At 44.7% G+C, this 573,325-nt stretch overlaps 241 non-coding genes and 2 pseudogenes across 241 annotated transcripts; all 243 read right to left on the bottom strand.

Annotated features, from left to right (window-relative positions):
- Window positions 1-6,302: 6,302 nt before the first annotated feature.
- LOC124608701 lies at window positions 6,303-6,421 on the bottom strand. The gene has a single exon (XR_006979304.1). It is a non-coding gene; the product is annotated as a U5 spliceosomal RNA (small nuclear RNA).
- An 8,648-nt stretch (window positions 6,422-15,069) lies between these two features.
- Window positions 15,070-15,245, bottom strand: LOC124608552 (annotated as a pseudogene).
- Window positions 15,246-23,036: 7,791 nt separating this feature from the next.
- On the bottom strand, window positions 23,037-23,155 carry LOC124608674. The gene has a single exon (XR_006979281.1). It is a non-coding gene; the product is annotated as a U5 spliceosomal RNA (small nuclear RNA).
- Window positions 23,156-24,109: 954 nt separating this feature from the next.
- LOC124608414 lies at window positions 24,110-24,316 on the bottom strand. Its single transcript, XR_006979058.1, has one exon. It is a non-coding gene; the product is annotated as a small nucleolar RNA U3 (small nucleolar RNA).
- Window positions 24,317-32,080: 7,764 nt separating this feature from the next.
- Window positions 32,081-32,199, bottom strand: LOC124608678. The gene has a single exon (XR_006979284.1). It is a non-coding gene; the product is annotated as a U5 spliceosomal RNA (small nuclear RNA).
- A 953-nt stretch (window positions 32,200-33,152) lies between these two features.
- Window positions 33,153-33,359, bottom strand: LOC124608486. The gene has a single exon (XR_006979120.1). It is a non-coding gene; the product is annotated as a small nucleolar RNA U3 (small nucleolar RNA).
- Window positions 33,360-39,696: 6,337 nt separating this feature from the next.
- LOC124608530 lies at window positions 39,697-39,903 on the bottom strand. The gene has a single exon (XR_006979158.1). It is a non-coding gene; the product is annotated as a small nucleolar RNA U3 (small nucleolar RNA).
- Window positions 39,904-42,348: 2,445 nt separating this feature from the next.
- Window positions 42,349-42,467, bottom strand: LOC124608673. Its single transcript, XR_006979280.1, has one exon. It is a non-coding gene; the product is annotated as a U5 spliceosomal RNA (small nuclear RNA).
- A 10,041-nt stretch (window positions 42,468-52,508) lies between these two features.
- LOC124608672 lies at window positions 52,509-52,627 on the bottom strand. Its single transcript, XR_006979279.1, has one exon. It is a non-coding gene; the product is annotated as a U5 spliceosomal RNA (small nuclear RNA).
- A 953-nt stretch (window positions 52,628-53,580) lies between these two features.
- On the bottom strand, window positions 53,581-53,787 carry LOC124608536. Its single transcript, XR_006979163.1, has one exon. It is a non-coding gene; the product is annotated as a small nucleolar RNA U3 (small nucleolar RNA).
- Window positions 53,788-63,919: 10,132 nt separating this feature from the next.
- Window positions 63,920-64,038, bottom strand: LOC124608692. The gene has a single exon (XR_006979297.1). It is a non-coding gene; the product is annotated as a U5 spliceosomal RNA (small nuclear RNA).
- Window positions 64,039-75,779: 11,741 nt separating this feature from the next.
- LOC124608485 lies at window positions 75,780-75,986 on the bottom strand. Its single transcript, XR_006979119.1, has one exon. It is a non-coding gene; the product is annotated as a small nucleolar RNA U3 (small nucleolar RNA).
- A 5,375-nt stretch (window positions 75,987-81,361) lies between these two features.
- Window positions 81,362-81,495, bottom strand: LOC124608705 (annotated as a pseudogene).
- A 953-nt stretch (window positions 81,496-82,448) lies between these two features.
- Window positions 82,449-82,655, bottom strand: LOC124608539. Its single transcript, XR_006979166.1, has one exon. It is a non-coding gene; the product is annotated as a small nucleolar RNA U3 (small nucleolar RNA).
- Window positions 82,656-85,071: 2,416 nt separating this feature from the next.
- LOC124608685 lies at window positions 85,072-85,190 on the bottom strand. The gene has a single exon (XR_006979291.1). It is a non-coding gene; the product is annotated as a U5 spliceosomal RNA (small nuclear RNA).
- A 953-nt stretch (window positions 85,191-86,143) lies between these two features.
- Window positions 86,144-86,350, bottom strand: LOC124608484. The gene has a single exon (XR_006979118.1). It is a non-coding gene; the product is annotated as a small nucleolar RNA U3 (small nucleolar RNA).
- A 2,411-nt stretch (window positions 86,351-88,761) lies between these two features.
- LOC124608564 lies at window positions 88,762-88,880 on the bottom strand. The gene has a single exon (XR_006979186.1). It is a non-coding gene; the product is annotated as a U5 spliceosomal RNA (small nuclear RNA).
- Window positions 88,881-89,834: 954 nt separating this feature from the next.
- LOC124608529 lies at window positions 89,835-90,041 on the bottom strand. Its single transcript, XR_006979157.1, has one exon. It is a non-coding gene; the product is annotated as a small nucleolar RNA U3 (small nucleolar RNA).
- A 2,438-nt stretch (window positions 90,042-92,479) lies between these two features.
- On the bottom strand, window positions 92,480-92,598 carry LOC124608563. Its single transcript, XR_006979185.1, has one exon. It is a non-coding gene; the product is annotated as a U5 spliceosomal RNA (small nuclear RNA).
- A 954-nt stretch (window positions 92,599-93,552) lies between these two features.
- On the bottom strand, window positions 93,553-93,759 carry LOC124608528. Its single transcript, XR_006979156.1, has one exon. It is a non-coding gene; the product is annotated as a small nucleolar RNA U3 (small nucleolar RNA).
- A 2,412-nt stretch (window positions 93,760-96,171) lies between these two features.
- On the bottom strand, window positions 96,172-96,290 carry LOC124608671. Its single transcript, XR_006979278.1, has one exon. It is a non-coding gene; the product is annotated as a U5 spliceosomal RNA (small nuclear RNA).
- A 954-nt stretch (window positions 96,291-97,244) lies between these two features.
- LOC124608551 lies at window positions 97,245-97,444 on the bottom strand. Its single transcript, XR_006979177.1, has one exon. It is a non-coding gene; the product is annotated as a small nucleolar RNA U3 (small nucleolar RNA).
- A 2,434-nt stretch (window positions 97,445-99,878) lies between these two features.
- LOC124608670 lies at window positions 99,879-99,997 on the bottom strand. The gene has a single exon (XR_006979277.1). It is a non-coding gene; the product is annotated as a U5 spliceosomal RNA (small nuclear RNA).
- A 5,463-nt stretch (window positions 99,998-105,460) lies between these two features.
- LOC124608669 lies at window positions 105,461-105,579 on the bottom strand. The gene has a single exon (XR_006979276.1). It is a non-coding gene; the product is annotated as a U5 spliceosomal RNA (small nuclear RNA).
- Window positions 105,580-106,533: 954 nt separating this feature from the next.
- On the bottom strand, window positions 106,534-106,740 carry LOC124608527. Its single transcript, XR_006979155.1, has one exon. It is a non-coding gene; the product is annotated as a small nucleolar RNA U3 (small nucleolar RNA).
- A 2,436-nt stretch (window positions 106,741-109,176) lies between these two features.
- On the bottom strand, window positions 109,177-109,295 carry LOC124608668. Its single transcript, XR_006979275.1, has one exon. It is a non-coding gene; the product is annotated as a U5 spliceosomal RNA (small nuclear RNA).
- Window positions 109,296-114,241: 4,946 nt separating this feature from the next.
- Window positions 114,242-114,448, bottom strand: LOC124608526. The gene has a single exon (XR_006979154.1). It is a non-coding gene; the product is annotated as a small nucleolar RNA U3 (small nucleolar RNA).
- Window positions 114,449-116,866: 2,418 nt separating this feature from the next.
- LOC124608667 lies at window positions 116,867-116,985 on the bottom strand. The gene has a single exon (XR_006979274.1). It is a non-coding gene; the product is annotated as a U5 spliceosomal RNA (small nuclear RNA).
- Window positions 116,986-117,939: 954 nt separating this feature from the next.
- Window positions 117,940-118,146, bottom strand: LOC124608525. The gene has a single exon (XR_006979153.1). It is a non-coding gene; the product is annotated as a small nucleolar RNA U3 (small nucleolar RNA).
- Window positions 118,147-120,568: 2,422 nt separating this feature from the next.
- LOC124608666 lies at window positions 120,569-120,687 on the bottom strand. The gene has a single exon (XR_006979273.1). It is a non-coding gene; the product is annotated as a U5 spliceosomal RNA (small nuclear RNA).
- Window positions 120,688-121,641: 954 nt separating this feature from the next.
- LOC124608524 lies at window positions 121,642-121,848 on the bottom strand. Its single transcript, XR_006979152.1, has one exon. It is a non-coding gene; the product is annotated as a small nucleolar RNA U3 (small nucleolar RNA).
- Window positions 121,849-124,298: 2,450 nt separating this feature from the next.
- LOC124608684 lies at window positions 124,299-124,417 on the bottom strand. The gene has a single exon (XR_006979290.1). It is a non-coding gene; the product is annotated as a U5 spliceosomal RNA (small nuclear RNA).
- Window positions 124,418-125,370: 953 nt separating this feature from the next.
- LOC124608483 lies at window positions 125,371-125,577 on the bottom strand. Its single transcript, XR_006979117.1, has one exon. It is a non-coding gene; the product is annotated as a small nucleolar RNA U3 (small nucleolar RNA).
- A 2,348-nt stretch (window positions 125,578-127,925) lies between these two features.
- LOC124608683 lies at window positions 127,926-128,044 on the bottom strand. Its single transcript, XR_006979289.1, has one exon. It is a non-coding gene; the product is annotated as a U5 spliceosomal RNA (small nuclear RNA).
- A 953-nt stretch (window positions 128,045-128,997) lies between these two features.
- LOC124608482 lies at window positions 128,998-129,204 on the bottom strand. The gene has a single exon (XR_006979116.1). It is a non-coding gene; the product is annotated as a small nucleolar RNA U3 (small nucleolar RNA).
- A 2,426-nt stretch (window positions 129,205-131,630) lies between these two features.
- Window positions 131,631-131,749, bottom strand: LOC124608665. The gene has a single exon (XR_006979272.1). It is a non-coding gene; the product is annotated as a U5 spliceosomal RNA (small nuclear RNA).
- Window positions 131,750-132,703: 954 nt separating this feature from the next.
- Window positions 132,704-132,910, bottom strand: LOC124608522. The gene has a single exon (XR_006979151.1). It is a non-coding gene; the product is annotated as a small nucleolar RNA U3 (small nucleolar RNA).
- A 2,436-nt stretch (window positions 132,911-135,346) lies between these two features.
- Window positions 135,347-135,465, bottom strand: LOC124608699. The gene has a single exon (XR_006979302.1). It is a non-coding gene; the product is annotated as a U5 spliceosomal RNA (small nuclear RNA).
- Window positions 135,466-136,418: 953 nt separating this feature from the next.
- LOC124608544 lies at window positions 136,419-136,625 on the bottom strand. Its single transcript, XR_006979171.1, has one exon. It is a non-coding gene; the product is annotated as a small nucleolar RNA U3 (small nucleolar RNA).
- Window positions 136,626-139,043: 2,418 nt separating this feature from the next.
- LOC124608662 lies at window positions 139,044-139,162 on the bottom strand. The gene has a single exon (XR_006979271.1). It is a non-coding gene; the product is annotated as a U5 spliceosomal RNA (small nuclear RNA).
- Window positions 139,163-140,116: 954 nt separating this feature from the next.
- On the bottom strand, window positions 140,117-140,323 carry LOC124608545. The gene has a single exon (XR_006979172.1). It is a non-coding gene; the product is annotated as a small nucleolar RNA U3 (small nucleolar RNA).
- Window positions 140,324-142,761: 2,438 nt separating this feature from the next.
- Window positions 142,762-142,880, bottom strand: LOC124608661. The gene has a single exon (XR_006979270.1). It is a non-coding gene; the product is annotated as a U5 spliceosomal RNA (small nuclear RNA).
- Window positions 142,881-143,834: 954 nt separating this feature from the next.
- Window positions 143,835-144,041, bottom strand: LOC124608481. Its single transcript, XR_006979115.1, has one exon. It is a non-coding gene; the product is annotated as a small nucleolar RNA U3 (small nucleolar RNA).
- A 2,424-nt stretch (window positions 144,042-146,465) lies between these two features.
- Window positions 146,466-146,584, bottom strand: LOC124608660. The gene has a single exon (XR_006979269.1). It is a non-coding gene; the product is annotated as a U5 spliceosomal RNA (small nuclear RNA).
- A 953-nt stretch (window positions 146,585-147,537) lies between these two features.
- LOC124608480 lies at window positions 147,538-147,744 on the bottom strand. The gene has a single exon (XR_006979114.1). It is a non-coding gene; the product is annotated as a small nucleolar RNA U3 (small nucleolar RNA).
- Window positions 147,745-150,182: 2,438 nt separating this feature from the next.
- Window positions 150,183-150,301, bottom strand: LOC124608682. The gene has a single exon (XR_006979288.1). It is a non-coding gene; the product is annotated as a U5 spliceosomal RNA (small nuclear RNA).
- A 7,033-nt stretch (window positions 150,302-157,334) lies between these two features.
- LOC124608415 lies at window positions 157,335-157,541 on the bottom strand. Its single transcript, XR_006979059.1, has one exon. It is a non-coding gene; the product is annotated as a small nucleolar RNA U3 (small nucleolar RNA).
- A 2,424-nt stretch (window positions 157,542-159,965) lies between these two features.
- Window positions 159,966-160,084, bottom strand: LOC124608659. Its single transcript, XR_006979268.1, has one exon. It is a non-coding gene; the product is annotated as a U5 spliceosomal RNA (small nuclear RNA).
- Window positions 160,085-167,106: 7,022 nt separating this feature from the next.
- On the bottom strand, window positions 167,107-167,313 carry LOC124608479. Its single transcript, XR_006979113.1, has one exon. It is a non-coding gene; the product is annotated as a small nucleolar RNA U3 (small nucleolar RNA).
- Window positions 167,314-169,743: 2,430 nt separating this feature from the next.
- On the bottom strand, window positions 169,744-169,862 carry LOC124608657. The gene has a single exon (XR_006979267.1). It is a non-coding gene; the product is annotated as a U5 spliceosomal RNA (small nuclear RNA).
- A 954-nt stretch (window positions 169,863-170,816) lies between these two features.
- Window positions 170,817-171,023, bottom strand: LOC124608521. The gene has a single exon (XR_006979150.1). It is a non-coding gene; the product is annotated as a small nucleolar RNA U3 (small nucleolar RNA).
- A 4,054-nt stretch (window positions 171,024-175,077) lies between these two features.
- LOC124608655 lies at window positions 175,078-175,196 on the bottom strand. The gene has a single exon (XR_006979266.1). It is a non-coding gene; the product is annotated as a U5 spliceosomal RNA (small nuclear RNA).
- Window positions 175,197-176,150: 954 nt separating this feature from the next.
- Window positions 176,151-176,357, bottom strand: LOC124608478. The gene has a single exon (XR_006979112.1). It is a non-coding gene; the product is annotated as a small nucleolar RNA U3 (small nucleolar RNA).
- A 2,438-nt stretch (window positions 176,358-178,795) lies between these two features.
- LOC124608697 lies at window positions 178,796-178,914 on the bottom strand. Its single transcript, XR_006979301.1, has one exon. It is a non-coding gene; the product is annotated as a U5 spliceosomal RNA (small nuclear RNA).
- A 953-nt stretch (window positions 178,915-179,867) lies between these two features.
- LOC124608543 lies at window positions 179,868-180,074 on the bottom strand. The gene has a single exon (XR_006979170.1). It is a non-coding gene; the product is annotated as a small nucleolar RNA U3 (small nucleolar RNA).
- A 2,462-nt stretch (window positions 180,075-182,536) lies between these two features.
- Window positions 182,537-182,655, bottom strand: LOC124608696. Its single transcript, XR_006979300.1, has one exon. It is a non-coding gene; the product is annotated as a U5 spliceosomal RNA (small nuclear RNA).
- Window positions 182,656-183,608: 953 nt separating this feature from the next.
- Window positions 183,609-183,815, bottom strand: LOC124608476. The gene has a single exon (XR_006979111.1). It is a non-coding gene; the product is annotated as a small nucleolar RNA U3 (small nucleolar RNA).
- A 2,418-nt stretch (window positions 183,816-186,233) lies between these two features.
- LOC124608681 lies at window positions 186,234-186,352 on the bottom strand. The gene has a single exon (XR_006979287.1). It is a non-coding gene; the product is annotated as a U5 spliceosomal RNA (small nuclear RNA).
- Window positions 186,353-187,305: 953 nt separating this feature from the next.
- Window positions 187,306-187,512, bottom strand: LOC124608541. Its single transcript, XR_006979168.1, has one exon. It is a non-coding gene; the product is annotated as a small nucleolar RNA U3 (small nucleolar RNA).
- A 2,424-nt stretch (window positions 187,513-189,936) lies between these two features.
- Window positions 189,937-190,055, bottom strand: LOC124608654. The gene has a single exon (XR_006979265.1). It is a non-coding gene; the product is annotated as a U5 spliceosomal RNA (small nuclear RNA).
- Window positions 190,056-191,008: 953 nt separating this feature from the next.
- On the bottom strand, window positions 191,009-191,215 carry LOC124608475. The gene has a single exon (XR_006979110.1). It is a non-coding gene; the product is annotated as a small nucleolar RNA U3 (small nucleolar RNA).
- A 2,420-nt stretch (window positions 191,216-193,635) lies between these two features.
- LOC124608676 lies at window positions 193,636-193,754 on the bottom strand. Its single transcript, XR_006979282.1, has one exon. It is a non-coding gene; the product is annotated as a U5 spliceosomal RNA (small nuclear RNA).
- Window positions 193,755-200,760: 7,006 nt separating this feature from the next.
- On the bottom strand, window positions 200,761-200,967 carry LOC124608474. Its single transcript, XR_006979109.1, has one exon. It is a non-coding gene; the product is annotated as a small nucleolar RNA U3 (small nucleolar RNA).
- A 2,454-nt stretch (window positions 200,968-203,421) lies between these two features.
- On the bottom strand, window positions 203,422-203,540 carry LOC124608690. Its single transcript, XR_006979295.1, has one exon. It is a non-coding gene; the product is annotated as a U5 spliceosomal RNA (small nuclear RNA).
- A 954-nt stretch (window positions 203,541-204,494) lies between these two features.
- On the bottom strand, window positions 204,495-204,701 carry LOC124608473. Its single transcript, XR_006979108.1, has one exon. It is a non-coding gene; the product is annotated as a small nucleolar RNA U3 (small nucleolar RNA).
- Window positions 204,702-207,133: 2,432 nt separating this feature from the next.
- LOC124608653 lies at window positions 207,134-207,252 on the bottom strand. The gene has a single exon (XR_006979264.1). It is a non-coding gene; the product is annotated as a U5 spliceosomal RNA (small nuclear RNA).
- A 954-nt stretch (window positions 207,253-208,206) lies between these two features.
- LOC124608418 lies at window positions 208,207-208,413 on the bottom strand. The gene has a single exon (XR_006979061.1). It is a non-coding gene; the product is annotated as a small nucleolar RNA U3 (small nucleolar RNA).
- Window positions 208,414-211,091: 2,678 nt separating this feature from the next.
- LOC124608562 lies at window positions 211,092-211,210 on the bottom strand. The gene has a single exon (XR_006979184.1). It is a non-coding gene; the product is annotated as a U5 spliceosomal RNA (small nuclear RNA).
- Window positions 211,211-212,164: 954 nt separating this feature from the next.
- On the bottom strand, window positions 212,165-212,371 carry LOC124608472. The gene has a single exon (XR_006979107.1). It is a non-coding gene; the product is annotated as a small nucleolar RNA U3 (small nucleolar RNA).
- A 2,420-nt stretch (window positions 212,372-214,791) lies between these two features.
- LOC124608680 lies at window positions 214,792-214,910 on the bottom strand. Its single transcript, XR_006979286.1, has one exon. It is a non-coding gene; the product is annotated as a U5 spliceosomal RNA (small nuclear RNA).
- Window positions 214,911-215,863: 953 nt separating this feature from the next.
- Window positions 215,864-216,070, bottom strand: LOC124608470. The gene has a single exon (XR_006979106.1). It is a non-coding gene; the product is annotated as a small nucleolar RNA U3 (small nucleolar RNA).
- Window positions 216,071-218,510: 2,440 nt separating this feature from the next.
- Window positions 218,511-218,629, bottom strand: LOC124608652. Its single transcript, XR_006979263.1, has one exon. It is a non-coding gene; the product is annotated as a U5 spliceosomal RNA (small nuclear RNA).
- A 954-nt stretch (window positions 218,630-219,583) lies between these two features.
- Window positions 219,584-219,790, bottom strand: LOC124608469. Its single transcript, XR_006979105.1, has one exon. It is a non-coding gene; the product is annotated as a small nucleolar RNA U3 (small nucleolar RNA).
- Window positions 219,791-222,218: 2,428 nt separating this feature from the next.
- On the bottom strand, window positions 222,219-222,337 carry LOC124608651. The gene has a single exon (XR_006979262.1). It is a non-coding gene; the product is annotated as a U5 spliceosomal RNA (small nuclear RNA).
- Window positions 222,338-223,290: 953 nt separating this feature from the next.
- Window positions 223,291-223,497, bottom strand: LOC124608468. Its single transcript, XR_006979104.1, has one exon. It is a non-coding gene; the product is annotated as a small nucleolar RNA U3 (small nucleolar RNA).
- A 2,424-nt stretch (window positions 223,498-225,921) lies between these two features.
- Window positions 225,922-226,040, bottom strand: LOC124608679. Its single transcript, XR_006979285.1, has one exon. It is a non-coding gene; the product is annotated as a U5 spliceosomal RNA (small nuclear RNA).
- A 7,032-nt stretch (window positions 226,041-233,072) lies between these two features.
- LOC124608467 lies at window positions 233,073-233,279 on the bottom strand. The gene has a single exon (XR_006979103.1). It is a non-coding gene; the product is annotated as a small nucleolar RNA U3 (small nucleolar RNA).
- Window positions 233,280-235,705: 2,426 nt separating this feature from the next.
- On the bottom strand, window positions 235,706-235,824 carry LOC124608649. Its single transcript, XR_006979261.1, has one exon. It is a non-coding gene; the product is annotated as a U5 spliceosomal RNA (small nuclear RNA).
- A 7,019-nt stretch (window positions 235,825-242,843) lies between these two features.
- LOC124608466 lies at window positions 242,844-243,050 on the bottom strand. Its single transcript, XR_006979102.1, has one exon. It is a non-coding gene; the product is annotated as a small nucleolar RNA U3 (small nucleolar RNA).
- Window positions 243,051-245,470: 2,420 nt separating this feature from the next.
- LOC124608648 lies at window positions 245,471-245,589 on the bottom strand. Its single transcript, XR_006979260.1, has one exon. It is a non-coding gene; the product is annotated as a U5 spliceosomal RNA (small nuclear RNA).
- Window positions 245,590-246,543: 954 nt separating this feature from the next.
- LOC124608464 lies at window positions 246,544-246,750 on the bottom strand. Its single transcript, XR_006979101.1, has one exon. It is a non-coding gene; the product is annotated as a small nucleolar RNA U3 (small nucleolar RNA).
- Window positions 246,751-249,170: 2,420 nt separating this feature from the next.
- Window positions 249,171-249,289, bottom strand: LOC124608694. Its single transcript, XR_006979299.1, has one exon. It is a non-coding gene; the product is annotated as a U5 spliceosomal RNA (small nuclear RNA).
- Window positions 249,290-250,242: 953 nt separating this feature from the next.
- LOC124608542 lies at window positions 250,243-250,449 on the bottom strand. Its single transcript, XR_006979169.1, has one exon. It is a non-coding gene; the product is annotated as a small nucleolar RNA U3 (small nucleolar RNA).
- A 2,450-nt stretch (window positions 250,450-252,899) lies between these two features.
- Window positions 252,900-253,018, bottom strand: LOC124608693. Its single transcript, XR_006979298.1, has one exon. It is a non-coding gene; the product is annotated as a U5 spliceosomal RNA (small nuclear RNA).
- Window positions 253,019-253,971: 953 nt separating this feature from the next.
- LOC124608463 lies at window positions 253,972-254,178 on the bottom strand. The gene has a single exon (XR_006979100.1). It is a non-coding gene; the product is annotated as a small nucleolar RNA U3 (small nucleolar RNA).
- Window positions 254,179-256,598: 2,420 nt separating this feature from the next.
- LOC124608647 lies at window positions 256,599-256,717 on the bottom strand. The gene has a single exon (XR_006979259.1). It is a non-coding gene; the product is annotated as a U5 spliceosomal RNA (small nuclear RNA).
- Window positions 256,718-257,671: 954 nt separating this feature from the next.
- On the bottom strand, window positions 257,672-257,878 carry LOC124608413. The gene has a single exon (XR_006979057.1). It is a non-coding gene; the product is annotated as a small nucleolar RNA U3 (small nucleolar RNA).
- Window positions 257,879-260,328: 2,450 nt separating this feature from the next.
- On the bottom strand, window positions 260,329-260,447 carry LOC124608646. The gene has a single exon (XR_006979258.1). It is a non-coding gene; the product is annotated as a U5 spliceosomal RNA (small nuclear RNA).
- A 7,008-nt stretch (window positions 260,448-267,455) lies between these two features.
- LOC124608462 lies at window positions 267,456-267,662 on the bottom strand. Its single transcript, XR_006979099.1, has one exon. It is a non-coding gene; the product is annotated as a small nucleolar RNA U3 (small nucleolar RNA).
- A 2,442-nt stretch (window positions 267,663-270,104) lies between these two features.
- On the bottom strand, window positions 270,105-270,223 carry LOC124608645. Its single transcript, XR_006979257.1, has one exon. It is a non-coding gene; the product is annotated as a U5 spliceosomal RNA (small nuclear RNA).
- A 6,987-nt stretch (window positions 270,224-277,210) lies between these two features.
- LOC124608461 lies at window positions 277,211-277,417 on the bottom strand. The gene has a single exon (XR_006979098.1). It is a non-coding gene; the product is annotated as a small nucleolar RNA U3 (small nucleolar RNA).
- Window positions 277,418-279,873: 2,456 nt separating this feature from the next.
- On the bottom strand, window positions 279,874-279,992 carry LOC124608644. The gene has a single exon (XR_006979256.1). It is a non-coding gene; the product is annotated as a U5 spliceosomal RNA (small nuclear RNA).
- Window positions 279,993-280,946: 954 nt separating this feature from the next.
- LOC124608460 lies at window positions 280,947-281,153 on the bottom strand. The gene has a single exon (XR_006979097.1). It is a non-coding gene; the product is annotated as a small nucleolar RNA U3 (small nucleolar RNA).
- Window positions 281,154-283,597: 2,444 nt separating this feature from the next.
- On the bottom strand, window positions 283,598-283,716 carry LOC124608643. The gene has a single exon (XR_006979255.1). It is a non-coding gene; the product is annotated as a U5 spliceosomal RNA (small nuclear RNA).
- Window positions 283,717-284,670: 954 nt separating this feature from the next.
- On the bottom strand, window positions 284,671-284,877 carry LOC124608416. Its single transcript, XR_006979060.1, has one exon. It is a non-coding gene; the product is annotated as a small nucleolar RNA U3 (small nucleolar RNA).
- A 2,428-nt stretch (window positions 284,878-287,305) lies between these two features.
- LOC124608642 lies at window positions 287,306-287,424 on the bottom strand. Its single transcript, XR_006979254.1, has one exon. It is a non-coding gene; the product is annotated as a U5 spliceosomal RNA (small nuclear RNA).
- A 954-nt stretch (window positions 287,425-288,378) lies between these two features.
- LOC124608459 lies at window positions 288,379-288,585 on the bottom strand. Its single transcript, XR_006979096.1, has one exon. It is a non-coding gene; the product is annotated as a small nucleolar RNA U3 (small nucleolar RNA).
- A 2,432-nt stretch (window positions 288,586-291,017) lies between these two features.
- On the bottom strand, window positions 291,018-291,136 carry LOC124608641. Its single transcript, XR_006979253.1, has one exon. It is a non-coding gene; the product is annotated as a U5 spliceosomal RNA (small nuclear RNA).
- A 954-nt stretch (window positions 291,137-292,090) lies between these two features.
- LOC124608458 lies at window positions 292,091-292,297 on the bottom strand. Its single transcript, XR_006979095.1, has one exon. It is a non-coding gene; the product is annotated as a small nucleolar RNA U3 (small nucleolar RNA).
- Window positions 292,298-294,713: 2,416 nt separating this feature from the next.
- On the bottom strand, window positions 294,714-294,832 carry LOC124608640. The gene has a single exon (XR_006979252.1). It is a non-coding gene; the product is annotated as a U5 spliceosomal RNA (small nuclear RNA).
- Window positions 294,833-295,786: 954 nt separating this feature from the next.
- On the bottom strand, window positions 295,787-295,993 carry LOC124608535. The gene has a single exon (XR_006979162.1). It is a non-coding gene; the product is annotated as a small nucleolar RNA U3 (small nucleolar RNA).
- A 2,438-nt stretch (window positions 295,994-298,431) lies between these two features.
- Window positions 298,432-298,550, bottom strand: LOC124608638. The gene has a single exon (XR_006979251.1). It is a non-coding gene; the product is annotated as a U5 spliceosomal RNA (small nuclear RNA).
- A 953-nt stretch (window positions 298,551-299,503) lies between these two features.
- On the bottom strand, window positions 299,504-299,710 carry LOC124608457. Its single transcript, XR_006979094.1, has one exon. It is a non-coding gene; the product is annotated as a small nucleolar RNA U3 (small nucleolar RNA).
- A 2,458-nt stretch (window positions 299,711-302,168) lies between these two features.
- Window positions 302,169-302,287, bottom strand: LOC124608637. Its single transcript, XR_006979250.1, has one exon. It is a non-coding gene; the product is annotated as a U5 spliceosomal RNA (small nuclear RNA).
- A 953-nt stretch (window positions 302,288-303,240) lies between these two features.
- Window positions 303,241-303,447, bottom strand: LOC124608456. Its single transcript, XR_006979093.1, has one exon. It is a non-coding gene; the product is annotated as a small nucleolar RNA U3 (small nucleolar RNA).
- A 2,410-nt stretch (window positions 303,448-305,857) lies between these two features.
- Window positions 305,858-305,976, bottom strand: LOC124608636. The gene has a single exon (XR_006979249.1). It is a non-coding gene; the product is annotated as a U5 spliceosomal RNA (small nuclear RNA).
- A 933-nt stretch (window positions 305,977-306,909) lies between these two features.
- LOC124608454 lies at window positions 306,910-307,116 on the bottom strand. Its single transcript, XR_006979092.1, has one exon. It is a non-coding gene; the product is annotated as a small nucleolar RNA U3 (small nucleolar RNA).
- A 2,416-nt stretch (window positions 307,117-309,532) lies between these two features.
- LOC124608635 lies at window positions 309,533-309,651 on the bottom strand. The gene has a single exon (XR_006979248.1). It is a non-coding gene; the product is annotated as a U5 spliceosomal RNA (small nuclear RNA).
- Window positions 309,652-310,584: 933 nt separating this feature from the next.
- LOC124608452 lies at window positions 310,585-310,791 on the bottom strand. Its single transcript, XR_006979091.1, has one exon. It is a non-coding gene; the product is annotated as a small nucleolar RNA U3 (small nucleolar RNA).
- A 2,416-nt stretch (window positions 310,792-313,207) lies between these two features.
- Window positions 313,208-313,326, bottom strand: LOC124608634. Its single transcript, XR_006979247.1, has one exon. It is a non-coding gene; the product is annotated as a U5 spliceosomal RNA (small nuclear RNA).
- A 933-nt stretch (window positions 313,327-314,259) lies between these two features.
- LOC124608451 lies at window positions 314,260-314,466 on the bottom strand. Its single transcript, XR_006979090.1, has one exon. It is a non-coding gene; the product is annotated as a small nucleolar RNA U3 (small nucleolar RNA).
- Window positions 314,467-316,880: 2,414 nt separating this feature from the next.
- On the bottom strand, window positions 316,881-316,999 carry LOC124608633. Its single transcript, XR_006979246.1, has one exon. It is a non-coding gene; the product is annotated as a U5 spliceosomal RNA (small nuclear RNA).
- Window positions 317,000-317,952: 953 nt separating this feature from the next.
- Window positions 317,953-318,159, bottom strand: LOC124608450. Its single transcript, XR_006979089.1, has one exon. It is a non-coding gene; the product is annotated as a small nucleolar RNA U3 (small nucleolar RNA).
- A 2,412-nt stretch (window positions 318,160-320,571) lies between these two features.
- On the bottom strand, window positions 320,572-320,690 carry LOC124608700. The gene has a single exon (XR_006979303.1). It is a non-coding gene; the product is annotated as a U5 spliceosomal RNA (small nuclear RNA).
- A 953-nt stretch (window positions 320,691-321,643) lies between these two features.
- On the bottom strand, window positions 321,644-321,850 carry LOC124608449. The gene has a single exon (XR_006979088.1). It is a non-coding gene; the product is annotated as a small nucleolar RNA U3 (small nucleolar RNA).
- Window positions 321,851-324,264: 2,414 nt separating this feature from the next.
- On the bottom strand, window positions 324,265-324,383 carry LOC124608632. Its single transcript, XR_006979245.1, has one exon. It is a non-coding gene; the product is annotated as a U5 spliceosomal RNA (small nuclear RNA).
- Window positions 324,384-325,337: 954 nt separating this feature from the next.
- LOC124608520 lies at window positions 325,338-325,544 on the bottom strand. The gene has a single exon (XR_006979149.1). It is a non-coding gene; the product is annotated as a small nucleolar RNA U3 (small nucleolar RNA).
- Window positions 325,545-327,962: 2,418 nt separating this feature from the next.
- LOC124608631 lies at window positions 327,963-328,081 on the bottom strand. Its single transcript, XR_006979244.1, has one exon. It is a non-coding gene; the product is annotated as a U5 spliceosomal RNA (small nuclear RNA).
- Window positions 328,082-329,035: 954 nt separating this feature from the next.
- LOC124608448 lies at window positions 329,036-329,242 on the bottom strand. The gene has a single exon (XR_006979087.1). It is a non-coding gene; the product is annotated as a small nucleolar RNA U3 (small nucleolar RNA).
- Window positions 329,243-331,660: 2,418 nt separating this feature from the next.
- LOC124608630 lies at window positions 331,661-331,779 on the bottom strand. The gene has a single exon (XR_006979243.1). It is a non-coding gene; the product is annotated as a U5 spliceosomal RNA (small nuclear RNA).
- Window positions 331,780-332,732: 953 nt separating this feature from the next.
- LOC124608549 lies at window positions 332,733-332,939 on the bottom strand. The gene has a single exon (XR_006979175.1). It is a non-coding gene; the product is annotated as a small nucleolar RNA U3 (small nucleolar RNA).
- Window positions 332,940-335,351: 2,412 nt separating this feature from the next.
- Window positions 335,352-335,470, bottom strand: LOC124608629. Its single transcript, XR_006979242.1, has one exon. It is a non-coding gene; the product is annotated as a U5 spliceosomal RNA (small nuclear RNA).
- Window positions 335,471-336,423: 953 nt separating this feature from the next.
- On the bottom strand, window positions 336,424-336,630 carry LOC124608547. Its single transcript, XR_006979173.1, has one exon. It is a non-coding gene; the product is annotated as a small nucleolar RNA U3 (small nucleolar RNA).
- A 2,416-nt stretch (window positions 336,631-339,046) lies between these two features.
- On the bottom strand, window positions 339,047-339,165 carry LOC124608627. The gene has a single exon (XR_006979241.1). It is a non-coding gene; the product is annotated as a U5 spliceosomal RNA (small nuclear RNA).
- A 953-nt stretch (window positions 339,166-340,118) lies between these two features.
- Window positions 340,119-340,325, bottom strand: LOC124608548. Its single transcript, XR_006979174.1, has one exon. It is a non-coding gene; the product is annotated as a small nucleolar RNA U3 (small nucleolar RNA).
- Window positions 340,326-342,735: 2,410 nt separating this feature from the next.
- LOC124608626 lies at window positions 342,736-342,854 on the bottom strand. The gene has a single exon (XR_006979240.1). It is a non-coding gene; the product is annotated as a U5 spliceosomal RNA (small nuclear RNA).
- A 954-nt stretch (window positions 342,855-343,808) lies between these two features.
- On the bottom strand, window positions 343,809-344,015 carry LOC124608519. Its single transcript, XR_006979148.1, has one exon. It is a non-coding gene; the product is annotated as a small nucleolar RNA U3 (small nucleolar RNA).
- A 2,415-nt stretch (window positions 344,016-346,430) lies between these two features.
- On the bottom strand, window positions 346,431-346,548 carry LOC124608561. Its single transcript, XR_006979183.1, has one exon. It is a non-coding gene; the product is annotated as a U5 spliceosomal RNA (small nuclear RNA).
- A 954-nt stretch (window positions 346,549-347,502) lies between these two features.
- Window positions 347,503-347,709, bottom strand: LOC124608517. Its single transcript, XR_006979147.1, has one exon. It is a non-coding gene; the product is annotated as a small nucleolar RNA U3 (small nucleolar RNA).
- Window positions 347,710-350,119: 2,410 nt separating this feature from the next.
- On the bottom strand, window positions 350,120-350,238 carry LOC124608625. Its single transcript, XR_006979239.1, has one exon. It is a non-coding gene; the product is annotated as a U5 spliceosomal RNA (small nuclear RNA).
- A 954-nt stretch (window positions 350,239-351,192) lies between these two features.
- LOC124608537 lies at window positions 351,193-351,399 on the bottom strand. The gene has a single exon (XR_006979164.1). It is a non-coding gene; the product is annotated as a small nucleolar RNA U3 (small nucleolar RNA).
- A 2,410-nt stretch (window positions 351,400-353,809) lies between these two features.
- Window positions 353,810-353,928, bottom strand: LOC124608624. Its single transcript, XR_006979238.1, has one exon. It is a non-coding gene; the product is annotated as a U5 spliceosomal RNA (small nuclear RNA).
- Window positions 353,929-354,882: 954 nt separating this feature from the next.
- LOC124608516 lies at window positions 354,883-355,089 on the bottom strand. The gene has a single exon (XR_006979146.1). It is a non-coding gene; the product is annotated as a small nucleolar RNA U3 (small nucleolar RNA).
- Window positions 355,090-357,503: 2,414 nt separating this feature from the next.
- LOC124608623 lies at window positions 357,504-357,622 on the bottom strand. The gene has a single exon (XR_006979237.1). It is a non-coding gene; the product is annotated as a U5 spliceosomal RNA (small nuclear RNA).
- A 954-nt stretch (window positions 357,623-358,576) lies between these two features.
- LOC124608515 lies at window positions 358,577-358,783 on the bottom strand. Its single transcript, XR_006979145.1, has one exon. It is a non-coding gene; the product is annotated as a small nucleolar RNA U3 (small nucleolar RNA).
- A 2,412-nt stretch (window positions 358,784-361,195) lies between these two features.
- On the bottom strand, window positions 361,196-361,314 carry LOC124608621. Its single transcript, XR_006979236.1, has one exon. It is a non-coding gene; the product is annotated as a U5 spliceosomal RNA (small nuclear RNA).
- A 953-nt stretch (window positions 361,315-362,267) lies between these two features.
- LOC124608447 lies at window positions 362,268-362,474 on the bottom strand. The gene has a single exon (XR_006979086.1). It is a non-coding gene; the product is annotated as a small nucleolar RNA U3 (small nucleolar RNA).
- A 2,416-nt stretch (window positions 362,475-364,890) lies between these two features.
- On the bottom strand, window positions 364,891-365,009 carry LOC124608689. Its single transcript, XR_006979294.1, has one exon. It is a non-coding gene; the product is annotated as a U5 spliceosomal RNA (small nuclear RNA).
- A 954-nt stretch (window positions 365,010-365,963) lies between these two features.
- On the bottom strand, window positions 365,964-366,170 carry LOC124608514. The gene has a single exon (XR_006979144.1). It is a non-coding gene; the product is annotated as a small nucleolar RNA U3 (small nucleolar RNA).
- A 2,410-nt stretch (window positions 366,171-368,580) lies between these two features.
- LOC124608620 lies at window positions 368,581-368,699 on the bottom strand. The gene has a single exon (XR_006979235.1). It is a non-coding gene; the product is annotated as a U5 spliceosomal RNA (small nuclear RNA).
- A 954-nt stretch (window positions 368,700-369,653) lies between these two features.
- On the bottom strand, window positions 369,654-369,860 carry LOC124608446. The gene has a single exon (XR_006979085.1). It is a non-coding gene; the product is annotated as a small nucleolar RNA U3 (small nucleolar RNA).
- Window positions 369,861-372,276: 2,416 nt separating this feature from the next.
- On the bottom strand, window positions 372,277-372,395 carry LOC124608688. Its single transcript, XR_006979293.1, has one exon. It is a non-coding gene; the product is annotated as a U5 spliceosomal RNA (small nuclear RNA).
- Window positions 372,396-373,349: 954 nt separating this feature from the next.
- LOC124608445 lies at window positions 373,350-373,556 on the bottom strand. Its single transcript, XR_006979084.1, has one exon. It is a non-coding gene; the product is annotated as a small nucleolar RNA U3 (small nucleolar RNA).
- Window positions 373,557-375,976: 2,420 nt separating this feature from the next.
- LOC124608619 lies at window positions 375,977-376,095 on the bottom strand. Its single transcript, XR_006979234.1, has one exon. It is a non-coding gene; the product is annotated as a U5 spliceosomal RNA (small nuclear RNA).
- A 954-nt stretch (window positions 376,096-377,049) lies between these two features.
- On the bottom strand, window positions 377,050-377,256 carry LOC124608513. The gene has a single exon (XR_006979143.1). It is a non-coding gene; the product is annotated as a small nucleolar RNA U3 (small nucleolar RNA).
- Window positions 377,257-379,676: 2,420 nt separating this feature from the next.
- LOC124608687 lies at window positions 379,677-379,795 on the bottom strand. The gene has a single exon (XR_006979292.1). It is a non-coding gene; the product is annotated as a U5 spliceosomal RNA (small nuclear RNA).
- Window positions 379,796-380,749: 954 nt separating this feature from the next.
- LOC124608512 lies at window positions 380,750-380,956 on the bottom strand. The gene has a single exon (XR_006979142.1). It is a non-coding gene; the product is annotated as a small nucleolar RNA U3 (small nucleolar RNA).
- Window positions 380,957-383,374: 2,418 nt separating this feature from the next.
- Window positions 383,375-383,493, bottom strand: LOC124608618. The gene has a single exon (XR_006979233.1). It is a non-coding gene; the product is annotated as a U5 spliceosomal RNA (small nuclear RNA).
- A 954-nt stretch (window positions 383,494-384,447) lies between these two features.
- Window positions 384,448-384,654, bottom strand: LOC124608444. Its single transcript, XR_006979083.1, has one exon. It is a non-coding gene; the product is annotated as a small nucleolar RNA U3 (small nucleolar RNA).
- A 2,442-nt stretch (window positions 384,655-387,096) lies between these two features.
- LOC124608617 lies at window positions 387,097-387,215 on the bottom strand. Its single transcript, XR_006979232.1, has one exon. It is a non-coding gene; the product is annotated as a U5 spliceosomal RNA (small nuclear RNA).
- Window positions 387,216-389,210: 1,995 nt separating this feature from the next.
- On the bottom strand, window positions 389,211-389,417 carry LOC124608510. The gene has a single exon (XR_006979141.1). It is a non-coding gene; the product is annotated as a small nucleolar RNA U3 (small nucleolar RNA).
- A 2,410-nt stretch (window positions 389,418-391,827) lies between these two features.
- Window positions 391,828-391,946, bottom strand: LOC124608615. Its single transcript, XR_006979231.1, has one exon. It is a non-coding gene; the product is annotated as a U5 spliceosomal RNA (small nuclear RNA).
- Window positions 391,947-392,900: 954 nt separating this feature from the next.
- LOC124608443 lies at window positions 392,901-393,107 on the bottom strand. Its single transcript, XR_006979082.1, has one exon. It is a non-coding gene; the product is annotated as a small nucleolar RNA U3 (small nucleolar RNA).
- Window positions 393,108-395,549: 2,442 nt separating this feature from the next.
- On the bottom strand, window positions 395,550-395,668 carry LOC124608614. The gene has a single exon (XR_006979230.1). It is a non-coding gene; the product is annotated as a U5 spliceosomal RNA (small nuclear RNA).
- Window positions 395,669-397,664: 1,996 nt separating this feature from the next.
- On the bottom strand, window positions 397,665-397,871 carry LOC124608509. The gene has a single exon (XR_006979140.1). It is a non-coding gene; the product is annotated as a small nucleolar RNA U3 (small nucleolar RNA).
- A 2,410-nt stretch (window positions 397,872-400,281) lies between these two features.
- LOC124608613 lies at window positions 400,282-400,400 on the bottom strand. Its single transcript, XR_006979229.1, has one exon. It is a non-coding gene; the product is annotated as a U5 spliceosomal RNA (small nuclear RNA).
- A 954-nt stretch (window positions 400,401-401,354) lies between these two features.
- On the bottom strand, window positions 401,355-401,561 carry LOC124608441. Its single transcript, XR_006979081.1, has one exon. It is a non-coding gene; the product is annotated as a small nucleolar RNA U3 (small nucleolar RNA).
- A 2,428-nt stretch (window positions 401,562-403,989) lies between these two features.
- On the bottom strand, window positions 403,990-404,108 carry LOC124608612. The gene has a single exon (XR_006979228.1). It is a non-coding gene; the product is annotated as a U5 spliceosomal RNA (small nuclear RNA).
- A 954-nt stretch (window positions 404,109-405,062) lies between these two features.
- On the bottom strand, window positions 405,063-405,269 carry LOC124608440. Its single transcript, XR_006979080.1, has one exon. It is a non-coding gene; the product is annotated as a small nucleolar RNA U3 (small nucleolar RNA).
- Window positions 405,270-407,705: 2,436 nt separating this feature from the next.
- Window positions 407,706-407,824, bottom strand: LOC124608611. The gene has a single exon (XR_006979227.1). It is a non-coding gene; the product is annotated as a U5 spliceosomal RNA (small nuclear RNA).
- A 954-nt stretch (window positions 407,825-408,778) lies between these two features.
- Window positions 408,779-408,985, bottom strand: LOC124608438. Its single transcript, XR_006979079.1, has one exon. It is a non-coding gene; the product is annotated as a small nucleolar RNA U3 (small nucleolar RNA).
- A 2,442-nt stretch (window positions 408,986-411,427) lies between these two features.
- On the bottom strand, window positions 411,428-411,546 carry LOC124608610. The gene has a single exon (XR_006979226.1). It is a non-coding gene; the product is annotated as a U5 spliceosomal RNA (small nuclear RNA).
- A 954-nt stretch (window positions 411,547-412,500) lies between these two features.
- Window positions 412,501-412,707, bottom strand: LOC124608508. The gene has a single exon (XR_006979139.1). It is a non-coding gene; the product is annotated as a small nucleolar RNA U3 (small nucleolar RNA).
- Window positions 412,708-415,117: 2,410 nt separating this feature from the next.
- LOC124608609 lies at window positions 415,118-415,236 on the bottom strand. Its single transcript, XR_006979225.1, has one exon. It is a non-coding gene; the product is annotated as a U5 spliceosomal RNA (small nuclear RNA).
- Window positions 415,237-416,190: 954 nt separating this feature from the next.
- On the bottom strand, window positions 416,191-416,397 carry LOC124608437. The gene has a single exon (XR_006979078.1). It is a non-coding gene; the product is annotated as a small nucleolar RNA U3 (small nucleolar RNA).
- A 2,424-nt stretch (window positions 416,398-418,821) lies between these two features.
- Window positions 418,822-418,940, bottom strand: LOC124608677. The gene has a single exon (XR_006979283.1). It is a non-coding gene; the product is annotated as a U5 spliceosomal RNA (small nuclear RNA).
- Window positions 418,941-419,894: 954 nt separating this feature from the next.
- LOC124608436 lies at window positions 419,895-420,101 on the bottom strand. The gene has a single exon (XR_006979077.1). It is a non-coding gene; the product is annotated as a small nucleolar RNA U3 (small nucleolar RNA).
- A 2,444-nt stretch (window positions 420,102-422,545) lies between these two features.
- LOC124608608 lies at window positions 422,546-422,664 on the bottom strand. Its single transcript, XR_006979224.1, has one exon. It is a non-coding gene; the product is annotated as a U5 spliceosomal RNA (small nuclear RNA).
- A 954-nt stretch (window positions 422,665-423,618) lies between these two features.
- On the bottom strand, window positions 423,619-423,825 carry LOC124608550. The gene has a single exon (XR_006979176.1). It is a non-coding gene; the product is annotated as a small nucleolar RNA U3 (small nucleolar RNA).
- A 2,442-nt stretch (window positions 423,826-426,267) lies between these two features.
- LOC124608607 lies at window positions 426,268-426,386 on the bottom strand. Its single transcript, XR_006979223.1, has one exon. It is a non-coding gene; the product is annotated as a U5 spliceosomal RNA (small nuclear RNA).
- A 954-nt stretch (window positions 426,387-427,340) lies between these two features.
- Window positions 427,341-427,547, bottom strand: LOC124608435. The gene has a single exon (XR_006979076.1). It is a non-coding gene; the product is annotated as a small nucleolar RNA U3 (small nucleolar RNA).
- A 2,436-nt stretch (window positions 427,548-429,983) lies between these two features.
- Window positions 429,984-430,102, bottom strand: LOC124608605. Its single transcript, XR_006979222.1, has one exon. It is a non-coding gene; the product is annotated as a U5 spliceosomal RNA (small nuclear RNA).
- Window positions 430,103-431,056: 954 nt separating this feature from the next.
- LOC124608434 lies at window positions 431,057-431,263 on the bottom strand. Its single transcript, XR_006979075.1, has one exon. It is a non-coding gene; the product is annotated as a small nucleolar RNA U3 (small nucleolar RNA).
- Window positions 431,264-435,570: 4,307 nt separating this feature from the next.
- LOC124608691 lies at window positions 435,571-435,689 on the bottom strand. Its single transcript, XR_006979296.1, has one exon. It is a non-coding gene; the product is annotated as a U5 spliceosomal RNA (small nuclear RNA).
- A 954-nt stretch (window positions 435,690-436,643) lies between these two features.
- On the bottom strand, window positions 436,644-436,850 carry LOC124608538. The gene has a single exon (XR_006979165.1). It is a non-coding gene; the product is annotated as a small nucleolar RNA U3 (small nucleolar RNA).
- Window positions 436,851-439,290: 2,440 nt separating this feature from the next.
- Window positions 439,291-439,409, bottom strand: LOC124608603. Its single transcript, XR_006979221.1, has one exon. It is a non-coding gene; the product is annotated as a U5 spliceosomal RNA (small nuclear RNA).
- Window positions 439,410-440,363: 954 nt separating this feature from the next.
- Window positions 440,364-440,570, bottom strand: LOC124608506. The gene has a single exon (XR_006979138.1). It is a non-coding gene; the product is annotated as a small nucleolar RNA U3 (small nucleolar RNA).
- A 2,446-nt stretch (window positions 440,571-443,016) lies between these two features.
- On the bottom strand, window positions 443,017-443,135 carry LOC124608602. The gene has a single exon (XR_006979220.1). It is a non-coding gene; the product is annotated as a U5 spliceosomal RNA (small nuclear RNA).
- A 954-nt stretch (window positions 443,136-444,089) lies between these two features.
- On the bottom strand, window positions 444,090-444,296 carry LOC124608505. Its single transcript, XR_006979137.1, has one exon. It is a non-coding gene; the product is annotated as a small nucleolar RNA U3 (small nucleolar RNA).
- A 2,446-nt stretch (window positions 444,297-446,742) lies between these two features.
- LOC124608601 lies at window positions 446,743-446,861 on the bottom strand. Its single transcript, XR_006979219.1, has one exon. It is a non-coding gene; the product is annotated as a U5 spliceosomal RNA (small nuclear RNA).
- Window positions 446,862-447,815: 954 nt separating this feature from the next.
- Window positions 447,816-448,022, bottom strand: LOC124608433. Its single transcript, XR_006979074.1, has one exon. It is a non-coding gene; the product is annotated as a small nucleolar RNA U3 (small nucleolar RNA).
- A 2,432-nt stretch (window positions 448,023-450,454) lies between these two features.
- LOC124608600 lies at window positions 450,455-450,573 on the bottom strand. The gene has a single exon (XR_006979218.1). It is a non-coding gene; the product is annotated as a U5 spliceosomal RNA (small nuclear RNA).
- Window positions 450,574-451,527: 954 nt separating this feature from the next.
- On the bottom strand, window positions 451,528-451,734 carry LOC124608412. Its single transcript, XR_006979056.1, has one exon. It is a non-coding gene; the product is annotated as a small nucleolar RNA U3 (small nucleolar RNA).
- Window positions 451,735-454,168: 2,434 nt separating this feature from the next.
- On the bottom strand, window positions 454,169-454,287 carry LOC124608599. Its single transcript, XR_006979217.1, has one exon. It is a non-coding gene; the product is annotated as a U5 spliceosomal RNA (small nuclear RNA).
- A 954-nt stretch (window positions 454,288-455,241) lies between these two features.
- LOC124608504 lies at window positions 455,242-455,448 on the bottom strand. Its single transcript, XR_006979136.1, has one exon. It is a non-coding gene; the product is annotated as a small nucleolar RNA U3 (small nucleolar RNA).
- A 2,432-nt stretch (window positions 455,449-457,880) lies between these two features.
- On the bottom strand, window positions 457,881-457,999 carry LOC124608597. The gene has a single exon (XR_006979215.1). It is a non-coding gene; the product is annotated as a U5 spliceosomal RNA (small nuclear RNA).
- A 954-nt stretch (window positions 458,000-458,953) lies between these two features.
- LOC124608432 lies at window positions 458,954-459,160 on the bottom strand. The gene has a single exon (XR_006979073.1). It is a non-coding gene; the product is annotated as a small nucleolar RNA U3 (small nucleolar RNA).
- A 2,432-nt stretch (window positions 459,161-461,592) lies between these two features.
- Window positions 461,593-461,711, bottom strand: LOC124608596. The gene has a single exon (XR_006979214.1). It is a non-coding gene; the product is annotated as a U5 spliceosomal RNA (small nuclear RNA).
- Window positions 461,712-462,665: 954 nt separating this feature from the next.
- LOC124608503 lies at window positions 462,666-462,872 on the bottom strand. The gene has a single exon (XR_006979135.1). It is a non-coding gene; the product is annotated as a small nucleolar RNA U3 (small nucleolar RNA).
- A 2,440-nt stretch (window positions 462,873-465,312) lies between these two features.
- Window positions 465,313-465,431, bottom strand: LOC124608595. The gene has a single exon (XR_006979213.1). It is a non-coding gene; the product is annotated as a U5 spliceosomal RNA (small nuclear RNA).
- Window positions 465,432-466,385: 954 nt separating this feature from the next.
- LOC124608431 lies at window positions 466,386-466,592 on the bottom strand. Its single transcript, XR_006979072.1, has one exon. It is a non-coding gene; the product is annotated as a small nucleolar RNA U3 (small nucleolar RNA).
- Window positions 466,593-469,022: 2,430 nt separating this feature from the next.
- LOC124608594 lies at window positions 469,023-469,141 on the bottom strand. The gene has a single exon (XR_006979212.1). It is a non-coding gene; the product is annotated as a U5 spliceosomal RNA (small nuclear RNA).
- A 954-nt stretch (window positions 469,142-470,095) lies between these two features.
- On the bottom strand, window positions 470,096-470,302 carry LOC124608502. The gene has a single exon (XR_006979134.1). It is a non-coding gene; the product is annotated as a small nucleolar RNA U3 (small nucleolar RNA).
- Window positions 470,303-472,746: 2,444 nt separating this feature from the next.
- LOC124608593 lies at window positions 472,747-472,865 on the bottom strand. The gene has a single exon (XR_006979211.1). It is a non-coding gene; the product is annotated as a U5 spliceosomal RNA (small nuclear RNA).
- Window positions 472,866-473,819: 954 nt separating this feature from the next.
- On the bottom strand, window positions 473,820-474,026 carry LOC124608429. Its single transcript, XR_006979071.1, has one exon. It is a non-coding gene; the product is annotated as a small nucleolar RNA U3 (small nucleolar RNA).
- A 2,430-nt stretch (window positions 474,027-476,456) lies between these two features.
- On the bottom strand, window positions 476,457-476,575 carry LOC124608591. The gene has a single exon (XR_006979210.1). It is a non-coding gene; the product is annotated as a U5 spliceosomal RNA (small nuclear RNA).
- A 954-nt stretch (window positions 476,576-477,529) lies between these two features.
- On the bottom strand, window positions 477,530-477,736 carry LOC124608501. The gene has a single exon (XR_006979133.1). It is a non-coding gene; the product is annotated as a small nucleolar RNA U3 (small nucleolar RNA).
- Window positions 477,737-480,174: 2,438 nt separating this feature from the next.
- LOC124608590 lies at window positions 480,175-480,293 on the bottom strand. Its single transcript, XR_006979209.1, has one exon. It is a non-coding gene; the product is annotated as a U5 spliceosomal RNA (small nuclear RNA).
- A 954-nt stretch (window positions 480,294-481,247) lies between these two features.
- LOC124608428 lies at window positions 481,248-481,454 on the bottom strand. Its single transcript, XR_006979070.1, has one exon. It is a non-coding gene; the product is annotated as a small nucleolar RNA U3 (small nucleolar RNA).
- Window positions 481,455-483,888: 2,434 nt separating this feature from the next.
- On the bottom strand, window positions 483,889-484,007 carry LOC124608589. Its single transcript, XR_006979208.1, has one exon. It is a non-coding gene; the product is annotated as a U5 spliceosomal RNA (small nuclear RNA).
- A 954-nt stretch (window positions 484,008-484,961) lies between these two features.
- On the bottom strand, window positions 484,962-485,168 carry LOC124608500. Its single transcript, XR_006979132.1, has one exon. It is a non-coding gene; the product is annotated as a small nucleolar RNA U3 (small nucleolar RNA).
- Window positions 485,169-487,604: 2,436 nt separating this feature from the next.
- Window positions 487,605-487,723, bottom strand: LOC124608588. The gene has a single exon (XR_006979207.1). It is a non-coding gene; the product is annotated as a U5 spliceosomal RNA (small nuclear RNA).
- Window positions 487,724-488,677: 954 nt separating this feature from the next.
- Window positions 488,678-488,884, bottom strand: LOC124608498. Its single transcript, XR_006979131.1, has one exon. It is a non-coding gene; the product is annotated as a small nucleolar RNA U3 (small nucleolar RNA).
- A 2,458-nt stretch (window positions 488,885-491,342) lies between these two features.
- On the bottom strand, window positions 491,343-491,461 carry LOC124608587. Its single transcript, XR_006979206.1, has one exon. It is a non-coding gene; the product is annotated as a U5 spliceosomal RNA (small nuclear RNA).
- A 954-nt stretch (window positions 491,462-492,415) lies between these two features.
- Window positions 492,416-492,622, bottom strand: LOC124608427. The gene has a single exon (XR_006979069.1). It is a non-coding gene; the product is annotated as a small nucleolar RNA U3 (small nucleolar RNA).
- Window positions 492,623-495,052: 2,430 nt separating this feature from the next.
- On the bottom strand, window positions 495,053-495,171 carry LOC124608586. Its single transcript, XR_006979205.1, has one exon. It is a non-coding gene; the product is annotated as a U5 spliceosomal RNA (small nuclear RNA).
- A 954-nt stretch (window positions 495,172-496,125) lies between these two features.
- LOC124608426 lies at window positions 496,126-496,332 on the bottom strand. Its single transcript, XR_006979068.1, has one exon. It is a non-coding gene; the product is annotated as a small nucleolar RNA U3 (small nucleolar RNA).
- Window positions 496,333-498,778: 2,446 nt separating this feature from the next.
- LOC124608585 lies at window positions 498,779-498,897 on the bottom strand. Its single transcript, XR_006979204.1, has one exon. It is a non-coding gene; the product is annotated as a U5 spliceosomal RNA (small nuclear RNA).
- Window positions 498,898-499,851: 954 nt separating this feature from the next.
- On the bottom strand, window positions 499,852-500,058 carry LOC124608497. Its single transcript, XR_006979130.1, has one exon. It is a non-coding gene; the product is annotated as a small nucleolar RNA U3 (small nucleolar RNA).
- Window positions 500,059-502,492: 2,434 nt separating this feature from the next.
- Window positions 502,493-502,611, bottom strand: LOC124608584. The gene has a single exon (XR_006979203.1). It is a non-coding gene; the product is annotated as a U5 spliceosomal RNA (small nuclear RNA).
- A 954-nt stretch (window positions 502,612-503,565) lies between these two features.
- On the bottom strand, window positions 503,566-503,772 carry LOC124608496. The gene has a single exon (XR_006979129.1). It is a non-coding gene; the product is annotated as a small nucleolar RNA U3 (small nucleolar RNA).
- Window positions 503,773-506,212: 2,440 nt separating this feature from the next.
- On the bottom strand, window positions 506,213-506,331 carry LOC124608583. The gene has a single exon (XR_006979202.1). It is a non-coding gene; the product is annotated as a U5 spliceosomal RNA (small nuclear RNA).
- A 954-nt stretch (window positions 506,332-507,285) lies between these two features.
- On the bottom strand, window positions 507,286-507,492 carry LOC124608495. Its single transcript, XR_006979128.1, has one exon. It is a non-coding gene; the product is annotated as a small nucleolar RNA U3 (small nucleolar RNA).
- Window positions 507,493-509,946: 2,454 nt separating this feature from the next.
- LOC124608582 lies at window positions 509,947-510,065 on the bottom strand. Its single transcript, XR_006979201.1, has one exon. It is a non-coding gene; the product is annotated as a U5 spliceosomal RNA (small nuclear RNA).
- A 954-nt stretch (window positions 510,066-511,019) lies between these two features.
- Window positions 511,020-511,226, bottom strand: LOC124608494. Its single transcript, XR_006979127.1, has one exon. It is a non-coding gene; the product is annotated as a small nucleolar RNA U3 (small nucleolar RNA).
- Window positions 511,227-513,670: 2,444 nt separating this feature from the next.
- LOC124608580 lies at window positions 513,671-513,789 on the bottom strand. The gene has a single exon (XR_006979200.1). It is a non-coding gene; the product is annotated as a U5 spliceosomal RNA (small nuclear RNA).
- Window positions 513,790-514,743: 954 nt separating this feature from the next.
- LOC124608533 lies at window positions 514,744-514,950 on the bottom strand. Its single transcript, XR_006979161.1, has one exon. It is a non-coding gene; the product is annotated as a small nucleolar RNA U3 (small nucleolar RNA).
- Window positions 514,951-517,356: 2,406 nt separating this feature from the next.
- LOC124608579 lies at window positions 517,357-517,475 on the bottom strand. Its single transcript, XR_006979199.1, has one exon. It is a non-coding gene; the product is annotated as a U5 spliceosomal RNA (small nuclear RNA).
- A 954-nt stretch (window positions 517,476-518,429) lies between these two features.
- Window positions 518,430-518,636, bottom strand: LOC124608425. Its single transcript, XR_006979067.1, has one exon. It is a non-coding gene; the product is annotated as a small nucleolar RNA U3 (small nucleolar RNA).
- A 2,434-nt stretch (window positions 518,637-521,070) lies between these two features.
- Window positions 521,071-521,189, bottom strand: LOC124608578. Its single transcript, XR_006979198.1, has one exon. It is a non-coding gene; the product is annotated as a U5 spliceosomal RNA (small nuclear RNA).
- Window positions 521,190-522,143: 954 nt separating this feature from the next.
- Window positions 522,144-522,350, bottom strand: LOC124608422. The gene has a single exon (XR_006979065.1). It is a non-coding gene; the product is annotated as a small nucleolar RNA U3 (small nucleolar RNA).
- Window positions 522,351-524,780: 2,430 nt separating this feature from the next.
- Window positions 524,781-524,899, bottom strand: LOC124608577. Its single transcript, XR_006979197.1, has one exon. It is a non-coding gene; the product is annotated as a U5 spliceosomal RNA (small nuclear RNA).
- Window positions 524,900-525,853: 954 nt separating this feature from the next.
- LOC124608493 lies at window positions 525,854-526,060 on the bottom strand. The gene has a single exon (XR_006979126.1). It is a non-coding gene; the product is annotated as a small nucleolar RNA U3 (small nucleolar RNA).
- A 2,446-nt stretch (window positions 526,061-528,506) lies between these two features.
- On the bottom strand, window positions 528,507-528,625 carry LOC124608576. Its single transcript, XR_006979196.1, has one exon. It is a non-coding gene; the product is annotated as a U5 spliceosomal RNA (small nuclear RNA).
- A 954-nt stretch (window positions 528,626-529,579) lies between these two features.
- LOC124608532 lies at window positions 529,580-529,786 on the bottom strand. Its single transcript, XR_006979160.1, has one exon. It is a non-coding gene; the product is annotated as a small nucleolar RNA U3 (small nucleolar RNA).
- Window positions 529,787-532,192: 2,406 nt separating this feature from the next.
- LOC124608575 lies at window positions 532,193-532,311 on the bottom strand. Its single transcript, XR_006979195.1, has one exon. It is a non-coding gene; the product is annotated as a U5 spliceosomal RNA (small nuclear RNA).
- A 3,503-nt stretch (window positions 532,312-535,814) lies between these two features.
- On the bottom strand, window positions 535,815-536,021 carry LOC124608421. The gene has a single exon (XR_006979064.1). It is a non-coding gene; the product is annotated as a small nucleolar RNA U3 (small nucleolar RNA).
- A 2,434-nt stretch (window positions 536,022-538,455) lies between these two features.
- LOC124608574 lies at window positions 538,456-538,574 on the bottom strand. The gene has a single exon (XR_006979194.1). It is a non-coding gene; the product is annotated as a U5 spliceosomal RNA (small nuclear RNA).
- A 954-nt stretch (window positions 538,575-539,528) lies between these two features.
- Window positions 539,529-539,735, bottom strand: LOC124608420. The gene has a single exon (XR_006979063.1). It is a non-coding gene; the product is annotated as a small nucleolar RNA U3 (small nucleolar RNA).
- Window positions 539,736-542,177: 2,442 nt separating this feature from the next.
- On the bottom strand, window positions 542,178-542,296 carry LOC124608573. Its single transcript, XR_006979193.1, has one exon. It is a non-coding gene; the product is annotated as a U5 spliceosomal RNA (small nuclear RNA).
- Window positions 542,297-543,250: 954 nt separating this feature from the next.
- On the bottom strand, window positions 543,251-543,457 carry LOC124608492. Its single transcript, XR_006979125.1, has one exon. It is a non-coding gene; the product is annotated as a small nucleolar RNA U3 (small nucleolar RNA).
- A 2,420-nt stretch (window positions 543,458-545,877) lies between these two features.
- LOC124608572 lies at window positions 545,878-545,996 on the bottom strand. The gene has a single exon (XR_006979192.1). It is a non-coding gene; the product is annotated as a U5 spliceosomal RNA (small nuclear RNA).
- Window positions 545,997-546,950: 954 nt separating this feature from the next.
- LOC124608491 lies at window positions 546,951-547,157 on the bottom strand. The gene has a single exon (XR_006979124.1). It is a non-coding gene; the product is annotated as a small nucleolar RNA U3 (small nucleolar RNA).
- Window positions 547,158-549,597: 2,440 nt separating this feature from the next.
- LOC124608571 lies at window positions 549,598-549,716 on the bottom strand. Its single transcript, XR_006979191.1, has one exon. It is a non-coding gene; the product is annotated as a U5 spliceosomal RNA (small nuclear RNA).
- Window positions 549,717-550,670: 954 nt separating this feature from the next.
- Window positions 550,671-550,877, bottom strand: LOC124608490. The gene has a single exon (XR_006979123.1). It is a non-coding gene; the product is annotated as a small nucleolar RNA U3 (small nucleolar RNA).
- Window positions 550,878-553,307: 2,430 nt separating this feature from the next.
- On the bottom strand, window positions 553,308-553,426 carry LOC124608568. Its single transcript, XR_006979190.1, has one exon. It is a non-coding gene; the product is annotated as a U5 spliceosomal RNA (small nuclear RNA).
- Window positions 553,427-554,380: 954 nt separating this feature from the next.
- LOC124608489 lies at window positions 554,381-554,587 on the bottom strand. The gene has a single exon (XR_006979122.1). It is a non-coding gene; the product is annotated as a small nucleolar RNA U3 (small nucleolar RNA).
- Window positions 554,588-557,025: 2,438 nt separating this feature from the next.
- Window positions 557,026-557,144, bottom strand: LOC124608567. The gene has a single exon (XR_006979189.1). It is a non-coding gene; the product is annotated as a U5 spliceosomal RNA (small nuclear RNA).
- Window positions 557,145-558,098: 954 nt separating this feature from the next.
- LOC124608487 lies at window positions 558,099-558,305 on the bottom strand. The gene has a single exon (XR_006979121.1). It is a non-coding gene; the product is annotated as a small nucleolar RNA U3 (small nucleolar RNA).
- Window positions 558,306-560,741: 2,436 nt separating this feature from the next.
- On the bottom strand, window positions 560,742-560,860 carry LOC124608566. The gene has a single exon (XR_006979188.1). It is a non-coding gene; the product is annotated as a U5 spliceosomal RNA (small nuclear RNA).
- A 954-nt stretch (window positions 560,861-561,814) lies between these two features.
- On the bottom strand, window positions 561,815-562,020 carry LOC124608531. The gene has a single exon (XR_006979159.1). It is a non-coding gene; the product is annotated as a small nucleolar RNA U3 (small nucleolar RNA).
- Window positions 562,021-564,432: 2,412 nt separating this feature from the next.
- On the bottom strand, window positions 564,433-564,551 carry LOC124608565. The gene has a single exon (XR_006979187.1). It is a non-coding gene; the product is annotated as a U5 spliceosomal RNA (small nuclear RNA).
- Window positions 564,552-565,503: 952 nt separating this feature from the next.
- LOC124608419 lies at window positions 565,504-565,710 on the bottom strand. Its single transcript, XR_006979062.1, has one exon. It is a non-coding gene; the product is annotated as a small nucleolar RNA U3 (small nucleolar RNA).
- Between the last annotated feature and the right edge of the window lie 7,615 nt (window positions 565,711-573,325).

Genomic DNA, 573,325 nt, shown 5'->3' with positions numbered 1-573,325 from the left:
CTCCTGGGGTATCGGCGAGGACCATTCGCAACCGTCTCCATGAAGCTGGGCTACAGTTCCGCACACCGTTAGGCCGTCTTCCGCTCACGCCCCAACATCGTGCAGCCCGCCTCCAGTGGTGTCGCGACAGGCGTGAATGGAGGGACGAATGGAGACGTGTCGTATTCAGCGATGAGAGTCGCTTCTGCCTTGGTGCCAATGATGGTCGTATGCGTGTTTGGCGCCGTGCAGGTGAGCGCCACAATCAGGACTGCATACGACCGAGGCACACAGGGCCAACATCCGGCATCATGGTGTGGGGAGCGATCTCCTACACTGGCCATACACCACTGGTGATCGTCGAGGGGACACTGAATAGTGCACGGTACATCCAAACCGTCATCGAACCCATCGTTCTACCATTCCTAGACCGGCAAGGGAACTTGCTGTTCCAACAGGACAATGCACGTCCGCATGTATCCCGTGCCACCCAACGTGCTCTAGAAGGTGTAAGTCAACTACCCTGGCCGGCAAGATCTCCGGATCTGTCCCCCATTGAGCATGTTTGGGACTGGATGAAGCGTCGTCTCACGCGGTCTGCACGTCCAGCATGAACGCTGGTCCAACTGAGGCGCCAGGTGGAAATGGCATGGCAAGCCGTTCCACAGGACTACATCCAGCATCTCTACGATCGTCTCCATGGGAGAATAGCAGCCTGCATTGCTGTGAAAGGTGGATATACACTGTACTAGTGCCCACATTGTGCATGCTCTGTTGCCTGTGTCTATGTGCCTGTGGTTCTGTCAGTGTGATCATGTGATGTATCTGACCCCAGGAATGTGTCAATAAAGTTTCCCCTTCCTGGGACAATGAATTCACGGTGTTCTTATTTCAATTTCCAGGAGTGTATGAACATGCTAGTGCTGTGCGAGAATTTTCGAAGAGAGGGGCAGTGTGAAAGAAATCACATGAGTGCTGTGACTGCCCTCTTCTGAGTTACTCTTTCAGTGGTTGTTTGGCATGACTGCTTCCACCATAGAGAACTACTGTATGTGCCCCAGGCTGCCATGTAGCGGCCGAAAGTGAAGCAGTGTTTGCACCCGAGGCAAAGGTCTCTTATTTCGGAAAGCAAAAAGCACCGGTACCACACAAAAGACACTGAAATTGCGAATGGAACAACAGAGGTGTACAAGCAACTTCAGTGAACTTCTATTTCATTTGTAATGCAAGAGTTCCAATTTTGAATAACCAGATGTAAGCACTATGTTGATATTGGTCTTAGAATTCCAGAGTGTCTTCTTGATATCATCGGGAGTTGTGGGACAGTGAAATGTATTCTTGCATTTGCATGATTCTAAAAATTTTTACCATACTTCCAGTAATTGTAGCAGCAGCAGCTCTTCATTGGTTCAAGACTTGGTTTCAGCCAATCATGGGGGAAGAATGACTTGCTGGTTTAGCTTCATTGCAATTCAGTTGAGATAGTGACATTGATACTGCTAAATAACAGTATCTAGAAATATTTGTAGATTTATATACAAAGTGTACGACTTTGCTCCCGCCGTTTGCCGATAGGTGGCGACAACAGTAAGTAGCGGTGGAAAGACACAGATCGCAGACATTAGGCAGTTAGCTTGGACCTCGGTCAACATAACCTCATTCAAACATTAGTCAATTTGTGTCTGCATCATAAAGTTGTTTTTGATTGAAGATGTCACTTTATGAGCCTAGTTGTCATCATTCGCAGGAGATGTTACTCTTTTGTTTCAATATGATGAAAACAGCAGCTGAGTCTCATTGAATACTCTCAAGTACATAAGGTAAGGACACTATTAGTGAAAGAACGTGTCGTGAGTGGTTTCAACACTTCAAGAACGGTATTTTAACGTCGTAGACTGGCATACTGGTGGAAGAGAGAGTGTTTCTGAAGATGCAGATTTGAAGACATTGCTGAGCGAAGACTCGCATCAAATTCAAGAAGAATTGGCATGATTAGTGGAAGTGACACAGCAAGCCATTTCAAAATGCCTCAAAGCTATGGGCATGATTCAGAAAGAAGGAACTTGGGTCCCGTGTGATATGAAACCAATAGACGTTGAACGGCGTTTGTGAACAGTTGTTTCAGAGGCAAAAACTGAAGGGATTTCTGTATCACATTGTGACTGGGGGCGAAACATGGGTTCATTATGATAACCCTAAACTCAATAAATCATGGAGATGTCTTGGCCACGCTTCCACATAGACGGCCAAACCGAATATTCCCAGCTCTGCGTCATGTACGATGAGGTGTTAAAACCAAGTGAAACAATCATAGCTGCTCGTTATAGAACACAATTAATGCGTTTGAGCAGAGCATTAAAAGACAAACGGCCTCAATACAGCAAGTGGCACAATAAAGTGATTTTTCAGCATGACAAGGCTCGACCCCATGTTGCAAAAGAGATAAAAACATACTTTGAAGCGTTAAACTGGGGAGACCTAACACACCCGCCGGATTCTCCAGACATTGCTCCCTCCGACTATCACCTGTTTAGATCAATGCTGCATGGCCTGGCTGACCAACACTTCCGATTTCCTGAAGAAGTCACAAATTGGGATCGATTCGTGGATCGCTTCAAAGATGAACAATTTTTTTAATGCGGGATTCGTACACTGCCCAAATGATGGGAGAAAGTAGTGGCCAGTGATGGAAAAATCTTTGAATGATACATGTGTAACCAATTTGTTTCATTAAAGTCTCAATTGTTGGGGAAAAGAAGGCGGAAGCAAAGTTCTACACTTTGTAGATTAAGAAGAGATGGCTTGAGTTTTTCCTATGAACTGTATTTTATTGTAATAAAATACATGATATATTCTATTGTTATTTTTATTAATATTACAATCCTATGTAGCCGTGTCAAGTTATATTTCTTCAGGGATGTGGTGAGGGGGCGGCATGGAGAATCTGCATTAAAAATAACCTGTACACTAAAAAGCCATTACTTTCATCCCCCCTCCCTGCCATATTTGGACCTTTTTCTTTAAAAAATATGTCAAAGATAAAACATTTTGAAAATAATCCAAAATCATGAATAATTTATTCTCTTCCCCTGCCCACCTCCTGGAATTGAAGTTTGTATCTGCCCCTGCATCAAGTGGCTCTACAGTGACAGGTTGTGTCTACTAGCCAGTGACAGTTAACACCTGAGGCTGGTACCCTAAGAGCTGTGTTCCATTTTAGTTCATTTCTTTGAGCGATGAGTTTATCTTGCTCTGTGGAACATCTGAAGTCTGCAGTGGAAGTGTGGAGAAAATTAGGGTTGCTAAATGGAAAGTTCAGAAATTTGCTCATGTCTTCCCTGGTCAGATACGTAAGATTGTGTGCTTGTTGCAGGAATATTTTTTGAAGAAGGGCAGACAACAGTGTAACCCTACTGCCTCTCAGCAATGTAGTTTAAAGAATAAAAGAGGCTTTGTAGAGAGGAACAAAAAATTGTGAAAGTCTGTAAGGAAAAATACTGTTCAGAATGTGAAGGGGCTGGTTTATTAAAGCCAGGGACACCCAGTAAAAGGAGGAAGATAACAATTAGTAATGAACCTGGACTCCATTCCAACAAGCTGATGTTCATTGCCACAACCATGAAGGAGCTGTGAGTTGCTCTTTACAAGTAAGAATTATTCAGCGACAGAAGGTCTTCTCAGTAAACAGTAGTCAACATCCTATGTTTCAGATACACAAACGTTTGGGAATGGAAAATTATAATGGGGATTAATGATATCATTGTGTGGCTTTGTCCATGTTTAAGAACACTTTTAAGCTATGATGTGGAAGTACTGCTGTTGTAGGAAAGGAATGCAATAATTATTATCTTACATGCTACAACTTTCGTTGGTTTCGCATCTGTCTCCCGGTTTGCAAGTCAAGGAAAACAAGTGACTACTTAAATTGGCCTGCTGTCATTGTAATGGATGAGACCTACATGATTCAGTTATAAAGTTTTGATGTTGAGAATGAGAAAAGCCAACCGTTTTGAATGGTTAAAATGTCACAATATGAATGTTCAGGATAGTTGGTCTAAGGGAGAGCTCAGGGAACTTGTGAAACAAAATCAGCCACAATTTAAACTGTATGTTGTTGATGAGGTAGCTAGAGAACATGGTCACGAGATTTGTAGGCTTTCTCCAGACCACTACCTCTTCAGTACCATTGAAATGTTTTGGGTGCATATCAAACATTATGTGACAACGAATAATACAGGCTTCACTGTGGAAGAAAGTTAGTAATTGTTGGAGAAAGTAGTGGCACAAGTAACACCAGAAAAATGATTTAATATTGTATACCACTCAGAAGCAGTCAACGAAGACGCCTGGCATCATCCAGTTCATATGAAGGATACCACAGTAACAATGTACAGCTATGACTTACAACGACATCAACTTTTTTTTTATAATTCTCAGACTGCTCATCATATTCAGTAACTTGCAAAGTGCTAATAGTTGGTTATTTAGTTACATGATTATTCATGAAACTTCATATTCATAAAATGGAGTTGTTTGGTGAAGAGAGAGACAAGTCCAGTTTTTTAATTCAGTAAAAATCATAATTAATCTTTGTCTGGTTGTATATATTAAGGTTGGGATAAAACAAGACCAATTATTTTTTTCTAAGTTGTCCACAGTTTTTTGTGTTTTACTTGAAATTACATACATATGAATCACTCGACTATGGCACAAATGCCCTCAGTTATACCCATAGGCAATTTCAGCATTTCTCCCATGGACTGTAGCAGAGATAATGATAGTGTTGAAGAAGGAGCTGGCTCTGAAGTAAGTGCCATGTACCATTTGCCATAATTTGTCTTCCTTTAGTGTTTGTAGACATGATGCATGTTTCATCTTTTGAGTGATAGGTGTATACTGCATCTAAAAAAAAGTAAGCAATTTGTGTTTTCATATGGTATTAGTTACTGTATTCACATGGTTTCAGATACATTTGAACACCCCATTCATGTAAGTATACCAACTAAACATGAAACATAATAATTATGGTAAAACACAGTGCATATCATGTTGCTTTTGTTGATATGTACAAATAAGAGGCAAACAGTATTCTTTTGTATGCTGCACTTCACAAAATGTTCTCATCGTGTTCCACCAGAGAACACAGTTATCACTATGTATTGATTCTGGTAAAAGAGCATTAAAAAAACTAACAGCCTGATCAAAGTGATTATCTGCACATCCTCTGCCAATATCATATCACTCTATACCCGAGGGAAACTAGAATGCAGGGAAAGGAGCTTTGTTGTGAGCACTGTGTTGGTATTTCATCATTTACTGACCAAAGTCTTCTCAAGCCAAGTATGCACCAGCTCTGTGTATGGCTGGGTCAATCAAGAGCCCCTATCAATTTTACTTAAAAGACAAGCAGCATCAACAACTCACAGGAGGCACTGAACATTTTTACCATTATCTGCAACACCTTCCACTGATTTACTGAAGAAAAAACTGCAAAGTCTGCCCAATTTTGTACACAAGTAATCTTGAAAACATTGGAGTCAACAGCAGATACATAGTTTCCAAGACTGTAGCTAGGAACAACCCTTCAATTTCAAGATTTATCTCTCACTGAGACACACCATACCCAAACTACACCTAGCAGGAAATTACTACTTACTTCATTTCTAGCTATTTATGTCATATTCAACAACTGTCTCTTTCTCACCTAAATCTTCTACACAACTGAGTACACTGTTATGAACAAACACATTATGGCAACAAGCCAGTGTCACTAATATCCACTCTATTGAAAACCATTTAAATACTCATCCTGCCCAACTAACCACCATCTTCGGCCCAAAGCTCACTCACATCATACCTACAAATCACAAACTTCTGTGGTAAAAATAATTTTGGGTTTCAAAACATTATCTACTAATCACATACCAGTATTTCTTACAAAGCCTATCATTCATCATTCACTTTCAAATATCAGTTTATACGCTGTTGTGCAACTGCAGTGCAAGTGAACACTCTCAAATCATCTAGAACTGAGGTACGGAAAGGGTTCACCAAGTGTTTCCAGGTAGTCCTGTAGCTCTCTCTCTCTCTCTCTCTCTCTCTCTCTCTCTCTCTCTCTTTCTTTACACAATCGTCTAACACACTGCATGCCATTTCAGGGCAAATGTACTTGTTTCATTATTCTACAACACGGCCTATTACAATTTCAAATTTTAAAAAAACAAATATCTGCCTGATCCAACGTCATCCGCTACTCCACGCCCTTCATTCACACAACACAATCTACCTCTTGCTACTTACATTACGTTTTCACTTGTGATTATGGCTCAGCAATAGCCGAGCACTACGAAAAATACCTAATAGACTCATTTAATGTTCCCCTCCACGGAAATCTTTAGTAAAAGGCGAAAGATTTATTCATTTTGAAGGAAAACCAGGGTGCCGATCAACCTGAACAATCAGGTAGGCTGGCAGCAGCACAATACGCCGCTCTTCAGCCAAAGAGAGTACAAGGAGATAAACTAAGAAGAAACATCACTTAGAAAAACGGCGGGAAAAAACAGGAGACACAAGAACATAAAATCACAAGAAGCCGTTCACACTTGAGGACAATCCACACTATGAACTGTAGACCCGACGCACAAACACTGAAGAAAACGATGGCACTGGTGAACAATGGAGCGTGACGGCGAAACTGAACACTAAACATGACGGCACACACGATACACTGATGGCGGCGATCTCCGGCGCGCCAATGTCCACTGAGCGTGTGCGAGTCCGGGGACCTGCCAAGAGGGGAACAGGGGTGAGGAGGGGGAGAGGGGAGGAAAAGACGATGCCATGGCTTAGGAGACGGGGACAGGAGGAGAGGGACAGGGGAGGGGAGGCCCGGGGGACGAGGGGGGAGAAAAGGAGGAGGGAGGGAAAAGGGAGAGAAGGGAGGGAGGGTGCCCAGAGGAGTAAGTACCAGGAGGAGGGCAGGGGATCAAAGTTGGTAGGAGGGGTAGATGGAGGGGAGGAGGGCATCATCAGGGAGATGGAGCTGGCGGAAGCCACGTTGGGAGAGGGTAAGGAGGGTGGAGAGATGGAGACCGGGCGGGACGTGGGAATATAGGCGCGGCAGCGGGCGGGGGTGGGAGAGGATCGGGGAGACGAGCGGGTGAGGAGGATGTTGAGGTCGGCGGCGATCACGTAGGAGGAGAAGGTACGGTCGATGTGGGAGAGGAAGTCGAAAGGAAGAGGGGCGTTGGGGCGGACATAGATGGTGGCACAGGTAATGGTAAGCCTGGGGAAGAAGAGACTAAGGATCAGGTGTTCGGTGGGGTCGGGAAGGAGAGGTTGGAGCCGAACGGGGATCTGGCGGTGGTGGCCAATGGCAACTCCGCCACGCGCAACTGGGAGGGTATTATCGGAGCGGTGGAGGAGATAGAGAGAGGTGTGGATGGAGTGGTGGGGTTGGAGGAAGGTTTCATTGAGGAGGAAGGCATCCACACGGTGGGTAGCAAGGGTGTGCAGGAAGAGGTTCTTGTTGGCGGGAAGGGAGCGGATGTTGTTGAAAAGGATACGGTGCTGCCGCGCCATGACAGGGATTTAGACGAGGGTGTCAAGACGGGAGAAGGTGAAATGGGCCTGGTTGTTGGAATAGGTGGCGTACATTTTAAGGTGAAAAATGGAACGGGCGGCGAGGGAGATCTGTTGGAGGGTGTGGGGGCGCTGAAAAGGATGAACATTCTGGAGGACGATGGTGAGGAACCTGATGATGTCCTCAGCGGTGGGTGGGGGACGAAGGGAATTGCCAGGAGGGGTGGGAGCGTCCAGAGGACGGACAGGTACGGTGAGTTCAGGAGTGGTTGGAGGGGGTCGGGCTTTACACTTTTGGGAGTAGGTGGGATGGGGGAGATTGCAGGTATTACAGGAGGGAGGGGATTGGAGGTTAGGGCACTGCCGGTGGAAGTGCGCTTGCCGACAATGCGGGCAGGTGGGGGCCTCGCGGCACTCAGCTGTGGGCTGCGCATTATAGCGCAGACACCTCTGGCAGCGCAGGGATTGAGGAGGGGAACGGGAGGGGTCGACCCTGTACCGCTGGTGGAAGAGGAGGGCACCCTCCTTCAGGAGACGGTCAATGAGAACAGAATCCCATCTGGGAGTAAGGAGAGAGATGGGGGCACCATTGAAATGTTGGCGGAGGAGGAAGGAGAGGTTACGGGCCTCGAGAAAAGAAGGATAGGGATGGGACAGGAGATATTTGTAGAAACTGGGGGGGAGGAGATGGTGACGGTGACGGTGAAGGCGAGAGCGAAGGCGACGGTGACGGCGACAATGATGACGGTGGTGGCGGTGATGGCGAAGGCGACGGGGAGAGCTGGGTGTGGACAGTGGCCCGACGGGCCACCACCCTAGCCGGAGCTGCAGTGACAGGCTGGGGGAGTGGGGGGAAAGGATCAGAACGAGATGAGCGAGAGGAAGAAGGGGGAGAGGGGGCGACAAATAGCGAGGGCGAAGGGAGAGTGAGGAGAGGTGGGATGCAAGGAGGAAGGTGTGACTGGGCACACCAAGTTATAGTAGTGGAGGCGGAGGAAGGTGAGGTGTAGACGATGGCGGTGGTGGTAGTGGTGGCGGTGGTGGTGGGGGCGGACATGACAGGGAGAAAAAACGCACAGCACGAAAAGGACACAAACTGGGAACAGACGAAGACGAAGACGAACGAAGACCAGGGTCTGACGGCGACGGCGGGCGGCAGGAACGCCACAGCTACTGCTGCCGCGGACGGGGCCGGGGCTGCTGCTGCTGCTGGCTGGACCGTGGCGGCTCTGCTGGGCTGGCTGGCTGGCTGGCTGGCACCTGTAACACCTAGCACTTCAATGAGTGCTGGAATCGCACTATCGAAGGGCGGCAACCTTTCGGTGTACCGCCGGAGATGCCGATCAACTATTTTTTTTTCCTTTATTGTAATTTTAAACACCTATACAGGCAGGCTGTCAGCAGCTTAGTACGCTGCTCTTCAGCCATAAGTGGAACAATAAACATGACAGAGAGGTGATATATACAATACAAAAAACTGCGGGCAAAAAAATGGAGATACAAAAAAAAAAAACAAGAAGCCGTTCACGTTGGACGGAAAAAAACACTAACACTTGGAAACACGGCGCACAAAACACGGAGAACGGCGACGGCACATGTGAAGTTGAGTTGTAACTGCACGAAACACAAAACGATGCACACACACTAAACACTGATGGCGACGATCTCCGGCGCGCGAATGTTCACTGAGCGTGTACGAGTCCGGGGACCTGCCAAGAGAGGACGTGGAGGAGGAGGAAGGGGAAATGGGAGAGGGGAGAGCAGAGATGCCATTGGAAAAGGAGGGAGGGGGAGGGAGGAAGGGGGAGGGGAAGCCCGGGGGAGAGGGGGGTGGAGGGAGGGGGGAAAGGAAAGAGAAGGGAAGGGAAAGGGGGGGTGGGAGGGTGCCTAAAGGAAAGGACACAGGAGGTGGGGGGGGGGGAGGATCAAAGTTGATAGGAGGGGTAGATGCAGGGGAGGAGGACATCATCAGGGAGGGGTAGCTGGCGGAAGCCACCTTGGGAGAGGGTAAGGAGGGTGGAGAGATGGAGACCGGGTGGGACGTGCGAATACAGGCGCGGCAGCGGGCAGGGGTGGGTGAGGATCGGTGAAACAAGCGGGTGAGGAGGGTCGAGTTTACGGGAGGTGTACAGGATCCGTATCCTTTCAGGGAAAAGGAGGAGGTGGGGGAAAGGGATGAGATCATACAGGATCCGTGTGGGGGAGGGGAGACGGATGCGATAGGCGAGGCGGAGAGCATGGCGTTCCAGGATTTGGAGGGATTTATAAAATGTACGGGGAGCAGAGATCCATGCTGGATGGGCATAACAGAGGATAGGGCGGATGAGGGATTTATAGGTGTGGAGGATGGTGGAGGGGTACAGACCCCACGTACGGCCGGAGAGGAGCTCGAGGAGACTGAGTCGGGAGCGTGCCTTGGCTTGGATTCTCCGGAGGTGGGGAGTCCAGGAGAGGCGACGGTCAAGGGTGATGCCAAGGTACTTAAGGGTGGAAGTATGGGCGATAGGACGGCCATTAATGGTGATGTAGAAATCAAGGAGGCAGAAGGAAGGGGTGGTTTTGCCTACAATGATAGCCTGGGTTTTGGAGGGATTTACCTTCAGCAACAACTGGTTGCACCAAGTGGAGAACCGGTCAAGATGGGATTGAAGAAGGTGTTGGGAGCGCTGTAGGAGCCGATCAGACGGACGTAGTTAATGGGAAGGGTGAAGGTTTGGAGCTTGAAGAGGAGACCGGAATGCCATACGCGGTCATATGCACGATCGAGGTCCAGGGAGAGGAAGATTGTGGAGCGACGGGAATTAAGCTGTTCGGGAAGGAGATGAGTGAGGTGAAGGAGAAGGTCGTCGGAAGAGAAGGACGGCCGAAAGCCACACTGGGTGACGGGAAGGAGGCGGTGCTGGCGGAGATGCTGGTGGATGCGGCGGGTGAGGATAGATTCCAGGACCTTGCTGAAGACCGAGGTAAGGCTGATGGGACGGTAGGAGGAGACGGCGGACGGCGGTTTGCCAGGTTTAAGGAACATGAGGATACGGAAGGTTTTCCACAGGTCGGGGTAGTAACCGGTGGACAGGACTACATTGTAGAGCCTGGCCAGGGTGGAGAGGAAAGAGACAGGAGCTTCACGAAGGTGACGGTAGGTGGCACGATCGTGACCAGGAGCGGTGTTGCGTTTTGTGCGGAGTGTATCAATGAGATCCTGTGTAGTGATAGGGGCATTGAGTTCCGTGTGTGTAATGTTGTCCAAGTACTGGAAAACAGGAGCGAGGGGAGGGGAGGGGAAGAGGTGTCCGTTCGATCGCGGATATCTGGGAAGAGGGAGTAATCGAACTGGGGATCATCGGGGATGGAAAATACATCGGAGAGGTAGGAGGCAAAGTGATTGGCCTTACTAAGGGAGTCAGGGAAAGGGTGATCATCATGGAGAAGAGGATAATAGGGGGAGGGTTTAGTTCCGGTAAGGCGACGGAAGGCCGACCAGAACTTGGACGAGTTGATTGGTAGGGTAGCATTTAAACGGGTGCATGTCTCTCGCCAGTCCCGGCGTTTCTTAGCCGCGAGCAAATTACGAACGTGTCGCTGGAGTTGCCGGTGGCGGCGTAGTGTGTCCGGGTCACGCGTGCGGAGGAAGGCACGGTCGAGACAACGGGATTCACGGAGGAGGAGAACGGCCTGTGGGGGTAAGGTAGGACGGTGGGGGTGGATGGCGACAGTAGGAATGTGGGCCTCCACGGCCTCAGACAAGGTCTGCTGGAGAAAGGAGGCGGCATGGGTGACATCGTCAGGGTGGTGGTAGGTGAGAGGGTGGCTATCGACCTGGGTGGAAAGGGTATCCCGGTACGCATTCCAGTCGGCTCGGGAATAGTCGTGGACATACTTAGGGGGAGGGTCAGTACGAGGGTCGGGGCGAGGGCGACGACCGTCTGAAACGGTGAGGAGGACAGGGAGATGGTCGCTACCAATAGGCTCCAGGACATCCACCGTTATGCGGCCAAGGAGGTTGGGGGAGGAGAGGATAACATCAGGAGTGGAGTTGGATTCAGAACGGGTATGACGGGGGATGGGGACGAGGTCACCTCGAAGGGTGGAGAGGAACCGATGCCATCGCCGTAACTGGGCAGCGGAACGACTATGGATGTTGAGGTCGGCGGCGATCACGTAGGAGGAAAAGGTACGATCGACGTGGGAGAGGAAGTCGAAGGGAATAGGAGCGTTGGGGCGGACATAGATGGTGGCGCAGGTAACGGTAAGGCCGGGGAAGAAGAGACTAAGGATCAGGTGTTCGGTGGGGTCGGGAAGGAGAGGTTGGAGCCGAACGGGGATCTGGCGGTGGTGACCAATGGCAACTCCGCCACGCGCAATTGGGAGGGGATTATCGGAGCGGTGGAGGAGGTAGGGCGAAGTGTGAATGGTGTGGTGGGGTTGGAGGAAGGTTTCATTAAGGAGGAAGGTATCCACGCGGTGGGTGGCAAGGGTGTGCAGGAAGAGGTTCCTGTTGGCGGGTAGGCAGCGGATGTTGTTGAAAAGGATACGTTGCGCCATGATAAGGATTTAGACGAGGGTGTCGAGGCGGGAGAAGGTGAAATGGGCCTGGTTGTTGGAGTAGGTGGCGTACATCTTGAGTCGGAATATGGAACGGGCGGCGAGGGAGATCTGTTGGAGGGTGTGTGGGCGCTGAAAGGGAGGACGATGGTAAGGAACCTGATGATGTCCTCAGCGGTGGGGGGGGGGGGGGGGACGAAGGGAATTGCCAGGAGGGGTGGGGGCATCCAGGGGACGGACAGGGACGGTGAGTTCAGGAGTGGTTGGAGGGGGTCGGGCTTTACACTTTTGGGAGTAGGTGGGATGGGGGAGATTGCAGGCATTGCAGGAAGGAGGGGATTGGAAGGTGGGGCACTGCCTGAGGAAGTGCGCTTGCCGACAATGCGGGCAGGTGGGGGCCTCGCGGCACTCAGCTGTGGGGTGCGCGTTATAGCGTAGACACCTCTGGCAGCGCAGGGATTGAGGAGGGGAACGGGAGGGGTCGACCTTGTACCGCTGGTTAAAAAGGAGGGCACCCTCCTTCAGGAGATGGTCAATGGAGGGGGCGCGCTCAGAAAAAACCCGCATAAGGCGGGTGGGGCCGGCAGCGTTATGTATGCGGCGAACCGCACGCACCTCCAAATGGGGATGCGCCTGGAGCTCCGCCAACACCTCCTCCTCCGTGATCACTGGACTAAGCCGAGTGATCACGGCGGTGAGAGTTGGCGGACGACGCGGAGGTTGGGGTTGGCGGGAGGGAGATGGTGAAGGAGCAGGGGTGAGAGAGGCATGAGGGCCAAAGCGGGTGACAGGGATGCGGGAAAGGAGGTAGGTGTGGAGGGTGGGGCTGGGGGAGGAGATGAGGACCGAATCTCATCGAGGAGTGAGGAGGGAGATGGGGGCACCAGGACAATGCTGGCGAAGGAAGAGGGTGAGGTTCCGGGCTTCAAGGAGAGAGGGATCAGGACGGGAGAGGAGGTAGCGGTAGGAGGAAGGGGGAGAGGAGGAGGATGAGGGGGCAGGAACAGGCGGGGAGACTTCCATGGCATACTGGGTGGGGGAAGGAGGACGAGGTGCAGCCTTTTTGGAAGCAGAGGAAGCAGGAGTGCCACCGGGGCGCTTGACGGCGGTGGAGGAGGTGTGGGGGATGGGAACAATGGGAATGTGGCGGGGAGGGGCAGGTCCCGGGGCCGGAGTCGGCGCCGGAGATGGTGACGGTGACGGTGAAGGCGAAGGCGAAGGCGACGGCGACGATGACGATGACGGTGGCAGTGGCGGCGGTGATGGCGAAGGTGACGGGGAGAGCTGGGCGTGGGCAGTGGCCCGACGGGCCACCACCCGAGCCGGAGCTGCAGTGACAGGCTGGGGGAGTGGGGGGAAGGGATCAGAACGAGAGGAGCGGGAGGAAGAAGCGGGAGAGGGGGCGACAAAGATAGAGGGTGAAGGGAGAGTGAGGAGAGGTGGAATGGAAGGGAGGTGGTGGGACTGGGCACACCAAGTTATAGTGGTGGAGGCGGCGGAAGGGGAGGTATAGACAATGGCGGTGGTGGTAGTAGTGACAGTGGTGGTGGGGGCGAACATGACGGGAGAGAGAAACAAGAACGAACAGAACGAAGAGGAGAGGACAGAAACTGAGGACAGACAAAGACGAAGACGGATGGAGACGAAGACGGCCGTAGACCAGGGTCAGGACGCGGCGATGGCGGCGACCAGGCGGCACCGGATGGCGGCGGCGGCGGCGGCGGCGGGCACCGGCAGGCGGCGACGGCGGCGGCGGCGTCGGCGGCGATCAGCAGGCGGCGGCGAGCACCGGCAGGCGGCGACCAGGCGGGGGCGGCGAGCCCCGCCAGGCGGCGACGGCGGCGGCGGCGGCGGCGGCGGCGGCGAGGACCGGAAGGCGGCGACCAAGCGGCGGCGGCAGCGGCAAGCAGACGACACGGCAGGGATCTTCCACGTCGAAGGCGCACCCTGAGAGTAGCCCAGGCAGTGAAACTCTTCGATGAAGAAGAGAGGGAATCCAACCCTCGAATGCTGCCGATCAACGCCCTCACTTCAATACTTATGGCTGCTTCTCTATTACTTCTCCGCGAGAACGCGGAAAATTCTTTCCGTCTTGTCTACTTCTCTACCGTCAACAGACTTCCAGTGTCATGCAAGCACACACCCCAAACTAACTGTCAACGCTGAAACACGTGTCTGCCAAATGTCGTCGCTATTACTCTTTAGTTAACTATTTTCATCATTTCTGTCACCATTCAAGCTGCTTCATTACCTCACCTGCCGACAGATGGCAGCACGCCTAATTCCTGTCGGCGACTCACCGTCCGACATACAACGTCCGACACACAACTGCCCGCACTGCTCTGCATCTAACACTAATCTCTCTCCTCCCTACCACATTCGTTCACTGAAAAAACTGACAACTAGACAGTTCCTTGTACGCAAAACTAGGCCACACCAGACGCAACGTGTATGTAGATGTATGGTGCAAGGGAAATATCCCCCTACTCCCACACATCTAATTAATACTAGTTGACAACAGAAATAAAATTTCTGTCGATAGTATTTGAACCAGTCTTATTCATTTGCCAATTTCATGCATTCCTTCTTGCAGATAACAGTGCCTTGCAAATCGCTCAATTCATGTTTGCTAGCCAAACGTGCTCCTCCTAAATGTTTCGTACATCATGCATTAGTGGTGATTATCAACACTGTGTTGTGTGTCAGCTTTTTATCGTCATCAATTGCACTCTTCTTGTGTTGCTCACTCAGTCTTGTAACTCAAAAGTACGTCGTTGTCATCCAAGCCTAGCACTTGGAGCAGGCCAAATCAAATGGCTCGTCCCCATGACACTCGACAAACTTCCACAAGGCTTTCATGACATGTCGCAATCAAAGTCCTTCCACAACCTGCAGCGACATTTCTGCAACAACGCGGGTCCCGATACCAAAGGTATGACTTACGCTTCTGATCTATATAATAAAACCACCACTCGGAAAGCGCTATTCCCTTCCCACATCCCTCAGAATGTGGTGAACGATCATCGATTACAACCAAGATGCGATGAATCTCGATCGCAAGCCTCACGCTCAGGGAGAGTGCTACCACTCATCATTGTATTTCAATTCCCCATCGGGGCGGGCTGGCAGCAGCATATGCGCTGCTCTTCAGCCGAAAGACATAGAACAAAACAATAGAAGACATTTAAAAACAGCAAAGGAGAGAAGAATGCGAACATAGATATAAAAAAGGGAGAACATCATGGAAGGCAATATACAAAAAACGGGGTGACTGTAAAATGGAGATAAAAAACTGTTTAAAAGTAGCACACACAAAAAGCCACACACTGCGACGATTAAAAGAACACAAGGCACAGTATGACTGGAGCATAAAGGTGTTGACGGATGGCATAGCACACAACGTAACACTGACGGCGAACCTCAAGGCAGTACACAATTAAAATCATACCTCTTGACGCACACGAGAAACAGCACGAAACACAACACTGACGTGGCACACCGATGATGATCAATACAGAGGATCTGCCAGGTTCAAGGAGACGAGGGAGACCTGAAGAAGGGAGGGAGGGGAAGAGATGGGGGAGGGGAATGGGGGGCGCTTGGAAGAGGGCCAGGTAGGGAGGGATGTGGGAAGGAGAGAGGCAAGTATGGGGTGCAGGGTCTCAGGGGTGGGGGGGACGGAGGAAAATCCGCTCTGGGAGAAGGAGGAGAGAGGAGAAGGGGGCCCTGGGGTGGGGGGGGGGGGGAACAAGGCCGGGTTATAGTTGGAAGGAAGGGTATATGTCACGACGAAATTCGTCATCCGGGAGGGAGAGGCGTTGGAAATTGCCCTGATGAAGGAGATGGAGGGTGTGGAGGTGGAGAGAGGGAGGGATACAGCGATAGAGGCGCGGCAACGGGCGGGGGGTGGAGAGGAAGGAGGAAACCAGAGGGTGGGGGGGATCAACCCTGCGAACAATGTAAAGGATGCGGAGATGTTGGAGGAACAAGAGGAGGTGGGGGAAGGGGATCAATTCATACAGGAGCCGTGTGGGGGAAGGAAGGCGGATACGGAAGGCAAGGCGGAGCGCATGGCGTTCAAGGATTTGGAGAGCCTTGTAAAAGCGGGTGGGGGCGGAGATCCAGGCGACGCTGGAATAACAGAGGATAGGACGGATGAGGGATTTGTAGGTGTGGAGGATGGTAGAAGGATGCAATCCCCATGTCCGGCCGGACAGGAGTTTCAGCAGGCGGAGGCGGGAATGGGCTTTCTGCTGGATGGTCAGGAGATGAGGGGTCCAGGTGAGGTGTCGGTCAAGGGTGAGGCCAAGGTATTTCAGGGTGGGGGTGAGTTGGATAGGACGATCATAAAGGGTGAGGTAGAAATCTTGGAGGCGAAAGGAGCGAGTGGCACGGCCTATGATGATTGCCTGGGTTTTGGAGGGGTTGAGATGGAGGAGCCACTGGTTACACCAAGTGGTGAACTGGTTAAGGTGGGTTTGGAGGGTACGTTGAGACCATTGAAGGGTAGGATAGAGAGCCAGGAAGGCGGTGTCATCAGCATATTGGAGAAGGTGAACTGGTGGGGGTGGCTTGGGCATATCAGCTGTATACAAGAGATAAAGGAGAGGGGAGAGGACAGAACCCTGGGGGACGCCAGCCATGGGATAAAAGATACGGGAGTTGGTGTTGTGGAGGGTGACATACGAAGGACGGTGCGAGAGGAAGGAAGCGACCAGATGGACAAAATTGATAGGCAGGGCGTAGGTCTGGAGTTTAAAGAGGAGACCGGGATGCCATACACGGTCATAGGCATTTTGGAGGTCAAGGCAAACAAAAATGGCGGAGCGACGGGAGTTGAGCTGGAGGGACAGAAGGTGAACAAGATTGAGGAGTTGGTCGTCAGCAGAGAAGGAGGGTCGGAAGCCACACTAGGTAAGGGGGAGGAGGTGGTGGTGAGCAAGGTGCCGAAGGATCGGTGGGAGAGGATGGATTCAAGGACCTTACTGAAGACGGAGGTGAGGCAGATGGGACGATAGGAAGAGGCGGCAGAAGGGGGTTTGTTGGGTTTGAGGAAGAGGAGGACGCGGGAGGTCTTCCACAGGTCAGGGTAGAAGCCAGTAGAGAGGATGACATTATAGAGATGGGCGAGGACAGTTAGGAAGGAATAGGGGCTTTCTCGATTAATGTCCAGTGCTGTGATGGGAGTGTTGATGTCGGAGGGGGGCAACTGCCCCAAGTACTGGAGACTAGGAGCAAGTGGAGCGACTGAGGTATCAGCACGTTCCATGACGGTGGGGAAAAGAGAATAATCAAAGTGGGGATCATCGGGGATGGAGAAGACCTCGGAAAGGTGGGAAGCGAAGTGGTTGGCCTTACTGAGGTTGTCTGGAAGGGGGCGATCGTTATGGAGAAGGGGGTAGTGGGGAGCGGAAAGGGAACCAGTAAGACGATGGAAGGCAGACCAGTACTTGGAGGAGTTGATAGGGAGGGTGGCATTGAGTCGTGTGCAGGTCTGGCGCCAGTCCCGGCGTTTCGTTGCTGTAATAAGGTTCCGTACGTGTCGCTGTATTTGCCGGTGGCGTTGGAGTGTATCCCTGTCACGAGTGCGGAGGAAGGAGCGATAGAGGCAGCGGGATTCACGGAGGAGGAGGACAGCCCGCGGAGGGAGAGTGGGACGGTGTGGGTGGATGGTTTTAGTAGGAACATGGGCCTCCACGGCGTCAGTAATTACCGTCTGAAGGAAGGACGAGGCGCGGATGATGTCGTCAGGATGGCGATAGGTAAGAGGGTGGCTTTCGACCTGGGTGGAGATGGAGTCCCGGTAGGCATCCCAGTTGGCACGGCGATAGTCATGAACGACCTTGGGAGGGGGTGCAGGTTGCGGAGCCGGAGGGGGGCGGTTTGCAGACGTTATGGTGAGAAGGACAGGGAGGTGATCGCTACCTGTGGGGTCAAGGACGGCGACAGTGATACGCCCAAGGAGGTTGGCGGAGGCAATGACAACATCGGGGGTGGTGTTACTTTCGGGTCGGGTGTGCTGGGGAATGGAAACAAGGTCACCCTGGATTGTGGAGAGGAACTGATGCCACCGCCGAAGGGCAGCAGGAGTGCGGCTATGGATGTTGAGGTCGGCGGCAATCACATAGGTGGAGAAGGTGTGGTCAATGTGTGAGATGAAGTCATAAGGAAGAGGAGCAGTGGAGCGGACATAGATGGTGTCACAGGTAACGGTGAGGGAGGGGAAGAAGACACTAAGGATAAGGTGTTCAGTGGGGTCATTGAGGAGAGGTTGTGGCCGGACGGGGATATGCTTAAGGTGGCCAATCGCGACTCCACCCCGCGCACGAGGACCAGGAGCATCAGTGCGGTGGAGGATATAGGGGGAGGTGCGGATAGAATGGTGGGGCTGGAGAAAGGTTTCGTTCAAGAGGAAGGTGTCGACCTGGTGGTGGGAGAGGGTGTGCATGAGGAGGTATTTGTTGGAGCGGAAGGAGCGAATGCTCTGGAAGAGGATGCGAGACTCGTGCCGCGCCATGACGGGAAGGAGGGGGGGAAGAGAGGGAAGGGAAGAGACTTAAACTAGGGTGTCGAGGCGGGTGAAGGTGAAGTGGGCTTGGTTGTGGGAGTAAGTGGCGAAGGTGTTCAGGTGGAAAACAGAGCGAGCAGCAAGGGATATTTGTTGGAAGGTGTGCGGGCGCTGAAAAGGGTGAATGATTTGGAGTACAACGGTAATGAACCGGATGATGTCCTCGGCCGTGGGGGTGGACGGAGGGAATTGTTAGGATGGACAGGAGGATCGACGGGACGAACTGGGACTGTAAGTTCAGGGGTGGCTGGAGGGGGTTTAGCTTTACACTTGTGGGAGTATGTGGGATGGGGGCCATTGCAGGTATTACAGGAAGGAGGAGCAGCGAGGTTGGGGCAGTTCTTGAGAAAGCGGGAGGCCTTGCAATGGGGACAGGTGGGGGGGTTTTTGCAGTTGGGAGTCAGGTGGTCATTGTACATCAGGCACCGTTGGCAACGGTAGGATTGGGGAGGGGATTTGGAGGATTCAACAGGGTGGCGACGGTGGTATATCAGGGCACCCTGGGTGAGGAGATGGTCTATGGACGGGGCGGACTCTGAGAATACCCGCACGAGGTAGGTGGGACCAGAGGCATTGTGGATACGGCGGGCAGAGCGGATTTCCAAGTCCGGGTGGGAGTTCAGTTCTACCAACACTTCATCCTCTGTGATCACCGGGCTGAGCTTGGTGATCACAGCGGTGTAGGTGGGGGCGGGGGGGCGACGGGGAGGCTGGGGCTGACGAGGAGTGGAAGCAGAAAGGAAGGGTGTCAGAAAGGCGTGGGGGCCAAACATAACTCGTGGGAGTTTTCGCAGGACGTCTGTGTGAAATGATGGGGACGGGGACTTGATAAGGACTGAGTCCCTGCGGGGAATGAGTTGGGAGATGGGAGCACCAGGTAAGTACTTTCGTATTTCCTAGGTTAGGGTACGAGCGTCGAGGAACTTAGGATCGGGAGTTGACAGGACAAAGGTGTGGAGGGTGGGGGCCAAGGTAGGGGTGGCAGGAGGAGGGGTGGTGTCCATGGTGATGGCAGGGGGAGGGGGAGGTGGCGTTGATTTTTTGTGGGAAGTGGCGGGAGCAGAGTCGGTATGGACGCGCTTTTGGGGTTTTCTGGAGACTGGAGGCTGGGAGGAGGGGAGAGGGACGGGGAGGAGAGGGAGGTGGCGGGTGGCAGATCCCTGTGGCGTAGTGGAGGCACCGGGAGAAGCAGCTGGTTCAGTGGTGGCGATGGTGGCTCGGCGCAACGTGATGCGTGTGGGAGATGCAGAAGACGACGCGACGCGGTCGGTGAGAGAGGGGAAGCCAACCACCTGAGGGGCGGCAGCAGAGGCGGCAACAGAGGCGTACGTGAGGGCGGGGGTAGTAGTTGGAGCTGTTGAGGGTGTGGAGGCTGGAGGAAGGGTGTAGAGGTGTGGGTATACAGCAGGGGAGGAGATAGGAGGGTGGGTAAGTGGAGGAAGGGTAGGGGAGGTGGAAGGAGGGAGGCCACAGGCGGCACTCCAGGAAGTGACTGTGGGAGAGGGGAAGGGGGAGGTGTAGATGACGGTGGAGGTGGGAGTACTCATTGCAGACGAACGGCGACGGACACACGGACGTGCAGCAGGCGGCGTCGGCGTCGGCGATGGGCAGCGGCGAACAGCAGGCGGCGTCGGCGTCGGCGGCGAACAGATGGACGAACAGCAGGCGGCGTCGGCGTCGGCGGCGAACAGACGGACGAACAGCAGGCGGCGGCGGCATCGGTTGCGACGACGGCGATGGACAGCCAGCAGGCGGACGGACGGACGAACGAACGAACGAACAGCGACAGCAGCGGGCAGACAGACAGACACACACAATCTTCGAAGACGGAGATTCCACCCTGAGAGTAGCCCAGGCTTTGCAATCTGACGCTTTCGAAGGAGGGGATCCAACCCCTAGATCGCTTGCAAGCTATCACCGCTCGCTACTTATGCCACGTGACCGTCAACACGCCCTACGAGAATACGACACACTCTTCACATTTCGCGATTTACAAGCTCGGACATTCTGCAAAGAACCTACTTCTACTCTTACTTGGCCGCCATGATCTCACTCAGCTATTTTGTGCGCTACCAGTGCTTCTTGCGTTCCGAAATGAGAGACCATTGCCTCAGGCGAGACTGTATGTTAACACCGCTTGCACCTCCGGCCGCTAGATGGCGGCCTGGGGCACATACAGTAGCATTCTACGGCGCAAGCAGACACGCCAAATAGCCACTGAAAGAGAAACACACAAGAGGGCATTCATAGGACTCTTGTGCTTTCTTTAAAACCGCCTCTCTCTTCGAAATTTTTCGCACAGCACTAGCTCATTCACCTCACTCTAACAGTGCGAACTCTTGTCGATATTTGGCCTCTTTCATGCATACTTCCTCTTTCGTTTCACTTTGCGTCTTACTTGATACCCGCCCTTGGAGCTGCTGATATACAATACTCGCAACAAATGTGTGTCTCTCTGTATCTCTTTTCGCCTATCACGAGTATTGCTTTTCCTCACATGGCAATTATGAAAACACCCACAGCTCAACAAACACTTCCATTCAGCGCCACGTCCATACTATCAATCATACACCAGTAATTTCACAGCTACTTGCTCCACTAATACATTTCTTATGTCTACTGTTAAACAGATGAAGAATCAAAGTATACAACAAGTCTCTATGAACATCACTGTCAGGACATTTTACAGACCTACGCATACCATGCCAATCTGTATTCTTCAACTATGATGGCCCATGTGCTATGAATACAGAAATTTCTCATAAAATAACAAATAATTTTACAACTATACAACTACTCCGACAAGCTCCTTACTAAAATGCTACATGTTTAGCAAGCCCCCCATCATCTCAGAATAATCCCAAGCAGTGCTTTCATCCCATGAGCACTTCTTTGCAAGCAAAACCACAAACTACTTTTTATACTAGCTTCCTTGTCACAGTGAACAGGAAACTAATGCTAGTGCCTCAGTTTACTGAAAAGCTTTTTTCGCTTCCAACATATAAACTACCAACTTGAACCTCACACACACACACACACACACACACACACACACACACACACACACACACACACACACATACATACAGAAAGCTTAATTCCACACAAATTTAGGAGTAACAGTGGTTACCTCACATTTTCATACATACTCAAATAGCTACTTCTGTGCACTTCACACAATGTTCTCATCGTGTTCCACCAGAGAACACAGTTATCACTATGCATGGATTCTGGTAAAAGAGCATTAAAAAAACAAACAGCCTGATCAAAGTGATTATCTGCACATCCTCTGCCAATATCATGTCACTCTATACCCGAGGGAAACTAGAATGCAGGGAAAGGAGCTTTGTTGTGAGCACCGTGTTGTTATTTCATCATTTACTGACCAAAGTCTTCTCAAACCAAGTATGCACCAGCTCAGTGTATGGCTGGGTCAATCAAGAGCCCCTATCAATTTTACTTAAAAGACAAGCAGCATCAACAACTCACAGGAGGCACTGAACATTTTTACCATTATCTGCACCACCTTCCACTGATTTACTGAAGAAGAAACTGCAAAGTCTGCCCAATTTTGTACACAAGTAATCTTGAAAACATTGGAGTCAACAGCAGATACATAGTTTCCAAGACTGTAGCTAGGAACAACCCTTCAATTTCAAGATTTATCTCTCACTGAGACACACCATACCCAAACTACACCTAGCAGGAAATTACTACTTACTTCATTTCTAGCTATTTATGTCATATTCAACAACTGTCTCTTTCTCACCTAAATCTTCTACACAACTGAGTACACTGTTATGAACAAACACATTATGGCAACAAGCCAGTGTCACTAATATCCACTCTATTGAAAAACATTTAAATACTCATCCTGCCCAACTAACCACCATCTTCGGCCCAAAGCTCACTCACATCATACCTACAAATCACAAACTTCTGTGGTAAAAATAATTTTGGGTTTCAAAACATAATCTACTAATCACATACCAGTATTTCTTACAAAGCCTATCATTCATCATTCACTTCCAAATATCAGTTTATATGCTGTTGTGCAACTGCAGTGCAAGTAAACACTCTCAAATCATCTAGAACTGAGGTACGGAAAGGGTTCACCAAGTGTTTCCAGGTAGTCCTGTAGCTCCCTCTCTCTCCCTCTCTGTCTTTACACAATCGTCTAACACACTGCACGCCATTTCAGGGCAAACGTACTTGTTTCATTATACTACGACACGGCCTATTACAATTTCAAATTTTAAAAAAACAAATATCTGCCTGATCCAACGTCATCCGCTACTCCACACCCTTCATTCACACAACACAATCTACCTCTTGCTACTTACATTACGTTTTCACTTGTGATTATGGCTCAGCAATAGCCGAGCACTACGAAAAATACCTTATAGACTCATTTAATGTTCCCCTCCACGGAAATCTTTAGTAAAAGGCGAAAGATTTATTCGTTTTGAAGGGAAACCAGAGTGCCGATCAACGCCCTCACTTCAATACTTATGGCTGCTTCTCTATTACTTCTCCGCGAGAACGCGGAAAATTCTTTCCGTCTTGTCTACTTCTCTACCGTCAACAGACTTCCAGTGTCATGCAAGCACACACCCCAAACTAACTGTCAACGCTGAAACACGTGTCTGCCAAATGTCGTCGCTATTACTCTTCAGTTAACTATTTTCATCATTTCTGTCACCATTCAAGCTGCTTCATTACCTCACCTGCCGACAGATGGCAGCACGCCTAATTCCTGTCGGCGACTCACCGTCCGACATACAACGTCCGACACACAACTGCCCGCACTGCTCTGCATCTAACACTAATCTCTCTCCTCCCTACCACATTCGTTCACTGAAAAAAACTGACAACTAGACAGTTCTTTGTACGCAAAACTAGGCCACATCAGACGCAACGTGTATGTAGATGTATGGTGCAAGGGAAATATCCCCCTACTCCCACACATCTAATTAATACTAGTTGACAACAGAAATAAAATTTCTGTCGATAGTATTTGAACCAGTCTTATTCATTTGCCAATTTCATGCATTCCTTCTTGCAGATAACAGTGCCTTGCAAATCGCTCAATTCATGTTTGCTAGCCAAACGTGCTCCTCCTAAATGTTTCGTACATCATGCATTAGTGGTGATTATCAACACTGTGTTGTGTGTCAGCTTTTTATCGTCATCAATTGCACTCTTCTTGTGTTGCTCACTCAGTCTTGTAACTCAAAAGTACGTCGTTGTCATCCAAGCCTAGCACTTGGAGCAGGCCAAATCAAATGGCTCGTCCCCGTGACACTCGACAAACTTCCACAAGGCTTTCATGACATGTCGCAATCAAAGTCCTTCCACAACCTGCAGCGACATTTCTGCAACGACGCGGGTCCCGATACCAAAGGTATGACTTACGCTTCTGATCTATATAATAAAACCACCACTCGGAAAGCGCTATTCCCTTCCCACATCCCTCAGAATGTGGTGAACGATCATCGATTACAACCAAGATGCGATGAATCTCGATCGCAAGCCTCACGCTCAGGGAGAGTGCTACCACTCATCATCGTGGTTACGTCTACCCCAGCTTTGAACTAGAGAGAGTTGAAGACATACTACAGAAATGATCCTGTGAAGTATGATCTTGCTTGCAAGCTATTTTTTTTTTTTTTTCTTTACTGTTATTTTCAAACCCGTACAAACAGGCAGGCTGTCAGCAGCATGGTACGCCGCTCTTCAGCCGTAGAGGAGATAAAGATAGAACAGAAAGAAGACACAAATGTGACATAACGGTGGGTAATAAAACAGTAGACACATAAAGACAAACACGGAGCCGTTCACACTTGACGAAAATGCACTACAAACTGTTGTCACCACGCACCAACACTGAAGATGGCGATGGCACAGGTGAACGATGGAGTATGACGGGAACACTGAACACGAAACACGACGGCACTCACGAGACACTGATGGCGATGATCTCCGGCGCGCGAATGTCCACTCAGCGTGTACGAGTCCGGGGACCTGCCAAGAGAGGAGGTGGAGGAGGAGGAAGGGGAAATGGGAGAGGGGAGAGCAGAGATGCCATGGGCAAAGGAGAGAGGGGGAGGGAGGAAAGGGGAGGGAAGCCCGGAGGAGAGGGTAGGAGGGAGGGGGGAAAGGAAAGAGAAGGGAAGGGAAAAGGGGGGGGAGGGAGGGTGCCTGAAGGAAAGGACACAGGAGGGGGGGGAGGATCAAAGTTGATAGGAGGGGTAGATGCAGGGGAGGAGGACTTCATCAGGGAGGGGGAGCTGGCGGAAGCCACCTTGGGAGAGGGTAAGGAGGGTGGAGAGATGGAGACCGGGTGGGACATGGCAGTACAGGCGCGGCAGCGGGCGGGGGTGGGAGAGGATCGGGGAGACGAGCGGGTGAGGTGGATCGAGTTTACGGGAGGTGTATAGGATTCGTATCCTTTCGAGGAAGAGGAGGAGGTGGGGGAAGGGGATAAGGTCATACAGGATCCGTGTGGGGGAAGGGAGACGGATGCGATAGGCAAGGCGGAGAGCATGGCGTTCAAGGATTTGGAGGGATTTATAAAAGGAAGGGGGGGCGGAGATCCAGGCTGGATGGGCGTAACAGAGGATAGGGCGGATAAAGGACTTATAGGTGTGGAGGATGGTGGAGGGGTCCAGACCCCACGTCCGGCCGGAAAGGAGCTTGAGGAGACGGAGTCGGGAACGTGCCTTGGCTTGGATTGTCTGGAGATGGGGAGTCCAGGAGAGGCGACGGTCGAGGGTGACGCCAAGGTACTTAAGGGTGGGGGTGAGAGCGATGGGACGGCCGTAAACGGTGAGATAGAAATCAAGGAGGCGGAAGGAGGGAGTGGTTTTGCCTACAATGAGCGCCTGGGTTTTGGAAGGATTGACCTTGAGCAACCACTGGTTGCACCAAGCGGTGAACCGGTCAAGATGGGATTGGAGAAGGTGTTGGGAGCGTTGCAGGGTGGGGGCAAGGGCAAGGAAGGCGGTGTCACCGGCAAACTGGAGAAGGTGGCCGGGGGGTGACGGCGGCGGCATATCCGCCGTGTACAACAAGTACAGAAGGGGGGAGAGGACGGAGCCTTGGGGCACACCGGCGGAGGGGAAAAAGGTGTAGGAATCGGTATTATGGATGGTGACATGGGAAGGACGGCGGGAGAGAAAGGAACCGATCAGACGAACGTAGGTAATGGGAAGGGCGAAGGTTTGGAGCTTGAAGAGGAGACCGGAATGCCATACGCGGTCATATGCGCGTTCGAGGTCAAGAGAGAGGAAGATTGCGGAGCGACGGGAATTGAGCTGTTCGGAAAGGAGATGAGTGAGGTGAAGGAGAAGATCGTCGGAAGAGAGGGACGGCCGAAAGCCACACTGGGTAACGGGGAGGAGGCGGTGCTGGCGGAGATGCTGGTGGATGCGGCGGGTGAGGATAGATTCCAGGACCTTGCTGAAGACCGAGGTAAGGCTGATGGGACGGTAGGAGGAGGCGGCGGACGGCGGTTTGCCAGGTTTGAGGAACATGAGGATACGGGAGGTTTTCCACAGGTCGGGGACAGGACTACATTGTAGAGCCTGGCCAGGGTGGAGAGAAAAGAGACAGGAGCTTCACGAAGGTGACGGTAGGTGACACGATCGTGACCAGGAGCGGTGTTGCGTGTGGTGCGGAGTGTATTGATGAGATCCTGTGTGGTGAAGGGGGCATTAAGGTCCGTGTGTGGAATGTTGTCCAAGTACTGGAAACCAGGAGCGAGGGGAGGGACAGAGGTGTCAGTTCGATCGCGGATATCTGGGAAGAGGGAGTAATCGAACTGGGGATCATCAGGGATGGAAAATACATCGGACAGGTAGGAGGCAAAGTGATTGGCCTTACTAAGGGCGTCAGGGAAGGGGTGATCATCGTGGAGAAGAGGATAGTAGGGGGAGGGTTTAGTTCCGGTAAGGCGACGGAAGGCGGTCCAGAACTTGGACGAGTTTATAGGGAGGGTAGCATTTAAACGGGTGCATGTCTGTCGCCAGTCCCGGCGTTTCTTGGCCGCGAGCAAATGTCGAATGTGGCGCTGCAGTTGCCGGTGGCGTCGTAGGGTGTCCGGGTCACGCGTGCGGAGGAAGGCACGGTAGAGACGACGGGATTCACGGAGGAGGAGGACGGCCTGTGGTGGTAAGGTAGGACGGTGGGGGTGGATGGCAACAGTAGGGACGTGGGCCTCCACGGCCTCAGACAAGGTCTGCTGGAGAAAGGAGGCGGCATGGGTCACATCATCGGGACGGCGGTAGGCGAGAGGGTGGCTATCGACCTGAGTGGAGAGGGTATCCCGGTAGGCATTCCAGTTGGCACGGGAATAGTCATGGATGTACTTAGGGGGAGGGTCAGGACGAGGGTCGGGGCGGGGGCGACGGCCGTCAGAAACCGTGAGGAGGACAGGGAGATGGTCGCTACCAATAGGCTCCAGGACATCCACCGTAATGCGACCAAGGAGGTTGGGGGAGGAGAGGATAACATCGGGAGTGGAGTTGGATTCGGGACGGGTGTGCTGGGGGATGGGGATGAGGTCGCCTTGAAGGGAGGAGAGGAACCGATGCCACCGCCGTAACTGGGCAGCGGAGCGACTATGGATGTTGAGGTCGGCGGCGATCACATAGGAGGAGAAGGTAGGGTCGATGTGGGAGAGGAAGTCGAAAGGAAGAGGGGCGTTGGGGCGGACATAGATGGTGGCACAGGTAATGGTAAGGCCGGGGAAGAAGAGACTAAGGATCAGGTGTTCGGTGGGGTCGGGAAGGAGAGGCTGGAGCCGAACGGGGATCTGGCGGTGGTGGCCAATGGCAACTCCGCCACGCGCAACTGGGAGGGGATTATCGGAGCGGTGGAGGAGATAGGGGGAGGTGTGGATGGAGTGGTGGGGTTGGAGGAAGGTTTCATTGAGGAGGAAGGCATCCACGCGGTGGGTAGCAAGGGTGTGCAGGAAGAGGTTCTTGTTGGCGGGAAGGGAGCGCATATTGTTGAAAAGGATACGATGCTGTCGCGCCATGATAAGGACTTATACGAGGGTGTCAAGACGGGAGAAGGTGAAATGGGCCTGGTTATTGGAAAAGGTGGCGTACATTTTAAGGTGGAATATGGAACGGGCGGCGAGGGAGATCTGTTGTAAGGTGTGGGGGCGCTGAAAGGGATGGACGTTTTGGAGGACAATGGTGAGGAACCTGATGATGTCCTCAGCGGTGGGGGGGGGGGGGGGACGAAGGGAATTGCCAGGAGGGGTGGGGGCGTCCAGAGGACGGACAGGTACGGTGAGTTCAGGAGTGGTGGGAGGGGGTCGGGCTTTACACTTTTGGGAGTAGGTGGGGTGGGGGAGGCTGCAGGTATTACAGGAGGGAGGGGATAGGAGGTTGGGGCACTGCCGGAGGAAGTGCGCTTGCCGACAATGCGGGCAGGTGGGGGCCTCGCGGCACTCTGCTGTTGGATGTGCATTGTAGCGCAGACATCTCTGGCAGCGCAGGGATTGAGGGGGGGAACGGGAGGGGTCGACCTGGTACCGTTGATTGAAGAGGAGGGCACCCTCCTTCAGGAGACGGTCAATGGAGGGGGCGTCCTCAGAGAAAACCCGCATAAGGCGGGTGGGGCCGGTCGCGTTGAAAATGCGGCGGACTGCCCGCACCTCCAGGGTGGGATGGGCCTTCAGCTCCGCCAACACCTCCTCCTCCGTGATCGACGGACTGAGCCGCGTGATCACGGCTGTGAGGGTCGGCGGGCGACGCGGGGGTTGGGGTTGGCGGGTAGGAGATGGGGAGGAAGCAGGGGTGAGGGAGGCGTGAGGACCAAAACGGGTGATGGGGAGGCGGGAGAGGATGTCAGTATGGAGGGTTGGGCTGGGGGAGGAGATAAGAACAGAATCCCGTCTGGGAGTAAGGAGAGAGATGGGGGCGCCAGGGAAATGTTGGCGGAGGAGGAGGAGGGAGAGATTCCGGGCCTCGAGGAAGGAAGGATCGGGACGGGACAGGAGATATTTGTAGAGACCGGGTGGGGAGGAGGAGGAGGAGGGAGCGGGGCCTGGTGGGGAGACGTCCATGGCATTTTGGGGTGGGGATGGGGGGCGGGGTGGAGCCTTTTTAGGAGCAGAGGAAGTGGAGGCGCCACTAGGGCGTTTGACAGCGGCAGATGGGCGGGTGGTGACATGAGGGACGGGAACGATGGGGAGGTGGCGAAAAGGGACAGGTCCCGGCACGGACGCAGCAGTCGGCGCCGGAGATAGTGACTGTGACGGTGCAGGCGAATGTGGCAGTGATGGTGATGGGGACGATGATGACGGTGGTGGCGGTGGCGGTGGCGATGGCGACGGGGAGAGCTGGGCGTGGGCAGTGGCCCGACGGGCCACCACCCTAGCCGGAGCTGCAGTGACAGGCTGGGGGAGTGGGGGGAAAGGATCAGAACGAGAGGAAGAGGCGGGAGAGGGGGCGACAAAGAGCGAGGGCGAAGGGATAGTGAGGAGGGGAGGGATGGAAGGAGGGGGGTGGGACTGGGCACACCAAGTGATAGTGGTGGAGGCGGCGGAAGGGGACGTATACACGATGGCGGTGGTGGTAGTAGTGACAGTGGTGGTGGGGGCGGACATGACGACAAGAAGAAGAAAGAAAAACACAGCACTAAAAGGACAGGACACACACTGGGAGACGACGGACGGCGACGGCGACGGCGAGAGGCAGGGACGCTGCTGCCGCGGACTGGGCGGCGGCGGCGGCGGCTGCTGCTGCTGCTGCTGCTGCTGGCTGGACTGCTGCTGCCACCGGAGGGCTGGCTGGCTGGCTGGCTGGCTGCGGGACCACTGCTGCAGGCCGGGACCGGGAACTGCTACTACTGCTGCTGCTGCTGCTGCTACTGCTACTGCTGCTGCTGCTGCTGGCTGGCTGGCTGGCACCTGTAACCCCTAGCACTTCGATTAGCGCGAAAATGGCACTATCGAAGGGCGGGAACCTTGCGGTGTACCGCCGGAGCTGCTTGCAAGCTATCACCGCTCGCTACTTATGCCACGAGACCGTCAACACGCCCTACGAGAATACGACACACTCTTCACATTTCGCGATTTACAAGCTCGGACATTCTGCAAAGAACCTACTTCTACTCTTACCTGGCCGCCATGATCTCGCTCAGCTATTTTGTGCGCTACCAGTGCTTCTTGCGTTCCGAAATGAGAGACCATTGCCTCAGGCGAGACTGTATGTAAACACCGCTTGCACCTCCGGCCGCTAGATGGCGGCCTGGGGCACATACAGTAGCATTCTACGGCGCAAGCAGACACGCCAAATAGCCACTGAAAGAGAAACACACAAGAGGGCATTCATAGGACTCTTGTGCTTTCTTTAAAACCGCCTCTCTCTTCGAAATTTTTCGCACAGCACTAGCTCATTCACCTCACTCTAACAGTGCGAACTCTTGTCGATATTTGGCCTCTTTCATGCATACTTCCTCTTTCGTTTCACTTTGCGTCTTACTTGATACCCGCCCTTGGAGCTGCTGATATACAATACTCGCAACAAATGTGTTTCTCTCTGTATCTCTTTTCGCCTATCACGAGTATTGCTTTTCCTCACATGGCAATTATGAAAACACCCACAGCTGAACAAACACTTCAATTCAGCGCCACGTCCATACTATCAATCATACACCAGTAATTTCACAGCTACTTGCTCCACTAATACATTTCTTATGTCTACTGTTAAACAGATGAAGAATCAAAGTATACAACAAGTCTCTATGAACATCACTGTCAGGACATTTTACAGACCTACGCATACCACGCCAATCTGTATTCTTCAACTATGATGGCCCATGTGCTATGAATACAGAAATTTCTCATAAAATAACAAATAATTTTACAACTATACAACTACTCCGACAAGCTCCCTACTAAAATGCTACATGTTTAGCAATCCCCCCTTCATCTCAGAATAATCCCAAGCAGTGCTTTCATCCCATGAGCACTTCTTTGCAAGCAAAACCACAAACTACTTTTTATACTAGCTTCCTTGTCACAGTGAACAGGAAACTAATGCTAGTGCCTCAGTTTACTAAAAAGCTTTTTTCGCTTGCAACATATAAACTACCAACTTGAACCTCACACACACACACACATACAGAAAACTTAATTCCACAGAAATTTAGGAGTAACAGTGGTTACCTCACATTTTCATACATACTCAAATAGCCACTTCTGTGCACTTCACACAATGGTCTCTTCGTGTTCCACCAGAGAACACAGTTATCACTATGCATGGATTCTGGTAAAAGAGCATTAAAAAAACAAACAGCCTGATCAAAGTGATTATCTGCACATCCTCTGCCAATATCATGTCACTCTATACCCGAGGGAAACTAGAATGCAGGGAAAGGAGCTTTGTTGTGAGCACTGTGTTGGTATTTCATCATTTACTGACTAAAGTCTTTTCAAGCCAAGTATGCACCAGCTCTGTGTATGGCTGGGTCAATCAAGAGCCCCTATCAATTTTACTTAAAAGACAAGCAGAATCAACAACTCACAGGAGGCACTGAACATTTTTACCATTATCTGCACCACCTTCCACTGATTTACTGAAGAAGAAACTGCAAAGTCTGCCCAATTTTGTACACAAGTAATCTTGAAAACATTGGAGTCAACAGCAGATACATAGTTTCCAAGACTGTAGCTAGGAACAACCCTTCAATTTCAAGATTTGTCTCTCACTGAGACACACCATACCCAAACTACACCTAGCAGGAAATTACTACTTACTTCATTTCTAGCTATTTATGTCATATTCAACAACTGTCTCTTTCTCACCTAAATCTTCTACACAACTGAGTACACTGTTATGAACAAACACATTATGGCAACAAGCCAGTGTCACTAATATCCACTCTATTGAAAACCATTTAAATACTCATCCTGCCCAACTAACCACCATCTTCGGCCCAAAGCTCACTCACATCATACCTACAAATCACAAACTTCTGTGGTAAAAATAATTTTGGGTTTCAAAACATAATCTACTAATCACATACCAGTATTTCTTACAAAGCCTATCATTCATCATTCACTTCAAAATATCAGTTTATATGCTGTTGTGCAACTGCAGTGCAAGTAAACACTCTCAAATCATCTAGAACTGAGGTACGGAAAGGGTTCACCAAGTGTTTCCAGGTAGTTCTGTAGCTCCCTCTCTGTCTTTACACAATCGTCTAGCACACTGTACGCCATTTCAGGGCAAATGTACTTGTTTCATTATACTACGACACGGCCTATTACAATTTCAAATTTTAAAAAAACAAATATCTGCCTGATCCAACGTCATCCGCTACTCCACGCCCTTCATTCACACAACACAATCTACCTCTTGCTACTTACATTACGTTTTCACTTGTGATTATGGCTCAGCAATAGCCGAGCACTACGAAAAATACCTTATAGACTCACTTAATGTTCCCCTCCACGGAAATCTTTAGTAAAAGGCGAAAGATTTATTCGTTTTGAAGGGAAACCAGAGTGCCGATCAACGCCCTCTCTTCAATACTTATGGCTGCTTCTCTATTACTTCTCCGCGAGAACGCGGAAAATTCTTTCCGTCTTGTCTACTTCTCTACCGTCAACAGACTTCCAGTGTCATGCAAGCACACACCCCAAGCTAACTGTCAACGCTGAAACACGTGTCTGCCAAATGTCGTCGCTATTACTCTTTAGTTAACTATTTTCATCATTTCTGTCACCATTCAAGCTGCTTCATTACCTCACCTGCCGACAGATGGCAGCACGCCTAATTCCTGTCGGCGACTCACCGTCCGACATACAACGTCCGACACACAACTGCCCGCACTGCTCTGCATCTAACACTAATCTCTCTCCTCCCTACCACATTCGTTCACTGAAAAAACTGACAACTAGACAGTTCTTTGTACGCAAAACTAGGCCACATCAGACGCAACGTGTATGTAGATGTATGGTGCAAGGGAAATATCCCCCTACTCCCACACATCTAATTAATACTAGTTGACAACAGAAATAAAATTTCTGTCGATAGTATTTGAACCAGTCTTATTCATTTGCCAATTTCATGCATTCCTTCTTGCAGATAACAGTGCCTTGCAAATCGCTCAATTCATGTTTGCTAGCCAAACGTGCTCCTCCTAAATGTTTCGTACATCATGCATTAGTGGTGATTATCAACACTGTGTTGTGTGTCAGCTTTTTATCGTCATCAATTGCACTCTTCTTGTGTTGCTCACTCAGTCTTGTAACTCAAAAGTACGTCGTTGTCATCCAAGCCTAGCACTTGGAGCAGGCCAAATCAAATGGCTCGTCCCCGTGACACTCGACAAACTTCCACAAGCCTTTCATGACATGTCGCAATCAAAGTCCTTCCACAACCTGCAGCGACATTTCTGCAACAACGCGGGTCCCGATACCAAAGGTATGACTTACGCTTCTGATCTATATAATAAAACCACCACTCGGAAAGCGCTATTCCCTTCCCACATCCCTCAGAATGTGGTGAACGATCATCGATTACAACCAAGATGCGATGAATCTCGATCGCAAGCCTCACGCTCAGGGAGAGTGCTACCACTCATCATCGTGGTTACGTCTACTCCAGCTTTGAACTAGAGAGAGTTGAAGACATACTACAGAAATGATCCTGTGAAGTATGATCTTGCTTGCAAGCTTTTTTTTTTTTTTTACTTTATTGTTATTTTAAAACCCGTACAACTCAGGTAGGCTGGCAGCGGCACACTACGCCGCTCTTCAGCCATAGCGTTTTACAAGAGTATAAAACATGGTGAATGACAAAGAACAAAGTGACGGGCAAAAGAGAGAGGTCACAGAGACATAAAAAACACGGAGTCGTTCACATGTGACGATAACAACACGGAAAACACGTCGGCACGGCGCACAAAACACTGATGAGTCCGACGGCACAAGTGAACGTAGGAGTGGGACGGCGGACACCAAAAACACTATACGACGTCACACACACGAGACACAAAAGGCGACGATCTCCGGCGCGCGAATGTTCACTATACGTGTGAAAGTCCGGGGACCTGCCAAGAGAGGAGGAGGAGGAAGGGGAGTGGGAGAGCGAGAGGGGAGAGCAGAGATGCCACGGGCAGGGGAGATAGGGGGGAGGGAGGAAGGGGGAGAGGAAGCCCGGGGGAAGAGGGGGAAGGGAGGGGACAGGGAGACGGAAAAAGAAGGGAAGAGAAGAGAAGGGAGGAAGGGTGCCGAAAGGAAGGGACACGGGAAGTGGGGGGCGGGGCAGGGTCAAAGTTGATAGGAGGGGTAGATGGAGGGGACGAGGACATCATCAGGGTGAGGGAGCTGGCGGAAGCCACCTTGGGAGAGGGTATGGAGGGTGGAGAGATGGAGACCGGGTGGGACGTGAGAATACAGGCGCGGCAGCGGGCGGGGGTGGGAGAGGATCGGGGAAATGAGCGGGTGAGGAGGATCAAGTTTACGTGAGGTGTACAGGATACGTATCCTTTCAAGGAAAAGGAGGAGGTGGGGGAAGGGGATGAGATCATACAGGATCCGCGTGGGGGAGGGGAGACGGATGCGATAGGCAAGGCGGAGAGCACGGCGTTCAAGGATTTGGAGGGATTTATAGAAGGTAGGGGGGGCGGAGATCCAGGCCGGATGGGCGTAACAAAGGATAGGGCGGATGAGGGATTTATAGGTGTGGAGGATTGTGGAGGGGTCCAGACCCCACGTGCGGCCGGAAAGGAGCTTGAGGAGACGGAGTCGGGAACGTGCCTTGGCTTGGATTGTCTGGAGATGGGGAGTCCAGGAGAGGCGACGGTCGAGGGTGACGCCAAGGTACTTAAGGGTGGGAGTGAGGGCGATAGGACGGCCATAGACGGTGAGATAGAAATCAAGGAGGCGGAAGGAAGGGGTGGTTTTGCCTACAATGATCGCCTGGGTTTTGGAGGGATTGACCTTGAGCAACCACTGGTTGCACCAAGCGGTGAACCGGTCAAGATGGGATTGGAGAAGGCGTTGGGAGCGTTGCAGGGTGGGGGCAAGGGCGAGGAAGGCGGTGTCATCGGCAAACTGGAGGAGGTGGACGGGGGGCGACGGCGGCGGCATGTCCGCCGTGTACAAAAGGTACAGAAGGGGGGAGAGGACGGAGCCTTGGGGCACACCGGCGGAGGGGAAAAAGGTGTAGGAATCGGTGTTATGGATGGTGACATAGGAAGGACGGCGGGAGAGAAAGGAACCGATCAGACGGACGTAGTTAATGGGAAGGGCAAAGGTTTGGAGCTTGAAGAGGAGACCGGAATGCCAGACGCGGTCATAAGCGCGTTCGAGGTCAAGTGAGAGGAAGATGGCGGAGCGACGGGAATTAAGCTGTTCGGAAAGGAGATGAGTGAGGTGAAGGAGAAGATCGTCGGAAGAGAAGGATGGCCGAAAGCCACACTGGGTGACGGGAAGGAGGCGGTGCTGGCGGAGATGCTGGTGGATGCGGCGGGTGAGGATAGATTCTAGGACCTTGCTGAAGACCGAGGTAAGGCTGATGGGACGGTAGGAGGAGACGGCGGACGGCGGTTTGCCAGGTTTAAGGAACATGAGGATACGGGAGGTTTTCCACAGGTCGGGGTAGTAACCGGTGGACAGGACTACATTGTAGAGCCTGGCCAGGGTGGAGAGGAAAGAGACAGGAGCTTCACGAAGGTGACGGTAGGTGGCACGATCGTGACCAGGAGCGGTGTTGCGTTTTGTGCGGAGGGTAGCAATGAGATCCTGTGTAGTGATAGGGGCATTGAGTTCCGTGTGTGTAATGTTGTCCAAGTACTGGAAGCCAGGAGCGAGGGGAGGGGAAGAGGTGTCAGTTCGATCGCGGATATCCGGGAAGAGGGAGTAATCGAACTGGGGATCATCGGGGACGGAAAATACATCGGAGAGGTAGGAGGCAAAGTGATTGGCCTTACTAAGGGAGTCAGGGAAAGGGTGATCATCATGGAGAAGAGGATAATAGGGGGAGGGTTTAGTTCCGGTAAGGCGACGGAAGGCCGACCAGAACTTGGACGAGTTGATTGGTAGGGTTGCATTTAAACGGGTGCATGTCTGTCGCCAGTCCCGGCGTTTCTTAGCCGCGAGCAAATTACGAACGTGTCGCTGGAGTTGCCGGTGGCGTCGTAGTGTGTCCGGGTCACGCGTGCGGAGGAAGGCACGGTAGAGACGACGGGATTCACGGAGGAGGAGAACGGCCTGTGGGGGTAAGGGAGGACGGTGGGGTTGGATGGCGACAGTAGGAACGTGGGCCTCCACGGCCTCAGACAAGGTCCGCTGGAGAAAGGAGGCGGCATGGGTGACATCGTCAGGGTGGTGGTAGGTGAGAGGGTGGCTATCGACCAGGGTGGAAAGGGTATCCCGGTAGGCATTCCAGTCGGCTCGGGAATAGTCGTGGACATACTTAGGGGGAGGGTCAGTACGAGGGTCGGGGCGAGGGCGACGACCGTCTGAAACGGTGAGGAGGACAGGGAGATGGTCGCTACCAATAGGCTCCAGGACATCCACCGTTATGCGGCCAAGGAGGTTGGGGGAGGAGAGGATAACATCAGGAGTGGAGTTGGATTCAGGACGGGTATGCCGGGGGATGGGGACGAGGTCACCTTGAAGGGTGGAGAGGAACCGATGCCATCGCCGTAACTGGGCAGCGGAACGACTATGGATGTTGAGGTCGGCGGCGATCACGTAGGAGGAAAAGGTACGATCGACGTGGGAGAGGAAGTCGAAGGGAATAGGAGCGTTGGGGCGGACATAGATGGTGGCGCAGGTAACGGTAAGGCCGGGGAAGAAGAGACTAAGGATCAGGTGTTCGGGGGGGTCGGGAAGGAGAGGTTGGAGCCGAACGGGGATCTGGCGGTGGTGACCAATGGCAACTCCGCCACGCGCAATCGGGTGGGGATTATCGGAGCGGTGGAGGAGGTAGGGCGAAGTGTGGACTGTGTGGTGGGGTTGCAGGAGGGTTTCATTGAGGAGGAAGGCATCCACGCGGTGGGTGGCAAGGGTGTGCAGGAACAGGTTTTTGTTGGCGGGAAGGGAGCGGATGTTGTTGAAAAGGATACGTTGCTGTCGCGCCATGACTGGGATTTAAACGAGGGTGTCAAGACGGGAGAAGGTGAAATGGGCCTGGTTGTTGGAGTAGGTGGCGTACATCTTTAGTTGGAAGATGGAACGGGCAGCAAGGGAGATCTGCTGGAGGGTGTGAGGGCGCTGAAAGGGATGAACATTCTGGAGGACGATGGTGAGGAACCTGATGATGTCCTCAGCGGTGGGTGGGGGACGAAGGGAATTGCCAGGAGGGGTGGGGGCGTCCAGAGGACGGACAGGTACGGTGAGTTCAGGAGTGGTTGGAGGGGGTCGGGCTTTACACTTTTGGGAGTAGGTGCGATGAGGGAGATTGCAGGTATTACAGGAGGGAGGGGATTGGAGGTTAGGGCACTGCCGGAGGAAGTGCGCCTGCCGACAATGCGGGCAGGTGGGGGCCTCGCGGCACTCAGCTGTGGGGTGCGCATTATAGCGCAGACACCTCTGGCAGCGCAGGGATTGAGGAGGGGAACGGGAAGGGTCGACCTTGTACCGCTGGTGGAAGAGGAGGGCACCCTCCTTCAGGAGACGGTCAATGGAGGGGGCGTCCTCAGAGAAAACCCGCATAAGGCGGGTGGGGCCGGCCGAGTTGAAAATGCGGCGGACCGCCCGCACCTCCAGCGTGGGATGGGCCTGGAGCTCCGCCAACACCTCCTCCTCCGTGATCGACGGACTGAGCCGCGTGATCACGGCGGTGAGGGTCGGCGGGCGACGCGGGGGTTGGGGTTGGCGGGTAGGTGATGGAGAAGGAGCAGGGGTAAGGGAGGCGTTGGGACCAAAACGGGTGATGGGGAGACGGGAGAGGATGTCAGTATGGAGGGTTGGGCTGGGGGAGGAGATGAGAACAGAATCTCGGCGAGGAGTGAGGAGGGAGATGGGGGCACCAGGACAATGCTGGCGAAGGAAGAGGGTGAGGTTCCGGGCTTCAAGGAGAGAGGGATCAGGACGGGAGAGGAGGTAGCGGTAGGAGGAAGGGGGAGAGGAGGAGGATGAGGGGGCAGGGACAGGCGAGGAGACTTCCATGGCATCATGGGTGGGGGAAGGAGGACGAGGCGCAGCCTTTTTGGAAGCAGAGGAAGCAGGGGTGCCACCGGGGCGCTTGACGGAGGTGGAGGAGGTGTGGGGGATGGGAACAATGGGAACGTGGCGGGGAGGGGCAGGTCCCGGGGCCGGAGTCGGCGCCGGAGATGGTGACGGTGACGGTGAAGGCGACGGCGACGATGACGATGACGGTGGGAGTGGCGGCGGTGATGGCGAAGGTGACGGGGAGAGCTGGGCGTGGGCAGTGGCCCGACGGGCCATCTACCGAGCTGGAGCTGCAGTGACAGGCTGGGGGAGTGGGGGGAAGGGATCAGAACGAGAGGAGCGGGAGGAAGAAGCGGGAGAGGGGGCGACAAAGATAGAGGGTGAGGGGAGAGTGAGGAGAGGTGGAATGGAAGGAGGGGGGTGGGACTGGGCACACCAAGTTATAGTGGTGGAGGCGGCAGAAGGGGAGGTATAGACAATGGCGGTGGTGGTAGTAGTGACAGTGGTGGTGGGGGTGGACATGACCTGAGAGAGAAACAAGAACGAAAATAACAAAGAGGAGAGGACAGAAACTGGGGACAGACAAAGACGAAGACGGATGAAGACGAAGACGGCCGTAGACCAGGGTCAGGACGGCGGCACCGGACGGCGGCGGCGGGCACCGGACGGCGGCGGCGGCGGCGGCGGGCACCGGCGGCGGCGGCGAGCACCGGCAGGCGGCGACCGGGCGGGGGCGGCGAGCCCCGGCAGGCGGCGACGGCGGCAAGGACCGGAAGGCGGCGACCAAGCGGCGGCGGCGGCGGTGACGGTGACGGCAAGCAGACGACACGGCAGGGATCTTCCACGTCGAAGGCGCACCCTGAGAGTAGCCCAGGCAGTGAAACTCTTCGCTGAAGAAGAGAGGGAATCCAACCCTCGAATATGGCCGATCAACGCCCTCACTTCAATACTTATGGCTGCTTCTCTATTACTTCTCCGCGAGAACGCGGAAAATTCTTTCCGTCTTGTGTACTTCTCTACTGTCAACAGACTTCCAGTGTCATGCAAGCACACACCCCAAACTAACTGTCAACGCTGAAACACGTGTCTGCCAAATGTCGTCGCTATTACTCTTTAGTTAACTATTTTCATCATTTCTGTCACCATTCAAGCTGCTTCATTACCTCACCTGCCGACTGATGGCAGCACGCCTAATTCCTGTCGGCGACTCACCGTCCGACATACAACGTCCGACACACAACTGCCCGCACTGCTCTGCATCTAACACTAATCTCTCTCCTCCCTACCACATTCGTTCACTGAAAAAACTGACAACTAGACAGTTCTTTGTACGCAAAACTAGGCCACATCAGACGCAACGTGTATGTAGATGTATGGTGCAATGGAAATATCCCCCTACTCCCACACATCTAATTAATACTAGTTGACAACAGAAATAAAATTTCTGTCGATAGTATTTGAACCAGTCTTATTCATTTGCCAATTTCATGCATTCCTTCTTGCAGATAACAGTGCCTTGCAAATCGCTCAATTCAAGTTTGCTAGCCAAACGTGCTCCTCCTAAATGTTTCGTACATCATGCATTAGTGGTGATTATCAACACTGTGTTGTGTGTCAGCTTTTTATCGTCATCAATTGCACTCTTCTTGTGTTGCTCACTCAGTCTTGTAACTCAAAAGTACGTCGTTGTCATCCAAGCCTAGCACTTGGAGCAGGCCAAATCAAATGGCTCGTCCCCGTGACACTCGACAAACTTCCACAAGGCTTTCATGACATGTCGCAATCAAAGTCCTTCCACAAGCTGCAGCGACATTTCTGCAACGACGCGGGTCCCGATACCAAAGGTATGACTTACGCTTCTGATCTATATAATAAAACCACCACTCGGAAAGCGCTATTCCCTTCCCACATCCCTCAGAATGTGGTGAACGATCATCGATTACAACCAAGATGCGATGAATCTCGATCGCAAGCCTCACGCTCAGGGAGAGTGCTACCACTCGTCATCGTGGTTACGTCTACTCCAGCTTTGAACTAGAGAGAGTTGAAGACATACTACAGAAATGATCCTGTGAAGTATGATCTTGCTTGCAAGCTATCACCGCTCGCTACTTATGCCACGAGACCGTCAACACGCCCTACGAGAATACGACACACTCTTCACATTTCGCGATTTACAAGCTCCGACATTCTGCAAAGAACCTACTTCTACTCTTACTTGGCCGCCATGATCTCGCTCAGCTATTTTGTGCGCTACCAGTGCTTCTTGCGTTCCGAAATGAGAGACCATTGCCTCAGGCGAGACTGTATGTAAACACCGCTTGCACCTCCGGCCGCTAGATGGCGGCCTGGGGCACATACAGTAGCATTCTACGGCGCAAGCAGACACGCCAAATAGCCACTGAAAGAGAAACACACAAGAGGGCATTCATAGGACTCTTGTGCTTTCTTTAAAACCGCCTCTCTCTTCGAAATTTTTCGCACAGCACTAGCTCATTCACCTCACTCTAACAGTGCGAACTCTTGTCGATATTTGGCCTCTTTCATGCATACTTCCTCTTTCGTTTCACTTTGCGTCTTACTTGATACCCGCCCTTGGAGCTGCTGACATACAATACTCGCAACAAATGTGTTTCTCTCTGTATCTCTTTTCGCCTATCACGAGTATTGCTTTTCCTCACATGGCAATTACGAAAACACCCACAGCTGAACAAACACTTCAATTCAGCGCCACGTCCATACTATCAATCATACACCAGTAATTTCACAGCTACTTGCTCCACTAATACATTTCTTATGTCTACTGTTAAACAGATGAAGAATCAAAGTATACATCAAGTCTCTATGAACATCACTGTCAGGACATTTTACAGACCTACGCATACCATGCCAATCTGTATGCTTCAACTATGATGGCCCATGTGCTATGAATACAGAAATTTCTCATAAAATAACAAATAATTTTACAACTATACAACTACTCCGACAAGCTCCTTACTAAAATGCTACATGTTTAGCAATCCCCCCATCATCTCAGAATAATCCCAAGCAGTGCTTTCATCCCATGAGCACTTCTTTGCAAGCAAAACCACAAACTACTTTTTATACTAGCTTCCTTGTCACAGTGAACAGGAAACTAATGCTAGTGCCTCAGTTTACTAAAAAGCTTTTTCCGCTTGCAACATATAAACTACCAACTTGAACCTCACACACACACACACACACACACACACACACACACACACACACACACACACATACAGAAAACTTAATTCCACAGAAATTTAGGAGTAACAGTGGTTACCTCACATTTTCATACATACTCAAATAGCTACTTCTGTGCACTTCACACAATGTTCTCATCGTGTTCCACCAGAGAACACAGTTATCACTATGCATGGATTCTGGTAAAAGAGCATTAAAAAAAACAAACAGCCTGATCAAAGTGATTATCTGCACATCCTCTGCCAATATCATGTCACTCTATACCCGAGGGAAACTAGAATGCAGGGAAAGGAGCTTTGTTGTGAGCACTGTGTTGGTATTTCATCATTTACTGACCAAAGTCTTCTCAAGCCAAGTATGCACCAGCTCTGTGTATGGCTGGGTCAATCAAGAGCCCCTATCAATTTTACTTAAAAGACAAGCAGCATCAACAACTCACAGGAGGCACTGAACATTTTTACCATTATCTGCACCACCTTCCACTGATTTACTGAAGAAGAAACTGCAAAGTCTGCCCAATTTTGTACACAAGTAATCTTGAAAACATTGGAGTCAACAGCAGATACATAGTTTCCAAGACTGTAGCTAGGAACAACCCTTCAATTTCAAGATTTATCTCTCACTGAGACACACCATACCCAAACTACACCTAGCAGGAAATTACTACTTACTTCATTTCTAGCTATTTATGTCATATTCAACAACTGTCTCTTTCTCACCTAAATCTTCTACACAACTGAGTACACTGTTATGAACAAACACATTATGGCAACAAGCCAGTGTCACTAATATCCACTCTATTGAAAACCATTTAAATACTCATCCTGCCCAACTAACCACCATCTTCGGCCCAAAGCTCACTCACATCATACCTACAAATCACAAACTTCTGTGGTAAAAATAATTTTGGGTTTCAAAACATAATCTACTAATCACATACCAGTATTTCTTACAAAGCCTATCATTCATCATTCACTTCAAAATATCAGTTTATATGCTGTTGTGCAACTGCAGTGCAAGTAAACACTCTCAAATCATCTAGAACTGAGGTACGGAAAGGGTTCACCAAGTGTTTCCAGGTAGTCCTGTAGCTCCCTCTCTGTCTTTACACAATCGTCTAACACACTGTACGCCATTTCAGGGCAAATGTACTTGTTTCATTATACTACGACACGGCCTATTACAATTTCAAATTTTAAAAAAACAAATATCTGCCTGATCCAACGTCATCCGCTACTCCACGCCCTTCATTCACACAACACAATCTACCTCTTGCTACTTACATTACGTTTTCACTTGTGATTATGGCTCAGCAATAGCCGAGCACTACGAAAAATACCTTATAGACTCATTTAATGTTCCCCTCCACGGAAATCTTTAGTAAAAGGCGAAAGATTTATTCGTTTTGAAGGGAAACCAGAGTGCCGATCAACGTTTTTTTTTTTTTTTTTTTTTACTTTATTGTTATTTTAAAACCTGTACAACTCAGGTAGGCTGGCAGCGGCACACTACGCCGCTCTTCAGCCATAGCGTTTTACAAGAGTATAAAACATGGCGAATGACAAAGAACAAAGTGACGGGCAAAAGAGAGAGGTCACAGAGACATAAAAAACACGGAGTCGTTCACATGTGACGATAACAACACGGAAAACACGTCGGCACGGCGCACAAAACACTGATGAGTCCGACGGCACAAGTGAACGTAGGAGTGGGACGGCGGACACCAAAAACACTATACGACGTCACACACACGAGACACAAAAGGCGACGATCTCCGGCGCGCGAATGTTCACTATACGTGTGCGAGTCCGGGGACCTGCCAAGAGAGGAGGAGGAGGAAGGGGAGTGGGAGAGCGAGAGGGGAGAGCAGAGATGCCACGGGCAGGGGAGATAGGGGGGAGGGAGGGAGGGGGAGAGGAAGCCCGGGGGAAGAGGGGGAAGGGAGGGGACAGGGAGACGGAAAAAGAAGGGAAGGGAAGAGAAGAGAAGGGAGGAAGGGTGCCGAAAGGAAGGGACACGGGAAGTGGGGGGCGGGGCAGGGTCAAAGTTGATAGGAGGGGTAGATGGAGGGGACGAGGACATCATCAGGGTGAGGGAGCTGGCGGAAGCCACCTTGGGAGAGGGTATGGAGGGTGGAGAGATGGAGACCGGGTGGGACGTGAGAATACAGGCGCGGCAGCGGGCGGGGGTGGGAGAGGATCGGGGAAATGAGCGGGTGAGGAGGATCAAGTTTATGTGAGGTGTACAGGATACGTATCCTTTCAAGGAAAAGGAGGAGGTGGGGGAAGGGGATGAGATCATACAGGATCCGCGTGGGGGAGGGGAGACGGATGCGATAGGCAAGGCGGAGAGCATGGCGTTCAAGGATTTGGAGGGATTTATAGAAGGTAGGGGGGGGCGGAGATCCAGGCTGGATGGGCGTAACAAAGGATAGGGCGGATGAGGGATTTATAGGTGTGGAGGATTGTGGAGGGGTCCAGACCCCACGTGCGGCCGGAAAGGAGCTTGAGGAGACGGAGTCGGGAACGTGCCTTGGCTTGGATTGTCTGGAGATGTGGAGTCCAGGAGAGGCGACGGTCGAGGGTGATGCCAAGGTACTTAAGGGTGGGAGTGAGGGCGATAGGACGGCCATAGACGGTGAGATAGAAATCAAGGAGGCGGAAGGAAGGGGTGGTTTTGCCTACAATGATCGCCTGGGTTTTGGAGGGATTGACCTTGAGCAACCACTGGTTGCACCAAGCGGTGAACCGGTCAAGATGGGATTGGAGAAGGCGTTGGGAGCGTTGCAGGGTGGGGGCAAGGGCGAGGAAGGCGGTGTCATCGGCAAACTGGAGGAGGTGGACGGGGGGCGACGGCGGCGGCATGTCCGCCGTGTACAAAAGGTACAGAAGGGGGGAGAGGACGGAGCCTTGGGGCACACCGGCGGAGGGGAAAAAGGTGTAGGAATCGGTGTTATGGATGGTGACATAGGAAGGACGGCGGGAGAGAAAGGAACCGATCAGACGGACGTAGTTAATGGGAAGGGCACAGGTTTGGAGCTTGAAGAGGAGACCGGAATGCCAGACGCGGTCATAAGCGCGTTCGAGGTCAAGTGAGAGGAAGATGGCGGAGCGACGGGAATTAAGCTGTTCGGAAAGGAGATGAGTGAGGTGAAGGAGAAGATCGTCGGAAGAGAAGGATGGCCGAAAGCCACACTGGGTGACGGGAAGGAGGCGGTGCTGGCGGAGATGCTGGTGGATGCGGCGGGTGAGAATAGATTCTAGGACCTTGCTGAAGACCGAGGTAAGGCTGATGGGACGGTAGGAGGAGACTGCGGACGGCGGTTTGCCAGGTTTTAGGAACATGAGGATACGGGAGGTTTTCCACAGGTTGGGGTAGTAACCGGTGGACAGGACTACATTGTAGAGCCTGGCCAGGGTGGAGAGGAAAGAGACAGGAGCTTCACGAAGGTGACGGTAGGTGGCACGATCGTGACCAGGAGCGGTGTTGCGTTTTGTGCGGAGGGTAGCAATGAGATCCTGTGTAGTGATAGGGGCATTGAGTTCCGTGTGTGTAATGTTGTCCAAGTACTGGAAGCCAGGAGCGAGGGGAGGGGAAGAGGTGTCAGTTCGATCGCGGACATCTGGGAAGAGGGAGTAATCGAACTGGGGATCATCGGGGACAGAAAATACATCGGAGAGGTAGGAGGCAAAGTGATTGGCCTTACTAAGGGAATCAGGGAAAGGGTGATCATCATGGAGAAGAGGATAATAGGGGGAGGGTTTAGTTCCGGTAAGGCGACGGAAGGCCGACCAGAACTTGGACGAGTTGATTGGTAGGGTTGCATTTAAACGGGTGCATGTCTGTCGCCAGTCCCGGCGTTTCTTAGCCGCGAGCAAATTACGAACGTGTCGCTGGAGTTGCCGGTGGCGGCGTAGTGTGTCCGGGTCACGCGTGCGGAGGAAGGCACGGTAGAGACGACGGGATTCACGGAGGAGGAGAACGGCCTGTGGGGGTAAGGGAGGACGGTGGGGTTGGATGGCGACAGTAGGAACGTGGGCCTCCACGGCCTCAGACAAGGTCTGCTGGAGAAAGGAGGCGGCATGGGTGACATCGTCAGGGTGGTGGTAGGTGAGAGGGTGGCTATCGACCTGGGTGGAAAGGGTATCCCGGTAGGCATTCCAGTCGGCTCGGGAATAGTCGTGGACATACTTAGGGGGAGGGTCAGTACGAGGGTCGGGGCGAGGGCGACGACCGTCTGAAACGGTGAGGAGGACAGGGAGATGGTCGCTACCAATAGGCTCCAGGACATCCACCGTTATGCGGCCAAGGAGGTTGGGGGAGGAGAGGATAACATCAGGAGTGGAGTTGGATTCAGGACGGGTATGCCGGGGGATGGGGACGAGGTCACCTTGAAGGGTGGAGAGGAACCGATGCCATCGCCGTAACTGGGCAGCGGAACGACTATGGATGTTGAGGTCGGCGGCGATCACGTAGGAGGAAAAGGTACGATCGACGTGGGAGAGGAAGTCGAAGGGAATAGGAGCGTTGGGGCGGACATAGATGGTGGCGCAGGTAACGGTAAGGCCGGGGAAGAAGAGACTAAGGATCAGGTGTTCGGTGGGGTCGGGAAGGAGAGGTTGGAGCCGAACAGGGATCTGGCGGTGGTGACCAATGGCAACTCCGCCACGCGCAATCGGGAGGGGATTATCGGAGCGGTGGAGGAGGTAGGGCGAAGTGTGGACTGTGTGTTGGGGTTGCAGGAAGGTTTCATTGAGGAGGAAGGCATCCACGCGGTGGGTGGCAAGGGTGTGCAGGAACAGGTTTTTGTTGGCAGGAAGGGAGCGTATGTTGTTGAAAAGGATACGTTGCTGTCGCGCCATGACTGGGATTTAAACGAGGGTGTCAAGACGGGAGAAGGTGAAATGGGCCTGGTTGTTGGAGTAGGTGGCGTACATCTTGAGTTGGAAGATGGAACGGGCAGCAAGGGAGATCTGCTGGAGGGTGTGAGGGCGCTGAAAGGGATGAACATTCTGGAGGACGATGGTGAGGAACCTGATGATGTCCTCAGCAGTGGGTGGGGGACGAAGGGAATTGCCAGGGAGGGTGGGGGCGTCCAGAGGACGGACAGGTACGGTGAGTTCAGGAGTGGTTGGAGGGGGTCGGGCTTTACACTTTTGGGAGTAGGTGGGATGAGGGAGATTGCAGGTATTACAGGAGGGAGGGGATTGGAGGTTAGGGCACTGCCGGAGGAAGTGCGCCTGCCGACAATGCGGGCAGGTGGGGGCCTCGCGGCACTCAGCTGTGGGGTGCGCATTATAGCGCAGACACCTCTGGCAGCGCAGGGATTGAGGAGGGGAACGGGAAGGGTCGACCTTGTACCGCTGGTGGAAGAGGAGGGCACCCTCCTTCAGGAGACGGTCAATGGAGGGGGCGTCCTCAGAGAAAACCCGCATAAGGCGGGTGGGGCCGGCCGAGTTGAAAATGCGGCGGACCGCCCGCACCTCCAGCGTGGGATGGGCCTGGAGCTCCGCCAACACCTCCTCCTCCGTGATCGACGGACTGAGCCGCGTGATCACGGCGGTGAGGGTCGGCGGGCGACGCGGGGGTTGGGGTTGGCGGGTAGGAGATGGAGAAGGAGCAGGGGTAAGGGAGGCGTTGGGACCAAAACGGGTGATGGGGAGACGGGAGAGGATGTCAGTATGGAGGGTTGGGCTAGGGGAGGAGATGAGAACAGAATCTCGGCGAGGAGTGAGGAGGGAGATGGGGGCACCAGGACAATGCTGGCGAAGGAAGAGGGTGAGGTTCCGGGCTTCAAGGAGAGAGGGATCAGGACGGGAGAGGAGGTAGCGGTAGGAGGAAGGGAGAGAGGAGGAGGATGAGGGGGCAGGGACAGGCGGGGAGACTTCCATGGCATCAAGGGTGGGGAAGGAGGACGAGGTGCAGCCTTTTTGGAAGCAGAGGAAGCAGGGGTGCCACCGGGGCGCTTGACGGCGGTGGAGGAGGTGTGGGGGATGGGAACAACGGGAATGTGGCGGGGAGGGGCAGGTCCCGGGGCCGGAGTCGGCGCCGGAGATGGTGACGGTGACGGTGAAGGCGACGATGACGATGACGGCGGCAGAGGCGGCGGTGATGGCGAAGGTGACGGGGAGAGCTGGGCGTGGGCAGTGGCCCGACGGGCCACCACCCGAGCTGGAGCTGCAGTGACAGGCTGGGGGAGTGGGGGGAAGGGATCAGAACGAGAGGAGCGGAAGGAAGAAGCGGGAGAGGGGGCGACAAAGATAGAGGGTGAAGGGACAGTGAGGAGAGGTGGAATGGAAGGAGGGAGGTGGGACTGGGCACACCAAGTTATAGTGGTGGAGGCGGCGGAAGGGGAGGTATAGACAATGGCGGTGGTGGTAGTAGTGACAGTGGTGGTGGGGGCGGACATGACGGGAGAGAGAAACAAGAACGAACAGAACGAAGAGGAGAGGACAGAAACTGGGGACAGACAAAGACGAAGACGGATGAAGACGAAGACGGCCGTAGACCAGGGTCAGGACGGCGGTGATGGTGGCGACTAGGCGGCACCGGATGGCGGCGGCGGCGGCGGCGGCGGCGGCGGCGGCGGCGGCGGCGGCGGCGGCGAGCACCGGCAGGCGGCGGGCACCGGCAGGCGGCGACCAGGCGGGGGCGGCGAGCCCCGGCAGGCGGCGACCAGGCGGAGGCGACGGGCGACGAGCCCCGGCAGGCGGCGGCGGCGGCGGCGGCGGCAAGGACCGGAAGGCGGCGACCAAGCGGCGGCGGCGGCAAACAGACGACACGGCAAGGATCTTCCACGTCGAAGGCGCACCCTGAGAGTAGCCCAGGCAGTGAAACTCTTCGATGAAGAAGAGAGGGAATCCAACCCTCGAATTGCTTGCAAGCTTTTTTTTTTTTTTTACTTTATTGTTATTTTAAAGCCTGGACAGCAGGCAGGCTGTCAGCAGCATACTACGCTGCTCTTCAGCCATAGAAGGTACAATCAGCAAAAACAGGAGAAAAACATAAAAGTTACAAAACGGTGGGCAATAAAACAGGAGACACAGAGAAACAAACCCGGAGCCGTTCACACTCGACGATAAGCCACACTGCAAACTGTTGAGACGACGCACAAACACTGAAGGAGACGATGGCACTGGTGAACGATGGAGTGTGACGGTAAACACTGAACACTAAACATGACGGCACACACGATACACTGATGGCGGTGATCTCCGGCGCGCGAATGTCCACTGAGCGTGTGCGAGTCCGGGGACCTGCCAAGAGGGCAACAGGGATGAGGAGGGGGAGAGGGGAGGAAAAGAGGATGCCATGGCTTAGGAGACGGGGACAGGAGGATAGGGACAGGGGAGGGGGGGGCCCGGGGGACGAGGGACGAGAAAAGGAGGAGGGAGGGAAAAGGGAGAGAAGGGAGGGAGGGTGCCCCGAGGAGCAAGCACAGGAGGAGGGTGGGAGGGTCAAAGTTGGTAGGAGGGGTAGATGGAGGGGAGGAGGGCATCATCAGGGAGGGGGAGCTGGCGGAAGCCACCTTGGGAGAGGGTAAGGAGGGAGGAGAGATGGAGACCGGGTGGGACGTGGGAGTACAGGCGTGGCAGCGGGCGGGGGTGGGAGAGGATCGGGGAGACGAGCGGGTGAGGAGGATCGAGTTTACGGGAGGTGTATAGGATGCGTATCCTTTCGAGGAAGAGGAGGAGGTGGGGGAAGGGGATAAGGTCATACAGGATCCGCGTGGGGGAAGGGAGACGGATGCGATAGGCAAGGCGGAGAGCATGGCGTTCAAGGATTTGGAGGGATTTATAAAAGGAAGGTGGGGCGGAGATCCAGGCGGGATGGGCGTAACAGAGGAGAGGGCGGATGAGGGACTTATAAATGTGGAGGATGGTGGAGGGGTCCAGACCCCACGTTCGGCCGGAAAGGAGCTTGAGGAGACGGAGTCGGGATCGTGCCTTGGCTTGGATTGTCTGGAGATGGGGAGTCCAGGAGAGGCGACGGTCGAGGGTGACGCCAAGGTACTTAAGGGTGGGGGTGAGAGCGATGGGACGGCCATAAACGGTGAGATAGAAATCAAGGAGGCGGAAGGAGGGAGTGGTTTTGCCTACAATGATCGCCTGGGTTTTGGAAGGATTGAACTTGAGCAACCACTGGTTGCACCAAGCGGTGAACCGGTCAAGATGGGATTGGAGAAGGTGTTGGGAGCGTCGCAGGGTGGGGGCAAGGGCAAGGAAGGCGGTGTCATCGGCAAACTGGAGAAGGTGGACGGGGGGTGACGGCGGCGGCATGTCCGCCGTATACAACAAGTACAGAAGGGGGGAGAGGACGGAGCCTTGGGGCACACCGGCGGAGGGGAAAAAGGTGTAGGAATCGGTGTTATGGATGGTGACATAGGAAGGACGGCGGGAGAGAAAGGAACCGATCAGACGAACGTAGTTAATGGGAAGGGCGAAGGTTTGGAGCTTGAAGAGGAGACCGGAATGCCATACGCGGTCATATGCGCGTTCGAGGTCAAGAGAGAGGAAGATTGCGGAGCGACGGGAATTGAGCTGTTCGGAAAGGAGATGAGTGAGGTGAAGGAGAAGATCGTCGGAAGAGAAGGACGGCCGAAAGCCACACTGGGTAACGGGGAGGAGGCGGTGCTGGCGGAGATGCTGGTGGATGCGGCGGGTGAGGATAGATTCCAGGACCTTGCTGAAGACCGAGGTAAGGCTGATGGGACGGTAGGAGGAGACGGCGGACGGCGGTTTGCCAGGTTTGAGGAACATGAGGATACGGGAGGTTTTCCACAGGTCGGGGTAGTAACCGGTGGACAGGACTACATTGTAGAGCCTGGCCAGGGTGGAGAGAAAAGAGACAGGAGCTTCACGAAGGTGACGGTAGGTGACACGATCGTGACCAGGAGCGGTGTTGCGTTTGGTGCGGAGTGTATTGATGAGATCCTGTGTGGTGATGGGGGCATTAAGGTCCGTGTGTGGAATGTTGTCCAAGTACTGGAAACCAGGAGCGAGGGGAGGGACAGAGGTATCAGTTCGATCGCGGATATCTGGGAAAAGCTTGCAAGCTATCACCGCTCGCTACTTATGCCACGAGACCGTCAACACGCCCTACGAGAATACGACACACTCTTCACATTTCGCGATTTACAAGCTCGGACATTCTGCAAAGAACCTACTTCTACTCTTACTTGGCCGCCATGATCTCGCTCAGCTATTTTGTGCGCTACCAGTGCTTCTTGCGTTCCGAAATGAGAGACCATTGCCTCAGGCGAGACTGTATGTAAACACCGCTTGCACCTCCGGCCGCTAGATGGCGGCCTGGGGCACATACAGTAGCATTCTACGGCGCAAGCAGACACGCCAAATAGCCACTGAAAGAGAAATACACAAGAGGGCATTCATAGGACTCTTGTGCTTTCTTTAAAACCGCCTCTCTCTTCGAAATTTTTCGCACAGCACTAGCTCATTCACCTCACTCTAACAGTGCGAACTCTTGTCGATATTTGGCCTCTTTCATGCATACTTCCTCTTTCGTTTCACTTTGCGTCTTACTTGATACCCGCCCTTGGAGCTGCTGACATACAATACTCGCAACAAATGTGTTTCTCTCTGTATCTCTTTTCGCCTATCACGAGTATTTCTTTTCCTCACATGGCAATTATGAAAACACCCACAGCTGAACAAACACTTCAATTCAGCGCCACGTCCATACTATCAATCATACACCAGTAATATCACAGCTACTTGCTCCACTAATACATTTCTTATGTCTACTGTTAAACAGATGAAGAATCAAAGTATACAACAAGTCTCTATGAACATCACTGTCAGGACATTTTACAGACCTACGCATACCATGCCAATCTGTATGCTTCAACTATGATGGCCCATGTGCTATGAATACAGAAATTTCTCATAAAATAACAAATAATTTTACAACTATACAACTACTCCGACAAGCTCCTTACTAAAATGCTACATGTTTAGCAATCCCCCCATCATCTCAGAATAATCCCAAGCAGTGCTTTCATCCCATGAGCACTTCTTTGCAAGCAAAACCACAAACTACTTTTTATACTAGCTTACTTGTCACAGTGAACAGGAAACTAATGCTAGTGCCTCAGTTTACTAAAAAGCTTTTTCCGCTTGCAACATATCAACTACCAACTTGAACCTCACACACACACACACACACACACACACATACAGAAAACTTAATTCCACAGAAATTTAGGAGTAACACTGGTTACCTCACATTTTCATACATACTCAAATAGCTACTTCTGTGCACTTCACACAATGTTCTCATCGTGTTCCACCAGAGAACACAGTTATCACTATGCATGGATTCTGGTAAAAGAGCATTAAAAAAACAAACAGCCTGATCAAAGTGATTATCTGCACATCCTCTGCCAATATCATGTCACTCTATACCCGAGGGAAACTAGAATGCAGGGAAAGGAGCTTTGTTGTGAGCACTGTCTTGGTATTTCATCATTTACTGACCAAAGTCTTCTCAAGCCAAGTATGCACCAGCTCTGTGTATGGCTGGGTCAATCAAGAGCCCCTATCAATTTTACTTAAAAGACAAGCAGCATCAACAACTCACAGGAGGCACTGAACATTTTTACCATTATCTGCACCACCTTCCACTGATTTACTGAAGAAGAAACTGCAAAGTCTGCCCAATTTTGTACACAAGTAATCTTGAAAACATTGGAGTCAACAGCAGATATATAGTTTCCAAGACTGTAGCTAGGAACAACCCTTCAATTTCAAGATTTATCTCTCACTGAGACACACCATACCCAAACTACACCTAGCAGGAAATTACTACTTACTTCATTTCTAGCTATTTATGTCATATTCAACAACTGTCTCTTTCTCACCTAAATCTTCTACACAACTGAGTACACTGTTATGAACAAACACATTATGGCAACAAGCCAGTGTCACTAATATCCACTCTATTGAAAACCATTTAAATACTCATCCTGCCCAACTAACCACCATCTTCGGCCCAAAGCTCACTCACATCATACCTACAAATCACAAACTTCTGTGGTAAAAATAATTTTGGGTTTCAAAACATAATCTACTAATCACATACCAGTATTTCTTACAAAGCCTATCATTCATCATTCACTTCAAAATATCAGTTTATATGCTGTTGTGCAACTGCAGTGCAAGTAAACACTCTCAAATCATCTAGAACTGAGGTACGGAAAGGGTTCACCAAGTGTTTCCAGGTAGTCCTGTAGCTCCCTCTCTGTCTTTACACAATCGTCTAACACACTGTACGCCATTTCAGGGCAAATGTACTTGTTTCATTATACTACGACACGGCCTATTACAATTTCAAATTTTAAAAAAACAAATATCTGCCTGATCCAACGTCATCCGCTACTCCACGCCCTTCATTCACACAACACAATCTACCTCTTGCTACTTACATTACGTTTTCACTTGTGATTATGGCTCAGCAATAGCCGAGCACTACGAAAAATACCTTATAGACTCATTTAATGTTCCCCTCCACGGAAATCTTTAGTAAAAGGCGAAAGATTTATTCGTTTTGAAGGGAAACCAGAGTGCCGATCAACGCCCTCACTTCAATACTTATGGCTGCTTCTCTATTACTTCTCCGCGAGAACGCGGAAAATTCTTTCCGTCTTGTCTACTTCTCTACCGTCAACAGACTTCCAGTGTCATGCAAGCACACACCCCAAGCTAACTGTCAACGCGGAAACACGTGTCTGCCAAATGTCGTCGCTATTACTCTTTAGTTAACTATTTTCATCATTTCTGTCACCATTCAAGCTGCTTCATTACCTCACCTGCCGACAGATGGCAGCACGCCTAATTCCTGTCGGCGACTCACCGTCCGACATACAACGTCCGACACACAACTGCCCGCACTGCTCTGCATCTAACACTAATCTCTCTCCTCCCTACCACATTCGTTCACTGAAAAAACTGACAACTAGACAGTTCTTTGTACGCAAAACTAGGCCACATCAGACGCAACGTGTATGTAGATGTATGGTGCAAGGGAAATATCCCCCTACTCCCACACATCTAATTAATACTAGTTGACAACAGAAATAAAATTTCTGTCGATAGTATTCGAACCAGTCTTATTCATTTGCCAATTTCATGCATTCCTTCTTGCAGATAACAGTGCCTTGCAAATCGCTCAATTCATGTTTGCTAGCCAAACGTGCTCCTCCTAAATGTTTCGTACATCATGCATTAGTGGTGATTATCAACACTGTGTTGTGTGTCAGCTTTTTATGGTCATCAATTGCACTCTTCTTGTGTTGCTCACTCAGTCTTGTAACTCAAAAGTACGTCGTTGTCATCCAAGCCTAGCACTTGGAGCAGGCCAAATCAAATGGCTCGTCCCCGTGACACTCGAGAAACTTCCACAAGGCTTTCATGACATGTCGCAATCAAAGTCCTTCCACAACCTGCAGCGACATTTCTGCAACGACGCGGGTCCCGATACCAAAGGTATGACTTACGCTTCTGATCTATATAATAAAACCACCACTCGGAAAGCGCTATTCCCTTCCCACATCCCTCAGAATGTGGTGAACGATCATCGATTACAACCAAGATGCGATGAATCTCGATCGCAAGCCTCACGCTCAGGGAGAGTGCCAGCACTCATCATCGTGGTTACGTCTACTCCAGCTTTGAACTAGAGAGAGTTGAAGACATACTACAGAAATGATCCTGTGAAGTATGATCTTGCTTGCAAGCTATATTTTTTTTTTTTTTTTTTTTACTTTATTGTTATTTTAAAACCTGTACAACTCAGGTAGGCTGGCAGCGGCACACTACGCCGCTCTTCAGCCATAGCGTTTTACAAGAGTATAAAACATGGTGAATGACAATGAACAAAGTGACGGGCAAAAGAGAGAGGTCACAGAGACATAAAAACACGGAGTCGTTGACATGTGACGATAACAACACTGAAAACACGTCGGCACGGCGCACAAAACACTGATGAGTCCGACGGCACAAGTGAACGTAGGAGTGGGACGGCGGACACCAAAAACACTATACGACGTCACACACACGAGACACAAAAGGCGACGATCTCCGGCGCGCGAATGTTCACTATACGTGTGCGAGTCCGGGGACCTGCCAAGAGAGGAGGAGGAGGAAGGGGAGTGGGAGAGCGAGAGGGGAGAGCAGAGATGCCACGGGCAGGGGAGATAGGGGGGAGGGAGGAAGGGGGAGAGGAAGCCCGGGGGAAGAGGGGGAAGGGAGGGGACAGGAAGATGGAAAAAGAAGGGAAGAGAAGAGAAGGGAGGGAGGGTGCCGAAAGGAAAGGACACGGGAAGTGGGGGGCGGGGCAGGGTCAAAGTTGATAGGAGGGGTAGATGGAGGGGACGAGGACATCATCAGGGAGAGGGAGCTGGCGGAAGCCACCTTGGGAGAGGGTATGGAGGGTGGAGAGATGGAGACCGGGTGTTACGTGGGAATACAGGCGCGGCAGCGGGCGGGGGTGGGAGAGGATCGGGGAAATGAGCGGGTGAGGAGGATCAAGTTTACGTGAGGTGTACAGGATACGTATCCTTTCAAGGAAAAGGAGGAGGTGGGGGAAGGGGATGAGATCATATTGCAAGCTATCACCGCTCGCTACTTATGCCACGAGACCGTCAACACGCCCTACGAGAATACGACACACTCTTCACATTTCGCGATTTACAAGCTCGGACATTCTGCAAAGAACCTACTTCTACTCTTACTTGGCCGCCATGATCTCGCTCAGCTATTTTGTGCGCTACCAGTGCTTCTTGCGTTCCGAAATGAGAGACCATTGCCTCAGGCGAGACTGTATGTAAACACCGCTTGCTCCTCCGGCCGCTAGATGGCGGCCTGGGGCACATACAGTAGCATTCTACGGCGCAAGCAGACACGCCAAATAGCCACTGAAAGAGAAACACACAAGAGGGCATTCATAGGACTCTTGTGCTTTCTTTAAAACCGCCTCTCTCTTCGAAATTTTTCGCACAGCACTAGCTCATTCACCTCACTCTAACAGTGCGAACTCTTGTCGATATTTGGCCTCTTTCATGCATACTTCCTCTTTCGTTTCACTTTGCGTCTTACTTGATACCCGCCCTTGGAGCTGCTGACATACAATACTCGCAACAAATGTGTTTCTCTCTGTATCTCTTTTCGCCTATCACGAGTATTGCTTTTCCTCACATGGCAATTATGAAAACACCCACAGCTGAACAAACACTTCAATTCAGCGCCACGTCCATACTATCAATCATACACCAGTAATTTCACAGCTACTTGCTCCACTAATACATTTCTTTTGTCTACTGTTAAACAGATGAAGAATCAAAGTATACAACAAGTCTCTATGAACATCACTGTCAGGACATTTTACAGACCTACGCATACCATGCCAATCTGTATGCTTCAACTATGATGGCCCATGTGCTATGAATACAGAAATTTCTCATAAAATAACAAATAATTTTACAACTATACAACTACTCCGACAAGCTCCTTACTAAAATGCTACATGTTTAGCAATCCCCCCATCATCTCAGAATAATCCCAAGCAGTGCTTTCATCCCATGAGCACTTCTTTGCAAGCAAAACCACAAACTACTTTTTATACTAGCTTCCTTGTCACAGTGAACAGGAAACTAATGCTAGTGCCTCAGTTTACTAAAAAGCTTTTTTCGCTTGCAACATATAAACTACCAACTTGAACCTCACACACACACACACACATACATACAGAAAACTTAATTCCACAGAAATTTAGGAGTAACAGTGGTTACCTCACATTTTCATACATACTCAAATAGCTACTTCTGTGCACTTCACACAATGTTCTCATCGTGTTCCACCAGAGAACACAGTTATCACTATGCTTGGATTCTGGTAAAAGAGCATTAAAAAAACAAACAGCCTGATCAAAGTGATTATCTGCACATCCTCTGCCAATATCATGTCACTCTATACCCGAGGGAAACTAGAATGCAGGGAAAGGAGCTTTGTTGTGAGCACTTATAAAGGCACATTTGCATGCCGAGCGTGAGTTTCCTCGGAAACGCGAGATATTAATTAAATAAATAATCAGTGACAAATAAATAAAGCCTATGGCACACAACTGCAGCGCTGTGTCGCTGATAAAACAAAAGTACATTTACGTTACTCGTATGTTTGATTAAAAAAAAAGAAGAGCTCACGTTGAAGTGGTGCGAGAAGAACGTATTTTAGTTTATTGTCTGGCACACCGCCATATTTCATGATATAGAAAATTACTGCGAGTTGCAACCATACTAGGCACTCGATTCTGTAAAGAATTTATATTTATAAAAGTAAGTAGGATTATGAACTGTAGGCTTATTCATTGAATATATCTGATTTAATTAACTGTGTAATTTTTTTGTTTAGTAGACAATCACCTCTGTACGACGTTTTGGCATGGCTGGCAAATTATTGTAATATTGAGATTTCGTTTATGAGTCCGCACCTACCGCAGCAGTCTCTGGAAACGATTTAATTACGAAGTCCGATTATTTCAGTTTTATTTCACGGTCAACTACGAGTAACATTGCCTTTACGAAAAAGCCATTGTCAAGCGTCTGATACCGAATAATCAAAACCTGACGACTCATAGGAGAGCCAATCATACAGATAAAAATAATTAATATTTTATTTTATTTTATTTTATTTTATTTATTTTATATTGGCGACTGCGTGTCGGACTTGTTATTTTGTCATTTGTTACATTGTTCTCTTTGTTTCATGTGAAAAATCAACCTTCTGGTCCTGGACTTGACTATATGAGAAATAAAAAAAATCAGAAGATATTTGCCAATTATAAAATTTTGCGGGAAGACGCAAAGAAGCTTCCAGCAAAATAAGGTAAGACGCAGCATCTTTGCATTGGCAGGCTTGACCAGACGTATAATTCAGTGTATGAGCTTTTCAGTAAAATTCTGTAGTGTTTCTTTTCCGCATAACAGTTTCAGTGATAAATTCCATTCTCAGTATTTTTCCTTAAACAATAACGTATGCAACAATACCAATACACGAGTGTACAATATGGCCGACTTCTGTACGATATCATGTAACATGGCCAGCAACCATTACCAATAATCTCAAATTCAGTTTATATTTTTAAATTAACAGACAGCCATTGTTGCTACGACCGATTCATACTCAACTGTATTTTATTTTAAAATCAGTGTCAAATATTTTCTTGAAACATATATCACGTGTGGCATGGTAATAACTAGAAAACAATACGCAAAAATGGAACAGCAAAGACGTACTATTCAGACGCAATCCGACTCGGACGAGAGACAAATGTTAGAAAATGACTTTACGACAGCAACCGGTAGTGACGATTCATCAAACATTGACGCGAGTGTTGACGAAAATTTTGACAATAGGCCTTCCACCACAAAAATTTCAAAGTCTCAATCAGAGCCCATGTTAATGCATGACGTCACGTCTAATGACGCGGCGGGGGCAGAGACCTTGCAAACGGTAAACATTGCCGACATGTTACAAATGCTAATGAAGCAAAACGCCGAAAACATGGCAACCTTACAGATGCAAAATGAACAGTTAAAGACACAAAATGACGGAATCAAATCTGATATCATAGCACTCAAGACAGCTAATGACACTTTATGTAAGCGTGTGGAACTTATAGACGCCACACTGACCAAACAGATGACTGAACTCAGTACGAAATTTTCCAAGCTTAATACGAGACAAGAAAAGACTACAAATGACGTAGCACTTTTACAGACACAATTAAAAAACCTTAATGTCACGTGTGAAGCTCTTACTGAACAAATTCAAACATATCCTTCAGTACACGACAACCTTGAAAAACGAATTACTGACGTGCAGAATAAATTTGACGATGTTGAACAACACCTGACTGACATCTTACAATCTGATGCCACAGTTCATTTTCAAAATATTAATAAAGAATTTCATGATTGGGTAGAGAACAAAGACAAACATTTTGATAGATGCATACGTGAAAATTTACCAACAATTGTGCACGACTCCGTAGCGGAATACATCACTAATAGCAAACAGCTGATTAGTGACGCAGTACAATCCGTCACTGCACCCATGAGACAATTCACCGATCAACCACAGTCTGAATGTAACGAAAATATTAGTCAAATTGTACAGTTCAGAAATCAATATACATTCGAGTATGACGCACACATACCGCACACAACATACACACAAGAACAAAACACACCACGACAACAACACATACCACAACGTGCAAACACAAACACAAGGTATTATCATGGTAAACCACAGCAAAATTATCGTAATTACTCGCCAGCTGAGCATTGCAGTAATTACAGTGGTACAAATCCATATCATAATGCAAAGGAAGAAGAAAGCTTAATGAAACACAGGCAATTTCAGATTTTTATCCCAGAAAAACGAACCATTCATCCGGTGATTTTTCTTAAATCTTTTAGTAACGCATTTCCACGCACTTGGAGTGACCGGAAAAAGATTTCATATATTGTCGGTTACATCCAAGGCGATGCAGCTGTCTGGGCATACAGTCAAGCTGACGTATGTACCACGTACAGTGAGTTTGAGCGTGCTTTTCTGAACAAATTCTGGTCGCAATCCGTCCAGGAGCGACTCAGAAGACAAATCTTAGAACCTGAAACTTTTAACAGTAAAAATGGTAACTTACGCAGATATTTTGAAAAATACTTGAACATGGGACATTTTTTAGACGAACCAGTCGCAACACGTGATATACTCCGAGCGTTGAAGGCCAAATTGCCTTTCAACATTAAGGAAAAACTACATATCCCGGATGACGATTCAGATTATTTTTTAACAGCTTTAGATTCGGTTGACATGTTACTTGAAGATCAGCGCTTCGCGCGGCAAAACAGCAGCCACAATGTTTACACTAGTGGTATGCAAAACATGCAGGCTTGCCAACACAATTCTGGCGCGCCCACAGTTGGATACGCGGTACAACAAAAACAGCAAACTCGCATGCCGTCTCAGTACGGAAATCAAAATCAACACGCGTATTCCAATACAAACAATAGTTACAACAGTAATAACATTTCATGCGGCAATCCATACAAAAGGCACCGCGGTAATAACTACAACGGTAACAACGGATACAAAGGTAATAACAAAAACACAAACAGAAATAGAAATAATAATAACTACGAGCCAAGACAGCATCAAGGTTGGACTCGTAACGATCAGTACTTTCATTCAAACTCTGCTTTACCACAGCAGCCACCAGGTCAAAATTGGAGCATACCTTACGACCGACAGGTAAGTTATAATGCGCAACAGCAACAACAACCGCAAAAGTTTGGAGATCATAATAGGCAATATCCGAATGTGAATATAATAGAAATGACACCTGATGCACAACCTCAATCTGTGTCAGTACCTAGTACAAATGCTAATCCAACAAACTAGAAACAGTCACTACTTTGCCCCAGGTCGTGGCTGAAGAATCCTTGGGGGGCGGCTTCAATGTTAATCAGTTATTTCACACCACACTTGAACAACAGAATAATGATATGCCGAGTAATTCTAAACAAAAACTACCTGTTTTATTTATAAGATACAACCACAATAACAATATATCAGATGAACTTTTACAAGACAGTACACAATGTCGTTTAAACACAAATGAAATTGTTTTAGCATCCACTACTGGTGTAGTAGGTGGGATTCCAACTACTATTATCCTAGATACAGGTGCAGCTGTGAGCGTTTTATCTTTTAATTTTTATAAAAAGATGTGTGAATTGGAACCTGTGCCTGAGTTTCCTGCCCAAAACTGTAAAATAACTACTGCACTAGGTAATAAGTCATGTAGGGTTACGAAGCAAGTTTTTGTAAACGTTAAAATAGGTAATGGAACCGTACAATGGCCATTCCTGGTTGTACAAAACCTTGTGACTAATTGCATATTAGGAATAGATATTATGAGCGAGAAGGACTGCATTATAGACTTCTCCAAAGGTAAATGTATTTTAAATGATAAAAGCAGGGTAATTATTATTGATTTGGACAGGAGAACTCTAAAGCATGACAAACACTGTACAGGGTACAAGGTTCAGTTAGTACTTGACAAAGACATTCAAGACATGCAAACACACTCATCTGACGCAGAGCTAATGGACTTGAAAACATTGCTTGATCATAAGATAAGTGAAGCTACAGCTCTCAGTGTACATGAACGTATAAAACTACAGGAAGTGTTATCCAAATATTTACAAGTTTTTACCAAACGATTAGGTGTTATCAACACGTATGTGTACAAGATTGAAGTTAAGCCTCACAAGATCTTCTACCATAAGACATATAACGTACCGTTATCTCAACGACCTGCTGTGTGGCAAGAACTAAAACAAATTACAACATAGATTATAAGTAGTATAGAAATTTTCATTTCAGCGTTCCAGTGACGCAGTTGAAGACAGAAGAACTTTTCTTTCAACGCCGCGGCTCCACCGAGAAGACTGAATATTAAAGTAAAATTTATGATTACGTAGCAGAGAATGACATGTTAATTTTTCACGGAACATTTGTTATTGTAGGTACCACTGACTTGGTATGACACCTGACGAACTGACAGACGTCATCTGTGAAGCGATCTTTTACTTTGAGAAATAGATTAGACGCACATCTCTCAACACGAAAAGCATCTATCAGTAGTCAAGGCCACACAGACACTCTACACACACGCACAAAACGCGAGGAATCGAACATTTTCTCTCTCTTACTATTTTGAATATTTATTGAGTAGTGAAAACGCCTGGTCTTGCCTACTGATGTAATGAATGTTGTGTCTAACCTATCTTAATTTCAGATGACATCACAAAAAACATCGATAAAATCCCAGCAAAACCGTTAAAGAGGACGTAAATATCTGCAATCCATGTAATCAAATGTGACACAATGTAATAATTTATAGTTATGTAATGATGATGTAAACATGTTTATGTGCAACTGTATTATGTTTATGCTAAGAAAATATATGACGTGTGTATGTATTATTACTTTTTTTTTTTTAACTGATGTATCATGTAAAAACTTGAACAAAACGAGTGCCAAAAAGACATTGCATAGTGAACCTCTGTTCACGGACATTAACGAACATTTAGGTGAGCTATATTCAGCAAAAAACTGAAAATGTGAAGTGAATAATTCGTGCATCGTCTAGTGACATTACTACAGTACCCAACTTCAAGATGTTAACTGGATTAAATGGACACAAAGTGCCTGTCCAGAAAACAACACGACGGGTGGAAGAGTTTTGGTTGGAACTTCAGGGAATGAAATGTTCTCGAAATGTGACGGACACGCTTACCTGGACTGTCCAAGGATCGATGCCAGCTATGTGCCGTCCGAGGTTCTGCAACCAAGCTTCCACGGAATGTAAAAAAAAAAAAAACGAACTGCACGTGGACCAATTACTCGACGGGTCACATCTGATCTGTAATAAACACTGCTTTTTGTCACAACGAACTGCATCACAACGACTATAATGGAAATAGGAAATGGACACGCTTATGTATTAATCACGTTGTTATACAACGATGTTACTGTGATCAAAAAACTTTACCACGACGATACTAACCTGTAAAAAATTATTGTGCAGCAGATGAATATGAACTGTGATAACGACACCATGTGTATAGGTCAACGCACCTGAAACAACAGAACATTTTTCGTTGAAGCATTTCATTGCAATGCTATGTAACTAAGAACATTCAACAATCTAAAGTTGTATTGTATTATAACAAATATTGTAATTTTAAAACTAAGTTACCTGTCATAGAATGTAGTCTTCATATGTAATCTTGGTGGAATATTTTCTTTGTGCAACGACTAAGAAATGCGCGCGCACACGAACAATATGAACTGCAATACTGTGCCGCGTGATCTAAATTTACGAAATAACGGCAGTGCCGTAGTTACACAGACGCTTCTGCGCATGCGCGCACTCTGTTTTGCCAACATAAGAACTTTTTCGGCGCACGCGCGTCATTCAAATTTTGTATATAATATACAGTATAATGTAAGTCATGTAAATAGTTGTAGATAACTTAGATTTTCTTGTGCCTTTAGGTGAATTGCTCGCCTGCAGGTGTGTCCTTTCGCTTCGCAATTCAGGGGGCAATATAAAGGCACATTTGCATGCCGAGCGTGAGTTTCCTCGGAAACGCGAGATATTAATTAAATAAATAATCAGTGACAAATAAATAAAGCCTATGGCACACAACTGCAGCGCTGTGTCGCTGATAAAACAAAAGTACATTTCCGTTACTCGTATGTTTGATTAAAAAAAAAAAAGAGCTCTCGTTGAAGTGGTGCGAGAAGAACGTATTTTAGTTTATTGTCTGGCACACCGCCATATTTCATGATATAGAAAATTACTGCGAGTTGCAACCATACTAGGCACTCGATTCTGTAAAGAATTTATATTTATAAAAGTAAGTAGGATTATGAACTGTAGGCTTATTCATTGAATATATCTGATTTAATTAACTGTGTAATTTTTTTGTTTAGTAGACAATCACCTCTGTACGACGTTTTGGCATGGCTGGCAAATTATTGTAATATTGAGATTTCGTTTATGAGTCCGCACCTACCGCAGCAGTCTTTGGAAACGATTTAATTACGAAGTCCGATTATTTCAGTTTTATTTCACGGTCAACTACGAGTAACATTGCCTTTACGAAAAAGCCATTGTCAAGCGTCTGATACCGGATAATCAAAACCTGACGACTCATAGGAGAGCCAATCATACAGATAAAAATAATTAATATTTTATTTTATTTTATTTTATTTATTTTATACACTGTGTTGGTATTTCATCATTTACTGACCAAAGTCTTCTCAAGCCAAGTATGCACCAGCTCTGTGTATGGCTGGGTCAATCAAGAGCCCCTATCAATTTTACTTAAAAGACAAGCAGCATCAACAACTCACAGGAGGCACTGAACATTTTTACCATTATCTGCACCACCTTCCACTGATTTACTGAAGAAGAAACTGCAAAGTCTGCCCAATTTTGTACACAAGTAATCTTGAAAACATTGGAGTCAACAGCAGATACATAGTTTCCAAGACTGTAGCTAGGAACAACCCTTCAATTTCAAGATTTATCTCTCACTGAGACACACCATACCCAAACTACACCTAGCAGGAAATTACTACTTACTTCATTTCTAGCTATTTATGTCATATTCAACAACTGTCTCTTTCTCACCTAAATCTTCTACACAACTGAGTACACTGTTATGAACAAACACATTATGGCAACAAGCCAGTGTCACTAATATCCACTCTATTGAAAACCATTTAAATACTCATCCTGCCCAACTAACCACCATCTTCGGCCCAAAGCTCACTCACATCATACCTACAAATCACAAACTTCTGTGGTAAAAATAATTTTGGGTTTCAAAACATAATCTACTAATCACATACCAGTATTTCTTACAAAGCCTATCATTCATCATTCACTTCAAAATATCAGTTTATATGCTGTTGTGCAACTGCAGTGCAAGTAAACACTCTCAAATCATCTAGAACTGAGGTACGGAAAGGGTTCACCAAGTGTTTCCAGGTAGTCCTGTAGCTCCCTCTCAGTCTTTACACAATCGTCTAACACACTGTACGCCATTTCAGGGCAAATGTACTTGTTTCATTATACTACGACACGGCCTATTACAATTTCAAATTTTAAAAAAACAAATATCTGCCTGATCCAACGTCATCCGCTACTCCACGCCCTTCATTCACACAACACAATCTACCTCTTGCTACTTACATTACGTTTTCACTTGTCATTATGGCTCAGCAATAGCCGAGCACTACGAAAAATACCTTATAGACTCATTTAATGTTCCCCTCCACTGAAATCTTTAGTAAAAGGCGAAAGATTTATTCGTTTTGAAGGGAAACCAGAGTGCCGATCAACGCTTTTTTTTTTTTTTTTACTTTATTGTTATTTTAAAACCTGTACAACTCAGGTAGGCTGGCAGCGGCACACTACGCCGCTCTTCAGCCATAGCGTTTTACAAGAGTATAAAACATGGTGAATGACAAAGAACAAAGTGACGGGCAAAAGAGAGAGGTCACAGAGACATAAAAAACACGGAGTCGTTCACATGTGACGATAACAACACGGAAAACACGTCGGCACGGCGCACAAAGCACTGATGAGTCCGATGGCACAAGTGAACGTAGGAGTGGGACGGCGGACACCAAAAACACTATACGACGTCACACACACGAGACACAAAAGGCGACGATCTCCGGCGCGCGAATGTTCACTATACGTGTGCGAGTCCGGGGACCTGCCAAGAGAGGAGGAGGAGGAAGGGGAGTGGGAGAGCGAGAGGGGAGAGCAGAGATGCCACGGGCAGGGGAGATAGGGGGGAGGGAGGAAGGGGGAGAGGAAGCCCGGGGGAAGAGGGGGAAGGGAGGGGACAGGGAGACGGAAAAAGAAGGGAAAAGAAGAGAAGGGAGGGAGGGTGCCGAAAGGAAAGGACACGGGAAGTGGGGGGCGGGGCAGGGTCAAAATTGATAGGAGGGGTAGATGGAGGGGACGAGGACATCATCAGGGAGAGGGAGCTGGCGGAAGCCACCTTGGGAGAGGGTATGGAGGGTGGAGAGATGGAGACCGGGTGGGACGTGGGAATACAGGCGCGGCAGCGGGCGAAGGTGGGAGAGGATCGGGGAAAGGAGTGGGTGAGGAGGATCAAGTTTACGTGAGGTGTACAGGATACGTATCCTTGCAAGAAAAAGGAGGAGGTGGGGGAAGGGGATGAGATCATACAGGATCCGCGTGGGGGAGGGGAGACGGATGCGATAGGCAAGGCGGAGAGCATGGCGTTCAAGGATTTGGAGGGATTTATAAAAGGTAGGGGGGGGCGGAGATCCACGCTGGATGGGCGTAACAAAGGATAGGGCGGATGAGGGATTTATAGGTGTGGAGGATTGTGGAGGGGTCCAGACCCCACGTGCGGCCGGAAAGGAGCTTGAGGAGACGGAGTCGGGAACGTGCCTTGGCTTGGATCGTCTGGAGATGGGGAGTCCAGGAGAGGCGACGGTCGAGGGTGACGCCAAGGTACTTAAGGGTGGGAGTGAGGGCGATAGGACGGCCATAGACGGTGAGATAGAAATCAAGGAGGCGGAAGGAAGGGGTGGTTTTGCCTACAATGATCGCCTGGGTTTTGGAGGGATTGACCTTGAGCAACCACTGGTTACACCAAGCGGTGAACCGGTCTAGATGGGATTGGAGAAGGCGTTGGGAGCGTTGCAGGGTGGGGGCAAGGGCGAGGAAGGCGGTGTCATCGGCAAACTGGAGGAGGTGGACGGGGGGCGACGGCGGCGGCATGTCCGCCGTGTACAAAAGGTACAGAAGGGGGGAGAGGACGGAGCCTTGGGGCACACCGGCGGAGGGGAAAAAGGTGTAGGAATCGGTGTTATGGATGGTGACATAGGAAGGACGGCGGGAGAGAAAGGAACCGATCAGACGGACGTAGTTAATGGGAAGGGCAAAGGTTTGGAGCTTGAAGAGGAGACCGGAATGCCAGACGCGGTCATAAGCGCGTTCGAGGTCAAGTGAGAGGAAGATGGCGGAGCGACGGGAATTAAGCTGTTCGGAAAGGAGATGAGTGAGGTGAAGGAGAAGATCGTCGGAAGAGAAGGATGGCCGAAAGCCACACTGGGTGACGGGAAGGAGGCGGTGCTGGCGGAGATGCTGGTGGATGCGGCGGGTGAGGATAGATTCTAGGACCTTGCTGAAGACCGAGGTAAGGCTGATGGGACGGTAGGAGGAGACGGCGGACGGCGGTTTGCCAGGTTTAAGGAACATGAGGATACGGGAGGTTTTCCACAGGTCGGGGTAGTAACCGGTGGACAGGACTACATTGTAGAGCCTGGCCAGGGTGGAGAGGAAAGAGACAGGAGCTTCACGAAGGTGACGGTAGGTGGCACGATCGTGACCAGGAGCGGTGTTGCGTTTTGTGCGGAGGGTAGCAATGAGATCCTGTGTAGTGATAGGGGCATTGAGTTCCGTGTGTGTAATGTTGTCCAAGTACTGGAAGCCAGGAGCGAGGGGAGGGGAAGAGGTGTCAGTTCGATCGCGGATATCCGGGAAGAGGGAGTAATCGAACTGGGGATCATCGGGGACGGAAAATACATCGGAGAGGTAGGAGGCAAAGTGATTGGCCTTACTAAGGGAGTCAGGGAAAGGGTGATCATCATGGAGAAGAGGATAATAGGGGGAGGGTTTAGTTCCGGTAAGGCGACGGAAGGCCGACCAGAACTTGGACGAGTTGATTGGTAGGGTTGCATTTAAACGGGTGCATGTCTGTCGCCAGTCCCGGCGTTTCTTAGCCGCGAGCAAATTACGAACGTGTCGCTGGAGTTGCCGGTGGCGTCGTAGTGTGTCCGGGTCACGCGTGCGGAGGAAGGCACGGTAGAGACGACGGGATTCACGGAGGAGGAGAACGGCCTGTGGGGGTAAGGTAGGACGGTGGGGGTGGATGGCGACAGTAGGAACGTAGGCCTCCACGGCCTCAGACAAGGTCCGCTGGAGAAAGGAGGCGGCATGGGTGACATCGTCAGGGTGGTGGTAGGTGAGAGGGTGGCTATCGACCTGGGTGGAAAGGGTATCCCGGTAGGCATTCCAGTCGGCTCGGGAATAGTCGTGGACATACTTAGGGGGAGGGTCAGTACGAGGGTCGGGGCGAGGGCGACGACCGTCTGAAACGGTGAGGAGGACAGGGAGATGGTCGCTACCAATAGGCTCCAGGACATCCACCGTTATGCGGCCAAGGAGGTTGGGGGAGGAGAGGATAACATCAGAAGTGGAGTTGGATTCAGGACGGGTATGCCGGGGGATGGGGACGAGGTCACCTTGAAGGGTGGAGAGGAACCGATGCCATCGCCGTAACTGGGCAGCGGAACGACTATGGATGTTGAGGTCGGCGGCGATCACGTAGGAGGAAAAGGTACGATCGACGTGGGAGAGGAAGTCGAAGGGAATAGGAGCGTTGGGGCGGACATAGATGGTGGCGCAGGTAACGGTAAGGCCGGGGAAGAAGAGACTAAGGATCAGGTGTTCGGTGGGGTCAGGAAGGAGAGGTTGGAGCCGAACGGGGATCTGGCGGTGGTGACCAATGGCAAATCCACCACGTGCAATCGGGAGGGGATTATCGGAGCGGTGGAGGAGGTAGGGCGAAGTGTGGACTGTGTGGTGGGGTTGCAGGAAGGTTTCATTGAGGAGGAAGGCATCCACGCGGTGGGTGGCAAGGGTGTGCAGGAACAGGTTTTTGTTGGCGGGAAGGGAGCGGATGTTGTTGAAAAGGATACGTTGCTGTCGCGCCATGACTGGGATTTAAACGAGGGTGTCAAGACGGGAGAAGGTGAAATGGGCCTGGTTGTTGGAGTAGGTGGCGTACACCTTGAGTTGGAAGATGGAACGGGCAGCAAGGGAGATCTGCTGGAGGGTGTGAGGGCGCTGAAAGGGATGAACATTCTGGTGGACGATGGTGAGGAACCTGATGATGTCCTCAGCGGTGGGTGGGGGACGAAGGGAATTGCCAGGAGGGGTGGGGGCGTCCAGAGGACGGACAGGTACGGTGAGTTCACGAGTGGTTGGAGGGGGTTGGGCTTTACACTTTTGGGAGTAGGTGGGATGAGGGAGATTGCAGGTATTACAGGAGGGAGGGGATTGGAGGTTAGGGCACTGCCGGAGGAAGTGCGCCTGCCGACAATGCGGGCAGGTGGGGGCCTCGCGGCACTCAGCTGTGGGGTGCGCATTATAGCGCAGACACCTCTGGCAGCGCAGGGATTGAGGAGGGGAACGGGAAGGGTCGACCTTGTACCGCTGGTGGAAGAGGAGGGCACCCTCCTTCAGGAGACGGTCAATGGAGGGGGCGTCCTCAGAGAAAACCCGCATAAGGCGGGTGGGGCCGGCCGAGTTGAAAATGCGGCGGACCGCCCGCACCTCCAGCGTGGGATGGGCCTGGAGCTCCGCCAACACCTCCTCCTCCGTGATCGACGGACTGAGCCGCGTGATCACGGCGGTGAGGGTCGGCGGGCGACGAGGGGGTTGGGGTTGGCGGGTAGGAGATGGAGAAGGAGCAGGGGTAAGGGAGGCGTTGGGACCAAAACGGTTGATGGGGAGACGGGAGAGGATGTCAGTATGGAGGGTTGGGCTGGGGGAGGAGGTGAGATCAGAATCTCGGCGAGGAGTGAGGAGGGAGATGGGGGCACCAGGACAATGCTGGCGAAGGAAGAGGGTGAGGTTCCGGGCTTCAAGGAGAGAGGGATCAGGACGGGAGAGGAGGTAGCGGTAGGAGGAAGGGGGAGAGGAGGAGGATGAGGGGGCAGGGACAGGCGGGGAGACTTCCATGGCATCATGGGTGGGGGAAGGAGGACGAGGCGCAGCCTTTTTGGAAGCAGAGGAAGCAGGGGTGCCACCGGGGCGCTTGACGGCGGTGGAGGAGGTGTGGGGGATGGGAACAAAGGGAATGTGGCGGGGAGGGGTAGGTCCCGGGGCCGGAGTCGGCGCCGGAGATGGTGACGGTGACGGTGAAGGCGACGGCGACGATGACGATGACGGTGGCGGTGGCGGTGGCAGTGGCGGCGGAGGTGACGGGGAGAGCTGGGCGTGGGCAGTGGCCCGACGGGCCATCACCCGAGCTCGGGCTGCAGTGACAGGCTGGGGGAGTGGGGGGAAGGGATCAGAACGAGAGGAGCGGGAGGAAGAAGCGGGAGAGGGGGCGACAAAAATAGAGGGTGAAGGGAGAGTGAGGAGAGGTGGAATGGAAGGAGGGGGGTGGGACTGGGCACACCAAGTTATAGTGGTGGAGGCGGCGGAAGGGGAGGTATAGACAATGGCGGTGGTGGTAGTAGTGACAGTGGTGGTGGGGGTGGACATGACGGGAGAGAGAAACAAGAACGAACAGAACGAAGAGGAGAGGACAGAAACTGGGGACAGACAAAGACGAAGACGGATGAAGACGAAGACGGCCGTAGACCAGGGTCAGGACGGCGGCACCGGACGGCGGCGGCGAGCCCCGGCAGGCGGCGGCGGCGGCGGCGGCGGCGAGCCCCGGCAGGCGGCGGCGGCGAGCCCCGGCAGGCGGCGGCGGCGAGCCCCGGCAGGCGGCGGCGGCGGCGAGCACCGGCAGGCGCCGACCAGGCGGCGACGGCTGCGGCGGCTGCAAGGACCGGAAGGCGGTGACCAAGCGGCGGCGGCGGTGACGGCAAGCAGACGACACGGCAGGGAACTTCCACGTCGAAGGCGCACCCTGAGAGTAGCCCAGGCAGTGAAACTCTTCGATGAAGAAGAGAGGGAATCCAACCCTCGAATGATGCCGATCAACGTTTTTTTTTTTTTTTTTTTTTTTCTTTATTGTTATTTTCAAGCCCGTACAAACAGGCAGGCTGTCAGCAGCATGGTACGCCGCTCTTCAGCCGTACAGGAGATAAAGATAGAACAGAAAGAATACACAAATGTGACATAACGGTGGGTAATAAAACAGTAGACACATAAAGACAAACACGGAGGCGTTCACACTTGACGAAAATTCACTACAAACTGTTGTCACGATGCACTAACACTGAAGATGGCGATGGCACAGGTGAACGATGGAGTATGACGGGAACACTGAACACGAAACACGACGGCACTCACGAGACACTGATGGCGATGATCTCCGGCGCGCGAATGTCCACTCAGCGTGTACGAGTCCGGGGACCTGCCAAGAGAGGAGATGGAGGAGGAGGAAGGGGAAATGGGAGAGGGGAGAGCAGAGATGCCATGGGCAATGGGGTGAGGGGGAGGGAGGAAGGGGGAGTGAAGCCCGGAGGAAAGGGTAAGAGGGAGGGGGGAAAGGAAAGAGAAGGAAAGGGAAAAGGGGGGGGAGGGAGGGTGCCTGAAGGAAAGGACACAGGAGGGGGGGGAGGATCAAAGTTGATAGGAGGGGTAGATGCAGGGGAGGAGGACATCATCAGGGAGGGGGAGCTGGCGGAAGCCACCTTGGGAGAGGGTAAGGAGTGTGGAGAGATGGAGACCGGGTGGGACATGGCAGTACAGGCGCGGCAACGGGCGGGGGTGGGAGAGGACCGGGGAGACGAGCGGGTGAGGTGGATCGAGTTTACGGGAGGTGTATAGGATTCGTATCCTTTCGAGGAAGAGGAGGAGGTGGGGGAAGGGGATAAGGTCATACAGGATCCGCGTGGGGGAAGGGAGACGGATGCGATAGGCAAGGCGGAGAGCATGGCGTTCAAGGATTTGGAGGGATTTATAAAAGGAAGGGGGGGCGGAGATCCAGGCGGGATGGGCGTAACAGAGGAGAGGGCGGATGAGGGACTTATAAATGTGGAGGATGGTGGAGGGGTCCAGACCCCACGTTCGGCCGGAAAGGAGTTTGAGGAGACGGAGTCGGGAACGTGCCTTGGCTTGGATCGTCTGGAGATGGGGAGTCCAGGAGAGGCGACGGTCGAGGGTGACGCCAAGGTACTTAAGGGTGGGGGTGAGAGCGATGGGACGGCCATAAACGGTGAGATAGAAATCAAGGAGGCGGAAGGAGGGAGTGGTTTTGCCCACAATGATCGCCTGGGTTTTGGAAGGATTGACCTTGAGCAACCACTGGTTGCACCAAGCGGTGAACCGGTCAAGATGGGATTGGAGAAGGCGTTGAGAGCGTTGCAGGGTGGGGGCAAGGGCAAGGAACGCGGTGTCATCGGCAAACTGGAGAAGGTGGACGGGGGGTGACGGCGGCGGCATATCCGCCATGTACAAAAGGTACAGAAGGGGGGAGAGGACAGAGCCTTGGGGCACACCGGCGGAGGGGAAAAAGGTGTAGGAATCGGTATTATGGATGGTGACATGGGAAGGACGGCGGGAGAGAAAGGAACCGATCAGACGAACGTAGTTAATGGGAAGGGCGAAGGTTTGGAGCTTGAAGAGGAGACCGGAATGCCATACGCGGTCATATGCGCGTTCGAGGTCAAGAGAGAGGAAGATGGCGGAGCGACGGGAATTGAGCTGTTCGGAAAGGAGATGAGTGAGGTGAAGGAGAAGATCGTCGGAAGAGAAGGACGGCCGAAAGCCACACTGGGTAACGGGGAGGAGGCGGTGCTGGTGGAGATGCTGGTGGATGCGGCGGGTGAGGATAGATTCCAGGACCTTGCTGAAGACCGAGGTAAGGCTGATGGGACGGTAGGAGGAGACGGCGGACGGCGGTTTGCCAGGTTTGAGGAACATGAGGATACGGGAGGTTTTCCACAGGTCGGGGTAGTAACCGGTGGACAGGACTACATTGTAGAGCCTGGCCAGGGTGGAGAGAAAAGAGACAGGAGCTTCACGAAGGTGACGGTAGGTAACACGATCGTGACCAGGAGCGGTGTTGCGTTTGGTGCGGAGTGTATTGATGAGATCCTGTGTGGTGATGGGGGCATTAAGGTCCGTGTGTGGAATGTTGTCCAAGTACTGGAAACCAGGAGCGAGGGGAGGGACAGAGGTGTCAGTTCGATCGCGGATATCTGGGAAGAGGGAGTAATCGAACTGGGGATCATCAGGGATGGAAAACACATCGGACAGGTAGGAGGCAAAGTGATTGGCCTTACTAAGGGCGTCAGGGAAGGGGTGATCATCGTGGAGAAGAGGATAGTAGGGGGAGGGTTTAGTTCCGGTAAGGCGACGGAAGGCGGTCCAGAACTTGGACGAGTTCATAGGGAGGGTAGCATTTAAACAGGTGCATGTCTGTCGCCAGTCCCGGCGTTTCTTGGCCGCGAGCAAATTTCGAATGTGTCGCTGTAGTTGCCGGTGGCGTCGTAGGGTGTCCGGGTCACGCGTGCGGAGGAAGGCACGGTAGAGACGACGGGATTCACGGAGGAGGAGGACGGCCTGTGGTGGTAAGGTAGGACGGTGGGGGTGGATGGCAACAGTAGGGACGTGGGCCTCCACGGCCTCAGACAAGGTCTGCTGGAGAAAGGAGGCGGCATGGGTGACATCATCGGGACGGCGGTAGGCGAGAGGGTGGCTATCGACCTGAGTGGAGAGGGTATCCCGGTAGGCATTCCAGTTGGCACGGGAATAGTCATGGATGTACATAGGGGGAGGGTCATGACGAGGGTCGGGGCGGGGGCGACGGCCGTCTGAAACGGTGAGGAGGACAGGGAGATGGTCGCTACCAATAGGCTCCAGGACATCCACCGTAATGCGACCAAGGAGGTTGGGGGAGGAGAGGATAACATCGGGAGTGGAGTTGGATTCGGGACGGGTGTGCTGGGGGATGGGGATGAGGTCGCCTTGAAGGGAGGAGAGGAACCGACGCCACCGCCGTAACTGGGCAGCGGAGCGACTATGGATGTTGAGGTCGGCAGCGATCACATAGGAGGAGAAGGTACGGTCGATGTGGGAGAGGAAGTCGAAAGGAAGAGGGGCGTTGGGGCGGACATAGATGGTGGCACAGGTAATGGTAAGGCCGGGGAAGAAGAGACTAAGGATCAGGTGTTCGGTGGGGTCGGGAAGGAGAGGCTGGAGCCGAACGGGGATCTGGCGGTGGTGGCCAATGGCAACTCCGCCACGCGCAACTGGGAGGGGATTATCGGAGCGGTGGAGGAGATAGGGGGAGGTGTGGATGGAGTGGTGGGGTTGGAGGAAGGTTTCATTGAGGAGGAAGGCATCCACACGGTGGGTAGCAAGGGTGTGCAGGAAGAGGTTCTTGTTGGCGGGAAGGGAGCGGATATTGTTGAAAAGGATACGATGCTGTTGCGCCATGATAAGGACTTATACGAGGGTGTCAAGGCGGGAGAAGGTGAAATGGGCCTGGTTATTGGAAAAGGTGGCGTACATTTTAAGGTGGAATATGGAACGGGCGGCGAGGGAGATCTGTTGTAAGGTGTGGGGGCGCTGAAAGGGATGGACGTTTTGGAGGACAATGGTGAGGAACCTGATGATGTCCTCAGCAGTGGGAGGGGGACGAAGGGAATTGCCAGGAGGGGTGGGGGCGTCCAGGGGACGGACAGGTACGGTGAGTTCAGGAGTGGTGGGAGGGGGTCGGGCTTTACACTTTTGGGAGTAGGTGGGGTGGGGGAGGCTGCAGGTATTACAGGAGGGAGGGGATTGGAGGTTGGGGCACTGCCGGAGGAAGTGCGCTTGCCGACAATGCGGGCAGGTGGGGGCCTCGCGGCACTCTGCTGTTGGATGTGCATTGTAGCGCAGACATCTCTGGCAGCGCAGGGATTGAGGGGGGGAACGGGAGGGGTCGACCTTGAACCGCTGATTGAAGATGTGGGCACCCTCCTTCAGTAGACGGTCAATGGAGGGGGCGTCCTCAGAGAAAACCCGCATAAGGCGGGTGGGGCCGGTCGCGTTGAAAATGCGGCGGACTGCCCGCACCTCCAGGGTGGGATGGGCCTTCAGCTCCGCCAGCACCTCCTCCTCCGTGATCGACGGGCTAAGCCGAGTGATCACGGCGGTGAGGGTCGGCGGGCGACGCGGGGGTTGGGGTTGGCGGGTAGGAGATGGGGAGGGAGCAGGGGTGAGGGTGGCGTGAGGACCAAAACGGGTGATGGGGAGGCGGGAGAGGATGTCAGTATGGAGGGTCGGGCTGGGGGAGGAGATAAGAACAGAATCCCGTCTGGGAGTAAGGAGAGAGATGGGGGCGCCAGGGAAATGTTGGCGGAGGAGGAGGGAGAGATTCCGGGCCTCGAGGAAGGAAGGATTGGGACGGGACAGGAGATATTTGTAGAGACCGGGTGGGGAGGAGGAGGAGGAGGGAGCGGGGCCTGGTGGGGAGACGTCCATGGCATTTTGGGGTGGGGATGGGGGGCGGGGTGGAGCCTTTTTAGGAGCAGAGGAAGTGGAGGCGCCACTAGGGCGTTTGACAGCGGCAGATGGGCGGGTGGTGACATGAGGGACGGGAACGATGGGGAGGTGGCGAAAAGGGACAGGTCCCGGCACGGACGCAGCAGTCGGCGCCGGAGATAGTGACTGTGACGGTGCAGGCGAATGTGGCAGTGATGGTGATGGGGACGATGATGACGGTGGTGGCGGTGGCGGTGGCGATGGCGACGGGGAGAGCTGGGCGTGGGCAGTGGCCCGACGGGCCACCACCCTAGCCGGAGCTGCAGTGACAGGCTGGGGGAGTGGGGGGAAAGGATCAGAACGAGAGGAAGAGGCGGGAGAGGGGGCGACAAAGAGCGAGGGCGAAGGGATAGTGAGGAGGGGAGGGATGGAAGGAGGGGGGTGGGACTGGGCACACCAAGTGATAGTGGTGGAGGCGGCGGAAGGGGACGTATACACGATGGCGGTGGTGGTAGTAGTGACAGTGGTGGTGGGGGCGGACATGACGACAAGAAGAAGAAAGAAAAACACAGCACTAAAAGGACAGGACACACACTGGGAGACGACGGACGGCGACGGCGACGGCGACAGGCAGGGACGCTGCTGCCGCGGACGGGGCCGCGGCGGCGACGGCTGCGGCTGCTGCTGCTGCTGCTGCTGCCACCGGAGGGCTGGCTGGCTGGCTGGCTGGCTGGCTGGCTGGCTGGCTGGCTGGCTGCGGGACCACTGCTGCAGGCCGGGACCGGGAACTGCTGCTGCTGCTGCTGCTGCTGCTGCTGCTGGCTGGCTGGCACCTGTAACCCCTAGCACTTCGATTAGCGCGAAAAGGGCACTATCGAAGGGCGGTAACCTTGCGGTGTACCGCCGGAGATGCCAGAGTGCCGATCAACGCCCTCACTTCAATACTTATGGCTGCTTCTCTATTACTTCTCCGCGAGAACGCGGAAAATTCTTTCCGTCTTGTCTACTTCTCTACCGTCAACAGACTTCCAGTGTCATGCAAGCACACACCCCAAACTAACTGTCAACGCTGAAACACGTGTCTGCCAAATGTCGTCGCTATTACTCTTTAGTTAACTATTTTCATCATTTCTGTCACCATTCAAGCTGCTTCATTACCTCACCTGCCGACAGATGGCAGCACGCCTAATTCCTGTCGGCGACTCACCGTCCGACATACAACGTCCGACACACAACTGCCCGCACTGCTCTGCATCTAACACTAATCTCTCTCCTCCCTACCACATTCGTTCACTGAAAAAAACTGACAACTAGACAGTTCTTTGTACGCAAAACTAGGCAACATCAGACGCAACGTGTATGTAGATGTATGGTGCAAGGGAAATATCCCCCTACTCCCACACATCTAATTAATACTAGTTGACAACAGAAATAAAATTTCTGTCGATAGTATTCGAACAAGTCTTATTCATTTGCCAATTTCATGCATTCCTTCTTGCAGATAACAGTGCCTTGCAAATCGCTCAATTCATGTTTGCTAGCCAAACGTGCTCCTCCTAAATGTTTCGTACATCATGCATTAGTGGTGATTATCAACACTGTGTTGTGTGTCAGCTTTTTATCGTCATCAATTGCACTCTTCTTGTGTTGCTCACTCAGTCTTGTAACTCAAAAGTACGTCGTTGTCATCCAAGCCTAGCACTTGGAGCAGGCCAAATCAAATGGCTCGTCCCCGTGACACTCGAGAAACTTCCACAAGGCTTTCATGACATGTCGCAATCAAAGTCCTTCCACAACCTGCAGCGACATTTCTGCAACGACGCGGGTCCCGATACCAAAGGTATGACTTACGCTTCTGATCTATATAATAAAACCACCACTCGGAAAGCGCTATTCCCTTCCCACATCCCTCAGAATGTGGTGAACGATCATCGATTACAACCAAGATGCGATGAATCTCGATCGCAAGCCTCACGCTCAGGGAGAGTGCTACCACTCATCATCGTGGTTACGTCTACTCCAGCTTTGAACTAGAGAGAGTTGAAGACATACTACAGAAATGATCCTGTGAAGTATGATCTTGCTTGCAAGCTATCACCGCTCGCTACTTATGCCACGAGACCGTCAACACGCCCTACGAGAATACGACACACTCTTCACATTTCGCGATTTACAAGCTCCGACATTCTGCAAAGAACCTACTTCTACTCTTACTTGGCCGCCATGATCTCGCTCAGCTATTTTGTGCGCTACCAGTGCTTCTTGCGTTCCGAAATGAGAGACCATTGCCTCAGGCGAGACTGTATGTAAACACCGCTTGCACCTCCGGCCGCTAGATGGCGGCCTGGGGCACATACAGTAGCATTCTACGGCGCAAGCAGACACGCCAAATAGCCACTGAAAGAGAAACACACAAGAGGGCATTCATAGGACTCTTGTGCTTTCTTTAAAACCGCCTCTCTCTTCGAAATTTTTCGCACAGCACTAGCTCATTCACCTCACTCTAACAGTGCGAACTCTTGTCGATATTTGGCCTCTTTCATGCATACTTCCTCTTTCGTTTCACTTTGCGTCTTACTTGATACCCGCCCTTGGAGCTGCTGACATACAATACTCGCAACAAATGTGTTTCTCTCTGTATCTCTTTTCGCCTATCACGAGTATTGCTTTTCCTCACATGGCAATTATGAAAACACCCACAGCTGAACAAACACTTCAATTCAGCGCCACGTCCATACTATCAATCATACACCAGTAATTTCACAGCTACTTGCTCCACTAATACATTTCTTATGTCTACTGTTAAACAGATGAAGAATCAAAGTATACAACAAGTCTCTATGAACATCACTGTCAGGACATTTTACAGACCTACGCATACCATGCCAATCTGTATGCTTCAACTATGATGGCCCATGTGCTATGAATACAGAAATTTCTCATAAAATAACAAATAATTTTACAACTATACAACTACTCCGACAAGCTCCTTACTAAAATGCTACATGTTTAGCAATCCCCCCATCATCTCAGAATAATCCCAAGCAGTGCTTTCATCCCATGAGCACTTCTTTGCAAGCAAAACCACAAACTACTTTTTATACTAGCTTCCTTGTCACAGTGAACAGGAAACTAATGCTAGTGCCTCAGTTTACTAAAAAGCTTTTTTCGCTTGCAACATATAAACTACCAACTTGAACCTCACACACACACACACACACACACACACATACAGAAAACTTAATTCCACAGAAATTTAGGAGTAACAGTGGTTACCTCACATTTTCATACATACTCAAATAGCTACTTCTGTGCACTTCACACAATGTTCTCATCGTGTTCCACCAGAGAACACAGTTATCACTATGCATGGATTCTGGTAAAAGAGCATTAAAAAAACAAACAGCCTGATCAAAGTGATTATCTGCACATCCTCTGCCAATATCATGTCACTCTATACCCGAGGGAAACTAGAATGCAGGGAAAGGAGCTTTGTTGTGAGCACTGTGTTGGTATTTCATCATTTACTGACCAAAGTCTTCTCAAGCCAAGTATGCACCAGCTCTGTGTATGGCTGGGTCAATCAAGAGCCCCTATCAATTTTACTTAAAAGACAAGCAGCATCAACAACTCACAGGAGGCACTGAACATTTTTACCATTATCTGCACCACCTTCCACTGATTTACTGAAGAAGAAACTGCAAAGTCTGCCCAATTTTGTACACAAGTAATCTTGAAAACATTGGAGTCAACAGCAGATACATAGTTTCCAAGACTGTAGCTAGGAACAACCCTTCAATTTCAAGATTTATCTCTCACTGAGACACACCATACCCAAACTACACCTAGCAGGAAATTACTACTTACTTCATTTCTAGCTATTTATGTCATATTCAACAACTGTCTCTTTCTCACCTAAATCTTCTACACAACTGAGTACACTGTTATGAACAAACACATTATGGCAACAAGCCAGTGTCACTAATATCCACTCTATTGAAAACCATTTAAATACTCATCCTGCCCAACTAACCACCATCTTCGGCCCAAAGCTCACTCACATCATACCTACAAATCACAAACTTCTGTGGTAAAAATAATTTTGGGTTTCAAAACATAATCTACTAATCACATACCAGTATTTCTTACAAAGCCTATCATTCATCATTCACTTCAAAATATCAGTTTATATGCTGTTGTGCAACTGCAGTGCAAGTAAACACTCTCAAATCATCTAGAACTGAGGTACGGAAAGGGTTCACCAAGTGTTTCCAGGTAGTCCTGTAGCTCCCTCTCTGTCTTTACACAATCGTCTAACACACTGTACGCCATTTCAGGGCAAATGTACTTGTTTCATTATACTACGACACGGCCTATTACAATTTCAAATTTTAAAAAAACAAATATCTGCCTGATCCAACGTCATCCGCTACTCCACGCCCTTCATTCACACAACACAATCTACCTCTTGCTACTTACATTACGTTTTCACTTGTGATTATGGCTCAGCAATAGCCGAGCACTACGAAAAATACCTTATAGACTCATTTAATGTTCCCCTCCACGGAAATCTTTAGTAGAGGTGGCAAAAAATAACGTAACTGATAGAAATAACCGGTTACTGAGAAGTAACGGTTACTGCGATAACCGTTCCTCTGATTCTGGCAGTTATTTCAATAACTGTTAAGTGTCAACAGTGCCTCGCGCCATCTGTTGACCGAAGATCGTACTGCGCATTTGGAAGGCGTTCTATAGACCATGGGAATAACTGTGAGACTGCGCGCCATCTGTTGATAAGAACTGTGTACTATTTCGTGGGCCTTCGTTACTTTTAGCATAAACAATTAAATAAAGTTAATGTCCGAGCCGTGGCTGATAGGAGCTGCAGTACAGGCATTAACAAGTACGGTCGTTCCCTTAAGCCACCGCCTTACGTGTTAATTTAGATTGGACGGGTAGTACAAGGAAGGTTACTAAGGAATTCGAGCGACTATGGAAATAACTGTCAGAGCCGGTATTCTCCTCTGGCAGTTATCGTTATTGGCTCGTAGTTCTAGTTCTCTGGTAGTTATCGGGCTGCCACCACAGATAACCTGGAAGCTGGTAACGGAGTAACTGTGTGTCTAGACGTTCCTGACTCGGTGACTCCAGTTAAAGGTCGTAGTTCCAGGTGATATTTCCAGAGAGGATAGTAACTGGAGCGAACAAATATTTTCGTACTGCTACGGAAATAGCCGCTGGCCATCGCGAATGACAAATAACATGTCAGAAAGTATAACATAATACAGTGGAATATAATAATTATTATCCTCATCATTTGTCAGGAGATTGTCAAAATACGTGAATATATCACAGTAACTGCTAATATTTACAGAATTGGTACACTGACAGAATAAAACACAGTTACGTACTTTTAATAAATTTATCGTACACAGAATACCCGATCTTGACTGTTGCAACCAAGTGCTGTCAAAACTGAAATATAGCAGAATTTTTACCTAAGCTGGTCTATCAGTCTCTGTTACGATATTCATCTACAGAGTAGAAGGAGGGGTCACTGGAAGCGTCTGATTCCACCCGTCTGCTTCGACGTAAAGGTGTTGTGGTGTGTGAATGTCATTACGGCACGGTGTTTATGAGTTGGTTTTTGTGTGTGTGTGTGGGGGGGGGGGGGGGGGGGGGGGGGGGCTGTCGATCAAGGTTGCAGTGCCGGAATTTGCTGGTGGTAATTAATTTTTTTTTTTTCTAGCTGTGATGTTTTGTGTATTTATGAAGTATTGAATGTGATTTAATTTATGTAGGGATGATTGATTTGTGGACTTTTGGGATTGTGGTTTTATTTTTCGCAGTTGTAGGTGTTGGTTTTTTGGCATCAGTAGCTGTGGTGGACCTATATAGGTCACCGGATAATGACCGATTCCCATTTTCATAATTGTGTGTGTTGATGTTTTAGTATCGTCATCTGAGGTTGACCTATGTAGGTCAAGGGAAATGTCTGATTCCAATTTTCGTACTTTTAGTTGTGGGTATTGGTGTTTTGGTATGGTCACCTATAGTTGACCTATATTGTTCAAGGGAAGTGTCCGATTCCTGCAGATTTTTGTTGGTGTAGCAGAATGCTGTATTTTTTTTTTCTTTTTTGTTCTTCATTTTGTGTTTTGGGATCATGGTGTGTTTTTTTTACTAGCTTGTCCTCACCCTAAAACCCCCAACTTCCCGCAGTTGTCCCATTGGTTTGATTGTATTTTTGGTGGGAAATGTTATTGTATTATTTATATGTATCTTCGTGTTTGTTGCCATGTGTATGTAGTGACGTCATAGACACACTTAAAATAGACATTTCTGGCATATTGATGATGGGTGGAATCAGACACTTATGTATCAAATAGTCATTCAAACACACTGTAAACCGTGCCTTATCTGAAACCCAGTTTTTAATGGTTGCTGACTTGCTGGCAGCTTATTGAAAATGCATGTTCCTGAATATTGGACCCCTTTTGGACCAAAGTAAGTAATTTTAGGTCTTTATGTAGATTGCTGTTCCCATTTCTAGTACTGATATTATGTATCAAGCTATTGGTTGGAAATACTTGTAACAAATTTCATTAAGGAATAAATATACTAGGAAGCAGTGGTTAGAATACAAAGTTCCTTGAACAGGTTCCTACATGATGTTCTTGAATTGATACCACAAACGATTTTTATTACACGCTTTTACATGCGAAAAACTTTTGCTACGTTTGATGAGTTACCACAGAATATGTTCCCTTATGAAATAATAGAATGAAAAAATGTGGTATGCCCTTCCCAACTGAATTTATTATCGAGTTGTAGTCCCAGAAATGTAACACTGTCAACCTTTTCGATCTGCATGTCTTCATATGTTATAAACATGCTGTCGCTGGAGAAATCGAGCAGTTTGCAAATCTGACATAAAACTTGGATTAGCGTACTCACACTTTCCCCAATAGGACTAGCTTTTACAGCACAGGAGTAAACGAATCTGTCACATTACGTATATTTTTTGTTGTATTACAAGGCTGCACACTTTATTCTATTATGTGAGCAGCACAAGAAATTAAGCTTCGAATTTAACCTACAGTACTCAGTTTACATATTACTTCATACTTAAAAACGCACGTTGTTAACATTTTACTTAAACAGTGCTTTGGCGAGGTTCCGCGTACTTTCTGTCGCAGCTGCGAAGATAATATTTCTAATAGCGACCGATAACCTACAAACATATAATCTGAAACACTAATAATCGTTCTAACATCAACTAAAATGTACCCGGAGTTAATAAGCTGAGGTTATGACACGATTCATACGACATTCCTGCTATTTCACACTACTCGCAGTTATACTGATAACTAAACTGATGGATTCCAACTATGTCGTTATTTAACTGTCGGAGTTATCGGTATTCGCTAGCGAAAAATAACTTGGCAGTTATTAATAACCGTTAACGATAACGGTTATCAAAGAATAACTGGAACTGTGATAACGGTTACTCCAGAATAACCGTTTGGCCCACCTCTAATCTTTAGTAAAAGGCGAAAGATTTATTCGTTTTGAAGGGAAACCAGAGTGCCGATCAACGCCCTCACTTCAATACTTATGGCTGCTTCTCTATTACTTCTCCGCGAGAACGCGGAAAATTCTTTCCGTCTTGTCTACTTCTCTACCGTCAACAGACTTCCAGTGTCATGCAAGCACACACCCCAAACTAACTGTCAACGCTGAAACACGTGTCTGCCAAATGTCGTCGCTATTACTCTTTAGTTAACTATTTTCATCATTTCTGTCACCATTCAAGCTGCTTCATTACCTCACCTGCCGACAGATGGCAGCACGCCTAATTCCTGTCGGCGACTCACCGTCCGACATACAACGTCCGACACACAACTGCCCGCACTGCTCTGCATCTAACACTAATCTCTCTCCTCCCTACCACATTCGTCCACTGAAAAAACTGACAACTAGACAGTTCTTTGTACGCAAAACTAGGCCACATCAGACGCAACGTGTATGTAGATGTATGGTGCAAGGGAAATATCCCCCTACTCCCACACATCTAATTAATACTAGTTGACAACAGAAATAAAATTTCTGTCGATAGTATTTGAACCAGTCTTATTCATTTGCCAATTTCATGCATTCCTTCTTGCAGATAACAGTGCCTTGCAAATCGCTCAATTCATGTTTGCTAGCCAAACGTGCTCCTCCTAAATGTTTCGTACATCATGCATTAGTGGTGATTATCAACACTGTGTTGTGTGTCAGCTTTTTATCGTCATCAATTGCACTCTTCTTGTGTTGCTCACTCAGTCTTGTAACTCAAAAGTACGTCGTTGTCATCCAAGCCTAGCACTTGGAGCAGGCCAAATCAAATGGCTCGTCCCCGTGACACTCGAGAAACTTCCACAAGGCTTTCATGACATGTCGCAATCAAAGTCCTTCCACAAGCTGCAGCGACATTTCTGCAACGACGCGGGTCCCGATACCAAAGGTATGATTTACGCTTCTGATCTATATAATAAAACCACCACTCGGAAAGCGCTATTCCCTTCCCACATCTCTCAGAATGTGGTGAACGATCATCGATTACAACCAAGATGCGATGAATCACGATCGCAAGCCTCACGCTCAGAGAGAGTGCTACCACTCGTCATCGTGGTTACGTCTACTCCAGCTTTGAACTGGAGAGAGTTGAAGACATACTACAGAAATGATCCTGTGAAGTATGATCTTGCTTGCAAGCTATCACCGCTCGCTACTTATGCCACGAGACCGTCAACACGCCCTACGAGAATACGACACACTCTTCACATTTCGCGATTTACAAGCTCGGACATTCTGCAAAGAACCTACTTCTACTCTTACTTGGCCGCCATGATCTCGCTCAGCTATTTTGTGCGCTACCAGTGCTTCTTGCGTTCCGAAATGAGAGACCATTGCCTCAGGCGAGACTGTATGTAAACACCGCTTGCACCTCCGGCCGCTAGATGGCGGCCTGGGGCACATACAGTAGCATTCTACGGCGCAAGCAGACACGCCAAATAGCCACTGAAAGAGAAACACACAAGAGGGCATTCATAGGACTCTTGTGCTTTCTTTAAAACCGCCTCTCTCTTCGAAATTTTTCGCACAGCACTAGCTCATTCACCTCACTCTAACAGTGCGAACTCTTGTCGATATTTGGCCTCTTTCATGCATACTTCCTCTTTCGTTTCACTTTGCGTCTTACTTGATACCCGCCCTTGGAGCTGCTGACATACAATACTCGCAACAAATGTGTTTCTCTCTGTATCTCTTTTCGCCTATCACGAGTATTGCTTTTCCTCACATGGCAATTATGAAAACACCCACAGCTGAACAAACACTTCAATTCAGCGCCACGTCCATACTATCAATCATACACCAGTAATTTCACAGCTACTTGCTCCACTAATACATTTCTTTTGTCTACTGTTAAACAGATGAAGAATCAAAGTATACAACAAGTCTCTATGAACATCACTGTCAGGACATTTTACAGACCTACGCATACCATGCCAATCTGTATGCTTCAACTATGATGGCCCATGTGCTATGAATACAGAAATTTCTCATAAAATAACAAATAATTTTACAACTATACAACTACTCCGACAAGCTCCTTACTAAAATGCTACATGTTTAGCAATCCCCCCATCATCTCAGAATAATCCCAAGCAGTGCTTTCATCCCATGAGCACTTCTTTGCAAGCAAAACCACAAACTACTTTTTATACTAGCTTCCTTGTCACAGTGAACAGGAAACTAATGCTAGTGCCTCAGTTTACTAAAAAGCTTCTTTCGCTTGCAACATATAAACTACCAACTTGAACCTCACACACACACACACACACACACATACAGAAAACTTAATTCCACAGAAATTTAGGAGTAACAGTGGTTACCTCACATTTTCATACATACTCAAATAGCTACTTCTGTGCACTTCACACAATGTTCTCATCGTGTTCCACCAGAGAACACAGTTATCACTATGCATGGATTCTGGTAAAAGAGCATTAAAAAAACAAACAGCCTGATCAAAGTGATTATCTGCACATCCTCTGCCAATATCATGTCACTCTATACCCGAGGGAAACTAGAATGCAGGGAAAGGAGCTTTGTTGTGAGCACTGTGTTGGTATTTCATCATTTACTGACCAAAGTCTTCTCAAGCCAAGTATGCACCAGCTCTGTGTATGGCTGGGTCAATCAAGAGCCCCTATCAATTTTACTTAAAAGACAAGCAGCATCAACAACTCACAGGAGGCACTGAACATTTTTACCATTATCTGCACCACCTTCCACTGATTTACTGAAGAAGAAACTGCAAAGTCTGCCCAATTTTGTACACAAGTAATCTTGAAAACATTGGAGTCAACAGCAGATACATAGTTTCCAAGACTGTAGCTAGGAACAACCCTTCAATTTCAAGATTTATCTCTCACTGAGACACACCATACCCAAACTACACCTAGCAGGAAATTACTACTTACTTCATTTCTAGCTATTTATGTCATATTCAACAACTGTCTCTTTCTCACCTAAATCTTCTACACAACTGAGTACACTGTTATGAACAAACACATTATGGCAACAAGCCAGTGTCACTAATATCCACTCTATTGAAAACCATTTAAATACTCATCCTGCCCAACTAACCACCATCTTCGGCCCAAAGCTCACTCACATCATACCTACAAATCACAAACTTCTGTGGTAAAAATAATTTTGGGTTTCAAAACATAATCTACTAATCACATACCAGTATTTCTTACAAAGCCTATCATTCATCATTCACTTCAAAATATCAGTTTATATGCTGTTGTGCAACTGCAGTGCAAGTAAACACTCTCAAATCATCTAGAACTGAGGTACGGAAAGGGTTCACCAAGTGTTTCCAGGTAGTCCTGTAGCTCCCTCTCTGTCTTTACACAATCGTCTAACACACTGTACGCCATTTCAGGGCAAATGTACTTGTTTCATTATACTACGACACGGCCTATTACTATTTCAAATTTTAAAAAAACAAATATCTGCCTGATCCAACGTCATCCGCTACTCCACGCCCTTCATTCACACAACACAATCTACCTCTTGCTACTTACATTACGTTTTCACTTGTGATTATGGCTCAGCAATAGCCGAGCACTACGAAAAATACCTTATAGACCCATTTAATGTTCCCCTCCACGGAAATCTTTAGTAAAAGGCGAAAGATTTATTCGTTTTGAAGGGAAACCAGAGTGCCGATCAACGCCCTCACTTCAATACTTATGGCTGCTTCTCTATTACTTCTCCGCGAGAACGCGGAAAATTCTTTCCGTCTTGTCTACTTCTCTACCGTCAACAGACTTCCAGTGTCATGCAAGCACACACCCCAAACTAACTGTCAACGCTGAAACACGTGTCTGCCAAATGTCGTCGCTATTACTCTTTAGTTAACTATTTTCATCATTTCTGTCACCATTCAAGCTGCTTCATTACCTCACCTGCCGACAGATGGCAGCACGCCTAATTCCTGTCGGCGACTCACCGTCCGACATACAACGTCCGACACACAACTGCCCGCACTGCTCTGCATCTAACACTAATCTCTCTCCTCCCTACCACATTCGTTCACTGAAAAAACTGACAACTAGACAGTTCTTTGTACGCAAAACTAGGCCACATCAGACGCAACGTGTATGTAGATGTATGGTGCAAGGGAAATATCCCCCTACTCCCACACATCTAATTAATACTAGTTGACAACAGAAGTAAAATTTCTGTCGATAGTATTTGAACCAGTCTTATTCATTTGCCAATTTCATGCATTCCTTCTTGCAGATAACAGTGCCTTGCAAATCGCTCAATTCATGTTTGCTAGCCAAACGTGCTCCTCCTAAATGTTTCGTACATCATGCATTAGTGGTGATTATCAACACTGTGTTGTGTGTCAGCTATTTATGGTCATCAATTGCACTCTTCTTGTGTTGCTCACTCAGTCTTGTAACTCAAAAGTACGTCGTTGTCATCCAAGCCTAGCACTTGGAGCAGGCCAAATCAAATGGCTCGTCCCCGTGACACTCGAGAAACTTCCTTAAGGCTTTCATGACATGTCGCAATCAAAGTCCTTCCTAAACCTGCAGCGACATTTCTGCAACGACGCGGGTCCCGATACCAAAGGTATGACTTACGCTTCTGATCTATATAATAAAACCACCACTCGGAAAGCGCTATTCCCTTCCCACATCCCTCAGAATGTGGTGAACGATCATCGATTACAACCAAGATGCGATGAATCTCGATCGCAAGCCTCACGCTCAGGGAGAGTGCTACCACTCATCATCGTGGTTACGTCTACTCCAGCTTTGAACTAGAGAGAGTTGAAGACATACTACAGAAATGATCCTGTGAAGTATGATCTTGCTTGCAAGCTATCACCGCTCGCTACTTATGCCACGAGACCGTCAACACGCCCTACGAGAATACGACACACTCTTCACATTTCGCGATTTACAAGCTCCGACATTCTGCAAAGAACCTACTTCTACTCTTACTTGGCCGCCATGATCTCGCTCAGCTATTTTGTGCGCTACCAGTGCTTCTTGCGTTCCGAAATGAGAGACCATTGCCTCAGGCGAGACTGTATGTAAACACCGCTTGCACCTCCGGCCGCTAGATGGCGGCCTGGGCACATACAGTAGCATTCTACGGCGCAAGCAGACACGCCAAATAGCCACTGAAAAAGAAACACACAAGAGGGCATTCATAGGACTCTTGTGCTTTCTTTAAAACCGCCTCTCTCTTCGAAATTTTTCGCACAGCACTAGCTCATTCACTTCACTCTAACAGTGCGAACTCTTGTCGATATTTGGCCTCTTTCATGCATACTTCCTCTTTCGTTTCACTTTGCGTCTTACTTGATACCCGCCCTTGGAGCTGCTGACATACAATACTCGCAACAAATGTGTTTCTCTCTGTATCTCTTTTCGCCTATCACGAGTATTGCTTTTCCTCACATGGCAATTATGAAAACACCCACAGCTGAACAAACACTTCAATTCAGCGCCACGTCCATACTATCAATCATACACCAGTAATTTCACAGCTACTTGCTCCACTAATACATTTCTTCTGTCTACTGTTAAACAGATGAAGAATCAAAGTATACAACAAGTCTCTATGAACATCACTGTCAGGACATTTTACAGACCTACGCATACCATGCCAATCTGTATGCTTCAACTATGATGGCCCATGTGCTATGAATACAGAAATTTCTCATAAAATAACAAATAATTTTACAACTATACAACTACTCCGACAAGCTCCTTACTAAAATGCTACATGTTTAGCAATCCCCCCATCATCTCAGAATAATCCCAAGCAGTGCTTTCATCCCATGAGCACTTCTTTGCAAGCAAAACCACAAACTACTTTTTATACTAGCTTCCTTGTCACAGTGAACAGGAAACTAATGCTAGTGCCTCAGTTTACTAAAAAGCTTCTTTCGCTTGCAACATATAAACTACCAACTTGAACCTCACACACACACACACACCCATACAGAAAACTTAATTCCACAGAAATTTAGGAGTAACAGTGGTTACCTCACATTTTCATACATACTCAAATAGCTACTTCTGTGCACTTCACACAATGTTCTCATCGTGTTCCACCAGAGAACACAGTTATCACTATGCATGGATTCTGGTAAAAGAGCATTAAAAAGACAAACAGCCTGATCAAAGTGATTATCTGCACATCCTCTGCCAATATCATGTCACTCTATACCCGAGGGAAACTAGAATGCAGGGAAAGGAGCTTTGTTGTGAGCACTGTGTTGGTATTTCATCATTTACTGACCAAAGTCTTCTCAAGCCAAGTATGCACCAGCTCTGTGTATGGCTGGGTCAATCAAGAGCCCCTATCAATTTTTCTTAAAAGACAAGCAGCATCAACAACTCACAGGAGGCACTGAACATTTTTACCATTATCTGCACCACCTTCCACTGATTTACTGAAGAAGAAACTGCAAAGTCTGCCCAATTTTGTACACAAGTAATCTTGAAAACATTGGAGTCAACAGCAGATACATAGTTTCCAAGACTGTAGCTAGGAACAACCCTTCAATTTCAAGATTTATCTCTCACTGAGACACACCATACCCAAACTACACCTAGCAGGAAATTACTACTTACTTCATTTCTAGCTATTTATGTCATATTCAACAACTGTCTCTTTCTCACCTAAATCTTCTACACAACTGAGTACACTGTTATGAACAAACACATTATGGCAACAAGCCAGTGTCACTAATATCCACTCTATTGAAAACCATTTAAATACTCATCCTGCCCAACTAACCACCATCTTCGGCCCAAAGCTCACTCACATCATACCTACAAATCACAAACTTCTGTGGTAAAAATAATTTTGGGTTTCAAAACATAATCTACTAATCACATACCAGTATTTCTTACAAAGCCTATCATTCATCATTCACTTCAAAATATCAGTTTATATGCTGTTGTGCAACTGCAGTGCAAGTAAACACTCTCAAATCATCTAGAACTGAGGTACGGAAAGGGTTCACCAAGTGTTTCCAGGTAGTCCTGTAGCTCCCTCTCAGTCTTTACACAATCGTCTAACACACTGTACGCCATTTCAGGGCAAATGTACTTGTTTCATTATACTACGACACGGCCTATTACAATTTCAAATTTTAAAAAAACAAATATCTGCCTGATCCAACGTCATCCGCTACTCCACGCCCTTCATTCACACAACACAATCTACCTCTTGCTACTTACATTACGTTTTCACTTGTGATTATGGCTCAGCAATAGCCGAGCACTACGAAAAATACCTTATAGACTCTTTTAATGTTCCCCTCCACGGAAATCTTTAGTAAAAGGCGAAAGATTTATTCGTTTTGAAGGGAAACCAGAGTGCCGATCAACGCCCTCACTTCAATACTTATGGCTGCTTCTCTATTACTTCTCCGCGAGAACGCGGAAAATTCTTTCCGTCTTGTCTACTTCTCTACCGTCAACAGACTTCCAGTGTCATGCAAGCACACACCCCAAACTAACTGTCAACGCTGAAACACGTGTCTGCCAAATGTCGTCGCTATTACTCTTTAGTTAACTATTTTCATCATTTCTGTCACCATTCAAGCTGCTTCATTACCTCACCTGCCGACAGATGGCAGCACGCCTAATTACTGTCGGCGACTCACCGTCCGACATACAACGTCCGACACACAACTGCCCGCACTGCTCTGCATCTAACACTAATCTCTCTCCTCCCTACCACATTCGTTCACTGAAAAAAACTGACAACTAGACAGTTCTTTGTACGCAAAACTAGGCCACATCAGACGCAACGTGTATGTAGATGTATGGTGCAAGGGAAATATCCCCCTACTCCCACACATCTAATTAATACTAGTTGACAACAGAAATAAAATTTCTGTCGATAGTATTCGAACCAGTCTTATTCATTTGCCAATTTCATGCATTCCTTCTTGCAGATAACAGTGCCTTGCAAATCGCTCAATTCATGTTTGCTAGCCAAACGTGCTCCTCCTAAATGTTTCGTACATCATGCATTAGTGGTGATTATCAACACTGTGTTGTGTGTCAGCTTTTTATCGTCATCAATTGCACTCTTCTTGTGTTGCTCACTCAGTCTTGTAACTCAAAAGTACATCGTTGTCATCCAAGCCTAGCACTTGGAGCAGGCCAAATCAAATGGCTCGTCCCCGTGACACTCGAGAAACTTCCACAAGGCTTTCATGACATGTCGCAATCAAAGTCCTTCCACAAGCTGCAGCGACATTTCTGCAACGACGCGGGTCCCGATACCAAAGGTATGACTTACGCTTCTGATCTATATAATAAAACCACCACTCGGAAAGCGCTATTCCCTTCCCACATCCCTCAGAATGTGGTGAACGATCATCGATTACAACCAAGATGCGATGAATCTCGATCGCAAGCCTCACGCTCAGGGAGAGTGCTACCACTCGTCATCGTGGTTACGTCTACTCCAGCTTTGAACTAGAGAGAGTTGAAGACATACTACAGAAATGATCCTGTGAAGTATGATCTTGCTTGCAAGCTATCACCGCTCGCTACTTATGCCACGAGACCGTCAACACGCCCTACGAGAATACGACACACTCTTCACATTTCGCGATTTACAAGCTCCGACATTCTGCAAAGAACCTACTTCTACTCTTACTTGGCCGCCATGATCTCGCTCAGCTATTTTGTGCGCTACCAGTGCTTCTTGCGTTCCGAAATGAGAGACCATTGCCTCAGGCGAGACTGTATGTAAACACCGCTTGCACCTCCGGCCGCTAGATGGCGGCCTGGGGCACATACAGTAGCATTCTACGGCGCAAGCAGACACGCCAAATAGCCACTGAAAGAGAAACACACAAGAGGGCATTCATAGGACTCTTGTGCTTTCTTTAAAACCGCCTCTCTCTTCGAAATTTTTCGCACAGCACTAGCTCATTCACCTCACTCTAACAGTGCGAACTCTTGTCGATATTTGGCCTCTTTCATGCATACTTCCTCTTTCGTTTCACTTTGCGTCTTACTTGATACCCGCCCTTGGAGCTGCTGACATACAATACTCGCAACAAATGTGTTTCTCTCTGTATCTCTTTTCGCCTATCACGAGTATTGCTTTTCCTCACATGGCAATTATGAAAACACCCACAGCTGAACAAACACTTCAATTCAGCGCCACGTCCATACTATCAATCATACACCAGTAATTTCACAGCTACTTGCTCCACTAATACATTTCTTATGTCTACTGTTAAACAGATGAAGAATCAAAGTATACATCAAGTCTCTATGAACATCACTGTCAGGACATTTTACAGACCTACGCATACCATGCCAATCTGTATGCTTCAACTATGATGGCCCATGTGCTATGAATACAGAAATTTCTCATAAAAGAACAAATAATTTTACAACTATACAACTACTCCGACAAGCTCCTTACTAAAATGCTACATGTTTAGCAATCCCCCCATCATCTCAGAATAATCCCAAGCAGTGCTTTCATCCCATGAGCACTTCTTTGCAAGCAAAACCACAAACTACTTTTTATACTAGCTTCCTTGTCACAGTGAACAGGAAACTAATGCTAGTGCCTCAGTTGACTAAAAAGCTTTTTCCGCTTGCAACATATAAACTACCAACTTGAACCTCACACACACACACACACACACACACACACACACACACACACACACATACAGAAAACTTAATTCCACAGAAATTTAGGAGTAACAGTGGTTACCTCACATTTTCATACATACTCAAATAGCTACTTCTGTGCACTTCACACAATGTTCTCATCGTGTTCCACCAGAGAACACAGTTATCACTATGCATGGATTCTGGTAAAAGAGCATTAAAAAGACAAACAGCCTGATCAAAGTGATTATCTGCACATCCTCTGCCAATATCATGTCACTCTATACCCGAGGGAAACTAGAATGCAGGGAAAGGAGCTTTGTTGTGAGCACTGTGTTGGTATTTCATCATTTACTGACCAAAGTCTTATCAAGCCAAGTATGCACCAGCTCTGTGTATGGCTGGGTCAATCAAGAGCCCCTATCAATTTTACTTAAAAGACAAGCAGCATCAACAACTCACAGGAGGCACTGAACATTTTTACCATTATCTGCACCACCTTCCACTGATTTATTGAAGAAGAAACTGCAAAGTCTGCCCAATTTTGTACACAAGTAATCTTGAAAACATTGGAGTCAACACCAGATACATAGTTTCCAAGACTGTAGCTAGGAACAACCCTTCAATTTCAAGATTTATCTCTCACTGAGACACACCATACCCAAACTACACCTAGCAGGAAATTACTACTTACTTCATTTCTAGCTATTTATGTCATATTCAACAACTGTCTCTTTCTCACCTAAATCTTCTACACAACTGAGTACACTGTTATGAACAAACACATTATGGCAACAAGCCAGTGTCACTAATATCCACTCTATTGAAAACCATTTAAATACTCATCCTGCCCAACTAACCACCATCTTCGGCCCAAAGCTCACTCACATCATACCTACAAATCACAAACTTCTGTGGTAAAAATAATTTTGGGTTTCAAAACATAATCTACTAATCACATACCAGTATTTCTTACAAAGCCTATCATTCATCATTCACTTCAAAATATCAGTTTATATGCTGTTGTGCAACTGCAGTGCAAGTAAACACTCTCAAATCATCTAGAACTGAGGTACGGAAAGGGTTCACCAAGTGTTTCCAGGTAGTCCTGTAGCTCCCTCTCAGTCTTTACACAATCGTCTAACACACTGTACGCCATTTCAGGGCAAATGTACTTGTTTCATTATACTACGACACGGCCTATTACAATTTCAAATTTTAAAAAAACAAATATCTGCCTGATCCAACGTCATCCGCTACTCCACGCCCTTCATTCACACAACACAATCTACCTCTTGCTACTTACATTACGTTTTCACTTGTGATTATGGCTCAGCAATAGCCGAGCACTACGAAAAATACCTTATAGACTCTTTTAATGTTCCCCTCCACGGAAATCTTTAGTAAAAGGCGAAAGATTTATTCGTTTTGAAGGGAAACCAGAGTGCCGATCAACGCCCTCACTTCAATACTTATGGCTGCTTCTCTATTACTTCTCCGCGAGAACGCGGAAAATTCTTTCCGTCTTGTCTACTTCTCTACCGTCAACAGACTTCCAGTGTCATGCAAGCACACACCCCAAACTAACTGTCAACGCTGAAACACGTGTCTGCCAAATGTCGTCGCTATTACTCTTTAGTTAACTATTTTCATCATTTCTGTCACCATTCAAGCTGCTTCATTACCTCACCTGCCGACAGATGGCAGCACGCCTAATTACTGTCGGCGACTCACCGTCCGACATACAACGTCCGACACACAACTGCCCGCACTGCTCTGCATCTAACACTAATCTCTCTCCTCCCTACCACATTCGTTCACTGAAAAAAACTGACAACTAGACAGTTCTTTGTACGCAAAACTAGGCCACATCAGACGCAACGTGTATGTAGATGTATGGTGCAAGGGAAATATCCCCCTACTCCCACACATCTAATTAATACTAGTTGACAACAGAAATAAAATTTCTGTCGATAGTATTCGAACCAGTCTTATTCATTTGCCAATTTCATGCATTCCTTCTTGCAGATAACAGTGCCTTGCAAATCGCTCAATTCATGTTTGCTAGCCAAACGTGCTCCTCCTAAATGTTTCGTACATCATGCATTAGTGGTGATTATCAACACTGTGTTGTGTGTCAGCTTTTTATCGTCATCAATTGCACTCTTCTTGTGTTGCTCACTCAGTCTTGTAACTCAAAAGTACATCGTTGTCATCCAAGCCTAGCACTTGGAGCAGGCCAAATCAAATGGCTCGTCCCCGTGACACTCGAGAAACTTCCACAAGGCTTTCATGACATGTCGCAATCAAAGTCCTTCCACAAGCTGCAGCGACATTTCTGCAACGACGCGGGTCCCGATACCAAAGGTATGACTTACGCTTCTGATCTATATAATAAAACCACCACTCGGAAAGCGCTATTCCCTTCCCACATCCCTCAGAATGTGGTGAACGATCATCGATTACAACCAAGATGCGATGAATCTCGATCGCAAGCCTCACGCTCAGGGAGAGTGCTACCACTCGTCATCGTGGTTACGTCTACTCCAGCTTTGAACTAGAGAGAGTTGAAGACATACTACAGAAATGATCCTGTGAAGTATGATCTTGCTTGCAAGCTATCACCGCTCGCTACTTATGCCACGAGACCGTCAACACGCCCTACGAGAATACGACACACTCTTCACATTTCGCGATTTACAAGCTCCGACATTCTGCAAAGAACCTACTTCTACTCTTACTTGGCCGCCATGATCTCGCTCAGCTATTTTGTGCGCTACCAGTGCTTCTTGCGTTCCGAAATGAGAGACCATTGCCTCAGGCGAGACTGTATGTAAACACCGCTTGCACCTCCGGCCGCTAGATGGCGGCCTGGGGCACATACAGTAGCATTCTACGGCGCAAGCAGACACGCCAAATAGCCACTGAAAGAGAAACACACAAGAGGGCATTCATAGGACTCTTGTGCTTTCTTTAAAACCGCCTCTCTCTTCGAAATTTTTCGCACAGCACTAGCTCATTCACCTCACTCTAACAGTGCGAACTCTTGTCGATATTTGGCCTCTTTCATTCATACTTCCTCTTTCGTTTCACTTTGCGTCTTACTTTATACCCGCCCTTGGAGCTGCTGACATACAATACTCGCAACAAATGTGTTTCTCTCTGTATATCTTTTCGCCTATCACGAGTATTGCTTTTCCTCACATGGCAATTATGAAAACACCCACAGCTGAACAAACACTTCAATTCAGCGCCACGTCCATACTATCAATCATACACCAGTAATTTCACAGCTACTTGCTCCACTAATACATTTCTCATGTCTACTGTCAAACAGATGAAGAATCAAAGTATACAACAAGTCTCTATGAACATCACTGTCAGGACATTTTACAGACCTACGCATACCATGCCAATCTGTATGCTTCAACTATGATGGCCCATGTGCTATGAATACAGAAATTTCTCATAAAATAACAAATAATTTTACAACTATACAACTACTCCGACAAGCTCCTTACTAAAATGCTACATGTTTAGCAATCCCCCCATCATCTCAGAATAATCCCAAGCAGTGCTTTCATCCCATGAGCACTTCTTTGCAAGCAAAACCACGAACTACTTTTTATACTAGCTTCCTTGTCACAGTGAACAGGAAACTAATGCTAGTGCCTCAGTTTACTAAAAAGCTTCTTTCGCTTGCAACATATAAACTACCAACTTGAACCTCACACACACACACACACACATACAGAAAACTTAATTCCACAGAAATTTAGGAGTAACAGTGGTTACCTCACATTTTCATACATACTCAAATAGCTACTTCTGTGCACTTCACACAATGTTCTCATCGTGTTCCACCAGAGAACACAGTTATCACTATGCATGGATTCTGGTAAAAGAGCATTAAAAAAACAAACAGCCTGATCAAAGTGATTATCTGCACATCCTCTGCCAATATCATGTCACTCTATACCCGAGGGAAACTAGAATGCAGGGAAAGGAGCTTTGTTGTGAGCACTGTGTTGGTATTTCATCATTTACTGACCAAAGTCTTATCAAGCCAAGTATGCACCAGCTCTGTGTATGGCTGGGTCAATCAAGAGCCCCTATCAATTTTTCTTAAAAGACAAGCAGCATCAACAACTCACAGGAGGCACTGAACATTTTTACCATTATCTGCACCACCTTCCACTGATTTACTGAAGAAGAAACTGCAAAGTCTGCCCAATTTTGTACACAAGTAATCTTGAAAACATTGGAGTCAACAGCAGATACATAGTTTCCAAGACTGTAGCTAGGAACAACCCTTCAATTTCAAGATTTATCTCTCACTGAGACACACCATACCCAAACTACACCTAGCAGGAAATTACTACTTACTTCATTTCTAGCTATTTATGTCATATTCAACAACTGTCTCTTTCTCACCTAAATCTTCTACACAACTGAGTACACTGTTATGAACAAACACATTATGGCAACAAGCCAGTGTCACTAATATCCACTCTATTGAAAACCATTTAAATACTCATCCTGCCCAACTAACCACCATCTTCGGCCCAAAGCTCACTCACATCATACCTACAAATCACAAACTTCTGTGGTAAAAATAATTTTGGGTTTCAAAACATAATCTACTAATCACATACCAGTATTTCTTACAAAGCCTATCATTCATCATTCACTTCAAAATATCAGTTTATATGCTGTTGTGCAACTGCAGTGCAAGTAAACACTCTCAAATCATCTAGAACTGAGGTACGGAAAGGGTTCACCAAGTGTTTCCAGGTAGTCCTGTAGCTCCCTCTCAGTCTTTACACAATCGTCTAACACACTGTACGCCATTTCAGGGCAAATGTACTTGTTTCATTATACTACGACACGGCCTATTACAATTTCAAATTTTAAAAAAACAAATATCTGCCTGATCCAACGTCATCCGCTACTCCACGCCCTTCATTCACACAACACAATCTACCTCTTGCTACTTACATTACGTTTTCACTTGTGATTATGGCTCAGCAATAGCCGAGCACTACGAAAAATACCTTATAGACTCATTTAATGTTCCCCTCCACGGAAATCTTTAGTAAAAGGCGAAAGATTTATTCGTTTTGAAGGGAAACCAGAGTGCCGATCAACGCCCTCACTTCAATACTTATGGCTGCTTCTCTATTACTTCTCCGCGAGAACGCGGAAAATTCTTTCCGTCTTGTCTACTTCTCTACCGTCAACAGACTTCCAGTGTCATGCAAGCACACACCCCAAACTAACTGTCAACGCTGAAACACGTGTCTGCCAAATGTCGTCGCTATTACTCTTTAGTTAACTATTTTCATCATTTCTGTCACCATTCAAGCTGCTTCATTACCTCACCTGCCGACAGATGGCAGCACGCCTAATTCCTGTCGGCGACTCACCGTCCGACATACAACGTCCGACACACAACTGCCCGCACTGCTCTGCATCTAACACTAATCTCTCTCCTCCCTACCACATTCGTTCACTGAAAAAAACTGACAACTAGACAGTTCTTTGTACGCAAAACTAGGCCACATCAGACGCAACGTGTATGTAGATGTATGGTGCAAGGGAAATATCCCCCTACGCCCACACATCTAATTAATACTAGTTGACAACAGAAATAAAATTTCTGTCGATAGTATTCGAACCAGTCTTATCCATTTGCCAATTTCATGCATTCCTTCTTGCAGATAACAGTGCCTTGCAAATCGCTCAATTCATGTTTGTTAGCCAAACGTGCTCCTCCTAAATGTTTCGTACATCATGCATTAGTGGTGATTATCAACACTGTGTTGTGTGTCAGCTTTTTATGGTCATCAATTGCACTCTTCTTGTGTTGCTCACTCAGTCTTGTAACTCAAAAGTACGTCGTTGTCATCCAAGCCTAGCACTTGGAGCAGGCCAAATCAAATGGCTCGTCCCCGTGACACTCGAGAAACTTCCACAAGGCTTTCATGACATGTCGCAATCAAAGTCCTTCCACAACCTGCAGCGACATTTCTGCAACGACGCGGGTCCCGATACCAAAGGTATGACTTACGCTTCTGATCTATATAATAAAACCACCACTCGGAAAGCGCTATTCCCTTCCCACAGAATGTGGTGAACGATCATCGATTTCAACCAAGATGCGATGAATCTCGATCGCAAGCCTCACGCTCAGGGAGAGTGCTACCACTCATCATCGTGGTTACGTCTACTCCAGCTTTGAACTAGAGAGAGTTGAAGACATACTACAGAAATGATCCTGTGAAGTATGATCTTGCTTGCAAGCTATCACCGCTCGCTACTTATGCCACGAGACCGTCAACACGCCCTACGAGAATACGACACACTCTTCACATTTCGCGATTTACAAGCTCCGACATTCTGCAAAGAACCTACTTCTACTCTCACTTGGCCGCCATGATCTCGCTCAGCTATTTTGTGCGCTACCAGTGCTTCTTGCGTTCCGAAATGAGAGACCATTGCCTCAGGCGAGACTGTATGTAAACACCGCTTGCACCTCCGGCCGCTAGATGGCGGCCTGGGGCACATACAGTAGCATTCTACGGCGCAAGCAGACACGCCAAATAGCCACTGAAAGAGAAACACACAAGAGGGCATTCATAGGACTCTTGTGCTTTCTTTAAAACCGCCTCTCTCTTCGAAATTTTTCGCACAGCACTAGCTCATTCACCTCACTCTAACAGTGCGAACTCTTGTCGATATTTGGCCTCTTTCATGCATACTTCCTCTTTCGTTTCACTTTGCGTCTTACTTGATACCCGCCCTTGGAGCTGCTGACATACAATACTCGCAACAAATGTGTTTCTCTCTGTATCTCTTTTCGCCTATCACGAGTATTGCTTTTCCTCACATGGCAATTATGAAAACACCCACAGCTGAACAAACACTTCAATTCAGCGCCACGTCCATACTATCAATCATACACCAGTAATTTCACAGCTACTTGCTCCACTAATACATTTCTTATGTCTACTGTTAAACAGATGAAGAATCAAAGTATACATCAAGTCTCTATGAACATCACTGTCAGGACATTTTACAGACCTACACATACCATGCCAATCTGTATGCTTCAACTATGATGGCCCATGTGCTATGAATACAGAAATTTCTCATAAAATAACAAATAATTTTACAACTATACAACTACTCCGACAAGCTCCTTACTAAAATGCTACATGTTTAGCAATCCCCCCATCATCTCAGAATAATCCCAAGCAGTGCTTTCATCCCATGAGCACTTCTTTGCAAGCAAAACCACAAACTACTTTTTATACTAGCTTCCTTGTCACAGTGAACAGGAAACTAATGCTAGTGCCTCAGTTTACTAAAAAGCTTTTTTCGCTTGCAACATATAAACTACCAACTTGAACCTCACACACACACACACACACACACACACACACACACACACACATACAGAAAACTTAATTCCACAGAAATTTAGGAGTAACAGTGGTTACCTCACATTTTCATACATACTCAAATAGCTACTTCTGTGCACTTCACACAATGTTCTCATCGTGTTCCACCAGAGAACACAGTTATCACTATGCATGGATTCTGGTAAAAGAGCATTAAAAAAACAAACAGCCTGATCAAAGTGATTATCTGCACATCCTCTGCCAATATCATGTCACTCTATACCCGAGGGAAACTAGAATGCAGGGAAAGGAGCTTTGTTGTGAGCACTGTGTTGGTATTTCATCATTTACTGACCAAAGTCTTCTCAAGCCAAGTATGCACCAGCTCTGTGTATGGCTGGGTCAATCAAGAGCCCCTATCAATTTTACTTAAAAGACAAGCAGCATCAACAACTCACAGGAGGCACTGAACATTTTTACCATTATCTGCACCACCTTCCACTGATTTACTGAAGAAGAAACTGCAAAGTCTGCCCAATTTTGTACACAAGTAATCTTGAAAACATTGGAGTCAACAGCAGATACATAGTTTCCAAGACTGTAGCTAGGAACAACCCTTCAATTTCAAGATTTATCTCTCACTGAGACACACCATACCCAAACTACACCTAGCAGGAAATTACTACTTACTTCATTTCTAGCTATTTATGTCATATTCAACAACTGTCTCTTTCTCACCTAAATCTTCTACACAACTGAGTACACTGTTATGAACAAACACATTATGGCAACAAGCCAGTGTCACTAATATCCACTCTATTGAAAACCATTTAAATACTCATCCTGCCCAACTAACCACCATCTTCGGCCCAAAGCTCACTCACATCATACCTACAAATCACAAACTTCTGTGGTAAAAATAATTTTGGGTTTCAAAACATAATCTACTAATCACATACCAGTATTTCTTACAAAGCCTATCATTCATCATTCACTTCAAAATATCAGTTTATATGCTGTTGTGCAACTGCAGTGCAAGTAAACACTCTCAAATCATCTAGAACTGAGGTACGGAAAGGGTTCACCAAGTGTTTCCAGGTAGTCCTGTAGCTCCCTCTCTGTCTTTACACAATCGTCTAACACACTGTACGCCATTTCAGGGCAAATGTACTTGTTTCATTATACTACGACACGGCCTATTACAATTTCAAATTTTAAAAAAACAAATATCTGCCTGATCCAACGTCATCCGCTACTCCACGCCCTTCATTCACACAACACAATCTACCTCTTGCTACTTACATTACGTTTTCACTTGTGATTATGGCTCAGCAATAGCCGAGCACTACGAAAAATACCTTATAGACTCATTTAATGTTCCCCTCCACGGAAATCTTTAGTAAAAGGCGAAAGATTTATTCGTTTTGAAGGGAAACCAGAGTGCCGATCAACGTTTGTTTTTTTTTTTTTTTTTTTTTTACTTTATTGTTATTTTAAAGCCTGTACAGCAGGCAGGCTGTCAGCAGCATACTACGCTGCTCTTCAGCCATAGAAGGTACAATCAGCAAAAACAGGAGAAAAACATAAAAGTTACAAAACGGTGGGCAATAAACAGGAGACACAGAGAAACAAACACGGAGCCGTTCACACTCGACGATAAGCCACACTGCAAACTGTTGAGACGACGCACAAACACTGAAGGAGACGATGGCACTGGTGAACGATGGAGTGTGACGGTAAACACTGAACACTAAACATGACGGCACACACGATACACTGATGGCGGTGATCTCCGGCGCGCGAATGTCCACTGAGCGTGTGCGAGTCCGGGGACCTGCCAAGAGGGCAACAGGGATGAGGAGGGGGAGAGGGGAGGAAAAGAGGATGCCATGGCGTAGGAGACGGGGACAGGAGGATAGGGACAGGGGAGGGGGGGGCCCGGGGGACGAGGGACGAGAAAAGGAGGAGGGAGGGAAAGGGGAGAGAAGGGAGGGAGGGTGCCCCGAGGAGCAAGCACAGGAGGAGGGTGGGAGGATCAAAGTTGGTAGGAGGGGTAGATGGAGGGGAGGAGGGCATCATCAGGGAGGGGGAGCTGGCGGAAGCCACCTTGGGAGAGGGTAAGGAGGGTGGAGAGATGGAGACCGGGTGGGACGTGGGAGTACAGGCGTGGCAGCGGGCGGGGGTGGGAGAGGATCGGGGAGACGAGCGGGTGAGGAGGATCGAGTTTACGGGAGGTGTATAGGATGCGTATCCTTTCGAGGAAGAGGAGGAGGTGGGGGAAGGGGATAAGGTCATACAGGATCCGCGTGGGGGAAGGGAGACGGATGCGATAGGCAAGGCGGAGAGCATGGCGTTCAAGGATTTGGAGGGATTTATAAAAGGAAGGGGGGGCGGAGATCCAGGCGGGATGGGCGTAACAGAGGATAGGGCGGATGAGGGACTTATAGGTGTGGAGGATGGTGGAGGGGTCCAGACCCCACGTTCGGCCGGAAAGGAGCTTGAGGAGACGGAGTCGGGAACGTGCCTTGGCTTGGATTGTCTGGAGATGGGGAGTCCAGGAGAGGCGACGGTCGAGGGTGACGCCAAGGTACTTAAGGGTGGGGGTGAGAGCGATGGGACGGCCATAAACGGTGAGATAGAAATCAAGGAGGCGGAAGGAGGGAGTGGTTTTGCCTACAATGATCGCCTGGGTTTTGGAAGGATTGACCTTGAGCAACCACTGGTTGCACCAAGCGGTGAACCGGTCAAGATGGGATTGGAGAAGGTGTTGGGAGCGTCGCAGGGTGGGGGCAAGGGCAAGGAAGGCGGTGTCATCGGCAAACTGGAGAAGGTGGACGGGGGGTGACGGCGGCGGCATGTCCGCCGTGTACAACAAGTACAGAAGGGGGGAGAGGACGGAGCCTTGGGGCACACCGGCGGAGGGGAAAAAGGTGTAGGAATCGGTGTTATGGATGGTGACATAGGAAGGACGGCGGGAGAGAAAGGAACCGATCAGACGAACGTAGTTAATGGGAAGGGCGAAGGTTTGGAGCTTGAAGAGGAGACCGGAATGCCAGACGCGGTCATAAGCGCGTTCGAGGTCAAGTGAGAGGAAGATGGCGGAGCGACGGGAATTAAGCTGTTCGGAAAGGAGATGAGTGAGGTGAAGGAGAAGATCGTCGGAAGAGAAGGATGGCCGAAAGCCACACTGGGTGACGGGAAGGAGGCGGTGCTGGCGGAGATGCCGGTGGATGCGGCGGGTGAGGATAGATTCTAGGACCTTGCTGAAGACCGAGGTAAGGCTGATGGGACGGTAGGAGGAGACGGCGGACGGCGGTTTGCCAGGTTTAAGGAACATGAGGATACGGGAGGTTTTCCACAGGTCGGGGTAGTAACCGGTGGACAGGACTACATTGTAGAGCCTGGCCAGGGTGGAGAGGAAAGAGACAGGAGCTTCACGAAGGTGACGGTAGGTGGCACGATCGTGACCAGGAGCGGTGTTGCGTTTTGTGTGGAGTGTATCAATGAGATCCTGTGTAGTGATAGGGGCATTGAGTTCCGTGTGTGTAATGTTGTCCAAGTACTGGAAGCCAGGAGCGAGGGGAGGGGAAGAGGTGTCAGTTCGATCGCGGATATCTGGGAAGAGGGAGTAATCGAACTGGGGATCATCGGGGACGGAAAATACATCGGAGAGGTAGGAGGCAAAGTGATTGGCCTTACTAAGGGAGTCAGGGAAAGGGTGATCATCATGGAGAAGAGGATAATAGGGGGAGGGTTTAGTTCCGGTAAGGCGACGGAAGGCCGACCAGAACTTGGACGAGTTGATTGGTAGGGTTGCATTTAAACGGGTGCATGTCTGTCGCCAGTCCCGGCGTTTCTTAGCCGCGAGCAAATTACGAACGTGTCGCTGGAGTTGCCGGTGGCGGCGTAGTGTGTCCGGGTCACGCGTGCGGAGGAAGGCACGGTAGAGACGACGGGATTCACGGAGGAGGAGAACGGCCTGTGGGGGTAAGGTAGGACGGTGGGGATGGATGGCGACAGTAGGAACGTGGGCCTCCACGGCCTCAGACAAGGTCCGCTGGAGAAAGGAGGCGGCATGGGTGACATCGTCAGGGTGGTGGTAGGTGAGAGGGTGGCTATCGACCTGGGTGGAAAGGGTATCCCGGTAGGCATTCCAGTCGGCTCGGGAATAGTCGTGGACATACTTAGGGGGAGGGTCAGTACGAGGGTCGGGGCGAGGGCGACGACCGTCTGAAACGGTGAGGAGGACAGGGAGATGGTCGCTACCAATAGGCTCCAGGACATCCACCGTGATGCGGCCAAGGAGGTTGGGGGAGGAGAGGATAACATCAGGAGTGGAGTTGGATTCAGGACGGGTATGCCGGGGGATGGGGACGAGGTCACCTTGAAGGGTGGAGAGGAACCGATGCCATCGCCATAACTGGGCAGCGGAACGACTATGGATGTTGAGGTCGGCGGCGATCACGTAGAAGGAAAAAGGTACGATCGACGTGGGAGAGGAAGTCGAAGGGAATAGGAGCGTTGGGGCGGACATAGATGGTGGCGCAGGTAACGGTAAGGCCGGGGAAGAAGAGACTAAGGATCAGGTGTTCGGTGGGGTCGGGAAGGAGAGGTTGGAGCCGAACGGGGATCTGGCGGTGGTGACCAATGGCAACTCCGCCACGCGCAATCGGGAGGGGATTATCGGAGCGGTGGAGGAGGTATGGCGAAGTGTGGACTGTGTGTTGGGGTTGCAGGAAGGTTTCATTGAGGAGGAAGGCATCCACGCGGTGGGTGGCAAGGGTGTGCAGGAACAGGTTTTTGTTGGCAGGAAGGGAGCGTATGTTGTTGAAAAGGATACGTTGCTGTCGCGCCATGACTGGGATTTAAACGAGGGTGTCAAGACGGGAGAAGGTGAAATGGGCCTGGTTGTTGGAGTAGGTGGCGTACATCTTGAGTTGGAAGATGGAACGGGCAGCAAGGGAGATCTGCTGGAGGGTGTGAGGGCGCTGAAAGGGATGAACATTCTGGAGGACGATGGTGAGGAACCTGATGATGTCCTCAGCGGTGGGTGGGGGACGAAGGGAATTGCCAGGGGGGGTGGGGGCGTCCAGAGGACGGACAGGTACGGTGAGTTCAGGAGTGGTTGGAGGGGGTCGGGCTTTACACTTTTGGGAGTAGGTGGGATGAGGGAGATTGCAGGTATTACAGGAGGGAGGGGATTGGAGGTTAGGGCACTGCCGGAGGAAGTGCGCCTGCCGACAATGCGGGCAGGTGGGGGCCTCGCGGCACTCAGCTGTGGGGTGCGCATTATAGCGCAGACACCTCTGGCAGCGCAGGGATTGAGGAGGGGAACGGGAAGGGTCGACCTTGTACCGCTGGTGGAAGAGGAGGGCACCCTCCTTCAGGAGACGGTCAATGGAGGGGGCCGATCAACGCCCTCACTTCAATACTTATGGCTGCTTCTCTATTACTTCTCCGCGAGAACGCGGAAAATTCTTTCCGTCTTGTCTACTTCTCTACCGTCAACAGCTTTTTATACTAGCTTCCTTGTCACAGTGAACAGGAAACTAATGCTAGTGCCTCAGTTTACTAAAAAGCTTTTTCCGCTTGCAACATATAAACTACCAACTTGAACCTCACACACACACACACATACAGAAAACTTAATTCCACAGAAATTTAGGAGTAACAGTGGTTACCTCACATTTTCATACATACTCAAATAGCTACTTCTGTGCACTTCACACAATGTTCTCATCGTGTTCCACCAGAGAACACAGTTATCACTATGCATGGATTCTGGTAAAAGAGCATTAAAAAAACAAACAGCCTGATCAAAGTGATTATCTGCACATCCTCTGCCAATATCATGTCACTCTATACCCGAGGGAAACTAGAATGCAGGGAAAGGAGCTTTGTTGTGAGCACTGTGTTGGTATTTCATCATTTACTGACCAAAGTCTTCTCAAGCCAAGTATGCACCAGCTCTGTGTATGGCTGGGTCAATCAAGAGCCCCTATCAATTTTACTTAAAAGACAAGCAGCATCAACAACTCACAGGAGGCACTGAACATTTTTACCATTATCTGCACCACCTTCCACTGATTTACTGAAGAAGAAACTGCAAAGTCTGCCCAATTTTGTACACAAGTAATCTTGAAAACATTGGAGTCAACAGCAGATACATAGTTTCCAAGACTGTAGCTAGGAACAACCCTTCAATTTCAAGATTTATCTCTCACTGAGACACACCATACCCAAACTACACCTAGCAGGAAATTACTACTTACTTCATTTCTAGCTATTTATGTCATATTCAACAACTGTCTCTTTCTCACCTAAATCTTCTACACAACTGAGTACACTGTTATGAACAAACACATTATGGCAACAAGCCAGTGTCACTAATATCCACTCTATTGAAAACCATTTAAATACTCATCCTGCCCAACTAACCACCATCTTCGGCCCAAAGCTCACTCACATCATACCTACAAATCACAAACTTCTGTGGTAAAAATAATTTTGGGTTTCAAAACATAATCTACTAATCACATACCAGTATTTCTTACAAAGCCTATCATTCATCATTCACTTCAAAATATCAGTTTATATGCTGTTGTGCAACTGCAGTGCAAGTAAACACTCTCAAATCATCTAGAACTGAGGTACGGAAAGGGTTCACCAAGTGTTTCCAGGTAGTCCTGTAGCTCCCTCTCTGTCTTTACACAATCGTCTAACACACTGTACGCCATTTCAGGGCAAATGTACTTGTTTCATTATACTACGACACGGCCTATTACAATTTCAAATTTTAAAAAAACAAATATCTGCCTGATCCAACGTCATCCGCTACTCCACGCCCTTCATTCACACAACACAATCTACCTCTTGCTACTTACATTACGTTTTCACTTGTGATTATGGCTCAGCAATAGCCGAGCACTACGAAAAATACCTTATAGACTCATTTAATGTTCCCCTCCACGGAAATCTTTAGTAAAAGGCGAAAGATTTATTCGTTTTGAAGGGAAACCAGAGTGCCGATCAACGCCCTCACTTCAATACTTACGGCTGCTCCTCTATTACTTCTCCGCGAGAACGCGGAAAATTCTTTCCGTCTTGTCTACTTCTCTACCGTCAACAGACTTCCAGTGTCATGCAAGCACACACCCCAAACTAACTGTCAACGCTGAAACACGTGTCTGCCAAATGTCGTCGCTATTACTCTTTAGTTAACTATTTTCATCATTTCTGTCACCATTCAAGCTGCTTCATTACCTCACCTGCCGACAGATGGCAGCACGCCTAATTCCTGTCGGCGACTCACCGTCCGACATACAACGTCCGACACACAACTGCCCGCACTGCTCTGCATCTAACACTAATCTCTCTCCTCCCTACCACATTCGTTCACTGAAAAAAACTGACAACTAGACAGTTCTTTGTACGCAAAACTAGGCCACATCAGACGCAACGTGTATGTAGATGTATGGTGCAAGGGAAATATCCCCCTACTCCCACACATCTAATTAATACTAGTTGACAACAGAAATAAAATTTCTGTCGATAGTATTCGAACCAGTCTTATTCATTTGCCAATTTCATGCATTCCTTCTTGCAGATAACAGTGCCTTGCAAATCGCTCAATTCATGTTTGCTAGCCAAACGTGCTCCTCCTAAATGTTTCGTACATCATGCATTAGTGGTGATTATCAACACTGTGTTGTGTGTCAGCTTTTTATCGTCATCAATTGCACTCTTCTTGTGTTGCTCACTCAGTCTTGTAACTCAAAAGTACGTCGTTGTCATCCAAGCCTAGCACTTGGAGCAGGCCAAATCAAATGGCTCGTCCCCGTGACACTCGAGAAACTTCCACAAGGCTTTCATGACATGTCGCAATCAAAGTCCTTCCACAAGCTGCAGCGACATTTCTGCAACGACGCGGGTCCCGATACCAAAGGTATGACTTACGCTTCTGATCTATATAATAAAACCACCACTCGGAAAGCGCTATTCCCTTCCCACATCCCTCAGAATGTGGTGAACGATCATCGATTACAACCAAGATGCGATGAATCTCGATCGCAAGCCTCACGCTCAGGGAGAGTGCTACCACTCGTCATCGTGGTTACGTCTACTCCAGCTTTGAACTAGAGAGAGTTGAAGACATACTACAGAAATGATCCTGTGAAGTATGATCTTGCTTGCAAGCTATCACCGCTCGCTACTTATGCCACGAGACCGTCAACACGCCCTACGAGAATACGACACACTCTTCACATTTCGCGATTTACAAGCTCCGACATTCTGCAAAGAACCTACTTCTACTCTTACTTGGCCGCCATGATCTCGCTCAGCTATTTTGTGCGCTACCAGTGCTTCTTGCGTTCCGAAATGAGAGACCATTGCCTCAGGCGAGACTGTATGTAAACACCGCTTGCACCTCCGGCCGCTAGATGGCGGCCTGGGGCACATACAGTAGCATTCTACGGCGCAAGCAGACACGCCAAATAGCCACTGAAAGAGAAACACACAAGAGGGCATTCATAGGACTCTTGTGCTTTCTTTAAAACCGCCTCTCTCTTCGAAATTTTTCGCACAGCACTAGCTCATTCACCTCACTCTAACAGTGCGAACTCTTGTCGATATTTGGCCTCTTTCATGCATACTTCCTCTTTCGTTTCACTTTGCGTCTTACTTGATACCCGCCCTTGGAGCTGCTGACATACAATACTCGCAACAAATGTGTTTCTCTCTGTATCTCTTTTCGCCTATCACGAGTATTGCTTTTCCTCACATGGCAATTATGAAAACACCCACAGCTGAACAAACACTTCAATTCAGCGCCACGTCCATACTATCAATCATACACCAGTAATTTCACAGCTACTTGCTCCACTAATACATTTCTTATGTCTACTGTTAAACAGATGAAGAATCAAAGTATACATCAAGTCTCTATGAACATCACTGTCAGGACATTTTACAGACCTACGCATACCATGCCAATCTGTATGCTTCAACTATGATGGCCCATGTGCTATGAATACAGAAATTTCTCATAAAATAACAAATAATTTTACAACTATACAACTACTCCGACAAGCTCCTTACTAAAATGCTACATGTTTAGCAATCCCCCCATCATCTCAGAATAATCCCAAGCAGTGCTTTCATCCCATGAGCACTTCTTTGCAAGCAAAACCACAAACTACTTTTTATACTAGCTTCCTTGTCACAGTGAACAGGAAACTAATGCTAGTGCCTCAGTTTACTAAAAAGCTTTTTCCGCTTGCAACATATAAACTACCAACTTGAACCTCACACACACACACACACACACACACACACACACACACACACACACACAGAAAACTTAATTCCACAGAAATTTAGGAGTAACAGTGGTTACCTCACATTTTCATACATACTCAAATAGCTACTTCTGTGCACTTCACACAATGTTCTCATCGTGTTCCACCAGAGAACACAGTTATCACTATGCATGGATTCTGGTAAAAGAGCATTAAAAAAACAAACAGCCTGATCAAAGTGATTATCTGCACATCCTCTGCCAATATCATGTCACTCTATACCCGAGGGAAACTAGAATGCAGGGAAACGAGCTTTGTTGTGAGCACTGTGTTGGTATTTCATCATTTACTGACCAAAGTCTTCTCAAGCCAAGTATGCACCAGCTCTGTGTATGGCTGGGTCAATCAAGAGCCCCTATCAATTTTACTTAAAAGACAAGCAGCATCAACAACTCACAGGAGGCACTGAACATTTTTACCATTATCTGCACCACCTTCCACTGATTTACTGAAGAAGAAACTGCAAAGTCTGCCCAATTTTGTACACAAGTAATCTTGAAAACATTGGAGTCAACAGCAGATACATAGTTTCCAAGACTGTAGCTAGGAACAACCCTTCAATTTCAAGATTTATCTCTCACTGAGACACACCATACCCAAACTACACCTAGCAGGAAATTACTACTTACTTCATTTCTAGCTATTTATGTCATATTCAACAACTGTCTCTTTCTCACCTAAATCTTCTACACAACTGAGTACACTGTTATGAACAAACACATTATGGCAACAAGCCAGTGTCACTAATATCCACTCTATTGAAAACCATTTAAATACTCATCCTGCCCAACTAACCACCATCTTCGGCCCAAAGCTCACTCACATCATACCTACAAATCACAAACTTCTGTGGTAAAAATAATTTTGGGTTTCAAAACATAATCTACTAATCACATACCAGTATTTCTTACAAAGCCTATCATTCATCATTCACTTCAAAATATCAGTTTATATGCTGTTGTGCAACTGCAGTGCAAGTAAACACTCTCAAATCATCTAGAACTGAGGTACGGAAAGGGTTCACCAAGTGTTTCCAGGTAGTCCTGTAGCTCCCTCTCTGTCTTTACACAATCGTCTAACACACTGTACGCCATTTCAGGGCAAATGTACTTGTTTCATTATACTACGACACGGCCTATTACAATTTCAAATTTTAAAAAAACAAATATCTGCCTGATCCAACGTCATCCGCTACTCCACGCCCTTCATTCACACAACACAATCTACCTCTTGCTACTTACATTACGTTTTCACTTGTGATTATGGCTCAGCAATAGCCGAGCACTACGAAAAATACCTTATAGACTCATTTAATGTTCCCCTCCACGGAAATCTTTAGTAAAAGGCGAAAGATTTATTCGTTTTGAAGGGAAACCAGAGTGCCGATCAACGTTTTTTTTTTTTTTTTTTTTTTTACTTTATTGTTATTTTAAAACCTGTACAACTCAGGTAGGCTGGCAGCGGCACACTACGCCGCTCTTCAGCCATAGCGTTTTACAAGAGTATAAAACACGGTGAATGACAAAGAACAAAGTGACGGGCAAAAGAGAGAGGTCACAGAGACATAAAAAACACGGAGTCGTTCACATGTGACGATAACAACACTGAAAACACGTTGGCACGGCGCACAAAACACTGGTGAGTCCGACGGCACAAGTGAACGTAGGAGTGGGACGGCGGATACCAAAAACACTATACGACGTCACACACACGAGACACAAAAGGCGACGATCTCCGGCGCGCGAATGTTCACTATACGTGTGCGAGTCCGGGGACCTGCCAAGAGAGGAGGAGGAGGAGGAGGAAGGGGAGTGGGAGAGCGAGAGGGGAGAGCAGAGATGCCACGGGCAGGGGAGATAGGGGGGAGGGAGGAAGGGGGAGAGGAAGCCCAGGGGAGGAGGGGGAAGGGAGGGGACAGGGAGATGGAAAAAGAAGGGAAGAGAAAAGAAGGGAGGGAGGGTGCCGAAAGGAAAGGACACGGGAAGTGGGGGGTGGGGCAGGGTCAAAGTTGATAGGAGGGGTAGATGGAGGGGACGAGGACATCATCAGGGAGAGGGAGCTGGCGGAAGCCACCTTGGGAGAGGGTATGGAGGGTGGAGAGAAGGAGACCGGGTGGGACGTGCGAATACAGGCGCGGCAGCGGGCGGGGGTGGGAGAGGAGCGGGGAAACGAGCGGGTGAGGGGGATCAAGTTTACGTGAGGTGTACAGGATGCGTATCCTTTCAAGGAAAAGGAGGAGGTGGGGGAAGGGGATGAGATCATACAGGATCCGCGTGGGGGAGGGGAGACGGATGCGATAGGCAAGGCGGAGAGCATGGCGTTCAAGGATTTGGAGGGATTTATAGAAGGTAGGGGGGGCGGAGATCCAGGCTGGATGGGCGTAACAAAGGATAGGGCGGATGAGGGATTTATAGGTGTGGAGGATTGTGGAGGGGTCCAGACCCCACGTGCGGCCGGAAAGGAGCTTGAGGAGACTGAGTCGGGAACGTGCCTTGGCTTGGATTGTCTGGAGATGGGGAGTCCAGGAGAGGCGACGGTCGAGGGTGACGCCAAGGTACTTAAGGGTGGGAGTGAGGGCGATAGGACGGCCATAGACGGTGAGATAGAAATCAAGGAGGCGGAAGGAAGGGGTGGTTTTGCCTACAATGATCGCCTGGGTTTTGGAGGGATTGACCTTGAGCAACCACTGGTTGCACCAAGCGGTGAACCGGTCAAGATGGGATTGGAGAAGGCGTTGGGAGCGTTGCAGGGTGGGGGCAAGGGCGAGGAAGGCGGTGTCATCGGCAAACTGGAGGAGGTGGACAGGGGGCGACGGCGGCGGCATGTCCGCTGTGTACAAAAGGTACAGAAGGGGGGAGAGGACGGAGCCTTGGGGCACACCGGCGGAGGGGAAAAAGGTGTAGGAATCGGTGTTATGGATGGTGACATAGGAAGGACGGCGGGAGAGAAAGGAACCGATCAGACGGACGTAGTTAATGGGAAGGGCGAAGGTTTGGAGCTTGAAGAGGAGACCGGAATGCCAGACGCGGTCATAAGCGCGTTCGAGGTCAAGTGAGAGGAAGATGGCGGAGCGACGGGAATTAAGCTGTTCGGAAAGGAGATGAGTGAGGTGAAGGAGAAGATCGTCGGAAGAGAAGGATGGCCGAAAGCCACACTGGGTGACGGGAAGGAGGCGGTGCTGGCGGAGATGCCAGTGGATGCGGCGGGTGAGGATAGATTCTAGGACCTTGCTGAAGACCGAGGTAAGGCTGATGGGACGGTAGGAGGAGACGGCGGACGGCGGTTTGCCAGGTTTAAGGAACATGAGGATACGGGAGGTTTTCCACAGGTCGGGGTAGTAACCGGTGGACAGGACTACATTGTAGAGCCTGGCCAGGGTGGAGAGGAAAGAGACAGGAGCTTCACGAAGGTGACGGTAGGTGGCACGATCGTGACCAGGAGCGGTGTTGCGTTTTGTGTGGAGTGTATCAATGAGATCCTGTGTAGTGATAGGGGCATTGAGTTCCGTGTGTGTAATGTTGTCCAAGTACTGGAAGCCAGGAGCGAGGGGAGGGGAAGAGGTGTCAGTTCGATCGCGGATATCTGGGAAGAGGGAGTAATCGAACTGGGGATCATCGGGGACGGAAAATACATCGGAGAGGTAGGAGGCAAAGTGATTGGCCTTACTAAGGGAGTCAGGGAAAGGGTGATCATCATGGAGAAGAGGATAATAGGGGGAGGGTTTAGTTCCGGTAAGGCGACGGAAGGCCGACCAGAACTTGGACGAGTTGATTGGTAGGGTTGCATTTAAACGGGTGCATGTCTGTCGCCAGTCCCGGCGTTTCTTAGCCGCGAGCAAATTACGAACGTGTCGCTGGAGTTGCCGGTGGCGGCGTAGTGTGTCCGGGTCACGCGTGCGGAGGAAGGCACGGTAGAGACGACGGGATTCACGGAGGAGGAGAACGGCCTGTGGGGGTAAGGTAGGACGGTGGGGATGGATGGCGACAGTAGGAACGTGGGCCTCCACGGCCTCAGACAAGGTCCGCTGGAGAAAGGAGGCGGCATGGGTGACATCGTCAGGGTGGTGGTAGGTGAGAGGGTGGCTATCGACCTGGGTGGAAAGGGTATCCCGGTAGGCATTCCAGTCGGCTCGGGAATAGTCGTGGACATACTTAGGGGGAGGGTCAGTACGAGGGTCGGGGCGAGGGCGACGACCGTCTGAAACGGTGAGGAGGACAGGGAGATGGTCGCTACCAATAGGCTCCAGGACATCCACCGTGATGCGGCCAAGGAGGTTGGGGGAGGAGAGGATAACATCAGGAGTGGAGTTGGATTCAGGACGGGTATGCCGGGGGATGGGGACGAGGTCACCTTGAAGGGTGGAGAGGAACCGATGCCATCGCCGTAACTGGGCAGCGGAACGACTATGGATGTTGAGGTCGGCGGCGATCACGTAGAAGGAAAAAGGTACGATCGACGTGGGAGAGGAAGTCGAAGGGAATAGGAGCGTTGGGGCGGACATAGATGGTGGCGCAGGTAACGGTAAGGCCGGGGAAGAAGAGACTAAGGATCAGGTGTTCGGTGGGGTCGGGAAGGAGAGGTTGGAGCCGAACGGGGATCTGGCGGTGGTGACCAATGGCAACTCCGCCACGCGCAATCGGGAGGGGATTATCGGAGCGGTGGAGGAGGTATGGCGAAGTGTGGACTGTGTGTTGGGGTTGCAGGAAGGTTTCATTGAGGAGGAAGGCATCCACGCGGTGGGTGGCAAGGGTGTGCAGGAACAGGTTTTTGTTGGCAGGAAGGGAGCGTATGTTGTTGAAAAGGATACGTTGCTGTCGCGCCATGACTGGGATTTAAACGAGGGTGTCAAGACGGGAGAAGGTGAAATGGGCCTGGTTGTTGGAGTAGGTGGCGTACATCTTGAGTTGGAAGATGGAACGGGCAGCAAGGGAGATCTGCTGGAGGGTGTGAGGGCGCTGAAAGGGATGAACATTCTGGAGGACGATGGTGAGGAACCTGATGATGTCCTCAGCGGTGGGTGGGGGACGAAGGAAATTGCCAGGGGGGGTGGGGGCGTCCAGAGGACGGACAGGTACGGTGAGTTCAGGAGTGGTTGGAGGGGGTCGGGCTTTACACTTTTGGGAGTAGGTGGGATGAGGGAGATTGCAGGTATTACAGGAGGGAGGGGATTGGAGGTTAGGGCACTGCCGGAGGAAGTGCGCCTGCCGACAATGCGGGCAGGTGGGGGCCTCGCGGCACTCAGCTGTGGGGTGCGCATTATAGCGCAGACACCTCTGGCAGCGCAGGGATTGAGGAGGGGAACGGGAAGGGTCGACCTTGTACCGCTGGTGGAAGAGGAGGGCACCCTCCTTCAGGAGACGGTCAATGGAGGGGGCCGATCAACGCCCTCACTTCAATACTTATGGCTGCTTCTCTATTACTTCTCCGCGAGAACGCGGAAAATTCTTTCCGTCTTGTCTACTTCTCTACCGTCAACAGACTTCCAGTGTCATGCAAGCACACACCCCAAACTAACTGTCAACGCTGAAACACGTGTCTGCCAAATGTCGTCGCTATTACTCTTTAGTTAACTATTTTCATCATTTCTGTCACCATTCAAGCTGCTTCATTACCTCACCTGCCGACAGATGGCAGCACGCCTAATTACTGTCGGCGACTCACCGTCCGACATACAACGTCCGACACACAACTGCCCGCACTGCTCTGCATCTAACACTAATCTCTCTCCTCCCTACCACATTCGTTCACTGAAAAAAACTGACAACTAGACAGTTCTTTGTACGCAAAACTAGGCCACATCAGACGCAACGTGTATGTAGATGTATGGTGCAAGGGAAATATCCCCCTACTCCCACACATCTAATTAATACTAGTTGACAACAGAAATAAAATTTCTGTCGATAGTATTCGAACCAGTCTTATTCATTTGCCAATTTCATGCATTCCTTCTTGCAGATAACAGTGCCTTGCAAATCGCTCAATTCATGTTTGCTAGCCAAACGTGCTCCTCCTAAATGTTTCGTACATCATGCATTAGTGGTGATTATCAACACTGTGTTGTGTGTCAGCTTTTTATCGTCATCAATTGCACTCTTCTTGTGTTGCTCACTCAGTCTTGTAACTCAAAAGTACGTCGTTGTCATCCAAGCCTAGCACTTGGAGCAGGCCAAATCAAATGGCTCGTCCCCGTGACACTCGAGAAACTTCCACAAGGCTTTCATGACATGTCGCAATCAAAGTCCTTCCACAAGCTGCAGCGACATTTCTGCAACGACGCGGGTCCCGATACCAAAGGTATGACTTACGCTTCTGATCTATATAATAAAACCACCACTCGGAAAGCGCTATTCCCTTCCCACATCCCTCAGAATGTGGTGAACGATCATCGATTACAACCAAGATGCGATGAATCTCGATCGCAAGCCTCACGCTCAGGGAGAGTGCTACCACTCGTCATCGTGGTTACGTCTACTCCAGCTTTGAACTAGAGAGAGTTGAAGACATACTACAGAAATGATCCTGTGAAGTATGATCTTGCTTGCAAGCTATCACCGCTCGCTACTTATGCCACGAGACCGTCAACACGCCCTACGAGAATACGACACACTCTTCACATTTCGCGATTTACAAGCTCCGACATTCTGCAAAGAACCTACTTCTACTCTTACTTGGCCGCCATGATCTCGCTCAGCTATTTTGTGCGCTACCAGTGCTTCTTGCGTTCCGAAATGAGAGACCATTGCCTCAGGCGAGACTGTATGTAAACACCGCTTGCACCTCCGGCCGCTAGATGGCGGCCTGGGGCACATACAGTAGCATTCTACGGCGCAAGCAGACACGCCAAATAGCCACTGAAAGAGAAACACACAAGAGGGCATTCATAGGACTCTTGTGCTTTCTTTAAAACCGCCTCTCTCTTCGAAATTTTTCGCACAGCACTAGCTCATTCACCTCACTCTAACAGTGCGAACTCTTGTCGATATTTGGCCTCTTTCATGCATACTTCCTCTTTCGTTTCACTTTGCGTCTTACTTGATACCCGCCCTTGGAGCTGCTGACATACAATACTCGCAACAAATGTGTTTCTCTCTGTATCTCTTTTCGCCTATCACGAGTATTGCTTTTCCTCACATGGCAATTATGAAAACACCCACAGCTGAACAAACACTTCAATTCAGCGCCACGTCCATACTATCAATCATACACCAGTAATTTCACAGCTACTTGCTCCACTAATACATTTCTTATGTCTACTGTTAAACAGATGAAGAATCAAAGTATACAACAAGTCTCTATGAACATCACTGTCAGGGCATTTTACAGACCTACGCATACCATGCCAATCTGTATGCTTCAACTATGATGGCCCATGTGCTATGAATACAGAAATTTCTCATAAAATAACAAATAATTTTACAACTATACAACTACTCCGACAAGCTCCTTACTAAAATGCTACATGTTTAGCAATCCCCCCATCATCTCAGAATAATCCCAAGCAGTGCTTTCATCCCATGAGCACTTCTTTGCAAGCAAAACCACAAACTACTTTTTATACTAGCTTCCTTGTCACAGTGAACAGGAAACTAATGCTAGTGCCTCAGTTTACTAAAAAGCTTTTTCCGCTTGCAACATATAAACTACCAACTTGAACCTCACACACACACACACACACACACACATACAGAAAACTTAATTCCACAGAAATTTAGGAGTAACAGTGGTTACCTCACATTTTCATACATACTCAAATAGCTACTTCTGTGCACTTCACACAATGTTCTCATCGTGTTCCACGAGAGAACACAGTTATCACTATGCATGGATTCTGGTAAAAGAGCATTAAAAAAACAAACAGCCTGATCAAAGTGATTATCTGCACATCCTCTGCCAATATCATGTCACTCTATACCCGAGGGAAACTAGAATGCAGGGAAAGGAGCTTTGTTGTGAGCACTGTGTTGGTATTTCATCATTTACTGACCAAAGTCTTCTCAAGCCAAGTATGCACCAGCTCTGTGTATGGCTGGGTCAATCAAGAGCCCCTATCAATTTTACTTAAAAGACAAGCAGCATCAACAACTCACAGGAGGCACTGAACATTTTTACCATTATCTGCACCACCTTCCACTGATTTACTGAAGAAGAAACTGCAAAGTCTGCCCAATTTTGTACACAAGTAATCTTGAAAACATTGGAGTCAACAGCAGATACATAGTTTCCAAGACTGTAGCTAGGAACAACCCTTCAATTTCAAGATTTATCTCTCACTGAGACACACCATACCCAAACTACACCTAGCAGGAAATTACTACTTACTTCATTTCTAGCTATTTATGTCATATTCAACAACTGTCTCTTTCTCACCTAAATCTTCTACACAACTGAGTACACTGTTATGAACAAACACATTATGGCAACAAGCCAGTGTCACTAATATCCACTCTATTGAAAACCATTTAAATACTCATCCTGCCCAACTAACCACCATCTTCGGCCCAAAGCTCACTCACATCATACCTACAAATCACAAACTTCTGTGGTAAAAATAATTTTGGGTTTCAAAACATAATCTACTAATCACATACCAGTATTTCTTACAAAGCCTATCATTCATCATTCACTTCAAAATATCAGTTTATATGCTGTTGTGCAACTGCAGTGCAAGTAAACACTCTCAAATCATCTAGAACTGAGGTACGGAAAGGGTTCACCAAGTGTTTCCAGGTAGTCCTGTAGCTCCCTCTCTGTCTTTACACAATCGTCTAACACACTGTACGCCATTTCAGGGCAAATGTACTTGTTTCATTATACTACGACACGGCCTATTACAATTTCAAATTTTAAAAAAACAAATATCTGCCTGATCCAACGTCATCCGCTACTCCACGCCCTTCATTCACACAACACAATCTACCTCTTGCTACTTACATTACGTTTTCACTTGTGATTATGGCTCAGCAATAGCCGAGCACTACGAAAAATACCTTATAGACTCATTTAATGTTCCCCTCCACGGAAATCTTTAGTAAAAGGCGAAAGATTTATTCGTTTTGAAGGGAAACCAGAGTGCCGATCAACGCCCTCACTTCAATACTTATGGCTGCTTCTCTATTACTTCTCCGCGAGAACGCGGAAAATTCTTTCCGTCTTGTCTACTTCTCTACCGTCAACAGACTTCCAGTGTCATGCAAGCACACACCCCAAACTAACTGTCAACGCTGAAACACGTGTCTGCCAAATGTCGTCGCTATTACTCTTTAGTTAACTATTTTCATCATTTCTGTCACCATTCAAGCTGCTTCATTACCTCACCTGCCGACAGATGGCAGCACGCCTAATTCCTGTCGGCGACTCACCGTCCGACATACAACGTCCGACACACAACTGCCCGCACTGCTCTGCATCTAACACTAATCTCTCTCCTCCCTACCACATTCGTTCACTGAAAAAAACTGACAACTAGACAGTTCTTTGTACGCAAAACTAGGCCACATCAGACGCAACGTGTATGTAGATGTATGGTGCAAGGGAAATATCCCCCTACTCCCACACATCTAATTAATACTAGTTGACAACAGAAATAAAATTTCTGTCGATAGTATTCGAACCAGTCTTATTCATTTGCCAATTTCATGCATTCCTTCTTGCAGATAACAGTGCCTTGCAAATCGCTCAATTCATGTTTGCTAGCCAAACGTGCTCCTCCTAAATGTTTCGTACAACATGCATTAGTGGTGATTATCAACACTGTGTTGTGTGTCAGCTTTTTATCGTCATCAATTGCACTCTTCTTGTGTTGCTCACTCAGTCTTGTAACTCAAAAGTACGTCGTTGTCATCCAAGCCTAGCACTTGGAGCAGGCCAAATCAAATGGCTCGTCCCCGTGACACTCGAGAAACTTCCACAAGGCTTTCATGACATGTCGCAATCAAAGTCCTTCCACAACCTGCAGCGACATTTCTGCAACGACGCGGGTCCCGATACCAAAGGTATGACTTACGCTTCTGATCTATATAATAAAACCACCACTCGGAAAGCGCTATTCCCTTCCCACATCCCTCAGAATGTGGTGAACGATCATCGATTACAACCAAGATGCGATGAATCTCGATCGCAAGCCTCACGCTCAGGGAGAGTGCTACCACTCGTCATCGTGGTTACGTCTACTCCAGCTTTGAACTAGAGAGAGTTGAAGACATACTACAGAAATGATCCTGTGAAGTATGATCTTGCTTGCAAGCTATCACCGCTCGCTACTTATGCCACGAGACCGTCAACACGCCCTACGAGAATACGACACACTCTTCACATTTCGCGATTTACAAGCTCCGACATTCTGCAAAGAACCTACTTCTACTCTTACTTGGCCGCCATGATCTCGCTCAGCTATTTTGTGCGCTACCAGTGCTTCTTGCGTTCCGAAATGAGAGACCATTGCCTCAGGCGAGACTGTATGTAAACACCGCTTGCACCTCCGGCCGCTAGATGGCGGCCTGGGGCACATACAGTAGCATTCTACGGCGCAAGCAGACACGCCAAATAGCCACTGAAAGAGAAACACACAAGAGGGCATTCATAGGACTCTTGTGCTTTCTTTAAAACCGCCTCTCTCTTCGAAATTTTTCGCACAGCACTAGCTCATTCACCTCACTCTAACAGTGCGAACTCTTGTCGATATTTGGCCTCTTTCATGCATACTTCCTCTTTCGTTTCACTTTGCGTCTTACTTGATACCCGCCCTTGGAGCTGCTGACATACAATACTCGCAACAAATGTGTTTCTCTCTGTATCTCTTTTCGCCTATCACGAGTATTGCTTTTCCTCACATGGCAATTATGAAAACACCCACAGCTGAACAAACACTTCAATTCAGCGCCACGTCCATACTATCAATCATACACCAGTAATTTCACAGCTACTTGCTCCACTAATACATTTCTTATGTCTACTGTTAAACAGATGAAGAATCAAAGTATACAACAAGTCTCTATGAACATCACTGTCAGGACATTTTACAGACCTACGCATACCATGCCAATCTGTATGCTTCAACTATGATGGCCCATGTGCTATGAATACAGAAATTTCTCATAAAATAACAAATAATTTTACAACTATACAACTACTCCGACAAGCTCCTTACTAAAATGCTACATGTTTAGCAATCCCCCCATCATCTCAGAATAATCCCAAGCAGTGCTTTCATCCCATGAGCACTTCTTTGCAAGCAAAACCACAAACTACTTTTTATACTAGCTTCCTTGTCACAGTGAACAGGAAACTAATGCTAGTGCCTCAGTTTACTAAAAAGCTTCTTTCGCTTGCAATATATAAACTACCAACTTGAACCTCACACACACACACACACACACACACACACATACAGAAAACTTAATTCCACAGAAATTTAGGAGTAACAGTGGTTACCTCACATTTTCATACATACTCAAATAGCTACTTCTGTGCACTTCACACAATGTTCTCATCGTGTTCCACCAGAGAACACAGTTATCACTATGCATGGATTCTGGTAAAAGAGCATTAAAAAAACAAACAGCCTGATCAAAGTGATTATCTGCACATCCTCTGCCAATATCATGTCACTCTATACCCGAGGGAAACTAGAATGCAGGGAAAGGAGCTTTGTTGTGAGCACTGTGTTGGTATTTCATCATTTACTGACCAAAGTCTTCTCAAGCCAAGTATGCACCAGCTCTGTGTATGGCTGGGTCAATCAAGAGCCCCTATCAATTTTACTTAAAAGACAAGCAGCATCAACAACTCACAGGAGGCACTGAACATTTTTACCATTATCTGCACCACCTTCCACTGATTTACTGAAGAAGAAACTGCAAAGTCTGCCCAATTTTGTACACAAGTAATCTTGAAAACATTGGAGTCAACAGCAGATACATAGTTTCCAAGACTGTAGCTAGGAACAACCCTTCAATTTCAAGATTTATCTCTCACTGAGACACACCATACCCAAACTACACCTAGCAGGAAATTACTACTTACTTCATTTCTAGCTATTTATGTCATATTCAACAACTGTCTCTTTCTCACCTAAATCTTCTACACAACTGAGTACACTGTTATGAACAAACACATTATGGCAACAAGCCAGTGTCACTAATATCCACTCTATTGAAAACCATTTAAATACTCATCCTGCCCAACTAACCACCATCTTCGGCCCAAAGCTCACTCACATCATACCTACAAATCACAAACTTCTGTGGTAAAAATAATTTTGGGTTTCAAAACATAATCTACTAATCACATACCAGTATTTCTTACAAAGCCTATCATTCATCATTCACTTCAAAATATCAGTTTATATGCTGTTGTGCAACTGCAGTGCAAGTAAACACTCTCAAATCATCTAGAACTGAGGTACGGAAAGGGTTCACCAAGTGTTTCCAGGTAGTCCTGTAGCTCCCTCTCTGTCTTTACACAATCGTCTAACACACTGTACGCCATTTCAGGGCAAATGTACTTGTTTCATTATACTACGACACGGCCTATTACAATTTCAAATTTTAAAAAAACAAATATCTGCCTGATCCAACGTCATCCGCTACTCCACGCCCTTCATTCACACAACACAATCTACCTCTTGCTACTTACATTACGTTTTCACTTGTGATTATGGCTCAGCAATAGCCGAGCACTACGAAAAATACCTTATAGACTCATTTAATGTTCCCCTCCACGGAAATCTTTAGTAAAAGGCGAAAGATTTATTCGTTTTGAAGGGAAACCAGAGTGCCGATCAACGCCCTCACTTCAATACTTACGGCTGCTTCTCTATTACTTCTCCGCGAGAACGCGGAAAATTCTTTCCGTCTTGTCTACTTCTCTACCGTCAACAGACTTCCAGTGTCATGCAAGCACACACCCCAAACTAACTGTCAACGCTGAAACACGTGTCTGCCAAATGTCGTCGCTATTACTCTTTAGTTAACTATTTTCATCATTTCTGTCACCATTCAAGCTGCTTCATTACCTCACCTGCCGACAGATGGCAGCACGCCTAATTCCTGTCGGCGACTCACCGTCCGACATACAACGTCCGACACACAACTGCCCGCACTGCTCTGCATCTAACACTAATCTCTCTCCTCCCTACCACATTCGTTCACTGAAAAAAACTGACAACTAGACAGTTCTTTGTACGCAAAACTAGGCCACATCAGACGCAACGTGTATGTAGATGTATGGTGCAAGGGAAATATCCCCCTACTCCCACACATCTAATTAATACTAGTTGACAACAGAAATAAAATTTCTGTCGATAGTATTCGAACCAGTCTTATTCATTTGCCAATTTCATGCATTCCTTCTTGCAGATAACAGTGCCTTGCAAATCGCTCAATTCATGTTTGCTAGCCAAACGTGCTTCTCCTAAATGTTTCGTACATCATGCATTAGTGGTGATTATCAACACTGTGTTGTGTGTCAGCTTTTTATCGTCATCAATTGCACTCTTCTTGTGTTGCTCACTCAGTCTTGTAACTCAAAAGTACGTCGTTGTCATCCAAGCCTAGCACTTGGAGCAGGCCAAATCAAATGGCTCGTCCCCGTGACACTCGAGAAACTTCCACAAGGCTTTCATGACATGTCGCAATCAAAGTCCTTCCACAAGCTGCAGCGACATTTCTGCAACGACGCGGGTCCCGATACCAAAGGTATGACTTACGCTTCTGATCTATATAATAAAACCACCACTCGGAAAGCGCTATTCCCTTCCCACATCCCTCAGAATGTGGTGAACGATCATCGATTACAACCAAGATGCGATGAATCTCGATCGCAAGCCTCACGCTCAGGGAGAGTGCTACCACTCGTCATCGTGGTTACGTCTACTCCAGCTTTGAACTAGAGAGAGTTGAAGACATACTACAGAAATGATCCTGTGAAGTATGATCTTGCTTGCAAGCTATCACCGCTCGCTACTTATGCCACGAGACCGTCAACACGCCCTACGAGAATACGACACACTCTTCACATTTCGCGATTTACAAGCTCCGACATTCTGCAAAGAACCTACTTCTACTCTCACTTGGCCGCCATGATCTCGCTCAGCTATTTTGTGCGCTACCAGTGCTTCTTGCGTTCCGAAATGAGAGACCATTGCCTCAGGCGAGACTGTATGTAAACACCGCTTGCACCTCCGGCCGCTAGATGGCGGCCTGGGGCACATACAGTAGCATTCTACGGCGCAAGCAGACACGCCAAATAGCCACTGAAAGAGAAACACACAAGAGGGCATTCATAGGACTCTTGTGCTTTCTTTAAAACCGCCTCTCTCTTCGAAATTTTTCGCACAGCACTAGCTCATTCACCTCACTCTAACAGTGCGAACTCTTGTCGATATTTGGCCTCTTTCATGCATACTTCCTCTTTCGTTTCACTTTGCGTCTTACTTGATACCCGCCCTTGGAGCTGCTGACATACAATACTCGCAACAAATGTGTTTCTCTCTGTATCTCTTTTCGCCTATCACGAGTATTGCTTTTCCTCACATGGCAATTATGAAAACACCCACAGCTGAACAAACACTTCAATTCAGCGCCACGTCCATACTATCAATCATACACCAGTAATTTCACAGCTACTTGCTCCACTAATACATTTCTCATGTCTACTGTTAAACAGATGAAGAATCAAAGTATACAACAAGTCTCTATGAACATCACTGTCAGGACATTTTACAGACCTACGCATACCATGCCAATCTGTATGCTTCAACTATGATGGCCCATGTGCTATGAATACAGAAATTTCTCATAAAATAACAAATAATTTTACAAGTATACAACTACTCCGACAAGCTCCTTACTAAAATGCTACATGTTTAGCAATCCCCCCATCATCTCAGAATAATCCCAAGCAGTGCTTTCATCCCATGAGCACTTCTTTGCAAGCAAAACCACAAACTACTTTTTATACTAGCTTCCTTGTCACAGTGAACAGGAAACTAATGCTAGTGCCTCAGTTTACTAAAAAGCTTCTTTCGCTTGCAACATATAAACTACCAACTTGAACCTCACACACACACACACACACACACACACACACACACACACACACACACACACACACACATACAGAAAACTTAATTCCACAGAAATTTAGGAGTAACAGTGGTTACCTCACATTTTCATACATACTCAAATAGCTACTTCTGTGCACTTCACACAATGTTCTCATCGTGTTCCACCAGAGAACACAGTTATCACTATGCATGGATTCTGGTAAAAGAGCATTAAAAAAACAAACAGCCTGATCAAAGTGATTATCTGCACATCCTCTGCCAATATCATGTCACTCTATACCCGAGGGAAACTAGAATGCAGGGAAAGGAGCTTTGTTGTGAGCACTGTGTTGGTATTTCATCATTTACTGACCAAAGTCTTCTCAAGCCAAGTATGCACCAGCTCTGTGTATGGCTGGGTCAATCAAGAGCCCCTATCAATTTTACTTAAAAGACAAGCAGCATCAACAACTCACAGGAGGCACTGAACATTTTTACCATTATCTGCACCACCTTCCACTGATTTACTGAAGAAGAAACTGCAAAGTCTGCCCAATTTTGTACACAAGTAATCTTGAAAACATTGGAGTCAACAGCAGATACATAGTTTCCAAGACTGTAGCTAGGAACAACCCTTCAATTTCAAGATTTATCTCTCACTGAGACACACCATACCCAAACTACACCTAGCAGGAAATTACTACTTACTTCATTTCTAGCTATTTATGTCATATTCAACAACTGTCTCTTTCTCACCTAAATCTTCTACACAACTGAGTACACTGTTATGAACAAACACATTATGGCAACAAGCCAGTGTCACTAATATCCACTCTATTGAAAACCATTTAAATACTCATCCTGCCCAACTAACCACCATCTTCGGCCCAAAGCTCACTCACATCATACCTACAAATCACAAACTTCTGTGGTAAAAATAATTTTGGGTTTCAAAACATAATCTACTAATCACATACCAGTATTTCTTACAAAGCCTATCATTCATCATTCACTTCAAAATATCAGTTTATATGCTGTTGTGCAACTGCAGTGCAAGTAAACACTCTCAAATCATCTAGAACTGAGGTACGGAAAGGGTTCACCAAGTGTTTCCAGGTAGTCCTGTAGCTCCCTCTCTGTCTTTACACAATCGTCTAACACACTGTACGCCATTTCAGGGCAAATGTACTTGTTTCATTATACTACGACACGGCCTATTACAATTTCAAATTTTAAAAAAACAAATATCTGCCTGATCCAACGTCATCCGCTACTCCACGCCCTTCATTCACACAACACAATCTACCTCTTGCTACTTACATTACGTTTTCACTTGTGATTATGGCTCAGCAATAGCCGAGCACTACGAAAAATACCTTATAGACCCATTTAATGTTCCCCTCCACGGAAATCTTTAGTAAAAGGCGAAAGATTTATTCGTTTTGAAGGGAAACCAGAGTGCCGATCAACGCCCTCACTTCAATACTTATGGCTGCTTCTCTATTACTTCTCCGCGAGAACGCGGAAAATTCTTTCCGTCTTGTCTACTTCTCTACCGTCAACAGACTTCCAGTGTCATGCAAGCACACACCCCAAACTAACTGTCAACGCTGAAACACGTGTCTGCCAAATGTCGTCGCTATTACTCTTTAGTTAACTATTTTCATCATTTCTGTCACCATTCAAGCTGCTTCATTACCTCACCTGCCGACAGATGGCAGCACGCCTAATTCCTGTCGGCGACTCACCGTCCGACATACAACGTCCGACACACAACTGCCCGCACTGCTCTGCATCTAACACTAATCTCTCTCCTCCCTACCACATTCGTTCACTGAAAAAACTGACAACTAGACAGTTCTTTGTACGCAAAACTAGGCCACATCAGACGCAACGTGTATGTAGATGTATGGTGCAAGGGAAATATCCCCCTACTCCCACACATCTAATTAATACTAGTTGACAACAGAAATAAAATTTCTGTCGATAGTATTTGAACCAGTCTTATTCATTTGCCAATTTCATGCATTCCTTCTTGCAGATAACAGTGCCTTGCAAATCGCTCAATTCATGTTTGCTAGCCAAACGTGCTCCTCCTAAATGTTTCGTACATCATGCATTAGTGGTGATTATCAACACTGTGTTGTGTGTCAGCTTTTTATGGTCATCAATTGCACTCTTCTTGTGTTGCTCACTCAGTCTTGTAACTCAAAAGTACGTCGTTGTCATCCAAGCCTAGCACTTGGAGCAGGCCAAATCAAATGGCTCGTCCCCGTGACACTCGAGAAACTTCCACAAGGCTTTCATGACATGTCGCAATCAAAGTCCTTCCACAACCTGCAGCGACATTTCTGCAACGACGCGGGTCCCGATACCAAAGGTATGACTTACGCTTCTGATCTATATAATAAAACCACCACTCGGAAAGCGCTATTCCCTTCCCACATCCCTCAGAATGTGGTGAACGATCATCGATTACAACCAAGATGCGATGAATCTCGATCGCAAGCCTCACGCTCAGGGAGAGTGCTACCACTCATCATCGTGGTTACGTCTACTCCAGCTTTGAACTAGAGAGAGTTGAAGACATACTACAGAAATGATCCTGTGAAGTATGATCTTGCTTGCAAGCTATCACCGCTCGCTACTTATGCCACGAGACCGTCAACACGCCCTACGAGAATACGACACACTCTTCACATTTCGCGATTTACAAGCTCCGACATTCTGCAAAGAACCTACTTCTACTCTCACTTGGCCGCCATGATCTCGCTCAGCTATTTTGTGCGCTACCAGTGCTTCTTGCGTTCCGAAATGAGAGACCATTGCCTCAGGCGAGACTGTATGTAAACACCGCTTGCACCTCCGGCCGCTAGATGGCGGCCTGGGGCACATACAGTAGCATTCTACGGCGCAAGCAGACACGCCAAATAGCCACTGAAAGAGAAACACACAAGAGGGCATTCATAGGACTCTTGTGCTTTCTTTAAAACCGCCTCTCTCTTCGAAATTTTTCGCACAGCACTAGCTCATTCACCTCACTCTAACAGTGCGAACTCTTGTCGATATTTGGCCTCTTTCATGCATACTTCCTCTTTCGTTTCACTTTGCGTCTTACTTGATACCCGCCCTTGGAGCTGCTGACATACAATACTCGCAACAAATGTGTTTCTCTCTGTATCTCTTTTCGCCTATCACGAGTATTGCTTTTCCTCACATGGCAATTATGAAAACACCCACAGCTGAACAAACACTTCAATTCAGCGCCACGTCCATACTATCAATCATACACCAGTAATTTCACAGCTACTTGCTCCACTAATACATTTCTCATGTCTACTGTTAAACAGATGAAGAATCAAAGTATACAACAAGTCTCTATGAACATCACTGTCAGGACATTTTACAGACCTACGCATACCATGCCAATCTGTATGCTTCAACTATGATGGCCCATGTGCTATGAATACAGAAATTTCTCATAAAATAACAAATAATTTTACAACTATACAACTACTCCGACAAGCTCCTTACTAAAATGCTACATGTTTAGCAATCCCCCCATCATCTCAGAATAATCCCAAGCAGTGCTTTCATCCCATGAGCACTTCTTTGCAAGCAAAACCACAAACTACTTTTTATACTAGCTTCCTTGTCACAGTGAACAGGAAACTAATGCTAGTGCCTCAGTTTACTAAAAAGCTTCTTTTAATTCCACAGAAATTTAGGAGTAACAGTGGTTACCTCACATTTTCATACATACTCAAATAGCTACTTCTGTGCACTTCACACAATGTTCTCATCGTGTTCCACCAGAGAACACAGTTATCACTATGCATGGATTCTGGTAAAAGAGCATTAAAAAAACAAACAGCCTGATCAAAGTGATTATCTGCACATCCTCTGCCAATATCATGTCACTCTATACCCGAGGGAAACTAGAATGCAGGGAAAGGAGCTTTGTTGTGAGCACTGTGTTGGTATTTCATCATTTACTGACCAAAGTCTTCTCAAGCCAAGTATGCACCAGCTCTGTGTATGGCTGGGTCAATCAAGAGCCCCTATCAATTTTACTTAAAAGACAAGCAGCATCAACAACTCACAGGAGGCACTGAACATTTTTACCATTATCTGCACCACCTTCCACTGATTTACTGAAGAAGAAACTGCAAAGTCTGCCCAATTTTGTACACAAGTAATCTTGAAAACATTGGAGTCAACAGCAGATACATAGTTTCCAAGACTGTAGCTAGGAACAACCCTTCAATTTCAAGATTTATCTCTCACTGAGACACACCATACCCAAACTACACCTAGCAGGAAATTACTACTTACTTCATTTCTAGCTATTTATGTCATATTCAACAACTGTCTCTTTCTCACCTAAATCTTCTACACAACTGAGTACACTGTTATGAACAAACACATTATGGCAACAAGCCAGTGTCACTAATATCCACTCTATTGAAAACCATTTAAATACTCATCCTGCCCAACTAACCACCATCTTCGGCCCAAAGCTCACTCACATCATACCTACAAATCACAAACTTCTGTGGTAAAAATAATTTTGGGTTTCAAAACATAATCTACTAATCACATACCAGTATTTCTTACAAAGCCTATCATTCATCATTCACTTCAAAATATCAGTTTATATGCTGTTGTGCAACTGCAGTGCAAGTAAACACTCTCAAATCATCTAGAACTGAGGTACGGAAAGGGTTCACCAAGTGTTTCCAGGTAGTCCTGTAGCTCCCTCTCTGTCTTTACACAATCGTCTAACACACTGTACGCCATTTCAGGGCAAATGTACTTGTTTCATTATACTACGACACGGCCTATTACAATTTCAAATTTTAAAAAAACAAATATCTGCCTGATCCAACGTCATCCGCTACTCCACGCCCTTCATTCACACAACACAATCTACCTCTTGCTACTTACATTACGTCTTCACTTGTGATTATGGCTCAGCAATAGCCGAGCACTACGAAAAATACCTTATAGACCCATTTAATGTTCCCCTCCACGGAAATCTTTAGTAAAAGGCGAAAGATTTATTCGTTTTGAAGGGAAACCAGAGTGCCGATCAACGCCCTCACTTCAATACTTATGGCTGCTTCTCTATTACTTCTCCGCGAGAACGCGGAAAATTCTTTCCGTCTTGTCTACTTCTCTACCGTCAACAGACTTCCAGTGTCATGCAAGCACACACCCCAAACTAACTGTCAACGCTGAAACACGTGTCTGCCAAATGTCGTCGCTATTACTCTTTAGTTAACTATTTTCATCATTTCTGTCACCATTCAAGCTGCTTCATTACCTCACCTGCCGACAGATGGCAGCACGCCTAATTCCTGTCGGCGACTCACCGTCCGACATACAACGTCCGACACACAACTGCCCGCACTGCTCTGCATCTAACACTAATCTCTCTCCTCCCTACCACATTCGTTCACTGAAAAAACTGACAACTAGACAGTTCTTTGTACGCAAAACTAGGCCACATCAGACGCAACGTGTATGTAGATGTATGGTGCAAGGGAAATATCCCCCTACTCCCACACATCTAATTAATACTAGTTGACAACAGAAATAAAATTTCTGTCGATAGTATTTGAACCAGTCTTATTCATTTGCCAATTTCATGCATTCCTTCTTGCAGATAACAGTGCCTTGCAAATCGCTCAATTCATGTTTGCTAGCCAAACGTGCTCCTCCTAAATGTTTCGTACATCATGCATTAGTGGTGATTATCAACACTGTGTTGTGTGTCAGCTTTTTATGGTCATCAATTGCACTCTTCTTGTGTTGCTCACTCAGTCTTGTAACTCAAAAGTACGTCGTTGTCATCCAAGCCTAGCACTTGGAGCAGGCCAAATCAAATGGCTCGTCCCCGTGACACTCGAGAAACTTCCACAAGGCTTTCATGACATGTCGCAATCAATGTCCTTCCACAACCTGCAGCGACATTTCTGCAACGACGCGGGTCCCGATACCAAAGGTATGACTTACGCTTCTGATCTATATAATAAAACCACCACTCGGAAAGCGCTATTCCCTTCCCACATCCCTCAGAATGTGGTGAACGATCATCGATTACAACCAAGATGCGATGAATCTCGATCGCAAGCCTCACGCTCAGGGAGAGTGCTACCACTCATCATCGTGGTTACGTCTACTCCAGCTTTGAACTAGAGAGAGTTGAAGACATACTACAGAAATGATCCTGTGAAGTATGATCTTGCTTGCAAGCTATCACCGCTCGCTACTTATGCCACGAGACCGTCAACACGCCCTACGAGAATACGACACACTCTTCACATTTCGCGATTTACAAGCTCCGACATTCTGCAAAGAACCTACTTCTACTCTTACTTGGCCGCCATGATCTCGCTCAGCTATTTTGTGCGCTACCAGTGCTTCTTGCGTTCCGAAATGAGAGACCATTGCCTCAGGCGAGACTGTATGTAAACACCGCTTGCACCTCCGGCCGCTAGATGGCGGCCTGGGGCACATACAGTAGCATTCTACGGCGCAAGCAGACACGCCAAATAGCCACTGAAAGAGAAACACACAAGAGGGCATTCATAGGACTCTTGTGCTTTCTTTAAAACCGCCTCTCTCTTCGAAATTTTTCGCACAGCACTAGCTCATTCACCTCACTCTAACAGTGCGAACTCTTGTCGATATTTGGCCTCTTTCATGCATACTTCCTCTTTCGTTTCACTTTGCGTCTTACTTGATACCCGCCCTTGGAGCTGCTGACATACAATACTCGCAACAAATGTGTTTCTCTCTGTATCTCTTTTCGCCTATCACGAGTATTGCTTTTCCTCACATGGCAATTATGAAAACACCCACAGCTGAACAAACACTTCAATTCAGCGCCACGTCCATACTATCAATCATACACCAGTAATTTCACAGCTACTTGCTCCACTAATACATTTCTTTTGTATACTGTTAAACAGATGAAGAATCAAAGTATACAACAAGTCTCTATGAACATCACTGTCAGGACATTTTACAGACCTACGCATACCATGCCAATCTGTATGCTTCAACTATGATGGCCCATGTGCTATGAATACAGAAATTTCTCATAAAATAACAAATAATTTTACAACTATACAACTACTCCGACAAGCTCCCTACTAAAATGCTACATGTTTAGCAATCCCCCCATCATCTCAGAATAATCCCAAGCAGTGCTTTCATCCCATGAGCACTTCTTTGCAAGCAAAACCACAAACTACTTTTTATACTAGCTTCCTTGTCACAGTGAACAGGAAACTAATGCTAGTGCCTCAGTTTACTAAAAAGCTTCTTTCGCTTGCAACATATAAACTACCAACTTGAACCTCACACACACACACACACACACACACACACACACATACAGAAAACTTAATTCCACAGAAATTTAGGAGTAACAGTGGTTACCTCACATTTTCATACATACTCAAATAGCTACTTCTGTGCACTTCACACAATGTTCTCATCGTGTTCCACCAGAGAACACAGTTATCACTATGCATGGATTCTGGTAAAAGAGCATTAAAAAAACAAACAGCCTGATCAAAGTGATTATCTGCACATCCTCTGCCAATATCATGTCACTCTATACCCGAGGGAAACTAGAATGCAGGGAAAGGAGCTTTGTTGTGAGCACTGTGTTGGTATTTCATCATTTACTGACCAAAGTCTTCTCAAGCCAAGTATGCACCAGCTCTGTGTATGGCTGGGTCAATCAAGAGCCCCTATCAATTTTACTTAAAAGACAAGCAGCATCAACAACTCACAGGAGGCACTGAACATTTTTACCATTATCTGCACCACCTTCCACTGATTTACTGAAGAAGAAACTGCAAAGTCTGCCCAATTTTGTACACAAGTAATCTTGAAAACATTGGAGTCAACAGCAGATACATAGTTTCCAAGACTGTAGCTAGGAACAACCCTTCAATTTCAAGATTTATCTCTCACTGAGACACACCATACCCAAACTACACCTAGCAGGAAATTACTACTTACTTCATTTCTAGCTATTTATGTCATATTCAACAACTGTCTCTTTCTCACCTAAATCTTCTACACAACTGAGTACACTGTTATGAACAAACACATTATGGCAACAAGCCAGTGTCACTAATATCCACTCTATTGAAAACCATTTAAATACTCATCCTGCCCAACTAACCACCATCTTCGGCCCAAAGCTCACTCACATCATACCTACAAATCACAAACTTCTGTGGTAAAAATAATTTTGGGTTTCAAAACATAATCTACTAATCACATACCAGTATTTCTTACAAAGCCTATCATTCATCATTCACTTCAAAATATCAGTTTATATGCTGTTGTGCAACTGCAGTGCAAGTAAACACTCTCAAATCATCTAGAACTGAGGTACGGAAAGGGTTCACCAAGTGTTTCCAGGTAGTCCTGTAGCTCCCTCTCTGTCTTTACACAATCGTCTAACACACTGTACGCCATTTCAGGGCAAATGTACTTGTTTCATTATACTACGACACGGCCTATTACAATTTCAAATTTTAAAAAAACAAATATCTGCCTGATCCAACGTCATCCGCTACTCCACGCCCTTCATTCACACAACACAATCTACCTCTTGCTACTTACATTACGTTTTCACTTGTGATTATGGCTCAGCAATAGCCGAGCACTACGAAAAATACCTTATAGACTCATTTAATGTTCCCCTCCACGGAAATCTTTAGTAAAAGGCGAAAGATTTATTCGTTTTGAAGGGAAACCAGAGTGCCGATCAACGCCCTCACTTCAATACTTACGGCTGCTTCTCTATTACTTCTCCGCGAGAACGCGGAAAATTCTTTCCGTCTTGTCTACTTCTCTACCGTCAACAGACTTCCAGTGTCATGCAAGCACACACCCCAAACTAACTGTCAACGCTGAAACACGTGTCTGCCAAATGTCGTCGCTATTACTCTTTAGTTAACTATTTTCATCATTTCTGTCACCATTCAAGCTGCTTCATTACCTCACCTGCCGACAGATGGCAGCACGCCTAATTCCTGTCGGCGACTCACCGTCCGACATACAACGTCCGACACACAACTGCCCGCACTGCTCTGCATCTAACACTAATCTCTCTCCTCCCTACCACATTCGTTCACTGAAAAAAACTGACAACTAGACAGTTCTTTGTACGCAAAACTAGGCCACATCAGACGCAACGTGTATGTAGATGTATGGTGCAAGGGAAATATCCCCCTACTCCCACACATCTAATTAATACTAGTTGACAACAGAAATAAAATTTCTGTCGATAGTATTCGAACCAGTCTTATTCATTTGCCAATTTCATGCATTCCTTCTTGCAGATAACAGTGCCTTGCAAATCGCTCAATTCATGTTTGCTAGCCAAACGTGCTCCTCCTAAATGTTTCGTACATCATGCATTAGTGGTGATTATCAACACTGTATTGTGTGTCAGCTTTTTATCGTCATCAATTGCACTCTTCTTGTGTTGCTCACTCAGTCTTGTAACTCAAAAGTACGTCGTTGTCATCCAAGCCTAGCACTTGGAGCAGGCCAAATCAAATGGCTCGTCCCCGTGACACTCGAGAAACTTCCACAAGGCTTTCATGACATGTCGCAATCAAAGTCCTTCCACAAGCTGCAGCGACATTTCTGCAACGACGCGGGTCCCGATACCAAAGGTATGACTTACGCTTCTGATCTATATAATAAAACCACCACTCGGAAAGCGCTATTCCCTTCCCACATCCCTCAGAATGTGGTGAACGATCATCGATTACAACCAAGATGCGATGAATCTCGATCGCAAGCCTCACGCTCAGGGAGAGTGCTACCACTCGTCATCGTGGTTACGTCTACTCCAGCTTTGAACTAGAGAGAGTTGAAGACATACTACAGAAATGATCCTGTGAAGTATGATCTTGCTTGCAAGCTATCACCGCTCGCTACTTATGCCACGAGACCGTCAACACGCCCTACGAGAATACGACACACTCTTCACATTTCGCGATTTACAAGCTCCGACATTCTGCAAAGAACCTACTTCTACTCTCACTTGGCCGCCATGATCTCGCTCAGCTATTTTGTGCGCTACCAGTGCTTCTTGCGTTCCGAAATGAGAGACCATTGCCTCAGGCGAGACTGTATGTAAACACCGCTTGCACCTCCGGCCGCTAGATGGCGGCCTGGGGCACATACAGTAGCATTCTACGGCGCAAGCAGACACGCCAAATAGCCACTGAAAGAGAAACACACAAGAGGGCATTCATAGGACTCTTGTGCTTTCTTTAAAACCGCCTCTCTCTTCGAAATTTTTCGCACAGCACTAGCTCATTCACCTCACTCTAACAGTGCGAACTCTTGTCGATATTTGGCCTCTTTCATGCATACTTCCTCTTTCGTTTCACTTTGCGTCTTACTTGATACCCGCCCTTGGAGCTGCTGACATACAATACTCGCAACAAATGTGTTTCTCTCTGTATCTCTTTTCGCCTATCACGAGTATTGCTTTTCCTCACATGGCAATTATGAAAACACCCACAGCTGAACAAACACTTCAATTCAGCGCCACGTCCATACTATCAATCATACACCAGTAATTTCACAGCTACTTGCTCCACTAATACATTTCTCATGTCTACTGTTAAACAGATGAAGAATCAAAGTATACAACAAGTCTCTATGAACATCACTGTCAGGACATTTTACAGACCTACGCATACCATGCCAATCTGTATGCTTCAACTATGATGGCCCATGTGCTATGAATACAGAAATTTCTCATAAAATAACAAATAATTTTACAACTATACAACTACTCCGACAAGCTCCTTACTAAAATGCTACATGTTTAGCAATCCCCCCATCATCTCAGAATAATCCCAAGCAGTGCTTTCATCCCATGAGCACTTCTTTGCAAGCAAAACCACAAACTACTTTTTATACTAGCTTCCTTGTCACAGTGAACAGGAAACTAATGCTAGTGCCTCAGTTTACTAAAAAGCTTTTTCCGCTTGCAACATATAAACTACCAACTTGAACCTCACACACACACACACACACACACACACACACACACACACACACATACAGAAAACTTAATTCCACAGAAATTTAGGAGTAACAGTGGTTACCTCACATTTTCATACATACTCAAATAGCTACTTCTGTGCACTTCACACAATGTTCTCATCGTGTTCCACCAGAGAACACAGTTATCACTATGCATGGATTCTGGTAAAAGAGCATTAAAAAAACAAACAGCCTGATCAAAGTGATTATCTGCACATCCTCTGCCAATATCATGTCACTCTATACCCGAGGGAAACTAGAATGCAGGGAAAGGAGCTTTGTTGTGAGCACTGTGTTGGTATTTCATCATTTACTGACCAAAGTCTTCTCAAGCCAAGTATGCACCAGCTCTGTGTATGGCTGGGTCAATCAAGAGCCCCTATCAATTTTACTTAAAAGACAAGCAGCATCAACAACTCACAGGAGGCACTGAACATTTTTACCATTATCTGCACCACCTTCCACTGATTTACTGAAGAAGAAACTGCAAAGTCTGCCCAATTTTGTACACAAGTAATCTTGAAAACATTGGAGTCAACAGCAGATACATAGTTTCCAAGACTGTAGCTAGGAACAACCCTTCAATTTCAAGATTTATCTCTCACTGAGACACACCATACCCAAACTACACCTAGCAGGAAATTACTACTTACTTCATTTCTAGCTATTTATGTCATATTCAACAACTGTCTCTTTCTCACCTAAATCTTCTACACAACTGAGTACACTGTTATGAACAAACACATTATGGCAACAAGCCAGTGTCACTAATATCCACTCTATTGAAAACCATTTAAATACTCATCCTGCCCAACTAACCACCATCTTCGGCCCAAAGCTCACTCACATCATACCTACAAATCACAAACTTCTGTGGTAAAAATAATTTTGGGTTTCAAAACATAATCTACTAATCACATACCAGTATTTCTTACAAAGCCTATCATTCATCATTCACTTCAAAATATCAGTTTATATGCTGTTGTGCAACTGCAGTGCAAGTAAACACTCTCAAATCATCTAGAACTGAGGTACGGAAAGGGTTCACCAAGTGTTTCCAGGTAGTCCTGTAGCTCCCTCTCTGTCTTTACACAATCGTCTAACACACTGTACGCCATTTCAGGGCAAATGTACTTGTTTCATTATACTACGACACGGCCTATTACAATTTCAAATTTTAAAAAAACAAATATCTGCCTGATCCAACGTCATCCGCTACTCCACGCCCTTCATTCACACAACACAATCTACCTCTTGCTACTTACATTACGTTTTCACTTGTGATTATGGCTCAGCAATAGCCGAGCACTACGAAAAATACCTTATAGACCCATTTAATGTTCCCCTCCACGGAAATCTTTAGTAAAAGGCGAAAGATTTATTTGTTTTGAAGGGAAACCAGAGTGCCGATCAACGCCCTCACTTCAATACTTATGGCTGCTTCTCTATTACTTCTCCGCGAGAACGCGGAAAATTCTTTCCGTCTTGTCTACTTCTCTACCGTCAACAGACTTCCAGTGTCATGCAAGCACACACCCCAAACTAACTGTCAACGCTGAAACACGTGTCTGCCAAATGTCGTCGCTATTACTCTTTAGTTAACTATTTTCATCATTTCTGTCACCATTCAAGCTGCTTCATTACCTCACCTGCCGACAGATGGCAGCACGCCTAATTCCTGTCGGCGACTCACCGTCCGACATACAACGTCCGACACACAACTGCCCGCACTGCTCTGCATCTAACACTAATCTCTCTCCTCCCTACCACATTCGTTCACTGAAAAAACTGACAACTAGACAGTTCTTTGTACGCAAAACTAGGCCACATCAGACGCAACGTGTATGTAGATGTATGGTGCAAGGGAAATATCCCCCTACTCCCACACATCTAATTAATACTAGTTGACAACAGAAGTAAAATTTCTGTCGATAGTATTTGAACCAGTCTTATTCATTTGCCAATTTCATGCATTCCTTCTTGCAGATAACAGTGCCTTGCAAATCGCTCAATTCATGTTTGCTAGCCAAACGTGCTCCTCCTAAATGTTTCGTACATCATGCATTAGTGGTGATTATCAACACTGTGTTGTGTGTCAGCTTTTTATCGTCATCAATTGCACTCTTCTTGTGTTGCTCACTCAGTCTTGTAACTCAAAAGTACGTCGTTGTCATCCAAGCCTAGCACTTGGAGCAGGCCAAATCAAATGGCTCGTCCCCGTGACACTCGAGAAACTTCCACAAGGCTTTCATGACATGTCGCAATCAAAGTCCTTCCACAAGCTGCAGCGACATTTCTGCAACGACGCGGGTCCCGATACCAAAGGTATGACTTACGCTTCTGATCTATATAATAAAACCACCACTCGGAAAGCGCTATTCCCTTCCCACATCCCTCAGAATGTGGTGAACGATCATCGATTACAACCAAGATGCGATGAATCTCGATCGCAAGCCTCACGCTCATGGAGAGTGCTACCACTCATCATCGTGGTTACGTCTACTCCAGATTTGAACTAGAGAGAGTTGAAGACATACTACAGAAATGATCCTGTGAAGTATGATCTTGCTTGCAAGCTATCACCGCTCGCTACTTATGCCACGAGACCGTCAACACGCCCTACGAGAATACGACACACTCTTCACATTTCGCGATTTACAAGCTCCGACATTCTGCAAAGAACCTACTTCTACTCTTACTTGGCCGCCATGATCTCGCTCAGCTATTTTGTGCGCTACCAGTGCTTCTTGCGTTCCGAAATGAGAGACCATTGCCTCAGGCGAGACTGTATGTAAACACCGCTTGCACCTCCGGCCGCTAGATGGCGGCCTGGGGCACATACAGTAGCATTCTACGGCGCAAGCAGACACGCCAAATAGCCACTGAAAGAGAAACACACAAGAGGGCATTCATAGGACTCTTGTGCTTTCTTTAAAACCGCCTCTCTCTTCGAAATTTTTCGCACAGCACTAGCTCATTCACCTCACTCTAACAGTGCGAACTCTTGTCGATATTTGGCCTCTTTCATGCATACTTCCTCTTTCGTTTCACTTTGCGTCTTACTTGATACCCGCCCTTGGAGCTGCTGACATACAATACTCGCAACAAATGTGTTTCTCTCTGTATCTCTTTTCGCCTATCACGAGTATTGCTTTTCCTCACATGGCAATTATGAAAACACCCACAGCTGAACAAACACTTCAATTCAGCGCCACGTCCATACTATCAATCATACACCAGTAATTTCACAGCTACTTGCTCCACTAATACATTTCTTATGTCTACTGTTAAACAGATGAAGAATCAAAGTATACAACAAGTCTCTATGAACATCACTGTCAGGACATTTTACAGACCTACGCATACCATGCCAATCTGTATGCTTCAACTATGATGGCCCATGTGCTATGAATACAGAAATTTCTCATAAAATAACAAATAATTTTACAACTATACAACTACTCCGACAAGCTCCTTACTAAAATGCTACATGTTTAGCAATCCCCCCATCATCTCAGAATAATCCCAAGCAGTGCTTTCATCCCATGAGCACTTCTTTGCAAGCAAAACCACAAACTACTTTTTATACTAGCTTCCTTGTCACAGTGAACAGGAAACTAATGCTAGTGCCTCAGTTTACTAAAAAGCTTCTTTCGCTTGCAACATATAAACTACCAACTTGAACCTCACACACACACACACACACACACACATACAGAAAACTTAATTCCACAGAAATTTAGGAGTAACAGTGGTTACCTCACATTTTCATACATACTCAAATAGCTACTTCTGTGCACTTCACACAATGTTCTCATCGTGTTCCACCAGAGAACACAGTTATCACTATGCATGGATTCTGGTAAAAGAGCATTAAAAAAACAAACAGCCTGATCAAAGTGATTATCTGCACATCCTCTGCCAATATCATGTCACTCTATACCCGAGGGAAACTAGAATGCAGGGAAAGGAGCTTTGTTGTGAGCACTGTGTTGGTATTTCATCATTTACTGACCAAAGTCTTCTCAAGCCAAGTATGCACCAGCTCTGTGTATGGCTGGGTCAATCAAGAGCCCCTATCAATTTTACTTAAAAGACAAGCAGCATCAACAACTCACAGGAGGCACTGAACATTTTTACCATTATCTGCACCACCTTCCACTGATTTACTGAAGAAGAAACTGCAAAGTCTGCCCAATTTTGTACACAAGTAATCTTGAAAACATTGGAGTCAACAGCAGATACATAGTTTCCAAGACTGCAGCTAGGAACAACCCTTCAATTTCAAGATTTATCTCTCACTGAGACACACCATACCCAAACTACACCTAGCAGGAAATTACTACTTACTTCATTTCTAGCTATTTATGTCATATTCAACAACTGTCTCTTTCTCACCTAAATCTTCTACACAACTGAGTACACTGTTATGAACAAACACATTATGGCAACAAGCCAGTGTCACTAATATCCACTCTATTGAAAACCATTTAAATACTCATCCTGCCCAACTAACCACCATCTTCGGCCCAAAGCTCACTCACATCATACCTACAAATCACAAACTTCTGTGGTAAAAATAATTTTGGGTTTCAAAACATAATCTACTAATCACATACCAGTATTTCTTACAAAGCCTATCATTCATCATTCACTTCAAAATATCAGTTTATATGCTGTTGTGCAACTGCAGTGCAAGTAAACACTCTCAAATCATCTAGAACTGAGGTACGGAAAGGGTTCACCAAGTGTTTCCAGGTAGTCCTGTAGCTCCCTCTCTGTCTTTACACAATCGTCTAACACACTGTACGCCATTTCAGGGCAAATGTACTTGTTTCATTATACTACGACACGGCCTATTACAATTTCAAATTTTAAAAAAACAAATATCTGCCTGATCCAACGTCATCCGCTACTCCACGCCCTTCATTCACACAACACAATCTACCTCTTGCTACTTACATTACGTTTTCACTTGTGATTATGGCTCAGCAATAGCCGAGCACTACGAAAAATACCTTATAGACTCATTTAATGTTCCCCTCCACGGAAATCTTTAGTAAAAGGCGAAAGATTTATTCGTTTTGAAGGGAAACCAGAGTGCCGATCAACGCCCTCACTTCAATACTTACGGCTGCTTCTCTATTACTTCTCCGCGAGAACGCGGAAAATTCTTTCCGTCTTGTCTACTTCTCTACCGTCAACAGACTTCCAGTGTCATGCAAGCACACACCCCAAACTAACTGTCAACGCTGAAACACGTGTCTGCCAAATGTCGTCGCTATTACTCTTTAGTTAACTATTTTCATCATTTCTGTCACCATTCAAGCTGCTTCATTACCTCACCTGCCGACAGATGGCAGCACGCCTAATTCCTGTCGGCGACTCACCGTCCGACATACAACGTCCGACACACAACTGCCCGCACTGCTCTGCATCTAACACTAATCTCTCTCCTCCCTACCACATTCGTTCACTGAAAAAAACTGACAACTAGACAGTTCTTTGTACGCAAAACTAGGCCACATCAGACGCAACGTGTATGTAGATGTATGGTGCAAGGGAAATATCCCCCTACTCCCACACATCTAATTAATACTAGTTGACAACAGAAATAAAATTTCTGTCGATAGTATTCGAACCAGTCTTATTCATTTGCCAATTTCATGCATTCCTTCTTGCAGATAACAGTGCCTTGCAAATCGCTCAATTCATGTTTGCTAGCCAAACGTGCTCCTCCTAAATGTTTCGTACATCATGCATTAGTGGTGATTATCAACACTGTGTTGTGTGTCAGCTTTTTATCGTCATCAATTGCACTCTTCTTGTGTTGCTCACTCAGTCTTGTAACTCAAAAGTACGTCGTTGTCATCCAAGCCTAGCACTTGGAGCAGGCCAAATCAAATGGCTCGTCCCCGTGACACTCGAGAAACTTCCACAAGGCTTTCATGACATGTCGCAATCAAAGTCCTTCCACAAGCTGCAGCGACATTTCTGCAACGACGCGGGTCCCGATACCAAAGGTATGACTTACGCTTCTGATCTATATAATAAAACCACCACTCGGAAAGCGCTATTCCCTTCCCACATCCCTCAGAATGTGGTGAACGATCATCGATTACAACCAAGATGCGATGAATCTCGATCGCAAGCCTCACGCTCAGGGAGAGTTCTACCACTCGTCATCGTGGTTACGTCTACTCCAGCTTTGAACTAGAGAGAGTTGAAGACATACTACAGAAATGATCCTGTGAAGTATGATCTTGCTTGCAAGCTATCACCGCTCGCTACTTATGCCACGAGACCGTCAACACGCCCTACGAGAATACGACACACTCTTCACATTTCGCGATTTACAAGCTCCGACATTCTGCAAAGAACCTACTTCTACTCTCACTTGGCCGCCATGATCTCGCTCAGCTATTTTGTGCGCTACCAGTGCTTCTTGCGTTCCGAAATGAGAGACCATTGCCTCAGGCGAGACTGTATGTAAACACCGCTTGCACCTCCGGCCGCTAGATGGCGGCCTGGGGCACATACAGTAGCATTCTACGGCGCAAGCAGACACGCCAAATAGCCACTGAAAGAGAAACACACAAGAGGGCATTCATAGGACTCTTGTGCTTTCTTTAAAACCGCCTCTCTCTTCGAAATTTTTCGCACAGCACTAGCTCATTCACCTCACTCTAACAGTGCGAACTCTTGTCGATATTTGGCCTCTTTCATGCATACTTCCTCTTTCGTTTCACTTTGCGTCTTACTTGATACCCGCCCTTGGAGCTGCTGACATACAATACTCGCAACAAATGTGTTTCTCTCTGTATCTCTTTTCGCCTATCACGAGTATTGCTTTTCCTCACATGGCAATTATGAAAACACCCACAGCTGAACAAACACTTCAATTCAGCGCCACGTCCATACTATCAATCATACACCAGTAATTTCACAGCTACTTGCTCCACTAATACATTTCTCATGTCTACTGTTAAACAGATGAAGAATCAAAGTATACAACAAGTCTCTATGAACATCACTGTCAGGACATTTTACAGACCTACGCATACCATGCCAATCTGTATGCTTCAACTATGATGGCCCATGTGCTATGAATACAGAAATTTCTCATAAAATAACAAATAATTTTACAACTATACAACTACTCCGACAAGCTCCTTACTAAAATGCTACATGTTTAGCAATCCCCCCATCATCTCAGAATAATCCCAAGCAGTGCTTTCATCCCATGAGCACTTCTTTGCAAGCAAAACCACAAACTACTTTTTATACTAGCTTCCTTGTCACAGTGAACAGGAAACTAATGCTAGTGCCTCAGTTTACTAAAAAGCTTCTTTCGCTTGCAACATATAAACTACCAACTTGAACCTCACACACACACACACACACACACACACACACACACACACACACACATACAGAAAACTTAATTCCACAGAAATTTAGGAGTAACAGTGGTTACCTCACATTTTCATACATACTCAAATAGCTACTTCTGTGCACTTCACACAATGTTCTCATCGTGTTCCACCAGAGAACACAGTTATCACTATGCATGGATTCTGGTAAAAGAGCATTAAAAAAACAAACAGCCTGATCAAAGTGATTATCTGCACATCCTCTGCCAATATCATGTCACTCTATACCCGAGGGAAACTAGAATGCAGGGAAAGGAGCTTTGTTGTGAGCACTGTGTTGGTATTTCATCATTTACTGACCAAAGTCTTCTCAAGCCAAGTATGCACCAGCTCTGTGTATGGCTGGGTCAATCAAGAGCCCCTATCAATTTTACTTAAAAGACAAGCAGCATCAACAACTCACAGGAGGCACTGAACATTTTTACCATTATCTGCACCACCTTCCACTGATTTACTGAAGAAGAAACTGCAAAGTCTGCCCAATTTTGTACACAAGTAATCTTGAAAACATTGGAGTCAACAGCAGATACATAGTTTCCAAGACTGTAGCTAGGAACAACCCTTCAATTTCAAGATTTATCTCTCACTGAGACACACCATACCCAAACTACACCTAGCAGGAAATTACTACTTACTTCATTTCTAGCTATTTATGTCATATTCAACAACTGTCTCTTTCTCACCTAAATCTTCTACACAACTGAGTACACTGTTATGAACAAACACATTATGGCAACAAGCCAGTGTCACTAATATCCACTCTATTGAAAACCATTTAAATACTCATCCTGCCCAACTAACCACCATCTTCGGCCCAAAGCTCACTCACATCATACCTACAAATCACAAACTTCTGTGGTAAAAATAATTTTGGGTTTCAAAACATAATCTACTAATCACATACCAGTATTTCTTACAAAGCCTATCATTCATCATTCACTTCAAAATATCAGTTTATATGCTGTTGTGCAACTGCAGTGCAAGTAAACACTCTCAAATCATCTAGAACTGAGGTACGGAAAGGGTTCACCAAGTGTTTCCAGGTAGTCCTGTAGCTCCCTCTCTGTCTTTACACAATCGTCTAACACACTGTACGCCATTTCAGGGCAAATGTACTTGTTTCATTATACTACGACACGGCCTATTACAATTTCAAATTTTAAAAAAACAAATATCTGCCTGATCCAACGTCATCCGCTACTCCACGCCCTTCATTCACACAACACAATCTACCTCTTGCTACTTACATTACGTTTTCACTTGTGATTATGGCTCAGCAATAGCCGAGCACTACGAAAAATACCTTATAGACTCATTTAATGTTCCCCTCCACGGAAATCTTTAGTAAAAGGCGAAAGATTTATTCGTTTTGAAGGGAAACCAGAGTGCCGATCAACGCCCTCACTTCAATACTTATGGCTGCTTCTCTATTACTTCTCCGCGAGAACGCGGAAAATTCTTTCCGTCTTGTCTACTTCTCTACCGTCAACAGACTTCCAGTGTCATGCAAGCACACACCCCAAACTAACTGTCAACGCTGAAACACGTGTCTGCCAAATGTCGTCGCTATTACTCTTTAGTTAACTATTTTCATCATTTCTGTCACCATTCAAGCTGCTTCATTACCTCACCTGCCGACAGATGGCAGCACGCCTAATTCCTGTCGGCGACTCACCGTCCGACATACAACGTCCGACACACAACTGCCCGCACTGCTCTGCATCTAACACTAATCTCTCTCCTCCCTACCACATTCGTTCACTGAAAAAAACTGACAACTAGACAGTTCTTTGTACGCAAAACTAGGCCACATCAGACGCAACGTGTATGTAGATGTATGGTGCAAGGGAAATATCCCCCTACTCCCACACATCTAATTAATACTAGTTGACAACAGAAATAAAATTTCTGTCGATAGTATTCGAACCAGTCTTATTCATTTGCCAATTTCATGCATTCCTTCTTGCAGATAACAGTGCCTTGCAAATCGCTCAATTCATGTTTGCTAGCCAAACGTGCTCCTCCTAAATGTTTCGTACATCATGCATTAGTGGTGATTATCAACACTGTGTTGTGTGTCAGCATTTTATCGTCATCAATTGCACTCTTCTTGTGTTGCTCACTCAGTCTTGTAACTCAAAAGTACGTCGTTGTCATCCAAGCCTAGCACTTGGAGCAGGCCAAATCAAATGGCTCGTCCCCGTGACACTCGAGAAACTTCCACAAGGCTTTCATGACATGTCGCAATCAAAGTCCTTCCACAAGCTGCAGCGACATTTCTGCAACGACGCGGGTCCCGATACCAAAGGTATGACTTACGCTTCTGATCTATATAATAAAACCACCACTCGGAAAGCGCTATTCCCTTCCCACATCCCTCAGAATGTGGTGAACGATCATCGATTACAACCAAGATGCGATGAATCTCGATCGCAAGCCTCACGCTCAGGGAGAGTGCTACCACTCATCATCGTGGTTACGTCTACTCCAGCTTTGAACTAGAGAGAGTTGAAGACATACTACAGAAATGATCCTGTGAAGTATGATCTTGCTTGCAAGCTATCACCGCTCGCTACTTATGCCACGAGACCGTCAACACGCCCTACGAGAATACGACACACTCTTCACATTTCGCGATTTACAAGCTCCGACATTCTGCAAAGAACCTACTTCTACTCTCACTTGGCCGCCATGATCTCGCTCAGCTATTTTGTGCGCTACCAGTGCTTCTTGCGTTCCGAAATGAGAGACCATTGCCTCAGGCGAGACTGTATGTAAACACCGCTTGCACCTCCGGCCGCTAGATGGCGGCCTGGGGCACATACAGTAGCATTCTACGGCGCAAGCAGACACGCCAAATAGCCACTGAAAGAGAAACACACAAGAGGGCATTCATAGGACTCTTGTGCTTTCTTTAAAACCGCCTCTCTCTTCGAAATTTTTCGCACAGCACTAGCTCATTCACCTCACTCTAACAGTGCGAACTCTTGTCGATATTTGGCCTCTTTCATGCATACTTCCTCTTTCGTTTCACTTTGCGTCTTACTTGATACCCGCCCTTGGAGCTGCTGACATACAATACTCGCAACAAATGTGTTTCTCTCTGTATCTCTTTTCGCCTATCACGAGTGTTGCTTTTCCTCACATGGCAATTATGAAAACACCCACAGCTGAACAAACACTTCAATTCAGCGCCACGTCCATACTATCAATCATACACCAGTAATTTCACAGCTACTTGCTCCACTAATACATTTCTTATGTCTACTGTTAAACAGATGAAGAATCAAAGTATACATCAAGTCTCTATGAACATCACTGTCAGGACATTTTACAGACCTACGCATACCATGCCAATCTGTATGCTTCAACTATGATGGCCCATGTGCTATGAATACAGAAATTTCTCATAAAATAACAAATAATTTTACAACTATACAACTACTCCGACAAGCTCCTTACTAAAATGCTACATGTTTAGCAATCCCCCCATCATCTCAGAATAATCCCATGCAGTGCTTTCATCCCATGAGCACTTCTTTGCAAGCAAAACCACAAACTACTTTTTATACTAGCTTCCTTGTCACAGTGAACAGGAAACTAATGCTAGTGCCTCAGTTTACTAAAAAGCTTCTTTCGCTTGCAACATATAAACTACCAACTTGAACCTCACACACACACACACACACACACACACACACATACAGAAAACTTAATTCCACAGAAATTTAGGAGTAACAGTGGTTACCTCACATTTTCATACATACTCAAATAGCTACTTCTGTGCACTTCACACAATGTTCTCATCGTGTTCCACCAGAGAACACAGTTATCACTATGCATGGATTCTGGTAAAAGAGCATTAAAAAAACAAACAGCCTGATCAAAGTGATTATCTGCACATCCTCTGCCAATATCATGTCACTCTATACCCGAGGGAAACTAGAATGCAGGGAAAGGAGCTTTGTTGTGAGCACTGTGTTGGTATTTCATCATTTACTGACCAAAGTCTTCTCAAGCCAAGTATGCACCAGCTCTGTGTATGGCTGGGTCAATCAAGAGCCCCTATCAATTTTACTTAAAAGACAAGCAGAATCAACAACTCACAGGAGGCACTGAACATTTTTACCATTATCTGCACCACCTTCCACTGATTTACTGAAGAAGAAACTGCAAAGTCTGCCCAATTTTGTACACAAGTAATCTTGAAAACATTGGAGTCAACAGCAGATACATAGTTTCCAAGACTGTAGCTAGGAACAACCCTTCAATTTCAAGATTTATCTCTCACTGAGACACACCATACCCAAACTACACCTAGCAGGAAATTACTACTTACTTCATTTCTAGCTATTTATGTCATATTCAACAACTGTCTCTTTCTCACCTAAATCTTCTACACAACTGAGTACACTGTTATGAACAAACACATTATGGCAACAAGCCAGTGTCACTAATATCCACTCTATTGAAAACCATTTAAATACTCATCCTGCCCAACTAACCACCATCTTCGGCCCAAAGCTCACTCACATCATACCTACAAATCACAAACTTCTGTGGTAAAAATAATTTTGGGTTTCAAAACATAATCTACTAATCACATACCAGTATTTCTTACAAAGCCTATCATTCATCATTCACTTCAAAATATCAGTTTATATGCTGTTGTGCAACTGCAGTGCAAGTAAACACTCTCAAATCATCTAGAACTGAGGTACGGAAAGGGTTCACCAAGTGTTTCCAGGTAGTCCTGTAGCTCCCTCTCTGTCTTTACACAATCGTCTAACACACTGTACGCCATTTCAGGGCAAATGTACTTGTTTCATTATACTACGACACGGCCTATTACAATTTCAAATTTTAAAAAAACAAATATCTGCCTGATCCAACGTCATCCGCTACTCCACGCCCTTCATTCACACAACACAATCTACCTCTTGCTACTTACATTACGTTTTCACTTGTGATTATGGCTCAGCAATAGCCGAGCACTACGAAAAATACCTTATAGACTCATTTAATGTTCCCCTCCACGGAAATCTTTAGTAAAAGGCGAAAGATTTATTCGTTTTGAAGGGAAACCAGAGTGCCGATCAACGCCCTCACTTCAATACTTATGGCTGCTTCTCTATTACTTCTCCGCGAGAACGCGGAAAATTCTTTCCGTCTTGTCTACTTCTCTACCGTCAACAGACTTCCAGTGTCATGCAAGCACACACCCCAAACTAACTGTCAACGCTGAAACACGTGTCTGCCAAATGTCGTCGCTATTACTCTTTAGTTAACTATTTTCATCATTTCTGTCACCATTCAAGCTGCTTCATTACCTCACCTGCCGACAGATGGCAGCACGCCTAATTCCTGTCGGCGACTCACCGTCCGACATACAACGTCCGACACACAACTGCCCGCACTGCTCTGCATCTAACACTAATCTCTCTCCTCCCTACCACATTCGTTCACTGAAAAAACTGACAACTAGACAGTTCTTTGTACGCAAAACTAGGCCACATCAGACGCAACGTGTATGTAGATGTATGGTGCAAGGGAAATATCCCCCTACTCCCACACATCTAATTAATACTAGTTGACAACAGAAATAAAATTTCTGTCGATAGTATTTGAACCAGTCTTATTCATTTGCCAATTTCATGCATTCCTTCTTGCAGATAACAGTGCCTTGCAAATCGCTCAATTCATGTTTGCTAGCCAAACGTGCTCCTCCTAAATGTTTCGTACATCATGCATTAGTGGTGATTATCAACACTGTGTTGTGTGTCAGCTTTTTATGGTCATCAATTGCACTCTTCTTGTGTTGCTCACTCAGTCTTGTAACTCAAAAGTACGTCGTTGTCATCCAAGCCTAGCACTTGGAGCAGGCCAAATCAAATGGCTCGTCCCCGTGACACTCGAGAAACTTCCACAAGGCTTTCATGACATGTCGCAATCAAAGTCCTTCCACAACCTGCAGCGACATTTCTGCAACGACGCGGGTCCCGATACCAAAGGTATGACTTACGCTTCTGATCTATATAATAAAACCACCACTCGGAAAGCGCTATTCCCTTCCCACATCCCTCAGAATGTGGTGAACGATCATCGATTACAACCAAGATGCGATGAATCTCGATCGCAAGCCTCACGCTCAGGGAGAGTGCTACCACTCATCATCGTGGTTACGTCTACTCCAGCTTTGAACTAGAGAGAGTTGAAGACATACTACAGAAATGATCCTGTGAAGTATGATCTTGCTTGCAAGCTATCACCGCTCGCTACTTATGCCACGAGACCGTCAACACGCCCTACGAGAATACGACACACTCTTCACATTTCGCGATTTACAAGCTCCGACATTCTGCAAAGAACCTACTTCTACTCTCACTTGGCCGCCATGATCTCGCTCAGCTATTTTGTGCGCTACCAGTGCTTCTTGCGTTCCGAAATGAGAGACCATTGCCTCAGGCGAGACTGTATGTAAACACCGCTTGCACCTCCGGCCGCTAGATGGCGGCCTGGGGCACATACAGTAGCATTCTACGGCGCAAGCAGACACGCCAAATAGCCACTGAAAGAGAAACACACAAGAGGGCATTCATAGGACTCTTGTGCTTTCTTTAAAACCGCCTCTCTCTTCGAAATTTTTCGCACAGCACTAGCTCATTCACCTCACTCTAACAGTGCGAACTCTTGTCGATATTTGGCCTCTTTCATGCATACTTCCTCTTTCGTTTCACTTTGCGTCTTACTTGATACCCGCCCTTGGAGCTGCTGACATACAATACTCGCAACAAATGTGTTTCTCTCTGTATCTCTTTTCGCCTATCACGAGTATTGCTTTTCCTCACATGGCAATTATGAAAACACCCACAGCTGAACAAACACTTCAATTCAGCGCCACGTCCATACTATCAATCATACACCAGTAATTTCACAGCTACTTGCTCCACTAATACATTTCTTTTGTATACTGTTAAACAGATGAAGAATCAAAGTATACAACAAGTCTCTATGAACATCACTGTCAGGACATTTTACAGACCTACGCATACCATGCCAATCTGTATGCTTCAACTATGATGGCCCATGTGCTATGAATACAGAAATTTCTCATAAAATAACAAATAATTTTACAACTATACAACTACTCCGACAAGCTCCCTACTAAAATGCTACATGTTTAGCAATCCCCCCATCATCTCAGAATAATCCCAAGCAGTGCTTTCATCCCATGAGCACTTCTTTGCAAGCAAAACCACAAACTACTTTTTATACTAGCTTCCTTGTCACAGTGAACAGGAAACTAATGCTAGTGCCTCAGTTTACTAAAAAGCTTCTTTCGCTTGCAACATATAAACTACCAACTTGAACCTCACACACACACACACACACACACACACACACACACACACACACACATACAGAAAACTTAATTCCACAGAAATTTAGGAGTAACAGTGGTTACCTCACATTTTCATACATACTCAAATAGCTACTTCTGTGCACTTCACACAATGTTCTCATCGTGTTCCACCAGAGAACACAGTTATCACTATGCATGGATTCTGGTAAAAGAGCATTAAAAAAACAAACAGCCTGATCAAAGTGATTATCTGCACATCCTCTGCCAATATCATGTCACTCTATACCCGAGGGAAACTAGAATGCAGGGAAAGGAGCTTTGTTGTGAGCACTGTGTTGGTATTTCATCATTTACTGACCAAAGTCTTCTCAAGCCAAGTATGCACCAGCTCTGTGTATGGCTGGGTCAATCAAGAGCCCCTATCAATTTTACTTAAAAGACAAGCAGCATCAACAACTCACAGGAGGCACTGAACATTTTTACCATTATCTGCACCACCTTCCACTGATTTACTGAAGAAGAAACTGCAAAGTCTGCCCAATTTTGTACACAAGTAATCTTGAAAACATTGGAGTCAACAGCAGATACATAGTTTCCAAGACTGTAGCTAGGAACAACCCTTCAATTTCAAGATTTATCTCTCACTGAGACACACCATACCCAAACTACACCTAGCAGGAAATTACTACTTACTTCATTTCTAGCTATTTATGTCATATTCAACAACTGTCTCTTTCTCACCTAAATCTTCTACACAACTGAGTACACTGTTATGAACAAACACATTATGGCAACAAGCCAGTGTCACTAATATCCACTCTATTGAAAACCATTTAAATACTCATCCTGCCCAACTAACCACCATCTTCGGCCCAAAGCTCACTCACATCATACCTACAAATCACAAACTTCTGTGGTAAAAATAATTTTGGGTTTCAAAACATAATCTACTAATCACATACCAGTATTTCTTACAAAGCCTATCATTCATCATTCACTTCAAAATATCAGTTTATATGCTGTTGTGCAACTGCAGTGCAAGTAAACACTCTCAAATCATCTAGAACTGAGGTACGGAAAGGGTTCACCAAGTGTTTCCAGGTAGTCCTGTAGCTCCCTCTCTGTCTTTACACAATCGTCTAACACACTGTACGCCATTTCAGGGCAAATGTACTTGTTTCATTATACTACGACACGGCCTATTACAATTTCAAATTTTAAAAAAACAAATATCTGCCTGATCCAACGTCATCCGCTACTCCACGCCCTTCATTCACACAACACAATCTACCTCTTGCTACTTACATTACGTTTTCACTTGTGATTATGGCTCAGCAATAGCCGAGCACTACGAAAAATACCTTATAGACCCATTTAATGTTCCCCTCCACGGAAATCTTTAGTAAAAGGCGAAAGATTTATTCGTTTTGAAGGGAAACCAGAGTGCCGATCAACGCCCTCACTTCAATACTTATGGCTGCTTCTCTATTACTTCTCCGCGAGAACGCGGAAAATTCTTTCCGTCTTGTCTACTTCTCTACCGTCAACAGACTTCCAGTGTCATGCAAGCACACACCCCAAACTAACTGTCAACGCTGAAACACGTGTCTGCCAAATGTCGTCGCTATTACTCTTTAGTTAACTATTTTCATCATTTCTGTCACCATTCAAGCTGCTTCATTACCTCACCTGCCGACAGATGGCAGCACGCCTAATTCCTGTCGGCGACTCACCGTCCGACATACAACGTCCGACACACAACTGCCCGCACTGCTCTGCATCTAACACTAATCTCTCTCCTCCCTACCACATTCGTTCACTGAAAAAACTGACAACTAGACAGTTCTTTGTACGCAAAACTAGGCCACATCAGACGCAACGTGTATGTAGATGTATGGTGCAAGGGAAATATCCCCCTACTCCCACACATCTAATTAATACTAGTTGACAACAGAAGTAAAATTTCTGTCGATAGTATTTGAACCAGTCTTATTCATTTGCCAATTTCATGCATTCCTTCTTGCAGATAACAGTGCCTTGCAAATCGCTCAATTCATGTTTGCTAGCCAAACGTGCTCCTCCTAAATGTTTCGTACATCATGCATTAGTGGTGATTATCAACACTGTGTTGTGTGTCAGCTTTTTATGGTCATCAATTGCACTCTTCTTGTGTTGCTCACTCAGTCTTGTAACTCAAAAGTACGTCGTTGTCATCCAAGCCTAGCACTTGGAGCAGGCCAAATCAAATGGCTCGTCCCCGTGACACTCGAGAAACTTCCACAAGGCTTTCATGACATGTCGCAATCAAAGTCCTTCCACAACCTGCAGCGACATTTCTGCAACGACGCGGGTCCCGATACCAAAGGTATGACTTACGCTTCTTTTTTTTTTTTTTTTTTTTTTTTGTGGTTTTCGGGCGCACAACTTTAATGGTCATTAGCGCCCTGACTACTCTAAGAATGCACTGCGAGGCACAAGTTGACAACAACAACTAAAAGGGAAAACACAATAAAAGACAGACTGACAGGCAGAGGATTAAAAAACATCATCAAATGTCCTTAGCGAGGTGTGTCAAATTGATAAAACAAAGAACACGAGCAGCTGCTCGTGGGTCATCCGCTAAAATGGCATCGAAAGTATTAGGTAGGTTAAGATCGAGGCGCAGTGTGTTAAGATCAGGACAGGACATTAAAATGTGTCTAACCGTCAGCAAGTGCGCACATGGGCAGAACGGCGCCGGCGCAGCCGTCAGCAGATGGCGATGGCTGAACCGGCAGTGTCCAATTCTTAACCTTGCTAAAACGACCTCCTCCCGCCGAGAAGGGCGTGAGGAGGACGTCCAAGCCACGGGAAGAGGTTTTAAGGCCCGAAGCTTGTTGTCGGTAAGTGCAGCCCAATCGGCATGCCACAGCGACACAACGCGCCGACAAATGACCCTGCTAAAATCGGACGAAGGGACACAACAAGAAGCTGTCCGAGGCTGGAGGACCGCAGCCTTGGCCGCGGCATCTGCAGCTTCGTTCCCAGGGATACCGACATGGCCAGGAACCCACATAAAGCTAACCGGCGTACCGACGTCCACCAGCTGCTGAAGAGAGCGTTGGATCCGGTGTACGAAAGGGTGAACCGGGTACGGATCACTGAGGCTCTGGATGGCGCTCAGGGAATCTGAGCAGATGACATAAGCAGAATGTCGGTGGCGGCAGATGTAAAGAACAGCCTGGTAGAGGGCAAAGAGCTCAGCTGTGAAGACCGAACAATGGCCATGGAGCCGGTATTGGAAACTTTGTGCCCCGACAATAAAGGAACACCCGACCCCGTCATTGGTCTTAGAGCCATCTGTATAAATGAATGTCATGTTGTTGAACTTCGAACGAAGTTCCAAAAAACGGGAGTGGTAGACCGAACCGGGGGTGACCTCTTTTGGGAGCGAGCTGAGGTCGAGGTGAACGCGGACCTGAGCCTGGAGCCAAGGTGGCGTGCGGCTCTCGCCCACTCGAAAGGTTGCAGGGAGTGAAAAATGAAGGTGTTGAAGGAGGCGACGAAAGCGAACTCCAGGGGGTAGCAAGGCAGAGACATACAACCCGTATTGAAGGTCAAGAGAGTCGTCAAAAAAGGAACGATAAGACGGATGGTCGGGCATTGACAGTAGCCGACAGGCATACCGACAAAGCAGTATATCGCGCCGGTAGGTGAGTGGCAATTCGCCAGCGTCAGCATGAAGACTCTCTACGGGACTGGTATAAAATGCTCCGATCGCAAGTCGTAAACCCCGATGTTGTATGGAGTTGAGGCGGCGTAAGATGGATGGCCGTGCAGAGGAGTATACGAAGCTCCCATAATCCAGCTTGGAGCGGACGATCGACCGATATAGACGAAGTAGGACGGTTCGATCCGCTCCCCACGACATACCACTGAGAACACGGAGGACATTTAAAGAACGGGTACAACGGGCGGCCAAATATGACACATGTGGAGACCAGCTAAGTTTCCTGTCAAAGGTAAGGCCTAAAAATTTGATTGTCTCCACGAGTGGGAGAGCGACGGGACCGAGTCGTAAGGACGGTGGGAGAAACTCTTTGTAGCGCCAGAAGTTAATACAGACCGTCTTCTCGGCAGAAAAACGGAAGCCATTGGCGACACTCCAGGAGTAAAGACGGTCAAGAGAACGCTGAAGACAGCGCTCCAGGACACGTGCACACTGCGCGCTGCAATAGATGGTAAAATCGTCCACGAAAAGGGAGCCTGATACATCAGCTGGGAGGCAATCCATTATTGGATTGATCGCGATGGCGAAGAGAGCGACGCTCAAAACTGAGCCCTGTGGCACCCCATTCTCCTGGCGAAAGGTGTCGGACAGGACAGAACCCACACGTACCCGAAACTGTCGATCCATTAAAAAGGAATGAATAAAAAGAGGGAGGCGACCGCGAAAGCCCCATGTATGCATGGTGCGGAGAATGCCCGCCCTCCAACAGGTGTCGTAAGCCTTCTCCAAATCAAAGAACACAGCCGCGGTCGGGCGCTTCCGCAAGAAGTTATTCATAATGAAGGTCGACAAGGTAACCAGATGGTCAACAGCAGAGCGGCGCCTTCGAAATCCACATTGTACATTGGTAAGTAGGCGTCGAGACTCGAGCAGCCAAACCAATCGAGAGTTAACCATTCGCTCCATCACTTTACAGACACAGCTGGTAAGCGAGATAGGTCGATAACTGGAAGGCAAGTGCTTGTCCTTCCCCGGCTTAGGAATCGGGACAACAATAGACTCGCGCCAGCATGCGGGAACATGTCCCTCAATCCAGATGCGATTGTATGTACGAAGAAGAAAACCTTTACCCGCAGGAGAAAGGTTCTTCAGCATCTGAATATGAATAGAATCAGGCCCTGGAGCGGAGGACCGTGATCGGCCAAGTGCGGTTTCGAGTTCCCGCATGGTGAATGGGGCATTATAACTTTCACAATTCGAGGAGCGGAAGTCAGGTGGCCTAGCCTCCTCTGCCTGTTTGCGGGGGAGGAAGGCAGGGTGGTAATGAGCGGAGCTCGAAACCTCGGCGAAAAAGCGGCCGAAGGCATTGGAGACAGCCTCAGGGGCCACAAGGACTTCATTCGCGACCTTCAAGCCAGAAACTGGGGAGTGGACCTTAGTGCCAGATAGCCGGCGCAGGCTACCCCAGACAACAGAAGAAGGAGTAGAACTGTTGAAGGTGCTTGTGAAAGCAGCCCAGCTGACTTTCTTGCTTTCTTTAATAATACGACGACACTGAGCACGTAATCGTTTATAATTAATACAATTCGCCACTGTAGGGTGGCGCTTAAAGGTGCGTAAAGCACGTCGACGAGCACGTAAAGCGTCTCTACATGCTGCGGTCCACCAGGGGACCGGTACGCGACGTGGAGAAGAAGTAGGGTGAGGGATGGAATATTCAGCAGCAGCGAGAATGACTTCCGTGAGGTGTGCGACCTGACGATCGCAGCTTGTGAAGGTTTGATCCTGAAAGGTAGCCCTGGAAGAGAAGAGCTCCCAGTCTGCCTTGGAGATGGTCCAACGAGAGGAGCACGGAGAGGGAGTATGCTGCAGGAGATGGATAACACACGGGAAGTGGTCGCTCGAATATGTATCAGAAAGTGCATACCACTCAAACCGGCGTGCAAGTTGGGGAGTACATATAGAGAGGTCTAAATGGGAATAGGTGTGAGATGTGTCCGAAAGAAAAGTAGGGGCGCCAGTATTGAGGCAGACAAGATCGAGCTGGTTGAAAAGGTCTGCTAACAAGGAGCCCCTCGGGCAGGATGCTGGAGAGCCCCAAAGGGGATGGTGGGCATTGAAGTCTCCAGTTAACAAAAATGGTGCAGGTAGCTGAGCAATAAGTTGCATCACGTCTGCCCTGGTAACGGCAGATGACGATGGAGTGTAAACGGTACAAAAGGAAAACGTAAAAGTGGGGAGAGTAATGCGGATGGCAACTGCCTGCAGGCCGGTGTGCAACGTGATGGGATCGTAGTAAATATCATCCCGGACCAGCAACATAACCCCTCCATGAGCTGGGATACCTACCACAGGGGGTAGGTCAAAACGCACAGAGGTGTAGTGTGCCAAGGCAATTTGATCGCATGGGCGTAGCTTCGTTTCCTGGAGGGCTACGACAAGCGGACGGTGCAAGCGGAGCAGCAACTTCAAGTCCTCTCGGTTGGAGCGAATGCTGCGAATATTCCAGTGAATAAGTGCCATCGTAAGAAAAGAAAGATGAGAGAAGTGGTCACCTCGAAGGCCGCTTAGGGCCTGGCTTCGAGCGAGCACTGCCGCCGCTATCAGTAGGCGGACAGTCATCGTCCATTGGGTCTATAGGGTCATCGGCCATCTCGGGAGGATGGCCGGGAGGGGGAACTTCCTCCGCCAGTGAACGGCCAGATGTACGGCGACCAGCGGTGCGGCCAGGCGAAACGGATGACGGCCTGGGGCGGCAGCCGCTGGGTGGCGCAAGAGAAGAAATGCGCCGTGGCGGGGAAGGAGAACTGTGCTTCCTATGCGCCTTTTTGGAAGGACGTGTAGTGGAAGTACCGGTAGAAGGCTGTGAGGTCGAGGTACGGAGGAAGTCTGCACGGGATGGTTCCTTCTTGAAGGCCCGTGCATCTGACTTCGGTGTCTTCGTTTTAGCAGAAGCTGAAGAAGGTGCTCGTGTCTGTGGGGTGATGGGAGGAAGAGGAGACGTCGACCGCGCGATCTTAGCACTGGCCGAACGGACGACCGTGGTGCTGAAGGTCAGATCGCATGTCTGGGTTGCTACCTCCCGGGTAGTCCGAGGAGAGGCGAGGACAGTACTGTATTTCCCCGCTGGGAGCAGCGTGGGCTTCCTACTAGCCAATAGCTTGCGAGCAGCCGAGGTGGACACTTTCTCTTTGACCCGAATTTCCTGGATACAGCGTTCTTCCTTATAGACAGGACAGTCGCGGGAGGATGCTGCATGGTCACCCTGACAGTTCACACAACGAGGAGACGGAGGTGGACAGTCACCCTCATGGGCATCCCTGCCACAGGTGACACATTTAGCCGCATTGGAACAAGACTGTCGAGTGTGATTGAAACGCTGACACTGGTAGCAGCGCGTAGGTGTCGGGATATAGGGGCGAACAGAAATAACCTCGTAGCCCGCCTTGATGCGCGATGGCAGCTTAACACTATCGAAGGTCAAGAAAATTGTCCGGGTCGGTACAAGGTCATTGTTGACCTTTTTCATGACCCTATGGACAGCCGTCACGCCCTGCTCAGCGAGGAATGATTGAAGCTCCTCGTCAGTCAATCCGTCGAGGGAGCCAGTATAGACCACACCACGAGACGAATTCAAAGTTCGGTGGGCCTCCACCCGGACAGGGAACGTGTACAGGAGGGTGGCCCGAAGCAGTTTTTGTGCCTGAAAGGCATTCTCAGTTTCCAGTAATAAGGTGCCGTTACGCAACCTGGTACAGGATTTGACAGATCCGGCTATGGCATCTACGCCCTTCTGAATAACGAAAGGGTTGACAGAGGAAAAATCCTTTCCGTCCTCAGTTCGAGAAACTACGAGGAACTGTGGGGCAGGCGGTAGTACTTTTGTCACTGATGGCTGGTCACGTTTCCGTTTTTGGGTCGAAGTCGAAAGAGATGGAGTAGAATCCATTGCGGAGGAATCCCCCATGATTGCCAGCGTCTCCGATGGCGCGCTCCTTCCTTGTGGGGACCCTCTCAGAGGGCACTCCCGCCTTAGGTGAATGTTTACACCTCAGGTCACACCTCCCGAGAAACAGACGGAGGGACCAATCGGCATGGTCAGAAGGTATCAGCTCAGGCAATCACCCCTCCCCGGGCCTGGCCTTTACCAGGGGGTACGCGCGTGCCTTACATGTCTACCCAGGGCGGGGACTTACGCGTTACCCCGTCACCGGCTACGCGTGCGAACGCGTGGGTCGGCCTTCAGGCACGCACAGGGAGGAAGGAAGAAGAGGAAAAAGAAGAGAGAGAGGGAGAAAGAGGACAGACTGTCTCAAACGCCGAGGCGGAGACCAGAGAAGGCAAGGAGAAGAAGGCAATGAGAAAGCAAGGGGAAGAAGGCAATAAGAAGGCAAGGAGAAGAAGGCAATGAGAAGGCAAGGAGAAAAAGGCAATGAGAAGGCAAGGAGAAAAAGGCAATGAGAAGGCAAGGAGAAAAAGGCAATGAGAAGGCAAGGAGAAGGCAAGGGAAAGAGTAAGGAAGACAGTGAGGTGGAGAAGAGCAAAGAAAGGAACCAACAAAAGGAAGGAAGAAACGAGAAGTGAAAAAACCAAAAGGACCACGATGATAGGTCGTGGAACCGTCCGTCTCCGGACGCAGGCGCGAACTACCCCCGTGAGGGGGATGGACTCCTTTTAGTCGCCTCTTACGACAGGCAGGAATACCGCGGGCCTATTCTAATCCCCGGACCCGCAGGGGGAGACTTACGCTTCTGATCTATATAATAAAACCACCACTCGGAAAGCGCTATTCCCTTCCCACATCCCTCAGAATGTGGTGAACGATCATCGATTACAACCAAGATGCGATGAATCTCGATCGCAAGCCTCACGCTCAGGGAGAGTGCTACCACTCATCATCGTGGTTACGTCTACTCCAGATTTGAACTAGAGAGAGTTGAAGACATACTACAGAAATGATCCTGTGAAGTATGATCTTGCTTGCAAGCTATCACCGCTCGCTACTTATGCCACGAGACCGTCAACACGCCCTACGAGAATACGACACACTCTTCACATTTCGCGATTTACAAGCTCCGACATTCTGCAAAGAACCTACTTCTACTCTTACTTGGCCGCCATGATCTCGCTCAGCTATTTTGTGCGCTACCAGTGCTTCTTGCGTTCCGAAATGAGAGACCATTGCCTCAGGCGAGACTGTATGTAAACACCGCTTGCACCTCCGGCCGCTAGATGGCGGCCTGGGGCACATACAGTAGCATTCTACGGCGCAAGCAGACACGCCAAATAGCCACTGAAAGAGAAACACACAAGAGGGCATTCATAGGACTCTTGTGCTTTCTTTAAAACCGCCTCTCTCTTCGAAATTTTTCGCACAGCACTAGCTCATTCACCTCACTCTAACAGTGCGAACTCTTGTCGATATTTGGCCTCTTTCATGCATACTTCCTCTTTCGTTTCACTTTGCGTCTTACTTGATACCCGCCCTTGGAGCTGCTGACATACAATACTCGCAACAAATGTGTTTCTCTCTGTATCTCTTTTCGCCTATCACGAGTATTGCTTTTCCTCACATGGCAATTATGAAAACACCCACAGCTGAACAAACACTTCAATTCAGCGCCACGTCCATACTATCAATCATACACCAGTAATTTCACAGCTACTTGCTCCACTAATACATTTCTTTTGTCTACTGTTAAACAGATGAAGAATCAAAGTATACAACAAGTCTCTATGAACATCACTGTCAGGACATTTTACAGACCTACGCATACCATGCCAATCTGTATGCTTCAACTATGATGGCCCATGTGCTATGAATACAGAAATTTCTCATAAAATAACAAATAATTTTACAACTATACAACTACTCCGACAAGCTCCTTACTAAAATGCTACATGTTTAGCAATCCCCCCATCATCTCAGAATAATCCCAAGCAGTGCTTTCATCCCATGAGCACTTCTTTGCAAGCAAAACCACAAACTACTTTTTATACTAGCTTCCTTGTCACAGTGAACAGGAAACTAATGCTAGTGCCTCAGTTTACTAAAAAGCTTCTTTCGCTTGCAACATATAAACTACCAACTTGAACCTCACACACACACACACACACACACACACACACATACAGAAAACTTAATTCCACAGAAATTTAGGAGTAACAGTGGTTACCTCACATTTTCATACATACTCAAATAGCTACTTCTGTGCACTTCACACAATGTTCTCATCGTGTTCCACCAGAGAACACAGTTATCACTATGCATGGATTCTGGTAAAAGAGCATTAAAAAAACAAACAGCCTGATCAAAGTGATTATCTGCACATCCTCTGCCAATATCATGTCACTCTATACCCGAGGGAAACTAGAATGCAGGGAAAGGAGCTTTGTTGTGAGCACTGTGTTGGTATTTCATCATTTACTGACCAAAGTCTTCTCAAGCCAAGTATGCACCAGCTCTGTGTATGGCTGGGTCAATCAAGAGCCCCTATCAATTTTACTTAAAAGACAAGCAGCATCAACAACTCACAGGAGGCACTGAACATTTTTACCATTATCTGCACCACCTTCCACTGATTTACTGAAGAAGAAACTGCAAAGTCTGCCCAATTTTGTACACAAGTAATCTTGAAAACATTGGAGTCAACAGCAGATACATAGTTTCCAAGACTGTAGCTAGGAACAACCCTTCAATTTCAAGATTTATCTCTCACTGAGACACACCATACCCAAACTACACCTAGCAGGAAATTACTACTTACTTCATTTCTAGCTATTTATGTCATATTCAACAACTGTCTCTTTCTCACCTAAATCTTCTACACAACTGAGTACACTGTTATGAACAAACACATTATGGCAACAAGCCAGTGTCACTAATATCCACTCTATTGAAAACCATTTAAATACTCATCCTGCCCAACTAACCACCATCTTCGGCCCAAAGCTCACTCACATCATACCTACAAATCACAAACTTCTGTGGTAAAAATAATTTTGGGTTTCAAAACATAATCTACTAATCACATACCAGTATTTCTTACAAAGCCTATCATTCATCATTCACTTCAAAATATCAGTTTATATGCTGTTGTGCAACTGCAGTGCAAGTAAACACTCTCAAATCATCTAGAACTGAGGTACGGAAAGGGTTCACCAAGTGTTTCCAGGTAGTCCTGTAGCTCCCTCTCTGTCTTTACACAATCGTCTAACACACTGTACGCCATTTCAGGGCAAATGTACTTGTTTCATTATACTACGACACGGCCTATTACAATTTCAAATTTTAAAAAAACAAATATCTGCCTGATCCAACGTCATCCGCTACTCCACGCCCTTCATTCACACAACACAATCTACCTCTTGCTACTTACATTACGTTTTCACTTGTGATTATGGCTCAGCAATAGCCGAGCACTACGAAAAATACCTTATAGACTCATTTAATGTTCCCCTCCACGGAAATCTTTAGTAAAAGGCGAAAGATTTATTCGTTTTGAAGGGAAACCAGAGTGCCGATCAACGCCCTCACTTCAATACTTATGGCTGCTTCTCTATTACTTCTCCGCGAGAACGCGGAAAATTCTTTCCGTCTTGTCTACTTCTCTACCGTCAACAGACTTCCAGTGTCATGCAAGCACACACCCCAAACTAACTGTCAACGCTGAAACACGTGTCTGCCAAATGTCGTCGCTATTACTCTTTAGTTAACTATTTTCATCATTTCTGTCACCATTCAAGCTGCTTCATTACCTCACCTGCCGACAGATGGCAGCACGCCTAATTCCTGTCGGCGACTCACCGTCCGACATACAACGTCCGACACTGCTCTGCATCTAACACTAATCTCTCTCCTCCCTACCACATTCGTTCACTGAAAAAACTGACAACTAGACAGTTCTTTGTACGCAAAACTAGGCCACATCAGACGCAACGTGTATGTAGATGTATGGTGCAAGGGAAATATCCCCCTACTCCCACACATCTAATTAATACTAGTTGACAACAGAAGTAAAATTTCTGTCGATAGTATTTGAACCAGTCTTATTCATTTGCCAATTTCATGCATTCCTTCTTGCAGATAACAGTGCCTTGCAAATCGCTCAATTCATGTTTGCTAGCCAAACGTGCTCCTCCTAAATGTTTCGTACATCATGCATTAGTGGTGATTATCAACACTGTGTTGTGTGTCAGCTATTTATGGTCATCAATTGCACTCTTTTTGTGTTGCTCACTCAGTCTTGTTACTCAAAAGTACGTCGTTGTCATCCAAGCCTAGCACTTGGAGCAGGCCAAATCAAATGCCTCGTCCCCGTGACACTCGAGAAACTTCCACAAGGCTTTCATGACATGTCGCAATCAAAGTCCTTCCACAACCTGCAGCGACATTTCTGCAACGACGCGGGTCCCGATACCAAAGGTATGACTTACGCTTCTTTTTTTTTTTTTTTTTTTTTTTTTTTGTGGTTTTCGGGCGCACAACTTCAATGGTCATTAGCGCCCTGACTACTCTAAGAATGCACCGCGAGGCACAAGTTGACAACAACAACTAAAAGGGAAAACACAATAAAAGACAGACTGACAGGCAGAGGATTAAAAAACATCATCAAATGTCCTTAGCGAGGTGTGTCAAATTGATAAAACAAAGAACACGAGCAGCTGCTCGTGGGTCATCCGCTAAAATGGCATCGAAAGTATTAGGTAGGTTAAGATCGAGGCGCAGTGTGTTAAGATCAGGACAGGACATTAAAATGTGTCTAACCGTCAGCAAGTGCCCACATGGGCAGAACGGCGCCGGCGCAGCCGTCAGCAGATGGCGATGGCTGAACCGGCAGTGTCCAATTCTTAACCTTGCTAAAACGACCTCCTCCCGCCGAGAAGGGCGTGAGGAGGACGTCCAAGCCACGGGAAGAGGTTTTAAGGCCCGAAGCTTGTTGTCGGTAAGTGCAGCCCAATCGGCATGCCACAGCGACACAACGCGCCGACAAATGACCCTGCTAAAATCGGACGAAGGGACACAACAAGAAGCTGTCCGAGGCTGGAGGACCGCAGCCTTGGCCGCGGCATCTGCAGCTTCGTTCCCAGGGATACCGACATGGCCAGGAACCCACATAAAGCTAACCGGCGTACCGACGTCCACCAGCTGCTGAAGAGAGCGTTGGATCCGGTGTACGAAAGGGTGAACCGGGTACGGATCACTGAGGCTCTGGATGGCGCTCAGGGAATCTGAGCAGATGACATAAGCAGAATGTCGGTGGCGGCAGATGTAAAGAACAGCCTGGTAGAGGGCAAAGAGCTCAGCTGTGAAGACCGAACAATGGCCATGGAGCCGGTATTGGAAACTTTGTGCCCCGACAATAAAGGAACACCCGACCCCGTCATTGGTCTTAGAGCCATCTGTATAAATGAATGTCATGTTGTTGAACTTCGAACGAAGTTCCAAAAAACGGGAGTGGTAGACCGAACCGGGGGTGACCTCTTTTGGGAGCGAGCTGAGGTCGAGGTGAACGCGGACCTGAGCCTGGAGCCAAGGTGGCGTGCGGCTCTCGCCCACTCGAAAGGTTGCAGGGAGTGAAAAATGAAGGTGTTGAAGGAGGCGACGAAAGCGAACTCCAGGGGGTAGCAAGGCAGAGACATACAACCCGTATTGAAGGTCAAGAGAGTCGTCAAAAAAGGAACGATAAGACGGATGGTCGGGCATTGACAGTAGCCGACAGGCATACCGACAAAGCAGTATATCGCGCCGGTAGGTGAGTGGCAATTCGCCAGCGTCAGCATGAAGACTCTCTACGGGACTGGTATAAAATGCTCCGATCGCAAGTCGTAAACCCCGATGTTGTATGGAGTTGAGGCGGCGTAAGATGGATGGCCGTGCAGAGGAGTATACGAAGCTCCCATAATCCAGCTTGGAGCGGACGATCGACCGATATAGACGAAGTAGGACGGTTCGATCCGCTCCCCACGACATACCACTGAGAACACGGAGGACATTTAAAGAACGGGTACAACGGGCGGCCAAATATGACACATGTGGAGACCAGCTAAGTTTCCTGTCAAAGGTAAGGCCTAAAAATTTGATTGTCTCCACGAGTGGGAGAGCGACGGGACCGAGTCGTAAGGACGGTGGGAGAAACTCTTTGTAGCGCCAGAAGTTAATACAGACCGTCTTCTCGGCAGAAAAACGGAAGCCATTGGCGACACTCCAGGAGTAAAGACGGTCAAGAGAACGCTGAAGACAGCGCTCCAGGACACGTGCACACTGCGCGCTGCAATAGATGGTAAAATCGTCCACGAAAAGGGAGCCTGATACATCAGCTGGGAGGCAATCCATTATTGGATTGATCGCGATGGCGAAGAGAGCGACGCTCAAAACTGAGCCCTGTGGCACCCCATTCTCCTGGCGAAAGGTGTCGGACAGGACAGAACCCACACGTACCCGAAACTGTCGATCCATTAAAAAGGAATGAATAAAAAGAGGGAGGCGACCGCGAAAGCCCCATGTATGCATGGTGCGGAGAATGCCCGCCCTCCAACAGGTGTCGTAAGCCTTCTCCAAATCAAAGAACACAGCCGCGGTCGGGCGCTTCCGCAAGAAGTTATTCATAATGAAGGTCGACAAGGTAACCAGATGGTCAACAGCAGAGCGGCGCCTTCGAAATCCACATTGTACATTGGTAAGTAGGCGTCGAGACTCGAGCAGCCAAACCAATCGAGAGTTAACCATTCGCTCCATCACTTTACAGACACAGCTGGTAAGCGAGATAGGTCGATAACTGGAAGGCAAGTGCTTGTCCTTCCCCGGCTTAGGAATCGGGACAACAATAGACTCGCGCCAGCATGCGGGAACATGTCCCTCAATCCAGATGCGATTGTATGTACGAAGAAGAAAACCTTTACCCGCAGGAGAAAGGTTCTTCAGCATCTGAATATGAATAGAATCAGGCCCTGGAGCGGAGAACCGTGATCGGCCAAGTGCGGTTTCGAGTTCCCGCATGGTGAATGGGGCATTATAACTTTCACAATTCGAGGAGCGGAAGTCAGGTGGCCTAGCCTCCTCTGCCTGTTTGCGGGGGAGGAAGGCAGGGTGGTAATGAGCGGAGCTCGAAACCTCGGCGAAAAAGCGGCCGAAGGCATTGGAGACAGCCTCAGGGGCCACAAGGACTTCATTCGCGACCTTCAAGCCAGAAACTGGGGAGTGGACCTTAGTGCCAGATAGCCGGCGCAGGCTACCCCAGACAACAGAAGAAGGAGTAGAACTGTTGAAGGTGCTTGTGAAAGCAGCCCAGCTGACTTTCTTGCTTTCTTTAATAATACGACGACACTGAGCACGTAATCGTTTATAATTAATACAATTCGCCACTGTAGGGTGGCGCTTAAAGGTGCGTAAAGCACGTCGACGAGCACGTAAAGCGTCTCTACATGCTGCGGTCCACCAGGGGACCGGTACGCGACGTGGAGAAGAAGTAGGGTGAGGGATGGAATATTCAGCAGCAGCGAGAATGACTTCCGTGAGGTGTGCGACCTGACGATCGCAGCTTGTGAAGGTTTGATCCTGAAAGGTAGCCCTGGAGAAGAAGAGCTCCCAGTCTGCCTTGGAGATGGTCCAACGAGAGGAGCACGGAGAGGGAGTATGCTGCAGGAGATGGATAACACACGGGAAGTGGTCGCTCGAATATGTATCAGAAAGTGCATACCACTCAAACCGGCGTGCAAGTTGGGGAGTACATATAGAGAGGTCTAAATGGGAATAGGTGTGAGATGTGTCCGAAAGAAAAGTAGGGGCGCCAGTATTGAGGCAGACAAGATCGAGCTGGTTGAAAAGGTCTGCTAACAAGGAGCCCCTCGGGCAGGATGCTGGAGAGCCCCAAAGGGGATGGTGGGCATTGAAGTCTCCAGTTAACAAAAATGGTGCAGGTAGCTGAGCAATAAGTTGCATCACGTCTGCCCTGGTAACGGCAGATGACGATGGAGTGTAAACGGTACAAAAGGAAAACGTAAAAGTGGGGAGAGTAATGCGGATGGCAACTGCCTGCAGGCCGGTGTGCAACGTGATGGGATCGTAGTAAATATCATCCCGGACCAGCAACATAACCCCTCCATGAGCTGGGATACCTACCACAGGGGGTAGGTCAAAACGCACAGAGGTGTAGTGTGCCAAGGCAATTTGATCGCATGGGCGTAGCTTCGTTTCCTGGAGGGCTACGACAAGCGGACGGTGCAAGCGGAGCAGCAACTTCAAGTCCTCTCGGTTGGAGCGAATGCTGCGAATATTCCAGTGAATAAGTGCCATCGTAAGAAAAGAAAGATGAGAGAAGTGGTCACCTCGAAGGCCGCTTAGGGCCTGGCTTCGAGCGAGCACTGCCGCCGCTATCAGTAGGCGGACAGTCATCGTCCATTGGGTCTATAGGGTCATCGGCCATCTCGGGAGGATGGCCGGGAGGGGGAACTTCCTCCGCCAGTGAACGGCCAGATGTACGGCGACCAGCGGTGCGGCCAGGCGAAACGGATGACGGCCTGGGGCGGCAGCCGCTGGGTGGCGCAAGAGAAGAAATGCGCCGTGGCGGGGAAGGAGAACTGTGCTTCCTATGCGCCTTTTTGGAAGGACGTGTAGTGGAAGTACCGGTAGAAGGCTGTGAGGTCGAGGTACGGAGGAAGTCTGCACGGGATGGTTCCTTCTTGAAGGCCCGTGCATCTGACTTCGGTGTCTTCGTTTTAGCAGAAGCTGAAGAAGGTGCTCGTGTCTGTGGGGTGATGGGAGGAAGAGGAGACGTCGACCGCGCGATCTTAGCACTGGCCGAACGGACGACCGTGGTGCTGAAGGTCAGATCGCATGTCTGGGTTGCTACCTCCCGGGTAGTCCGAGGAGAGGCGAGGACAGTACTGTATTTCCCCGCTGGGAGCAGCGTGGGCTTCCTACTAGCCAATAGCTTGCGAGCAGCCGAGGTGGACACTTTCTCTTTGACCCGAATTTCCTGGATACAGCGTTCTTCCTTATAGACAGGACAGTCGCGGGAGGATGCTGCATGGTCACCCTGACAGTTCACACAACGAGGAGACGGAGGTGGACAGTCACCCTCATGGGCATCCCTGCCACAGGTGACACATTTAGCCGCATTGGAACAAGACTGTCGAGTGTGATTGAAACGCTGACACTGGTAGCAGCGCGTAGGTGTCGGGATATAGGGGCGAACAGAAATAACCTCGTAGCCCGCCTTGATGCGCGATGGCAGCTTAACACTATCGAAGGTCAAGAAAATTGTCCGGGTCGGTACAAGGTCATTGTTGACCTTTTTCATGACCCTATGGACAGCCGTCACGCCCTGCTCAGCGAGGAATGATTGAAGCTCCTCGTCAGTCAATCCGTCGAGGGAGCCAGTATAGACCACACCACGAGACGAATTCAAAGTTCGGTGGGCCTCCACCCGGACAGGGAACGTGTACAGGAGGGTGGCCCGAAGCAGTTTTTGTGCCTGAAAGGCATTCTCAGTTTCCAGTAATAAGGTGCCGTTACGCAACCTGGTACAGGATTTGACAGATCCGGCTATGGCATCTACGCCCTTCTGAATAACGAAAGGGTTGACAGAGGAAAAATCCTTTCCGTCCTCAGTTCGAGAAACTACGAGGAACTGTGGGGCAGGCGGTAGTACTTTTGTCACTGATGGCTGGTCACGTTTCCGTTTTTGGGTCGAAGTCGAAAGAGATGGAGTAGAATCCATTGCGGAGGAATCCCCCATGATTGCCAGCGTCTCCGATGGCGCGCTCCTTCCTTGTGGGGACCCTCTCAGAGGGCACTCCCGCCTTAGGTGAATGTTTACACCTCAGGTCACACCTCCCGAGAAACAGACGGAGGGACCAATCGGCATGGTCAGAAGGTATCAGCTCAGGCAATCACCCCTCCCCGGGCCTGGCCTTTACCAGGGGGTACGCGCGTGCCTTACATGTCTACCCAGGGCGGGGACTTACGCGTTACCCCGTCACCGGCTACGCGTGCGAACGCGTGGGTCGGCCTTCAGGCACGCACAGGGAGGAAGGAAGAAGAGGAAAAAGAAGAGAGAGAGGGAGAAAGAGGACAGACTGTCTCAAACGCCGAGGCGGAGACCAGAGAAGGCAAGGAGAAGAAGGCAATGAGAAAGCAAGGGGAAGAAGGCAATAAGAAGGCAAGGAGAAGAAGGCAATGAGAAGGCAAGGAGAAAAAGGCAATGAGAAGGCAAGGAGAAAAAGGCAATGAGAAGGCAAGGAGAAAAAGGCAATGAGAAGGCAAGGAGAAGGCAAGGGAAAGAGTAAGGAAGACAGTGAGGTGGAGAAGAGCAAAGAAAGGAACCAACAAAAGGAAGGAAGAAACGAGAAGTGAAAAAACCAAAAGGACCACGATGATAGGTCGTGGAACCGTCCGTCTCCGGACGCAGGCGCGAACTACCCCCGTGAGGGGGATGGACTCCTTTTAGTCGCCTCTTACGACAGGCAGGAATACCGCGGGCCTATTCTAATCCCCGGACCCGCAGGGGGAGACTTACGCTTCTGATCTATATAATAAAACCACCACTCGGAAAGCGCTATTCCCTTCCCACATCCCTCAGAATGTGGTGAACGATCATCGATTACAACCAAGATGCGATGAATCTCGATCGCAAGCCTCACGCTCAGGGAGAGTGCTACCACTCATCATCGTGGTTACGTCTACTCCAGCTTTGAACTAGAGAGAGTTGAAGACATACTACAGAAATGATCCTGTGAAGTATGATCTTGCTTGCAAGCTATCACCGCTCGCTACTTATGCCACGAGACCGTCAACACGCCCTACGAGAATACGACACACTCTTCACATTTCGCGATTTACAAGCTCCGACATTCTGCAAAGAACCTACTTCTACTCTTACTTGGCCGCCATGATCTCGCTCAGCTATTTTGTGCGCTACCAGTGCTTCTTGCGTTCCGAAATGAGAGACCATTGCCTCAGGCGAGACTGTATGTAAACACCGCTTGCACCTCCGGCCGCTAGATGGCGGCCTGGGGCACATACAGTAGCATTCTACGGCGCAAGCAGACACGCCAAATAGCCACTGAAAGAGAAACACACAAGAGGGCATTCATAGGACTCTTGTGCTTTCTTTAAAACCGCCTCTCTCTTCGAAATTTTTCGCACAGCACTAGCTCATTCACCTCACTCTAACAGTGCGAACTCTTGTCGATATTTGGCCTCTTTCATGCATACTTCCTCTTTCGTTTCACTTTGCGTCTTACTTGATACCCGCCCTTGGAGCTGCTGACATACAATACTCGCAACAAATGTGTTTCTCTCTGTATCTCTTTTCGCCTATCACGAGTATTGCTTTTCCTCACATGGCAATTATGAAAACACCCACAGCTGAACAAACACTTCAATTCAGCGCCACGTCCATACTATCAATCATACACCAGTAATTTCACAGCTACTTGCTCCACTAATACATTTCTTTTGTCTACTGTTAAACAGATGAAGAATCAAAGTATACAACAAGTCTCTATGAACATCACTGTCAGGACATTTTACAGACCTACGCATACCATGCCAATCTGTATGCTTCAACTATGATGGCCCATGTGCTATGAATACAGAAATTTCTCATAAAATAACAAATAATTTTACAACTATACAACTACTCCGACAAGCTCCTTACTAAAATGCTACATGTTTAGCAATCCCCCCATCATCTCAGAATAATCCCAAGCAGTGCTTTCATCCCATGAGCACTTCTTTGCAAGCAAAACCACAAACTACTTTTTATACTAGCTTCCTTGTCACAGTGAACAGGAAACTAATGCTAGTGCCTCAGTTTACTAAAAAGCTTCTTTCGCTTGATACATATAAACTACCAACTTGAACCTCACACACACACACACACACACACACACACACACACACATACAGAAAACTTCATTCCACAGAAATTTAGGAGTAACAGTGGTTACCTCACATTTTCATACATACTCAAATAGCTACTTCTGTGCACTTCACACAATGTTCTCATCGTGTTCCACCAGAGAACACAGTTATCACTATGCATGGATTCTGGTAAAAGAGCATTAAAAAAACAAACAGCCTGATCAAAGTGATTATCTGCACATCCTCTGCCAATATCATGTCACTCTATACCCGAGGGAAACTAGAATGCAGGGAAAGGAGCTTTGTTGTGAGCACTGTGTTGGTATTTCATCATTTACTGACCAAAGTCTTCTCAAGCCAAGTATGCACCAGCTCTGTGTATGGCTGGGTCAATCAAGAGCCCCTATCAATTTTACTTAAAAGACAAGCAGCATCAACAACTCACAGGAGGCACTGAACATTTTTACCATTATCTGCACCACCTTCCACTGATTTACTGAAGAAGAAACTGCAAAGTCTGCCCAATTTTGTACACAAGTAATCTTGAAAACATTGGAGTCAACAGCAGATACATAGTTTCCAAGACTGTAGCTAGGAACAACCCTTCAATTTCAAGATTTATCTCTCACTGAGACACACCATACCCAAACTACACCTAGCAGGAAATTACTACTTACTTCATTTCTAGCTATTTATGTCATATTCAACAACTGTCTCTTTCTCACCTAAATCTTCTACACAACTGAGTACACTGTTATGAACAAACACATTATGGCAACAAGCCAGTGTCACTAATATCCACTCTATTGAAAACCATTTAAATACTCATCCTGCCCAACTAACCACCATCTTCGGCCCAAAGCTCACTCACATCATACCTACAAATCACAAACTTCTGTGGTAAAAATAATTTTGGGTTTCAAAACATAATCTACTAATCACATACCAGTATTTCTTACAAAGCCTATCATTCATCATTCACTTCAAAATATCAGTTTATATGCTGTTGTGCAACTGCAGTGCAAGTAAACACTCTCAAATCATCTAGAACTGAGGTACGGAAAGGGTTCACCAAGTGTTTCCAGGTAGTCCTGTAGCTCCCTCTCTGTCTTTACACAATCGTCTAACACACTGTACGCCATTTCAGGGCAAATGTACTTGTTTCATTATACTACGACACGGCCTATTACAATTTCAAATTTTAAAAAAACAAATATCTGCCTGATCCAACGTCATCCGCTACTCCACGCCCTTCATTCACACAACACAATCTACCTCTTGCTACTTACATTACGTTTTCACTTGTGATTATGGCTCAGCAATAGCCGAGCACTACGAAAAATACCTTATAGACTCATTTAATGTTCCCCTCCACGGAAATCTTTAGTAAAAGGCGAAAGATTTATTCGTTTTGAAGGGAAACCAGAGTGCCGATCAACGCCCTCACTTCAATACTTATGGCTGCTTCTCTATTACTTCTCCGCGAGAACGCGGAAAATTCTTTCCGTCTTGTCTACTTCTCTACCGTCAACAGACTTCCAGTGTCATGCAAGCACACACCCCAAACTAACTGTCAACGCTGAAACACGTGTCTGCCAAATGTCGTCGCTATTACTCTTTAGTTAACTATTTTCATCATTTCTGTCACCATTCAAGCTGCTTCATTACCTCACCTGCCGACAGATGGCAGCACGCCTAATTCCTGTCGGCGACTCACCGTCCGACATACAACGTCCGACACACAACTGCCCGCACTGCTCTGCATCTAACACTAATCTCTCTCCTCCCTACCACATTCGTTCACTGAAAAAAACTGACAACTAGACAGTTCTTTGTACGCAAAACTAGGCCACATCAGACGCAACGTGTATGTAGATGTATGGTGCAAGGGAAATATCCCCCTACTCCCACACATCTAATTAATACTAGTTGACAACAGAAATAAAATTTCTGTCGATAGTATTCGAACCAGTCTTATTCATTTGCCAATTTCATGCATTCCTTCTTGCAGATAACAGTGCCTTGCAAATCGCTCAATTCATGTTTGCTAGCCAAACGTGCTCCTCCTAAATGTTTCGTACATCATGCATTAGTGGTGATTATCAACACTGTGTTGTGTGTCAGCTTTTTATGGTCATCAATTGCACTCTTCTTGTGTTGCTCACTCAGTCTTGTAACTCAAAAGTACGTCGTTGTCATCCAAGCCTAGCACTTGGAGCAGGCCAAATCAAATGGCTCGTCCCCGTGACACTCGAGAAACTTCCACAAGGCTTTCATGACATGTCGCAATCAAAGTCCTTCCACAAGCTGCAGCGACATTTCTGCAACGACGCGGGTCCCGATACCAAAGGTATGACTTACGCTTCTGATCTATATAATAAAACCACCACTCGGAAAGCGCTATTCCCTTCCCACATCCCTCAGAATGTGGTGAACGATCATCGATTACAACCAAGATGCGATGAATCTCGATCGCAAGCCTCACGCTCAGGGAGAGTGCTACCACTCGTCATCGTGGTTACGTCTACTCCAGCTTTGAACTAGAGAGAGTTGAAGACATACTACAGAAATGATCCTGTGAAGTATGATCTTGCTTGCAAGCTATCACCGCTCGCTACTTATGCCACGAGACCGTCAACACGCCCTACGAGAATACGACACACTCTTCACATTTCGCGATTTACAAGCTCCGACATTCTGCAAAGAACCTACTTCTACTCTTACTTGGCCGCCATGATCTCGCTCAGCTATTTTGTGCGCTACCAGTGCTTCTTGCGTTCCGAAATGAGAGACCATTGCCTCAGGCGAGACTGTATGTAAACACCGCTTGCACCTCCGGCCGCTAGATGGCGGCCTGGGGCACATACAGTAGCATTCTACGGCGCAAGCAGACACGCCAAATAGCCACTGAAAGAGAAACACACAAGAGGGCATTCATAGGACTCTTGTGCTTTCTTTAAAACCGCCTCTCTCTTCGAAATTTTTCGCACAGCACTAGCTCATTCACCTCACTCTAACAGTGCGAACTCTTGTCGATATTTGGCCTCTTTCATGCATACTTCCTCTTTCGTTTCACTTTGCGTCTTACTTGATACCCGCCCTTGGAGCTGCTGACATACAATACTCGCAACAAATGTGTTTCTCTCTGTATCTCTTTTCGCCTATCACGAGTATTGCTTTTCCTCACATGGCAATTATGAAAACACCCACAGCTGAACAAACACTTCAATTCAGCGCCACGTCCATACTATCAATCATACACCAGTAATTTCACAGCTACTTGCTCCACTAATACATTTCTCATGTCTACTGTTAAACAGATGAAGAATCAAAGTATACAACAAGTCTCTATGAACATCACTGTCAGGACATTTTACAGACCTACGCATACCATGCCAATCTGTATGCTTCAACTATGATGGCCCATGTGCTATGAATACAGAAATTTCTCATAAAATAACAAATAATTTTACAACTATACAACTACTCCGACAAGCTCCTTACTAAAATGCTACATGTTTAGCAATCCCCCCATCATCTCAGAATAATCCCAAGCAGTGCTTTCATCCCATGAGCACTTCTTTGCAAGCAAAACCACAAACTACTTTTTATACTAGCTTCCTTGTCACAGTGAACAGGAAACTAATGCTAGTGCCTCAGTTTACTAAAAAGCTTTTTCCGCTTGCAACATATAAACTACCAACTTGAACCACACACACACACACACACACACACACACACACACACACACACACACACACACATACAGAAAACTTAATTCCACAGAAATTTAGGAGTAACAGTGGTTACCTCACATTTTCATACATACTCAAATAGCTACTTCTGTGCACTTCACACAATGTTCTCATCGTGTTCCACCAGAGAACACAGTTATCACTATGCATGGATTCTGGTAAAAGAGCATTAAAAAAACAAACAGCCTGATCAAAGTGATTATCTGCACATCCTCTGCCAATATCATGTCACTCTATACCCGAGGGAAACTAGAATGCAGGGAAAGGAGCTTCGTTGTGAGCACTGTGTTGGTATTTCATCATTTACTGACCAAAGTCTTCTCAAGCCAAGTATGCACCAGCTCTGTGTATGGCTGGGTCAATCAAGAGCCCCTATCAATTTTACTTAAAAGACAAGCAGCATCAACAACTCACAGGAGGCACTGAACATTTTTACCATTATCTGCACCACCTTCCACTGATTTACTGAAGAAGAAACTGCAAAGTCTGCCCAATTTTGTACACAAGTAATCTTGAAAACATTGGAGTCAACAGCAGATACATAGTTTCCAAGACTGTAGCTAGGAACAACCCTTCAATTTCAAGATTTATCTCTCACTGAGACACACCATACCCAAACTACACCTAGCAGGAAATTACTACTTACAATCGCACCAAAAAGTATTGGCACAGTTACATTTTAGTGGTTGTAGGTTAAACGAAACATATATTTCAGAACAGAACCCATACATGTGACACCTTACATTACATAGTTTACAAATATGTCAAAATCACCTGTCCTTAAAGTAACATACAGTGTCATGAAAAAAAACATCGCTCTTCTGCACCCAAAAAAGTATTGGCACACGCATATGAATCGGACAGTGTGTTCGTTTTCTTCATTGATGTTCACCATCTAATAGCTAGTGTGCATCCCTTTAGCATCTATAACAGCACGTAAACGCCTAGGAATGCTTTGTATTAAATTCCGGGTGATATCAGGGGTAATTTTCGACCATTCCTCCAGGAGCACTTTCTCCAAGTCGTTTTTACCGGACGGACGCCTTTTTCTGACTTGTGTGTCAAGATGAGCCCACAGGTTCTCAATGGGGTTCAAATCAGGGCTCTGAGGTGGTGTTAGAACCCTTCTGGGGGCATTGTACAGTAACCACTCCCGGGTTTTCATGGCGGTATGTTTTGGGTCGTTGTCTTGCTGGAACTGAAACACCCCAGTAAGGCCCAATTTCTGTGCACTAGCGTGTAAATTACCTCGCAACACGTCAATGTATCTCATATGATCCATTGTGCCGTGAATTACAGCTAGATTTCCAACGCCGGAAGCCGCCATACAGCCCCAGACCATGATACCGCCCCCACCGTGTTTGACTGTGGGATGCATGTGTTTGATGTCGAGGTGCGTATTCGGCTTGCGCCAAATTTTCTTTCTTGCATCAAATCCGAACACATTGAACTTCGATTCGTCGCTAAATATCACAGTGTTCCAAAACTCCATCGGCTTGCTGATGTAGTCCTTGGCAAACTGCAGGCGTTTCTGCCGGTTAATTTCCGAAATGTATGGCTTCTTCCTGGGAGAACGTCCATGCATGTCAGCCTCATTCAACACATTTCGTATAGTCTGAACACTAACCGTCTTGTCGGACGTTGTCTGAACAATCTCAGCAATAGTTGCTGCACTTGTAGCAGGTTCCTTCCGAGCAAGTGCGATGATATGGCGACGCTCTCGGGTTGTAAGCACTTTTGGACGTCCAGGACGACACTTATTCACTGTTGTTCCAGTCTCTTTATATTTCTGAATGATGGCTCTTACCGTGGTGTAGCTCACAGACACCTCTGCTCCGATTTGTCGATAGCTTCTCCCTTGTGAATGGAGCAATACCACTCTCTCACGCAACGCCACTGAATGTTCCTTCTTCTTCGGCCCCATGCTGACCACTATCGCGCACTACAGCAACATACTGGCGACCGGGCCGTCAACAACACGCAGTGTCTAATGTGTCAGCAGATGGCGTTCCGGTACCTGAAAACCCAGCAATATACCGAGATGCCATGCTCTGTGCCAATACTTTTTGTGTGCAGAGGAGATACGTGTTTGCCCATAACACTGCATTTCTTTGTTAATGGTAGGCACTATGGGCAGAATTGTAATGTCTGGTATGTGAGGTAGCACGTACATGTACTGTGTACCGGAAAGTGCGGCGTTTGTAACCAGCAACGATAAATACGCACGTGTGCCAATACTTTTTGGTGCGATTGTACTTCATTTCTAGCTATTTATGTCATATTCAACAACTGTCTCTTTCTCACCTAAATCTTCTACACAACTGAGTACACTGTTATGAACAAACACATTATGGCAACAAGCCAGTGTCACTAATATCCACTCTATTGAAAACCATTTAAATACTCATCCTGCCCAACTAACCACCATCTTCGGCCCAAAGCTCACTCACATCATACCTACAAATCACAAACTTCTGTGGTAAAAATAATTTTGGGTTTCAAAACATAATCTACTAATCACATACCAGTATTTCTTACAAAGCCTATCATTCATCATTCACTTCAAAATATCAGTTTATATGCTGTTGTGCAACTGCAGTGCAAGTAAACACTCTCAAATCATCTAGAACTGAGGTACGGAAAGGGTTCACCAAGTGTTTCCAGGTAGTCCTGTAGCTCCCTCTCTGTCTTTACACAATCGTCTAACACACTGTACGCCATTTCAGGGCAAATGTACTTGTTTCATTATACTACGACACGGCCTATTACAATTTCAAATTTTAAAAAAACAAATATCTGCCTGATCCAACGTCATCCGCTACTCCACGCCCTTCATTCACACAACACAATCTACCTCTTGCTACTTACATTACGTTTTCACTTGTGATTATGGCTCAGCAATAGCCGAGCACTACGAAAAATACCTTATAGACTCATTTAATGTTCCCCTCCACGGAAATCTTTAGTAAAAGGCGAAAGATTTATTCGTTTTGAAGGGAAACCAGAGTGCCGATCAACGCCCTCACTTCAATACTTATGGCTGCTTCTCTATTACTTCTCCGCGAGAACGCGGAAAATTCTTTCCGTCTTGTCTACTTCTCTACCGTCAACAGACTTCCAGTGTCATGCAAGCACACACCCCAAACTAACTGTCAACGCTGAAACACGTGTCTGCCAAATGTCGTCGCTATTACTCTTTAGTTAACTATTTTCATCATTTCTGTCACCATTCAAGCTGCTTCATTACCTCACCTGCCGACAGATGGCAGCACGCCTAATTCCTGTCGGCGACTCACCGTCCGACATACAACGTCCGACACACAACTGCCCGCACTGCTCTGCATCTAACACTAATCTCTCTCCTCCCTACCACATTCGTTCACTGAAAAAAACTGACAACTAGACAGTTCTTTGTACGCAAAACTAGGCCACATCAGACGCAACGTGTATGTAGATGTATGGTGCAAGGGAAATATCCCCCTACTCCCACACATCTAATTAATACTAGTTGACAACAGAAATAAAATTTCTGTCGATAGTATTCGAACCAGTCTTATTCATTTGCCAATTTCATGCATTCCTTCTTGCAGATAACAGTGCCTTGCAAATCGCTCAATTCATGTTTGCTAGCCAAACGTGCTCCTCCTAAATGTTTCGTACATCATGCATTAGTGGTGATTATCAACACTGTGTTGTGTGTCAGCATTTTATCGTCATCAATTGCACTCTTCTTGTGTTGCTCACTCAGTCTTGTAACTCAAAAGTACGTCGTTGTCATCCAAGCCTAGCACTTGGAGCAGGCCAAATCAAATGCCTCGTCCCCGTGACACTCGAGAAACTTCCACAAGGCTTTCATGACATGTCGCAATCAAAGTCCTTCCACAACCTGCAGCGACATTTCTGCAACGACGCGGGTCCCGATACCAAAGGTATGACTTACGCTTCTGATCTATATAATAAAACCACCACTCGGAAAGCGCTATTCCCTTCCCACATCCCTCAGAATGTGGTGAACGATCATCGATTACAACCAAGATGCGATGAATCTCGATCGCAAGCCTCACGCTCAGGGAGAGTGCTACCACTCATCATCGTGGTTACGTCTACTCCAGCTTTGAACTAGAGAGAGTTGAAGACATACTACAGAAATGATCCTGTGAAGTATGATCTTGCTTGCAAGCTATCACCGCTCGCTACTTATGCCACGAGACCGTCAACACGCCCTATGAGAATACGACACACTCTTCACATTTCGCGATTTACAAGCTCCGACATTCTGCAAAGAACCTACTTCTACTCTTACTTGGCCGCCATGATCTCGCTCAGCTATTTTGTGCGCTACCAGTGCTTCTTGCGTTCCGAAATGAGAGACCATTGCCTCAGGCGAGACTGTATGTAAACACCGCTTGCACCTCCGGCCGCTAGATGGCGGCCTGGGGCACATACAGTAGCATTCTACGGCGCAAGCAGACACGCCAAATAGCCACTGAAAGAGAAACACACAAGAGGGCATTCATAGGACTCTTGTGCTTTCTTTAAAACCGCCTCTCTCTTCGAAATTTTTCGCACAGCACTAGCTCATTCACCTCACTCTAACAGTGCGAACTCTTGTCGATATTTGGCCTCTTTCATGCATACTTCCTCTTTCGTTTCACTTTGCGTCTTACTTGATACCCGCCCTTGGAGCTGCTGACATACAATACTCGCAACAAATGTGTTTCTCTCTGTATCTCTTTTCGCCTATCACGAGTATTGCTTTTCCTCACATGGCAATTATGAAAACACCCACAGCTGAACAAACACTTCAATTCAGCGCCACGTCCATACTATCAATCATACACCAGTAATTTCACAGCTACTTGCTCCACTAATACATTTCTTATGTCTACTGTTAAACAGATGAAGAATCAAAGTATACAACAAGTCTCTATGAACATCACTGTCAGGACATTTTACAGACCTACGCATACCATGCCAATCTGTATGCTTCAACTATGATGGCCCATGTGCTATGAATACAGAAATTTCTCATAAAATAACAAATAATTTTACAACTATACAACTACTCCGACAAGCTCCTTACTAAAATGCTACATGTTTAGCAATCCCCCCATCATCTCAGAATAATCCCAAGCAGTGCTTTCATCCCATGAGCACTTCTTTGCAAGCAAAACCACAAACTACTTTTTATACTAGCTTCCTTGTCACAGTGAACAGGAAACTAATGCAAGTGCCTCAGTTTACTAAAAAGCTTTTTCCGCTTGCAACATATAAACTACCAACTTGAACCTCACACACACACACACACACACACACACACACACACACACACACACATACAGAAAACTTAATTCCACAGAAATTTAGGAGTAACAGTGGTTACCTCACATTTTCATACATACTCAAATAGCTACTTCTGTGCACTTCACACAATGTTCTCATCGTGTTCCACCAGAGAACACAGTTATCACTATGCATGGATTCTGGTAAAAGAGCATTAAAAAAACAAACAGCCTGATCAAAGTGATTATCTGCACATCCTCTGCCAATATCATGTCACTCTATACCCGAGGGAAACTAGAATGCAGGGAAAGGAGCTTTGTTGTGAGCACTGTGTTGGTATTTCATCATTTACTGACCAAAGTCTTCTCAAGCCAAGTATGCACCAGCTCTGTGTATGGCTGGGTCAATCAAGAGCCCCTATCAATTTTACTTAAAAGACAAGCAGCATCAACAACTCACAGGAGGCACTGAACATTTTTACCATTATCTGCACCACCTTCCACTGATTTACTGAAGAATAAACTGCAAAGTCTGCCCAATTTTGTACACAAGTAATCTTGAAAACATTGGAGTCAACAGCAGATACATAGTTTCCAAGACTGTAGCTAGGAACAACCCTTCAATTTCAAGATTTATCTCTCACTGAGACACACCATACCCAAACTACACCTAGCAGGAAATTACTACTTACTTCATTTCTAGCTATTTATGTCATATTCAACAACTGTCTCTTTCTCACCTAAATCTTCTACACAACTGAGTACACTGTTATGAACAAACACATTATGGCAACAAGCCAGTGTCACTAATATCCACTCTATTGAAAACCATTTAAATACTCATCCTGCCCAACTAACCACCATCTTCGGCCCAAAGCTCACTCACATCATACCTACAAATCACAAACTTCTGTGGTAAAAATAATTTTGGGTTTCAAAACATAATCTACTAATCACATACCAGTATTTCTTACAAAGCCTATCATTCACCATTCACTTCAAAATATCAGTTTATATGCTGTTGTGCAACTGCAGTGCAAGTAAACACTCTCAAATCATCTAGAACTGAGGTACGGAAAGGGTTCACCAAGTGTTTCCAGGTAGTCCTGTAGCTCCCTCTCTGTCTTTACACAATCGTCTAACACACTGTACGCCATTTCAGGGCAAATGTACTTGTTTCATTATACTACGACACGGCCTATTACAATTTCAAATTTTAAAAAAACAAATATCTGCCTGATCCAACGTCATCCGCTACTCCACGCCCTTCATTCACACAACACAATCTACCTCTTGCTACTTACATTACGTTTTCACTTGTGATTATGGCTCAGCAATAGCCGGGCACTACGAAAAATACCTTATAGACCCATTTAATGTTCCCCTCCACGGAAATCTTTAGTAAAAGGCGAAAGATTTATTCGTTTTGAAGGGAAACCAGAGTGCCGATCAACGCCCTCACTTCAATACTTATGGCTGCTTCTCTATTACTTCTCCGCGAGAACGCGGAAAATTCTTTCCGTCTTGTCTACTTCTCTACCGTCAACAGACTTCCAGTGTCATGCAAGCACACACCCCAAACTAACTGTCAACGCTGAAACACGTGTCTGCCAAATGTCGTCGCTATTACTCTTTAGTTAACTATTTTCATCATTTCTGTCACCATTCAAGCTGCTTCATTACCTCACCTGCCGACAGATGGCAGCACGCCTAATTCCTGTCGGCGACTCACCGTCCGACATACAACGTCCGACACACAACTGCCCGCACTGCTCTGCATCTAACACTAATCTCTCTCCTCCCTACCACATTCGTTCACTGAAAAAACTGACAACTAGACAGTTCTTTGTACGCAAAACTAGGCCACATCAGACGCAACGTGTATGTAGATGTATGGTGCAAGGGAAATATCCCCCTACTCCCACACATCTAATTAATACTAGTTGACAACAGAAGTAAAATTTCTGTCGATAGTATTTGAACCAGTCTTATTCATTTGCCAATTTCATGCATTCCTTCTTGCAGATAACAGTGCCTTGCAAATCGCTCAATTCATGTTTGCTAGCCAAACGTGCTCCTCCTAAATGTTTCGTACATCATGCATTAGTGGTGATTATCAACACTGTGTTGTGTGTCAGCTTTTTATCGTCATCAATTGCACTCTTCTTGTGTTGCTCACTCAGTCTTGTAACTCAAAAGTACGTCGTTGTCATCCAAGCCTAGCACTTGGAGCAGGCCAAATCAAATGGCTCGTCCCCGTGACACTCGAGAAACTTCCACAAGGCTTTCATGACATGTCGCAATCAAAGTCCTTCCACAACCTGCAGCGACATTTCTGCAACGACGCGGGTCCCGATACCAAAGGTATGACTTACGCTTCTGATCTATATAATAAAACCACCACTCGGAAAGCGCTATTCCCTTCCCACATCCCTCAGAATGTGGTGAACGATCATCGATTACAACCAAGATGCGATGAATCTCGATCGCAAGCCTCACGCTCATGGAGAGTGCTACCACTCATCATCGTGGTTACGTCTACTCCAGATTTGAACTAGAGAGAGTTGAAGACATACTACAGAAATGATCCTGTGAAGTATGATCTTGCTTGCAAGCTATCACCGCTCGCTACTTATGCCACGAGACCGTCAACACGCCCTACGAGAATACGACACACTCTTCACATTTCGCGATTTACAAGCTCCGACATTCTGCAAAGAACCTACTTCTACTCTTACTTGGCCGCCATGATCTCGCTCAGCTATTTTGTGCGCTACCAGTGCTTCTTGCGTTCCGAAATGAGAGACCATTGCCTCAGGCGAGACTGTATGTAAACACCGCTTGCACCTCCGGCCGCTAGATGGCGGCCTGGGGCACATACAGTAGCATTCTACGGCGCAAGCAGACACGCCAAATAGCCACTGAAAGAGAAACACACAAGAGGGCATTCATAGGACTCTTGTGCTTTCTTTAAAACCGCCTCTCTCTTCGAAATTTTTCGCACAGCACTAGCTCATTCACCTCACTCTAACAGTGCGAACTCTTGTCGATATTTGGCCTCTTTCATGCATACTTCCTCTTTCGTTTCACTTTGCGTCTTACTTGATACCCGCCCTTGGAGCTGCTGACATACAATACTCGCAACAAATGTGTTTCTCTCTGTATCTCTTTTCGCCTATCACGAGTATTGCTTTTCCTCACATGGCAATTATGAAAACACCCACAGCTGAACAAACACTTCAATTCAGCGCCACGTCCATACTATCAATCATACACCAGTAATTTCACAGCTACTTGCTCCACTAATACATTTCTTATGTCTACTGTTAAACAGATGAAGAATCAAAGTATACAACAAGTCTCTATGAACATCACTGTCAGGACATTTTACAGACCTACGCATACCATGCCAATCTGTATGCTTCAACTATGATGGCCCATGTGCTATGAATACAGAAATTTCTCATAAAATAACAAATAATTTTACAACTATACAACTACTCCGACAAGCTCCTTACCAAAATGCTACATGTTTAGCAATCCCCCCATCATCTCAGAATAATCCCAAGCAGTGCTTTCATCCCATGAGCACTTCTTTGCAAGCAAAACCACAAACTACTTTTTATACTAGCTTCCTTGTCACAGTGAACAGGAAACTAATGCTAGTGCCTCAGTTTACTAAAAAGCTTTTTCCGCTTGCAACATATAAACTACCAACTTGAACCTCACACACGCACACACACACACACACACACACACACACACACACACACACACACACACACACACACACACATACAGAAAACTTAATTCCACAGAAATTTAGGAGTAACAGTGGTTACCTCACATTTTCATACATACTCAAATAGCTACTTCTGTGCACTTCACACAATGTTCTCATCGTGTTCCACCAGAGAACACAGTTATCACTATGCATGGATTCTGGTAAAAGAGCATTAAAAAAACAAACAGCCTGATCAAAGTGATTATCTGCACATCCTCTGCCAATATCATGTCACTCTATACCCGAGGGAAACTAGAATGCAGGGAAAGGAGCTTTGTTGTGAGCACTGTGTTGGTATTTCATCATTTACTGACCAAAGTCTTCTCAAGCCAAGTATGCACCAGCTCTGTGTATGGCTGGGTCAATCAAGAGCCCCTATCAATTTTACTTAAAAGACAAGCAGCATCAACAACTCACAGGAGGCACTGAACATTTTTACCATTATCTGCACCACCTTCCACTGATTTACTGAAGAATAAACTGCAAAGTCTGCCCAATTTTGTACACAAGTAATCTTGAAAACATTGGAGTCAACAGCAGATACATAGTTTCCAAGACTGTAGCTAGGAACAACCCTTCAATTTCAAGATTTATCTCTCACTGAGACACACCATACCCAAACTACACCTAGCAGGAAATTACTACTTACTTCATTTCTAGCTATTTATGTCATATTCAACAACTGTCTCTTTCTCACCTAAATCTTCTACACAACTGAGTACACTGTTATGAACAAACACATTATGGCAACAAGCCAGTGTCACTAATATCCACTCTATTGAAAACCATTTAAATACTCATCCTGCCCAACTAACCACCATCTTCGGCCCAAAGCTCACTCACATCATACCTACAAATCACAAACTTCTGTGGTAAAAATAATTTTGGGTTTCAAAACATAATCTACTAATCACATACCAGTATTTCTTACAAAGCCTATCATTCATCATTCACTTCAAAATATCAGTTTATATGCTGTTGTGCAACTGCAGTGCAAGTAAACACTCTCAAATCATCTAGAACTGAGGTACGGAAAGGGTTCACCAAGTGTTTCCAGGTAGTCCTGTAGCTCCCTCTCTGTCTTTACACAATCGTCTAACACACTGTACGCCATTTCAGGGCAAATGTACTTGTTTCATTATACTACGACACGGCCTATTACAATTTCAAATTTTAAAAAAACAAATATCTGCCTGATCCAACGTCATCCGCTACTCCACGCCCTTCATTCACACAACACAATCTACCTCTTGCTACTTACATTACGTTTTCACTTGTGATTATGGCTCAGCAATAGCCGGGCACTACGAAAAATACCTTATAGACCCATTTAATGTTCCCCTCCACGGAAATCTTTAGTAAAAGGCGAAAGATTTATTCGTTTTGAAGGGAAACCAGAGTGCCGATCAACGCCCTCACTTCAATACTTATGGCTGCTTCTCTATTACTTCTCCGCGAGAACGCGGAAAATTCTTTCCGTCTTGTCTACTTCTCTACCGTCAACAGACTTCCAGTGTCATGCAAGCACACACCCCAAACTAACTGTCAACGCTGAAACACGTGTCTGCCAAATGTCGTCGCTATTACTCTTTAGTTAACTATTTTCATCATTTCTGTCACCATTCAAGCTGCTTCATTACCTCACCTGCCGACAGATGGCAGCACGCCTAATTCCTGTCGGCGACTCACCGTCCGACATACAACGTCCGACACACAACTGCCCGCACTGCTCTGCATCTAACACTAATCTCTCTCCTCCCTACCACATTCGTTCACTGAAAAAACTGACAACTAGACAGTTCTTTGTACGCAAAACTAGGCCACATCAGACGCAACGTGTATGTAGATGTATGGTGCAAGGGAAATATCCCCCTACTCCCACACATCTAATTAATACTAGTTGACAACAGAAATAAAATTTCTGTCGATAGTATTTGAACCAGTCTTATTCATTTGCCAATTTCATGCATTCCTTCTTGCAGATAACAGTGCCTTGCAAATCGCTCAATTCATGTTTGCTAGCCAAACGTGCTCCTCCTAAATGTTTCGTACATCATGCATTAGTGGTGATTATCAACACTGTGTTGTGTGTCAGCTTTTTATGGTCATCAATTGCACTCTTCTTGTGTTGCTCACTCAGTCTTGTAACTCAAAAGTACGTCGTTGTCATCCAAGCCTAGCACTTGGAGCAGGCCAAATCAAATGCCTCGTCCCCGTGACACTCGAGAAACTTCCACAAGGCTTTCATGACATGTCGCAATCAATGTCCTTCCACAACCTGCAGCGACATTTCTGCAACGACGCGGGTCCCGATACCAAAGGTATGACTTACGCTTCTGATCTATATAATAAAACCACCACTCGGAAAGCGCTATTCCCTTCCCACATCCCTCAGAATGTGGTGAACGATCATCGATTACAACCAAGATGCGATGAATCTCGATCGCAAGCCTCACGCTCAGGGAGAGTGCTACCACTCATCATCGTGGTTACGTCTACTCCAGCTTTGAACTAGAGAGAGTTGAAGACATACTACAGAAATGATCCTGTGAAGTATGATCTTGCTTGCAAGCTATCACCGCTCGCTACTTATGCCACGAGACCGTCAACACGCCCTACGAGAATACGACACACTCTTCACATTTCGCGATTTACAAGCTCCGACATTCTGCAAAGAACCTACTTCTACTCTTACTTGGCCGCCATGATCTCGCTCAGCTATTTTGTGCGCTACCAGTGCTTCTTGCGTTCCGAAATGAGAGACCATTGCCTCAGGCGAGACTATATGTAAACACCGCTTGCACCTCCGGCCGCTAGATGGCGGCCTGGGGCACATACAGTAGCATTCTACGGCGCAAGCAGACACGCCAAATAGCCACTGAAAGAGAAACACACAAGAGGGCATTCATAGGACTCTTGTGCTTTCTTTAAAACCGCCTCTCTCTTCGAAATTTTTCGCACAGCACTAGCTCATTCACCTCACTCTAACAGTGCGAACTCTTGTCGATATTTGGCCTCTTTCATGCATACTTCCTCTTTCGTTTCACTTTGCGTCTTACTTGATACCCGCCCTTGGAGCTGCTGACATACAATACTCGCAACAAATGTGTTTCTCTCTGTATCTCTTTTCGCCTATCACGAGTATTGCTTTTCCTCACATGGCAATTATGAAAACACCCACAGCTGAACAAACACTTCAATTCAGCGCCACGTCCATACTATCAATCATACACCAGTAATTTCACAGCTACTTGCTCCACTAATACATTTCTTATGTCTACTGTTAAACAGATGAAGAATCAAAGTATACAACAAGTCTCTATGAACATCACTGTCAGGACATTTTACAGACCTACGCATACCATGCCAATCTGTATGCTTCAACTATGATGGCCCATGTGCTATGAATACAGAAATTTCTCATAAAATAACAAATAATTTTACAACTATACAACTACTCCGACAAGCTCCTTACTAAAATGCTACATGTTTAGCAATCCCCCCATCATCTCAGAATAATCCCAAGCAGTGCTTTCATCCCATGAGCACTTCTTTGCAAGCAAAACCACAAACTACTTTTTATACTAGCTTCCTTGTCACAGTGAACAGGAAACTAATGCTAGTGCCTCAGTTTACTAAAAAGCTTCTTTCGCTTGCAACATATAAACTACCAACTTGAACCTCACACACACACACACACACACACACATACAGAAAACTTAATTCCACAGAAATTTAGGAGTAACAGTGGTTACCTCACATTTTCATACATACTCAAATAGCTACTTCTGTGCACTTCACACAATGTTCTCATCGTGTTCCACCAGAGAACACAGTTATCACTATGCATGGATTCTGGTAAAAGAGCATTAAAAAAACAAACAGCCTGATCAAAGTGATTATCTGCACATCCTCTGCCAATATCATGTCACTCTATACCCGAGGGAAACTAGAATGCAGGGAAAGGAGCTTTGTTGTGAGCACTGTGTTGGTATTTCATCATTTACTGACCAAAGTCTTCTCAAGCCAAGTATGCACCAGCTCTGTGTATGGCTGGGTCAATCAAGAGCCCCTATCAATTTTACTTAAAAGACAAGCAGCATCAACAACTCACAGGAGGCACTGAACATTTTTACCATTATCTGCACCACCTTCCACTGATTTACTGAAGAAGAAACTGCAAAGTCTGCCCAATTTTGTACACAAGTAATCTTGAAAACATTGGAGTCAACAGCAGATACATAGTTTCCAAGACTGTAGCTAGGAACAACCCTTCAATTTCAAGATTTATCTCTCACTGAGACACACCATACCCAAACTACACCTAGTAGGAAATTACTACTTACTTCATTTCTAGCTATTTATGTCATATTCAACAACTGTCTCTTTCTCACCTAAATCTTCTACACAACTGAGTACACTGTTATGAACAAACACATTATGGCAACAAGCCAGTGTCACTAATATCCACTCTATTGAAAACCATTTAAATACTCATCCTGCCCAACTAACCACCATCTTCGGCCCAAAGCTCACTCACATCATACCTACAAATCACAAACTTCTGTGGTAAAAATAATTTTGGGTTTCAAAACATAATCTACTAATCACATACCACTATTTCTTACAAAGCCTATCATTCATCATTCACTTCAAAATATCAGTTTATATGCTGTTGTGCAACTGCAGTGCAAGTAAACACTCTCAAATCATCTAGAACTGAGGTACGGAAAGGGTTCACCAAGTGTTTCCAGGTAGTCCTGTAGCTCCCTCTCTGTCTTTACACAATCGTCTAACACACTGTACGCCATTTCAGGGCAAATGTACTTGTTTCATTATACTACGACACGGCCTATTACAATTTCAAATTTTAAAAAAACAAATATCTGCCTGATCCAACGTCATCCGCTACTCCACGCCCTTCATTCACACAACACAATCTACCTCTTGCTACTTACATTACGTTTTCACTTGTGATTATGGCTCAGCAATAGCCGAGCACTACGAAAAATACCTTATAGACCCATTTAATGTTCCCCTCCACGGAAATCTTTAGTAAAAGGCGAAAGATTTATTCGTTTTGAAGGGAAACCAGAGTGCCGATCAACGCCCTCACTTCAATACTTATGGCTGCTTCTCTATTACTTCTCCGCGAGAACGCGGAAAATTCTTTCCGTCTTGTCTACTTCTCTACCGTCAACAGACTTCCAGTGTCATGCAAGCACACACCCCAAACTAACTGTCAACGCTGAAACACGTGTCTGCCAAATGTCGTCGCTATTACTCTTTAGTTAACTATTTTCATCATTTCTGTCACCATTCAAGCTGCTTCATTACCTCACCTGCCGACAGATGGCAGCACGCCTAATTCCTGTCGGCGACTCACCGTCCGACATACAACGTCCGACACACAACTGCCCGCACTGCTCTGCATCTAACACTAATCTCTCTCCTCCCTACCACATTCGTTCACTGAAAAAACTGACAACTAGACAGTTCTTTGTACGCAAAACTAGGCCACATCAGACGCAACGTGTATGTAGATGTATGGTGCAAGGGAAATATCCCCCTACTCCCACACATCTAATTAATACTAGTTGACAACAGAAGTAAAATTTCTGTCGATAGTATTTGAACCAGTCTTATTCATTTGCCAATTTCATGCATTCCTTCTTGCAGATAACAGTGCCTTGCAAATCGCTCAATTCATGTTTGCTAGCCAAACGTGCTCCTCCTAAATGTTTCGTACATCATGCATTAGTGGTGATTATCAACACTGTGTTGTGTGTCAGCTTTTTATCGTCATCAATTGCACTCTTCTTGTGTTGCTCACTCAGTCTTGTAACTCAAAAGTACGTCGTTGTCATCCAAGCCTAGCACTTGGAGCAGGCCAAATCAAATGGCTCGTCCCCGTGACACTCGAGAAACTTCCACAAGGCTTTCATGACATGTCGCAATCAAAGTCCTTCCACAAGCTGCAGCGACATTTCTGCAACGACGCGGGTCCCGATACCAAAGGTATGACTTACGCTTCTGATCTATATAATAAAACCACCACTCGGAAAGCGCTATTCCCTTCCCACATCCCTCAGAATGTGGTGAACGATCATCGATTACAACCAAGATGCGATAAATCTCGATCGCAAGCCTCACGCTCATGGAGAGTGCTACCACTCATCATCGTGGTTACGTCTACTCCAGCTTTGAACTAGAGAGAGTTGAAGACATACTACAGAAATGATCCTGTGAAGTATGATCTTGCTTGCAAGCTATCACCGCTCGCTACTTATGCCACGAGACCGTCAACACGCCCTACGAGAATACGACACACTCTTCACATTTCGCGATTTACAAGCTCCGACATTCTGCAAAGAACCTACTTCTACTCTCACTTGGCCGCCATGATCTCGCTCAGCTATTTTGTGCGCTACCAGTGCTTCTTGCGTTCCGAAATGAGAGACCATTGCCTCAGGCGAGACTGTATGTAAACACCGCTTGCACCTCCGGCCGCTAGATGGCGGCCTGGGGCACATACAGTAGCATTCTACGGCGCAAGCAGACACGCCAAATAGCCACTGAAAGAGAAACACACAAGAGGGCATTCATAGGACTCTTGTGCTTTCTTTAAAACCGCCTCTCTCTTCGAAATTTTTCGCACAGCACTAGCTCATTCACCTCACTCTAACAGTGCGAACTCTTGTCGATATTTGGCCTCTTTCATGCATACTTCCTCTTTCGTTTCACTTTGCGTCTTACTTGATACCCGCCCTTGGAGCTGCTGACATACAATACTCGCAACAAATGTGTTTCTCTCTGTATCTCTTTTCGCCTATCACGAGTATTGCTTTTCCTCACATGGCAATTATGAAAACACCCACAGCTGAACAAACACTTCAATTCAGCGCCACGTCCATACTATCAATCATACACCAGTAATTTCACAGCTACTTGCTCCACTAATACATTTCTCATGTCTACTGTTAAACAGATGAAGAATCAAAGTATACAACAAGTCTCTATGAACATCACTGTCAGGACATTTTACAGACCTACGCATACCATGCCAATCTGTATGCTTCAACTATGATGGCCCATGTGCTATGAATACAGAAATTTCTCATAAAATAACAAATAATTTTACAACTATACAACTACTCCGACAAGCTCCTTACTAAAATGCTACATGTTTAGCAATCCCCCCATCATCTCAGAATAATCCCAAGCAGTGCTTTCATCCCATGAGCACTTCTTTGCAAGCAAAACCACAAACTACTTTTTATACTAGCTTCCTTGTCACAGTGAACAGGAAACTAATGCTAGTGCCTCAGTTTACTAAAAAGCTTCTTTCGCTTGCAACATATAAACTACCAACTTGAACCTCACACACACACACACACACACACACACACACATACAGAAAACTTAATTCCACAGAAATTTAGGAGTAACAGTGGTTACCTCACATTTTCATACATACTCAAATAGCTACTTCTGTGCACTTCACACAATGTTCTCATCGTGTTCCACCAGAGAACACAGTTATCACTATGCATGGATTCTGGTAAAAGAGCATTAAAAAAACAAACAGCCTGATCAAAGTGATTATCTGCACATCCTCTGCCAATATCATGTCACTCTATACCCGAGGGAAACTAGAATGCAGGGAAAGGAGCTTTGTTGTGAGCACTGTGTTGGTATTTCATCATTTACTGACCAAAGTCTTCTCAAGCCAAGTATGCACCAGCTCTGTGTATGGCTGGGTCAATCAAGAGCCCCTATCAATTTTACTTAAAAGACAAGCAGCATCAACAACTCACAGGAGGCACTGAACATTTTTACCATTATCTGCACCACCTTCCACTGATTTACTGAAGAAGAAACTGCAAAGTCTGCCCAATTTTGTACACAAGTAATCTTGAAAACATTGGAGTCAACAGCAGATACATAGTTTCCAAGACTGTAGCTAGGAACAACCCTTCAATTTCAAGATTTATCTCTCACTGAGACACACCATACCCAAACTACACCTAGCAGGAAATTACTACTTACTTCATTTCTAGCTATTTATGTCATATTCAACAACTGTCTCTTTCTCACCTAAATCTTCTACACAACTGAGTACACTGTTATGAACAAACACATTATGGCAACAAGCCAGTGTCACTAATATCCACTCTATTGAAAACCATTTAAATACTCATCCTGCCCAACTAACCACCATCTTCGGCCCAAAGCTCACTCACATCATACCTACAAATCACAAACTTCTGTGGTAAAAATAATTTTGGGTTTCAAAACATAATCTACTAATCACATACCAGTATTTCTTACAAAGCCTATCATTCATCATTCACTTCAAAATATCAGTTTATATGCTGTTGTGCAACTGCAGTGCAAGTAAACACTCTCAAATCATCTAGAACTGAGGTACGGAAAGGGTTCACCAAGTGTTTCCAGGTAGTCCTGTAGCTCCCTCTCTGTCTTTACACAATCGTCTAACACACTGTACGCCATTTCAGGGCAAATGTACTTGTTTCATTATACTACGACACGGCCTATTACAATTTCAAATTTTAAAAAAACAAATATCTGCCTGATCCAACGTCATCCGCTACTCCACGCCCTTCATTCACACAACACAATCTACCTCTTGCTACTTACATTACGTTTTCACTTGTGATTATGGCTCAGCAATAGCCGAGCACTACGAAAAATACCTTATAGACTCATTTAATGTTCCCCTCCACGGAAATCTTTAGTAAAAGGCGAAAGATTTATTCGTTTTGAAGGGAAACCAGAGTGCCGATCAACGCCCTCACTTCAATACTTATGGCTGCTTCTCTATTACTTCTCCGCGAGAACGCGGAAAATTCTTTCCGTCTTGTCTACTTCTCTACCGTCAACAGACTTCCAGTGTCATGCAAGCACACACCCCAAACTAACTGTCAACGCTGAAACACGTGTCTGCCAAATGTCGTCGCTATTACTCTTTAGTTAACTATTTTCATCATTTCTGTCACCATTCAAGCTGCTTCATTACCTCACCTGCCGACAGATGGCAGCACGCCTAATTCCTGTCGGCGACTCACCGTCCGACATACAACGTCCGACACACAACTGCCCGCACTGCTCTGCATCTAACACTAATCTCTCTCCTCCCTACCACATTCGTTCACTGAAAAAACTGACAACTAGACAGTTCTTTGTACGCAAAACTAGGCCACATCAGACGCAACGTGTATGTAGATGTATGGTGCAAGGGAAATATCCCCCTACTCCCACACATCTAATTAATACTAGTTGACAACAGAAATAAAATTTCTGTCGATAGTATTTGAACCAGTCTTATTCATTTGCCAATTTCATGATTTCCTTCTTGCAGATAACAGTGCCTTGCAAATCGCTCAATTCATGTTTGCTAGCCAAACGTGCTCCTCCTAAATGTTTCGTACATCATGCATTAGTGGTGATTATCAACACTGTGTTGTGTGTCAGCTTTTTATCGTCATCAATTGCACTCTTCTTGTGTTGCTCACTCAGTCTTGTAACTCAAAAGTACGTCGTTGTCATCCAAGCCTAGCACTTGGAGCAGGCCAAATCAAATGGCTCGTCCCCGTGACACTCGAGAAACTTCCACAAGGCTTTCATGACATGTCGCAATCAAAGTCCTTCCACAACCTGCAGCGACATTTCTGCAACGACGCGGGTCCCGATACCAAAGGTATGACTTACGCTTCTGATCTATATAATAAAACCACCACTCGGAAAGCGCTATTCCCTTCCCACATCCCTCAGAATGTGGTGAACGATCATCGATTACAACCAAGATGCGATGAATCTCGATCGCAAGCCTCACGCTCAGGGAGAGTGCTACCACTCATCATCGTGGTTACGTCTACTCCAGCTTTGAACTAGAGAGAGTTGAAGACATACTACAGAAATGATCCTGTGAAGTATGATCTTGCTTGCAAGCTATCACCGCTCGCTACTTATGCCACGAGACCGTCAACACGCCCTACGAGAATACGACACACTCTTCACATTTCGCGATTTACAAGCTCCGACATTCTGCAAAGAACCTACTTCTACTCTCACTTGGCCGCCATGATCTCGCTCAGCTATTTTGTGCGCTACCAGTGCTTCTTGCGTTCCGAAATGAGAGACCATTGCCTCAGGCGAGACTGTATGTAAACACCGCTTGCACCTCCGGCCGCTAGATGGCGGCCTGGGGCACATACAGTAGCATTCTACGGCGCAAGCAGACACGCCAAATAGCCACTGAAAGAGAAACACACAAGAGGGCATTCATAGGACTCTTGTGCTTTCTTTAAAACCGCCTCTCTCTTCGAAATTTTTCGCACAGCACTAGCTCATTCACCTCACTCTAACAGTGCGAACTCTTGTCGATATTTGGCCTCTTTCATGCATACTTCCTCTTTCGTTTCACTTTGCGTCTTACTTGATACCCGCCCTTGGAGCTGCTGACATACAATACTCGCAACAAATGTGTTTCTCTCTGTATCTCTTTTCGCCTATCACGAGTATTGCTTTTCCTCACATGGCAATTATGAAAACACCCACAGCTGAACAAACACTTCAATTCAGCGCCACGTCCATACTATCAATCATACACCAGTAATTTCACAGCTACTTGCTCCACTAATACATTTCTCATGTCTACTGTTAAACAGATGAAGAATCAAAGTATACAACAAGTCTCTATGAACATCACTGTCAGGACATTTTACAGACCTACGCATACCATGCCAATCTGTATGCTTCAACTATGATGGCCCATGTGCTATGAATACAGAAATTTCTCATAAAATAACAAATAATTTTACAACTATACAACTACTCCGACAAGCTCCTTACTAAAATGCTACATGTTTAGCAATCCCCCCATCATCTCAGAATAATCCCAAGCAGTGCTTTCATCCCATGAGCACTTCTTTGCAAGCAAAACCACAAACTACTTTTTATACTAGCTTCCTTGTCACAGTGAACAGGAAACTAATGCTAGTGCCTCAGTTTACTAAAAAGCTTCTTTCGCTTGCAACATATAAACTACCAACTTGAACCTCACACACACACACACACACACACACACATACAGAAAACTTAATTCCACAGAAATTTAGGAGTAACAGTGGTTACCTCACATTTTCATACATACTCAAATAGCTACTTCTGTGCACTTCACACAATGTTCTCATCGTGTTCCACCAGAGAACACAGTTATCACTATGCATGGATTCTGGTAAAAGAGCATTAAAAAGACAAACAGCCTGATCAAAGTGATTATCTGCACATCCTCTGCCAATATCATGTCACTCTATACCCGAGGGAAACTAGAATGCAGGGAAAGGAGCTTTGTTGTGAGCACTGTGTTGGTATTTCATCATTTACTGACCAAAGTCTTCTCAAGCCAAGTATGCACCAGCTCTGTGTATGGCTGGGTCAATCAAGAGCCCCTATCAATTTTACTTAAAAGACAAGCAGCATCAACAACTCACAGGAGGCACTGAACATTTTTACCATTATCTGCACCACCTTCCACTGATTTACTGAAGAAGAAACTGCAAAGTCTGCCCAATTTTGTACACAAGTAATCTTGAAAACATTGGAGTCAACAGCAGATACATAGTTTCCAAGACTGTAGCTAGGAACAACCCTTCAATTTCAAGATTTATCTCTCACTGAGACACACCATACCCAAACTACACCTAGCAGGAAATTACTACTTACTTCATTTCTAGCTATTTATGTCATATTCAACAACTGTCTCTTTCTCACCTAAATCTTCTACACAACTGAGTACACTGTTATGAACAAACACATTATGGCAACAAGCCAGTGTCACTAATATCCACTCTATTGAAAACCATTTAAATACTCATCCTGCCCAACTAACCACCATCTTCGGCCCAAAGCTCACTCACATCATACCTACAAATCACAAACTTCTGTGGTAAAAATAATTTTGGGTTTCAAAACATAATCTACTAATCACATACCAGTATTTCTTACAAAGCCTATCATTCATCATTCACTTCAAAATATCAGTTTATATGCTGTTGTGCAACTGCAGTGCAAGTAAACACTCTCAAATCATCTAGAACTGAGGTACGGAAAGGGTTCACCAAGTGTTTCCAGGTAGTCCTGTAGCTCCCTCTCTGTCTTTACACAATCGTCTAACACACTGTACGCCATTTCAGGGCAAATGTACTTGTTTCATTATACTACGACACGGCCTATTACAATTTCAAATTTTAAAAAAACAAATATCTGCCTGATCCAACGTCATCCGCTACTCCACGCCCTTCATTCACACAACACAATCTACCTCTTGCTACTTACATTACGTTTTCACTTGTGATTATGGCTCAGCAATGGCCGAGCACTACGAAAAATACCTTATAGACTCATTTAATGTTCCCCTCCACGGAAATCTTTAGTAAAAGGCGAAAGATTTATTCGTTTTGAAGGGAAACCAGAGTGCCGATCAACGCCCTCACTTCAATACTTATGGCTGCTTCTCTATTACTTCTCCGCGAGAACGCGGAAAATTCTTTCCGTCTTGTCTACTTCTCTACCGTCAACAGACTTCCAGTGTCATGCAAGCACACACCCCAAACTAACTGTCAACGCTGAAACACGTGTCTGCCAAATGTCGTCGCTATTACTCTTTAGTTAACTATTTTCATCATTTCTGTCACCATTCAAGCTGCTTCATTACCTCACCTGCCGACAGATGGCAGCACGCCTAATTCCTGTCGGCGACTCACCGTCCGACATACAACGTCCGACACACAACTGCCCGCACTGCTCTGCATCTAACACTAATCTCTCTCCTCCCTACCACATTCGTTCACTGAAAAAACTGACAACTAGACAGTTCTTTGTACGCAAAACTAGGCCACATCAGACGCAACGTGTATGTAGATGTATGGTGCAAGGGAAATATCCCCCTACTCCCACACATCTAATTAATACTAGTTGACAACAGAAGTAAAATTTCTGTCGATAGTATTTGAACCAGTCTTATTCATTTGCCAATTTCATGCATTCCTTCTTGCAGATAACAGTGCCTTGCAAATCGCTCAATTCATGTTTGCTAGCCAAACGTGCTCCTCCTAAATGTTTCGTACATCATGCATTAGTGGTGATTATCAACACTGTGTTGTGTGTCAGCTATTTATGGTCATCAATTGCACTCTTTTTGTGTTGCTCACTCAGTCTTGTTACTCAAAAGTACGTCGTTGTCATCCAAGCCTAGCACTTGGAGCAGGCCAAATCAAATGCCTCGTCCCCGTGACACTCGAGAAACTTCCACAAGGCTTTCATGACATGTCGCAATCAAAGTCCTTCCACAACCTGCAGCGACATTTCTGCAACGACGCGGGTCCCGATACCAAAGGTATGACTTACGCTTCTTTTTTTTTTTTTTTTTTTTTTGTGGTTTTCGGGCGCACAACTTTAATGGTCATTAGCGCCCTGACTACTCTAAGAATGCACTGCGAGGCACAAGTTGACAACAACAACTAAAAGGGAAAACACAATAAAAGACAGACTGACAGGCAGAGGATTAAAAAACATCATCAAATGTCCTTAGCGAGGTGTGTCAAATTGATAAAACAAAGAACACGAGCAGCTGCTCGTGGGTCATCCGCTAAAATGGCATCGAAAGTATTAGGTAGGTTAAGATCGAGGCGCAGTGTGTTAAGATCAGGACAGGACATTAAAATGTGTCTAACCGTCAGCAAGTGCGCACATGGGCAGAACGGCGCCGGCGCAGCCGTCAGCAGATGGCGATGGCTGAACCGGCAGTGTCCAATTCTTAACCTTACTAAAACGACCTCCTCCCGCCGAGAAGGGCGTGAGGAGGACGTCCAAGCCACGGGAAGAGGTTTTAAGGCCCGAAGCTTGTTGTCGGTAAGTGCAGCCCAATCGGCATGCCACAGCGACACAACGCGCCGACAAATGACCCTGCTAAAATCGGACGAAGGGACACAACAAGAAGCTGTCCGAGGCTGGAGGACCGCAGCCTTGGCCGCGGCATCTGCAGCTTCGTTCCCAGGGATACCGACATGGCCGGGACCCCACAGAAAGCTAACCGGCGTACCGACGTCCACCAGCTGCTGAAGAGAGCGTTGGATCCGGTGTACGAAAGGGTGAACCGGGTACGGATCACTGAGGCTCTGGATGGCGCTCAGGGAATCTGAGCAGATGACATAAGCAGAATGTCGGTGGCGGCAGATGTAAAGAACAGCCTGGTAGAGGGCAAAGAGCTCAGCTGTGAAGACCGAACAATGGCCATGGAGCCGGTATTGGAAACTTTGTGCCCCGACAATAAAGGAACACCCGACCCCGTCATTGGTCTTAGAGCCATCTGTATAAATGAATGTCATGTTGTTGAACTTCGAACGAAGTTCCAAAAAACGGGAGTGGTAGACCGAACCGGGGGTGACCTCTTTTGGGAGCGAGCTGAGGTCGAGGTGAACGCGGACCTGAGCCTGGAGCCAAGGTGGCGTGCGGCTCTCGCCCACTCGAAAGGTTGCAGGGAGTGAAAAATGAAGGTGTTGAAGGAGGCGACGAAAGCGAACTCCAGGGGGTAGCAAGGCAGAGACATACAACCCGTATTGAAGGTCAAGAGAGTCGTCAAAAAAGGAACGATAAGACGGATGGTCGGGCATTGACAGTAGCCGACAGGCATACCGACAAAGCAGTATATCGCGCCGGTAGGTGAGTGGCAATTCGCCAGCGTCAGCATGAAGACTCTCTACGGGACTGGTATAAAATGCTCCGATCGCAAGTCGTAAACCCCGATGTTGTATGGAGTTGAGGCGGCGTAAGATGGATGGCCGTGCAGAGGAGTATACGAAGCTCCCATAATCCAGCTTGGAGCGGACGATCGACCGATATAGACGAAGTAGGACGGTTCGATCCGCTCCCCACGACATACCACTGAGAACACGGAGGACATTTAAAGAACGGGTACAACGGGCGGCCAAATATGACACATGTGGAGACCAGCTAAGTTTCCTGTCAAAGGTAAGGCCTAAAAATTTGATTGTCTCCACGAGTGGGAGAGCGACGGGACCGAGTCGTAAGGACGGTGGGAGAAACTCTTTGTAGCGCCAGAAGTTAATACAGACCGTCTTCTCGGCAGAAAAACGGAAGCCATTGGCGACACTCCAGGAGTAAAGACGGTCAAGAGAACGCTGAAGACAGCGCTCCAGGACACGTGCACACTGCGCGCTGCAATAGATGGTAAAATCGTCCACGAAAAGGGAGCCTGATACATCAGCTGGGAGGCAATCCATTATTGGATTGATCGCGATGGCGAAGAGAGCGACGCTCAAAACTGAGCCCTGTGGCACCCCATTCTCCTGGCGAAAGGTGTCGGACAGGACAGAACCCACACGTACCCGAAACTGTCGATCCATTAAAAAGGAATGAATAAAAAGAGGGAGGCGACCGCGAAAGCCCCATGTATGCATGGTGCGGAGAATGCCCGCCCTCCAACAGGTGTCGTAAGCCTTCTCCAAATCAAAGAACACAGCCGCGGTCGGGCGCTTCCGCAAGAAGTTATTCATAATGAAGGTCGACAAGGTAACCAGATGGTCAACAGCAGAGCGGCGCCTTCGAAATCCACATTGTACATTGGTAAGTAGGCGTCGAGACTCGAGCAGCCAAACCAATCGAGAGTTAACCATTCGCTCCATCACTTTACAGACACAGCTGGTAAGCGAGATAGGTCGATAACTGGAAGGCAAGTGCTTGTCCTTCCCCGGCTTAGGAATCGGGACAACAATAGACTCGCGCCAGCATGCGGGAACATGTCCCTCAATCCAGATGCGATTGTATGTACGAAGAAGAAAACCTTTACCCGCAGGAGAAAGGTTCTTCAGCATCTGAATATGAATAGAATCAGGCCCTGGAGCGGAGGACCGTGATCGGCCAAGTGCGGTTTCGAGTTCCCGCATGGTGAATGGGGCATTATAACTTTCACAATTCGAGGAGCGGAAGTCAGGTGGCCTAGCCTCCTCTGCCTGTTTGCGGGGGAGGAAGGCAGGGTGGTAATGAGCGGAGCTCGAAACCTCGGCGAAAAAGCGGCCGAAGGCATTGGAGACAGCCTCAGGGGCCACAAGGACTTCATTCGCGACCTTCAAGCCAGAAACTGGGGAGTGGACCTTAGTGCCAGATAGCCGGCGCAGGCTACCCCAGACAACAGAAGAAGGAGTAGAACTGTTGAAGGTGCTTGTGAAAGCAGCCCAGCTGACTTTCTTGCTTCCTTTAATAATACGACGACACTGAGCACGTAATCGTTTATAATTAATACAATTCGCCACTGTAGGGTGGCGCTTAAAGGTGCGTAAAGCACGTCGACGAGCACGTAAAGCGTCTCTACATGCTGCGGTCCACCAGGGGACCGGTACGCGACGTGGAGAAGAAGTAGGGTGAGGGATGGAATATTCAGCAGCAGCGAGAATGACTTCCGTGAGGTGTGCGACCTGACGATCGCAGCTTGTGAAGGTTTGATCCTGAAAGGTAGCCCTGGAAGAGAAGAGCTCCCAGTCTGCCTTGGAGATGGTCCAACGAGAGGAGCACGGAGAGGGAGTATGCTGCAGGAGATGGATAACACACGGGAAGTGGTCGCTCGAATATGTATCAGAAAGTGCACACCACTCAAACCGGCGTGCAAGTTGGGGAGTACATATAGAGAGGTCTAAATGGGAATAGGTGTGAGATGTGTCCGAAAGAAAAGTAGGGGCGCCAGTATTGAGGCAGACAAGATCGAGCTGGTTGAAAAGGTCTGCTAACAAGGAGCCCCTCGGGCAGGATGCTGGAGAGCCCCAAAGGGGATGGTGGGCATTGAAGTCTCCAGTTAACAAAAATGGTGCAGGTAGCTGAGCAATAAGTTGCATCACGTCTGCCCTGGTAACGGCAGATGACGATGGAGTGTAAACGGTACAAAAGGAAAACGTAAAAGTGGGGAGAGTAATGCGGATGGCAACTGCCTGCAGGCCGGTGTGCAACGTGATGGGATCGTAGTAAATATCATCCCGGACCAGCAACATAACCCCTCCATGAGCTGGGATACCTACCACAGGGGGTAGGTCAAAACGCACAGAGGTGTAGTGTGCCAAGGCAATTTGATCGCATGGGCGTAGCTTCGTTTCCTGGAGGGCTACGACAAGCGGACGGTGCAAGCGGAGCAGCAACTTCAAGTCCTCTCGGTTGGAGCGAATGCTGCGAATATTCCAGTGAATAAGTGCCATCGTAAGAAAAGAAAGATGAGAGAAGTGGTCACCTCGAAGGCCGCTTAGGGCCTGGCTTCGAGCGAGCACTGCCGCCGCTATCAGTAGGCGGACAGTCATCGTCCATTGGGTCTATAGGGTCATCGGCCATCTCGGGAGGATGGCCGGGAGGGGGAACTTCCTCCGCCAGTGAACGGCCAGATGTACGGCGACCAGCGGTGCGGCCAGGCGAAACGGATGACGGCCTGGGGCGGCAGCCGCTGGGTGGCGCAAGAGAAGAAATGCGCCGTGGCGGGGAAGGAGAACTGTGCTTCCTATGCGCCTTTTTGGAAGGACGTGTAGTGGAAGTACCGGTAGAAGGCTGTGAGGTCGAGGTACGGAGGAAGTCTGCACGGGATGGTTCCTTCTTGAAGGCCCGTGCATCTGACTTCGGTGTCTTCGTTTTAGCAGAAGCTGAAGAAGGTGCTCGTGTCTGTGGGGTGATGGGAGGAAGAGGAGACGTCGACCGCGCGATCTTAGCACTGGCCGAACGGACGACCGTGGTGCTGAAGGTCAGATCGCATGTCTGGGTTGCTACCTCCCGGGTAGTCCGAGGAGAGGCGAGGACAGTACTGTATTTCCCCGCTGGGAGCAGCGTGGGCTTCCTACTAGCCAATAGCTTGCGAGCAGCCGAGGTGGACACTTTCTCTTTGACCCGAATTTCCTGGATACAGCGTTCTTCCTTATAGACAGGACAGTCGCGGGAGGATGCTGCATGGTCACCCTGACAGTTCACACAACGAGGAGACGGAGGTGGACAGTCACCCTCATGGGCATCCCTGCCACAGGTGACACATTTAGCCGCATTGGAACAAGACTGTCGAGTGTGATTGAAACGCTGACACTGGTAGCAGCGCGTAGGTGTCGGGATATAGGGGCGAACAGAAATAACCTCGTAGCCCGCCTTGATGCGCGATGGCAGCTTAACACTATCGAAGGTCAAGAAAATTGTCCGGGTCGGTACAAGGTCATTGTTGACCTTTTTCATGACCCTATGGACAGCCGTCACGCCCTGCTCAGCGAGGAATGATTGAAGCTCCTCGTCAGTCAATCCGTCGAGGGAGCCAGTATAGACCACACCACGAGACGAATTCAAAGTTCGGTGGGCCTCCACCCGGACAGGGAACGTGTACAGGAGGGTGGCCCGAAGCAGTTTTTGTGCCTGAAAGGCATTCTCAGTTTCCAGTAATAAGGTGCCGTTACGCAACCTGGTACAGGATTTGACAGATCCGGCTATGGCATCTACGCCCTTCTGAATAACGAAAGGGTTGACAGAGGAAAAATCCTTTCCGTCCTCAGTTCGAGAAACTACGAGGAACTGTGGGGCAGGCGGTAGTACTTTTGTCACTGATGGCTGGTCACGTTTCCGTTTTTGGGTCGAAGTCGAAAGAGATGGAGTAGAATCCATTGCGGAGGAATCCCCCATGATTGCCAGCGTCTCCGATGGCGCGCTCCTTCCTTGTGGGGACCCTCTCAGAGGGCACTCCCGCCTTAGGTGAATGTTTACACCTCAGGTCACACCTCCCGAGAAACAGACGGAGGGACCAATCGGCATGGTCAGAAGGTATCAGCTCAGGCAATCACCCCTCCCCGGGCCTGGCCTTTACCAGGGGGTACGCGCGTGCCTTACATGTCTACCCAGGGCGGGGACTTACGCGTTACCCCGTCACCGGCTACGCGTGCGAACGCGTGGGTCGGCCTTCAGGCACGCACAGGGAGGAAGGAAGAAGAGGAAAAAGAAGAGAGAGAGGGAGAAAGAGGACAGACTGTCTCAAACGCCGAGGCGGAGACCAGAGAAGGCAAGGAGAAGAAGGCAATGAGAAAGCAAGGGGAAGAAGGCAATAAGAAGGCAAGGAGAAGAAGGCAATGAGAAGGCAAGGAGAAAAAGGCAATGAGAAGGCAAGGAGAAAAAGGCAATGAGAAGGCAAGGAGAAGGCAAGGGAAAGAGTAAGGAAGACAGTGAGGTGGAGAAGAGCAAAGAAAGGAACCAACAAAAGGAAGGAAGAAACGAGAAGTGAAAAAACCAAAAGGACCACGATGATAGGTCGTGGAACCGTCCGTCTCCGGACGCAGGCGCGAACTACCCCCGTGAGGGGGATGGACTCCTTTTAGTCGCCTCTTACGACAGGCAGGAATACCGCGGGCCTATTCTAATCCCCGGACCCGCAGGGGGAGACTTACGCTTCTGATCTATATAATAAAACCACCACTCGGAAAGCGCTATTCCCTTCCCACATCCCTCAGAATGTGGTGAACGATCATCGATTACAACCAAGATGCGATGAATCTCGATCGCAAGCCTCACGCTCAGGGAGAGTGCTACCACTCATCATCGTGGTTACGTCTACTCCAGCTTTGAACTAGAGAGAGTTGAAGACATACTACAGAAATGATCCTGTGAAGTATGATCTTGCTTGCAAGCTATCACCGCTCGCTACTTATGCCACGAGACCGTCAACACGCCCTACGAGAATACGACACACTCTTCACATTTCGCGATTTACAAGCTCCGACATTCTGCAAAGAACCTACTTCTACTCTTACTTGGCCGCCATGATCTCGCTCAGCTATTTTGTGCGCTACCAGTGCTTCTTGCGTTCCGAAATGAGAGACCATTGCCTCAGGCGAGACTGTATGTAAACACCGCTTGCACCTCCGGCCGCTAGATGGCGGCCTGGGGCACATACAGTAGCATTCTACGGCGCAAGCAGACACGCCAAATAGCCACTGAAAGAGAAACACACAAGAGGGCATTCATAGGACTCTTGTGCTTTCTTTAAAACCGCCTCTCTCTTCGAAATTTTTCGCACAGCACTAGCTCATTCACCTCACTCTAACAGTGCGAACTCTTGTCGATATTTGGCCTCTTTCATGCATACTTCCTCTTTCGTTTCACTTTGCGTCTTACTTGATACCCGCCCTTGGAGCTGCTGACATACAATACTCGCAACAAATGTGTTTCTCTCTGTATCTCTTTTCGCCTATCACGAGTATTGCTTTTCCTCACATGGCAATTATGAAAACACCCACAGCTGAACAAACACTTCAATTCAGCGCCACGTCCATACTATCAATCATACACCAGTAATTTCACAGCTACTTGCTCCACTAATACATTTCTTTTGTCTACTGTTAAACAGATGAAGAATCAAAGTATACAACAAGTCTCTATGAACATCACTGTCAGGACATTTTACAGACCTACGCATACCATGCCAATCTGTATGCTTCAACTATGATGGCCCATGTGCTATGAATACAGAAATTTCTCATAAAATAACAAATAATTTTACAACTATACAACTACTCCGACAAGCTCCTTACTAAAATGCTACATGTTTAGCAATCCCCCCATCATCTCAGAATAATCCCAAGCAGTGCTTTCATCCCATGAGCACTTCTTTGCAAGCAAAACCACAAACTACTTTTTATACTAGCTTCCTTGTCACAGTGAACAGGAAACTAATGCTAGTGCCTCAGTTTACTAAAAAGCTTTTTCCGCTTGCAACATATAAACTACCAACTTGAACCTCACACACACACACACACACACACACACACACACACACACACACACACACACACACACACACATACAGAAAACTTAATTCCACAGAAATTTAGGAGTAACAGTGGTTACCTCACATTTTCATACATACTCAAATAGCTACTTCTGTGCACTTCACACAATGTTCTCATCGTGTTCCACCAGAGAACACAGTTATCACTATGCATGGATTCTGGTAAAAGAGCATTAAAAAAACAAACAGCCTGATCAAAGTGATTATCTGCACATCCTCTGCCAATATCATGTCACTCTATACCCGAGGGAAACTAGAATGCAGGTAAAGGAGCTTTGTTGTGAGCACTGTGTTGGTATTTCATCATTTACTGACCAAAGTCTTCTCAAGCCAAGTATGCACCAGCTCTGTGTATGGCTGGGTCAATCAAGAGCCCCTATCAATTTTACTTAAAAGACAAGCAGCATCAACAACTCACAGGAGGCACTGAACATTTTTACCATTATCTGCACCACCTTCCACTGATTTACTGAAGAAGAAACTGCAAAGTCTGCCCAATTTTGTACACAAGTAATCTTGAAAACATTGGAGTCAACAGCAGATACATAGTTTCCAAGACTGTAGCTAGGAACAACCCTTCAATTTCAAGATTTATCTCTCACTGAGACACACCATACCCAAACTACACCTAGCAGGAAATTACTACTTACTTCATTTCTAGCTATTTATGTCATATTCAACAACTGTCTCTTTCTCACCTAAATCTTCTACACAACTGAGTACACTGTTATGAACAAACACATTATGGCAACAAGCCAGTGTCACTAATATCCACTCTATTGAAAACCATTTAAATACTCATCCTGCCCAACTAACCACCATCTTCGGCCCAAAGCTCACTCACATCATACCTACAAATCACAAACTTCTGTGGTAAAAATAATTTTGGGTTTCAAAACATAATCTACTAATCACATACCAGTATTTCTTACAAAGCCTATCATTCATCATTCACTTCAAAATATCAGTTTATATGCTGTTGTGCAACTGCAGTGCAAGTAAACACTCTCAAATCATCTAGAACTCAGGTACGGAAAGGGTTCACCAAGTGTTTCCAGGTAGTCCTGTAGCTCCCCCTCTGTCTTTACACAATCGTCTAACACACTGTACGCCATTTCAGGGCAAATGTACTTGTTTCATTATACTACGACACGGCCTATTACAATTTCAAATTTTAAAAAAACAAATATCTGCCTGATCCAACGTCATCCGCTACTCCACGCCCTTCATTCACACAACACAATCTACCTCTTGCTACTTACATTACGTTTTCACTTGTGATTATGGCTCAGCAATAGCCGAGCACTACGAAAAATACCTTATAGACTCATTTAATGTTCCCCTCCACGGAAATCTTTAGTAAAAGGCGAAAGATTCATTCGTTTTGAAGGGAAACCAGAGTGCCGATCAACGCCCTCACTTCAATACTTATGGCTGCTTCTCTATTACTTCTCCGCGAGAACGCGGAAAATTCTTTCCGTCTTGTCTACTTCTCTACCGTCAACAGACTTCCAGTGTCATGCAAGCACACACCCCAAACTAACTGTCAACGCTGAAACACGTGTCTGCCAAATGCCGTCGCTATTACTCTTTAGTTAACTATTTTCATCATTTCTGTCACCATTCAAGCTGCTTCATTACCTCACCTGCCGACAGATGGCAGCACGCCTAATTCCTGTCGGCGACTCACCGTCCGACATACAACGTCCGACACACAACTGCCCGCACTGCTCTGCATCTAACACTAATCTCTCTCCTCCCTACCACATTCGTTCACTGAAAAAAGCTGACAACTAGACAGTTCTTTGTACGCAAAACTAGGCCACATCAGACGCAACGTGTATGTAGATGTATGGTGCAAGGGAAATATCCCCCTACTCCCACACATCTAATTAATACTAGTTGACAACAGAAATAAAATTTCTGTCGATAGTATTCGAACCAGTCTTATTCATTTGCCAATTTCATGCATTCCTTCTTGCAGATAACAGTGCCTTGCAAATCGCTCAATTCATGTTTGCTAGCCAAACGTGCTCCTCCTAAATGTTTCGTACATCATGCATTAGTGGTGATTATCAACACTGTGTTGTGTGTCAGCTTTTTATCGTCATCAATTGCACTCTTCTTGTGTTGCTCACTCAGTCTTGTAACTCAAAAGTACGTCGTTGTCATCCAAGCCTAGCACTTGGAGCAGGCCAAATCAAATGGCTCGTCCCCGTGACACTCGAGAAACTTCCACAAGGCTTTCATGACATGTCGCAATCAAAGTCCTTCCACAACCTGCAGCGACATTTCTGCAACGACGCGGGTCCCGATACCAAAGGTATGACTTACGCTTCTGATCTATATAATAAAACCACCACTCGGAAAGCGCTATTCCCTTCCCACATCCCTCAGAATGTGGTGAACGATCATCGATTACAACCAAGATGCGATGAATCTCGATCGCAAGCCTCACGCTCAGGGAGAGTGCTACCACTCATCATCGTGGTTACGTCTACTCCAGCTTTGAACTAGAGAGAGTTGAAGACATACTACAGAAATGATCCTGTGAAGTATGATCTTGCTTGCAAGCTATCACCGCTCGCTACTTATGCCACGAGACCGTCAACACGCCCTACGAGAATACGACACACTCTTCACATTTCGCGATTTACAAGCTCCGACATTCTGCAAAGAACCTACTTCTACTCTTACTTGGCCGCCATGATCTCGCTCAGCTATTTTGTGCGCTACCAGTGCTTCTTGCGTTCCGAAATGAGAGACCATTGCCTCAGGCGAGACTGTATGTAAACACCGCTTGCACCTCCGGCCGCTAGATGGCGGCCTGGGGCACATACAGTAGCATTCTACGGCGCAAGCAGACACGCCAAATAGCCACTGAAAGAGAAACACACAAGAGGGCATTCATAGGACTCTTGTGCTTTCTTTAAAACCGCCTCTCTCTTCGAAATTTTTCGCACAGCACTAGCTCATTCACCTCACTCTAACAGTGCGAACTCTTGTCGATATTTGGCCTCTTTCATGCATACTTCCTCTTTCGTTTCACTTTGCGTCTTACTTGATACCCGCCCTTGGAGCTGCTGACATACAATATTCGCAACAAATGTGTTTCTCTCTGTATCTCTTTTCGCCTATCACGAGTATTGCTTTTCCTCACATGGCAATTATGAAAACACCCACAGCTGAACAAACACTTCAATTCAGCGCCACGTCCATACTATCAATCATACACCACTAATTTCACAGCTACTTGCTCCACTAATACATTTCTTATGTCTACTGTTAAACAGATGAAGAATCAAAGTATACATCAAGTCTCTATGAACATCACTGTCAGGACATTTTACAGACCTACGCATACCATGCCAATCTGTATGCTTCAACTATGATGGCCCATGTGCTATGAATACAGAAATTTCTCATAAAATAATAAATAATTTTACAACTATACAACTACTCCGACAAGCTCCTTACTAAAATGCTACATGTTTAGCAATCCCCCCATCATCTCAGAATAATCCCAAGCAGTGCTTTCATCCCATGAGCACTTCTTTGCAAGCAAAACCACAAACTACTTTTTATACTAGCTTCCTTGTCACAGTGAACAGGAAACTAATGCTAGTGCCTCAGTTTACTAAAAAGCTTTTTCCGCTTGCAACATATAAACTACCAACTTGAACCTCACACACACACACACACACACACACACACACACACACACATACAGAAAACTTAATTCCACAGAAATTTAGGAGTAACAGTGGTTACCTCACATTTTCATACATACTCAAATAGCTACTTCTGTGCACTTCACACAATGTTCTCATCGCGTTCCACCAGAGAACACAGTTATCACTATGCATGGATTCTGGTAAAAGAGCATTAAAAAAACAAACAGCCTGATCAAAGTGATTATCTGCACATCCTCTGCCAATATCATGTCACTCTATACCCGAGGGAAACTAGAATGCAGGGAAAGGAGCTTTGTTGTGAGCACTGTGTTGGTATTTCATCATTTACTGACCAAAGTCTTCTCAAGCCAAGTATGCACCAGCTCTGTGTATGGCTGGGTCAATCAAGAGCCCCTATCAATTTTACTTAAAAGACAAGCAGCATCAACAACTCACAGGAGGCACTGAACATTTTTACCATTATCTGCACCACCTTCCACTGATTTACTGAAGAAGAAACTGCAAAGTCTGCCCAATTTTGTACACAAGTAATCTTGAAAACATTGGAGTCAACAGCAGATACATAGTTTCCAAGACTGTAGCTAGGAACAACCCTTCAATTTCAAGATTTATCTCTCACTGAGACACACCATACCCAAACTACACCTAGCAGGAAATTACTACTTACTTCATTTCTAGCTATTTATGTCATATTCAACAACTGTCTCTTTCTCACCTAAATCTTCTACACAACTGAGTACACTGTTATGAACAAACACATTATGGCAACAAGCCAGTGTCACTAATATCCACTCTATTGAAAACCATTTAAATACTCATCCTGCCCAACTAACCACCATCTTCGGCCCAAAGCTCACTCACATCATACCTACAAATCACAAACTTCTGTGGTAAAAATAATTTTGGGTTTCAAAACATAATCTACTAATCACATACCAGTATTTCTTACAAAGCCTATCATTCATCATTCACTTCAAAATATCAGTTTATATGCTGTTGTGCAACTGCAGTGCAAGTAAACACTCTCAAATCATCTAGAACTGAGGTACGGAAAGGGTTCACCAAGTGTTTCCAGGTAGTCCTGTAGCTCCCTCTCAGTCTTTACACAATCGTCTAACACACTGTACGCCATTTCAGGGCAAATGTACTTGTTTCATTATACTACGACACGGCCTATTACAATTTCAAATTTTAAAAAAACAAATATCTGCCTGATCCAACGTCATCCGCTACTCCAAGCCCTTCATTCACACAACACAATCTACCTCTTGCTACTTACATTACGTTTTCACTTGTGATTATGGCTCAGCAATAGCCGAGCACTACGAAAAATACCTTATAGACTCATTTAATGTTCCCCTCCACGGAAATCTTTAGTAAAAGGCGAAAGATTTATTCGTTTTGAAGGGAAACCAGAGTGCCGATCAACGCCCTCACTTCAATACTTATGGCTGCTTCTCTATTACTTCTCCGCGAGAACGCGGAAAATTCTTTCCGTCTTGTCTACTTCTCTACCGTCAACAGACTTCCAGTGTCATGCAAGCACACACCCCAAACTAACTGTCAACGCTGAAACACGTGTCTGCCAAATGCCGTCGCTATTACTCTTTAGTTAACTATTTTCATCATTTCTGTCACCATTCAAGCTGCTTCATTACCTCACCTGCCGACAGATGGCAGCACGCCTAATTCCTGTCGGCGACTCACCGTCCGACATACAACGTCCGACACACAACTGCCCGCACTGCTCTGCATCTAACACTAATCTCTCTCCTCCCTACCACATTCGTTCACTGAAAAAAACTGACAACTAGACAGTTCTTTGTACGCAAAACTAGGCCACATCAGACGCAACGTGTATGTAGATGTATGGTGCAAGGGAAATATCCCCCTACTCCCACACATCTAATTAATACTAGTTGACAACAGAAATAAAATTTCTGTCGATAGTATTCGAACCAGTCTTATTCATTTGCCAATTTCATGCATTCCTTCTTGCAGATAACAGTGCCTTGCAAATCGCTCAATTCATGTTTGCTAGCCAAACGTGCTCCTCCTAAATGTTTCGTACATCATGCATTAGTGGTGATTATCAACACTGTGTTGTGTGTCAGCTTTTTATCGTCATCAATTGCACTCTTCTTGTGTTGCTCACTCAGTCTTGTAACTCAAAAGTACGTCGTTGTCATCCAAGCCTAGCACTTGGAGCAGGCCAAATCAAATGGCTCGTCCCCGTGACACTCGAGAAACTTCCACAAGGCTTTCATGACATGTCGCAATCAAAGTCCTTCCACAACCTGCAGCGACATTTCTGCAACGACGCGGGTCCCGATACCAAAGGTATGACTTACGCTTCTGATCTATATAATAAAACCACCACTCGGAAAGCGCTATTCCCTTCCCACATCCCTCAGAATGTGGTGAACGATCATCGATTACAACCAAGATGCGATGAATCTCGATCGCAAGCCTCACGCTCAGGGAGAGTGCTACCTCTCATCATCGTGGTTACGTCTACTCCAGCTTTGAACTAGAGAGAGTTGAAGACATACTACAGAAATGATCCTGTGAAGTATGATCTTGCTTGCAAGCTATCACCGCTCGCTACTTATGCCACGAGACCGTCAACACGCCCTACGAGAATACGACAAACTCTTCACATTTCGCGATTTACAAGCTCCGACATTCTGCAAAGAACCTACTTCTACCACCGAGCGGGGTGGCGCAGTGGTTAGACACTGGACTCGCATTCGGGAGGACGACGGTTCAATCCCGCGTCCGGCCATCCTGATTTAGGTTTTCCGTGATTTCCCTAAATCACTCCAGGCAAATGCCGGGATGGTTCCTCTGAAAGGGCACGGTCGACTTCCTTCCCCATCCTTCCCTAATCCGATGAGACCGATGACCACGCTGTCTGGTCTCCTTCCCCAAACCAACCCAACCCAACCCTACTTCTACTCTTACTTGGCCGCCATGATCTCGCTCAGCTATTTTGTGCGCTACCAGTGCTTCTTGCGTTCCGAAATGAGAGACCATTGCCTCAGGCGAGACTGTATGTAAACACCGCTTGCACCTCCGGCCGCTAGATGGCGGCCTGGGGCACATACAGTAGCATTCTACGGCGCAAGCAGACACGCCAAATAGCCACTGAAAGAGAAACACACAAGAGGGCATTCATAGGACTCTTGTGCTTTCTTTAAAACCGCCTCTCTCTTCGAAATTTTTCGCACAGCACTAGCTCATTCACCTCACTCTAACAGTGCGAACTCTTGTCGATATTTGGCCTCTTTCATGCATACTTCCTCTTTCGTTTCACTTTGCGTCTTACTTGATACCCGCCCTTGGAGCTGCTGACATACAATACTCGCAACAAATGTGTTTCTCTCTGTATCTCTTTTCGCCTATCACGAGTATTGCTTTTCCTCACATGGCAATTATGAAAACACCCACAGCTGAACAAACACTTCAATTCAGCGCCACGTCCATACTATCAATCATACACCAGTAATTTCACAGCTACTTGCTCCACTAATACATTTCTTATGTCTACTGTTAAACAGATGAAGAATCAAAGTATACATCAAGTCTCTATGAACATCACTGTCAGGACATTTTACAGACCTACGCATACCATGCCAATCTGTATGCTTCAACTATGATGGCCCATGTGCTATGAATACAGAAATTTCTCATAAAATAACAAATAATTTTACAACTATACAACTACTCCGACAAGCTCCTTACTAAAATGCTACATGTTTAGCAATCCCCCCATCATCTCAGAATAATCCCAAGCAGTGCTTTCATCCCATGAGCACTTCTTTGCAAGCAAAACCACAAACTACTTTTTATACTAGCTTCCTTGTCACAGTGAACAGGAAACTAATGCTAGTGCCTCAGTTTACTAAAAAGCTTCTTTCGCTTGCAACACATAAACTACCAACTTGAACCTCACACACACACACACACACACACACACACACACACATACAGAAAACTTAATTCCACAGAAATTTAGGAGTAACAGTGGTTACCTCACATTTTCATACATACTCAAATAGCTACTTCTGTGCACTTCACACAATGTTCTCATCGTGTTCCACCAGAGAACACAGTTATCACTATGCATGGATTCTGGTAAAAGAGCATTAAAAAGACAAACAGCCTGATCAAAGTGATTATCTGCACATCCTCTGCCAATATCATGTCACTCTATACCCGAGGGAAACTAGAATGCAGGGAAAGGAGCTTTGTTGTGAGCATTGTGTTGGTATTTCATCATTTACTGACCAAAGTCTTCTCAAGCCAAGTATGCACCAGCTCTGTGTATGGCTGGGTCAATCAAGAGCCCCTATCAATTTTACTTAAAAGACAAGCAGCATCAACAACTCACAGGAGGCACTGAACATTTTTACCATTATCTGCACCACCTTCCACTGATTTACTGAAGAAGAAACTGCAAAGTCTGCCCAATTTTGTACACAAGTAATCTTGAAAACATTGGAGTCAACAGCAGATACATAGTTTCCAAGACTGTAGCTAGGAACAACCCTTCAATTTCAAGATTTATCTCTCACTGAGACACACCATACCCAAACTACACCTAGCAGGAAATTACTACTTACTTCATTTCTAGCTATTTATGTCATATTCAACAACTGTCTCTTTCTCACCTAAATCTTCTACACAACTGAGTACACTGTTATGAACAAACACATTATGGCAACAAGCCAGTGTCACTAATATCCACTCTATTGAAAACCATTTAAATACTCATCCTGCCCAACTAACCACCATTTTCGGCCCAAAGCTCACTCACATCATACCTACAAATCACAAACTTCTGTGGTAAAAATAATTTTGGGTTTCAAAACATAATCTACTAATCACATACCAGTATTTCTTACAAAGCCTATCATTCATCATTCACTTCAAAATATCAGTTTATATGCTGTTGTGCAACTGCAGTGCAAGTAAACACTCTCAAATCATCTAGAACTGAGGTACGGAAAGGGTTCACCAAGTGTTTCCAGGTAGTCCTGTAGCTCCCTCTCTGTCTTTACACAATCGTCTAACACACTGTACGCCATTTCAGGGCAAATGTACTTGTTTCATTATACTACGACACGGCCTATTACAATTTCAAATTTTAAAAAAACAAATATCTGCCTGATCCAACGTCATCCGCTACTCCACGCCCTTCATTCACACAACACAATCTACCTCTTGCTACTTACATTACGTTTTCACTTGTGATTATGGCTCAGCAATAGCCGAGCACTACGAAAAATACCTTATAGACTCATTTAATGTTTCCCTCCACGGAAATCTTTAGTAAAAGGCGAAAGATTTATTCGTTTTGAAGGGAAACCAGAGTGCCGATCAACGCCCTCACTTCAATACTTATGGCTGCTTCTCTATTACTTCTCCGCGAGAACGCGGAAAATTCTTTCCGTCTTGTCTACTTCTCTACCGTCAACAGACTTCCAGTGTCATGCAAGCACACACCCCAAACTAACTGTCAACGCTGAAACACGTGTCTGCCAAATGTCGTCGCTATTACTCTTTAGTTAACTATTTTCATCATTTCTGTCACCATTCAAGCTGCTTCATTACCTCACCTGCCGACAGATGGCAGCACGCCTAATTCCTGTCGGCGACTCACCGTCCGACATACAACGTCCGACACACAACTGCCCGCACTGCTCTGCATCTAACACTAATCTCTCTCCTCCCTACCACATTCGTTCACTGAAAAAAACTGACAACTAGACAGTTCTTTGTACGCAAAACTAGGCCACATCAGACGCAACGTGTATGTAGATGTATGGTGCAAGGGAAATATCCCCCTACTCCCACACATCTAATTAATACTAGTTGACAACAGAAATAAAATTTCTGTCGATAGTATTCGAACCAGTCTTATTCATTTGCCAATTTCATGCATTCCTTCTTGCAGATAACAGTGCCTTGCAAATCGCTCAATTCATGTTTGCTAGCCAAACGTGCTCCTCCTAAATGTTTCGTACATCATGCATTAGTGGTGATTATCAACACTGTGTTGTGTGTCAGCTTTTTATCGTCATCAATTGCACTCTTCTTGTGTTGCTCACTCAGTCTTGTAACTCAAAAGTACGTCGTTGTCATCCAAGCCTAGCACTTGGAGCAGGCCAAATCAAATGGCTCGTCCCCGTGACACTCGAGAAACTTCCACAAGGCTTTCATGACATGTCGCAATCAAAGTCCTTCCACAACCTGCAGCGACATTTCTGCAACGACGCGGGTCCCGATACCAAAGGTATGACTTACGCTTCTGATCTATATAATAAAACCACCACTCGGAAAGCGCTATTCCCTTCCCACATCCCTCAGAATGTGGTGAACGATCATCGATTACAACCAAGATGCGATGAATCTCGATCGCAAGCCTCACGCTCAGGGAGAGTGCTACCACTCATCATCGTGGTTACGTCTACTCCAGCTTTGAACTAGAGAGAGTTGAAGACATACTACAGAAATGATCCTGTGAAGTATGATCTTGCTTGCAAGCTATCACCGCTCGCTACTTATGCCACGAGACCGTCAACACGCCCTACGAGAATACGACACACTCTTCACATTTCGCGATTTACAAGCTCCGACATTCTGCAAAGAACCTACTTCTACTCTTACTTGGCCGCCATGATCTCGCTCAGCTATTTTGTGCGCTACCAGTGCTTCTTGCGTTCCGAAATGAGAGACCATTGCCTCAGGCGAGACTGTATGTAAACACCGCTTGCACCTCCGGCCGCTAGATGGCGGCCTGGGGCACATACAGTAGCATTCTACGGCGCAAGCAGACACGCCAAATAGCCACTGAAAGAGAAACACACAAGAGGGCATTCATAGGACTCTTGTGCTTTCTTTAAAACCGCCTCTCTCTTCGAAATTTTTCGCACAGCACTAGCTCATTCACCTCACTCTAACAGTGCGAACTCTTGTCGATATTTGGCCTCTTTCATGCATACTTCCTCTTTCGTTTCACTTTGCGTCTTACTTGATACCCGCCCTTGGAGCTGCTGACATACAATACTCGCAACAAATGTGTTTCTCTCTGTATCTCTTTTCGCCTATCACGAGTATTGCTTTTCCTCACATGGCAATTATGAAAACACCCACAGCTGAACAAACACTTCAATTCAGCGCCACGTCCATACTATCAATCATACACCAGTAATTTCACAGCTACTTGCTCCACTAATACATTTCTCATGTCTACTGTTAAACAGATGAAGAATCAAAGTATACAACAAGTCTCTATGAACATCACTGTCAGGACATTTTACAGACCTACGCATACCATGCCAATCTGTATGCTTCAACTATGATGGCCCATGTGCTATGAATACAGAAATTTCTCATAAAATAACAAATAATTTTACAACTATACAACTACTCCGACAAGCTCCTTACTAAAATGCTACATGTTTAGCAATCCCCCCATCATCTCAGAATAATCCCAAGCAGTGCTTTCATCCCATGAGCACTTCTTTGCAAGCAAAACCACAAACTACTTTTTATACTAGCTTCCTTGTCACAGTGAACAGGAAACTAATGCTAGTGCCTCAGTTTACTAAAAAGCTTCTTTCGCTTGCAACATATAAACTACCAACTTGAACCTCACACACACACACACACACACACACACATACAGAAAACTTAATTCCACAGAAATTTAGGAGTAACAGTGGTTACCTCACATTTTCATACATACTCAAATAGCTACTTCTGTGCACTTCACACAATGTTCTCATCGTGTTCCACCAGAGAACACAGTTATCACTATGCATGGATTCTGGTAAAAGAGCATTAAAAAAACAAACAGCCTGATCAAAGTGATTATCTGCACATCCTCTGCCAATATCATGTCACTCTATACCCGAGGGAAACTAGAATGCAGGGAAAGGAGCTTTGTTGTGAGCACTGTGTTGGTATTTCATCATTTACTGACCAAAGTCTTCTCAAGCCAAGTATGCACCAGCTCTGTGTATGGCTGGGTCAATCAAGAGCCCCTATCAATTTTACTTAAAAGACAAGCAGCATCAACAACTCACAGGAGGCACTGAACATTTTTACCATTATCTGCACCACCTTCCACTGATTTACTGAAGAAGAAACTGCAAAGTCTGCCCAATTTTGTACACAAGTAATCTTGAAAACATTGGAGTCAACAGCAGATACATAGCTTCCAAGACTGTAGCTAGGAACAACCCTTCAATTTCAAGATTTATCTCTCACTGAGACACACCATACCCAAACTACACCTAGCAGGAAATTACTACTTACTTCATTTCTAGCTATTTATGTCATATTCAACAACTGTCTCTTTCTCACCTAAATCTTCTACACAACTGAGTACACTGTTATGAACAAACACATTATGGCAACAAGCCAGTGTCACTAATATCCACTCTATTGAAAACCATTTAAATACTCATCCTGCCCAACTAACCACCATCTTCGGCCCAAAGCTCACTCACATCATACCTACAAATCACAAACTTCTGTGGTAAAAATAATTTTGGGTTTCAAAACATAATCTACTAATCACATACCAGTATTTCTTACAAAGCCTATCATTCATCATTCACTTCAAAATATCAGTTTATATGCTGTTGTGCAACTGCAGTGCAAGTAAACACTCTCAAATCATCTAGAACTGAGGTACGGAAAGGGTTCACCAAGTGTTTCCAGGTAGTCCTGTAGCTCCCTCTCTGTCTTTACACAATCGTCTAACACACTGTACGCCATTTCAGGGCAAATGTACTTGTTTCATTATACTACGACACGGCCTATTACAATTTCAAATTTTAAAAAAACAAATATCTGCCTGATCCAACGTCATCCGCTACTCCACGCCCTTCATTCACACAACACAATCTACCTCTTGCTACTTACATTACGTTTTCACTTGTGATTATGGCTCAGCAATAGCCGAGCACTACGAAAAATACCTTATAGACCCATTTAATGTTCCCCTCCACGGAAATCTTTAGTAAAAGGCGAAAGATTTATTCGTTTTGAAGGGAAACCAGAGTGCCGATCAACGCCCTCACTTCAATACTTATGGCTGCTTCTCTATTACTTCTCCGCGAGAACGCGGAAAATTCTTTCCGTCTTGTCTACTTCTCTACCGTCAACAGACTTCCAGTGTCATGCAAGCACACACCCCAAACTAACTGTCAACGCTGAAACACGTGTCTGCCAAATGTCGTCGCTATTACTCTTTAGTTAACTATTTTCATCATTTCTGTCACCATTCAAGCTGCTTCATTACCTCACCTGCCGACAGATGGCAGCACGCCTAATTCCTGTCGGCGACTCACCGTCCGACATACAACGTCCGACACACAACTGCCCGCACTGCTCTGCATCTAACACTAATCTCTCTCCTCCCTACCACATTCGTTCACTGAAAAAACTGACAACTAGACAGTTCTTTGTACGCAAAACTAGGCCACATCAGACGCAACGTGTATGTAGATGTATGGTGCAAGGGAAATATCCCCCTACTCCCACACATCTAATTAATACTAGTTGACAACAGAAATAAAATTTCTGTCGATAGTATTTGAACCAGTCTTATTCATTTGCCAATTTCATGCATTCCTTCTTGCAGATAACAGTGCCTTGCAAATCGCTCAATTCATGTTTGCTAGCCAAACGTGCTCCTCCTAAATGTTTCGTACATCATGCATTAGTGGTGATTATCAACACTGTGTTGTGTGTCAGCTTTTTATCGTCATCAATTGCACTCTTCTTGTGTTGCTCACTCAGTCTTGTAACTCAAAAGTACGTCGTTGTCATCCAAGCCTAGCACTTGGAGCAGGCCAAATCAAATGGCTCGTCCCCGTGACACTCGAGAAACTTCCACAAGGCTTTCATGACATGTCGCAATCAAAGTCCTTCCACAACCTGCAGCGACATTTCTGCAACGACGCGGGTCCCGATACCAAAGGTATGACTTACGCTTCTGATCTATATAATAAAACCACCACTCGGAAAGCGCTATTCCCTTCCCACATCCCTCAGAATGTGGTGAACGATCATCGATTACAACCAAGATGCGATGAATCTCGATCGCAAGCCTCACGCTCAGGGAGAGTGCTACCACTCATCATCGTGGTTACGTCTACTCCAGCTTTGAACTAGAGAGAGTTGAAGACATACTACAGAAATGATCCTGTGAAGTATGATCTTGCTTGCAAGCTATCACCGCTCGCTACTTATGCCACGAGACCGTCAACACGCCCTACGAGAATACGACACACTCTTCACATTTCGCGATTTACAAGCTCCGACATTCTGCAAAGAACCTACTTCTACTCTCACTTGGCCGCCATGATCTCGCTCAGCTATTTTGTGCGCTACCAGTGCTTCTTGCGTTCCGAAATGAGAGACCATTGCCTCAGGCGAGACTGTATGTAAACACCGCTTGCACCTCCGGCCGCTAGATGGCGGCCTGGGGCACATACAGTAGCATTCTACGGCGCAAGCAGACACGCCAAATAGCCACTGAAAGAGAAACACACAAGAGGGCATTCATAGGACTCTTGTGCTTTCTTTAAAACCGCCTCTCTCTTCGAAATTTTTCGCACAGCACTAGCTCATTCACCTCACTCTAACAGTGCGAACTCTTGTCGATATTTGGCCTCTTTCATGCATACTTCCTCTTTCGTTTCACTTTGCGTCTTACTTGATACCCGCCCTTGGAGCTGCTGACATACAATACTCGCAACAAATGTGTTTCTCTCTGTATCTCTTTTCGCCTATCACGAGTATTGCTTTTCCTCACATGGCAATTATGAAAACACCCACAGCTGAACAAACACTTCAATTCAGCGCCACGTCCATACTATCAATCATACACCAGTAATTTCACAGCTACTTGCTCCACTAATACATTTCTCATGTCTACTGTTAAACAGATGAAGAATCAAAGTATACAACAAGTCTCTATGAACATCACTGTCAGGACATTTTACAGACCTACGCATACCATGCCAATCTGTATGCTTCAACTATGATGGCCCATGTGCTATGAATACAGAAATTTCTCATAAAATAACAAATAATTTTACAACTATACAACTACTCCGACAAGCTCCTTACTAAAATGCTACATGTTTAGCAATCCCCCCATCATCTCAGAATAATCCCAAGCAGTGCTTTCATCCCATGAGCACTTCTTTGCAAGCAAAACCACAAACTACTTTTTATACTAGCTTCCTTGTCACAGTGAACAGGAAACTAATGCTAGTGCCTCAGTTTACTAAAAAGCTTCTTTCGCTTGCAACATATAAACTACCAACTTGAACCTCACACACACACACACACACACACACACACACACACACACACACACACATACAGAAAACTTAATTCCACAGAAATTTAGGAGTAACAGTGGTTACCTCACATTTTCATACATACTCAAATAGCTACTTCTGTGCACTTCACACAATGTTCTCATCGTGTTCCACCAGAGAACACAGTTATCACTATGCATGGATTCTGGTAAAAGAGCATTAAAAAAACAAACAGCCTGATCAAAGTGATTATCTGCACATCCTCTGCCAATATCATGTCACTCTATACCCGAGGGAAACTAGAATGCAGGGAAAGGAGCTTTGTTGTGAGCACTGTGTTGGTATTTCATCATTTACTGACCAAAGTCTTCTCAAGCCAAGTATGCACCAGCTCTGTGTATGGCTGGGTCAATCAAGAGCCCCTATCAATTTTACTTAAAAGACAAGCAGCATCAACAACTCACAGGAGGCACTGAACATTTTTACCATTATCTGCACCACCTTCCACTGATTTACTGAAGAAGAAACTGCAAAGTCTGCCCAATTTTGTACACAAGTAATCTTGAAAACATTGGAGTCAACAGCAGATACATAGTTTCCAAGACTGTAGCTAGGAACAACCCTTCAATTTCAAGATTTATCTCTCACTGAGACACACCATACCCAAACTACACCTAGCAGGAAATTACTACTTACTTCATTTCTAGCTATTTATGTCATATTCAACAACTGTCTCTTTCTCACCTAAATCTTCTACACAACTGAGTACACTGTTATGAACAAACACATTATGGCAACAAGCCAGTGTCACTAATATCCACTCTATTGAAAACCATTTAAATACTCATCCTGCCCAACTAACCACCATCTTCGGCCCAAAGCTCACTCACATCATACCTACAAATCACAAACTTCTGTGGTAAAAATAATTTTGGGTTTCAAAACATAATCTACTAATCACATACCAGTATTTCTTACAAAGCCTATCATTCATCATTCACTTCAAAATATCAGTTTATATGCTGTTGTGCAACTGCAGTGCAAGTAAACACTCTCAAATCATCTAGAACTGAGGTACGGAAAGGGTTCACCAAGTGTTTCCAGGTAGTCCTGTAGCTCCCTCTCTGTCTTTACACAATCGTCTAACACACTGTACGCCATTTCAGGGCAAATGTACTTGTTTCATTATACTACGACACGGCCTATTACAATTTCAAATTTTAAAAAAACAAATATCTGCCTGATCCAACGTCATCCGCTACTCCACGCCCTTCATTCACACAACACAATCTACCTCTTGCTACTTACATTACGTTTTCACTTGTGATTATGGCTCAGCAATAGCCGAGCACTACGAAAAATACCTTATAGACTCATTTAATGTTCCCCTCCACGGAAATCTTTAGTAAAAGGCGAAAGATTTATTCGTTTTGAAGGGAAACCAGAGTGCCGATCAACGCCCTCACTTCAATACTTATGGCTGCTTCTCTATTACTTCTCCGCGAGAACGCGGAAAATTCTTTCCGTCTTGTCTACTTCTCTACCGTCAACAGACTTCCAGTGTCATGCAAGCACACACCCCAAACTAACTGTCAACGCTGAAACACGTGTCTGCCAAATGTCGTCGCTATTACTCTTTAGTTAACTATTTTCATCATTTCTGTCACCATTCAAGCTGCTTCATTACCTCACCTGCCGACAGATGGCAGCACGCCTAATTCCTGTCGGCGACTCACCGTCCGACATACAACGTCCGACACACAACTGCCCGCACTGCTCTGCATCTAACACTAATCTCTCTCCTCCCTACCACATTCGTTCACTGAAAAAAACTGACAACTAGACAGTTCTTTGTACGCAAAACTAGGCCACATCAGACGCAACGTGTATGTAGATGTATGGTGCAAGGGAAATATCCCCCTACTCCCACACATCTAATTAATACTAGTTGACAACAGAAATAAAATTTCTGTCGATAGTATTCGAACCAGTCTTATTCATTTGCCAATTTCATGCATTCCTTCTTGCAGATAACAGTGCCTTGCAAATCGCTCAATTCATGTTTGCTAGCCAAACGTGCTCCTCCTAAATGTTTCGTACATCATGCATTAGTGGTGATTATCAACACTGTGTTGTGTGTCAGCATTTTATCGTCATCAATTGCACTCTTCTTGTGTTGCTCACTCAGTCTTGTAACTCAAAAGTACGTCGTTGTCATCCAAGCCTAGCACTTGGAGCAGGCCAAATCAAATGGCTCGTCCCCGTGACACTCGAGAAACTTCCACAAGGCTTTCATGACATGTCGCAATCAAAGTCCTTCCACAAGCTGCAGCGACATTTCTGCAACGACGCGGGTCCCGATACCAAAGGTATGACTTACGCTTCTGATCTATATAATAAAACCACCACTCGGAAAGCGCTATTCCCTTCCCACATCCCTCAGAATGTGGTGAACGATCATCGATTACAACCAAGATGCGATGAATCTCGATCGCAAGCCTCACGCTCAGGGAGAGTGCTACCACTCATCATCGTGGTTACGTCTACTCCAGCTTTGAACTAGAGAGAGTTGAAGACATACTACAGAAATGATCCTGTGAAGTATGATCTTGCTTGCAAGCTATCACCGCTCGCTACTTATGCCACGAGACCGTCAACACGCCCTACGAGAATACGACACACTCTTCACATTTCGCGATTTACAAGCTCCGACATTCTGCAAAGAACCTACTTCTACTCTCACTTGGCCGCCATGATCTCGCTCAGCTATTTTGTGCGCTACCAGTGCTTCTTGCGTTCCGAAATGAGAGACCATTGCCTCAGGCGAGACTGTATGTAAACACCGCTTGCACCTCCGGCCGCTAGATGGCGGCCTGGGGCACATACAGTAGCATTCTACGGCGCAAGCAGACACGCCAAATGGCCACTGAAAGAGAAACACACAAGAGGGCATTCATAGGACTCTTGTGCTTTCTTTAAAACCGCCTCTCTCTTCGAAATTTTTCGCACAGCACTAGCTCATTCACCTCACTCTAACAGTGCGAACTCTTGTCGATATTTGGCCTCTTTCATGCATACTTCCTCTTTCGTTTCACTTTGCGTCTTACTTGATACCCGCCCTTGGAGCTGCTGACATACAATACTCGCAACAAATGTGTTTCTCTCTGTATCTCTTTTCGCCTATCACGAGTGTTGCTTTTCCTCACATGGCAATTATGAAAACACCCACAGCTGAACAAACACTTCAATTCAGCGCCACGTCCATACTATCAATCATACACCAGTAATTTCACAGCTACTTGCTCCACTAATACATTTCTTATGTCTACTGTTAAACAGATGAAGAATCAAAGTATACATCAAGTCTCTATGAACATCACTGTCAGGACATTTTACAGACCTACGCATACCATGCCAATCTGTATGCTTCAACTATGATGGCCCATGTGCTATGAATACAGAAATTTCTCATAAAATAACAAATAATTTTACAACTATACAACTACTCCGACAAGCTCCTTACTAAAATGCTACATGTTTAGCAATCCCCCCATCATCTCAGAATAATCCCAAGCAGTGCTTTCATCCCATGAGCACTTCTTTGCAAGCAAAACCACAAACTACTTTTTATACTAGCTTCCTTGTCACAGTGAACAGGAAACTAATGCTAGTGCCTCAGTTTACTAAAAAGCTTCTTTCGCTTGCAACATATAAACTACCAACTTGAACCTCACACACACACACACACACACACACACACACACACATACAGAAAACTTAATTCCACAGAAATTTAGGAGTAACAGTGGTTACCTCACATTTTCATACATACTCAAATAGCTACTTCTGTGCACTTCACACAATGTTCTCATCGTGTTCCACCAGAGAACACAGTTATCACTATGCATGGATTCTGGTAAAAGCGCATTAAAAAAACAAACAGCCTGATCAAAGTGATTATCTGCACATCCTCTGCCAATATCATGTCACTCTATACCCGAGGGAAACTAGAATGCAGGGAAAGGAGCTTTGTTGTGAGCACTGTGTTGGTATTTCATCATTTACTGACCAAAGTCTTCTCAAGCCAAGTATGCACCAGCTCTGTGTATGGCTGGGTCAATCAAGAGCCCCTATCAATTTTACTTAAAAGACAAGCAGCATCAACAACTCACAGGAGGCACTGAACATTTTTACCATTATCTGCACCACCTTCCACTGATTTACTGAAGAAGAAACTGCAAAGTCTGCCCAATTTTGTACACAAGTAATCTTGAAAACATTGGAGTCAACAGCAGATACATAGTTTCCAAGACTGTAGCTAGGAACAACCCTTCAATTTCAAGATTTATCTCTCACTGAGACACACCATACCCAAACTACACCTAGCAGGAAATTACTACTTACTTCATTTCTAGCTATTTATGTCATATTCAACAACTGTCTCTTTCTCACCTAAATCTTCTACACAACTGAGTACACTGTTATGAACAAACACATTATGGCAACAAGCCAGTGTCACTAATATCCACTCTATTGAAAACCATTTAAATACTCATCCTGCCCAACTAACCACCATCTTCGGCCCAAAGCTCACTCACATCATACCTACAAATCACAAACTTCTGTGGTAAAAATAATTTTGGGTTTCAAAACATAATCTACTAATCACATACCAGTATTTCTTACAAAGCCTATCATTCATCATTCACTTCAAAATATCAGTTTATATGCTGTTGTGCAACTGCAGTGCAAGTAAACACTCTCAAATCATCTAGAACTGAGGTACGGAAAGGGTTCACCAAGTGTTTCCAGGTAGTCCTGTAGCTCCCTCTCTGTCTTTACACAATCGTCTAACACACTGTACGCCATTTCAGGGCAAATGTACTTGTTTCATTATACTACGACACGGCCTATTACAATTTCAAATTTTAAAAAAACAAATATCTGCCTGATCCAACGTCATCCGCTACTCCACGCCCTTCATTCACACAACACAATCTACCTCTTGCTACTTACATTACGTTTTCACTTGTGATTATGGCTCAGCAATAGCCGAGCACTACGAAAAATACCTTATAGACTCATTTAATGTTCCCCTCCACGGAAATCTTTAGTAAAAGGCGAAAGATTTATTCGTTTTGAAGGGAAACCAGAGTGCCGATCAACGCCCTCACTTCAATACTTATGGCTGCTTCTCTATTACTTCTCCGCGAGAACGCGGAAAATTCTTTCCGTCTTGTCTACTTCTCTACCGTCAACAGACTTCCAGTGTCATGCAAGCACACACCCCAAACTAACTGTCAACGCTGAAACACGTGTCTGCCAAATGTCGTCGCTATTACTCTTTAGTTAACTATTTTCATCATTTCTGTCACCATTCAAGCTGCTTCATTACCTCACCTGCCGACAGATGGCAGCACGCCTAATTCCTGTCGGCGACTCACCGTCCGACATACAACGTCCGACACACAACTGCCCGCACTGCTCTGCATCTAACACTAATCTCTCTCCTCCCTACCACATTCGTTCACTGAAAAAACTGACAACTAGACAGTTCTTTGTACGCAAAACTAGGCCACATCAGACGCAACGTGTATGTAGATGTATGGTGCAAGGGAAATATCCCCCTACTCCCACACATCTAATTAATACTAGTTGACAACAGAAGTAAAATTTCTGTCGATAGTATTTGAACCAGTCTTATTCATTTGCCAATTTCATGCATTCCTTCTTGCAGATAACAGTGCCTTGCAAATCGCTCAATTCATGTTTGCTAGCCAAACGTGCTCCTCCTAAATGTTTCGTACATCATGCATTAGTGGTGATTATCAACACTGTGTTGTGTGTCAGCTTTTTATGGTCATCAATTGCACTCTTCTTGTGTTGCTCACTCAGTCTTGTAACTCAAAAGTACGTCGTTGTCATCCAAGCCTAGCACTTGGAGCAGGCCAAATCAAATGCCTCGTCCCCGTGACACTCGAGAAACTTCCACAAGGCTTTCATGACATGTCGCAATCAATGTCCTTCCACAACCTGCAGCGACATTTCTGCAACGACGCGGGTCCCGATACCAAAGGTATGACTTACGCTTCTGATCTATATAATAAAACCACCACTCGGAAAGCGCTATTCCCTTCCCACATCCCTCAGAATGTGGTGAACGATCATCGATTACAACCAAGATGCGATGAATCTCGATCGCAAGCCTCACGCTCAGGGAGAGTGCTACCACTCATCATCGTGGTTACGTCTACTCCAGCTTTGAACTAGAGAGAGTTGAAGACATACTACAGAAATGATCCTGTGAAGTATGATCTTGCTTGCAAGCTATCACCGCTCGCTACTTATGCCACGAGACCGTCAACACGCCCTACGAGAATACGACACACTCTTCACATTTCGCGATTTACAAGCTCCGACATTCTGCAAAGAACCTACTTCTACTCTCACTTGGCCGCCATGATCTCGCTCAGCTATTTTGTGCGCTACCAGTGCTTCTTGCGTTCCGAAATGAGAGACCATTGCCTCAGGCGAGACTGTATGTAAACACCACTTGCACCTCCGGCCGCTAGATGGCGGCCTGGGGCACATACAGTAGCATTCTACGGCGCAAGCAGACACGCCAAATAGCCACTGAAAGAGAAACACACAAGAGGGCATTCATAGGACTCTTGTGCTTTCTTTAAAACCGCCTCTCTCTTCGAAATTTTTCGCACAGCACTAGCTCATTCACCTCACTCTAACAGTGCGAACTCTTGTCGATATTTGGCCTCTTTCATGCATACTTCCTCTTTCGTTTCACTTTGCGTCTTACTTGATACCCGCCCTTGGAGCTGCTGACATACAATACTCGCAACAAATGTGTTTCTCTCTGTATCTCTTTTCGCCTATCACGAGTATTGCTTTTCCTCACATGGCAATTATGAAAACACCCACAGCTGAACAAACACTTCAATTCAGCGCCACGTCCATACTATCAATCATACACCAGTAATTTCACAGCTACTTGCTCCACTAATACATTTCTTTTGTATACTGTTAAACAGATGAAGAATCAAAGTATACAACAAGTCTCTATGAACATCACTGTCAGGACATTTTACAGACCTACGCATACCATGCCAATCTGTATGCTTCAACTATGATGGCCCATGTGCTATGAATACAGAAATTTCTCATAAAATAACAAATAATTTTACAACTATACAACTACTCCGACAAGCTCCCTACTAAAATGCTACATGTTTAGCAATCCCCCCATCATCTCAGAATAATCCCAAGCAGTGCTTTCATCCCATGAGCACTTCTTTGCAAGCAAAACCACAAACTACTTTTTATACTAGCTTCCTTGTCACAGTGAACAGGAAACTAATGCTAGTGCCTCAGTTTACTAAAAAGCTTCTTTCGCTTGCAACATATAAACTACCAACTTGAACCTCACACACACACACACACACACACACACACACATACAGAAAACTTAATTCCACAGAAATTTAGGAGTAACAGTGGTTACCTCACATTTTCATACATACTCAAATAGCTACTTCTGTGCACTTCACACAATGTTCTCATCGTGTTCCACCAGAGAACACAGTTATCACTATGCATGGATTCTGGTAAAAGAGCATTAAAAAAACAAACAGCCTGATCAAAGTGATTATCTGCACATCCTCTGCCAATATCATGTCACTCTATACCCGAGGGAAACTAGAATGCAGGGAAAGGAGCTTTGTTGTGAGCACTGTGTTGGTATTTCATCATTTACTGACCAAAGTCTTCTCAAGCCAAGTATGCACCAGCTCTGTGTATGGCTGGGTCAATCAAGAGCCCCTATCAATTTTACTTAAAAGACAAGCAGCATCAACAACTCACAGGAGGCACTGAACATTTTTACCATTATCTGCACCACCTTCCACTGATTTACTGAAGAAGAAACTGCAAAGTCTGCCCAATTTTGTACACAAGTAATCTTGAAAACATTGGAGTCAACAGCAGATACATAGTTTCCAAGACTGTAGCTAGGAACAACCCTTCAATTTCAAGATTTATCTCTCACTGAGACACACCATACCCAAACTACACCTAGCAGGAAATTACTACTTACTTCATTTCTAGCTATTTATGTCATATTCAACAACTGTCTCTTTCTCACCTAAATCTTCTACACAACTGAGTACACTGTTATGAACAAACACATTATGGCAACAAGCCAGTGTCACTAATATCCACTCTATTGAAAACCATTTAAATACTCATCCTGCCCAACTAACCACCATCTTCGGCCCAAAGCTCACTCACATCATACCTACAAATCACAAACTTCTGTGGTAAAAATAATTTTGGGTTTCAAAACATAATCTACTAATCACATACCAGTATTTCTTACAAAGCCTATCATTCATCATTCACTTCAAAATATCAGTTTATATGCTGTTGTGCAACTGCAGTGCAAGTAAACACTCTCAAATCATCTAGAACTGAGGTACGGAAAGGGTTCACCAAGTGTTTCCAGGTAGTCCTGTAGCTCCCTCTCTGTCTTTACACAATCGTCTAACACACTGTACGCCATTTCAGGGCAAATGTACTTGTTTCATTATACTACGACACGGCCTATTACAATTTCAAATTTTAAAAAAACAAATATCTGCCTGATCCAACGTCATCCGCTACTCCACGCCCTTCATTCACACAACACAATCTACCTCTTGCTACTTACATTACGTTTTCACTTGTGATTATGGCTCAGCAATAGCCGAGCACTACGAAAAATACCTTATAGACCCATTTAATGTTCCCCTCCACGGAAATCTTTAGTAAAAGGCGAAAGATTTATTCGTTTTGAAGGGAAACCAGAGTGCCGATCAACGCCCTCACTTCAATACTTATGGCTGCTTCTCTATTACTTCTCCGCGAGAACGCGGAAAATTCTTTCCGTCTTGTCTACTTCTCTACCGTCAACAGACTTCCAGTGTCATGCAAGCACACACCCCAAACTAACTGTCAACGCTGAAACACGTGTCTGCCAAATGTCGTCGCTATTACTCTTTAGTTAACTATTTTCATCATTTCTGTCACCATTCAAGCTGCTTCATTACCTCACCTGCCGACAGATGGCAGCACGCCTAATTCCTGTCGGCGACTCACCGTCCGACATACAACGTCCGACACACAACTGCCCGCACTGCTCTGCATCTAACACTAATCTCTCTCCTCCCTACCACATTCGTTCACTGAAAAAACTGACAACTAGACAGTTCTTTGTACGCAAAACTAGGCCACATCAGACGCAACGTGTATGTAGATGTATGGTGCAAGGGAAATATCCCCCTACTCCCACACATCTAATTAATACTAGTTGACAACAGAAGTAAAATTTCTGTCGATAGTATTTGAACCAGTCTTATTCATTTGCCAATTTCATGCATTCCTTCTTGCAGATAACAGTGCCTTGCAAATCGCTCAATTCATGTTTGCTAGCCAAACGTGCTCCTCCTAAATGTTTCGTACATCATGCATTAGTGGTGATTATCAACACTGTGTTGTGTGTCAGCTTTTTATGGTCATCAATTGCACTCTTCTTGTGTTGCTCACTCAGTCTTGTAACTCAAAAGTACGTCGTTGTCATCCAAGCCTAGCACTTGGAGCAGGCCAAATCAAATGGCTCGTCCCCGTGACACTCGAGAAACTTCCACAAGGCTTTCATGACATGTCGCAATCAAAGTCCTTCCACAACCTGCAGCGACATTTCTGCAACGACGCGGGTCCCGATACCAAAGGTATGACTTACGCTTCTTTTTTTTTTTTTTTTTTTTTTTGTGGTTTTCGGGCGCACAACTTCAATGGTCATTAGCGCCCTGACTACTCTAAGAATGCACCGCGAGGCACAAGTTGACAACAACAACTAAAAGGGAAAACACAATAAAAGACAGACTGACAGGCAGAGGATTAAAAAACATCATCAAATGTCCTTAGCGAGGTGTGTCAAATTGATAAAACAAAGAACACGAGCAGCTGCTCGTGGGTCATCCGCTAAAATGGCATCGAAAGTATTAGGTAGGTTAAGATCGAGGCGCAGTGTGTTAAGATCAGGACAGGACATTAAAATGTGTCTAACCGTCAGCAAGTGCGCACATGGGCAGAACGGCGCCGGCGCAGCCGTCAGCAGATGGCGATGGCTGAACCGGCAGTGTCCAATTCTTAACCTTGCTAAAACGACCTCCTCCCGCCGAGAAGGGCGTGAGGAGGACGTCCAAGCCACGGGAAGAGGTTTTAAGGCCCGAAGCTTGTTGTCGGTAAGTGCAGCCCAATCGGCATGCCACAGCGACACAACGCGCCGACAAATGACCCTGCTAAAATCGGACGAAGGGACACAACAAGAAGCTGTCCGAGGCTGGAGGACCGCAGCCTTGGCCGCGGCATCTGCAGCTTCGTTCCCAGGGATACCGACATGGCCGGGACCCCACAGAAAGCTAACCGGCGTACCGACGTCCACCAGCTGCTGAAGAGAGCGTTGGATCCGGTGTACGAAAGGGTGAACCGGGTACGGATCACTGAGGCTCTGGATGGCGCTCAGGGAATCTGAGCAGATGACATAAGCAGAATGTCGGTGGCGGCAGATGTAAAGAACAGCCTGGTAGAGGGCAAAGAGCTCAGCTGTGAAGACCGAACAATGGCCATGGAGCCGGTATTGGAAACTTTGTGCCCCGACAATAAAGGAACACCCGACCCCGTCATTGGTCTTAGAGCCATCTGTATAAATGAATGTCATGTTGTTGAACTTCGAACGAAGTTCCAAAAAACGGGAGTGGTAGACCGAACCGGGGGTGACCTCTTTTGGGAGCGAGCTGAGGTCGAGGTGAACGCGGACCTGAGCCTGGAGCCAAGGTGGCGTGCGGCTCTCGCCCACTCGAAAGGTTGCAGGGAGTGAAAAATGAAGGTGTTGAAGGAGGCGACGAAAGCGAACTCCAGGGGGTAGCAAGGCAGAGACATACAACCCGTATTGAAGGTCAAGAGAGTCGTCAAAAAAGGAACGATAAGACGGATGGTCGGGCATTGACAGTAGCCGACAGGCATACCGACAAAGCAGTATATCGCGCCGGTAGGTGAGTGGCAATTCGCCAGCGTCAGCATGAAGACTCTCTACGGGACTGGTATAAAATGCTCCGATCGCAAGTCGTAAACCCCGATGTTGTATGGAGTTGAGGCGGCGTAAGATGGATGGCCGTGCAGAGGAGTATACGAAGCTCCCATAATCCAGCTTGGAGCGGACGATCGACCGATATAGACGAAGTAGGACGGTTCGATCCGCTCCCCACGACATACCACTGAGAACACGGAGGACATTTAAAGAACGGGTACAACGGGCGGCCAAATATGACACATGTGGAGACCAGCTAAGTTTCCTGTCAAAGGTAAGGCCTAAAAATTTGATTGTCTCCACGAGTGGGAGAGCGACGGGACCGAGTCGTAAGGACGGTGGGAGAAACTCTTTGTAGCGCCAGAAGTTAATACAGACCGTCTTCTCGGCAGAAAAACGGAAGCCATTGGCGACACTCCAGGAGTAAAGACGGTCAAGAGAACGCTGAAGACAGCGCTCCAGGACACGTGCACACTGCGCGCTGCAATAGATGGTAAAATCGTCCACGAAAAGGGAGCCTGATACATCAGCTGGGAGGCAATCCATTATTGGATTGATCGCGATGGCGAAGAGAGCGACGCTCAAAACTGAGCCCTGTGGCACCCCATTCTCCTGGCGAAAGGTGTCGGACAGGACAGAACCCACACGTACCCGAAACTGTCGATCCATTAAAAAGGAATGAATAAAAAGAGGGAGGCGACCGCGAAAGCCCCATGTATGCATGGTGCGGAGAATGCCCGCCCTCCAACAGGTGTCGTAAGCCTTCTCCAAATCAAAGAACACAGCCGCGGTCGGGCGCTTCCGCAAGAAGTTATTCATAATGAAGGTCGACAAGGTAACCAGATGGTCAACAGCAGAGCGGCGCCTTCGAAATCCACATTGTACATTGGTAAGTAGGCGTCGAGACTCGAGCAGCCAAACCAATCGAGAGTTAACCATTCGCTCCATCACTTTACAGACACAGCTGGTAAGCGAGATAGGTCGATAACTGGAAGGCAAGTGCTTGTCCTTCCCCGGCTTAGGAATCGGGACAACAATAGACTCGCGCCAGCATGCGGGAACATGTCCCTCAATCCAGATGCGATTGTATGTACGAAGAAGAAAACCTTTACCCGCAGGAGAAAGGTTCTTCAGCATCTGAATATGAATAGAATCAGGCCCTGGAGCGGAGGACCGTGATCGGCCAAGTGCGGTTTCGAGTTCCCGCATGGTGAATGGGGCATTATAACTTTCACAATTCGAGGAGCGGAAGTCAGGTGGCCTAGCCTCCTCTGCCTGTTTGCGGGGGAGGAAGGCAGGGTGGTAATGAGCGGAGCTCGAAACCTCGGCGAAAAAGCGGCCGAAGGCATTGGAGACAGCCTCAGGGGCCACAAGGACTTCATTCGCGACCTTCAAGCCAGAAACTGGGGAGTGGACCTTAGTGCCAGATAGCCGGCGCAGGCTACCCCAGACAACAGAAGAAGGAGTAGAACTGTTGAAGGTGCTTGTGAAAGCAGCCCAGCTGACTTTCTTGCTTTCTTTAATAATACGACGACACTGAGCACGTAATCGTTTATAATTAATACAATTCGCCACTGTAGGGTGGCGCTTAAAGGTGCGTAAAGCACGTCGACGAGCACGTAAAGCGTCTCTACATGCTGCGGTCCACCAGGGGACCGGTACGCGACGTGGAGAAGAAGTAGGGTGAGGGATGGAATATTCAGCAGCAGCGAGAATGACTTCCGTGAGGTGTGCGACCTGACGATCGCAGCTTGTGAAGGTTTGATCCTGAAAGGTAGCCCTGGAAGAGAAGAGCTCCCAGTCTGCCTTGGAGATGGTCCAACGAGAGGAGCACGGAGAGGGAGTATGCTGCAGGAGATGGATAACACACGGGAAGTGGTCGCTCGAATATGTATCAGAAAGTGCATACCACTCAAACCGGCGTGCAAGTTGGGGAGTACATATAGAGAGGTCTAAATGGGAATAGGTGTGAGATGTGTCCGAAAGAAAAGTAGGGGCGCCAGTATTGAGGCAGACAAGATCGAGCTGGTTGAAAAGGTCTGCTAACAAGGAGCCCCTCGGGCAGGATGCTGGAGAGCCCCAAAGGGGATGGTGGGCATTGAAGTCTCCAGTTAACAAAAATGGTGCAGGTAGCTGAGCAATAAGTTGCATCACGTCTGCCCTGGTAACGGCAGATGACGATGGAGTGTAAACGGTACAAAAGGAAAACGTAAAAGTGGGGAGAGTAATGCGGATGGCAACTGCCTGCAGGCCGGTGTGCAACGTGATGGGATCGTAGTAAATATCATCCCGGACCAGCAACATAACCCCTCCATGAGCTGGGATACCTACCACAGGGGGTAGGTCAAAACGCACAGAGGTGTAGTGTGCCAAGGCAATTTGATCGCATGGGCGTAGCTTCGTTTCCTGGAGGGCTACGACAAGCGGACGGTGCAAGCGGAGCAGCAACTTCAAGTCCTCTCGGTTGGAGCGAATGCTGCGAATATTCCAGTGAATAAGTGCCATCGTAAGAAAAGAAAGATGAGAGAAGTGGTCACCTCGAAGGCCGCTTAGGGCCTGGCTTCGAGCGAGCACTGCCGCCGCTATCAGTAGGCGGACAGTCATCGTCCATTGGGTCTATAGGGTCATCGGCCATCTCGGGAGGATGGCCGGGAGGGGGAACTTCCTCCGCCAGTGAACGGCCAGATGTACGGCGACCAGCGGTGCGGCCAGGCGAAACGGATGACGGCCTGGGGCGGCAGCCGCTGGGTGGCGCAAGAGAAGAAATGCGCCGTGGCGGGGAAGGAGAACTGTGCTTCCTATGCGCCTTTTTGGAAGGACGTGTAGTGGAAGTACCGGTAGAAGGCTGTGAGGTCGAGGTACGGAGGAAGTCTGCACGGGATGGTTCCTTCTTGAAGGCCCGTGCATCTGACTTCGGTGTCTTCGTTTTAGCAGAAGCTGAAGAAGGTGCTCGTGTCTGTGGGGTGATGGGAGGAAGAGGAGACGTCGACCGCGCGATCTTAGCACTGGCCGAACGGACGACCGTGGTGCTGAAGGTCAGATCGCATGTCTGGGTTGCTACCTCCCGGGTAGTCCGAGGAGAGGCGAGGACAGTACTGTATTTCCCCGCTGGGAGCAGCGTGGGCTTCCTACTAGCCAATAGCTTGCGAGCAGCCGAGGTGGACACTTTCTCTTTGACCCGAATTTCCTGGATACAGCGTTCTTCCTTATAGACAGGACAGTCGCGGGAGGATGCTGCATGGTCACCCTGACAGTTCACACAACGAGGAGACGGAGGTGGACAGTCACCCTCATGGGCATCCCTGCCACAGGTGACACATTTAGCCGCATTGGAACAAGACTGTCGAGTGTGATTGAAACGCTGACACTGGTAGCAGCGCGTAGGTGTCGGGATATAGGGGCGAACAGAAATAACCTCGTAGCCCGCCTTGATGCGCGATGGCAGCTTAACACTATCGAAGGTCAAGAAAATTGTCCGGGTCGGTACAAGGTCATTGTTGACCTTTTTCATGACCCTATGGACAGCCGTCACGCCCTGCTCAGCGAGGAATGATTGAAGCTCCTCGTCAGTCAATCCGTCGAGGGAGCCAGTATAGACCACACCACGAGACGAATTCAAAGTTCGGTGGGCCTCCACCCGGACAGGGAACGTGTACAGGAGGGTGGCCCGAAGCAGTTTTTGTGCCTGAAAGGCATTCTCAGTTTCCAGTAATAAGGTGCCGTTACGCAACCTGGTACAGGATTTGACAGATCCGGCTATGGCATCTACGCCCTTCTGAATAACGAAAGGGTTGACAGAGGAAAAATCCTTTCCGTCCTCAGTTCGAGAAACTACGAGGAACTGTGGGGCAGGCGGTAGTACTTTTGTCACTGATGGCTGGTCACGTTTCCGTTTTTGGGTCGAAGTCGAAAGAGATGGAGTAGAATCCATTGCGGAGGAATCCCCCATGATTGCCAGCGTCTCCGATGGCGCGCTCCTTCCTTGTGGGGACCCTCTCAGAGGGCACTCCCGCCTTAGGTGAATGTTTACACCTCAGGTCACACCTCCCGAGAAACAGACGGAGGGACCAATCGGCATGGTCAGAAGGTATCAGCTCAGGCAATCACCCCTCCCCGGGCCTGGCCTTTACCAGGGGGTACGCGCGTGCCTTACATGTCTACCCAGGGCGGGGACTTACGCGTTACCCCGTCACCGGCTACGCGTGCGAACGCGTGGGTCGGCCTTCAGGCACGCACAGGGAGGAAGGAAGAAGAGGAAAAAGAAGAGAGAGAGGGAGAAAGAGGACAGACTGTCTCAAACGCCGAGGCGGAGACCAGAGAAGGCAAGGAGAAGAAGGCAATGAGAAAGCAAGGGGAAGAAGGCAATAAGAAGGCAAGGAGAAGAAGGCAATGAGAAGGCAAGGAGAAAAAGGCAATGAGAAGGCAAGGAGAAAAAGGCAATGAGAAGGCAAGGAGAAAAAGGCAATGAGAAGGCAAGGAGAAGGCAAGGGAAAGAGTAAGGAAGACAGTGAGGTGGAGAAGAGCAAAGAAAGGAACCAACAAAAGGAAGGAAGAAACGAGAAGTGAAAAAACCAAAAGGACCACGATGATAGGTCGTGGAACCGTCCGTCTCCGGACGCAGGCGCGAACTACCCCCGTGAGGGGGATGGACTCCTTTTAGTCGCCTCTTACGACAGGCAGGAATACCGCGGGCCTATTCTAATCCCCGGACCCGCAGGGGGAGACTTACGCTTCTGATCTATATAATAAAACCACCACTCGGAAAGCGCTATTCCCTTCCCACATCCCTCAGAATGTGGTGAACGATCATCGATTACAACCAAGATGCGATGAATCTCGATCGCAAGCCTCACGCTCAGGGAGAGTGCTACCACTCATCATCGTGGTTACGTCTACTCCAGCTTTGAACTAGAGAGAGTTGAAGACATACTACAGAAATGATCCTGTGAAGTATGATCTTGCTTGCAAGCTATCACCGCTCGCTACTTATGCCACGAGACCGTCAACACGCCCTACGAGAATACGACACACTCTTCACATTTCGCGATTTACAAGCTCCGACATTCTGCAAAGAACCTACTTCTACTCTTACTTGGCCGCCATGATCTCGCTCAGCTATTTTGTGCGCTACCAGTGCTTCTTGCGTTCCGAAATGAGAGACCATTGCCTCAGGCGAGACTGTATGTAAACACCGCTTGCACCTCCGGCCGCTAGATGGCGGCCTGGGGCACATACAGTAGCATTCTACGGCGCAAGCAGACACGCCAAATAGCCACTGAAAGAGAAACACACAAGAGGGCATTCATAGGACTCTTGTGCTTTCTTTAAAACCGCCTCTCTCTTCGAAATTTTTCGCACAGCACTAGCTCATTCACCTCACTCTAACAGTGCGAACTCTTGTCGATATTTGGCCTCTTTCATGCATACTTCCTCTTTCGTTTCACTTTGCGTCTTACTTGATACCCGCCCTTGGAGCTGCTGACATACAATACTCGCAACAAATGTGTTTCTCTCTGTATCTCTTTTCGCCTATCACGAGTATTGCTTTTCCTCACATGGCAATTATGAAAACACCCACAGCTGAACAAACACTTCAATTCAGCGCCACGTCCATACTATCAATCATACACCAGTAATTTCACAGCTACTTGCTCCACTAATACATTTCTTTTGTCTACTGTTAAACAGATGAAGAATCAAAGTATACAACAAGTCTCTATGAACATCACTGTCAGGACATTTTACAGACCTACGCATACCATGCCAATCTGTATGCTTCAACTATGATGGCCCATGTGCTATGAATACAGAAATTTCTCATAAAATAACAAATAATTTTACAACTATACAACTACTCCGACAAGCTCCTTACTAAAATGCTACATGTTTAGCAATCCCCCCATCATCTCAGAATAATCCCAAGCAGTGCTTTCATCCCATGAGCACTTCTTTGCAAGCAAAACCACAAACTACTTTTTATACTAGCTTCCTTGTCACAGTGAACAGGAAACTAATGCTAGTGCCTCAGTTTACTAAAAAGCTTCTTTCGCTTGCAACATATAAACTACCAACTTGAACCTCACACACACACACACACACACACACACACACACATACAGAAAACTTAATTCCACAGAAATTTAGGAGTAACAGTGGTTACCTCACATTTTCATACATACTCAAATAGCTACTTCTGTGCACTTCACACAATGTTCTCATCGTGTTCCACCAGAGAACACAGTTATCACTATGCATGGATTCTGGTAAAAGAGCATTAAAAAAACAAACAGCCTGATCAAAGTGATTATCTGCACATCCTCTGCCAATATCATGTCACTCTATACCCGAGGGAAACTAGAATGCAGGGAAAGGAGCTTTGTTGTGAGCACTGTGTTGGTATTTCATCATTTACTGACCAAAGTCTTCTCAAGCCAAGTATGCACCAGCTCTGTGTATGGCTGGGTCAATCAAGAGCCCCTATCAATTTTACTTAAAAGACAAGCAGCATCAACAACTCACAGGAGGCACTGAACATTTTTACCATTATCTGCACCACCTTCCACTGATTTACTGAAGAAGAAACTGCAAAGTCTGCCCAATTTTGTACACAAGTAATCTTGAAAACATTGGAGTCAACAGCAGATACATAGTTTCCAAGACTGTAGCTAGGAACAACCCTTCAATTTCAAGATTTATCTCTCACTGAGACACACCATACCCAAACTACACCTAGCAGGAAATTACTACTTACTTCATTTCTAGCTATTTATGTCATATTCAACAACTGTCTCTTTCTCACCTAAATCTTCTACACAACTGAGTACACTGTTATGAACAAACACATTATGGCAACAAGCCAGTGTCACTAATATCCACTCTATTGAAAACCATTTAAATACTCATCCTGCCCAACTAACCACCATCTTCGGCCCAAAGCTCACTCACATCATACCTACAAATCACAAACTTCTGTGGTAAAAATAATTTTGGGTTTCAAAACATAATCTACTAATCACATACCAGTATTTCTTACAAAGCCTATCATTCATCATTCACTTCAAAATATCAGTTTATATGCTGTTGTGCAACTGCAGTGCAAGTAAACACTCTCAAATCATCTAGAACTGAGGTACGGAAAGGGTTCACCAAGTGTTTCCAGGTAGTCCTGTAGCTCCCTCTCTGTCTTTACACAATCGTCTAACACACTGTACGCCATTTCAGGGCAAATGTACTTGTTTCATTATACTACGACACGGCCTATTACAATTTCAAATTTTAAAAAAACAAATATCTGCCTGATCCAACGTCATCCGCTACTCCACGCCCTTCATTCACACAACACAATCTACCTCTTGCTACTTACATTACGTTTTCACTTGTGATTATGGCTCAGCAATAGCCGAGCACTACGAAAAATACCTTATAGACTCATTTAATGTTCCCCTCCACGGAAATCTTTAGTAAAAGGCGAAAGATTTATTCGTTTTGAAGGGAAACCAGAGTGCCGATCAACGCCCTCACTTCAATACTTATGGCTGCTTCTCTATTACTTCTCCGCGAGAACGCGGAAAATTCTTTCCGTCTTGTCTACTTCTCTACCGTCAACAGACTTCCAGTGTCATGCAAGCACACACCCCAAACTAACTGTCAACGCTGAAACACGTGTCTGCCAAATGTCGTCGCTATTACTCTTTAGTTAACTATTTTCATCATTTCTGTCACCATTCAAGCTGCTTCATTACCTCACCTGCCGACAGATGGCAGCACGCCTAATTCCTGTCGGCGACTCACCGTCCGACATACAACGTCCGACACTGCTCTGCATCTAACACTAATCTCTCTCCTCCCTACCACATTCGTTCACTGAAAAAACTGACAACTAGACAGTTCTTTGTACGCAAAACTAGGCCACATCAGACGCAACGTGTATGTAGATGTATGGTGCAAGGGAAATATCCCCCTACTCCCACACATCTAATTAATACTAGTTGACAACAGAAGTAAAATTTCTGTCGATAGTATTTGAACCAGTCTTATTCATTTGCCAATTTCATGCATTCCTTCTTGCAGATAACAGTGCCTTGCAAATCGCTCAATTCATGTTTGCTAGCCAAACGTGCTCCTCCTAAATGTTTCGTACATCATGCATTAGTGGTGATTATCAACACTGTGTTGTGTGTCAGCTATTTATGGTCATCAATTGCACTCTTTTTGTGTTGCTCACTCAGTCTTGTTACTCAAAAGTACGTCGTTGTCATCCAAGCCTAGCACTTGGAGCAGGCCAAATCAAATGCCTCGTCCCCGTGACACTCGAGAAACTTCCACAAGGCTTTCATGACATGTCGCAATCAAAGTCCTTCCACAACCTGCAGCGACATTTCTGCAACGACGCGGGTCCCGATACCAAAGGTATGACTTACGCTTCTTTTTTTTTTTTTTTTTTTTTTTTGTGGTTTTCGGGCGCACAACTTCAATGGTCATTAGCGCCCTGACTACTCTAAGAATGCACCGCGAGGCACAAGTTGACAACAACAACTAAAAGGGAAAACACAATAAAAGACAGACTGACAGGCAGAGGATTAAAAAACATCATCAAATGTCCTTAGCGAGGTGTGTCAAATTGATAAAACAAAGAACACGAGCAGCTGCTCGTGGGTCATCCGCTAAAATGGCATCGAAAGTATTAGGTAGGTTAAGATCGAGGCGCAGTGTGTTAAGATCAGGACAGGACATTAAAATGTGTCTAACCGTCAGCAAGTGCCCACATGGGCAGAACGGCGCCGGCGCAGCCGTCAGCAGATGGCGATGGCTGAACCGGCAGTGTCCAATTCTTAACCTTGCTAAAACGACCTCCTCCCGCCGAGAAGGGCGTGAGGAGGACGTCCAAGCCACGGGAAGAGGTTTTAAGGCCCGAAGCTTGTTGTCGGTAAGTGCAGCCCAATCGGCATGCCACAGCGACACAACGCGCCGACAAATGACCCTGCTAAAATCGGACGAAGGGACACAACAAGAAGCTGTCCGAGGCTGGAGGACCGCAGCCTTGGCCGCGGCATCTGCAGCTTCGTTCCCAGGGATACCGACATGGCCAGGAACCCACATAAAGCTAACCGGCGTACCGACGTCCACCAGCTGCTGAAGAGAGCGTTGGATCCGGTGTACGAAAGGGTGAACCGGGTACGGATCACTGAGGCTCTGGATGGCGCTCAGGGAATCTGAGCAGATGACATAAGCAGAATGTCGGTGGCGGCAGATGTAAAGAACAGCCTGGTAGAGGGCAAAGAGCTCAGCTGTGAAGACCGAACAATGGCCATGGAGCCGGTATTGGAAACTTTGTGCCCCGACAATAAAGGAACACCCGACCCCGTCATTGGTCTTAGAGCCATCTGTATAAATGAATGTCATGTTGTTGAACTTCGAACGAAGTTCCAAAAAACGGGAGTGGTAGACCGAACCGGGGGTGACCTCTTTTGGGAGCGAGCTGAGGTCGAGGTGAACGCGGACCTGAGCCTGGAGCCAAGGTGGCGTGCGGCTCTCGCCCACTCGAAAGGTTGCAGGGAGTGAAAAATGAAGGTGTTGAAGGAGGCGACGAAAGCGAACTCCAGGGGGTAGCAAGGCAGAGACATACAACCCGTATTGAAGGTCAAGAGAGTCGTCAAAAAAGGAACGATAAGACGGATGGTCGGGCATTGACAGTAGCCGACAGGCATACCGACAAAGCAGTATATCGCGCCGGTAGGTGAGTGGCAATTCGCCAGCGTCAGCATGAAGACTCTCTACGGGACTGGTATAAAATGCTCCGATCGCAAGTCGTAAACCCCGATGTTGTATGGAGTTGAGGCGGCGTAAGATGGATGGCCGTGCAGAGGAGTATACGAAGCTCCCATAATCCAGCTTGGAGCGGACGATCGACCGATATAGACGAAGTAGGACGGTTCGATCCGCTCCCCACGACATACCACTGAGAACACGGAGGACATTTAAAGAACGGGTACAACGGGCGGCCAAATATGACACATGTGGAGACCAGCTAAGTTTCCTGTCAAAGGTAAGGCCTAAAAATTTGATTGTCTCCACGAGTGGGAGAGCGACGGGACCGAGTCGTAAGGACGGTGGGAGAAACTCTTTGTAGCGCCAGAAGTTAATACAGACCGTCTTCTCGGCAGAAAAACGGAAGCCATTGGCGACACTCCAGGAGTAAAGACGGTCAAGAGAACGCTGAAGACAGCGCTCCAGGACACGTGCACACTGCGCGCTGCAATAGATGGTAAAATCGTCCACGAAAAGGGAGCCTGATACATCAGCTGGGAGGCAATCCATTATTGGATTGATCGCGATGGCGAAGAGAGCGACGCTCAAAACTGAGCCCTGTGGCACCCCATTCTCCTGGCGAAAGGTGTCGGACAGGACAGAACCCACACGTACCCGAAACTGTCGATCCATTAAAAAGGAATGAATAAAAAGAGGGAGGCGACCGCGAAAGCCCCATGTATGCATGGTGCGGAGAATGCCCGCCCTCCAACAGGTGTCGTAAGCCTTCTCCAAATCAAAGAACACAGCCGCGGTCGGGCGCTTCCGCAAGAAGTTATTCATAATGAAGGTCGACAAGGTAACCAGATGGTCAACAGCAGAGCGGCGCCTTCGAAATCCACATTGTACATTGGTAAGTAGGCGTCGAGACTCGAGCAGCCAAACCAATCGAGAGTTAACCATTCGCTCCATCACTTTACAGACACAGCTGGTAAGCGAGATAGGTCGATAACTGGAAGGCAAGTGCTTGTCCTTCCCCGGCTTAGGAATCGGGACAACAATAGACTCGCGCCAGCATGCGGGAACATGTCCCTCAATCCAGATGCGATTGTATGTACGAAGAAGAAAACCTTTACCCGCAGGAGAAAGGTTCTTCAGCATCTGAATATGAATAGAATCAGGCCCTGGAGCGGAGAACCGTGATCGGCCAAGTGCGGTTTCGAGTTCCCGCATGGTGAATGGGGCATTATAACTTTCACAATTCGAGGAGCGGAAGTCAGGTGGCCTAGCCTCCTCTGCCTGTTTGCGGGGGAGGAAGGCAGGGTGGTAATGAGCGGAGCTCGAAACCTCGGCGAAAAAGCGGCCGAAGGCATTGGAGACAGCCTCAGGGGCCACAAGGACTTCATTCGCGACCTTCAAGCCAGAAACTGGGGAGTGGACCTTAGTGCCAGATAGCCGGCGCAGGCTACCCCAGACAACAGAAGAAGGAGTAGAACTGTTGAAGGTGCTTGTGAAAGCAGCCCAGCTGACTTTCTTGCTTTCTTTAATAATACGACGACACTGAGCACGTAATCGTTTATAATTAATACAATTCGCCACTGTAGGGTGGCGCTTAAAGGTGCGTAAAGCACGTCGACGAGCACGTAAAGCGTCTCTACATGCTGCGGTCCACCAGGGGACCGGTACGCGACGTGGAGAAGAAGTAGGGTGAGGGATGGAATATTCAGCAGCAGCGAGAATGACTTCCGTGAGGTGTGCGACCTGACGATCGCAGCTTGTGAAGGTTTGATCCTGAAAGGTAGCCCTGGAGAAGAAGAGCTCCCAGTCTGCCTTGGAGATGGTCCAACGAGAGGAGCACGGAGAGGGAGTATGCTGCAGGAGATGGATAACACACGGGAAGTGGTCGCTCGAATATGTATCAGAAAGTGCATACCACTCAAACCGGCGTGCAAGTTGGGGAGTACATATAGAGAGGTCTAAATGGGAATAGGTGTGAGATGTGTCCGAAAGAAAAGTAGGGGCGCCAGTATTGAGGCAGACAAGATCGAGCTGGTTGAAAAGGTCTGCTAACAAGGAGCCCCTCGGGCAGGATGCTGGAGAGCCCCAAAGGGGATGGTGGGCATTGAAGTCTCCAGTTAACAAAAATGGTGCAGGTAGCTGAGCAATAAGTTGCATCACGTCTGCCCTGGTAACGGCAGATGACGATGGAGTGTAAACGGTACAAAAGGAAAACGTAAAAGTGGGGAGAGTAATGCGGATGGCAACTGCCTGCAGGCCGGTGTGCAACGTGATGGGATCGTAGTAAATATCATCCCGGACCAGCAACATAACCCCTCCATGAGCTGGGATACCTACCACAGGGGGTAGGTCAAAACGCACAGAGGTGTAGTGTGCCAAGGCAATTTGATCGCATGGGCGTAGCTTCGTTTCCTGGAGGGCTACGACAAGCGGACGGTGCAAGCGGAGCAGCAACTTCAAGTCCTCTCGGTTGGAGCGAATGCTGCGAATATTCCAGTGAATAAGTGCCATCGTAAGAAAAGAAAGATGAGAGAAGTGGTCACCTCGAAGGCCGCTTAGGGCCTGGCTTCGAGCGAGCACTGCCGCCGCTATCAGTAGGCGGACAGTCATCGTCCATTGGGTCTATAGGGTCATCGGCCATCTCGGGAGGATGGCCGGGAGGGGGAACTTCCTCCGCCAGTGAACGGCCAGATGTACGGCGACCAGCGGTGCGGCCAGGCGAAACGGATGACGGCCTGGGGCGGCAGCCGCTGGGTGGCGCAAGAGAAGAAATGCGCCGTGGCGGGGAAGGAGAACTGTGCTTCCTATGCGCCTTTTTGGAAGGACGTGTAGTGGAAGTACCGGTAGAAGGCTGTGAGGTCGAGGTACGGAGGAAGTCTGCACGGGATGGTTCCTTCTTGAAGGCCCGTGCATCTGACTTCGGTGTCTTCGTTTTAGCAGAAGCTGAAGAAGGTGCTCGTGTCTGTGGGGTGATGGGAGGAAGAGGAGACGTCGACCGCGCGATCTTAGCACTGGCCGAACGGACGACCGTGGTGCTGAAGGTCAGATCGCATGTCTGGGTTGCTACCTCCCGGGTAGTCCGAGGAGAGGCGAGGACAGTACTGTATTTCCCCGCTGGGAGCAGCGTGGGCTTCCTACTAGCCAATAGCTTGCGAGCAGCCGAGGTGGACACTTTCTCTTTGACCCGAATTTCCTGGATACAGCGTTCTTCCTTATAGACAGGACAGTCGCGGGAGGATGCTGCATGGTCACCCTGACAGTTCACACAACGAGGAGACGGAGGTGGACAGTCACCCTCATGGGCATCCCTGCCACAGGTGACACATTTAGCCGCATTGGAACAAGACTGTCGAGTGTGATTGAAACGCTGACACTGGTAGCAGCGCGTAGGTGTCGGGATATAGGGGCGAACAGAAATAACCTCGTAGCCCGCCTTGATGCGCGATGGCAGCTTAACACTATCGAAGGTCAAGAAAATTGTCCGGGTCGGTACAAGGTCATTGTTGACCTTTTTCATGACCCTATGGACAGCCGTCACGCCCTGCTCAGCGAGGAATGATTGAAGCTCCTCGTCAGTCAATCCGTCGAGGGAGCCAGTATAGACCACACCACGAGACGAATTCAAAGTTCGGTGGGCCTCCACCCGGACAGGGAACGTGTACAGGAGGGTGGCCCGAAGCAGTTTTTGTGCCTGAAAGGCATTCTCAGTTTCCAGTAATAAGGTGCCGTTACGCAACCTGGTACAGGATTTGACAGATCCGGCTATGGCATCTACGCCCTTCTGAATAACGAAAGGGTTGACAGAGGAAAAATCCTTTCCGTCCTCAGTTCGAGAAACTACGAGGAACTGTGGGGCAGGCGGTAGTACTTTTGTCACTGATGGCTGGTCACGTTTCCGTTTTTGGGTCGAAGTCGAAAGAGATGGAGTAGAATCCATTGCGGAGGAATCCCCCATGATTGCCAGCGTCTCCGATGGCGCGCTCCTTCCTTGTGGGGACCCTCTCAGAGGGCACTCCCGCCTTAGGTGAATGTTTACACCTCAGGTCACACCTCCCGAGAAACAGACGGAGGGACCAATCGGCATGGTCAGAAGGTATCAGCTCAGGCAATCACCCCTCCCCGGGCCTGGCCTTTACCAGGGGGTACGCGCGTGCCTTACATGTCTACCCAGGGCGGGGACTTACGCGTTACCCCGTCACCGGCTACGCGTGCGAACGCGTGGGTCGGCCTTCAGGCACGCACAGGGAGGAAGGAAGAAGAGGAAAAAGAAGAGAGAGAGGGAGAAAGAGGACAGACTGTCTCAAACGCCGAGGCGGAGACCAGAGAAGGCAAGGAGAAGAAGGCAATGAGAAAGCAAGGGGAAGAAGGCAATAAGAAGGCAAGGAGAAGAAGGCAATGAGAAGGCAAGGAGAAAAAGGCAATGAGAAGGCAAGGAGAAAAAGGCAATGAGAAGGCAAGGAGAAAAAGGCAATGAGAAGGCAAGGAGAAGGCAAGGGAAAGAGTAAGGAAGACAGTGAGGTGGAGAAGAGCAAAGAAAGGAACCAACAAAAGGAAGGAAGAAACGAGAAGTGAAAAAACCAAAAGGACCACGATGATAGGTCGTGGAACCGTCCGTCTCCGGACGCAGGCGCGAACTACCCCCGTGAGGGGGATGGACTCCTTTTAGTCGCCTCTTACGACAGGCAGGAATACCGCGGGCCTATTCTAATCCCCGGACCCGCAGGGGGAGACTTACGCTTCTGATCTATATAATAAAACCACCACTCGGAAAGCGCTATTCCCTTCCCACATCCCTCAGAATGTGGTGAACGATCATCGATTACAACCAAGATGCGATGAATCTCGATCGCAAGCCTCACGCTCAGGGAGAGTGCTACCACTCATCATCGTGGTTACGTCTACTCCAGCTTTGAACTAGAGAGAGTTGAAGACATACTACAGAAATGATCCTGTGAAGTATGATCTTGCTTGCAAGCTATCACCGCTCGCTACTTATGCCACGAGACCGTCAACACGCCCTACGAGAATACGACACACTCTTCACATTTCGCGATTTACAAGCTCCGACATTCTGCAAAGAACCTACTTCTACTCTTACTTGGCCGCCATGATCTCGCTCAGCTATTTTGTGCGCTACCAGTGCTTCTTGCGTTCCGAAATGAGAGACCATTGCCTCAGGCGAGACTGTATGTAAACACCGCTTGCACCTCCGGCCGCTAGATGGCGGCCTGGGGCACATACAGTAGCATTCTACGGCGCAAGCAGACACGCCAAATAGCCACTGAAAGAGAAACACACAAGAGGGCATTCATAGGACTCTTGTGCTTTCTTTAAAACCGCCTCTCTCTTCGAAATTTTTCGCACAGCACTAGCTCATTCACCTCACTCTAACAGTGCGAACTCTTGTCGATATTTGGCCTCTTTCATGCATACTTCCTCTTTCGTTTCACTTTGCGTCTTACTTGATACCCGCCCTTGGAGCTGCTGACATACAATACTCGCAACAAATGTGTTTCTCTCTGTATCTCTTTTCGCCTATCACGAGTATTGCTTTTCCTCACATGGCAATTATGAAAACACCCACAGCTGAACAAACACTTCAATTCAGCGCCACGTCCATACTATCAATCATACACCAGTAATTTCACAGCTACTTGCTCCACTAATACATTTCTTTTGTCTACTGTTAAACAGATGAAGAATCAAAGTATACAACAAGTCTCTATGAACATCACTGTCAGGACATTTTACAGACCTACGCATACCATGCCAATCTGTATGCTTCAACTATGATGGCCCATGTGCTATGAATACAGAAATTTCTCATAAAATAACAAATAATTTTACAACTATACAACTACTCCGACAAGCTCCTTACTAAAATGCTACATGTTTAGCAATCCCCCCATCATCTCAGAATAATCCCAAGCAGTGCTTTCATCCCATGAGCACTTCTTTGCAAGCAAAACCACAAACTACTTTTTATACTAGCTTCCTTGTCACAGTGAACAGGAAACTAATGCTAGTGCCTCAGTTTACTAAAAAGCTTTTTCCGCTTGCAACATATAAACTACCAACTTGAACCTCACACACACACACACACACACACACACATACAGAAAACTTAATTCCACAGAAATTTAGGAGTAACAGTGGTTACCTCACATTTTCATACATACTCAAATAGCTACTTCTGTGCACTTCACACAATGTTCTCATCGTGTTCCACCAGAGAACACAGTTATCACTATGCATGGATTCTGGTAAAAGAGCATTAAAAAAACAAACAGCCTGATCAAAGTGATTATCTGCACATCCTCTGCCAATATCATGTCACTCTATACCCGAGGGAAACTAGAATGCAGGGAAAGGAGCTTTGTTGTGAGCACTGTGTTGGTATTTCATCATTTACTGACCAAAGTCTTCTCAAGCCAAGTATGCACCAGCTCTGTGTATGGCTGGGTCAATCAAGAGCCCCTATCAATTTTACTTAAAAGACAAGCAGCATCAACAACTCACAGGAGGCACTGAACATTTTTACCATTATCTGCACCACCTTCCACTGATTTACTGAAGAAGAAACTGCAAAGTCTGCCCAATTTTGTACACAAGTAATCTTGAAAACATTGGAGTCAACAGCAGATACATAGTTTCCAAGACTGTAGCTAGGAACAACCCTTCAATTTCAAGATTTATCTCTCACTGAGACACACCATACCCAAACTACACCTAGCAGGAAATTACTACTTACTTCATTTCTAGCTATTTATGTCATATTCAACAACTGTCTCTTTCTCACCTAAATCTTCTACACAACTGAGTACACTGTTATGAACAAACACATTATGGCAACAAGCCAGTGTCACTAATATCCACTCTATTGAAAACCATTTAAATACTCATCCTGCCCAACTAACCACCATCTTCGGCCCAAAGCTCACTCACATCATACCTACAAATCACAAACTTCTGTGGTAAAAATAATTTTGGGTTTCAAAACATAATCTACTAATCACATACCAGTATTTCTTACAAAGCCTATCATTCATCATTCACTTCAAAATATCAGTTTATATGCTGTTGTGCAACTGCAGTGCAAGTAAACACTCTCAAATCATCTAGAACTGAGGTACGGAAAGGGTTCACCAAGTGTTTCCAGGTAGTCCTGTAGCTCCCTCTCTGTCTTTACACAATCGTCTAACACACTGTACGCCATTTCAGGGCAAATGTACTTGTTTCATTATACTACGACACGGCCTATTACAATTTCAAATTTTAAAAAAACAAATATCTGCCTGATCCAACGTCATCCGCTACTCCACGCCCTTCATTCACACAACACAATCTACCTCTTGCTACTTACATTACGTTTTCACTTGTGATTATGGCTCAGCAATAGCCGAGCACTACGAAAAATACCTTATAGACTCATTTAATGTTCCCCTCCACGGAAATCTTTAGTAAAAGGCGAAAGATTTATTCGTTTTGAAGGGAAACCAGAGTGCCGATCAACGCCCTCACTTCAATACTTATGGCTGCTTCTCTATTACTTCTCCGCGAGAACGCGGAAAATTCTTTCCGTCTTGTCTACTTCTCTACCGTCAACAGACTTCCAGTGTCATGCAAGCACACACCCCAAACTAACTGTCAACGCTGAAACACGTGTCTGCCAAATGTCGTCGCTATTACTCTTTAGTTAACTATTTTCATCATTTCTGTCACCATTCAAGCTGCTTCATTACCTCACCTGCCGACAGATGGCAGCACGCCTAATTCCTGTCGGCGACTCACCGTCCGACATACAACGTCCGACACACAACTGCCCGCACTGCTCTGCATCTAACACTAATCTCTCTCCTCCCTACCACATTCGTTCACTGAAAAAAACTGACAACTAGACAGTTCTTTGTACGCAAAACTAGGCCACATCAGACGCAACGTGTATGTAGATGTATGGTGCAAGGGAAATATCCCCCTACTCCCACACATCTAATTAATACTAGTTGACAACAGAAATAAAATTTCTGTCGATAGTATTCGAACCAGTCTTATTCATTTGCCAATTTCATGCATTCCTTCTTGCAGATAACAGTGCCTTGCAAATCGCTCAATTCATGTTTGCTAGCCAAACGTGCTCCTCCTAAATGTTTCGTACATCATGCATTAGTGGTGATTATCAACACTGTGTTGTGTGTCAGCATTTTATCGTCATCAATTGCACTCTTCTTGTGTTGCTCACTCAGTCTTGTAACTCAAAAGTACGTCGTTGTCATCCAAGCCTAGCACTTGGAGCAGGCCAAATCAAATGCCTCGTCCCCGTGACACTCGAGAAACTTCCACAAGGCTTTCATGACATGTCGCAATCAAAGTCCTTCCACAACCTGCAGCGACATTTCTGCAACGACGCGGGTCCCGATACCAAAGGTATGACTTACGCTTCTGATCTATATAATAAAACCACCACTCGGAAAGCGCTATTCCCTTCCCACATCCCTCAGAATGTGGTGAACGATCATCGATTACAACCAAGATGCGATGAATCTCGATCGCAAGCCTCACGCTCAGGGAGAGTGCTACCACTCATCATCGTGGTTACGTCTACTCCAGCTTTGAACTAGAGAGAGTTGAAGACATACTACAGAAATGATCCTGTGAAGTATGATCTTGCTTGCAAGCTATCACCGCTCGCTACTTATGCCACGAGACCGTCAACACGCCCTATGAGAATACGACACACTCTTCACATTTCGCGATTTACAAGCTCCGACATTCTGCAAAGAACCTACTTCTACTCTTACTTGGCCGCCATGATCTCGCTCAGCTATTTTGTGCGCTACCAGTGCTTCTTGCGTTCCGAAATGAGAGACCATTGCCTCAGGCGAGACTGTATGTAAACACCGCTTGCACCTCCGGCCGCTAGATGGCGGCCTGGGGCACATACAGTAGCATTCTACGGCGCAAGCAGACACGCCAAATAGCCACTGAAAGAGAAACACACAAGAGGGCATTCATAGGACTCTTGTGCTTTCTTTAAAACCGCCTCTCTCTTCGAAATTTTTCGCACAGCACTAGCTCATTCACCTCACTCTAACAGTGCGAACTCTTGTCGATATTTGGCCTCTTTCATGCATACTTCCTCTTTCGTTTCACTTTGCGTCTTACTTGATACCCGCCCTTGGAGCTGCTGACATACAATACTCGCAACAAATGTGTTTCTCTCTGTATCTCTTTTCGCCTATCACGAGTATTGCTTTTCCTCACATGGCAATTATGAAAACACCCACAGCTGAACAAACACTTCAATTCAGCGCCACGTCCATACTATCAATCATACACCAGTAATTTCACAGCTACTTGCTCCACTAATACATTTCTTTTGTCTACTGTTAAACAGATGAAGAATCAAAGTATACAACAAGTCTCTATGAACATCACTGTCAGGACATTTTACAGACCTACGCATACCATGCCAATCTGTATGCTTCAACTATGATGGCCCATGTGCTATGAATACAGAAATTTCTCATAAAATAACAAATAATTTTACAACTATACAACTACTCCGACAAGCTCCTTACTAAAATGCTACATGTTTAGCAATCCCCCCATCATCTCAGAATAATCCCAAGCAGTGCTTTCATCCCATGAGCACTTCTTTGCAAGCAAAACCACAAACTACTTTTTATACTAGCTTCCTTGTCACAGTGAACAGGAAACTAATGCTAGTGCCTCAGTTTACTAAAAAGCTTTTTCCGCTTGCAACATATAAACTACCAACTTGAACCTCACACACACACACACACACACACACACATACAGAAAACTTAATTCCACAGAAATTTAGGAGTAACAGTGGTTACCTCACATTTTCATACATACTCAAATAGCTACTTCTGTGCACTTCACACAATGTTCTCATCGTGTTCCACCAGAGAACACAGTTATCACTATGCATGGATTCTGGTAAAAGAGCATTAAAAAAACAAACAGCCTGATCAAAGTGATTATCTGCACATCCTCTGCCAATATCATGTCACTCTATACCCGAGGGAAACTAGAATGCAGGGAAAGGAGCTTTGTTGTGAGCACTGTGTTGGTATTTCATCATTTACTGACCAAAGTCTTCTCAAGCCAAGTATGCACCAGCTCTGTGTATGGCTGGGTCAATCAAGAGCCCCTATCAATTTTACTTAAAAGACAAGCAGCATCAACAACTCACAGGAGGCACTGAACATTTTTACCATTATCTGCACCACCTTCCACTGATTTACTGAAGAATAAACTGCAAAGTCTGCCCAATTTTGTACACAAGTAATCTTGAAAACATTGGAGTCAACAGCAGATACATAGTTTCCAAGACTGTAGCTAGGAACAACCCTTCAATTTCAAGATTTATCTCTCACTGAGACACACCATACCCAAACTACACCTAGCAGGAAATTACTACTTACTTCATTTCTAGCTATTTATGTCATATTCAACAACTGTCTCTTTCTCACCTAAATCTTCTACACAACTGAGTACACTGTTATGAACAAACACATTATGGCAACAAGCCAGTGTCACTAATATCCACTCTATTGAAAACCATTTAAATACTCATCCTGCCCAACTAACCACCATCTTCGGCCCAAAGCTCACTCACATCATACCTACAAATCACAAACTTCTGTGGTAAAAATAATTTTGGGTTTCAAAACATAATCTACTAATCACATACCAGTATTTCTTACAAAGCCTATCATTCATCATTCACTTCAAAATATCAGTTTATATGCTGTTGTGCAACTGCAGTGCAAGTAAACACTCTCAAATCATCTAGAACTGAGGTACGGAAAGGGTTCACCAAGTGTTTCCAGGTAGTCCTGTAGCTCCCTCTCTGTCTTTACACAATCGTCTAACACACTGTACGCCATTTCAGGGCAAATGTACTTGTTTCATTATACTACGACACGGCCTATTACAATTTCAAATTTTAAAAAAACAAATATCTGCCTGATCCAACGTCATCCGCTACTCCACGCCCTTCATTCACACAACACAATCTACCTCTTGCTACTTACATTACGTTTTCACTTGTGATTATGGCTCAGCAATAGCCGGGCACTACGAAAAATACCTTATAGACCCATTTAATGTTCCCCTCCACGGAAATCTTTAGTAAAAGGCGAAAGATTTATTCGTTTTGAAGGGAAACCAGAGTGCCGATCAACGCCCTCACTTCAATACTTATGGCTGCTTCTCTATTACTTCTCCGCGAGAACGCGGAAAATTCTTTCCGTCTTGTCTACTTCTCTACCGTCAACAGACTTCCAGTGTCATGCAAGCACACACCCCAAACTAACTGTCAACGCTGAAACACGTGTCTGCCAAATGTCGTCGCTATTACTCTTTAGTTAACTATTTTCATCATTTCTGTCACCATTCAAGCTGCTTCATTACCTCACCTGCCGACAGATGGCAGCACGCCTAATTCCTGTCGGCGACTCACCGTCCGACATACAACGTCCGACACACAACTGCCCGCACTGCTCTGCATCTAACACTAATCTCTCTCCTCCCTACCACATTCGTTCACTGAAAAAACTGACAACTAGACAGTTCTTTGTACGCAAAACTAGGCCACATCAGACGCAACGTGTATGTAGATGTATGGTGCAAGGGAAATATCCCCCTACTCCCACACATCTAATTAATACTAGTTGACAACAGAAGTAAAATTTCTGTCGATAGTATTTGAACCAGTCTTATTCATTTGCCAATTTCATGCATTCCTTCTTGCAGATAACAGTGCCTTGCAAATCGCTCAATTCATGTTTGCTAGCCAAACGTGCTCCTCCTAAATGTTTCGTACATCATGCATTAGTGGTGATTATCAACACTGTGTTGTGTGTCAGCTTTTTATCGTCATCAATTGCACTCTTCTTGTGTTGCTCACTCAGTCTTGTAACTCAAAAGTACGTCGTTGTCATCCAAGCCTAGCACTTGGAGCAGGCCAAATCAAATGGCTCGTCCCCGTGACACTCGAGAAACTTCCACAAGGCTTTCATGACATGTCGCAATCAAAGTCCTTCCACAAGCTGCAGCGACATTTCTGCAACGACGCGGGTCCCGATACCAAAGGTATGACTTACGCTTCTGATCTATATAATAAAACCACCACTCGGAAAGCGCTATTCCCTTCCCACATCCCTCAGAATGTGGTGAACGATCATCGATTACAACCAAGATGCGATGAATCTCGATCGCAAGCCTCACGCTCATGGAGAGTGCTACCACTCATCATCGTGGTTACGTCTACTCCAGATTTGAACTAGAGAGAGTTGAAGACATACTACAGAAATGATCCTGTGAAGTATGATCTTGCTTGCAAGCTATCACCGCTCGCTACTTATGCCACGAGACCGTCAACACGCCCTACGAGAATACGACACACTCTTCACATTTCGCGATTTACAAGCTCCGACATTCTGCAAAGAACCTACTTCTACTCTTACTTGGCCGCCATGATCTCGCTCAGCTATTTTGTGCGCTACCAGTGCTTCTTGCGTTCCGAAATGAGAGACCATTGCCTCAGGCGAGACTGTATGTAAACACCGCTTGCACCTCCGGCCGCTAGATGGCGGCCTGGGGCACATACAGTAGCATTCTACGGCGCAAGCAGACACGCCAAATAGCCACTGAAAGAGAAACACACAAGAGGGCATTCATAGGACTCTTGTGCTTTCTTTAAAACCGCCTCTCTCTTCGAAATTTTTCGCACAGCACTAGCTCATTCACCTCACTCTAACAGTGCGAACTCTTGTCGATATTTGGCCTCTTTCATGCATACTTCCTCTTTCGTTTCACTTTGCGTCTTACTTGATACCCGCCCTTGGAGCTGCTGACATACAATACTCGCAACAAATGTGTTTCTCTCTGTATCTCTTTTCGCCTATCACGAGTATTGCTTTTCCTCACATGGCAATTATGAAAACACCCACAGCTGAACAAACACTTCAATTCAGCGCCACGTCCATACTATCAATCATACACCAGTAATTTCACAGCTACTTGCTCCACTAATACATTTCTTATGTCTACTGTTAAACAGATGAAGAATCAAAGTATACAACAAGTCTCTATGAACATCACTGTCAGGACATTTTACAGACCTACGCATACCATGCCAATCTGTATGCTTCAACTATGATGGCCCATGTGCTATGAATACAGAAATTTCTCATAAAATAACAAATAATTTTACAACTATACAACTACTCCGACAAGCTCCTTACTAAAATGCTACATGTTTAGCAATCCCCCCATCATCTCAGAATAATCCCAAGCAGTGCTTTCATCCCATGAGCACTTCTTTGCAAGCAAAACCACAAACTACTTTTTATACTAGCTTCCTTGTCACAGTGAACAGGAAACTAATGCTAGTGCCTCAGTTTACTAAAAAGCTTTTTCCGCTTGCAACATATAAACTACCAACTTGAACCTCACACACGCACACACACACACACACACACACACACACACACACACACACACACACACATACAGAAAACTTAATTCCACAGAAATTTAGGAGTAACAGTGGTTACCTCACATTTTCATACATACTCAAATAGCTACTTCTGTGCACTTCACACAATGTTCTCATCGTGTTCCACCAGAGAACACAGTTATCACTATGCATGGATTCTGGTAAAAGAGCATTAAAAAAACAAACAGCCTGATCAAAGTGATTATCTGCACATCCTCTGCCAATATCATGTCACTCTATACCCGAGGGAAACTAGAATGCAGGGAAAGGAGCTTTGTTGTGAGCACTGTGTTGGTATTTCATCATTTACTGACCAAAGTCTTCTCAAGCCAAGTATGCACCAGCTCTGTGTATGGCTGGGTCAATCAAGAGCCCCTATCAATTTTACTTAAAAGACAAGCAGCATCAACAACTCACAGGAGGCACTGAACATTTTTACCATTATCTGCACCACCTTCCACTGATTTACTGAAGAATAAACTGCAAAGTCTGCCCAATTTTGTACACAAGTAATCTTGAAAACATTGGAGTCAACAGCAGATACATAGTTTCCAAGACTGTAGCTAGGAACAACCCTTCAATTTCAAGATTTATCTCTCACTGAGACACACCATACCCAAACTACACCTAGCAGGAAATTACTACTTACTTCATTTCTAGCTATTTATGTCATATTCAACAACTGTCTCTTTCTCACCTAAATCTTCTACACAACTGAGTACACTGTTATGAACAAACACATTATGGCAACAAGCCAGTGTCACTAATATCCACTCTATTGAAAACCATTTAAATACTCATCCTGCCCAACTAACCACCATCTTCGGCCCAAAGCTCACTCACATCATACCTACAAATCACAAACTTCTGTGGTAAAAATAATTTTGGGTTTCAAAACATAATCTACTAATCACATACCAGTATTTCTTACAAAGCCTATCATTCATCATTCACTTCAAAATATCAGTTTATATGCTGTTGTGCAACTGCAGTGCAAGTAAACACTCTCAAATCATCTAGAACTGAGGTACGGAAAGGGTTCACCAAGTGTTTCCAGGTAGTCCTGTAGCTCCCTCTCTGTCTTTACACAATCGTCTAACACACTGTACGCCATTTCAGGGCAAATGTACTTGTTTCATTATACTACGACACGGCCTATTACAATTTCAAATTTTAAAAAAACAAATATCTGCCTGATCCAACGTCATCCGCTACTCCACGCCCTTCATTCACACAACACAATCTACCTCTTGCTACTTACATTACGTTTTCACTTGTGATTATGGCTCAGCAATAGCCGGGCACTACGAAAAATACCTTATAGACCCATTTAATGTTCCCCTCCACGGAAATCTTTAGTAAAAGGCGAAAGATTTATTCGTTTTGAAGGGAAACCAGAGTGCCGATCAACGCCCTCACTTCAATACTTATGGCTGCTTCTCTATTACTTCTCCGCGAGAACGCGGAAAATTCTTTCCGTCTTGTCTACTTCTCTACCGTCAACAGACTTCCAGTGTCATGCAAGCACACACCCCAAACTAACTGTCAACGCTGAAACACGTGTCTGCCAAATGTCGTCGCTATTACTCTTTAGTTAACTATTTTCATCATTTCTGTCACCATTCAAGCTGCTTCATTACCTCACCTGCCGACAGATGGCAGCACGCCTAATTCCTGTCGGCGACTCACCGTCCGACATACAACGTCCGACACACAACTGCCCGCACTGCTCTGCATCTAACACTAATCTCTCTCCTCCCTACCACATTCGTTCACTGAAAAAACTGACAACTAGACAGTTCTTTGTACGCAAAACTAGGCCACATCAGACGCAACGTGTATGTAGATGTATGGTGCAAGGGAAATATCCCCCTACTCCCACACATCTAATTAATACTAGTTGACAACAGAAATAAAATTTCTGTCGATAGTATTTGAACCAGTCTTATTCATTTGCCAATTTCATGCATTCCTTCTTGCAGGTAACAGTGCCTTGCAAATCGCTCAATTCATGTTTGCTAGCCAAACGTGCTCCTCCTAAATGTTTCGTACATCATGCATTAGTGGTGATTATCAACACTGTGTTGTGTGTCAGCTTTTTATGGTCATCAATTGCACTCTTCTTGTGTTGCTCACTCAGTCTTGTAACTCAAAAGTACGTCGTTGTCATCCAAGCCTAGCACTTGGAGCAGGCCAAATCAAATGCCTCGTCCCCGTGACACTCGAGAAACTTCCACAAGGCTTTCATGACATGTCGCAATCAATGTCCTTCCACAACCTGCAGCGACATTTCTGCAACGACGCGGGTCCCGATACCAAAGGTATGACTTACGCTTCTGATCTATATAATAAAACCACCACTCGGAAAGCGCTATTCCCTTCCCACATCCCTCAGAATGTGGTGAACGATCATCGATTACAACCAAGATGCGATGAATCTCGATCGCAAGCCTCACGCTCAGGGAGAGTGCTACCACTCATCATCGTGGTTACGTCTACTCCAGCTTTGAACTAGAGAGAGTTGAAGACATACTACAGAAATGATCCTGTGAAGTATGATCTTGCTTGCAAGCTATCACCGCTCGCTACTTATGCCACGAGACCGTCAACACGCCCTACGAGAATACGACACACTCTTCACATTTCGCGATTTACAAGCTCCGACATTCTGCAAAGAACCTACTTCTACTCTTACTTGGCCGCCATGATCTCGCTCAGCTATTTTGTGCGCTACCAGTGCTTCTTGCGTTCCGAAATGAGAGACCATTGCCTCAGGCGAGACTATATGTAAACACCGCTTGCACCTCCGGCCGCTAGATGGCGGCCTGGGGCACATACAGTAGCATTCTACGGCGCAAGCAGACACGCCAAATAGCCACTGAAAGAGAAACACACAAGAGGGCATTCATAGGACTCTTGTGCTTTCTTTAAAACCGCCTCTCTCTTCGAAATTTTTCGCACAGCACTAGCTCATTCACCTCACTCTAACAGTGCGAACTCTTGTCGATATTTGGCCTCTTTCATGCATACTTCCTCTTTCGTTTCACTTTGCGTCTTACTTGATACCCGCCCTTGGAGCTGCTGACATACAATACTCGCAACAAATGTGTTTCTCTCTGTATCTCTTTTCGCCTATCACGAGTATTGCTTTTCCTCACATGGCAATTATGAAAACACCCACAGCTGAACAAACACTTCAATTCAGCGCCACGTCCATACTATCAATCATACACCAGTAATTTCACAGCTACTTGCTCCACTAATACATTTCTTATGTCTACTGTTAAACAGATGAAGAATCAAAGTATACAACAAGTCTCTATGAACATCACTGTCAGGACATTTTACAGACCTACGCATACCATGCCAATCTGTATGCTTCAACTATGATGGCCCATGTGCTATGAATACAGAAATTTCTCATAAAATAACAAATAATTTTACAACTATACAACTACTCCGACAAGCTCCTTACTAAAATGCTACATGTTTAGCAATCCCCCCATCATCTCAGAATAATCCCAAGCAGTGCTTTCATCCCATGAGCACTTCTTTGCAAGCAAAACCACAAACTACTTTTTATACTAGCTTCCTTGTCACAGTGAACAGGAAACTAATGCTAGTGCCTCAGTTTACTAAAAAGCTTCTTTCGCTTGCAACATATAAACTACCAACTTGAACCTCACACACACACACACACACACACACACATACAGAAAACTTAATTCCACAGAAATTTAGGAGTAACAGTGGTTACCTCACATTTTCATACATACTCAAATAGCTACTTCTGTGCACTTCACACAATGTTCTCATCGTGTTCCACCAGAGAACACAGTTATCACTATGCATGGATTCTGGTAAAAGAGCATTAAAAAAACAAACAGCCTGATCAAAGTGATTATCTGCACATCCTCTGCCAATATCATGTCACTCTATACCCGAGGGAAACTAGAATGCAGGGAAAGGAGCTTTGTTGTGAGCACTGTGTTGGTATTTCATCATTTACTGACCAAAGTCTTCTCAAGCCAAGTATGCACCAGCTCTGTGTATGGCTGGGTCAATCAAGAGCCCCTATCAATTTTACTTAAAAGACAAGCAGCATCAACAACTCACAGGAGGCACTGAACATTTTTACCATTATCTGCACCACCTTCCACTGATTTACTGAAGAAGAAACTGCAAAGTCTGCCCAATTTTGTACACAAGTAATCTTGAAAACATTGGAGTCAACAGCAGATACATAGTTTCCAAGACTGTAGCTAGGAACAACCCTTCAATTTCAAGATTTATCTCTCACTGAGACACACCATACCCAAACTACACCTAGCAGGAAATTACTACTTACTTCATTTCTAGCTATTTATGTCATATTCAACAACTGTCTCTTTCTCACCTAAATCTTCTACACAACTGAGTACACTGTTATGAACAAACACATTATGGCAACAAGCCAGTGTCACTAATATCCACTCTATTGAAAACCATTTAAATACTCATCCTGCCCAACTAACCACCATCTTCGGCCCAAAGCTCACTCACATCATACCTACAAATCACAAACTTCTGTGGTAAAAATAATTTTGGGTTTCAAAACATAATCTACTAATCACATACCAGTATTTCTTACAAAGCCTATCATTCATCATTCACTTCAAAATATCAGTTTATATGCTGTTGTGCAACTGCAGTGCAAGTAAACACTCTCAAATCATCTAGAACTGAGGTACGGAAAGGGTTCACCAAGTGTTTCCAGGTAGTCCTGTAGCTCCCTCTCTGTCTTTACACAATCGTCTAACACACTGTACGCCATTTCAGGGCAAATGTACTTGTTTCATTATACTACGACACGGCCTATTACAATTTCAAATTTTAAAAAAACAAATATCTGCCTGATCCAACGTCATCCGCTACTCCACGCCCTTCATTCACACAACACAATCTACCTCTTGCTACTTACATTACGTTTTCACTTGTGATTATGGCTCAGCAATAGCCGAGCACTACGAAAAATACCTTATAGACTCATTTAATGTTCCCCTCCACGGAAATCTTTAGTAAAAGGCGAAAGATTTATTCGTTTTGAAGGGAAACCAGAGTGCCGATCAACGCCCTCACTTCAATACTTATGGCTGCTTCTCTATTACTTCTCCGCGAGAACGCGGAAAATTCTTTCCGTCTTGTCTACTTCTCTACCGTCAACAGACTTCCAGTGTCATGCAAGCACACACCCCAAACTAACTGTCAACGCTGAAACACGTGTCTGCCAAATGTCGTCGCTATTACTCTTTAGTTAACTATTTTCATCATTTCTGTCACCATTCAAGCTGCTTCATTACCTCACCTGCCGACAGATGGCAGCACGCCTAATTCCTGTCGGCGACTCACCGTCCGACATACAACGTCCGACACACAACTGCCCGCACTGCTCTGCATCTAACACTAATCTCTCTCCTCCCTACCACATTCGTTCACTGAAAAAAACTGACAACTAGACAGTTCTTTGTACGCAAAACTAGGCCACATCAGACGCAACGTGTATGTAGATGTATGGTGCAAGGGAAATATCCCCCTACTCCCACACATCTAATTAATACTAGTTGACAACAGAAATAAAATTTCTGTCGATAGTATTCGAACCAGTCTTATTCATTTGCCAATTTCATGCATTCCTTCTTGCAGATAACAGTGCCTTGCAAATCGCTCAATTCATGTTTGCTAGCCAAACGTGCTCCTCCTAAATGTTTCGTACATCATGCATTAGTGGTGATTATCAACACTGTGTTGTGTGTCAGCATTTTATCGTCATCAATTGCACTCTTCTTGTGTTGCTCACTCAGTCTTGTAACTCAAAAGTACGTCGTTGTCATCCAAGCCTAGCACTTGGAGCAGGCCAAATCAAATGCCTCGTCCCCGTGACACTCGAGAAACTTCCGCAAGGCTTTCATGACATGTCGCAATCAAAGTCCTTCCACAAGCTGCAGCGACATTTCTGCAACGACGCGGGTCCCGATACCAAAGGTATGACTTACGCTTCTGATCTATATAATAAAACCACCACTCGGAAAGCGCTATTCCCTTCCCACATCCCTCAGAATGTGGTGAACGATCATCGATTACAACCAAGATGCGATGAATCTCGATCGCAAGCCTCACGCTCAGGGAGAGTGCTACCACTCATCATCGTGGTTACGTCTACTCCAGCTTTGAACTAGAGTGAGTTGAAGACATACTACAGAAATGATCCTGTGAAGTATGATCTTGCTTGCAAGCTATCACCGCTCGCTACTTATGCCACGAGACCGTCAACACGCCCTATGAGAATACGACACACTCTTCACATTTCGCGATTTACAAGCTCGGACATTCTGCAAAGAACCTACTTCTACTCTTACTTGGCCGCCATGATCTCGCTCAGCTATTTTGTGCGCTACCAGTGCTTCTTGCGTTCCGAAATGAGAGACCATTGCCTCAGGCGAGACTGTATGTAAACACCGCTTGCACCTCCGGCCGCTAGATGGCGGCCTGGGGCACATACAGTAGCATTCTACGGCGCAAGCAGACACGCCAAATAGCCACTGAAAGAGAAACACACAAGAGGGCATTCATAGGACTCTTGTGCTTTCTTTAAAACCGCCTCTCTCTTCGAAATTTTTCGCACAGCACTAGCTCATTCACCTCACTCTAACAGTGCGAACTCTTGTCGATATTTGGCCTCTTTCATGCATACTTCCTCTTTCGTTTCACTTTGCGTCTTACTTGATACCCGCCCTTGGAGCTGCTGACATACAATACTCGCAACAAATGTGTTTCTCTCTGTATCTCTTTTCGCCTATCACGAGTATTGCTTTTCCTCACATGGCAATTATGAAAACACCCACAGCTGAACAAACACTTCAATTCAGCGCCACGTCCATACTATCAATCATACACCAGTAATTTCACAGCTACTTGCTCCACTAATACATTTCTTATGTCTACTGTTAAACAGATGAAGAATCAAAGTATACAACAAGTCTCTATGAACATCACTGTCAGGACATTTTACAGACCTACGCATACCATGCCAATCTGTATGCTTCAACTATGATGGCCCATGTGCTATGAATACAGAAATTTCTCATAAAATAACAAATAATTTTACAACTATACAACTACTCCGACAAGCTCCTTACTAAAATGCTACATGTTTAGCAATCCCCCCATCATCTCAGAATAATCCCAAGCAGTGCTTTCATCCCATGAGCACTTCTTTGCAAGCAAAACCACAAACTACTTTTTATACTAGCTTCCTTGTCACAGTGAACAGGAAACTAATGCTAGTGCCTCAGTTTACTAAAAAGCTTTTTCCGCTTGCAACATATAAACTACCAACTTGAACCTCACACACACACACACACACACACACACACACACACACACACACACACACACACACACATACAGAAAACTTAATTCCACAGAAATTTAGGAGTAACAGTGGTTACCTCACATTTTCATACATACTCAAATAGCTACTTCTGTGCACTTCACACAATGTTCTCATCGTGTTCCACCAGAGAACACAGTTATCACTATGCATGGATTCTGGTAAAAGAGCATTAAAAAAACAAACAGCCTGATCAAAGTGATTATCTGCACATCCTCTGCCAATATCATGTCACTCTATACCCGAGGGAAACTAGAATGCAGGGAAAGGAGCTTTGTTGTGAGCACTGTGTTGGTATTTCATCATTTACTGACCAAAGTCTTCTCAAGCCAAGTATGCACCAGCTCTGTGTATGGCTGGGTCAATCAAGAGCCCCTATCAATTTTACTTAAAAGACAAGCAGCATCAACAACTCACAGGAGGCACTGAACATTTTTACCATTATCTGCACCACCTTCCACTGATTTACTGAAGAAGAAACTGCAAAGTCTGCCCAATTTTGTACACAAGTAATCTTGAAAACATTGGAGTCAACAGCAGATACATAGTTTCCAAGACTGTAGCTAGGAACAACCCTTCAATTTCAAGATTTATCTCTCACTGAGACACACCATACCCAAACTACACCTAGCAGGAAATTACTACTTACTTCATTTCTAGCTATTTATGTCATATTCAACAACTGTCTCTTTCTCACCTAAATCTTCTACACAACTGAGTACACTGTTATGAACAAACACATTATGGCAACAAGCCAGTGTCACTAATATCCACTCTATTGAAAACCATTTAAATACTCATCCTGCCCAACTAACCACCATCTTCGGCCCAAAGCTCACTCACATCATACCTACAAATCACAAACTTCTGTGGTAAAAATAATTTTGGGTTTCAAAACATAATCTACTAATCACATACCAGTATTTCTTACAAAGCCTATCATTCATCATTCACTTCAAAATATCAGTTTATATGCTGTTGTGCAACTGCAGTGCAAGTAAACACTCTCAAATCATCTAGAACTGAGGTACGGAAAGGGTTCACCAAGTGTTTCCAGGTAGTCCTGTAGCTCCCTCTCTGTCTTTACACAATCGTCTAACACACTGTACGCCATTTCAGGGCAAATGTACTTGTTTCATTATACTACGACACGGCCTATTACAATTTCAAATTTTAAAAAAACAAATATCTGCCTGATCCAACGTCATCCGCTACTCCACGCCCTTCATTCACACAACACAATCTACCTCTTGCTACTTACATTACGTTTTCACTTGTGATTATGGCTCAGCAATAGCCGAGCACTACGAAAAATACCTTATAGACTCATTTAATGTTCCCCTCCACGGAAATCTTTAGTAAAAGGCGAAAGATTTATTCGTTTTGAAGGGAAACCAGAGTGCCGATCAACGCCCTCACTTCAATACTTATGGCTGCTTCTCTATTACTTCTCCGCGAGAACGCGGAAAATTCTTTCCGTCTTGTCTACTTCTCTACCGTCAACAGACTTCCAGTGTCATGCAAGCACACACCCCAAACTAACTGTCAACGCTGAAACACGTGTCTGCCAAATGTCGTCGCTATTACTCTTTAGTTAACTATTTTCATCATTTCTGTCACCATTCAAGCTGCTTCATTACCTCACCTGCCGACAGATGGCAGCACGCCTAATTCCTGTCGGCGACTCACCGTCCGACATACAACGTCCGACACACAACTGCCCGCACTGCTCTGCATCTAACACTAATCTCTCTCCTCCCTACCACATTCGTTCACTGAAAAAACTGACAACTAGACAGTTCTTTGTACGCAAAACTAGGCCACATCAGACGCAACGTGTATGTAGATGTATGGTGCAAGGGAAATATCCCCCTACTCCCACACATCTAATTAATACTAGTTGACAACAGAAGTAAAATTTCTGTCGATAGTATTTGAACCAGTCTTATTCATTTGCCAATTTCATGCATTCCTTCTTGCAGATAACAGTGCCTTGCAAATCGCTCAATTCATGTTTGCTAGCCAAACGTGCTCCTCCTAAATGTTTCGTACATCATGCATTAGTGGTGATTATCAACACTGTGTTGTGTGTCAGCTATTTATGGTCATCAATTGCACTCTTTTTGTGTTGCTCACTCAGTCTTGTTACTCAAAAGTACGTCGTTGTCATCCAAGCCTAGCACTTGGAGCAGGCCAAATCAAATGCCTCGTCCCCGTGACACTCGAGAAACTTCCACAAGGCTTTCATGACATGTCGCAATCAAAGTCCTTCCACAACCTGCAGCGACATTTCTGCAACGACGCGGGTCCCGATACCAAAGGTATGACTTACGCTTCTTTTTTTTTTTTTTTTTTTTTTTTGTGGTTTTCGGGCGCACAACTTTAATGGTCATTAGCGCCCTGACTACTCTAAGAATGCACTGCGAGGCACAAGTTGACAACAACAACTAAAAGGGAAAACACAATAAAAGACAGACTGACAGGCAGAGGATTAAAAAACATCATCAAATGTCCTTAGCGAGGTGTGTCAAATTGATAAAACAAAGAACACGAGCAGCTGCTCGTGGGTCATCCGCTAAAATGGCATCGAAAGTATTAGGTAGGTTAAGATCGAGGCGCAGTGTGTTAAGATCAGGACAGGACATTAAAATGTGTCTAACCGTCAGCAAGTGCGCACATGGGCAGAACGGCGCCGGCGCAGCCGTCAGCAGATGGCGATGGCTGAACCGGCAGTGTCCAATTCTTAACCTTGCTAAAACGACCTCCTCCCGCCGAGAAGGGCGTGAGGAGGACGTCCAAGCCACGGGAAGAGGTTTTAAGGCCCGAAGCTTGTTGTCGGTAAGTGCAGCCCAATCGGCATGCCACAGCGACACAACGCGCCGACAAATGACCCTGCTAAAATCGGACGAAGGGACACAACAAGAAGCTGTCCGAGGCTGGAGGACCGCAGCCTTGGCCGCGGCATCTGCAGCTTCGTTCCCAGGGATACCGACATGGCCGGGACCCCACAGAAAGCTAACCGGCGTACCGACGTCCACCAGCTGCTGAAGAGAGCGTTGGATCCGGTGTACGAAAGGGTGAACCGGGTACGGATCACTGAGGCTCTGGATGGCGCTCAGGGAATCTGAGCAGATGACATAAGCAGAATGTCGGTGGCGGCAGATGTAAAGAACAGCCTGGTAGAGGGCAAAGAGCTCAGCTGTGAAGACCGAACAATGGCCATGGAGCCGGTATTGGAAACTTTGTGCCCCGACAATAAAGGAACACCCGACCCCGTCATTGGTCTTAGAGCCATCTGTATAAATGAATGTCATGTTGTTGAACTTCGAACGAAGTTCCAAAAAACGGGAGTGGTAGACCGAACCGGGGGTGACCTCTTTTGGGAGCGAGCTGAGGTCGAGGTGAACGCGGACCTGAGCCTGGAGCCAAGGTGGCGTGCGGCTCTCGCCCACTCGAAAGGTTGCAGGGAGTGAAAAATGAAGGTGTTGAAGGAGGCGACGAAAGCGAACTCCAGGGGGTAGCAAGGCAGAGACATACAACCCGTATTGAAGGTCAAGAGAGTCGTCAAAAAAGGAACGATAAGACGGATGGTCGGGCATTGACAGTAGCCGACAGGCATACCGACAAAGCAGTATATCGCGCCGGTAGGTGAGTGGCAATTCGCCAGCGTCAGCATGAAGACTCTCTACGGGACTGGTATAAAATGCTCCGATCGCAAGTCGTAAACCCCGATGTTGTATGGAGTTGAGGCGGCGTAAGATGGATGGCCGTGCAGAGGAGTATACGAAGCTCCCATAATCCAGCTTGGAGCGGACGATCGACCGATATAGACGAAGTAGGACGGTTCGATCCGCTCCCCACGACATACCACTGAGAACACGGAGGACATTTAAAGAACGGGTACAACGGGCGGCCAAATATGACACATGTGGAGACCAGCTAAGTTTCCTGTCAAAGGTAAGGCCTAAAAATTTGATTGTCTCCACGAGTGGGAGAGCGACGGGACCGAGTCGTAAGGACGGTGGGAGAAACTCTTTGTAGCGCCAGAAGTTAATACAGACCGTCTTCTCGGCAGAAAAACGGAAGCCATTGGCGACACTCCAGGAGTAAAGACGGTCAAGAGAACGCTGAAGACAGCGCTCCAGGACACGTGCACACTGCGCGCTGCAATAGATGGTAAAATCGTCCACGAAAAGGGAGCCTGATACATCAGCTGGGAGGCAATCCATTATTGGATTGATCGCGATGGCGAAGAGAGCGACGCTCAAAACTGAGCCCTGTGGCACCCCATTCTCCTGGCGAAAGGTGTCGGACAGGACAGAACCCACACGTACCCGAAACTGTCGATCCATTAAAAAGGAATGAATAAAAAGAGGGAGGCGACCGCGAAAGCCCCATGTATGCATGGTGCGGAGAATGCCCGCCCTCCAACAGGTGTCGTAAGCCTTCTCCAAATCAAAGAACACAGCCGCGGTCGGGCGCTTCCGCAAGAAGTTATTCATAATGAAGGTCGACAAGGTAACCAGATGGTCAACAGCAGAGCGGCGCCTTCGAAATCCACATTGTACATTGGTAAGTAGGCGTCGAGACTCGAGCAGCCAAACCAATCGAGAGTTAACCATTCGCTCCATCACTTTACAGACACAGCTGGTAAGCGAGATAGGTCGATAACTGGAAGGCAAGTGCTTGTCCTTCCCCGGCTTAGGAATCGGGACAACAATAGACTCGCGCCAGCATGCGGGAACATGTCCCTCAATCCAGATGCGATTGTATGTACGAAGAAGAAAACCTTTACCCGCAGGAGAAAGGTTCTTCAGCATCTGAATATGAATAGAATCAGGCCCTGGAGCGGAGGACCGTGATCGGCCAAGTGCGGTTTCGAGTTCCCGCATGGTGAATGGGGCATTATAACTTTCACAATTCGAGGAGCGGAAGTCAGGTGGCCTAGCCTCCTCTGCCTGTTTGCGGGGGAGGAAGGCAGGGTGGTAATGAGCGGAGCTCGAAACCTCGGCGAAAAAGCGGCCGAAGGCATTGGAGACAGCCTCAGGGGCCACAAGGACTTCATTCGCGACCTTCAAGCCAGAAACTGGGGAGTGGACCTTAGTGCCAGATAGCCGGCGCAGGCTACCCCAGACAACAGAAGAAGGAGTAGAACTGTTGAAGGTGCTTGTGAAAGCAGCCCAGCTGACTTTCTTGCTTTCTTTAATAATACGACGACACTGAGCACGTAATCGTTTATAATTAATACAATTCGCCACTGTAGGGTGGCGCTTAAAGGTGCGTAAAGCACGTCGACGAGCACGTAAAGCGTCTCTACATGCTGCGGTCCACCAGGGGACCGGTACGCGACGTGGAGAAGAAGTAGGGTGAGGGATGGAATATTCAGCAGCAGCGAGAATGACTTCCGTGAGGTGTGCGACCTGACGATCGCAGCTTGTGAAGGTTTGATCCTGAAAGGTAGCCCTGGAAGAGAAGAGCTCCCAGTCTGCCTTGGAGATGGTCCAACGAGAGGAGCACGGAGAGGGAGTATGCTGCAGGAGATGGATAACACACGGGAAGTGGTCGCTCGAATATGTATCAGAAAGTGCATACCACTCAAACCGGCGTGCAAGTTGGGGAGTACATATAGAGAGGTCTAAATGGGAATAGGTGTGAGATGTGTCCGAAAGAAAAGTAGGGGCGCCAGTATTGAGGCAGACAAGATCGAGCTGGTTGAAAAGGTCTGCTAACAAGGAGCCCCTCGGGCAGGATGCTGGAGAGCCCCAAAGGGGATGGTGGGCATTGAAGTCTCCAGTTAACAAAAATGGTGCAGGTAGCTGAGCAATAAGTTGCATCACGTCTGCCCTGGTAACGGCAGATGACGATGGAGTGTAAACGGTACAAAAGGAAAACGTAAAAGTGGGGAGAGTAATGCGGATGGCAACTGCCTGCAGGCCGGTGTGCAACGTGATGGGATCGTAGTAAATATCATCCCGGACCAGCAACATAACCCCTCCATGAGCTGGGATACCTACCACAGGGGGTAGGTCAAAACGCACAGAGGTGTAGTGTGCCAAGGCAATTTGATCGCATGGGCGTAGCTTCGTTTCCTGGAGGGCTACGACAAGCGGACGGTGCAAGCGGAGCAGCAACTTCAAGTCCTCTCGGTTGGAGCGAATGCTGCGAATATTCCAGTGAATAAGTGCCATCGTAAGAAAAGAAAGATGAGAGAAGTGGTCACCTCGAAGGCCGCTTAGGGCCTGGCTTCGAGCGAGCACTGCCGCCGCTATCAGTAGGCGGACAGTCATCGTCCATTGGGTCTATAGGGTCATCGGCCATCTCGGGAGGATGGCCGGGAGGGGGAACTTCCTCCGCCAGTGAACGGCCAGATGTACGGCGACCAGCGGTGCGGCCAGGCGAAACGGATGACGGCCTGGGGCGGCAGCCGCTGGGTGGCGCAAGAGAAGAAATGCGCCGTGGCGGGGAAGGAGAACTGTGCTTCCTATGCGCCTTTTTGGAAGGACGTGTAGTGGAAGTACCGGTAGAAGGCTGTGAGGTCGAGGTACGGAGGAAGTCTGCACGGGATGGTTCCTTCTTGAAGGCCCGTGCATCTGACTTCGGTGTCTTCGTTTTAGCAGAAGCTGAAGAAGGTGCTCGTGTCTGTGGGGTGATGGGAGGAAGAGGAGACGTCGACCGCGCGATCTTAGCACTGGCCGAACGGACGACCGTGGTGCTGAAGGTCAGATCGCATGTCTGGGTTGCTACCTCCCGGGTAGTCCGAGGAGAGGCGAGGACAGTACTGTATTTCCCCGCTGGGAGCAGCGTGGGCTTCCTACTAGCCAATAGCTTGCGAGCAGCCGAGGTGGACACTTTCTCTTTGACCCGAATTTCCTGGATACAGCGTTCTTCCTTATAGACAGGACAGTCGCGGGAGGATGCTGCATGGTCACCCTGACAGTTCACACAACGAGGAGACGGAGGTGGACAGTCACCCTCATGGGCATCCCTGCCACAGGTGACACATTTAGCCGCATTGGAACAAGACTGTCGAGTGTGATTGAAACGCTGACACTGGTAGCAGCGCGTAGGTGTCGGGATATAGGGGCGAACAGAAATAACCTCGTAGCCCGCCTTGATGCGCGATGGCAGCTTAACACTATCGAAGGTCAAGAAAATTGTCCGGGTCGGTACAAGGTCATTGTTGACCTTTTTCATGACCCTATGGACAGCCGTCACGCCCTGCTCAGCGAGGAATGATTGAAGCTCCTCGTCAGTCAATCCGTCGAGGGAGCCAGTATAGACCACACCACGAGACGAATTCAAAGTTCGGTGGGCCTCCACCCGGACAGGGAACGTGTACAGGAGGGTGGCCCGAAGCAGTTTTTGTGCCTGAAAGGCATTCTCAGTTTCCAGTAATAAGGTGCCGTTACGCAACCTGGTACAGGATTTGACAGATCCGGCTATGGCATCTACGCCCTTCTGAATAACGAAAGGGTTGACAGAGGAAAAATCCTTTCCGTCCTCAGTTCGAGAAACTACGAGGAACTGTGGGGCAGGCGGTAGTACTTTTGTCACTGATGGCTGGTCACGTTTCCGTTTTTGGGTCGAAGTCGAAAGAGATGGAGTAGAATCCATTGCGGAGGAATCCCCCATGATTGCCAGCGTCTCCGATGGCGCGCTCCTTCCTTGTGGGGACCCTCTCAGAGGGCACTCCCGCCTTAGGTGAATGTTTACACCTCAGGTCACACCTCCCGAGAAACAGACGGAGGGACCAATCGGCATGGTCAGAAGGTATCAGCTCAGGCAATCACCCCTCCCCGGGCCTGGCCTTTACCAGGGGGTACGCGCGTGCCTTACATGTCTACCCAGGGCGGGGACTTACGCGTTACCCCGTCACCGGCTACGCGTGCGAACGCGTGGGTCGGCCTTCAGGCACGCACAGGGAGGAAGGAAGAAGAGGAAAAAGAAGAGAGAGAGGGAGAAAGAGGACAGACTGTCTCAAACGCCGAGGCGGAGACCAGAGAAGGCAAGGAGAAGAAGGCAATGAGAAAGCAAGGGGAAGAAGGCAATAAGAAGGCAAGGAGAAGAAGGCAATGAGAAGGCAAGGAGAAAAAGGCAATGAGAAGGCAAGGAGAAAAAGGCAATGAGAAGGCAAGGAGAAGGCAAGGGAAAGAGTAAGGAAGACAGTGAGGTGGAGAAGAGCAAAGAAAGGAACCAACAAAAGGAAGGAAGAAACGAGAAGTGAAAAAACCAAAAGGACCACGATGATAGGTCGTGGAACCGTCCGTCTCCGGACGCAGGCGCGAACTACCCCCGTGAGGGGGATGGACTCCTTTTAGTCGCCTCTTACGACAGGCAGGAATACCGCGGGCCTATTCTAATCCCCGGACCCGCAGGGGGAGACTTACGCTTCTGATCTATATAATAAAACCACCACTCGGAAAGCGCTATTCCCTTCCCACATCCCTCAGAATGTGGTGAACGATCATCGATTACAACCAAGATGCGATGAATCTCGATCGCAAGCCTCACGCTCAGGGAGAGTGCTACCACTCATCATCGTGGTTACGTCTACTCCAGCTTTGAACTAGAGAGAGTTGAAGACATACTACAGAAATGATCCTGTGAAGTATGATCTTGCTTGCAAGCTATCACCGCTCGCTACTTATGCCACGAGACCGTCAACACGCCCTACGAGAATACGACACACTCTTCACATTTCGCGATTTACAAGCTCCGACATTCTGCAAAGAACCTACTTCTACTCTTACTTGGCCGCCATGATCTCGCTCAGCTATTTTGTGCGCTACCAGTGCTTCTTGCGTTCCGAAATGAGAGACCATTGCCTCAGGCGAGACTGTATGTAAACACCGCTTGCACCTCCGGCCGCTAGATGGCGGCCTGGGGCACATACAGTAGCATTCTACGGCGCAAGCAGACACGCCAAATAGCCACTGAAAGAGAAACACACAAGAGGGCATTCATAGGACTCTTGTGCTTTCTTTAAAACCGCCTCTCTCTTCGAAATTTTTCGCACAGCACTAGCTCATTCACCTCACTCTAACAGTGCGAACTCTTGTCGATATTTGGCCTCTTTCATGCATACTTCCTCTTTCGTTTCACTTTGCGTCTTACTTGATACCCGCCCTTGGAGCTGCTGACATACAATACTCGCAACAAATGTGTTTCTCTCTGTATCTCTTTTCGCCTATCACGAGTATTGCTTTTCCTCACATGGCAATTATGAAAACACCCACAGCTGAACAAACACTTCAATTCAGCGCCACGTCCATACTATCAATCATACACCAGTAATTTCACAGCTACTTGCTCCACTAATACATTTCTTTTGTCTACTGTTAAACAGATGAAGAATCAAAGTATACAACAAGTCTCTATGAACATCACTGTCAGGACATTTTACAGACCTACGCATACCATGCCAATCTGTATGCTTCAACTATGATGGCCCATGTGCTATGAATACAGAAATTTCTCATAAAATAACAAATAATTTTACAACTATACAACTACTCCGACAAGCTCCTTACTAAAATGCTACATGTTTAGCAATCCCCCCATCATCTCAGAATAATCCCAAGCAGTGCTTTCATCCCATGAGCACTTCTTTGCAAGCAAAACCACAAACTACTTTTTATACTAGCTTCCTTGTCACAGTGAACAGGAAACTAATGCTAGTGCCTCAGTTTACTAAAAAGCTTCTTTCGCTTGCAACATATAAACTACCAACTTGAACCTCACACACACACACACACACACACACACACACACACACACACACACACACATACAGAAAACTTAATTCCACAGAAATTTAGGAGTAACAGTGGTTACCTCACATTTTCATACATACTCAAATAGCTACTTCTGTGCACTTCACACAATGTTCTCATCGTGTTCCACCAGAGAACACAGTTATCACTATGCATGGATTCTGGTAAAAGAGCATTAAAAAAACAAACAGCCTGATCAAAGTGATTATCTGCACATCCTCTGCCAATATCATGTCACTCTATACCCGAGGGAAACTAGAATGCAGGGAAAGGAGCTTTGTTGTGAGCACTGTGTTGGTATTTCATCATTTACTGACCAAAGTCTTCTCAAGCCAAGTATGCACCAGCTCTGTGTATGGCTGGGTCAATCAAGAGCCCCTATCAATTTTACTTAAAAGACAAGCAGCATCAACAACTCACAGGAGGCACTGAACATTTTTACCATTATCTGCACCACCTTCCACTGATTTACTGAAGAAGAAACTGCAAAGTCTGCCCAATTTTGTACACAAGTAATCTTGAAAACATTGGAGTCAACAGCAGATACATAGTTTCCAAGACTGTAGCTAGGAACAACCCTTCAATTTCAAGATTTATCTCTCACTGAGACACACCATACCCAAACTACACCTAGCAGGAAATTACTACTTACTTCATTTCTAGCTATTTATGTCATATTCAACAACTGTCTCTTTCTCACCTAAATCTTCTACACAACTGAGTACACTGTTATGAACAAACACATTATGGCAACAAGCCAGTGTCACTAATATCCACTCTATTGAAAACCATTTAAATACTCATCCTGCCCAACTAACCACCATCTTCGGCCCAAAGCTCACTCACATCATACCTACAAATCACAAACTTCTGTGGTAAAAATAATTTTGGGTTTCAAAACATAATCTACTAATCACATACCAGTATTTCTTACAAAGCCTATCATTCATCATTCACTTCAAAATATCAGTTTATATGCTGTTGTGCAACTGCAGTGCAAGTAAACACTCTCAAATCATCTAGAACTGAGGTACGGAAAGGGTTCACCAAGTGTTTCCAGGTAGTCCTGTAGCTCCCTCTCTGTCTTTACACAATCGTCTAACACACTGTACGCCATTTCAGGGCAAATGTACTTGTTTCATTATACTACGACACGGCCTATTACAATTTCAAATTTTAAAAAAACAAATATCTGCCTGATCCAACGTCATCCGCTACTCCACGCCCTTCATTCACACAACACAATCTACCTCTTGCTACTTACATTACGTTTTCACTTGTGATTATGGCTCAGCAATAGCCGAGCACTACGAAAAATACCTTATAGACTCATTTAATGTTCCCCTCCACGGAAATCTTTAGTAAAAGGCGAAAGATTTATTCGTTTTGAAGGGAAACCAGAGTGCCGATCAACGCCCTCACTTCAATACTTATGGCTGCTTCTCTATTACTTCTCCGCGAGAACGCGGAAAATTCTTTCCGTCTTGTCTACTTCTCTACCGTCAACAGACTTCCAGTGTCATGCAAGCACACACCCCAAACTAACTGTCAACGCTGAAACACGTGTCTGCCAAATGTCGTCGCTATTACTCTTTAGTTAACTATTTTCATCATTTCTGTCACCATTCAAGCTGCTTCATTACCTCACCTGCCGACAGATGGCAGCACGCCTAATTCCTGTCGGCGACTCACCGTCCGACATACAACGTCCGACACACAACTGCCCGCACTGCTCTGCATCTAACACTAATCTCTCTCCTCCCTACCACATTCGTTCACTGAAAAAACTGACAACTAGACAGTTCTTTGTACGCAAAACTAGGCCACATCAGACGCAACGTGTATGTAGATGTATGGTGCAAGGGAAATATCCCCCTACTCCCACACATCTAATTAATACTAGTTGACAACAGAAGTAAAATTTCTGTCGATAGTATTTGAACCAGTCTTATTCATTTGCCAATTTCATGCATTCCTTCTTGCAGATAACAGTGCCTTGCAAATCGCTCAATTCATGTTTGCTAGCCAAACGTGCTCCTCCTAAATGTTTCGTACATCATGCATTAGTGGTGATTATCAACACTGTGTTGTGTGTCAGCTATTTATGGTCATCAATTGCACTCTTTTTGTGTTGCTCACTCAGTCTTGTTACTCAAAAGTACGTCGTTGTCATCCAAGCCTAGCACTTGGAGCAGGCCAAATCAAATGCCTCGTCCCCGTGACACTCGAGAAACTTCCACAAGGCTTTCATGACATGTCGCAATCAAAGTCCTTCCACAACCTGCAGCGACATTTCTGCAACGACGCGGGTCCCGATACCAAAGGTATGACTTACGCTTCTTTTTTTTTTTTTTTTTTTTTTTTGTGGTTTTCGGGCGCACAACTTCAATGGTCATTAGCGCCCTGACTACTCTAAGAATGCACCGCGAGGCACAAGTTGACAACAACAACTAAAAGGGAAAACACAATAAAAGACAGACTGACAGGCAGAGGATTAAAAAACATCATCAAATGTCCTTAGCGAGGTGTGTCAGAGCAGCTGCTCGTGGGTCATCCGCTAAAATGGCATCGAAAGTATTAGGTAGGTTAAGATCGAGGCGCAGTGTGTTAAGATCAGGACAGGACATTAAAATGTGTCTAACCGTCAGCAAGTGCGCACATGGGCAGAACGGCGCCGGCGCAGCCGTCAGCAGATGGCGATGGCTGAACCGGCAGTGTCCAATTCTTAACCTTGCTAAAACGACCTCCTCCCGCCGAGAAGGGCGTGAGGAGGACGTCCAAGCCACGGGAAGAGGTTTTAAGGCCCGAAGCTTGTTGTCGGTAAGTGCAGCCCAATCGGCATGCCACAGCGACACAACGCGCCGACAAATGACCCTGCTAAAATCGGACGAAGGGACACAACAAGAAGCTGTCCGAGGCTGGAGGACCGCAGCCTTGGCCGCGGCATCTGCAGCTTCGTTCCCAGGGATACCGACATGGCCGGGACCCCACAGAAAGCTAACCGGCGTACCGACGTCCACCAGCTGCTGAAGAGAGCGTTGGATCCGGTGTACGAAAGGGTGAACCGGGTACGGATCACTGAGGCTCTGGATGGCGCTCAGGGAATCTGAGCAGATGACATAAGCAGAATGTCGGTGGCGGCAGATGTAAAGAACAGCCTGGTAGAGGGCAAAGAGCTCAGCTGTGAAGACCGAACAATGGCCATGGAGCCGGTATTGGAAACTTTGTGCCCCGACAATAAAGGAACACCCGACCCCGTCATTGGTCTTAGAGCCATCTGTATAAATGAATGTCATGTTGTTGAACTTCGAACGAAGTTCCAAAAAACGGGAGTGGTAGACCGAACCGGGGGTGACCTCTTTTGGGAGCGAGCTGAGGTCGAGGTGAACGCGGACCTGAGCCTGGAGCCAAGGTGGCGTGCGGCTCTCGCCCACTCGAAAGGTTGCAGGGAGTGAAAAATGAAGGTGTTGAAGGAGGCGACGAAAGCGAACTCCAGGGGGTAGCAAGGCAGAGACATACAACCCGTATTGAAGGTCAAGAGAGTCGTCAAAAAAGGAACGATAAGACGGATGGTCGGGCATTGACAGTAGCCGACAGGCATACCGACAAAGCAGTATATCGCGCCGGTAGGTGAGTGGCAATTCGCCAGCGTCAGCATGAAGACTCTCTACGGGACTGGTATAAAATGCTCCGATCGCAAGTCGTAAACCCCGATGTTGTATGGAGTTGAGGCGGCGTAAGATGGATGGCCGTGCAGAGGAGTATACGAAGCTCCCATAATCCAGCTTGGAGCGGACGATCGACCGATATAGACGAAGTAGGACGGTTCGATCCGCTCCCCACGACATACCACTGAGAACACGGAGGACATTTAAAGAACGGGTACAACGGGCGGCCAAATATGACACATGTGGAGACCAGCTAAGTTTCCTGTCAAAGGTAAGGCCTAAAAATTTGATTGTCTCCACGAGTGGGAGAGCGACGGGACCGAGTCGTAAGGACGGTGGGAGAAACTCTTTGTAGCGCCAGAAGTTAATACAGACCGTCTTCTCGGCAGAAAAACGGAAGCCATTGGCGACACTCCAGGAGTAAAGACGGTCAAGAGAACGCTGAAGACAGCGCTCCAGGACACGTGCACACTGCGCGCTGCAATAGATGGTAAAATCGTCCACGAAAAGGGAGCCTGATACATCAGCTGGGAGGCAATCCATTATTGGATTGATCGCGATGGCGAAGAGAGCGACGCTCAAAACTGAGCCCTGTGGCACCCCATTCTCCTGGCGAAAGGTGTCGGACAGGACAGAACCCACACGTACCCGAAACTGTCGATCCATTAAAAAGGAATGAATAAAAAGAGGGAGGCGACCGCGAAAGCCCCATGTATGCATGGTGCGGAGAATGCCCGCCCTCCAACAGGTGTCGTAAGCCTTCTCCAAATCAAAGAACACAGCCGCGGTCGGGCGCTTCCGCAAGAAGTTATTCATAATGAAGGTCGACAAGGTAACCAGATGGTCAACAGCAGAGCGGCGCCTTCGAAATCCACATTGTACATTGGTAAGTAGGCGTCGAGACTCGAGCAGCCAAACCAATCGAGAGTTAACCATTCGCTCCATCACTTTACAGACACAGCTGGTAAGCGAGATAGGTCGATAACTGGAAGGCAAGTGCTTGTCCTTCCCCGGCTTAGGAATCGGGACAACAATAGACTCGCGCCAGCATGCGGGAACATGTCCCTCAATCCAGATGCGATTGTATGTACGAAGAAGAAAACCTTTACCCGCAGGAGAAAGGTTCTTCAGCATCTGAATATGAATAGAATCAGGCCCTGGAGCGGAGGACCGTGATCGGCCAAGTGCGGTTTCGAGTTCCCGCATGGTGAATGGGGCATTATAACTTTCACAATTCGAGGAGCGGAAGTCAGGTGGCCTAGCCTCCTCTGCCTGTTTGCGGGGGAGGAAGGCAGGGTGGTAATGAGCGGAGCTCGAAACCTCGGCGAAAAAGCGGCCGAAGGCATTGGAGACAGCCTCAGGGGCCACAAGGACTTCATTCGCGACCTTCAAGCCAGAAACTGGGGAGTGGACCTTAGTGCCAGATAGCCGGCGCAGGCTACCCCAGACAACAGAAGAAGGAGTAGAACTGTTGAAGGTGCTTGTGAAAGCAGCCCAGCTGACTTTCTTGCTTTCTTTAATAATACGACGACACTGAGCACGTAATCGTTTATAATTAATACAATTCGCCACTGTAGGGTGGCGCTTAAAGGTGCGTAAAGCACGTCGACGAGCACGTAAAGCGTCTCTACATGCTGCGGTCCACCAGGGGACCGGTACGCGACGTGGAGAAGAAGTAGGGTGAGGGATGGAATATTCAGCAGCAGCGAGAATGACTTCCGTGAGGTGTGCGACCTGACGATCGCAGCTTGTGAAGGTTTGATCCTGAAAGGTAGCCCTGGAAGAGAAGAGCTCCCAGTCTGCCTTGGAGATGGTCCAACGAGAGGAGCACGGAGAGGGAGTATGCTGCAGGAGATGGATAACACACGGGAAGTGGTCGCTCGAATATGTATCAGAAAGTGCATACCACTCAAACCGGCGTGCAAGTTGGGGAGTACATATAGAGAGGTCTAAATGGGAATAGGTGTGAGATGTGTCCGAAAGAAAAGTAGGGGCGCCAGTATTGAGGCAGACAAGATCGAGCTGGTTGAAAAGGTCTGCTAACAAGGAGCCCCTCGGGCAGGATGCTGGAGAGCCCCAAAGGGGATGGTGGGCATTGAAGTCTCCAGTTAACAAAAATGGTGCAGGTAGCTGAGCAATAAGTTGCATCACGTCTGCCCTGGTAACGGCAGATGACGATGGAGTGTAAACGGTACAAAAGGAAAACGTAAAAGTGGGGAGAGTAATGCGGATGGCAACTGCCTGCAGGCCGGTGTGCAACGTGATGGGATCGTAGTAAATATCATCCCGGACCAGCAACATAACCCCTCCATGAGCTGGGATACCTACCACAGGGGGTAGGTCAAAACGCACAGAGGTGTAGTGTGCCAAGGCAATTTGATCGCATGGGCGTAGCTTCGTTTCCTGGAGGGCTACGACAAGCGGACGGTGCAAGCGGAGCAGCAACTTCAAGTCCTCTCGGTTGGAGCGAATGCTGCGAATATTCCAGTGAATAAGTGCCATCGTAAGAAAAGAAAGATGAGAGAAGTGGTCACCTCGAAGGCCGCTTAGGGCCTGGCTTCGAGCGAGCACTGCCGCCGCTATCAGTAGGCGGACAGTCATCGTCCATTGGGTCTATAGGGTCATCGGCCATCTCGGGAGGATGGCCGGGAGGGGGAACTTCCTCCGCCAGTGAACGGCCAGATGTACGGCGACCAGCGGTGCGGCCAGGCGAAACGGATGACGGCCTGGGGCGGCAGCCGCTGGGTGGCGCAAGAGAAGAAATGCGCCGTGGCGGGGAAGGAGAACTGTGCTTCCTATGCGCCTTTTTGGAAGGACGTGTAGTGGAAGTACCGGTAGAAGGCTGTGAGGTCGAGGTACGGAGGAAGTCTGCACGGGATGGTTCCTTCTTGAAGGCCCGTGCATCTGACTTCGGTGTCTTCGTTTTAGCAGAAGCTGAAGAAGGTGCTCGTGTCTGTGGGGTGATGGGAGGAAGAGGAGACGTCGACCGCGCGATCTTAGCACTGGCCGAACGGACGACCGTGGTGCTGAAGGTCAGATCGCATGTCTGGGTTGCTACCTCCCGGGTAGTCCGAGGAGAGGCGAGGACAGTACTGTATTTCCCCGCTGGGAGCAGCGTGGGCTTCCTACTAGCCAATAGCTTGCGAGCAGCCGAGGTGGACACTTTCTCTTTGACCCGAATTTCCTGGATACAGCGTTCTTCCTTATAGACAGGACAGTCGCGGGAGGATGCTGCATGGTCACCCTGACAGTTCACACAACGAGGAGACGGAGGTGGACAGTCACCCTCATGGGCATCCCTGCCACAGGTGACACATTTAGCCGCATTAGAACAAGACTGTCGAGTGTGATTGAAACGCTGACACTGGTAGCAGCGCGTAGGTGTCGGGATATAGGGGCGAACAGAAATAACCTCGTAGCCCGCCTTGATGCGCGATGGCAGCTTAACACTATCGAAGGTCAAGAAAATTGTCCGGGTCGGTACAAGGTCATTGTTGACCTTTTTCATGACCCTATGGACAGCCGTCACGCCCTGCTCAGCGAGGAATGATTGAAGCTCCTCGTCAGTCAATCCGTCGAGGGAGCCAGTATAGACCACACCACGAGACGAATTCAAAGTTCGGTGGGCCTCCACCCGGACAGGGAACGTGTACAGGAGGGTGGCCCGAAGCAGTTTTTGTGCCTGAAAGGCATTCTCAGTTTCCAGTAATAAGGTGCCGTTACGCAACCTGGTACAGGATTTGACAGATCCGGCTATGGCATCTACGCCCTTCTGAATAACGAAAGGGTTGACAGAGGAAAAATCCTTTCCGTCCTCAGTTCGAGAAACTACGAGGAACTGTGGGGCAGGCGGTAGTACTTTTGTCACTGATGGCTGGTCACGTTTCCGTTTTTGGGTCGAAGTCGAAAGAGATGGAGTAGAATCCATTGCGGAGGAATCCCCCATGATTGCCAGCGTCTCCGATGGCGCGCTCCTTCCTTGTGGGGACCCTCTCAGAGGGCACTCCCGCCTTAGGTGAATGTTTACACCTCAGGTCACACCTCCCGAGAAACAGACGGAGGGACCAATCGGCATGGTCAGAAGGTATCAGCTCAGGCAATCACCCCTCCCCGGGCCTGGCCTTTACCAGGGGGTACGCGCGTGCCTTACATGTCTACCCAGGGCGGGGACTTACGCGTTACCCCGTCACCGGCTACGCGTGCGAACGCGTGGGTCGGCCTTCAGGCACGCACAGGGAGGAAGGAAGAAGAGGAAAAAGAAGAGAGAGAGGGAGAAAGAGGACAGACTGTCTCAAACGCCGAGGCGGAGACCAGAGAAGGCAAGGAGAAGAAGGCAATGAGAAAGCAAGGGGAAGAAGGCAATAAGAAGGCAAGGAGAAGAAGGCAATGAGAAGGCAAGGAGAAAAAGGCAATGAGAAGGCAAGGAGAAAAAGGCAATGAGAAGGCAAGGAGAAGGCAAGGGAAAGAGTAAGGAAGACAGTGAGGTGGAGAAGAGCAAAGAAAGGAACCAACAAAAGGAAGGAAGAAACGAGAAGTGAAAAAACCAAAAGGACCACGATGATAGGTCGTGGAACCGTCCGTCTCCGGACGCAGGCGCGAACTACCCCCGTGAGGGGGATGGACTCCTTTTAGTCGCCTCTTACGACAGGCAGGAATACCGCGGGCCTATTCTAATCCCCGGACCCGCAGGGGGAGACTTACGCTTCTGATCTATATAATAAAACCACCACTCGGAAAGCGCTATTCCCTTCCCACATCCCTCAGAATGTGGTGAACGATCATCGATTACAACCAAGATGCGATGAATCTCGATCGCAAGCCTCACGCTCAGGGAGAGTGCTACCACTCATCATCGTGGTTACGTCTACTCCAGCTTTGAACTAGAGAGAGTTGAAGACATACTACAGAAATGATCCTGTGAAGTATGATCTTGCTTGCAAGCTATCACCGCTCGCTACTTATGCCACGAGACCGTCAACACGCCCTACGAGAATACGACACACTCTTCACATTTCGCGATTTACAAGCTCCGACATTCTGCAAAGAACCTACTTCTACTCTTACTTGGCCGCCATGATCTCGCTCAGCTATTTTGTGCGCTACCAGTGCTTCTTGCGTTCCGAAATGAGAGACCATTGCCTCAGGCGAGACTGTATGTAAACACCGCTTGCACCTCCGGCCGCTAGATGGCGGCCTGGGGCACATACAGTAGCATTCTACGGCGCAAGCAGACACGCCAAATAGCCACTGAAAGAGAAACACACAAGAGGGCATTCATAGGACTCTTGTGCTTTCTTTAAAACCGCCTCTCTCTTCGAAATTTTTCGCACAGCACTAGCTCATTCACCTCACTCTAACAGTGCGAACTCTTGTCGATATTTGGCCTCTTTCATGCATACTTCCTCTTTCGTTTCACTTTGCGTCTTACTTGATACCCGCCCTTGGAGCTGCTGACATACAATACTCGCAACAAATGTGTTTCTCTCTGTATCTCTTTTCGCCTATCACGAGTATTGCTTTTCCTCACATGGCAATTATGAAAACACCCACAGCTGAACAAACACTTCAATTCAGCGCCACGTCCATACTATCAATCATACACCAGTAATTTCACAGCTACTTGCTCCACTAATACATTTCTTTTGTCTACTGTTAAACAGATGAAGAATCAAAGTATACAACAAGTCTCTATGAACATCACTGTCAGGACATTTTACAGACCTACGCATACCATGCCAATCTGTATGCTTCAACTATGATGGCCCATGTGCTATGAATACAGAAATTTCTCATAAAATAACAAATAATTTTACAACTATACAACTACTCCGACAAGCTCCTTACTAAAATGCTACATGTTTAGCAATCCCCCCATCATCTCAGAATAATCCCAAGCAGTGCTTTCATCCCATGAGCACTTCTTTGCAAGCAAAACCACAAACTACTTTTTATACTAGCTTCCTTGTCACAGTGAACAGGAAACTAATGCTAGTGCCTCAGTTTACTAAAAAGCTTTTTCCGCTTGCAACATATAAACTACCAACTTGAACCTCACACACACACACACACACACACACACACACACACACACACACACACACACACACACACACACATACAGAAAACTTAATTCCACAGAAATTTAGGAGTAACAGTGGTTACCTCACATTTTCATACATACTCAAATAGCTACTTCTGTGCACTTCACACAATGTTCTCATCGTGTTCCACCAGAGAACACAGTTATCACTATGCATGGATTCTGGTAAAAGAGCATTAAAAAAACAAACAGCCTGATCAAAGTGATTATCTGCACATCCTCTGCCAATATCATGTCACTCTATACCCGAGGGAAACTAGAATGCAGGTAAAGGAGCTTTGTTGTGAGCACTGTGTTGGTATTTCATCATTTACTGACCAAAGTCTTCTCAAGCCAAGTATGCACCAGCTCTGTGTATGGCTGGGTCAATCAAGAGCCCCTATCAATTTTACTTAAAAGACAAGCAGCATCAACAACTCACAGGAGGCACTGAACATTTTTACCATTATCTGCACCACCTTCCACTGATTTACTGAAGAAGAAACTGCAAAGTCTGCCCAATTTTGTACACAAGTAATCTTGAAAACATTGGAGTCAACAGCAGATACATAGTTTCCAAGACTGTAGCTAGGAACAACCCTTCAATTTCAAGATTTATCTCTCACTGAGACACACCATACCCAAACTACACCTAGCAGGAAATTACTACTTACTTCATTTCTAGCTATTTATGTCATATTCAACAACTGTCTCTTTCTCACCTAAATCTTCTACACAACTGAGTACACTGTTATGAACAAACACATTATGGCAACAAGCCAGTGTCACTAATATCCACTCTATTGAAAACCATTTAAATACTCATCCTGCCCAACTAACCACCATCTTCGGCCCAAAGCTCACTCACATCATACCTACAAATCACAAACTTCTGTGGTAAAAATAATTTTGGGTTTCAAAACATAATCTACTAATCACATACCAGTATTTCTTACAAAGCCTATCATTCATCATTCACTTCAAAATATCAGTTTATATGCTGTTGTGCAACTGCAGTGCAAGTAAACACTCTCAAATCATCTAGAACTCAGGTACGGAAAGGGTTCACCAAGTGTTTCCAGGTAGTCCTGTAGCTCCCTCTCTGTCTTTACACAATCGTCTAACACACTGTACGCCATTTCAGGGCAAATGTACTTGTTTCATTATACTACGACACGGCCTATTACAATTTCAAATTTTAAAAAAACAAATATCTGCCTGATCCAACGTCATCCGCTACTCCACGCCCTTCATTCACACAACACAATCTACCTCTTGCTACTTACATTACGTTTTCACTTGTGATTATGGCTCAGCAATAGCCGAGCACTACGAAAAATACCTTATAGACTCATTTAATGTTCCCCTCCACGGAAATCTTTAGTAAAAGGCGAAAGATTTATTCGTTTTGAAGGGAAACCAGAGTGCCGATCAACGCCCTCACTTCAATACTTATGGCTGCTTCTCTATTACTTCTCCGCGAGAACGCGGAAAATTCTTTCCGTCTTGTCTACTTCTCTACCGTCAACAGACTTCCAGTGTCATGCAAGCACACACCCCAAACTAACTGTCAACGCTGAAACACGTGTCTGCCAAATGCCGTCGCTATTACTCTTTAGTTAACTATTTTCATCATTTCTGTCACCATTCAAGCTGCTTCATTACCTCACCTGCCGACAGATGGCAGCACGCCTAATTCCTGTCGGCGACTCACCGTCCGACATACAACGTCCGACACACAACTGCCCGCACTGCTCTGCATCTAACACTAATCTCTCTCCTCCCTACCACATTCGTTCACTGAAAAAAGCTGACAACTAGACAGTTCTTTGTACGCAAAACTAGGCCACATCAGACGCAACGTGTATGTAGATGTATGGTGCAAGGGAAATATCCCCCTACTCCCACACATCTAATTAATACTAGTTGACAACAGAAATAAAATTTCTGTCGATAGTATTCGAACCAGTCTTATTCATTTGCCAATTTCATGCATTCCTTCTTGCAGATAACAGTGCCTTGCAAATCGCTCAATTCATGTTTGCTAGCCAAACGTGCTCCTCCTAAATGTTTCGTACATCATGCATTAGTGGTGATTATCAACACTGTGTTGTGTGTCAGCTTTTTATCGTCATCAATTGCACTCTTCTTGTGTTGCTCACTCAGTCTTGTAACTCAAAAGTACGTCGTTGTCATCCAAGCCTAGCACTTGGAGCAGGCCAAATCAAATGGCTCGTCCCCGTGACACTCGAGAAACTTCCACAAGGCTTTCATGACATGTCGCAATCAAAGTCCTTCCACAACCTGCAGCGACATTTCTGCAACGACGCGGGTCCCGATACCAAAGGTATGACTTACGCTTCTGATCTATATAATAAAACCACCACTCGGAAAGCGCTATTCCCTTCCCACATCCCTCAGAATGTGGTGAACGATCATCGATTACAACCAAGATGCGATGAATCTCGATCGCAAGCCTCACGCTCAGGGAGAGTGCTACCACTCATCATCGTGGTTACGTCTACTCCAGCTTTGAACTAGAGAGAGTTGAAGACATACTACAGAAATGATCCTGTGAAGTATGATCTTGCTTGCAAGCTATCACCGCTCGCTACTTATGCCACGAGACCGTCAACACGCCCTACGAGAATACGACACACTCTTCACATTTCGCGATTTACAAGCTCCGACATTCTGCAAAGAACCTACTTCTACTCTTACTTGGCCGCCATGATCTCGCTCAGCTATTTTGTGCGCTACCAGTGCTTCTTGCGTTCCGAAATGAGAGACCATTGCCTCAGGCGAGACTGTATGTAAACACCGCTTGCACCTCCGGCCGCTAGATGGCGGCCTGGGGCACATACAGTAGCATTCTACGGCGCAAGCAGACACGCCAAATAGCCACTGAAAGAGAAACACACAAGAGGGCATTCATAGGACTCTTGTGCTTTCTTTAAAACCGCCTCTCTCTTCGAAATTTTTCGCACAGCACTAGCTCATTCACCTCACTCTAACAGTGCGAACTCTTGTCGATATTTGGCCTCTTTCATGCATACTTCCTCTTTCGTTTCACTTTGCGTCTTACTTGATACCCGCCCTTGGAGCTGCTGACATACAATATTCGCAACAAATGTGTTTCTCTCTGTATCTCTTTTCGCCTATCACGAGTATTGCTTTTCCTCACATGGCAATTATGAAAACACCCACAGCTGAACAAACACTTCAATTCAGCGCCACGTCCATACTATCAATCATACACCACTAATTTCACAGCTACTTGCTCCACTAATACATTTCTTATGTCTACTGTTAAACAGATGAAGAATCAAAGTATACATCAAGTCTCTATGAACATCACTGTCAGGACATTTTACAGACCTACGCATATTATGCCAATCTGTATGCTTCAACTATGATGGCCCATGTGCTATGAATACAGAAATTTCTCATAAAATAATAAATAATTTTACAACTATACAACTACTCCGACAAGCTCCTTACTAAAATGCTACATGTTTAGCAATCCCCCCATCATCTCAGAATAATCCCAAGCAGTGCTTTCATCCCATGAGCACTTCTTTGCAAGCAAAACCACAAACTACTTTTTATACTAGCTTCCTTGTCACAGTGAACAGGAAACTAATGCTAGTGCCTCAGTTTACTAAAAAGCTTTTTCCGCTTGCAACATATAAACTACCAACTTGAACCTCACACACACACACACACACACACACACACACACACACACACACACACACACATACAGAAAACTTAATTCCACAGAAATTTAGGAGTAACAGTGGTTACCTCACATTTTCATACATACTCAAATAGCTACTTCTGTGCACTTCACACAATGTTCTCATCGCGTTCCACCAGAGAACACAGTTATCACTATGCATGGATTCTGGTAAAAGAGCATTAAAAAAACAAACAGCCTGATCAAAGTGATTATCTGCACATCCTCTGCCAATATCATGTCACTCTATACCCGAGGGAAACTAGAATGCAGGGAAAGGAGCTTTGTTGTGAGCACTGTGTTGGTATTTCATCATTTACTGACCAAAGTCTTCTCAAGCCAAGTATGCACCAGCTCTGTGTATGGCTGGGTCAATCAAGAGCCCCTATCAATTTTACTTAAAAGACAAGCAGCATCAACAACTCACAGGAGGCACTGAACATTTTTACCATTATCTGCACCACCTTCCACTGATTTACTGAAGAAGAAACTGCAAAGTCTGCCCAATTTTGTACACAAGTAATCTTGAAAACATTGGAGTCAACAGCAGATACATAGTTTCCAAGACTGTAGCTAGGAACAACCCTTCAATTTCAAGATTTATCTCTCACTGAGACACACCATACCCAAACTACACCTAGCAGGAAATTACTACTTACTTCATTTCTAGCTATTTATGTCATATTCAACAACTGTCTCTTTCTCACCTAAATCTTCTACACAACTGAGTACACTGTTATGAACAAACACATTATGGCAACAAGCCAGTGTCACTAATATCCACTCTATTGAAAACCATTTAAATACTCATCCTGCCCAACTAACCACCATCTTCGGCCCAAAGCTCACTCACATCATACCTACAAATCACAAACTTCTGTGGTAAAAATAATTTTGGGTTTCAAAACATAATCTACTAATCACATACCAGTATTTCTTACAAAGCCTATCATTCATCATTCACTTCAAAATATCAGTTTATATGCTGTTGTGCAACTGCAGTGCAAGTAAACACTCTCAAATCATCTAGAACTGAGGTACGGAAAGGGTTCACCAAGTGTTTCCAGGTAGTCCTGTAGCTCCCTCTCAGTCTTTACACAATCGTCTAACACACTGTACGCCATTTCAGGGCAAATGTACTTGTTTCATTATACTACGACACGGCCTATTACAATTTCAAATTTTAAAAAAACAAATATCTGCCTGATCCAACGTCATCCGCTACTCCAAGCCCTTCATTCACACAACACAATCTACCTCTTGCTACTTACATTACGTTTTCACTTGTGATTATGGCTCAGCAATAGCCGAGCACTACGAAAAATACCTTATAGACTCATTTAATGTTCCCCTCCACGGAAATCTTTAGTAAAAGGCGAAAGATTTATTCGTTTTGAAGGGAAACCAGAGTGCCGATCAACGCCCTCACTTCAATACTTATGGCTGCTTCTCTATTACTTCTCCGCGAGAACGCGGAAAATTCTTTCCGTCTTGTCTACTTCTCTACCGTCAACAGACTTCCAATGTCATGCAAGCACACACCCCAAACTAACTGTCAACGCTGAAACACGTGTCTGCCAAATGCCGTCGCTATTACTCTTTAGTTAACTATTTTCATCATTTCTGTCACCATTCAAGCTGCTTCATTACCTCACCTGCCGACAGATGGCAGCACGCCTAATTCCTGTCGGCGACTCACCGTCCGACATACAACGTCCGACACACAACTGCCCGCACTGCTCTGCATCTAACACTAATCTCTCTCCTCCCTACCACATTCGTTCACTGAAAAAAACTGACAACTAGACAGTTCTTTGTACGCAAAACTAGGCCACATCAGACGCAACGTGTATGTAGATGTATGGTGCAAGGGAAATATCCCCCTACTCCCACACATCTAATTAATACTAGTTGACAACAGAAATAAAATTTCTGTCGATAGTATTCGAACCAGTCTTATTCATTTGCCAATTTCATGCATTCCTTCTTGCAGATAACAGTGCCTTGCAAATCGCTCAATTCATGTTTGCTAGCCAAACGTGCTCCTCCTAAATGTTTCGTACATCATGCATTAGTGGTGATTATCAACACTGTGTTGTGTGTCAGCTTTTTATCGTCATCAATTGCACTCTTCTTGTGTTGCTCACTCAGTCTTGTAACTCAAAAGTACGTCGTTGTCATCCAAGCCTAGCACTTGGAGCAGGCCAAATCAAATGGCTCGTCCCCGTGACACTCGAGAAACTTCCACAAGGCTTTCATGACATGTCGCAATCAAAGTCCTTCCACAACCTGCAGCGACATTTCTGCAACGACGCGGGTCCCGATACCAAAGGTATGACTTACGCTTCTGATCTATATAATAAAACCACCACTCGGAAAGCGCTATTCCCTTCCCACATCCCTCAGAATGTGGTGAACGATCATCGATTACAACCAAGATGCGATGAATCTCGATCGCAAGCCTCACGCTCAGGGAGAGTGCTACCTCTCATCATCGTGGTTACGTCTACTCCAGCTTTGAACTAGAGAGAGTTGAAGACATACTACAGAAATGATCCTGTGAAGTATGATCTTGCTTGCAAGCTATCACCGCTCGCTACTTATGCCACGAGACCGTCAACACGCCCTACGAGAATACGACAAACTCTTCACATTTCGCGATTTACAAGCTCCGACATTCTGCAAAGAACCTACTTCTACTCTTACTTGGCCGCCATGATCTCGCTCAGCTATTTTGTGCGCTACCAGTGCTTCTTGCGTTCCGAAATGAGAGACCATTGCCTCAGGCCAGACTGTATGTAAACACCGCTTGCACCTCCGGCCGCTAGATGGCGGCCTGGGGCACATACAGTAGCATTCTACGGCGCAAGCAGACACGCCAAATAGCCACTGAAAGAGAAACACACAAGAGGGCATTCATAGGACTCTTGTGCTTTCTTTAAAACCGCCTCTCTCTTCGAAATTTTTCGCACAGCACTAGCTCATTCACCTCACTCTAACAGTGCGAACTCTTGTCGATATTTGGCCTCTTTCATGCATACTTCCTCTTTCGTTTCACTTTGCGTCTTACTTGATACCCGCCCTTGGAGCTGCTGACATACAATACTCGCAACAAATGTGTTTCTCTCTGTATCTCTTTTCGCCTATCACGAGTATTGCTTTTCCTCACATGGCAATTATGAAAACACCCACAGCTGAACAAACACTTCAATTCAGCGCCACGTCCATACTATCAATCATACACCAGTAATTTCACAGCTACTTGCTCCACTAATACATTTCTTATGTCTACTGTTAAACAGATGAAGAATCAAAGTATACATCAAGTCTCTATGAACATCACTGTCAGGACATTTTACAGACCTACGCATACCATGCCAATCTGTATGCTTCAACTATGATGGCCCATGTGCTATGAATACAGAAATTTCTCATAAAATAACAAATAATTTTACAACTATACAACTACTCCGACAAGCTCCTTACTAAAATGCTACATGTTTAGCAATCCCCCCATCATCTCAGAATAATCCCAAGCAGTGCTTTCATCCCATGAGCACTTCTTTGCAAGCAAAACCACAAACTACTTTTTATACTAGCTTCCTTGTCACAGTGAACAGGAAACTAATGCTAGTGCCTCAGTTTACTAAAAAGCTTCTTTCGCTTGCAACATATAAACTACCAACTTGAACCTCACACACACACACACACACACACACACACACACACATACAGAAAACTTAATTCCACAGAAATTTAGGAGTAACAGTGGTTACCTCACATTTTCATACATACTCAAATAGCTACTTCTGTGCACTTCACACAATGTTCTCATCGTGTTCCACCAGAGAACACAGTTATCACTATGCATGGATTCTGGTAAAAGAGCATTAAAAAGACAAACAGCCTGATCAAAGTGATTATCTGCACATCCTCTGCCAATATCATGTCACTCTATACCCGAGGGAAACTAGAATGCAGGGAAAGGAGCTTTGTTGTGAGCATTGTGTTGGTATTTCATCATTTACTGACCAAAGTCTTCTCAAGCCAAGTATGCACCAGCTCTGTGTATGGCTGGGTCAATCAAGAGCCCCTATCAATTTTACTTAAAAGACAAGCAGCATCAACAACTCACAGGAGGCACTGAACATTTTTACCATTATCTGCACCACCTTCCACTGATTTACTGAAGAAGAAACTGCAAAGTCTGCCCAATTTTGTACACAAGTAATCTTGAAAACATTGGAGTCAACAGCAGATACATAGTTTCCAAGACTGTAGCTAGGAACAACCCTTCAATTTCAAGATTTATCTCTCACTGAGACACACCATACCCAAACTACACCTAGCAGGAAATTACTACTTACTTCATTTCTAGCTATTTATGTCATATTCAACAACTGTCTCTTTCTCACCTAAATCTTCTACACAACTGAGTACACTGTTATGAACAAACACATTATGGCAACAAGCCAGTGTCACTAATATCCACTCTATTGAAAACCATTTAAATACTCATCCTGCCCAACTAACCACCATCTTCGGCCCAAAGCTCACTCACATCATACCTACAAATCACAAACTTCTGTGGTAAAAATAATTTTGGGTTTCAAAACATAATCTACTAATCACATACCAGTATTTCTTACAAAGCCTATCATTCATCATTCACTTCAAAATATCAGTTTATATGCTGTTGTGCAACTGCAGTGCAAGTAAACACTCTCAAATCATCTAGAACTGAGGTACGGAAAGGGTTCACCAAGTGTTTCCAGGTAGTCCTGTAGCTCCCTCTCTGTCTTTACACAATCGTCTAACACACTGTACGCCATTTCAGGGCAAATGTACTTGTTTCATTATACTACGACACGGCCTATTACAATTTCAAATTTTAAAAAAACAAATATCTGCCTGATCCAACGTCATCCGCTACTCCACGCCCTTCATTCACACAACACAATCTACCTCTTGCTACTTACATTACGTTTTCACTTGTGATTATGGCTCAGCAATAGCCGAGCACTACGAAAAATACCTTATAGACTCATTTAATGTTCCCCTCCACGGAAATCTTTAGTAAAAGGCGAAAGATTTATTCGTTTTGAAGGGAAACCAGAGTGCCGATCAACGCCCTCACTTCAATACTTATGGCTGCTTCTCTATTACTTCTCCGCGAGAACGCGGAAAATTCTTTCCGTCTTGTCTACTTCTCTACCGTCAACAGACTTCCAGTGTCATGCAAGCACACACCCCAAACTAACTGTCAACGCTGAAACACGTGTCTGCCAAATGTCGTCGCTATTACTCTTTAGTTAACTATTTTCATCATTTCTGTCACCATTCAAGCTGCTTCATTACCTCACCTGCCGACAGATGGCAGCACGCCTAATTCCTGTCGGCGACTCACCGTCCGACATACAACGTCCGACACACAACTGCCCGCACTGCTCTGCATCTAACACTAATCTCTCTCCTCCCTACCACATTCGTTCACTGAAAAAAACTGACAACTAGACAGTTCTTTGTACGCAAAACTAGGCCACATCAGACGCAACGTGTATGTAGATGTATGGTGCAAGGGAAATATCCCCCTACTCCCACACATCTAATTAATACTAGTTGACAACAGAAATAAAATTTCTGTCGATAGTATTCGAACCAGTCTTATTCATTTGCCAATTTCATGCATTCCTTCTTGCAGATAACAGTGCCTTGCAAATCGCTCAATTCATGTTTGCTAGCCAAACGTGCTCCTCCTAAATGTTTCGTACATCATGCATTAGTGGTGATTATCAACACTGTGTTGTGTGTCAGCTTTTTATCGTCATCAATTGCACTCTTCTTGTGTTGCTCACTCAGTCTTGTAACTCAAAAGTACGTCGTTGTCATCCAAGCCTAGCACTTGGAGCAGGCCAAATCAAATGGCTCGTCCCCGTGACACTCGAGAAACTTCCACAAGGCTTTCATGACATGTCGCAATCAAAGTCCTTCCACAACCTGCAGCGACATTTCTGCAACGACGCGGGTCCCGATACCAAAGGTATGACTTACGCTTCTGATCTATATAATAAAACCACCACTCGGAAAGCGCTATTCCCTTCCCACATCCCTCAGAATGTGGTGAACGATCATCGATTACAACCAAGATGCGATGAATCTCGATCGCAAGCCTCACGCTCAGGGAGAGTGCTACCACTCATCATCGTGGTTACGTCTACTCCAGCTTTGAACTAGAGAGAGTTGAAGACATACTACAGAAATGATCCTGTGAAGTATGATCTTGCTTGCAAGCTATCACCGCTCGCTACTTATGCCACGAGACCGTCAACACGCCCTACGAGAATACGACACACTCTTCACATTTCGCGATTTACAAGCTCCGACATTCTGCAAAGAACCTACTTCTACTCTTACTTGGCCGCCATGATCTCGCTCAGCTATTTTGTGCGCTACCAGTGCTTCTTGCGTTCCGAAATGAGAGACCATTGCCTCAGGCGAGACTGTATGTAAACACCGCTTGCACCTCCGGCCGCTAGATGGCGGCCTGGGGCACATACAGTAGCATTCTACGGCGCAAGCAGACACGCCAAATAGCCACTGAAAGAGAAACACACAAGAGGGCATTCATAGGACTCTTGTGCTTTCTTTAAAACCGCCTCTCTCTTCGAAATTTTTCGCACAGCACTAGCTCATTCACCTCACTCTAACAGTGCGAACTCTTGTCGATATTTGGCCTCTTTCATGCATACTTCCTCTTTCGTTTCACTTTGCGTCTTACTTGATACCCGCCCTTGGAGCTGCTGACATACAATACTCGCAACAAATGTGTTTCTCTCTGTATCTCTTTTCGCCTATCACGAGTATTGCTTTTCCTCACATGGCAATTATGAAAACACCCACAGCTGAACAAACACTTCAATTCAGCGCCACGTCCATACTATCAATCATACACCAGTAATTTCACAGCTACTTGCTCCACTAATACATTTCTTTTGTCTACTGTTAAACAGATGAAGAATCAAAGTATACAACAAGTCTCTATGAACATCACTGTCAGGACATTTTACAGACCTACGCATACCATGCCAATCTGTATGCTTCAACTATGATGGCCCATGTGCTATGAATACAGAAATTTCTCATAAAATAACAAATAATTTTACAACTATACAACTACTCCGACAAGCTCCTTACTAAAATGCTACATGTTTAGCAATCCCCCCATCATCTCAGAATAATCCCAAGCAGTGCTTTCATCCCATGAGCACTTCTTTGCAAGCAAAACCACAAACTACTTTTTATACTAGCTTCCTTGTCACAGTGAACAGGAAACTAATGCTAGTGCCTCAGTTTACTAAAAAGCTTTTTCCGCTTGCAACATATAAAGTACCAACTTGAACCTCACACACACACACACACACACACACACACACACACACACATACAGAAAACTTAATTCCACAGAAATTTAGGAGTAACAGTGGTTACCTCACATTTTCATACATACTCAAATAGCTACTTCTGTGCACTTCACACAATGTTCTCATCGTGTTCCACCAGAGAACACAGTTATCACTATGCATGGATTCTGGTAAAAGAGCATTAAAAAAACAAACAGCCTGATCAAAGTGATTATCTGCACATCCTCTGCCAATATCATGTCACTCTATACCCGAGGGAAACTAGAATGCAGGGAAAGGAGCTTTGTTGTGAGCACTGTGTTGGTATTTCATCATTTACTGACCAAAGTCTTCTCAAGCCAAGTATGCACCAGCTCTGTGTATGGCTGGGTCAATCAAGAGCCCCTATCAATTTTACTTAAAAGACAAGCAGCATCAACAACTCACAGGAGGCACTGAACATTTTTACCATTATCTGCACCACCTTCCACTGATTTACTGAAGAAGAAACTGCAAAGTCTGCCCAATTTTGTACACAAGTAATCTTGAAAACATTGGAGTCAACAGCAGATACATAGTTTCCAAGACTGTAGCTAGGAACAACCCTTCAATTTCAAGATTTATCTCTCACTGAGACACACCATACCCAAACTACACCTAGCAGGAAATTACTACTTACTTCATTTCTAGCTATTTATGTCATATTCAACAACTGTCTCTTTCTCACCTAAATCTTCTACACAACTGAGCACACTGTTATGAACAAACACATTATGGCAACAAGCCAGTGTCACTAATATCCACTCTATTGAAAACCATTTAAATACTCATCCTGCCCAACTAACCACCATCTTCGGCCCAAAGCTCACTCACATCATACCTACAAATCACAAACTTCTGTGGTAAAAATAATTTTGGGTTTCAAAACATAATCTACTAATCACATACCAGTATTTCTTACAAAGCCTATCATTCATCATTCACTTCAAAATATCAGTTTATATGCTGTTGTGCAACTGCAGTGCAAGTAAACACTCTCAAATCATCTAGAACTGAGGTACGGAAAGGGTTCACCAAGTGTTTCCAGGTAGTCCTGTAGCTCCCTCTCTGTCTTTACACAATCGTCTAACACACTGTACGCCATTTCAGGGCAAATGTACTTGTTTCATTATACTACGACACGGCCTATTACAATTTCAAATTTTAAAAAAACAAATATCTGCCTGATCCAACGTCATCCGCTACTCCACGCCCTTCATTCACACAACACAATCTACCTCTTGCTACTTACATTACGTTTTCACTTGTGATTATGGCTCAGCAATAGCCGAGCACTACGAAAAATACCTTATAGACTCATTTAATGTTCCCCTCCACGGAAATCTTTAGTAAAAGGCGAAAGATTTATTCGTTTTGAAGGGAAACCAGAGTGCCGATCAACGCCCTCACTTCAATACTTATGGCTGCTTCTCTATTACTTCTCCGCGAGAACGCGGAAAATTCTTTCCGTCTTGTCTACTTCTCTACCGTCAACAGACTTCCAGTGTCATGCAAGCACACACCCCAAACTAACTGTCAACGCTGAAACACGTGTCTGCCAAATGTCGTCGCTATTACTCTTTAGTTAACTATTTTCATCATTTCTGTCACCATTCAAGCTGCTTCATTACCTCACCTGCCGACAGATGGCAGCACGCCTAATTCCTGTCGGCGACTCACCGTCCGACATACAACGTCCGACACACAACTGCCCGCACTGCTCTGCATCTAACACTAATCTCTCTCCTCCCTACCACATTCGTTCACTGAAAAAAACTGACAACTAGACAGTTCTTTGTACGCAAAACTAGGCCACATCAGACGCAACGTGTATGTAGATGTATGGTGCAAGGGAAATATCCCCCTACTCCCACACATCTAATTAATACTAGTTGACAACAGAAATAAAATTTCTGTCGATAGTATTCGAACCAGTCTTATTCATTTGCCAATTTCATGCATTCCTTCTTGCAGATAACAGTGCCTTGCAAATCGCTCAATTCATGTTTGCTAGCCAAACGTGCTCCTCCTAAATGTTTCGTACATCATGCATTAGTGGTGATTATCAACACTGTGTTGTGTGTCAGCTTTTTATCGTCATCAATTGCACTCTTCTTGTGTTGCTCACTCAGTCTTGTAACTCAAAAGTACGTCGTTGTCATCCAAGCCTAGCACTTGGAGCAGGCCAAATCAAATGGCTCGTCCCCGTGACACTCGAGAAACTTCCACAAGGCTTTCATGACATGTCGCAATCAAAGTCCTTCCACAACCTGCAGCGACATTTCTGCAACGACGCGGGTCCCGATACCAAAGGTATGACTTACGCTTCTGATCTATATAATAAAACCACCACTCGGAAAGCGCTATTCCCTTCCCACATCCCTCAGAATGTGGTGAACGATCATCGATTACAACCAAGATGCGATGAATCTCGATCGCAAGCCTCACGCTCAGGGAGAGTGCTACCACTCATCATCGTGGTTACGTCTACTCCAGCTTTGAACTAGAGAGAGTTGAAGACATACTACAGAAATGATCCTGTGAAGTATGATCTTGCTTGCAAGCTATCACCGCTCGCTACTTATGCCACGAGACCGTCAACACGCCCTACGAGAATACGACACACTCTTCACATTTCGCGATTTACAAGCTCCGACATTCTGCAAAGAACCTACTTCTACTCTTACTTGGCCGCCATGATCTCGCTCAGCTATTTTGTGCGCTACCAGTGCTTCTTGCGTTCCGAAATGAGAGACCATTGCCTCAGGCGAGACTGTATGTAAACACCGCTTGCACCTCCGGCCGCTAGATGGCGGCCTGGGGCACATACAGTAGCATTCTACGGCGCAAGCAGACACGCCAAATAGCCACTGAAAGAGAAACACACAAGAGGGCATTCATAGGACTCTTGTGCTTTCTTTAAAACCGCCTCTCTCTTCGAAATTTTTCGCACAGCACTAGCTCATTCACCTCACTCTAACAGTGCGAACTCTTGTCGATATTTGGCCTCTTTCATGCATACTTCCTCTTTCGTTTCACTTTGCGTCTTACTTGATACCCGCCCTTGGAGCTGCTGACATACAATACTCGCAACAAATGTGTTTCTCTCTGTATCTCTTTTCGCCTATCACGAGTATTGCTTTTCCTCACATGGCAATTATGAAAACACCCACAGCTGAACAAACACTTCAATTCAGCGCCACGTCCATACTATCAATCATACACCAGTAATTTCACAGCTACTTGCTCCACTAATACATTTCTTTTGTCTACTGTTAAACAGATGAAGAATCAAAGTATACAACAAGTCTCTATGAACATCACTGTCAGGACATTTTACAGACCTACGCATACCATGCCAATCTGTATGCTTCAACTATGATGGCCCATGTGCTATGAATACAGAAATTTCTCATAAAATAAGAAATAATTTTACAACTATACAACTACTCCGACAAGCTCCTTACTAAAATGCTACATGTTTAGCAATCCCCCCATCATCTCAGAATAATCCCAAGCAGTGCTTTCATCCCATGAGCACTTCTTTGCAAGCAAAACCACAAACTACTTTTTATACTAGCTTCCTTGTCACAGTGAACAGGAAACTAATGCTAGTGCCTCAGTTTACTAAAAAGCTTTTTCCGCTTGCAACATATAAACTACCAACTTGAACCTCACACACACACACACACACACACATACAGAAAACTTAATTCCACAGAAATTTAGGAGTAACAGTGGTTACCTCACATTTTCATACATACTCAAATAGCTACTTCTGTGCACTTCACACAATGTTCTCATCGTGTTCCACCAGAGAACACAGTTATCACTATGCATGGATTCTGGTAAAAGAGCATTAAAAAAACAAACAGCCTGATCAAAGTGATTATCTGCACATCCTCTGCCAATATCATGTCACTCTATACCCGAGGGAAACTAGAATGCAGGGAAAGGAGCTTTGTTGTGAGCACTGTGTTGGTATTTCATCATTTACTGACCAAAGTCTTCTCAAGCCAAGTATGCACCAGCTCTGTGTATGGCTGGGTCAATCAAGAGCCCCTATCAATTTTACTTAAAAGACAAGCAGCATCAACAACTCACAGGAGGCACTGAACATTTTTACCATTATCTGCACCACCTTCCACTGATTTACTGAAGAAGAAACTGCAAAGTCTGCCCAATTTTGTACACAAGTAATCTTGAAAACATTGGAGTCAACAGCAGATACATAGTTTCCAAGACTGTAGCTAGGAACAACCCTTCAATTTCAAGATTTATCTCTCACTGAGACACACCATACCCAAACTACACCTAGCAGGAAATTACTACTTACTTCATTTCTAGCTATTTATGTCATATTCAACAACTGTCTCTTTCTCACCTAAATCTTCTACACAACTGAGTACACTGTTATGAACAAACACATTATGGCAACAAGCCAGTGTCACTAATATCCACTCTATTGAAAACCATTTAAATACTCATCCTGCCCAACTAACCACCATCTTCGGCCCAAAGCTCACTCACATCATACCTACAAATCACAAACTTCTGTGGTAAAAATAATTTTGGGTTTCAAAACATAATCTACTAATCACATACCAGTATTTCTTACAAAGCCTATCATTCATCATTCACTTCAAAATATCAGTTTATATGCTGTTGTGCAACTGCAGTGCAAGTAAACACTCTCAAATCATCTAGAACTGAGGTACGGAAAGGGTTCACCAAGTGTTTCCAGGTAGTCCTGTAGCTCCCTCTCTGTCTTTACACAATCGTCTAACACACTGTACGCCATTTCAGGGCAAATGTACTTGTTTCATTATACTACGACACGGCCTATTACAATTTCAAATTTTAAAAAAACAAATATCTGCCTGATCCAACGTCATCCGCTACTCCACGCCCTTCATTCACACAACACAATCTACCTCTTGCTACTTACATTACGTTTTCACTTGTGATTATGGCTCAGCAATAGCCGAGCACTACGAAAAATACCTTATAGACTCATTTAATGTTCCCCTCCACGGAAATCTTTAGTAAAAGGCGAAAGATTTATTCGTTTTGAAGGGAAACCAGAGTGCCGATCAACGCCCTCACTTCAATACTTATGGCTGCTTCTCTATTACTTCTCCGCGAGAACGCGGAAAATTCTTTCCGTCTTGTCTACTTCTCTACCGTCAACAGACTTCCAGTGTCATGCAAGCACACACCCCAAACTAACTGTCAACGCTGAAACACGTGTCTGCCAAATGCCGTCGCTATTACTCTTTAGTTAACTATTTTCATCATTTCTGTCACCATTCAAGCTGCTTCATTACCTCACCTGCCGACAGATGGCAGCACGCCTAATTCCTGTCGGCGACTCACCGTCCGACATACAACGTCCGACACACAACTGCCCGCACTGCTCTGCATCTAACACTAATCTCTCTCCTCCCTACCACATTCGTTCACTGAAAAAAACTGACAACTAGACAGTTCTTTGTACGCAAAACTAGGCCACATCAGACGCAACGTGTATGTAGATGTATGGTGCAAGGGAAATATCCCCCTACTCCCACACATCTAATTAATACTAGTTGACAACAGAAATAAAATTTCTGTCGATAGTATTCGAACCAGTCTTATTCATTTGCCAATTTCATGCATTCCTTCTTGCAGATAACAGTGCCTTGCAAATCGCTCAATTCATGTTTGCTAGCCAAACGTGCTCCTCCTAAATGTTTCGTACATCATGCATTAGTGGTGATTATCAACACTGTGTTGTGTGTCAGCTTTTTATCGTCATCAATTGCACTCTTCTTGTGTTGCTCACTCAGTCTTGTAACTCAAAAGTACGTCGTTGTCATCCAAGCCTAGCACTTGGAGCAGGCCAAATCAAATGGCTCGTCCCCGTGACACTCGAGAAACTTCCACAAGGCTTTCATGACATGTCGCAATCAAAGTCCTTCCACAACCTGCAGCGACATTTCTGCAACGACGCGGGTCCCGATACCAAAGGTATGACTTACGCTTCTGATCTATATAATAAAACCACCACTCGGAAAGCGCTATTCCCTTCCCACATCCCTCAGAATGTGGTGAACGATCATCGATTACAACCAAGATGCGATGAATCTCGATCGCAAGCCTCACGCTCAGGGAGAGTGCTACCACTCATCATCGTGGTTACGTCTACTCCAGCTTTGAACTAGAGAGAGTTGAAGACATACTACAGGAATGATCCTGTGAAGTATGATCTTGCTTGCAAGCTATCACCGCTCGCTACTTATGCCACGAGACCGTCAACACGCCCTACGAGAATACGACACACTCTTCACATTTCGCGATTTACAAGCTCCGACATTCTGCAAAGAACCTACTTCTACTCTTACTTGGCCGCCATGATCTCGCTCAGCTATTTTGTGCGCTACCAGTGCTTCTTGCGTTCCGAAATGAGAGACCATTGCCTCAGGCGAGACTGTATGTAAACACCGCTTGCACCTCCGGCCGCTAGATGGCGGCCTGGGGCACATACAGTAGCATTCTACGGCGCAAGCAGACATGCCAAATAGCCACTGAAAGAGAAACACACAAGAGGGCATTCATAGGACTCTTGTGCTTTCTTTAAAACCACCTCTCTCTTCGAAATTTTTCGCACAGCACTAGCTCATTCACCTCACTCTAACAGTGCGAACTCTTGTCGATATTTGGCCTCTTTCATGCATACTTCCTCTTTCGTTTCACTTTGCGTCTTACTTGATACCCGCCCTTGGAGCTGCTGACATACAATACTCGCAACAAATGTGTTTCTCTCTGTATCTCTTTTCGCCTATCACGAGTATTGCTTTTCCTCACATGGCAATTATGAAAACACCCACAGCTGAACAAACACTTCAATTCAGCGCCACGTCCATACTATCAATCATACACCAGTAATTTCACAGCTACTTGCTCCACTAATACATTTCTTATGTCTACTGTTAAACAGATGAAGAATCAAAGTATACAACAAGTCTCTATGAACATCACTGTCAGGACATTTTACAGACCTACGCATACCATGCCAATCTGTATGCTTCAACTATGATGGCCCATGTGCTATGAATACAGAAATTTCTCATAAAATAACAAATAATTTTACAACTATACAACTACTCCGACAAGCTCCTTACTAAAATGCTACATGTTTAGCAATCCCCCCATCATCTCAGAATAATCCCAAGCAGTGCTTTCATCCCATGAGCACTTCTTTGCAAGCAAAACCACAAACTACTTTTTATACTAGCTTCCTTGTCACAGTGAACAGGAAACTAATGCTAGTGCCTCAGTTTACTAAAAAGCTTCTTTCGCTTGATACATATAAACTACCAACTTGAACCTCACACACACACACACACACACACACACACACACACACACACACACATACAGAAAACTTCATTCCACAGAAATTTAGGAGTAACAGTGGTTACCTCACATTTTCATACATACTCAAATAGCTACTTCTGTGCACTTCACACAATGTTCTCATCGTGTTCCACCAGAGAACACAGTTATCACTATGCATGGATTCTGGTAAAAGAGCATTAAAAAAACAAACAGCCTGATCAAAGTGATTATCTGCACATCCTCTGCCAATATCATGTCACTCTATACCCGAGGGAAACTAGAATGCAGGGAAAGGAGCTTTGTTGTGAGCACTGTGTTGGTATTTCATCATTTACTGACCAAAGTCTTCTCAAGCCAAGTATGCACCAGCTCTGTGTATGGCTGGGTCAATCAAGAGCCCCTATCAATTTTACTTAAAAGACAAGCAGCATCAACAACTCACAGGAGGCACTGAACATTTTTACCATTATCTGCACCACCTTCCACTGATTTACTGAAGAAGAAACTGCAAAGTCTGCCCAATTTTGTACACAAGTAATCTTGAAAACATTGGAGTCAACAGCAGATACATAGTTTCCAAGACTGTAGCTAGGAACAACCCTTCAATTTCAAGATTTATCTCTCACTGAGACACACCATACCCAAACTACACCTAGCAGGAAATTACTACTTACTTCATTTCTAGCTATTTATGTCATATTCAACAACTGTCTCTTTCTCACCTAAATCTTCTACACAACTGAGTACACCGTTATGAACAAACACATTATGGCAACAAGCCAGTGTCACTAATATCCACTCTATTGAAAACCATTTAAATACTCATCCTGCCCAACTAACCACCATCTTCGGCCCAAAGCTCACTCACATCATACCTACAAATCACAAACTCCTGTGGTAAAAATAATTTTGGGTTTCAAAACATAATCTACTAATCACATACCAGTATTTCTTACAAAGCCTATCATTCATCATTCACTTCAAAATATCAGTTTATATGCTGTTGTGCCACTGCAGTGCAAGTAAACACTCTCAAATCATCTAGAACTGAGGTACGGAAAGGGTTCACCAAGTGTTTCCAGGTAGTCCTGTAGCTCCCTCTCTGTCTTTACACAATCGTCTAACACACTGTACGCCATTTCAGGGCAAATGTACTTGTTTCATTATACTACGACACGGCCTATTACAATTTCAAATTTTAAAAAAACAAATATCTGCCTGATCCAACGTCATCCGCTACTCCACGCCCTTCATTCACACAACACAATCTACCTCTTGCTACTTACATTACGTTTTCACTTGTGATTATGGCTCAGCAATAGCCGAGCACTACGAAAAATACCTTATAGACTCATTTAATGTTCCCCTCCACGGAAATCTTTAGTAAAAGGCGAAAGATTTATTCGTTTTGAAGGGAAACCAGAGTGCCGATCAACGCCCTCACTTCAATACTTATGGCTGCTTCTCTATTACTTCTCCGCGAGAACGCGGAAAATTCTTTCCGTCTTGTCTACTTCTCTACCGTCAACAGACTTCCAGTGTCATGCAAGCACACACCCCAAACTAACTGTCAACGCTGAAACACGTGTCTGCCAAATGTCGTCGCTATTACTCTTTAGTTAACTATTTTCATCATTTCTGTCACCATTCAAGCTGCTTCATTACCTCACCTGCCGACAGATGGCAGCACGCCTAATTCCTGTCGGCGACTCACCGTCCGACATACAACGCCCGACACACAACTGCCCGCACTGCTCTGCATCTAACACTAATCTCTCTCCTCCCTACCACATTCGTTCACTGAAAAAACTGACAACTAGACAGTTCTTTGTACGCAAAACTAGGCCACATCAGACGCAACGTGTATGTAGATGTATGGTGCAAGAGAAATATCCCCCTACTCCCACACATCTAATTAATACTAGTTGACAACAGAAATAAAATTTCTGTCGATAGTATTTGAACCAGTCTTATTCATTTGCCAATTTCATGCATTCCTTCTTGCAGATAACAGTGCCTTGCAAATCGCTCAATACATGTTTGCTAGCCAAACGTGCTCCTCCTAAATGTTTCGTACATCATGGATTAGTGGTGATTATCAACATTGTGTTGTGTGTCAGCTTTTTATCGTCATCAATTGCACTCTTCTTGTGTTGCTCACTCAGTCTTGTAACTCAAAAGTACGTCGTTGTCATCCAAGCCTAGCACTTGGAGCAGGCCAAATCAAATGGCTCGTCCCCGTGACACTCGAGAAACTTCCACAAGGCTTTCATGACATGTCGCAATCAAAGTCCTTCCACAAGCTGCAGCGACATTTCTGCAACGACGCGGGTCCCGATACCAAAGGTATGACTTACGCTTCTGATCTATATAATAAAACCACCACTCGGAAAGCGCTATTCCCTTCCCACATCCCTCAGAATGTGGTGAACGATCATCGATTACAACCAAGATGCGATGAATCTCGATCGCAAGCCTCACGCTCAGGGAGAGTGCTACCACTCATCATCGTGGTTACGTCTACTCCAGCTTTGAACTAGAGAGAGTTGAAGACATACTACAGAAATGATCCTGTGAAGTATGATCTTGCTTGCAAGCTATCACCGCTCGCTACTTATGCCACGAGACCGTCAACACGCCCTACGAGAATACGACACACTCTTCACATTTCGCGATTTACAAGCTCCGACATTCTGCAAAGAACCTACTTCTACTCTTACTTGGCCGCCATGATCTCGCTCAGCTATTTTGTGCGCTACCAGTGCTTCTTGCGTTCCGAAATGAGAGACCATTGCCTCAGGCGAGACTGTATGTAAACACCGCTTGCACCTCCGGCCGCTAGATGGCGGCCTGGGGCACATACAGTAGCATTCTACGGCGCAAGCAGACACGCCAAATAGCCACTGAAAGAGAAACACACAAGAGGGCATTCATAGGACTCTTGTGCTTTCTTTAAAACCGCCTCTCTCTTCGAAATTTTTCGCACAGCACTAGCTCATTCACCTCACTCTAACAGTGCGAACTCTTGTCGATATTTGGCCTCTTTCATGCATACTTCCTCTTTCGTTTCACTTTGCGTCTTACTTGATACCCGCCCTTGGAGCTGCTGACATACAATACTCGCAACAAATGTGTTTCTCTCTGTATCTCTTTTCGCCTATCACGAGTATTGCTTTTCCTCACATGGCAATTATGAAAACACCCACAGCTGAACAAACACTTCAATTCAGCGCCACGTCCATACTATCAATCATACACCAGTAATTTCACAGCTACTTGCTCCACTAATACATTTCTTATGTCTACTGTTAAACAGATGAAGAATCAAAGTATACAACAAGTCTCTATGAACATCACTGTCAGGACATTTTACAGACCTACGCATACCATGCCAATCTGTATGCTTCAACTATGATGGCCCATGTGCTATGAATACAGAAATTTCTCATAAAATAACAAATAATTTTACAACTATACAACTACTCCGACAAGCTCCTTACTAAAATGCTACATGTTTAGCAATCCCCCCATCATCTCAGAATAATCCCAAGCAGTGCTTTCATCCCATGAGCACTTCTTTGCAAGCAAAACCACAAACTACTTTTTATACTAGCTTCCTTGTCACAGTGAACAGGAAACTAATGCTAGTGCCTCAGTTTACTAAAAAGCTTCTTTCGCTTGCAACATATAAACTACCAACTTGAACCTCACACACACACACACACACACACACACACACACACACACACACACACACACACACACACACACACATACAGAAAACTTAATTCCACAGAAATTTACGAGTAACAGTGGTTACCTCACATTTTCATACATACTCAAATAGCTACTTCTGTGCACTTCACACAATGTTCTCATCGTGTTCCACCAGAGAACACAGTTATCACTATGCATGGATTCTGGTAAAAGAGCATTAAAAAGACAAACAGCCTGATCAAAGTGATTATCTGCACATCCTCTGCCAATATCATGTCACTCTATACCCGAGGGAAACTAGAATGCAGGGAAAGGAGCTTTGTTGTGAGCACTGTGTTGGTATTTCATCATTTACTGACCAAAGTCTTCTCAAGACAAGTATGCACCAGCTCTGTGTATGGCTGGGTCAATCAAGAGCCCCTATCAATTTTACTTAAAAGACAAGCAGCATCAACAACTCACAGGAGGCACTGAACATTTTTACCATTATCTGCACCACCTTCCACTGATTTACTGAAGAAGAAACTGCAAAGTCTGCCCAATTTTGTACACAAGTAATCTTGAAAACATTGGAGTCAACAGCAGATACATAGTTTCCAAGACTGTAGCTAGGAACAACCCTTCAATTTCAAGATTTATCTCTCACTGAGACACACCATACCCAAACTACACCTAGCAGGAAATTACTACTTACTTCATTTCTAGCTATTTATGTCATATTCAACAACTGTCTCTTTCTCACCTAAATCTTCTACACAACTGAGTACACTGTTATGAACAAACACATTATGGCAACAAGCCAGTGTCACTAATATCCACTCTATTGAAAACCATTTAAATACTCATCCTGCCCAACTAACCACCATCTTCGGCCCAAAGCTCACTCACATCATACCTACAAATCACAAACTTCTGTGGTAAAAATAATTTTGGGTTTCAAAACATAATCTACTAATCACATACCAGTATTTCTTACAAAGCCTATCATTCATCATTCACTTCAAAATATCAGTTTATATGCTGTTGTGCAACTGCAGTGCAAGTAAACACTCTCAAATCATCTAGAACTGAGGTACGGAAAGGGTTCACCAAGTGTTTCCAGGTAGTCCTGTAGCTCCCTCTCTGTCTTTACACAATCGTCTAACACACTGTACGCCATTTCAGGGCAAATGTACTTGTTTCATTATACTACGACACGGCCTATTACAATTTCAAATTTTAAAAAAACAAATATCTGCCTGATCCAACGTCATCCGCTACTCCACGCCCTTCATTCACACAACACAATCTACCTCTTGCTACTTACATTACGTTTTCACTTGTGATTATGGCTCAGCAATAGCCGAGCACTACGAAAAATACCTTATAGACTCATTTAATGTTCCCCTCCACGGAAATCTTTAGTAAAAGGCGAAAGATTTATTCGTTTTGAAGGGAAACCAGAGTGCCGATCAACGCCCTCACTTCAATACTTATGGCTGCTTCTCTATTACTTCTCCGCGAGAACGCGGAAAATTCTTTCCGTCTTGTCTACTTCTCTACCGTCAACAGACTTCCAGTGTCATGCAAGCACACACCCCAAACTAACTGTCAACGCTGAAACACGTGTCTGCCAAATGTCGTCGCTATTACTCTTTAGTTAACTATTTTCATCATTTCTGTCACCATTCAAGCTGCTTCATTACCTCACCTGCCGACAGATGGCAGCACGCCTAATTCCTGTCGGCGACTCACCGTCCGACATACAACGTCCGACACACAACTGCCCGCACTGCTCTGCATCTAACACTAATCTCTCTCCTCCCTACCACATTCGTTCACTGAAAAAACTGACAACTAGACAGTTCTTTGTACGCAAAACTAGGCCACATCAGACGCAACGTGTATGTAGATGTATGGTGCAAGGGAAATATCCCCCTACTCCCACACATCTAATTAATACTAGTTGACAACAGAAATAAAATTTCTGTCGATAGTATTTGAACCAGTCTTATTCATTTGCCAATTTCATGCATTCCTTCTTGCAGATAACAGTGCCTTGCAAATCGCTCAATTCATGTTTGCTAGCCAAACGTGCTCCTCCTAAATGTTTCGTACATCATGCATTAGTGGTGATTATCAACACTGTGTTGTGTGTTAGCTTTTTATCGTCATCAATTGCACTCTTCTTGTGTTGCTCACTCAGTCTTGTAACTCAAAAGTACGTCGTTGTCATCCAAGCCTAGCACTTGGAGCAGGCCAAATCAAATGGCTCGTCCCCGTGACACTCGAGAAACTTCCACAAGGCTTTCATGACATGTCGCAATCAAAGTCCTTCCACAAGCTGCAGCGACATTTCTGCAACGACGCGGGTCCCGATACCAAAGGTATGACTTACGCTTCTGATCTATATAATAAAACCACCACTCGGAAAGCGCTATTCCCTTCCCACATCCCTCAGAATGTGGTGAACGATCATCGATTACAACCAAGATGCGATGAATCTCGATCGCAAGCCTCACGCTCAGGGAGAGTGCTACCACTCATCATCGTGGTTACGTCTACTCCAGCTTTGAACTAGAGAGAGTTGAAGACATACTACAGAAATGATCCTGTGAAGTATGATCTTGCTTGCAAGCTATCACCGCTCGCTACTTATGCCACGAGACCGTCAACACGCCCTACGAGAATACGACACACTCTTCACATTTCGCGATTTACAAGCTCCGACATTCTGCAAAGAACCTACTTCTACTCTTACTTGGCCGCCATGATCTCGCTCAGCTATTTTGTGCGCTACCAGTGCTTCTTGCGTTCCGAAATGAGAGACCATTGCCTCAGGCGAGACTGTATGTAAACACCGCTTGCACCTCCGGCCGCTAGATGGCGGCCTGGGGCACATACAGTAGCATTCTACGGCGCAAGCAGACACGCCAAATAGCCACTGAAAGAGAAACACACAAGAGGGCATTCATAGGACTCTTGTGCTTTCTTTAAAACCGCCTCTCTCTTCGAAATTTTTCGCACAGCACTAGCTCATTCACCTCACTCTAACAGTGCGAACTCTTGTCGATATTTGGCCTCTTTCATGCATACTTCCTCTTTCGTTTCACTTTGCGTCTTACTTGATACCCGCCCTTGGAGCTGCTGACATACAATACTCGCAACAAATGTGTTTCTCTCTGTATCTCTTTTCGCCTATCACGAGTATTGCTTTTCCTCACATGGCAATTATGAAAACACCCACAGCTGAACAAACACTTCAATTCAGCGCCACGTCCATACTATCAATCATACACCAGTAATTTCACAGCTACTTGCTCCACTAATACATTTCTTATGTCTACTGTTAAACAGATGAAGAATCAAAGTATACAACAAGTCTCTATGAACATCACTGTCAGGACATTTTACAGACCTACGCATACCATGCCAATCTGTATGCTTCAACTATGATGGCCCATGTGCTATGAATACAGAAATTTCTCATAAAATAACAAATAATTTTACAACTATACAACTACTCCGACAAGCTCCTTACTAAAATGCTACATGTTTAGCAATCCCCCCATCATCTCAGAATAATCCCAAGCAGTGCTTTCATCCCATGAGCACTTCTTTGCAAGCAAAACCACAAACTACTTTTTATACTAGCTTCCTTGTCACAGTGAACAGGAAACTAATGCTAGTGCCTCAGTTTACTAAAAAGCTTCTTTCGCTTGCAACATATAAACTACCAACTTGAACCTCACACACACACACACACATACAGAAAACTTAATTCCACAGAAATTTAGGAGTAACAGTGGTTACCTCACATTTTCATACATACTCAAATAGCTACTTCTGTGCACTTCACACAATGTTCTCATCGTGTTCCACCAGAGAACACAGTTATCACTATGCATGGATTCTGGTAAAAGAGCATTAAAAAAACAAACAGCCTGATCAAAGTGATTATCTGCACATCCTCTGCCAATATCATGTCACTCTATACCCGAGGGAAACTAGAATGCAGGGAAAGGAGCTTTGTTGTGAGCACTGTGTTGGTATTTCATCATTTACTGACCAAAGTCTTCTCAAGCCAAGTATGCACCAGCTCTGTGTATGGCTGGGTCAATCAAGAGCCCCTATCAATTTTACTTAAAAGACAAGCAGCATCAACAACTCACAGGAGGCACTGAACATTTTTACCATTATCTGCACCACCTTCCACTGATTTACTGAAGAAGAAACTGCAAAGTCTGCCCAATTTTGTACACAAGTAATCTTGAAAACATTGGAGTCAACAGCAGATACATAGTTTCCAAGACTGTAGCTAGGAACAACCCTTCAATTTCAAGATTTATCTCTCACTGAGACACACCATACCCAAACTACACCTAGCAGGAAATTACTACTTACTTCATTTCTAGCTATTTATGTCATATTCAACAACTGTCTCTTTCTCACCTAAATCTTCTACACAACTGAGTACACTGTTATGAACAAACACATTATGGCAACAAGCCAGTGTCACTAATATCCACTCTATTGAAAACCATTTAAATACTCATCCTGCCCAACTAACCACCATCTTCGGCCCAAAGCTCACTCACATCATACCTACAAATCACAAACTTCTGTGGTAAAAATAATTTTGGGTTTCAAAACATAATCTACTAATCACATACCAGTATTTCTTACAAAGCCTATCATTCATCATTCACTTCAAAATATCAGTTTATATGCTGTTGTGCAACTGCAGTGCAAGTAAACACTCTCAAATCATCTAGAACTGAGGTACGGAAAGGGTTCACCAAGTGTTTCCAGGTAGTCCTGTAGCTCCCTCTCTGTCTTTACACAATCGTCTAACACACTGTACGCCATTTCAGGGCAAATGTACTTGTTTCATTATACTACGACACGGCCTATTACAATTTCAAATTTTAAAAACACAAATATCTGCCTGATCCAACGTCATCCGCTACTCCACGCCCTTCATTCACACAACACAATCTACCTCTTGCTACTTACATTACGTTTTCACTTGTGATTATGGCTCAGCAATAGCCGAGCACTACGAAAAATACCTTATAGACTCATTTAATGTTCCCCTCCACGGAAATCTTTAGTAAAAGGCGAAAGATTTATTCGTTTTGAAGGGAAACCAGAGTGCCGATCAACGCCCTCACTTCAATACTTATGGCTGCTTCTTTATTACTTCTCCGCGAGAACGCGGAAAATTCTTTCCGTCTTGTCTACTTCTCTACCGTCAACAGCACACCCCAAACTAACTGTCAACGCTGAAACACGTGTCTGCCAAATGTCGTCGCTATTACTCTTTAGTTAACTATTTTCATCATTTCTGTCACCATTCAAGCTGCTTCATTACCTCACCTGCCGACAGATGGCAGCACGCCTAATTCCTGTCGGCGACTCACCGTCCGACATACAACGTCCGACACACAACTGCCCGCACTGCTCTGCATCTAACACTAATCTCTCTCCTCCCTACCACATTCGTTCACTGAAAAAAACTGACAACTAGACAGTTCTTTGTACGCAAAACTAGGCCACATCAGACGCAACGTGTATGTAGATGTATGGTGCAAGGGAAATATCCCCCTACTCCCACACATCTAATTAATACTAGTTGACAACAGAAATAAAATTTCTGTCGATAGTATTCGAACCAGTCTTATTCATTTGCCAATTTCATGCATTCCTTCTTGCAGATAACAGTGCCTTGCAAATCGCTCAATTCATGTTTGCTAGCCAAACGTGCTCCTCCTAAATGTTTCGTACATCATGCATTAGTGGTGATTATCAACACTGTGTTGTGTGTCAGCTTTTTATCGTCATCAATTGCACTCTTCTTGTGTTGCTCACTCAGTCTTGTAACTCAAAAGTACGTCGTTGTCATCCAAGCCTAGCACTTGGAGCAGGCCAAATCAAATGGCTCGTCCCCGTGACACTCGAGAAACTTCCACAAGGCTTTCATGACATGTCGCAATCAAAGTCCTTCCACAAGCTGCAGCGACATTTCTGCAACGACGCGGGTCCCGATACCAAAGGTATGACTTACGCTTCTGATCTATATAATAAAACCACCACTCGGAAAGCGCTATTCCCTTCCCACATCCCTCAGAATGTGGTGAACGATCATCGATTACAACCAAGATGCGATGAATCTCGATCGCAAGCCTCACGCTCAGGGAGAGTGCTACCACTCATCATCGTGGTTACGTCTACTCCAGCTTTGAACTAGAGAGAGTTGAAGACATACTACAGAAATGATCCTGTGAAGTATGATCTTGCTTGCAAGCTATCACCGCTCGCTACTTATGCCACGAGACCGTCAACACGCCCTACGAGAATACGACACACTCTTCACATTTCGCGATTTACAAGCTCCGACATTCTGCAAAGAACCTACTTCTACTCTTACTTGGCCGCCATGATCTCGCTCAGCTATTTTGTGCGCTACCAGTGCTTCTTGCGTTCCGAAATGAGAGACCATTGCCTCAGGCGAGACTGTATGTAAACACCGCTTGCACCTCCGGCCGCTAGATGGCGGCCTGGGGCACATACAGTAGCATTCTACGGCGCAAGCAGACACGCCAAATAGCCACTGAAAGAGAAACACACAAGAGGGCATTCATAGGACTCTTGTGCTTTCTTTAAAACCGCCTCTCTCTTCGAAATTTTTCGCACAGCACTAGCTCATTCACCTCACTCTAACAGTGCGAACTCTTGTCGATATTTGGCCTCTTTCATGCATACTTCCTCTTTCGTTTCACTTTGCGTCTTACTTGATACCCGCCCTTGGAGCTGCTGACATACAATACTCGCAACAAATGTGTTTCTCTCTGTATCTCTTTTCGCCTATCACGAGTATTGCTTTTCCTCACATGGCAATTATGAAAACACCCACAGCTGAACAAACACTTCAATTCAGCGCCACGTCCATACTATCAATCATACACCAGTAATTTCACAGCTACTTGCTCCACTAATACATTTCTTATGTCTACTGTTAAACAGATGAAGAATCAAAGTATACAACAAGTCTCTATGAACATCACTGTCAGGACATTTTACAGACCTACGCATACCATGCCAATCTGTATGCTTCAACTATGATGGCCCATGTGCTATGAATACAGAAATTTCTCATAAAATAACAAATAATTTTACAACTATACAACTACTCCGACAAGCTCCTTACTAAAATGCTACATGTTTAGCAATCCCCCCATCATCTCAGAATAATCCCAAGCAGTGCTTTCATCCCATGAGCACTTCTTTGCAAGCAAAACCACAAACTACTTTTTATACTAGCTTCCTTGTCACAGTGAACAGGAAACTAATGCTAGTGCCTCAGTTTACTAAAAAGCTTCTTTCGCTTGCAACATATAAACTACCAACTTGAACCTCACACACACACACACACACACACATACAGAAAACTTAATTCCACAGAAATTTAGGAGTAACAGTGGTTACCTCACATTTTCATACATACTCAAATAGCTACTTCTGTGCACTTCACACAATGTTCTCATCGTGTTCCACCAGAGAACACAGTTATCACTATGCATGGATTCTGGTAAAAGAGCATTAAAAAAACAAACAGCCTGATCAAAGTGATTATCTGCACATCCTCTGCCAATATCATGTCACTCTATACCCGAGGGAAACTAGAATGCAGGGAAAGGAGCTTTGTTGTGAGCACTGTGTTGGTATTTCATCATTTACTGACCAAAGTCTTCTCAAGCCAAGTATGCACCAGCTCTGTGTATGGCTGGGTCAATCAAGAGCCCCTATCAATTTTACTTAAAAGACAAGCAGCATCAACAACTCACAGGAGGCACTGAACATTTTTACCATTATCTGCACCACCTTCCACTGATTTACTGAAGAAGAAACTGCAAAGTCTGCCCAATTTTGTACACAAGTAATCTTGAAAACATTGGAGTCAACAGCAGATACATAGTTTCCAAGACTGTAGCTAGGAACAACCCTTCAATTTCAAGATTTATCTCTCACTGAGACACACCATACCCAAACTACACCTAGCAGGAAATTACTACTTACTTCATTTCTAGCTATTTATGTCATATTCAACAACTGTCTCTTTCTCACCTAAATCTTCTACACAACTGAGTACACTGTTATGAACAAACACATTATGGCAACAAGCCAGTGTCACTAATATCCACTCTATTGAAAACCATTTAAATACTCATCCTGCCCAACTAACCACCATCTTCGGCCCAAAGCTCACTCACATCATACCTACAAATCACAAACTTCTGTGGTAAAAATAATTTTGGGTTTCAAAACATAATCTACTAATCACATACCAGTATTTCTTACAAAGCCTATCATTCATCATTCACTTCAAAATATCAGTTTATATGCTGTTGTGCAACTGCAGTGCAAGTAAACACTCTCAAATCATCTAGAACTGAGGTACGGAAAGGGTTCACCAAGTGTTTCCAGGTAGTCCTGTAGCTCCCTCTCTGTCTTTACACAATCGTCTAACACACTGTACGCCATTTCAGGGCAAATGTACTTGTTTCATTATACTACGACACGGCCTATTACAATTTCAAATTTTAAAAACACAAATATCTGCCTGATCCAACGTCATCCGCTACTCCACGCCCTTCATTCACACAACACAATCTACCTCTTGCTACTTACATTACGTTTTCACTTGTGATTATGGCTCAGCAATAGCCGAGCACTACGAAAAATACCTTATAGACTCATTTAATGTTCCCCTCCACGGAAATCTTTAGTAAAAGGCGAAAGATTTATTCGTTTTGAAGGGAAACCAGAGTGCCGATCAACGCCCTCACTTCAATACTTATGGCTGCTTCTTTATTACTTCTCCGCGAGAACGCGGAAAATTCTTTCCGTCTTGTCTACTTCTCTACCGTCAACAGCACACCCCAAACTAACTGTCAACGCTGAAACACGTGTCTGCCAAATGTCGTCGCTATTACTCTTTAGTTAACTATTTTCATCATTTCTGTCACCATTCAAGCTGCTTCATTACCTCACCTGCCGACAGATGGCAGCACGCCTAATTCCTGTCGGCGACTCACCGTCCGACATACAACGTCCGACACACAACTGCCCGCACTGCTCTGCATCTAACACTAATCTCTCTCCTCCCTACCACATTCGTTCACTGAAAAAAACTGACAACTAGACAGTTCTTTGTACGCAAAACTAGGCCACATCAGACGCAACGTGTATGTAGATGTATGGTGCAAGGGAAATATCCCCCTACTCCCACACATCTAATTAATACTAGTTGACAACAGAAATAAAATTTCTGTCGATAGTATTCGAACCAGTCTTATTCATTTGCCAATTTCATGCATTCCTTCTTGCAGATAACAGTGCCTTGCAAATCGCTCAATTCATGTTTGCTAGCCAAACGTGCTCCTCCTAAATGTTTCGTACATCATGCATTAGTGGTGATTATCAACACTGTGTTGTGTGTCAGCTTTTTATCGTCATCAATTGCACTCTTCTTGTGTTGCTCACTCAGTCTTGTAACTCAAAAGTACGTCGTTGTCATCCAAGCCTAGCACTTGGAGCAGGCCAAATCAAATGGCTCGTCCCCGTGACACTCGAGAAACTTCCACAAGGCTTTCATGACATGTCGCAATCAAAGTCCTTCCACAAGCTGCAGCGACATTTCTGCAACGACGCGGGTCCCGATACCAAAGGTATGACTTACGCTTCTGATCTATATAATAAAACCACCACTCGGAAAGCGCTATTCCCTTCCCACATCCCTCAGAATGTGGTGAACGATCATCGATTACAACCAAGATGCGATGAATCTCGATCGCAAGCCTCACGCTCAGGGAGAGTGCTACCACTCATCATCGTGGTTACGTCTACTCCAGCTTTGAACTAGAGAGAGTTGAAGACATACTACAGAAATGATCCTGTGAAGTATGATCTTGCTTGCAAGCTATCACCGCTCGCTACTTATGCCACGAGACCGTCAACACGCCCTACGAGAATACGACACACTCTTCACATTTCGCGATTTACAAGCTCGGACATTCTGCAAAGAACCTACTTCTACTCTTACTTGGCCGCCATGATCTCGCTCAGCTATTTTGTGCGCTACCAGTGCTTCTTGCGTTCCGAAATGAGAGACCATTGCCTCAGGCGAGACTGTATGTAAACACCGCTTGCACCTCCGGCCGCTAGATGGCGGCCTGGGGCACATACAGTAGCATTCTACGGCGCAAGCAGACACGCCAAATAGCCACTGAAAGAGAAACACACAAGAGGGCATTCATAGGACTCTTGTGCTTTCTTTAAAACCGCCTCTCTCTTCGAAATTTTTCGCACAGCACTAGCTCATTCACCTCACTCTAACAGTGCGAACTCTTGTCGATATTTGGCCTCTTTCATGCATACTTCCTCTTTCGTTTCACTTTGCGTCTTACTTGATACCCGCCCTTGGAGCTGCTGACATACAATACTCGCAACAAATGTGTTTCTCTCTGTATCTCTTTTCGCCTATCACGAGTATTGCTTTTCCTCACATGGCAATTATGAAAACACCCACAGCTGAACAAACACTTCAATTCAGCGCCACGTCCATACTATCAATCATACACCAGTAATTTCACAGCTACTTGCTCCACTAATACATTTCTTATGTCTACTGTTAAACAGATGAAGAATCAAAGTATACAACAAGTCTCTATGAACATCACTGTCAGGACATTTTACAGACCTACGCATACCATGCCAATCTGTATGCTTCAACTATGATGGCCCATGTGCTATGAATACAGAAATTTCTCATAAAATAACAAATAATTTTACAACTATACAACTACTCCGACAAGCTCCTTACTAAAATGCTACATGTTTAGCAATCCCCCCATCATCTCAGAATAATCCCAAGCAGTGCTTTCATCCCATGAGCACTTCTTTGCAAGCAAAACCACAAACTACTTTTTATACTAGCTTCCTTGTCACAGTGAACAGGAAACTAATGCTAGTGCCTCAGTTTACTAAAAAGCTTCTTTCGCTTGCAACATATAAACTACCAACTTGAACCTCACACACACACACACACACACACATACAGAAAACTTAATTCCACAGAAATTTAGGAGTAACAGTGGTTACCTCACATTTTCATACATACTCAAATAGCTACTTCTGTGCACTTCACACAATGTTCTCATCGTGTTCCACCAGAGAAGACAGTTATCACTATGCATGGATTCTGGTAAAAGAGCATTAAAAAAACAAACAGCCTGATCAAAGTGATTATCTGCACATCCTCTGCCAATATCATGTCACTCTATACCCGAGGGAAACTAGAATGCAGGGAAAGGAGCTTTGTTGTGAGCACTGTGTTGGTATTTCATCATTTACTGACCAAAGTCTTCTCAAGCCAAGTATGCACCAGCTCTGTGTATGGCTGGGTCAATCAAGAGCCCCTATCAATTTTACTTAAAAGACAAGCAGCATCAACAACTCACAGGAGGCACTGAACATTTTTACCATTATCTGCACCACCTTCCACTGATTTACTGAAGAAGAAACTGCAAAGTCTGCCCAATTTTGTACACAAGTAATCTTGAAAACATTGGAGTCAACAGCAGATACATAGTTTCCAAGACTGTAGCTAGGAACAACCCTTCAATTTCAAGATTTATCTCTCACTGAGACACACCATACCCAAACTACACCTAGCAGGAAATTACTACTTACTTCATTTCTAGCTATTTATGTCATATTCAACAACTGTCTCTTTCTCACCTAAATCTTCTACACAACTGAGTACACTGTTATGAACAAACACATTATGGCAACAAGCCAGTGTCACTAATATCCACTCTATTGAAAACCATTTAAATACTCATCCTGCCCAACTAACCACCATCTTCGGCCCAAAGCTCACTCACATCATACCTACAAATCACAAACTTCTGTGGTAAAAATAATTTTGGGTTTCAAAACATAATCTACTAATCACATACCAGTATTTCTTACAAAGCCTATCATTCATCATTCACTTCAAAATATCAGTTTATATGCTGTTGTGCAACTGCAGTGCAAGTAAACACTCTCAAATCATCTAGAACTGAGGTACGGAAAGGGTTCACCAAGTGTTTCCAGGTAGTCCTGTAGCTCCCTCTCTGTCTTTACACAATCGTCTAACACACTGTACGCCATTTCAGGGCAAATGTACTTGTTTCATTATACTACGACACGGCCTATTACAATTTCAAATTTTAAAAAAACAAATATCTGCCTGATCCAACGTCATCCGCTACTCCACGCCCTTCATTCACACAACACAATCTACCTCTTGCTACTTACATTACGTTTTCACTTGTGATTATGGCTCAGCAATAGCCGAGCACTACGAAAAATACCTTATAGACTCATTTAATGTTCCCCTCCACGGAAATCTTTAGTAAAAGGCGAAAGATTTATTCGTTTTGAAGGGAAACCAGAGTGCCGATCAACGCCCTCACTTCAATACTTATGGCTGCTTCTTTATTACTTCTCCGCGAGAACGCGGAAAATTCTTTCCGTCTTGTCTACTTCTCTACCGTCAACAGCACACCCCAAACTAACTGTCAACGCTGAAACACGTGTCTGCCAAATGTCGTCGCTATTACTCTTTAGTTAACTATTTTCATCATTTCTGTCACCATTCAAGCTGCTTCATTACCTCACCTGCCGACAGATGGCAGCACGCCTAATTCCTGTCGGCGACTCACCGTCCGACATACAACGTCCGACACACAACTGCCCGCACTGCTCTGCATCTAACACTAATCTCTCTCCTCCCTACCACATTCGTTCACTGAAAAAAACTGACAACTAGACAGTTCTTTGTACGCAAAACTAGGCCACATCAGACGCAACGTGTATGTAGATGTATGGTGCAAGGGAAATATCCCCCTACTCCCACACATCTAATTAATACTAGTTGACAACAGAAATAAAATTTCTGTCGATAGTATTCGAACCAGTCTTATTCATTTGCCAATTTCATGCATTCCTTCTTGCAGATAACAGTGCCTTGCAAATCGCTCAATTCATGTTTGCTAGCCAAACGTGCTCCTCCTAAATGTTTCGTACATCATGCATTAGTGGTGATTATCAACACTGTGTTGTGTGTCAGCTTTTTATCGTCATCAATTGCACTCTTCTTGTGTTGCTCACTCAGTCTTGTAACTCAAAAGTACGTCGTTGTCATCCAAGCCTAGCACTTGGAGCAGGCCAAATCAAATGGCTCGTCCCCGTGACACTCGAGAAACTTCCACAAGGCTTTCATGACATGTCGCAATCAAAGTCCTTCCACAAGCTGCAGCGACATTTCTGCAACGACGCGGGTCCCGATACCAAAGGTATGACTTACGCTTCTGATCTATATAATAAAACCACCACTCGGAAAGCGCTATTCCCTTCCCACATCCCTCAGAATGTGGTGAACGATCATCGATTACAACCAAGATGCGATGAATCTCGATCGCAAGCCTCACGCTCAGGGAGAGTGCTACCACTCATCATCGTGGTTACGTCTACTCCAGCTTTGAACTAGAGAGAGTTGAAGACATACTACAGAAATGATCCTGTGAAGTATGATCTTGCTTGCAAGCTATCACCGCTCGCTACTTATGCCACGAGACCGTCAACACGCCCTACGAGAATACGACACACTCTTCACATTTCGCGATTTACAAGCTCCGACATTCTGCAAAGAACCTACTTCTACTCTTACTTGGCCGCCATGATCTCGCTCAGCTATTTTGTGCGCTACCAGTGCTTCTTGCGTTCCGAAATGAGAGACCATTGCCTCAGGCGAGACTGTATGTAAACACCGCTTGCACCTCCGGCCGCTAGATGGCGGCCTGGGGCACATACAGTAGCATTCTACGGCGCAAGCAGACACGCCAAATAGCCACTGAAAGAGAAACACACAAGAGGGCATTCATAGGACTCTTGTGCTTTCTTTAAAACCGCCTCTCTCTTCGAAATTTTTCGCACAGCACTAGCTCATTCACCTCACTCTAACAGTGCGAACTCTTGTCGATATTTGGCCTCTTTCATGCATACTTCCTCTTTCGTTTCACTTTGCGTCTTACTTGATACCCGCCCTTGGAGCTGCTGACATACAATACTCGCAACAAATGTGTTTCTCTCTGTATCTCTTTTCGCCTATCACGAGTATTGCTTTTCCTCACATGGCAATTATGAAAACACCCACAGCTGAACAAACACTTCAATTCAGCGCCACGTCCATACTATCAATCATACACCAGTAATTTCACAGCTACTTGCTCCACTAATACATTTCTTATGTCTACTGTTAAACAGATGAAGAATCAAAGTATACAACAAGTCTCTATGAACATCACTGTCAGGACATTTTACAGACCTACGCATACCATGCCAATCTGTATGCTTCAACTATGATGGCCCATGTGCTATGAATACAGAAATTTCTCATAAAATAACAAATAATTTTACAACTATACAACTACTCCGACAAGCTCCTTACTAAAATGCTACATGTTTAGCAATCCCCCCATCATCTCAGAATAATCCCAAGCAGTGCTTTCATCCCATGAGCACTTCTTTGCAAGCAAAACCACAAACTACTTTTTATACTAGCTTCCTTGTCACAGTGAACAGGAAACTAATGCTAGTGCCTCAGTTTACTAAAAAGCTTCTTTCGCTTGCAACATATAAACTACCAACTTGAACCTCACACACACACACACACACACATACAGAAAACTTAATTCCACAGAAATTTAGGAGTAACAGTGGTTACCTCACATTTTCATACATACTCAAATAGCTACTTCTGTGCACTTCACACAATGTTCTCATCGTGTTCCACCAGAGAACACAGTTATCACTATGCATGGATTCTGGTAAAAGAGCATTAAAAAAACAAACAGCCTGATCAAAGTGATTATCTGCACATCCTCTGCCAATATCATGTCACTCTATACCCGAGGGAAACTAGAATGCAGGGAAAGGAGCTTTGTTGTGAGCACTGTGTTGGTATTTCATCATTTACTGACCAAAGTCTTCTCAAGCCAAGTATGCACCAGCTCTGTGTATGGCTGGGTCAATCAAGAGCCCCTATCAATTTTACTTAAAAGACAAGCAGCATCAACAACTCACAGGAGGCACTGAACATTTTTACCATTATCTGCACCACCTTCCACTGATTTACTGAAGAAGAAACTGCAAAGTCTGCCCAATTTTGTACACAAGTAATCTTGAAAACATTGGAGTCAACAGCAGATACATAGTTTCCAAGACTGTAGCTAGGAACAACCCTTCAATTTCAAGATTTATCTCTCACTGAGACACACCATACCCAAACTACACCTAGCAGGAAATTACTACTTACTTCATTTCTAGCTATTTATGTCATATTCAACAACTGTCTCTTTCTCACCTAAATCTTCTACACAACTGAGTACACTGTTATGAACAAACACATTATGGCAACAAGCCAGTGTCACTAATATCCACTCTATTGAAAACCATTTAAATACTCATCCTGCCCAACTAACCACCATCTTCGGCCCAAAGCTCACTCACATCATACCTACAAATCACAAACTTCTGTGGTAAAAATAATTTTGGGTTTCAAAACATAATCTACTAATCACATACCAGTATTTCTTACAAAGCCTATCATTCATCATTCACTTCAAAATATCAGTTTATATGCTGTTGTGCAACTGCAGTGCAAGTAAACACTCTCAAATCATCTAGAACTGAGGTACGGAAAGGGTTCACCAAGTGTTTCCAGGTAGTCCTGTAGCTCCCTCTCTGTCTTTACACAATCGTCTAACACACTGTACGCCATTTCAGGGCAAATGTACTTGTTTCATTATACTACGACACGGCCTATTACAATTTCAAATTTTAAAAACACAAATATCTGCCTGATCCAACGTCATCCGCTACTCCACGCCCTTCATTCACACAACACAATCTACCTCTTGCTACTTACATTACGTTTTCACTTGTGATTATGGCTCAGCAATAGCCGAGCACTACGAAAAATACCTTATAGACTCATTTAATGTTCCCCTCCACGGAAATCTTTAGTAAAAGGCGAAAGATTTATTCGTTTTGAAGGGAAACCAGAGTGCCGATCAACGCCCTCACTTCAATACTTATGGCTGCTTCTCTATTACTTCTCCGCGAGAACGCGGAAAATTCTTTCCGTCTTGTCTACTTCTCTACCGTCAACAGACTTCCAGTGTCATGCAAGCACACACCCCAAACTAACTGTCAACGCTGAAACACGTGTCTGCCAAATGTCGTCGCTATTACTCTTTAGTTAACTATTTTCATCATTTCTGTCACCATTCAAGCTGCTTCATTACCTCACCTGCCGACAGATGGCAGCACGCCTAATTCCTGTCGGCGACTCACCGTCCGACATACAACGTCCGACACACAACTGCCCGCACTGCTCTGCATCTAACACTAATCTCTCTCCTCCCTACCACATTCGTTCACTGAAAAAAACTGACAACTAGACAGTTCTTTGTACGCAAAACTAGGCCACATCAGACGCAACGTGTATGTAGATGTATGGTGCAAGGGAAATATCCCCTACTCCCACACATCTAATTAATACTAGTTGACAACAGAAATAAAATTTCTGTCGATAGTATTCGAACCAGTCTTATTCATTTGCCAATTTCATGCATTCCTTCTTGCAGAAAACAGTGCCTTGCAAATCGCTCAATTCATGTTTGCTAGCCAAACGTGCTCCTCCTAAATGTTTCGTACATCATGCATTAGTGGTGATTATCAACACTGTGTTGTGTGTCAGCTTTTTATCGTCATCAATTGCACTCTTCTTGTGTTGCTCACTCAGTCTTGTAACTCAAAAGTACGTCGTTGTCATCCAAGCCTAGCACTTGGAGCAGGCCAAATCAAATGGCTCGTCCCCGTGACACTCGAGAAACTTCCACAAGGCTTTCATGACATGTCGCAATCAAAGTCCTTCCACAAGCTGCAGCGACATTTCTGCAACGACGCGGGTCCCGATACCAAAGGTATGACTTACGCTTCTGATCTATATAATAAAACCACCACTCGGAAAGCGCTATTCCCTTCCCACATCCCTCAGAATGTGGTGAACGATCATCGATTACAACCAAGATGCGATGAATCTCGATCGCAAGCCTCACGCTCAGGGAGAGTGCTACCACTCATCATCGTGGTTACGTCTACTCCAGCTTTGAACTAGAGAGAGTTGAAGACATACTACAGAAATGATCCTGTGAAGTATGATCTTGCTTGCAAGCTATCACCGCTCGCTACTTATGCCACGAGACCGTCAACACGCCCTACGAGAATACGACACACTCTTCACATTTCGCGATTTACAAGCTCCGACATTCTGCAAAGAACCTACTTCTACTCTTACTTGGCCGCCATGATCTCGCTCAGCTATTTTGTGCGCTACCAGTGCTTCTTGCGTTCCGAAATGAGAGACCATTGCCTCAGGCGAGACTGTATGTAAACACCGCTTGCACCTCCGGCCGCTAGATGGCGGCCTGGGGCACATACAGTAGCATTCTACGGCGCAAGCAGACACGCCAAATAGCCACTGAAAGAGAAACACACAAGAGGGCATTCATAGGACTCTTGTGCTTTCTTTAAAACCGCCTCTCTCTTCGAAATTTTTCGCACAGCACTAGCTCATTCACCTCACTCTAACAGTGCGAACTCTTGTCGATATTTGGCCTCTTTCATGCATACTTCCTCTTTCGTTTCACTTTGCGTCTTACTTGATACCCGCCCTTGGAGCTGCTGACATACAATACTCGCAACAAATGTGTTCCTCTCTGTATCTCTTTTCGCCTATCACGAGTATTGCTTTTCCTCACATGGCAATTATGAAAACACCCACAGCTGAACAAACACTTCAATTCAGCGCCACGTCCATACTATCAATCATACACCAGTAATTTCACAGCTACTTGCTCCACTAATACATTTCTTATGTCTACTGTTAAACAGATGAAGAATCAAAGTATACAACAAGTCTCTATGAACATCACTGTCAGGACATTTTACAGACCTACGCATACCATGCCAATCTGTATGCTTCAACTATGATGGCACATGTGCTATGAATACAGAAATTTCTCATAAAATAACAAATAATTTTACAACTATACAACTACTCCGACAAGCTCCTTACTAAAATGCTACATGTTTAGCAATCCCCCCATCATCTCAGAATAATCCCAAGCAGTGCTTTCATCCCATGAGCACTTCTTTGCAAGCAAAACCACAAACTACTTTTTATACTAGCTTCCTTGTCACAGTGAACAGGAAACTAATGCTAGTGCCTCAGTTTACTAAAAAGCTTCTTTCGCTTGCAACATATAAACTACCAACTTGAACCTCACACACACACACACACACATACAGAAAACTTAATTCCACAGAAATTTAGGAGTAACAGTGGTTACCTCACATTTTCATACATACTCAAATAGCTACTTCTGTGCACTTCACACAATGTTCTCATCGTGTTCCACCAGAGAAGACAGTTATCACTATGCATGGATTCTGGTAAAAGAGCATTAAAAAAACAAACAGCCTGATCAAAGTGATTATCTGCACATCCTCTGCCAATATCATGTCACTCTATACCCGAGGGAAACTAGAATGCAGGGAAAGGAGCTTTGTTGTGAGCACTGTGTTGGTATTTCATCATTTACTGACCAAAGTCTTCTCAAGCCAAGTATGCACCAGCTCTGTGTATGGCTGGGTCAATCAAGAGCCCCTATCAATTTTACTTAAAAGACAAGCAGCATCAACAACTCACAGGAGGCACTGAACATTTTTACCATTATCTGCACCACCTTCCACTGATTTACTGAAGAAGAAACTGCAAAGTCTGCCCAATTTTGTACACAAGTAATCTTGAAAACATTGGAGTCAACAGCAGATACATAGTTTCCAAGACTGTAGCTAGGAACAACCCTTCAATTTCAAGATTTATCTCTCACTGAGACACACCATACCCAAACTACACCTAGCAGGAAATTACTACTTACTTCATTTCTAGCTATTTATGTCATATTCAACAACTGTCTCTTTCTCACCTAAATCTTCTACACAACTGAGTACACTGTTATGAACAAACACATTATGGCAACAAGCCAGTGTCACTAATATCCACTCTATTGAAAACCATTTAAATACTCATCCTGCCCAACTAACCACCATCTTCGGCCCAAAGCTCACTCACATCATACCTACAAATCACAAACTTCTGTGGTAAAAATAATTTTGGGTTTCAAAACATAATCTACTAATCACATACCAGTATTTCTTACAAAGCCTATCATTCATCATTCACTTCAAAATATCAGTTTATATGCTGTTGTGCAACTGCAGTGCAAGTAAACACTCTCAAATCATCTAGAACTGAGGTACGGAAAGGGTTCACCAAGTGTTTCCAGGTAGTCCTGTAGCTCCCTCTCTGTCTTTACACAATCGTCTAACACACTGTACGCCATTTCAGGGCAAATGTACTTGTTTCATTATACTACGACACGGCCTATTACAATTTCAAATTTTAAAGAAACAAATATCTGCCTGATCCAACGTCATCCGCTACTCCACGCCCTTCATTCACACAACACAATCTACCTCTTGCTACTTACATTACGTTTTCACTTGTGATTATGGCTCAGCAATAGCCGAGCACTACGAAAAATACCTTATAGACTCATTTAATGTTCCCCTCCACGGAAATCTTTAGTAAAAGGCGATAGATTTATTCGTTTTGAAGGGAAACCAGAGTGCCGATCAACGCCCTCACTTCAATACTTATGGCTGCTTCTCTATTACTTCTCCGCGAGAACGCGGAAAATTCTTTCCGTCTTGTCTACTTCTCTACCGTCAACAGACTTCCAGTGTCATGCAAGCACACACCCCAAACTAACTGTCAACGCTGAAACACGTGTCTGCCAAATGTCGTCGCTATTACTCTTTAGTTAACTATTTTCATCATTTCTGTCACCATTCAAGCTGCTTCATTACCTCACCTGCCGACAGATGGCAGCACGCCTAATTCCTGTCGGCGACTCACCGTCCGACATACAACGTCCGACACACAACTGCCCGCACTGCTCTGCATCTAACACTAATCTCTCTCCTCCCTACCACATTCGTTCACTGAAAAAAACTGACAACTAGACAGTTCTTTGTACGCAAAACTAGGCCACATCAGACGCAACGTGTATGTAGATGTATGGTGCAAGGGAAATATCCCCTACTCCCACACATCTAATTAATACTAGTTGACAACAGAAATAAAATTTCTGTCGATAGTATTCGAACCAGTCTTATTCATTTGCCAATTTCATGCATTCCTTCTTGCAGATAACAGTGCCTTGCAAATCGCTCAATTCATGTTTGCTAGCCAAACGTGCTCCTCCTAAATGTTTCGTACATCATGCATTAGTGGTGATTATCAACACTGTGTTGTGTGTCAGCTTTTTATCGTCATCAATTGCACTCTTCTTGTGTTGCTCACTCAGTCTTGTAACTCAAAAGTACGTCGTTGTCATCCAAGCCTAGCACTTGGAGCAGGCCAAATCAAATGGCTCGTCCCCGTGACACTCGAGAAACTTCCACAAGGCTTTCATGACATGTCGCAATCAAAGTCCTTCCACAAGCTGCAGCGACATTTCTGCAACGACGCGGGTCCCGATACCAAAGGTATGACTTACGCTTCTGATCTATATAATAAAACCACCACTCGGAAAGCGCTATTCCCTTCCCACATCCCTCAGAATGTGGTGAACGATCATCGATTACAACCAAGATGCGATGAATCTCGATCGCAAGCCTCACGCTCAGGGAGAGTGCTACCACTCATCATCGTGGTTACGTCTACTCCAGCTTTGAACTAGAGAGAGTTGAAGACATACTACAGAAATGATCCTGTGAAGTATGATCTTGCTTGCAAGCTATCACCGCTCGCTACTTATGCCACGAGACCGTCAACACGCCCTACGAGAATACGACACACTCTTCACATTTCGCGATTTACAAGCTCCGACATTCTGCAAAGAACCTACTTCTACTCTTACTTGGCCGCCATGATCTCGCTCAGCTATTTTGTGCGCTACCAGTGCTTCTTGCGTTCCGAAATGAGAGACCATTGCCTCAGGCGAGACTGTATGTAAACACCGCTTGCACCTCCGGCCGCTAGATGGCGGCCTGGGGCACATACAGTAGCATTCTACGGCGCAAGCAGACACGCCAAATAGCCACTGAAAGAGAAACACACAAGAGGGCATTCATAGGACTCTTGTGCTTTCTTTAAAACCGCCTCTCTCTTCGAAATTTTTCGCACAGCACTAGCTCATTCACCTCACTCTAACAGTGCGAACTCTTGTCGATATTTGGCCTCTTTCATGCATACTTCCTCTTTCGTTTCACTTTGCGTCTTACTTGATACCCGCCCTTGGAGCTGCTGACATACAATACTCGCAACAAATGTGTTTCTCTCTGTATCTCTTTTCGCCTATCACGAGTATTGCTTTTCCTCACATGGCAATTATGAAAACACCCACAGCTGAACAAACACTTCAATTCAGCGCCACGTCCATACTATCAATCATACACCAGTAATTTCACAGCTACTTGCTCCACTAATACATTTCTTATGTCTACTGTTAAACAGATGAAGAATCAAAGTATACAACAAGTCTCTATGAACATCACTGTCAGGACATTTTACAGACCTACGCATACCATGCCAATCTGTATGCTTCAACTATGATGGCACATGTGCTATGAATACAGAAATTTCTCATAAAATAACAAATAATTTTAAAACTATACAACTACTCCGACAAGCTCCTTACTAAAATGCTACATGTTTAGCAATCCCCCCATCATCTCAGAATAATCCCAAGCAGTGCTTTCATCCCATGAGCACTTCTTTGCAAGCAAAACCACAAACTACTTTTTATACTAGCTTCCTTGTCACAGTGAACAGGAAACTAATGCTAGTGCCTCAGTTTACTAAAAAGCTTCTTTCGCTTGCAACATATAAACTACCAACTTGAACCTCACACACACACACACACACACATACAGAAAACTTAATTCCACAGAAATTTAGGAGTAACAGTGGTTACCTCACATTTTCATACATACTCAAATAGCTACTTCTGTGCACTTCACACAATGTTCTCATCGTGTTCCACCAGAGAAGACAGTTATCACTATGCATGGATTCTGGTAAAAGAGCATTAAAAAAACAAACAGCCTGATCAAAGTGATTATCTGCACATCCTCTGCCAATATCATGTCACTCTATACCCGAGGGAAACTAGAATGCAGGGAAAGGAGCTTTGTTGTGAGCACTGTGTTGGTATTTCATCATTTACTGACCAAAGTCTTCTCAAGCCAAGTATGCACCAGCTCTGTGTATGGCTGGGTCAATCAAGAGCCCCTATCAATTTTACTTAAAAGACAAGCAGCATCAACAACTCACAGGAGGCACTGAACATTTTTACCATTATCTGCACCACCTTCCACTGATTTACTGAAGAAGAAACTGCAAAGTCTGCCCAATTTTGTACACAAGTAATCTTGAAAACATTGGAGTCAACAGCAGATACATAGTTTCCAAGACTGTAGCTAGGAACAACCCTTCAATTTCAAGATTTATCTCTCACTGAGACACACCATACCCAAACTACACCTAGCAGGAAATTACTACTTACTTCATTTCTAGCTATTTATGTCATATTCAACAACTGTCTCTTTCTCACCTAAATCTTCTACACAACTGAGTACACTGTTATGAACAAACACATTATGGCAACAAGCCAGTGTCACTAATATCCACTCTATTGAAAACCATTTAAATACTCATCCTGCCCAACTAACCACCATCTTCGGCCCAAAGCTCACTCACATCATACCTACAAATCACAAACTTCTGTGGTAAAAATAATTTTGGGTTTCAAAACATAATCTACTAATCACATACCAGTATTTCTTACAAAGCCTATCATTCATCATTCACTTCAAAATATCAGTTTATATGCTGTTGTGCAACTGCAGTGCAAGTAAACACTCTCAAATCATCTAGAACTGAGGTACGGAAAGGGTTCACCAAGTGTTTCCAGGTAGTCCTGTAGCTCCCTCTCTGTCTTTACACAATCGTCTAACACACTGTACGCCATTTCAGGGCAAATGTACTTGTTTCATTATACTACGACACGGCCTATTACAATTTCAAATTTTAAAAAAACAAATATCTGCCTGATCCAACGTCATCCGCTACTCCACGCCCTTCATTCACACAACACAATCTACCTCTTGCTACTTACATTACGTTTTCACTTGTGATTATGGCTCAGCAATAGCCGAGCACTACGAAAAATACCTTATAGACTCATTTAATGTTCCCCTCCACGGAAATCTTTAGTAAAAGGCGAAAGATTTATTCGTTTTGAAGGGAAACCAGAGTGCCGATCAACGCCCTCACTTCAATACTTATGGCTGCTTCTCTATTACTTCTCCGCGAGAACGCGGAAAATTCTTTCCGTCTTGTCTACTTCTCTACCGTCAACAGACTTCCAGTGTCATGCAAGCACACACCCCAAACTAACTGTCAACGCTGAAACACGTGTCTGCCAAATGTCGTCGCTATTACTCTTTAGTTAACTATTTTCATCATTTCTGTCACCATTCAAGCTGCTTCATTACCTCACCTGCCGACAGATGGCAGCACGCCTAATTCCTGTCGGCGACTCACCGTCCGACATACAACGTCCGACACACAACTGCCCGCACTGCTCTGCATCTAACACTAATCTCTCTCCTCCCTACCACATTCGTTCACTGAAAAAAACTGACAACTAGACAGTTCTTTGTACGCAAAACTAGGCCACATCAGACGCAACGTGTATGTAGATGTATGGTGCAAGGGAAATATCCCCCTACTCCCACACATCTAATTAATACTAGTTGACAACAGAAATAAAATTTCTGTCGATAGTATTCGAACCAGTCTTATTCATTTGCCAATTTCATGCATTCCTTCTTGCAGATAACAGTGCCTTGCAAATCGCTCAATTCATGTTTGCTAGCCAAACGTGCTCCTCCTAAATGTTTCGTACATCATGCATTAGTGGTGATTATCAACACTGTGTTGTGTGTCAGCTTTTTATGGTCATCAATTGCACTCTTCTTGTGTTGCTCACTCAGTCTTGTAACTCAAAAGTACGTCGTTGTCATCCAAGCCTAGCACTTGGAGCAGGCCAAATCAAATGGCTCGTCCCCGTGACACTCGAGAAACTTCCACAAGGCTTTCATGACATGTCGCAATCAAAGTCCTTCCCCAAGCTGCAGCGACATTTCTGCAACGACGCGGGTCCCGATACCAAAGGTATGACTTACGCTTCTGATCTATATAATAAAACCACCACTCGGAAAGCGCTATTCCCTTCCCACATCCCTCAGAATGTGGTGAACGATCATCGATTACAACCAAGATGCGATGAATCTCGATCGCAAGCCTCACGCTCAGGGAGAGTGCTACCACTCGTCATCGTGGTTACGTCTACTCCAGCTTTGAACTAGAGAGAGTTGAAGACATACTACAGAAATGATCCTGTGAAGTATGATCTTGCTTGCAAGCTATCACCGCTCGCTACTTATGCCACGAGACCGTCAACACGCCCTACGAGAATACGACACACTCTTCACATTTCGCGATTTACAAGCTCCGACATTCTGCAAAGAACCTACTTCTACTCTTACTTGGCCGCCATGATCTCGCTCAGCTATTTTGTGCGCTACCAGTGCTTCTTGCGTTCCGAAATGAGAGACCATTGCCTCAGGCGAGACTGTATGTAAACACCGCTTGCACCTCCGGCCGCTAGATGGCGGCCTGGGGCACATACAGTAGCATTCTACGGCGCAAGCAGACACGCCAAATAGCCACTGAAAGAGAAACACACAAGAGGGCATTCATAGGACTCTTGTGCTTTCTTTTAAACCGCCTCTCTCTTCGAAATTTTTCGCACAGCACTAGCTCATTCACCTCACTCTAACAGTGCGAACTCTTGTCGATATTTGGCCTCTTTCATGCATACTTCCTCTTTCGTTTCACTTTGCGTCTTACTTGATACCCGCCCTTGGAGCTGCTGACATACAATACTCGCAACAAATGTGTTTCTCTCTGTATCTCTTTTCGCCTATCACGAGTATTGCTTTTCCTCACATGGCAATTATGAAAACACCCACAGCTGAACAAACACTTCAATTCAGCGCCACGTCCATACTATCAATCATACACCAGTAATTTCACAGCTACTTGCTCCACTAATACATTTCTTATGTCTACTGTTAAACAGATGAAGAATCAAAGTATACAACAAGTCTCTATGAACATCACTGTCAGGACATTTTACAGACCTACGCATACCATGCCAATCTGTATGCTTCAACTATGATGGCCCATGTGCTATGAATACAGAAATTTCTCATAAAATAACAAATAATTTTACAACTATACAACTACTCCGACAAGCTCCTTACTAAAATGCTACATGTTTAGCAATCCCCCCATCATCTCAGAATAATCCCAAGCAGTGCTTTCATCCCATGAGCACTTCTTTGCAAGCAAAACCACAAACTACTTTTTATACTAGCTTCCTTGTCACAGTGAACAGGAAACTAATGCTAGTGCCTCAGTTTACTAAAAAGCTTCTTTCGCTTGCAACATATAAACTACCAACTTGAACCTCACACACACACACACACACACACACATACAGAAAACTTAATTCCACAGAAATTTAGGAGTAACAGTGGTTACCTCACATTTTCATACATACTCAAATAGCTACTTCTGTGCACTTCACACAATGTTCTCATCGTGTTCCACCAGAGAACACAGTTATCACTATGCATGGATTCTGGTAAAAGAGCATTAAAAAAACAAACAGCCTGATCAAAGTGATTATCTGCACATCCTCTGCCAATATCATGTCACTCTATACCCGAGGGAAACTAGAATGCAGGGAAAGGAGCTTTGTTGTGAGCACTGTGTTGGTATTTCATCATTTACTGACCAAAGTCTTCTCAAGCCAAGTATGCACCAGCTCTGTGTATGGCTGGGTCAATCAAGAGCCCCTATCAATTTTACTTAAAAGACAAGCAGCATCAACAACTCACAGGAGGCACTGAACATTTTTACCATTATCTGCACCACCTTCCACTGATTTACTGAAGAAGAAACTGCAAAGTCTGCCCAATTTTGTACACAAGTAATCTTGAAAACATTGGAGTCAACAGCAGATACATAGTTTCCAAGACTGTAGCTAGGAACAACCCTTCAATTTCAAGATTTATCTCTCACTGAGACACACCATACCCAAACTACACCTAGCAGGAAATTACTACTTACTTCATTTCTAGCTATTTATGTCATATTCAACAACTGTCTCTTTCTCACCTAAATCTTCTACACAACTGAGTACACTGTTATGAACAAACACATTATGGCAACAAGCCAGTGTCACTAATATCCACTCTATTGAAAACCATTTAAATACTCATCCTGCCCAACTAACCACCATCTTCGGCCCAAAGCTCACTCACATCATACCTACAAATCACAAACTTCTGTGGTAAAAATAATTTTGGGTTTCAAAACATAATCTACTAATCACATACCAGTATTTCTTACAAAGCCTATCATTCATCATTCACTTCAAAATATCAGTTTATATGCTGTTGTGCAACTGCAGTGCAAGTAAACACTCTCAAATCATCTAGAACTGAGGTACGGAAAGGGTTCACCAAGTGTTTCCAGGTAGTCCTGTAGCTCCCTCTCTGTCTTTACACAATCGTCTAACACACTGTACGCCATTTCAGGGCAAATGTACTTGTTTCATTATACTACGACACGGCCTATTACAATTTCAAATTTTAAAAAAACAAATATCTGCCTGATCCAACGTCATCCGCTACTCCACGCCCTTCATTCACACAACACAATCTACCTCTTGCTACTTACATTACGTTTTCACTTGTGATTATGGCTCAGCAATAGCCGAGCACTACGAAAAATACCTTATAGACTCATTTAATGTTCCCCTCCACGGAAATCTTTAGTAAAAGGCGAAAGATTTATTCGTTTTGAAGGGAAACCAGAGTGCCGATCAACGCCCTCACTTCAATACTTATGGCTGCTTCTCTATTACTTCTCCGCGAGAACGCGGAAAATTCTTTCCGTCTTGTCTACTTCTCTACCGTCAACAGACTTCCAGTGTCATGCAAGCACACACCCCAAACTAACTGTCAACGCTGAAACACGTGTCTGCCAAATGTCGTCGCTATTACTCTTTAGTTAACTATTTTCATCATTTCTGTCACCATTCAAGCTGCTTCATTACCTCACCTGCCGACAGATGGCAGCACGCCTAATTCCTGTCGGCGACTCACCGTCCGACATACAACGTCCGACACACAACTGCCCGCACTGCTCTGCATCTAACACTAATCTCTCTCCTCCCTACCACATTCGTTCACTGAAAAAAACTGACAACTAGACAGTTCTTTGTACGCAAAACTAGGCCACATCAGACGCAACGTGTATGTAGATGTATGGTGCAAGGGAAATATCCCCCTACTCCCACACATCTAATTAATACTAGTTGACAACAGAAATAAAATTTCTGTCGATAGTATTCGAACCAGTCTTATTCATTTGCCAATTTCATGCATTCCTTCTTGCAGATAACAGTGCCTTGCAAATCGCTCAATTCATGTTTGCTAGCCAAACGTGCTCCTCCTAAATGTTTCGTACATCATGCATTAGTGGTGATTATCAACACTGTGTTGTGTGTCAGCTTTTTATCGTCATCAATTGCACTCTTCTTGTGTTGCTCACTCAGTCTTGTAACTCAAAAGTACGTCGTTGTCATCCAAGCCTAGCACTTGGAGCAGGCCAAATCAAATGGCTCGTCCCCGTGACACTCGAGAAACTTCCACAAGGCTTTCATGACATGTCGCAATCAAAGTCCTTCCACAAGCTGCAGCGACATTTCTGCAACGACGCGGGTCCCGATACCAAAGGTATGACTTACGCTTCTGATCTATATAATAAAACCACCACTCGGAAAGCGCTATTCCCTTCCCACATCCCTCAGAATGTGGTGAACGATCATCGATTACAACCAAGATGCGATGAATCTCGATCGCAAGCCTCACGCTCAGGGAGAGTGCTACCACTCATCATCGTGGTTACGTCTACTCCAGCTTTGAACTAGAGAGAGTTGAAGACATACTACAGAAATGATCCTGTGAAGTATGATCTTGCTTGCAAGCTATCACCGCTCGCTACTTATGCCACGAGACCGTCAACACGCCCTACGAGAATACGACACACTCTTCACATTTCGCGATTTACAAGCTCCGACATTCTGCAAAGAACCTACTTCTACTCTTACTTGGCCGCCATGATCTCGCTCAGCTATTTTGTGCGCTACCAGTGCTTCTTGCGTTCCGAAATGAGAGACCATTGCCTCAGGCGAGACTGTATGTAAACACCGCTTGCACCTCCGGCCGCTAGATGGCGGCCTGGGGCACATACAGTAGCATTCTACGGCGCAAGCAGACACGCCAAATAGCCACTGAAAGAGAAACACACAAGAGGGCATTCATAGGACTCTTGTGCTTTCTTTAAAACCGCCTCTCTCTTCGAAATTTTTCGCACAGCACTAGCTCATTCACCTCACTCTAACAGTGCGAACTCTTGTCGATATTTGGCCTCTTTCATGCATACTTCCTCTTTCGTTTCACTTTGCGTCTTACTTGATACCCGCCCTTGGAGCTGCTGACATACAATACTCGCAACAAATGTGTTTCTCTCTGTATCTCTTTTCGCCTATCACGAGTATTGCTTTTCCTCACATGGCAATTATGAAAACACCCACAGCTGAACAAACACTTCAATTCAGCGCCACGTCCATACTATCAATCATACACCAGTAATTTCACAGCTACTTGCTCCACTAATACATTTCTTATGTCTACTGTTAAACAGATGAAGAATCAAAGTATACAACAAGTCTCTATGAACATCACTGTCAGGACATTTTACAGACCTACGCATACCATGCCAATCTGTATGCTTCAACTATGATGGCCCATGTGCTATGAATACAGAAATTTCTCATAAAATAACAAATAATTTTACAACTATACAACTACTCCGACAAGCTCCTTACTAAAATGCTACATGTTTAGCAATCCCCCCATCATCTCAGAATAATCCCAAGCAGTGCTTTCATCCCATGAGCACTTCTTTGCAAGCAAAACCACAAACTACTTTTTATACTAGCTTCCTTGTCACAGTGAACAGGAAACTAATGCTAGTGCCTCAGTTTACTAAAAAGCTTCTTTCGCTTGCAACATATAAACTACCAACTTGAACCTCACACACACACACACACACACACACATACAGAAAACTTAATTCCACAGAAATTTAGGAGTAACAGTGGTTACCTCACATTTTCATACATACTCAAATAGCTACTTCTGTGCACTTCACACAATGTTCTCATCGTGTTCCACCAGAGAACACAGTTATCACTATGCATGGATTCTGGTAAAAGAGCATTAAAAAAACAAACAGCCTGATCAAAGTGATTATCTGCACATCCTCTGCCAATATCATGTCACTCTATACCCGAGGGAAACTAGAATGCAGGGAAAGGAGCTTTGTTGTGAGCACTGTGTTGGTATTTCATCATTTACTGACCAAAGTCTTCTCAAGCCAAGTATGCACCAGCTCTGTGTATGGCTGGGTCAATCAAGAGCCCCTATCAATTTTACTTAAAAGACAAGCAGCATCAACAACTCACAGGAGGCACTGAACATTTTTACCATTATCTGCACCACCTTCCACTGATTTACTGAAGAAGAAACTGCAAAGTCTGCCCAATTTTGTACACAAGTAATCTTGAAAACATTGGAGTCAACAGCAGATACATAGTTTCCAAGACTGTAGCTAGGAACAACCCTTCAATTTCAAGATTTATCTCTCACTGAGACACACCATACCCAAACTACACCTAGCAGGAAATTACTACTTACTTCATTTCTAGCTATTTATGTCATATTCAACAACTGTCTCTTTCTCACCTAAATCTTCTACACAACTGAGTACACTGTTATGAACAAACACATTATGGCAACAAGCCAGTGTCACTAATATCCACTCTATTGAAAACCATTTAAATACTCATCCTGCCCAACTAACCACCATCTTCGGCCCAAAGCTCACTCACATCATACCTACAAATCACAAACTTCTGTGGTAAAAATAATTTTGGGTTTCAAAACATAATCTACTAATCACATACCAGTATTTCTTACAAAGCCTATCATTCATCATTCACTTCAAAATATCAGTTTATATGCTGTTGTGCAACTGCAGTGCAAGTAAACACTCTCAAATCATCTAGAACTGAGGTACGGAAAGGGTTCACCAAGTGTTTCCAGGTAGTCCTGTAGCTCCCTCTCTGTCTTTACACAATCGTCTAACACACTGTACGCCATTTCAGGGCAAATGTACTTGTTTCATTATACTACGACACGGCCTATTACAATTTCAAATTTTAAAAAAACAAATATCTGCCTGATCCAACGTCATCCGCTACTCCACGCCCTTCATTCACACAACACAATCTACCTCTTGCTACTTACATTACGTTTTCACTTGTGATTATGGCTCAGCAATAGCCGAGCACTACGAAAAATACCTTATAGACTCATTTAATGTTCCCCTCCACGGAAATCTTTAGTAAAAGGCGAAAGATTTATTCGTTTTGAAGGGAAACCAGAGTGCCGATCAACGCCCTCACTTCAATACTTATGGCTGCTTCTCTATTACTTCTCCGCGAGAACGCGGAAAATTCTTTCCGTCTTGTCTACTTCTCTACCGTCAACAGACTTCCAGTGTCATGCAAGCACACACCCCAAACTAACTGTCAACGCTGAAACACGTGTCTGCCAAATGTCGTCGCTATTACTCTTTAGTTAACTATTTTCATCATTTCTGTCACCATTCAAGCTGCTTCATTACCTCACCTGCCGACAGATGGCAGCACGCCTAATTCCTGTCGGCGACTCACCGTCCGACATACAACGTCCGACACACAACTGCCCGCACTGCTCTGCATCTAACACTAATCTCTCTCCTCCCTACCACATTCGTTCACTGAAAAAACTGACAACTAGACAGTTCTTTGTACGCAAAACTAGGCCACATCAGACGCAACGTGTATGTAGATGTATGGTGCAAGGGAAATATCCCCCTACTCCCACACATCTAATTAATACTAGTTGACAACAGAAATAAAATTTCTGTCGATAGTATTTGAACCAGTCTTATTCATTTGCCAATTTCATGCATTCCTTCTTGCAGATAACAGTGCCTTGCAAATCGCTCAATTCATGTTTGCTAGCCAAACGTGCTCCTCCTAAATGTTTCGTACATCATGCATTAGTGGTGATTATCAACACTGTGTTGTGTGTCAGCTTTTTATCGTCATCAATTGCACTCTTCTTGTGTTGCTCACTCAGTCTTGTAACTCAAAAGTACATCGTTGTCATCCAAGCCTAGCACTTGGAGCAGGCCAAATCAAATGGCTCGTCCCCGTGACACTCGAGAAACTTCCACAAGGCTTTCATGACATGTCGCAATCAAAGTCCTTCCACAAGCTGCAGCGACATTTCTGCAACGACGCGGGTCCCGATACCAAAGGTATGACTTACGCTTCTGATCTATATAATAAAACCACCACTCGGAAAGCGCTATTCCCTTCCCACATCCCTCAGAATGTGGTGAACGATCATCGATTACAACCAAGATGCGATGAATCTCGATCGCAAGCCTCACGCTCATGGAGAGTGCTACCACTCGTCATCGTGGTTACGTCTACTCCAGCTTTGAACTAGAGAGAGTTGAAGACATACTACAGAAATGATCCTGTGAAGTATGATCTTGCTTGCAAGCTATCACCGCTCGCTACTTATGCCACGAGACCGTCAACACGCCCTACGAGAATACGACACACTCTTCACATTTCGCGATTTACAAGCTCCGACATTCTGCAAAGAACCTACTTCTACTCTTACTTGGCCGCCATGATCTCGCTCAGCTATTTTGTGCGCTACCAGTGCTTCTTGCGTTCCGAAATGAGAGACCATTGCCTCAGGCGAGACTGTATGTAAACACCGCTTGCACCTCCGGCCGCTAGATGGCGGCCTGGGGCACATACAGTAGCATTCTACGGCGCAAGCAGACACGCCAAATAGCCACTGAAAGAGAAACACACAAGAGGGCATTCATAGGACTCTTGTGCTTTCTTTAAAACCGCCTCTCTCTTCGAAATTTTTCGCACAGCACTAGCTCATTCACCTCACTCTAACAGTGCGAACTCTTGTCGATATTTGGCCTCTTTCATGCATACTTCCTCTTTCGTTTCACTTTGCGTCTTACTTGATACCCGCCCTTGGAGCTGCTGACATACAATACTCGCAACAAATGTGTTTCTCTCTGTATCTCTTTTCGCCTATCACGAGTATTGCTTTTCCTCACATGGCAATTATGAAAACACCCACAGCTGAACAAACACTTCAATTCAGCGCCACGTCCATACTATCAATCATACACCAGTAATTTCACAGCTACTTGCTCCACTAATACATTTCTTATGTCTACTGTTAAACAGATGAAGAATCAAAGTATACAACAAGTCTCTATGAACATCACTGTCAGGACATTTTACAGACCTACGCATACCATGCCAATCTGTATGCTTCAACTATGATGGCCCATGTGCTATGAATACAGAAATTTCTCATAAAATAACAAATAATTTTACAACTATACAACTACTCCGACAAGCTCCTTACTAAAATGCTACATGTTTAGCAATCCCCCCATCATCTCAGAATAATCCCAAGCAGTGCTTTCATCCCATGAGCACTTCTTTGCAAGCAAAACCACAAACTACTTTTTATACTAGCTTCCTTGTCACAGTGAACAGGAAACTAATGCTAGTGCCTCAGTTTACTAAAAAGCTTCTTTCGCTTGCAACATATAAACTACCAACTTGAACCTCACACACACACACACACACATACAGAAAACTTAATTCCACAGAAATTTAGGAGTAACAGTGGTTACCTCACATTTTCATACATACTCAAATAGCTACTTCTGTGCACTTCACACAATGTTCTCATCGTGTTCCACCAGAGAACACAGTTATCACTATGCATGGATTCTGGTAAAAGAGCATTAAAAAAACAAACAGCCTGATCAAAGTGATTATCTGCACATCCTCTGCCAATATCATGTCACTCTATACCCGAGGGAAACTAGAATGCAGGGAAAGGAGCTTTGTTGTGAGCACTGTGTTGGTATTTCATCATTTACTGACCAAAGTCTTCTCAAGCCAAGTATGCACCAGCTCTGTGTATGGCTGGGTCAATCAAGAGCCCCTATCAATTTTACTTAAAAGACAAGCAGCATCAACAACTCACAGGAGGCACTGAACATTTTTACCATTATCTGCACCACCTTCCACTGATTTACTGAAGAAGAAACTGCAAAGTCTGCCCAATTTTGTACACAAGTAATCTTGAAAACATTGGAGTCAACAGCAGATACATAGTTTCCAAGACTGTAGCTAGGAACAACCCTTCAATTTCAAGATTTATCTCTCACTGAGACACACCATACCCAAACTACACCTAGCAGGAAATTACTACTTACTTCATTTCTAGCTATTTATGTCATATTCAACAACTGTCTCTTTCTCACCTAAATCTTCTACACAACTGAGTACACTGTTATGAACAAACACATTATGGCAACAAGCCAGTGTCACTAATATCCACTCTATTGAAAACCATTTAAATACTCATCCTGCCCAACTAACCACCATCTTCGGCCCAAAGCTCACTCACATCATACCTACAAATCACAAACTTCTGTGGTAAAAATAATTTTGGGTTTCAAAACATAATCTACTAATCACATACCAGTATTTCTTACAAAGCCTATCATTCATCATTCACTTCAAAATATCAGTTTATATGCTGTTGTGCAACTGCAGTGCAAGTAAACACTCTCAAATCATCTAGAACTGAGGTACGGAAAGGGTTCACCAAGTGTTTCCAGGTAGTCCTGTAGCTCCCTCTCTGTCTTTACACAATCGTCTAACACACTGTACGCCATTTCAGGGCAAATGTACTTGTTTCATTATACTACGACACGGCCTATTACAATTTCAAATTTTAAAAAAACAAATATCTGCCTGATCCAACGTCATCCGCTACTCCACGCCCTTCATTCACACAACACAATCTACCTCTTGCTACTTACATTACGTTTTCACTTGTGATTATGGCTCAGCAATAGCCGAGCACTACGAAAAATACCTTATAGACTCATTTAATGTTCCCCTCCACGGAAATCTTTAGTAAAAGGCGAAAGATTTATTCGTTTTGAAGGGAAACCAGAGTGCCGATCAACGCCCTCACTTCAATACTTATGGCTGCTTCTCTATTACTTCTCCGCGAGAACGCGGAAAATTCTTTCCGTCTTGTCTACTTCTCTACCGTCAACAGACTTCCAGTGTCATGCAAGCACACACCCCAAACTAACTGTCAACGCTGAAACACGTGTCTGCCAAATGTCGTCGCTATTACTCTTTAGTTAACTATTTTCATCATTTCTGTCACCATTCAAGCTGCTTCATTACCTCACCTGCCGACAGATGGCAGCACGCCTAATTCCTGTCGGCGACTCACCGTCCGACATACAACGTCCGACACACAACTGCCCGCACTGCTCTGCATCTAACACTAATCTCTCTCCTCCCTACCACATTCGTTCACTGAAAAAACTGACAACTAGACAGTTCTTTGTACGCAAAACTAGGCCACATCAGACGCAACGTGTATGTAGATGTATGGTGCAAGGGAAATATCCCCCTACTCCCACACATCTAATTAATACTAGTTGACAACAGAAATAAAATTTCTGTCGATAGTATTTGAACCAGTCTTATTCATTTGCCAATTTCATGCATTCCTTCTTGCAGATAACAGTGCCTTGCAAATCGCTCAATTCATGTTTGCTAGCCAAACGTGCTCCTCCTAAATGTTTCGTACATCATGCATTAGTGGTGATTATCAACACTGTGTTGTGTGTCAGCTTTTTATCGTCATCAATTGCACTCTTCTTGTGTTGCTCACTCAGTCTTGTAACTCAAAAGTACATCGTTGTCATCCAAGCCTAGCACTTGGAGCAGGCCAAATCAAATGGCTCGTCCCCGTGACACTCGAGAAACTTCCACAAGGCTTTCATGACATGTCGCAATCAAAGTCCTTCCACAAGCTGCAGCGACATTTCTGCAACGACGCGGGTCCCGATACCAAAGGTATGACTTACGCTTCTGATCTATATAATAAAACCACCACTCGGAAAGCGCTATTCCCTTCCCACATCCCTCAGAATGTGGTGAACGATCATCGATTACAACCAAGATGCGATGAATCTCGATCGCAAGCCTCACGCTCATGGAGAGTGCTACCACTCGTCATCGTGGTTACGTCTACTCCATCTTTGAACTAGAGAGAGTTGAAGACATACTACAGAAATGATCCTGTGAAGTATGATCTTGCTTGCAAGCTATCACCGCTCGCTACTTATGCCACGAGACCGTCAACACGCCCTACGAGAATACGACACACTCTTCACATTTCGCGATTTACAAGCTCCGACATTCTGCAAAGAACCTACTTCTACTCTTACTTGGCCGCCATGATCTCGCTCAGCTATTTTGTGCGCTACCAGTGCTTCTTGCGTTCCGAAATGAGAGACCATTGCCTCAGGCGAGACTGTATGTAAACACCGCTTGCACCTCCGGCCGCTAGATGGCGGCCTGGGGCACATACAGTAGCATTCTACGGCGCAAGCAGACACGCCAAATAGCCACTGAAAGAGAAACACACAAGAGGGCATTCATAGGACTCTTGTGCTTTCTTTAAAACCGCCTCTCTCTTCGAAATTTTTCGCACAGCACTAGCTCATTCACCTCACTCTAACAGTGCGAACTCTTGTCGATATTTGGCCTCTTTCATGCATACTTCCTCTTTCGTTTCACTTTGCGTCTTACTTGATACCCGCCCTTGGAGCTGCTGACATACAATACTCGCAACAAATGTGTTTCTCTCTGTATCTCTTTTCGCCTATCACGAGTATTGCTTTTCCTCACATGGCAATTATGAAAACACCCACAGCTGAACAAACACTTCAATTCAGCGCCACGTCCATACTATCAATCATACACCAGTAATTTCACAGCTACTTGCTCCACTAATACATTTCTTATGTCTACTGTTAAACAGATGAAGAATCAAAGTATACAACAAGTCTCTATGAACATCACTGTCAGGACATTTTACAGACCTACGCATACCATGCCAATCTGTATGCTTCAACTATGATGGCCCATGTGCTATGAATACAGAAATTTCTCATAAAATAACAAATAATTTTACAACTATACAACTACTCCGACAAGCTCCTTACTAAAATGCTACATGTTTAGCAATCCCCCCATCATCTCAGAATAATCCCAAGCAGTGCTTTCATCCCATGAGCACTTCTTTGCAAGCAAAACCACAAACTACTTTTTATACTAGCTTCCTTGTCACAGTGAACAGGAAACTAATGCTAGTGCCTCAGTTTACTAAAAAGCTTCTTTCGCTTGCAACATATAAACTACCAACTTGAACCTCACACACACACACACACACACACATACAGAAAACTTAATTCCACAGAAATTTAGGAGTAACAGTGGTTACCTCACATTTTCATACATACTCAAATAGCTACTTCTGTGCACTTCACACAATGTTCTCATCGTGTTCCACCAGAGAACACAGTTATCACTATGCATGGATTCTGGTAAAAGAGCATTAAAAAAACAAACAGCCTGATCAAAGTGATTATCTGCACATCCTCTGCCAATATCATGTCACTCTATACCCGAGGGAAACTAGAATGCAGGGAAAGGAGCTTTGTTGTGAGCACTGTGTTGGTATTTCATCATTTACTGACCAAAGTCTTCTCAAGCCAAGTATGCACCAGCTCTGTGTATGGCTGGGTCAATCAAGAGCCCCTATCAATTTTACTTAAAAGACAAGCAGCATCAACAACTCACAGGAGGCACTGAACATTTTTACCATTATCTGCACCACCTTCCACTGATTTACTGAAGAAGAAACTGCAAAGTCTGCCCAATTTTGTACACAAGTAATCTTGAAAACATTGGAGTCAACAGCAGATACATAGTTTCCAAGACTGTAGCTAGGAACAACCCTTCAATTTCAAGATTTATCTCTCACTGAGACACACCATACCCAAACTACACCTAGCAGGAAATTACTACTTACTTCATTTCTAGCTATTTATGTCATATTCAACAACTGTCTCTTTCTCACCTAAATCTTCTACACAACTGAGTACACTGTTATGAACAAACACATTATGGCAACAAGCCAGTGTCACTAATATCCACTCTATTGAAAACCATTTAAATACTCATCCTGCCCAACTAACCACCATCTTCGGCCCAAAGCTCACTCACATCATACCTACAAATCACAAACTTCTGTGGTAAAAATAATTTTGGGTTTCAAAACATAATCTACTAATCACATACCAGTATTTCTTACAAAGCCTATCATTCATCATTCACTTCAAAATATCAGTTTATATGCTGTTGTGCAACTGCAGTGCAAGTAAACACTCTCAAATCATCTAGAACTGAGGTACGGAAAGGGTTCACCAAGTGTTTCCAGGTAGTCCTGTAGCTCCCTCTCTGTCTTTACACAATCGTCTAACACACTGTACGCCATTTCAGGGCAAATGTACTTGTTTCATTATACTACGACACGGCCTATTACAATTTCAAATTTTAAAAAAACAAATATCTGCCTGATCCAACGTCATCCGCTACTCCACGCCCTTCATTCACACAACACAATCTACCTCTTGCTACTTACATTACGTTTTCACTTGTGATTATGGCTCAGCAATAGCCGAGCACTACGAAAAATACCTTATAGACTCATTTAATGTTCCCCTCCACGGAAATCTTTAGTAAAAGGCGAAAGATTTATTCGTTTTGAAGGGAAACCAGAGTGCCGATCAACGCCCTCACTTCAATACTTATGGCTGCTTCTCTATTACTTCTCCGCGAGAACGCGGAAAATTCTTTCCGTCTTGTCTACTTCTCTACCGTCAACAGACTTCCAGTGTCATGCAAGCACACACCCCAAACTAACTGTCAACGCTGAAACACGTGTCTGCCAAATGTCGTCGCTATTACTCTTTAGTTAACTATTTTCATCATTTCTGTCACCATTCAAGCTGCTTCATTACCTCACCTGCCGACAGATGGCAGCACGCCTAATTCCTGTCGGCGACTCACCGTCCGACATACAACGTCCGACACACAACTGCCCGCACTGCTCTGCATCTAACACTAATCTCTCTCCTCCCTACCACATTCGTTCACTGAAAAAACTGACAACTAGACAGTTCTTTGTACGCAAAACTAGGCCACATCAGACGCAACGTGTATGTAGATGTATGGTGCAAGGGAAATATCCCCCTACTCCCACACATCTAATTAATACTAGTTGACAACAGAAATAAAATTTCTGTCGATAGTATTTGAACCAGTCTTATTCATTTGCCAATTTCATGCATTCCTTCTTGCAGATAACAGTGCCTTGCAAATCGCTCAATTCATGTTTGCTAGCCAAACGTGCTCCTCCTAAATGTTTCGTACATCATGCATTAGTGGTGATTATCAACACTGTGTTGTGTGTCAGCTTTTTATCGTCATCAATTGCACTCTTCTTGTGTTGCTCACTCAGTCTTGTAACTCAAAAGTACATCGTTGTCATCCAAGCCTAGCACTTGGAGCAGGCCAAATCAAATGGCTCGTCCCCGTGACACTCGAGAAACTTCCACAAGGCTTTCATGACATGTCGCAATCAAAGTCCTTCCACAAGCTGCAGCGACATTTCTGCAACGACGCGGGTCCCGATACCAAAGGTATGACTTACGCTTCTGATCTATATAATAAAACCACCACTCGGAAAGCGCTATTCCCTTCCCACATCCCTCAGAATGTGGTGAACGATCATCGATTACAACCAAGATGCGATGAATCTCGATCGCAAGCCTCACGCTCATGGAGAGTGCTACCACTCGTCATCGTGGTTACGTCTACTCCAGCTTTGAACTAGAGAGAGTTGAAGACATACTACAGAAATGATCCTGTGAAGTATGATCTTGCTTGCAAGCTATCACCGCTCGCTACTTATGCCACGAGACCGTCAACACGCCCTACGAGAATACGACACACTCTTCACATTTCGCGATTTACAAGCTCCGACATTCTGCAAAGAACCTACTTCTACTCTTACTTGGCCGCCATGATCTCGCTCAGCTATTTTGTGCGCTACCAGTGCTTCTTGCGTTCCGAAATGAGAGACCATTGCCTCAGGCGAGACTGTATGTAAACACCGCTTGCACCTCCGGCCGCTAGATGGCGGCCTGGGGCACATACAGTAGCATTCTACGGCGCAAGCAGACACGCCAAATAGCCACTGAAAGAGAAACACACAAGAGGGCATTCATAGGACTCTTGTGCTTTCTTTAAAACCGCCTCTCTCTTCGAAATTTTTCGCACAGCACTAGCTCATTCACCTCACTCTAACAGTGCGAACTCTTGTCGATATTTGGCCTCTTTCATGCATACTTCCTCTTTCGTTTCACTTTGCGTCTTACTTGATACCCGCCCTTGGAGCTGCTGACATACAATACTCGCAACAAATGTGTTTCTCTCTGTATCTCTTTTCGCCTATCACGAGTATTGCTTTTCCTCACATGGCAATTATGAAAACACCCACAGCTGAACAAACACTTCAATTCAGCGCCACGTCCATACTATCAATCATACACCAGTAATTTCACAGCTACTTGCTCCACTAATACATTTCTTATGTCTACTGTTAAACAGATGAAGAATCAAAGTATACAACAAGTCTCTATGAACATCACTGTCAGGACATTTTACAGACCTACGCATACCATGCCAATCTGTATGCTTCAACTATGATGGCCCATGTGCTATGAATACAGAAATTTCTCATAAAATAACAAATAATTTTACAACTATACAACTACTCCGACAAGCTCCTTACTAAAATGCTACATGTTTAGCAATCCCCCCATCATCTCAGAATAATCCCAAGCAGTGCTTTCATCCCATGAGCACTTCTTTGCAAGCAAAACCACAAACTACTTTTTATACTAGCTTCCTTGTCACAGTGAACAGGAAACTAATGCTAGTGCCTCAGTTTACTAAAAAGCTTCTTTCGCTTGCAACATATAAACTACCAACTTGAACCTCACACACACACACACACATACAGAAAACTTAATTCCACAGAAATTTAGGAGTAACAGTGGTTACCTCACATTTTCATACATACTCAAATAGCTACTTCTGTGCACTTCACACAATGTTCTCATCGTGTTCCACCAGAGAACACAGTTATCACTATGCATGGATTCTGGTAAAAGAGCATTAAAAAAACAAACAGCCTGATCAAAGTGATTATCTGCACATCCTCTGCCAATATCATGTCACTCTATACCCGAGGGAAACTAGAATGCAGGGAAAGGAGCTTTGTTGTGAGCACTGTGTTGGTATTTCATCATTTACTGACCAAAGTCTTCTCAAGCCAAGTATGCACCAGCTCTGTGTATGGCTGGGTCAATCAAGAGCCCCTATCAATTTTACTTAAAAGACAAGCAGCATCAACAACTCACAGGAGGCACTGAACATTTTTACCATTATCTGCACCACCTTCCACTGATTTACTGAAGAAGAAACTGCAAAGTCTGCCCAATTTTGTACACAAGTAATCTTGAAAACATTGGAGTCAACAGCAGATACATAGTTTCCAAGACTGTAGCTAGGAACAACCCTTCAATTTCAAGATTTATCTCTCACTGAGACACACCATACCCAAACTACACCTAGCAGGAAATTACTACTTACTTCATTTCTAGCTATTTATGTCATATTCAACAACTGTCTCTTTCTCACCTAAATCTTCTACACAACTGAGTACACTGTTATGAACAAACACATTATGGCAACAAGCCAGTGTCACTAATATCCACTCTATTGAAAACCATTTAAATACTCATCCTGCCCAACTAACCACCATCTTCGGCCCAAAGCTCACTCACATCATACCTACAAATCACAAACTTCTGTGGTAAAAATAATTTTGGGTTTCAAAACATAATCTACTAATCACATACCAGTATTTCTTACAAAGCCTATCATTCATCATTCACTTCAAAATATCAGTTTATATGCTGTTGTGCAACTGCAGTGCAAGCAAACACTCTCAAATCATCTAGAACTGAGGTACGGAAAGGGTTCACCAAGTGTTTCCAGGTAGTCCTGTAGCTCCCTCTCTGTCTTTACACAATCGTCTAACACACTGTACGCCATTTCAGGGCAAATGTACTTGTTTCATTATACTACGACACGGCCTATTACAATTTCAAATTTTAAAAAAACAAATATCTGCCTGATCCAACGTCATCCGCTACTCCACGCCCTTCATTCACACAACACAATCTACCTCTTGCTACTTACATTACGTTTTCACTTGTGATTATGGCTCAGCAATAGCCGAGCACTACGAAAAATACCTTATAGACTCATTTAATGTTCCCCTCCACGGAAATCTTTAGTAAAAGGCGAAAGATTTATTCGTTTTGAAGGGAAACCAGAGTGCCGATCAACGCCCTCACTTCAATACTTATGGCTGCTTCTCTATTACTTCTCCGCGAGAACGCGGAAAATTCTTTCCGTCTTGTCTACTTCTCTACCGTCAACAGACTTCCAGTGTCATGCAAGCACACACCCCAAACTAACTGTCAACGCTGAAACACGTGTCTGCCAAATGTCGTCGCTATTACTCTTTAGTTAACTATTTTCATCATTTCTGTCACCATTCAAGCTGCTTCGTTACCTCACCTGCCGACAGATGGCAGCACGCCTAATTCCTGTCGGCGACTCACCGTCCGACATACAACGTCCGACACACAACTGCCCGCACTGCTCTGCATCTAACACTAATCTCTCTCCTCCCTACCACATTCGTTCACTGAAAAAAACTGACAACTAGACAGTTCTTTGTACGCAAAACTAGGCCACATCAGACGCAACGTGTATGTAGATGTATGGTGCAAGGGAAATATCCCCCTACTCCCACACATCTAATTAATACTAGTTGACAACAGAAATAAAATTTCTGTCGATAGTATTCGAACCAGTCTTATTCATTTGCCAATTTCATGCATTCCTTCTTGCAGATAACAGTGCCTTGCAAATCGCTCAATTCATGTTTGCTAGCCAAACGTGCTCCTCCTAAATGTTTCGTACATCATGCATTAGTGGTGATTATCAACACTGTGTTGTGTGTCAGCTTTTTATCGTCATCAATTGCACTCTTCTTGTGTTGCTCACTCAGTCTTGTAACTCAAAAGTACGTCGTTGTCATCCAAGCCTAGCACTTGGAGCAGGCCAAATCAAATGGCTCGTCCCCGTGACACTCGAGAAACTTCCACAAGGCTTTCATGACATGTCGCAATCAAAGTCCTTCCACAAGCTGCAGCGACATTTCTGCAACGACGCGGGTCCCGATACCAAAGGTATGACTTACGCTTCTGATCTATATAATAAAACCACCACTCGGAAAGCGCTATTCCCTTCCCACATCCCTCAGAATGTGGTGAACGATCATCGATTACAACCAAGATGCGATGAATCTCGATCGCAAGCCTCACGCTCAGGGAGAGTGCTACCACTCGTCATCGTGGTTACGTCTACTCCAGCTTTGAACTAGAGAGAGTTGAAGACATACTACAGAAATGATCCTGTGAAGTATGATCTTGCTTGCAAGCTATCACCGCTCGCTACTTATGCCACGAGACCGTCAACACGCCCTACGAGAATACGACACACTCTTCACATTTCGCGATTTACAAGCTCCGACATTCTGCAAAGAACCTACTTCTACTCTTACTTGGCCGCCATGATCTCGCTCAGCTATTTTGTGCGCTACCAGTGCTTCTTGCGTTCCGAAATGAGAGACCATTGCCTCAGGCGAGACTGTATGTAAACACCGCTTGCACCTCCGGCCGCTAGATGGCGGCCTGGGGCACATACAGTAGCATTCTACGGCGCAAGCAGACACGCCAAATAGCCACTGAAAGAGAAACACACAAGAGGGCATTCATAGGACTCTTGTGCTTTCTTTAAAACCGCCTCTCTCTTCGAAATTTTTCGCACAGCACTAGCTCATTCACCTCACTCTAACAGTGCGAACTCTTGTCGATATTTGGCCTCTTTCATGCATACTTCCTCTTTCGTTTCACTTTGCGTCTTACTTGATACCCGCCCTTGGAGCTGCTGACATACAATACTCGCAACAAATGTGTTTCTCTCTGTATCTCTTTTCGCCTATCACGAGTATTGCTTTTCCTCACATGGCAATTATGAAAACACCCACAGCTGAACAAACACTTCAATTCAGCGCCACGTCCATACTATCAATCATACACCAGTAATTTCACAGCTACTTGCTCCACTAATACATTTCTTATGTCTACTGTTAAACAGATGAAGAATCAAAGTATACAACAAGTCTCTATGAACATCACTGTCAGGACATTTTACAGACCTACGCATACCATGCCAATCTGTATGCTTCAACTATGATGGCCCATGTGCTATGAATACAGAAATTTCTCATAAAATAACAAATAATTTTACAACTATACAACTACTCCGACAAGCTCCTTACTAAAATGCTACATGTTTAGCAATCCCCCCATCATCTCAGAATAATCCCAAGCAGTGCTTTCATCCCATGAGCACTTCTTTGCAAGCAAAACCACAAACTACTTTTTATACTAGCTTCCTTGTCACAGTGAACAGGAAACTAATGCTAGTGCCTCAGTTTACTAAAAAGCTTCTTTCGCTTGCAACATATAAACTACCAACTTGAACCTCACACACACACACACACACACATACAGAAAACTTAATTCCACAGAAATTTAGGAGTAACAGTGGTTACCTCACATTTTCATACATACTCAAATAGCTACTTCTGTGCACTTCACACAATGTTCTCATCGTGTTCCACCAGAGAACACAGTTATCACTATGCATGGATTCTGGTAAAAGAGCATTAAAAAAACAAACAGCCTGATCAAAGTGATTATCTGCACATCCTCTGCCAATATCATGTCACTCTATACCCGAGGGAAACTAGAATGCAGGGAAAGGAGCTTTGTTGTGAGCACTGTGTTGGTATTTCATCATTTACTGACCAAAGTCTTCTCAAGCCAAGTATGCACCAGCTCTGTGTATGGCTGGGTCAATCAAGAGCCCCTATCAATTTTACTTAAAAGACAAGCAGCATCAACAACTCACAGGAGGCACTGAACATTTTTACCATTATCTGCACCACCTTCCACTGATTTACTGAAGAAGAAACTGCAAAGTCTGCCCAATTTTGTACACAAGTAATCTTGAAAACATTGGAGTCAACAGCAGATACATAGTTTCCAAGACTGTAGCTAGGAACAACCCTTCAATTTCAAGATTTATCTCTCACTGAGACACACCATACCCAAACTACACCTAGCAGGAAATTACTACTTACTTCATTTCTAGCTATTTATGTCATATTCAACAACTGTCTCTTTCTCACCTAAATCTTCTACACAACTGAGTACACTGTTATGAACAAACACATTATGGCAACAAGCCAGTGTCACTAATATCCACTCTATTGAAAACCATTTAAATACTCATCCTGCCCAACTAACCACCATCTTCGGCCCAAAGCTCACTCACATCATACCTACAAATCACAAACTTCTGTGGTAAAAATAATTTTGGGTTTCAAAACATAATCTACTAATCACATACCAGTATTTCTTACAAAGCCTATCATTCATCATTCACTTCAAAATATCAGTTTATATGCTGTTGTGCAACTGCAGTGCAAGTAAACACTCTCAAATCATCTAGAACTGAGGTACGGAAAGGGTTCACCAAGTGTTTCCAGGTAGTCCTGTAGCTCCCTCTCTGTCTTTACACAATCGTCTAACACACTGTACGCCATTTCAGGGCAAATGTACTTGTTTCATTATACTACGACACGGCCTATTACAATTTCAAATTTTAAAAAAACAAATATCTGCCTGATCCAACGTCATCCGCTACTCCACGCCCTTCATTCACACAACACAATCTACCTCTTGCTACTTACATTACGTTTTCACTTGTGATTATGTCTCAGCAATAGCCGAGCACTACGAAAAATACCTTATAGACTCATTTAATGTTCCCCTCCACGGAAATCTTTAGTAAAAGGCGAAAGATTTATTCGTTTTGAAGGGAAACCAGAGTGCCGATCAACGCCCTCACTTCAATACTTATGGCTGCTTCTCTATTACTTCTCCGCGAGAACGCGGAAAATTCTTTCCGTCTTGTCTACTTCTCTACCGTCAACAGACTTCCAGTGTCATGCAAGCACACACCCCAAACTAACTGTCAACGCTGAAACACGTGTCTGCCAAATGTCGTCGCTATTACTCTTTAGTTAACTATTTTCATCATTTCTGTCACCATTCAAGCTGCTTCATTACCTCACCTGCCGACAGATGGCAGCACGCCTAATTCCTGTCGGCGACTCACCGTCCGACATACAACGTCCGACACACAACTGCCCGCACTGCTCTGCATCTAACACTAATCTCTCTCCTCCCTACCACATTCGTTCACTGAAAAAAACTGACAACTAGACAGTTCTTTGTACGCAAAACTAGGCCACATCAGACGCAACGTGTATGTAGATGTATGGTGCAAGGGAAATATCCCCCTACTCCCACACATCTAATTAATACTAGTTGACAACAGAAATAAAATTTCTGTCGATAGTATTCGAACCAGTCTTATTCATTTGCCAATTTCATGCATTCCTTCTTGCAGATAACAGTGCCTTGCAAATCGCTCAATTCATGTTTGCTAGCCAAACGTGCTCCTCCTAAATGTTTCGTACATCATGCATTAGTGGTGATTATCAACACTGTGTTGTGTGTCAGCTTTTTATCGTCATCAATTGCACTCTTCTTGTGTTGCTCACTCAGTCTTGTAACTCAAAAGTACGTCGTTGTCATCCAAGCCTAGCACTTGGAGCAGGACAAATCAAATGGCTCGTCCCCGTGACACTCGAGAAACTTCCACAAGGCTTTCATGACATGTCGCAATCAAAGTCCTTCCCCAAGCTGCAGCGACATTTCTGCAACGACGCGGGTCCCGATACCAAAGGTATGACTTACGCTTCTGATCTATATAATAAAACCACCACTCGGAAAGCGCTATTCCCTTCCCACATCCCTCAGAATGTGGTGAACGATCATCGATTACAACCAAGATGCGATGAATCTCGATCGCAAGCCTCACGCTCAGGGAGAGTGCTACCACTCGTCATCGTGGTTACGTCTACTCCAGCTTTGAACTAGAGAGAGTTGAAGACATACTACAGAAATGATCCTGTGAAGTATGATCTTGCTTGCAAGCTATCACCGCTCGCTACTTATGCCACGAGACCGTCAACACGCCCTACGAGAATACGACACACTCTTCACATTTCGCGATTTACAAGCTCCGACATTCTGCAAAGAACCTACTTCTACTCTTACTTGGCCGCCATGATCTCGCTCAGCTATTTTGTGCGCTACCAGTGCTTCTTGCGTTCCGAAATGAGAGACCATTGCCTCAGGCGAGACTGTATGTAAACACCGCTTGCACCTCCGGCCGCTAGATGGCGGCCTGGGGCACATACAGTAGCATTCTACGGCGCAAGCAGACACGCCAAATAGCCACTGAAAGAGAAACACACAAGAGGGCATTCATAGGACTCTTGTGCTTTCTTTAAAACCGCCTCTCTCTTCGAAATTTTTCGCACAGCACTAGCTCATTCACCTCACTCTAACAGTGCGAACTCTTGTCGATATTTGGCCTCTTTCATGCATACTTCCTCTTTCGTTTCACTTTGCGTCTTACTTGATACCCGCCCTTGGAGCTGCTGACATACAATACTCGCAACAAATGTGTTTCTCTCTGTATCTCTTTTCGCCTATCACGAGTATTGCTTTTCCTCACATGGCAATTATGAAAACACCCACAGCTGAACAAACACTTCAATTCAGCGCCACGTCCATACTATCAATCATACACCAGTAATTTCACAGCTACTTGCTCCACTAATACATTTCTTATGTCTACTGTTAAACAGATGAAGAATCAAAGTATACAACAAGTCTCTATGAACATCACTGTCAGGACATTTTACAGACCTACGCATACCATGCCAATCTGTATGCTTCAACTATGATGGCCCATGTGCTATGAATACAGAAATTTCTCATAAAATAACAAATAATTTTACAACTATACAACTACTCCGACAAGCTCCTTACTAAAATGCTACATGTTTAGCAATCCCCCCATCATCTCAGAATAATCCCAAGCAGTGCTTTCATCCCATGAGCACTTCTTTGCAAGCAAAACCACAAACTACTTTTTATACTAGCTTCCTTGTCACAGTGAACAGGAAACTAATGCTAGTGCCTCAGTTTACTAAAAAGCTTCTTTTGCTTGCAACATATAAACTACCAACTTGAACCTCACACACACACACACACATACAGAAAACTTAATTCCACAGAAATTTAGGAGTAACAGTGGTTACCTCACATTTTCATACATACTCAAATAGCTACTTCTGTGCACTTCACACAATGTTCTCATCGTGTTCCACCAGAGAACACAGTTATCACTATGCATGGATTCTGGTAAAAGAGCATTAAAAAAACAAACAGCCTGATCAAAGTGATTATCTGCACATCCTCTGCCAATATCATGTCACTCTATACCCGAGGGAAACTAGAATGCAGGGAAAGGAGCTTTGTTGTGAGCACTGTGTTGGTATTTCATCATTTACTGACCAAAGTCTTCTCAAGCCAAGTATGCACCAGCTCTGTGTATGGCTGGGTCAATCAAGAGCCCCTATCAATTTTACTTAAAAGACAAGCAGCATCAACAACTCACAGGAGGCACTGAACATTTTTACCATTATCTGCACCACCTTCCACTGATTTACTGAAGAAGAAACTGCAAAGTCTGCCCAATTTTGTACACAAGTAATCTTGAAAACATTGGAGTCAACAGCAGATACATAGTTTCCAAGACTGTAGCTAGGAACAACCCTTCAATTTCAAGATTTATCTCTCACTGAGACACACCATACCCAAACTACACCTAGCAGGAAATTACTACTTACTTCATTTCTAGCTATTTATGTCATATTCAACAACTGTCTCTTTCTCACCTAAATCTTCTACACAACTGAGTACACTGTTATGAACAAACACATTATGGCAACAAGCCAGTGTCACTAATATCCACTCTATTGAAAACCATTTAAATACTCATCCTGCCCAACTAACCACCATCTTCGGCCCAAAGCTCACTCACATCATACCTACAAATCACAAACTTCTGTGGTAAAAATAATTTTGGGTTTCAAAACATAATCTACTAATCACATACCAGTATTTCTTACAAAGCCTATCATTCATCATTCACTTCAAAATATCAGTTTATATGCTGTTGTGCAACTGCAGTGCAAGTAAACACTCTCAAATCATCTAGAACTGAGGTACGGAAAGGGTTCACCAAGTGTTTCCAGGTAGTCCTGTAGCTCCCTCTCTGTCTTTACACAATCGTCTAACACACTGTACGCCATTTCAGGGCAAATGTACTTGTTTCATTATACTACGACACGGCCTATTACAATTTCAAATTTTAAAAAAACAAATATCTGCCTGATCCAACGTCATCCGCTACTCCACGCCCTTCATTCACACAACACAATCTACCTCTTGCTACTTACATTACGTTTTCACTTGTGATTATGGCTCAGCAATAGCCGAGCACTACGAAAAATACCTTATAGACTCATTTAATGTTCCCCTCCACGGAAATCTTTAGTAAAAGGCGAAAGATTTATTCGTTTTGAAGGGAAACCAGAGTGCCGATCAACGCCCTCACTTCAATACTTATGGCTGCTTCTCTATTACTTCTCCGCGAGAACGCGGAAAATTCTTTCCGTCTTGTCTACTTCTCTACCGTCAACAGACTTCCAGTGTCATGCAAGCACACACCCCAAACTAACTGTCAACGCTGAAACACGTGTCTGCCAAATGTCGTCGCTATTACTCTTTAGTTAACTATTTTCATCATTTCTGTCACCATTCAAGCTGCTTCATTACCTCACCTGCCGACAGATGGCAGCACGCCTAATTCCTGTCGGCGACTCACCGTCCGACATACAACGTCCGACACACAACTGCCCGCACTGCTCTGCATCTAACACTAATCTCTCTCCTCCCTACCACATTCGTTCACTGAAAAAAACTGACAACTAGACAGTTCTTTGTACGCAAAACTAGGCCACATCAGACGCAACGTGTATGTAGATGTATGGTGCAAGGGAAATATCCCCCTACTCCCACACATCTAATTAATACTAGTTGACAACAGAAATAAAATTTCTGTCGATAGTATTCGAACCAGTCTTATTCATTTGCCAATTTCATGCATTCCTTCTTGCAGATAACAGTGCCTTGCAAATCGCTCAATTCATGTTTGCTAGCCAAACGTGCTCCTCCTAAATGTTTCGTACATCATGCATTAGTGGTGATTATCAACACTGTGTTGTGTGTCAGCTTTTTATCGTCATCAATTGCACTCTTCTTGTGTTGCTCACTCAGTCTTGTAACTCAAAAGTACGTCGTTGTCATCCAAGCCTAGCACTTGGAGCAGGACAAATCAAATGGCTCGTCCCCGTGACACTCGAGAAACTTCCACAAGGCTTTCATGACATGTCGCAATCAAAGTCCTTCCCCAAGCTGCAGCGACATTTCTGCAACGACGCGGGTCCCGATACCAAAGGTATGACTTACGCTTCTGATCTATATAATAAAACCACCACTCGGAAAGCGCTATTCCCTTCCCACATCCCTCAGAATGTGGTGAACGATCATCGATTACAACCAAGGTGCGATGAATCTCGATCGCAAGCCTCACGCTCAGGGAGAGTGCTACCACTCGTCATCGTGGTTACGTCTACTCCAGCTTTGAACTAGAGAGAGTTGAAGACATACTACAGAAATGATCCTGTGAAGTATGATCTTGCTTGCAAGCTATCACCGCTCGCTACTTATGCCACGAGACCGTCAACACGCCCTACGAGAATACGACACACTCTTCACATTTCGCGATTTACAAGCTCCGACATTCTGCAAAGAACCTACTTCTACTCTTACTTGGCCGCCATGATCTCGCTCAGCTATTTTGTGCGCTACCAGTGCTTCTTGCGTTCCGAAATGAGAGACCATTGCCTCAGGCGAGACTGTATGTAAACACCGCTTGCACCTCCGGCCGCTAGATGGCGGCCTGGGGCACATACAGTAGCATTCTACGGCGCAAGCAGACACGCCAAATAGCCACTGAAAGAGAAACACACAAGAGGGCATTCATAGGACTCTTGTGCTTTCTTTAAAACCGCCTCTCTCTTCGAAATTTTTCGCACAGCACTAGCTCATTCACCTCACTCTAACAGTGCGAACTCTTGTCGATATTTGGCCTCTTTCATGCATACTTCCTCTTTCGTTTCACTTTGCGTCTTACTTGATACCCGCCCTTGGAGCTGCTGACATACAATACTCGCAACAAATGTGTTTCTCTCTGTATCTCTTTTCGCCTATCACGAGTATTGCTTTTCCTCACATGGCAATTATGAAAACACCCACAGCTGAACAAACACTTCAATTCAGCGCCACGTCCATACTATCAATCATACACCAGTAATTTCACAGCTACTTGCTCCACTAATACATTTCTTATGTCTACTGTTAAACAGATGAAGAATCAAAGTATACAACAAGTCTCTATGAACATCACTGTCAGGACATTTTACAGACCTACGCATACCATGCCAATCTGTATGCTTCAACTATGATGGCCCATGTGCTATGAATACAGAAATTTCTCATAAAATAACAAATAATTTTACAACTATACAACTACTCCGACAAGCTCCTTACTAAAATGCTACATGTTTAGCAATCCCCCCATCATCTCAGAATAATCCCAAGCAGTGCTTTCATCCCATGAGCACTTCTTTGCAAGCAAAACCACAAACTACTTTTTATACTAGCTTCCTTGTCACAGTGAACAGGAAACTAATGCTAGTGCCTCAGTTTACTAAAAAGCTTCTTTTGCTTGCAACATATAAACTACCAACTTGAACCTCACACACACACACACACATACAGAAAACTTAATTCCACAGAAATTTAGGAGTAACAGTGGTTACCTCACATTTTCATACATACTCAAATAGCTACTTCTGTGCACTTCACACAATGTTCTCATCGTGTTCCACCAGAGAACACAGTTATCACTATGCATGGATTCTGGTAAAAGAGCATTAAAAAAACAAACAGCCTGATCAAAGTGATTATCTGCACATCCTCTGCCAATATCATGTCACTCTATACCCGAGGGAAACTAGAATGCAGGGAAAGGAGCTTTGTTGTGAGCACTGTGTTGGTATTTCATCATTTACTGACCAAAGTCTTCTCAAGCCAAGTATGCACCAGCTCTGTGTATGGCTGGGTCAATCAAGAGCCCCTATCAATTTTACTTAAAAGACAAGCAGCATCAACAACTCACAGGAGGCACTGAACATTTTTACCATTATCTGCACCACCTTCCACTGATTTACTGAAGAAGAAACTGCAAAGTCTGCCCAATTTTGTACACAAGTAATCTTGAAAACATTGGAGTCAACAGCAGATACATAGTTTCCAAGACTGTAGCTAGGAACAACCCTTCAATTTCAAGATTTATCTCTCACTGAGACACACCATACCCAAACTACACCTAGCAGGAAATTACTACTTACTTCATTTCTAGCTATTTATGTCATATTCAACAACTGTCTCTTTCTCACCTAAATCTTCTACACAACTGAGTACACTGTTATGAACAAACACATTATGGCAACAAGCCAGTGTCACTAATATCCACTCTATTGAAAACCATTTAAATACTCATCCTGCCCAACTAACCACCATCTTCGGCCCAAAGCTCACTCACATCATACCTACAAATCACAAACTTCTGTGGTAAAAATAATTTTGGGTTTCAAAACATAATCTACTAATCACATACCAGTATTTCTTACAAAGCCTATCATTCATCATTCACTTCAAAATATCAGTTTATATGCTGTTGTGCAACTGCAGTGCAAGTAAACACTCTCAAATCATCTAGAACTGAGGTACGGAAAGGGTTCACCAAGTGTTTCCAGGTAGTCCTGTAGCTCCCTCTCTGTCTTTACACAATCGTCTAACACACTGTACGCCATTTCAGGGCAAATGTACTTGTTTCATTATACTACGACACGGCCTATTACAATTTCAAATTTTAAAAAAACAAATATCTGCCTGATCCAACGTCATCCGCTACTCCACGCCCTTCATTCACACAACACAATCTACCTCTTGCTACTTACATTACGTTTTCACTTGTGATTATGGCTCAGCAATAGCCGAGCACTACGAAAAATACCTTATAGACTCATTTAATGTTCCCCTCCACGGAAATCTTTAGTAAAAGGCGAAAGATTTATTCGTTTTGAAGGGAAACCAGAGTGCCGATCAACGCCCTCACTTCAATACTTATGGCTGCTTCTCTATTACTTCTCCGCGAGAACGCGGAAAATTCTTTCCGTCTTGTCTACTTCTCTACCGTCAACAGACTTCCAGTGTCATGCAAGCACACACCCCAAACTAACTGTCAACGCTGAAACACGTGTCTGCCAAATGTCGTCGCTATTACTCTTTAGTTAACTATTTTCATCATTTCTGTCACCATTCAAGCTGCTTCATTACCTCACCTGCCGACAGATGGCAGCACGCCTAATTCCTGTCGGCGACTCACCGTCCGACATACAACGTCCGACACACAACTGCCCGCACTGCTCTGCATCTAACACTAATCTCTCTCCTCCCTACCACATTCGTTCACTGAAAAAAACTGACAACTAGACAGTTCTTTGTACGCAAAACTAGGCCACATCAGACGCAACGTGTATGTAGATGTACGGTGCAAGGGAAATATCCCCCTACTCCCACACATCTAATTAATACTAGTTGACAACAGAAATAAAATTTCTGTCGATAGTATTCGAACCAGTCTTATTCATTTGCCAATTTCATGCATTCCTTCTTGCAGATAACAGTGCCTTGCAAATCGCTCAATTCATGTTTGCTAGCCAAACGTGCTCCTCCTAAATGTTTCGTACATCATGCATTAGTGGTGATTATCAACACTGTGTTGTGTGTCAGCTTTTTATCGTCATCAATTGCACTCTTCTTGTGTTGCTCACTCAGTCTTGTAACTCAAAAGTACGTCGTTGTCATCCAAGCCTAGCACTTGGAGCAGGCCAAATCAAATGGCTCGTCCCCGTGACACTCGAGAAACTTCCACAAGGCTTTCATGACATGTCGCAATCAAAGTCCTTCCACAAGCTGCAGCGACATTTCTGCAACGACGCGGGTCCCGATACCAAAGGTATGACTTACGCTTCTGATCTATATAATAAAACCACCACTCGGAAAGCGCTATTCCCTTCCCACATCCCTCAGAATGTGGTGAACGATCATCGATTACAACCAAGATGCGATGAATCTCGATCGCAAGCCTCACGCTCAGGGAGAGTGCTACCACTCGTCATCGTGGTTACGTCTACTCCAGCTTTGAACTAGAGAGAGTTGAAGACATACTACAGAAATGATCCTGTGAAGTATGATCTTGCTTGCAAGCTATCACCGCTCGCTACTTATGCCACGAGACCGTCAACACGCCCTACGAGAATACGACACACTCTTCACATTTCGCGATTTACAAGCTCCGACATTCTGCAAAGAACCTACTTCTACTCTTACTTGGCCGCCATGATCTCGCTCAGCTATTTTGTGCGCTACCAGTGCTTCTTGCGTTCCGAAATGAGAGACCATTGCCTCAGGCGAGACTGTATGTAAACACCGCTTGCACCTCCGGCCGCTAGATGGCGGCCTGGGGCACATACAGTAGCATTCTACGGCGCAAGCAGACACGCCAAATAGCCACTGAAAGAGAAACACACAAGAGGGCATTCATAGGACTCTTGTGCTTTCTTTAAAACCGCCTCTCTCTTCGAAATTTTTCGCACAGCACTAGCTCATTCACCTCACTCTAACAGTGCGAACTCTTGTCGATATTTGGCCTCTTTCATGCATACTTCCTCTTTCGTTTCACTTTGCGTCTTACTTGATACCCGCCCTTGGAGCTGCTGACATACAATACTCGCAACAAATGTGTTTCTCTCTGTATCTCTTTTCGCCTATCACGAGTATTGCTTTTCCTCACATGGCAATTATGAAAACACCCACAGCTGAACAAACACTTCAATTCAGCGCCACGTCCATACTATCAATCATACACCAGTAATTTCACAGCTACTTGCTCCACTAATACATTTCTTATGTCTACTGTTAAACAGATGAAGAATCAAAGTATACAACAAGTCTCTATGAACATCACTGTCAGGACATTTTACAGACCTACGCATACCATGCCAATCTGTATGCTTCAACTATGATGGCCCATGTGCTATGAATACAGAAATTTCTCATAAAATAACAAATAATTTTACAACTATACAACTACTCCGACAAGCTCCTTACTAAAATGCTACATGTTTAGCAATCCCCCCATCATCTCAGAATAATCCCAAGCAGTGCTTTCATCCCATGAGCACTTCTTTGCAAGCAAAACCACAAACTACTTTTTATACTAGCTTCCTTGTCACAGTGAACAGGAAACTAATGCTAGTGCCTCAGTTTACTAAAAAGCTTCTTTCGCTTGCAACATATAAACTACCAACTTGAACCTCACACACACACACACACACACATACAGAAAACTTAATTCCACAGAAATTTAGGAGTAACAGTGGTTACCTCACATTTTCATACATACTCAAATAGCTACTTCTGTGCACTTCACACAATGTTCTCATCGTGTTCCACCAGAGAACACAGTTATCACTATGCATGGATTCTGGTAAAAGAGCATTAAAAAAACAAACAGCCTGATCAAAGTGATTATCTGCACATCCTCTGCCAATATCATGTCACTCTATACCCGAGGGAAACTAGAATGCAGGGAAAGGAGCTTTGTTGTGAGCACTGTGTTGGTATTTCATCATTTACTGACCAAAGTCTTCTCAAGCCAAGTATGCACCAGCTCTGTGTATGGCTGGGTCAATCAAGAGCCCCTATCAATTTTACTTAAAAGACAAGCAGCATCAACAACTCACAGGAGGCACTGAACATTTTTACCATTATCTGCACCACCTTCCACTGATTTACTGAAGAAGAAACTGCAAAGTCTGCCCAATTTTGTACACAAGTAATCTTGAAAACATTGGAGTCAACAGCAGATACATAGTTTCCAAGACTGTAGCTAGGAACAACCCTTCAATTTCAAGATTTATCTCTCACTGAGACACACCATACCCAAACTACACCTAGCAGGAAATTACTACTTACTTCATTTCTAGCTATTTATGTCATATTCAACAACTGTCTCTTTCTCACCTAAATCTTCTACACAACTGAGTACACTGTTATGAACAAACACATTATGGCAACAAGCCAGTGTCACTAATATCCACTCTATTGAAAACCATTTAAATACTCATCCTGCCCAACTAACCACCATCTTCGGCCCAAAGCTCACTCACATCATACCTACAAATCACAAACTTCTGTGGTAAAAATAATTTTGGGTTTCAAAACATAATCTACTAATCACATACCAGTATTTCTTACAAAGCCTATCATTCATCATTCACTTCAAAATATCAGTTTATATGCTGTTGTGCAACTGCAGTGCAAGTAAACACTCTCAAATCATCTAGAACTGAGGTACGGAAAGGGTTCACCAAGTGTTTCCAGGTAGTCCTGTAGCTCCCTCTCTGTCTTTACACAATCGTCTAACACACTGTACGCCATTTCAGGGCAAATGTACTTGTTTCATTATACTACGACACGGCCTATTACAATTTCAAATTTTAAAAAAACAAATATCTGCCTGATCCAACGTCATCCGCTACTCCACGCCCTTCATTCACACAACACAATCTACCTCTTGCTACTTACATTACGTTTTCACTTGTGATTATGGCTCAGCAATAGCCGAGCACTACGAAAAATACCTTATAGACTCATTTAATGTTCCCCTCCACGGAAATCTTTAGTAAAAGGCGAAAGATTTATTCGTTTTGAAGGGAAACCAGAGTGCCGATCAACGCCCTCACTTCAATACTTATGGCTGCTTCTCTATTACTTCTCCGCGAGAACGCGGAAAATTCTTTCCGTCTTGTCTACTTCTCTACCGTCAACAGACTTCCAGTGTCATGCAAGCACACACCCCAAACTAACTGTCAACGCTGAAACACGTGTCTGCCAAATGTCGTCGCTATTACTCTTTAGTTAACTATTTTCATCATTTCTGTCACCATTCAAGCTGCTTCATTACCTCACCTGCCGACAGATGGCAGCACGCCTAATTCCTGTCGGCGACTCACCGTCCGACATACAACGTCCGACACACAACTGCCCGCACTGCTCTGCATCTAACACTAATCTCTCTCCTCCCTACCACATTCGTTCACTGAAAAAAACTGACAACTAGACAGTTCTTTGTACGCAAAACTAGGCCACATCAGACGCAACGTGTATGTAGATGTATGGTGCAAGGGAAATATCCCCCTACTCCCACACATCTAATTAATACTAGTTGACAACAGAAATAAAATTTCTGTCGATAGTATTCGAACCAGTCTTATTCATTTGCCAATTTCATGCATTCCTTCTTGCAGATAACAGTGCCTTGCAAATCGCTCAATTCATGTTTGCTAGCCAAACGTGCTCCTCCTAAATGTTTCGTACATCATGCATTAGTGGTGATTATCAACACTGTGTTGTGTGTCAGCTTTTTATGGTCATCAATTGCACTCTTCTTGTGTTGCTCACTCAGTCTTGTAACTCAAAAGTACGTCGTTGTCATCCAAGCCTAGCACTTGGAGCAGGCCAAATCAAATGGCTCGTCCCCGTGACACTCGAGAAACTTCCACAAGGCTTTCATGACATGTCGCAATCAAAGTCCTTCCACAAGCTGCAGCGACATTTCTGCAACGACGCGGGTCCCGATACCAAAGGTATGACTTACGCTTCTGATCTATATAATAAAACCACCACTCGGAAAGCGCTATTCCCTTCCCACATCCCTCAGAATGTGGTGAACGATCATCGATTACAACCAAGATGCGATGAATCTCGATCGCAAGCCTCACGCTCAGGGAGAGTGCTACCACTCGTCATCGTGGTTACGTCTACTCCAGCTTTGAACTAGAGAGAGTTGAAGACATACTACAGAAATGATCCTGTGAAGTATGATCTTGCTTGCAAGCTATCACCGCTCGCTACTTATGCCACGAGACCGTCAACACGCCCTACGAGAATACGACACACTCTTCACATTTCGCGATTTACAAGCTCGGACATTCTGCAAAGAACCTACTTCTACTCTTACTTGGCCGCCATGATCTCGCTCAGCTATTTTGTGCGCTACCAGTGCTTCTTGCGTTCCGAAATGAGAGACCATTGCCTCAGGCGAGACTGTATGTAAACACCGCTTGCACCTCCGGCCGCTAGATGGCGGCCTGGGGCACATACAGTAGCATTCTACGGCGCAAGCAGACACGCCAAATAGCCACTGAAAGAGAAACACACAAGAGGGCATTCATAGGACTCTTGTGCTTTCTTTAAAACCGCCTCTCTCTTCGAAATTTTTCGCACAGCACTAGCTCATTCACCTCACTCTAACAGTGCGAACTCTTGTCGATATTTGGCCTCTTTCATGCATACTTCCTCTTTCGTTTCACTTTGCGTCTTACTTGATACCCGCCCTTGGAGCTGCTGACATACAATACTCGCAACAAATGTGTTTCTCTCTGTATCTCTTTTCGCCTATCACGAGTATTGCTTTTCCTCACATGGCAATTATGAAAACACCCACAGCTGAACAAACACTTCAATTCAGCGCCACGTCCATACTATCAATCATACACCAGTAATTTCACAGCTACTTGCTCCACTAATACATTTCTTATGTCTACTGTTAAACAGATGAAGAATCAAAGTATACAACAAGTCTCTATGAACATCACTGTCAGGACATTTTACAGACCTACGCATACCATGCCAATCTGTATGCTTCAACTATGATGGCCCATGTGCTATGAATACAGAAATTTCTCATAAAATAACAAATAATTTTACAACTATACAACTACTCCGACAAGCTCCTTACTAAAATGCTACATGTTTAGCAATCCCCCCATCATCTCAGAATAATCCCAAGCAGTGCTTTCATCCCATGAGCACTTCTTTGCAAGCAAAACCACAAACTACTTTTTATACTAGCTTCCTTGTCACAGTGAACAGGAAACTAATGCTAGTGCCTCAGTTTACTAAAAAGCTTCTTTCGCTTGCAACATATAAACTACCAACTTGAACCTCACACACACACACACACACATACAGAAAACTTAATTCCACAGAAATTTAGGAGTAACAGTGGTTACCTCACATTTTCATACATACTCAAATAGCTACTTCTGTGCACTTCACACAATGTTCTCATCGTGTTCCACCAGAGAACACAGTTATCACTATGCATGGATTCTGGTAAAAGAGCATTAAAAAAACAAACAGCCTGATCAAAGTGATTATCTGCACATCCTCTGCCAATATCATGTCACTCTATACCCGAGGGAAACTAGAATGCAGGGAAAGGAGCTTTGTTGTGAGCACTGTGTTGGTATTTCATCATTTACTGACCAAAGTCTTCTCAAGCCAAGTATGCACCAGCTCTGTGTATGGCTGGGTCAATCAAGAGCCCCTATCAATTTTACTTAAAAGACAAGCAGCATCAACAACTCACAGGAGGCACTGAACATTTTTACCATTATCTGCACCACCTTCCACTGATTTACTGAAGAAGAAACTGCAAAGTCTGCCCAATTTTGTACACAAGTAATCTTGAAAACATTGGAGTCAACAGCAGATACATAGTTTCCAAGACTGTAGCTAGGAACAACCCTTCAATTTCAAGATTTATCTCTCACTGAGACACACCATACCCAAACTACACCTAGCAGGAAATTACTACTTACTTCATTTCTAGCTATTTATGTCATATTCAACAACTGTCTCTTTCTCACCTAAATCTTCTACACAACTGAGTACACTGTTATGAACAAACACATTATGGCAACAAGCCAGTGTCACTAATATCCACTCTATTGAAAACCATTTAAATACTCATCCTGCCCAACTAACCACCATCTTCGGCCCAAAGCTCACTCACATCATACCTACAAATCACAAACTTCTGTGGTAAAAATAATTTTGGGTTTCAAAACATAATCTACTAATCACATACCAGTATTTCTTACAAAGCCTATCATTCATCATTCACTTCAAAATATCAGTTTATATGCTGTTGTGCAACTGCAGTGCAAGTAAACACTCTCAAATCATCTAGAACTGAGGTACGGAAAGGGTTCACCAAGTGTTTCCAGGTAGTCCTGTAGCTCCCTCTCTGTCTTTACACAATCGTCTAACACACTGTACGCCATTTCAGGGCAAATGTACTTGTTTCATTATACTACGACACGGCCTATTACAATTTCAAATTTTAAAAAAACAAATATCTGCCTGATCCAACGTCATCCGCTACTCCACGCCCTTCATTCACACAACACAATCTACCTCTTGCTACTTACATTACGTTTTCACTTGTGATTATGGCTCAGCAATAGCCGAGCACTACGAAAAATACCTTATAGACTCATTTAATGTTCCCCTCCACGGAAATCTTTAGTAAAAGGCGAAAGATTTATTCGTTTTGAAGGGAAACCAGAGTGCCGATCAACGCCCTCACTTCAATACTTATGGCTGCTTCTCTATTACTTCTCCGCGAGAACGCGGAAAATTCTTTCCGTCTTGTCTACTTCTCTACCGTCAACAGACTTCCAGTGTCATGCAAGCACACACCCCAAACTAACTGTCAACGCTGAAACACGTGTCTGCCAATGTCGTCGCTATTACTCTTTAGTTAACTATTTTCATCATTTCTGTCACCATTCAAGCTGCTTCATTACCTCACCTGCCGACAGATGGCAGCACGCCTAATTCCTGTCGGCGACTCACCGTCCGACATACAACGTCCGACACACAACTGCCCGCACTGCTCTGCATCTAACACTAATCTCTCTCCTCCCTACCACATTCGTTCACTGAAAAAAACTGACAACTAGACAGTTCTTTGTACGCAAAACTAGGCCACATCAGACGCAACGTGTATGTAGATGTATGGTGCAAGGGAAATATCCCCCTACTCCCACACATCTAATTAATACTAGTTGACAACAGAAATAAAATTTCTGTCGATAGTATTCGAACCAGTCTTATTCATTTGCCAATTTCATGCATTCCTTCTTGCAGATAACAGTGCCTTGCAAATCGCTCAATTCATGTTTGCTAGCCAAACGTGCTCCTCCTAAATGTTTCGTACATCATGCATTAGTGGTGATTATCAACACTGTGTTGTGTGTCAGCTTTTTATGGTCATCAATTGCACTCTTCTTGTGTTGCTCACTCAGTCTTGTAACTCAAAAGTACGTCGTTGTCATCCAAGCCTAGCACTTGGAGCAGGCCAAATCAAATGGCTCGTCCCCGTGACACTCGAGAAACTTCCACAAGGCTTTCATGACATGTCGCAATCAAAGTCCTTCCACAAGCTGCAGCGACATTTCTGCAACGACGCGGGTCCCGATACCAAAGGTATGACTTACGCTTCTGATCTATATAATAAAACCACCACTCGGAAAGCGCTATTCCCTTCCCACATCCCTCAGAATGTGGTGAACGATCATCGATTACAACCAAGATGCGATGAATCTCGATCGCAAGCCTCACGCTCAGGGAGAGTGCTACCACTCATCATCGTGGTTACGTCTACTCCAGCTTTGAACTAGAGAGAGTTGAAGACATACTACAGAAATGATCCTGTGAAGTATGATCTTGCTTGCAAGCTATCACCGCTCGCTACTTATGCCACGAGACCGTCAACACGCCCTACGAGAATACGACACACACTTCACATTTCGCGATTTACAAGCTCCGACATTCTGCAAAGAACCTACTTCTACTCTTACTTGGCCGCCATGATCTCGCTCAGCTATTTTGTGCGCTACCAGTGCTTCTTGCGTTCCGAAATGAGAGACCATTGCCTCAGGCGAGACTGTATGTAAACACCGCTTGCACCTCCGGCCGCTAGATGGCGGCCTGGGGCACATACAGTAGCATTCTACGGCGCAAGCAGACACGCCAAATAGCCACTGAAAGAGAAACACACAAGAGGGCATTCATAGGACTCTTGTGCTTTCTTTAAAACCGCCTCTCTCTTCGAAATTTTTCGCACAGCACTAGCTCATTCACCTCACTCTAACAGTGCGAACTCTTGTCGATATTTGGCCTCTTTCATGCATACTTCCTCTTTCGTTTCACTTTGCGTCTTACTTGATACCCGCCCTTGGAGCTGCTGACATACAATACTCGCAACAAATGTGTTTCTCTCTGTATCTCTTTTCGCCTATCACGAGTATTGCTTTTCCTCACATGGCAATTATGAAAACACCCACAGCTGAACAAACACTTCAATTCAGCGCCACGTCCATACTATCAATCATACACCAGTAATTTCACAGCTACTTGCTCCACTAATACATTTCTTATGTCTACTGTTAAACAGATGAAGAATCAAAGTATACAACAAGTCTCTATGAACATCACTGTCAGGACATTTTACAGACCTACGCATACCATGCCAATCTGTATGCTTCAACTATGATGGCCCATGTGCTATGAATACAGAAATTTCTCATAAAATAACAAATAATTTTACAACTATACAACTACTCCGACAAGCTCCTTACTAAAATGCTACATGTTTAGCAATCCCCCCATCATCTCAGAATAATCCCAAGCAGTGCTTTCATCCCATGAGCACTTCTTTGCAAGCAAAACCACAAACTACTTTTTATACTAGCTTCCTTGTCACAGTGAACAGGAAACTAATGCTAGTGCCTCAGTTTACTAAAAAGCTTCTTTCGCTTGCAACATATAAACTACCAACTTGAACCTCACACACACACACACACACACACATACAGAAAACTTAATTCCACAGAAATTTAGGAGTAACAGTGGTTACCTCACATTTTCATACATACTCAAATAGCTACTTCTGTGCACTTCACACAATGTTCTCATCGTGTTCCACCAGAGAACACAGTTATCACTATGCATGGATTCTGGTAAAAGAGCATTAAAAAAACAAACAGCCTGATCAAAGTGATTATCTGCACATCCTCTGCCAATATCATGTCACTCTATACCCGAGGGAAACTAGAATGCAGGGAAAGGAGCTTTGTTGTGAGCACTGTGTTGGTATTTCATCATTTACTGACCAAAGTCTTCTCAAGCCAAGTATGCACCAGCTCTGTGTATGGCTGGGTCAATCAAGAGCCCCTATCAATTTTACTTAAAAGACAAGCAGCATCAACAACTCACAGGAGGCACTGAACATTTTTACCATTATCTGCACCACCTTCCACTGATTTACTGAAGAAGAAACTGCAAAGTCTGCCCAATTTTGTACACAAGTAATCTTGAAAACATTGGAGTCAACAGCAGATACATAGTTTCCAAGACTGTAGCTAGGAACAACCCTTCAATTTCAAGATTTATCTCTCACTGAGACACACCATACCCAAACTACACCTAGCAGGAAATTACTACTTACTTCATTTCTAGCTATTTATGTCATATTCAACAACTGTCTCTTTCTCACCTAAATCTTCTACACAACTGAGTACACTGTTATGAACAAACACATTATGGCAACAAGCCAGTGTCACTAATATCCACTCTATTGAAAACCATTTAAATACTCATCCTGCCCAACTAACCACCATCTTCGGCCCAAAGCTCACTCACATCATACCTACAAATCACAAACTTCTGTGGTAAAAATAATTTTGGGTTTCAAAACATAATCTACTAATCACATACCAGTATTTCTTACAAAGCCTATCATTCATCATTCACTTCAAAATATCAGTTTATATGCTGTTGTGCAACTGCAGTGCAAGTAAACACTCTCAAATCATCTAGAACTGAGGTACGGAAAGGGTTCACCAAGTGTTTCCAGGTAGTCCTGTAGCTCCCTCTCTGTCTTTACACAATCGTCTAACACACTGTACGCCATTTCAGGGCAAATGTACTTGTTTCATTATACTACGACACGGCCTATTACAATTTCAAATTTTAAAAAAACAAATATCTGCCTGATCCAACGTCATCCGCTACTCCACGCCCTTCATTCACACAACACAATCTACCTCTTGCTACTTACATTACGTTTTCACTTGTGATTATGGCTCAGCAATAGCCGAGCACTACGAAAAATACCTTATAGACTCATTTAATGTTCCCCTCCACGGAAACCTTTAGTAAAAGGCGAAAGATTTATTCGTTTTGAAGGGAAACCAGAGTGCCGATCAACGCCCTCACTTCAATACTTATGGCTGCTTCTCTATTACTTCTCCGCGAGAACGCGGAAAATTCTTTCCGTCTTGTCTACTTCTCTACCGTCAACAGACTTCCAGTGTCATGCAAGCACACACCCCAAACTAACTGTCAACGCTGAAACACGTGTCTGCCAAATGTCGTCGCTATTACTCTTTAGTTAACTATTTTCATCATTTCTGTCACCATTCAAGCTGCTTCATTACCTCACCTGCCGACAGATGGCAGCACGCCTAATTCCTGTCGGCGACTCACCGTCCGACATACAACGTCCGACACACAACTGCCCGCACTGCTCTGCATCTAACACTAATCTCTCTCCTCCCTACCACATTCGTTCACTGAAAAAAACTGACAACTAGACAGTTCTTTGTACGCAAAACTAGGCCACATCAGACGCAACGTGTATGTAGATGTATGGTGCAAGGGAAATATCCCCCTACTCCCACACATCTAATTAATACTAGTTGACAACAGAAATAAAATTTCTGTCGATAGTATTCGAACCAGTCTTATTCATTTGCCAATTTCATGCATTCCTTCTTGCAGATAACAGTGCCTTGCAAATCGCTCAATTCATGTTTGCTAGCCAAACGTGCTCCTCCTAAATGTTTCGTACATCATGCATTAGTGGTGATTATCAACACTGTGTTGTGTGTCAGCTTTTTATCGTCATCAATTGCACTCTTCTTGTGTTGCTCACTCAGTCTTGTAACTCAAAAGTACGTCGTTGTCATCCAAGCCTAGCACTTGGAGCAGGCCAAATCAAATGGCTCGTCCCCGTGACACTCGAGAAACTTCCACAAGGCTTTCATGACATGTCGCAATCAAAGTCCTTCCACAAGCTGCAGCGACATTTCTGCAACGACGCGGGTCCCGATACCAAAGGTATGACTTACGCTTCTGATCTATATAATAAAACCACCACTCGGAAAGCGCTATTCCCTTCCCACATCCCTCAGAATGTGGTGAACGATCATCGATTACAACCAAGATGCGATGAATCTCGATCGCAAGCCTCACGCTCAGGGAGAGTGCTACCACTCGTCATCGTGGTTACGTCTACTCCAGCTTTGAACTAGAGAGAGTTGAAGACATACTACAGAAATGATCCTGTGAAGTATGATCTTGCTTGCAAGCTATCACCGCTCGCTACTTATGCCACGAGACCGTCAACACGCCCTACGAGAATACGACACACTCTTCACATTTCGCGATTTACAAGCTCCGACATTCTGCAAAGAACCTACTTCTACTCTTACTTGGCCGCCATGATCTCGCTCAGCTATTTTGTGCGCTACCAGTGCTTCTTGCGTTCCGAAATGAGAGACCATTGCCTCAGGCGAGACTGTATGTAAACACCGCTTGCACCTCCGGCCGCTAGATGGCGGCCTGGGGCACATACAGTAGCATTCTACGGCGCAAGCAGACACGCCAAATAGCCACTGAAAGAGAAACACACAAGAGGGCATTCATAGGACTCTTGTGCTTTCTTTAAAACCGCCTCTCTCTTCGAAATTTTTCGCACAGCACTAGCTCATTCACCTCACTCTAACAGTGCGAACTCTTGTCGATATTTGGCCTCTTTCATGCATACTTCCTCTTTCGTTTCACTTTGCGTCTTACTTGATACCCGCCCTTGGAGCTGCTGACATACAATACTCGCAACAAATGTGTTTCTCTCTGTATCTCTTTTCGCCTATCACGAGTATTGCTTTTCCTCACATGGCAATTATGAAAACACCCACAGCTGAACAAACACTTCAATTCAGCGCCACGTCCATACTATCAATCATACACCAGTAATTTCACAGCTACTTGCTCCACTAATACATTTCTTATGTCTACTGTTAAACAGATGAAGAATCAAAGTATACAACAAGTCTCTATGAACATCACTGTCAGGACATTTTACAGACCTACGCATACCATGCCAATCTGTATGCTTCAACTATGATGGCCCATGTGCTATGAATACAGAAATTTCTCATAAAATAACAAATAATTTTACAACTATACAACTACTCCGACAAGCTCCTTACTAAAATGCTACATGTTTAGCAATCCCCCCATCATCTCAGAATAATCCCAAGCAGTGCTTTCATCCCATGAGCACTTCTTTGCAAGCAAAACCACAAACTACTTTTTATACTAGCTTCCTTGTCACAGTGAACAGGAAACTAATGCTAGTGCCTCAGTTTACTAAAAAGCTTCTTTCGCTTGCAACATATAAACTACCAACTTGAACCTCACACACACACACACACATACAGAAAACTTAATTCCACAGAAATTTAGGAGTAACAGTGGTTACCTCACATTTTCATACATACTCAAATAGCTACTTCTGTGCACTTCACACAATGTTCTCATCGTGTTCCACCAGAGAACACAGTTATCACTATGCATGGATTCTGGTAAAAGAGCATTAAAAAAACAAACAGCCTGATCAAAGTGATTATCTGCACATCCTCTGCCAATATCATGTCACTCTATACCCGAGGGAAACTAGAATGCAGGGAAAGGAGCTTTGTTGTGAGCACTGTGTTGGTATTTCATCATTTACTGACCAAAGTCTTCTCAAGCCAAGTATGCACCAGCTCTGTGTATGGCTGGGTCAATCAAGAGCCCCTATCAATTTTACTTAAAAGACAAGCAGCATCAACAACTCACAGGAGGCACTGAACATTTTTACCATTATCTGCACCACCTTCCACTGATTTACTGAAGAAGAAACTGCAAAGTCTGCCCAATTTTGTACACAAGTAATCTTGAAAACATTGGAGTCAACAGCAGATACATAGTTTCCAAGACTGTAGCTAGGAACAACCCTTCAATTTCAAGATTTATCTCTCACTGAGACACACCATACCCAAACTACACCTAGCAGGAAATTACTACTTACTTCATTTCTAGCTATTTATGTCATATTCAACAACTGTCTCTTTCTCACCTAAATCTTCTACACAACTGAGTACACTGTTATGAACAAACACATTATGGCAACAAGCCAGTGTCACTAATATCCACTCTATTGAAAACCATTTAAATACTCATCCTGCCCAACTAACCACCATCTTCGGCCCAAAGCTCACTCACATCATACCTACAAATCACAAACTTCTGTGGTAAAAATAATTTTGGGTTTCAAAACATAATCTACTAATCACATACCAGTATTTCTTACAAAGCCTATCATTCATCATTCACTTCAAAATATCAGTTTATATGCTGTTGTGCAACTGCAGTGCAAGTAAACACTCTCAAATCATCTAGAACTGAGGTAGGGAAAGGGTTCACCAAGTGTTTCCAGGTAGTCCTGTAGCTCCCTCTCTGTCTTTACACAATCGTCTAACACACTGTACGCCATTTCAGGGCAAATGTACTTGTTTCATTATACTACGACACGGCCTATTACAATTTCAAATTTTAAAAAAACAAATATCTGCCTGATCCAACGTCATCCGCTACTCCACGCCCTTCATTCACACAACACAATCTACCTCTTGCTACTTACATTACGTTTTCACTTGTGATTATGGCTCAGCAATAGCCGAGCACTACGAAAAATACCTTATAGACTCATTTAATGTTCCCCTCCACGGAAATCTTTAGTAAAAGGCGAAAGATTTATTCGTTTTGAAGGGAAACCAGAGTGCCGATCAACGCCCTCACTTCAATACTTATGGCTGCTTCTCTATTACTTCTCCGCGAGAACGCGGAAAATTCTTTCCGTCTTGTCTACTTCTCTACCGTCAACAGACTTCCAGTGTCATGCAAGCACACACCCCAAACTAACTGTCAACGCTGAAACACGTGTCTGCCAAATGTCGTCGCTATTACTCTTTAGTTAACTATTTTCATCATTTCTGTCACCATTCAAGCTGCTTCATTACCTCACCTGCCGACAGATGGCAGCACGCCTAATTCCTGTCGGCGACTCACCGTCCGACATACAACGTCCGACACACAACTGCCCGCACTGCTCTGCATCTAACACTAATCTCTCTCCTCCCTACCACATTCGTTCACTGAAAAAAACTGACAACTAGACAGTTCTTTGTACGCAAAACTAGGCCACATCAGACGCAACGTGTATGTAGATGTATGGTGCAAGGGAAATATCCCCCTACTCCCACACATCTAATTAATACTAGTTGACAACAGAAATAAAATTTCTGTCGATAGTATTCGAACCAGTCTTATTCATTTGCCAATTTCATGCATTCCTTCTTGCAGATAACAGTGCCTTGCAAATCGCTCAATTCATGTTTGCTAGCCAAACGTGCTCCTCCTAAATGTTTCGTACATCATGCATTAGTGGTGATTATCAACACTGTGTTGTGTGTCAGCTTTTTATCGTCATCAATTGCACTCTTCTTGTGTTGCTCACTCAGTCTTGTAACTCAAAAGTACGTCGTTGTCATCCAAGCCTAGCACTTGGAGCAGGCCAAATCAAATGGCTCGTCCCCGTGACACTCGAGAAACTTCCACAAGGCTTTCATGACATGTCGCAATCAAAGTCCTTCCACAAGCTGCAGCGACATTTCTGCAACGACGCGGGTCCCGATACCAAAGGTATGACTTACGCTTCTGATCTATATAATAAAACCACCACTCGGAAAGCGCTATTCCCTTCCCACATCCCTCAGAATGTGGTGAACGATCATCGATTACAACCAAGATGCGATGAATCTCGATCGCAAGCCTCACGCTCAGGGAGAGTGCTACCACTCATCATCGTGGTTACGTCTACTCCAGCTTTGAACTAGAGAGAGTTGAAGACATACTACAGAAATGATCCTGTGAAGTATGATCTTGCTTGCAAGCTATCACCGCTCGCTACTTATGCCACGAGACCGTCAACACGCCCTACGAGAATACGACACACACTTCACATTTCGCGATTTACAAGCTCCGACATTCTGCAAAGAACCTACTTCTACTCTTACTTGGCCGCCATGATCTCGCTCAGCTATTTTGTGCGCTACCAGTGCTTCTTGCGTTCCGAAATGAGAGACCATTGCCTCAGGCGAGACTGTATGTAAACACCGCTTGCACCTCCGGCCGCTAGATGGCGGCCTGGGGCACATACAGTAGCATTCTACGGCGCAAGCAGACACGCCAAATAGCCACTGAAAGAGAAACACACAAGAGGGCATTCATAGGACTCTTGTGCTTTCTTTAAAACCGCCTCTCTCTTCGAAATTTTTCGCACAGCACTAGCTCATTCACCTCACTCTAACAGTGCGAACTCTTGTCGATATTTGGCCTCTTTCATGCATACTTCCTCTTTCGTTTCACTTTGCGTCTTACTTGATACCCGCCCTTGGAGCTGCTGACATACAATACTCGCAACAAATGTGTTTCTCTCTGTATCTCTTTTCGCCTATCACGAGTATTGCTTTTCCTCACATGGCAATTATGAAAACACCCACAGCTGAACAAACACTTCAATTCAGCGCCACGTCCATACTATCAATCATACACCAGTAATTTCACAGCTACTTGCTCCACTAATACATTTCTTATGTCTACTGTTAAACAGATGAAGAATCAAAGTATACAACAAGTCTCTATGAACATCACTGTCAGGACATTTTACAGACCTACGCATACCATGCCAATCTGTATGCTTCAACTATGATGGCCCATGTGCTATGAATACAGAAATTTCTCATAAAATAACAAATAATTTTACAACTATACAACTACTCCGACAAGCTCCTTACTAAAATGCTACATGTTTAGCAATCCCCCCATCATCTCAGAATAATCCCAAGCAGTGCTTTCATCCCATGAGCACTTCTTTGCAAGCAAAACCACAAACTACTTTTTATACTAGCTTCCTTGTCACAGTGAACAGGAAACTAATGCTAGTGCCTCAGTTTACTAAAAAGCTTCTTTCGCTTGCAACATATAAACTACCAACTTGAACCTCACACACACACACACACACACACATACAGAAAACTTAATTCCACAGAAATTTAGGAGTAACAGTGGTTACCTCACATTTTCATACATACTCAAATAGCTACTTCTGTGCACTTCACACAATGTTCTCATCGTGTTCCACCAGAGAACACAGTTATCACTATGCATGGATTCTGGTAAAAGAGCATTAAAAAAACAAACAGCCTGATCAAAGTGATTATCTGCACATCCTCTGCCAATATCATGTCACTCTATACCCGAGGGAAACTAGAATGCAGGGAAAGGAGCTTTGTTGTGAGCACTGTGTTGGTATTTCATCATTTACTGACCAAAGTCTTCTCAAGCCAAGTATGCACCAGCTCTGTGTATGGCTGGGTCAATCAAGAGCCCCTATCAATTTTACTTAAAAGACAAGCAGCATCAACAACTCACAGGAGGCACTGAACATTTTTACCATTATCTGCACCACCTTCCACTGATTTACTGAAGAAGAAACTGCAAAGTCTGCCCAATTTTGTACACAAGTAATCTTGAAAACATTGGAGTCAACAGCAGATACATAGTTTCCAAGACTGTAGCTAGGAACAACCCTTCAATTTCAAGATTTATCTCTCACTGAGACACACCATACCCAAACTACACCTAGCAGGAAATTACTACTTACTTCATTTCTAGCTATTTATGTCATATTCAACAACTGTCTCTTTCTCACCTAAATCTTCTACACAACTGAGTACACTGTTATGAACAAACACATTATGGCAACAAGCCAGTGTCACTAATATCCACTCTATTGAAAACCATTTAAATACTCATCCTGCCCAACTAACCACCATCTTCGGCCCAAAGCTCACTCACATCATACCTACAAATCACAAACTTCTGTGGTAAAAATAATTTTGGGTTTCAAAACATAATCTACTAATCACATACCAGTATTTCTTACAAAGCCTATCATTCATCATTCACTTCAAAATATCAGTTTATATGCTGTTGTGCAACTGCAGTGCAAGTAAACACTCTCAAATCATCTAGAACTGAGGTACGGAAAGGGTTCACCAAGTGTTTCCAGGTAGTCCTGTAGCTCCCTCTCTGTCTTTACACAATCGTCTAACACACTGTACGCCATTTCAGGGCAAATGTACTTGTTTCATTATACTACGACACGGCCTATTACAATTTCAAATTTTAAAAAAACAAATATCTGCCTGATCCAACGTCATCCGCTACTCCACGCCCTTCATTCACACAACACAATCTACCTCTTGCTACTTACATTACGTTTTCACTTGTGATTATGGCTCAGCAATAGCCGAGCACTACGAAAAATACCTTATAGACTCATTTAATGTTCCCCTCCACGGAAACCTTTAGTAAAAGGCGAAAGATTTATTCGTTTTGAAGGGAAACCAGAGTGCCGATCAACGCCCTCACTTCAATACTTATGGCTGCTTCTCTATTACTTCTCCGCGAGAACGCGGAAAATTCTTTCCGTCTTGTCTACTTCTCTACCGTCAACAGACTTCCAGTGTCATGCAAGCACACACCCCAAACTAACTGTCAACGCTGAAACACGTGTCTGCCAAATGTCGTCGCTATTACTCTTTAGTTAACTATTTTCATCATTTCTGTCACCATTCAAGCTGCTTCATTACCTCACCTGCCGACAGATGGCAGCACGCCTAATTCCTGTCGGCGACTCACCGTCCGACATACAACGTCCGACACACAACTGCCCGCACTGCTCTGCATCTAACACTAATCTCTCTCCTCCCTACCACATTCGTTCACTGAAAAAAACTGACAACTAGACAGTTCTTTGTACGCAAAACTAGGCCACATCAGACGCAACGTGTATGTAGATGTATGGTGCAAGAGAAATATCCCCCTACTCCCACACATCTAATTAATACTAGTTGACAACAGAAATAAAATTTCTGTCGATAGTATTCGAACCAGTCTTATTCATTTGCCAATTTCATGCATTCCTTCTTGCAGATAACAGTGCCTTGCAAATCGCTCAATTCATGTTTGCTAGCCAAACGTGCTCCTCCTAAATGTTTCGTACATCATGCATTAGTGGTGATTATCAACACTGTGTTGTGTGTCAGCTTTTTATGGTCATCAATTGCACTCTTCTTGTGTTGCTCACTCAGTCTTGTAACTCAAAAGTACGTCGTTGTCATCCAAGCCTAGCACTTGGAGCAGGCCAAATCAAATGGCTCGTCCCCGTGACACTCGAGAAACTTCCACAAGGCTTTCATGACATGTCGCAATCAAAGTCCTTCCACAAGCTGCAGCGACATTTCTGCAACGACGCGGGTCCCGATACCAAAGGTATGACTTACGCTTCTGATCTATATAATAAAACCACCACTCGGAAAGCGCTATTCCCTTCCCACATCCCTCAGAATGTGGTGAACGATCATCGATTACAACCAAGATGCGATGAATCTCGATCGCAAGCCTCACGCTCAGGGAGAGTGCTACCACTCATCATCGTGGTTACGTCTACTCCAGCTTTGAACTAGAGAGAGTTGAAGACATACTACAGAAATGATCCTGTGAAGTATGATCTTGCTTGCAAGCTATCACCGCTCGCTACTTATGCCACGAGACCGTCAACACGCCCTACGAGAATACGACACACTCTTCACATTTCGCGATTTACAAGCTCCGACATTCTGCAAAGAGCCTACGTCTACTCTTACTTGGCCGCCATGATCTCGCTCAGCTATTTTGTGCGCTACCAGTGCTTCTTGCGTTCCGAAATGAGAGACCATTGCCTCAGGCGAGACTGTATGTAAACACCGCTTGCACCTCCGGCCGCTAGATGGCGGCCTGGGGCACATACAGTAGCATTCTACGGCGCAAGCAGACACGCCAAATAGCCACTGAAAGAGAAACACACAAGAGGGCATTCATAGGACTCTTGTGCTTTCTTTAAAACCGCCTCTCTCTTCGAAATTTTTCGCACAGCACTAGCTCATTCACCTCACTCTAACAGTGCGAACTCTTGTCGATATTTGGCCTCTTTCATGCATACTTCCTCTTTCGTTTCACTTTGCGTCTTACTTGATACCCGCCCTTGGAGCTGCTGACATACAATACTCGCAACAAATGTGTTTCTCTCTGTATCTCTTTTCGCCTATCACGAGTATTGCTTTTCCTCACATGGCAATTATGAAAACACCCACAGCTGAACAAACACTTCAATTCAGCGCCACGTCCATACTATCAATCATACACCAGTAATTTCACAGCTACTTGCTCCACTAATACATTTCTTATGTCTACTGTTAAACAGATGAAGAATCAAAGTATACAACAAGTCTCTATGAACATCACTGTCAGGACATTTTACAGACCTACGCATACCATGCCAATCTGTATGCTTCAACTATGATGGCCCATGTGCTATGAATACAGAAATTTCTCATAAAATAACAAATAATTTTACAACTATACAACTACTCCGACAAGCTCCTTACTAAAATGCTACATGTTTAGCAATCCCCCCATCATCTCAGAATAATCCCAAGCAGTGCTTTCATCCCATGAGCACTTCTTTGCAAGCAAAACCACAAACTACTTTTTATACTAGCTTCCTTGTCACAGTGAACAGGAAACTAATGCTAGTGCCTCAGTTTACTAAAAAGCTTCTTTCGCTTGCAACATATAAACTACCAACTTGAACCTCACACACACACACACACACACACACACATACAGAAAACTTAATTCCACAGAAATTTAGGAGTAACAGTGGTTACCTCACATTTTCATACATACTCAAATAGCTACTTCTGTGCACTTCACACAATGTTCTCATCGTGTTCCACCAGAGAACACAGTTATCACTATGCATGGATTCTGGTAAAAGAGCATTAAAAAAACAAACAGCCTGATCAAAGTGATTATCTGCACATCCTCTGCCAATATCATGTCACTCTATACCCGAGGGAAACTAGAATGCAGGGAAAGGAGCTTTGTTGTGAGCACTGTGTTGGTATTTCATCATTTACTGACCAAAGTCTTCTCAAGCCAAGTATGCACCAGCTCTGTGTATGGCTGGGTCAATCAAGAGCCCCTATCAATTTTACTTAAAAGACAAGCAGCATCAACAACTCACAGGAGGCACTGAACATTTTTACCATTATCTGCACCACCTTCCACTGATTTACTGAAGAAGAAACTGCAAAGTCTGCCCAATTTTGTACACAAGTAATCTTGAAAACATTGGAGTCAACAGCAGATACATAGTTTCCAAGACTGTAGCTAGGAACAACCCTTCAATTTCAAGATTTATCTCTCACTGAGACACACCATACCCAAACTACACCTAGCAGGAAATTACTACTTACTTCATTTCTAGCTATTTATGTCATATTCAACAACTGTCTCTTTCTCACCTAAATCTTCTACACAACTGAGTACACTGTTATGAACAAACACATTATGGCAACAAGCCAGTGTCACTAATATCCACTCTATTGAAAACCATTTAAATACTCATCCTGCCCAACTAACCACCATCTTCGGCCCAAAGCTCACTCACATCATACCTACAAATCACAAACTTCTGTGGTAAAAATAATTTTGGGTTTCAAAACATAATCTACTAATCACATACCAGTATTTCTTACAAAGCCTATCATTCATCATTCACTTCAAAATATCAGTTTATATGCTGTTGTGCAACTGCAGTGCAAGTAAACACTCTCAAATCATCTAGAACTGAGGTACGGAAAGGGTTCACCAAGTGTTTCCAGGTAGTCCTGTAGCTCCCTCTCTGTCTTTACACAATCGTCTAACACACTGTACGCCATTTCAGGGCAAATGTACTTGTTTCATTATACTACGACACGGCCTATTACAATTTCAAATTTTAAAAAAACAAATATCTGCCTGATCCAACGTCATCCGCTACTCCACGCCCTTCATTCACACAACACAATCTACCTCTTGCTACTTACATTACGTTTTCACTTGTGATTATGGCTCAGCAATAGCCGAGCACTACGAAAAATACCTTATAGACTCATTTAATGTTCCCCTCCACGGAAATCTTTAGTAAAAGGCGAAAGATTTATTCGTTTTGAAGGGAAACCAGAGTGCCGATCAACGCCCTCACTTCAATACTTATGGCTGCTTCTCTATTACTTCTCCGCGAGAACGCGGAAAATTCTTTCCGTCTTGTCTACTTCTCTACCGTCAACAGACTTCCAGTGTCATGCAAGCACACACCCCAAACTAACTGTCAACGCTGAAACACGTGTCTGCCAAATGTCGTCGCTATTACTCTTTAGTTAACTATTTTCATCATTTCTGTCACCATTCAAGCTGCTTCATTACCTCACCTGCCGACAGATGGCAGCACGCCTAATTCCTGTCGGCGACTCACCGTCCGACATACAACGTCCGACACACAACTGCCCGCACTGCTCTGCATCTAACACTAATCTCTCTCCTCCCTACCACATTCGTTCACTGAAAAAAACTGACAACTAGACAGTTCTTTGTACGCAAAACTAGGCCACATCAGACGCAACGTGTATGTAGATGTATGGTGCAAGAGAAATATCCCCCTACTCCCACACATCTAATTAATACTAGTTGACAACAGAAATAAAATTTCTGTCGATAGTATTCGAACCAGTCTTATTCATTTGCCAATTTCATGCATTCCTTCTTGCAGATAACAGTGCCTTGCAAATCGCTCAATTCATGTTTGCTAGCCAAACGTGCTCCTCCTAAATGTTTCGTACATCATGCATTAGTGGTGATTATCAACACTGTGTTGTGTGTCAGCTTTTTATGGTCATCAATTGCACTCTTCTTGTGTTGCTCACTCAGTCTTGTAACTCAAAAGTACGTCGTTGTCATCCAAGCCTAGCACTTGGAGCAGGCCAAATCAAATGGCTCGTCCCCGTGACACTCGAGAAACTTCCACAAGGCTTTCATGACATGTCGCAATCAAAGTCCTTCCACAAGCTGCAGCGACATTTCTGCAACGACGCGGGTCCCGATACCAAAGGTATGACTTACGCTTCTGATCTATATAATAAAACCACCACTCGGAAAGCGCTATTCCCTTCCCACATCCCTCAGAATGTGGTGAACGATCATCGATTACAACCAAGATGCGATGAATCTCGATCGCAAGCCTCACGCTCAGGGAGAGTGCTACCACTCGTCATCGTGGTTACGTCTACTCCAGCTTTGAACTAGAGAGAGTTGAAGACATACTACAGAAATGATCCTGTGAAGTATGATCTTGCTTGCAAGCTATCACCGCTCGCTACTTATGCCACGAGACCGTCAACACGCCCTACGAGAATACGACACACTCTTCACATTTCGCGATTTACAAGCTCCGACATTCTGCAAAGAACCTACGTCTACTCTTACTTGGCCGCCATGATCTCGCTCAGCTATTTTGTGCGCTACCAGTGCTTCTTGCGTTCCGAAATGAGAGACCATTGCCTCAGGCGAGACTGTATGTAAACACCGCTTGCACCTCCGGCCGCTAGATGGCGGCCTGGGGCACATACAGTAGCATTCTACGGCGCAAGCAGACACGCCAAATAGCCACTGAAAGAGAAACACACAAGAGGGCATTCATAGGACTCTTGTGCTTTCTTTAAAACCGCCTCTCTCTTCGAAATTTTTCGCACAGCACTAGCTCATTCACCTCACTCTAACAGTGCGAACTCTTGTCGATATTTGGCCTCTTTCATGCATACTTCCTCTTTCGTTTCACTTTGCGTCTTACTTGATACCCGCCCTTGGAGCTGCTGACATACAATACTCGCAACAAATGTGTTTCTCTCTGTATCTCTTTTCGCCTATCACGAGTATTGCTTTTCCTCACATGGCAATTATGAAAACACCCACAGCTGAACAAACACTTCAATTCAGCGCCACGTCCATACTATCAATCATACACCAGTAATTTCACAGCTACTTGCTCCACTAATACATTTCTTATGTCTACTGTTAAACAGATGAAGAATCAAAGTATACAACAAGTCTCTATGAACATCACTGTCAGGACATTTTACAGACCTACGCATACCATGCCAATCTGTATGCTTCAACTATGATGGCCCATGTGCTATGAATACAGAAATTTCTCATAAAATAACAAATAATTTTACAACTATACAACTACTCCGACAAGCTCCTTACTAAAATGCTACATGTTTAGCAATCCCCCCATCATCTCAGAATAATCCCAAGCAGTGCTTTCATCCCATGAGCACTTCTTTGCAAGCAAAACCACAAACTACTTTTTATACTAGCTTCCTTGTCACAGTGAACAGGAAACTAATGCTAGTGCCTCAGTTTACTAAAAAGCTTCTTTCGCTTGCAACATATAAACTACCAACTTGAACCTCACACACACACACACACACACACACACATACAGAAAACTTAATTCCACAGAAATTTAGGAGTAACAGTGGTTACCTCACATTTTCATACATACTCAAATAGCTACTTCTGTGCACTTCACACAATGTTCTCATCGTGTTCCACCAGAGAACACAGTTATCACTATGCATGGATTCTGGTAAAAGAGCATTAAAAAAACAAACAGCCTGATCAAAGTGATTATCTGCACATCCTCTGCCAATATCATGTCACTCTATACCCGAGGGAAACTAGAATGCAGGGAAAGGAGCTTTGTTGTGAGCACTGTGTTGGTATTTCATCATTTACTGACCAAAGTCTTCTCAAGCCAAGTATGCACCAGCTCTGTGTATGGCTGGGTCAATCAAGAGCCCCTATCAATTTTACTTAAAAGACAAGCAGCATCAACAACTCACAGGAGGCACTGAACATTTTTACCATTATCTGCACCACCTTCCACTGATTTACTGAAGAAGAAACTGCAAAGTCTGCCCAATTTTGTACACAAGTAATCTTGAAAACATTGGAGTCAACAGCAGATACATAGTTTCCAAGACTGTAGCTAGGAACAACCCTTCAATTTCAAGATTTATCTCTCACTGAGACACACCATACCCAAACTACACCTAGCAGGAAATTACTACTTACTTCATTTCTAGCTATTTATGTCATATTCAACAACTGTCTCTTTCTCACCTAAATCTTCTACACAACTGAGTACACTGTTATGAACAAACACATTATGGCAACAAGCCAGTGTCACTAATATCCACTCTATTGAAAACCATTTAAATACTCATCCTGCCCAACTAACCACCATCTTCGGCCCAAAGCTCACTCACATCATACCTACAAATCACAAACTTCTGTGGTAAAAATAATTTTGGGTTTCAAAACATAATCTACTAATCACATACCAGTATTTCTTACAAAGCCTATCATTCATCATTCACTTCAAAATATCAGTTTATATGCTGTTGTGCAACTGCAGTGCAAGTAAACACTCTCAAATCATCTAGAACTGAGGTACGGAAAGGGTTCACCAAGTGTTTCCAGGTAGTCCTGTAGCTCCCTCTCTGTCTTTACACAATCGTCTAACACACTGTACGCCATTTCAGGGCAAATGTACTTGTTTCATTATACTACGACACGGCCTATTACAATTTCAAATTTTAAAAAAACAAATATCTGCCTGATCCAACGTCATCCGCTACTCCACGCCCTTCATTCACACAACACAATCTACCTCTTGCTACTTACATTACGTTTTCACTTGTGATTATGGCTCAGCAATAGCCGAGCACTACGAAAAATACCTTATAGACTCATTTAATGTTCCCCTCCACGGAAACCTTTAGTAAAAGGCGAAAGATTTATTCGTTTTGAAGGGAAACCAGAGTGCCGATCAACGCCCTCACTTCAATACTTATGGCTGCTTCTCTATTACTTCTCCGCGAGAACGCGGAAAATTCTTTCCGTCTTGTCTACTTCTCTACCGTCAACAGACTTCCAGTGTCATGCAAGCACACACCCCAAACTAACTGTCAACGCTGAAACACGTGTCTGCCAAATGTCGTCGCTATTACTCTTTAGTTAACTATTTTCATCATTTCTGTCACCATTCAAGCTGCTTCATTACCTCACCTGCCGACAGATGGCAGCACGCCTAATTCCTGTCGGCGACTCACCGTCCGACATACAACGTCCGACACACAACTGCCCGCACTGCTCTGCATCTAACACTAATCTCTCTCCTCCCTACCACATTCGTTCACTGAAAAAAACTGACAACTAGACAGTTCTTTGTACGCAAAACTAGGCCACATCAGACGCAACGTGTATGTAGATGTATGGTGCAAGAGAAATATCCCCCTACTCCCACACATCTAATTAATACTAGTTGACAACAGAAATAAAATTTCTGTCGATAGTATTCGAACCAGTCTTATTCATTTGCCAATTTCATGCATTCCTTCTTGCAGATAACAGTGCCTTGCAAATCGCTCAATTCATGTTTGCTAGCCAAACGTGCTCCTCCTAAATGTTTCGTACATCATGCATTAGTGGTGATTATCAACACTGTGTTGTGTGTCAGCTTTTTATGGTCATCAATTGCACTCTTCTTGTGTTGCTCACTCAGTCTTGTAACTCAAAAGTACGTCGTTGTCATCCAAGCCTAGCACTTGGAGCAGGCCAAATCAAATGGCTCGTCCCCGTGACACTCGAGAAACTTCCACAAGGCTTTCATGACATGTCGCAATCAAAGTCCTTCCACAAGCTGCAGCGACATTTCTGCAACGACGCGGGTCCCGATACCAAAGGTATGACTTACGCTTCTGATCTATATAATAAAACCACCACTCGGAAAGCGCTATTCCCTTCCCACATCCCTCAGAATGTGGTGAACGATCATCGATTACAACCAAGATGCGATGAATCTCGATCGCAAGCCTCACGCTCAGGGAGAGTGCTACCACTCGTCATCGTGGTTACGTCTACTCCAGCTTTGAACTAGAGAGAGTTGAAGACATACTACAGAAATGATCCTGTGAAGTATGATCTTGCTTGCAAGCTATCACCGCTCGCTACTTATGCCACGAGACCGTCAACACGCCCTACGAGAATACGACACACTCTTCACATTTCGCGATTTACAAGCTCCGACATTCTGCAAAGAGCCTACGTCTACTCTTACTTGGCCGCCATGATCTCGCTCAGCTATTTTGTGCGCTACCAGTGCTTCTTGCGTTCCGAAATGAGAGACCATTGCCTCAGGCGAGACTGTATGTAAACACCGCTTGCACCTCCGGCCGCTAGATGGCGGCCTGGGGCACATACAGTAGCATTCTACGGCGCAAGCAGACACGCCAAATAGCCACTGAAAGAGAAACACACAAGAGGGCATTCATAGGACTCTTGTGCTTTCTTTAAAACCGCCTCTCTCTTCGAAATTTTTCGCACAGCACTAGCTCATTCACCTCACTCTAACAGTGCGAACTCTTGTCGATATTTGGCCTCTTTCATGCATACTTCCTCTTTCGTTTCACTTTGCGTCTTACTTGATACCCGCCCTTGGAGCTGCTGACATACAATACTCGCAACAAATGTGTTTCTCTCTGTATCTCTTTTCGCCTATCACGAGTATTGCTTTTCCTCACATGGCAATTATGAAAACACCCACAGCTGAACAAACACTTCAATTCAGCGCCACGTCCATACTATCAATCATACACCAGTAATTTCACAGCTACTTGCTCCACTAATACATTTCTTATGTCTACTGTTAAACAGATGAAGAATCAAAGTATACAACAAGTCTCTATGAACATCACTGTCAGGACATTTTACAGACCTACGCATACCATGCCAATCTGTATGCTTCAACTATGATGGCCCATGTGCTATGAATACAGAAATTTCTCATAAAATAACAAATAATTTTACAACTATACAACTACTCCGACAAGCTCCTTACTAAAATGCTACATGTTTAGCAATCCCCCCATCATCTCAGAATAATCCCAAGCAGTGCTTTCATCCCATGAGCACTTCTTTGCAAGCAAAACCACAAACTACTTTTTATACTAGCTTCCTTGTCACAGTGAACAGGAAACTAATGCTAGTGCCTCAGTTTACTAAAAAGCTTCTTTCGCTTGCAACATATAAACTACCAACTTGAACCTCACACACACACACACACACACACACATACAGAAAACTTAATTCCACAGAAATTTAGGAGTAACAGTGGTTACCTCACATTTTCATACATACTCAAATAGCTACTTCTGTGCACTTCACACAATGTTCTCATCGTGTTCCACCAGAGAACACAGTTATCACTATGCATGGATTCTGGTAAAAGAGCATTAAAAAAACAAACAGCCTGATCAAAGTGATTATCTGCACATCCTCTGCCAATATCATGTCACTCTATACCCGAGGGAAACTAGAATGCAGGGAAAGGAGCTTTGTTGTGAGCACTGTGTTGGTATTTCATCATTTACTGACCAAAGTCTTCTCAAGCCAAGTATGCACCAGCTCTGTGTATGGCTGGGTCAATCAAGAGCCCCTATCAATTTTACTTAAAAGACAAGCAGCATCAACAACTCACAGGAGGCACTGAACATTTTTACCATTATCTGCACCACCTTCCACTGATTTACTGAAGAAGAAACTGCAAAGTCTGCCCAATTTTGTACACAAGTAATCTTGAAAACATTGGAGTCAACAGCAGATACATAGTTTCCAAGACTGTAGCTAGGAACAACCCTTCAATTTCAAGATTTATCTCTCACTGAGACACACCATACCCAAACTACACCTAGCAGGAAATTACTACTTACTTCATTTCTAGCTATTTATGTCATATTCAACAACTGTCTCTTTCTCACCTAAATCTTCTACACAACTGAGTACACTGTTATGAACAAACACATTATGGCAACAAGCCAGTGTCACTAATATCCACTCTATTGAAAACCATTTAAATACTCATCCTGCCCAACTAACCACCATCTTCGGCCCAAAGCTCACTCACATCATACCTACAAATCACAAACCTCTGTGGTAAAAATAATTTTGGGTTTCAAAACATAATCTACTAATCACATACCAGTATTTCTTACAAAGCCTATCATTCATCATTCACTTCAAAATATCAGTTTATATGCTGTTGTGCAACTGCAGTGCAAGTAAACACTCTCAAATCATCTAGAACTGAGGTACGGAAAGGGTTCACCAAGTGTTTCCAGGTAGTCCTGTAGCTCCCTCTCTGTCTTTACACAATCGTCTAACACACTGTACGCCATTTCAGGGCAAATGTACTTGTTTCATTATACTACGACACGGCCTATTACAATTTCAAATTTTAAAAAAACAAATATCTGCCTGATCCAACGTCATCCGCTACTCCACGCCCTTCATTCACACAACACAATCTACCTCTTGCTACTTACATTACGTTTTCACTTGTGATTATGGCTCAGCAATAGCCGAGCACTACGAAAAATACCTTATAGACTCATTTAATGTTCCCCTCCACGGAAATCTTTAGTAAAAGGCGAAAGATTTATTCGTTTTGAAGGGAAACCAGAGTGCCGATCAACGCCCTCACTTCAATACTTATGGCTGCTTCTCTATTACTTCTCCGCGAGAACGCGGAAAATTCTTTCCGTCTTGTCTACTTCTCTACCGTCAACAGACTTCCAGTGTCATGCAAGCACACACCCCAAACTAACTGTCAACGCTGAAACACGTGTCTGCCAAATGTCGTCGCTATTACTCTTTAGTTAACTATTTTCATCATTTCTGTCACCATTCAAGCTGCTTCATTACCTCACCTGCCGACAGATGGCAGCACGCCTAATTCCTGTCGGCGACTCACCGTCCGACATACAACGTCCGACACACAACTGCCCGCACTGCTCTGCATCTAACACTAATCTCTCTCCTCCCTACCACATTCGTTCACTGAAAAAAACTGACAACTAGACAGTTCTTTGTACGCAAAACTAGGCCACATCAGACGCAACGTGTATGTAGATGTATGGTGCAAGGGAAATATCCCCCTACTCCCACACATCTAATTAATACTAGTTGACAACAGAAATAAAATTTCTGTCGATAGTATTCGAACCAGTCTTATTCATTTGCCAATTTCATGCATTCCTTCTTGCAGATAACAGTGCCTTGCAAATCGCTCAATTCATGTTTGCTAGCCAAACGTGCTCCTCCTAAATGTTTCGTACATCATGCATTAGTGGTGATTATCAACACTGTGTTGTGTGTCAGCTTTTTATGGTCATCAATTGCACTCTTCTTGTGTTGCTCACTCAGTCTTGTAACTCAAAAGTACGTCGTTGTCATCCAAGCCTAGCACTTGGAGCAGGCCAAATCAAATGGCTCGTCCCCGTGACACTCGAGAAACTTCCACAAGGCTTTCATGACATGTCGCAATCAAAGTCCTTCCACAAGCTGCAGCGACATTTCTGCAACGACGCGGGTCCCGATACCAAAGGTATGACTTACGCTTCTGATCTATATAATAAAACCACCACTCGGAAAGCGCTATTCCCTTCCCACATCCCTCAGAATGTGGTGAACGATCATCGATTACAACCAAGATGCGATGAATCTCGATCGCAAGCCTCACGCTCAGGGAGAGTGCTACCACTCATCATCGTGGTTACGTCTACTCCAGCTTTGAACTAGAGAGAGTTGAAGACATACTACAGAAATGATCCTGTGAAGTATGATCTTGCTTGCAAGCTATCACCGCTCGCTACTTATGCCACGAGACCGTCAACACGCCCTACGAGAATACGACACACTCTTCACATTTCGCGATTTACAAGCTCCGACATTCTGCAAAGAACCTACTTCTACTCTTACTTGGCCGCCATGATCTCGCTCAGCTATTTTGTGCGCTACCAGTGCTTCTTGCGTTCCGAAATGAGAGACCATTGCCTCAGGCGAGACTGTATGTAAACACCGCTTGCACCTCCGGCCGCTAGATGGCGGCCTGGGGCACATACAGTAGCATTCTACGGCGCAAGCAGACACGCCAAATAGCCACTGAAAGAGAAACACACAAGAGGGCATTCATAGGACTCTTGTGCTTTCTTTAAAACCGCCTCTCTCTTCGAAATTTTTCGCACAGCACTAGCTCATTCACCTCACTCTAACAGTGCGAACTCTTGTCGATATTTGGCCTCTTTCATGCATACTTCCTCTTTCGTTTCACTTTGCGTCTTACTTGATACCCGCCCTTGGAGCTGCTGACATACAATACTCGCAACAAATGTGTTTCTCTCTGTATCTCTTTTCGCCTATCACGAGTATTGCTTTTCCTCACATGGCAATTATGAAAACATCCACAGCTGAACAAACACTTCAATTCAGCGCCACGTCCATACTATCAATCATACACCAGTAATTTCACAGCTACTTGCTCCACTAATACATTTCTTATGTCTACTGTTAAACAGATGAAGAATCAAAGTATACAACAAGTCTCTATGAACATCACTGTCAGGACATTTTACAGACCTACGCATACCATGCCAATCTGTATGCTTCAACTATGATGGCCCATGTGCTATGAATACAGAAATTTCTCATAAAATAACAAATAATTTTACAACTATACAACTACTCCGACAAGCTCCTTACTAAAATGCTACATGTTTAGCAATCCCCCCATCATCTCAGAATAATCCCAAGCAGTGCTTTCATCCCATGAGCACTTCTTTGCAAGCAAAACCACAAACTACTTTTTATACTAGCTTCCTTGTCACAGTGAACAGGAAACTAATGCTAGTGCCTCAGTTTACTAAAAAGCTTCTTTCGCTTGCAACATATAAACTACCAACTTGAACCTCACACACACACACACACACACACACACACACACACACACACACACACACATACAGAAAACTTAATTCCACAGAAATTTAGGAGTAACAGTGGTTACCTCACATTTTCATACATACTCAAATAGCTACTTCTGTGCACTTCACACAATGTTCTCATCGTGTTCCACCAGAGAACACAGTTATCACTATGCATGGATTCTGGTAAAAGAGCATTAAAAAAACAAACAGCCTGATCAAAGTGATTATCTGCACATCCTCTGCCAATATCATGTCACTCTATACCCGAGGGAAACTAGAATGCAGGGAAAGGAGCTTTGTTGTGAGCACTGTGTTGGTATTTCATCATTTACTGACCAAAGTCTTCTCAAGCCAAGTATGCACCAGCTCTGTGTATGGCTGGGTCAATCAAGAGCCCCTATCAATTTTACTTAAAAGACAAGCAGCATCAACAACTCACAGGAGGCACTGAACATTTTTACCATTATCTGCACCACCTTCCACTGATTTACTGAAGAAGAAACTGCAAAGTCTGCCCAATTTTGTACACAAGTAATCTTGAAAACATTGGAGTCAACAGCAGATACATAGTTTCCAAGACTGTAGCTAGGAACAACCCTTCAATTTCAAGATTTATCTCTCACTGAGACACACCATACCCAAACTACACCTAGCAGGAAATTACTACTTACTTCATTTCTAGCTATTTATGTCATATTCAACAACTGTCTCTTTCTCACCTAAATCTTCTACACAACTGAGTACACTGTTATGAACAAACACATTATGGCAACAAGCCAGTGTCACTAATATCCACTCTATTGAAAACCATTTAAATACTCATCCTGCCCAACTAACCACCATCTTCGGCCCAAAGCTCACTCACATCATACCTACAAATCACAAACTTCTGTGGTAAAAATAATTTTGGGTTTCAAAACATAATCTACTAATCACATACCAGTATTTCTTACAAAGCCTATCATTCATCATTCACTTCAAAATATCAGTTTATATGCTGTTGTGCAACTGCAGTGCAAGTAAACACTCTCAAATCATCTAGAACTGAGGTACGGAAAGGGTTCACCAAGTGTTTCCAGGTAGTCCTGTAGCTCCCTCTCTGTCTTTACACAATCGTCTAACACACTGTACGCCATTTCAGGGCAAATGTACTTGTTTCATTATACTACGACACGGCCTATTACAATTTCAAATTTTAAAAAAACAAATATCTGCCTGATCCAACGTCATGCGCTACTCCACGCCCTTCATTCACATAACACAATCTACCTCTTGCTACTTACATTACGTTTTCACTTGTGATTATGGCTCAGCAATAGCCGAGCACTACGAAAAATACCTTATAGACTCATTTAATGTTCCCCTCCACGGAAATCTTTAGTAAAAGGCGAAAGATTTATTCGTTTTGAAGGGAAACCAGAGTGCCGATCAACGTTTTTTTTTTTTTTTTTTTTTTTTACTTTATTGTTATTTTAAAGCCTGTACAGCAGGCAGGCTGTCAGCAGCATACTACGCTGCTCTTCAGCCATAGAAGGTATAATCATCAAAAACAGGAGAAAAACAGAAAAGTTACAAAACGGTGGGCAAGAAACAGGAGACACAGAGAAACAAACACGGAGCCGTTCACACTCGACGGGAAGCCACACTGCAAACTGTTGAGACGACGCACAAACACTGAAGGAGACGATGGCACTGGTGAACGATGGAGTGTGACGGTAAACACTGAACACTAAACATGACGGCACACACGATACACTGATGGCGGTGATCTCCGGCGCGCGAATGTCCACTGAGCGTGTGCGAGTCCGGGGACCTGCCAAGAGGGCAACAGGGATGAGGAGGGGGAGAGGGGAGGAAAAGAGGATGCCATGGCTTAGGAGACGGGGACAGGAGGATAGGGACAGGGGAGGGGGGGGCCCGGGGGACGAGGGACGAGAAAAGGAGGAGGGAGGGAAAGGGGAGAGAAGGGAGGGAGGGTGCCCCGAGGAGCAAGCACAGGAGGAGGGTGGGAGGATCAAAGTTGGTAGGAGGGGTAGATGGAGGGGAGGAGGGCATCATCAGGGAGGGGGAGCTGGCGGAAGCCACCTTGGGAGAGGGTAAGGAGGGTGGAGAGATGGAGACCGGGTGGGACGTGGGAGTACAGGCGTGGCAGCGGGCGGGGGTGGGAGAGGATCGGGGAGACGAGCGGGTGAGGGGGATCGAGTTTACGGGAGGTGTATAGGATGCGTATCCTTTCGAGGAAGAGGAGGAGGTGGGGGAAGGGGATAAGGTCATACAGGATCCGCGTGGGGGAAGGGAGACGTATGCGATAGGCAAGGCGGAGAGCATGGCGTTCAAGGATTTGGAGGGATTTATAAAAGGAAGGGGGGGCGGAGATCCAGGCGGGATGGGCGTAACAGAGGATAGGGCGGATGAGGGACTTATAGGTGTGGAGGATGGTGGAGGGGTCCAGACCCCACGTTCGGCCGATCAACGCCCTCACTTCAATACTTATGGCTGCTTCTCTATTACTTCTCCGCGAGAACGCGGAAAATTCTTTCCGTCTTGTCTACTTCTCTACCGTCAACAGACTTCCAGTGTCATGCAAGCACACACCCCAAACTAACTGTCAACGCTGAAACACGTGTCTGCCAAATGTCGTCGCTATTACTCTTTAGTTAACTATTTTCATCATTTCTGTCACCATTCAAGCTGCTTCATTACCTCACCTGCCGACAGATGGCAGCACGCCTAATTCCTGTCGGCGACTCACCGTCCGACATACAACGTCCGACACACAACTGCCCGCACTGCTCTGCATCTAACACTAATCTCTCTCCTCCCTACCACATTCGTTCACTGAAAAAAACTGACAACTAGACAGTTCTTTGTACGCAAAACTAGGCCACATCAGACGCAACGTGTATGTAGATGTATGGTGCAAGGGAAATATCCCCCTACTCCCACACATCTAATTAATACTAGTTGACAACAGAAATAAAATTTCTGTCGATAGTATTCGAACCAGTCTTATTCATTTGCCAATTTCATGCATTCCTTCTTGCAGATAACAGTGCCTTGCAAATCGCTCAATTCATGTTTGCTAGCCAAACGTGCTCCTCCTAAATGTTTCGTACATCATGCATTAGTGGTGATTATCAACACTGTGTTGTGTGTCAGCTTTTTATGGTCATCAATTGCACTCTTCTTGTGTTGCTCACTCAGTCTTGTAACTCAAAAGTACGTCGTTGTCATCCAAGCCTAGCACTTGGAGCAGGCCAAATCAAATGGCTCGTCCCCGTGACACTCGAGAAACTTCCACAAGGCTTTCATGACATGTCGCAATCAAAGTCCTTCCACAAGCTGCAGCGACATTTCTGCAACGACGCGGGTCCCGATACCAAAGGTATGACTTACGCTTCTGATCTATATAATAAAACCACCACTCGGAAAGCGCTATTCCCTTCCCACATCCCTCAGAATGTGGTGAACGATCATCGATTACAACCAAGATGCGATGAATCTCGATCGCAAGCCTCACGCTCAGGGAGAGTGCTACCACTCGTCATCGTGGTTACGTCTACTCCAGCTTTGAACTAGAGAGAGTTGAAGACATACTACAGAAATGATCCTGTGAAGTATGATCTTGCTTGCAAGCTATCACCGCTCGCTACTTATGCCACGAGACCGTCAACACGCCCTACGAGAATACGACACACTCTTCACATTTCGCGATTTACAAGCTCCGACATTCTGCAAAGAACCTACTTCTACTCTTACTTGGCCGCCATGATCTCGCTCAGCTATTTTGTGCGCTACCAGTGCTTCTTGCGTTCCGAAATGAGAGACCATTGCCTCAGGCGAGACTGTATGTAAACACCGCTTGCACCTCCGGCCGCTAGATGGCGGCCTGGGGCACATACAGTAGCATTCTACGGCGCAAGCAGACACGCCAAATAGCCACTGAAAGAGAAACACACAAGAGGGCATTCATAGGACTCTTGTGCTTTCTTTAAAACCGCCTCTCTCTTCGAAATTTTTCGCACAGCACTAGCTCATTCACCTCACTCTAACAGTGCGAACTCTTGTCGATATTTGGCCTCTTTCATGCATACTTCCTCTTTCGTTTCACTTTGCGTCTTACTTGATACCCGCCCTTGGAGCTGCTGACATACAATACTCGCAACAAATGTGTTTCTCTCTGTATCTCTTTTCGCCTATCACGAGTATTGCTTTTCCTCACATGGCAATTATGAAAACACCCACAGCTGAACAAACACTTCAATTCAGCGCCACGTCCATACTATCAATCATACACCAGTAATTTCACAGCTACTTGCTCCACTAATACATTTCTTATGTCTACTGTTAAACAGATGAAGAATCAAAGTATACAACAAGTCTCTATGAACATCACTGTCAGGACATTTTACAGACCTACGCATACCATGCCAATCTGTATGCTTCAACTATGATGGCCCATGTGCTATGAATACAGAAATTTCTCATAAAATAACAAATAATTTTACAACTATACAACTACTCCGACAAGCTCCTTACTAAAATGCTACATGTTTAGCAATCCCCCCATCATCTCAGAATAATCCCAAGCAGTGCTTTCATCCCATGAGCACTTCTTTGCAAGCAAAACCACAAACTACTTTTTATACTAGCTTCCTTGTCACAGTGAACAGGAAACTAATGCTAGTGCCTCAGTTTACTAAAAAGCTTCTTTCGCTTGCAACATATAAACTACCAACTTGAACCTCACACACACACACACACATACAGAAAACTTAATTCCACAGAAATTTAGGAGTAACAGTGGTTACCTCACATTTTCATACATACTCAAATAGCTACTTCTGTGCACTTCACACAATGTTCTCATCGTGTTCCACCAGAGAACACAGTTATCACTATGCATGGATTCTGGTAAAAGAGCATTAAAAAAACAAACAGCCTGATCAAAGTGATTATCTGCACATCCTCTGCCAATATCATGTCACTCTATACCCGAGGGAAACTAGAATGCAGGGAAAGGAGCTTTGTTGTGAGCACTGTGTTGGTATTTCATCATTTACTGACCAAAGTCTTCTCAAGCCAAGTATGCACCAGCTCTGTGTATGGCTGGGTCAATCAAGAGCCCCTATCAATTTTACTTAAAAGACAAGCAGCATCAACAACTCACAGGAGGCACTGAACATTTTTACCATTATCTGCACCACCTTCCACTGATTTACTGAAGAAGAAACTGCAAAGTCTGCCCAATTTTGTACACAAGTAATCTTGAAAACATTGGAGTCAACAGCAGATACATAGTTTCCAAGACTGTAGCTAGGAACAACCCTTCAATTTCAAGATTTATCTCTCACTGAGACACACCATACCCAAACTACACCTAGCAGGAAATTACTACTTACTTCATTTCTAGCTATTTATGTCATATTCAACAACTGTCTCTTTCTCACCTAAATCTTCTACACAACTGAGTACACTGTTATGAACAAACACATTATGGCAACAAGCCAGTGTCACTAATATCCACTCTATTGAAAACCATTTAAATACTCATCCTGCCCAACTAACCACCATCTTCGGCCCAAAGCTCACTCACATCATACCTACAAATCACAAACCTCTGTGGTAAAAATAATTTTGGGTTTCAAAACATAATCTACTAATCACATACCAGTATTTCTTACAAAGCCTATCATTCATCATTCACTTCAAAATATCAGTTTATATGCTGTTGTGCAACTGCAGTGCAAGTAAACACTCTCAAATCATCTAGAACTGAGGTACGGAAAGGGTTCACCAAGTGTTTCCAGGTAGTCCTGTAGCTCCCTCTCTGTCTTTACACAATCGTCTAACACACTGTACGCCATTTCAGGGCAAATGTACTTGTTTCATTATACTACGACACGGCCTATTACAATTTCAAATTTTAAAAAAACAAATATCTGCCTGATCCAACGTCATCCGCTACTCCACGCCCTTCATTCACACAACACAATCTACCTCTTGCTACTTACATTACGTTTTCACTTGTGATTATGGCTCAGCAATAGCCGAGCACTACGAAAAATACCTTATAGACTCATTTAATGTTCCCCTCCACGGAAATCTTTAGTAAAAGGCGAAAGATTTATTCGTTTTGAAGGGAAACCAGAGTGCCGATCAACGCCCTCACTTCAATACTTATGGCTGCTTCTCTATTACTTCTCCGCGAGAACGCGGAAAATTCTTTCCGTCTTGTCTACTTCTCTACCGTCAACAGACTTCCAGTGTCATGCAAGCACACACCCCAAACTAACTGTCAACGCTGAAACACGTGTCTGCCAAATGTCGTCGCTATTACTCTTTAGTTAACTATTTTCATCATTTCTGTCACCATTCAAGCTGCTTCATTACCTCACCTGCCGACAGATGGCAGCACGCCTAATTCCTGTCGGCGACTCACCGTCCGACATACAACGTCCGACACACAACTGCCCGCACTGCTCTGCATCTAACACTAATCTCTCTCCTCCCTACCACATTCGTTCACTGAAAAAAACTGACAACTAGACAGTTCTTTGTACGCAAAACTAGGCCACATCAGACGCAACGTGTATGTAGATGTATGGTGCAAGGGAAATATCCCCCTACTCCCACACATCTAATTAATACTAGTTGACAACAGAAATAAAATTTCTGTCGATAGTATTCGAACCAGTCTTATTCATTTGCCAATTTCATGCATTCCTTCTTGCAGATAACAGTGCCTTGCAAATCGCTCAATTCATGTTTGCTAGCCAAACGTGCTCCTCCTAAATGTTTCGTACATCATGCATTAGTGGTGATTATCAACACTGTGTTGTGTGTCAGCTTTTTATGGTCATCAATTGCACTCTTCTTGTGTTGCTCACTCAGTCTTGTAACTCAAAAGTACGTCGTTGTCATCCAAGCCTAGCACTTGGAGCAGGCCAAATCAAATGGCTCGTCCCCGTGACACTCGAGAAACTTCCACAAGGCTTTCATGACATGTCGCAATCAAAGTCCTTCCACAAGCTGCAGCGACATTTCTGCAACGACGCGGGTCCCGATACCAAAGGTATGACTTACGCTTCTGATCTATATAATAAAACCACCACTCGGAAAGCGCTATTCCCTTCCCACATCCCTCAGAATGTGGTGAACGATCATCGATTACAACCAAGATGCGATGAATCTCGATCGCAAGCCTCACGCTCAGGGAGAGTGCTACCACTCATCATCGTGGTTACGTCTACTCCAGCTTTGAACTAGAGAGAGTTGAAGACATACTACAGAAATGATCCTGTGAAGTATGATCTTGCTTGCAAGCTATCACCGCTCGCTACTTATGCCACGAGACCGTCAACACGCCCTACGAGAATACGACACACTCTTCACATTTCGCGATTTACAAGCTCCGACATTCTGCAAAGAACCTACTTCTACTCTTACTTGGCCGCCATGATCTCGCTCAGCTATTTTGTGCGCTACCAGTGCTTCTTGCGTTCCGAAATGAGAGACCATTGCCTCAGGCGAGACTGTATGTAAACACCGCTTGCACCTCCGGCCGCTAGATGGCGGCCTGGGGCACATACAGTAGCATTCTACGGCGCAAGCAGACACGCCAAATAGCCACTGAAAGAGAAACACACAAGAGGGCATTCATAGGACTCTTGTGCTTTCTTTAAAACCGCCTCTCTCTTCGAAATTTTTCGCACAGCACTAGCTCATTCACCTCACTCTAACAGTGCGAACTCTTGTCGATATTTGGCCTCTTTCATGCATACTTCCTCTTTCGTTTCACTTTGCGTCTTACTTGATACCCGCCCTTGGAGCTGCTGACATACAATACTCGCAACAAATGTGTTTCTCTCTGTATCTCTTTTCGCCTATCACGAGTATTGCTTTTCCTCACATGGCAATTATGAAAACATCCACAGCTGAACAAACACTTCAATTCAGCGCCACGTCCATACTATCAATCATACACCAGTAATTTCACAGCTACTTGCTCCACTAATACATTTCTTATGTCTACTGTTAAACAGATGAAGAATCAAAGTATACAACAAGTCTCTATGAACATCACTGTCAGGACATTTTACAGACCTACGCATACCATGCCAATCTGTATGCTTCAACTATGATGGCCCATGTGCTATGAATACAGAAATTTCTCATAAAATAACAAATAATTTTACAACTATACAACTACTCCGACAAGCTCCTTACTAAAATGCTACATGTTTAGCAATCCCCCCATCATCTCAGAATAATCCCAAGCAGTGCTTTCATCCCATGAGCACTTCTTTGCAAGCAAAACCACAAACTACTTTTTATACTAGCTTCCTTGTCACAGTGAACAGGAAACTAATGCTAGTGCCTCAGTTTACTAAAAAGCTTCTTTCGCTTGCAACATATAAACTACCAACTTGAACCTCACACACACACACACACACACACACACACACACACACACACACACACACATACAGAAAACTTAATTCCACAGAAATTTAGGAGTAACAGTGGTTACCTCACATTTTCATACATACTCAAATAGCTACTTCTGTGCACTTCACACAATGTTCTCATCGTGTTCCACCAGAGAACACAGTTATCACTATGCATGGATTCTGGTAAAAGAGCATTAAAAAAACAAACAGCCTGATCAAAGTGATTATCTGCACATCCTCTGCCAATATCATGTCACTCTATACCCGAGGGAAACTAGAATGCAGGGAAAGGAGCTTTGTTGTGAGCACTGTGTTGGTATTTCATCATTTACTGACCAAAGTCTTCTCAAGCCAAGTATGCACCAGCTCTGTGTATGGCTGGGTCAATCAAGAGCCCCTATCAATTTTACTTAAAAGACAAGCAGCATCAACAACTCACAGGAGGCACTGAACATTTTTACCATTATCTGCACCACCTTCCACTGATTTACTGAAGAAGAAACTGCAAAGTCTGCCCAATTTTGTACACAAGTAATCTTGAAAACATTGGAGTCAACAGCAGATACATAGTTTCCAAGACTGTAGCTAGGAACAACCCTTCAATTTCAAGATTTATCTCTCACTGAGACACACCATACCCAAACTACACCTAGCAGGAAATTACTACTTACTTCATTTCTAGCTATTTATGTCATATTCAACAACTGTCTCTTTCTCACCTAAATCTTCTACACAACTGAGTACACTGTTATGAACAAACACATTATGGCAACAAGCCAGTGTCACTAATATCCACTCTATTGAAAACCATTTAAATACTCATCCTGCCCAACTAACCACCATCTTCGGCCCAAAGCTCACTCACATCATACCTACAAATCACAAACTTCTGTGGTAAAAATAATTTTGGGTTTCAAAACATAATCTACTAATCACATACCAGTATTTCTTACAAAGCCTATCATTCATCATTCACTTCAAAATATCAGTTTATATGCTGTTGTGCAACTGCAGTGCAAGTAAACACTCTCAAATCATCTAGAACTGAGGTACGGAAAGGGTTCACCAAGTGTTTCCAGGTAGTCCTGTAGCTCCCTCTCTGTCTTTACACAATCGTCTAACACACTGTACGCCATTTCAGGGCAAATGTACTTGTTTCATTATACTACGACACGGCCTATTACAATTTCAAATTTTAAAAAAACAAATATCTGCCTGATCCAACGTCATGCGCTACTCCACGCCCTTCATTCACATAACACAATCTACCTCTTGCTACTTACATTACGTTTTCACTTGTGATTATGGCTCAGCAATAGCCGAGCACTACGAAAAATACCTTATAGACTCATTTAATGTTCCCCTCCACGGAAATCTTTAGTAAAAGGCGAAAGATTTATTCGTTTTGAAGGGAAACCAGAGTGCCGATCAACGTTTTTTTTTTTTTTTTTTTTTTTTTACTTTATTGTTATTTTAAAGCCTGTACAGCAGGCAGGCTGTCAGCAGCATACTACGCTGCTCTTCAGCCATAGAAGGTATAATCATCAAAAACAGGAGAAAAACAGAAAAGTTACAAAACGGTGGGCAAGAAACAGGAGACACAGAGAAACAAACACGGAGCCGTTCACACTCGACGGGAAGCCACACTGCAAACTGTTGAGACGACGCACAAACACTGAAGGAGACGATGGCACTGGTGAACGATGGAGTGTGACGGTAAACACTGAACACTAAACATGACGGCACACACGATACACTGATGGCGGTGATCTCCGGCGCGCGAATGTCCACTGAGCGTGTGCGAGTCCGGGGACCTGCCAAGAGGGCAACAGGGATGAGGAGGGGGAGAGGGGAGGAAAAGAGGATGCCATGGCTTAGGAGACGGGGACAGGAGGATAGGGACAGGGGAGGGGGGGGCCCGGGGGACGAGGGACGAGAAAAGGAGGAGGGAGGGAAAGGGGAGAGAAGGGAGGGAGGGTGCCCCGAGGAGCAAGCACAGGAGGAGGGTGGGAGGATCAAAGTTGGTAGGAGGGGTAGATGGAGGGGAGGAGGGCATCATCAGGGAGGGGGAGCTGGCGGAAGCCACCTTGGGAGAGGGTAAGGAGGGTGGAGAGATGGAGACCGGGTGGGACGTGGGAGTACAGGCGTGGCAGCGGGCGGGGGTGGGAGAGGATCGGGGAGACGAGCGGGTGAGGGGGATCGAGTTTACGGGAGGTGTATAGGATGCGTATCCTTTCGAGGAAGAGGAGGAGGTGGGGGAAGGGGATAAGGTCATACAGGATCCGCGTGGGGGAAGGGAGACGTATGCGATAGGCAAGGCGGAGAGCATGGCGTTCAAGGATTTGGAGGGATTTATAAAAGGAAGGGGGGGCGGAGATCCAGGCGGGATGGGCGTAACAGAGGATAGGGCGGATGAGGGACTTATAGGTGTGGAGGATGGTGGAGGGGTCCAGACCCCACGTTCGGCCGATCAACGCCCTCACTTCAATACTTATGGCTGCTTCTCTATTACTTCTCCGCGAGAACGCGGAAAATTCTTTCCGTCTTGTCTACTTCTCTACCGTCAACAGACTTCCAGTGTCATGCAAGCACACACCCCAAACTAACTGTCAACGCTGAAACACGTGTCTGCCAAATGTCGTCGCTATTACTCTTTAGTTAACTATTTTCATCATTTCTGTCACCATTCAAGCTGCTTCATTACCTCACCTGCCGACAGATGGCAGCACGCCTAATTCCTGTCGGCGACTCACCGTCCGACATACAACGTCCGACACACAACTGCCCGCACTGCTCTGCATCTAACACTAATCTCTCTCCTCCCTACCACATTCGTTCACTGAAAAAAACTGACAACTAGACAGTTCTTTGTACGCAAAACTAGGCCACATCAGACGCAACGTGTATGTAGATGTATGGTGCAAGGGAAATATCCCCCTACTCCCACACATCTAATTAATACTAGTTGACAACAGAAATAAAATTTCTGTCGATAGTATTCGAACCAGTCTTATTCATTTGCCAATTTCATGCATTCCTTCTTGCAGATAACAGTGCCTTGCAAATCGCTCAATTCATGTTTGCTAGCCAAACGTGCTCCTCCTAAATGTTTCGTACATCATGCATTAGTGGTGATTATCAACACTGTGTTGTGTGTCAGCTTTTTATGGTCATCAATTGCACTCTTCTTGTGTTGCTCACTCAGTCTTGTAACTCAAAAGTACGTCGTTGTCATCCAAGCCTAGCACTTGGAGCAGGCCAAATCAAATGGCTCGTCCCCGTGACACTCGAGAAACTTCCACAAGGCTTTCATGACATGTCGCAATCAAAGTCCTTCCACAAGCTGCAGCGACATTTCTGCAACGACGCGGGTCCCGATACCAAAGGTATGACTTACGCTTCTGATCTATATAATAAAACCACCACTCGGAAAGCGCTATTCCCTTCCCACATCCCTCAGAATGTGGTGAACGATCATCGATTACAACCAAGATGCGATGAATCTCGATCGCAAGCCTCACGCTCAGGGAGAGTGCTACCACTCGTCATCGTGGTTACGTCTACTCCAGCTTTGAACTAGAGAGAGTTGAAGACATACTACAGAAATGATCCTGTGAAGTATGATCTTGCTTGCAAGCTATCACCGCTCGCTACTTATGCCACGAGACCGTCAACACGCCCTACGAGAATACGACACACTCTTCACATTTCGCGATTTACAAGCTCCGACATTCTGCAAAGAACCTACTTCTACTCTTACTTGGCCGCCATGATCTCGCTCAGCTATTTTGTGCGCTACCAGTGCTTCTTGCGTTCCGAAATGAGAGACCATTGCCTCAGGCGAGACTGTATGTAAACACCGCTTGCACCTCCGGCCGCTAGATGGCGGCCTGGGGCACATACAGTAGCATTCTACGGCGCAAGCAGACACGCCAAATAGCCACTGAAAGAGAAACACACAAGAGGGCATTCATAGGACTCTTGTGCTTTCTTTAAAACCGCCTCTCTCTTCGAAATTTTTCGCACAGCACTAGCTCATTCACCTCACTCTAACAGTGCGAACTCTTGTCGATATTTGGCCTCTTTCATGCATACTTCCTCTTTCGTTTCACTTTGCGTCTTACTTGATACCCGCCCTTGGAGCTGCTGACATACAATACTCGCAACAAATGTGTTTCTCTCTGTATCTCTTTTCGCCTATCACGAGTATTGCTTTTCCTCACATGGCAATTATGAAAACACCCACAGCTGAACAAACACTTCAATTCAGCGCCACGTCCATACTATCAATCATACACCAGTAATTTCACAGCTACTTGCTCCACTAATACATTTCTTATGTCTACTGTTAAACAGATGAAGAATCAAAGTATACAACAAGTCTCTATGAACATCACTGTCAGGACATTTTACAGACCTACGCATACCATGCCAATCTGTATGCTTCAACTATGATGGCCCATGTGCTATGAATACAGAAATTTCTCATAAAATAACAAATAATTTTACAACTATACAACTACTCCGACAAGCTCCTTACTAAAATGCTACATGTTTAGCAATCCCCCCATCATCTCAGAATAATCCCAAGCAGTGCTTTCATCCCATGAGCACTTCTTTGCAAGCAAAACCACAAACTACTTTTTATACTAGCTTCCTTGTCACAGTGAACAGGAAACTAATGCTAGTGCCTCAGTTTACTAAAAAGCTTCTTTCGCTTGCAACATATAAACTACCAACTTGAACCTCACACACACACACACACATACAGAAAACTTAATTCCACAGAAATTTAGGAGTAACAGTGGTTACCTCACATTTTCATACATACTCAAATAGCTACTTCTGTGCACTTCACACAATGTTCTCATCGTGTTCCACCAGAGAACACAGTTATCACTATGCATGGATTCTGGTAAAAGAGCATTAAAAAAACAAACAGCCTGATCAAAGTGATTATCTGCACATCCTCTGCCAATATCATGTCACTCTATACCCGAGGGAAACTAGAATGCAGGGAAAGGAGCTTTGTTGTGAGCACTGTGTTGGTATTTCATCATTTACTGACCAAAGTCTTCTCAAGCCAAGTATGCACCAGCTCTGTGTATGGCTGGGTCAATCAAGAGCCCCTATCAATTTTACTTAAAAGACAAGCAGCATCAACAACTCACAGGAGGCACTGAACATTTTTACCATTATCTGCACCACCTTCCACTGATTTACTGAAGAAGAAACTGCAAAGTCTGCCCAATTTTGTACACAAGTAATCTTGAAAACATTGGAGTCAACAGCAGATACATAGTTTCCAAGACTGTAGCTAGGAACAACCCTTCAATTTCAAGATTTATCTCTCACTGAGACACACCATACCCAAACTACACCTAGCAGGAAATTACTACTTACTTCATTTCTAGCTATTTATGTCATATTCAACAACTGTCTCTTTCTCACCTAAATCTTCTACACAACTGAGTACACTGTTATGAACAAACACATTATGGCAACAAGCCAGTGTCACTAATATCCACTCTATTGAAAACCATTTAAATACTCATCCTGCCCAACTAACCACCATCTTCGGCCCAAAGCTCACTCACATCATACCTACAAATCACAAACTTCTGTGGTAAAAATAATTTTGGGTTTCAAAACATAATCTACTAATCACATACCAGTATTTCTTACAAAGCCTATCATTCATCATTCACTTCAAAATATCAGTTTATATGCTGTTGTGCAACTGCAGTGCAAGTAAACACTCTCAAATCATCTAGAACTGAGGTACGGAAAGGGTTCACCAAGTGTTTCCAGGTAGTCCTGTAGCTCCCTCTCTGTCTTTACACAATCGTCTAACACACTGTACGCCATTTCAGGGCAAATGTACTTGTTTCATTATACTACGACACGGCCTATTACAATTTCAAATTTTAAAAAAACAAATATCTGCCTGATCCAACGTCATGCGCTACTCCACGCCCTTCATTCACATAACACAATCTACCTCTTGCTACTTACATTACGTTTTCACTTGTGATTATGGCTCAGCAATAGCCGAGCACTACGAAAAATACCTTATAGACTCATTTAATGTTCCCCTCCACGGAAATCTTTAGTAAAAGGCGAAAGATTTATTCGTTTTGAAGGGAAACCAGAGTGCCGATCAACGCCCTCACTTCAATACTTATGGCTGCTTCTCTATTACTTCTCCGCGAGAACGCGGAAAATTCTTTCCGTCTTGTCTACTTCTCTACCGTCAACAGACTTCCAGTGTCATGCAAGCACACACCCCAAACTAACTGTCAACGCTGAAACACGTGTCTGCCAAATGTCGTCGCTATTACTCTTTAGTTAACTATTTTCATCATTTCTGTCACCATTCAAGCTGCTTCATTACCTCACCTGCCGACAGATGGCAGCACGCCTAATTCCTGTCGGCGACTCACCGTCCGACATACAACGTCCGACACACAACTGCCCGCACTGCTCTGCATCTAACACTAATCTCTCTCCTCCCTACCACATTCGTTCACTGAAAAAAACTGACAACTAGACAGTTCTTTGTACGCAAAACTAGGCCACATCAGACGCAACGTGTATGTAGATGTATGGTGCAAGAGAAATATCCCCCTACTCCCACACATCTAATTAATACTAGTTGACAACAGAAATAAAATTTCTGTCGATAGTATTCGAACCAGTCTTATTCATTTGCCAATTTCATGCATTCCTTCTTGCAGATAACAGTGCCTTGCAAATCGCTCAATTCATGTTTGCTAGCCAAACGTGCTCCTCCTAAATGTTTCGTACATCATGCATTAGTGGTGATTATCAACACTGTGTTGTGTGTCAGCTTTTTATCGTCATCAATTGCACTCTTCTTGTGTTGCTCACTCAGTCTTGTAACTCAAAAGTACGTCGTTGTCATCCAAGCCTAGCACTTGGAGCAGGCCAAATCAAATGGCTCGTCCCCGTGACACTCGAGAAACTTCCACAAGGCTTTCATGACATGTCGCAATCAAAGTCCTTCCACAAGCTGCAGCGACATTTCTGCAACGACGCGGGTCCCGATACCAAAGGTATGACTTACGCTTCTGATCTATATAATAAAACCACCACTCGGAAAGCGCTATTCCCTTCCCACATCCCTCAGAATGTGGTGAACGATCATCGATTACAACCAAGATGCGATGAATCTCGATCGCAAGCCTCACGCTCAGGGAGAGTGCTACCACTCATCATCGTGGTTACGTCTACTCCAGCTTTGAACTAGAGAGAGTTGAAGACATACTACAGAAATGATCCTGTGAAGTATGATCTTGCTTGCAAGCTATCACCGCTCGCTACTTATGCCACGAGACCGTCAACACGCCCTACGAGAATACGACACACTCTTCACATTTCGCGATTTACAAGCTCGGACATTCTGCAAAGAACCTACTTCTACTCTTACTTGGCCGCCATGATCTCGCTCAGCTATTTTGTGCGCTACCAGTGCTTCTTGCGTTCCGAAATGAGAGACCATTGCCTCAGGCGAGACTGTATGTAAACACCGCTTGCACCTCCGGCCGCTAGATGGCGGCCTGGGGCACATACAGTAGCATTCTACGGCGCAAGCAGACACGCCAAATAGCCACTGAAAGAGAAACACACAAGAGGGCATTCATAGGACTCTTGTGCTTTCTTTAAAACCGCCTCTCTCTTCGAAATTTTTCGCACAGCACTAGCTCATTCACCTCACTCTAACAGTGCGAACTCTTGTCGATATTTGGCCTCTTTCATGCATACTTCCTCTTTCGTTTCACTTTGCGTCTTACTTGATACCCGCCCTTGGAGCTGCTGACATACAATACTCGCAACAAATGTGTTTCTCTCTGTATCTCTTTTCGCCTATCACGAGTATTGCTTTTCCTCACATGGCAATTATGAAAACACCCACAGCTGAACAAACACTTCAATTCAGCGCCACGTCCATACTATCAATCATACACCAGTAATTTCACAGCTACTTGCTCCACTAATACATTTCTTATGTCTACTGTTAAACAGATGAAGAATCAAAGTATACAACAAGTCTCTATGAACATCACTGTCAGGACATTTTACAGACCTACGCATACCATGCCAATTTGTATGCTTCAACTATGATGGCCCATGTGCTATGAATACAGAAATTTCTCATAAAATAACAAATAATTTTACAACTATACAACTACTCCGACAAGCTCCTTACTAAAATGCTACATGTTTAGCAATCCCCCCATCATCTCAGAATAATCCCAAGCAGTGCTTTCATCCCATGAGCACTTCTTTGCAAGCAAAACCACAAACTACTTTTTATACTAGCTTCCTTGTCACAGTGAACAGGAAACTAATGCTAGTGCCTCAGTTTACTAAAAAGCTTTTTTCGCTTGCAACATATAAACTACCAACTTGAACCTCACACACACACACACACACACACACACACACACACATACAGAAAACTTAATTCCACAGAAATTTAGGAGTAACAGTGGTTACCTCACATTTTCATACATACTCAAATAGCTACTTCTGTGCACTTCACACAATGTTCTCATCGTGTTCCACCAGAGAACACAGTTATCACTATGCATGGATTCTGGTAAAAGAGCATTAAAAAAACAAACAGCCTGATCAAAGTGATTATCTGCACATCCTCTGCCAATATCATGTCACTCTATACCCGAGGGAAACTAGAATGCAGGGAAAGGAGCTTTGTTGTGAGCACTGTGTTGGTATTTCATCATTTACTGACCAAAGTCTTCTCAAGCCAAGTATGCACCAGCTCTGTGTATGGCTGGGTCAATCAAGAGCCCCTATCAATTTTACTTAAAAGACAAGCAGCATCAACAACTCACAGGAGGCACTGAACATTTTTACCATTATCTGCACCACCTTCCACTGATTTACTGAAGAAGAAACTGCAAAGTCTGCCCAATTTTGTACACAAGTAATCTTGAAAACATTGGAGTCAACAGCAGATACATAGTTTCCAAGACTGTAGCTAGGAACAACCCTTCAATTTCAAGATTTATCTCTCACTGAGACACACCATACCCAAACTACACCTAGCAGGAAATTATTACTTACTTCATTTCTAGCTATTTATGTCATATTCAACAACTGTCTCTTTCTCACCTAAATCTTCTACACAACTGAGTACACTGTTATGAACAAACACATTATGGCAACAAGCCAGTGTCACTAATATCCACTCTATTGAAAACCATTTAAATACTCATCCTGCCCAACTAACCACCATCTTCGGCCCAAAGCTCACTCACATCATACCTACAAATCACAAACTTCTGTGGTAAAAATAATTTTGGGTTTCAAAACATAATCTACTAATCACATACCAGTATTTCTTACAAAGCCTATCATTCATCATTCACTTCAAAATATCAGTTTATATGCTGTTGTGCAACTGCAGTGCAAGTAAACACTCTCAAATCATCTAGAACTGAGGTACGGAAAGGGTTCACCAAGTGTTTCCAGGTAGTCCTGTAGCTCCCTCTCTGTCTTTACACAATCGTCTAACACACTGTACGCCATTTCAGGGCAAATGTACTTGTTTCATTATACTACGACACGGCCTATTACAATTTCAAATTTTAAAAAAACAAATATCTGCCTGATCCAACGTCATCCGCTACTCCACGCCCTTCATTCACACAACACAATCTACCTCTTGCTACTTACATTACGTTTTCACTTGTGATTATGGCTCAGCAATAGCCGAGCACTACGAAAAATACCTTATAGACTCATTTAATGTTCCCCTCCACGGAAATCTTTAGTAAAAGGCGAAAGATTTATTCGTTTTGAAGGGAAACCAGAGTGCCGATCAACGCCCTCACTTCAATACTTATGGCTGCTTCTCTATTACTTCTCCGCGAGAACGCGGAAAATTCTTTCCGTCTTGTCTACTTCTCTACCGTCAACAGACTTCCAGTGTCATGCAAGCACACACCCCAAACTAACTGTCAACGCTGAAACACGTGTCTGCCAAATGTCGTCGCTATTACTCTTTAGTTAACTATTTTCATCATTTCTGTCACCATTCAAGCTGCTTCATTACCTCACCTGCCGACAGATGGCAGCACGCCTAATTCCTGTCGGCGACTCACCGTCCGACATACAACGTCCGACACACAACTGCCCGCACTGCTCTGCATCTAACACTAATCTCTCTCCTCCCTACCACATTCGTTCACTGAAAAAAACTGACAACTAGACAGTTCTTTGTACGCAAAACTAGGCCACATCAGACGCAACGTGTATGTAGATGTATGGTGCAAGGGAAATATCCCCCTACTCCCACACATCTAATTAATACTAGTTGACAACAGAAATAAAATTTCTGTCGATAGTATTCGAACCAGTCTTATTCATTTGCCAATTTCATGCATTCCTTCTTGCAGATAACAGTGCCTTGCAAATCGCTCAATTCATGTTTGCTAGCCAAACGTGCTCCTCCTAAATGTTTCGTACATCATGCATTAGTGGTGATTATCAACACTGTGTTGTGTGTCAGCTTTTTATCGTCATCAATTGCACTCTTCTTGTGTTGCTCACTCAGTCTTGTAACTCAAAAGTACGTCGTTGTCATCCAAGCCTAGCACTTGGAGCAGGCCAAATCAAATGGCTCGTCCCCGTGACACTCGAGAAACTTCCACAAGGCTTTCATGACATGTCGCAATCAAAGTCCTTCCACAAGCTGCAGCGACATTTCTGCAACGACGCGGGTCCCGATACCAAAGGTATGACTTACGCTTCTGATCTATATAATAAAACCACCACTCGGAAAGCGCTATTCCCTTCCCACATCCCTCAGAATGTGGTGAACGATCATCGATTACAACCAAGATGCGATGAATCTCGATCGCAAGCCTCACGCTCAGGGAGAGTGCTACCACTCATCATCGTGGTTACGTCTACTCCAGCTTTGAACTAGAGAGAGTTGAAGACATACTACAGAAATGATCCTGTGAAGTATGATCTTGCTTGCAAGCTATCACCGCTCGCTACTTATGCCACGAGACCGTCAACACGCCCTACGAGAATACGACACACTCTTCACATTTCGCGATTTACAAGCTCCGACATTCTGCAAAGAACCTACTTCTACTCTTACTTGGCCGCCATGATCTCGCTCAGCTATTTTGTGCGCTACCAGTGCTTCTTGCGTTCCGAAATGAGAGACCATTGCCTCAGGCGAGACTGTATGTAAACACCGCTTGCACCTCCGGCCGCTAGATGGCGGCCTGGGGCACATACAGTAGCATTCTACGGCGCAAGCAGACACGCCAAATAGCCACTGAAAGAGAAACACACAAGAGGGCATTCATAGGACTCTTGTGCTTTCTTTAAAACCGCCTCTCTCTTCGAAATTTTTCGCACAGCACTAGCTCATTCACCTCACTCTAACAGTGCGAACTCTTGTCGATATTTGGCCTCTTTCATGCATACTTCCTCTTTCGTTTCACTTTGCGTCTTACTTGATACCCGCCCTTGGAGCTGCTGACATACAATACTCGCAACAAATGTGTTTCTCTCTGTATCTCTTTTCGCCTATCACGAGTATTGCTTTTCCTCACATGGCAATTATGAAAACACCCACAGCTGAACAAACACTTCAATTCAGCGCCACGTCCATACTATCAATCATACACCAGTAATTTCACAGCTACTTGCTCCACTAATACATTTCTTATGTCTACTGTTAAACAGATGAAGAATCAAAGTATACAACAAGTCTCTATGAACATCACTGTCAGGACATTTTACAGACCTACGCATACCATGCCAATCTGTATGCTTCAACTATGATGGCCCATGTGCTATGAATACAGAAATTTCTCATAAAATAACAAATAATTTTACAACTATACAACTACTCCGACAAGCTCCTTACTAAAATGCTACATGTTTAGCAATCCCCCCATCATCTCAGAATAATCCCAAGCAGTGCTTTCATCCCATGAGCACTTCTTTGCAAGCAAAACCACAAACTACTTTTTATACTAGCTTCCTTGTCACAGTGAACAGGAAACTAATGCTAGTGCCTCAGTTTACTAAAAAGCTTTTTTCGCTTGCAACATATAAACTACCAACTTGAACCTCACACACACACACACACACACACACACACACACACACACACACATACAGAAAACTTAATTCCACAGAAATTTAGGAGTAACAGTGGTTACCTCACATTTTCATACATACTCAAATAGCTACTTCTGTGCACTTCACACAATGTTCTCATCGTGTTCCACCAGAGAACACAGTTATCACTATGCATGGATTCTGGTAAAAGAGCATTAAAAAAACAAACAGCCTGATCAAAGTGATTATCTGCACATCCTCTGCCAATATCATGTCACTCTATACCCGAGGGAAACTAGAATGCAGGGAAAGGAGCTTTGTTGTGAGCACTGTGTTGGTATTTCATCATTTACTGACCAAAGTCTTCTCAAGCCAAGTATGCACCAGCTCTGTGTATGGCTGGGTCAATCAAGAGCCCCTATCAATTTTACTTAAAAGACAAGCAGCATCAACAACTCACAGGAGGCACTGAACATTTTTACCATTATCTGCACCACCTTCCACTGATTTACTGAAGAAGAAACTGCAAAGTCTGCCCAATTTTGTACACAAGTAATCTTGAAAACATTGGAGTCAACAGCAGATACATAGTTTCCAAGACTGTAGCTAGGAACAACCCTTCAATTTCAAGATTTATCTCTCACTGAGACACACCATACCCAAACTACACCTAGCAGGAAATTACTACTTACTTCATTTCTAGCTATTTATGTCATATTCAACAACTGTCTCTTTCTCACCTAAATCTTCTACACAACTGAGTACACTGTTATGAACAAACACATTATGGCAACAAGCCAGTGTCACTAATATCCACTCTATTGAAAACCATTTAAATACTCATCCTGCCCAACTAACCACCATCTTCGGCCCAAAGCTCACTCACATCATACCTACAAATCACAAACTTCTGTGGTAAAAATAATTTTGGGTTTCAAAACATAATCTACTAATCACATACCAGTATTTCTTACAAAGCCTATCATTCATCATTCACTTCAAAATATCAGTTTATATGCTGTTGTGCAACTGCAGTGCAAGTAAACACTCTCAAATCATCTAGAACTGAGGTACGGAAAGGGTTCACCAAGTGTTTCCAGGTAGTCCTGTAGCTCCCTCTCTGTCTTTACACAATCGTCTAACACACTGTACGCCATTTCAGGGCAAATGTACTTGTTTCATTATACTACGACACGGCCTATTACAATTTCAAATTTTAAAAAAACAAATATCTGCCTGATCCAACGTCATCCGCTACTCCACGCCCTTCATTCACACAACACAATCTACCTCTTGCTACTTACATTACGTTTTCACTTGTGATTATGGCTCAGCAATAGCCGAGCACTACGAAAAATACCTTATAGACTCATTTAATGTTCCCCTCCACGGAAATCTTTAGTAAAAGGCGAAAGATTTATTCGTTTTGAAGGGAAACCAGAGTGCCGATCAACGCCCTCACTTCAATACTTATGGCTGCTTCTCTATTACTTCTCCGCGAGAACGCGGAAAATTCTTTCCGTCTTGTCTACTTCTCTACCGTCAACAGACTTCCAGTGTCATGCAAGCACACACCCCAAACTAACTGTCAACGCTGAAACACGTGTCTGCCAAATGTCGTCGCTATTACTCTTTAGTTAACTATTTTCATCATTTCTGTCACCATTCAAGCTGCTTCATTACCTCACCTGCCGACAGATGGCAGCACGCCTAATTCCTGTTGGCGACTCACCGTCCGACATACAACGTCCGACACACAACTGCCCGCACTGCTCTGCATCTAACACTAATCTCTCTCCTCCCTACCACATTCGTTCACTGAAAAAAACTGACAACTAGACAGTTCTTTGTACGCAAAACTAGGCCACATCAGACGCAACGTGTATGTAGATGTATGGTGCAAGGGAAATATCCCCCTACTCCCACACATCTAATTAATACTAGTTGACAACAGAAATAAAATTTCTGTCGATAGTATTCGAACCAGTCTTATTCATTTGCCAATTTCATGCATTCCTTCTTGCAGATAACAGTGCCTTGCAAATCGCTCAATTCATGTTTGCTAGCCAAACGTGCTCCTCCTAAATGTTTCGTACATCATGCATTAGTGGTGATTATCAACACTGTGTTGTGTGTCAGCTTTTTATCGTCATCAATTGCACTCTTCTTGTGTTGCTCACTCAGTCTTGTAACTCAAAAGTACGTCGTTGTCATCCAAGCCTAGCACTTGGAGCAGGCCAAATCAAATGGCTCGTCCCCGTGACACTCGAGAAACTTCCACAAGGCTTTCATGACATGTCGCAATCAAAGTCCTTCCACAAGCTGCAGCGACATTTCTGCAACGACGCGGGTCCCGATACCAAAGGTATGACTTACGCTTCTGATCTATATAATAAAACCACCACTCGGAAAGCGCTATTCCCTTCCCACATCCCTCAGAATGTGGTGAACGATCATCGATTACAACCAAGATGCGATGAATCTCGATCGCAAGCCTCACGCTCAGGGAGAGTGCTACCACTCATCATCGTGGTTACGTCTACTCCAGCTTTGAACTAGAGAGAGTTGAAGACATACTACAGAAATGATCCTGTGAAGTATGATCTTGCTTGCAAGCTATCACCGCTCGCTACTTATGCCACGAGACCGTCAACACGCCCTACGAGAATACGACACACTCTTCACATTTCGCGATTTACAAGCTCCGACATTCTGCAAAGAACCTACTTCTACTCTTACTTGGCCGCCATGATCTCGCTCAGCTATTTTGTGCGCTACCAGTGCTTCTTGCGTTCCGAAATGAGAGACCATTGCCTCAGGCGAGACTGTATGTAAACACCGCTTGCACCTCCGGCCGCTAGATGGCGGCCTGGGGCACATACAGTAGCATTCTACGGCGCAAGCAGACACGCCAAATAGCCACTGAAAGAGAAACACACAAGAGGGCATTCATAGGACTCTTGTGCTTTCTTTAAAACCGCCTCTCTCTTCGAAATTTTTCGCACAGCACTAGCTCATTCACCTCACTCTAACAGTGCGAACTCTTGTCGATATTTGGCCTCTTTCATGCATACTTCCTCTTTCGTTTCACTTTGCGTCTTACTTGATACCCGCCCTTGGAGCTGCTGACATACAATACTCGCAACAAATGTGTTTCTCTCTGTATCTCTTTTCGCCTATCACGAGTATTGCTTTTCCTCACATGGCAATTATGAAAACACCCACAGCTGAACAAACACTTCAATTCAGCGCCACGTCCATACTATCAATCATACACCAGTAATTTCACAGCTACTTGCTCCACTAATACATTTCTTATGTCTACTGTTAAACAGATGAAGAATCAAAGTATACAACAAGTCTCTATGAACATCACTGTCAGGACATTTTACAGACCTACGCATACCATGCCAATCTGTATGCTTCAACTATGATGGCCCATGTGCTATGAATACAGAAATTTCTCATAAAATAACAAATAATTTTACAACTATACAACTACTCCGACAAGCTCCTTACTAAAATGCTACATGTTTAGCAATCCCCCCATCATCTCAGAATAATCCCAAGCAGTGCTTTCATCCCATGAGCACTTCTTTGCAAGCAAAACCACAAACTACTTTTTATACTAGCTTCCTTGTCACAGTGAACAGGAAACTAATGCTAGTGCCTCAGTTTACTAAAAAGCTTTTTTCGCTTGCAACATATAAACTACCAACTTGAACCTCACACTCACACACACACACACACACACACACACACACACACACACACACATACAGAAAACTTAATTCCACAGAAATTTAGGAGTAACAGTGGTTACCTCACATTTTCATACATACTCAAATAGCTACTTCTGTGCACTTCACACAATGTTCTCATCGTGTTCCACCAGAGAACACAGTTATCACTATGCATGGATTCTGGTAAAAGAGCATTAAAAAAACAAACAGCCTGATCAAAGTGATTATCTGCACATCCTCTGCCAATATCATGTCACTCTATACCCGAGGGAAACTAGAATGCAGGGAAAGGAGCTTTGTTGTGAGCACTGTGTTGGTATTTCATCATTTACTGACCAAAGTCTTCTCAAGCCAAGTATGCACCAGCTCTGTGTATGGCTGGGTCAATCAAGAGCCCCTATCAATTTTACTTAAAAGACAAGCAGCATCAACAACTCACAGGAGGCACTGAACATTTTTACCATTATCTGCACCACCTTCCACTGATTTACTGAAGAAGAAACTGCAAAGTCTGCCCAATTTTGTACACAAGTAATCTTGAAAACATTGGAGTCAACAGCAGATACATAGTTTCCAAGACTGTAGCTAGGAACAACCCTTCAATTTCAAGATTTATCTCTCACTGAGACACACCATACCCAAACTACACCTAGCAGGAAATTACTACTTACTTCATTTCTAGCTATTTATGTCATATTCAACAACTGTCTCTTTCTCACCTAAATCTTCTACACAACTGAGTACACTGTTATGAACAAACACATTATGGCAACAAGCCAGTGTCACTAATATCCACTCTATTGAAAACCATTTAAATACTCATCCTGCCCAACTAACCACCATCTTCGGCCCAAAGCTCACTCACATCATACCTACAAATCACAAACTTCTGTGGTAAAAATAATTTTGGGTTTCAAAACATAATCTACTAATCACATACCAGTATTTCTTACAAAGCCTATCATTCATCATTCACTTCAAAATATCAGTTTATATGCTGTTGTGCAACTGCAGTGCAAGTAAACACTCTCAAATCATCTAGAACTGAGGTACGGAAAGGGTTCACCAAGTGTTTCCAGGTAGTCCTGTAGCTCCCTCTCTGTCTTTACACAATCGTCTAACACACTGTACGCCATTTCAGGGCAAATGTACTTGTTTCATTATACTACGACACGGCCTATTACAATTTCAAATTTTAAAAAAACAAATATCTGCCTGATCCAACGTCATGCGCTACTCCACGCCCTTCATTCACATAACACAATCTACCTCTTGCTACTTACATTACGTTTTCACTTGTGATTATGGCTCAGCAATAGCCGAGCACTACGAAAAATACCTTATAGACTCATTTAATGTTCCCCTCCACGGAAATCTTTAGTAAAAGGCGAAAGATTTATTCGTTTTGAAGGGAAACCAGAGTGCCGATCAACGCCCTCACTTCAATACTTATGGCTGCTTCTCTATTACTTCTCCGCGAGAACGCGGAAAATTCTTTCCGTCTTGTCTACTTCTCTACCGTCAACAGACTTCCAGTGTCATGCAAGCACACACCCCAAACTAACTGTCAACGCTGAAACACGTGTCTGCCAAATGTCGTCGCTATTACTCTTTAGTTAACTATTTTCATCATTTCTGTCACCATTCAAGCTGCTTCATTACCTCACCTGCCGACAGATGGCAGCACGCCTAATTCCTGTCGGCGACTCACCGTCCGACATACAACGTCCGACACACAACTGCCCGCACTGCTCTGCATCTAACACTAATCTCTCCCCTCCCTACCACATTCGTTCACTGAAAAAAACTGACAACTAGACAGTTCTTTGTACGCAAAACTAGGCCACATCAGACGCAACGTGTATGTAGATGTATGGTGCAAGGGAAATATCCCCCTACTCCCACACATCTAATTAATACTAGTTGACAACAGAAATAAAATTTCTGTCGATAGTATTCGAACCAGTCTTATTCATTTGCCAATTTCATGCATTCCTTCTTGCAGATAACAGTGCCTTGCAAATCGCTCAATTCATGTTTGCTAGCCAAACGTGCTCCTCCTAAATGTTTCGTACATCATGCATTAGTGGTGATTATCAACACTGTGTTGTGTGTCAGCTTTTTATGGTCATCAATTGCACTCTTCTTGTGTTGCTCACTCAGTCTTGTAACTCAAAAGTACGTCGTTGTCATCCAAGCCTAGCACTTGGAGCAGGCCAAATCAAATGGCTCGTCCCCGTGACACTCGAGAAACTTCCACAAGGCTTTCATGACATGTCGCAATCAAAGTCCTTCCACAAGCTGCAGCGACATTTCTGCAACGACGCGGGTCCCGATACCAAAGGTATGACTTACGCTTCTGATCTATATAATAAAACCACCACTCGGAAAGCGCTATTCCCTTCCCACATCCCTCAGAATGTGGTGAACGATCATCGATTACAACCAAGATGCGATGAATCTCGATCGCAAGCCTCACGCTCAGGGAGAGTGCTACCACTCGTCATCGTGGTTACGTCTACTCCAGCTTTGAACTAGAGAGAGTTGAAGACATACTACAGAAATGATCCTGTGAAGTATGATCTTGCTTGCAAGCTATCACCGCTCGCTACTTATGCCACGAGACCGTCAACACGCCCTACGAGAATACGACACACTCTTCACATTTCGCGATTTACAAGCTCCGACATTCTGCAAAGAACCTACTTCTACTCTTACTTGGCCGCCATGATCTCGCTCAGCTATTTTGTGCGCTACCAGTGCTTCTTGCGTTCCGAAATGAGAGACCATTGCCTCAGGCGAGACTGTATGTAAACACCGCTTGCACCTCCGGCCGCTAGATGGCGGCCTGGGGCACATACAGTAGCATTCTACGGCGCAAGCAGACACGCCAAATAGCCACTGAAAGAGAAACACACAAGAGGGCATTCATAGGACTCTTGTGCTTTCTTTAAAACCGCCTCTCTCTTCGAAATTTTTCGCACAGCACTAGCTCATTCACCTCACTCTAACAGTGCGAACTCTTGTCGATATTTGGCCTCTTTCATGCATACTTCCTCTTTCGTTTCACTTTGCGTCTTACTTGATACCCGCCCTTGGAGCTGCTGACATACAATACTCGCAACAAATGTGTTTCTCTCTGTATCTCTTTTCGCCTATCACGAGTATTGCTTTTCCTCACATGGCAATTATGAAAACACCCACAGCTGAACAAACACTTCAATTCAGCGCCACGTCCATACTATCAATCATACACCAGTAATTTCACAGCTACTTGCTCCACTAATACATTTCTTATGTCTACTGTTAAACAGATGAAGAATCAAAGTATACAACAAGTCTCTATGAACATCACTGTCAGGACATTTTACAGACCTACGCATACCATGCCAATCTGTATGCTTCAACTATGATGGCCCATGTGCTATGAATACAGAAATTTCTCATAAAATAACAAATAATTTTACAACTATACAACTACTCCGACAAGCTCCTTACTAAAATGCTACATGTTTAGCAATCCCCCCATCATCTCAGAATAATCCCAAGCAGTGCTTTCATCCCATGAGCACTTCTTTGCAAGCAAAACCACAAACTACTTTTTATACTAGCTTCCTTGTCACAGTGAACAGGAAACTAATGCTAGTGCCTCAGTTTACTAAAAAGCTTCTTTCGCTTGCAACATATAAACTACCAACTTGAACCTCACACACACACACACACATACAGAAAACTTAATTCCACAGAAATTTAGGAGTAACAGTGGTTACCTCACATTTTCATACATACTCAAATAGCTACTTCTGTGCACTTCACACAATGTTCTCATCGTGTTCCACCAGAGAACACAGTTATCACTATGCATGGATTCTGGTAAAAGAGCATTAAAAAAACAAACAGCCTGATCAAAGTGATTATCTGCACATCCTCTGCCAATATCATGTCACTCTATACCCGAGGGAAACTAGAATGCAGGGAAAGGAGCTTTGTTGTGAGCACTGTGTTGGTATTTCATCATTTACTGACCAAAGTCTTCTCAAGCCAAGTATGCACCAGCTCTGTGTATGGCTGGGTCAATCAAGAGCCCCTATCAATTTTACTTAAAAGACAAGCAGCATCAACAACTCACAGGAGGCACTGAACATTTTTACCATTATCTGCACCACCTTCCACTGATTTACTGAAGAAGAAACTGCAAAGTCTGCCCAATTTTGTACACAAGTAATCTTGAAAACATTGGAGTCAACAGCAGATACATAGTTTCCAAGACTGTAGCTAGGAACAACCCTTCAATTTCAAGATTTATCTCTCACTGAGACACACCATACCCAAACTACACCTAGCAGGAAATTACTACTTACTTCATTTCTAGCTATTTATGTCATATTCAACAACGGTCTCTTTCTCACCTAAATCTTCTACACAACTGAGTACACTGTTATGAACAAACACATTATGGCAACAAGCCAGTGTCACTAATATCCACTCTATTGAAAACCATTTAAATACTCATCCTGCCCAACTAACCACCATCTTCGGCCCAAAGCTCACTCACATCATACCTACAAATCACAAACTTCTGTGGTAAAAATAATTTTGGGTTTCAAAACATAATCTACTAATCACATACCAGTATTTCTTACAAAGCCTATCATTCATCATTCACTTCAAAATATCAGTTTATATGCTGTTGTGCAACTGCAGTGCAAGTAAACACTCTCAAATCATCTAGAACTGAGGTACGGAAAGGGTTCACCAAGTGTTTCCAGGTAGTCCTGTAGCTCCCTCTCTGTCTTTACACAATCGTCTAACACACTGTACGCCATTTCAGGGCAAATGTACTTGTTTCATTATACTACGACACGGCCTATTACAATTTCAAATTTTAAAAAAACAAATATCTGCCTGATCCAACGTCATGCGCTACTCCACGCCCTTCATTCACATAACACAATCTACCTCTTGCTACTTACATTACGTTTTCACTTGTGATTATGGCTCAGCAATAGCCGAGCACTACGAAAAATACCTTATAGACTCATTTAATGTTCCCCTCCACGGAAATCTTTAGTAAAAGGCGAAAGATTTATTCGTTTTGAAGGGAAACCAGAGTGCCGATCAACGCCCTCACTTCAATACTTATGGCTGCTTCTCTATTACTTCTCCGCGAGAACGCGGAAAATTCTTTCCGTCTTGTCTACTTCTCTACCGTCAACAGACTTCCAGTGTCATGCAAGCACACACCCCAAACTAACTGTCAACGCTGAAACACGTGTCTGCCAAATGTCGTCGCTATTACTCTTTAGTTAACTATTTTCATCATTTCTGTCACCATTCAAGCTGCTTCATTACCTCACCTGCCGACAGATGGCAGCACGCCTAATTCCTGTCGGCGACTCACCGTCCGACATACAACGTCCGACACACAACTGCCCGCACTGCTCTGCATCTAACACTAATCTCTCTCCTCCCTACCACATTCGTTCACTGAAAAAAACTGACAACTAGACAGTTCTTTGTACGCAAAACTAGGCCACATCAGACGCAACGTGTATGTAGATGTATGGTGCAAGGGAAATATCCCCCTACTCCCACACATCTAATTAATACTAGTTGACAACAGAAATAAAATTTCTGTCGATAGTATTCGAACCAGTCTTATTCATTTGCCAATTTCATGCATTCCTTCTTGCAGATAACAGTGCCTTGCAAATCGCTCAATTCATGTTTGCTAGCCAAACGTGCTCCTCCTAAATGTTTCGTACATCATGCATTAGTGGTGATTATCAACACTGTGTTGTGTGTCAGCTTTTTATCGTCATCAATTGCACTCTTCTTGTGTTGCTCACTCAGTCTTGTAACTCAAAAGTACGTCGTTGTCATCCAAGCCTAGCACTTGGAGCAGGCCAAATCAAATGGCTCGTCCCCGTGACACTCGAGAAACTTCCACAAGGCTTTCATGACATGTCGCAATCAAAGTCCTTCCACAAGCTGCAGCGACATTTCTGCAACGACGCGGGTCCCGATACCAAAGGTATGACTTACGCTTCTGATCTATATAATAAAACCACCACTCGGAAAGCGCTATTCCCTTCCCACATCCCTCAGAATGTGGTGAACGATCATCGATTACAACCAAGATGCGATGAATCTCGATCGCAAGCCTCACGCTCAGGGAGAGTGCTACCACTCATCATCGTGGTTACGTCTACTCCAGCTTTGAACTAGAGAGAGTTGAAGACATACTACAGAAATGATCCTGTGAAGTATGATCTTGCTTGCAAGCTATCACCGCTCGCTACTTATGCCACGAGACCGTCAACACGCCCTACGAGAATACGACACACTCTTCACATTTCGCGATTTACAAGCTCGGACATTCTGCAAAGAACCTACTTCTACTCTTACTTGGCCGCCATGATCTCGCTCAGCTATTTTGTGCGCTACCAGTGCTTCTTGCGTTCCGAAATGAGAGACCATTGCCTCAGGCGAGACTGTATGTAAACACCGCTTGCACCTCCGGCCGCTAGATGGCGGCCTGGGGCACATACAGTAGCATTCTACGGCGCAAGCAGACACGCCAAATAGCCACTGAAAGAGAAACACACAAGAGGGCATTCATAGGACTCTTGTGCTTTCTTTAAAACCGCCTCTCTCTTCGAAATTTTTCGCACAGCACTAGCTCATTCACCTCACTCTAACAGTGCGAACTCTTGTCGATATTTGGCCTCTTTCATGCATACTTCCTCTTTCGTTTCACTTTGCGTCTTACTTGATACCCGCCCTTGGAGCTGCTGACATACAATACTCGCAACAAATGTGTTTCTCTCTGTATCTCTTTTCGCCTATCACGAGTATTGCTTTTCCTCACATGGCAATTATGAAAACACCCACAGCTGAACAAACACTTCAATTCAGCGCCACGTCCATACTATCAATCATACACCAGTAATTTCACAGCTACTTGCTCCACTAATACATTTCTTATGTCTACTGTTAAACAGATGAAGAATCAAAGTATACAACAAGTCTCTATGAACATCACTGTCAGGACATTTTACAGACCTACGCATACCATGCCAATTTGTATGCTTCAACTATGATGGCCCATGTGCTATGAATACAGAAATTTCTCATAAAATAACAAATAATTTTACAACTATACAACTACTCCGACAAGCTCCTTACTAAAATGCTACATGTTTAGCAATCCCCCCATCATCTCAGAATAATCCCAAGCAGTGCTTTCATCCCATGAGCACTTCTTTGCAAGCAAAACCACAAACTACTTTTTATACTAGCTTCCTTGTCACAGTGAACAGGAAACTAATGCTAGTGCCTCAGTTTACTAAAAAGCTTTTTTCGCTTGCAACATATAAACTACCAACTTGAACCTCACACACACACACACACACACACACACACACATACAGAAAACTTAATTCCACAGAAATTTAGGAGTAACAGTGGTTACCTCACATTTTCATACATACTCAAATAGCTACTTCTGTGCACTTCACACAATGTTCTCATCGTGTTCCACCAGAGAACACAGTTATCACTATGCATGGATTCTGGTAAAAGAGCATTAAAAAAACAAACAGCCTGATCAAAGTGATTATCTGCACATCCTCTGCCAATATCATGTCACTCTATACCCGAGGGAAACTAGAATGCAGGGAAAGGAGCTTTGTTGTGAGCACTGTGTTGGTATTTCATCATTTACTGACCAAAGTCTTCTCAAGCCAAGTATGCACCAGCTCTGTGTATGGCTGGGTCAATCAAGAGCCCCTATCAATTTTACTTAAAAGACAAGCAGCATCAACAACTCACAGGAGGCACTGAACATTTTTACCATTATCTGCACCACCTTCCACTGATTTACTGAAGAAGAAACTGCAAAGTCTGCCCAATTTTGTACACAAGTAATCTTGAAAACATTGGAGTCAACAGCAGATACATAGTTTCCAAGACTGTAGCTAGGAACAACCCTTCAATTTCAAGATTTATCTCTCACTGAGACACACCATACCCAAACTACACCTAGCAGGAAATTACTACTTACTTCATTTCTAGCTATTTATGTCATATTCAACAACTGTCTCTTTCTCACCTAAATCTTCTACACAACTGAGTACACTGTTATGAACAAACACATTATGGCAACAAGCCAGTGTCACTAATATCCACTCTATTGAAAACCATTTAAATACTCATCCTGCCCAACTAACCACCATCTTCGGCCCAAAGCTCACTCACATCATACCTACAAATCACAAACTTCTGTGGTAAAAATAATTTTGGGTTTCAAAACATAATCTACTAATCACATACCAGTATTTCTTACAAAGCCTATCATTCATCATTCACTTCAAAATATCAGTTTATATGCTGTTGTGCAACTGCAGTGCAAGTAAACACTCTCAAATCATCTAGAACTGAGGTACGGAAAGGGTTCACCAAGTGTTTCCAGGTAGTCCTGTAGCTCCCTCTCTGTCTTTACACAATCGTCTAACACACTGTACGCCATTTCAGGGCAAATGTACTTGTTTCATTATACTACGACACGGCCTATTACAATTTCAAATTTTAAAAAAACAAATATCTGCCTGATCCAACGTCATCCGCTACTCCACGCCCTTCATTCACACAACACAATCTACCTCTTGCTACTTACATTACGTTTTCACTTGTGATTATGGCTCAGCAATAGCCGAGCACTACGAAAAATACCTTATAGACTCATTTAAAGTTCCCCTCCACGGAAATCTTTAGTAAAAGGCGAAAGATTTATTCGTTTTGAAGGGAAACCAGAGTGCCGATCAACGCCCTCACTTCAATACTTATGGCTGCTTCTCTATTACTTCTCCGCGAGAACGCGGAAAATTCTTTCCGTCTTGTCTACTTCTCTACCGTCAACAGACTTCCAGTGTCATGCAAGCACACACCCCAAACTAACTGTCAACGCTGAAACACGTGTCTGCCAAATGTCGTCGCTATTACTCTTTAGTTAACTATTTTCATCATTTCTGTCACCATTCAAGCTGCTTCATTACCTCACCTGCCGACAGATGGCAGCACGCCTAATTCCTGTTGGCGACTCACCGTCCGACATACAACGTCCGACACACAACTGCCCGCACTGCTCTGCATCTAACACTAATCTCTCTCCTCCCTACCACATTCGTTCACTGAAAAAAACTGACAACTAGACAGTTCTTTGTACGCAAAACTAGGCCACATCAGACGCAACGTGTATGTAGATGTATGGTGCAAGGGAAATATCCCCCTACTCCCACACATCTAATTAATACTAGTTGACAACAGAAATAAAATTTCTGTCGATAGTATTCGAACCAGTCTTATTCATTTGCCAATTTCATGCATTCCTTCTTGCAGATAACAGTGCCTTGCAAATCGCTCAATTCATGTTTGCTAGCCAAACGTGCTCCTCCTAAATGTTTCGTACATCATGCATTAGTGGTGATTATCAACACTGTGTTGTGTGTCAGCTTTTTATCGTCATCAATTGCACTCTTCTTGTGTTGCTCACTCAGTCTTGTAACTCAAAAGTACGTCGTTGTCATCCAAGCCTAGCACTTGGAGCAGGCCAAATCAAATGGCTCGTCCCCGTGACACTCGAGAAACTTCCACAAGGCTTTCATGACATGTCGCAATCAAAGTCCTTCCACAAGCTGCAGCGACATTTCTGCAACGACGCGGGTCCCGATACCAAAGGTATGACTTACGCTTCTGATCTATATAATAAAACCACCACTCGGAAAGCGCTATTCCCTTCCCACATCCCTCAGAATGTGGTGAACGATCATCGATTACAACCAAGATGCGATGAATCTCGATCGCAAGCCTCACGCTCAGGGAGAGTGCTACCACTCATCATCGTGGTTACGTCTACTCCAGCTTTGAACTAGAGAGAGTTGAAGACATACTACAGAAATGATCCTGTGAAGTATGATCTTGCTTGCAAGCTATCACCGCTCGCTACTTATGAAACGAGACCGTCAACACGCCCTACGAGAATACGACACACTCTTCACATTTCGCGATTTACAAGCTCCGACATTCTGCAAAGAACCTACTTCTACTCTTACTTGGCCGCCATGATCTCGCTCAGCTATTTTGTGCGCTACCAGTGCTTCTTGCGTTCCGAAATGAGAGACCATTGCCTCAGGCGAGACTGTATGTAAACACCGCTTGCACCTCCGGCCGCTAGATGGCGGCCTGGGGCACATACAGTAGCATTCTACGGCGCAAGCAGACACGCCAAATAGCCACTGAAAGAGAAACACACAAGAGGGCATTCATAGGACTCTTGTGCTTTCTTTAAAACCGCCTCTCTCTTCGAAATTTTTCGCACAGCACTAGCTCATTCACCTCACTCTAACAGTGCGAACTCTTGTCGATATTTGGCCTCTTTCATGCATACTTCCTCTTTCGTTTCACTTTGCGTCTTACTTGATACCCGCCCTTGGAGCTGCTGACATACAATACTCGCAACAAATGTGTTTCTCTCTGTATCTCTTTTCGCCTATCACGAGTATTGCTTTTCCTCACATGGCAATTATGAAAACACCCACAGCTGAACAAACACTTCAATTCAGCGCCACGTCCATACTATCAATCATACACCAGTAATTTCACAGCTACTTGCTCCACTAATACATTTCTTATGTCTACTGTTAAACAGATGAAGAATCAAAGTATACAACAAGTCTCTATGAACATCACTGTCAGGACATTTTACAGACCTACGCATACCATGCCAATCTGTATGCTTCAACTATGATGGCCCATGTGCTATGAATACAGAAATTTCTCATAAAATAACAAATAATTTTACAACTATACAACTACTCCGACAAGCTCCTTACTAAAATGCTACATGTTTAGCAATCCCCCCATCATCTCAGAATAATCCCAAGCAGTGCTTTCATCCCATGAGCACTTCTTTGCAAGCAAAACCACAAACTACTTTTTATACTAGCTTCCTTGTCACAGTGAACAGGAAACTAATGCTAGTGCCTCAGTTTACTAAAAAGCTTTTTTCGCTTGCAACATATAAACTACCAACTTGAACCTCACACTCACACACACACACACACACACACACACACACACACACACACACACATACAGAAAACTTAATTCCACAGAAATTTAGGAGTAACAGTGGTTACCTCACATTTTCATACATACTCAAATAGCTACTTCTGTGCACTTCACACAATGTTCTCATCGTGTTCCACCAGAGAACACAGTTATCACTATGCATGGATTCTGGTAAAAGAGCATTAAAAAAACAAACAGCCTGATCAAAGTGATTATCTGCACATCCTCTGCCAATATCATGTCACTCTATACCCGAGGGAAACTAGAATGCAGGGAAAGGAGCTTTGTTGTGAGCACTGTGTTGGTATTTCATCATTTACTGACCAAAGTCTTCTCAAGCCAAGTATGCACCAGCTCTGTGTATGGCTGGGTCAATCAAGAGCCCCTATCAATTTTACTTAAAAGACAAGCAGCATCAACAACTCACAGGAGGCACTGAACATTTTTACCATTATCTGCACCACCTTCCACTGATTTACTGAAGAAGAAACTGCAAAGTCTGCCCAATTTTGTACACAAGTAATCTTGAAAACATTGGAGTCAACAGCAGATACATAGTTTCCAAGACTGTAGCTAGGAACAACCCTTCAATTTCAAGATTTATCTCTCACTGAGACACACCATACCCAAACTACACCTAGCAGGAAATTACTACTTACTTCATTTCTAGCTATTTATGTCATATTCAACAACTGTCTCTTTCTCACCTAAATCTTCTACACAACTGAGTACACTGTTATGAACAAACACATTATGGCAACAAGCCAGTGTCACTAATATCCACTCTATTGAAAACCATTTAAATACTCATCCTGCCCAACTAACCACCATCTTCGGCCCAAAGCTCACTCACATCATACCTACAAATCACAAACTTCTGTGGTAAAAATAATTTTGGGTTTCAAAACATAATCTACTAATCACATACCAGTATTTCTTACAAAGCCTATCATTCATCATTCACTTCAAAATATCAGTTTATATGCTGTTGTGCAACTGCAGTGCAAGTAAACACTCTCAAATCATCTAGAACTGAGGTACGGAAAGGGTTCACCAAGTGTTTCCAGGTAGTCCTGTAGCTCCCTCTCTGTCTTTACACAATCGTCTAACACACTGTACGCCATTTCAGGGCAAATGTACTTGTTTCATTATACTACGACACGGCCTATTACAATTTCAAATTTTAAAAAAACAAATATCTGCCTGATCCAACGTCATCCGCTACTCCACGCCCTTCATTCACACAACACAATCTACCTCTTGCTACTTACATTACGTTTTCACTTGTGATTATGGCTCAGCAATAGCCGAGCACTACGAAAAATACCTTATAGACTCATTTAATGTTCCCCTCCACGGAAATCTTTAGTAAAAGGCGAAAGATTTATTCGTTTTGAAGGGAAACCAGAGTGCCGATCAACGCCCTCACTTCAATACTTATGGCTGCTTCTCTATTACTTCTCCGCGAGAACGCGGAAAATTCTTTCCGTCTTGTCTGCTTCTCTACCGTCAACAGACTTTCAGTGTCATGCAAGCACACACCCCAAACTAACTGTCAACGCTGAAACACGTGTCTGCCAAATGTCGTCGCTATTACTCTTTAGTTAACTATTTTCATCATTTCTGTCACCATTCAAGCTGCTTCATTACCTCACCTGCCGACAGATGGCAGCACGCCCAATTCCTGTCGGCGACTCACCGTCCGACATACAACGTCCGACACACAACTGCCCGCACTGCTCTGCATCTAACACTAATCTCTCTCCTCCCTACCACATTCGTTCACTGAAAAAAACTGACAACTAGACAGTTCTTTGTACGCAAAACTAGGCCACATCAGACGCAACGTGTATGTAGATGTATGGTGCAAGGGAAATATCCCCCTACTCCCACACATCTAATTAATACTAGTTGACAACAGAAATAAAATTTCTGTCGATAGTATTCGAACCAGTCTTATTCATTTGCCAATTTCATGCATTCCTTCTTGCAGATAACAGTGCCTTGCAAATCGCTCAATTCATGTTTGCTAGCCAAACGTGCTCCTCCTAAATGTTTCGTACATCATGCATTAGTGGTGATTATCAACACTGTGTTGTGTGTCAGCTTTTTATCGTCATCAATTGCACTCTTCTTGTGTTGCTCACTCAGTCTTGTAACTCAAAAGTACGTCGTTGTCATCCAAGCCTAGCACTTGGAGCAGGCCAAATCAAATGGCTCGTCCCCGTGACACTCGAGAAACTTCCACAAGGCTTTCATGACATGTCGCAATCAAAGTCCTTCCACAAGCTGCAGCGACATTTCTGCAACGACGCGGGTCCCGATACCAAAGGTATGACTTACGCTTCTGATCTATATAATAAAACCACCACTCGGAAAGTGCTATTCCCTTCCCACATCCCTCAGAATGTGGTGAACGATCATCGATTACAACCAAGATGCGATGAATCTCGATCGCAAGCCTCACGCTCAGGGAGAGTGCTACCACTCGTCATCGTGGTTACGTCTACTCCAGCTTTGAACTAGAGAGAGTTGTAGACATACTACAGAAATGATCCTGTGAAGTATGATCTTGCTTGCAAGCTATCACCGCTCGCTACTTATGCCACGAGACCGTCAACACGCCCTACGAGAATACGACACACTCTTCACATTTCGCGATTTACAAGCTCCGACATTCTGCAAAGAACCTACTTCTACTCTTACTTGGCCGCCATGATCTCGCTCAGCTATTTTGTGCGCTACCAGTGCTTCTTGCGTTCCGAAATGAGAGACCATTGCCTCAGGCGAGACTGTATGTAAACACCGCTTGCACCTCCGGCCGCTAGATGGCGGCCTGGGGCACATACAGTAGCATTCTACGGCGCAAGCAGACACGCCAAATAGCCACTGAAAGAGAAACACACAAGAGGGCATTCATAGGACTCTTGTGCTTTCTTTAAAACCGCCTCTCTCTTCGAAATTTTTCGCACAGCACTAGCTCATTCACCTCACTCTAACAGTGCGAACTCTTGTCGATATTTGGCCTCTTTCATGCATACTTCCTCTTTCGTTTCACTTTGCGTCTTACTTGATACCCGCCCTTGGAGCTGCTGACATACAATACTCGCAACAAATGTGTTTCTCTCTGTATCTCTTTTCGCCTATCACGAGTATTGCTTTTCCTCACATGGCAATTATGAAAACACCCACAGCTGAACAAACACTTCAATTCAGCGCCACGTCCATACTATCAATCATACACCAGTAATTTCACAGCTACTTGCTCCACTAATACATTTCTTATGTCTACTGTTAAACAGATGAAGAATCAAAGTATACATCAAGTCTCTATGAACATCACTGTCAGGACATTTTACAGACCTACGCATACCATGCCAATCTGTATGCTTCAACTATGATGGCCCATGTGCTATGAATACAGAAATTTCTCATAAAATAACAAATAATTTTACAACTATACAACTACTCCGACAAGCTCCTTACTAAAATGCTACATGTTTAGCAATCCCCCCATCATCTCAGAATAATCCCAAGCAGTGCTTTCATCCCATGAGCACTTCTTTGCAAGCAAAACCACAAACTACTTTTTATACTAGCTTCCTTGTCACAGTGAACAGGAAACTAATGCTAGTGCCTCAGTTTACTAAAAAGCTTTTTCCGCTTGCAACATATAAACTACCAACTTGAACCTCACACACACACACACACACACACACACACACACACACACACACACACACATACAGAAAACTTAATTCCACAGAAATTTAGGAGTAACAGTGGTTACCTCACAATTTCATACATACTCAAATAGCTACTTCTGTGCACTTCACACAATGTTCTCATCGTGTTCCACCAGAGAACACAGTTATCACTATGCATGGATTCTGGTAAAAGAGCATTAAAAAAACAAACAGCCTGATCAAAGTGATTATCTGCACATCCTCTGCCAATATCATGTCACTCTATACCCGAGGGAAACTAGAATGCAGGGAAAGGAGCTTTGTTGTGAGCACTGTGTTGGTATTTCATCATTTACTGACCAAAGTCTTCTCAAGCCAAGTATGCACCAGCTCTGTGTATGGCTGGGTCAATCAAGAGCCCCTATCAATTTTACTTAAAAGACAAGCAGCATCAACAACTCACAGGAGGCACTGAACATTTTTACCATTATCTGCACCACCTTCCACTGATTTACTGAAGAAGAAACTGCAAAGTCTGCCCAATTTTGTACACAAGTAATCTTGAAAACATTGGAGTCAACAGCAGATACATAGTTTCCAAGACTGTAGCTAGGAACAACCCTTCAATTTCAAGATTTATCTCTCACTGAGACACACCATACCCAAACTACACCTAGCAGGAAATTATTACTTACTTCATTTCTAGCTATTTATGTCATATTCAACAACTGTCTCTTTCTCACCTAAATCTTCTACACAACTGAGTACACTGTTATGAACAAACACATTATGGCAACAAGCCAGTGTCACTAATATCCACTCTATTGAAAACCATTTAAATACTCATCCTGCCCAACTAACCACCATCTTCGGCCCAAAGCTCACTCACATCATACCTACAAATCACAAACTTCTGTGGTAAAAATAATTTTGGGTTTCAAAACATAATCTACTAATCACATACCAGTATTTCTTACAAAGCCTATCATTCATCATTCACTTCAAAATATCAGTTTATATGCTGTTGTGCAACTGCAGTGCAAGTAAACACTCTCAAATCATCTAGAACTGAGGTACGGAAAGGGTTCACCAAGTGTTTCCAGGTAGTCCTGTAGCTCCCTCTCTGTCTTTACACAATCGTCTAACACACTGTACGCCATTTCAGGGCAAATGTACTTGTTTCATTATACTACGACACGGCCTATTACAATTTCAAATTTTAAAAAAACAAATATCTGCCTGATCCAACGTCATCCGCTACTCCACGCCCTTCATTCACACAACACAATCTACCTCTTGCTACTTACATTACGTTTTCACTTGTGATTATGGCTCAGCAATAGCCGAGCACTACGAAAAATACCTTATAGACTCATTTAATGTTCCCCTCCACGGAAATCTTTAGTAAAAGGCGAAAGATTTATTCGTTTTGAAGGGAAACCAGAGTGCCGATCAACGCCCTCACTTAAATACTTATGGCTGCTTCTCTATTACTTCTCCGCGAGAACGCGGAAAATTCTTTCCGTCTTGTCTACTTCTCTACCGTCAACAGACTTCCAGTGTCATGCAAGCACACACCCCAAACTAACTGTCAACGCTGAAACACGTGTCTGCCAAATGTCGTCGCTATTACTCTTTAGTTAACTATTTTCATCATTTCTGTCACCATTCAAGCTGCTTCATTACCTCACCTGCCGACAGATGGCAGCACGCCTAATTCCTGTCGGCGACTCACCGTCCGACATACAACGTCCGACACACAACTGCCCGCACTGCTCTGCATCTAACACTAATCTCTCTCCTCCCTACCACATTCGTTCACTGAAAAAAACTGACAACTAGACAGTTCTTTGTACGCAAAACTAGGCCACATCAGACGCAACGTGTATGTAGATGTATGGTGCAAGGGAAATATCCCCCTACTCCCACACATCTAATTAATACTAGTTGACAACAGAAATAAAATTTCTGTCGATAGTATTCGAACCAGTCTTATTCATTTGCCAATTTCATGCATTCCTTCTTGCAGATAACAGTGCCTTGCAAATCGCTCAATTCATGTTTGCTAGCCAAACGTGCTCCTCCTAAATGTTTCGTACATCATGCATTAGTGGTGATTATCAACACTGTGTTGTGTGTCAGCTTTTTATCGTCATCAATTGCACTCTTCTTGTGTTGCTCACTCAGTCTTGTAACTCAAAAGTACGTCGTTGTCATCCAAGCCTAGCACTTGGAGCAGGCCAAATCAAATGGCTCGTCCCCGTGACACTCGAGAAACTTCCACAAGGCTTTCATGACATGTCGCAATCAAAGTCCTTCCACAAGCTGCAGCGACATTTCTGCAACGACGCGGGTCCCGATACCAAAGGTATGACTTACGCTTCTGATCTATATAATAAAACCACCACTCGGAAAGCGCTATTCCCTTCCCACATCCCTCAGAATGTGGTGAACGATCATCGATTACAACCAAGATGCGATGAATCTCGATCGCAAGCCTCACGCTCAGGGAGAGTGCTACCACTCATCATCGTGGTTACGTCTACTCCAGCTTTGAACTAGAGAGAGTTGAAGACATACTACAGAAATGATCCTGTGAAGTATGATCTTGCTTGCAAGCTATCACCGCTCGCTACTTATGCCACGAGACCGTCAACACGCCCTACGAGAATACGACACACTCTTCACATTTCGCGATTTACAAGCTCCGACATTCTGCAAAGAACCTACTTCTACTCTTACTTGGCCGCCATGATCTCGCTCAGCTATTTTGTGCGCTACCAGTGCTTCTTGCGTTCCGAAATGAGAGACCATTGCCTCAGGCGAGACTGTATGTAAACACCGCTTGCACCTCCGGCCGCTAGATGGCGGCCTGGGGCACATACAGTAGCATTCTACGGCGCAAGCAGACACGCCAAATAGCCACTGAAAGAGAAACACACAAGAGGGCATTCATAGGACTCTTGTGCTTTCTTTAAAACCGCCTCTCTCTTCGAAATTTTTCGCACAGCACTAGCTCATTCACCTCACTCTAACAGTGCGAACTCTTGTCGATATTTGGCCTCTTTCATGCATACTTCCTCTTTCGTTTCACTTTGCGTCTTACTTGATACCCGCCCTTGGAGCTGCTGACATACAATACTCGCAACAAATGTGTTTCTCTCTGTATCTCTTTTCGCCTATCACGAGTATTGCTTTTCCTCACATGGCAATTATGAAAACACCCACAGCTGAACAAACACTTCAATTCAGCGCCACGTCCATACTATCAATCATACACCAGTAATTTCACAGCTACTTGCTCCACTAATACATTTCTTATGTCTACTGTTAAACAGATGAAGAATCAAAGTATACAACAAGTCTCTATGAACATCACTGTCAGGACATTTTACAGACCTACGCATACCATGCCTATCTGTATGCTTCAACTATGATGGCCCATGTGCTATGAATACAGAAATTTCTCATAAAATAACAAATAATTTTACAACTATACAACTACTCCGACAAGCTCCTTACTAAAATGCTACATGTTTAGCAATCCCCCCATCATCTCAGAATAATCCCAAGCAGTGCTTTCATCCCATGAGCACTTCTTTGCAAGCAAAACCACAAACTACTTTTTATACTAGCTTCCTTGTCACAGTGAACAGGAAACTAATGCTAGTGCCTCAGTTTACTAAAAAGCTTTTTTCGCTTGCAACATATAAACTACCAACTTGAACCTCACACACACACACACACACACACACACACACACACACACACACATACAGAAAACTTAATTCCACAGAAATTTAGGAGTAACAGTGGTTACCTCACATTTTCATACATACTCAAATAGCTACTTCTGTGCACTTCACACAATGTTCTCATCGTGTTCCACCAGAGAACACAGTTATCACTATGCATGGATTCTGGTAAAAGAGCATTAAAAAAACAAACAGCCTGATCAAAGTGATTATCTGCACATCCTCTGCCAATATCATGTCACTCTATACCCGAGGGAAACTAGAATGCAGGGAAAGGAGCTTTGTTGTGAGCACTGTGTTGGTATTTCATCATTTACTGACCAAAGTCTTCTCAAGCCAAGTATGCACCAGCTCTGTGTATGGCTGGGTCAATCAAGAGCCCCTATCAATTTTACTTAAAAGACAAGCAGCATCAACAACTCACAGGAGGCACTGAACATTTTTACCATTATCTGCACCACCTTCCACTGATTTACTGAAGAAGAAACTGCAAAGTCTGCCCAATTTTGTACACAAGTAATCTTGAAAACATTGGAGTCAACAGCAGATACATAGTTTCCAAGACTGTAGCTAGGAACAACCCTTCAATTTCAAGATTTATCTCTCACTGAGACACACCATACCCAAACTACACCTAGCAGGAAATTATTACTTACTTCATTTCTAGCTATTTATGTCATATTCAACAACTGTCTCTTTCTCACCTAAATCTTCTACACAACTGAGTACACTGTTATGAACAAACACATTATGGCAACAAGCCAGTGTCACTAATATCCACTCTATTGAAAACCATTTAAATACTCATCCTGCCCAACTAACCACCATCTTCGGCCCAAAGCTCACTCACATCATACCTACAAATCACAAACTTCTGTGGTAAAAATAATTTTGGGTTTCAAAACATAATCTACTAATCACATACCAGTATTTCTTACAAAGCCTATCATTCATCATTCACTTCAAAATATCAGTTTATATGCTGTTGTGCAACTGCAGTGCAAGTAAACACTCTCAAATCATCTAGAACTGAGGTACGGAAAGGGTTCACCAAGTGTTTCCAGGTAGTCCTGTAGCTCCCTCTCTGTCTTTACACAATCGTCTAACACACTGTACGCCATTTCAGGGCAAATGTACTTGTTTCATTATACTACGACACGGCCTATTACAATTTCAAATTTTAAAAAAACAAATATCTGCCTGATCCAACGTCATCCGCTACTCCACGCCCTTCATTCACACAACACAATCTACCTCTTGCTACTTACATTACGTTTTCACTTGTGATTATGGCTCAGCAATAGCCGAGCACTACGAAAAATACCTTATAGACTCATTTAATGTTCCCCTCCACGGAAATCTTTAGTAAAAGGCGAAAGATTTATTCGTTTTGAAGGGAAACCAGAGTGCCGATCAACGCCCTCACTTCAATACTTATGGCTGCTTCTCTATTACTTCTCCGCGAGAACGCGGAAAATTCTTTCCGTCTTGTCTACTTCTCTACCGTCAACAGACTTCCAGTGTCATGCAAGCACACACCCCAAACTAACTGTCAACGCTGAAACACGTGTCTGCCAAATGTCGTCGCTATTACTCTTTAGTTAACTATTTTCATCATTTCTGTCACCATTCAAGCTGCTTCATTACCTCACCTGCCGACAGATGGCAGCACGCCTAATTCCTGTCGGCGACTCACCGTCCGACATACAACGTCCGACACACAACTGCCCGCACTGCTCTGCATCTAACACTAATCTCTCTCCTCCCTACCACATTCGTTCACTGAAAAAAACTGACAACTAGACAGTTCTTTGTACGCAAAACTAGGCCACATCAGACGCAACGTGTATGTAGATGTATGGTGCAAGGGAAATATCCCCCTACTCCCACACATCTAATTAATACTAGTTGACAACAGAAATAAAATTTCTGTCGATAGTATTCGAACCAGTCTTATTCATTTGCCAATTTCATGCATTCCTTCTTGCAGATAACAGTGCCTTGCAAATCGCTCAATTCATGTTTGCTAGCCAAACGTCCTCCTCCTAAATGTTTCGTACATCATGCATTAGTGGTGATTATCAACTCTGTGTTGTGTGTCAGCTTTTTATCGTCATCAATTGCACTCTTCTTGTGTTGCTCACTCAGTCTTGTAACTCAAAAGTACGTCGTTGTCATCCAAGCCTAGCACTTGGAGCAGGCCAAATCAAATGGCTCGTCCCCGTGACACTCGAGAAACTTCCACAAGGCTTTCATGACATGTCGCAATCAAAGTCCTTCCACAAGCTGCAGCGACATTTCTGCAACGACGCGGGTCCCGATACCAAAGGTATGACTTACGCTTCTGATCTATATAATAAAACCACCACTCGGAAAGCGCTATTCCCTTCCCACATCCCTCAGAATGTGGTGAACGATCATCGATTACAACCAAGATGCGATGAATCTCGATCGCAAGCCTCACGCTCAGGGAGAGTGCTACCACTCATCATCGTGGTTACGTCTACTCCAGCTTTGAACTAGAGAGAGTTGAAGACATACTACAGAAATGATCCTGTGAAGTATGATCTTGCTTGCAAGCTTTTTTTTTTTTTTTTTTTTTTTCTTTATTGTATTTCAATTCCCCTATCGGGGCGGGCTGGCAGCAGCATATGCGCTGCTCTTCAGCCGAAAGACATAGAACAAAACAATAGAAGACATTTAAAAACAGCAAAGGAGAGAAGAAGGCGAACATAGATATAAAAAGGGAGAACATCATGGAAGGCAATATACAAAAAACGGGGTGACTGTAAAATGGAGATAAAAAACTGTTTAAAAGTAGCACACACAAAAAGCCACACACTGCGACGATTAAAAGAAACACAAGGCACAGTATGACTGGAGCATAAAGGTGTTGACGGCTGGCATAGCACACAGCGTAGCACTGACGGCGAACCTCAAGGCAGCACACAATTAAAATCACACCTCTTGACGCACACGAGAAAAGCACGAAACACAACACTGACGTGGCACACTGATGTTGATCAATACAGAGGATCTGCCAGGTTCAAGGAGATGAGGGAGACCTGAAGAAGGGAGGGAGGGGAAGAGATGGGGGAGGGGAAATGGGGGGCGCTCGGAAGAGGGCCAGGTAGGGAGGGATGTGGGAAGGAGAGAGGCAAGTATGGGGTGCAGGGTCTCAGGGGAGGGGGGGATGGAGGAAAATCCGCTCTGGGAGAAGGAGGAAAGAGGAGAAGGGGGCCCTGGGGAGGGGGGGGGGGGAACAAGGCCGGGTTATAGTTGGAAGGAAGGGTATATGTCACGGCGAAGTTCGTCATCCGGGAGGGGGAGGCGTTGGAAATTGCCCTGATGAAGGAGATGGAGGGTGTGGAGGTGGAGAGAGGGAGGGATACAGCGATAGAGGCGCGGCAACGGGCGGGGGGTGGAGAGGAAGGAGGAAACCAGAGGGTGGGGGGGATCAACCCTGCGAACAATGTAAAGGATGCGGAGATGTTGGAGGAACAAGAGGAGGTGGGGGAAGGGGATCAGTTCATACAGGAGCCGTGTGGGGGAAGGAAGGCGGATACGGAAGGCAAGGCGGAGCGCATGGCGTTCAAGGATTTGGAGAGCCTTGTAAAAGCGGGTGGGGGCGGAGATCCAGGCGACGCTGGCATAACAGAGGATAGGACGGATGAGGGATTTGTAGGTGTGGAGGATTGTAGAAGGATGCAATCCCCATGTCCGGCCGGACAGGAGTTTCAGCAGGCGGAGGCGGGAATGGGCTTTCTGCTGGATCGTCAGGAGATGAGGGGTCCAGGTGAGGTGTCGGTCAAGGGTGAGGCCAAGGTATTTCAGGGTGGGGGTGAGTTGGATAGGACGACCATAAAGGGTGAGGTAGAAATCTTGGAGGCGAAAGGAGCGAGTGGTACGGCCTATGATGATTGCCTGGGTTTTGGAGGGGTTGAGACGGAGGAGCCACTGGTTACACCAAGTGGTGAACTGGTTAAGGTGGGTTTGGAGGGTACGTTGAGACCTTTGAAGGGTAGGATAGAGAGCCAGGAAGGCGGTGTCATCAGCATATTGGAGAAGGTGAACTGGTGGGGGTGGCTTGGGCATATCAGCTGTATACAAGCGATAAAGGAGAGGGGAGAGGACAGAACCCTGGGGGACGCCAGCCGTGGGATAAAAGATACGGGAGTTGGTGTTGTGGAGGGCGACATAGGAAGGACGGTGCGAGAGGAAGGAAGCGACCAGACGGACAAAATTGATAGGCAGGGCGTAGGTTTGGAGTTTAAAGAGGAGACCGGGATGCCATACACGGTCATAGGCATTTTGGAGGTCAAGGGAAACAAAAATGGCGGAGCGACGGGAGTTGAGCTGGAGGGACAGAAGGTGAACAAGGTTGAGGAGTTGGTCATCAGCAGAGAAGGAGGGTCGGAAGCCACACTGGGTAAGGGGGAGGAGGTGACTTGCAAGCTATCACCGCTCGCTACTTATGCCACGAGACCGTCAACACGCCCTACGAGAATACGACACACTCTTCACATTTCGCGATTTACAAGCTCCGACATTCTGCAAAGAACCTACTTCTACTCTTACTTGGCCGCCATGATCTCGCTCAGCTATTTTGTGCGCTACCAGTGCTTCTTGCGTTCCGAAATGAGAGACCATTGCCTCAGGCGAGACTGTATGTAAACACCGCTTGCACCTCCGGCCGCTAGATGGCGGCCTGGGGCACATACAGTAGCATTCTACGGCGCAAGCAGACACGCCAAATAGCCACTGAAAGAGAAACACACAAGAGGGCATTCATAGGACTCTTGTGCTTTCTTTAAAACCGCCTCTCTCTTCGAAATTTTTCGCACAGCACTAGCTCATTCACCTCACTCTAACAGTGCGAACTCTTGTCGATATTTGGCCTCTTTCATGCATACTTCCTCTTTCGTTTCACTTTGCGTCTTACTTGATACCCGCCCTTGGAGCTGCTGACATACAATACTCGCAACAAATGTGTTTCTCTCTGTATCTCTTTTCGCCTATCACGAGTATTGCTTTTCCTCACATGGCAATTATGAAAACACCCACAGCTGAACAAACACTTCAATTCAGCGCCACGTCCATACTATCAATCATACACCAGTAATTTCACAGCTACTTGCTCCACTAATACATTTCTTATGTCTACTGTTAAACAGATGAAGAATCAAAGTATACAACAAGTCTCTATGAACATCACTGTCAGGACATTTTACAGACCTACGCATACCATGCCAATCTGTATGCTTCAACTATGATGGCCCATGTGCTATGAATACAGAAATTTCTCATAAAATAACAAATAATTTTACAACTATACAACTACTCCGACAAGCTCCTTACTAAAATGCTACATGTTTAGCAATCCCCCCATCATCTCAGAATAATCCCAAGCAGTGCTTTCATCCCATGAGCACTTCTTTGCAAGCAAAACCACAATCTACTTTTTATACTAGCTTCCTTGTCACAGTGAACAGGAAACTAATGCTAGTGCCTCAGTTTACTAAAAAGCTTTTTTCGCTTGCAACATATAAACTACCAACTTGAACCTCACACTCACACACACACACACACACACACACACACACACACACAGAAAACTTAATTCCACAGAAATTTAGGAGTAACAGTGGTTACCTCACATTTTCATACATACTCAAATAGCTACTTCTGTGCACTTCACACAATGTTCTCATCGTGTTCCACCAGAGAACACAGTTATCACTATGCATGGATTCTGGTAAAAGAGCATTAAAAAAACAAACAGCCTGATCAAAGTGATTATCTGCACATCCTCTGCCAATATCATGTCACTCTATACCCGAGGGAAACTAGAATGCAGGGAAAGGAGCTTTGTTGTGAGCACTGTGTTGGTATTTCATCATTTACTGACCAAAGTCTTCTCAAGCCAAGTATGCACCAGCTCTGTGTATGGCTGGGTCAATCAAGAGCCCCTATCAATTTTACTTAAAAGACAAGCAGCATCAACAACTCACAGGAGGCACTGAACATTTTTACCATTATCTGCACCACCTTCCACTGATTTACTGAAGAAGAAACTGCAAAGTCTGCCCAATTTTGTACACAAGTAATCTTGAAAACATTGGAGTCAACAGCAGATACATAGTTTCCAAGACTGTAGCTAGGAACAACCCTTCAATTTCAAGATTTATCTCTCACTGAGACACACCATACCCAAACTACACCTAGCAGGAAATTACTACTTACTTCATTTCTAGCTATTTATGTCATATTCAACAACTGTCTCTTTCTCACCTAAATCTTCTACACAACTGAGTACACTGTTATGAACAAACACATTATGGCAACAAGCCAGTGTCACTAATATCCACTCTATTGAAAACCATTTAAATACTCATCCTGCCCAACTAACCACCATCTTCGGCCCAAAGCTCACTCACATCATACCTACAAATCACAAACTTCTGTGGTAAAAATAATTTTGGGTTTCAAAACATAATCTACTAATCACATACCAGTATTTCTTACAAAGCCTATCATTCATCATTCACTTCAAAATATCAGTTTATATGCTGTTGTGCAACTGCAGTGCAAGTAAACACTCTCAAATCATCTAGAACTGAGGTACGGAAAGGGTTCACCAAGTGTTTCCAGGTAGTCCTGTAGCTCCCTCTCTGTCTTTACACAATCGTCTAACACACTGTACGCCATTTCAGGGCAAATGTACTTGTTTCATTATACTACGACACGGCCTATTACAATTTCAAATTTTAAAAAAACAAATATCTGCCTGATCCAACGTCATCCGCTACTCCACGCCCTTCATTCACACAACACAATCTACCTCTTGCTACTTACATTACGTTTTCACTTGTGATTATGGCTCAGCAATAGCCGAGCACTACGAAAAATACCTTATAGACTCATTTAATGTTCCCCTCCACGGAAATCTTTCGTAAAAGGCGAAAGATTTATTCGTTTTGAAGGGAAACCAGAGTGCCGATCAACGCCCTCACTTCAATACTTATGGCTGCTTCTCTATTACTTCTCCGCGAGAACGCGGAAAATTCTTTCCGTCTTGTCTACTTCTCTACCGTCAACAGACTTCCAGTGTCATGCAAGCACACACCCCAAACTAACTGTCAACGCTGAAACACGTGTCTGCCAAATGTCGTCGCTATTACTCTTTAGTTAACTATTTTCATCATTTCTGTCACCATTCAAGCTGCTTCATTACCTCACCTGCCGACAGATGGCAGCACGCCTAATTCCTGTCGGCGACTCACCGTCCGACATACAACGTCCGACACACAACTGCCCGCACTGCTCTGCATCTAACACTAATCTCTCTCCTCCCTACCACATTCGTTCACTGAAAAAAACTGACAACTAGACAGTTCTTTGTACGCAAAACTAGGCCACATCAGACGCAACGTGTATGTAGATGTATGGTGCAAGGGAAATATCCCCCTACTCCCACACATCTAATTAATACTAGTTGACAACAGAAATAAAATTTCTGTCGATAGTATTCGAACCAGTCTTATTCATTTGCCAATTTCATGCATTCCTTCTTGCAGATAACAGTGCCTTGCAAATCGCTCAATTCATGTTTGCTAGCCAAACGTGCTCCTCCTAAATGTTTCGTACATCATGCATTAGTGGTGATTATCAACACTGTGTTGTGTGTCAGCTTTTTATCGTCATCAATTGCACTCTTCTTGTGTTGCTCACTCAGTCTTGTAACTCAAAAGTACGTCGTTGTCATCCAAGCCTAGCACTTGGAGCAGGCCAAATCAAATGGTTCGTCCCCGTGACACTCGAGAAACTTCCACAAGGCTTTCATGACATGTCGCAATCAAAGTCCTTCCACAAGCTGCAGCGACATTTCTGCAACGACGCGGGTCCCGATACCAAAGGTATGACTTACGCTTCTGATCTATATAATAAAACCACCACTCGGAAAGCGCTATTCCCTTCCCACATCCCTCAGAATGTGGTGAACGATCATCGATTACAACCAAGATGCGATGAATCTCGATCGCAAGCCTCACGCTCAGGGAGAGTGCTACCACTCACCATCGTGGTTACGTCTACTCCAGCTTTGAACTAGAGAGAGTTGAAGACATACTACAGAAATGATCCTGTGAAGTATGATCTTGCTTGCAAGCTATCACCGCTCGCTACTTATGCCACGAGACCGTCAACACGCCCTACGAGAATACGACACACTCTTCACATTTCGCGATTTACAAGCTCGGACATTCTGCAAAGAACCTACTTCTACTCTTACTTGGCCGCCATGATCTCGCTCAGCTATTTTGTGCGCTACCAGTGCTTCTTGCGTTCCGAAATGAGAGACCATTGCCTCAGGCGAGACTGTATGTAAACACCGCTTGCACCTCCGGCCGCTAGATGGCGGCCTGGGGCACATACAGTAGCATTCTACGGCGCAAGCAGACACGCCAAATAGCCACTGAAAGAGAAACACACAAGAGGGCATTCATAGGACTCTTGTGCTTTCTTTAAAACCGCCTCTCTCTTCGAAATTTTTCGCACAGCACTAGCTCATTCACCTCACTCTAACAGTGCGAACTCTTGTCGATATTTGGCCTCTTTCATGCATACTTCCTCTTTCGTTTCACTTTGCGTCTTACTTGATACCCGCCCTTGGAGCTGCTGACATACAATACTCGCAACAAATGTGTTTCTCTCTGTATCTCTTTTCGCCTATCACGAGTATTGCTTTTCCTCACATGGCAATTATGAAAACACCCACAGCTGAACAAACACTTCAATTCAGCGCCACGTCCATACTATCAATCATACACCAGTAATTTCACAGCTACTTGCTCCACTAATACATTTCTTATGTCTACTGTTAAACAGATGAAGAATCAAAGTATACAACAAGTCTCTATGAACATCACTGTCAGGACATTTTACAGACCTACGCATACCATGCCAATCTGTATGCTTCAACTATGATGGCCCATGTGCTATGAATACAGAAATTTCTCATAAAATAACAAATAATTTTACAACTATACAACTACTCCGACAAGCTCCTTACTAAAATGCTACATGTTTAGCAATCCCCCCATCATCTCAGAATAATCCCAAGCAGTGCTTTCATCCCATGAGCACTTCTTTGCAAGCAAAACCACAAACTACTTTTTATACTAGCTTCCTTGTCACAGTGAACAGGAAACTAATGCTAGTGCCTCAGTTTACTAAAAAGCTTTTTTCGCTTGCAACATATAAACTACCAACTTGAACCTCACACACACACACACACACACACACACACACACACACACACACACACATACAGAAAACTTAATTCCACAGAAATTTAGGAGTAACAGTGGTTACCTCACATTTTCATACATACTCAAATAGCTACTTCTGTGCACTTCACACAATGTTCTCATCGTGTTCCACCAGAGAACACAGTTATCACTATGCATGGATTCTGGTAAAAGAGCATTAAAAAAACAAACAGCCTGATCAAAGTGATTATCTGCACATCCTCTGCCAATATCATGTCACTCTATACCCGAGGGAAACTAGAATGCAGGGAAAGGAGCTTTGTTGTGAGCACTGTGTTGGTATTTCATCATTTACTGACCAAAGTCTTCTCAAGCCAAGTATGCACCAGCTCTGTGTATGGCTGGGTCAATCAAGAGCCCCTATCAATTTTACTTAAAAGACAAGCAGCATCAACAACTCACAGGAGGCACTGAACATTTTTACCATTATCTGCACCACCTTCCACTGATTTACTGAAGAAGAAACTGCAAAGTCTGCCCAATTTTGTACACAAGTAATCTTGAAAACATTGGAGTCAACAGCAGATACATAGTTTCCAAGACTGTAGCTAGGAACAACCCTTCAATTTCAAGATTTATCTCTCACTGAGACACACCATACCCAAACTACACCTAGCAGGAAATTATTACTTACTTCATTTCTAGCTATTTATGTCATATTCAACAACTGTCTCTTTCTCACCTAAATCTTCTACACAACTGAGTACACTGTTATGAACAAACACATTATGGCAACAAGCCAGTGTCACTAATATCCACTCTATTGAAAACCATTTAAATACTCATCCTGCCCAACTAACCACCATCTTCGGCCCAAAGCTCACTCACATCATACCTACAAATCACAAACTTCTGTGGTAAAAATAATTTTGGGTTTCAAAACATAATCTACTAATCACATACCAGTATTTCTTACAAAGCCTATCATTCATCATTCACTTCAAAATATCAGTTTATATGCTGTTGTGCAACTGCAGTGCAAGTAAACACTCTCAAATCATCTAGAACTGAGGTACGGAAAGGGTTCACCAAGTGTTTCCAGGTAGTCCTGTAGCTCCCTCTCTGTCTTTACACAATCGTCTAACACACTGTACGCCATTTCAGGGCAAATGTACTTGTTTCATTATACTACGACACGGCCTATTACAATTTCAAATTTTAAAAAAACAAATATCTGCCTGATCCAACGTCATCCGCTACTCCACGCCCTTCATTCACACAACACAATCTACCTCTTGCTACTTACATTACGTTTTCACTTGTGATTATGGCTCAGCAATAGCCGAGCACTACGAAAAATACCTTATAGACTCATTTAATGTTCCCCTCCACGGAAATCTTTAGTAAAAGGCGAAAGATTTATTCGTTTTGAAGGGAAACCAGAGTGCCGATCAACGCCCTCACTTCAATACTTATGGCTGCTTCTCTATTACTTCTCCGCGAGAACGCGGAAAATTCTTTCCGTCTTGTCTACTTCTCTACCGTCAACAGACTTCCAGTGTCATGCAAGCACACACCCCAAACTAACTGTCAACGCTGAAACACGTGTCTGCCAAATGTCGTCGCTATTACTCTTTAGTTAACTATTTTCATCATTTCTGTCACCATTCAAGCTGCTTCATTACCTCACCTGCCGACAGATGGCAGCACGCCTAATTCCTGTCGGCGACTCACCGTCCGACATACAACGTCCGACACACAACTGCCCGCACTGCTCTGCATCTAACACTAATCTCTCTCCTCCCTACCACATTCGTTCACTGAAAAAAACTGACAACTAGACAGTTCTTTGTACGCAAAACTAGGCCACATCAGACGCAACGTGTATGTAGATGTATGGTGCAAGGGAAATATCCCCCTACTCCCACACATCTAATTAATACTAGTTGACAACAGAAATAAAATTTCTGTCGATAGTATTCGAACCAGTCTTATTCATTTGCCAATTTCATGCATTCCTTCTTGCAGATAACAGTGCCTTGCAAATCGCTCAATTCATGTTTGCTAGCCAAACGTGCTCCTCCTAAATGTTTCGTACATCATGCATTAGTGGTGATTATCAACACTGTGTTGTGTGTCAGCTTTTTATCGTCATCAATTGCACTCTTCTTGTGTTGCTCACTCAGTCTTGTAACTCAAAAGTACGTCGTTGTCATCCAAGCCTAGCACTTGGAGCAGGCCAAATCAAATGGCTCGTCCCCGTGACACTCGAGAAACTTCCACAAGGCTTTCATGACATGTCGCAATCAAAGTCCTTCCACAAGCTGCAGCGACATTTCTGCAACGACGCGGGTCCCGATACCAAAGGTATGACTTACGCTTCTGATCTATATAATAAAACCACCACTCGGAAAGCGCTATTCCCTTCCCACATCCCTCAGAATGTGGTGAACGATCATCGATTACAACCAAGATGCGATGAATCTCGATCGCAAGCCTCACGCTCAGGGAGAGTGCTACCACTCGTCATCGTGGTTACGTCTACTCCAGCTTTGAACTAGAGAGAGTTGAAGACATACTACAGAAATGATCCTGTGAAGTATGATCTTGCTTGCAAGCTATCACCGCTCGCTACTTATGCCACGAGACCGTCAACACGCCCTACGAGAATACGACACACTCTTCACATTTCGCGATTTACAAGCTCCGACATTCTGCAAAGAACCTACTTCTACTCTTACTTGGCCGCCATGATCTCGCTCAGCTATTTTGTGCGCTACCAGTGCTTCTTGCGTTCCGAAATGAGAGACCATTGCCTCAGGCGAGACTGTATGTAAACACCGCTTGCACCTCCGGCCGCTAGATGGCGGCCTGGGGCACATACAGTAGCATTCTACGGCGCAAGCAGACACGCCAAATAGCCACTGAAAGAGAAACACACAAGAGGGCATTCATAGGACTCTTGTGCTTTCTTTAAAACCGCCTCTCTCTTCGAAATTTTTCGCACAGCACTAGCTCATTCACCTCACTCTAACAGTGCGAACTCTTGTCGATATTTGGCCTCTTTCATGCATACTTCCTCTTTCGTTTCACTTTGCGTCTTACTTGATACCCGCCCTTGGAGCTGCTGACATACAATACTCGCAACAAATGTGTTTCTCTCTGTATCTCTTTTCGCCTATCACGAGTATTGCTTTTCCTCACATGGCAATTATGAAAACACCCACAGCTGAACAAACACTTCAATTCAGCGCCACGTCCATACTATCAATCATACACCAGTAATTTCACAGCTACTTGCTCCACTAATACATTTCTTATGTCTACTGTTAAACAGATGAAGAATCAAAGTATACATCAAGTCTCTATGAACATCACTGTCAGGACATTTTACAGACCTACGCATACCATGCCAATCTGTATGCTTCAACTATGATGGCCCATGTGCTATGAATACAGAAATTTCTCATAAAATAACAAATAATTTTACAACTATACAACTACTCCGACAAGCTCCTTACTAAAATGCTACATGTTTAGCAATCCCCCCATCATCTCAGAATAATCCCAAGCAGTGCTTTCATCCCATGAGCACTTCTTTGCAAGCAAAACCACAAACTACTTTTTATACTAGCTTCCTTGTCACAGTGAACAGGAAACTAATGCTAGTGCCTCAGTTTACTAAAAAGCTTTTTCCGCTTGCAACATATAAACTACCAACTTGAACCTCACACACACACACACACACACACACACACACACACACACACACACACACACACACATACAGAAAACTTAATTCCACAGAAATTTAGGAGTAACAGTGGTTACCTCACATTTTCATACATACTCAAATAGCTACTTCTGTGCACTTCACACAATGTTCTCATCGTGTTCCACCAGAGAACACAGTTATCACTATGCATGGATTCTGGTAAAAGAGCATTAAAAAAACAAACAGCCTGATCAAAGTGATTATCTGCACATCCTCTGCCAATATCATGTCACTCTATACCCGAGGGAAACTAGAATGCAGGGAAAGGAGCTTTGTTGTGAGCACTGTGTTGGTATTTCATCATTTACTGACCAAAGTCTTCTCAAGCCAAGTATGCACCAGCTCTGTGTATGGCTGGGTCAATCAAGAGCCCCTATCAATTTTACTTAAAAGACAAGCAGCATCAACAACTCACAGGAGGCACTGAACATTTTTACCATTATCTGCACCACCTTCCACTGATTTACTGAAGAAGAAACTGCAAAGTCTGCCCAATTTTGTACACAAGTAATCTTGAAAACATTGGAGTCAACAGCAGATACATAGTTTCCAAGACTGTAGCTAGGAACAACCCTTCAATTTCAAGATTTATCTCTCACTGAGACACACCATACCCAAACTACACCTAGCAGGAAATTACTACTTACTTCATTTCTAGCTATTTATGTCATATTCAACAACTGTCTCTTTCTCACCTAAATCTTCTACACAACTGAGTACACTGTTATGAACAAACACATTATGGCAACAAGCCAGTGTCACTAATATCCACTCTATTGAAAACCATTTAAATACTCATCCTGCCCAACTAACCACCATCTTCGGCCCAAAGCTCACTCACATCATACCTACAAATCACAAACTTCTGTGGTAAAAATAATTTTGGGTTTCAAAACAATCTACTAATCACATACCAGTATTTCTTACAAAGCCTATCATTCATCATTCACTTCAAAATATCAGTTTATATGCTGTTGTGCAACTGCAGTGCAAGTAAACACTCTCAAATCATCTAGAACTGAGGTACGGAAAGGGTTCACCAAGTGTTTCCAGGTAGTCCTGTAGCTCCCTCTCTGTCTTTACACAATCGTCTAACACACTGTACGCCATTTCAGGGCAAATGTACTTGTTTCATTATACTACGACACGGCCTATTACAATTTCAAATTTTAAAAAAACAAATATCTGCCTGATCCAACGTCATGCGCTACTCCACGCCCTTCATTCACATAACACAATCTACCTCTTGCTACTTACATTACGTTTTCACTTGTGATTATGGCTCAGCAATAGCCGAGCACTACGAAAAATACCTTATAGACTCATTTAATGTTCCCCTCCACGGAAATCTTTAGTAAAAGGCGAAAGATTTATTCGTTTTGAAGGGAAACCAGAGTGCCGATCAACGCCCTCACTTCAATACTTATGGCTGCTTCTCTATTACTTCTCCGCGAGAACGCGGAAAATTCTTTCCGTCTTGTCTACTTCTCTACCGTCAACAGACTTCCAGTGTCATGCAAGCACACACCCCAAACTAACTGTCAACGCTGAAACACGTGTCTGCCAAATGTCGTCGCTATTACTCTTTAGTTAACTATTTTCATCATTTCTGTCACCATTCAAGCTGCTTCATTACCTCACCTGCCGACAGATGGCAGCACGCCTAATTCCTGTCGGCGACTCACCGTCCGACATACAACGTCCGACACACAACTGCCCGCACTGCTCTGCATCTAACACTAATCTCTCTCCTCCCTACCACATTCGTTCACTGAAAAAAACTGACAACTAGACAGTTCTTTGTACGCAAAACTAGGCCACATCAGACGCAACGTGTATGTAGATGTATGGTGCAAGGGAAATATCCCCCTACTCCCACACATCTAATTAATACTAGTTGACAACAGAAATAAAATTTCTGTCGATAGTATTCGAACCAGTCTTATTCATTTGCCAATTTCATGCATTCCTTCTTGCAGATAACAGTGCCTTGCAAATCGCTCAATTCATGTTTGCTAGCCAAACGTGCTCCTCCTAAATGTTTCGTACATCATGCATTAGTGGTGATTATCAACACTGTGTTGTGTGTCAGCTTTTTATCGTCATCAATTGCACTCTTCTTGTGTTGCTCACTCAGTCTTGTAACTCAAAAGTACGTCGTTGTCATCCAAGCCTAGCACTTGGAGCAGGCCAAATCAAATGGCTCGTCCCCGTGACACTCGAGAAACTTCCACAAGGCTTTCATGACATGTCGCAATCAAAGTCCTTCCACAAGCTGCAGCGACATTTCTGCAACGACGCGGGTCCCGATACCAAAGGTATGACTTACGCTTCTGATCTATATAATAAAACCACCACTCGGAAAGCGCTATTCCCTTCCCACATCCCTCAGAATGTGGTGAACGATCATCGATTACAACCAAGATGCGATGAATCTCGATCGCAAGCCTCACGCTCAGGGAGAGTGCTACCACTCGTCATCGTGGTTACGTCTACTCCAGCTTTGAACTAGAGAGAGTTGAAGACATACTACAGAAATGATCCTGTGAAGTATGATCTTGCTTGCAAGCTATCACCGCTCGCTACTTATGCCACGAGACCGTCAACACGCCCTACGAGAATACGACACACTCTTCACATTTCGCGATTTACAAGCTCCGACATTCTGCAAAGAACCTACTTCTACTCTTACTTGGCCGCCATGATCTCGCTCAGCTATTTTGTGCGCTACCAGTGCTTCTTGCGTTCCGAAATGAGAGACCATTGCCTCAGGCGAGACTGTATGTAAACACCGCTTGCACCTCCGGCCGCTAGATGGCGGCCTGGGGCACATACAGTAGCATTCTACGGCGCAAGCAGACACGCCAAATAGCCACTGAAAGAGAAACACACAAGAGGGCATTCATAGGACTCTTGTGCTTTCTTTAAAACCGCCTCTCTCTTCGAAATTTTTCGCACAGCACTAGCTCATTCACCTCACTCTAACAGTGCGAACTCTTGTCGATATTTGGCCTCTTTCATGCATACTTCCTCTTTCGTTTCACTTTGCGTCTTACTTGATACCCGCCCTTGGAGCTGCTGACATACAATACTCGCAACAAATGTGTTTCTCTCTGTATCTCTTTTCGCCTATCACGAGTATTGCTTTTCCTCACATGGCAATTATGAAAACACCCACAGCTGAACAAACACTTCAATTCAGCGCCACGTCCATACTATCAATCATACACCAGTAATTTCACAGCTACTTGCTCCACTAATACATTTCTTATGTCTACTGTTAAACAGATGAAGAATCAAAGTATACATCAAGTCTCTATGAACATCACTGTCAGGACATTTTACAGACCTACGCATACCATGCCAATCTGTATGCTTCAACTATGATGGCCCATGTGCTATGAATACAGAAATTTCTCATAAAATAACAAATAATTTTACAACTATACAACTACTCCGACAAGCTCCTTACTAAAATGCTACATGTTTAGCAATCCCCCCATCATCTCAGAATAATCCCAAGCAGTGCTTTCATCCCATGAGCACTTCTTTGCAAGCAAAACCACAAACTACTTTTTATACTAGCTTCCTTGTCACAGTGAACAGGAAACTAATGCTAGTGCCTCAGTTTACTAAAAAGCTTTTTCCGCTTGCAACATATAAACTACCAACTTGAACCTCACACACACACACACACACACACACACACACACACACACACACACACACACACATACAGAAAACTTAATTCCACAGAAATTTAGGAGTAACAGTGGTTACCTCACAATTTCATACATACTCAAATAGCTACTTCTGTGCACTTCACACAATGTTCTCATCGTGTTCCACCAGAGAACACAGTTATCACTATGCATGGATTCTGGTAAAAGAGCATTAAAAAAACAAACAGCCTGATCAAAGTGATTATCTGCACATCCTCTGCCAATATCATGTCACTCTATACCCGAGGGAAACTAGAATGCAGGGAAAGGAGCTTTGTTGTGAGCACTGTGTTGGTATTTCATCATTTACTGACCAAAGTCTTCTCAAGCCAAGTATGCACCAGCTCTGTGTATGGCTGGGTCAATCAAGAGCCCCTATCAATTTTACTTAAAAGACAAGCAGCATCAACAACTCACAGGAGGCACTGAACATTTTTACCATTATCTGCACCACCTTCCACTGATTTACTGAAGAAGAAACTGCAAAGTCTGCCCAATTTTGTACACAAGTAATCTTGAAAACATTGGAGTCAACAGCAGATACATAGTTTCCAAGACTGTAGCTAGGAACAACCCTTCAATTTCAAGATTTATCTCTCACTGAGACACACCATACCCAAACTACACCTAGCAGGAAATTATTACTTACTTCATTTCTAGCTATTTATGTCATATTCAACAACTGTCTCTTTCTCACCTAAATCTTCTACACAACTGAGTACACTGTTATGAACAAACACATTATGGCAACAAGCCAGTGTCACTAATATCCACTCTATTGAAAACCATTTAAATACTCATCCTGCCCAACTAACCACCATCTTCGGCCCAAAGCTCACTCACATCATACCTACAAATCACAAACTTCTGTGGTAAAAATAATTTTGGGTTTCAAAACATAATCTACTAATCACATACCAGTATTTCTTACAAAGCCTATCATTCATCATTCACTTCAAAATATCAGTTTATATGCTGTTGTGCAACTGCAGTGCAAGTAAACACTCTCAAATCATCTAGAACTGAGGTACGGAAAGGGTTCACCAAGTGTTTCCAGGTAGTCCTGTAGCTCCCTCTCTGTCTTTACACAATCGTCTAACACACTGTACGCCATTTCAGGGCAAATGTACTTGTTTCATTATACTACGACACGGCCTATTACAATTTCAAATTTTAAAAAAACAAATATCTGCCTGATCCAACGTCATCCGCTACTCCACGCCCTTCATTCACACAACACAATCTACCTCTTGCTACTTACATTACGTTTTCACTTGTGATTATGGCTCAGCAATAGCCGAGCACTACGAAAAATACCTTATAGACTCATTTAATGTTCCCCTCCACGGAAATCTTTAGTAAAAGGCGAAAGATTTATTCGTTTTGAAGGGAAACCAGAGTGCCGATCAACGCCCTCACTTCAATACTTATGGCTGCTTCTCTATTACTTCTCCGCGAGAACGCGGAAAATTCTTTCCGTCTTGTCTACTTCTCTACCGTCAACAGACTTCCAGTGTCATGCAAGCACACACCCCAAACTAACTGTCAACGCTGAAACACGTGTCTGCCAAATGTCGTCGCTATTACTCTTTAGTTAACTATTTTCATCATTTCTGTCACCATTCAAGCTGCTTCATTACCTCACCTGCCGACAGATGGCAGCACGCCTAATTCCTGTCGGCGACTCACCGTCCGACATACAACGTCCGACACACAACTGCCCGCACTGCTCTGCATCTAACACTAATCTCTCTCCTCCCTACCACATTCGTTCACTGAAAAAAACTGACAACTAGACAGTTCTTTGTACGCAAAACTAGGCCACATCAGACGCAACGTGTATGTAGATGTATGGTGCAAGGGAAATATCCCCCTACTCCCACACATCTAATTAATACTAGTTGACAACAGAAATAAAATTTCTGTCGATAGTATTCGAACCAGTCTTATTCATTTGCCAATTTCATGCATTCCTTCTTGCAGATAACAGTGCCTTGCAAATCGCTCAATTCATGTTTGCTAGCCAAACGTGCTCCTCCTAAATGTTTCGTACATCATGCATTAGTGGTGATTATCAACACTGTGTTGTGTGTCAGCTTTTTATGGTCATCAATTGCACTCTTCTTGTGTTGCTCACTCAGTCTTGTAACTCAAAAGTACGTCGTTGTCATCCAAGCCTAGCACTTGGAGCAGGCCAAATCAAATGGCTCGTCCCCGTGACACTCGAGAAACTTCCACAAGGCTTTCATGACATGTCGCAATCAAAGTCCTTCCACAAGCTGCAGCGACATTTCTGCAACGACGCGGGTCCCGATACCAAAGGTATGACTTACGCTTCTGATCTATATAATAAAACCACCACTCGGAAAGCGCTATTCCCTTCCCACATCCCTCAGAATGTGGTGAACGATCATCGATTACAACCAAGATGCGATGAATCTCGATCGCAAGCCTCACGCTCAGGGAGAGTGCTACCACTCATCATCGTGGTTACGTCTACTCCAGCTTTGAACTAGAGAGAGTTGAAGACATACTACAGAAATGATCCTGTGAAGTATGATCTTGCTTGCAAGCTATCACCGCTCGCTACTTATGCCACGAGACCGTCAACACGCCCTACGAGAATACGACACACTCTTCACATTTCGCGATTTACAAGCTCCGACATTCTGCAAAGAACCTACTTCTACTCTTACTTGGCCGCCATGATCTCGCTCAGCTATTTTGTGCGCTACCAGTGCTTCTTGCGTTCCGAAATGAGAGACCATTGCCTCAGGCGAGACTGTATGTAAACACCGCTTGCACCTCCGGCCGCTAGATGGCGGCCTGGGGCACATACAGTAGCATTCTACGGCGCAAGCAGACACGCCAAATAGCCACTGAAAGAGAAACACACAAGAGGGCATTCATAGGACTCTTGTGCTTTCTTTAAAACCGCCTCTCTCTTCGAAATTTTTCGCACAGCACTAGCTCATTCACCTCACTCTAACAGTGCGAACTCTTGTCGATATTTGGCCTCTTTCATGCATACTTCCTCTTTCGTTTCACTTTGCGTCTTACTTGATACCCGCCCTTGGAGCTGCTGACATACAATACTCGCAACAAATGTGTTTCTCTCTGTATCTCTTTTCGCCTATCACGAGTATTGCTTTTCCTCACATGGCAATTATGAAAACACCCACAGCTGAACAAACACTTCAATTCAGCGCCACGTCCATACTATCAATCATACACCAGTAATTTCACAGCTACTTGCTCCACTAATACATTTCTTATGTCTACTGTTAAACAGATGAAGAATCAAAGTATACAACAAGTCTCTATGAACATCACTGTCAGGACATTTTACAGACCTACGCATACCATGCCAATCTGTATGCTTCAACTATGATGGCCCATGTGCTATGAACACAGAAATTTCTCATAAAATAACAAATAATTTTACAACTATACAACTACTCCGACAAGCTCCTTACTAAAATGCTACATGTTTAGCAATCCCCCCATCATCTCAGAATAATCCCAAGCAGTGCTTTCATCCCATGAGCACTTCTTTGCAAGCAAAACCACAAACTACTTTTTATACTAGCTTCCTTGTCACAGTGAACAGGAAACTAATGCTAGTGCCTCAGTTTACTAAAAAGCTTTTTTCGCTTGCAACATATAAACTACCAACTTGAACCTCACACTCACACACACACACACACACACACACACACACACATACAGAAAACTTAATTCCACAGAAATTTAGGAGTAACAGTGGTTACCTCACATTTTCATACATACTCAAATAGCTACTTCTGTGCACTTCACACAATGTTCTCATCGTGTTCCACCAGAGAACACAGTTATCACTATGCATGGATTCTGGTAAAAGAGCATTAAAAAAACAAACAGCCTGATCAAAGTGATTATCTGCACATCCTCTGCCAATATCATGTCACTCTATACCCGAGGGAAACTAGAATGCAGGGAAAGGAGCTTTGTTGTGAGCACTGTGTTGGTATTTCATCATTTACTGACCAAAGTCTTCTCAAGCCAAGTATGCACCAGCTCTGTGTATGGCTGGGTCAATCAAGAGCCCCTATCAATTTTACTTAAAAGACAAGCAGCATCAACAACTCACAGGAGGCACTGAACATTTTTACCATTATCTGCACCACCTTCCACTGATTTACTGAAGAAGAAACTGCAAAGTCTGCCCAATTTTGTACACAAGTAATCTTGAAAACATTGGAGTCAACAGCAGATACATAGTTTCCAAGACTGTAGCTAGGAACAACCCTTCAATTTCAAGATTTATCTCTCACTGAGACACACCATACCCAAACTACACCTAGCAGGAAATTATTACTTACTTCATTTCTAGCTATTTATGTCATATTCAACAACTGTCTCTTTCTCACCTAAATCTTCTACACAACTGAGTACACTGTTATGAACAAACACATTATGGCAACAAGCCAGTGTCACTAATATCCACTCTATTGAAAACCATTTAAATACTCATCCTGCCCAACTAACCACCATCTTCGGCCCAAAGCTCACTCACATCATACCTACAAATCACAAACTTCTGTGGTAAAAATAATTTTGGGTTTCAAAACATAATCTACTAATCACATACCAGTATTTCTTACAAAGCCTATCATTCATCATTCACTTCAAAATATCAGTTTATATGCTGTTGTGCAACTGCAGTGCAAGTAAACACTCTCAAATCATCTAGAACTGAGGTACGGAAAGGGTTCACCAAGTGTTTCCAGGTAGTCCTGTAGCTCCCTCTCTGTCTTTACACAATCGTCTAACACACTGTACGCCATTTCAGGGCAAATGTACTTGTTTCATTATACTACGACACGGCCTATTACAATTTCAAATTTTAAAAAAACAAATATCTGCCTGATCCAACGTCATCCGCTACTCCACGCCCTTCATTCACACAACACAATCTACCTCTTGCTACTTACATTACGTTTTCACTTGTGATTATGGCTCAGCAATAGCCGAGCACTACGAAAAATACCTTATAGACTCATTTAATGTTCCCCTCCACGGAAATCTTTAGTAAAAGGCGAAAGATTTATTCGTTTTGAAGGGAAACCAGAGTGCCGATCAACGCCCTCACTTCAATACTTATGGCTGCTTCTCTATTACTTCTCCGCGAGAACGCGGAAAATTCTTTCCGTCTTGTCTACTTCTCTACCGTCAACAGACTTCCAGTGTCATGCAAGCACACACCCCAAACTAACTGTCAACGCTGAAACACGTGTCTGCCAAATGTCGTCGCTATTACTCTTTAGTTAACTATTTTCATCATTTCTGTCACCATTCAAGCTGCTTCATTACCTCACCTGCCGACAGATGGCAGCACGCCTAATTCCTGTCGGCGACTCACCGTCCGACATACAACGTCCGACACACAACTGCCCGCACTGCTCTGCATCTAACACTAATCTCTCTCCTCCCTACCACATTCGTTCACTGAAAAAAACTGACAACTAGACAGTTCTTTGTACGCAAAACTAGGCCACATCAGACGCAACGTGTATGTAGATGTATGGTGCAAGGGAAATATCCCCCTACTCCCACACATCTAATTAATACTAGTTGACAACAGAAATAAAATTTCTGTCGATAGTATTCGAACCAGTCTTATTCATTTGCCAATTTCATGCATTCCTTCTTGCAGATAACAGTGCCTTGCAAATCGCTCAATTCATGTTTGCTAGCCAAACGTGCTCCTCCTAAATGTTTCGTACATCATGCATTAGTGGTGATTATCAACACTGTGTTGTGTGTCAGCTTTTTATCGTCATCAATTGCACTCTTCTTGTGTTGCTCACTCAGTCTTGTAACTCAAAAGTACGTCGTTGTCATCCAAGCCTAGCACTTGGAGCAGGCCAAATCAAATGGCTCGTCCCCGTGACACTCGAGAAACTTCCACAAGGCTTTCATGACATGTCGCAATCAAAGTCCTTCCACAAGCTGCAGCGACATTTCTGCAACGACGCGGGTCCCGATACCAAAGGTATGACTTACGCTTCTGATCTATATAATAAAACCACCACTCGGAAAGCGCTATTCCCTTCCCACATCCCTCAGAATGTGGTGAACGATCATCGATTACAACCAAGATGCGATGAATCTCGATCGCAAGCCTCACGCTCAGGGAGAGCGCTACCACTCATCATCGTGGTTACGTCTACTCCAGCTTTGAACTAGAGAGAGTTGAAGACATACTACAGAAATGATCCTGTGAAGTATGATCTTGCTTGCAAGCTATCACCGCTCGCTACTTATGCCACGAGACCGTCAACACGCCCTACGAGAATACGACACACTCTTCACATTTCGCGATTTACAAGCTCCGACATTCTGCAAAGAACCTACTTCTACTCTTACTTGGCCGCCATGATCTCGCTCAGCTATTTTGTGCGCTACCAGTGCTTCTTGCGTTCCGAAATGAGAGACCATTGCCTCAGGCGAGACTGTATGTAAACACCGCTTGCACCTCCGGCCGCTAGATGGCGGCCTGGGGCACATACAGTAGCATTCTACGGCGCAAGCAGACACGCCAAATAGCCACTGAAAGAGAAACACACAAGAGGGCATTCATAGGACTCTTGTGCTTTCTTTAAAACCGCCTCTCTCTTCGAAATTTTTCGCACAGCACTAGCTCATTCACCTCACTCTAACAGTGCGAACTCTTGTCGATATTTGGCCTCTTTCATGCATACTTCCTCTTTCGTTTCACTTTGCGTCTTACTTGATACCCGCCCTTGGAGCTGCTGACATACAATACTCGCAACAAATGTGTTTCTCTCTGTATCTCTTTTCGCCTATCACGAGTATTGCTTTTCCTCACATGGCAATTATGAAAACACCCACAGCTGAACAAACACTTCAATTCAGCGCCACGTCCATACTATCAATCATACACCAGTAATTTCACAGCTACTTGCTCCACTAATACATTTCTTATGTCTACTGTTAAACAGATGAAGAATCAAAGTATACATCAAGTCTCTATGAACATCACTGTCAGGACATTTTACAGACCTACGCATACCATGCCAATCTGTATGCTTCAACTATGATGGCCCATGTGCTATGAATACAGAAATTTCTCATAAAATAACAAATAATTTTACAACTATACAACTACTCCGACAAGCTCCTTACTAAAATGCTACATGTTTAGCAATCCCCCCATCATCTCAGAATAATCCCAAGCAGTGCTTTCATCCCATGAGCACTTCTTTGCAAGCAAAACCACAAACTACTTTTTATACTAGCTTCCTTGTCACAGTGAACAGGAAACTAATGCTAGTGCCTCAGTTTACTAAAAAGCTTTTTTCGCTTGCAACATATAAACTACCAACTTGAACCTCACACACACACACACACACACACACACACACACACACACACATACAGAAAACTTAATTCCACAGAAATTTAGGAGTAACAGTGGTTACCTCACATTTTCATACATACTCAAATAGCTACTTCTGTGCACTTCACACAATGTTCTCATCGTGTTCCACCAGAGAACACAGTTATCACTATGCATGGATTCTGGTAAAAGAGCATTAAAAAAACAAACAGCCTGATCAAAGTGATTATCTGCACATCCTCTGCCAATATCATGTCACTCTATACCCGAGGGAAACTAGAATGCAGGGAAAGGAGCTTTGTTGTGAGCACTGTGTTGGTATTTCATCATTTACTGACCAAAGTCTTCTCAAGCCAAGTATGCACCAGCTCTGTGTATGGCTGGGTCAATCAAGAGCCCCTATCAATTTTACTTAAAAGACAAGCAGCATCAACAACTCACAGGAGGCACTGAACATTTTTACCATTATCTGCACCACCTTCCACTGATTTACTGAAGAAGAAACTGCAAAGTCTGCCCAATTTTGTACACAAGTAATCTTGAAAACATTGGAGTCAACAGCAGATACATAGTTTCCAAGACTGTAGCTAGGAACAACCCTTCAATTTCAAGATTTATCTCTCACTGAGACACACCATACCCAAACTACACCTAGCAGGAAATTACTACTTACTTCATTTCTAGCTATTTATGTCATATTCAACAACTGTCTCTTTCTCACCTAAATCTTCTACACAACTGAGTACACTGTTATGAACAAACACATTATGGCAACAAGCCAGTGTCACTAATATCCACTCTATTGAAAACCATTTAAATACTCATCCTGCCCAACTAACCACCATCTTCGGCCCAAAGCTCACTCACATCATACCTACAAATCACAAACTTCTGTGGTAAAAATAATTTTGGGTTTCAAAACATAATCTACTAATCACATACCAGTATTTCTTACAAAGCCTATCATTCATCATTCACTTCAAAATATCAGTTTATATGCTGTTGTGCAACTGCAGTGCAAGTAAACACTCTCAAATCATCTAGAACTGAGGTACGGAAAGGGTTCACCAAGTGTTTCCAGGTAGTCCTGTAGCTCCCTCTCTGTCTTTACACAATCGTCTAACACACTGTACGCCATTTCAGGGCAAATGTACTTGTTTCATTATACTACGACACGGCCTATTACAATTTCAAATTTTAAAAAAACAAATATCTGCCTGATCCAACGTCATGCGCTACTCCACGCCCTTCATTCACATAACACAATCTACCTCTTGCTACTTACATTACGTTTTCACTTGTGATTATGGCTCAGCAATAGCCGAGCACTACGAAAAATACCTTATAGACTCATTTAATGTTCCCCTCCACGGAAATCTTTAGTAAAAGGCGAAAGATTTATTCGTTTTGAAGGGAAACCAGAGTGCCGATCAACGCCCTCACTTCAATACTTATGGCTGCTTCTCTATTACTTCTCCGCGAGAACGCGGAAAATTCTTTCCGTCTTGTCTACTTCTCTACCGTCAACAGACTTCCAGTGTCATGCAAGCACACACCCCAAACTAACTGTCAACGCTGAAACACGTGTCTGCCAAATGTCGTCGCTATTACTCTTTAGTTAACTATTTTCATCATTTCTGTCACCATTCAAGCTGCTTCATTACCTCACCTGCCGACAGATGGCAGCACGCCTAATTCCTGTCGGCGACTCACCGTCCGACATACAACGTCCGACACACAACTGCCCGCACTGCTCTGCATCTAACACTAATCTCTCTCCTCCCTACCACATTCGTTCACTGAAAAAAACTGACAACTAGACAGTTCTTTGTACGCAAAACTAGGCCACATCAGACGCAACGTGTATGTAGATGTATGGTGCAAGGGAAATATCCCCCTACTCCCACACATCTAATTAATACTAGTTGACAACAGAAATAAAATTTCTGTCGATAGTATTCGAACCAGTCTTATTCATTTGCCAATTTCATGCATTCCTTCTTGCAGATAACAGTGCCTTGCAAATCGCTCAATTCATGTTTGCTAGCCAAACGTGCTCCTCCTAAATGTTTCGTACATCATGCATTAGTGGTGATTATCAACACTGTGTTGTGTGTCAGCTTTTTATGGTCATCAATTGCACTCTTCTTGTGTTGCTCACTCAGTCTTGTAACTCAAAAGTACGTCGTTGTCATCCAAGCCTAGCACTTGGAGCAGGCCAAATCAAATGGCTCGTCCCCGTGACACTCGAGAAACTTCCACAAGGCTTTCATGACATGTCGCAATCAAAGTCCTTCCACAACCTGCAGCGACATTTCTGCAACGACGCGGGTCCCGATACCAAAGGTATGACTTACGCTTCTGATCTATATAATAAAACCACCACTCGGAAAGCGCTATTCCCTTCCCACATCCCTCAGAATGTGGTGAACGATCATCGATTACAACCAAGATGCGATGAATCTCGATCGCAAGCCTCACGCTCAGGGAGAGTGCTACCACTCGTCATCGTGGTTACGTCTACTCCAGCTTTGAACTAGAGAGAGTTGAAGACATACTACAGAAATGATCCTGTGAAGTATGATCTTGCTTGCAAGCTATCACCGCTCGCTACTTATGCCACGAGACCGTCAACACGCCCTACGAGAATACGACACACTCTTCACATTTCGCGATTTACAAGCTCCGACATTCTGCAAAGAACCTACTTCTACTCTTACTTGGCCGCCATGATCTCGCTCAGCTATTTTGTGCGCTACCAGTGCTTCTTGCGTTCCGAAATGAGAGACCATTGCCTCAGGCGAGACTGTATGTAAACACCGCTTGCACCTCCGGCCGCTAGATGGCGGCCTGGGGCACATACAGTAGCATTCTACGGCGCAAGCAGACACGCCAAATAGCCACTGAAAGAGAAACACACAAGAGGGCATTCATAGGACTCTTGTGCTTTCTTTAAAACCGCCTCTCTCTTCGAAATTTTTCGCACAGCACTAGCTCATTCACCTCACTCTAACAGTGCGAACTCTTGTCGATATTTGGCCTCTTTCATGCATACTTCCTCTTTCGTTTCACTTTGCGTCTTACTTGATACCCGCCCTTGGAGCTGCTGACATACAATACTCGCAACAAATGTGTTTCTCTCTGTATCTCTTTTCGCCTATCACGAGTATTGCTTTTCCTCACATGGCAATTATGAAAACACCCACAGCTGAACAAACACTTCAATTCAGCGCCACGTCCATACTATCAATCATACACCAGTAATTTCACAGCTACTTGCTCCACTAATACATTTCTTATGTCTACTGTTAAACAGATGAAGAATCAAAGTATACATCAAGTCTCTATGAACATCACTGTCAGGACATTTTACAGACCTACGCATACCATGCCAATCTGTATGCTTCAACTATGATGGCCCATGTGCTATGAATACAGAAATTTCTCATAAAATAACAAATAATTTTACAACTATACAACTACTCCGACAAGCTCCTTACTAAAATGCTACATGTTTAGCAATCCCCCCATCATCTCAGAATAATCCCAAGCAGTGCTTTCATCCCATGAGCACTTCTTTGCAAGCAAAACCACAAACTACTTTTTATACTAGCTTCCTTGTCACAGTGAACAGGAAACTAATGCTAGTGCCTCAGTTTACTAAAAAGCTTTTTCCGCTTGCAACATATAAACTACCAACTTGAACCTCACACACACACACACACACACACACACACACACACACACATACAGAAAACTTAATTCCACAGAAATTTAGGAGTAACAGTGGTTACCTCACATTTTCATACATACTCAAATAGCTACTTCTGTGCACTTCACACAATGTTCTCATCGTGTTCCACCAGAGAACACAGTTATCACTATGCATGGATTCTGGTAAAAGAGCATTAAAAAAACAAACAGCCTGATCAAAGTGATTATCTGCACATCCTCTGCCAATATCATGTCACTCTATACCCGAGGGAAACTAGAATGCAGGGAAAGGAGCTTTGTTGTGAGCACTGTGTTGGTATTTCATCATTTACTGACCAAAGTCTTCTCAAGCCAAGTATGCACCAGCTCTGTGTATGGCTGGGTCAATCAAGAGCCCCTATCAATTTTACTTAAAAGACAAGCAGCATCAACAACTCACAGGAGGCACTGAACATTTTTACCATTATCTGCACCACCTTCCACTGATTTACTGAAGAAGAAACTGCAAAGTCTGCCCAATTTTGTACACAAGTAATCTTGAAAACATTGGAGTCAACAGCAGATACATAGTTTCCAAGACTGTAGCTAGGAACAACCCTTCAATTTCAAGATTTATCTCTCACTGAGACACACCATACCCAAACTACACCTAGCAGGAAATTACTACTTACTTCATTTCTAGCTATTTATGTCATATTCAACAACTGTCTCTTTCTCACCTAAATCTTCTACACAACTGAGTACACTGTTATGAACAAACACATTATGGCAACAAGCCAGTGTCACTAATATCCACTCTATTGAAAACCATTTAAATACTCATCCTGCCCAACTAACCACCATCTTCGGCCCAAAGCTCACTCACATCATACCTACAAATCACAAACTTCTGTGGTAAAAATAATTTTGGGTTTCAAAACATAATCTACTAATCACATACCAGTATTTCTTACAAAGCCTATCATTCATCATTCACTTCAAAATATCAGTTTATATGCTGTTGTGCAACTGCAGTGCAAGTAAACACTCTCAAATCATCTAGAACTGAGGTACGGAAAGGGTTCACCAAGTGTTTCCAGGTAGTCCTGTAGCTCCCTCTCTGTCTTTACACAATCGTCTAACACACTGTACGCCATTTCAGGGCAAATGTACTTGTTTCATTATACTACGACACGGCCTATTACAATTTCAAATTTTAAAAAAACAAATATCTGCCTGATCCAACGTCATCCGCTACTCCACGCCCTTCATTCACACAACACAATCTACCTCTTGCTACTTACATTACGTTTTCACTTGTGATTATGGCTCAGCAATAGCCGAGCACTACGAAAAATACCTTATAGACTCATTTAATGTTCCCCTCCACGGAAATCTTTAGTAAAAGGCGAAAGATTTATTCGTTTTGAAGGGAAACCAGAGTGCCGATCAACGCCCTCACTTCAATACTTATGGCTGCTTCTCTATTACTTCTCCGCGAGAACGCGGAAAATTCTTTCCGTCTTGTCTACTTCTCTACCGTCAACAGACTTCCAGTGTCATGCAAGCACACACCCCAAACTAACTGTCAACGCTGAAACACGTGTCTGCCAAATGTCGTCGCTATTACTCTTTAGTTAACTATTTTCATCATTTCTGTCACCATTCAAGCTGCTTCATTACCTCACCTGCCGACAGATGGCAGCACGCCTAATTCCTGTCGGCGACTCACCGTCCGACATACAACGTCCGACACACAACTGCCCGCACTGCTCTGCATCTAACACTAATCTCTCTCCTCCCTACCACATTCGTTCACTGAAAAAAACTGACAACTAGACAGTTCTTTGTACGCAAAACTAGGCCACATCAGACGCAACGTGTATGTAGATGTATGGTGCAAGGGAAATATCCCCCTACTCCCACACATCTAATTAATACTAGTTGACAACAGAAATAAAATTTCTGTCGATAGTATTCGAACCAGTCTTATTCATTTGCCAATTTCATGCATTCCTTCTTGCAGATAACAGTGCCTTGCAAATCGCTCAATTCATGTTTGCTAGCCAAACGTGCTCCTCCTAAATGTTTCGTACATCATGCATTAGTGGTGATTATCAACACTGTGTTGTGTGTCAGCTTTTTATCGTCATCAATTGCACTCTTCTTGTGTTGCTCACTCAGTCTTGTAACTCAAAAGTACGTCGTTGTCATCCAAGCCTAGCACTTGGAGCAGGCCAAATCAAATGGCTCGTCCCCGTGACACTCGAGAAACTTCCACAAGGCTTTCATGACATGTCGCAATCAAAGTCCTTCCACAAGCTGCAGCGACATTTCTGCAACGACGCGGGTCCCGATACCAAAGGTATGACTTACGCTTCTGATCTATATAATAAAACCACCACTCGGAAAGCGCTATTCCCTTCCCACATCCCTCAGAATGTGGTGAACGATCATCGATTACAACCAAGATGCGATGAATCTCGATCGCAAGCCTCACGCTCAGGGAGAGTGCTACCACTCATCATCGTGGTTACGTCTACTCCAGCTTTGAACTAGAGAGAGTTGAAGACATACTACAGAAATGATCCTGTGAAGTATGATCTTGCTTGCAAGCTATCACCGCTCGCTACTTATGCCACGAGACCGTCAACACGCCCTACGAGAATACGACACACTCTTCACATTTCGCGATTTACAAGCTCCGACATTCTGCAAAGAACCTACTTCTACTCTTACTTGGCCGCCATGATCTCGCTCAGCTATTTTGTGCGCTACCAGTGCTTCTTGCGTTCCGAAATGAGAGACCATTGCCTCAGGCGAGACTGTATGTAAACACCGCTTGCACCTCCGGCCGCTAGATGGCGGCCTGGGGCACATACAGTAGCATTCTACGGCGCAAGCAGACACGCCAAATAGCCACTGAAAGAGAAACACACAAGAGGGCATTCATAGGACTCTTGTGCTTTCTTTAAAACCGCCTCTCTCTTCGAAATTTTTCGCACAGCACTAGCTCATTCACCTCACTCTAACAGTGCGAACTCTTGTCGATATTTGGCCTCTTTCATGCATACTTCCTCTTTCGTTTCACTTTGCGTCTTACTTGATACCCGCCCTTGGAGCTGCTGACATACAATACTCGCAACAAATGTGTTTCTCTCTGTATCTCTTTTCGCCTATCACGAGTATTGCTTTTCCTCACATGGCAATTATGAAAACACCCACAGCTGAACAAACACTTCAATTCAGCGCCACGTCCATACTATCAATCATACACCAGTAATTTCACAGCTACTTGCTCCACTAATACATTTCTTATGTCTACTGTTAAACAGATGAAGAATCAAAGTATACATCAAGTCTCTATGAACATCACTGTCAGGACATTTTACAGACCTACGCATACCATGCCAATCTGTATGCTTCAACTATGATGGCCCATGTGCTATGAATACAGAAATTTCTCATAAAATAACAAATAATTTTACAACTATACAACTACTCCGACAAGCTCCTTACTAAAATGCTACATGTTTAGCAATCCCCCCATCATCTCAGAATAATCCCAAGCAGTGCTTTCATCCCATGAGCACTTCTTTGCAAGCAAAACCACAAACTACTTTTTATACTAGCTTCCTTGTCACAGTGAACAGGAAACTAATGCTAGTGCCTCAGTTTACTAAAAAGCTTTTTTCGCTTGCAACATATAAACTACCAACTTGAACCTCACACACACACACACACACACACACACACACACACACACATACAGAAAACTTAATTCCACAGAAATTTAGGAGTAACAGTGGTTACCTCACATTTTCATACATACTCAAATAGCTACTTCTGTGCACTTCACACAATGTTCTCATCGTGTTCCACCAGAGAACACAGTTATCACTATGCATGGATTCTGGTAAAAGAGCATTAAAAAAACAAACAGCCTGATCAAAGTGATTATCTGCACATCCTCTGCCAATATCATGTCACTCTATACCCGAGGGAAACTAGAATGCAGGGAAAGGAGCTTTGTTGTGAGCACTGTGTTGGTATTTCATCATTTACTGACCAAAGTCTTCTCAAGCCAAGTATGCACCAGCTCTGTGTATGGCTGGGTCAATCAAGAGCCCCTATCAATTTTACTTAAAAGACAAGCAGCATCAACAACTCACAGGAGGCACTGAACATTTTTACCATTATCTGCACCACCTTCCACTGATTTACTGAAGAAGAAACTGCAAAGTCTGCCCAATTTTGTACACAAGTAATCTTGAAAACATTGGAGTCAACAGCAGATACATAGTTTCCAAGACTGTAGCTAGGAACAACCCTTCAATTTCAAGATTTATCTCTCACTGAGACACACCATACCCAAACTACACCTAGCAGGAAATTACTACTTACTTCATTTCTAGCTATTTATGTCATATTCAACAACTGTCTCTTTCTCACCTAAATCTTCTACACAACTGAGTACACTGTTATGAACAAACACATTATGGCAACAAGCCAGTGTCACTAATATCCACTCTATTGAAAACCATTTAAATACTCATCCTGCCCAACTAACCACCATCTTCGGCCCAAAGCTCACTCACATCATACCTACAAATCACAAACTTCTGTGGTAAAAATAATTTTGGGTTTCAAAACATAATCTACTAATCACATACCAGTATTTCTTACAAAGCCTATCATTCATCATTCACTTCAAAATATCAGTTTATATGCTGTTGTGCAACTGCAGTGCAAGTAAACACTCTCAAATCATCTAGAACTGAGGTACGGAAAGGGTTCACCAAGTGTTTCCAGGTAGTCCTGTAGCTCCCTCTCTGTCTTTACACAATCGTCTAACACACTGTACGCCATTTCAGGGCAAATGTACTTGTTTCATTATACTACGACACGGCCTATTACAATTTCAAATTTTAAAAAAACAAATATCTGCCTGATCCAACGTCATGCGCTACTCCACGCCCTTCATTCACATAACACAATCTACCTCTTGCTACTTACATTACGTTTTCACTTGTGATTATGGCTCAGCAATAGCCGAGCACTACGAAAAATACCTTATAGACTCATTTAATGTTCCCCTCCACGGAAATCTTTAGTAAAAGGCGAAAGATTTATTCGTTTTGAAGGGAAACCAGAGTGCCGATCAACGCCCTCACTTCAATACTTATGGCTGCTTCTCTATTACTTCTCCGCGAGAACGCGGAAAATTCTTTCCGTCTTGTCTACTTCTCTACCGTCAACAGACTTCCAGTGTCATGCAAGCACACACCCCAAACTAACTGTCAACGCTGAAACACGTGTCTGCCAAATGTCGTCGCTATTACTCTTTAGTTAACTATTTTCATCATTTCTGTCACCATTCAAGCTGCTTCATTACCTCACCTGCCGACAGATGGCAGCACGCCTAATTCCTGTCGGCGACTCACCGTCCGACATACAACGTCCGACACACAACTGCCCGCACTGCTCTGCATCTAACACTAATCTCTCTCCTCCCTACCACATTCGTTCACTGAAAAAAACTGACAACTAGACAGTTCTTTGTACGCAAAACTAGGCCACATCAGACGCAACGTGTATGTAGATGTATGGTGCAAGGGAAATATCCCCCTACTCCCACACATCTAATTAATACTAGTTGACAACAGAAATAAAATTTCTGTCGATAGTATTCGAACCAGTCTTATTCATTTGCCAATTTCATGCATTCCTTCTTGCAGATAACAGTGCCTTGCAAATCGCTCAATTCATGTTTGCTAGCCAAACGTGCTCCTCCTAAATGTTTCGTACATCATGCATTAGTGGTGATTATCAACACTGTGTTGTGTGTCAGCTTTTTATGGTCATCAATTGCACTCTTCTTGTGTTGCTCACTCAGTCTTGTAACTCAAAAGTACGTCGTTGTCATCCAAGCCTAGCACTTGGAGCAGGCCAAATCAAATGGCTCGTCCCCGTGACACTCGAGAAACTTCCACAAGGCTTTCATGACATGTCGCAATCAAAGTCCTTCCACAACCTGCAGCGACATTTCTGCAACGACGCGGGTCCCGATACCAAAGGTATGACTTACGCTTCTGATCTATATAATAAAACCACCACTCGGAAAGCGCTATTCCCTTCCCACATCCCTCAGAATGTGGTGAACGATCATCGATTACAACCAAGATGCGATGAATCTCGATCGCAAGCCTCACGCTCAGGGAGAGTGCTACCACTCGTCATCGTGGTTACGTCTACTCCAGCTTTGAACTAGAGAGAGTTGAAGACATACTACAGAAATGATCCTGTGAAGTATGATCTTGCTTGCAAGCTATCACCGCTCGCTACTTATGCCACGAGACCGTCAACACGCCCTACGAGAATACGACACACTCTTCACATTTCGCGATTTACAAGCTCCGACATTCTGCAAAGAACCTACTTCTACTCTTACTTGGCCGCCATGATCTCGCTCAGCTATTTTGTGCGCTACCAGTGCTTCTTGCGTTCCGAAATGAGAGACCATTGCCTCAGGCGAGACTGTATGTAAACACCGCTTGCACCTCCGGCCGCTAGATGGCGGCCTGGGGCACATACAGTAGCATTCTACGGCGCAAGCAGACACGCCAAATAGCCACTGAAAGAGAAACACACAAGAGGGCATTCATAGGACTCTTGTGCTTTCTTTAAAACCGCCTCTCTCTTCGAAATTTTTCGCACAGCACTAGCTCATTCACCTCACTCTAACAGTGCGAACTCTTGTCGATATTTGGCCTCTTTCATGCATACTTCCTCTTTCGTTTCACTTTGCGTCTTACTTGATACCCGCCCTTGGAGCTGCTGACATACAATACTCGCAACAAATGTGTTTCTCTCTGTATCTCTTTTCGCCTATCACGAGTATTGCTTTTCCTCACATGGCAATTATGAAAACACCCACAGCTGAACAAACACTTCAATTCAGCGCCACGTCCATACTATCAATCATACACCAGTAATTTCACAGCTACTTGCTCCACTAATACATTTCTTATGTCTACTGTTAAACAGATGAAGAATCAAAGTATACATCAAGTCTCTATGAACATCACTGTCAGGACATTTTACAGACCTACGCATACCATGCCAATCTGTATGCTTCAACTATGATGGCCCATGTGCTATGAATACAGAAATTTCTCATAAAATAACAAATAATTTTACAACTATACAACTACTCCGACAAGCTCCTTACTAAAATGCTACATGTTTAGCAATCCCCCCATCATCTCAGAATAATCCCAAGCAGTGCTTTCATCCCATGAGCACTTCTTTGCAAGCAAAACCACAAACTACTTTTTATACTAGCTTCCTTGTCACAGTGAACAGGAAACTAATGCTAGTGCCTCAGTTTACTAAAAAGCTTTTTCCGCTTGCAACATATAAACTACCAACTTGAACCTCACACACACACACACACACACACACACACACACACACACACACACACATACAGAAAACTTAATTCCACAGAAATTTAGGAGTAACAGTGGTTACCTCACATTTTCATACATACTCAAATAGCTACTTCTGTGCACTTCACACAATGTTCTCATCGTGTTCCACCAGAGAACACAGTTATCACTATGCATGGATTCTGGTAAAAGAGCATTAAAAAAACAAACAGCCTGATCAAAGTGATTATCTGCACATCCTCTGCCAATATCATGTCACTCTATACCCGAGGGAAACTAGAATGCAGGGAAAGGAGCTTTGTTGTGAGCACTGTGTTGGTATTTCATCATTTACTGACCAAAGTCTTCTCAAGCCAAGTATGCACCAGCTCTGTGTATGGCTGGGTCAATCAAGAGCCCCTATCAATTTTACTTAAAAGACAAGCAGCATCAACAACTCACAGGAGGCACTGAACATTTTTACCATTATCTGCACCACCTTCCACTGATTTACTGAAGAAGAAACTGCAAAGTCTGCCCAATTTTGTACACAAGTAATCTTGAAAACATTGGAGTCAACAGCAGATACATAGTTTCCAAGACTGTAGCTAGGAACAACCCTTCAATTTCAAGATTTATCTCTCACTGAGACACACCATACCCAAACTACACCTAGCAGGAAATTACTACTTACTTCATTTCTAGCTATTTATGTCATATTCAACAACTGTCTCTTTCTCACCTAAATCTTCTACACAACTGAGTACACTGTTATGAACAAACACATTATGGCAACAAGCCAGTGTCACTAATATCCACTCTATTGAAAACCATTTAAATACTCATCCTGCCCAACTAACCACCATCTTCGGCCCAAAGCTCACTCACATCATACCTACAAATCACAAACTTCTGTGGTAAAAATAATTTTGGGTTTCAAAACATAATCTACTAATCACATACCAGTATTTCTTACAAAGCCTATCATTCATCATTCACTTCAAAATATCAGTTTATATGCTGTTGTGCAACTGCAGTGCAAGTAAACACTCTCAAATCATCTAGAACTGAGGTACGGAAAGGGTTCACCAAGTGTTTCCAGGTAGTCCTGTAGCTCCCTCTCTGTCTTTACACAATCGTCTAACACACTGTACGCCATTTCAGGGCAAATGTACTTGTTTCATTATACTACGACACGGCCTATTACAATTTCAAATTTTAAAAAAACAAATATCTGCCTGATCCAACGTCATCCGCTACTCCACGCCCTTCATTCACACAACACAATCTACCTCTTGCTACTTACATTACGTTTTCACTTGTGATTATGGCTCAGCAATAGCCGAGCACTACGAAAAATACCTTATAGACTCATTTAATGTTCCCCTCCACGGAAATCTTTAGTAAAAGGCGAAAGATTTATTCGTTTTGAAGGGAAACCAGAGTGCCGATCAACGCCCTCACTTCAATACTTATGGCTGCTTCTCTATTACTTCTCCGCGAGAACGCGGAAAATTCTTTCCGTCTTGTCTACTTCTCTACCGTCAACAGACTTCCAGTGTCATGCAAGCACACACCCCAAACTAACTGTCAACGCTGAAACACGTGTCTGCCAAATGTCGTCGCTATTACTCTTTAGTTAACTATTTTCATCATTTCTGTCACCATTCAAGCTGCTTCATTACCTCACCTGCCGACAGATGGCAGCACGCCTAATTCCTGTCGGCGACTCACCGTCCGACATACAACGTCCGACACACAACTGCCCGCACTGCTCTGCATCTAACACTAATCTCTCTCCTCCCTACCACATTCGTTCACTGAAAAAAACTGACAACTAGACAGTTCTTTGTACGCAAAACTAGGCCACATCAGACGCAACGTGTATGTAGATGTATGGTGCAAGGGAAATATCCCCCTACTCCCACACATCTAATTAATACTAGTTGACAACAGAAATAAAATTTCTGTCGATAGTATTCGAACCAGTCTTATTCATTTGCCAATTTCATGCATTCCTTCTTGCAGATAACAGTGCCTTGCAAATCGCTCAATTCATGTTTGCTAGCCAAACGTGCTCCTCCTAAATGTTTCGTACATCATGCATTAGTGGTGATTATCAACACTGTGTTGTGTGTCAGCTTTTTATCGTCATCAATTGCACTCTTCTTGTGTTGCTCACTCAGTCTTGTAACTCAAAAGTACGTCGTTGTCATCCAAGCCTAGCACTTGGAGCAGGCCAAATCAAATGGCTCGTCCCCGTGACACTCGAGAAACTTCCACAAGGCTTTCATGACATGTCGCAATCAAAGTCCTTCCACAAGCTGCAGCGACATTTCTGCAACGACGCGGGTCCCGATACCAAAGGTATGACTTACGCTTCTGATCTATATAATAAAACCACCACTCGGAAAGCGCTATTCCCTTCCCACATCCCTCAGAATGTGGTGAACGATCATCGATTACAACCAAGATGCGATGAATCTCGATCGCAAGCCTCACGCTCAGGGAGAGTGCTACCACTCATCATCGTGGTTACGTCTACTCCAGCTTTGAACTAGAGAGAGTTGAAGACATACTACAGAAATGATCCTGTGAAGTATGATCTTGCTTGCAAGCTATCACCGCTCGCTACTTATGCCACGAGACCGTCAACACGCCCTACGAGAATACGACACACTCTTCACATTTCGCGATTTACAAGCTCCGACATTCTGCAAAGAACCTACTTCTACTCTTACTTGGCCGCCATGATCTCGCTCAGCTATTTTGTGCGCTACCAGTGCTTCTTGCGTTCCGAAATGAGAGACCATTGCCTCAGGCGAGACTGTATGTAAACACCGCTTGCACCTCCGGCCGCTAGATGGCGGCCTGGGGCACATACAGTAGCATTCTACGGCGCAAGCAGACACGCCAAATAGCCACTGAAAGAGAAACACACAAGAGGGCATTCATAGGACTCTTGTGCTTTCTTTAAAACCGCCTCTCTCTTCGAAATTTTTCGCACAGCACTAGCTCATTCACCTCACTCTAACAGTGCGAACTCTTGTCGATATTTGGCCTCTTTCATGCATACTTCCTCTTTCGTTTCACTTTGCGTCTTACTTGATACCCGCCCTTGGAGCTGCTGACATACAATACTCGCAACAAATGTGTTTCTCTCTGTATCTCTTTTCGCCTATCACGAGTATTGCTTTTCCTCACATGGCAATTATGAAAACACCCACAGCTGAACAAACACTTCAATTCAGCGCCACGTCCATACTATCAATCATACACCAGTAATTTCACAGCTACTTGCTCCACTAATACATTTCTTATGTCTACTGTTAAACAGATGAAGAATCAAAGTATACATCAAGTCTCTATGAACATCACTGTCAGGACATTTTACAGACCTACGCATACCATGCCAATCTGTATGCTTCAACTATGATGGCCCATGTGCTATGAATACAGAAATTTCTCATAAAATAACAAATAATTTTACAACTATACAACTACTCCGACAAGCTCCTTACTAAAATGCTACATGTTTAGCAATCCCCCCATCATCTCAGAATAATCCCAAGCAGTGCTTTCATCCCATGAGCACTTCTTTGCAAGCAAAACCACAAACTACTTTTTATACTAGCTTCCTTGTCACAGTGAACAGGAAACTAATGCTAGTGCCTCAGTTTACTAAAAAGCTTTTTTCGCTTGCAACATATAAACTACCAACTTGAACCTCACACACACACACACACACACACACACACACACACACATACAGAAAACTTAATTCCACAGAAATTTAGGAGTAACAGTGGTTACCTCACATTTTCATACATACTCAAATAGCTACTTCTGTGCACTTCACACAATGTTCTCATCGTGTTCCACCAGAGAACACAGTTATCACTATGCATGGATTCTGGTAAAAGAGCATTAAAAAAACAAACAGCCTGATCAAAGTGATTATCTGCACATCCTCTGCCAATATCATGTCACTCTATACCCGAGGGAAACTAGAATGCAGGGAAAGGAGCTTTGTTGTGAGCACTGTGTTGGTATTTCATCATTTACTGACCAAAGTCTTCTCAAGCCAAGTATGCACCAGCTCTGTGTATGGCTGGGTCAATCAAGAGCCCCTATCAATTTTACTTAAAAGACAAGCAGCATCAACAACTCACAGGAGGCACTGAACATTTTTACCATTATCTGCACCACCTTCCACTGATTTACTGAAGAAGAAACTGCAAAGTCTGCCCAATTTTGTACACAAGTAATCTTGAAAACATTGGAGTCAACAGCAGATACATAGTTTCCAAGACTGTAGCTAGGAACAACCCTTCAATTTCAAGATTTATCTCTCACTGAGACACACCATACCCAAACTACACCTAGCAGGAAATTACTACTTACTTCATTTCTAGCTATTTATGTCATATTCAACAACTGTCTCTTTCTCACCTAAATCTTCTACACAACTGAGTACACTGTTATGAACAAACACATTATGGCAACAAGCCAGTGTCACTAATATCCACTCTATTGAAAACCATTTAAATACTCATCCTGCCCAACTAACCACCATCTTCGGCCCAAAGCTCACTCACATCATACCTACAAATCACAAACTTCTGTGGTAAAAATAATTTTGGGTTTCAAAACATAATCTACTAATCACATACCAGTATTTCTTACAAAGCCTATCATTCATCATTCACTTCAAAATATCAGTTTATATGCTGTTGTGCAACTGCAGTGCAAGTAAACACTCTCAAATCATCTAGAACTCAGGTACGGAAAGGGTTCACCAAGTGTTTCCAGGTAGTCCTGTAGCTCCCTCTCTGTCTTTACACAATCGTCTAACACACTGTACGCCATTTCAGGGCAAATGTACTTGTTTCATTATACTACGACACGGCCTATTACAATTTCAAATTTAAAAAAAACAAATATCTGCCTGATCCAACGTCATCCGCTACTCCACGCCCTTCATTCACATAACACAATCTACCTCTTGCTACTTACATTACGTTTTCACTTGTGATTATGGCTCAGCAATAGCCGAGCACTACGAAAAATACCTTATAGACTCATTTAATGTTCCCCTCCACGGAAATCTTTAGTAAAAGGCGAAAGATTTATTCGTTTTGAAGGGAAACCAGAGTGCCGATCAACGCCCTCACTTCAATACTTATGGCTGCTTCTCTATTACTTCTCCGCGAGAACGCGGAAAATTCTTTCCGTCTTGTCTACTTCTCTACCGTCAACAGACTTCCAGTGTCATGCAAGCACACACCCCAAACTAACTGTCAACGCTGAAACACGTGTCTGCCAAATGTCGTCGCTATTACTCTTTAGTTAACTATTTTCATCATTTCTGTCACCATTCAAGCTGCTTCATTACCTCACCTGCCGACAGATGGCAGCACGCCTAATTCCTGTCGGCGACTCACCGTCCGACATACAACGTCCGACACACAACTGCCCGCACTGCTCTGCATCTAACACTAATCTCTCTCCTCCCTACCACATTCGTTCACTGAAAAAAACTGACAACTAGACAGTTCTTTGTACGCAAAACTAGGCCACATCAGACGCAACGTGTATGTAGATGTATGGTGCAAGGGAAATATCCCCCTACTCCCACACATCTAATTAATACTAGTTGACAACAGAAATAAAATTTCTGTCGATAGTATTCGAACCAGTCTTATTCATTTGCCAATTTCATGCATTCCTTCTTGCAGATAACAGTGCCTTGCAAATCGCTCAATTCATGTTTGCTAGCCAAACGTGCTCCTCCTAAATGTTTCGTACATCATGCATTAGTGGTGATTATCAACACTGTGTTGTGTGTCAGCTTTTTATGGTCATCAATTGCACTCTTCTTGTGTTGCTCACTCAGTCTTGTAACTCAAAAGTACGTCGTTGTCATCCAAGCCTAGCACTTGGAGCAGGCCAAATCAAATGGCTCGTCCCCGTGACACTCGAGAAACTTCCACAAGGCTTTCATGACATGTCGCAATCAAAGTCCTTCCACAAGCTGCAGCGACATTTCTGCAACGACGCGGGTCCCGATACCAAAGGTATGACTTACGCTTCTGATCTATATAATAAAACCACCACTCGGAAAGCGCTATTCCCTTCCCACATCCCTCAGAATGTGGTGAACGATCATCGATTACAACCAAGATGCGATGAATCTCGATCGCAAGCCTCACGCTCAGGGAGAGTGCTACCACTCGTCATCGTGGTTACGTCTACTCCAGCTTTGAACTAGAGAGAGTTGAAGACATACTACAGAAATGATCCTGTGAAGTATGATCTTGCTTGCAAGCTATCACCGCTCGCTACTTATGCCACGAGACCGTCAACACGCCCTACGAGAATACGACACACTCTTCACATTTCGCGATTTACAAGCTCCGACATTCTGCAAAGAACCTACTTCTACTCTTACTTGGCCGCCATGATCTCGCTCAGCTATTTTGTGCGCTACCAGTGCTTCTTGCGTTCCGAAATGAGAGACCATTGCCTCAGGCGAGACTGTATGTAAACACCGCTTGCACCTCCGGCCGCTAGATGGCGGCCTGGGGCACATACAGTAGCATTCTACGGCGCAAGCAGACACGCCAAATAGCCACTGAAAGAGAAACACACAAGAGGGCATTCATAGGACTCTTGTGCTTTCTTTAAAACCGCCTCTCTCTTCGAAATTTTTCGCACAGCACTAGCTCATTCACCTCACTCTAACAGTGCGAACTCTTGTCGATATTTGGCCTCTTTCATGCATACTTCCTCTTTCGTTTCACTTTGCGTCTTACTTGATACCCGCCCTTGGAGCTGCTGACATACAATACTCGCAACAAATGTGTTTCTCTCTGTATCTCTTTTCGCCTATCACGAGTATTGCTTTTCCTCACATGGCAATTATGAAAACACCCACAGCTGAACAAACACTTCAATTCAGCGCCACGTCCATACTATCAATCATACACCAGTAATTTCACAGCTACTTGCTCCACTAATACATTTCTTATGTCTACTGTTAAACAGATGAAGAATCAAAGTATACATCAAGTCTCTATGAACATCACTGTCAGGACATTTTACAGACCTACGCATACCATGCCAATCTGTATGCTTCAACTATGATGGCCCATGTGCTATGAATACAGAAATTTCTCATAAAATAACAAATAATTTTACAACTATACAACTACTCCGACAAGCTCCTTACTAAAATGCTACATGTTTAGCAATCCCCCCATCATCTCAGAATAATCCCAAGCAGTGCTTTCATCCCATGAGCACTTCTTTGCAAGCAAAACCACAAACTACTTTTTATACTAGCTTCCTTGTCACAGTGAACAGGAAACTAATGCTAGTGCCTCAGTTTACTAAAAAGCTTTTTCCGCTTGCAACATATAAACTACCAACTTGAACCTCACACACACACACACACACACACACACACACACACACACACACACACACACATACAGAAAACTTAATTCCACAGAAATTTAGGAGTAACAGTGGTTACCTCACAATTTCATACATACTCAAATAGCTACTTCTGTGCACTTCACACAATGTTCTCATCGTGTTCCACCAGAGAACACAGTTATCACTATGCATGGATTCTGGTAAAAGAGCATTAAAAAAACAAACAGCCTGATCAAAGTGATTATCTGCACATCCTCTGCCAATATCATGTCACTCTATACCCGAGGGAAACTAGAATGCAGGGAAAGGAGCTTTGTTGTGAGCACTGTGTTGGTATTTCATCATTTACTGACCAAAGTCTTCTCAAGCCAAGTATGCACCAGCTCTGTGTATGGCTGGGTCAATCAAGAGCCCCTATCAATTTTACTTAAAAGACAAGCAGCATCAACAACTCACAGGAGGCACTGAACATTTTTACCATTATCTGCACCACCTTCCACTGATTTACTGAAGAAGAAACTGCAAAGTCTGCCCAATTTTGTACACAAGTAATCTTGAAAACATTGGAGTCAACAGCAGATACATAGTTTCCAAGACTGTAGCTAGGAACAACCCTTCAATTTCAAGATTTATCTCTCACTGAGACACACCATACCCAAACTACACCTAGCAGGAAATTATTACTTACTTCATTTCTAGCTATTTATGTCATATTCAACAACTGTCTCTTTCTCACCTAAATCTTCTACACAACTGAGTACACTGTTATGAACAAACACATTATGGCAACAAGCCAGTGTCACTAATATCCACTCTATTGAAAACCATTTAAATACTCATCCTGCCCAACTAACCACCATCTTCGGCCCAAAGCTCACTCACATCATACCTACAAATCACAAACTTCTGTGGTAAAAATAATTTTGGGTTTCAAAACATAATCTACTAATCACATACCAGTATTTCTTACAAAGCCTATCATTCATCATTCACTTCAAAATATCAGTTTATATGCTGTTGTGCAACTGCAGTGCAAGTAAACACTCTCAAATCATCTAGAACTGAGGTACGGAAAGGGTTCACCAAGTGTTTCCAGGTAGTCCTGTAGCTCCCTCTCTGTCTTTACACAATCGTCTAACACACTGTACGCCATTTCAGGGCAAATGTACTTGTTTCATTATACTACGACACGGCCTATTACAATTTCAAATTTTAAAAAAACAAATATCTGCCTGATCCAACGTCATCCGCTACTCCACGCCCTTCATTCACACAACACAATCTACCTCTTGCTACTTACATTACGTTTTCACTTGTGATTATGGCTCAGCAATAGCCGAGCACTACGAAAAATACCTTATAGACTCATTTAATGTTCCCCTCCACGGAAATCTTTAGTAAAAGGCGAAAGATTTATTCGTTTTGAAGGGAAACCAGAGTGCCGATCAACGCCCTCACTTCAATACTTATGGCTGCTTCTCTATTACTTCTCCGCGAGAACGCGGAAAATTCTTTCCGTCTTGTCTACTTCTCTACCGTCAACAGACTTCCAGTGTCATGCAAGCACACACCCCAAACTAACTGTCAACGCTGAAACACGTGTCTGCCAAATGTCGTCGCTATTACTCTTTAGTTAACTATTTTCATCATTTCTGTCACCATTCAAGCTGCTTCATTACCTCACCTGCCGACAGATGGCAGCACGCCTAATTCCTGTCGGCGACTCACCGTCCGACATACAACGTCCGACACACAACTGCCCGCACTGCTCTGCATCTAACACTAATCTCTCTCCTCCCTACCACATTCGTTCACTGAAAAAAACTGACAACTAGACAGTTCTTTGTACGCAAAACTAGGCCACATCAGACGCAACGTGTATGTAGATGTATGGTGCAAGGGAAATATCCCCCTACTCCCACACATCTAATTAATACTAGTTGACAACAGAAATAAAATTTCTGTCGATAGTATTCGAACCAGTCTTATTCATTTGCCAATTTCATGCATTCCTTCTTGCAGATAACAGTGCCTTGCAAATCGCTCAATTCATGTTTGCTAGCCAAACGTGCTCCTCCTAAATGTTTCGTACATCATGCATTAGTGGTGATTATCAACACTGTGTTGTGTGTCAGCTTTTTATCGTCATCAATTGCACTCTTCTTGTGTTGCTCACTCAGTCTTGTAACTCAAAAGTACGTCGTTGTCATCCAAGCCTAGCACTTGGAGCAGGCCAAATCAAATGGCTCGTCCCCGTGACACTCGAGAAACTTCCACAAGGCTTTCATGACATGTCGCAATCAAAGTCCTTCCACAAGCTGCAGCGACATTTCTGCAACGACGCGGGTCCCGATACCAAAGGTATGACTTACGCTTCTGATCTATATAATAAAACCACCACTCGGAAAGCGCTATTCCCTTCCCACATCCCTCAGAATGTGGTGAACGATCATCGATTACAACCAAGATGCGATGAATCTCGATCGCAAGCCTCACGCTCAGGGAGAGTGCTACCACTCATCATCGTGGTTACGTCTACTCCAGCTTTGAACTAGAGAGAGTTGAAGACATACTACAGAAATGATCCTGTGAAGTATGATCTTGCTTGCAAGCTATCACCGCTCGCTACTTATGCCACGAGACCGTCAACACGCCCTACGAGAATACGACACACTCTTCACATTTCGCGATTTACAAGCTCCGACATTCTGCAAAGAACCTACTTCTACTCTTACTTGGCCGCCATGATCTCGCTCAGCTATTTTGTGCGCTACCAGTGCTTCTTGCGTTCCGAAATGAGAGACCATTGCCTCAGGCGAGACTGTATGTAAACACCGCTTGCACCTCCGGCCGCTAGATGGCGGCCTGGGGCACATACAGTAGCATTCTACGGCGCAAGCAGACACGCCAAATAGCCACTGAAAGAGAAACACACAAGAGGGCATTCATAGGACTCTTGTGCTTTCTTTAAAACCGCCTCTCTCTTCGAAATTTTTCGCACAGCACTAGCTCATTCACCTCACTCTAACAGTGCGAACTCTTGTCGATATTTGGCCTCTTTCATGCATACTTCCTCTTTCGTTTCACTTTGCGTCTTACTTGATACCCGCCCTTGGAGCTGCTGACATACAATACTCGCAACAAATGTGTTTCTCTCTGTATCTCTTTTCGCCTATCACGAGTATTGCTTTTCCTCACATGGCAATTATGAAAACACCCACAGCTGAACAAACACTTCAATTCAGCGCCACGTCCATACTATCAATCATACACCAGTAATTTCACAGCTACTTGCTCCACTAATACATTTCTTATGTCTACTGTTAAACAGATGAAGAATCAAAGTATACATCAAGTCTCTATGAACATCACTGTCAGGACATTTTACAGACCTACGCATACCATGCCAATCTGTATGCTTCAACTATGATGGCCCATGTGCTATGAATACAGAAATTTCTCATAAAATAACAAATAATTTTACAACTATACAACTACTCCGACAAGCTCCTTACTAAAATGCTACATGTTTAGCAATCCCCCCATCATCTCAGAATAATCCCAAGCAGTGCTTTCATCCCATGAGCACTTCTTTGCAAGCAAAACCACAAACTACTTTTTATACTAGCTTCCTTGTCACAGTGAACAGGAAACTAATGCTAGTGCCTCAGTTTACTAAAAAGCTTTTTTCGCTTGCAACATATAAACTACCAACTTGAACCTCACACACACACACACACACACACACACACACACACACATACAGAAAACTTAATTCCACAGAAATTTAGGAGTAACAGTGGTTACCTCACATTTTCATACATACTCAAATAGCTACTTCTGTGCACTTCACACAATGTTCTCATCGTGTTCCACCAGAGAACACAGTTATCACTATGCATGGATTCTGGTAAAAGAGCATTAAAAAAACAAACAGCCTGATCAAAGTGATTATCTGCACATCCTCTGCCAATATCATGTCACTCTATACCCGAGGGAAACTAGAATGCAGGGAAAGGAGCTTTGTTGTGAGCACTGTGTTGGTATTTCATCATTTACTGACCAAAGTCTTCTCAAGCCAAGTATGCACCAGCTCTGTGTATGGCTGGGTCAATCAAGAGCCCCTATCAATTTTACTTAAAAGACAAGCAGCATCAACAACTCACAGGAGGCACTGAACATTTTTACCATTATCTGCACCACCTTCCACTGATTTACTGAAGAAGAAACTGCAAAGTCTGCCCAATTTTGTACACAAGTAATCTTGAAAACATTGGAGTCAACAGCAGATACATAGTTTCCAAGACTGTAGCTAGGAACAACCCTTCAATTTCAAGATTTATCTCTCACTGAGACACACCATACCCAAACTACACCTAGCAGGAAATTACTACTTACTTCATTTCTAGCTATTTATGTCATATTCAACAACTGTCTCTTTCTCACCTAAATCTTCTACACAACTGAGTACACTGTTATGAACAAACACATTATGGCAACAAGCCAGTGTCACTAATATCCACTCTATTGAAAACCATTTAAATACTCATCCTGCCCAACTAACCACCATCTTCGGCCCAAAGCTCACTCACATCATACCTACAAATCACAAACTTCTGTGGTAAAAATAATTTTGGGTTTCAAAACATAATCTACTAATCACATACCAGTATTTCTTACAAAGCCTATCATTCATCATTCACTTCAAAATATCAGTTTATATGCTGTTGTGCAACTGCAGTGCAAGTAAACACTCTCAAATCATCTAGAACTGAGGTACGGAAAGGGTTCACCAAGTGTTTCCAGGTAGTCCTGTAGCTCCCTCTCTGTCTTTACACAATCGTCTAACACACTGTACGCCATTTCAGGGCAAATGTACTTGTTTCATTATACTACGACACGGCCTATTACAATTTCAAATTTTAAAAAAACAAATATCTGCCTGATCCAACGTCATGCGCTACTCCACGCCCTTCATTCACATAACACAATCTACCTCTTGCTACTTACATTACGTTTTCACTTGTGATTATGGCTCAGCAATAGCCGAGCACTACGAAAAATACCTTATAGACTCATTTAATGTTCCCCTCCACGGAAATCTTTAGTAAAAGGCGAAAGATTTATTCGTTTTGAAGGGAAACCAGAGTGCCGATCAACGCCCTCACTTCAATACTTATGGCTGCTTCTCTATTACTTCTCCGCGAGAACGCGGAAAATTCTTTCCGTCTTGTCTACTTCTCTACCGTCAACAGACTTCCAGTGTCATGCAAGCACACACCCCAAACTAACTGTCAACGCTGAAACACGTGTCTGCCAAATGTCGTCGCTATTACTCTTTAGTTAACTATTTTCATCATTTCTGTCACCATTCAAGCTGCTTCATTACCTCACCTGCCGACAGATGGCAGCACGCCTAATTCCTGTCGGCGACTCACCGTCCGACATACAACGTCCGACACACAACTGCCCGCACTGCTCTGCATCTAACACTAATCTCTCTCCTCCCTACCACATTCGTTCACTGAAAAAAACTGACAACTAGACAGTTCTTTGTACGCAAAACTAGGCCACATCAGACGCAACGTGTATGTAGATGTATGGTGCAAGGGAAATATCCCCCTACTCCCACACATCTAATTAATACTAGTTGACAACAGAAATAAAATTTCTGTCGATAGTATTCGAACCAGTCTTATTCATTTGCCAATTTCATGCATTCCTTCTTGCAGATAACAGTGCCTTGCAAATCGCTCAATTCATGTTTGCTAGCCAAACGTGCTCCTCCTAAATGTTTCGTACATCATGCATTAGTGGTGATTATCAACACTGTGTTGTGTGTCAGCTTTTTATGGTCATCAATTGCACTCTTCTTGTGTTGCTCACTCAGTCTTGTAACTCAAAAGTACGTCGTTGTCATCCAAGCCTAGCACTTGGAGCAGGCCAAATCAAATGGCTCGTCCCCGTGACACTCGAGAAACTTCCACAAGGCTTTCATGACATGTCGCAATCAAAGTCCTTCCACAACCTGCAGCGACATTTCTGCAACGACGCGGGTCCCGATACCAAAGGTATGACTTACGCTTCTGATCTATATAATAAAACCACCACTCGGAAAGCGCTATTCCCTTCCCACATCCCTCAGAATGTGGTGAACGATCATCGATTACAACCAAGATGCGATGAATCTCGATCGCAAGCCTCACGCTCAGGGAGAGTGCTACCACTCGTCATCGTGGTTACGTCTACTCCAGCTTTGAACTAGAGAGAGTTGAAGACATACTACAGAAATGATCCTGTGAAGTATGATCTTGCTTGCAAGCTATCACCGCTCGCTACTTATGCCACGAGACCGTCAACACGCCCTACGAGAATACGACACACTCTTCACATTTCGCGATTTACAAGCTCCGACATTCTGCAAAGAACCTACTTCTACTCTTACTTGGCCGCCATGATCTCGCTCAGCTATTTTGTGCGCTACCAGTGCTTCTTGCGTTCCGAAATGAGAGACCATTGCCTCAGGCGAGACTGTATGTAAACACCGCTTGCACCTCCGGCCGCTAGATGGCGGCCTGGGGCACATACAGTAGCATTCTACGGCGCAAGCAGACACGCCAAATAGCCACTGAAAGAGAAACACACAAGAGGGCATTCATAGGACTCTTGTGCTTTCTTTAAAACCGCCTCTCTCTTCGAAATTTTTCGCACAGCACTAGCTCATTCACCTCACTCTAACAGTGCGAACTCTTGTCGATATTTGGCCTCTTTCATGCATACTTCCTCTTTCGTTTCACTTTGCGTCTTACTTGATACCCGCCCTTGGAGCTGCTGACATACAATACTCGCAACAAATGTGTTTCTCTCTGTATCTCTTTTCGCCTATCACGAGTATTGCTTTTCCTCACATGGCAATTATGAAAACACCCACAGCTGAACAAACACTTCAATTCAGCGCCACGTCCATACTATCAATCATACACCAGTAATTTCACAGCTACTTGCTCCACTAATACATTTCTTATGTCTACTGTTAAACAGATGAAGAATCAAAGTATACATCAAGTCTCTATGAACATCACTGTCAGGACATTTTACAGACCTACGCATACCATGCCAATCTGTATGCTTCAACTATGATGGCCCATGTGCTATGAATACAGAAATTTCTCATAAAATAACAAATAATTTTACAACTATACAACTACTCCGACAAGCTCCTTACTAAAATGCTACATGTTTAGCAATCCCCCCATCATCTCAGAATAATCCCAAGCAGTGCTTTCATCCCATGAGCACTTCTTTGCAAGCAAAACCACAAACTACTTTTTATACTAGCTTCCTTGTCACAGTGAACAGGAAACTAATGCTAGTGCCTCAGTTTACTAAAAAGCTTTTTCCGCTTGCAACATATAAACTACCAACTTGAACCTCACACACACACACACACACACACACACACACACACACACACACACATACAGAAAACTTAATTCCACAGAAATTTAGGAGTAACAGTGGTTACCTCACATTTTCATACATACTCAAATAGCTACTTCTGTGCACTTCACACAATGTTCTCATCGTGTTCCACCAGAGAACACAGTTATCACTATGCATGGATTCTGGTAAAAGAGCATTAAAAAAACAAACAGCCTGATCAAAGTGATTATCTGCACATCCTCTGCCAATATCATGTCACTCTATACCCGAGGGAAACTAGAATGCAGGGAAAGGAGCTTTGTTGTGAGCACTGTGTTGGTATTTCATCATTTACTGACCAAAGTCTTCTCAAGCCAAGTATGCACCAGCTCTGTGTATGGCTGGGTCAATCAAGAGCCCCTATCAATTTTACTTAAAAGACAAGCAGCATCAACAACTCACAGGAGGCACTGAACATTTTTACCATTATCTGCACCACCTTCCACTGATTTACTGAAGAAGAAACTGCAAAGTCTGCCCAATTTTGTACACAAGTAATCTTGAAAACATTGGAGTCAACAGCAGATACATAGTTTCCAAGACTGTAGCTAGGAACAACCCTTCAATTTCAAGATTTATCTCTCACTGAGACACACCATACCCAAACTACACCTAGCAGGAAATTACTACTTACTTCATTTCTAGCTATTTATGTCATATTCAACAACTGTCTCTTTCTCACCTAAATCTTCTACACAACTGAGTACACTGTTATGAACAAACACATTATGGCAACAAGCCAGTGTCACTAATATCCACTCTATTGAAAACCATTTAAATACTCATCCTGCCCAACTAACCACCATCTTCGGCCCAAAGCTCACTCACATCATACCTACAAATCACAAACTTCTGTGGTAAAAATAATTTTGGGTTTCAAAACATAATCTACTAATCACATACCAGTATTTCTTACAAAGCCTATCATTCATCATTCACTTCAAAATATCAGTTTATATGCTGTTGTGCAACTGCAGTGCAAGTAAACACTCTCAAATCATCTAGAACTGAGGTACGGAAAGGGTTCACCAAGTGTTTCCAGGTAGTCCTGTAGCTCCCTCTCTGTCTTTACACAATCGTCTAACACACTGTACGCCATTTCAGGGCAAATGTACTTGTTTCATTATACTACGACACGGCCTATTACAATTTCAAATTTTAAAAAAACAAATATCTGCCTGATCCAACGTCATCCGCTACTCCACGCCCTTCATTCACACAACACAATCTACCTCTTGCTACTTACATTACGTTTTCACTTGTGATTATGGCTCAGCAATAGCCGAGCACTACGAAAAATACCTTATAGACTCATTTAATGTTCCCCTCCACGGAAATCTTTAGTAAAAGGCGAAAGATTTATTCGTTTTGAAGGGAAACCAGAGTGCCGATCAACGCCCTCACTTCAATACTTATGGCTGCTTCTCTATTACTTCTCCGCGAGAACGCGGAAAATTCTTTCCGTCTTGTCTACTTCTCTACCGTCAACAGACTTCCAGTGTCATGCAAGCACACACCCCAAACTAACTGTCAACGCTGAAACACGTGTCTGCCAAATGTCGTCGCTATTACTCTTTAGTTAACTATTTTCATCATTTCTGTCACCATTCAAGCTGCTTCATTACCTCACCTGCCGACAGATGGCAGCACGCCTAATTCCTGTCGGCGACTCACCGTCCGACATACAACGTCCGACACACAACTGCCCGCACTGCTCTGCATCTAACACTAATCTCTCTCCTCCCTACCACATTCGTTCACTGAAAAAAACTGACAACTAGACAGTTCTTTGTACGCAAAACTAGGCCACATCAGACGCAACGTGTATGTAGATGTATGGTGCAAGGGAAATATCCCCCTACTCCCACACATCTAATTAATACTAGTTGACAACAGAAATAAAATTTCTGTCGATAGTATTCGAACCAGTCTTATTCATTTGCCAATTTCATGCATTCCTTCTTGCAGATAACAGTGCCTTGCAAATCGCTCAATTCATGTTTGCTAGCCAAACGTGCTCCTCCTAAATGTTTCGTACATCATGCATTAGTGGTGATTATCAACACTGTGTTGTGTGTCAGCTTTTTATCGTCATCAATTGCACTCTTCTTGTGTTGCTCACTCAGTCTTGTAACTCAAAAGTACGTCGTTGTCATCCAAGCCTAGCACTTGGAGCAGGCCAAATCAAATGGCTCGTCCCCGTGACACTCGAGAAACTTCCACAAGGCTTTCATGACATGTCGCAATCAAAGTCCTTCCACAAGCTGCAGCGACATTTCTGCAACGACGCGGGTCCCGATACCAAAGGTATGACTTACGCTTCTGATCTATATAATAAAACCACCACTCGGAAAGCGCTATTCCCTTCCCACATCCCTCAGAATGTGGTGAACGATCATCGATTACAACCAAGATGCGATGAATCTCGATCGCAAGCCTCACGCTCAGGGAGAGTGCTACCACTCATCATCGTGGTTACGTCTACTCCAGCTTTGAACTAGAGAGAGTTGAAGACATACTACAGAAATGATCCTGTGAAGTATGATCTTGCTTGCAAGCTATCACCGCTCGCTACTTATGCCACGAGACCGTCAACACGCCCTACGAGAATACGACACACTCTTCACATTTCGCGATTTACAAGCTCCGACATTCTGCAAAGAACCTACTTCTACTCTTACTTGGCCGCCATGATCTCGCTCAGCTATTTTGTGCGCTACCAGTGCTTCTTGCGTTCCGAAATGAGAGACCATTGCCTCAGGCGAGACTGTATGTAAACACCGCTTGCACCTCCGGCCGCTAGATGGCGGCCTGGGGCACATACAGTAGCATTCTACGGCGCAAGCAGACACGCCAAATAGCCACTGAAAGAGAAACACACAAGAGGGCATTCATAGGACTCTTGTGCTTTCTTTAAAACCGCCTCTCTCTTCGAAATTTTTCGCACAGCACTAGCTCATTCACCTCACTCTAACAGTGCGAACTCTTGTCGATATTTGGCCTCTTTCATGCATACTTCCTCTTTCGTTTCACTTTGCGTCTTACTTGATACCCGCCCTTGGAGCTGCTGACATACAATACTCGCAACAAATGTGTTTCTCTCTGTATCTCTTTTCGCCTATCACGAGTATTGCTTTTCCTCACATGGCAATTATGAAAACACCCACAGCTGAACAAACACTTCAATTCAGCGCCACGTCCATACTATCAATCATACACCAGTAATTTCACAGCTACTTGCTCCACTAATACATTTCTTATGTCTACTGTTAAACAGATGAAGAATCAAAGTATACATCAAGTCTCTATGAACATCACTGTCAGGACATTTTACAGACCTACGCATACCATGCCAATCTGTATGCTTCAACTATGATGGCCCATGTGCTATGAATACAGAAATTTCTCATAAAATAACAAATAATTTTACAACTATACAACTACTCCGACAAGCTCCTTACTAAAATGCTACATGTTTAGCAATCCCCCCATCATCTCAGAATAATCCCAAGCAGTGCTTTCATCCCATGAGCACTTCTTTGCAAGCAAAACCACAAACTACTTTTTATACTAGCTTCCTTGTCACAGTGAACAGGAAACTAATGCTAGTGCCTCAGTTTACTAAAAAGCTTTTTTCGCTTGCAACATATAAACTACCAACTTGAACCTCACACACACACACACACACACACACACACACACACACACACATACAGAAAACTTAATTCCACAGAAATTTAGGAGTAACAGTGGTTACCTCACATTTTCATACATACTCAAATAGCTACTTCTGTGCACTTCACACAATGTTCTCATCGTGTTCCACCAGAGAACACAGTTATCACTATGCATGGATTCTGGTAAAAGAGCATTAAAAAAACAAACAGCCTGATCAAAGTGATTATCTGCACATCCTCTGCCAATATCATGTCACTCTATACCCGAGGGAAACTAGAATGCAGGGAAAGGAGCTTTGTTGTGAGCACTGTGTTGGTATTTCATCATTTACTGACCAAAGTCTTCTCAAGCCAAGTATGCACCAGCTCTGTGTATGGCTGGGTCAATCAAGAGCCCCTATCAATTTTACTTAAAAGACAAGCAGCATCAACAACTCACAGGAGGCACTGAACATTTTTACCATTATCTGCACCACCTTCCACTGATTTACTGAAGAAGAAACTGCAAAGTCTGCCCAATTTTGTACACAAGTAATCTTGAAAACATTGGAGTCAACAGCAGATACATAGTTTCCAAGACTGTAGCTAGGAACAACCCTTCAATTTCAAGATTTATCTCTCACTGAGACACACCATACCCAAACTACACCTAGCAGGAAATTACTACTTACTTCATTTCTAGCTATTTATGTCATATTCAACAACTGTCTCTTTCTCACCTAAATCTTCTACACAACTGAGTACACTGTTATGAACAAACACATTATGGCAACAAGCCAGTGTCACTAATATCCACTCTATTGAAAACCATTTAAATACTCATCCTGCCCAACTAACCACCATCTTCGGCCCAAAGCTCACTCACATCATACCTACAAATCACAAACTTCTGTGGTAAAAATAATTTTGGGTTTCAAAACATAATCTACTAATCACATACCAGTATTTCTTACAAAGCCTATCATTCATCATTCACTTCAAAATATCAGTTTATATGCTGTTGTGCAACTGCAGTGCAAGTAAACACTCTCAAATCATCTAGAACTGAGGTACGGAAAGGGTTCACCAAGTGTTTCCAGGTAGTCCTGTAGCTCCCTCTCTGTCTTTACACAATCGTCTAACACACTGTACGCCATTTCAGGGCAAATGTACTTGTTTCATTATACTACGACACGGCCTATTACAATTTCAAATTTTAAAAAAACAAATATCTGCCTGATCCAACGTCATGCGCTACTCCACGCCCTTCATTCACATAACACAATCTACCTCTTGCTACTTACATTACGTTTTCACTTGTGATTATGGCTCAGCAATAGCCGAGCACTACGAAAAATACCTTATAGACTCATTTAATGTTCCCCTCCACGGAAATCTTTAGTAAAAGGCGAAAGATTTATTCGTTTTGAAGGGAAACCAGAGTGCCGATCAACGCCCTCACTTCAATACTTATGGCTGCTTCTCTATTACTTCTCCGCGAGAACGCGGAAAATTCTTTCCGTCTTGTCTACTTCTCTACCGTCAACAGACTTCCAGTGTCATGCAAGCACACACCCCAAACTAACTGTCAACGCTGAAACACGTGTCTGCCAAATGTCGTCGCTATTACTCTTTAGTTAACTATTTTCATCATTTCTGTCACCATTCAAGCTGCTTCATTACCTCACCTGCCGACAGATGGCAGCACGCCTAATTCCTGTCGGCGACTCACCGTCCGACATACAACGTCCGACACACAACTGCCCGCACTGCTCTGCATCTAACACTAATCTCTCTCCTCCCTACCACATTCGTTCACTGAAAAAAACTGACAACTAGACAGTTCTTTGTACGCAAAACTAGGCCACATCAGACGCAACGTGTATGTAGATGTATGGTGCAAGGGAAATATCCCCCTACTCCCACACATCTAATTAATACTAGTTGACAACAGAAATAAAATTTCTGTCGATAGTATTCGAACCAGTCTTATTCATTTGCCAATTTCATGCATTCCTTCTTGCAGATAACAGTGCCTTGCAAATCGCTCAATTCATGTTTGCTAGCCAAACGTGCTCCTCCTAAATGTTTCGTACATCATGCATTAGTGGTGATTATCAACACTGTGTTGTGTGTCAGCTTTTTATGGTCATCAATTGCACTCTTCTTGTGTTGCTCACTCAGTCTTGTAACTCAAAAGTACGTCGTTGTCATCCAAGCCTAGCACTTGGAGCAGGCCAAATCAAATGGCTCGTCCCCGTGACACTCGAGAAACTTCCACAAGGCTTTCATGACATGTCGCAATCAAAGTCCTTCCACAACCTGCAGCGACATTTCTGCAACGACGCGGGTCCCGATACCAAAGGTATGACTTACGCTTCTGATCTATATAATAAAACCACCACTCGGAAAGCGCTATTCCCTTCCCACATCCCTCAGAATGTGGTGAACGATCATCGATTACAACCAAGATGCGATGAATCTCGATCGCAAGCCTCACGCTCAGGGAGAGTGCTACCACTCGTCATCGTGGTTACGTCTACTCCAGCTTTGAACTAGAGAGAGTTGAAGACATACTACAGAAATGATCCTGTGAAGTATGATCTTGCTTGCAAGCTATCACCGCTCGCTACTTATGCCACGAGACCGTCAACACGCCCTACGAGAATACGACACACTCTTCACATTTCGCGATTTACAAGCTCCGACATTCTGCAAAGAACCTACTTCTACTCTTACTTGGCCGCCATGATCTCGCTCAGCTATTTTGTGCGCTACCAGTGCTTCTTGCGTTCCGAAATGAGAGACCATTGCCTCAGGCGAGACTGTATGTAAACACCGCTTGCACCTCCGGCCGCTAGATGGCGGCCTGGGGCACATACAGTAGCATTCTACGGCGCAAGCAGACACGCCAAATAGCCACTGAAAGAGAAACACACAAGAGGGCATTCATAGGACTCTTGTGCTTTCTTTAAAACCGCCTCTCTCTTCGAAATTTTTCGCACAGCACTAGCTCATTCACCTCACTCTAACAGTGCGAACTCTTGTCGATATTTGGCCTCTTTCATGCATACTTCCTCTTTCGTTTCACTTTGCGTCTTACTTGATACCCGCCCTTGGAGCTGCTGACATACAATACTCGCAACAAATGTGTTTCTCTCTGTATCTCTTTTCGCCTATCACGAGTATTGCTTTTCCTCACATGGCAATTATGAAAACACCCACAGCTGAACAAACACTTCAATTCAGCGCCACGTCCATACTATCAATCATACACCAGTAATTTCACAGCTACTTGCTCCACTAATACATTTCTTATGTCTACTGTTAAACAGATGAAGAATCAAAGTATACATCAAGTCTCTATGAACATCACTGTCAGGACATTTTACAGACCTACGCATACCATGCCAATCTGTATGCTTCAACTATGATGGCCCATGTGCTATGAATACAGAAATTTCTCATAAAATAACAAATAATTTTACAACTATACAACTACTCCGACAAGCTCCTTACTAAAATGCTACATGTTTAGCAATCCCCCCATCATCTCAGAATAATCCCAAGCAGTGCTTTCATCCCATGAGCACTTCTTTGCAAGCAAAACCACAAACTACTTTTTATACTAGCTTCCTTGTCACAGTGAACAGGAAACTAATGCTAGTGCCTCAGTTTACTAAAAAGCTTTTTCCGCTTGCAACATATAAACTACCAACTTGAACCTCACACACACACACACACACACACACACACACACACACACACACATACAGAAAACTTAATTCCACAGAAATTTAGGAGTAACAGTGGTTACCTCACATTTTCATACATACTCAAATAGCTACTTCTGTGCACTTCACACAATGTTCTCATCGTGTTCCACCAGAGAACACAGTTATCACTATGCATGGATTCTGGTAAAAGAGCATTAAAAAAACAAACAGCCTGATCAAAGTGATTATCTGCACATCCTCTGCCAATATCATGTCACTCTATACCCGAGGGAAACTAGAATGCAGGGAAAGGAGCTTTGTTGTGAGCACTGTGTTGGTATTTCATCATTTACTGACCAAAGTCTTCTCAAGCCAAGTATGCACCAGCTCTGTGTATGGCTGGGTCAATCAAGAGCCCCTATCAATTTTACTTAAAAGACAAGCAGCATCAACAACTCACAGGAGGCACTGAACATTTTTACCATTATCTGCACCACCTTCCACTGATTTACTGAAGAAGAAACTGCAAAGTCTGCCCAATTTTGTACACAAGTAATCTTGAAAACATTGGAGTCAACAGCAGATACATAGTTTCCAAGACTGTAGCTAGGAACAACCCTTCAATTTCAAGATTTATCTCTCACTGAGACACACCATACCCAAACTACACCTAGCAGGAAATTATTACTTACTTCATTTCTAGCTATTTATGTCATATTCAACAACTGTCTCTTTCTCACCTAAATCTTCTACACAACTGAGTACACTGTTATGAACAAACACATTATGGCAACAAGCCAGTGTCACTAATATCCACTCTATTGAAAACCATTTAAATACTCATCCTGCCCAACTAACCACCATCTTCGGCCCAAAGCTCACTCACATCATACCTACAAATCACAAACTTCTGTGGTAAAAATAATTTTGGGTTTCAAAACATAATCTACTAATCACATACCAGTATTTCTTACAAAGCCTATCATTCATCATTCACTTCAAAATATCAGTTTATATGCTGTTGTGCAACTGCAGTGCAAGTAAACACTCTCAAATCATCTAGAACTGAGGTACGGAAAGGGTTCACCAAGTGTTTCCAGGTAGTCCTGTAGCTCCCTCTCTGTCTTTACACAATCGTCTAACACACTGTACGCCATTTCAGGGCAAATGTACTTGTTTCATTATACTACGACACGGCCTATTACAATTTCAAATTTTAAAAAAACAAATATCTGCCTGATCCAACGTCATCCGCTACTCCACGCCCTTCATTCACACAACACAATCTACCTCTTGCTACTTACATTACGTTTTCACTTGTGATTATGGCTCAGCAATAGCCGAGCACTACGAAAAATACCTTATAGACTCATTTAATGTTCCCCTCCACGGAAATCTTTAGTAAAAGGCGAAAGATTTATTCGTTTTGAAGGGAAACCAGAGTGCCGATCAACGCCCTCACTTCAATACTTATGGCTGCTTCTCTATTACTTCTCCGCGAGAACGCGGAAAATTCTTTCCGTCTTGTCTACTTCTCTACCGTCAACAGACTTCCAGTGTCATGCAAGCACACACCCCAAACTAACTGTCAACGCTGAAACACGTGTCTGCCAAATGTCGTCGCTATTACTCTTTAGTTAACTATTTTCATCATTTCTGTCACCATTCAAGCTGCTTCATTACCTCACCTGCCGACAGATGGCAGCACGCCTAATTCCTGTCGGCGACTCACCGTCCGACATACAACGTCCGACACACAACTGCCCGCACTGCTCTGCATCTAACACTAATCTCTCTCCTCCCTACCACATTCGTTCACTGAAAAAAACTGACAACTAGACAGTTCTTTGTACGCAAAACTAGGCCACATCAGACGCAACGTGTATGTAGATGTATGGTGCAAGGGAAATATCCCCCTACTCCCACACATCTAATTAATACTAGTTGACAACAGAAATAAAATTTCTGTCGATAGTATTCGAACCAGTCTTATTCATTTGCCAATTTCATGCATTCCTTCTTGCAGATAACAGTGCCTTGCAAATCGCTCAATTCATGTTTGCTAGCCAAACGTGCTCCTCCTAAATGTTTCGTACAGCATGCATTAGTGGTGATTATCAACACTGTGTTGTGTGTCAGCTTTTTATCGTCATCAATTGCACTCTTCTTGTGTTGCTCACTCAGTCTTGTAACTCAAAAGTACGTCGTTGTCATCCAAGCCTAGCACTTGGAGCAGGCCAAATCAAATGGCTCGTCCCCGTGACACTCGAGAAACTTCCACAAGGCTTTCATGACATGTCGCAATCAAAGTCCTTCCACAAGCTGCAGCGACATTTCTGCAACGACGCGGGTCCCGATACCAAAGGTATGACTTACGCTTCTGATCTATATAATAAAACCACCACTCGGAAAGCGCTATTCCCTTCCCACATCCCTCAGAATGTGGTGAACGATCATCGATTACAACCAAGATGCGATGAATCTCGATCGCAAGCCTCACGCTCAGGGAGAGTGCTACCACTCGTCATCGTGGTTACGTCTACTCCAGCTTTGAACTAGAGAGAGTTGAAGACATACTACAGAAATGATCCTGTGAAGTATGATCTTGCTTGCAAGCTATCACCGCTCGCTACTTATGCCACGAGACCGTCAACACGCCCTACGAGAATACGACACACTCTTCACATTTCGCGATTTACAAGCTCCGACATTCTGCAAAGAACCTACTTCTACTCTTACTTGGCCGCCATGATCTCGCTCAGCTATTTTGTGCGCTACCAGTGCTTCTTGCGTTCCGAAATGAGAGACCATTGCCTCAGGCGAGACTGTATGTAAACACCGCTTGCACCTCCGGCCGCTAGATGGCGGCCTGGGGCACATACAGTAGCATTCTACGGCGCAAGCAGACACGCCAAATAGCCACTGAAAGAGAAACACACAAGAGGGCATTCATAGGACTCTTGTGCTTTCTTTAAAACCGCCTCTCTCTTCGAAATTTTTCGCACAGCACTAGCTCATTCACCTCACTCTAACAGTGCGAACTCTTGTCGATATTTGGCCTCTTTCATGCATACTTCCTCTTTCGTTTCACTTTGCGTCTTACTTGATACCCGCCCTTGGAGCTGCTGACATACAATACTCGCAACAAATGTGTTTCTCTCTGTATCTCTTTTCGCCTATCACGAGTATTGCTTTTCCTCACATGGCAATTATGAAAACACCCACAGCTGAACAAACACTTCAATTCAGCGCCACGTCCATACTATCAATCATACACCAGTAATTTCACAGCTACTTGCTCCACTAATACATTTCTTATGTCTACTGTTAAACAGATGAAGAATCAAAGTATACATCAAGTCTCTATGAACATCACTGTCAGGACATTTTACAGACCTACGCATACCATGCCAATCTGTATGCTTCAACTATGATGGCCCATGTGCTATGAATACAGAAATTTCTCATAAAATAACAAATAATTTTACAACTATACAACTACTCCGACAAGCTCCTTACTAAAATGCTACATGTTTAGCAATCCCCCCATCATCTCAGAATAATCCCAAGCAGTGCTTTCATCCCATGAGCACTTCTTTGCAAGCAAAACCACAAACTACTTTTTATACTAGCTTCCTTGTCACAGTGAACAGGAAACTAATGCTAGTGCCTCAGTTTACTAAAAAGCTTTTTCCGCTTGCAACATATAAACTACCAACTTGAACCTCACACACACACACACACACACACACACACACACACACACACACACACACACACACACACACACACATACAGAAAACTTAATTCCACAGAAATTTAGGAGTAACAGTGGTTACCTCACAATTTCATACATACTCAAATAGCTACTTCTGTGCACTTCACACAATGTTCTCATCGTGTTCCACCAGAGAACACAGTTATCACTATGCATGGATTCTGGTAAAAGAGCATTAAAAAAACAAACAGCCTGATCAAAGTGATTATCTGCACATCCTCTGCCAATATCATGTCACTCTATACCCGAGGGAAACTAGAATGCAGGGAAAGGAGCTTTGTTGTGAGCACTGTGTTGGTATTTCATCATTTACTGACCAAAGTCTTCTCAAGCCAAGTATGCACCAGCTCTGTGTATGGCTGGGTCAATCAAGAGCCCCTATCAATTTTACTTAAAAGACAAGCAGCATCAACAACTCACAGGAGGCACTGAACATTTTTACCATTATCTGCACCACCTTCCACTGATTTGCTGAAGAAGAAACTGCAAAGTCTGCCCAATTTTGTACACAAGTAATCTTGAAAACATTGGAGTCAACAGCAGATACATAGTTTCCAAGACTGTAGCTAGGAACAACCCTTCAATTTCAAGATTTATCTCTCACTGAGACACACCATACCCAAACTACACCTAGCAGGAAATTATTACTTACTTCATTTCTAGCTATTTATGTCATATTCAACAACTGTCTCTTTCTCACCTAAATCTTCTACACAACTGAGTACACTGTTATGAACAAACACATTATGGCAACAAGCCAGTGTCACTAATATCCACTCTATTGAAAACCATTTAAATACTCATCCTGCCCAACTAACCACCATCTTCGGCCCAAAGCTCACTCACATCATACCTACAAATCACAAACTTCTGTGGTAAAAATAATTTTGGGTTTCAAAACATAATCTACTAATCACATACCAGTATTTCTTACAAAGCCTATCATTCATCATTCACTTCAAAATATCAGTTTATATGCTGTTGTGCAACTGCAGTGCAAGTAAACACTCTCAAATCATCTAGAACTGAGGTACGGAAAGGGTTCACCAAGTGTTTCCAGGTAGTCCTGTAGCTCCCTCTCTGTCTTTACACAATCGTCTAACACACTGTACGCCATTTCAGGGCAAATGTACTTGTTTCATTATACTACGACACGGCCTATTACAATTTCAAATTTTAAAAAAACAAATATCTGCCTGATCCAACGTCATCCGCTACTCCACGCCCTTCATTCACACAACACAATCTACCTCTTGCTACTTACATTACGTTTTCACTTGTGATTATGGCTCAGCAATAGCCGAGCACTACGAAAAATACCTTATAGACTCATTTAATGTTCCCCTCCACGGAAATCTTTAGTAAAAGGCGAAAGATTTATTCGTTTTGAAGGGAAACCAGAGTGCCGATCAACGCCCTCACTTCAATACTTATGGCTGCTTCTCTATTACTTCTCCGCGAGAACGCGGAAAATTCTTTCCGTCTTGTCTACTTCTCTACCGTCAACAGACTTCCAGTGTCATGCAAGCACACACCCCAAACTAACTGTCAACGCTGAAACACGTGTCTGCCAAATGTCGTCGCTATTACTCTTTAGTTAACTATTTTCATCATTTCTGTCACCATTCAAGCTGCTTCATTACCTCACCTGCCGACAGATGGCAGCACGCCTAATTCCTGTCGGCGACTCACCGTCCGACATACAACGTCCGACACACAACTGCCCGCACTGCTCTGCATCTAACACTAATCTCTCTCCTCCCTACCACATTCGTTCACTGAAAAAAACTGACAACTAGACAGTTCTTTGTACGCAAAACTAGGCCACATCAGACGCAACGTGTATGTAGATGTATGGTGCAAGGGAAATATCCCCCTACTCCCACACATCTAATTAATACTAGTTGACAACAGAAATAAAATTTCTGTCGATAGTATTCGAACCAGTCTTATTCATTTGCCAATTTCATGCATTCCTTCTTGCAGATAACAGTGCCTTGCAAATCGCTCAATTCATGTTTGCTAGCCAAACGTGCTCCTCCTAAATGTTTCGTACAGCATGCATTAGTGGTGATTATCAACACTGTGTTGTGTGTCAGCTTTTTATCGTCATCAATTGCACTCTTCTTGTGTTGCTCACTCAGTCTTGTAACTCAAAAGTACGTCGTTGTCATCCAAGCCTAGCACTTGGAGCAGGCCAAATCAAATGGCTCGTCCCCGTGACACTCGAGAAACTTCCACAAGGCTTTCATGACATGTCGCAATCAAAGTCCTTCCACAAGCTGCAGCGACATTTCTGCAACGACGCGGGTCCCGATACCAAAGGTATGACTTACGCTTCTGATCTATATAATAAAACCACCACTCGGAAAGCGCTATTCCCTTCCCACATCCCTCAGAATGTGGTGAACGATCATCGATTACAACCAAGATGCGATGAATCTCGATCGCAAGCCTCACGCTCAGGGAGAGTGCTACCACTCATCATCGTGGTTACGTCTACTCCAGCTTTGAACTAGAGAGAGTTGAAGACATACTACAGAAATGATCCTGTGAAGTATGATCTTGCTTGCAAGCTATCACCGCTCGCTACTTATGCCACGAGACCGTCAACACGCCCTACGAGAATACGACACACTCTTCACATTTCGCGATTTACAAGCTCCGACATTCTGCAAAGAACCTACTTCTACTCTTACTTGGCCGCCATGATCTCGCTCAGCTATTTTGTGCGCTACCAGTGCTTCTTGCGTTCCGAAATGAGAGACCATTGCCTCAGGCGAGACTGTATGTAAACACCGCTTGCACCTCCGGCCGCTAGATGGCGGCCTGGGGCACATACAGTAGCATTCTACGGCGCAAGCAGACACGCCAAATAGCCACTGAAAGAGAAACACACAAGAGGGCATTCATAGGACTCTTGTGCTTTCTTTAAAACCGCCTCTCTCTTCGAAATTTTTCGCACAGCACTAGCTCATTCACCTCACTCTAACAGTGCGAACTCTTGTCGATATTTGGCCTCTTTCATGCATACTTCCTCTTTCGTTTCACTTTGCGTCTTACTTGATACCCGCCCTTGGAGCTGCTGACATACAATACTCGCAACAAATGTGTTTCTCTCTGTATCTCTTTTCGCCTATCACGAGTATTGCTTTTCCTCACATGGCAATTATGAAAACACCCACAGCTGAACAAACACTTCAATTCAGCGCCACGTCCATACTATCAATCATACACCAGTAATTTCACAGCTACTTGCTCCACTAATACATTTCTTATGTCTACTGTTAAACAGATGAAGAATCAAAGTATACAACAAGTCTCTATGAACATCACTGTCAGGACATTTTACAGACCTACGCATACCATGCCAATCTGTATGCTTCAACTATGATGGCCCATGTGCTATGAATACAGAAATTTCTCATAAAATAACAAATAATTTTACAACTATACAACTACTCCGACAAGCTCCTTACTAAAATGCTACATGTTTAGCAATCCCCCCATCATCTCAGAATAATCCCAAGCAGTGCTTTCATCCCATGAGCACTTCTTTGCAAGCAAAACCACAAACTACTTTTTATACTAGCTTCCTTGTCACAGTGAACAGGAAACTAATGCTAGTGCCTCAGTTTACTAAAAAGCTTTTTTCGCTTGCAACATATAAACTACCAACTTGAACCTCACACTCACACACACACACACACACACACACACACACATACAGAAAACTTAATTCCACAGAAATTTAGGAGTAACAGTGGTTACCTCACATTTTCATACATACTCAAATAGCTACTTCTGTGCACTTCACACAATGTTCTCATCGTGTTCCACCAGAGAACACAGTTATCACTATGCATGGATTCTGGTAAAAGAGCATTAAAAAAACAAACAGCCTGATCAAAGTGATTATCTGCACATCCTCTGCCAATATCATGTCACTCTATACCCGAGGGAAACTAGAATGCAGGGAAAGGAGCTTTGTTGTGAGCACTGTGTTGGTATTTCATCATTTACTGACCAAAGTCTTCTCAAGCCAAGTATGCACCAGCTCTGTGTATGGCTGGGTCAATCAAGAGCCCCTATCAATTTTACTTAAAAGACAAGCAGCATCAACAACTCACAGGAGGCACTGAACATTTTTACCATTATCTGCACCACCTTCCACTGATTTACTGAAGAAGAAACTGCAAAGTCTGCCCAATTTTGTACACAAGTAATCTTGAAAACATTGGAGTCAACAGCAGATACATAGTTTCCAAGACTGTAGCTAGGAACAACCCTTCAATTTCAAGATTTATCTCTCACTGAGACACACCATACCCAAACTACACCTAGCAGGAAATTATTACTTACTTCATTTCTAGCTATTTATGTCATATTCAACAACTGTCTCTTTCTCACCTAAATCTTCTACACAACTGAGTACACTGTTATGAACAAACACATTATGGCAACAAGCCAGTGTCACTAATATCCACTCTATTGAAAACCATTTAAATACTCATCCTGCCCAACTAACCACCATCTTCGGCCCAAAGCTCACTCACATCATACCTACAAATCACAAACTTCTGTGGTAAAAATAATTTTGGGTTTCAAAACATAATCTACTAATCACATACCAGTATTTCTTACAAAGCCTATCATTCATCATTCACTTCAAAATATCAGTTTATATGCTGTTGTGCAACTGCAGTGCAAGTAAACACTCTCAAATCATCTAGAACTGAGGTACGGAAAGGGTTCACCAAGTGTTTCCAGGTAGTCCTGTAGCTCCCTCTCTGTCTTTACACAATCGTCTAACACACTGTACGCCATTTCAGGGCAAATGTACTTGTTTCATTATACTACGACACGGCCTATTACAATTTCAAATTTTAAAAAAACAAATATCTGCCTGATCCAACGTCATCCGCTACTCCACGCCCTTCATTCACACAACACAATCTACCTCTTGCTACTTACATTACGTTTTCACTTGTGATTATGGCTCAGCAATAGCCGAGCACTACGAAAAATACCTTATAGACTCATTTAATGTTCCCCTCCACGGAAATCTTTAGTAAAAGGCGAAAGATTTATTCGTTTTGAAGGGAAACCAGAGTGCCGATCAACGCCCTCACTTCAATACTTATGGCTGCTTCTCTATTACTTCTCCGCGAGAACGCGGAAAATTCTTTCCGTCTTGTCTACTTCTCTACCGTCAACAGACTTCCAGTGTCATGCAAGCACACACCCCAAACTAACTGTCAACGCTGAAACACGTGTCTGCCAAATGTCGTCGCTATTACTCTTTAGTTAACTATTTTCATCATTTCTGTCACCATTCAAGCTGCTTCATTACCTCACCTGCCGACAGATGGCAGCACGCCTAATTCCTGTCGGCGACTCACCGTCCGACATACAACGTCCGACACACAACTGCCCGCACTGCTCTGCATCTAACACTAATCTCTCTCCTCCCTACCACATTCGTTCACTGAAAAAAACTGACAACTAGACAGTTCTTTGTACGCAAAACTAGGCCACATCAGACGCAACGTGTATGTAGATGTATGGTGCAAGGGAAATATCCCCCTACTCCCACACATCTAATTAATACTAGTTGACAACAGAAATAAAATTTCTGTCGATAGTATTCGAACCAGTCTTATTCATTTGCCAATTTCATGCATTCCTTCTTGCAGATAACAGTGCCTTGCAAATCGCTCAATTCATGTTTGCTAGCCAAACGTGCTCCTCCTAAATGTTTCGTACATCATGCATTAGTGGTGATTATCAACACTGTGTTGTGTGTCAGCTTTTTATCGTCATCAATTGCACTCTTCTTGTGTTGCTCACTCAGTCTTGTAACTCAAAAGTACGTCGTTGTCATCCAAGCCTAGCACTTGGAGCAGGCCAAATCAAATGGCTCGTCCCCGTGACACTCGAGAAACTTCCACAAGGCTTTCATGACATGTCGCAATCAAAGTCCTTCCACAAGCTGCAGCGACATTTCTGCAACGACGCGGGTCCCGATACCAAAGGTATGACTTACGCTTCTGATCTATATAATAAAACCACCACTCGGAAAGCGCTATTCCCTTCCCACATCCCTCAGAATGTGGTGAACGATCATCGATTACAACCAAGATGCGATGAATCTCGATCGCAAGCCTCACGCTCAGGGAGAGTGCTACCACTCATCATCGTGGTTACGTCTACTCCAGCTTTGAACTAGAGAGAGTTGAAGACATACTACAGAAATGATCCTGTGAAGTATGATCTTGCTTGCAAGCTATCACCGCTCGCTACTTATGCCACGAGACCGTCAACACGCCCTACGAGAATACGACACACTCTTCACATTTCGCGATTTACAAGCTCCGACATTCTGCAAAGAACCTACTTCTACTCTTACTTGGCCGCCATGATCTCGCTCAGCTATTTTGTGCGCTACCAGTGCTTCTTGCGTTCCGAAATGAGAGACCATTGCCTCAGGCGAGACTGTATGTAAACACCGCTTGCACCTCCGGCCGCTAGATGGCGGCCTGGGGCACATACAGTAGCATTCTACGGCGCAAGCAGACACGCCAAATAGCCACTGAAAGAGAAACACACAAGAGGGCATTCATAGGACTCTTGTGCTTTCTTTAAAACCGCCTCTCTCTTCGAAATTTTTCGCACAGCACTAGCTCATTCACCTCACTCTAACAGTGCGAACTCTTGTCGATATTTGGCCTCTTTCATGCATACTTCCTCTTTCGTTTCACTTTGCGTCTTACTTGATACCCGCCCTTGGAGCTGCTGACATACAATACTCGCAACAAATGTGTTTCTCTCTGTATCTCTTTTCGCCTATCACGAGTATTGCTTTTCCTCACATGGCAATTATGAAAACACCCACAGCTGAACAAACACTTCAATTCAGCGCCACGTCCATACTATCAATCATACACCAGTAATTTCACAGCTACTTGCTCCACTAATACATTTCTTATGTCTACTGTTAAACAGATGAAGAATCAAAGTATACAACAAGTCTCTATGAACATCACTGTCAGGACATTTTACAGACCTACGCATACCATGCCAATCTGTATGCTTCAACTATGATGGCCCATGTGCTATGAATACAGAAATTTCTCATAAAATAACAAATAATTTTACAACTATACAACTACTCCGACAAGCTCCTTACTAAAATGCTACATGTTTAGCAATCCCCCCATCATCTCAGAATAATCCCAAGCAGTGCTTTCATCCCATGAGCACTTCTTTGCAAGCAAAACCACAAACTACTTTTTATACTAGCTTCCTTGTCACAGTGAACAGGAAACTAATGCTAGTGCCTCAGTTTACTAAAAAGCTTTTTTCGCTTGCAACATATAAACTACCAACTTGAACCTCACACACACACACACACACACACACACACACACACACACACACACACACACACATACAGAAAACTTAATTCCACAGAAATTTAGGAGTAACAGTGGTTACCTCACATTTTCATACATACTCAAATAGCTACTTCTGTGCACTTCACACAATGTTCTCATCGTGTTCCACCAGAGAACACAGTTATCACTATGCATGGATTCTGGTAAAAGAGCATTAAAAAAACAAACAGCCTGATCAAAGTGATTATCTGCACATCCTCTGCCAATATCATGTCACTCTATACCCGAGGGAAACTAGAATGCAGGGAAAGGAGCTTTGTTGTGAGCACTGTGTTGGTATTTCATCATTTACTGACCAAAGTCTTCTCAAGCCAAGTATGCACCAGCTCTGTGTATGGCTGGGTCAATCAAGAGCCCCTATCAATTTTACTTAAAAGACAAGCAGCATCAACAACTCACAGGAGGCACTGAACATTTTTACCATTATCTGCACCACCTTCCACTGATTTACTGAAGAAGAAACTGCAAAGTCTGCCCAATTTTGTACACAAGTAATCTTGAAAACATTGGAGTCAACAGCAGATACATAGTTTCCAAGACTGTAGCTAGGAACAACCCTTCAATTTCAAGATTTATCTCTCACTGAGACACACCATACCCAAACTACACCTAGCAGGAAATTACTACTTACTTCATTTCTAGCTATTTATGTCATATTCAACAACTGTCTCTTTCTCACCTAAATCTTCTACACAACTGAGTACACTGTTATGAACAAACACATTATGGCAACAAGCCAGTGTCACTAATATCCACTCTATTGAAAACCATTTAAATACTCATCCTGCCCAACTAACCACCATCTTCGGCCCAAAGCTCACTCACATCATACCTACAAATCACAAACTTCTGTGGTAAAAATAATTTTGGGTTTCAAAACATAATCTACTAATCACATACCAGTATTTCTTACAAAGCCTATCATTCATCATTCACTTCAAAATATCAGTTTATATGCTGTTGTGCAACTGCAGTGCAAGTAAACACTCTCAAATCATCTAGAACTGAGGTACGGAAAGGGTTCACCAAGTGTTTCCAGGTAGTCCTGTAGCTCCCTCTCTGTCTTTACACAATCGTCTAACACACTGTACGCCATTTCAGGGCAAATGTACTTGTTTCATTATACTACGACACGGCCTATTACAATTTCAAATTTTAAAAAAACAAATATCTGCCTGATCCAACGTCATGCGCTACTCCACGCCCTTCATTCACATAACACAATCTACCTCTTGCTACTTACATTACGTTTTCACTTGTGATTATGGCTCAGCAATAGCCGAGCACTACGAAAAATACCTTATAGACTCATTTAATGTTCCCCTCCACGGAAATCTTTAGTAAAAGGCGAAAGATTTATTCGTTTTGAAGGGAAACCAGAGTGCCGATCAACGCCCTCACTTCAATACTTATGGCTGCTTCTCTATTACTTCTCCGCGAGAACGCGGAAAATTCTTTCCGTCTTGTCTACTTCTCTACCGTCAACAGACTTCCAGTGTCATGCAAGCACACACCCCAAACTAACTGTCAACGCTGAAACACGTGTCTGCCAAATGTCGTCGCTATTACTCTTTAGTTAACTATTTTCATCATTTCTGTCACCATTCAAGCTGCTTCATTACCTCACCTGCCGACAGATGGCAGCACGCCTAATTCCTGTCGGCGACTCACCGTCCGACATACAACGTCCGACACACAACTGCCCGCACTGCTCTGCATCTAACACTAATCTCTCTCCTCCCTACCACATTCGTTCACTGAAAAAAACTGACAACTAGACAGTTCTTTGTACGCAAAACTAGGCCACATCAGACGCAACGTGTATGTAGATGTATGGTGCAAGGGAAATATCCCCCTACTCCCACACATCTAATTAATACTAGTTGACAACAGAAATAAAATTTCTGTCGATAGTATTCGAACCAGTCTTATTCATTTGCCAATTTCATGCATTCCTTCTTGCAGATAACAGTGCCTTGCAAATCGCTCAATTCATGTTTGCTAGCCAAACGTGCTCCTCCTAAATGTTTCGTACATCATGCATTAGTGGTGATTATCAACACTGTGTTGTGTGTCAGCTTTTTATGGTCATCAATTGCACTCTTCTTGTGTTGCTCACTCAGTCTTGTAACTCAAAAGTACGTCGTTGTCATCCAAGCCTAGCACTTGGAGCAGGCCAAATCAAATGGCTCGTCCCCGTGACACTCGAGAAACTTCCACAAGGCTTTCATGACATGTCGCAATCAAAGTCCTTCCACAACCTGCAGCGACATTTCTGCAACGACGCGGGTCCCGATACCAAAGGTATGACTTACGCTTCTGATCTATATAATAAAACCACCACTCGGAAAGCGCTATTCCCTTCCCACATCCCTCAGAATGTGGTGAACGATCATCGATTACAACCAAGATGCGATGAATCTCGATCGCAAGCCTCACGCTCAGGGAGAGTGCTACCACTCGTCATCGTGGTTACGTCTACTCCAGCTTTGAACTAGAGAGAGTTGAAGACATACTACAGAAATGATCCTGTGAAGTATGATCTTGCTTGCAAGCTATCACCGCTCGCTACTTATGCCACGAGACCGTCAACACGCCCTACGAGAATACGACACACTCTTCACATTTCGCGATTTACAAGCTCCGACATTCTGCAAAGAACCTACTTCTACTCTTACTTGGCCGCCATGATCTCGCTCAGCTATTTTGTGCGCTACCAGTGCTTCTTGCGTTCCGAAATGAGAGACCATTGCCTCAGGCGAGACTGTATGTAAACACCGCTTGCACCTCCGGCCGCTAGATGGCGGCCTGGGGCACATACAGTAGCATTCTACGGCGCAAGCAGACACGCCAAATAGCCACTGAAAGAGAAACACACAAGAGGGCATTCATAGGACTCTTGTGCTTTCTTTAAAACCGCCTCTCTCTTCGAAATTTTTCGCACAGCACTAGCTCATTCACCTCACTCTAACAGTGCGAACTCTTGTCGATATTTGGCCTCTTTCATGCATACTTCCTCTTTCGTTTCACTTTGCGTCTTACTTGATACCCGCCCTTGGAGCTGCTGACATACAATACTCGCAACAAATGTGTTTCTCTCTGTATCTCTTTTCGCCTATCACGAGTATTGCTTTTCCTCACATGGCAATTATGAAAACACCCACAGCTGAACAAACACTTCAATTCAGCGCCACGTCCATACTATCAATCATACACCAGTAATTTCACAGCTACTTGCTCCACTAATACATTTCTTATGTCTACTGTTAAACAGATGAAGAATCAAAGTATACATCAAGTCTCTATGAACATCACTGTCAGGACATTTTACAGACCTACGCATACCATGCCAATCTGTATGCTTCAACTATGATGGCCCATGTGCTATGAATACAGAAATTTCTCATAAAATAACAAATAATTTTACAACTATACAACTACTCCGACAAGCTCCTTACTAAAATGCTACATGTTTAGCAATCCCCCCATCATCTCAGAATAATCCCAAGCAGTGCTTTCATCCCATGAGCACTTCTTTGCAAGCAAAACCACAAACTACTTTTTATACTAGCTTCCTTGTCACAGTGAACAGGAAACTAATGCTAGTGCCTCAGTTTACTAAAAAGCTTTTTCCGCTTGCAACATATAAACTACCAACTTGAACCTCACACACACACACACACACACACACACACACACACACACACATACAGAAAACTTAATTCCACAGAAATTTAGGAGTAACAGTGGTTACCTCACATTTTCATACATACTCAAATAGCTACTTCTGTGCACTTCACACAATGTTCTCATCGTGTTCCACCAGAGAACACAGTTATCACTATGCATGGATTCTGGTAAAAGAGCATTAAAAAAACAAACAGCCTGATCAAAGTGATTATCTGCACATCCTCTGCCAATATCATGTCACTCTATACCCGAGGGAAACTAGAATGCAGGGAAAGGAGCTTTGTTGTGAGCACTGTGTTGGTATTTCATCATTTACTGACCAAAGTCTTCTCAAGCCAAGTATGCACCAGCTCTGTGTATGGCTGGGTCAATCAAGAGCCCCTATCAATTTTACTTAAAAGACAAGCAGCATCAACAACTCACAGGAGGCACTGAACATTTTTACCATTATCTGCACCACCTTCCACTGATTTACTGAAGAAGAAACTGCAAAGTCTGCCCAATTTTGTACACAAGTAATCTTGAAAACATTGGAGTCAACAGCAGATACATAGTTTCCAAGACTGTAGCTAGGAACAACCCTTCAATTTCAAGATTTATCTCTCACTGAGACACACCATACCCAAACTACACCTAGCAGGAAATTACTACTTACTTCATTTCTAGCTATTTATGTCATATTCAACAACTGTCTCTTTCTCACCTAAATCTTCTACACAACTGAGCACACTGTTATGAACAAACACATTATGGCAACAAGCCAGTGTCACTAATATCCACTCTATTGAAAACCATTTAAATACTCATCCTGCCCAACTAACCACCATCTTCGGCCCAAAGCTCACTCACATCATACCTACAAATCACAAACTTCTGTGGTAAAAATAATTTTGGGTTTCAAAACATAATCTACTAATCACATACCAGTATTTCTTACAAAGCCTATCATTCATCATTCACTTCAAAATATCAGTTTATATGCTGTTGTGCAACTGCAGTGCAAGTAAACACTCTCAAATCATCTAGAACTGAGGTACGGAAAGGGTTCACCAAGTGTTTCCAGGTAGTCCTGTAGCTCCCTCTCTGTCTTTACACAATCGTCTAACACACTGTACGCCATTTCAGGGCAAATGTACTTGTTTCATTATACTACGACACGGCCTATTACAATTTCAAATTTTAAAAAAACAAATATCTGCCTGATCCAACGTCATCCGCTACTCCACGCCCTTCATTCACACAACACAATCTACCTCTTGCTACTTACATTACGTTTTCACTTGTGATTATGGCTCAGCAATAGCCGAGCACTACGAAAAATACCTTATAGACTCATTTAATGTTCCCCTCCACGGAAATCTTTAGTAAAAGGCGAAAGATTTATTCGTTTTGAAGGGAAACCAGAGTGCCGATCAACGCCCTCACTTCAATACTTATGGCTGCTTCTCTATTACTTCTCCGCGAGAACGCGGAAAATTCTTTCCGTCTTGTCTACTTCTCTACCGTCAACAGACTTCCAGTGTCATGCAAGCACACACCCCAAACTAACTGTCAACGCTGAAACACGTGTCTGGCAAATGTCGTCGCTATTACTCTTTAGTTAACTATTTTCATCATTTCTGTCACCATTCAAGCTGCTTCATTACCTCACCTGCCGACAGATGGCAGCACGCCTAATTCCTGTCGGCGACTCACCGTCCGACATACAACGTCCGACACACAACTGCCCGCACTGCTCTGCATCTAACACTAATCTCTCTCCTCCCTACCACATTCGTTCACTGAAAAAAACTGACAACTAGACAGTTCTTTGTACGCAAAACTAGGCCACATCAGACGCAACGTGTATGTAGATGTATGGTGCAAGGGAAATATCCCCCTACTCCCACACATCTAATTAATACTAGTTGACAACAGAAATAAAATTTCTGTCGATAGTATTCGAACCAGTCTTATTCATTTGCCAATTTCATGCATTCCTTCTTGCAGATAACAGTGCCTTGCAAATCGCTCAATTCATGTTTGCTAGCCAAACGTGCTCCTCCTAAATGTTTCGTACATCATGCATTAGTGGTGATTATCAACACTGTGTTGTGTGTCAGCTTTTTATCGTCATCAATTGCACTCTTCTTGTGTTGCTCACTCAGTCTTGTAACTCAAAAGTACGTCGTTGTCATCCAAGCCTAGCACTTGGAGCAGGCCAAATCAAATGGCTCGTCCCCGTGACACTCGAGAAACTTCCACAAGGCTTTCATGACATGTCGCAATCAAAGTCCTTCCACAACCTGCAGCGACATTTCTGCAACGACGCGGGTCCCGATACCAAAGGTATGACTTACGCTTCTGATCTATATAATAAAACCACCACTCGGAAAGCGCTATTCCCTTCCCACATCCCTCAGAATGTGGTGAACGATCATCGATTACAACCAAGATGCGATGAATCTCGATCGCAAGCCTCACGCTCAGGGAGAGTGCTACCACTCGTCATCGTGGTTACGTCTACTCCAGCTTTGAACTAGAGAGAGTTGAAGACATACTACAGAAATGATCCTGTGAAGTATGATCTTGCTTGCAAGCTATCACCGCTCGCTACTTATGCCACGAGACCGTCAACACGCCCTACGAGAATACGACACACTCTTCACATTTCGCGATTTACAAGCTCCGACATTCTGCAAAGAACCTACTTCTACTCTTACTTGGCCGCCATGATCTCGCTCAGCTATTTTGTGCGCTACCAGTGCTTCTTGCGTTCCGAAATGAGAGACCATTGCCTCAGGCGAGACTGTATGTAAACACCGCTTGCACCTCCGGCCGCTAGATGGCGGCCTGGGGCACATACAGTAGCATTCTACGGCGCAAGCAGACACGCCAAATAGCCACTGAAAGAGAAACACACAAGAGGGCATTCATAGGACTCTTGTGCTTTCTTTAAAACCGCCTCTCTCTTCGAAATTTTTCGCACAGCACTAGCTCATTCACCTCACTCTAACAGTGCGAACTCTTGTCGATATTTGGCCTCTTTCATGCATACTTCCTCTTTCGTTTCACTTTGCGTCTTACTTGATACCCGCCCTTGGAGCTGCTGACATACAATACTCGCAACAAATGTGTTTCTCTCTGTATCTCTTTTCGCCTATCACGAGTATTGCTTTTCCTCACATGGCAATTATGAAAACACCCACAGCTGAACAAACACTTCAATTCAGCGCCACGTCCATACTATCAATCATACACCAGTAATTTCACAGCTACTTGCTCCACTAATACATTTCTTATGTCTACTGTTAAACAGATGAAGAATCAAAGTATACATCAAGTCTCTATGAACATCACTGTCAGGACATTTTACAGACCTACGCATACCATGCCAATCTGTATGCTTCAACTATGATGGCCCATGTGCTATGAATACAGAAATTTCTCATAAAATAACAAATAATTTTACAACTATACAACTACTCCGACAAGCTCCTTACTAAAATGCTACATGTTTAGCAATCCCCCCATCATCTCAGAATAATCCCAAGCAGTGCTTTCATCCCATGAGCACTTCTTTGCAAGCAAAACCACAAACTACTTTTTATACTAGCTTCCTTGTCACAGTGAACAGGAAACTAATGCTAGTGCCTCAGTTTACTAAAAAGCTTTTTCCGCTTGCAACATATAAACTACCAACTTGAACCTCACACACACACACACACACACACACACACACACACACACACACACACATACAGAAAACTTAATTCCACAGAAATTTAGGAGTAACAGTGGTTACCTCACAATTTCATACATACTCAAATAGCTACTTCTGTGCACTTCACACAATGTTCTCATCGTGTTCCACCAGAGAACACAGTTATCACTATGCATGGATTCTGGTAAAAGAGCATTAAAAAAACAAACAGCCTGATCAAAGTGATTATCTGCACATCCTCTGCCAATATCATGTCACTCTATACCCGAGGGAAACTAGAATGCAGGGAAAGGAGCTTTGTTGTGAGCACTGTGTTGGTATTTCATCATTTACTGACCAAAGTCTTCTCAAGCCAAGTATGCACCAGCTCTGTGTATGGCTGGGTCAATCAAGAGCCCCTATCAATTTTACTTAAAAGACAAGCAGCATCAACAACTCACAGGAGGCACTGAACATTTTTACCATTATCTGCACCACCTTCCACTGATTTACTGAAGAAGAAACTGCAAAGTCTGCCCAATTTTGTACACAAGTAATCTTGAAAACATTGGAGTCAACAGCAGATACATAGTTTCCAAGACTGTAGCTAGGAACAACCCTTCAATTTCAAGATTTATCTCTCACTGAGACACACCATACCCAAACTACACCTAGCAGGAAATTACTACTTACTTCATTTCTAGCTATTTATGTCATATTCAACAACTGTCTCTTTCTCACCTAAATCTTCTACACAACTGAGTACACTGTTATGAACAAACACATTATGGCAACAAGCCAGTGTCACTAATATCCACTCTATTGAAAACCATTTAAATACTCATCCTGCCCAACTAACCACCATCTTCGGCCCAAAGCTCACTCACATCATACCTACAAATCACAAACTTCTGTGGTAAAAATAATTTTGGGTTTCAAAACATAATCTACTAATCACATACCAGTATTTCTTACAAAGCCTATCATTCATCATTCACTTCAAAATATCAGTTTATATGCTGTTGTGCAACTGCAGTGCAAGTAAACACTCTCAAATCATCTAGAACTGAGGTACGGAAAGGGTTCACCAAGTGTTTCCAGGTAGTCCTGTAGCTCCCTCTCTGTCTTTACACAATCGTCTAACACACTGTACGCCATTTCAGGGCAAATGTACTTGTTTCATTATACTACGACACGGCCTATTACAATTTCAAATTTTAAAAAAACAAATATCTGCCTGATCCAACGTCATGCGCTACTCCACGCCCCTCATTCACATAACACAATCTACCTCTTGCTACTTACATTACGTTTTCACTTGTGATTATGGCTCAGCAATAGCCGAGCACTACGAAAAATACCTTATAGACTCATTTAATGTTCCCCTCCACGGAAATCTTTAGTAAAAGGCGAAAGATTTATTCGTTTTGAAGGGAAACCAGAGTGCCGATCAACGCCCTCACTTCAATACTTATGGCTGCTTCTCTATTACTTCTCCGCGAGAACGCGGAAAATTCTTTCCGTCTTGTCTACTTCTCTACCGTCAACAGACTTCCAGTGTCATGCAAGCACACACCCCAAACTAACTGTCAACGCTGAAACACGTGTCTGCCAAATGTCGTCGCTATTACTCTTTAGTTAACTATTTTCATCATTTCTGTCACCATTCAAGCTGCTTCATTACCTCACCTGCCGACAGATGGCAGCACGCCTAATTCCTGTCGGCGACTCACCGTCCGACATACAACGTCCGACACACAACTGCCCGCACTGCTCTGCATCTAACACTAATCTCTCTCCTCCCTACCACATTCGTTCACTGAAAAAAACTGACAACTAGACAGTTCTTTGTACGCAAAACTAGGCCACATCAGACGCAACGTGTATGTAGATGTATGGTGCAAGGGAAATATCCCCCTACTCCCACACATCTAATTAATACTAGTTGACAACAGAAATAAAATTTCTGTCGATAGTATTCGAACCAGTCTTATTCATTTGCCAATTTCATGCATTCCTTCTTGCAGATAACAGTGCCTTGCAAATCGCTCAATTCATGTTTGCTAGCCAAACGTGCTCCTCCTAAATGTTTCGTACATCATGCATTAGTGGTGATTATCAACACTGTGTTGTGTGTCAGCTTTTTATCGTCATCAATTGCACTCTTCTTGTGTTGCTCACTCAGTCTTGTAACTCAAAAGTACGTCGTTGTCATCCAAGCCTAGCACTTGGAGCAGGCCAAATCAAATGGCTCGTCCCCGTGACACTCGAGAAACTTCCACAAGGCTTTCATGACATGTCGCAATCAAAGTCCTTCCACAAGCTGCAGCGACATTTCTGCAACGACGCGGGTCCCGATACCAAAGGTATGACTTACGCTTCTGATCTATATAATAAAACCACCACTCGGAAAGCGCTATTCCCTTCCCACATCCCTCAGAATGTGGTGAACGATCATCGATTACAACCAAGATGCGATGAATCTCGATCGCAAGCCTCACGCTCAGGGAGAGTGCTACCACTCGTCATCGTGGTTACGTCTACTCCAGCTTTGAACTAGAGAGAGTTGAAGACATACTACAGAAATGATCCTGTGAAGTATGATCTTGCTTGCAAGCTATCACCGCTCGCTACTTATGCCACGAGACCGTCAACACGCCCTACGAGAATACGACACACTCTTCACATTTCGCGATTTACAAGCTCCGACATTCTGCAAAGAACCTACTTCTACTCTTACTTGGCCGCCATGATCTCGCTCAGCTATTTTGTGCGCTACCAGTGCTTCTTGCGTTCCGAAATGAGAGACCATTGCCTCAGGCGAGACTGTATGTAAACACCGCTTGCACCTCCGGCCGCTAGATGGCGGCCTGGGGCACATACAGTAGCATTCTACGGCGCAAGCAGACACGCCAAATAGCCACTGAAAGAGAAACACACAAGAGGGCATTCATAGGACTCTTGTGCTTTCTTTAAAACCGCCTCTCTCTTCGAAATTTTTCGCACAGCACTAGCTCATTCACCTCACTCTAACAGTGCGAACTCTTGTCGATATTTGGCCTCTTTCATGCATACTTCCTCTTTCGTTTCACTTTGCGTCTTACTTGATACCCGCCCTTGGAGCTGCTGACATACAATACTCGCAACAAATGTGTTTCTCTCTGTATCTCTTTTCGCCTATCACGAGTATTGCTTTTCCTCACATGGCAATTATGAAAACACCCACAGCTGAACAAACACTTCAATTCAGCGCCACGTCCATACTATCAATCATACACCAGTAATTTCACAGCTACTTGCTCCACTAATACATTTCTTATGTCTACTGTTAAACAGATGAAGAATCAAAGTATACATCAAGTCTCTATGAACATCACTGTCAGGACATTTTACAGACCTACGCATACCATGCCAATCTGTATGCTTCAACTATGATGGCCCATGTGCTATGAATACAGAAATTTCTCATAAAATAACAAATAATTTTACAACTATACAACTACTCCGACAAGCTCCTTACTAAAATGCTACATGTTTAGCAATCCCCCCATCATCTCAGAATAATCCCAAGCAGTGCTTTCATCCCATGAGCACTTCTTTGCAAGCAAAACCACAAACTACTTTTTATACTAGCTTCCTTGTCACAGTGAACAGGAAACTAATGCTAGTGCCTCAGTTTACTAAAAAGCTTTTTCCGCTTGCAACATATAAACTACCAACTTGAACCTCACACACACACACACACACACACACACACACACACACACACACACACACACACACACACACATACAGAAAACTTAATTCCACAGAAATTTAGGAGTAACAGTGGTTACCTCACAATTTCATACATACTCAAATAGCTACTTCTGTGCACTTCACACAATGTTCTCATCGTGTTCCACCAGAGAACACAGTTATCACTATGCATGGATTCTGGTAAAAGAGCATTAAAAAAACAAACAGCCTGATCAAAGTGATTATCTGCACATCCTCTGCCAATATCATGTCACTCTATACCCGAGGGAAACTAGAATGCAGGGAAAGGAGCTTTGTTGTGAGCACTGTGTTGGTATTTCATCATTTACTGACCAAAGTCTTCTCAAGCCAAGTATGCACCAGCTCTGTGTATGGCTGGGTCAATCAAGAGCCCCTATCAATTTTACTTAAAAGACAAGCAGCATCAACAACTCACAGGAGGCACTGAACATTTTTACCATTATCTGCACCACCTTCCACTGATTTACTGAAGAAGAAACTGCAAAGTCTGCCCAATTTTGTACACAAGTAATCTTGAAAACATTGGAGTCAACAGCAGATACATAGTTTCCAAGACTGTAGCTAGGAACAACCCTTCAATTTCAAGATTTATCTCTCACTGAGACACACCATACCCAAACTACACCTAGCAGGAAATTACTACTTACTTCATTTCTAGCTATTTATGTCATATTCAACAACTGTCTCTTTCTCACCTAAATCTTCTACACAACTGAGTACACTGTTATGAACAAACACATTATGGCAACAAGCCAGTGTCACTAATATCCACTCTATTGAAAACCATTTAAATACTCATCCTGCCCAACTAACCACCATCTTCGGCCCAAAGCTCACTCACATCATACCTACAAATCACAAACTTCTGTGGTAAAAATAATTTTGGGTTTCAAAACATAATCTACTAATCACATACCAGTATTTCTTACAAAGCCTATCATTCATCATTCACTTCAAAATATCAGTTTATATGCTGTTGTGCAACTGCAGTGCAAGTAAACACTCTCAAATCATCTAGAACTCAGGTACGGAAAGGGTTCACCAAGTGTTTCCAGGTAGTCCTGTAGCTCCCTCTCTGTCTTTACACAATCGTCTAACACACTGTACGCCATTTCAGGGCAAATGTACTTGTTTCATTATACTACGACACGGCCTATTACAATTTCAAATTTAAAAAAAACAAATATCTGCCTGATCCAACGTCATCCGCTACTCCACGCCCTTCATTCACATAACACAATCTACCTCTTGCTACTTACATTACGTTTTCACTTGTGATTATGGCTCAGCAATAGCCGAGCACTACGAAAAATACCTTATAGACTCATTTAATGTTCCCCTCCACGGAAATCTTTAGTAAAAGGCGAAAGATTTATTCGTTTTGAAGGGAAACCAGAGTGCCGATCAACGCCCTCACTTCAATACTTATGGCTGCTTCTCTATTACTTCTCCGCGAGAACGCGGAAAATTCTTTCCGTCTTGTCTACTTCTCTACCGTCAACAGACTTCCAGTGTCATGCAAGCACACACCCCAAACTAACTGTCAACGCTGAAACACGTGTCTGCCAAATGTCGTCGCTATTACTCTTTAGTTAACTATTTTCATCATTTCTGTCACCATTCAAGCTGCTTCATTACCTCACCTGCCGACAGATGGCAGCACGCCTAATTCCTGTCGGCGACTCACCGTCCGACATACAACGTCCGACACACAACTGCCCGCACTGCTCTGCATCTAACACTAATCTCTCTCCTCCCTACCACATTCGTTCACTGAAAAAAACTGACAACTAGACAGTTCTTTGTACGCAAAACTAGGCCACATCAGACGCAACGTGTATGTAGATGTATGGTGCAAGGGAAATATCCCCCTACTCCCACACATCTAATTAATACTAGTTGACAACAGAAATAAAATTTCTGTCGATAGTATTCGAACCAGTCTTATTCATTTGCCAATTTCATGCATTCCTTCTTGCAGATAACAGTGCCTTGCAAATCGCTCAATTCATGTTTGCTAGCCAAACGTGCTCCTCCTAAATGTTTCGTACATCATGCATTAGTGGTGATTATCAACACTGTGTTGTGTGTCAGCTTTTTATGGTCATCAATTGCACTCTTCTTGTGTTGCTCACTCAGTCTTGTAACTCAAAAGTACGTCGTTGTCATCCAAGCCTAGCACTTGGAGCAGGCCAAATCAAATGGCTCGTCCCCGTGACACTCGAGAAACTTCCACAAGGCTTTCATGACATGTCGCAATCAAAGTCCTTCCACAAGCTGCAGCGACATTTCTGCAACGACGCGGGTCCCGATACCAAAGGTATGACTTACGCTTCTGATCTATATAATAAAACCACCACTCGGAAAGCGCTATTCCCTTCCCACATCCCTCAGAATGTGGTGAACGATCATCGATTACAACCAAGATGCGATGAATCTCGATCGCAAGCCTCACGCTCAGGGAGAGTGCTACCACTCGTCATCGTGGTTACGTCTACTCCAGCTTTGAACTAGAGAGAGTTGAAGACATACTACAGAAATGATCCTGTGAAGTATGATCTTGCTTGCAAGCTATCACCGCTCGCTACTTATGCCACGAGACCGTCAACACGCCCTACGAGAATACGACACACTCTTCACATTTCGCGATTTACAAGCTCCGACATTCTGCAAAGAACCTACTTCTACTCTTACTTGGCCGCCATGATCTCGCTCAGCTATTTTGTGCGCTACCAGTGCTTCTTGCGTTCCGAAATGAGAGACCATTGCCTCAGGCGAGACTGTATGTAAACACCGCTTGCACCTCCGGCCGCTAGATGGCGGCCTGGGGCACATACAGTAGCATTCTACGGCGCAAGCAGACACGCCAAATAGCCACTGAAAGAGAAACACACAAGAGGGCATTCATAGGACTCTTGTGCTTTCTTTAAAACCGCCTCTCTCTTCGAAATTTTTCGCACAGCACTAGCTCATTCACCTCACTCTAACAGTGCGAACTCTTGTCGATATTTGGCCTCTTTCATGCATACTTCCTCTTTCGTTTCACTTTGCGTCTTACTTGATACCCGCCCTTGGAGCTGCTGACATACAATACTCGCAACAAATGTGTTTCTCTCTGTATCTCTTTTCGCCTATCACGAGTATTGCTTTTCCTCACATGGCAATTATGAAAACACCCACAGCTGAACAAACACTTCAATTCAGCGCCACGTCCATACTATCAATCATACACCAGTAATTTCACAGCTACTTGCTCCACTAATACATTTCTTATGTCTACTGTTAAACAGATGAAGAATCAAAGTATACATCAAGTCTCTATGAACATCACTGTCAGGACATTTTACAGACCTACGCATACCATGCCAATCTGTATGCTTCAACTATGATGGCCCATGTGCTATGAATACAGAAATTTCTCATAAAATAACAAATAATTTTACAACTATACAACTACTCCGACAAGCTCCTTACTAAAATGCTACATGTTTAGCAATCCCCCCATCATCTCAGAATAATCCCAAGCAGTGCTTTCATCCCATGAGCACTTCTTTGCAAGCAAAACCACAAACTACTTTTTATACTAGCTTCCTTGTCACAGTGAACAGGAAACTAATGCTAGTGCCTCAGTTTACTAAAAAGCTTTTTCCGCTTGCAACATATAAACTACCAACTTGAACCTCACACACACACACACACACACACACACACACACACACACACACACACACACATACAGAAAACTTAATTCCACAGAAATTTAGGAGTAACAGTGGTTACCTCACAATTTCATACATACTCAAATAGCTACTTCTGTGCACTTCACACAATGTTCTCATCGTGTTCCACCAGAGAACACAGTTATCACTATGCATGGATTCTGGTAAAAGAGCATTAAAAAAACAAACAGCCTGATCAAAGTGATTATCTGCACATCCTCTGCCAATATCATGTCACTCTATACCCGAGGGAAACTAGAATGCAGGGAAAGGAGCTTTGTTGTGAGCACTGTGTTGGTATTTCATCATTTACTGACCAAAGTCTTCTCAAGCCAAGTATGCACCAGCTCTGTGTATGGCTGGGTCAATCAAGAGCCCCTATCAATTTTACTTAAAAGACAAGCAGCATCAACAACTCACAGGAGGCACTGAACATTTTTACCATTATCTGCACCACCTTCCACTGATTTACTGAAGAAGAAACTGCAAAGTCTGCCCAATTTTGTACACAAGTAATCTTGAAAACATTGGAGTCAACAGCAGATACATAGTTTCCAAGACTGTAGCTAGGAACAACCCTTCAATTTCAAGATTTATCTCTCACTGAGACACACCATACCCAAACTACACCTAGCAGGAAATTACTACTTACTTCATTTCTAGCTATTTATGTCATATTCAACAACTGTCTCTTTCTCACCTAAATCTTCTACACAACTGAGTACACTGTTATGAACAAACACATTATGGCAACAAGCCAGTGTCACTAATATCCACTCTATTGAAAACCATTTAAATACTCATCCTGCCCAACTAACCACCATCTTCGGCCCAAAGCTCACTCACATCATACCTACAAATCACAAACTTCTGTGGTAAAAATAATTTTGGGTTTCAAAACATAATCTACTAATCACATACCAGTATTTCTTACAAAGCCTATCATTCATCATTCACTTCAAAATATCAGTTTATATGCTGTTGTGCAACTGCAGTGCAAGTAAACACTCTCAAATCATCTAGAACTGAGGTACGGAAAGGGTTCACCAAGTGTTTCCAGGTAGTCCTGTAGCTCCCTCTCTGTCTTTACACAATCGTCTAACACACTGTACGCCATTTCAGGGCAAATGTACTTGTTTCATTATACTACGACACGGCCTATTACAATTTCAAATTTTAAAAAAACAAATATCTGCCTGATCCAACGTCATCCGCTACTCCACGCCCTTCATTCACACAACACAATCTACCTCTTGCTACTTACATTACGTTTTCACTTGTGATTATGGCTCAGCAATAGCCGAGCACTACGAAAAATACCTTATAGACTCATTTAATGTTCCCCTCCACGGAAATCTTTAGTAAAAGGCGAAAGATTTATTCGTTTTGAAGGGAAACCAGAGTGCCGATCAACGCCCTCACTTCAATACTTATGGCTGCTTCTCTATTACTTCTCCGCGAGAACGCGGAAAATTCTTTCCGTCTTGTCTACTTCTCTACCGTCAACAGACTTCCAGTGTCATGCAAGCACACACCCCAAACTAACTGTCAACGCTGAAACACGTGTCTGCCAAATGTCGTCGCTATTACTCTTTAGTTAACTATTTTCATCATTTCTGTCACCATTCAAGCTGCTTCATTACCTCACCTGCCGACAGATGGCAGCACGCCCAATTCCTGTCGGCGACTCACCGTCCGACATACAACGTCCGACACACAACTGCCCGCACTGCTCTGCATCTAACACTAATCTCTCTCCTCCCTACCACATTCGTTCACTGAAAAAAACTGACAACTAGACAGTTCTTTGTACGCAAAACTAGGCCACATCAGACGCAACGTGTATGTAGATGTATGGTGCAAGGGAAATATCCCCCTACTCCCACACATCTAATTAATACTAGTTGACAACAGAAATAAAATTTCTGTCGATAGTATTCGAACCAGTCTTATTCATTTGCCAATTTCATGCATTCCTTCTTGCAGATAACAGTGCCTTGCAAATCGCTCAATTCATGTTTGCTAGCCAAACGTGCTCCTCCTAAATGTTTCGTACATCATGCATTAGTGGTGATTATCAACACTGTGTTGTGTGTCAGCTTTTTATGGTCATCAATTGCACTCTTCTTGTGTTGCTCACTCAGTCTTGTAACTCAAAAGTACGTCGTTGTCATCCAAGCCTAGCACTTGGAGCAGGCCAAATCAAATGGCTCGTCCCCGTGACACTCGAGAAACTTCCACAAGGCTTTCATGACATGTCGCAATCAAAGTCCTTCCACAACCTGCAGCGACATTTCTGCAACGACGCGGGTCCCGATACCAAAGGTATGACTTACGCTTCTGATCTATATAATAAAACCACCACTCGGAAAGCGCTATTCCCTTCCCACATCCCTCAGAATGTGGTGAACGATCATCGATTACAACCAAAATGCGATGAATCTCGATCGCAAGCCTCACGCTCAGGGAGAGTGCTACCACTCGTCATCGTGGTTACGTCTACTCCAGCTTTGAACTAGAGAGAGTTGAAGACATACTACAGAAATGATCCTGTGAAGTATGATCTTGCTTGCAAGCTATCACCGCTCGCTACTTATGCCACGAGACCGTCAACACGCCCTACGAGAATACGACACACTCTTCACATTTCGCGATTTACAAGCTCCGACATTCTGCAAAGAACCTACTTCTACTCTCACTTGGCCGCCATGATCTCGCTCAGCTATTTTGTGCGCTACCAGTGCTTCTTGCGTTCCGAAATGAGAGACCATTGCCTCAGGCGAGACTGTATGTAAACACCGCTTGCACCTCCGGCCGCTAGATGGCGGCCTGGGGCACATACAGTAGCATTCTACGGCGCAAGCAGACACGCCAAATAGCCACTGAAAGAGAAACACACAAGAGGGCATTCATAGGACTCTTGTGCTTTCTTTAAAACCGCCTCTCTCTTCGAAATTTTTCGCACAGCACTAGCTCATTCACCTCACTCTAACAGTGCGAACTCTTGTCGATATTTGGCCTCTTTCATGCATACTTCCTCTTTCGTTTCACTTTGCGTCTTACTTGATACCCGCCCTTGGAGCTGCTGACATACAATACTCGCAACAAATGTGTTTCTCTCTGTATCTCTTTTCGCCTATCACGAGTATTGCTTTTCCTCACATGGCAATTATGAAAACACCCACAGCTGAACAAACACTTCAATTCAGCGCTACGTCCATACTATCAATCATACACCAGTAATTTCACAGCTACTTGCTCCACTAATACATTTCTCATGTCTACTGTTAAACAGATGAAGAATCAAAGTATACAACAAGTCTCTATGAACATCACTGTCAGGACATTTTACAGACCTACGCATACCATGCCAATCTGTATGCTTCAACTATGATGGCCCATGTGCTATGAACACAGAAATTTCTCATAAAATAACAAATAATTTTACAACTATACAACTACTCCGACAAGCTCCTTACTAAAATGCTACATGTTTAGCAATCCCCCCATCATCTCAGAATAATCCCAAGCAGTGCTTTCATCCCATGAGCACTTCTTTGCAAGCAAAACCACAAACTACTTTTTATACTAGCTTCCTTGTCACAGTGAACAGCAAACTAATGCTAGTGCCTCAGTTTACTAAAAAACTTCTTTCGCTTGCAACATATAAACTACCAACTTGAACCTCACACACACACACATACAGAAAACTTAATTCCACAGAAATTTAGGAGTAACAGTGGTTACCTCACATTTTCATACATACTCAAATAGCTACTTCTGTGCACTTCACACAATGTTCTCATCGTGTTCCACCAGAGAACACAGTTATCACTATGCATGGATTCTGGTAAAAGAGCATTAAAAAAACAAACAGCCTGATCAAAGTGATTATCTGCACATCCTCTGCCAATATCATGTCACTCTATACCCGAGGGAAACTAGAATGCAGGGAAAGGAGCTTTGTTGTGAGCACTGTGTTGGTATTTCATCATTTACTGACCAAAGTCTTCTCAAGCCAAGTATGCACCAGCTCTGTGTATGGCTGGGTCAATCAAGAGCCCCTATCAATTTTACTTAAAAGACAAGCAGCATCAACAACTCACAGGAGGCACTGAACATTTTTACCATTATCTGCACCACCTTCCACTGATTTACTGAAGAAGAAACTGCAAAGTCTGCCCAATTTTGTACACAAGTAATCTTGAAAACATTGGAGTCAACAGCAGATACATAGTTTCCAAGACTGTAGCTAGGAACAACCCTTCAATTTCAAGATTTATCTCTCACTGAGACACACCATACCCAAACTACACCTAGCAGGAAATTATTACTTACTTCATTTCTAGCTATTTATGTCATATTCAACAACTGTCTCTTTCTCACCTAAATCTTCTACACAACTGAGTACACTGTTATGAACAAACACATTATGGCAACAAGCCAGTGTCACTAATATCCACTCTATTGAAAACCATTTAAATACTCATCCTGCCCAACTAACCACCATCTTCGGCCCAAAGCTCACTCACATCATACCTACAAATCACAAACTTCTGTGGTAAAAATAATTTTGGGTTTCAAAACATAATCTACTAATCACATACCAGTATTTCTTACAAAGCCTATCATTCATCATTCACTTCAAAATATCAGTTTATATGCTGTTGTGCAACTGCAGTGCAAGTAAACACTCTCAAATCATCTAGAACTGAGGTACGGAAAGGGTTCACCAAGTGTTTCCAGGTAGTCCTGTAGCTCCCTCTCTGTCTTTACACAATCGTCTAACACACTGTACGCCATTTCAGGGCAAATGTACTTGTTTCATTATACTACGACACGGCCTATTACAATTTCAAATTTTAAAAAAACAAATATCTGCCTGATCCAACGTCATCCGCTACTCCACGCCCTTCATTCACACAACACAATCTACCTCTTGCTACTTACATTACGTTTTCACTTGTGATTATGGCTCAGCAATAGCCGAGCACTACGAAAAATACCTTATAGACTCATTTAATGTTCCCCTCCACGGAAATCTTTAGTAAAAGGCGAAAGATTTATTCGTTTTGAAGGGAAACCAGAGTGCCGATCAACGCCCTCACTTCAATACTTATGGCTGCTTCTCTATTACTTCTCCGCGAGAACGCGGAAAATTCTTTCCGTCTTGTCTACTTCTCTACCGTCAACAGACTTCCAGTGTCATGCAAGCACACACCCCAAACTAACTGTCAACGCTGAAACACGTGTCTGCCAAATGTCGTCGCTATTACTCTTTAGTTAACTATTTTCATCATTTCTGTCACCATTCAAGCTGCTTCATTACCTCACCTGCCGACAGATGGCAGCACGCCTAATTCCTGTCGGCGACTCACCGTCCGACATACAACGTCCGACACACAACTGCCCGCACTGCTCTGCATCTAACACTAATCTCTCTCCTCCCTACCACATTCGTTCACTGAAAAAAACTGACAACTAGACAGTTCTTTGTACGCAAAACTAGGCCACATCAGACGCAACGTGTATGTAGATGTATGGTGCAAGGGAAATATCCCCCTACTCCCACACATCTAATTAATACTAGTTGACAACAGAAATAAAATTTCTGTCGATAGTATTCGAACCAGTCTTATTCATTTGCCAATTTCATGCATTCCTTCTTGCAGATAACAGTGCCTTGCAAATCGCTCAATTCATGTTTGCTAGCCAAACGTGCTCCTCCTAAATGTTTCGTACAGCATGCATTAGTGGTGATTATCAACACTGTGTTGTGTGTCAGCTTTTTATCGTCATCAATTGCACTCTTCTTGTGTTGCTCACTCAGTCTTGTAACTCAAAAGTACGTCGTTGTCATCCAAGCCTAGCACTTGGAGCAGGCCAAATCAAATGGCTCGTCCCCGTGACACTCGAGAAACTTCCACAAGGCTTTCATGACATGTCGCAATCAAAGTCCTTCCACAAGCTGCAGCGACATTTCTGCAACGACGCGGGTCCCGATACCAAAGGTATGACTTACGCTTCTGATCTATATAATAAAACCACCACTCGGAAAGCGCTATTCCCTTCCCACATCCCTCAGAATGTGGTGAACGATCATCGATTACAACCAAGATGCGATGAATCTCGATCGCAAGCCTCACGCTCAGGGAGAGTGCTACCACTCATCATCGTGGTTACGTCTACTCCAGCTTTGAACTAGAGAGAGTTGAAGACATACTACAGAAATGATCCTGTGAAGTATGATCTTGCTTGCAAGCTATCACCGCTCGCTACTTATGCCACGAGACCGTCAACACGCCCTACGAGAATACGACACACTCTTCACATTTCGCGATTTACAAGCTCCGACATTCTGCAAAGAACCTACTTCTACTCTTACTTGGCCGCCATGATCTCGCTCAGCTATTTTGTGCGCTACCAGTGCTTCTTGCGTTCCGAAATGAGAGACCATTGCCTCAGGCGAGACTGTATGTAAACACCGCTTGCACCTCCGGCCGCTAGATGGCGGCCTGGGGCACATACAGTAGCATTCTACGGCGCAAGCAGACACGCCAAATAGCCACTGAAAGAGAAACACACAAGAGGGCATTCATAGGACTCTTGTGCTTTCTTTAAAACCGCCTCTCTCTTCGAAATTTTTCGCACAGCACTAGCTCATTCACCTCACTCTAACAGTGCGAACTCTTGTCGATATTTGGCCTCTTTCATGCATACTTCCTCTTTCGTTTCACTTTGCGTCTTACTTGATACCCGCCCTTGGAGCTGCTGACATACAATACTCGCAACAAATGTGTTTCTCTCTGTATCTCTTTTCGCCTATCACGAGTATTGCTTTTCCTCACATGGCAATTATGAAAACACCCACAGCTGAACAAACACTTCAATTCAGCGCCACGTCCATACTATCAATCATACACCAGTAATTTCACAGCTACTTGCTCCACTAATACATTTCTTATGTCTACTGTTAAACAGATGAAGAATCAAAGTATACAACAAGTCTCTATGAACATCACTGTCAGGACATTTTACAGACCTACGCATACCATGCCAATCTGTATGCTTCAACTATGATGGCCCATGTGCTATGAATACAGAAATTTCTCATAAAATAACAAATAATTTTACAACTATACAACTACTCCGACAAGCTCCTTACTAAAATGCTACATGTTTAGCAATCCCCCCATCATCTCAGAATAATCCCAAGCAGTGCTTTCATCCCATGAGCACTTCTTTGCAAGCAAAACCACAAACTACTTTTTATACTAGCTTCCTTGTCACAGTGAACAGGAAACTAATGCTAGTGCCTCAGTTTACTAAAAAGCTTTTTTCGCTTGCAACATATAAACTACCAACTTGAACCTCACACTCACACACACACACACACACACACACACACACACACATACAGAAAACTTAATTCCACAGAAATTTAGGAGTCACAGTGGTTACCTCACATTTTCATACATACTCAAATAGCTACTTCTGTGCACTTCACACAATGTTCTCATCGTGTTCCACCAGAGAACACAGTTATCACTATGCATGGATTCTGGTAAAAGAGCATTAAAAAAACAAACAGCCTGATCAAAGTGATTATCTGCACATCCTCTGCCAATATCATGTCACTCTATACCCGAGGGAAACTAGAATGCAGGGAAAGGAGCTTTGTTGTGAGCACTGTGTTGGTATTTCATCATTTACTGACCAAAGTCTTCTCAAGCCAAGTATGCACCAGCTCTGTGTATGGCTGGGTCAATCAAGAGCCCCTATCAATTTTACTTAAAAGACAAGCAGCATCAACAACTCACAGGAGGCACTGAACATTTTTACCATTATCTGCACCACCTTCCACTGATTTACTGAAGAAGAAACTGCAAAGTCTGCCCAATTTTGTACACAAGTAATCTTGAAAACATTGGAGTCAACAGCAGATACATAGTTTCCAAGACTGTAGCTAGGAACAACCCTTCAATTTCAAGATTTATCTCTCACTGAGACACACCATACCCAAACTACACCTAGCAGGAAATTACTACTTACTTCATTTCTAGCTATTTATGTCATATTCAACAACTGTCTCTTTCTCACCTAAATCTTCTACACAACTGAGTACACTGTTATGAACAAACACATTATGGCAACAAGCCAGTGTCACTAATATCCACTCTATTGAAAACCATTTAAATACTCATCCTGCCCAACTAACCACCATCTTCGGCCCAAAGCTCACTCACATCATACCTACAAATCACAAACTTCTGTGGTAAAAATAATTTTGGGTTTCAAAACATAATCTACTAATCACATACCAGTATTTCTTACAAAGCCTATCATTCATCATTCACTTCAAAATATCAGTTTATATGCTGTTGTGCAACTGCAGTGCAAGTAAACACTCTCAAATCATCTAGAACTGAGGTACGGAAAGGGTTCACCAAGTGTTTCCAGGTAGTCCTGTAGCTCCCTCTCTGTCTTTACACAATCGTCTAACACACTGTACGCCATTTCAGGGCAAATGTACTTGTTTCATTATACTACGACACGGCCTATTACAATTTCAAATTTTAAAAAAACAAATATCTGCCTGATCCAACGTCATCCGCTACTCCACGCCCTTCATTCACACAACACAATCTACCTCTTGCTACTTACATTACGTTTTCACTTGTGATTATGGCTCAGCAATAGCCGAGCACTACGAAAAATACCTTATAGACTCATTTAATGTTCCCCTCCACGGAAATCTTTAGTAAAAGGCGAAAGATTTATTCGTTTTGAAGGGAAACCAGAGTGCCGATCAACGCCCTCACTTCAATACTTATGGCTGCTTCTCTATTACTTCTCCGCGAGAACGCGGAAAATTCTTTCCGTCTTGTCTACTTCTCTACCGTCAACAGACTTCCAGTGTCATGCAAGCACACACCCCAAACTAACTGTCAACGCTGAAACACGTGTCTGCCAAATGTCGTCGCTATTACTCTTTAGTTAACTATTTTCATCATTTCTGTCACCATTCAAGCTGCTTCATTACCTCACCTGCCGACAGATGGCAGCACGCCTAATTCCTGTCGGCGACTCACCGTCCGACATACAACGTCCGACACACAACTGCCCGCACTGCTCTGCATCTAACACTAATCTCTCTCCTCCCTACCACATTCGTTCACTGAAAAAAACTGACAACTAGACAGTTCTTTGTACGCAAAACTAGGCCACATCAGACGCAACGTGTATGTAGATGTATGGTGCAAGGGAAATATCCCCCTACTCCCACACATCTAATTAATACTAGTTGACAACAGAAATAAAATTTCTGTCGATAGTATTCGAACCAGTCTTATTCATTTGCCAATTTCATGCATTCCTTCTTGCAGATAACAGTGCCTTGCAAATCGCTCAATTCATGTTTGCTAGCCAAACGTGCTCCTCCTAAATGTTTCGTACAGCATGCATTAGTGGTGATTATCAACACTGTGTTGTGTGTCAGCTTTTTATCGTCATCAATTGCACTCTTCTTGTGTTGCTCACTCAGTCTTGTAACTCAAAAGTACGTCGTTGTCATCCAAGCCTAGCACTTGGAGCAGGCCAAATCAAATGGCTCGTCCCCGTGACACTCGAGAAACTTCCACAAGGCTTTCATGACATGTCGCAATCAAAGTCCTTCCACAAGCTGCAGCGACATTTCTGCAACGACGCGGGTCCCGATACCAAAGGTATGACTTACGCTTCTGATCTATATAATAAAACCACCACTCGGAAAGCGCTATTCCCTTCCCACATCCCTCAGAATGTGGTGAACGATCATCGATTACAACCAAGATGCGATGAATCTCGATCGCAAGCCTCACGCTCAGGGAGAGTGCTACCACTCATCATCGTGGTTACGTCTACTCCAGCTTTGAACTAGAGAGAGTTGAAGACATACTACAGAAATGATCCTGTGAAGTATGATCTTGCTTGCAAGCTATCACCGCTCGCTACTTATGCCACGAGACCGTCAACACGCCCTACGAGAATACGACACACTCTTCACATTTCGCGATTTACAAGCTCCGACATTCTGCAAAGAACCTACTTCTACTCTTACTTGGCCGCCATGATCTCGCTCAGCTATTTTGTGCGCTACCAGTGCTTCTTGCGTTCCGAAATGAGAGACCATTGCCTCAGGCGAGACTGTATGTAAACACCGCTTGCACCTCCGGCCGCTAGATGGCGGCCTGGGGCACATACAGTAGCATTCTACGGCGCAAGCAGACACGCCAAATAGCCACTGAAAGAGAAACACACAAGAGGGCATTCATAGGACTCTTGTGCTTTCTTTAAAACCGCCTCTCTCTTCGAAATTTTTCGCACAGCACTAGCTCATTCACCTCACTCTAACAGTGCGAACTCTTGTCGATATTTGGCCTCTTTCATGCATACTTCCTCTTTCGTTTCACTTTGCGTCTTACTTGATACCCGCCCTTGGAGCTGCTGACATACAATACTCGCAACAAATGTGTTTCTCTCTGTATCTCTTTTCGCCTATCACGAGTATTGCTTTTCCTCACATGGCAATTATGAAAACACCCACAGCTGAACAAACACTTCAATTCAGCGCCACGTCCATACTATCAATCATACACCAGTAATTTCACAGCTACTTGCTCCACTAATACATTTCTTATGTCTACTGTTAAACAGATGAAGAATCAAAGTATACAACAAGTCTCTATGAACATCACTGTCAGGACATTTTACAGACCTACGCATACCATGCCAATCTGTATGCTTCAACTATGATGGCCCATGTGCTATGAATACAGAAATTTCTCATAAAATAACAAATAATTTTACAACTATACAACTACTCCGACAAGCTCCTTACTAAAATGCTACATGTTTAGCAATCCCCCCATCATCTCAGAATAATCCCAAGCAGTGCTTTCATCCCATGAGCACTTCTTTGCAAGCAAAACCACAAACTACTTTTTATACTAGCTTCCTTGTCACAGTGAACAGGAAACTAATGCTAGTGCCTCAGTTTACTAAAAAGCTTTTTCCGCTTGCAACATATAAACTACCAACTTGAACCTCACACACACACACACACACACACACACACACACACACATACAGAAAACTTAATTCCACAGAAATTTAGGAGTAACAGTGGTTACCTCACAATTTCATACATACTCAAATAGCTACTTCTGTGCACTTCACACAATGTTCTCATCGTGTTCCACCAGAGAACACAGTTATCACTATGCATGGATTCTGGTAAAAGAGCATTAAAAAAACAAACAGCCTGATCAAAGTGATTATCTGCACATCCTCTGCCAATATCATGTCACTCTATACCCGAGGGAAACTAGAATGCAGGGAAAGGAGCTTTGTTGTGAGCACTGTGTTGGTATTTCATCATTTACTGACCAAAGTCTTCTCAAGCCAAGTATGCACCAGCTCTGTGTATGGCTGGGTCAATCAAGAGCCCCTATCAATTTTACTTAAAAGACAAGCAGCATCAACAACTCACAGGAGGCACTGAACATTTTTACCATTATCTGCACCACCTTCCACTGATTTACTGAAGAAGAAACTGCAAAGTCTGCCCAATTTTGTACACAAGTAATCTTGAAAACATTGGAGTCAACAGCAGATACATAGTTTCCAAGACTGTAGCTAGGAACAACCCTTCAATTTCAAGATTTATCTCTCACTGAGACACACCATACCCAAACTACACCTAGCAGGAAATTACTACTTACTTCATTTCTAGCTATTTATGTCATATTCAACAACTGTCTCTTTCTCACCTAAATCTTCTACACAACTGAGTACACTGTTATGAACAAACACATTATGGCAACAAGCCAGTGTCACTAATATCCACTCTATTGAAAACCATTTAAATACTCATCCTGCCCAACTAACCACCATCTTCGGCCCAAAGCTCACTCACATCATACCTACAAATCACAAACTTCTGTGGTAAAAATAATTTTGGGTTTCAAAACATAATCTACTAATCACATACCAGTATTTCTTACAAAGCCTATCATTCATCATTCACTTCAAAATATCAGTTTATATGCTGTTGTGCAACTGCAGTGCAAGTAAACACTCTCAAATCATCTAGAACTCAGGTACGGAAAGGGTTCACCAAGTGTTTCCAGGTAGTCCTGTAGCTCCCTCTCTGTCTTTACACAATCGTCTAACACACTGTACGCCATTTCAGGGCAAATGTACTTGTTTCATTATACTACGACACGGCCTATTACAATTTCAAATTTAAAAAAAACAAATATCTGCCTGATCCAACGTCATCCGCTACTCCACGCCCTTCATTCACATAACACAATCTACCTCTTGCTACTTACATTACGTTTTCACTTGTGATTATGGCTCAGCAATAGCCGAGCACTACGAAAAATACCTTATAGACTCATTTAATGTTCCCCTCCACGGAAATCTTTAGTAAAAGGCGAAAGATTTATTCGTTTTGAAGGGAAACCAGAGTGCCGATCAACGCCCTCACTTCAATACTTATGGCTGCTTCTCTATTACTTCTCCGCGAGAACGCGGAAAATTCTTTCCGTCTTGTCTACTTCTCTACCGTCAACAGACTTCCAGTGTCATGCAAGCACACACCCCAAACTAACTGTCAACGCTGAAACACGTGTCTGCCAAATGTCGTCGCTATTACTCTTTAGTTAACTATTTTCATCATTTCTGTCACCATTCAAGCTGCTTCATTACCTCACCTGCCGACAGATGGCAGCACGCCTAATTCCTGTCGGCGACTCACCGTCCGACATACAACGTCCGACACACAACTGCCCGCACTGCTCTGCATCTAACACTAATCTCTCTCCTCCCTACCACATTCGTTCACTGAAAAAAACTGACAACTAGACAGTTCTTTGTACGCAAAACTAGGCCACATCAGACGCAACGTGTATGTAGATGTATGGTGCAAGGGAAATATCCCCCTACTCCCACACATCTAATTAATACTAGTTGACAACAGAAATAAAATTTCTGTCGATAGTATTCGAACCAGTCTTATTCATTTGCCAATTTCATGCATTCCTTCTTGCAGATAACAGTGCCTTGCAAATCGCTCAATTCATGTTTGCTAGCCAAACGTGCTCCTCCTAAATGTTTCGTACATCATGCATTAGTGGTGATTATCAACACTGTGTTGTGTGTCAGCTTTTTATGGTCATCAATTGCACTCTTCTTGTGTTGCTCACTCAGTCTTGTAACTCAAAAGTACGTCGTTGTCATCCAAGCCTAGCACTTGGAGCAGGCCAAATCAAATGGCTCGTCCCCGTGACACTCGAGAAACTTCCACAAGGCTTTCATGACATGTCGCAATCAAAGTCCTTCCACAAGCTGCAGCGACATTTCTGCAACGACGCGGGTCCCGATACCAAAGGTATGACTTACGCTTCTGATCTATATAATAAAACCACCACTCGGAAAGCGCTATTCCCTTCCCACATCCCTCAGAATGTGGTGAACGATCATCGATTACAACCAAGATGCGATGAATCTCGATCGCAAGCCTCACGCTCAGGGAGAGTGCTACCACTCGTCATCGTGGTTACGTCTACTCCAGCTTTGAACTAGAGAGAGTTGAAGACATACTACAGAAATGATCCTGTGAAGTATGATCTTGCTTGCAAGCTATCACCGCTCGCTACTTATGCCACGAGACCGTCAACACGCCCTACGAGAATACGACACACTCTTCACATTTCGCGATTTACAAGCTCCGACATTCTGCAAAGAACCTACTTCTACTCTTACTTGGCCGCCATGATCTCGCTCAGCTATTTTGTGCGCTACCAGTGCTTCTTGCGTTCCGAAATGAGAGACCATTGCCTCAGGCGAGACTGTATGTAAACACCGCTTGCACCTCCGGCCGCTAGATGGCGGCCTGGGGCACATACAGTAGCATTCTACGGCGCAAGCAGACACGCCAAATAGCCACTGAAAGAGAAACACACAAGAGGGCATTCATAGGACTCTTGTGCTTTCTTTAAAACCGCCTCTCTCTTCGAAATTTTTCGCACAGCACTAGCTCATTCACCTCACTCTAACAGTGCGAACTCTTGTCGATATTTGGCCTCTTTCATGCATACTTCCTCTTTCGTTTCACTTTGCGTCTTACTTGATACCCGCCCTTGGAGCTGCTGACATACAATACTCGCAACAAATGTGTTTCTCTCTGTATCTCTTTTCGCCTATCACGAGTATTGCTTTTCCTCACATGGCAATTATGAAAACACCCACAGCTGAACAAACACTTCAATTCAGCGCCACGTCCATACTATCAATCATACACCAGTAATTTCACAGCTACTTGCTCCACTAATACATTTCTTATGTCTACTGTTAAACAGATGAAGAATCAAAGTATACATCAAGTCTCTATGAACATCACTGTCAGGACATTTTACAGACCTACGCATACCATGCCAATCTGTATGCTTCAACTATGATGGCCCATGTGCTATGAATACAGAAATTTCTCATAAAATAACAAATAATTTTACAACTATACAACTACTCCGACAAGCTCCTTACTAAAATGCTACATGTTTAGCAATCCCCCCATCATCTCAGAATAATCCCAAGCAGTGCTTTCATCCCATGAGCACTTCTTTGCAAGCAAAACCACAAACTACTTTTTATACTAGCTTCCTTGTCACAGTGAACAGGAAACCAATGCTAGTGCCTCAGTTTACTAAAAAGCTTTTTCCGCTTGCAACATATAAACTACCAACTTGAACCTCACACACACACACACACACACACACACACACACACACACACACACACACACACATACAGAAAACTTAATTCCACAGAAATTTAGGAGTAACAGTGGTTACCTCACAATTTCATACATACTCAAATAGCTACTTCTGTGCACTTCACACAATGTTCTCATCGTGTTCCACCAGAGAACACAGTTATCACTATGCATGGATTCTGGTAAAAGAGCATTAAAAAAACAAACAGCCTGATCAAAGTGATTATCTGCACATCCTCTGCCAATATCATGTCACTCTATACCCGAGGGAAACTAGAATGCAGGGAAAGGAGCTTTGTTGTGAGCACTGTGTTGGTATTTCATCATTTACTGACCAAAGTCTTCTCAAGCCAAGTATGCACCAGCTCTGTGTATGGCTGGGTCAATCAAGAGCCCCTATCAATTTTACTTAAAAGACAAGCAGCATCAACAACTCACAGGAGGCACTGAACATTTTTACCATTATCTGCACCACCTTCCACTGATTTACTGAAGAAGAAACTGCAAAGTCTGCCCAATTTTGTACACAAGTAATCTTGAAAACATTGGAGTCAACAGCAGATACATAGTTTCCAAGACTGTAGCTAGGAACAACCCTTCAATTTCAAGATTTATCTCTCACTGAGACACACCATACCCAAACTACACCTAGCAGGAAATTACTACTTACTTCATTTCTAGCTATTTATGTCATATTCAACAACTGTCTCTTTCTCACCTAAATCTTCTACACAACTGAGTACACTGTTATGAACAAACACATTATGGCAACAAGCCAGTGTCACTAATATCCACTCTATTGAAAACCATTTAAATACTCATCCTGCCCAACTAACCACCATCTTCGGCCCAAAGCTCACTCACATCATACCTACAAATCACAAACTTCTGTGGTAAAAATAATTTTGGGTTTCAAAACATAATCTACTAATCACATACCAGTATTTCTTACAAAGCCTATCATTCATCATTCACTTCAAAATATCAGTTTATATGCTGTTGTGCAACTGCAGTGCAAGTAAACACTCTCAAATCATCTAGAACTGAGGTACGGAAAGGGTTCACCAAGTGTTTCCAGGTAGTCCTGTAGCTCCCTCTCTGTCTTTACACAATCGTCTAACACACTGTACGCCATTTCAGGGCAAATGTACTTGTTTCATTATACTACGACACGGCCTATTACAATTTCAAATTTTAAAAAAACAAATATCTGCCTGATCCAACGTCATCCGCTACTCCACGCCCTTCATTCACACAACACAATCTACCTCTTGCTACTTACATTACGTTTTCACTTGTGATTATGGCTCAGCAATAGCCGAGCACTACGAAAAATACCTTATAGACTCATTTAATGTTCCCCTCCACGGAAATCTTTAGTAAAAGGCGAAAGATTTATTCGTTTTGAAGGGAAACCAGAGTGCCGATCAACGCCCTCACTTCAATACTTATGGCTGCTTCTCTATTACTTCTCCGCGAGAACGCGGAAAATTCTTTCCGTCTTGTCTACTTCTCTACCGTCAACAGACTTCCAGTGTCATGCAAGCACACACCCCAAACTAACTGTCAACGCTGAAACACGTGTCTGCCAAATGTCGTCGCTATTACTCTTTAGTTAACTATTTTCATCATTTCTGTCACCATTCAAGCCGCTTCATTACCTCACCTGCCGACAGATGGCAGCACGCCCAATTCCTGTCGGCGACTCACCGTCCGACATACAACGTCCGACACACAACTGCCCGCACTGCTCTGCATCTAACACTAATCTCTCTCCTCCCTACCACATTCGTTCACTGAAAAAAACTGACAACTAGACAGTTCTTTGTACGCAAAACTAGGCCACATCAGACGCAACGTGTATGTAGATGTATGGTGCAAGGGAAATATCCCCCTACTCCCACACATCTAATTAATACTAGTTGACAACAGAAATAAAATTTCTGTCGATAGTATTCGAACCAGTCTTATTCATTTGCCAATTTCATGCATTCCTTCTTGCAGATAACAGTGCCTTGCAAATCGCTCAATTCATGTTTGCTAGCCAAACGTGCTCCTCCTAAATGTTTCGTACATCATGCATTAGTGGTGATTATCAACACTGTGTTGTGTGTCAGCTTTTTATGGTCATCAATTGCACTCTTCTTGTGTTGCTCACTCAGTCTTGTAACTCAAAAGTACGTCGTTGTCATCCAAGCCTAGCACTTGGAGCAGGCCAAATCAAATGGCTCGTCCCCGTGACACTCGAGAAACTTCCACAAGGCTTTCATGACATGTCGCAATCAAAGTCCTTCCACAACCTGCAGCGACATTTCTGCAACGACGCGGGTCCCGATACCAAAGGTATGACTTACGCTTCTGATCTATATAATAAAACCACCACTCGGAAAGCGCTATTCCCTTCCCACATCCCTCAGAATGTGGTGAACGATCATCGATTACAACCAAAATGCGATGAATCTCGATCGCAAGCCTCACGCTCAGGGAGAGTGCTACCACTCGTCATCGTGGTTACGTCTACTCCAGCTTTGAACTAGAGAGAGTTGAAGACATACTACAGAAATGATCCTGTGAAGTATGATCTTGCTTGCAAGCTATCACCGCTCGCTACTTATGCCACGAGACCGTCAACACGCCCTACGAGAATACGACACACTCTTCACATTTCGCGATTTACAAGCTCCGACATTCTGCAAAGAACCTACTTCTACTCTCACTTGGCCGCCATGATCTCGCTCAGCTATTTTGTGCGCTACCAGTGCTTCTTGCGTTCCGAAATGAGAGACCATTGCCTCAGGCGAGACTGTATGTAAACACCGCTTGCACCTCCGGCCGCTAGATGGCGGCCTGGGGCACATACAGTAGCATTCTACGGCGCAAGCAGACACGCCAAATAGCCACTGAAAGAGAAACACACAAGAGGGCATTCATAGGACTCTTGTGCTTTCTTTAAAACCGCCTCTCTCTTCGAAATTTTTCGCACAGCACTAGCTCATTCACCTCACTCTAACAGTGCGAACTCTTGTCGATATTTGGCCTCTTTCATGCATACTTCCTCTTTCGTTTCACTTTGCGTCTTACTTGATACCCGCCCTTGGAGCTGCTGACATACAATACTCGCAACAAATGTGTTTCTCTCTGTATCTCTTTTCGCCTATCACGAGTATTGCTTTTCCTCACATGGCAATTATGAAAACACCCACAGCTGAACAAACACTTCAATTCAGCGCTACGTCCATACTATCAATCATACACCAGTAATTTCACAGCTACTTGCTCCACTAATACATTTCTCATGTCTACTGTTAAACAGATGAAGAATCAAAGTATACAACAAGTCTCTATGAACATCACTGTCAGGACATTTTACAGACCTACGCATACCATGCCAATCTGTATGCTTCAACTATGATGGCCCATGTGCTATGAACACAGAAATTTCTCATAAAATAACAAATAATTTTACAACTATACAACTACTCCGACAAGCTCCTTACTAAAATGCTACATGTTTAGCAATCCCCCCATCATCTCAGAATAATCCCAAGCAGTGCTTTCATCCCATGAGCACTTCTTTGCAAGCAAAACCACAAACTACTTTTTATACTAGCTTCCTTGTCACAGTGAACAGCAAACTAATGCTAGTGCCTCAGTTTACTAAAAAACTTCTTTCGCTTGCAACATATAAACTACCAACTTGAACCTCACACACACACACATACAGAAAACTTAATTCCACAGAAATTTAGGAGTAACAGTGGTTACCTCACATTTTCATACATACTCAAATAGCTACTTCTGTGCACTTCACACAATGTTCTCATCGTGTTCCACCAGAGAACACAGTTATCACTATGCATGGATTCTGGTAAAAGAGCATTAAAAAAACAAACAGCCTGATCAAAGTGATTATCTGCACATCCTCTGCCAATATCATGTCACTCTATACCCGAGGGAAACTAGAATGCAGGGAAAGGAGCTTTGTTGTGAGCACTGTGTTGGTATTTCATCATTTACTGACCAAAGTCTTCTCAAGCCAAGTATGCACCAGCTCTGTGTATGGCTGGGTCAATCAAGAGCCCCTATCAATTTTACTTAAAAGACAAGCAGCATCAACAACTCACAGGAGGCACTGAACATTTTTACCATTATCTGCACCACCTTCCACTGATTTACTGAAGAAGAAACTGCAAAGTCTGCCCAATTTTGTACACAAGTAATCTTGAAAACATTGGAGTCAACAGCAGATACATAGTTTCCAAGACTGTAGCTAGGAACAACCCTTCAATTTCAAGATTTATCTCTCACTGAGACACACCATACCCAAACTACACCTAGCAGGAAATTATTACTTACTTCATTTCTAGCTATTTATGTCATATTCAACAACTGTCTCTTTCTCACCTAAATCTTCTACACAACTGAGTACACTGTTATGAACAAACACATTATGGCAACAAGCCAGTGTCACTAATATCCACTCTATTGAAAACCATTTAAATACTCATCCTGCCCAACTAACCACCATCTTCGGCCCAAAGCTCACTCACATCATACCTACAAATCACAAACTTCTGTGGTAAAAATAATTTTGGGTTTCAAAACATAATCTACTAATCACATACCAGTATTTCTTACAAAGCCTATCATTCATCATTCACTTCAAAATATCAGTTTATATGCTGTTGTGCAACTGCAGTGCAAGTAAACACTCTCAAATCATCTAGAACTGAGGTACGGAAAGGGTTCACCAAGTGTTTCCAGGTAGTCCTGTAGCTCCCTCTCTGTCTTTACACAATCGTCTAACACACTGTACGCCATTTCAGGGCAAATGTACTTGTTTCATTATACTACGACACGGCCTATTACAATTTCAAATTTTAAAAAAACAAATATCTGCCTGATCCAACGTCATCCGCTACTCCACGCCCTTCATTCACACAACACAATCTACCTCTTGCTACTTACATTACGTTTTCACTTGTGATTATGGCTCAGCAATAGCCGAGCACTACGAAAAATACCTTATAGACTCATTTAATGTTCCCCTCCACGGAAATCTTTAGTAAAAGGCGAAAGATTTATTCGTTTTGAAGGGAAACCAGAGTGCCGATCAACGTTTTTTTTTTTTTTTTTTTTTTTTACTTTATTGTTATTTTAAAACCTGTACAATTCAGGTAGGCTGGCAGCGGCACACTACGCCGCTCTTCAGCCATAGCGTTTTACAAGAGTATAAAACATGGTGAATAACAATGAACAAAGTGACGGGCAAAAGAGAGAGGTCACAGAGACATAAAAAAAAAAAAACACGGAGTCGTTCACATGTGACGATAACAACACGGAAAACACGTCGGCACGGCGCACAAAACACTGGTGAGTCCGACGGCACAAGTGAACGTAGGAGTGGGATGGCGGACACCAAAAACACTATATGACGTCACACACACGAAGCACAAAAGGCGACGATCTCCGGCGCGCGAATGTTCACTATACGTGTGCGAGTCCGGGGACCTGCCAAGAGAGGAGGAGGAGGAAGGGGAGTGGGAGAGCGAGAGGGGAGAGCAGAGATGCCACGGGCAGGGGAGATAGGGGGGAGGGAGGAAGGGGGAGAGGAAGCCCGGGGGAAGAGGGGGAAGGGAGGGGACAGGGAGATGGAAAAAGAAGGGAAGAGAAGAGAAGGGAGGGAGGGTGCCGAAAGGAAAGGACACGGGAAGTGGGGGGTGGGGCAGGGTCAAAGTTGATAGGAGGGGTAGATGGAGGGGACGAGGACATCATCAGGGAGAGGGAGCTGGCGGAAGCCACCTTGGGAGAGGGTATGGAGGGTGGAGAGATGGAGACCGGGTGGGACGTGCGAATACAGGCGCGGCAGCGGGCGGGGGTGGGAGAGGAGCGAGGAAACGAGCGGGTGAGGAGGATCAAGTTTACGTGAGGTGTACAGGATACGTATCCTTTCAAGGAAAAGGAGGAGGTGGGGGAAGGGGATGAGATCATACAGGATCCGTGTGGGGGAGGGGAGACGGATGCGATAGGCAAGGCGGAGAGCATGGCGTTCAAGGATTTGGAGGGATTTATAGAAGGTAGGGGGGGCGGAGATCCAGGCTGGATGGGCGTAACAAAGGATAGGGCGGATGATGGATTTATAGGTGTGGAGGATTGTGGAGGGGTCCAGACCCCACGTGCGGCCGGAAAGGAGCTTGAGGAGACGGAGTCGGGAACGTGCCTTGGCTTGGATTGTCTGGAGATGGGGAGTCCAGGAGAGGCGACGGTCGAGGGTGACGCCAAGGTACTTAAGGGTGGGAGTGAGGGCGATAGGACGGCCATAGACGGTGAGATAGAAATCAAGGAGGCGGAAGGAAGGGGTGGTTTTGCCTACAATGATCGCCTGGGTTTTGGGGGGATTGACCTTGAGCAACCACTGGTTGCACCAAGCGGTGAACCGGTCAAGATGGGATTGGAGAAGGCGTTGGGAGCGTTGCAGGGTGGGGGCAAGGGCGAGGAAGGCGGTGTCATCGGCAAACTGGAGAAGGTGGACGGGGGGCGACGGCGGCGGCATGTCCGCCGTGTACAAAAGGTACAGAAGGGGGGAGAGGACGGAGCCTTGGGGCACACCGGCGGAGGGGAAAAAGGTGTAGGAATCAGTGTTATGGATGGTGACATAGGAAGGACGGCGGGAGAGAAAGGAACCGATCAGACGGACGTAGTTAATGGGAAGGGCAAAGGTTTGGAGCTTGAAGAGGAGACCGGAATGCCAGACGCGGTCATAAGCGCGTTCGAGGTCAAGTGAGAGGAAGATGGCGGAGCGACGGGAATTAAGCTGTTCGGAAAGGAGATGAGTGAGGTGAAGGAGAAGATCGTCGGAAGAGAAGGATGGCCGAAAGCCACACTGGGTGACGGGAAGGAGGCGGTGCTGGCGGAGATGCTGGTGGATGCGGCGGGTGAGGATAGATTCTAGGACCTTGCTGAAGACCGAGGTAAGGCTGATGGGACGGTAGGAGGAGACGGCGGACGGCGGTTTGCCAGGTTTAAGGAACATGAGGATACGGGAGGTTTTCCACAGGTCGGGGTAGTAACCGGTGGACAGGACTACATTGTAGAGCCTGGCCAGGGTGGAGAGGAAAGAGACAGGAGCTTCACGAAGGTGACGGTAGGTGGCACGATCGTGACCAGGAGCGGTGTTGCGTTTTGTGCGGAGTGTAGCAATGAGATCCTGTGTAGTGATAGGGGCATTGAGGTCCGTGTGTGTAATGTTGTCCAAGTACTGGAAGCCAGGAGCGAGGGGAGGGGAAGAGGTGTCAGTTCGATCGCGGATATCTGGGAAGAGGGAGTAATCGAACTGGGGATCATCGGGGACAGAAAATACATCGGAGAGGTAGGAGGCAAAGTGATTGGCCTTACTAAGGGAGTCAGGGAAAGGGTGATCATCATGGAGAAGAGGATAATAGGGGGAGGGTTTAGTTCCGGTAAGGCGACGGAAGGCCGACCAGAACTTGGACGAGTTGATTGGTAGGGTTGCATTTAAACGGGTGCATGTCTGTCGCCAGTCCCGGCGTTTCTTAGCCGCGAGCAAATTACGAACGTGTCGCTGGAGTTGCCGGTGGCGTCGTAGTGTGTCCGGGTCACGCGTGCGGAGGAAGGCACGGTAGAGACGACGGGATTCGCCGATCAACGCCCTCACTTCAATACTTATGGCTGCTTCTCTATTACTTCTCCGCGAGAACGCGGAAAATTCTTTCCGTCTTGTCTACTTCTCTACCGTCAACAGACTTCCAGTGTCATGCAAGCACACACCCCAAACTAACTGTCAACGCTGAAACACGTGTCTGCCAAATGTCGTCGCTATTACTCTTTAGTTAACTATTTTCATCATTTCTGTCACCATTCAAGCTGCTTCATTACCTCACCTGCCGACAGATGGCAGCACGCCTAATTCCTGTCGGCGACTCACCGTCCGACATACAACGTCCGACACACAACTGCCCGCACTGCTCTGCATCTAACACTAATCTCTCTCCTCCCTACCACATTCGTTCACTGAAAAAAACTGACAACTAGACAGTTCTTTGTACGCAAAACTAGGCCACATCAGACGCAACGTGTATGTAGATGTATGGTGCAAGGGAAATATCCCCCTACTCCCACACATCTAATTAATACTAGTTGACAACAGAAATAAAATTTCTGTCGATAGTATTCGAACCAGTCTTATTCATTTGCCAATTTCATGCATTCCTTCTTGCAGATAACAGTGCCTTGCAAATCGCTCAATTCATGTTTGCTAGCCAAACGTGCTCCTCCTAAATGTTTCGTACAGCATGCATTAGTGGTGATTATCAACACTGTGTTGTGTGTCAGCTTTTTATCGTCATCAATTGCACTCTTCTTGTGTTGCTCACTCAGTCTTGTAACTCAAAAGTACGTCGTTGTCATCCAAGCCTAGCACTTGGAGCAGGCCAAATCAAATGGCTCGTCCCCGTGACACTCGAGAAACTTCCACAAGGCTTTCATGACATGTCGCAATCAAAGTCCTTCCACAAGCTGCAGCGACATTTCTGCAACGACGCGGGTCCCGATACCAAAGGTATGACTTACGCTTCTGATCTATATAATAAAACCACCACTCGGAAAGCGCTATTCCCTTCCCACATCCCTCAGAATGTGGTGAACGATCATCGATTACAACCAAGATGCGATGAATCTCGATCGCAAGCCTCACGCTCAGGGAGAGTGCTACCACTCATCATCGTGGTTACGTCTACTCCAGCTTTGAACTAGAGAGAGTTGAAGACATACTACAGAAATGATCCTGTGAAGTATGATCTTGCTTGCAAGCTATCACCGCTCGCTACTTATGCCACGAGACCGTCAACACGCCCTACGAGAATACGACACACTCTTCACATTTCGCGATTTACAAGCTCCGACATTCTGCAAAGAACCTACTTCTACTCTTACTTGGCCGCCATGATCTCGCTCAGCTATTTTGTGCGCTACCAGTGCTTCTTGCGTTCCGAAATGAGAGACCATTGCCTCAGGCGAGACTGTATGTAAACACCGCTTGCACCTCCGGCCGCTAGATGGCGGCCTGGGGCACATACAGTAGCATTCTACGGCGCAAGCAGACACGCCAAATAGCCACTGAAAGAGAAACACACAAGAGGGCATTCATAGGACTCTTGTGCTTTCTTTAAAACCGCCTCTCTCTTCGAAATTTTTCGCACAGCACTAGCTCATTCACCTCACTCTAACAGTGCGAACTCTTGTCGATATTTGGCCTCTTTCATGCATACTTCCTCTTTCGTTTCACTTTGCGTCTTACTTGATACCCGCCCTTGGAGCTGCTGACATACAATACTCGCAACAAATGTGTTTCTCTCTGTATCTCTTTTCGCCTATCACGAGTATTGCTTTTCCTCACATGGCAATTATGAAAACACCCACAGCTGAACAAACACTTCAATTCAGCGCCACGTCCATACTATCAATCATACACCAGTAATTTCACAGCTACTTGCTCCACTAATACATTTCTTATGTCTACTGTTAAACAGATGAAGAATCAAAGTATACAACAAGTCTCTATGAACATCACTGTCAGGACATTTTACAGACCTACGCATACCATGCCAATCTGTATGCTTCAACTATGATGGCCCATGTGCTATGAATACAGAAATTTCTCATAAAATAACAAATAATTTTACAACTATACAACTACTCCGACAAGCTCCTTACTAAAATGCTACATGTTTAGCAATCCCCCCATCATCTCAGAATAATCCCAAGCAGTGCTTTCATCCCATGAGCACTTCTTTGCAAGCAAAACCACAAACTACTTTTTATACTAGCTTCCTTGTCACAGTGAACAGGAAACTAATGCTAGTGCCTCAGTTTACTAAAAAGCTTTTTTCGCTTGCAACATATAAACTACCAACTTGAACCTCACACTCACACACACACACACACACACACACACACACACACATACAGAAAACTTAATTCCACAGAAATTTAGGAGTCACAGTGGTTACCTCACATTTTCATACATACTCAAATAGCTACTTCTGTGCACTTCACACAATGTTCTCATCGTGTTCCACCAGAGAACACAGTTATCACTATGCATGGATTCTGGTAAAAGAGCATTAAAAAAACAAACAGCCTGATCAAAGTGATTATCTGCACATCCTCTGCCAATATCATGTCACTCTATACCCGAGGGAAACTAGAATGCAGGGAAAGGAGCTTTGTTGTGAGCACTGTGTTGGTATTTCATCATTTACTGACCAAAGTCTTCTCAAGCCAAGTATGCACCAGCTCTGTGTATGGCTGGGTCAATCAAGAGCCCCTATCAATTTTACTTAAAAGACAAGCAGCATCAACAACTCACAGGAGGCACTGAACATTTTTACCATTATCTGCACCACCTTCCACTGATTTACTGAAGAAGAAACTGCAAAGTCTGCCCAATTTTGTACACAAGTAATCTTGAAAACATTGGAGTCAACAGCAGATACATAGTTTCCAAGACTGTAGCTAGGAACAACCCTTCAATTTCAAGATTTATCTCTCACTGAGACACACCATACCCAAACTACACCTAGCAGGAAATTATTACTTACTTCATTTCTAGCTATTTATGTCATATTCAACAACTGTCTCTTTCTCACCTAAATCTTCTACACAACTGAGTACACTGTTATGAACAAACACATTATGGCAACAAGCCAGTGTCACTAATATCCACTCTATTGAAAACCATTTAAATACTCATCCTGCCCAACTAACCACCATCTTCGGCCCAAAGCTCACTCACATCATACCTACAAATCACAAACTTCTGTGGTAAAAATAATTTTGGGTTTCAAAACATAATCTACTAATCACATACCAGTATTTCTTACAAAGCCTATCATTCATCATTCACTTCAAAATATCAGTTTATATGCTGTTGTGCAACTGCAGTGCAAGTAAACACTCTCAAATCATCTAGAACTGAGGTACGGAAAGGGTTCACCAAGTGTTTCCAGGTAGTCCTGTAGCTCCCTCTCTGTCTTTACACAATCGTCTAACACACTGTACGCCATTTCAGGGCAAATGTACTTGTTTCATTATACTACGACACGGCCTATTACAATTTCAAATTTTAAAAAAACAAATATCTGCCTGATCCAACGTCATCCGCTACTCCACGCCCTTCATTCACACAACACAATCTACCTCTTGCTACTTACATTACGTTTTCACTTGTGATTATGGCTCAGCAATAGCCGAGCACTACGAAAAATACCTTATAGACTCATTTAATGTTCCCCTCCACGGAAATCTTTAGTAAAAGGCGAAAGATTTATTCGTTTTGAAGGGAAACCAGAGTGCCGATCAACGCCCTCACTTCAATACTTATGGCTGCTTCTCTATTACTTCTCCGCGAGAACGCGGAAAATTCTTTCCGTCTTGTCTACTTCTCTACCGTCAACAGACTTCCAGTGTCATGCAAGCACACACCCCAAACTAACTGTCAACGCTGAAACACGTGTCTGCCAAATGTCGTCGCTATTACTCTTTAGTTAACTATTTTCATCATTTCTGTCACCATTCAAGCTGCTTCATTACCTCACCTGCCGACAGATGGCAGCACGCCTAATTCCTGTCGGCGACTCACCGTCCGACATACAACGTCCGACACACAACTGCCCGCACTGCTCTGCATCTAACACTAATCTCTCTCCTCCCTACCACATTCGTTCACTGAAAAAAACTGACAACTAGACAGTTCTTTGTACGCAAAACTAGGCCACATCAGACGCAACGTGTATGTAGATGTATGGTGCAAGGGAAATATCCCCCTACTCCCACACATCTAATTAATACTAGTTGACAACAGAAATAAAATTTCTGTCGATAGTATTCGAACCAGTCTTATTCATTTGCCAATTTCATGCATTCCTTCTTGCAGATAACAGTGCCTTGCAAATCGCTCAATTCATGTTTGCTAGCCAAACGTGCTCCTCCTAAATGTTTCGTACATCATGCATTAGTGGTGATTATCAACACTGTGTTGTGTGTCAGCTTTTTATCGTCATCAATTGCACTCTTCTTGTGTTGCTCACTCAGTCTTGTAACTCAAAAGTACGTCGTTGTCATCCAAGCCTAGCACTTGGAGCAGGCCAAATCAAATGGCTCGTCCCCGTGACACTCGAGAAACTTCCACAAGGCTTTCATGACATGTCGCAATCAAAGTCCTTCCACAACCTGCAGCGACATTTCTGCAACGACGCGGGTCCCGATACCAAAGGTATGACTTACGCTTCTGATCTATATAATAAAACCACCACTCGGAAAGCGCTATTCCCTTCCCACATCCCTCAGAATGTGGTGAACGATCATCGATTACAACCAAGATGCGATGAATCTCGATCGCAAGCCTCACGCTCAGGGAGAGTGCTACCACTCATCATCGTGGTTACGTCTACTCCAGCTTTGAACTAGAGAGAGTTGAAGACATACTACAGAAATGATCCTGTGAAGTATGATCTTGCTTGCAAGCTATCACCGCTCGCTACTTATGCCACGAGACCGTCAACACGCCCTACGAGAATACGACACACTCTTCACATTTCGCGATTTACAAGCTCCGACATTCTGCAAAGAACCTACTTCTACTCTTACTTGGCCGCCATGATCTCGCTCAGCTATTTTGTGCGCTACCAGTGCTTCTTGCGTTCCGAAATGAGAGACCATTGCCTCAGGCGAGACTGTATGTAAACACCGCTTGCACCTCCGGCCGCTAGATGGCGGCCTGGGGCACATACAGTAGCATTCTACGGCGCAAGCAGACACGCCAAATAGCCACTGAAAGAGAAACACACAAGAGGGCATTCATAGGACTCTTGTGCTTTCTTTAAAACCGCCTCTCTCTTCGAAATTTTTCGCACAGCACTAGCTCATTCACCTCACTCTAACAGTGCGAACTCTTGTCGATATTTGGCCTCTTTCATGCATACTTCCTCTTTCGTTTCACTTTGCGTCTTACTTGATACCCGCCCTTGGAGCTGCTGACATACAATACTCGCAACAAATGTGTTTCTCTCTGTATCTCTTTTCGCCTATCACGAGTATTGCTTTTCCTCACATGGCAATTATGAAAACACCCACAGCTGAACAAACACTTCAATTCAGCGCCACGTCCATACTATCAATCATACACCAGTAATTTCACAGCTACTTGCTCCACTAATACATTTCTTATGTCTACTGTTAAACAGATGAAGAATCAAAGTATACAACAAGTCTCTATGAACATCACTGTCAGGACATTTTACAGACCTACGCATACCATGCCAATCTGTATGCTTCAACTATGATGGCCATTGTGCTATGAATACAGAAATTTCTCATAAAATAACAAATAATTTTACAACTATACAACTACTCCGACAAGCTCCTTACTAAAATGCTACATGTTTAGCAATCCCCCCATCATCTCAGAATAATCCCAAGCAGTGCTTTCATCCCATGAGCACTTCTTTGCAAGCAAAACCACAAACTACTTTTTATACTAGCTTCCTTGTCACAGTGAACAGGAAACTAATGCTAGTGCCTCAGTTTACTAAAAAGCTTTTTTCGCTTGCAACATATAAACTACCAACTTGAACCTCACACACACACACACACACACACACACACACACACACACACACACACACATACAGAAAACTTAATTCCACAGAAATTTAGGAGTAACAGTGGTTACCTCACATTTTCATACATACTCAAATAGCTACTTCTGTGCACTTCACACAATGTTCTCATCGTGTTCCACCAGAGAACACAGTTATCACTATGCATGGATTCTGGTAAAAGAGCATTAAAAAAACAAACAGCCTGATCAAAGTGATTATCTGCACATCCTCTGCCAATATCATGTCACTCTATACCCGAGGGAAACTAGAATGCAGGGAAAGGAGCTTTGTTGTGAGCACTGTGTTGGTATTTCATCATTTACTGACCAAAGTCTTCTCAAGCCAAGTATGCACCAGCTCTGTGTATGGCTGGGTCAATCAAGAGCCCCTATCAATTTTACTTAAAAGACAAGCAGCATCAACAACTCACAGGAGGCACTGAACATTTTTACCATTATCTGCACCACCTTCCACTGATTTACTGAAGAAGAAACTGCAAAGTCTGCCCAATTTTGTACACAAGTAATCTTGAAAACATTGGAGTCAACAGCAGATACATAGTTTCCAAGACTGTAGCTAGGAACAACCCTTCAATTTCAAGATTTATCTCTCACTGAGACACACCATACCCAAACTACACCTAGCAGGAAATTACTACTTACTTCATTTCTAGCTATTTATGTCATATTCAACAACTGTCTCTTTCTCACCTAAATCTTCTACACAACTGAGTACACTGTTATGAACAAACACATTATGGCAACAAGCCAGTGTCACTAATATCCACTCTATTGAAAACCATTTAAATACTCATCCTGCCCAACTAACCACCATCTTCGGCCCAAAGCTCACTCACATCATACCTACAAATCACAAACTTCTGTGGTAAAAATAATTTTGGGTTTCAAAACATAATCTACTAATCACATACCAGTATTTCTTACAAAGCCTATCATTCATCATTCACTTCAAAATATCAGTTTATATGCTGTTGTGCAACTGCAGTGCAAGTAAACACTCTCAAATCATCTAGAACTGAGGTACGGAAAGGGTTCACCAAGTGTTTCCAGGTAGTCCTGTAGCTCCCTCTCTGTCTTTACACAATCGTCTAACACACTGTACGCCATTTCAGGGCAAATGTACTTGTTTCATTATACTACGACACGGCCTATTACAATTTCAAATTTTAAAAAAACAAATATCTGCCTGATCCAACGTCATGCGCTACTCCACGCCCTTCATTCACATAACACAATCTACCTCTTGCTACTTACATTACGTTTTCACTTGTGATTATGGCTCAGCAATAGCCGAGCACTACGAAAAATACCTTATAGACTCATTTAATGTTCCCCTCCACGGAAATCTTTAGTAAAAGGCGAAAGATTTATTCGTTTTGAAGGGAAACCAGAGTGCCGATCAACGCCCTCACTTCAATACTTATGGCTGCTTCTCTATTACTTCTCCGCGAGAACGCGGAAAATTCTTTCCGTCTTGTCTACTTCTCTACCGTCAACAGACTTCCAGTGTCATGCAAGCACACACCCCAAACTAACTGTCAACGCTGAAACACGTGTCTGCCAAATGTCGTCGCTATTACTCTTTAGTTAACTATTTTCATCATTTCTGTCACCATTCAAGCTGCTTCATTACCTCACCTGCCGACAGATGGCAGCACGCCTAATTCCTGTCGGCGACTCACCGTCCGACATACAACGTCCGACACACAACTGCCCGCACTGCTCTGCATCTAACACTAATCTCTCTCCTCCCTACCACATTCGTTCACTGAAAAAAACTGACAACTAGACAGTTCTTTGTACGCAAAACTAGGCCACATCAGACGCAACGTGTATGTAGATGTATGGTGCAAGGGAAATATCCCCCTACTCCCACACATCTAATTAATACTAGTTGACAACAGAAATAAAATTTCTGTCGATAGTATTCGAACCAGTCTTATTCATTTGCCAATTTCATGCATTCCTTCTTGCAGATAACAGTGCCTTGCAAATCGCTCAATTCATGTTTGCTAGCCAAACGTGCTCCTCCTAAATGTTTCGTACATCATGCATTAGTGGTGATTATCAACACTGTGTTGTGTGTCAGCTTTTTATCGTCATCAATTGCACTCTTCTTGTGTTGCTCACTCAGTCTTGTAACTCAAAAGTACGTCGTTGTCATCCAAGCCTAGCACTTGGAGCAGGCCAAATCAAATGGCTCGTCCCCGTGACACTCGAGAAACTTCCACAAGGCTTTCATGACATGTCGCAATCAAAGTCCTTCCACAACCTGCAGCGACATTTCTGCAACGACGCGGGTCCCGATACCAAAGGTATGACTTACGCTTCTGATCTATATAATAAAACCACCACTCGGAAAGCGCTATTCCCTTCCCACATCCCTCAGAATGTGGTGAACGATCATCGATTACAACCAAGATGCGATGAATCTCGATCGCAAGCCTCACGCTCAGGGAGAGTGCTACCACTCGTCATCGTGGTTACGTCTACTCCAGCTTTGAACTAGAGAGAGTTGAAGACATACTACAGAAATGATCCTGTGAAGTATGATCTTGCTTGCAAGCTATCACCGCTCGCTACTTATGCCACGAGACCGTCAACACGCCCTACGAGAATACGACACACTCTTCACATTTCGCGATTTACAAGCTCCGACATTCTGCAAAGAACCTACTTCTACTCTTACTTGGCCGCCATGATCTCGCTCAGCTATTTTGTGCGCTACCAGTGCTTCTTGCGTTCCGAAATGAGAGACCATTGCCTCAGGCGAGACTGTATGTAAACACCGCTTGCACCTCCGGCCGCTAGATGGCGGCCTGGGGCACATACAGTAGCATTCTACGGCGCAAGCAGACACGCCAAATAGCCACTGAAAGAGAAACACACAAGAGGGCATTCATAGGACTCTTGTGCTTTCTTTAAAACCGCCTCTCTCTTCGAAATTTTTCGCACAGCACTAGCTCATTCACCTCACTCTAACAGTGCGAACTCTTGTCGATATTTGGCCTCTTTCATGCATACTTCCTCTTTCGTTTCACTTTGCGTCTTACTTGATACCCGCCCTTGGAGCTGCTGACATACAATACTCGCAACAAATGTGTTTCTCTCTGTATCTCTTTTCGCCTATCACGAGTATTGCTTTTCCTCACATGGCAATTATGAAAACACCCACAGCTGAACAAACACTTCAATTCAGCGCCACGTCCATACTATCAATCATACACCAGTAATTTCACAGCTACTTGCTCCACTAATACATTTCTTATGTCTACTGTTAAACAGATGAAGAATCAAAGTATACATCAAGTCTCTATGAACATCACTGTCAGGACATTTTACAGACCTACGCATACCATGCCAATCTGTATGCTTCAACTATGATGGCCCATGTGCTATGAATACAGAAATTTCTCATAAAATAACAAATAATTTTACAACTATACAACTACTCCGACAAGCTCCTTACTAAAATGCTACATGTTTAGCAATCCCCCCATCATCTCAGAATAATCCCAAGCAGTGCTTTCATCCCATGAGCACTTCTTTGCAAGCAAAACCACAAACTACTTTTTATACTAGCTTCCTTGTCACAGTGAACAGGAAACTAATGCTAGTGCCTCAGTTTACTAAAAAGCTTTTTCCGCTTGCAACATATAAACTACCAACTTGAACCTCACACACACACACACACACACACACACATACAGAAAACTTAATTCCACAGAAATTTAGGAGTAACAGTGGTTACCTCACATTTTCATACATACTCAAATAGCTACTTCTGTGCACTTCACACAATGTTCTCATCGTGTTCCACCAGAGAACACAGTTATCACTATGCATGGATTCTGGTAAAAGAGCATTAAAAAAACAAACAGCCTGATCAAAGTGATTATCTGCACATCCTCTGCCAATATCATGTCACTCTATACCCGAGGGAAACTAGAATGCAGGGAAAGGAGCTTTGTTGTGAGCACTGTGTTGGTATTTCATCATTTACTGACCAAAGTCTTCTCAAGCCAAGTATGCACCAGCTCTGTGTATGGCTGGGTCAATCAAGAGCCCCTATCAATTTTACTTAAAAGACAAGCAGCATCAACAACTCACAGGAGGCACTGAACATTTTTACCATTATCTGCACCACCTTCCACTGATTTACTGAAGAAGAAACTGCAAAGTCTGCCCAATTTTGTACACAAGTAATCTTGAAAACATTGGAGTCAACAGCAGATACATAGTTTCCAAGACTGTAGCTAGGAACAACCCTTCAATTTCAAGATTTATCTCTCACTGAGACACACCATACCCAAACTACACCTAGCAGGAAATTACTACTTACTTCATTTCTAGCTATTTATGTCATATTCAACAACTGTCTCTTTCTCACCTAAATCTTCTACACAACTGAGCACACTGTTATGAACAAACACATTATGGCAACAAGCCAGTGTCACTAATATCCACTCTATTGAAAACCATTTAAATACTCATCCTGCCCAACTAACCACCATCTTCGGCCCAAAGCTCACTCACATCATACCTACAAATCACAAACTTCTGTGGTAAAAATAATTTTGGGTTTCAAAACATAATCTACTAATCACATACCAGTATTTCTTACAAAGCCTATCATTCATCATTCACTTCAAAATATCAGTTTATATGCTGTTGTGCAACTGCAGTGCAAGTAAACACTCTCAAATCATCTAGAACTGAGGTACGGAAAGGGTTCACCAAGTGTTTCCAGGTAGTCCTGTAGCTCCCTCTCTGTCTTTACACAATCGTCTAACACACTGTACGCCATTTCAGGGCAAATGTACTTGTTTCATTATACTACGACACGGCCTATTACAATTTCAAATTTTAAAAAAACAAATATCTGCCTGATCCAACGTCATCCGCTACTCCACGCCCTTCATTCACACAACACAATCTACCTCTTGCTACTTACATTACGTTTTCACTTGTGATTATGGCTCAGCAATAGCCGAGCACTACGAAAAATACCTTATAGACTCATTTAATGTTCCCCTCCACGGAAATCTTTAGTAAAAGGCGAAAGATTTATTCGTTTTGAAGGGAAACCAGAGTGCCGATCAACGCCCTCACTTCAATACTTATGGCTGCTTCTCTATTACTTCTCCGCGAGAACGCGGAAAATTCTTTCCGTCTTGTCTACTTCTCTACCGTCAACAGACTTCCAGTGTCATGCAAGCACACACCCCAAACTAACTGTCAACGCTGAAACACGTGTCTGCCAAATGTCGTCGCTATTACTCTTTAGTTAACTATTTTCATCATTTCTGTCACCATTCAAGCTGCTTCATTACCTCACCTGCCGACAGATGGCAGCACGCCTAATTCCTGTCGGCGACTCACCGTCCGACATACAACGTCCGACACACAACTGCCCGCACTGCTCTGCATCTAACACTAATCTCTCTCCTCCCTACCACATTCGTTCACTGAAAAAAACTGACAACTAGACAGTTCTTTGTACGCAAAACTAGGCCACATCAGACGCAACGTGTATGTAGATGTATGGTGCAAGGGAAATATCCCCCTACTCCCACACATCTAATTAATACTAGTTGACAACAGAAATAAAATTTCTGTCGATAGTATTCGAACCAGTCTTATTCATTTGCCAATTTCATGCATTCCTTCTTGCAGATAACAGTGCCTTGCAAATCGCTCAATTCATGTTTGCTAGCCAAACGTGCTCCTCCTAAATGTTTCGTACATCATGCATTAGTGGTGATTATCAACACTGTGTTGTGTGTCAGCTTTTTATCGTCATCAATTGCACTCTTCTTGTGTTGCTCACTCAGTCTTGTAACTCAAAAGTACGTCGTTGTCATCCAAGCCTAGCACTTGGAGCAGGCCAAATCAAATGGCTCGTCCCCGTGACACTCGAGAAACTTCCACAAGGCTTTCATGACATGTCGCAATCAAAGTCCTTCCACAACCTGCAGCGACATTTCTGCAACGACGCGGGTCCCGATACCAAAGGTATGACTTACGCTTCTGATCTATATAATAAAACCACCACTCGGAAAGCGCTATTCCCTTCCCACATCCCTCAGAATGTGGTGAACGATCATCGATTACAACCAAGATGCGATGAATCTCGATCGCAAGCCTCACGCTCAGGGAGAGTGCTACCACTCGTCATCGTGGTTACGTCTACTCCAGCTTTGAACTAGAGAGAGTTGAAGACATACTACAGAAATGATCCTGTGAAGTATGATCTTGCTTGCAAGCTATCACCGCTCGCTACTTATGCCACGAGACCGTCAACACGCCCTACGAGAATACGACACACTCTTCACATTTCGCGATTTACAAGCTCCGACATTCTGCAAAGAACCTACTTCTACTCTTACTTGGCCGCCATGATCTCGCTCAGCTATTTTGTGCGCTACCAGTGCTTCTTGCGTTCCGAAATGAGAGACCATTGCCTCAGGCGAGACTGTATGTAAACACCGCTTGCACCTCCGGCCGCTAGATGGCGGCCTGGGGCACATACAGTAGCATTCTACGGCGCAAGCAGACACGCCAAATAGCCACTGAAAGAGAAACACACAAGAGGGCATTCATAGGACTCTTGTGCTTTCTTTAAAACCGCCTCTCTCTTCGAAATTTTTCGCACAGCACTAGCTCATTCACCTCACTCTAACAGTGCGAACTCTTGTCGATATTTGGCCTCTTTCATGCATACTTCCTCTTTCGTTTCACTTTGCGTCTTACTTGATACCCGCCCTTGGAGCTGCTGACATACAATACTCGCAACAAATGTGTTTCTCTCTGTATCTCTTTTCGCCTATCACGAGTATTGCTTTTCCTCACATGGCAATTATGAAAACACCCACAGCTGAACAAACACTTCAATTCAGCGCCACGTCCATACTATCAATCATACACCAGTAATTTCACAGCTACTTGCTCCACTAATACATTTCTTATGTCTACTGTTAAACAGATGAAGAATCAAAGTATACATCAAGTCTCTATGAACATCACTGTCAGGACATTTTACAGACCTACGCATACCATGCCAATCTGTATGCTTCAACTATGATGGCCCATGTGCTATGAATACAGAAATTTCTCATAAAATAACAAATAATTTTACAACTATACAACTACTCCGACAAGCTCCTTACTAAAATGCTACATGTTTAGCAATCCCCCCATCATCTCAGAATAATCCCAAGCAGTGCTTTCATCCCATGAGCACTTCTTTGCAAGCAAAACCACAAACTACTTTTTATACTAGCTTCCTTGTCACAGTGAACAGGAAACTAATGCTAGTGCCTCAGTTTACTAAAAAGCTTTTTCCGCTTGCAACATATAAACTACCAACTTGAACCTCACACACACACACACACACACACACACACACACACACACACACACACATACAGAAAACTTAATTCCACAGAAATTTAGGAGTAACAGTGGTTACCTCACAATTTCATACATACTCAAATAGCTACTTCTGTGCACTTCACACAATGTTCTCATCGTGTTCCACCAGAGAACACAGTTATCACTATGCATGGATTCTGGTAAAAGAGCATTAAAAAAACAAACAGCCTGATCAAAGTGATTATCTGCACATCCTCTGCCAATATCATGTCACTCTATACCCGAGGGAAACTAGAATGCAGGGAAAGGAGCTTTGTTGTGAGCACTGTGTTGGTATTTCATCATTTACTGACCAAAGTCTTCTCAAGCCAAGTATGCACCAGCTCTGTGTATGGCTGGGTCAATCAAGAGCCCCTATCAATTTTACTTAAAAGACAAGCAGCATCAACAACTCACAGGAGGCACTGAACATTTTTACCATTATCTGCACCACCTTCCACTGATTTACTGAAGAAGAAACTGCAAAGTCTGCCCAATTTTGTACACAAGTAATCTTGAAAACATTGGAGTCAACAGCAGATACATAGTTTCCAAGACTGTAGCTAGGAACAACCCTTCAATTTCAAGATTTATCTCTCACTGAGACACACCATACCCAAACTACACCTAGCAGGAAATTACTACTTACTTCATTTCTAGCTATTTATGTCATATTCAACAACTGTCTCTTTCTCACCTAAATCTTCTACACAACTGAGTACACTGTTATGAACAAACACATTATGGCAACAAGCCAGTGTCACTAATATCCACTCTATTGAAAACCATTTAAATACTCATCCTGCCCAACTAACCACCATCTTCGGCCCAAAGCTCACTCACATCATACCTACAAATCACAAACTTCTGTGGTAAAAATAATTTTGGGTTTCAAAACATAATCTACTAATCACATACCAGTATTTCTTACAAAGCCTATCATTCATCATTCACTTCAAAATATCAGTTTATATGCTGTTGTGCAACTGCAGTGCAAGTAAACACTCTCAAATCATCTAGAACTGAGGTACGGAAAGGGTTCACCAAGTGTTTCCAGGTAGTCCTGTAGCTCCCTCTCTGTCTTTACACAATCGTCTAACACACTGTACGCCATTTCAGGGCAAATGTACTTGTTTCATTATACTACGACACGGCCTATTACAATTTCAAATTTAAAAAAAACAAATATCTGCCTGATCCAACGTCATGCGCTACTCCACGCCCTTCATTCACATAACACAATCTACCTCTTGCTACTTACATTACGTTTTCACTTGTGATTATGGCTCAGCAATAGCCGAGCACTACGAAAAATACCTTATAGACTCATTTAATGTTCCCCTCCACGGAAATCTTTAGTAAAAGGCGAAAGATTTATTCGTTTTGAAGGGAAACCAGAGTGCCGATCAACGCCCTCACTTCAATACTTATGGCTGCTTCTCTATTACTTCTCCGCGAGAACGCGGAAAATTCTTTCCGTCTTGTCTACTTCTCTACCGTCAACAGACTTCCAGTGTCATGCAAGCACACACCCCAAACTAACTGTCAACGCTGAAACACGTGTCTGCCAAATGTCGTCGCTATTACTCTTTAGTTAACTATTTTCATCATTTCTGTCACCATTCAAGCTGCTTCATTACCTCACCTGCCGACAGATGGCAGCACGCCTAATTCCTGTCGGCGACTCACCGTCCGACATACAACGTCCGACACACAACTGCCCGCACTGCTCTGCATCTAACACTAATCTCTCTCCTCCCTACCACATTCGTTCACTGAAAAAAACTGACAACTAGACAGTTCTTTGTACGCAAAACTAGGCCACATCAGACGCAACGTGTATGTAGATGTATGGTGCAAGGGAAATATCCCCCTACTCCCACACATCTAATTAATACTAGTTGACAACAGAAATAAAATTTCTGTCGATAGTATTCGAACCAGTCTTATTCATTTGCCAATTTCATGCATTCCTTCTTGCAGATAACAGTGCCTTGCAAATCGCTCAATTCATGTTTGCTAGCCAAACGTGCTCCTCCTAAATGTTTCGTACATCATGCATTAGTGGTGATTATCAACACTGTGTTGTGTGTCAGCTTTTTATCGTCATCAATTGCACTCTTCTTGTGTTGCTCACTCAGTCTTGTAACTCAAAAGTACGTCGTTGTCATCCAAGCCTAGCACTTGGAGCAGGCCAAATCAAATGGCTCGTCCCCGTGACACTCGAGAAACTTCCACAAGGCTTTCATGACATGTCGCAATCAAAGTCCTTCCACAAGCTGCAGCGACATTTCTGCAACGACGCGGGTCCCGATACCAAAGGTATGACTTACGCTTCTGATCTATATAATAAAACCACCACTCGGAAAGCGCTATTCCCTTCCCACATCCCTCAGAATGTGGTGAACGATCATCGATTACAACCAAGATGCGATGAATCTCGATCGCAAGCCTCACGCTCAGGGAGAGTGCTACCACTCGTCATCGTGGTTACGTCTACTCCAGCTTTGAACTAGAGAGAGTTGAAGACATACTACAGAAATGATCCTGTGAAGTATGATCTTGCTTGCAAGCTATCACCGCTCGCTACTTATGCCACGAGACCGTCAACACGCCCTACGAGAATACGACACACTCTTCACATTTCGCGATTTACAAGCTCCGACATTCTGCAAAGAACCTACTTCTACTCTTACTTGGCCGCCATGATCTCGCTCAGCTATTTTGTGCGCTACCAGTGCTTCTTGCGTTCCGAAATGAGAGACCATTGCCTCAGGCGAGACTGTATGTAAACACCGCTTGCACCTCCGGCCGCTAGATGGCGGCCTGGGGCACATACAGTAGCATTCTACGGCGCAAGCAGACACGCCAAATAGCCACTGAAAGAGAAACACACAAGAGGGCATTCATAGGACTCTTGTGCTTTCTTTAAAACCGCCTCTCTCTTCGAAATTTTTCGCACAGCACTAGCTCATTCACCTCACTCTAACAGTGCGAACTCTTGTCGATATTTGGCCTCTTTCATGCATACTTCCTCTTTCGTTTCACTTTGCGTCTTACTTGATACCCGCCCTTGGAGCTGCTGACATACAATACTCGCAACAAATGTGTTTCTCTCTGTATCTCTTTTCGCCTATCACGAGTATTGCTTTTCCTCACATGGCAATTATGAAAACACCCACAGCTGAACAAACACTTCAATTCAGCGCCACGTCCATACTATCAATCATACACCAGTAATTTCACAGCTACTTGCTCCACTAATACATTTCTTATGTCTACTGTTAAACAGATGAAGAATCAAAGTATACATCAAGTCTCTATGAACATCACTGTCAGGACATTTTACAGACCTACGCATACCATGCCAATCTGTATGCTTCAACTATGATGGCCCATGTGCTATGAATACAGAAATTTCTCATAAAATAACAAATAATTTTACAACTATACAACTACTCCGACAAGCTCCTTACTAAAATGCTACATGTTTAGCAATCCCCCCATCATCTCAGAATAATCCCAAGCAGTGCTTTCATCCCATGAGCACTTCTTTGCAAGCAAAACCACAAACTACTTTTTATACTAGCTTCCTTGTCACAGTGAACAGGAAACTAATGCTAGTGCCTCAGTTTACTAAAAAGCTTTTTCCGCTTGCAACATATAAACTACCAACTTGAACCTCACACACACACACACACACACACACACACACACACACATACAGAAAACTTAATTCCACAGAAATTTAGGAGTAACAGTGGTTACCTCACAATTTCATACATACTCAAATAGCTACTTCTGTGCACTTCACACAATGTTCTCATCGTGTTCCACCAGAGAACACAGTTATCACTATGCATGGATTCTGGTAAAAGAGCATTAAAAAAACAAACAGCCTGATCAAAGTGATTATCTGCACATCCTCTGCCAATATCATGTCACTCTATACCCGAGGGAAACTAGAATGCAGGGAAAGGAGCTTTGTTGTGAGCACTGTGTTGGTATTTCATCATTTACTGACCAAAGTCTTCTCAAGCCAAGTATGCACCAGCTCTGTGTATGGCTGGGTCAATCAAGAGCCCCTATCAATTTTACTTAAAAGACAAGCAGCATCAACAACTCACAGGAGGCACTGAACATTTTTACCATTATCTGCACCACCTTCCACTGATTTACTGAAGAAGAAACTGCAAAGTCTGCCCAATTTTGTACACAAGTAATCTTGAAAACATTGGAGTCAACAGCAGATACATAGTTTCCAAGACTGTAGCTAGGAACAACCCTTCAATTTCAAGATTTATCTCTCACTGAGACACACCATACCCAAACTACACCTAGCAGGAAATTACTACTTACTTCATTTCTAGCTATTTATGTCATATTCAACAACTGTCTCTTTCTCACCTAAATCTTCTACACAACTGAGTACACTGTTATGAACAAACACATTATGGCAACAAGCCAGTGTCACTAATATCCACTCTATTGAAAACCATTTAAATACTCATCCTGCCCAACTAACCACCATCTTCGGCCCAAAGCTCACTCACATCATACCTACAAATCACAAACTTCTGTGGTAAAAATAATTTTGGGTTTCAAAACATAATCTACTAATCACATACCAGTATTTCTTACAAAGCCTATCATTCATCATTCACTTCAAAATATCAGTTTATATGCTGTTGTGCAACTGCAGTGCAAGTAAACACTCTCAAATCATCTAGAACTGAGGTACGGAAAGGGTTCACCAAGTGTTTCCAGGTAGTCCTGTAGCTCCCTCTCTGTCTTTACACAATCGTCTAACACACTGTACGCCATTTCAGGGCAAATGTACTTGTTTCATTATACTACGACACGGCCTATTACAATTTCAAATTTTAAAAAAACAAATATCTGCCTGATCCAACGTCATCCGCTACTCCACGCCCTTCATTCACACAACACAATCTACCTCTTGCTACTTACATTACGTTTTCACTTGTGATTATGGCTCAGCAATAGCCGAGCACTACGAAAAATACCTTATAGACTCATTTAATGTTCCCCTCCACGGAAATCTTTAGTAAAAGGCGAAAGATTTATTCGTTTTGAAGGGAAACCAGAGTGCCGATCAACGCCCTCACTTCAATACTTATGGCTGCTTCTCTATTACTTCTCCGCGAGAACGCGGAAAATTCTTTCCGTCTTGTCTACTTCTCTACCGTCAACAGACTTCCAGTGTCATGCAAGCACACACCCCAAACTAACTGTCAACGCTGAAACACGTGTCTGCCAAATGTCGTCGCTATTACTCTTTAGTTAACTATTTTCATCATTTCTGTCACCATTCAAGCTGCTTCATTACCTCACCTGCCGACAGATGGCAGCACGCCTAATTCCTGTCGGCGACTCACCGTCCGACATACAACGTCCGACACACAACTGCCCGCACTGCTCTGCATCTAACACTAATCTCTCTCCTCCCTACCACATTCGTTCACTGAAAAAAACTGACAACTAGACAGTTCTTTGTACGCAAAACTAGGCCACATCAGACGCAACGTGTATGTAGATGTATGGTGCAAGGGAAATATCCCCCTACTCCCACACATCTAATTAATACTAGTTGACAACAGAAATAAAATTTCTGTCGATAGTATTCGAACCAGTCTTATTCATTTGCCAATTTCATGCATTCCTTCTTGCAGATAACAGTGCCTTGCAAATCGCTCAATTCATGTTTGCTAGCCAAACGTGCTCCTCCTAAATGTTTCGTACATCATGCATTAGTGGTGATTATCAACACTGTGTTGTGTGTCAGCTTTTTATGGTCATCAATTGCACTCTTCTTGTGTTGCTCACTCAGTCTTGTAACTCAAAAGTACGTCGTTGTCATCCAAGCCTAGCACTTGGAGCAGGCCAAATCAAATGGCTCGTCCCCGTGACACTCGAGAAACTTCCACAAGGCTTTCATGACATGTCGCAATCAAAGTCCTTCCACAAGCTGCAGCGACATTTCTGCAACGACGCGGGTCCCGATACCAAAGGTATGACTTACGCTTCTGATCTATATAATAAAACCACCACTCGGAAAGCGCTATTCCCTTCCCACATCCCTCAGAATGTGGTGAACGATCATCGATTACAACCAAGATGCGATGAATCTCGATCGCAAGCCTCACGCTCAGGGAGAGTGCTACCACTCGTCATCGTGGTTACGTCTACTCCAGCTTTGAACTAGAGAGAGTTGAAGACATACTACAGAAATGATCCTGTGAAGTATGATCTTGCTTGCAAGCTATCACCGCTCGCTACTTATGCCACGAGACCGTCAACACGCCCTACGAGAATACGACACACTCTTCACATTTCGCGATTTACAAGCTCCGACATTCTGCAAAGAACCTACTTCTACTCTTACTTGGCCGCCATGATCTCGCTCAGCTATTTTGTGCGCTACCAGTGCTTCTTGCGTTCCGAAATGAGAGACCATTGCCTCAGGCGAGACTGTATGTAAACACCGCTTGCACCTCCGGCCGCTAGATGGCGGCCTGGGGCACATACAGTAGCATTCTACGGCGCAAGCAGACACGCCAAATAGCCACTGAAAGAGAAACACACAAGAGGGCATTCATAGGACTCTTGTGCTTTCTTTAAAACCGCCTCTCTCTTCGAAATTTTTCGCACAGCACTAGCTCATTCACCTCACTCTAACAGTGCGAACTCTTGTCGATATTTGGCCTCTTTCATGCATACTTCCTCTTTCGTTTCACTTTGCGTCTTACTTGATACCCGCCCTTGGAGCTGCTGACATACAATACTCGCAACAAATGTGTTTCTCTCTGTATCTCTTTTCGCCTATCACGAGTATTGCTTTTCCTCACATGGCAATTATGAAAACACCCACAGCTGAACAAACACTTCAATTCAGCGCCACGTCCATACTATCAATCATACACCAGTAATTTCACAGCTACTTGCTCCACTAATACATTTCTTATGTCTACTGTTAAACAGATGAAGAATCAAAGTATACATCAAGTCTCTATGAACATCACTGTCAGGACATTTTACAGACCTACGCATACCATGCCAATCTGTATGCTTCAACTATGATGGCCCATGTGCTATGAATACAGAAATTTCTCATAAAATAACAAATAATTTTACAACTATACAACTACTCCGACAAGCTCCTTACTAAAATGCTACATGTTTAGCAATCCCCCCATCATCTCAGAATAATCCCAAGCAGTGCTTTCATCCCATGAGCACTTCTTTGCAAGCAAAACCACAAACTACTTTTTATACTAGCTTCCTTGTCACAGTGAACAGGAAACTAATGCTAGTGCCTCAGTTTACTAAAAAGCTTTTTCCGCTTGCAACATATAAACTACCAACTTGAACCTCACACACACACACACACACACACACACACACACACACACACACACATACAGAAAACTTAATTCCACAGAAATTTAGGAGTAACAGTGGTTACCTCACAATTTCATACATACTCAAATAGCTACTTCTGTGCACTTCACACAATGTTCTCATCGTGTTCCACCAGAGAACACAGTTATCACTATGCATGGATTCTGGTAAAAGAGCATTAAAAAAACAAACAGCCTGATCAAAGTGATTATCTGCACATCCTCTGCCAATATCATGTCACTCTATACCCGAGGGAAACTAGAATGCAGGGAAAGGAGCTTTGTTGTGAGCACTGTGTTGGTATTTCATCATTTACTGACCAAAGTCTTCTCAAGCCAAGTATGCACCAGCTCTGTGTATGGCTGGGTCAATCAAGAGCCCCTATCAATTTTACTTAAAAGACAAGCAGCATCAACAACTCACAGGAGGCACTGAACATTTTTACCATTATCTGCACCACCTTCCACTGATTTACTGAAGAAGAAACTGCAAAGTCTGCCCAATTTTGTACACAAGTAATCTTGAAAACATTGGAGTCAACAGCAGATACATAGTTTCCAAGACTGTAGCTAGGAACAACCCTTCAATTTCAAGATTTATCTCTCACTGAGACACACCATACCCAAACTACACCTAGCAGGAAATTACTACTTACTTCATTTCTAGCTATTTATGTCATATTCAACAACTGTCTCTTTCTCACCTAAATCTTCTACACAACTGAGTACACTGTTATGAACAAACACATTATGGCAACAAGCCAGTGTCACTAATATCCACTCTATTGAAAACCATTTAAATACTCATCCTGCCCAACTAACCACCATCTTCGGCCCAAAGCTCACTCACATCATACCTACAAATCACAAACTTCTGTGGTAAAAATAATTTTGGGTTTCAAAACATAATCTACTAATCACATACCAGTATTTCTTACAAAGCCTATCATTCATCATTCACTTCAAAATATCAGTTTATATGCTGTTGTGCAACTGCAGTGCAAGTAAACACTCTCAAATCATCTAGAACTGAGGTACGGAAAGGGTTCACCAAGTGTTTCCAGGTAGTCCTGTAGCTCCCTCTCTGTCTTTACACAATCGTCTAACACACTGTACGCCATTTCAGGGCAAATGTACTTGTTTCATTATACTACGACACGGCCTATTACAATTTCAAATTTTAAAAAAACAAATATCTGCCTGATCCAACGTCATCCGCTACTCCACGCCCTTCATTCACACAACACAATCTACCTCTTGCTACTTACATTACGTTTTCACTTGTGATTATGGCTCAGCAATAGCCGAGCACTACGAAAAATACCTTATAGACTCATTTAATGTTCCCCTCCACGGAAATCTTTAGTAAAAGGCGAAAGATTTATTCGTTTTGAAGGGAAACCAGAGTGCCGATCAACGCCCTCACTTCAATACTTATGGCTGCTTCTCTATTACTTCTCCGCGAGAACGCGGAAAATTCTTTCCGTCTTGTCTACTTCTCTACCGTCAACAGACTTCCAGTGTCATGCAAGCACACACCCCAAACTAACTGTCAACGCTGAAACACGTGTCTGCCAAATGTCGTCGCTATTACTCTTTAGTTAACTATTTTCATCATTTCTGTCACCATTCAAGCTGCTTCATTACCTCACCTGCCGACAGATGGCAGCACGCCCAATTCCTGTCGGCGACTCACCGTCCGACATACAACGTCCGACACACAACTGCCCGCACTGCTCTGCATCTAACACTAATCTCTCTCCTCCCTACCACATTCGTTCACTGAAAAAAACTGACAACTAGACAGTTCTTTGTACGCAAAACTAGGCCACATCAGACGCAACGTGTATGTAGATGTATGGTGCAAGGGAAATATCCCCCTACTCCCACACATCTAATTAATACTAGTTGACAACAGAAATAAAATTTCTGTCGATAGTATTCGAACCAGTCTTATTCATTTGCCAATTTCATGCATTCCTTCTTGCAGATAACAGTGCCTTGCAAATCGCTCAATTCATGTTTGCTAGCCAAACGTGCTCCTCCTAAATGTTTCGTACATCATGCATTAGTGGTGATTATCAACACTGTGTTGTGTGTCAGCTTTTTATGGTCATCAATTGCACTCTTCTTGTGTTGCTCACTCAGTCTTGTAACTCAAAAGTACGTCGTTGTCATCCAAGCCTAGCACTTGGAGCAGGCCAAATCAAATGGCTCGTCCCCGTGACACTCGAGAAACTTCCACAAGGCTTTCATGACATGTCGCAATCAAAGTCCTTCCACAAGCTGCAGCGACATTTCTGCAACGACGCGGGTCCCGATACCAAAGGTATGACTTACGCTTCTGATCTATATAATAAAACCACCACTCGGAAAGCGCTATTCCCTTCCCACATCCCTCAGAATGTGGTGAACGATCATCGATTACAACCAAGATGCGATGAATCTCGATCGCAAGCCTCACGCTCAGGGAGAGTGCTACCACTCGTCATCGTGGTTACGTCTACTCCAGCTTTGAACTAGAGAGAGTTGAAGACATACTACAGAAATGATCCTGTGAAGTATGATCTTGCTTGCAAGCTATCACCGCTCGCTACTTATGCCACGAGACCGTCAACACGCCCTACGAGAATACGACACACTCTTCACATTTCGCGATTTACAAGCTCCGACATTCTGCAAAGAACCTACTTCTACTCTTACTTGGCCGCCATGATCTCGCTCAGCTATTTTGTGCGCTACCAGTGCTTCTTGCGTTCCGAAATGAGAGACCATTGCCTCAGGCGAGACTGTATGTAAACACCGCTTGCACCTCCGGCCGCTAGATGGCGGCCTGGGGCACATACAGTAGCATTCTACGGCGCAAGCAGACACGCCAAATAGCCACTGAAAGAGAAACACACAAGAGGGCATTCATAGGACTCTTGTGCTTTCTTTAAAACCGCCTCTCTCTTCGAAATTTTTCGCACAGCACTAGCTCATTCACCTCACTCTAACAGTGCGAACTCTTGTCGATATTTGGCCTCTTTCATGCATACTTCCTCTTTCGTTTCACTTTGCGTCTTACTTGATACCCGCCCTTGGAGCTGCTGACATACAATACTCGCAACAAATGTGTTTCTCTCTGTATCTCTTTTCGCCTATCACGAGTATTGCTTTTCCTCACATGGCAATTATGAAAACACCCACAGCTGAACAAACACTTCAATTCAGCGCCACGTCCATACTATCAATCATACACCAGTAATTTCACAGCTACTTGCTCCACTAATACATTTCTTATGTCTACTGTTAAACAGATGAAGAATCAAAGTATACATCAAGTCTCTATGAACATCACTGTCAGGACATTTTACAGACCTACGCATACCATGCCAATCTGTATGCTTCAACTATGATGGCCCATGTGCTATGAATACAGAAATTTCTCATAAAATAACAAATAATTTTACAACTATACAACTACTCCGACAAGCTCCTTACTAAAATGCTACATGTTTAGCAATCCCCCCATCATCTCAGAATAATCCCAAGCAGTGCTTTCATCCCATGAGCACTTCTTTGCAAGCAAAACCACAAACTACTTTTTATACTAGCTTCCTTGTCACAGTGAACAGGAAACTAATGCTAGTGCCTCAGTTTACTAAAAAGCTTTTTCCGCTTGCAACATATAAACTACCAACTTGAACCTCACACACACACACACACACACACACACACACACACACACACACATACAGAAAACTTAATTCCACAGAAATTTAGGAGTAACAGTGGTTACCTCACAATTTCATACATACTCAAATAGCTACTTCTGTGCACTTCACACAATGTTCTCATCGTGTTCCACCAGAGAACACAGTTATCACTATGCATGGATTCTGGTAAAAGAGCATTAAAAAAACAAACAGCCTGATCAAAGTGATTATCTGCACATCCTCTGCCAATATCATGTCACTCTATACCCGAGGGAAACTAGAATGCAGGGAAAGGAGCTTTGTTGTGAGCACTGTGTTGGTATTTCATCATTTACTGACCAAAGTCTTCTCAAGCCAAGTATGCACCAGCTCTGTGTATGGCTGGGTCAATCAAGAGCCCCTATCAATTTTACTTAAAAGACAAGCAGCATCAACAACTCACAGGAGGCACTGAACATTTTTACCATTATCTGCACCACCTTCCACTGATTTACTGAAGAAGAAACTGCAAAGTCTGCCCAATTTTGTACACAAGTAATCTTGAAAACATTGGAGTCAACAGCAGATACATAGTTTCCAAGACTGTAGCTAGGAACAACCCTTCAATTTCAAGATTTATCTCTCACTGAGACACACCATACCCAAACTACACCTAGCAGGAAATTACTACTTACTTCATTTCTAGCTATTTATGTCATATTCAACAACTGTCTCTTTCTCACCTAAATCTTCTACACAACTGAGTACACTGTTATGAACAAACACATTATGGCAACAAGCCAGTGTCACTAATATCCACTCTATTGAAAACCATTTAAATACTCATCCTGCCCAACTAACCACCATCTTCGGCCCAAAGCTCACTCACATCATACCTACAAATCACAAACTTCTGTGGTAAAAATAATTTTGGGTTTCAAAACATAATCTACTAATCACATACCAGTATTTCTTACAAAGCCTATCATTCATCATTCACTTCAAAATATCAGTTTATATGCTGTTGTGCAACTGCAGTGCAAGTAAACACTCTCAAATCATCTAGAACTGAGGTACGGAAAGGGTTCACCAAGTGTTTCCAGGTAGTCCTGTAGCTCCCTCTCTGTCTTTACACAATCGTCTAACACACTGTACGCCATTTCAGGGCAAATGTACTTGTTTCATTATACTACGACACGGCCTATTACAATTTCAAATTTTAAAAAAACAAATATCTGCCTGATCCAACGTCATCCGCTACTCCACGCCCTTCATTCACACAACACAATCTACCTCTTGCTACTTACATTACGTTTTCACTTGTGATTATGGCTCAGCAATAGCCGAGCACTACGAAAAATACCTTATAGACTCATTTAATGTTCCCCTCCACGGAAATCTTTAGTAAAAGGCGAAAGATTTATTCGTTTTGAAGGGAAACCAGAGTGCCGATCAACGCCCTCACTTCAATACTTATGGCTGCTTCTCTATTACTTCTCCGCGAGAACGCGGAAAATTCTTTCCGTCTTGTCTACTTCTCTACCGTCAACAGACTTCCAGTGTCATGCAAGCACACACCCCAAACTAACTGTCAACGCTGAAACACGTGTCTGCCAAATGTCGTCGCTATTACTCTTTAGTTAACTATTTTCATCATTTCTGTCACCATTCAAGCTGCTTCATTACCTCACCTGCCGACAGATGGCAGCACGCCCAATTCCTGTCGGCGACTCACCGTCCGACATACAACGTCCGACACACAACTGCCCGCACTGCTCTGCATCTAACACTAATCTCTCTCCTCCCTACCACATTCGTTCACTGAAAAAAACTGACAACTAGACAGTTCTTTGTACGCAAAACTAGGCCACATCAGACGCAACGTGTATGTAGATGTATGGTGCAAGGGAAATATCCCCCTACTCCCACACATCTAATTAATACTAGTTGACAACAGAAATAAAATTTCTGTCGATAGTATTCGAACCAGTCTTATTCATTTGCCAATTTCATGCATTCCTTCTTGCAGATAACAGTGCCTTGCAAATCGCTCAATTCATGTTTGCTAGCCAAACGTGCTCCTCCTAAATGTTTCGTACATCATGCATTAGTGGTGATTATCAACACTGTGTTGTGTGTCAGCTTTTTATGGTCATCAATTGCACTCTTCTTGTGTTGCTCACTCAGTCTTGTAACTCAAAAGTACGTCGTTGTCATCCAAGCCTAGCACTTGGAGCAGGCCAAATCAAATGGCTCGTCCCCGTGACACTCGAGAAACTTCCACAAGGCTTTCATGACATGTCGCAATCAAAGTCCTTCCACAACCTGCAGCGACATTTCTGCAACGACGCGGGTCCCGATACCAAAGGTATGACTTACGCTTCTGATCTATATAATAAAACCACCACTCGGAAAGCGCTATTCCCTTCCCACATCCCTCAGAATGTGGTGAACGATCATCGATTACAACCAAAATGCGATGAATCTCGATCGCAAGCCTCACGCTCAGGGAGAGTGCTACCACTCGTCATCGTGGTTACGTCTACTCCAGCTTTGAACTAGAGAGATTGAAGACATACTACAGAAATGATCCTGTGAAGTATGATCTTGCTTGCAAGCTATCACCGCTCGCTACTTATGCCACGAGACCGTCAACACGCCCTACGAGAATACGACACACTCTTCACATTTCGCGATTTACAAGCTCCGACATTCTGCAAAGAACCTACTTCTACTCTCACTTGGCCGCCATGATCTCGCTCAGCTATTTTGTGCGCTACCAGTGCTTCTTGCGTTCCGAAATGAGAGACCATTGCCTCAGGCGAGACTGTATGTAAACACCGCTTGCACCTCCGGCCGCTAGATGGCGGCCTGGGGCACATACAGTAGCATTCTACGGCGCAAGCAGACACGCCAAATAGCCACTGAAAGAGAAACACACAAGAGGGCATTCATAGGACTCTTGTGCTTTCTTTAAAACCGCCTCTCTCTTCGAAATTTTTCGCACAGCACTAGCTCATTCACCTCACTCTAACAGTGCGAACTCTTGTCGATATTTGGCCTCTTTCATGCATACTTCCTCTTTCGTTTCACTTTGCGTCTTACTTGATACCCGCCCTTGGAGCTGCTGACATACAATACTCGCAACAAATGTGTTTCTCTCTGTATCTCTTTTCGCCTATCACGAGTATTGCTTTTCCTCACATGGCAATTATGAAAACACCCACAGCTGAACAAACACTTCAATTCAGCGCTACGTCCATACTATCAATCATACACCAGTAATTTCACAGCTACTTGCTCCACTAATACATTTCTCATGTCTACTGTTAAACAGATGAAGAATCAAAGTATACAACAAGTCTCTATGAACATCACTGTCAGGACATTTTACAGACCTACGCATACCATGCCAATCTGTATGCTTCAACTATGATGGCCCATGTGCTATGAATACAGAAATTTCTCATAAAATAACAAATAATTTTACAACTATACAACTACTCCGACAAGCTCCTTACTAAAATGCTACATGTTTAGCAATCCCCCCATCATCTCAGAATAATCCCAAGCAGTGCTTTCATCCCATGAGCACTTCTTTGCAAGCAAAACCACAAACTACTTTTTATACTAGCTTCCTTGTCACAGTGAACAGGAAACTAATGCTAGTGCCTCAGTTTACTAAAAAACTTCTTTCGCTTGCAACATATAAACTACCAACTTGAACCTCACACACACACACACACACATACAGAAAACTTAATTCCACAGAAATTTAGGAGTAACAGTGGTTACCTCACAATTTCATACATACTCAAATAGCTACTTCTGTGCACTTCACACAATGTTCTCATCGTGTTCCACCAGAGAACACAGTTATCACTATGCATGGATTCTGGTAAAAGAGCATTAAAAAAACAAACAGCCTGATCAAAGTGATTATCTGCACATCCTCTGCCAATATCATGTCACTCTATACCCGAGGGAAACTAGAATGCAGGGAAAGGAGCTTTGTTGTGAGCACTGTGTTGGTATTTCATCATTTACTGACCAAAGTCTTCTCAAGCCAAGTATGCACCAGCTCTGTGTATGGCTGGGTCAATCAAGAGCCCCTATCAATTTTACTTAAAAGACAAGCAGCATCAACAACTCACAGGAGGCACTGAACATTTTTACCATTATCTGCACCACCTTCCACTGATTTACTGAAGAAGAAACTGCAAAGTCTGCCCTATTTTGTACACAAGTATTCTTGAAAACATTGGAGTCAACAGCAGATACATAGTTTCCAAGACTGTAGCTAGGAACAACCCTTCAATTTCAAGATTTATCTCTCACTGAGACTCACCATACCCAAACTAGACCTAGCAGGAAATTACTACTTACTTCATTTCTAGCTATTTATGTCATATTCAACAACTGTCTCTTTCTCACCTAAATCTTCTACACAACTGAGTACACTGTTATGAACAAACACATTATGGCAACAAGCCAGTGTCACTAATATCCACTCTATTGAAAACCATTTAAATACTCATCCTGCCCAACTAACCACCATCTTCGGCCCAAAGCTCACTCACATCATACCTACAAATCACAAACTTCTGTGGTAAAAATAATTTTGGGTTTCAAAACATAATCTACTAATCACATACCAGTATTTCTTACAAAGCCTATCATTCATCATTCACTTCAAAATATCAGTTTATATGCTGTTGTGCAACTGCAGTGCAAGTAAACACTCTCAAATCATCTAGAACTGAGGTACGGAAAGGGTTCACCAAGTGTTTCCAGGTAGTCCTGTAGCTCCCTCTCTGTCTTTACACAATCGTCTAACACACTGTACGCCATTTCAGGGCAAATGTACTTGTTTCATTATACTACGACACGGCCTATTACAATTTCAAATTTTAAAAAAACAAATATCTGCCTGATCCAACGTCATGCGCTACTCCACGCCCTTCATTCACATAACACAATCTACCTCTTGCTACTTACATTACGTTTTCACTTGTGATTATGGCTCAGCAATAGCCGAGCACTACGAAAAATACCTTATAGACTCATTTAATGTTCCCCTCCACGGAAATCTTTAGTAAAAGGCGAAAGATTTATTCGTTTTGAAGGGAAACCAGAGTGCCGATCAACGCCCTCACTTCAATACTTATGGCTGCTTCTCTATTACTTCTCCGCGAGAACGCGGAAAATTCTTTCCGTCTTGTCTACTTCTCTACCGTCAACAGACTTCCAGTGTCATGCAAGCACACACCCCAAACTAACTGTCAACGCTGAAACACGTGTCTGCCAATGTCGTCGCTATTACTCTTTAGTTAACTATTTTCATCATTTCTGTCACCATTCAAGCTGCTTCATTACCTCACCTGCCGACAGATGGCAGCACGCCTAATTCCTGTCGGCGACTCACCGTCCGACATACAACGTCCGACACACAACTGCCCGCACTGCTCTGCATCTAACACTAATCTCTCTCCTCCCTACCACATTCGTTCACTGAAAAAACTGACAACTAGACAGTTCTTTGTACGCAAAACTAGGCCACATCAGACGCAACGTGTATGTAGATGTATGGTGCAAGGGAAATATCCCCCTACTCCCACACATCTAATTAATACTAGTTGACAACAGAAATAAAATTTCTGTCGATAGTATTTGAACCAGTCTTATTCATTTGCCAATTTCATGCATTCCTTCTTGCAGATAACAGTGCCTTGCAAATCGCTCAATTCATGTTTGCTAGCCAAACGTGCTCCTCCTAAATGTTTCGTACATCATGCATTAGTGGTGATTATCAACACTGTGTTGTGTGTCAGCTTTTTATCGTCATCAATTGCACTCTTCTTGTGTTGCTCACTCAGTCTTGTAACTCAAAAGTACGTCGTTGTCATCCAAGCCTAGCACTTGGAGCAGGCCAAATCAAATGGCTCGTCCCCGTGACACTCGAGAAACTTCCACAAGGCTTTCATGACATGTCGCAATCAAAGTCCTTCCACAAGCTGCAGCGACATTTCTGCAACGACGCGGGTCCCGATACCAAAGGTATGACTCACGCTTCTGATCTATATAATAAAACCACCACTCGGAAAGCGCTATTCCCTTCCCACATCCCTCAGAATGTGGTGAACGATCATCGATTACAACCAAGATGCGATGAATCTCGATCGCAAGCCTCACGCTCAGGGAGAGTGCTACCACTCATCATCGTGGTTACGTCTACTCCAGCTTTGAACTAGAGAGAGTTGAAGACATACTACAGAAATGATCCTGTGAAGTATGATCTTGCTTGCAACCTATCACCGCTCGCTACTTATGCCACGAGACCGTCAACACGCCCTACGAGAATACGACACACTCTTCACATTTCGCGATTTACAAGCTCCGACATTCTGCAAAGAACCTACTTCTACTCTTACTTGGCCGCCATGATCTCGCTCAGCTATTTTGTGCGCTACCAGTGCTTCTTGCGTTCCGAAATGAGAGACCATTGCCTCAGGCGAGACTGTATGTAAACACCGCTTGCACCTCCGGCCGCTAGATGGCGGCCTGGGGCACATACAGTAGCATTCTACGGCGCAAGCAGACACGCCAAATAGCCACTGAAAGAGAAACACACAAGAGGGCATTCATAGGACTCTTGTGCTTTCTTTAAAACCGCCTCTCTCTTCGAATTTTTCGCACAGCACTAGCTCATTCACCTCACTCTAACAGTGCGAACTCTTGTCGATATTTGGCCTCTTTCATGCATACTTCCTCTTTCGTTTCACTTTGCGTCTTACTTGATACCCGCCCTTGGAGCTGCTGACATACAATACTCGCAACAAATGTGTTTCTCTCTGTATCTCTTTTCGCCTATCACGAGTATTGCTTTTCCTCACATGGCAATTATGAAAACACCCACAGCTGAACAAACACTTCAATTCAGCGCCACGTCCATACTATCAATCATACACCAGTAATTTCACAGCTACTTGCTCCACTAATACATTTCTTATGTCTACTGTTAAACAGATGAAGAATCAAAGTATACAACAAGTCTCTATGAACATCACTGTCAGGACATTTTACAGACCTACGCATACCATGCCAATCTGTATGCTTCAACTATGATGGCCCATGTGCTATGAATACAGAAATTTCTCATAAAATAACAAATAATTTTACAACTATACAACTACTCCGACAAGCTCCTTACTAAAATGCTACATGTTTAGCAATCCCCCCATCATCTCAGAATAATCCCAAGCAGTGCTTTCATCCCATGAGCACTTCTTTGCAAGCAAAACCACAAACTACTTTTTATACTAGCTTCCTTGTCACAGTGAACAGGAAACTAATGCTAGTGCCTCAGTTTACTAAAAAGCTTTTTCCGCTTGCAACATATAAACTACCAACTTGAACCTCACACACACACACACACACACACACACACACACACACACACACACACAGAAAACTTAATTCCACAGAAATTTAGGAGTAACAGTGGTTACCTCACATTTTCATACATACTCAAATAGCTACTTCTGTGCACTTCACACAATGTTCTCATCGTGTTCCACCAGAGAACACAGTTATCACTATGCATGGATTCTGGTAAAAGAGCATTAAAAAAACAAACAGCCTGATCAAAGTGATTATCTGCACATCCTCTGCCAATATCATGTCACTCTATACCCGAGGGAAACTAGAATGCAGGGAAACGAGCTTTGTTGTGAGCACTGTGTTGGTATTTCATCATTTACTGACCAAAGTCTTCTCAAGCCAAGTATGCACCAGCTCTGTGTATGGCTGGGTCAATCAAGAGCCCCTATCAATTTTACTTAAAAGACAAGCAGCATCAACAACTCACAGGAGGCACTGAACATTTTTACCATTATCTGCACCACCTTCCACTGATTTACTGAAGAAGAAACTGCAAAGTCTGCCCAATTTTGTACACAAGTAATCTTGAAAACATTGGAGTCAACAGCAGATACATAGTTTCCAAGACTGTAGCTAGGAACAACCCTTCAATTTCAAGATTTATCTCTCACTGAGACACACCATACCCAAACTACACCTAGCAGGAAATTACTACTTACTTCATTTCTAGCTATTTATGTCATATTCAACAACTGTCTCTTTCTCACCTAAATCTTCTACACAACTGAGTACACTGTTATGAACAAACACATTATGGCAACAAGCCAGTGTCACTAATATCCACTCTATTGAAAACCATTTAAATACTCATCCTGCCCAACTAACCACCATCTTCGGCCCAAAGCTCACTCACATCATACCTACAAATCACAAACTTCTGTGGTAAAAATAATTTTGGGTTTCAAAACATAATCTACTAATCACATACCAGTATTTCTTACAAAGCCTATCATTCATCATTCACTTCAAAATATCAGTTTATATGCTGTTGTGCAACTGCAGTGCAAGTAAACACTCTCAAATCATCTAGAACTGAGGTACGGAAAGGGTTCACCAAGTGTTTCCAGGTAGTCCTGTAGCTCGTAAAGTGCCCTCCGCCACACACCGTTGGGTGGCTTGCGGAGTATAAATGTAGATGTAGATCCAGGCCTATATTTATTACCATGCAGCATGTAAGTATAGCATCTTTGACTAGTAATCAAAACATTATTGGTTCCAGCTTCAGTTCCTGTTCCTGTCTAAATTCTGAATAAAAATCATCAGCAATGGTGCTGTTTAAATTCTGAATAAAAATAATCAGCAATGGTGGTTCAACAATTCTGGTGTTAAGGAGAGATCCTTGACTGACTTGTTAAGTATGTAAAAGAGAAGTTCGGGAACATCCTCAAGCCCTTGGGGGTAGGAAACTTCCATTAAAAGGCAGAAGAAACAGGAGTGTGCCCAGAGGAGAGTTGGTCAAGGAATAAACTGAGTCAGAGAGCAGGGACCGGACATGCATTAGGATCATAATCCCTGATCTAGGCTGCTGTTGTGGGAGTCTGATTTCGATGTTTGGAAAGAGGAGATGGTTGTTTGGGTGCTTAGGGAAGCTGCAAACGTTTGTAGCATAACTGACAAGGTGTTGTTGGCACCTGATCTGCAATGGAGGGACCCCATCTGCCACGATAAAGCTGTTCACAGGCCTAGATCTAAAGGCCCCTGTTGCAAGTCAAGCCCTGCATTGGTATATGCAATGCTGAGGCTGATGCCAAACCATATGCCAGACTCCCACAATCAAGACGGAATTGTATTAGGGCAGTGGGATCTGCACCACATCAGGTGTTACTCAGACAGCAAACTGTATTAAGTTGCAGCCAGTGCTTTTACTTAAACTGGCGAAGATGGGTAATCCACGTCAACCGAGCATTCAAGATCAGGCCTACAAAGTGACAAGTCCCCATCACATTGAGTAGGTGGCCGTCGAGATAAAGTTATGGTTGCAGGTGAATGGTACGACATCGACAGAAGTGTGTGATGCGAGTCTTGGCAGCTGAAAACCGAATGCCTACACCTTTCATATGGCACCTTGCAGTCTATGTTCAGTGGCACCCACACTAGACATGCAACAGAAGAGGCACAGGTCATCAGCATATGAGGAGGGTGATATTGAGGACCCCACAGCTACTGCTAAACCATTCACGGGTATTAGAAAAAGAGGGACACTCAGTACAGAAAGAGCCTTGTGTGACCACTCTCTGTTGGATATGGGGAGAACTGTGGTAGGAATCAACATGAACCTGAAAATACAATGAGACAAGAATTTCTTGATAAAAATCAAGAGTGGACAGGGACCCCAGTTGGGTAAGATGGTTAGGATGTGCAGTCGCCATGTGGTGTCATAAGGTAAAAGAAGATACCTAAGTTGGGCAAAAGCTGTTCAGAGCAGACTCCAGGTAAACCAGATTATCGGAAGTGGAACGGCCTTGACAAAAACTGCCCTAGGACGCAGCCAGAAGACGCAAAGACTCAGGAGCCAACACAGCCACTGGCTCATCATGTGATCAAGCGACTTACAGAGAACAATGTTGGGAGTATTTGGTTGATTACTGTACATCTCTAGAGGCTGCTCACCCAGTTTCATGTACTGGGACAACAATGCTTTCTTGCCATTACGATGGAAATTCACCCTCACTCCAGATATAGTTGAAGATAGCAAGGATATGATGCTGACAATCCACTGACAGGATCTTCAGCGTTTGGCTGTGGATGTAATCTGGCCATGGGGCTGTATCAGGGCAGTGAGCTAGGACACTGATAAATTCCCACTTGCAGAATGGAGTATTATATGGCTCTAAGTGGCATTTAGAAAATGATTGTTGCTTTCGCTCCACCCACTATTTTTTAACATGAAGAGCAGGTTTATGGTTTTCAAATGCACAGGCTTGAGAATAGTACAGAGCAAAATGTTCAGCGACAGCATCTGGGTCAGTGTAGAACGTGCCATTCAAGATAATACCCGGTACACCTGCAGGCTGTTTGACTGAGCTGTGCCGCTTTCACTTTATAGTTTCTATATCTGTAGCAACATCTGATCTTTAGCCATACGTACAATGTAGAGGTACTTGGTCTGATGGCTGAAATGCACCAATCCCAGCATTCTCGTTTCCATTGTCTTACTAGGTGGCAGCCCCATACATGGAGCCTCTTAAGGGCAATGAGATGCTTCACGGACAGGTGCTGCTTATGGTATTGCAGAGCCTGCCTACTATCTATAATGGCCTCTGCAATTTCTGATAACCATCAAGGTACTGTCTCCCATCGGGGCAGTCCTGAAGAACAGGTGATCGCTAAATCAGCTCCAAAAGAATGGCTGTAGTTGTATACTGGACTGCCTTGTTGATATCGCCCTGCAGCAGGGAGCCAAGGGCAACAGCAGGGGCGAAAGCACACCAGTCAACACAACTGTGAGCAAATCTGGGCTGGCATCCAAAGCAGTGACGCTGAGGAAGGGACAGGAAGATAAGGAAGTGGTCACCACCACACAGGTCATTGTGGACTCTCCAGCGGATGAGTGGAAGAACACAAGGGCTTCAGATGTTAAGTTCAATGGCTGAGGAAGTTCCATCCACCACAATGAATTGTGTGGGGACACTAGTATTCAAGACGCAGAGGCCAAGTTGGGCCAATAAGTTTTCGAGGTCTTTACCACATCCAGTGATCCTGGTTCCACCTCATAACGGGTTATGGGAATTTAAATCACCCAAGATTAGGACAGGTGTGGGAAGCTGAGAAACCAACACAAACTATACATTCCAAGACACTTCACTAACAAACGCGAGGTAAACACTGCAGACGGTAATATCCTGAAATGCCCTTACCCGAACAGCCACAGCCTTCAAAGGTGTATTAAAAGGCACAAGTTCACTATATAGTGTATCCAGAACCTATGTGCAACCACTGCCCAACATCCTGTCGTATAATAATATCCCCAGTATTCATGAAGGGCCACGGTCCGTGTTGCTGGAAACAAAGTCCCCTAAAGAGCAATGCAGAAGGCAGTGGAAGTGTTTAAAAGATGTCATAACTCAAGCCAGATGGTGGAAAAAACCACTAAAATTCCACTGGAAAATAATGTTGTTGATGTATTGTGAGCCATGAGGGGACCAAGGAGGCAGGTTATGTCCTATAGTCGACTGATGCCACTGGTTAAGAGGTTATGCCCTCAACATATACACATTGTGGATTCTGTTGTGTGGTCCGACCTGGGACCTCAGGGGCCACTGAAATCTCTGCATCAGCCATGAGAGTGAAATAGCCAGGATCTGATAGCATGGTGGCCACTGGAATCTCCTCCTCCTTGGCTGACTTCTTATCTTTCCTCTCCTTGGCAATTGGGTGACTGTGAGGGTAATAATGATTATTGTGAAATCCTGCAACCAGCAGCCTGTGGCTCCTTCAACCACTGGCTGGTGTCCGGTTGTAGGCTCGCAGACACTTTGCAAGGAAGTGAAAGTGTCCGAAGAACCCCTTCCTGGCAAGAGAAGCCCCAGGAAGGAGATCTGTCTCCAGCTGGGAGTTGCGGACCAATGTCTGCAGTGGATAGGAAGCCAATGATCCCAAAGTAGGTGTGGGGGAAGCAACAACAGGAGAGCCCCCAACCATCAGAGTGGCAGGCACGGTCGAGAGGACCTGAGGTCATTCTGCAGGGAGAATGGTGCTTTCCACAGTTAGCACAGTTGGAGGGAGAGACACAAGGAGTGTTCGCATGCAGTGGTCATCCACAATCTCTACAGATGGGGCTAGCATTGCATTGCAAAGACATGAGTCCGAATTTCAAACACTTGAAACACCGCATCGGGGGTGGTGGGGTGGTTGGGGGGAGGGGGGGTGGACATATGGTTTTACATTGCATTGGATTATCATCACTTTGACCTTTTCAGGTCATGAATCACCCTCTAAGGTCAAGTTGAAAGCACTGGTAGCCACCTTACTGTCCTTTGCTCCCTATGGAAATGACGGGACAAGGTGTACACACCATCGTTCTTAGTTGACATGTAGCTCATCATCAGATTGCAAGAGAAGGTCTCAGTGAAAAATTATGCCCTGAACCATATGTTACACTATTATGAGGTGTGATCACCAGTATGTCACCCAACTTGTAACAAGTGAGCAGCACCTGTGACCAGGCAGGGATGCTGCTTTGATCAAAACTGACTCACTTTTCAATCTAGAGATGGCTTCCACTTCCGCCAACTTGTCATCTATGTTCTCCACAAGAATGAGGGCTTTGTGGCCAAGAAGGAATTTCCATCAGCTCCTGGGCAAACCCACTCCGAAAAGGGGCTCTCTTCATGGGTGTCACCCAGCCTCAGCAACGGCTAAATGGTCAGCAATCTGTTGCTCAGAGTCTCCATGCCCCAGTCAGGATGGACACATACTCCTTGGCATGCATGGGGAGTTCTCAGCTCAGGCACCAAAGATGCAATGCCTACGTCATCAGGTTACCAAACTGTGTAGGTACTTGATGAACACCACAAACAGGATGGCAACCAAGCTGGGTTTTGGGTGTATTACCTTAGCAAAGAGAGGGGTGCACAGACGGAAAGGCACAAAGGTAGAGCATACACTGCATTGGGCGCCCCTCCCTGCACGATCCACACTTCTGGAGAATTTTGAAAACTGGTGGCAGGTCATACCCAACAGTGGGAACCATGTATATATTTAATGGGAAATTGTAGAAAACACCAGAAGTGGAAACTCTAGTCCCAAATCATAAACTAGGTCCAAGCAGGCTCTACACCAAGATAAACATTTGATAGAGAGCTCAGGGGAAATGGATAGCGGCAGTATAAGCTTGCAGCAGGAAAAGGAAGTAATGCTGCAAAGGCTGTGGCCCCATTGGCACTCACAAAACAGTATGAGCCCACTGGGGAAGGAGGATATGTGGTCTGTAATTAAAGAAGTGTTATGATATCTCTCCATTGGTACTAACTCCAGTGTACTCCCTCATTCTGGTCTCTAGGAAGATGACTAAGCAGCAGTATTCTATGAGTTGCAGCTTGGAATGTCAGGGAGGTTGTCACAGGAGAATAATTCATGATGAGAAACATCAAACAAGTCAGAAGACTGAAAACAAAAGAAAAAAGGAAGAGTGATAATGGGTACTTCTGGTAACACAAATGGCCAGAAAGAGCAAGAGGTGAAAAAAACAATAAAAAGTGCCTGAGCATGCCTAACACACACACTCTGATATTGCTAGACTGACTGCTACCAGTCCAAATTATAATTAACCTATAAAACTGGTGTTGGTAAGGGAGTAGTACGTAGAGCTGAACTGCAGAACACCTGCAATTATTTCAAAAGAACATGATGCTCATGTGATGTTATGGTTTAAAGCTAATTCACTGTAATTAAAATCTGAAAAGACCTACTACATGCAGTTCTGAACCTGTAACAGATTTCCTTCCAGCGTGTGTATATCATACGAAGACATGA

The sequence above is a fragment of the Schistocerca americana genome, chromosome 3 (genome assembly GCF_021461395.2).
Source record: "Schistocerca americana isolate TAMUIC-IGC-003095 chromosome 3, iqSchAmer2.1, whole genome shotgun sequence".
In the NCBI taxonomy this organism is placed as follows: Eukaryota; Metazoa; Arthropoda; class Insecta; order Orthoptera; family Acrididae; genus Schistocerca; species Schistocerca americana.
This window is presented reverse-complemented; position numbering and strand designations above follow the sequence as displayed.